This window comes from Dipodomys spectabilis, unplaced genomic scaffold, assembly GCF_019054845.1.
Source record: "Dipodomys spectabilis isolate Male_0828 unplaced genomic scaffold, ASM1905484v1 ptg000089l, whole genome shotgun sequence".
Classification (NCBI taxonomy): Eukaryota; Metazoa; Chordata; class Mammalia; order Rodentia; family Heteromyidae; genus Dipodomys; species Dipodomys spectabilis.
Genome location: NW_024870766.1, coordinates 837792 through 1374188, shown reverse-complemented (window position 1 = coordinate 1374188; position 536397 = coordinate 837792). Strand labels below are relative to the sequence as shown.

General features: G+C 37.8%; 3 protein-coding genes across 3 annotated transcripts; 2 read left to right on the top strand and 1 right to left on the bottom strand.

The window, feature by feature from the left end:
* Positions 1-41915: 41915 nt before the first annotated feature.
* Positions 41916-86092, top strand: Asb4 (ankyrin repeat and SOCS box containing 4). Its single transcript, XM_042684765.1, has 5 exons — positions 41916-42241; positions 52044-52343; positions 74464-74954; positions 84515-84628; positions 85904-86092. The coding sequence occupies exons 1-5, from the start codon at positions 42055-42057 to the stop codon at positions 86090-86092; spliced, it is 1281 nt and encodes a 426-aa protein (XP_042540699.1). The 5' UTR covers positions 41916-42054.
* A 41404-nt stretch (positions 86093-127496) lies between these two features.
* On the bottom strand, positions 127497-142500 carry Pdk4 (pyruvate dehydrogenase kinase 4). The gene is made up of 11 exons (XM_042684740.1): positions 142178-142500; positions 140882-141023; positions 139491-139562; positions 138293-138477; positions 137993-138079; positions 137485-137562; positions 132804-132880; positions 130553-130651; positions 130248-130358; positions 129829-129942; positions 127497-128734 (listed from the first exon to the last, which is right to left on the bottom strand). The coding sequence occupies exons 1-11, from the start codon at positions 142305-142307 to the stop codon at positions 128591-128593; spliced, it is 1239 nt and encodes a 412-aa protein (XP_042540674.1). The 5' UTR covers positions 142308-142500; the 3' UTR covers positions 127497-128590.
* Positions 142501-245738: 103238 nt separating this feature from the next.
* On the top strand, positions 245739-524735 carry Dync1i1 (dynein cytoplasmic 1 intermediate chain 1). The gene is made up of 17 exons (XM_042684669.1): positions 245739-245812; positions 274853-274969; positions 278336-278450; positions 280957-281047; positions 289353-289412; positions 306423-306538; positions 405792-405881; positions 413035-413197; positions 415516-415615; positions 421603-421728; positions 455891-456037; positions 460182-460295; positions 462860-462993; positions 466737-466881; positions 503246-503386; positions 507511-507636; positions 524078-524735. Exons 2-17 carry the CDS (start codon positions 274862-274864, stop codon positions 524186-524188), a joined length of 1887 nt encoding a protein of 628 aa, XP_042540603.1. The 5' UTR covers positions 245739-245812; positions 274853-274861; the 3' UTR covers positions 524189-524735.
* The last annotated feature ends 11662 nt before the right edge of the window (positions 524736-536397 follow it).

Here is a 536397-nt window from a genome sequence, read left to right as displayed (position 1 = left end):
TTCCAAGACATGTTTCCAAGGTTCTTTATTTTTGTCCTGGGGAAAATGGGACTAGAACAGGTCTCGTAAATATTTCAGCTCGGAGTCACTACTTGTCATAGCAGGATGTATGACAAGAATAGAACCTCAGACAGAATAGAAACCTAAAAAGTTACACATTTTCTTTTTCTGAAAGGGAACTGACGGGAATAAAAATAAATTCCTTTTTCCTTTCTTTTTATTTTTTTTGTTAATAGTAATAACATGAAGAACTAAAGACAAAAGTATGGAAAGAAATGTTAGTTTATTAAGATTGTAGTTACAATGAGTTCATCTGAAATTAACCACCAATGTTGCCAGTGTTTGTCACTCCTGTTCATACACAGGAGTCAAGTCTAGCCAATTTTAAACAAATGACAATATTTTCTCTCTCTTTTCTTCCTATGTATGTGTGTATGTATGTATGGCACATGAATGCCCAGACTAACCTGAAAAATAAGACCTTCCTAACTCAGCCTTCTAAGTGCTAGGATCACAGGTATATTCTACTGGGACAGACCAAACACCAATTTTTAATCAATAATTATTAAATAGAAGCAGAAAGCAGTTTCTCTTCTGCCCCTCACCAAGAAGAAAAGAAAAACTCCACTTTGCTTCTATCTATCTTTGATTCAGTCCTAAGGGATGCTTGATTATACCAGATGGCAGATGGACAGCTGAATAGTTGTAGAAGGCCAGGAAGCTATTGTCATTTTCTGTGTGACACCTTCTTCAGGCTGTGGTGATCCTACTTTCTCTGAAAAAAATCCTTATGTATACAATAAGATACACACCATTGCAAAGGAAACCAATTACAGTGAAATGCAATGTAAATGTACTTGTCAAAGTATTTTCAAAAAACAAGTCTTACCATAGTATATAGTTATGTATGTCATATTATTTAACACATGACATAACAAGATCTAGCAATATTCTTTCAGATGATGAATGTAGATGTTATCTCAAGATCCTGTAACAAATTTAATGAAACAATGAACCTATTACTTCCTTTAGTAACAAAGTTCTGAACACTGCTAATGCTTCTGTGCCTGCCCCCCACTTTTGTAATGGAAGAAAATGTTAAATTTTATTTGAAACCAAAGGTTTCTTTTTTTCCCTCCTGTAAAATAATCAATCCAGCTATCTCTTTTTTCCTTTATTTGCAGGGCCAAGAATGGAGCCCAGGACTTTGTGCATGCAGACAAGTGCTCTACCGCTGAGCCACACTCTCATACCTTGCTCAACTATTAACAGGCCACTTAGTTTGAGAAATCTGACATGGGGTAAGACTGTGACTATATAGATAGGAATAGGACCTCTTCATTGATTACATTAATCACTTGGGAAGAGAAGAGCCTCATAAATCCAACCCGAATTTAGAAGGATGGGTCAAAACAGGGGCCTGCTACTACTACCCAGTCTTCTGGTTTAGGTCTGAGAGACCCATTCCAAGAATTTCTGGTTAGTAAGAAGTGTGTAAAACTAGTGTGCCACAGGCTGTAGATAAAGAGCCAAGGTATGCACTTTCCCACACATCACAAAATGAAGAAATCATAGATTATAAAGATGATAACCTGGTTATGTGCTATTCTTCATGTCTTTTTCCCTTTTACTATTTCCAGTTAGTTTTGTTGGTTTGTTTTGATTTGTTTTCTTTTTAGTTGTACTTATAATTCAGCCTGGCACCACCTGAAAAGAAAGGGCTGGAGGTCAGCAGTCAACATCTTTTAGGCTGGACTCAAGAGAGCAACAAACCTGCCCTTGTCCCAGTTTCCCCTTTCCCTTGCCACAGCTGGCATCATTTTTTTTCCACAGCTGGCATCATTAAATGGATCATGGCAATATTTCTCACCAAGCCCAGACTGTCCTTAGTCTTTTTCAAACAATAACAGGGAGATTAGTCTTGAGTTGTTCTTGGCCAGATTTCTTCAGTATGAATCCTGTTTGCGGTCTCAGTGCTGGAATGTCAATGGAATCCATGTTCTAGAATTAACCATAAAGAATGGAATTACTATGAAGAAACAGAGCTTTTGAGTCTAGTCAAACTTAACTCATTCAAGTCTTAGTGAATCTCGCTGAATCTGTTCTACTTCTATTAACTTGTCCAAGGCATTCTTTCATTACACTATATGAGCAGCATGTACCTCTGTAATCTTTCTCATGTTGCCATTGCAATTTCTGCCGTAAGGCTCCTCCGTTGTTAACCTATCTCTACCACTACACTCACACTAGAAATCATCACTCCTCACAAGAGAGAGATTTTCTAATTTGCAAATCAGAATCCTATCTTCCCCATTATAAGGTTATATAAATTAGTTGTTAAAACGTATGTGGTATTTTATCTATCTTTCTAGGAAAGTGGTATTTATAGGCAACACTAACAATGCAATCTGGTTGCATGTTGTTCCATGGAGAAAACGATTTCTGACCACTGAACAACCGTTATTCAACCTCAAACTTAGTCTGGAACTTGTTAGTACATTGACTTCTTATACGGTATGAAAGAGCATTTCTCAAATAATATCTTTTGACTAAATAATTAGAAAATTACTGATTCTTAAGCAAAATGCAAAAATAATATCAATGCTTCATAAACTATGTGTGGTAAAGGACAGATGTTTCTTTTCTATGTAAAATGCAATGAAAATATATTACTGAAAAATGAAATAAATATCAGTCATCCAAAATAAAAGCCTAAATCTCTTATTATTTGATCGAGACGTGAAATTACTTTGTCAACTTTCTGTAACAGTTTCTAATACTTACTCACAATTTTTCACACTTAGTCCACCATTGTCCAGACACAGAGTTCACAGAATAAAAATGTTCTCAGCAGCATGCTGCCTTTCAGGATCGGACTTCTCACTTTTTTAAGTTCTTCCCAGAGTATTGGCACCTGTAATGTTTATAGTAATTTGGGAATGGGTGACATGATTACTGCCATTTTAGATATTATGGATCAAGGGGTTGAGCCCTTCACACCTGTTTTTCCTCCCTTTCCTTCTTTACCTTTACTTGTTTCAAAAAAGAGAACAGACTAAACACCCCCTCACACACATTGAAGAAGAATTATAAAGGATAGTTACTACCTACAAGGAAATGTTTTGCCTTGTAGATGCCTCACTCCTGGTGTTTTTATATTATATTCCAAATACATTAAGAAGAGAATCTTAGCATGGCTGAAGTCCTGGATTTGATCCTCAACATAAACAAGGAGGAAGAAATACCCTAAAAGATACATAAAGATGGATGCACAGAATTTTTAATGTTTATATTCAACAAACATCTTAAAAATTAAGTTAAAATATGAACTTATTATTGATAGAATTTCAAAATCATCCATGAATATAAAATACAATGTAATGTGCTGGTCATGAAATAATCATGTGTTTTGTTTTGTTTTTTAATGGTTAATTTTGGTTTTCTAAGGGAGGAGCGGTCCAATTATAAAACTGAATATTAAAAAGCATGAGTGTTTTTAGTTGAATCAATCTATATAATGTGTGCATAAAAAGTTGTATGATAATGTTAAACGTCAGCTTTCAGCCTGTTCATTCACTTGAATCCCAAACAGATGGTCCACTGGTCTCCTGAATCTCTACAAGAGACTTTGGGCTTTGCTGCCTTTTTTACAAGAACCACTGGACATGAGGGAAAGAGGCAGAGATATGGAAAATATTGGAAAAGAAAACGTTGAGAAGACAAAGAAATAAAACCTCCTCTAATTCCATCTGAGGCTGACTTTGGATGACCTGAACACTACAGGAAAAATAGGCATATTTTTATCTTATTGTAAGAAATACTGACAAGTGTTTTATTATCCAGATCAATATTGCTGGCAGTTATCTATCCATGGAAAATACCTACTTTACCTTTCAGAACCTTTAGTGATAAAGGCTAAGGAAGAGTCAGCTAAATCAACAATTGGAGCTGTTATTTCTTATTAAATATTTTCTATCTCCTCACTTCACCAACCTGAACTATTATTATTTCCCAGTGATGAAACTGAGGCTACCAAATAAGAATATTTGCCAAGTTGAATACCTGGGAAAATGGTAGAACCAGGACCTAGGAAATTTATATTCAAACCCCATTTCCAACATTGTTATGTCTTTTATTTTATTATTAAGCAAAAAGATTTCTATTCCTTTACCATATGAGATAAGAGCAGAGGTGAAGGAACTAGCAATAAGAGCTGTAGGATGATGCTCTCTGCTCTTTTCTAGCTCTTTCCCAGCTCTTTCCTTCTCTTCTCTTTCCCAGCTCTCTCTCTTTCCCAGCTCTCCCAGCTCTCTTTCCCAGGCCTTTCCCCACCGCGTGGAGGACCAAGATGGCCTGGTGCCAGCTGCGTGGAGTGCCAACCTTGCCTGGTCCCAGCAGGTCTACTGAATAAACCTACCCCTTACCTGAAAAAAAAAAAAAGAGTTGTAGGATGTGATCGTATGGTAACTTGAGAGATAGGTTAAAAGTCGATCACTTTTTTATGTGATTCCCTTGTATGCAGGCATTAATTCAGTTAATATGTATTGTCATCTGTGTCTCTAAGCAGTTTCTAGGAACTCAAAGATAAAGAAGAAAGACATTTCCTAACTTAGTGGCAGTCAGAGTCTATGAAACAGGTACAGCTTGGCAAACATGTAGAACTTTGGTCCTTACTCTGATTGCAAGCAAGGTAATACCATTAAAGACTTCAGTTGTGGGGACAAAATACAGGTCCTTTTAATGCAAGGGGAATTTTTCTTTGTAAATGCCATCACTGAGATACAACCTTGGCACCCACCTCTGAAGACTTTAAGTAAGGGAGAAATGTTTGCATGTTGTAAAGGTCATTAATAGCTATGAGAAAGGTGGGTTGATGCTCATTTTTCAGGTCTATCAGAGGGAACACACAGATATGGATAGACAGAGGCAAAGGGGAGGGAACAAAGAAGCAGATACAATTTTAGGAGCTGAATGGATAGAAATAGATAGCCAATGAGATGCAGGGAAAGGGAGGATCTGAAGATGACTTGTTCGAGCAGGTGAATGGGATCTCACTAACTGAAATAGAACAGAAGTGTTTGGGGGTGATAAGAGTGTGGGAAAGTGAATAGTGTTGGGACCCAGGATATGTGATGTGCTTGCAGCCAAGGAGACAACTATTGACAATATTCTGGTGCTCAGAAATGAGGTCCTGTCTGGGGATGAAGACTTGGTAATTATTATCATGGTGCAGCCAGTGTGTCATTGGGTGTGCTTGAAATTGTAGCCTGAAGTCAAGTGATACAGGCAGAAATCCTAAGAACTTTATGAATGAGAAGGTGGCTTTCAAGTAGAGGTGCTGGAGAAATGGCTCAAGTAGTAGAGTACCTGCCTCTCAAGTAAGGCCCCGAGTAGACAGCTCAGTAGCACCAATAACAAATTAAAAAGAATGGACTGAATTGAAGCCTATCTGGTGGTGCATATCTGTAATTCCAACGTTCAAGAGACAGAGGCAGGAGGATCTCAAGTTAGAGGTCTCCCTGGGCTACTTAGTGATACCTTGTCTCTATACAGAAAGGGGATGTAGATATAGTTTAATTGCAATGTGCTTTTCTAACATAGAGTGAAATCCTGGATTCAATATCCAGCACTGCCAATGAAGAAAAATGAAGCAAAAACAATAAGAAAGAAAGAGAAAATGAAGGAAAGGAAGAAAGGAAATAAGGAGGAAGGATCAGCTTTGACCAAGGAAGACAGAAATTGGCATACAAACAAAATTAAAGTCCAGGATATGCGAGGAACTAAAACAAAACACAACAAAGAAGTCACACTAACAAAATCAAATAACAGAAACAAATTTTTTAAAAACCTCACTTAGAGGGGCTGGGAAGGTGGCTCAGTGGTAGAGCACTGGCCTTGCATGCCTGAGGCCCTGGGTTCGATTCCTCAGCACCACATAAGCAGAAAAAAAAAGCTGGAAGTGGCACTGTGGCTCAAGTGGTAGAGTGCTAGCCTTGAGCTGAAGAGCTGAGGGACAGCACCCAGGCCCAGAGTTCAGGCCCACGACCGGACCCAAAAAAAAAAAACAAAAACAAAAAAAACCTCACTTAGAGAGTTGTTACAAATGAGCAGCAGAACTAGACATCTTTCAAAAACAGACACATAGACACACAAGAGGTATATATGCAAATGACCATCCATATACTGGTGGCTGATATATGTAATCCTAGCTACTCAGAAGGCTGCAATCTGAGGACTATTGTTCAAAGCCAGCCAAGGCAGTAAAGTCCCTGAGATTTTAATCTCCAATTAGCTATACACACTCACACAAACGCCAGAAATGGAGCAGTGGCTCAAGTATTAGAGAGCTAGTCTTGAGTAAAAAAGCTTAAGGACAAGGCCCAAGACTTGCATAAAAAAGAAAGAAAGAAAAAGAAGCAAAGAAGGAAAGAAAGGACAGATAGAAGGAAAGAAAAGAAGGAAGGAAGGAAGGAAAGAAAGAAGGAAGGAAGGAAGGAAGGAAGGGATAGAAAGAATAAAAGCAACATCACTAATCATCAGAAAAATACACATCAAAGCCACAGTCAAATCAAAATCACCTCACTCCAGTAAGAATGGCTATTAATAAAACAGCTACAAGTTACAACTGCAAGTTAAAGAAAAAAATTCTTGCACAGTGTTGGTAAGAATAGAAATTAATGTATCTATTATGGCAAACAAGGTAGAGTCCTCAAAAAATTAAAAATAGAACTAACATAAGCTAGCAATCTTACTTGTAGATTATTTATAGGAGATAAAATTATTATATTAAAGAGATATTGGTACTCCCATGTTCACTGCAAAACTATTCACAATAGCTAACAAATGGAAATAACTCAAATGCCTATTAATGATAAATGAATGAAAAAAAAATGTTGAAACTGGGTCCTAGTGGCTCACACCTGTAATCCTAGCTACTTGGGAGGCTGAGATTGTAAGGATCATAGTCTGAGGCCAGCCTAGGCAAAAAAGTTGATGAAACTTCTTCTCAATGGTGAGCTAGATGAGGTGGTACAAAACTGTTATCCCAGCTATATGCCAGGGAACCTAATAAAGGCAAATAACCCATAGACACCCATCTGAGAAATAACCAGTAGAAAGTAGGGCTGGAGGTATAGCTCACAATTCCGAGATCAGAGTTCAAGCCCAAGCACCATTAAAAAACATGGTTTGAATATACATATATATATCATTCAGCCCCAAAAAACATGAATAAAACTCATCATTTATGATGATATGGATGGAACTGGGAATCGGGAATCAAGTATGTTAAAGAAATAAACCAGGCACAGAAAAGCAGGAGCCATAAGATCTCACTCCTATGTGAGTTGATCTAGAAACAAAGTTGACCTAGTAGCAATGGAGAATAGAATTGTGGCTATCAGAAAAATGGGGTAAGTAGGAGAAAGGTTGATCAGTGGGTGCTGTTGGTATCATCGCCACCTCTGGTCCTCAGCCCCATCCAGACCTGAGCTCCTCCCTACCCTACTGTTCCCGACATACAGCTGGCCGCCTCCTCTCTCTACCTAGACTCACCTGCCCACACACCTACCTCACTACCTGCCCTCAGACCTACTTACCGCTTGGATAGGGACAGATGCCATGTGTTCCCTCTCCTGGGAGATATGGCCCCTCTAATAAACCTTATAATACTCTTTCTCCTGTGCCTGCTTACCTCCATATAATCCCCTGGGATAGTCATGAAGGATTATTACAGGTACTAACTTGTAATTAGATAGGATTAAGAAATTGTGCTGTAAAATTATACAATTAGGGTGATTATAGATAACTATTATGTACTGTTACCAAATGCCTGAAGAAATGATTTTAAATGATTAATTATAAAGTAATGATAAACGTTTATAAACATGGATATCTTTAACTTGAAATAAATATGAGACAATGTATACATGTGTCAAAATTATATGATATCCCATTAATGTTTTTTAATTTTTTAATGTGACAGTTTGTAAAGTAAATTGTACAAGAAAAGAGAAATTATTTTAAAGATCAAGCAAAGGAGGTTGACTTTATGGACAGAAAAGGCTAAAGAAAGTAGAGACAAAAAACAGTAAGATTAAGAAGTTCATGAGTTCAAGGCCAGCTTGGGTTATAAAGTCTCAATAAAGAAAAAAAAAACAGAGCCCAAACATTTCAAAGTTACTTTCAATTATTATAAGGTAGGGCCAGAGAAACAGGGCAATAAAAAAAAAATCTGATTCATTCGCATCATTATTATTGTGTAAAAATTAAGGCTGGTTTAGGTCTATAATCCTAGCCCTCAGGAAAATAAGGTAGAAAGATTGATCACAAGGATGAGGCCAACCTGGGTTAAAAGACAGAAAGAATGAAAGGAAAGAAGGAAGGAAGGAAGGAAGGAAGGAGGAGAGGAAAGAAGAAAGGAAAAGAAGGACAGGGGTAGCAATAACAGAGAATGTGTGATTTCAAAGTGAGAGTTTTTTGTTGTTGTTTGTTTTTTGTCAGTTGAGGGACTTGAACTCAGGGCCTGGGTGTGACCCTGAACCCTCTTTGTGCTCAAGACTAGCCTTCTTCCTCTTGAGCCACAGCACCCCTTTTGAGACACAGAATTCTTTAGCATCAGCAGTATTTATATGATAAAGGCAGGAGGTCTGACTTAAAGTTATGTAGACAGGTGTTTTTTACTCTTACTCTTGGTGTTGTTACACTTTCTAAGTTCCTGGCTCCTGTTTACTATTCTGGTTATTTATGTTTCAGATCCATCCTTTAACTTTTTTTTTGGGGGGGGGGTCAGGTCATTTCTCTCAGGAAGGGATGCATCCTGCCAAACAGATGTAAGAAATGCATCCTGTTGTCTCTCTTAGAAGAAAAGATAGTGCTTCTAATGTTTTTAAATACCTCATTTCTGAGTTTTCTTTAGCAGGTCTTATTTTCCCTAATTTATCCTGCATCATTGCCCCTTAAAATTACTTTGGTCCCTTAAACTTAAGGAATGTAGATGGATGAATATCTCCTGTATTTGCTTAAGTTTTGTTGAATTCCTGGCAGCTGTTTACCATGCCTCATTTTCCCTAATCTATCCTGCCTTATTTTTCTCTAAAATGGGTTTGGTCCCTTAGTCTTAAGGGAAGTTAAAGATTGGTGCAGATCAGTCTTCTGTAAAACTGCTTTAAGCTGAGTAGAGGCATTGGCCCTGCCTAGCCAGAGACCTGAAATCTTGTCCTACCTTATAGAAGGTGGTGTGGAAATTTTAGTTGTCGAATTGCCAGGATCAGATATCATAAGGAGCATTGCATTGCAGAAACAATACAAAGTACAGCAAATTTGTTATGGGGAAAAGAGTCCACCACTCAGAGACAGCCTCATGTAAAAAGACGACTTTATTGGGGAAGTGGATAGCTGACGGGCCAAGGATGCAGCACAGACTTAGGAGCTGAAACTGCGACCCCAGATGGCCCACAAGCTAGGGATTTTAAAGGCAAAATCGGTGTGGTCAAGCCTGGCCACATGCAGGTGACCAATGGGTTTGCAACACACACAAAGGATTGCCTAGTCATGTTAGGCCACAGACAGGTGGCCAATGGAGTTATAGTCTGTCTTATACCAATTGGTTAAACCATCCTATCATTTTGGTTTGGACTGGCCCTCGACTTTGGCAGGCAAAAGGAGGGGTTTACAGTAATCAGGTGGTATTGCCAGTTGAGCAAGATTACAACCTATCTGCTTTATTGGTCAGTCTTTAACTGAACAATCATGGGTGGGTTAGGTTGTTAAGGGGAGGGGGACCAGATGCATTTTTTTCATTCCTGGAACTAGGCCCATTGGAGCTAAGATGTGGCCTGTGATTAAGGTTGTTTTACTAGTTTGAACATTGTTTAAAGGTTTTTAGTCACCACCCTTCAAAAAATGGAGTCTAAAACCCTAAAACAAAGGGAAAGCTCAAAATGGAATCATACCAGCTTGGGCCCATCTCACGGTCCACTTCAAATCAATATTTCCCACAAATTAATGCCATAAAGATAAACAACAATTATTTGGTTCCAGAAAACCATGAGGTAAGGAGTTTGTTAAAGCTAGAGTGAGTCAGACATAACCTTAATTTCAGTGTGTAGTTCCTGAAGGGCTGAGGAGACATTATTTGAGTTGTCTGGAACATACCCAGAACATTTAACTTTTTACAATTGTGCAGGTTCCTCCTTGGGCTTCAGTAAGGATGTCTAAAGCCATCCAATTTTGAAGGAGAGTTTGTCTCATCACTTTTATCTCTGATTTTAACAAAGACATTCCTTGGGCAGTATCACTGAAGGCTTGGTGGAATGATTTTATACGCCATATGACATCCTCCATGCCAACAGATGGAATGAAGACAGAGGCCAAGTGATCATAACTGTGGAAAATAGATCTCATCCACTTATGTCATAATGCTCATGGATTTGCAGGCATTGTTAAATTTGGAACTTGTCTCTCCTGCATTCAGGGAAAACCTATAGTACAACATCCTATCCACCCTGGTGGCAACCAGGGCCAGAGATTGGTCCCACCAAGCCATTTGGTGCCATTCAGAGCTGCCCAGCATATATTTTTGTCTCAAGAGTCAGTTGGTAGCATACCAGTCAATGGCCTTGAGTGTTATTACAACTTTACAATTAATGAGTGTGATCCAACCCAGCCTTTTAGTGCTATTTTCCCATTTATCTTAAGTATGATTTTTCTGTTCCCAACAGAGAGGAGCCTTTTGGTTCAGTTGCCCGATAATAGGGGTTGGCCAGAAATAGTCATCCCAAATCTGATCATATTGGTGTCCCTGATATTGGGTATTTGGGAGGATGTATAATTCCATACTTGTTCATCAGTTGCAGAGAGATGCGGAGTTGGATGATAGGCCATCTTGAAATAGTATAATGAGTAGTGCTTCTTAGACTATTAGTGTCATATGTTCTGGCATTAGAGTTTGGAGTTCTGTCCAGTCAGCACTCTGTACAGCTGTTACCCACCAGGGTAACCTAGATGTGCTGCAAATAGGTAGCAGCCCACAAATTCAACAACTGCTTTTATTATACTCTCTTGCATAATGCTGGATCCATTGTAAAAATGAGTTAGTTTCTATTTTAGCTCAGAGAATTATAATCAGAAAAAAATAAAGATAACCTCTTATATATCCTAATATTAAGGTAGGAGCGTTAACAATCATCTTTAGACTGGAGAATGTTATGTATGATTGAGTAACAGAAGTTTTTGTAAACATTTGAAGAAATACTAATTAAAATTTGAAGCTGTATCAAACCATCCAGGCAATCTGCCTAGGCCTCTTTTATCTTTTTGAACAGGAAGCTCAAGTCTTCTAGAGGTTCACAGGTATCAGAGTCCTGTGGGTCCTGGGGTCTAGATGAATCTGAACCCTGAGATTGGGGTTGAAGAGATAAAGGTTTTCTTCTAAAACAATGCATCCAAGAGGAAATGACAATTTTACAGCTGTGGGAGTCCTGAGAAGAGCATCATAGTCTCCATTCCATCTAGGTAAAAGGTCATCTGAAGGAGTGTAAGAGATCAAGCCATTTTTATACAGCAGGGCCAGTGCAGCCTGATTAGCAGTCTGGTTTGCAAAGCATTTCCTGCCTGGCTAGGGAACAACAGCTACCCATGAAGGTTCCTGGACAGCTTCTATGGAGCACAAGATCTCAGGTCCATGTTTATTGAGGAGTCATAATATCAAGAAAGCATGTTTAGAATCTGTGTAGATATATTTAACCTTTTGTTTTTTCCTAATTGAAATATTTACAGTCAGAGCAATTAATTTAGTCCTTTGGGTTGCATAATTTTTTATTAATGCCTATTTACACGAATGTGTGGCATTTATTAGGTCCAGATGACCAGGTGTCCAGAAGAGTGTTTCGATTTATTAACACCCCAATCTTAGCCTCTTTATCTGACCAGATAAAATTATGCGACTGGTGCCAGACCAAAAATTCACTGACAATTAGGGCGTTGAGCTGATGCTGGGGGCTGGGCTTTTTGTACTTTTAAACTATCCCCCATTAGCTAACCCTAGCATTTTTTGACTTACTATGAATACAAATAAGTGATAGACAAAGGTAGAGAGTTAGAAGGTAGACAGGTATGAGCATTAGATTGGTATGTTTATGAACTAACTTTTTGACCTTCTAGGTTTAGTTACTTTTGAAAAGGCAAACACAAGTGACTCCATTTAGGATCTGCCACCATCCCCTTTATCTAAGCAGTTTTCCCAACTGCTTCTGGATGGGTCCTCAATGCCAGAATGAGCTTTGTCCTGCTAGGTCTGGTAGGTCTCTTCTCCTTCCTGGGATAATGTCCCAATTGGTGTTTATTGCTGGGATAAGATGTCCCAGTTGGCCAATCCCATGTTGGAAGAAGGTGACTGATGGTCAGATCAGAATCAGTGCCAACAGACAAGATCCAAACAAAAAACACTTGTTGATGTCATTTATCTCTCTGTCAGAGTGACTGTAAATGCTGAAGAGGATCAAATCTGTAATAACAAAGGACTTAACAGTAGCCTTAATTTTAATTGTATATAGCACTTTAGGACACTAATTACTGAAACCATTGTAGATATTACTAAGCTTTGTTTTTATCATAACAAATAATGCAGGAATACAAGCCTGTTTGTTGTCCTTTTTGCTGTAAATCCAAGGTGGCTTACCTACTTAGGAAGCAGAAATATTTGACAGCAAAGAAAGGCATTTTAGTTTCACATACTTATTTCAAAGGTGGTAATTTGAAGGGCTTTGACACTTAAATGAACTTTGGTCAGTAACCATTAGTTTAATGTCATTAAAGGCTTGACAAGCCTACTAGTACACAAGCAATTACTTTGATAAATCTACACCAAAAAAAAAAAAAAATAGGATACTGGTATTATATCTGTGTATTAATTTTGACCTTAGGAAAAAAATCTTTAGATTAGTTTTACATCAGAGCCAATTTAATATAATTTTACTAATATTTTATAATAAACTATCTTATAAAACTCAAGACATATTCACTCCACCTTCTACTTAAATATTTTGTGGTTAGTCTTAATTTCACCCTTTTTCCATTTTGGAACAAACACTTAAGACAATTCTTACTTTCCCAAATTTGTTTGTTTGTTTTTTTTAATCCAAAGGAAACCACTTTGTTTCCTTAATTTCCTTTCCAAAGCCTTTCTTTACCAACTCCCACTTTTTTTTAACGTGTCTTTGTCTCCTTACTGAATTCTCTTTAATTGTATTTTGAATTAACTCTTAGAAAACTTTTGAACTCAAATGACAGTTTTTCTCAATGTAAGATAACAATCCTTGAACACATTTGTTCACACCCAAATCTGATCATCTTCGTGGTGGTTTGAGTTTAAAGCTGCCCATTTTGTCCCTTTTGGCCTGCATAGCCAGTTAACTCCTGTACTGTTGTTAGAAATGCACAATGACTCTCCAGTGTCAGAAATGAATAGACACACAAGGAATACAGGTGATTTCCTCAAGGCAATTTTTCACAAAAGGGTGCATACTATTACTCTATCCAGAGCTATTGCAGGCACACCGAGCAGAGCGGTTAGCTGGGTTTTTATCCCAATCCAAACTGTCCCTCTTTGTTGTCAGGAGTTAGGATCACATTCTTAAATATAATTGATTACCAAGGTTCAAAAAGGGGCTATTATAATTCATATCCCTAACTGGACTGTTGGTCACAAGCAGATAATAGTTGCAATTGATGCCAAAAAGCAAATAATTTCAGGGAATAGCAGTATCAAAAAATATCAATATACAAGATAGAAGCACTAAAGTTCCATAGAAAAGACTACTTTGTTTCACACCATAATGACAGTCTTAATGTATTAAAATGCGGTTATTTTGAATATGTTCACAGACATACACACAGTCACACACAGTCACACACACACACACACACACACACACACACACACACTTGGTCATAAAGGTCTTAAGGTATGCTTAGGTTTTATTTTTATTTTTATTTTTTTTGGGTCCGTCGTGGGGCCTGAACTCTGGGCCTAGGCGCTGTCCCTCAGCTTTTCAGCTCAAGGCTAGTGCTCTACCACTTGAGCCACAGCCCCACTTCTGCTTTTTTCTTTTTGCTTATGTGGTGCTGAGGAATCGAACCCAGGGCCTCATGCATGCAAGGCAAGTGCTCTACCACTGAGCCACCTTCCCAGCCCCTATGCTTAGGTTTTAAAAATGAAAATGAACCATAAATTTTCTGGAATTCCAATGGCAAGACATTTTTGCCCATTGCCAACTAACAGAATCTTTTCTCTTACATATAGATAACCAAGATATAGATAATCAATAACAGAATATGTTTAGACAATTTTGTTAGCAAGGCACATTAGTGTATATAAATTGATCTGTGAAGAACCTCAGTCTCAAGGAACTGCAGAGAACTGGGGGAGGGGTCCCAAACCAGATTCTCAAGAGGAGAAGGAGGCACGTCTACTAAATATTTTATAAATTCAGTAGAAGTCCATAGAAGGATCAAGCAACCCCCATCCTATACCAAAAGAATCATTTAACTTACACAGAGCTCTGAATTTGCTAGAAGTTAATTTTATAGTCTTCACAACAAAATTCCTCTCTGTTTGTTTTTGTTACCCATTTTTGGACTATATAGTATGTTGAGTTTTTAAGAATGTTAATCTTACTAACCATATCACCTTCATGTTACAGAGTCTGCTGTAGGAAAAAGAAACAAAGAAATAGAAGCACTTTTCTAGAATGGGCATAGTCGCCCATCTGACTAAAGGGACCCTGCCATGCTGGCCCCTAGTGCTAGACAAACCTTTGCCTTATCCTGATGGCTCAGTCTCAGCCCTTGAAGATAGACAACACTGGCCCATATTATTTCTCTTGATTCCCTCCTACAGGGAATCAAGCTGCTTGATTCCTTCCTGAGGTGAACCAAGCTTTTTTTCTTGAGTTCCTCCTTAAGTAGAAATTAAAGGAGTTTTAGATAGATAAATAGAATGGACAATGTCTTGGACAGTTGTAAACATTTATAAACAAATTTATGATACTTAGCCCCAGTTTTTTTTACAGTGGAAAGTACTGAAAGGTTTCATTTTTGTTGTCTAAGTACATCTCCTGTATTTCTAATTCCATCAAATACAGTTTAAGAGAAAACACATGTTTTAGTAATCATACATTGGTCTTTACATAACTTGTATCAAGTAAAGTGTAAGAGAAAACAACTTTATGTAAAAGTAGTTAGCCTTTTAGCTTAGAAAGAATCAAATGGTTTAAATGAGGTTCCATATAGAAGCAAATGCCTAATTAAAGCAAAAGCAAATTCAAACATTCTTATCCCTTACATGAAATCAATACAGAAAATAATCTGACAAAGGCAAGGCAAACCCCAACATACATGCTGTTTCCTGACCCCTTAAATGAAACCATAATGAAAGTTTGTATCCAGAGCAAATTTCACATAATCTATCTGGACTGTATCCATGGAATACAAAAAAAAACTGACTAGTCTACAATTATTTTAACAAAATAATCCTGAAACAAAAAATGAAGGCACATTTAAGATTCTGGATTAGTTTTGGTAAGAAGGTGGCAAAGTAAGACAAGAAGCCAAACAGGAGAAAAAAAAAAAAAAAAAGGACAAAAACTCAAGCCAACTTTTCTAAGGTTTATCATGTATTATTACCTAGTAAGACCGAGTAGAAAAAAAACTATTCTGGTAATTTGTTTAAGTAGAAGAAAGCTTTGAAAATTCCTCCTTTGAGTACAGTTTCCTGCCATCCATTCTTTCTTCTGATTGACAACTGACTCAGATAGGCAGGGAAGTGTAGTAAGTGATGGAATGGGCCTGCCACCGAAAACAAAAGAAGAGCAACAAAGTAGATAAGGAGTTTAGGTGAAGGAGTTAAAGAAACATTAAGAAACAGCTAAGGTAAGAGGTAAAGATCAGCGGATTAGCAGAGACTGAAATTGTATCTGCTATTGTCAGGACTGTCTGAACCTCAGAGCAGGCTGGGAGGACTGACTAGGACTTTAATGAATGGGGGCTAGAGTCAGGAAGTCAGGAAAGGGGCAAAGATGGCCTATCTCTATAGGAAAAAAATGTTATTAAAAAGATCAGACAATGCTCCCATTTCCAGGAACCCATTCCCTTGTACTATCCAAAGACACAGGAAATTTTTAGATGTTATTTTATAAGCATTGTTTTTGAGTAGATATAAGAGCTTTTGGGGGGGAGGAGGGGTCCGGTCGTGGGGCTTGAACTCTGGGCCTGGGCGCTGTCCCTCAGCGATTCAGCTCAAGGCTAGCACTCTATCACTTGAGCCACAGCACCACTTCTGGATTTTTTTTTTCTTTTTGCTTATGTGGTGCTGGGGAATCGAACCCAGGGCCTCATGCATGCAAGGCAAGCGCTCTACCACTGAGCCACCTTCCCAGCCCAGATATAAGAGCTTTTAAGCAATTACTTTTGGAGACCTATTTCATTTCTGACTTTTATTTATTTTTTCTTGCAAGTAGTGCTTTGTTATTATTTCCGTTTAAGTTTGTATTTTTTCATTCATTTTTATTTCAAAAATTCCACCAAGGTATTTTCAAAAGAATATAAGCTCAGTTTTGTCATGAAAGTTAGATGTAGGCCTATTTCTTACTCTACATACAATCCTTCTCGTTTGTGTTGACTTAATACTTTATGACTTAAAAATATCAGTGACTTTTTATTTGATATAAAATTCATTATAGAGTTTAAGGAGACATCAAATCATCCTTTGAGTTCTTCATTTCTCCCTTCATTTCTGGGGTCAATTGTTGTATAGTTCACAGGGTAGCTTCTTAGGTGGTACCCAGACCTCCAAGCCTGTGTGTGTATGTATGTGTGTGTATGTGTGTGTGTGTGTGTGTGTGTGTGTGTGTGTGTGTGTGTGTGTGTGTTGGTACCGGGGCTTGAACTCAGGGCCTTATACTCACACTCCTGCATAGATTTTTCATTTAAGGCTTTACCACTTGAGCCACACTTCTACTTCTTCTTACTGGTTAATTGGAGATAATAGTCTATGGATTTGTCTGCCTGGTGTGGCTTTGAACTGAGATCCTTTGATCTCAGTCTCCTGAGTAGGTAGGATTATAGCCAGTGCTCAGCAAATGCATAGTTTTCAAGTGTCTCAAATCCCTTAAAATATCTTACCACTGTATATTTCTCCCAAGATTCCCTAGTATGAGAATCATAACCTTATATCACCCACCTTTCTTGTTTACATGAAATTCTTTCTATATATGTACTGTGTCTTAGTTCTTATGTCTCATTTCTCCCCACTCACCAATGCAGCTGCGTTCCTCTTTTTTTTTGAATCATCCACAAAGAACTATTAAAACAACATATATGGCACTGAAGATGGGGTTGACATGGAAGAGTAGAAGAGAGACTCATCAAAGTACAGCCACAGAACCAATATAAAAGTGCATATTAAGTATGCTCTTCTATCTTTCTTCTTGTCATCTCTCCCAGTCATCCCAGTCATCTTTTTTTTTTTTTTGTGACAGTTCTGGGCCTGAACTCTGGGCCTGGGCGCTGTCCCTCAGCTCTTCAGCTCAAGGCTAGCACTCTACCATTTGAGCCCTAGCGCCACTTCTGGTTTATTCTGCTTATGTGGTGCTGAGGAATCGAACCCATGGCCTCATGCATGCAAGGCACTCTACCACTGAGCCACGTTCCCAGCCCCAGTCATCTTTGTTACTGGACATTGCTGTCTGGCCCTATCTCTTCATTACATTCAGTGGTTCTACCCTTCTGTCGGGTCATCAATCCACTTATACAGCACTTCTTTCTCTCCCTGGTCTCCAAAGTACAAAACCAAACTTCTTTCCATTTTTTCTTGTTGTCTCAGGAGAGTACTGAAGGATGTATTTCTTTAACTATTCCCCATAAACTTACCCTTACATTTTCTTTTTATACCTAACCTCCTATGTGGTAAAATGAAATTCATTTTATTACAGCTGCCCTTGACAGAATTTTCTGGTCAGGCCCAGAGGAATCAAAGTTCACCTGTGTAACTTGTGGCTTTCTTTCAGTTCTATCTACAAGTTGGGTGTCTCATCTTGGGCTCTAGACTTGTAGGAGCTTAGTATGTGGAGCAAAAGGAAGGCTGGATTAGATTGCTCAGTTCCTGGCTGGTGTCCAGGTCTGCTGGCTATCCTCTGAGCTGAGTGAGTTTTTACATGGATTAATTAGCAAAGTTATGTAATCTATAAGCAATTGCCTTTGTAGGGAAAGCAGTGAATATATCACTGTTCTACATCTTAAGAAAAAAAATTAAGTCCCATAAGTTTCCACTTAGTAGAATTTTCTAAGCACAAGTTCTGAACAGGTAAGCAGTCATTTTAATTAAATAGCCCATGTTCCAAAACCTTTGAATATAAACTCCAGCAATGACAAAAATAGTAATTTAAAAATGACTGAGACCCAGGTTTCAATATTCAGATCTTCCTAGTTTGGCCCTAGTACAAAAATCTTCTTCCCTTGCATGTTAGCCTGCCCTCTGGATCATATCCAAAGCTATCACTTCATGCCCAGTCTGACAGGTTTTCTTGCTAGCAAACAAACAAGAGTCTTAGCCCCTCAAGTGGAACTGTGTCTCCAGTTGTTCGAAAATAGCAAGTGTTCAGGTCTGGACTATACTTTGAAAATTTAATTTTATATTACAGTAACTTCCCACTCTACTGTTCCTTTTCTAACATGCTTTCTCACTCTTGCATCTACATTTGTAATTATTGTAAGATGCCTCACTTCACTCTCATAATATTATATTGTAGCAATATAATATTATTAAACAGAAATGAACTCTCAACATTAATGCCCAAACCACATTCTGACTCTTGTTTGTGTATCTTGGTTTTATCCATTATAAAAATCACTCAAGGAGGAGGAAAGGTATTTGGAAATGGTAGTGCTACCACAATGGCATTCTGTTGATGAAAGTACCAAGGTTAACTGCAGCTAACAATTTTGTTTGGAGACCGGTAAGATTTGGATGTATATTGACCCTGATTATTGAACCCCAACTTGGTTCACATGACTTGGCAAAGGACGTGATGCTCACGTACACAAGCAATACATGAACTCATTGGGATTGTAAAATATGTAAAGGTTACTGACCAAATAAAGTCTTCCTGACATTTTTCAGGTGAAGATATATTGCAGTTCCATATGTGGTTTTTTTAACCCATTTTCTTCTCTTTTATGTTATTTTCTTACTTATTATCATTTGAGCCTTATTTCCATGCCTATGTATTTATTTATTTATAAGCATGAGATATTAGTATGTATGTTTCCTAAGTCATATTGTCACTTGATTTTTTTAGTGTCTTGTGGACATATTTGTACTCTGAAGACATTCTTCAGAGTTTACCTTTAATTTAAAATTTACTTTATTGAGCATTTCTTCATGTGTCTATTGGCCATCCTTCTTCTTCAGAGAAGTTTCTCTTTAAGTCATTAGCCCACTTATTTTTTGGGCAGTTGTTTCTTTGAGGATTTGTTGTTGGGGGATTTAATTTTATGAGTTCCAAGTATATTTTAGATATGAGACCCTTGTCTCTTGTATGGCTAGTGAAGATCTTCTCCCAATCCGTGGGCTTTCTGTTGATCTTGCTAGCTATGTCCTTTGCCAGGCAGAAGCTCTGCAACTTCATGCAATCCTATTTGTCCAACCTTTCTTTGATTTGTTGTGTTTCTGGGTCTCTATTCAGAAAATATTGGCATGAGCCAAGGAGACTTAGGGTTTCTCCTATTCCATCCTGTAATGTTTTCAGAGTGTCTGCTTTGACTCCGAGGTCTTTGATCCATTTGGAGTTGATTCTGGTGCAGGGTGATATATAAGGATCTAGCTTTAGTTTTCTTTTTTTTTTCTTTTTTTGGTCCAGTTGTGGGGCCTGAACTCTGGGCCTGGGCGCTGTCCCTCAGCTCTTCAGCTCAAGGCCAGCACTCTACCACTTGAGCCACAGCGCCACTTGCGGCTTTTTTTCTTTTTTCTTATGTGGTCCTGAGGAATCGAACCCAGGGCCTCATGCATGCAAGGCAAGCGCTCTACCACTGAGCCACCTTCCCAGCCCTAGCTTTAGTTTTCTACAAGTAGTTAACCAATTTTTCCAGCACCATTTACTGAAGAGGCTGTCTTTCTTCCATTCTATTGTTTTAGCTCCCTTATCGAAGATTAGATGGCTATAGGTCTGTAGGTTCATTTCTGGGTTTTCAATTCTATTCCGTTGGTCTTGAGGTCTGTTCTTATGCCAATACCAAGCTGTTTTGATTACTATGGCTTTATAGTAGAGTTTGAAATTTGGTATTGATATTCCTCCAGCAGTGTTCTTTCCGTAAATGCTCAACATCCCTAGCCATAAAAGAAATGCAAATCAAAACAACACTGAGATACCACCTCACCCCAATTAGAATGGCTATAATCAAGAACTCTAATAACAACAGATGCTGGAGGGGATGAGGACAGAAGACAACCTTACTGCATTGTTGGTGGGAATGTAAACTTGTTCAACCACTTTGGAAAGTATATGGAGGTTCCTCAGAAGACTTCACATAGAGCTCCCCTATGACCCAGCAATCCCACTTTTGGGCATTTACCCAAATGTTTACAAACAAGACCACACTAAAGCTACCAGCACAACTATGTTTATTGCAGCATTATTTACCATAGCTAAGATATTGAACCAACCCAGATACCCCTCAGTAGATGAATGGATCAAGAAAATGTGGTATATATACACAATGGAATTCTATGCCTCCATCAGAAAGAATGACATTGCCCCATTTGTTAGGAAATGGAAAAACTTGGAAAAAATTATATTAAGTGAAGTAAGCCAGGCCCAAAGAAACATAGGTCCCATGGTTTCCCTTATTTGCAATATCTAGTATATGTATGAGTCAAGCAGAAAAGGTCAGATAATGTGATGTTAGGAAAATGAACCCTTAGATATGTATTTTAATGTTTTTTACTTTCTTGCATGTGTTTCTAACACATTTATAAGATTATTTCTTTGTTGCTTTGTATGTCCCTCCTCCACAGTATAACCCCTGCTTTCACTATATTTGATGTCAGTATAACTTGTGGAGGAGATGGGGAAAAACAAGTCATTTAAGGATTCAGGTGGACCTGTTGCAACAATGAGAAGTACAAGTTGTCATGTTGAAAACGAGCTTTACAACATTGGTGCAGGAGGGGGCGAGAAGGGGGGGAGGGGGGAGGTTGGGGGGGGGAGGCTGGGAAGGATGTGAAGGGTAAACAAAGGAGGAGGCTGCAATGCTTGATAAGAAATGTACACATTATCCTGCCCATGTAATTGTAACCCCTCTGTACAGTATGTTCACAAATAAAATAAAATAAAATAAAATGAAAAAAAAATTACTTTATTGAAATTCAAGGCTACAAAACTTAGTTCTTATGTTTAAAGAAGAATTAGTAAGTCTTATAATTCTGTTTATAAGATCAGCAAATTTTTTAAAAAAATCATTGGCAAAATGTTTTTGACAGATACTAATCCCTATCTATATAGTCTTCTGAATTTCTTTATGTCAAACTGTATTTATGAAACTTAAATTGTATTGTAAGTTCTACATTATCTGATTTAATGAATACATTTTCCTGAATATGTAAACAACTCACAGGTAAAATAAATAGTATTTATAAATGGTTAATTCTTAAATTCTGTTCATCTTTGGTTAGTGGAAATCAACAGTCTCAATAAAATAATAGTATATTTAAAGTTGAGCATGGTGCCAGTGGCTCATGCCTGTAATCCAAGCTACTCAGGAGGCTGAGATCTGAGGATTGCAGTTTGAAGCCAGCCCAGGCAGAAAAGTTCCCATGAGACTTTCACCTCCCATTAACCACTCAAAAATTAGAAGTGGCCTCAATTGTGCCTCAAGTGTTAGAGCCTTACCCTTGAGCACAAAGAGGCTTAGGGGAAGTGCCCAGACCCTGAGTTCAAGCCTCACAACTGACCAAAAAAAAAAAAAAAAGGAAAAGAATCACAAGACTATTATTCAAATTAGGTGTTATTCTTGCAATCAAATTCTATATGTTGTATAGTATCTACTTATGTCTAATATTAATTTCAGGAAAAATATGTAGTAGTTAATATGCATTTAAGAGATTAAAGTAGAATTGTTCTGGTTTTACATATATGAAAAATATAGAAGATGCAAGCAGGACTATACAATTGAGCCATTTGTGAGGCATCAATCACAATTGATTTGGGAATTCTTGCTATGGTCAATTCCATTACAACAGTTGAGATTTTAGAAAAGGGAGATAAAAAAGAAGGAAAATAATTTAGGTGAGAAGCCCCAGGGAAATCCAGAAAATGGAGAAAGAAGGAACTGGGAGGGGCACTTTAAAAAAGATTTATCAGGCCTTTAAGACTGGAAAATCAGTGAATTAAATGTTAATATTGAGATAGATGAAATAGATTCATTATGAAAAGCAAATAGGTTGAGCTAAGTTAGCATCAATCTAATCATCTATTGTAATAATTGCTAAGACTCATTATTTTGCCACTGAAATTAACACAGACAGTTGAGAAAGAAAAATAAATTGTGAAAACTATGTAGAAGTAAGGATTTTTGTGAAATAACGCTTTATCCTTTCTTTTAAATTTTTTTTCTTATTTTTAGGTAGCTGTACGAAGTGGTTTCAAATCAACATGTCAGTGTATGAGTGCAATGCATCTTGATCAGTGTCACCCCTTCATTTTCCCCGATCTTTCCCACTCCACGCATCTCCTCATGACGTGGTTCTCTTTTCACATATGTGAACTATTATGACTTATTTGCCCACCTTTCCTCTCTCCTTTATCCATCCTCCCTCTCCTTCATTCTATCCCCACCCCTTCAACACATATTCTAGCATCCTGGTATTCCTTTTGCTAAACTATAATTAGTATGAATATCAGACAGATAGATAAAAATGTTATAATCTGGCATAGAGCCTGTACTAGTAGATGGATTTTAACTACCTTAGAAATACTGAATTTGAGAGACTTTTAAGTAGAACTAAGGTTTGAACTCAGAGCCTCACAATTGTTAGGTAGGTGCTCTACCAGCTGAGTCACAGCTCCAGCTCGTCAACTTGTAAATAATTACAGAGACATTAATAATGACGAGTAACAAATTACTAGAGATTTTGCTAAAAGTGAGAATTAGACGCTAGTGAGCAAGATGTTTGAACACAAAAAATTAATTAGCAAACAACTCTTTTGCTGATTGAACCAAGGCAATTTTAGGGCCTAATGAAGTTATTAAATTTGAAATTAATCTTGAATGCCTGTTCTAAATCTTTACAGTTTACCTTTGAAATTCTCAATACCTAATTCTCTTTCCCTGAAAGATTTCCTTAAGTCTATTTTGTTAATATTTAACTGTTTTTCCTCATGAGACACATCAATAGTTAAATAAATGGAATTGGGACTTTCTTCTAGTTTTTGAGAACTCATTTAAATAATTGGTACAGGAGTTTTGTGCCCTAGCTTCATGTTACCAATCTTGGCTTATAATGATCTCAATTCAAATAAACCAGAGATAGGTAAGGCAGGTTTTGTTTATTGTCAGTGATAAGTTATTTTTCTCAATATTAAATTCTAAATTAAATCCTATAAAGAACATTTAATAAAATCTTTAGTTCACTTTATAACTGAATGTGTTCTGCCTTTTGGGATACTGCTATATTTCAAATTTTCTCTTATAACAAAAATTAAGCGATACCTTTGAAAAATTAGGAAGAGATTGATACTAAGTAGAAAACATAATTGAAAGCATATCACTTGACTCTTACTCCTTTCCAAATATTACTTTTTATCTAGCTTGCAACAGACAGAATCATTCTTATTACAGCCATATTTTACTGTGAGCATACCCAGAGCACAGCAAAGCACAATGTAGGCTGGCAGGAAGCCATTTATAAGGAATACAATATGAACAGTGCTCCCTGGAGTCCCTGGCTTCTGGCCTTGATACTGAGATGTCAAAGGTCAGTTTGCTGATCTCAGTCTGGTTAGGAAAACACATTTGAAAACAATGATTTTTATGGAATATAAAAACATTATAATAAATATTCTCAAAACATGATGATAGTACAAAGGAAGAATTCACAAGTCTTAAGAAGTCCTCCTCAGCCTACAGAACTGTTGATTTCTATAGATTTATCAACAGAATGCAGTTCCTCACAAACAAAATAGAACTTCTCATCATCATAAGTACTTATTTACTGAACTCTTGTTATATACCACTGTTCCACTTGTTTAATGTGTCCTGATTTTTATATAATTCATACAACTATCTCATATCGTGGGCATTCTTATATCATCCCTGTTTCTGAAGTCTGGAGTATGACAGACAGCCAGGGTTGTCCCTAATAACTATGGGATGGAGGGCTGGGGAGTTGGGTAGACTAGGTAATGCCATTCAATTGGAGCAAAGTATGTATGATGACTGGGCGCATTGTGTCCAAGTTTAGATTTACAGACTACTAAAGAAGGTAAGAGGCTCAAGAAGACTAACCATGAAAGAAATGTGAGGATAATATCACTGAGCAGTGGAAATTTATTTTTACTGTTACCTTGATTCTATCAATACACTTAATAACCAATAAAGTGCCTGTGATTAGTCCTCAGTTTGGGGCCATATGGATTTAGAAATAGAAATCACTATTTTTAAAAAACATTGTAAAATTCTGTGTATATGTGTTTTGCAGAATTACAGAGAGGCAAAATATCATATAATTTAATATGCCCAGTACCCTATTATTTAATATGATGTTTAAGTAAAATTAAGCCTACCCTTAACTTGCCATTCTGCCTGGGATGGTAGGAAATCCAAATTCCGTCATTACTGAGATCTCTCCTTGACAAGGTTCCTGAGCTTTCTGGAGGCGGGGAGAGGGTCAGTGCAGGGTTGTGTAAGTTGGATTGTGCACATATTTGGGCCATCATTTATATCTCAAGTGGATTGACCAGCGTCTTGGAAAAGGAAAGAGTTAAAAATGGAGCTCGAAACAACCTACCAATTAATATGTCCATAAATTATCTGGCTACATGCAATTTTTTGAAGGAAGAAGAGAGTCCATACCTTTCATTAGCTTCTCAATGCAAAGAGGGAGGCTGATTTGATCCAGCAAAAGGGTTGGGTGTCAAAACTCTGTGCTTCACAAAGCAGGCAAATATCCTATTTGCATTGATTATAGGCCCTTTTCATAGTGCTGACACCTCTATGAGCTTTGAGTAGCCTCATTATTATTTTTTTTTTTATTATATTGGGTCAGGGTGGAGGCCCCCCATTCAACCTAAATGCAGACAGGGTCATTGTGAATGAACTGCAATATACACAATAGGTAATAAATTCTGGGAAATGAAATCTGTCATCAAACACGCTTTTCACATAACAAAAACTAAAGTGGGGTAGAGCATTAGGACTGAGGCAAAAGAAATAAAAAAAAAAAAGCCCTTAAGACAAAAAGACAGAATTGCATTCATGGAGTTAGAAAACATGGGGGGAGTGGGGTGAGGGGCTTTTCTGTGGATGGAGCAGGGAAGGGCCAATAGAGGTACTGACTCATGCACATAATAGAAGAAGTGCACAATGTACAGTGCACAATGGTTTCACAAATAAATATAGATACTTGAATGGGAACATCATTATCAGCCTTATCTTCAAATACAGAGAGAGAAAGAGCTTTCAGATTTGTAGGGAAAACACTCAGGTTAATGAAGAAAGCCTGTACTAAGTCATATCTGTCATTTTAAGTGCTCAGTACAAAGATTGTTTTTAACCAGCATTTAATTTTGTACAAAATTCAATTGATCAAGCCTAGAGACATGATTAATCACTCGAGTAAGACTGGATGTCAGTGGGTACTAATGAGTAGTGAGTGGATATCCAAGACCCATTTTTAGCATTGTTCTTACACTAAGCAGTGGCCACTGTCTAAATTCTATTGCCTTTGGATGGATCTGGAAATCGGTGTTTCATGACAGTTCAATTTAGTCTTTTGTCACTTTGACTTCAGGTTCTTTAATAATTTTTTTAAAAAAGTCTGTGCGCTTAGAGTTTTGACATATCATCCAATCACATTTCCTGTATCTTTACCATTACAGAAAATAATTCATCTGTAAAAAGATCACTGAAGGCTCTTGACCAGGTGTGGACAGCAGGAAGCAGTACAAAGTCCATTCTATATACAGATGGCTTTAAGTAATATAATCTATTTCTTCACTTATGAACCAGAAAGTAGTACCTACCATCAAGTGTTATACATAACCTAAGAAAAATGTCTAGCATGGTGTTATGGACAGTACTGAAAGGTAGTTCTCTTGATACAAGGTAAAAGTACAAATGGCTGTTTCACAAACCATGCGGTCTGTGAGTTCTGGAATGATGAACATTTTGAACTAGGAAGACCCTCAGATGAGGTAACTGCAGGCCTGAAGAGTAAAAAAACGGCTTGGTTAAGATCTGATGTCTGGTTTTCTCATTTTAAGACTGTGTGTATGTGTGCTGGTACCAGTGTTGACATCAAGGCTCGTATTCTCTGGGCTTTTCACACATAACTAGAGTTCTATCACTTCAGCAGCTTTTTGTTGGTTAGTTGGAGATAGAATCTTGAGGATATTTCTGCCTAGGCTGGCTTTGAATCAGGATCCTCAGTTCCCAGCTTCCTGAGTTGCCAAGATTAAAGGTGTGAGCACTGACACTTAGTGTTAGTAACTATTTTTGAATAACATTACACCATTACCAAATATTAAATTTTGTGATATGTCCACTGCTGATCAATTCCCCTCAAGAGGATTATATGTGACTTGTGAAAGAAAAGAAAGAAAAAGTTGTAGGAATTCCTTATCTTGAATATATTTTCTGTTAGAAAATATTGATTGCACTTTATACTCAATCACTTTAACTTGTTTATGTAGTTTAAATGATATTGATTTATTGTTCCAATCAATTGCTGACTTAGAATTTTATAATTACTACATAGTACAATATACATTAAAGGAAAGGAGTAAATCACAGATGGCTGGCATTGAGAACAGTAAGGTATTTCATTACTCGTTCATTGCTCATTCATAAAAATAAAAATCAAAATCATAGGAAATATATTCATCAGAATATAACAGGACTCCTTTGGCATAACTCTGATGCTTAGAATTTAGTAAGCTTTATTTCCCATTATATCAGTCTTATCAGATTTATGTATGGAAAATACCTAAATGGTAGATTTCCATATAAAAGAAGAAGGCATTATGATGTATGAATTTTAAAATAGTGGTTTCTAAAAAATTGCACTGTGGCAGTCTTGTCTTCCTGGGGTTATTCAACAGCACTTCAGCTTATATAATTACCACACAAACCTCTCTGTATCAAGCCTATGAGGCTCCCAGGTTGGTCACTATGGCAACAGATTCTGAATGAAGTAGCCCCATCCCAATACTCTGCATAGAGCATCCTCCTGGAAAAGAAAGTTTTATTTTCTTTTCATTTCAAACATGTGCCCCTGAATTACAGATACACAATTCCTGAGTATTTGTTCTAGTTTTCTGATAAGTATAATGTGACTACTAAATGTCTAGGCACACACAATTTCTTGAATAACAAAGGTAAGAGAATGCAAAGATTTAAATAGCATTTTTATTCTGGGTACCATTTGGAAAAGAAGAAAATAACCTTTCAGAATTTGTTTAAAAGTACCTGAAAGGTTGGCTAAAGTAGAAAATCAGTTCCCTTTTGATCTCTCTAAGGCTATAAGTAGTTTTCTGCTTATTTTTAGAAGACTCTTAAAATCCATAAGATATGAGCAAATAAAATATAAATTTTCTATTAAGAATTCTGAAAGAATGAACAAGCAGTTGTTGAAAGGATTGGATTGATAAACATTTTCTTTTTAATCCATGAAGCAGAGTACATGGATCTGTGCTAGGTTGCCTCAGTACCCCCCTTCAGGAGGCCACTAAAAGCAAGCAGGGACAACAGTGATGGCTCCTTTCTGAGTTCCTGTTTGCTGTTGGGACAGGCTTTGCAGCTGTGGCAACTGACTCTAAGAAGAATGGTGGATAATGCTGGGCCAGCACATGATAGGACTTCCCCAGGCCCTGCCCCATCTGCTAACTCATTTCAAACTAAAGGTAAGTTTTTCTTCCCCAATAAGAAAAGATGTTTACATGCTTTGTTTACAATTCCCTTGTAATCCATCACCAGACAAGAGAACGAATTTCACCCAGTGATTCACAGGGTAGTTCCTTGTTAACAAAGTATAGTTCAGCTTTGATTTTATCTTCTTTTAAAGCTTATCTTCAACGCTGATTTAGTTCCTATTTCTATTTTCAGCTGTCTTTGGTGCCATTCTGATTTAGCTCTTGATATTCTTCGAACATTTCCTCTTTCCCTTTCCCCTTTGACTCACTTCTTAGTGTGTTTTCCATCTACACTTGTTACATAGTCACTAGCAGCCCTGTAAATCTGGGTGGACCCACATTATTAACCCTGCTTGATGGAAGGAAAAAAGGCACATGGTCCCTTCAGCTGCAGCAGCTCCCTATAGAAATCAGGGGGCGGTAATTGATTCAGGCTTGATTTCCCCAGAGCCCCAGAGCCAATGGATCATCCCATGCTTTTAATACTGACTCTTATTTGCAAATAATGTGCTGCTGCTGCTTCTTCTTTTCTTCTTTCTTCTTCTTCTTCTTCTTCTTCTTCTTCTTCTTCTTCTTCTTCTTCTTCTTCTTCTTCTTCTTCTTCTTCTTCTTCTTCTTCTTCTTCTTCTTCTTCTTCTTCTTCTTCTTCTTCTTCTTCTTCTTCTTCTTCTTCTTCTTCTTCTTCTCGTCCTCCTCCTCCTCCTCCTCCTCTTCTTCTTCCTCTTCCTCCTCCTCCTCCTCCTCTTCTCCTCCTCTTCCTCCTCCTCCTCTTCTTCTTCTTCTTCCTCTTCTTCCACTCCTACTCCCTCTCCTCCTCCTCTTCTTCTTCTTCTCTTTCTCTGTCAATATTTTATTGTAAAGATGCTTAAAAAAGGGTTACAGTTACATGAGTAAGGTAATGAGTACATTTCTTGTCAAGCATTGTTACCCCCTCCTTTGTTTTTTTTTTCTGTCTCTTTTAATTAGTGGAAAGAGGAGGAGGGTTAGGATAATAAGCCATTTCCATTTGTTCAGCCTCCAAATAAATTTTTAAAAATGAAGAAATAGGTTTGTGCTGTTCTTAAAAATGCTTACATTCTTAGGGCTAGGGAAGCTCTTCCAACACCATCGGAGTATTCCTCTGGCTGTATATATCTAAACTCATTTGGAAATAAAACATATATCTATATCTATATCTTTGCCCTTAATGGCCATTATCCTCCTTTCTCAATAGAAAAATACATTAACTTAAACACTAGGAGTCTGGAAGTGTCAGCAGCAGAGGAATTGGCTTCAATGGGAGAAATGATGGCAGGTTTGTAATAGCTCATTCTTCCAGAGTATTCATTGTGTGCCAGGGAAAACTCTAGATATTTCATGCATGTCAATATCATCTGCTTTATAAGGCAGATGATATTAATATCCATGTTGTTGCAGATGAGACACTGAGGCACAGGTAAATTAAATAACTTGCTCATGGCTGCAAAACTAGCAATAGTATTGACTAAATAGTATTGACTAAATACTCTTGAATACCATGCCTTTTGTTTCTTACTTGATGCATAAGAACCAGAAGAGGAATATGAATATCCTCAGACACCTGGCAAGGGGTGGTAAGGTGGAGGAATGGGTAGTAAGCAGTTTACAATGTCAGTAATAAACTAGGAGCTTAGCAAAGTCATGGTGTTTTGGTTCTCCTGCAATCCAAGGTGGCCCCAGTCTGAAAGAATTGAGTAAACATGTTCATATCTGTATTCATTTCCAAATCAAAGCTCAAGATGCCACTCTGAAGTAACACATAGAATCTGGCAGCTACACAGGGCTCTGTGCTCCGAATGATCCAGCACTTGATTAATGATCTGTTCATGCCAGCCTGAAAGTCTTAACAATTTTTGAACAAGGGGCTTTATGTTTTTATTTTACACAGGGTGCTGGCAATGATGGACTCAATCCTGTGCAATCTATAGATACTGGAAGCCCTCATCAACCAGGGGAAAAACTCTTGAGAAATTGTAATTCTAGAAAGTTGTAGTTGCCTGTTAGTGGATTTGCGTTGTAGGGCAAGAAGTTGGCGCTCACCAATAAGGGTTTTTTTTTTTTTTTGGGGGGGGGGAGGGTCCAGTCATGGGGCCTGAACTCGGCCTGGGCGCTGTCCCTCAGCTCTTCAGCTCAAGGCTAATGCTTTACCACTTGAGCCACAGTGCCACTTCAGGCTTTTTTTCCCCTGCTTATGTGGTGCTGAGGAATTGAACCCAGGGCCTCATGCATGCAAGGCAAGCACTCTACCACTGAGCCACCTTCCCAGCCCACCAATAAGGGTTTTAATGATGTTTTGTGAAGGCTCATGTAGTACTCACATATTCACGTGCACAACCTCCAGGAGAAAGGCTCAGGTCAGGCTCTGAATTCCAACAGCAGGGTTAACTACAGAGGGAGCCTCTTTACAAAATGATACAACTTGGTTAAGCACAGCTGGATTTGTAGCTAGCCCCCAGGAGCATTCTGCAAAACTGGTCTATGTATGAAATTTCAGTCCTAATCCTTCTGGAAATGTATACTTTCTTTTTTAAAAATTTTATTTTATGGTAAAGATGCTGTATAGAGAGGTTACAGTCACATGGGTATAAGTACAGGGAAATGTATACTTTCTACCTGACAGAGTCAGCACAATGTAGGCATGCTATAGTAAAGTCAAGGTTTGACACGATCATGGAACAAGACTAACTGCTTCAGTAAGCAGGAAGCTAATTGGCACAGGCCTCTTTTCTTTCCTTCGAGCATTTGGCACCAGAATAAACAATTGCCCACAGTGGTGAATTTCCATGGAATCACTTGCTCATGGTGTTTTTATTTTCTTTCTGAAGTGAAGAGTAGTGAACTGAGTTCTACCATAGTGCCAGGGAGGAGAGATTCTGGAGGAGTAAAAATGGAGAAGAAAAGGCCAACTTCCCAGAGAAGACAAAAATGGCAAATTTATACCTCTTAGCCAGAGAAATCAGAGCCTTCATACTCAAGGAGGTCTCTACGTGTGTACTGAATTGGTAATGATGGCTAACATCTTCTGGCATTTACTTGTCCCAGACATCCTTATAAGGGCTTTACACACGTCAGCTTAGTTAATCCTCACAACGGCTCAATGAAGTATGTTATTATGATCTCCATTTTAAAGGTGAAGGGCCAGAGCACAGAGAGCATAAGCAGTTAAGTCAGGAGAGCAGCTGCCTGGCTGTGGGAGCTACAGGTTTCTCCAGGACAATAACAAGCAGTGATGAGTTCCCGGTGGGGCATGGCTGGGGTGTGCAGCTGCTGAGCCTGCCTCCTGTTTATCCTCACAATAAGCTCCCATTAATGAGGGAAGCACTATTGGTCTCCCTTGCTCTTAAAATCTGAAAGAGCCTATAGAATATAGACCCTATTGTAAATGCTTTTGTAATAGGGAGATTCCTTTTACTTAAGAAAAAAAAAAAAAGGAATAATCAGCCTCCTAATGTATCCATAGGGAATTCAGGAAAGATGAAGAAGCCGCTCCTGTTTTTGAGGCATTTGTAATCATTGTTGGGGGAGACAGAACCAACAGATGGGGAACAATGGAGAAGGATTCAAGGCCTGGTGTAAGCCAATGCCTCACTGTGGCCTTTGCTGTGAATGTATGGGGATTAAGAGGTGGGAAGGCTGTTTACTGGTTATCAAGCTACGTCTGAGTGGGGGATGGAGGGAAGAAACTCGATGGTTTGGGGCACATGTCTTAATCTTCAGACTTTACTTTCCTCAACTGCAAAGAAAGCCATACATTATCTTCAAGACTCTCTCCAGCTTTCACATTCAATAGATCTTGACCCTTCTCATAGAGGTAGGCTTTTATGATGGCAGTTGCTAAAAGTTAGAACATGCCTGTGTCATTGATGGGTCTCAGATTACAGATCACATGGTCAGGCTGATACCCTTTCCACTTCAGGTAACTCACCAGAGCTTGTGTGTGCTGGACTTCACTCTCACTGTTCTTGGCAATTCAATTTAACGATTGCCTTAGCAATTTCACTCATGTACAGCTCTCTCTTAATTTGGCCAAATTTAAATGCAGGCTATCTACGGTCTTCTGTGTTTTGATCTTTCAAAGATACAAAATTTGTCAAGTGGGATAATAATTTATCTCACTTGTTTTCAGTTAGTTTGTCTGACTGTGCCTTCCTGTGTATTTATTTATTTTTATCATTTTAAATTTATTTTAGCCCTCAACAACTACTTATGATGGCTGGCTGAATATACAACTTAAAATTGATCAACTCTGTGATAGAGATTAAGTTAATTAAAATTACTTATATATCATTACAGATACAATTTTTCAAATTTTGTCAGACCTGGGATTCATTTCCAGATTCATTTAATTAATATTAATAAAGGCCTTACTATGTGACAGGGATTGAGATATAAAGGGGAGTTAAAAACATAGCCTTTATCCTCATTGACTTTTAAAAAATATTTATCTTCAAGCAGTTGTACAAAAGGGCTTCCATTCAACATGTCAGTTTGAGTTTGGTGTCTCTTGGTCAATTTCACCTCTTCCATTGTTCTTCCCATCTCTCCCAACCCTACCCCAGATAACATGTTTTTAACTGTAAGATAGATTTACCGCAAATAAGCATTTAGTTAAGAAAAACAAAACAAAATATACATATACATACATGCATATTTCTGGCCATTGCAATATAAAAATAATAATGAAAGAGGTGAGTTTCAGGAGGTACTTGTGCAGAATGAGTAAGTCTTAGAATGAGTTCGCTTCCTATAACATGGCAAATATTCTACAGAGCTTGTAGCCCCATTGTTATATAAGTATGGTCTCTGGTCCAGCAACCTTGGCACTGAAGAAAGGGCTGGCCTAGCAGGCTTGTCCATACTTGTCCGTACCTTAAGGTTTAAAAACTGCTATATAAACCAAGTTCTCTATGGAACAAAGAAGGGACTGACTTGCCTTACATAGTTCCTCCCTAGGCTCAGCGGGATGTGGAATTTAGAAGTAATATCATGATGCTGAGTATGTGCTGTGTTCATTGATTTCCCCATAGCAGGTTGAATTAGTTGGAAGTGCTGCCGAGGGCTACAGCCCTTTGCATATATAAACCCAATCTGCCTCCAATGTCATCTTCTCCTTTGCATCATTGCATGAGTTCAAAAACTAAGAAGAGTCTTATCTAAACAAAGACTTACAGTGACACTCTTGAATGGTGTCACTGTATAAATAAAGATATCAAGTCACCCCAGTCTTTTTTTATGTTTTTTAATTGTAAAAATATTGTACAGAGGGGTTACAGTTACATGAGGAGTCACCCAAGTCTTTTGGCATGTAGTTAAATCTTGCCTGAAAAAAAATAAATGCCTTCTCCTCTTCGAAGTCTTTCTTGTTTTTTCAAACCAAACCATTATAAATAGGGTTTAAAATGGCTCAGACACTACTTCCTGTCTTTTTAAAGAATTTCTCCAATGCTATAGCCTATTCTGCTTTGTGTAGTCACCTAATGTGTAATTTTTAAAAATTGGTCTATAAATTCTCAAGATTGAGACCGAATCTTGCTGGGATTCTGGCTCTCCCTCACCCCCATCATAGCCTTGGACATATCGTAGGAGCTCAATCAATCATAGTTGAATTTTGTTATGCAGAGATAGGGCTTCCAGTCAAGCCCAGAAAGTCATCAGATAACTTTTGTCTGGGTCTATTTGCTGTATGACAAGCGTGTTCGTTGTATGTCTGGCCCACACTATTCCTTTGCAGGTGACTTTTCACTCTTTCAAGATTTGAGCTTGTAATCTATGCTTCCAATACACAGTGCACCAAGTTGGAAGGGCTGGAGGACAAGCCCTGCTCTTTTGCTGCCTGGAACCATGAAGGGGCAGCTATAGGCACTAGAAAGAACTGGGCCCAAAGAGGAGAACAAATCTTTGATTTCGCAGTCTTGCCTGGGGCCTTGACTGGCAGTGGCTACTGCAGTCTCCTTGGTGTCATGCCTTTTTAGAAGATACTCAGGAAATCTCACTCTGGTCTTCTAGGGAATATTTTCAGCCTAAGAGGGAAGCTGAGCATGAGAAGGAAACTCATTTTGCCTTCCCACAGCCAAAGAGAGAGAGACTCATCAGAGGATAACATGATGGATAGACCCTGAAGCTACATGGGACAAGATATTTACTGAACTTTACTGCTCTGCTTAATATCAGCATAACAACAACAAAAAGGGAAAAACCCTCCTCCTCCAAACAATATTTAGTTGCTTTTATATGTTTGGTAGATGCCCCCACTTCAAAATTAATTATATAAAATCTTAAACCAATGGCAACATTTCAGCAGAGGAGTACCCTGGGAAAAAATACAATCAAGAAATATAGGGTTCAAGTGAATTAAAAACCAAGGTTTTTGTATCTGCATTTGTGATTTCATCTAACTCATGCTTTATCTGCATTGGCGTCCCTACCCCCACCGCCAGATTTTTCTGGGAAAAAAATTGCAGCTGTTCTCCCGGTCCATTTTTCAAGGAAGACTGCCATCATGTGGTCGGATGTGTTCAGACAGCTCATGAAAGATCAGCAAGGTTGAATTTGGATTCTCTCAGAATGTTAGCAGCTTGTTGTTTAAAGTTGTATCTGTAGATTCTTTTCTATAATAGCAACCTTGAAATTTTACCAAAGGGTTGTCTTTTTTGTCTGCTCTTGATCTTATCAGGTATCTAGTTATCATATTAAATATGGCACATAGAAAACAATAATTAATCACGGGACATATTTTACATATGTAGAGTTTTCACATTAATCCACTTTAAAGGGAGTAGAATGTTTTCTCCATGTGCATTAATGAGCTACCTTACACCTAAATCACAAGTTTAGAGAGAGAGATACAGAACACAAGTTGTGGGAGAGCAACATTATATTGTCCAAAAATTAAGATATGAAGCTTCACTCTAGGCGAGAATTGCTGTTTTGCCAGTAATTCACTATGTAATTTTGAGTGTATTTTCTTCCTTAAATAAGAAAGTCTGATGAACAAGAAATTGTTTTCAGCTGTAATTCTGTGATGCTACCTGATCATAAACAAGGTCCTTAACAAGCGAAGTACTTTCTGTAAGAGAGTTTTTTCCTCTGCTTCTCTTCATCCTCTGACCCTGCCTAATACAGCTTTGTCTGTGTGACTCATGATGAAAACTCTCTGCAAGGAACCCAAAGATTGTGTTTTGTGTTCAGGATTGCTCCAGCTCAAGTAGCTTTCATGCATTTGACATCTTCACAAACATAAAATAAAGTTGATGAGTCTTTCCACTTGGAAAATAGCTTATTGTCTTTGGAGAAACTATAGATCTTGAAGGGCACTGTAAAGCTGTTAGAAAAGACAGTTTAGAAGACAGTCTGATTTCTTTACCTCCTGAAAGGGTAAGGTGATTTTCTTCCCTATAATATCTTTTGCTTCATACATTTGTAAAAAAAAAAAAAAAAAAAAAAAAAAAGAATGTAAATTATGCCTGGAATACAATTGTAGGGTTAATGTTCTGATGAGATGAAATGATGGTGAATTATTCCATTGAGTTGATTTTGTAAAGTGTGTTTGTTACAGGGTTGAGGAACAAAAATACGAGCTGTGATTGATATTTCATCTGTGATGGAAGGGCTCATAAATGCAGGTCAGTTGCTAGGAAACCCAGAGTGCACAAAACTAAAGTCACCCTCACACGAACGCTGTGTGCATGTACGTCTTTTGTTTCATGAAACCTCATCTCTCACAAAGATGATATAGATGATATAAAATGTATAGTCTGTCAAAATGCAGGCAGACCAATGCTTGGTTATTGCTGGTGTCAATTCAGCCATTCTGATGCCCACTCTCCACAAAGAAAATTTCTAAAAAGGAAAAATATAATACCATGCTAAAGACTGTGATTTCTCCGGAGACATTCAGGGTAATTAGCTACAAATTCTGTTTAAATACTCCTGCAGGAAAGACAGCTGGTTTGTTAGCTGATACCAGTTCCAAGAAGCAGCAGAGTAGTGGCTAAATAATCACTTCAGCATTCTAAAGAGAGGAATGCCAGTCTAGTTCTAAGCAAAGATGTGCCATGCCATTTAAAAAACAATCATTTCAGTCATTTATGGGAACTGTTTAATGTATTTTTTTTAATGCAGTAAAACATACAAGATTCCAGGTTTGTACTTAGAACCAAGAGCACACACAAGAAGCTGTTTAGAGCTAGAAGCCTCTTACAAATTCTTTCAGCGCCCCCAACTGGTTGAAGACGGAATCTGAACCAGTATATGGATAAGTTCAGTCCCTAAAGAAGCTTCTTTGGTGAGTCTTTCAGAATATCATGACAAGATCTTCCAAAATAATGCCAAGCTTTGCCAATGTCCAGGACACTGCATCCAGCAAGGAGAAAATCTCTAAAGGTTGAGGAGAGGTCTCGTGGATCTCATTTTATTTAGGCAAAACAGAATTACTGAGAGGTATTTTTGAATTATCTAGGTTTTTTTTTTTTTTGGTCAGTCGTGGGGCTTAAACTCTGGGCTTGGGCTGTGCTCTTCAGCTCAAGGCGAGCACTCTACCACTTGAGCCACAGCACCACTTCCTATTTTTGAATTATCTAAAAGACACAGCTTGATATTATCTGAGCCAGGAACGTGATCCAGGACTCTAAGTCTGATATTACTTTAAAGTTACACCACCCAATCTTTCTCCAGAAAATTATACTGGCTTACTAGCCTATGTTACTTCTGATAGTAGTAATCTATACCTCTTTTTCTAATGCTTTATAGCCTTTGTTATTTCATTTAATTGTTATAACCCTATGAATAGTTTTATGAAGTGATATGCTCAGTACTCAGAATTCATCTGTACTGTTAGAAAAGGATAATTGTAATTGTGCTAATATTTTAGATTTATTGCAGTTGTGTTGTTATACTTCACAATCAAAAGTGATGATCTACTTTTTTGATTTTTGGAAGAACTAATCAAACTCTTAATGTGGTTTGCAAAATTCTGGTTTGTTCCACTTCAATTATTTGCTCTACTTTAAGTTATTACTTACCTATAAAACAAAGGAAAGTCAGAATTAATTACTTTTTTCCTTTTCTCCTCATTCTTTTGCTGGCACTAGGTTTTGTGTTTAGGACCTCACACTCATCTCGCACTTGACACGTGACCTGAGTTACACCTCCAGCCTGGATTTTGGCTGATTTTGGAGATGGACTCTCAATCATTTTTCTGTCTGGGCTTGCTTCAAACCACAACCCTCTTAGTTTTAACTTCCTGGGTAGTTGGACTATATGAGCCTCTGGTATACAGCAGGCTATGGTTTTAAAGCTTAAAGTATGACTTATAACATTGTTCTGGGCCATTCTTTTCTTATACAATGAAAACCTTGGATTTTTACTGTTTAAATCAGAAAACATTATATGGACTAAAAATAAAGTGAAATTTTGCCCTGAGACCAAAGAGGTATCATTTGGACAACCAACTATGCTTCAGGTCTGGCACACAAGCTTTGAGGATGCTGTTGAAGCTCAAGTCTGAGAGAACTGGACCTGTCTCAAGAAGTAGGGAAAGGAATGGGTTCCACCATCTGGAAAAAGATGGTGGCATTTGAATGAGGAGGGCTCTCATTTATTTCTCAATATTAGGGCATAAATACCTGCTGCTCCCTTGCTCTCCTCTACCCTCCCCGCCCCCATCTTTTTTTGTTTTTACTAGATACTAGCATGGATCACTTTTATACTTCCCTTTCTGTTCATTCTAGGAGACACCAGTTACTATATTGGGAGGATATTCAACAATCTTATGCAGAGGATTACAAAGATGGAAACCAAATTGCTGATGTTAGCCAAGTGTCTCAGTTATTTTCAAAGGAGATCAGCTAACTTACCCTTTTAACTGGGGCCTTAAACATCACTGAGCAGAGACAAGCCTTTCTAATTGTTTTACCCACCTGAGATGGTTTCTTAAGTCAATGTATGTGGAGGTTATTCACTATGCACTGGTACGTACTAAATTATTCTCAAATATTTCTTGACTAAGGGGATAAATATAAGCAAATTTCTACCTGGATCACTCAGTGATCAATTAACTTAAATAAAACTATGTAAATTATTTTTTTGAGCAACAGAAACATTTACTTCTGGCATCAAGCTCTCGTCTCAACATTCACAAATTATTTGCTGCCTAACCTTGTGTTGTTCAGTTATAATCTTTGGTTTTTATTTTTCCTTTTCTGTAAACTAAAAAGAAGGAGAGTAATTACAACTATACTACTAATAATACCACCTTTTTGGCACAAGCCTATCTGCATCAGCCCTTGCTACCTATTCTACCGATGGTGTGAAGCAACAAATCCTTACTGTGTAAGTTAGTTCCTGTTGTGGGAGCTACCTACAACCAAAAGCATCTTCATACAAAGCGCTGACATGCATGCATATATGACATGATGGCAAGATGCTAGACTTAAGGGGGACATATAAGAAGAAAGGGATGTCAGAAAATCTTATCATCTATGTCTGTAAGCTGACAGTGAAGGCATCCTAACTCATCTACTGGGAGTCAAGGGGACCCAAGGGATTCTGTTTTCAAAGCAATGCTGGTTTCTTCTCTATTGTTGCATTTAATAATCACCTCAGATTGGTGTTTAAGTGTTGTCATAAACCAAGGAGCTATTTGTGTTTCCAAGACAGTGTGACAATATACAGCTTGTGTGGTGCACAGCCATCAGGAAAACAAGAAGTGGAGCCTTTGTATCTCTACCTTGGCTATGGGTCCCCAGAGGATCTGAAGGGGTGTTCTGGGCCACTTGTCACAACATTATTGACTTGTCAGGAAGCTCTTTATACAGTTGCAGGAGTAGAACACACTGTCCTGGGCTTGTCATGAAATACTGATCGAAAAAGTCATCTTCATAAGATGCAAAGTTTTCGATTTTAAGAGCAAAGAAGACAGGAATCCCTGATTGGTCTAACTAGACAGTGTGGAACATGGTTGCTACGTAGTGTGGCTTCCTCCTGTGGCCTTAAAAAATGTTGCATTAAGTCATTCTCGAGATAATGAAAGGGTGGGGGTCTCAAGTCTGTTTTATTGGCATTGGTCATATTACTTCCTATACATTAAGATGACTTTGATGAGCAATTCATTTAAACTGTAATTTGTTTCTTAAATGCAAATAACCTCTATGTTTTACTCTCTGCTGCTGGAATAAATTGGTCAATAATTGATTTTAGCAGAAGAGTGGAGATAACTTTTTAAATTTTATACATTTCTTCTCAAAAATTTGCATTGCTTTCTCAAATCACTCCATAAAATTTAGATTCAATTATTTTCATACTTGTGAACAGGAAATCCTAAAAGACACTATTTTGGCAATCAGGTATTGAGAAAATCAAGATTTCCTTTGGAGGTGCAACTCTGGTAACAGAATTGCCCAGCATAAGTGAGACCCTGGCTTCAGTTTCCTATATCACCCAGAGAGGGTGAGAGGGGGAGAGGGTGAGAGGGGTGGGAAGGAAGGAGAGAGAGAAACAGAGCAAGCAAGCAAGGGAGCATGATCGAAAGAGAAAGAGAGCAGGGGTGGAGGAGAGGGAGAGGGAAGGAGGGAGGGACAGAGAGACAGGAAAAGAGAATTTTTCTAAAGTACTTTATCTTTTTCATTAGCATATCAAGAACCATGCTTGGAACACTGAAATAATAAAGTTTGTTCCAAGTGTAAAGACGATGACTCTTCCATCTATAGAGAAGGTATTGATGTAGGGAGAAAAAAGAAAAGTTCCCGAGGATATAATAATTACCAATTAGACTCTTCTACCCAAGTAACTGGAAATCTTGACCCCTTATGAGAGGAGATATAGTTTGATCTAGGCATTGTGCCCTGTTCTTCTTTCTCTTGGCACACTTCCTCCCTGGCTGCACTTTGATGGGGTGGCATGGTTTAGAAATAATTATATTATGTCTGCGTGTAGTTCAGTGAATTTAAGTGTGTGAAGAACTCCAATGGACAGGAGATAGACAAGAGCCATCATGTCTTAAGTTCATTAGCAGGCTAAATTTGTTCTTTGTCTGTTCATCACTGTATCCCCAGAGCCCTGGATAAGTGTCTGGCTTATGGTAAGGACTGAATAGGCATTTGTTGAAGCCATGAGTAGTCCAGGCAGATCTGCAAACTAACTCTGAGGATCTCAATATAATTTCAACAAAAGCAGTGGGGCGGGAAAGCCCTGGGTTAAGGTTGAGAAGGCATTTCCGTGTGTGTGTGTGTGTGTGTCTTTTTGATACTATTTTTAAAATAATTATATAGCTTAAATTTTTATTTAAAAAAAATAAACATAAAAATTTAAATTCAAATAAAAGCCAAGCAAAACTTATGTAAAATTCTAGTAGTCATGATAATGCGTATAGATGGCACATGGAGGGGTGTTGAATTAGAAGAGAAGGTAAAGGAGGCTTTCTTTCATTCACATTTCTGTACTTAGGTAAATTCTAATAATCAAGTAGGATCAGCTCTAAATGAAAAAAATTAAAATCACAACATGCAAAATGTGACTTATATATTTAATATATAAATGTATGTATGTTACATGTGATAATGTATAAAATATGTTTTGAATATTACATTTGACCCAGTCCTGGCTATCATTTTTCTAATTTTAAGTGGTTATAAAATAAAAATATGACTGCACATTTTCCTCTCCAACTTTTTGCACTGGAAAATTTAAACTTACCAAAAATCTGAAAAAAAAATTAGAAAACCATACATCATTCACTGTATTCAGCAGCTTTTAATTTCTTGCCACATTTGCTTTCCTATACACACACACACACACACACTCACCTGTACATACACCCCATGCCCCCCAGACACACACCCCATACCCACACACACACAGGTATACCCCAAACACATCCACTCACTACCTATCTACCTGTCTCTTTAGCTGAAGTATTTTAAAAGAAGTTTATGATATTGGGAGTATGGCTCAGTGGCAAAGTATGAGGCTCTGGATTTGATTACTATTACCATAAAAAGAGTTTAGACAGCATGATAATTCATCCTTTAACTCACCACTTAAACAGAGTATTCTTCTACATTACTATCACGCTTTCATTACACCTTGAAATCAGTAGTTCTATATTATCAAGTAACAATTAGTCTGCATTTGCACTTCCATATTATTTCAATACAGTCTTTTCAAACTAACTTGGGGAAAAAATATAAAATTCAATGAAGTTTATTTCACTTGTTGTACTTAGCAGTTTTGTCTTTTTAGGCTCTTAAAGAAACAAAAACCTAGAACACCCCCACCTCTACTTCCACCCCCATATTCCCATCCTGTTTTTGTATTCAAGTCTAGGTTAGTGGAAAATGTTCTGTTTGTTTTCAAACGTGAGTAACCCAGCTTGAATTTGCAGGCTCATATTACAAATTATTATAGGTTTTTAGAAGCACATGTATCAACAACTGCAACAAATTTTCCTTTTTGGCTATTGGTTAGTCAGAGCAAGTCACTGGATCTCCAGCCAGGCACCAGATGTTTTTTGTTGAGAAGGAAAAAAAAGCACATTAAGAGCTTTTAAATCTTGCATTATCACTTTGATCATATATGAAATAATAGTGACATTTCATGCTTGGAAACAGAGCCTTCCTTCATATTGACAATATATTGCTGAGTGGATTAACTACCACACAACCACTTTAAAGGACCTGAAAATACAGTCACAGCCAAGAAGGATATTTTGAAGTTTGAAATGATCCTTATATAAATAGAACAGATCAGCATAACTTTGGGATAAAATTAGCCAACAGTTTGTGGACTCTTCAGTCTGTGTCTGTTTGCTGGGTGCTGCTCTCCTGATAAATCTCAGCAAGGCTTTCCGAGGGAGCAGAGGATGGAAGGCAACACTGCCCCTATCACTAAATCCGGAGCTGCCAAGTTAGTTAAGAGAAAATTCCTGGAGGCACTAAAGTCAAATGATTTTGGAAAATTGAAGGCTATTTTAATTCAAAGGCTAATAGATGTGGACACAGTTTTCGAAGTTGAAGATGAGAATATGGTTTTGGCGTCTTACAAACAAGGTAATGAAAAAACATGGGGTGTAATTGTAAAATTGATAAAAATGGATTTTTTTAATGAACTAAATCAGTAGCTCTTAATGTTTCTTTAAATGTTTATATAAAAATTATTCCCAATTTTAATCTATGGTTTCTTTTTAAACTAGAATGCATATGGGTTATATATATGCATGTCTTTCTTTCTCTATCTGTATATATTTCTCTGTATATATATTTTACACACACACACACACACACACAACATTCTACACACTTGTATCTTTTATTTTCTGTCTCTTCCTCTGTACTTAGAATTTGGAATGCTGGACAATCATATTTAGTAACGCAACCATGTGTTTGTAACTTTTCTAATTATGATAGCATAGAATAAATAAAATCTCTCTAGATTATGGTTAAGCGAACTTAGACCTTATCTAGACAATTTGGTTGGGGACATGCTGTTAATTTCTCTATAATCAGCCACTTAAAGATATATCATTTCTATGTTTATATGGATAAAAAGAGGATTTTATTTCACTATTTGAAGGGTTAATAAATGGAGAAATCTATGCCGAAGGCACCTTGATAATCTTCATCATTTTAATGAGTTTCAGTTCAAGCACAAAAGCTAAGGTCAGAAAAACCAAAAAGTTAACTTTTTTGCTCCTGGCCTGAAATAATAAATCAAAGTTGTACAAGTGCTTGGTGCAAAGTATCAGCTTTATACAAAATGAAGAAAAACAAAAATATGAATGAAACTGTTTTTAGTAAGGGATTTTTTTTTTTTGGTCCTAGAACATATGCTTAACAAATCAGAAATAAATTCACATGCTGATTCTAATTTTCCAAGTCAACTAGTTAATAGGGGAACTTGAGGAGTCAGGCCATCTGGTGAGTGGGCTGCAAACAAAACCCTGTTCAACATCACTTCTGTTTAAATAAATTAGATGATAAGCTCTTGTGTAGCACATTCAGAGAGAGAATGCGTGATTATGTTTTATGTTTAAAAATGTTTTCTCTCCTATATAAAACTATTAGTGCCACCGATTTCCAGACATAAATACTAATCATCTGTTTCTATAGTAATTTCACTAATTTCTGATAGTTATAAAGGAAATATAAGTTGAGGCCAATTTCTTACTGTGTTTGTGATTTGTGCTTGAGGGAGTCATCATAAGTTGGCATTGCTGTTTGGATTAAAGGATAAAAGAACATATATATATATATATATATATATTATATATATATATATATATATGCACTTTTTAAGGTTGATAGAAGCTCTGTTAAAAAGAAAAATCAGATATATAATTAGGTTGCTTTTATCTGCTGGCTTTGTTTGGTGAAGAATGTCTGAATGCTAACTGCATTTAAAAGTTGCTGTTATTTCAAAACTTATATTTGTGCATAAGGTAAAATAAGTCAGATCTGGGTCAGTGAGTAATTTATTTGACCCTGAGTCACAAAGACTGCCTTTTCTCATTTCCTGCGCAGCCAAGTTGCACAGGTCCTGCGATGATTCTGAGATTATGAGAAAGGAACTTTGAGATGCAGCTTCTCAGGCAGCAGGGTGTTTTATTCCTTCTTTCCTTCTTTCTGCTTCTAATGATGTCATCACCCTTGAATGAGAACAAATATATTTTTTAATTTTCTTGTCAATATGAGCATTTATAGTTTTCGTAGAGCTGAATTTTCCTTCACACTAATGGTGTTTTCAGCGTTTGGACTGTGGGATGTGGCTTGTAATTAGGAGGTAGCAAAACACAGAGTCTGAGTAAAAAGGAAAAGTTCTAGTCTTATGTATGCCAAGTGGGTGTCTACCCAGAAATAATAGGACTTGTGGTCATATCTTCAGGGTTTGCACAGGGAGTCATTGTTGTGTGTGTGCACACAAGCACATGGGTATGCATGCACACATGGGCATGTGGAAAGGCAATGTCTGTTAAATAGGAACATGGATAGAAGACTGTCTCTTTAGTCTTAAAGCTCCATTTGTTTTCTTGGAAGTTACTGCTGATATTCTTTTTTCACATCACTTGCAGCCTAACTACCAGTCCTTTCAATATTAAGGTGGAGAATGGAAGGATTGCTGATGAAGTAAATCTTAACCTAAGTGATCATATCAACTTCTTAACTCACAAAGGAATTCTTTGTCAGCAGAGTAGCTGGTTAGTACACTAACTAGTCAGTGAGAGCTTTTTGAATGGTTCTGATGAATATTTGTATAGATTATAAAGTCTTTGAGACTTTATTCAATAAAATCAGACCTTTTGGATATTGAATACTTGTACAGACTGCTCTTTGATGTTTAAAGTATGTTTTAAAAACTCTGCAAATGAAAGTGAACAAGAAAAGTATACAAATCTTTGCATGTAGCTTGATGAGTTTTCAACAAGCAAACAAGCTTACATAACTATCATCTACACGGAGAAACTCAAATACTGTTTACTTTTAAAGGATGAAAACCTGCAGCTTCTAGTTGTTTTTGGCTTACTAAGCATGATGATGTGTTAAAACTTTAGCAAATAGAATGTTCATTTTGAATTTTCTTTTGTTTCTAATACATTCTGTATTTAGTATTTTATTATCCCGAAAGAGATTAACAGTGCTACAATCAATTCCCACTTTTAATTTCCTCTGAAATATGCTGTAACATTTTTCATGGGACTTTGAAAAGGGGTTGTATTTTATTTCTAAGTATAGTAAGTCTAGGCTAATATGAAAATTGGTATGGAATTCTTGGAAAGGTTTCTTAGACCTCCGCTGGCAAGAATATCAATTTAGGTTCTAAATATTGTTCCACAATCTAGTAAGTAAATCAATAATTAAAAATTGACCTCATGAACCAATATGCATTTTGTGAGGAAGATAAAAGAAATTGGAAACTGGATTTTACGTCTGCCTGTAGTGCTAAACTCCTCAGGGAGAAGCTTTTCCCACCAGCCCAGCAGAACCAGATTTAGAAGCTAGTCCCCACAGCCATAGTCCTACGGTGGTCCTGTGTAAGCGCCTAGCAAGGGTTCTTAAAATTAGACAGATCTTGTTTCATAGTTTCAAGTTATTTTAAGTTTCATAATCGATCTTCAGGTAAGATCATATTGTATTTTTTTTTAAAAAACAAACCTTTCTTATTCCGTAAAATAAGGAATAAAAAAAATGTGCCTGCTGGCATTTGAGAAACCTCCCAAGAAATAGCTGGCAAAGATATGTGTTTTAACAAAACAAAACCAAAAAAAAAAAAAAAAAAAAAAACAAAGCAAAACCAAGTTAAGGAAAGTAATGCTTACCAGACGACCATTTTAAAACAGGAATGGCATAAAGCAAACACAAATATATGAATGATTTTTTTTAACAACCAGATACAATGAGCACTTGGATAGTCAAAGGATATCCGGATATATAGTTGACTCAGAGACAAGGGGACAATATGTAGAGTGAAAGCAAACTGGAAAAAAATCTCTGCGTTAATTCCCAAGGTTCATCCAATCTGTTTCTCTGGTGGCCCACAGAATGAGCAGTATGAGCAATGAGTGTAAAGAGTTGTACCTACAGTTTTTCTAACTATACGTTTTGACTCTCAGTTTTGTGCGCTCTGACTCATTAACAATACAAGCAGACCATCATACTTATCTCTTTGGTATGAAATGCTTCACTCAGCAAGGTTAATCGGAGTCCTTTTATCAATCAGTTTAATTCACTTAAAGTACTCCATTTATGGCACATAACCTCAGGTTCCTCTGTGGTAAGTCATTTTTAATTAAAATAACCAATGAATGATTTCCCTTGAAAAACTTTCTGGCAAGTACTCTAGCTACTTCACTGAGTAGCATCTGCTATCCAAATATCACAAAAGCTTTTATTTCCAGTCTCCTAATAAATATTCTTTATCACCTAATTTTGTTTCCTTTGCCAGAAATTTGCTTTCCTGTGATCTTATAACCACTCTAAGGGTTCCTTTCCCTCTCTAAATGCTAAGTTTTTGCTTTTCTTTAAAATTTTGCATGTTAATCTTGCTTTCCTTTTTCCTTTCCCAGAGGAGACCTAAAAATACTAGATATTAAAAAATAATTAAGAGTGGTGTGTCAGTCTATAATCCTCCAGGACTCTGCAAACAAGTAGACACAAGCAGAGTAAATGTCTGCTAATCCAGCCATGAGCAGTGTGTGCTACCTTTGGCTGTAATGACAGGCTCTGCTTTTGTGGCATTTCCTGGGCTTAGATTACATTGTAGTTGATAACTTTTTCAGAGCCCTGGCTTAGCTGAATTTTTACCAGAGATGTGTACATTCTTCCCAAACTCTGGAACAGAAGCAGCGCCATCTTCCGGAAGGCAGCCAAAACGCCTTATTAATGTTTCTTGTATCCTTTTTTCTCTATTTCTTTACCTTATTTCTCCAGAGTGAGCTTTCAACCCAGCCACATAATTGTCTTTCTTTGGTTTCTGCTTTAAATTCAACTCACACAAAGCAATACTTGGGGAATGAGTCTGCATATTTTTTGAGAGGATAAAACTTCTGAGATTCCTTTGGAACTTTTAGCTACAAGCAATATCAGCTTGGAAGTGAACTTCGTAGCTTTAAGATCATAGCTTGCTATGTGGGAGTTTTAGGGGGACTGAGTGTGAGAGTTTGATCTCTGTTAGCATTGATTTTATGAATAAAGACATTTTACTTAACCTACACCAGACAAATTTATACATTTGCCCTCAGCTGTGTAAGGCAAGCTTTGCTGAGATACTAAGTCTCCAGCATGCAGATAATTAATGACATTATGATGTGACTAACATAAGTAGATTATGCATGAAGATATGGGGAAAGTAAAGGTGAATATAGAGATTATGAATACATACAGGTGTGACTTGTATTTGAGCCTTTCGTGTGGGATTTGTATTTGAGCCTTTCGTGTGGGATTTGTACATAGGGAACGGATCTGTACTTTTCCATTCCCTGAAGCTAATGCTCTTCTGAAAGCAGCCATTGCTGAACTTAGCCTGTTACGTGGAGCTGGATTGTGGGTGACTTATACTTAAAGTGTGTGTGGGGGACAATCGCTTCTTGCCACATCTACCCAGCAGCTCCTCGAAGGAGGATACTGTCTCCCACTTCCTGATACCTCTGTTCTTTGTGCAATCTGAGCACAAAGGTAGGACAGCATGGCATGAGCAGGGTAAAGTCAGGGTCAGGGGGTGGGGGGGAACTATTGAAAGGAATATTAAGAAGAAATCACACTGTAGGCCTGAGAACCCTGGGAAAGGATGATGCAAGAAGAAAGGAGAGTGTAAAGCAGTACATCTACCGATTGCTTAACTGGGTTTCTAGCATTCTGTGACCATTGGTGGATATATCTGAGGGACAAATTCTGATTCCTTGACACAACCTGAATCAACACTAGCCTGTTAATGTTAGTAGGTACAGCCTCATCTTCCATGTTGAGATCACTTTATCCAATGGAGGACCTGATTTGGTCCTCCATGAAGATAGGTGTACTTATGTCTATACAAGCTATCTGCTGAGCTGGAGGTCCAGCCTCATTTTAAAGCCATGATTATAATTCACATCGCCCCTTTGCCAAGGGTTACTCTTTGCTCAGTGCAGTAGGCTTTCCTATTCTGCTCGTGACTGACTTATCCAAAAGCCCTTTCCCTTACATTGCAACCAAAGTTCTGCAGCCCAGCTTAATGATACACACCACCCTCTAGTCTGTCTATTCCTCTTTTTCTCCTGTCAGTTCCCAGGGTGGCATTAAGGTACCTTGTTGTCCCCCAACCTATACCCATGCTAAGCTAGGAGAAGTGTGTTGTAGGCACAGTTCCATTGTGAGGACTGGCTTCAATCCAGGAGAGGGTGGCCTATGAATCTGGTTACCAGCTAATGATTATGATTATAAAAGACAAGGGCAAAATTGACTGAGAAGCCAAGGATTTATATCATAAGCAGGTAGGAGAAATTCTTCAGGTGCTGCTGGGAATTTAAGAGCAAGAAAAAAATATCAACAAGCAACTGTATTTCCATATCAGAGATGTGACATATTATACATGAGTTCAGGATCTTCTTCCTTTCTTTGTGATTTGCAAAGCAGACTTGGAGTTAAACCTGCTCTGCTTCCACAAAGACAAAGATAGATGGAACATTCACACTGCAGATATTCTAAGTTGGACTAGAGCAGGTGACTGATGACTTTAGCAAGCTGAAAAAGTGGCAGTTTTCTCATACGAAAAATAAAAGATTTGGACTGGGTAATCTTCCCTCTAGTACTAGCATTGTGTGTTTCTTTGATTTTACATCAAAATAGTGTTTTCTTCATCAGCCCTCGGCTGCTTCCTTCCTGAAATCATTTTTCTTCCCATTGCAGAAGCAGGCTGGGCTTTCCAATCAGTGGCAGCACAGAGCTACCTGATCTTCACTGCTTATCAGAGCGTGGAGCTTCCTCCATGGTTTTCAGATCTGGAACCAGCTTCTCTCCAAGACAGAAGCAATTGTTTTCACAAGTTGCTCATTGAAGAAACTATTTAAATGATAATATATTTGTATTAGTGTGATACACTCATTATCAAAAACAAGCTGCATGCCACGTACCTTATGGTTTTAGTGTACACTGTGACTAGAAGTGTATGAACACACCACACCACTTTATTGTGTGCTTATCTCTCTTCACACATGCTCGTATACACAAACATTAGTAGTCTGTGCTTGATACTTCCTACCTCAGACTGAATCTGTCGACCCAAGGACACATGTAGCTCTGCCAGGAAGAGCACACAACCAAATACTATCTTCTCAGTGACCAAGATAGCAAGCTACTATCTTAAACTTAATTCTACTGACTGAATACAGATGCATACATCTATTAAGATACTCCTGAAAGAGAATCCCCATCTAAGTCCAATAGCCCATTAGCCTTAGTGTGAAATAAATGGAATTCTTTTGGAAGAGTAGATTTGGGTCAGGGAAAATGTGGGAAGAAGAGAAAGCAAGTGAGAATAGAATTCTGAATAGAATTAAAAGAGAGAGGCAGAGAGGGAAGGAGGGAGTGAGAAAGGGAAAGAGAAACTAGATGAAAGGATGTGCTAAAGAAAGACAAATTTTGGATTAAGTTTATTCATTCCTGTGTGATAGATCAGTATTATCTGTAACCCTGTAAATGGTATCTTTAACTTAAATTATCCTGGAGAGAGAGATAATGATTTAGTTTAGTTTGTTTGTTTGTTTGTTTTCTTAGAAGTAAAAGCCAACTGAGAATGTAAGGTCCTGAGTTCAAGCCCCAGCACAGGAAATAAAATAAATAAAAAATAAAACTAAATAATGCATACAATAGAAGAACTCAGCAACAAGTATATTTATGCCTTTGACTCCCACTCCACATATTCTTCTGGGAAGCCATTACTACAACCAGTTTCTTGTTCTAGGTGTTTAAAATATATTTGAAAAAAGAAAAAGACAAAGCTGGGCATTGGTGGCTCACGCCTGTAATCCTAGCTGCTCAGGAAGCTGAGATCTGAGGACTGAAGTTCAAAGGCAGCCCGGGCAGGAAAGTCTGTGAGACTCCTATCTCCAATAAACCACCAGAAAACAAAAAGTGGCGCTGTGGCCCAAATGGTAGAGTGCTAGCCTTGAGTTGAAGAGCTACAGGACAGCACCCAGGCCCAGGGTTCAAGCCCTACAACTGACTATATATATATATATATATATATATATATATATATATATATATATATATATATATATATACTTGTATCTTGTATAATATATCTAATCTTCTGTTCATTTCAGTCTACATAAAACTGCCTGCTTCCTTTTAATAGCCATTGAGTATTCACTTGTATACAGGTTCTATAATTTACTCTTCTATTGATATAAAATGAAGTTATTTTCCATTGTTTAACCTTTGGGAACAATGCTGTAGAGTGTGCAAACTCTTCCATGTGGGCCAGGTTACAGAACTGACCACCACAGGATAGCCTTTCATGGCATGCACTGTGAGCAGCATTCACTGGAGTCTGCAAAACCGTGCCCCTTTGTGGCACTTCACACATGAGCCATTATACTTGTAGGGGTGTCATAGATGTGCTTAAATGGGAAACTTCTAAGACCTGATCACCAGGCTTACTTTTTTTTAAAAAAAAATGTTGGTCATAGAGCTTGAACTCAGAGTCTGGACACTGTCCCTGAGCTTTATTGCTCAAGGCTAGACCTTTAGCCACAGCACCACTCCCAGTTTTCTGCTGGTTAATTGGAGAGAAGAGTCACAGATTTTTCTGTTTAGGCTGGCTTCAAACCACAATTTTAGTCTCTTGAGTAGCCAGGATTAGAGATGTGACAGGCTCACTTTTAACGTGGTCCTCATCTACAGACTGTCCTGTAGTTGCTCCTCACTCCTTGTACAGGTTGGTGCCAGAAGCAATCATAATACACTAGATTCATTCTGATATCATGCAATCAGTGAAGCATACAACTTTCACTTCTCATCTTCTGAGTACTGGGCTTTTATTAATGTGGTTAAGATTATATTAGTATTTTGTCAGTTCGGTTTACCTGTTGGCTCATTTTAAGAGTACTGTTAACTCAAATCCCTCCCTAGGTCTTCTCTAAAATAAATGACCATTAAATCATATTTGCTTACTTTATACTTTTAAGTGGAATTTTTACAGCCTAAAAGCAAACTTTTGATTCATTCAAATTTAAGTTCATTTTGTTATTTCATCCCTAGAGTCTCTCTTAGGCTGCGGTGCTATTGCTATAGCCTTACCCATCATCATGTCCTCTTTCTCTACGGAGTTTCCATTCCCCATTCCATGAGTTTAAATGCAGTAGCTCATGGCTTGTGTTTGCACGAGAATTTTATAAAGTCACCAGAGCTATACTGGTCAAATATGGCAATTAAAAAGGAGGGAGGAAGAGGGGGGAGGAGGAGGAGGAGGAGGAGGAGAAGGAGGAGGAGGAGGAGGAGAAAGGCAAGGAAGAGGAGGAAGGGAAGGGGAAGGGGAGGGAGGGGGAGGAGGGGGAGAAGAAAAGGAGAAGAAGAGGGAGAAGGAGGAGGAGAGGAAGAAGAGAGAATGAGAGAGATTCCAACATGTAATGGAAAATATTTATCTAAGCTCTCAGCTCTAGGAACAAATTCTTTTCTTTTTTTGACTAATGAATGTGTTCATAGTTTGTGGGCATAGTTAAGTGTACCATACATCAATTAGGTTTTCCTGTTTGCCTTGGCTGTAATTTAGTTGTGCAGGACGTAACTTCTATTTCATGTGCTTCTCTTACTTTTTGACTTCTTTTCGTTTTCTTTCCTGACCCCGCCATGTTATATTCAAGACATTTTAAAACAAAACTTACATTCTTTAAAATTTTTTCATTTGCCTTAAATTCTTCTATGAAAAGAAATTTCATATAAATCAACAGGCAAACACAGAAAAAAATCTTGATGTGACTATTTTTTCCTCCCTGAATTTCTAAAGGTTGTACAAGAAGGGTTACAATTTAACACATCCCGTGCTTCTTGACAAGAGTCAAACTTCCATCATTCTCTCCTATCCCATCTGCTCCTTCCCCCATAAATTAAATACCTACTATGGCCAGCCATAGTTGGCCATGCTTGCCATCCCAGCCCTCAAAGGCTAACGCAAAAAGACCAAGAGTTCAAGGCCAGCTTGTAGTGGGTCCTTGTCTCAAAACAACAAGAACAACTAAAATCTTTGCGCTGAAACTTCTGAGCTGCCTTCCTCTCAATTTTATAAATTTGATCCAAATAAAATACTTTGTTGAAATCCTCCTAAAACCAGGAGCCATCCTAGGATAAATAAGTTAAAATTCCCTTCTTCTTCATTTTTCAGGTTATTGGTTGCCTAGTTACAAATTAAAGTCTTCCTGGGCAACAGGCTTGCACATCTCAGTCTTGTTTGGCCACGTGGAATGTCTCCTGGTGCTTCTGGACCACAATGCTACAATCAACTGTAGACCCAATGGGAAGACTCCTCTCCACGTGGCTTGCGAAATGGCCAACCTAGACTGCGTGAAGATCCTCTGTGACCGTGGTGCAAAGCTCAATTGCTATTCTCTGAGCGGGCACACAGCTTTGCACTTTTGTACCACACCAAGCTCCATTCTCTGTGCTAAGCAGCTGGTGTGGAAAGGTAAGCCTTTCTGTTTGCACAGTCATGGTTTCAAGCCTTGGAGATTCCCACTCAGGCAATGGGATATATGTTATTTATACTCCTGTTTTAGCCTAGTTCAGGGGCCCTAAGTTGTGTGTGTGTGTGTGTGTGTGTGTGTGTGTGTGTGTGTGTGTTCACCTATGTAAAATGAAACAGTCACCTAATTGAAGCTTTCAAACTAAATACCTTTACATATATATGTATATACACACATATATATATACACATATATTCACACATACAGACATGTATATACATACACACACATATTTATAGGTATACACACATGCACATAGGCATATATAGTTAGTTCTTTTAGCTGAGGTCGTTCAGGGATGATCTTGGAACCTTCCTATTTTTTTTTTTTTTTGGTCCAATAGTGGGGCCTGAACTCTGGGCCTGGGCGCTGTCCCTCAGCCCTTCAGCTCAAGGCTAGCACTCTACCACTTGAGCCACAGTACCACTTCCGGCTTTTTTTTTTTTCTGCTTATGTGGTGCTGAGGAATCGAACCCAGGGCCTCATGCGTGCAAGGCAAGCACTCTACCACTGAGCCACCTTCCCAGCCCAACCTTCCTATTTTTTAAGTATGGGAAGTATAACAATTTACTAATTTCCTTAACAAAATATTTACTTAGCTCCTGCTCAGTTAAGAAATGAGATTAATACAGTATGTTCACAAAAAATAAAAATTAAAATTAAAAAAAAAAAAGAAATGAGGTTAAGTAAGTGAAGAAGAGAATGTAATTTCCTCACTCAAAAGAAAATATAGTCCAGCAGGGGATATAAGCATCAACAAAATTAGTTCTTCAGTATGTAAATTCTTAAATATATAATTATAAGGAAGAAAAGTTCTATGAAGGAGGAAACAGGAGTTATGAATGAATGTTAGAATGTTAAGGGTGAGCTATTATAAAATGAGTAGAGACTTCCTTAGGATATAATGTGTAACCACAAGAATGAGGAGGAAGGAGGCATTATACAGGAACTGTGGGAGAGGAGTCGAGTTCAAGGGCAAAGTGCAAGGGACCACAGGCTTGGATTACTAAACAAATGGTCCTCAGTATGAAAGGCTTAGGGTTGGCTCAAAAGGACAAGAGGGCAGAGGCTTGTGCCGCAAGGTAATATTGTATAGGATAAATGGCTCAGGGCCTTCTGATGGAGGCCAAGGTGTGAGGATTGAAAATACACACATTGAGAGTTTAAAGCAAGACAATGACTTGGTCTGTTCACACCTTCATTCTTGAGTTATGCAGAGAATGACCGGAGGAACGCAGGAATGGGGCAGCAGACCAGCAGGGAAGCTGCTGCCAAAGTCTAGGGGTCTAGGTTGATAGAGGATGGGGCCTTGCCCTCAGGGCCAAGCCAGATAGGAAGAGAGGAATGTGGAAACAGAATTCATAGGATTTGGAAAAATCCCAAACTGATGGATTCGCATGAGAATCAGGGAGAGGAGTAAAGGATAAGTAGGTTCAGAGTTTCATTATCAAGTTTTAGGGAAGGGGCAGATAGTAATATTGCTAACTCTCTCTCTCTCTCTCTCTCTCTCTCTCTTTCTCTCTCTCTCTCTCTCTATCTATCTAATTTTTCATTGTGTAACCTAAGGAAAAAGCATGCATGTGATAATAGATGCAAGATTAGCATTTTTTAAAAGTCAGGTTACCAAAGTCCAATTTTCACACAGAAGGATCCACAGCAAAATTCATTATTTTTGAGAAACACTATTTTTTATGAAACCATCAGCATAATCATCTTAAAAGTTCTGTACTACTCTTTGGGTCTTTTTTTTCTTCCCAAAGCCCTCTAACCTCTGTGATTTCCTGACCCTATAGTTGGCTTCCCCCCAAAAAATGATCATATAAGTTGAATTATATAATATTTGGGCTTTTGACTCTTATCTTCCAGTAATTATAATGCATTTGAAATTCAGCCATGTGGTTGCAAATAAATCTTACTTTATAATTTCCTGAGTATACTTGTAATGCAGTACATCTACTTGCCAATAGAGGGCCACTTGGGATATCCCTAATTCTTATCAATTCTGAAAATTAGAGAAAAAAATACAGCTATTAACATTTACATACAGAGTGTTATATGGATATGCCTTATTTATTTAGGGCAAATACCCATGAGATGATGTGATGAATGGTTAATTTAGAAGACACTACAATAAAAAGTGGCTATACAAATTTGTATTTCCACCAACAATGTGTGAAAACTCCAGTTGGTCCCCATCATTTCCCAAACTCAAATATGTGAAGATATTTAATTTTTTGTAGCCATCTAATAGCTATAACTAATGTCACATTGTGTTTTCAGATAGAATTTCCCTATGATATATTTTCATGTATTTATTTGCCAACAGAGATATTTACTTTGCTGTTCATGTCTTTCTTATTTGCTTTTTTCTTTTGTCACTCGTGGGTATTGAACCCAGGGCTTGGGCACTGTTCCTGAGCTCTTTTGCTCAAGGCTAGTGCTCTACCACTTTGAGCCACAGCTCTACTTCCAATTTTCTGGTGGTTCATTGGATATGAGTCTCTGCCCTGCTTGACTTGGAACCAAAATCCTCAGATCTCAGCCTCTCGAGTAGCTGGAATTACACCAGCACCCAGCTTTTTTTTTCTTAAATAGGTTATTTGATTTCATATTATCGAAAGGGTTACGTATTATTGTTCATAGATATAGTTACACATATACTGTTTACATACTTGTCTTTACATATTCTAGATACTAATCCTTTCTTAAATATGTAGCTTGTTTTCCTTTTCATTTTCTTACCAGTGATTTTTCAACTTTGATGACTATAATTGCCATACTATTTCCTTTGCCCTTTATGTTTGAAGAAATCTTTTCCTATATCAGGTAATAACATTTTCTCCTAGAAAATTTATGTTGTACAGTCACCAATATTACTGAAAAAATGAAATATGTATATATCTAATAAAACTTTAAATTGTACTATTTTCAAATCATACAGGTACTCAAAATAATGTTGTTAATAATTGTTGTTAAAAGTAATAATGTTGTTCATGGAAGGCACAGTATGAGTGTACACACTTGTAATCCCAACTAAGTAGGAAGTACAGATAGGAAGTTTTCCACTGGAGGTTACCTCTCTGCAAAAGTGTAAAGCCTTTGTACAAAACAAAGTACATAAAAGAAAGACCAAGATGTGGCTCAAGTGGAAGACCATGAGGCCCTGAGTTCAATTCTCAGTACCTGCTGGGGCTGGGAAGGTGGCTCAGTGGTAAGAGTGCGTGCCTCACATGCATGAGGCCAGGGGTTCAATTCCCCAGCACCACATAAGCAGAAAAAGCTGGAAGTGGCGCTGTGGCTCAAGTGGTAGAGTGCTAACCTTGAGCTGAGTTGTTCAGGGAAAGTGCTCAGGCCCAGAGTTCAAGCCCCAAGACCATAAAAAAAAAAAAAAAAAATTCTCAGTACCTGCAAAAGGATATAAAATTGATGGTTGACATGAACACATTTTAATGAGAAGAGTATTAACAGGATGGATTCATTTTTCTAAACCTTGTACATGACTATGAATATCAAAAAATAATACTTCAGTAATACTTAAAACAATCATATTTTATATCATAGTTTATGTTTAACTCTACCTAGTTTCATAAAGGTAAATCTTTTACTTAAGTTATTTATTTGTAGAAATGCATATATTTATACACATGTCTAATATGTATGGAATACATATATATATATATACACATGTATATATATATATAAATATATATATATATGTTTGTATAAATGGTACTTGGCAAATAGGAATCAATAGAAAAGCAAAATCGTGGGTCACAATTCCTGACTGGCCTTTCAGGGACTTCAGGAGTCCTGAGAACATGAATAGAGTTTTATGTCATCTAGTGAATGAATGGAGACTGTTAGGTTGGCGGCCAGTTTCATGTTTCCAGTCTGGTAATAGAGCCAAGGACTGAATTTTCTCTGGGATCATGTCATAGTCACCTTGGGGGAGAAATCATATACATCACTTGGTGGCTGGACAGAAGGAAGTGAGACAGCACACAGACAAAGAAAATAAGCCAGGCTAACATTAAACTCAGGACCAGAGAGGTCCATTAGAGGAAGAAGCAATGCCATGGCAACTGAAAACTGATGTAATTTCATTTGCTCTTTAATGGGCTCTTTGTAGAAAAGTGCTCTTTGTGGAAAAGGCTAATTGAGTCCAAAAAATTGCATGCAATTTTCTCTTAAAGGATTTTTTTCTCCTATTTTGTCAGTGTTGCACAGCCTGCTTTGTCCCCTTGCTGGATGTGTCTGCTATTTTTCTGTTTTCTTTTCTACTTAACACCCCCCATTTTCTGGCCTTTGTTTCCTTTGGTATTAGTATAATGGCAATCAGTAACGAGGGCTTGTTTACCTCAGTGCAAACCTCTCTCTCTTTGCATCCTGCATCTCCTAGCATGGAAGAGTCAGGTCAGGGTTAGTGGGCTGCTAAGCTGCATATTATTATTCTACTTCTTCCTTTTTGTAAGAAGAAAATGAAAGCTGCTTGCTTTACTCTGCATGAAGCAAATCCTGACAGTAGGAGGAAAAACTGTTACTGCAGAAAAAGCCATAAAAATTCAAATGTTTTCTATAGAATGTAGCATCCGGGTAAAACCATGCCCTTTAAAAGACTGTCCTCTGTTACTTAGTATGACAGTGACACAGTCATACAGCATGTTAGGAAATTCCTTGTTCAATGAAGCGGTATAATAAGGCAAGATGTCACTGGCCTTCACTTTAATCAAGAAATAGATCTGCCTGTTGGACAGACCATCTCATTGCTTTCCATTTTTTTCATTCTTGTGTTATATATTGGCATAGCCCAAGTCTGATCATCTAATTCATTTGAAAATCATCCTGATTTCTGCTACATCTCTCATTGTTAGTACCTATGACACCAGGATTTGGATTTTTGTCTTGGAGTTGCTATTCCTTATTAAAATTAACTTTAAACAAAATTGCATTTCATTATATAACTTAAAAGTGAGACTTCTTGCTACATACAGGAAGAAACAGTAATCAGCAATTGTAAGCAATGGGAACTGCTGACCTTTCCCTGCTCAGACACTTTCAGCTAGCAGAAAATGCCTCCTAAAAGCTTTGTCTTCTGGTCACTGATTTTTTCTAGAAGCTCTGTCTCTCTAGTCATCCTGCAATGAATGAGAAAACTTGAAATTAGTTTGGAGGCCATATTTCATTTATACCCTGACAGACAGCAGTTTTGTTTTTTGTGTTTTTTTTTTTCGTTGCAGCTCTTAGAGAGGGCCCAAGCAAGAAATCATCCTACACTTTACAAAACACAAGCAGCCTCGAGCAGTGTTGGGGAGTGTTGGGGAAAGGCTTATGGTCTGTTTAGTGGTAGAATGTTCAAAGCATCCCTGTTATGGTCAGGGCTGAACAAAAGCTGGCCACCACTCTCACTGGGTCCCTTTAGCCCTATCCGGAGGTCCTTACCCATACAAAGAGAAAGGAGAAATAAATAATGTATGAAGAAGAGTGGAAAGAAATAAGCAAAAACTGCCATTGTTTTACACAATACATTTGTCGACAGAAAAAAAAAACCCTCAAGAAAACCTATCCTCAGATAGTTAGAATTTGCCATTGAATATTGCAGAAACACTTGATTTAAGATCAATGGACAAAAAAAACCAATTGCATTTCTGCATATTAGAAAAAAGCAGTTAGTGACTGAAATGTAAAAAAAGATATATTTTATCACAGGAAACTCAAGAGTTGTTAAAAAAATACGCTCAATAAAAGAGGTAGAAGATATATAGAACTGCTTGAAAGATAGTAAAAAGGTAAGACTTCAGGTTGATTGTGAAAAATATAGTACTCAATTATTACCTCCTCAGGGGCAACTATTTATTTGCTTAATCAGATTTGTTGGATATTTAGACCAACTATGCATAGAAAAGGGAAAAGACAAAATAGCAATCTAAACAATGTTTGTTAATGAGTTGTTTGGCTGAAGTGCAAAGAGGGAGCACCTGACTCATTTCCGCCATCACTCAGGATTGTTCTCACTCCCCAGCCCCACAGCACACTTACATGCTAACTAGGACACTTACAGCAAATCAGGATGACAAGGATGACAGTGGCCTGTTTTCTCTGCTTGATTTTATTTATTTTGATTTATTTTATTTCCATTTCTTTTTTGCTTATTTTCTATATACTCATTGCTATTTTTAACTTTAAAACATTTGCCAACGTTTGACATCTTTTAAGATGTCAAACTCCCCCTTTAGAAAGCGACTGAAAGATAAGAAAACTAAAAAAGTAAAAGTATATGTCCTCCCTTTACAATATCCTCCATATATTTCTTATCTTTATATATACACATATGAATAAGTACATATCTGTAGACAGATATACATCTATATCTATCTCTACCATATTTTACCTTCAAAATATTTCCTTAAAAAAGAAATATTTAAATATTTTAAATATTAAAAAAAAACAAAACAGTAAATGAGTGTCTATCAGCTTCATTTTTTTTAGGTCTTTTCTGGAACCTTCAGCCCCCCACTTCTAGTGCACTACTTTCACCCTGCATATTATTCCATATTATTCCAGACATTCTCTTTTCCTGTCTTCTATGCTGAATTTTTTGTTTCCAACATCTCAAGTCTTCTTAAATTGAGACTACACATGTGGAGCAAGCAGTGCATGGATTTTGCCTTGATTGGCACAGAAGTCTAAATTCATGTTTTGTTTTGTTTTGTTTTTCTCACATGGAGCCCTGCATCATTGCTTCTAGTTTTCCAACATTGCAGCTGGAAAATCTGAAGCTGTTTTTATTTCCTCTATCTTTATGTGTAACCTATTATCTTACTCCCTGGGGAACTTCGAGTTTTCTTTTCCTCTTGCATGTTCTGAACTTCCACATGGATCCATCTGCCTTGGTGAGTTTATTTTCCTCCACTGTTCTGGCCTGTTCAATCCCCCCAAACGTTTGTCTATCAATTCCCAGACATATTCCTGAATTACATTCTGCACAAATTCTTTTCTTCTGATTTCCCTCTGCTATCTTATTTGAATATCAGACCTCCTGGATAGTTCCTCTAATTACCCTACTGTGTCTTTCCTGTTTTACATTTATCTTTATGTTCTCCTTTCTGAGAGATTTACTCCAGATTGTGATTCTTTGTTTTTATTATGCCTATCTATTACATTTTAAGCTTTCCTGAGCTGTTTTATAATGCTTGGCTATCTACTTGTGCCTAAGGTGGAATGGCCAAGTTTGTTGAATAGCACCTGTACTGTAGGGGTATAGGGTAGGTTCTTCATCTGGGAAATCTTTGACATAATCACTTGAGATTTATTTGTTTATTTAATTTATTGATTTTTTAAGAAAAAGAATGATAGTCAATGTCTCAAAAGAAAATAAAACTGATTAGACTTAAGGAAAGATTGCTGACATTCCAGGTATTAAGGTATGGAGCAAAGACAGAATGTGAATACAATATTGCTGCTGTCTAGAGTGTTCTACTGTCTTTTCTTTGGTAAACCAAAATCTGCTCCTATAAAGAATTTAAGTTTAGACTTCATTTATGAAGACCATTCTTCCTGAATTCCTTCAATGACTATACTTTGAGAGCACATTATAGTCTTCCTTTTTCACACTTACACTTTATTATTTGATTAGTGTCTGCCTATAAGTTTAATTCAAAAATGGATGGAAAATTGACTTAGAGGGCATAGATTGCAGAGAGGAGAGAGGAGGCATCGTTTATAGTGTCAGGATTCTGTGAATCTTGGGAAATAGATACTAGAGAGCAGATTCCCAGTTTTGCTATAGCCAGAGGCAAAGGGAAGAGAATAGGTAAAGAAATAGAGCTTTGAGAAAGTCTCCATTTGAAGGGAGAGCATTTACCATGTAAAGCAAAACAGGAGGATATTGGATAAGGAAAGGATTAAAGACTTGAAGAAAGAAAGCAGTTTGAAATGGTTACTCTAGAGCACTAGGAAATAAGTGAGGAAAAGAAGCATTGGATTGCTGAGTGTTCTGGGGTTTTCATAACTGACTTTGTGATGAGAGCAGTCTTTGTACAGCTGTAGCACCCAGTCGCTTGAGTGCACTGACTGAAACCGTAGATAATTAGGTTCCCTCACGATTAAGGTCACTCTTAGCACTGATACATTTATGAGGAAATAGAAGGAGGCGAAGGTTTTAGCAGTAGGGTTTTTGAAATGATGGCATATGGAACAACTGGATGTGGGTGGGGAGAGGAAGGTCAGAGACCACACAGAGAAATTCACAGAATGAATGTAGCAAGCAAGCTAAAAGGCATAAGGGATGAGCAGAGAACTGGGTGTATAAATGAGTGAGTTTTGGAGACTCCTAAGTTTCAGGTAATGCCTTAGTCCTGACATGACCGTGGTGTGAGTCACAAAGTTGGGCTGGAGGAGCAAGTCACTGAAGAGAATGAGATCCCAGGGTATTGGGTCTTCATCCATACCCACAAGAATGGCAGGGATTGGTATTCAGAAGTAGAATGTGAATCAGATACCACAATTTTCAGGAGCTGATGGAGAGATAAATGTATTCTGGAAGGAGGCTTGGTGGTATAGCTGAAAAAAAAAAAAAAGCAGAGCCCTAAAGCAACAGGGGTGTTCTTTTATTTATTTATCTTTCCCAGGGAATTAAGGAGTAATTGGACACAGCAATGGGGAGTCAGATATATGGAAAAAAAAAACACCTCTATACTGCAGCTATATACTGCAGGCCAGAGTTAAACATCCTGCATCTGTTGTTTGAGCTTGCAGCAGAGCAAAGCTAGTTTGGTTGTCATGGTGACCAACGCCATGTCTCCAGGCTCATTAATCCTGTGTTCCAAACTAAGCACTTAGCAATAGCTTCTGAATAAATGCAACAAAGCTCTGCATACTGAAAAGGGCACATTCATGTTAAGCAGGGGAAAAAGGTTTTCAATTTCATTCATTAAACTTGAGTAAATAATTTAATATCTCTGTGCACCAGTCCTCCAAGCTAATGAATAAGGATAAATGCTTAATGGAAAAATCTAGCTTAATAAAGTTAGCAGCATCAGCTCCACATATACAGGAAATTGATGTTCCCAGTAAAAAATGTATATGAAGAGGAGAATGGGAGGGAAAATAACATATATTAAATGTCCACCATGGGGATAGATCAGGTGTGTTAAAACAAAATGTCTCATTTAATCTCAGCAACAACCAAGTAAGGAACACGTTGTTGACATTTTTATAGATGTGGCATCAGAAACTCAGAGAACTTCAATGAAGTCTCGGTTCACACAGCCTGTCACACTGTGAGCAAGCTGTTTCTGTTTGGTTGGAGTTCATGATGATCTTGCTGTCTTGCTGGAAATTGCACACTGAGCAGCCTTCTGAGACATTTTACTGATTAAAAAATGTAGAAGAAGAGTTAGTGTTCGGGTGACACAATAGGAGAGGGAAGTCCCATTAGCTTGAAACAATTCATCCTGTGAGATGTTTTTACAGGTTCTAAAAAAATTAAGGGAAGGCAGCTGAATATATAAATATATGTTTAATTAAAAACGTGGAAAACATCCCAGGTTTCTTTCAAAATATATTCCCACTCCACTATCATTTCTCCCCACTCTGCAATTCCCTAGCGTAAGGAAGGCAGCCTCTCAGCCTGGAAGCTAAGTTTTCCTCCTCAACAGCACAAAACCTCTGTTTGGATTTTCTGAATTTCTCCAAGGCAAATCAGTGGAGATAAGTAATTGAAGAAGATATATTAAACATTCCATTCATTCCTTTTCCTTAAAATTAAACTCTTTAATTAAAAGCACTCCTTTGATCAATTCTAATTTTTGCCTCCAGCAATGGGATATAGCAAGGTGTAAAATAATAGGAATAGCTAGGTGCAAGCAAGTTAAATGTCCCAGTCACTAAACAGTTTTTCTTTTCCTTTTTCTTCATCTCGCTTTACCGGTAAGACTATTATGGTCTATTTTCTCCCATTTAAGTTGCTTAACCATGTCCAGACTATTCCTAAGAGGTTTTTCACAGCGGAAGTAATAATGACAACTTTTTACTCACCCCTCTCCCCCGCATCAGTATTACAGACTTCCTTTTCTCAACTGGCTTTATTGGTTTCATGTCCCTTTAGCGAGAACCATACGTGTGACATGTGTGCTAAGTTTTTAGCCTAGGTGTGCCATCTTTATTTTATAACTACAAGCATATGAAAGTGGAAATTGAAGGATGACATTTCCTTGGGCCTGTACTTCATTTTTTTTCCTATCAGCACTTCTCTCTCATTTTATTTTTCCTTCTTGCTTAGAGAATCCTGGATCTTATTATCCTCTGAACATTTTAAACACCGTTTAGCAAAAATATATTAAGTTGAGAAACAGAAATGGAGTGTTTTCTCTGTAAGCTCCCTAAGTAATAACTTTTAGAGATAATCTTATCAATTTTAGAAGGAACTCAAGGGTCCAGGATTGGAGGTAATTGTTAAATCAGACAAGAACCTGAGGCTCCAATCACAGATCTCCATTAAGCAAGCCAAGGAAACACACACATATTCAAGATGCAAAAAACATCAGAAATGAGGCAAGAAAATCAAGCCTAAGACAGCTTTTTAAAAGTTTATACTGTTTAGTAGGCCAATAGGAATGGATTAAGAGTGGACCCTTCTCTTTTCTAAGAGAAAACATGCTTGGCAGTCAGAAGAAGTATTATCCAGTATCCATGACAGCCACTGAGTGGTGACTACTTTTAGCATGTATAGTAAGGGAGACTCCTGAAAACAAACCTCTGGAGCCTGCTTAGTATTCCTAGCCTTTATATACTTTTGGTTGTAGAAGGGTAGTAGCCCTCAGAAATGTTATGATCAGTAGTGTTATTATTCTCTCTCTATCTCTCTGTCTCTGTCTCTGTCTCTGTCTCTCTCTCTCTCTCTCTCTCTGTCTCTCTCTCCTCTCTGTGGTACCAGACCTTGAACTCAGGGCATTGAGATCTCACTTGGCTCTTTCTTTCATGGATGGCCCTCTACCACTTGAAGCATACCTCCAGTTGGCATTTTTGCTAATTACTTGGAAAAATGTTTCTTAGACTTTTCTGTTCAGGTTGACACTTTGAGCTGTAATAATCCGATCTCAGATTCCTGAGTAGGTGGGATTATAGGACTGAATTATTATAGGACTGAAATATTTTTTAATGAAGAGCATCACACCAACCAAAGAACTATAGTAGGAAGCAAAATCACGTCTGTAACCCAGGTTAGGTCAGGAGATCCCTGAGGAAAGAGGCAGGGCTTCATACTTGGTAATACCATGCTCACTTTAATCTTTACAATTATGCCCCGAGGTTAAAACTGCTACCCTCATTTGCATATTAAAGCGCGGAGCACGTGGTAGGTATTTGTTGAAGCTGGATTTTAGTTGTTGATTGATCTCAATGAAGAGTACCGATTTTATCCACTAGGTGGTGCTGCCTCACTTTTACTAGAGATTGTCTGGCCTACAAGACTACATGAGTCTTGGGCCTGTCCTGTGACATTACTGCTGCCCTATTCCGGGATTTATTAATTTTTTTGCCTCTACTGTGTACACTCAAAATGTCAGTCAGTGAATCTGAACTCTTTGGCTGTCTAGAATGCTTTGTTCACAGACTTTGATGAAGAGAAAGCATAGATCAGAGCAGGGCAGGTGACTGGATTCATGTGGCCTGAGCTCCAAGTGGTTTCTTCAGTACCTAAATTCTGGAGTAAGAGACTCTTCCATTAAGTAAGACAACTTGAGTGGAAACTCCTTTGAGATTCCTCCCTCACCTCCTAGATGGGGCCACTTAATAACCTGACAACTCCATTTGGAAAGTCCAGTGACGCTCAGGGCTCATGACTGGCTCTTTCTTTTCCCCACACTGGGGCTGTGGAGCGTTATTTGTTTGTGTTTGGTCTGGTAATACATCTCCCCAATACTTTGATTATATTAAACATTGATTCTGTTCATATTAATGAACATTTGTTTTAAAAATGAGAGAGTTCTTGGTCAAATAGGTTTGAGGACATTCATTTAAAATTAGATTTTCTTATTTGAGAACCATGTGCATGTTGTTGTCTATTGTATATATACAGAATGTCAGAGAATCTGCTTGTTTACCTTACCACAGAGCTTTTCTTTTTAAGACAGCTTATAGCATTCATATGTCACAGAACAGAGTTTGGGAAATGCCGGCTTAGAAGAGTGAATTTGGTAGGAGAAGAAACTCTTTTGGTACAGCAAGAGCTGCATGAAGCAGCTCTTTCAATGGAAGGAGGACAAGACAGAGCAGTCGAAGTCTTGTCTGTCAGAGATCATTCTTTGTTCTGGTAAGGTCTTCAGCTGATTAGATAAAGCCCACCATTTTAGGAAAAGTAATCTGTTTTCAAATGTGAATCTCACCTAACAAACACCTTCACAGAAATTTCTAGAATTTTCTTTTCTTTTCCCCCTCATTTATCCCCAACTGAGGATCTTGTACTTGTTAGGCAAGAACTCTACTACTTGAGCCAGGCCCCCACTTCTTTTTGCTTTGAGTTTATTTTTCAGAGAACTTTTTGCCAGGGATGGAATCAGATTATGAATCTCCTACTTCTACTTCCTACCTAGCTGAGATTACAGGTGTGTACCACTTTGCCAAGTCCCTGGAAAAATATTTCATCCAATATAGGAGCAGTGAAGTTGACACATAAAATCAATCACATGTCTACTGAGATCTGTGTCAGATTTCTGACCTGCAGAACTCTGAGACAGTCTTCATCTTTCCTCCATCTCTGAGGCTATTCTAAACTTCCTTGTATGCCTAGCTTCACCAGCTGGGAATACAGACACTATAGGCACACAACAGGCAGCCCTGATGTAACATAATCCCCCCAATGCATATGAGCAGGAAGCCTTTTCCCAAGACCTCTCTCCTCCTATGCACTCCAACAGAGACTTAAACTCTGTTAAGCATATTTTTTCTTAGGGTTTATTAATTATACCAAAGGATTTTCTTGTGATATTTCCATCCATACATATAATACCCTATGTTCAAATTCACCTTCTCTAGTGCTCTTTCTGATCCTCCGTTCCCCTCCTTCTTACAATGTTTACTGTGTTTCATTATTCTATTTTCCTACATGTCTATGGGATACATTAGTCCTATTTCCCTATCACCTTCTCTTCTCTCTCCCTCCTCCCCTCCTTGCTGGTCCCATACCCAAACAGCCTCTCTTTACATTCATGTGATTTTAGCAAAGGTTCTTTGTATATGCCAATGATACAGGAAGGCACAGGTGTTCTCTTTGGATAGATGACCTCCTCCTTTAAGGTCAAGGATACTAGCTTCACCAGAGATGAGCTTTATCATTAAAGCAGCTGCCACTGGAAAAGAGAGACTGAACCAATTCCTTCTTCTGTGATTGTTTCTGCCATCTTAATTCCCCACTCATACCAAGTCATCTTCCTGTCTTATTCTTGTCCTGTCCTTATCTGTGTAGCCAGGACTAGGCCAGGATTCCTCTATGTCTGACCCCACAGCAAACAGAATTTTGTCCCTAGGTTGAGCAAGAAGTCCTTATTTACTTTCTCCAAATTCATAGCTTATTTATTTCTTCCTCTCCAGGACTGTCCTTTTTCTCAGCTGAATGACAACAATGGTATTCATTTCCTATACCATCCAGCTGTAAGATACGATCTGACTCCAGGGGTCCAACGAGATTAGTACAAAAAAAGCTAAATGGTCTATTTTCCAGAGTCATATTCAGGCTTATCTACAGTTATTCAGGCTTATCTACAGTTACTTTTCTAAATTTTAATCAACATTTTCTGGAATTAAAAAGATGTTTTTTTACTAAATAAATAAATAAATAAATGTAAGATGACTAGGCTCAGTGGCTACACCTCTGTGTTCTCCAATAACATATCTAGGAAAACATCTTGTCTTTAAGGTTCAGTAACTTTAAAATAAACAAAATGATAAATAAACATGGGAGACACATCTGGGAGACACATCTGCCTCCCAGGGGATGAGAAATAGCGTTCTGGGGAGTTGGCAGATAAGCTGTGATATGAAAAAATATTTGCTTCAGGAGACACAGGGAAAGAGTTTGTGGTATTTGCTTCCTGTTTTCAATATGGAAAAAAATCACCCTACAGGTAGCTGTTAATGAAGCAGAGAGTTGCTATGAGAATAGAAAGAATTTGATTTAGCTAGTCTTCATAGAGCCAAATTGTTTTCTTCTTCCTTCATTGGCCTTTTCTCAGTCTTATGGGAGTGTCTTTGTATCTCATGGTTCTCCTGATCTAAACTTACATCTGGGTGATCTCATGGCTCAAATATCATCAAGTGATATTCACACCAGGTTTGTGACTCCAGGCTGAACCTCAGACCCATCCATCACACTTTGCACAATTTGTCTCCCTGGATTTTTAACTATCGTTTCAAATTTAGCAGATTATTGTGACACTGTTTCTGTTCCCTCCTCAAGCTCACCAGCTGCCTAGTTCTTGACATATTCTGGCAAGAATCCCTTATTGGACGGATACATGTTCATGAAATGTTGAGTTGTTTGTTCATAGGTAAAAATGAAATGAGTAGTTAAGATTGCTCAAGAACGTTTCCCTGGAACAAATGATGGCCAGAGTGAAACACAATCATGTTTGAAATGAAGAGAACATGTGGAAAATGAAAAGGAATCTTAAGGAAAGTCATTGAGACATAGCCAAGCAGGAACAAGAAGATGAGAAATGTTGAATTTCAAGAGAAGAGTCAGTGACACTGGTGGAGGTAGCAGAGAGGGTTTTGTTGAAAAGTGGTGGTAGAGCAACCTTTGTCATGGTAGTTCCAGTTAGAAAGTGGGGGAGATTTTGATGTGAGAAAGTAGATACAGAAGGCAATGTATACACTTTTAAGAAGTTTGTCCAAAAAGACTTCAAAGAAAACCAGGGGTAGTTAGAAATGTTGATAGGCTGCGAGTATAACTTTAGTGGCAGAGTGGTTGCCTAGTAATCAGTTCAAACCCCAAGAGTGCCAAAATTAAAACATTTGGAAAAGGCTTGACATTGAAGCAGGTGGCACTAGTGGCTCCTGCCTATAATCCTAGCTAATTAGGAGGCTGAGATCTGATCATCAAGGTCCAGAAATAGCCTTGGAAGACAAATATTTTATATTCTAATCTCCAAATAACCAGTAAAAAGCTGAAAGTGGAGTTTGTGGTTCAAGTGGTAGAGCACTAGCCCTGAGTGAAAAAGCTGAGTGAGATGGTTAAGCCCTGAGTTCAAGACCCAGTACTGGAAAAAATACACATAACAAAGAATGCTTACAGAAGGAGGGCAAGGAGTTCATGGGAAGGGAGATCATATATATATATATATCATAGAGAAATTTGTATGGGCGCTGTCTACTGCTGGGTATTGGATCCAATAGGAAGAGATGTTAATCTTGAATTGGAGAAGACACTTCCCCCCCCCAAAAAAAAATAAAAGACAGGAGGTAAAGATAAGAGTTGACTCAGTTTGCATTGTATGTTTATCTATAAGTCAGAGAAAGTCAATTTGATTTGGCCATGGTAGAAATACCTAGAGTGCCACAACATTTAGTCTCCTTGCCCTCTTGGGGTATGGAAGTTCACACTTTCTAGTTCCCTTGCACATCCTCAGGCATGTGGCTTTCCTAGCTGATGACATGTCAACAGAAGTTGTGAGTCACTTTCCAGGTCACAGTGAAAGCTCATGTAGAATTTTAGTTTATTGTTCCCTTTGATGTCCTGATGGTTGAAACAACAAAACAAAACAAAACAAAACACACAGGTAGAAATGGCTTAGCCGCAAGATGCAAGAGTCTACCAGCGTTACTGAGAGGACATTTAGTTCTCTGAATGTCAACCTGAGACTACCCCATGTATAATGGGGGATAATGGGGAAGAAACTTTCACTTAGACCCTCTGATATTTGAATGTCATTACAATAGTGTACTTGGTTTATCCTGATGAAATCCTAGCTCAAGGAGAAAATATGGCACATTAGTTCGTTGAGGACGTGTTGAGTGATTGTGCTAAGTGTAACATGAAAATATAACTGGGTAACTAGAGCCAGGAATTCTTAGTCTGTCAGGATAGGGATGTATAGGCCTTTAACAGAAAATGTATGCAGAAGGTCCCAAAAGACTTTTGGTAATGATACTGAGACTTTCTCCTGAGGATTTGGGAAGTGGAGTATAAGCATGTCTGGTGGCAAATTCCTAGGGACTTTGTGGACACTGTCAGGATGGGGATAAAAGATGGATCAAAATACCCCCATCGTCGCTGAAAATGGCAGAGTCCATATATGCAAAAGAATCAATATTAATCAGATAACAAGCACTTTAAAGGATGAAGTACCCCAGGGAAGGAAGGAACTGTTCTTGTTGATCTAGAAGAAAGTAGTGCCCAACTTCAGACTATAGAGAGAATGTGAATATTCGAGAAATAAGACCTTAAGGAAAATGGTATTTCATTTAAGATTTCATTTAAGACAAGACTATGGAAGATACAAGAAAATATATTTGCTTTAGATTGTAGACAGAAAGGTCAAAATTGAAACAAGAACAAAGCAGCCAACTGAAAATATGCTTTGGTGACAGTTAATAACAAACTTGACACTCTACAAAATTGCATCCTTGACAAAGAAGCCTACTTGAGAAACAATTCCAGAACATGCAGGAAATGAAAAGGTCTGAATAGGAAAAGAGAGCCCTAACCTTTGAATAACAGATACTTCAAGAGAATGCTTACTGTTAATAATAAGTGAGACAATATATATAAAATTCTTGGAGAGTGCTCAAAATATCAGACTTTATTAACATTTTCGTAAAGGAACAAGCATGCTGCCTTTCACCTACACTGAGACCTATGTCAGCCCTTTAAACGAAGACAGGTGTATTTCAAGTTGATGAACTTCACGTCTAAACTAATTATGGTAAAACATCTCAGATAATATAGGCAGCATAATGGAGACTCTAACCTTCTACCTTATATTAGTCAATTGTACCAAATCCTTTCTGGACTCCTGAGTGTGTTCACCTGTGTTAATACTATAATAGATTATATTATGTACAAATGTCTCTGCAGAAGATGAAAGGGAACATCCAATTCTTAGAGTGTTGAGAAAACACTGACTTGGGCTCGTTGTCCATTTCAGCACCATCTCCCTTTCTATAAATTCTTCAGGGAGAGGAGAGAGGATCTGGTTTAGAATATAAAGTGGGACTGTAGTCCTTGAGTTTGGGAAGACACAGGCAGTGACAGAGGTCTGGATTTGACAGGTTTGGACAAAGCTTAGGCTTTGGGGTGACTGCTGGGCCCTGTAGAAAGTATCAAGGCCCAGCAGGAGGAGCCACAGTGCAAGTTGCCAAGAGGTCTCAACCAGCCTCCGATGTCTATCTAAGGTTGATGATCACTTGTCTTGGAGATAATGACAAGACACTATGGCAGAAATGGAACATGTACTATTAATGTTATTGTGTTAAAGTCTGCAATCCTAATTTCAGGATATTTCTCACAGCTATCTTCCTTGGAGCCTGGGCTCTTTCTTCATAGCCAGATCCCATGTGTTTGAGTGCAGTTCTTTTATCTTAACTGTTTGGTCTATATCTATAGAACAATATATTGAGCTAGGTGCTGGTGGCTCACACCTGTAATCCTAACTACTCAGCAGGCTGAGTTCTGAGGATCATGATTCAAAGCCAGCCCAGACAGGAAAGTCCGTGAGACTCTAATCTCCAATTAACCACCAAAAAACTGGAAGTGGCTCTGTGGCTCAAGTGGTAGAGCACTTGCCTTGAGCTGAAGAGCTCAGGGACAGTGCCCAGGCCCAGAGTTCAAGCCCCACAACCGACCATAAAATAAAATAAAGAAAAGAAAAAAGAAAGAAAAGTCGGTGACACTCTTATCTCTGATAAACTACTCAGAAAAAGCTGGAAGTGGTGCTGAGCAGTACCCTTGAGCACAGGGAGGCTCAGGTACAGAGCCCAGGCCCTGAGGTCAAGCCCCAGGACCAGCAATAATACTAATACTAATAATACCAACATTATTAATAATAATAATATGTTGAATACTAATCTCCAATACATCAGCCTGTAAATTTATTTGGAAATAGAACATCACTTGAACAAACAGGAGGTTGTACTAGAGCAATGGATCCCTATTGTGTTATGATTGGTATTTTTAGAAGAGGCTGACAATGTGAAGACACACAGACATGGGAAGAATGCCACATAAGGATAGTAGAGACTAGAATGACATGTCTACAAGCCAACAAACACCAAAGATTAGTGGCCCTGACCAGAAACTAAGAGAGGTGAACACAGATTCTCTCTCAAAGCCCTTAGAAAAAAACTGACCCTGTTGATAACTGAATTTCAGATTTCCAGTCTCCAGAGATTGTGGGAGAATAAATTTCTGTGTTACCAAATAACCTAGTATTAGATATGTAATTATAGTAGCTTTCAGAAACTAATAGATCATATTTTCACATTAGAAAATACTTATATAAGGTCCTAGCAATTTATGTTTCTGAGCTCTAATTTCTTGACTAAATCACCATAGCTCAGTCATCTGAGCCCACAGGTATAATGTGCAAATTCCTTGTACTTTATCATAAGGAACACATTTAAATTTTTATCTGTCTTGTTAGATGCAATGGCAGACTTCCTAGCGAATGCAGTATATCCGTCATGAGTTCAATATACATTTGGCTTACCTAGGATAAAAATTTCTGCAAACATGTTTTGGGATATGTATGTAAGGAAACATCTTTAAAAAAAAAAAACAGAACATATTTCCATATGGAAGATTCCATCATGTAATACCACCAAGTCTTCCTAAATTAATGTGTAGCTAAAATTAAGGTCCAGATTATAAGCACTTAAAAATCTTTTTTTTTTTAAAAAAAAAAAAACTAGGTTATAGTTCATCTTTAAGGCTATCAGGCCTCTGAGCAAAGTAAGACTTTCACATTTAGAGAATCAGCTTATAATCTGCTCCAACAATCTATCTTAACTCTATTTAATGAAATTGAAGCTGTTCATACACAAAGATGCTGCAGTCTTGTAACTCATGAGTTACATAACCCATAACCATAAGCTACATGAGAAACTCTTGCACATGCACACCGAGGTACAAGAACATAATAGACTGATTCCAACAACAGTGTCTGGAGTAGCCTGAGATTGGAAAGGTCCATCGAATAGGGATGGAACATAATAAAAGGCACAAACACTTCACATTATAATAAAGGTTGTTTACACCAATATAATATTGAATGATGGAACAAACCATTAAAGAGTATGTGCTGATGATTCTAATTATACAAAGTTCAAAATTAACAAAACTGAACTCGTTTACACATATGTACAAAAGTGGTCAAACAAAATAGAAATGCATAGATCCGATTTTCTGATTAGGCCTAATTACCTGATAACAGTTTTCTCTGTCAGTCTGGAGTTGTGATGGTGGAGATGGCAGGAGAGTGGAGTGTTGTTCTGTGTCTAGAAGTATTTTATTTCTTAACCTCATATATGATTACATGGGTGGTAACTTTACAATAATTTTAAAACCATATCTACATATGTTTCTAAACTATTCTCATATATGTTGTATGCCTCCTCAATGAAAAAGACCTATGTTTATGTTGAAGTCCTAATCTCCAATTCATCATTATGTAAATTTGTTTGGAAATCGGATTGTTGTAAAAATAATTACTTACATAAAGCTGAGGTTGTACAAGGATAGGTGAGTCCTTACTGCAGTATTCTGACTAGAGTTCTGAAGAAGATGACCACATGTGCAGACAGACCCAGGGAGGCTACCATGGAATGACCATGGCAGAGCATGAAGTGACAAGTGTACAAGCAAAGAAATAGCAAGAATTAGTGGTCACCACTAAAATCTTAGACAGAGGTGGAGACAGATGCTTCTTCAAAGCTCTGAGAAGGAACTGACCTTGTCCTCATTTTAATTCCAGAGTTTCTGGTCTCTAGAGCTATGTGAGAATAAATTTCTGTTATTCTAAGCAATCTAGTATGGGATATTTTATTGTAGTAGCTTTTGGAAATGAATACATTATATTTTCAAATTGAAAGTATTTGTAAAAGTTCCCAGGAGTTTATGTTTCTGAGCTCTAATTTCTTAAATAAATTATAAAACCCCAAAACTAAAAAAAAGTCAATTCTTCCTACATTATTTATTCCTAGGCAAAGTTATTCTCAAAAGACACAACTCAAAGTATAAAAATAAAGATCTCCCATTTAGAAAAGCCAACCAGGCTACATATCTAGTTGTACCAAGAGGTCAAAGATCAATTGTAAATGTCCAAGTCCATTAAAAAATAAAGGATGTGATTTGTTCCAGGTTGGCCTGTAAAAATTTTATTCTGACCCCTTGATTCTCTTCCTTACTGGAAATTCTCCAGCGTCCAAAATGACCCCACACATGGCTTCTGGGAAGACGTCCTTATTTATTCCATTTCACTCCGGAGCAAAGCCTTGACCTGAATGAAGACCTTACCCAGAACTCTTCCAGGGCAGAATACTGATGAAAAGAGCCGCTGTGAGTGACGGCCTGTGGTTACAGTATTGCTTTCTGCAAGTTAGAGAGTCCACAATCTCAAAATTCTGAACTACGTGTTCTTGCAAACCACACTGGAGGGTTAATCCTGCATAGGATACTGACTGAGCTTGCTTACGGGAGAACTGCATTTCTTAAATATGTTCAAATGCTTGGGGGTGGGAGTGGGGCATAAATAAGGGAATAGAGGAGCATTTCACAGGGAACAGATATTTTAAAATTACAAAATGCAACATTAAATTTTTAAATTTCTTTCTGGTTTTCATATACTAAGTAAGAGTAATATACACAAATTCCTTTCCTGCAGAAAAGTAATAATGAGGTAGAATAGCACAGTAATTTGAAGCCAACCTGTCTGATTTCAAATCTTGGTTCTTCTGCTTACTAGCTTAGTGTATTGTTGGCCAATTGTTCACCTAAGTACAAATTTCATCCATAAAAGTAGGATTAAAACTATGCATATTGCAGAGTTGCTGGAAAGATTTTACAAGGTAGTGGATGAAAAGCATTTAGCTTACAATGTTGCCCATGGTTAAATGACAAGTGAATATTTTTATTGGAGTAATAACAACAATGACAATAATAACAATAAAAGATCTCTTCAGATGTAAATTTCAAGCCACTAGAAAATGTCTTGCAGGATTCATTATAGATCTGGCCCCATAGCAGACATTTACTTCACCCCATTAAATCAGGCAGAGAAGGAAAACTGCACCTTCTCAATTTGATCATTCCAGTCATTAAAACATTCCTTATCAGAAAAACAAAATGCACCTTATTTTCTTGGTCAGCTACATAGTGCATTGGATTAAAAGAATAATTTCTAAGGAGCTTCTCAAGCACAAAAAAGTATGCATTTCTAACATTTGTTGTCAACCCCAAATCGAATATACTACAATCTCTGAATTATTTTCTTTTTTGTAATAACTATTTCTATTCTACTAGCTTCTACCCTTTTCAATGCAAAATATGACCTTTAGACTCACTTGGCAGTGTGTGTGTGTGTGTGTGTGTGTGTGTGTGTGTGTGTGTGTGTACATGTTCATTGTATTCCAAAGAATTAGCTCTTAAGATGTCAACCTGAGAGCTGGGAAATTGTCATGTCCTTCCAGTTTGCCTGCTCAGACTTTGAGGTTCACTTGCTTTAAAAGAGAAGAGAAACATCATTTTGTAAAACAGTCAAAGCAATTGATTTCCTTCCCCCAAACCACTTGCATGAGCTTCAGAATTTCCAACAGAACCTTCATTGCGGTGGTGTTTCACATTGTTATTGATAAAAGCTGCTTCTGCACAGACAGCAGCTGGTCTTTGCAGATCTGCCCGGAAGGTGAGCCTCGCAGCTCAGCACAGGGCTGTCCCGAAGAACTTCCGGCAGCAGTGCTGCCTCCTCCCCCACAGCGCGGTGGTTTCCGGGCGTGGCTTGCTGGGGGGATCAGAGGGGGAGTCAGTGCGACAAAGCGTGGTTTCCAACCCCTGCCTGCCTCGATTCCCCGCAGGCGCCAACGTGAACATGAAGACCAACAACCAGGACGAGGAGACGCCCTTGCACACGGCCGCCCACTTCGGCCTTTCGGAGCTGGTGGCCTTCTACGTGGAGCACGGCGCGGTGGTGGACAGCGTGAACGCCCACATGGAGACCCCGCTGGCCGTGGCCGCCTACTGGTCCCTCCGCTTCAAGGAGCAGGAGTACAGCAGGGAGCATCACCTCATCTGCCGCACGCTGCTGGACCACCACGCCGAGGTCAACGCCCGCGACGACGACTTCAAGTCTCCGCTGCACAAGGCGGCCTGGAACTGCGACCACGTGCTCATGCACATGATGCTGGAGGCGGGCGCCGAGGCCAACCTCATGGACATCAACGGCTGCGCCGCCATCCAGTACGTGCTGAAGGTCACCTCCGTGCGACCTGCGGCCCGGCCTGAGGTCTGCTACCAGTTGCTGTTGAACCACGGGGCGGCCAGGATCTACCCGCCACAGTTCCACAAGGTGAGTCAGGCTTGGGGCCTGGGGCCGCGGGCTCAAGTGGCAGCTTGGCCCCCGAATGTACAGTTCGTTTGAAGCTGAAGTCCCGTGACTAAGTACCTAACCTGAGCTACTTCGTCCCAGGCCAGGTCTGTTTGAAATCTGGGCCTCAGACCTAGGAATGAGCCCAAGGGTAGCAAATAACATTCTTTTTTTCTCATGGTGTGAATTGACAGTGGCTTTCTGGACTGAAGTTTTCTTCCAGACAGATGAGTGAGGACCCAGACAGCCACACTTGCTCTTACTCTTTGTAACAAATGGTTTAGTCTAAAGATAATTCAACTTGCCAGTTGCCAGTGGCTCATGCCTGTAGTTCTAGCTACATGGGAGGTGAAAGTCAGGGAATTGTTGCTGACCCCAGCAACAATGCTTTTGGATGCAGAGAATGTTTTCGTATGAAAGCTGCAGTCTTGGAAGTGAGGTTAAACTAGTAGAAGCTATGTAAACCTCTGTAGCTAAGATTCCCAGTACACAGTAGTCAATAAGTTTTAGCTTTCTGAATGTCTACAGCTTGAAGTCGTATTGATTTTCTGAATCATACATTGGCAATCTGACCTGACTGAGACAACCAATGTGAACACACTCTATGGTGAATCTACAACACAGTAGTTTAAGTTATACATAAAGTTGTTCCTGTTTGTCATTTTCATCTTTGCTTTGTTGGTCATCTGCAATCATCTGTTCTAGACTTAGTCACATTATTTATCCAAGGAATGGATTTTGGAGTCAAACTTAGATCGTACTACTTACAAAAATGGGGGACTGAGCAAATGACTTAAACTTCCTAAGCCCCATTTTCCTCTCCTGACAAATAGATACACCATGAGTTTATGCTTTGGCAATAGAGTGCAAACACAATCCTTCACCCAAGAGAAATTAAATCTATTGGGAACACACATAAATACATTCAGAGTCCAGAGGATGACACCCCATATTCTTCCCTCTTTTCCTTAGACCTTACAGCACTTTTCATTCTTGCAGTGTTCCTTTTCTTGCCTCAACCCTTTGCTTTCATCTATCAACCTCTCTCTCTCTCTCCCTCTCTCTCTCTCTCTCTACTTCCACCTCTTTTATTTTGTCCACATTTCATAGAGGAACTTCTAGATGATAAATACAGCTCACTCCATAAATCATATTTGGTCTATATTGATGCTGCTGTTAGGCTACCATCCTTCCAAAGTGAAAGATGGAAGGGAAACAGGGCACGATGGTGTCAGAGAAGCATTCTGTATAACTTATCCTGACTCATGGCGGCCTTCTCATTAGATTGTTTTGAGAATTAAATAACACTTGAGAAATGTTTAGTCTGGTGTTGAGTGCCTGGTAGCTATTATAAAAAATATGGGTATGATTATGACAAGCATCACATGTCCGTTGAGTAGTAGAACTAGTGGAATCCGAGCTTTCTTGACCCCCTCTAAGAATGTAGAGACATGATATACATGAGCTAGAGACCCAGTATTGATTTGTGTCTTGAAGCTCACTGTTGCTGACGTGAAATGAGTTTTTGATCAACATAGCTTAATGAAATTCTTCTCATTCTCTTTGACAGTGAGAATGGGGTTTTAAACAGTATTTCTGTTCTTTCCTCCAGTGTGGGGAGGTCCTCAGGACTTTTTGACAAAGGAAATGCTCTGACAGATACCAGTGAGGAAGGTAGAGAGAGAGAAGGGTGGTGGCTGTGGTCATGAGCCCTGGCTTGGCCATTTACCTACTATATAATTTTTGATGGTGTTCCTTTATGTCCCAGAACCCAAATCTCTCATATGATCAGTAAAGGTGGTAATGTGAACTTTTCAGGAACATCTGAGCAGGAAGTATTTCTGCCAGGAGACCAGCTGTGGTACCCAACCATACCATTTCTTTTCCTCCTCTTCCTCACAAGATATGCTCTTGCTGAAGTGTAGGAGTCTCTCACTAGCTCTACTTAGTGGCTTTACTAGTCTGTAAATATGCTGACAAGTATCTATCTCAAGGAACTTTTTATCTATGTTAACACTTTCCTATTCACTTCTGTTTGCTCCTCCAGCCTCTAGATTGACTATATATGAAAGAGATTTAAGGTAGGGCTGGCTACTAATGGCTGGCTGGTATTATAAACATTTTTTTGTTGCTATCAAGAAGAATATGCCAGACAGCTGGCCACCCTCCAAAGAAAAAGTAAAGAAAAACTACTCAATTTACTATGCAGATGCTTGAAAGTGATTTAGAACAATTCCACAGCCAGACTTTCAAAGAGAAAGTCATTTTTACGACAAGCAAAAGGACTGACTCATTTATCCAGAAGATAAAGTGATTTGTTCTTTCGTGGATGGGGAATTCAGTTTCCTTATTTACAAGAGCAAGGTCAGAGCTGAAGATGCAGTCTTCCAAATATAAGGCAAATATGTGCAGGGTGTATTTCACTGAAAGCCAATGTATAAATTATATAAGCAAGGGGAAAAAGAGAATTATAGGGTCTGCAATTGCTTTCCAGGGTACAAAAGGACATTTGATTTTTTTTTCTCCAAGCATAATTCAGAAGGAAGTGACACCCCAGGGAACCAAGATTGGGCTTTCTTCGAGGGCAAGAAAGACATTTTTCTTGGGGAGGGAAAGTAGGAATGTGAGGATTTGGGGAAGGTAAGGATATTTTTGCTGCTGAACAAGGCTGTGTGTGAAGCCCAGGGAACAAGAAGTTCCATTTTTAAGTATCTTACAATGTACAATTATATCAATATATGAAGGCAGAGGTAGCTTCAGGATTTCTTCACTGAAGTGATTTCAAAGTGGCATTGGATTGGCAGAGTGGCAGGGAGACTTACCTTGAATCTGCTTTTCAATATGTGGTGTCTTCCTCCATGCTGGATGGTGAAGGAGGGGACTAAAATTCTTTCTACCTGTTGGTGCAGTAAAAAGGATTTTTTTGGTCCCATTATTCTATGATGGGGGAAGAGAGTCACAGAGACTCACAGAACATGAAGATCCCTGTATGTTTTCTGTTTCCCAGCCTGGCCAGCGCACGGAGGAGACAGTGGTTTCCTGCTTTGTGATCCTCAATGGACTTTTGCTATTTAATGGTTTAGGTTCCTGGAAGTCAATGTAGAGTGATGGCTTACAATTTGCTGCCTCTTAAGGTTCTTTAGTTATTTCTTAGTGAAATAATTTCTCAAGTCTGAGAACGTGTGTCCTGCTGTCTTAGTTCTAGAAGAAGCCTAAAGTGCTCTTGTAGAAGGATCTGCCATCCTTGAAGGAACATTCACACTTTGATAATCAAGTCTTCTGTCAACAGAAAATGAAGTAGTCAGAGTGTCAGCAAAAGCTAATGACAAAAACAATTGGAATGTATAGAGTTTGTGATTCTAAAGACAGCAAAAGATTAGGATTTGAAACTACCTATTTTTTTTACCCTAATGAAAAGTGAGAAGTCATCTTCCTGTGATATACAGGTGAGATAGAAGTAAGAAGTATATGATGTTGGGTTGCTAAACTATAGATCCATCACATTTCTGTACGTGCAACTTGGTGTGGCTTTCTGAATAAGAGTTAGAAGTAGGGTTACCAGTGAAATATTGAATGCTGAGCTGAATGTGGAGTTCAGATAAATAATAAGTGATTGTTAATGCATATTTTTAACAGTATTTGGAACATACTTGATTTAAAATTATTTGTTATCAAACTGTATAGAATTCAAATTCAACTGGGTACCTCGCATTAATGTTATTATGAATATTTACTATGATTGGAATCCCTCTAACTGTGAAGAAGGTAATGGGTCTCAAGGAGAGAATGACATTTGGCTGCATTTTTCTTCTGCCTCTATTTCTCTGTGCACTTAGTGCTTACCAAGGCTGGGAGATAAGGAATATCTAAGTGTATATAGGGATAGCTTGATTGATAACCATTTTGGTCCCCATGAAAAGAGGCAGCATAGTATGGGAATTAATGCAGAATGTAGAAATCAACAGGAATCCATAAAAGAGATAAATACTAGTAGCTGCTACTCTATACTTAAAAAAATTGTGTAGTAGTCGTGATTGCACTCAGGGCCTCAATGTCTTGCTTAGCTTTCTTGCTCATGACTGATATACTACCACTACTTCCAGTCTGGCTTTATGTTGTGATTAATTGGAGATAAGATTTTTCTGCCTAGACTGGCTTTGAACCACAACTCTACAAGTCTCAGACTCCTGAATTGCTAAGATTACTGGTATCACCTGTTGATGCCAGGATATGCTCTCTATTTTTTTAAATTCTAGAATAAATAGTAAGTATGTTTTGGTACAAGAATTGGACTCATTTAACCTATGGTCTCTGTACTGATTGCTTAAATTTATCTCTTTTATTGATTCCTCAACAAATTATCACCATACTTCTTACTACAGATCAATCTTCTAGAAAGGACATATCTGGGGATTTTTATTAGATACTATTTTTCAAATAATTATTAGCCAAACTTTTGGATCAGCTCAAGTAACTTGGGAGAGGAGTCTAGGGTGTTCTTTAAATACAGGATCATGTCATCTGCAAAGAGGGAGAATTTTTCTTCTACTTTCCCTATCTGGATCCCCTTTATGTTTGTTTCTTGCCTTATTGCTCTAGTTAGGAATTCCAATACAATACTGAAGAGGAGTGGAGAGAGCAGACATCCTTGTCTCATTCCTGATTTTAGAAGAAATTGTTTTAACTTTTTACCATTAAATATAATACTGGCTGTAGGTTTGTCATATAGAGCCTTTATTATATTGAGGAATGTTCAATGGATTCCTAGTTTCTCCAGAGCTTTAATCATAGAAGGGCGTTACATCGTGTCAAATTCTTTTTGTGAATCTTTGAGATGATCATGTGGTTCCTCAAAAGACTAAACAGAGAATACCCTATGATCCAGCAAGCCTACTCCTGGGCATTTACCCAAATGAACACAAACAAGGCCACACTAAAGCTATCAGCATAACTATGTTCATTGTAGCATTATAGCTAAGATATGGAACCAACCCAGATGCCCCTCAATAGATAAATAGGTCAAGAAAATGTGGTGTTATACACAATGGAATTTCTATGCTTCAGAAAGAATGTCATTGACCCATTCATAAGGAAATGGAAAGACTTGGAAAAAATCTTATTAAGTGAAGCAAGTCAGACCCAAAGAAGCATAGGCTCCATGGTTTCCTTAATTTGTAATAATTAGTATATGTCTAAGATAGTCCCAGCAGAGGATCACAATAGCTCAATAGCTATGTACATATGATCATATAAAATGATGCTAATCAAAACTGAATTTGTAGATAGCTTTGGGCAGTATTGCCATTTTCACAATGTCAATTCTCTCAATCCAGGAGCATGGGAGGTTTTTCCAATTCCTAAAATCTTCCCAGTTATCTTCATATCATTTTAAGTGTAATCTTAATTCAGAAATTTATTTATTGAGTCTTAAATACCTTGCACATGATGACATGGAAGGCCTTAAAGACAAAGTTAGGTTAGGTACAAGGTGTCATTTATCCTATACTTTCTTCAAGGTTCTGGTCCTTACCTGCTTCATATTATTAACTCTCAGTAAGCTGGCCGTCTAATCAAATCTGGTAATATTCAAGCTGTCATTGTCTTTCTGGTCTTCAAAGTCCTAGTGGTCACTTAGCTCTAAATTCTCTCTTCGTTTGACTCTGACAATGTCTGGGTCTTACTTTGGAGTCATGCAGTCATGTGTATGGATCCTACTAGTTAGATGACTGGGAATTTAAGTTTTTCTTAGACTTTGGCTTTAAATCTTTGAAACTAGGCTGATGATAGGACCAAACTCATTATAGATGTTTGAAGATTGAGCAAGTTAATTAAAGTATATAAAGAGTCAACATAATCCCCAGCACATAGTCAATCTTCAATATAATAATATATTCATATAATCTGATTAGATAGTATAATTTATATTTCATATATAAATACATACACATAAAACATAAAATACAAGATATATAATATATAATGTTTATAATAATATATAATATATTATACAAAAGGTAATATCAATATAATATTATCAATATAACATATATTATTATTTTTATTTTCCTCTTCTTATTATCTCCCTTTTTTTATGGTTTCTGAAGATGGTCCTCCACCTTTGCCATTTATGTCCAATAAGAGGATGACTGAGCCTCACAGCTTATTCAGTATGTACCTCAGTGGTACACATATCTACATCTCTGTGTACCATTGAGAATTTACAGATGAGCTATCCTCTTGTTCATCATCCGTCCAGTCTCAAATTTGCATGACTTTCTAAGTCTGTTTCTATATGTTACAATCATTTTTATCCTAGTTGTCATCCTTCCAAGTTGCATAGCTTATTTTCTGTATCTGATCACTATGAAGCTCCACTTATGTTTCCTATGTTCATTACTCAGCATACCCTGGGACTAACATTGACCATAGCTAAGTAGCTTCTGGGAGTCCATTGCCTTCAGCCTTTCACTACTCTCTGTCCTTGACATACTTGTTTTCTTCTTTGTGCATTTACTCCTGGTGCTCAAGCGATGCTTGATGATCTTTAAGTTAGTCTTTGAGTATTTACTGACTTACATTGCTCCCTAACTCTGAAATATCTGTCTTCTTGGTTCAGCTAGTTTACAAACTCCTTAAAGACAAAAACAGGTCATAAACTTCTCAGAATTACTGTTATAGTACCAAACACAATGCTCAATAAAGGCTTCCTAATGGAATGAATTGATTGGCTATAACACTTTCTTTTTAAAAGTATATACCATCCTTTTATTGCCTGTCAAGTCAATGCTAAGATCTTCCTGCTTGCATCTCAGCCAGCTCCATCTTAACTGCTCTTAATTTTAGCTCCTTCCTGACTTGAACTCTCCATTCAGCAGTCTGATCTCCACACTATCAACATACACACACACACAAACACACACACACACACACACACACACATGCACATGCACACACAGATAAAAACACACATACACATATGCATGCATATATACTCAGTTTCTTAGCTGAGTGTTAAAACAATAATCTTTCTCCCACAATTTTTTGCCTGAGTATTGAAGACATTACATACTCAAAACCCTACTTTGCAAAATGCAAGGACTAGTAAAAGAAGTGTGAGGGAGGCTGAGTAGACCATGGAATTAACAAGAACATTTCTTTGCAGACACCTGGCCTCCTGCCAATGGTGGAAGTGTGGGGGATCCTATTCATATCACCCAGTGAAAGGCATGTCAGTAGGATTTTTCAGAAAGCTTGGTGCATGTCTTCTAACACTAAGGGAAATAAATGGCACTAACAAATAACGGAGGATGAGAAAATTTAAAGGAGCAATTCTGTGGCTGGAGCTGCTTGTCTGGTGGTAAAGGAGAGAACCGTAATTAAATTACAGGTTGAGGAGAGCTTTCTTTCACTGAGGATGGGATATTCCCCTGGACCATTGTGGGCCAATTTGGACAGCTAATTGGGCTCAATTTTAAATGAAATCTGGCCACATCCAAAGGATTACAGAGGCTGGGACATTTGTGTATAGAGAAGAGTTCTGGGGGACACAAAAACTTCTGAGGAATATAAGGACCAATAGAAAGAGAGCAAGTGTCCTTGTCAAAGAGATTGGTATTCCCAATTGTAGACTGCTCTGTAAAACAAAAAAAAAATCTCTCTATGAAAGGAAGAGACTACTGTAGAAAGCACTCTTGTGGGGCCATATTGGTACCAACCAAGATCTTTCCTTTGTTTTTCTTCTTCCAGGGAGAGTGTAGGAGAGGAAAAGGAGGAGACAAAGTGAGGAAATACAGAATCCTGCAGAGATGTTTCTTCTTATGTCATCAACCCAGTTATCCTATTCAACCATTCCATTTAATTCCAACACTAACTACCTGCATTTACTGTCATATTCCACAGGTTATATCCTGCCTTGGTTCCATTACACCACCCCTACTTTAGATACCAGCTTCCAAGAAGGTTGTTTTGCTTGTCCTCATTTCTATCAGGCTGACAAACAAATTTGAGGTTCCTGATCTCTGAGATTGATCATTTGGATTATATAATTTGTTCGAATGATTCCCAGAATTAAGGAAAGTGCTTTAGGGAGGAGCACTAGTTTGTTAGCTTACTTTAAAGGATACAACTCAATAGCAATCAAATGTCAATGAGCCACAGAGCAAAGAATGGAGGGTGGTAAAAAAAAAAATTCTATTGTGCCTCCTGATGTAGACTGTGCCAACACTTTAATGTTTTTACCATCTTAGAAACTCCCTGATCTTTATGGAAGTTTCAGGTCATAGACATGACGGATCAAAATCATTAGCCATTGGTGATTGCACTCACTTCCAGTTCCTCTTTGGAGGTGAGGAATGATGGTGGAAAATTACAACTTTCTTAACTAAGGCTTGATGGGGGCTCATTAAGAACAACCAGGCTTTCTCCTTTTGCTCTGGGAATTCCAAAGATTGAATGGGCTCTGAATAAGGAACAGCAGACAAAGACCAAACATGAGTTTCCTATGTAGTCCACTCCCATAAATCCTCCTTCCACAACTGAGGCTCCCAGCTTCAGCAAGGCCTGGATTACGTGAGAGAGGACTCTTTTACTTGGAACAAAATTTAGAGTCTAGTTATTCAATTAACATGGACATACTTTTTGTTATTGATAGGATGTTATTCTTGTATCTAGAATGACTAGAGGACTTGTTATTATGAAAAATGGACTAGAAACAAATATGAGTCCTGTTGAGGTATCATGTCAGGGATAGAGAAGAATGTTTCCAAGGAATAGGTTTTCATGGTCAAAGAGGAAGAAACAAGTTGTTTCACTAAAGCTAGTTTTTATTGTACACTTCAGAGTGGCCAGGTATGGGTATGTTTACACACAAAGACCTTTCTATTGTCCAGGACTGAAAACTCACATCAGCTTTCCCCTCCATCTCTCCATCCCAGGAATCTATCCTGACCACCAATCCCAATCTACACCACTCCCCATGAATTTTCTGTAGTTCCTTTGAAAAATTGTATACCTTAACTTTTTTGTTTGTTTTTAGACAGGGTCGTCCTAGTGAACCCAGGCTGGCCTTACACTTAAGATCTTCCCAAATGCCAGTGTTATAGGTGTATGCAACATTTGTAGAAGGCAAGCACTTTATATCCCTACCTTCCTCGTTAGTGCCTGATTTTTGTGGCTTATCGATAGAGAAATTAAATTTGTTTAATTGTATCAATCTTCCAATCAACCATGGGAGAGGAGGGATTATGTAAGAATATTCAAAGATGTGAGCTTTCTCAACAATCACTTTATTTCTCCAGTGTGCCTAACATGTCTACAACTTTATTTTTCATTGCTGTGGCTTTTTTTTTTTTTTTTTGAGATGGAGGTCTTCCTATGGGCCAGTCTCAAATTCAGGGGATCCTTTGGCCTTAATGTCCAAAGTAGCTGAGATGATAGCTGTGCAGTATCTGACCACAGTCTACAGTTTCCTGATGTCTCAGAGAGAAGCATGCCTGTATTTTGTGTATTCACTGAACAAAGAAAACTCTATGCTTCCTCTGCAGGTGATCCAGGCTTGCCATTCTTGTCCCAAAGCGATTGAAGTTGTAGTCAATGCCTATGAACACATCAGATGGAACATAAAGTGGAGAAGAGCTATCCCTGATGATGACTTGGAGGTAAATACTCAATTCACTTCCTATGGTTTTCATTACCAAGAAATGCTAGACTGCCACACAAGCACAGAACTTTTCAATTTAAAATATTGGTTTTGAGATGCTTTGAAAGCCTTTACAAATATAATGAGAAAAAGAGGCATGAAAAGCAAGTCTGAGAACGTATAGTTCTGTCAAATGCTTGACATATGAAGCCTCTTGAGGAAGCATAATGGCAAGATGAATATATATAAAGATAGCAATTTTCTTTTCCATCAATTTAGATAAATTAAATGATAACATTTGAGACTCCTCAGATGGCATTTTTAAACGAGGAAATTAAAGTGTTTATATGGATTTTCACTTGCTTTTAAATATCTTGAAGTGATTCTTATTAAGAAGGAAATAGAGTTTTAAAAACCCCAAAGTGAGTCATATTTCAGGTTCTCACTTGTGGACTTAGGCACTCTGCTGCCTCTGTAAACCAGTGCTTTTTTAAAAATGTTTATTTTTGTTGGTCATGAGGTTTGAACTCAGGGCATGGGCACTGCGAGGTTTCTCGTTCAAGTCTGGTGCTCTACCACTTTGGCCCATCGCGCCACCTTCAGTTTTCTGGTGGTTAGTTGGAGATAAGAGTCTCATGAACTTTCCTGATGAGGCTGGCTTCAAATTGAGATCCTCAGATCTCAGTGCCCTGATTAGTTAGGATTTCAGGCATGAGCCACCTGCACCCAGCTAAACCAATCCTTTCTACCAAACAGCTGGGTCTTGGATTTAGAAGCCCAAAGCTGTGTCTAACACATGGAAAGAACCAAGCAAAAACACCAAGTTCCCTAAACTTAGAGGTAGATAGCTTAGGTGTGTAATCCCTAATTATTAGCTTATATTTAGAAGTTACTTAAGCTAACTAAATTTCATTAATCCTCCATTCTCATTGTATTTCAATATATGGTCTCAAGAGCTGCATAAATTATACACAATAATGTACAATAATATTAGACAAATTTTAAATTGCTATTTTGATTTCTACTTTGTCTAGGCAGTTCACATAAGTACACTGTATATTTCAGTTTCTGGGTTGGACACTGTCCTGTTATTTTTCTTCCTCTCTCCATTCCATTTATATGTCCCTCCTCACGTCCCCTGCTTAGCTTCATGTGTAATCATGTCTCCCCATTGGAGACTCTATGATGCTAACCTGCTCTATCAAGCAGAAGCCAAATACTTCCCGGTTGGTTTTTTTTATTAACGTAAATGGTGAGACCTTCCTAACTTTACTTCTCCTGCCTTCCTTTTCAGAAATACTGGGATTTTTACCACTCTCTCTTCATGGTGTGCTGTAATACTCCAAGGACCCTCATGCATTTGTCGAGATGCGCCATTCGAAAAGCGTTACACAACAGATGCCACAAGGCAATTCCTTTACTTTCCCTCCCATTGTCATTGAAAAAGTACTTGCTTTTAGAGCCAGAGGGAATCATTTATTAAACCTTATGAGACAGCACTTCCCAATATTAGATATTTAAGTGGACTCGCTGGGTAGACACAGTTTGCATAATTAAAATGGTACTTGGGCTGATGATGACACTTTAGGGATTTCAAAACACTTTACAAACACTTATGTCATTAATCCTAGAGAATCATGGTGAGGAGAAATAAACATGTGAAGTTAGCTAAGAAATTTTCAAAGACAAATATTCATTTAGAAGGTATTGGTTATACCAGTAGCAGGTAATGTGTGTAGTGTCCTTAGGTGTCTGACATAGTTTGTAAAACTTTTCATATACTATTTCATAAAAAATGGGACCCACATTTTCTTATAACCAATCTCATTCTCTACCTTTTTCAATTATAAGTTTACATTACTGTTCAGTTTGCAATAGAACAGATTTTATGATGGCTTCTTAGACTTGATGTTTCCCCTCAGCTACTTAGCAACCTATACTGTCACTAGTTTTGCAAACTCCTACTCTCCAAATCAAATACCTTCCCCTTATTTTTGTGAAGCATGGTCAAAATTATATCTTTGAGTCCAATGAGAAATGAGAAAGTCCACTTAAAAGTCAGAAACGGACATGTCAATCACACACTGACTGAGCCAGAGACTGGAGATGCAAAGACGAGTCTACATTGACTCCTGCCCTCCAGAGTCTCACCCTTAAGCCAAGGATCCAGACATACAAGCAGGCGACTGCTGTATAAAGTGTCAGGGCAAGAGTACAGGTGCAGATTCAAGTTAGTGCGTAACTTTCAAAGTTGTGTTTCTGAAGTGAAGTGTGTGATTTTTCTTTGAAGCATGAAAGAGTGAAGCATGAAAGAGTGAAGAGATTGCATAAATAGAGGGATCTCTTGCTATAGTGAGGGTAAATGTGCCTCAGTTTCCCTGAACATCTAGCTATTGGTTTATTTTTACTACATTTCCTTACTAATACTTCAAACTCTGAGAAAAAATGTTACACCCTCAATTACTTTGCTGTATATGACAAGGAAGTTTAGGGAAATGGCTGAAACCAAATAAAAGAAGGAAAAGACTTAGTTGATTACTTTGGTCTGTTTATACAACTGACTGACATTTCTGAGTGGCTCAGCTGAAAGATAAGGAGCACATTGCTAGTGATGGCTAATTTTGGAAAGTAAACAGACTGAAAATGAGAAACATAGAAAGATAGGGGTGTTCATCAGACTTGCTAGTTAGTGTTTTGCAGAGAAAGAAAAATGTAAGCCAGGTCAGTAGCTCACACCTATAACCCTAGCTACTCAAGAGATTGAGATCTGAGGATCAGTGGTTTGAAGCCAGCCCAGGCAGCAAAGTCCCATGAGACTTTTATCTCCAATTACCACCAAAAAACTGGAAGTGGCGCTGTGGCTTAAAGTGGCAGAGTGCTAACCTTGAGCAAAAGAGCTCAAGGACAGCACCCAGGCTGTAAGTTCAAGCCCCATGACCCACAAAAAAAGAAAACATAGCTAGTTTACTTGTGGGCCTACTTGTTTATGAGGCCAATGTTGCTTTACTGCCTTGTTCTTGCTGATCGCTTTTAGATAAGTTTATTGCCTTTGTCATTGCTTCGTTAGAGGTTAAAGTCGAAGCAATGAAGTACAAATAAATCTATGCTTAGTTGTGAGTAGGTTTCTTTAATTTTTGTGCTCCTCCTTCATATATAACTTGGGGAGTTTGAGTGTTAAGTAGTCATTAGATTTAAATATGCTACTAGATTACCAGGTATGCTCCTGGTCTGGAATTCTCTTATTTCCAGAACTGTAGGAAAAGCCATGGGTGGATATAATAATCTTTCTAATGTACCAGTAGTACTTAGCTAATTTGTAGAAACAAGCTCTCCATTGTGGAATGTTTCATCAAAGAGTAGTTTGCTAAGAGCTGGAGGCATAGCTCAAGTGAAAGAATGCTTGGCTATCAAGGAAAAGGGCCAGAGTTCAAACCCCAGTACTGCTAAATATATGCACAGAGTAGTTTGCTTGAGGAAGAGATAGTAGCACATCTCAGAACATTTCCATCTTTGAGAGAATTCTGGCAGGAAAAAAATGGTGGTCTACAGACTTAGAAATAAGAGATGATGTTATTCATAAAGGAAATGAAAACATTTCTCAACTGGATTGCTTGTATTTAAGCATTAATATTAATCTAGCCTAGAATACATGGTTACTTGTTTTGAATTGCTTACTTGTGGACTTATGGTGATTTTTTTCCTTCATGTCTGAACTTTTATTTAGAGAACTAAAATAAAGGATTTTACTTTCTCTTCACTTTGTGAGCTGTTTGTTTGTCAGTAAGATGTTTTCCCCTCACAAAATGCTGAGTTTTCAGAAATGACACTGAAACCACACATTTCACTTGTTCAGCATTTACAAAAACAAAAAAGAAAGAGATCTCAGAATTGGATCTGCAAATGAATAATGTTTTCACAAGAATTCAAAGGGTAAATGTGGTTGAAATACAAATAAAATGCAGCCTATTGCTGTAGGAGGATACTTTCATGATAAAAAACAAAGGTCCTGAATCACGTCCATCCACTTCTCGCCACCACCCCCTGTCATCTTGGGGTTTTTCATTTCCCTTCATTCTCACTATCTACTCAACCCTGAGAAAAGCATCAGAGATACTTATGTTCTCCTGATGCTTTGTTACTTTCTGGAAGAACTTTCTGTAAATACACCATCTAATGTCCTGAAGAAAAAAATAATCTCTATTCTGAAAGAGACACAAGAGTTATACATTTTTATAGGAGGAAAAAGACCACCCAGACAGTTTTCTCCAGGCATAAGGTCCACACACTCTTGTGTTCTGTTTCTTAATCACTCAGTGTTGCATCCCTACTTGTCCTTCCATTCTGAGCCCAGTGGGTTCTGATAAAAACACAGTAGTCAAAAGATGAGGGGAGGGATAAGAAAAGTCACAAACCATGTACAGAGAGTTATGGATGTTGGAAAAGACAGCTGAGCCTTATATATTTTTATTACTTATCTGATTATGGAGGACTTAAAAAGTTGTAAGTTGATGCACTTTCCAAACTTTGAAAAAACAGTCCAATGATTGGCTCATTGGCTTTGAAATGTAAACCTTAGAGGTAGTGCCTAAAAGGAATACTGTGCCCTATCTGTAGGAGAAGAGCTGCTATCTGTAATTACTGTTCAATGCTCAGAGTTTTACCTGCAATGCATGTCTGCCTGGGCTTATATCCTAGTTCCAATCTTCAGATAAGATTTCTTCAGATTAATAACCCATAACAAGAGGAAAATGACACATTTGCTCCATGCCTTACTTTTCTTATTTGCAACATGGGTTAATCATGTTGCCTCTTTAACAGCTTCTATATGATTGTTCTGAGGGTTAAATTGTTAATATAGCCAAACAGAACAGAGCATGGTAGACAGAAAATATTTTGTTATGAATATTGCTGTCTCTGTTACTGTCATCACCATTACTAGTCAGGGATTTTGGACTGAGTGGACTAAATGATGAAAGGGCTTGAATCATGAAGGCAACCTGGTGAACCAAAGAATATTATTATTATTACCAAAATTATGCTTTTCCAATCTTATAATATTTGTGGTAATTAATTATATTATTCTGTAAAATGTAGTTTATAACTTCAAAATGTTTTCATGATTTTTAAATTATATTGTATTCATTTATGCTATTTTTATACATTGTTATTGTTATTATAAAGGTAATGTACAGTGGGCTTACAGTTATATAAGTCAGATAAGGAGTACATTTCTTATCAACAATGTCACCCCTTCTCTTTCTCTCCAGGTTTTTCCCTCCTGTTCCCAACCACAAGTTGTATAGTTCATTTTCAACATAGTGTCTACTGAGTATCACAGCTGCAACTTTTCAGCATTTGTCTTACCATTTCTCTGCTTCCCCTACCCTCCCAAAGACAGATCAATGAACAAATAGCCAAAAGGAGAAGAAAACAAAAACAGCAACAAAGAAAAAAAAACTTTTGTTTCCATTTCCTGGAGTTCATTTCTATAAATATTATTTTATACAGTCAGATGCACACAGCTATTGCATCTTTGTGTTCCTCTCTAAAGAATATACTCCTTTGGTCTCACTTTTTGTGAATGCCTAGAGACCTCTATAATTTATATCCCAGTGTATTTTCTTTTTTCATTAACATTGTAGATTTATAGGCCAATTCTAGTTATCACAAATGAAGGGAACCATGAAACCTTTGTTTCTTTGGGTCTGGCTTATTTCACTTAATATATTTTTCCCAAGTCTTTCCATTTCCTTATAAATGGTACAATATCATTCTTTCTGATGGATGAGGAGAACTCCATTCTGTATGTATACTACATTTTCTGGATCCATTAGTACACTGAGGGCATCTGGATTCAATATGATGGCTATAGTAAACAATACTGCAATGAACATGGTTGTGATGATAGCATTTGTGTGGCCTTCTTTGTGGTCCATTTGATAAATTCTCAGGAATGGAATTGCTATGTCATAGGGAAGCTCTGTTAAGTCTCTTGAGGAATCTCCATCCTGCTTTCCAGAGTGTGTGAATATGTTCATTTTCATGATTCTTAGAAGTAGATAATTGCCTTTACCATTACATCAATTCTTCTTCTACACCTAAACAAATGGACAGTTCAGGAGTTTGAGATCCGAAAATATGATTCTAGTTAACCCTTCTCATGTAGAAAACTCTAATCATATTGATTAATTAATTGATTCTTGAGTGGTTATAACCTTATATCTTTTTAAATATCTAAAGTAAAATTTTTTAAAATTACATTAAAAAGGAATAAAGTTAGCTGGGTGCTGTAGTCCTATACCTGTATTTCCAGCTACACAGTAGAAAGAGCTCTGAGGATCATAGTTTGAAGCCAGCCTGGGAAGAAAAATCCAGGAGAAAGTCCACAAGACTCTAATCACTAATTAACCACTAAAAAGATCCAGAAGTGGAGCTGTGGCTCAAATGGTAGAGGTTCTAATCTTGACAAACAAAAAGATCAGGGACAAATCCCAGGTCAGGCACGCATTCTACCACCACCACCACTCCAAACATATACACACAGAGAAACATATGCACACACACACACACACACACACACACACACACACACACACACACACACACACACACACACAAAGATTATTATCCACAGCATCAGAGAATGACAGTATAGAAACAAAATTCAAAACTTGGGCTTTTAGAACTGCTACAGTTCTCAACATGGCAGTGTTTAAACAATGAATGGTTTATAGGAGCCTAGACATAATCACAATTCTCCAGGGCTTCTGGATGTCCCAAGACTGATGGAGTCAGATGGACAGTGATAGACTCTGGGGATGATCCATTAGGGAAAGCCTGGCTATCAGCACATTGTTTCTAAGTGAATCTGCTCCTAGTGTTAGTACCACAGTGAGGTTTGGGGAACACATAATGACTGTGTGATCCAGTGGTCTGGACTTTCATCTTGATTGTGCCATTTATTAGTTTTGTAAACTTGAGCCAAACTTAACCTAAATGTCAGATGCTTTTCTGTTTCATTTATTTTATTTTTCTTGCAATGCTGGAAATTGAACTACAGTCCTTTCCAATGCTAATCAATCACTCGACCACTGAGCTACTTTCCTAGCCTTCAGTTTATATGCTTAAGTATTATTGAATATCTGACATCTAAGGTCCATTGGGAATGAAATGAAATGAGGTATGTAAGGCATCTCAAAGAGCATTGTGTACATTAATAAGCCTCAATACATGCACAGATGGTACATGGTACAGGAACTGCTCTGTTTGTGTATGTGTGTGTGTGTGTGTGTGAGTGAGAGAAGAAAAGAGAGAGGAGAGAGAGAGAGGGAGGGAGGGAGGGAGGGAGGGAGGGAGGGAGGGAGAAGTAATGCTGGAAGACATGACATCGTTCTTAGGGTCCAATATACAACTTTGGTTTTTCACTGCACTTTTTTTTCATGTTTTTTTTTTAATTGTGAAAATACTGTACAGAGGGGTTACAATTACATGGACAAGATAATGAGTACATTTCTTATCAAGCATTGTAGCCTCCTCCTTTGTTTCCCCTTCCCATCCCATCCTCCCTCCCCCACCCAACCCTCCTCCCTCCCACCAAAGTTGTAAAGTTCGTTTTCGACATAACGACTTGTATGTCTCATTGTTGCACCTGTATCCCTATTTAAATGATTTGTTTTTTTCCCTTCCCCTCCACAAATTATAACAACACCAAATACAGTGAAAGTAGAGGTTATACCGTGGGGGAGGGACATACAAAGCAACAAAGAAATAATCTTATAAATGTGTTAGAAACAATCGCATGAAAGAAAAAAAGCATTTGAATACATATCTTAGGGTTCATTTCCCTAACATCAACTTATCTGACCTTTTCTGCTTGACTCAGACATATACTAGTTATTGCAAATAAGGGAAATCATGAGACCTATGTTTCTTTGGGCCTGGCTTACTTCACTTAATATAATTTTTTCCAAGTCTTCCATTTCGTAACAAATGGGGCAATGTCATTTTTTCTGATGGAAGCATAGAATTCCATTGTGTATATATACCACATTTTTTTGATCCATTCGTCTACTGAGGGGCATCTGGGTTTCACTGCACTTTAACTGCAACAATATTTGACTATTCTCCCTTTGAAGCAAGTGTTCCAAGCTGACTTGTTAATGCCTCTCTGCTTGTGGCAGTGTGGTCTGAAGGCGGCACTGTGGGAATATACTTTCTCCTATCATGAATCAGAGCCACAGAATTGCAGCCTGGAAGAAAACTAAACAACAAATGTTAAAGAAAACAAATATTCTATACCAAATCCAGACAAATCTGCTCTTTCCTTCACTGGAAAAAAATCTAGGTTTAAGGAAGATCTATAGCCATTAGTTTGTATACAGTCTGGAAAGAACAACAAAAATAACTAAAACATTGCAATCACCTTCTCTCTGTGTAGCTGAAAGAAACAATTTTGTTAGTATTTCCATGCCGGTTCCCTTTTCCTTTTCTTCACATTATTCTTTCTTTCTTCTCTTCTTTTTTACTTTCATTTTCTGTTTCTTGCCTTCTCTTCTTCCTCCTCTCCCCCACTTTCTTCCCTTGTCTTTTTCTTCTTCCTTCTTCTCTTCCTTTCTTCCTCCTTCTTCTCCACTTCCTTCTCTTCTTCCTTCTCTTCTTCTCTGTTTGGATAGGATTTCAATGTGAGCAATATCGATGCCATGTTGAAACTTTCTGGGGATTGTCCACAACTGAGGAGACCAGCAACTGTAACATTTTTAATTTTACTAATAAGCCATTCTTTTTTTTTTTTTATTGTAAAGCTACTATACAGAGGGTTACAGTTACATGAGTGAGGTTATGAGTACACTTCCTCTTGAACATTGTTACCCCCTCCATTGTTTTCCCCCTACCATCCCCTCCCTCCCTCCCTTCCCCGAGGTTCTTTTTTTTTTTTTTTTTTTTTGATTGTGATTAAATGATTACATAATTTCAAAGTCACAAGTTCATTCTAACTTCCCTGGAGCAAATTGTCTACCACAGTCTGTAATATATAACAGTGTTCATATGTTATATACCATATTTGTGATCAGCAGCATGAGGATATTTAGTAATGGTTCAACCAGATGAACAGGAGTTCTTTGTTTCTTAAGTCCTGTTAGTTTTGTCGTATCACCTAACCTTTTGGATTTAGCATCCACTTATGAGGGAGACCATGTACCGTTTGTCTCTTCGTTCTTGGCTTACCTCGCTCAACATGATTCCTTCTAGCTCCATCCATTTCCCTGCAAATGCCATTATTTTGTCATTTCTAATGGCTGCATAATATTCCATTGTGTATAGATACCACAATTTTTGGATCCATTCATCTGTGGTGGAGCACCTAGGTTGTTTCCATATCCTAGCTATTGCGAACAGTGCTGCAATAAACATGGAGGTGCACGTGTCCTTGTATATTGGTTCCTGTTGTTCAGGGTAGATGCCTAGAAGTGGTATGACTGGGTCGTAAGGGAGGTCAATCTTTAGCTTTCTAAGGACCCTCCAGACTGCTTTCCAAAGTGGTTGTATAAGTGTACATTCCCACCAGCAGTGTAATAGGGTTCCTCTTTCTCCACATCCCCTCCAGCATTTGTCGTTGGCTGATTTGTGGATGTGGGACATTCTGACTGGGGTAAGGTGGTATCTCAGGGTTGTCTTTATTTGCATTTCCTTCACCACCAGGGATGATGAACATTTCCTCATGTGTTTCTTTGCCATTTTTATTTCTTCATTTGAGAAGTCCCTCTTTAGTTCCCTTGCCCATTTAGTAATTGGTTTGTTAGGTTTGGGAGGGATTAGTTTCTTGAGTTCCCTGTATATACAGGATGTTAACCCCTTGTCTGATATATTGCTGGTAAATATTTTTTCCCAATTAGTTGGTTGTCTTTCTAGCTTAGTTGCGATAGATTTAGCTGTGCAGAAGCTTTTTATTTTAAGGTAGTCCCATTTGTCGAGTCTCTCTCCAACTTGTTGTGACCCTGGGACTCTGTTCAGGAAGTTCCTTCCTGTGCCTATTAGTTCAAGTGTCTCTCCTACTCTGTCCTGCAGTAGTTTCAGAGATTCAGGTTTAATGTTAAGGTCTTTAATCCATTTTGAGTTGATGTTGGTGCATGGTGATAGGCTGGGGTCCACTTTTAGTTTTCTGCATGTGGCTGCCCAGTTTTCCCAGCACCAGCGGTTGAAGAGGCTGTGTTTCTTCCATTGTATGTCTTTGGCTCCTTTGTCGAATATCAGCTGGCTGTAGGCCTGTGGATTTATATCTGGATCTTCTATTCTGTTCCATTGGTCTTCGGGTCTGTTTTTGTGCCAGTACCATGCTGCTGTCTTTGTGATTATAGCTCTGTAGTAGAGTTTGAAGTTCGGCATGGATAGCCCTCCCATATTGTCTTTATCCCCTAGAATTGTTTTGGCTATTCTAGGTCTTTTGTTGTTCCATATAAATTTTTGGACTGTTTTCTGTATTTCAGTGATGTACGTCATTGGGATTTTAATAGGAATTGCATTGAATTTGTATATTAGTTTTGGAAGTATCACCATCTTTACTATATTAAGTCGGCCTATCCAGGAGCATGGGAGGTCTTTCCATTTCCTAGTGTCTTCTGCAATTTCTTTCTTTAACTTTTTATAGTTCTCATTAAATAGTTCTTTTACATCTTTGGTTAGGTTAATTCCTAAATATTTTATTTTTTGGGAGGTTATTGTGAATGGGGTTGCTCCCTTTATTTCCCTCTCTTCCTGTGCGTTATCAGTGTATAGGAAGGCAACTGATTTTTGTGGGTTTATTTTGTATCCTGCTATTTTGCCGAAGTGACTTATGATTTCTAAAAGTTTGGGGATGGAGTTTTTGGGATCGTGGAGGTATAGTATCATGTCGTCTGCAAAAAGGGATAGTTTCACTTCTTCTTTCCCTATGCGGATCCCTTTAATGTCTTTTTCTTGCCTTATTGCCCTGGCTAAGGGTTCTAGGACTATGTTGAAGAGGAGTGGAGACAGTGGACATCCTTGCCTTGTTCCTGTTTTTAGGAGGATTGGTTGTAGCTTTTCCCCATTAAGTATAATATTGGCTATTGGTCTGTCATAAATGGCTTTTATTGTTTTTAGAAATGTTCCTTCTATTCCTATTTTCTCCAGAGCTTTTAGCATGAATGAATGTTGAATTTTATCAGAGGCCTTTTCTGCATCTGTGGCGATAATCATGTGATTCTTGACCTTGGCTCTGTTGATATGCTGGATTACATTTATTGACTTACGTATGTTAAACCATCCCTGTGTCTCTGGGATGAAGCCTACCTGATCATAGTGTATTTTTTTTTTTTATGTGTTTCTGGATTCTGTTAGCTAGAATCTTGTTAAGGATCTTTGCATTTGTGTTCATCAAGGAGATTGGCCTGTAATTCTCCTTTTTGGTTGGGTCTTTGCCTGGTTTGGGGATGAGTGTGATATTGGCTTCGTAGAATGAGTTTGGGATAGCTCCCTCCTTCTCTGTTTCTCTGAAGAGCTTGAGGAGTATGGGTATTAGTTCTTCTTTAAAGGTCTTATAGAATTCTGCTGTGAATCCATCTGGTCCTGGGCTTTTTTTTGTTGGAAGACTTTTGATAGCTTCCTGTATTTAATTGGCTTATTTAATTGGTTAACTTCTTCTTTGCTCAGTTTGGGTAACTTATATTTCTCTAAAAATGCATCCATTTCCGCCAGATTTTCTTCCTTTAGAGAGTATAGCTTTTGAAAGTAGTCTGTTAGAATTGTTTGGATATCTTGGGTATGTGTTGTGATGTTTCCCGTGGCATCCCTAATCCTATTAATATGGGTTTCCTCTCTTCTTTTTTTAATTAATTTTGCCAACGGGCCATCAATTTTGTTTATTTTTTCAAAGAACCAGCTTTTTGTTTGGTTTATTTTGGTTATGGTTTTCTGATTTTCTAATTGGTTAATCTCTGCTCTCAATTTGGTTATCTGGCTTCGTCTAGTAGCTTTAGGTCCCATTTTTTCTTGTTTTTCTAGCTGTTTTAGTTGCAACATGAGATTATTTACTTGGTCTGTCTCCATTCTCTTGATGTGGGCACTGAGGGCAATAAATTTGCCCCTCAGGACTGCTTTTGCTGTGTCCCACAAGTTTCTTTGTGAGGTGTTTTCATTTTCATTGAGTTCTAGGAAATGCTTTATTTCTTCTCTGATCTCTTCTGTTACCCAGGCCTTGTTAAGGAGTGTGCTGTTCAATTTCCATTTATTAGAGAAACTTCTGCGGTATGCTTTGTTATTGAGAGCTAGCTTGATTCCACTGTGGTCAGATAGGATACAGGGGATTATGTCGATCCCTTTGTATTTGCTTAAGTTCCTTGAATGAACTATGATATGGTCTATTTTGGAGAAAGTTCCATGAGCTGCTGAGAAGAATGTGTACTGTGTTGTTTTAGGGTGAAATACTCGGTAGATGTCAGTTAATTCCGCTTGAAGTATGGCCTCACTTAATTCGGTAGCTTCTTTGCCAATCCTCTGGTTGGTAGACCTGTCCTTTGGTGAGAGTGGCGTGTTAAAGTCTCCTAGTATTATCGTATTGGGATCTATTTTATTCTGTAAGTTTGAGAGCATTTGTTTAACATATCTGGGTGCACCGATATTTGGGGCATATAAGTTGATGATGGTTATATCCTCCTCTTGGATTGTTCCCTTTATTAATATGTAGTGTCCGTCCTTGTCTTTCTGTACTGATTTTAATGAAAAGTTTATTTTGTCAGATATCAGGATAGCTACACCTGCTTTCTTATTGGGGGCATTTGATTGGTAGATCCTTTTCCACCCCTTCACTCTGAGTTTGTTTGTATGTTTGGCTGAGAGGTGGGTCTCCTGAAGGCAACAGATGGATGGGTCTTGTTTTCTGATCCAGTCCTCAGTTCGTTTTCTTTTAATTGGCGAATTCAGCCCATTTATATTAAGAGAAAGTATAGAGAGATGCATTGTTGTCCCTGCCATTCCGTTTTCCTAAGTTTTTCTTCTTTCCTTTCCTCCTGTGCTTGCTCAGTTAGACTTTGAGTAATGCCTGTTTGGGGCAGGTCCCAGTTCCTGGTTGCTTTCTTCAGGTTGTGTCCCCCCTCTTAGAATTCTTTGTAATGCTGGCTTAATGTTTATGTATTCATTTAGTTTTTCTTTGCTATTAAAAGTTTTCAGTTCTCCATCGAATGTGAATGCTAGCTTTGCCAGGTATATCAGTCTGGGTTGGCAGTTATTGGCTCTCAGGGCTCGTATGGTGCTTTCCCAGGCTTTTCTTGCATTCATTGTTTGTGTGGAGAGATCTGCAGTGATTCTAATTTTTTTCCCATTGTAGTATAGCTCCTTCTTCATTTTTGCTGCATGCAGGATTGTTTCCTTATTATTCAGATCCATCATTGTTACTATAATGTGCCTACAAGTGTTTCTCCTGGGATCTTGCTTGTTGGGTGTTCGATAAGCTTTTGTGATGTAGTTAAGATGGTCGTTTTTGAGGTGGGGAAAATTTTCATTGACTATCTTGTTAAATAGGTGTTGCATTCCCTTGCTCTGGAATTCCTCACCTTCGTCCACTCCGATTATGCGAAGGTTAAATTTTTTAGCATTATCTGCTTGCTCTTGAATTTCCCTTTGGTTTAATTTGAGTGATTTTTCCATATCTGTCACTTTTTGGTCCAGTTGGTGTATTCTGTCTTCTGTATCTGACACTCTACCTTCCATTTCATTCACTCTGTTGACCGTGGCTTCTATTGTGGTTTGCATGGTGGAAATGGATCCCTTTATGGATTCAATGTTGGTTCTCAGAGTACTGATCTCACCTCTCAATGAGGTGAGATCAGTATGCATTACCTCTAATTTGGCGTTTATCTCACTTCTTACTGAGGTTTGTGCAGCTTCTATTTTTGCATCCAATTTTTGTTTGATATCCTGTATATCTTTTGATAGTTCATCCTTGTGCTCTTTCAATTTCTGATCCATTTCTCGCTTTATTTCTTGAGTCATTGCCTCCAGCAACCCTTGGATGTAGTTTTTGTCTTCCATTCCTGCTTTGCTCCCACTGGGGCTCTCCCCTGCGTGGCTGCTGGCTTTTGAGGTGAGCTTGCTGTCCTGGGTAGTGGTAAACCTTGTGATTTTTCTCTGTGATTTTCGCATGGGGGTTCAGGAGACTGCTCTTCAATCTTGTTTTGGTGTGTCTGTCTTTGCTTGGTTGCTGATTCTGTATTGGTAGAGAGAGTCTGTGCCTGATCTGGATTCTGTTGGGAGCCTATTTCCAGCTGCTATTCACTTAGGATTCTCAGCTCTCTGCTGTAGCAATTCCCGCCTTTGGAAGGGTTGAGCAGCCTAGACTGCTTGTGTTTGCTCCTGCGGGTGCTCTTGGGAAGATCAGATGCTCTGGATGCACTCTCCCAAATACTGGAGTCTGCTATGGGCTCCTGATGTGTTTTTGCTTGTTTGTTTTGGGCTGGTTGTGGGCTTGAACTCTAGGTTTGGGTGCTGTCCCTCAGCTCTTCAGCTCAGGGCTGGCACCCTACCATTTGAGCCACAGCCCCACTTCTGACCCTTTTTGCTTTGTTCAGGCGCCGGTCCCCTGGCCTGGTTCCAGCCCCAGCCTGGAGCGCGCTCGTTAGGCCTGTGCTAATGTGTATACCACCTAGGTTATGCAGCCTGGAGGACACAGTTCAAATTTCTTCTACTGTTGGTAGTCTTGACCCAGGGGCGCTGTTCCTGGCTTGAGCATTTAAGCTCCCTTCCAGGGGCGCTCTTGCTCTGGCCTGGCCAGCAGAGTGTGCTCCACCGGCTGGTGGAGCTCTCGAACAGTTCCCAGTTTTAGTGGGTCCTGTGGTCCGGGTGTTGGGGTAGGGAGTCTAGGTCAGGGTCTGGGGATTCCCTCCAGCTCTGGTCTCCCTTGATGGATTCCCTGTCCCCTGATGGGTACTCACCCTGTAGGTCGTCAGTTGTTGTTGCAGTCCGTCAGTTGTAGTTGCAGTCCGAGTTCAGTTGGGGTGGTTGCGGGCTGGGTTGGGCGGCCCCCCGCCGGGTCGTTGCGATCGCGATTGGGCGGGTGGTCTGCGGACAGGTCCCTTTGTCATGCTGCTGGTGCCGGGTGGCTTTGGCGGGATGGAGCCTCTCCGCTCCGGTGGAGAGTGATGGGTGGGGTGGGATCCTCCTGGAGACTCCCGGCTGTTAGGTTTCTCTGTTCCTGGCGATCCGCTGTTCTGCAATCTGGTACCTGGTGATCTGCAAGCAGCCCCCTGTGTCTCTGTGGCTCCGGCAGCCCCCGCCGGGCCGGCTGGCCGGCGGCTTGGCGCACTGCCGCGCGGCCAGTAAAGGTTGGGGGAGGGGTCTTCGCTCTTCTCTGTTCTGAAATTCTTCTTTTCCTCTCTTTCTTTTTTTTGTTATTTTCCACCTCTGGTTTTTCTCTGAGTGTTCGTCTTTTTGTTGTTGTCGGTCTCTTGGGGAGATTAAAGGTTGGAACTCGAACTCTCCTTTTGGTTGGAGAGAGCTGTGGCGTTTCCCTACTGCCCCGTCGCCATCTTGGTGGCCTTTAATAAGCCATTCTTAACCTGGAAATTTTAATACTTGCTTCTCCTTCTCTAAGTCTTAAAAAAACTTTTTTTGCTCCCAACTTGAAAGCCATAATTGTGGAAGAGATTGTTTTCATTCTAGCAATAAATTACAAGTGAGAGACAAGGGCCAAACAAAAAACTATAAGCAAGGTAACAGGGGAAAAAGTTTCCAAAATGTAGCTGGCATGGTTCTGCCTGCCCCTATTTAAGGGAAGAGGTCCAAATACCTGATCTGGTAGCAGATGTTCCATATGTGGCTGTTCAGAATCTATCCACTACAGGCTCATAAAAGTGTTCCTTTGGGGAAAAGCACCAAAAAATTACTTCTTGAAATAAAAGCATAATAATTAGCCTCATAGACTAACAGGGTCATGCACAGATATTTTCTCTACTGCATAATCTCTGAGTTTGTTTCTACTTTGGTCATTAGGGCCTAGAGTTGCCTCATAGTTGAGTGGAGAGCAAAGAAAACAATACTTCGATCATGCTCAGTACAAGGTCAGCGACACGGTCGTCTTTTATCTTTTGATGCTGGATATTGAACCCAGTGCTTTGCTTTTGCTAGGCAAATGCTCTTCTGCTTCCAGTCCTAGTTTTTGGTAAATTAATAAATTATAAATTGTTCTAATACCACACTGATTGGTGTGTATGGTGTAGCCATTCACTGCCATTCCTTTAGTATATGTTATAGCCACTGACACTTGTAGATACTGTCCACATCTAAATAAATTAACAGAGGCCCTACAATTCTGATATTAAAGTTAGTTTTCAAATCATTGTTAATAATTTTTTGTCCTACACCGGAACAGGGTTGTCTCATTCATTCAACATAAGCTGCCTTTGTATGAATAGCTTGCTTTAATTATTATAATAAATATTAGGAATTATTTAATTTTGAGCTGTCTCAGGTGGCAAAGTGTGGCACAGCATTTTCTATACCCATGGCAGGCAGTGTTAACCTGTTAGTATTAGGATGTTCTCTCAAGTTGAGTCAGACTCACCCCCGAGAATCCTCCTCAACACAGTGTCTAGATTGACACACTATCAATTTCTTGGCATTGATAGACAAGAAGAAACGAATTTGTGATTGCTGAGTTTCATTCTCATTGCCTTCCCAGGCTAAGGGTAGACATTCTGCAATTTAAAAGCTGCAAGAAAATTATCAGGCAGGTGATAATTATCAACAGGGGTCTTATTCTTTTGTTTTTGTTGAGAAGAAACTGAATTTTAACATTTATTCAAGTAATATATGGAGTTATATGTAAATGTATAGATACAATTATATATGTATATTTAGGTACATACAATTATACACAAATATGCATAGTTAATTAATAATATGTATAACACATATAATACATAGCCATGTACTACATAATATTTTTATTTGCTAATGGACTTCATAAGTAATGTAAAGTTCCATAAAAATATAAGGAACTCAGCCAGGCATTGGTGACTTATGCCTATGATCCTAACTACTCAGGAGGCTAAGATTTAAGGACCACAGTTTGAAGCCATCCTGGGCAGAAAGTATGTAAGACTCATCTCCATTAACTACCCAAAAAGCTAGAGTAGAACTGTGACTCAAGAGGTAGAGTTCTAGCCTCAAGCAAAAAGAAGTTCAGGGATAGCACCCAGGCCCTGAACCCAAGCCCCAGGACCAGAATGAAAAATAAGAAAATAAAAATAAAATTATAAACTGAAAACTTCCCATTAAATAATGACTAACCAGAGGTTATGTAAGGTCATAATACCAGGCACTACTCATATATTCATTGTATTGTCTCTTAAGATAAAATTAATTTTTGCTGTGTTGAATGTGAGGGGGATTATGGAATAGAATGGAAAAATCCAGTAGAATACTGGGCATGTTAGCTTATAGCTAAATTCCAGCTAGTTAGCAATCAGGGATTGGGAGGATTGTGGTTTCAGGTGAGTTGGAGCAAAAAAAAAAAAAAACCAGTGGAAGTCCATCTCAACAATTAAGCTGGTAGTGATTCAGTCCTGTCATCACAGCTATTTAGATGGAAGAAGTTCAGTCAGAGATGGGCTGGGCAGAAACACAAGATCCTATCTGCAGTATAACTTAAAGTAAAAAAGACTTAAAAACTTGAATTGATAGAGCACCTACTTAGTAAATATAAAGCTCCGAGTTAAAACCTCATGGTGAAAGAGAGTGAAAGAGAAGAGAGAAAATGAGAGAGAGAGAAGCAGGGAAAGGGAGAGGGAGATGGAGGGAGGTAGGAAGGGAGAGTATTGCAGATAAGGAAAATGGAAAGTGTGCAGAAACTCAGTGAAGTCAGTAACTATATTGCAAGACCTTAGTAAGAAAGATATGAGATGTCTTATGAGTGGATAGTGCAGAGTATATTGGAATAGGGAGAAATAGCACTAGTTTTGAGTCCCAGCAAGTTAGTGACATGCCTCATATTTTTTGGACCTATCTTGTCCATAACAAGCCTATAATGAAATCTTATGATTTTCAAGTCTACTCTGACGATGCTCTACAATACTTTGACTGCAGTTTTCTACTAGAACACAAAACAATAAAACCTATATAGTGTGTGCAAAAGTCTTAGGAGGTTTTCCTAGTGAACCCTATTCTATTTACTGGAAGTGCCAGGAGTTACGGGGGCCTCTCAGGCCAAGATGACTAACACCTCCCTCTGCTCAGATTTCACTGTCCTGACAAAGGAGTGTGAAGAGGTGAGTCAGTGCCTCCAAGCTGGCCTGGCCAGCATGGGTGTTAATCTGTGTTATCTTAGCTCCTACAGGGTGAGTAATCATGGAGAGGAGCTCTCCTGCTCGGAAAACAGGTGCAGCTTTCTAAAGGAGGCCTCTGTGACCCTAACAGGAGGTTAGCTGAAAACATATCTATATTTATGCTTTGCAACTGAATATTTTTGAACCAAGGTTTAGGCGCATATTCAGGTTCCTGAAAAATTTATTTGTGTCCCAACTGCAAAGGCTTTATGAACTTATCAGCAATGTACCCTGCTTGGACCATGTGATCAGCCCAGCTTTCTCCTGACACTCCAGAAAGACAATTTGTGACACAGAGGAATCAAATAGGCCCTGCTGATTGGCTGTCCATACAAACATGTTTTCAAAGACCTTTATACAATCAAAGGGGAACACACTGTTCTCTCTGGGAAGCTGCCAGAAACTTATGAGAGAGTCCGATCAATGCCAAGAATAGACACTTGGGTCTCTTTCTGCTCAGACAGAGACAGTTCATAGTGCTTAGTTGCCACACTCTCCTTTCCTCCCAAACTAAGTCTGCAGACTGGTTCTCTGCACACTCACTCCTTAGTTAGTTTTAAATGGTTATTATAGGCCACTATTCCTCTGGGCAACTTTGATCTTGCAATCCAAAGCCAAATGTCAATATGTTGCTTGTACTTTCATTTGTTTTGCATCTCCGAGACTCAGATAGTGGACCTTTGAGGTGGAGCCCAAAGAGAATGCCCATCAATCTTTCCTGTTTCAAATAGGTGAAGAGAGTTTGATTTACTGCTGCCCCCCATTAGCCTTTGGCTCTAGCCTCCACATGGAAGGTAAAGGTTACTTGAAATTCATCCAGTGCAGGCAGAGGTTAGGGTAAAGTCAACTCCTCAACCAAGAGAGGTACTAGGAACCTCTCTACCTCTTACCCCTGGGATGTCCTAAATCTCTGCCATTTCCTCCATGGCCCAACTCAGAGGTTAAATCTTTACCAGTATTGCTTCCTCTATAATAATTCTAGGTAACAATCAAACCTTAATGTTTAGATGAATATTCTGAAAGTGAGTTTTTCAGATACTAGTTAGTTTATAGCTTCTTGTTTCCAAGACATTTCAAATTTTGAAGTTTAAAGTTTCTATAGGTACTATTGGTAGTTACCATTTTCTTTCAGTTTATTCCCATTTGGCACTGTTTTTCTCTACCCTTTGTCTTGTATATAAGTTTATCTGATTTGGTGAGGGGAGGGGAAAGCACAGAAACTGTGGGACGCAGGGAGAACCAATGCGACAATGATACTCACTAGACGCTACATTGGAAATGAACTATACAACTTAGGGAGAAAGAGGAGGTTGGGAGGGGAAAAACTGAGAGAAAATGAGGGAGAGGGTGACACTGTTCGTAAAGAAATGTACTCATTACCAGACAAATCTAACTGCAGCCCCTCTGTACATCACCTTTACTATAAAATTTAAATTCAAATAAATAGTTTCTATAGGAATCAGTCAGCTTTTATATGACTGAAACCGAGAATCTATAGCAACTAAGAGATGGAAAATTTCCTATCCATTCTTATGTCTCATTAAGCAGTTGAAACCAGAAAAGCTCAGAGGAGAATGATCTGTGTGAATGTTAAGAAGGCTGCCATGGGGGGAAAAATATAGGAAGCGGAGCCCAGGCAGGATCAACATATTCCATGCTAGTTGGTTTCACATGTTTGTGCGTGGAGCTGTCACAGAGTTATATCCCAATATGGAAAGAGAAATATGGGGCTCACTCGAAGGTATATTTAAGTTCAATGGAAGGAGCTGTTACAGGACATTACTGAAGCTATCACCACCATTAAGATGATGATGATTACACTTTGTTCAGAAATGCTAATGTTCAAAATCAATGTTTTTGAATGCCAGTTCACTGGTTTTTGAGCATTGACATTCCTATTTACATTATTTATTAATTCAAGCATGGTGGGAAATGATGGAAATCACCGTGACGTCATAGAGTAACATCAGTTATTATTTGTACTACTTTTTCCTAAGGTATAATGATGTTTATGTTGCAAAATAGTTCACAATAGCATATTAAGAGGGATTTTTTTTTCTGTCTCTAAATTGACCACATTGTTCAGAAGTTGGTTATTCCTAGTGGTGATTAGGAAACACAGAGATAACTGATATTTGTCAAAAGGCAAATTCATTCTGCTACCCTAGTTATCACTGTCTAGTAAATAATTTGAGGGAACTAATAAACCCTAAAACCCCAACTTCTTTTTTTTATTGTGAAAATACTGTACAGAGGGGTTACAATTACATGGTCAAGATAATGAGTACATTTCTTATCAAGCATTGTAGCCTCCTCCTTTGTTTCCCCTTCCCATCCCATCCTCCCCCCCACCAACCTTCCTCCCCCCACCACCAAAGTTGTAAAGTTTGTTTTCGACATAACGACTTGTACGTTTCATTGTTGCAATAGGTCCACCTATTTAAACGATTTGTTTTTTCCCTTCCCCTCCACAAATTATAACAACATCAAATACAGTGAAAGCAGGGGTTATACCTTGGGGGAGGGACATACAAAGCAACAAAGAAATAATCTTATAAATGTTAAAACCCCAACTTCTGAAGAGTTCTGTGCTTCTTCTTTTTACTCTTCCTCCCATAAGTCAATGTAGCGGACCATGAGGCAGATTTGTTAAGATTAGATTGGGCTGCAAGAAGTTGAGCCTCAAATCTCATTTTTCAGTTAGGTGATTATTTGTGTAATTGATCTTTTGAACTATCATTTTTGCCTGCTTGAGCAATGGGAAAAATGTAAGAATAGAACTCAAGGTATTTCAGGTATTTTCCTAACTGAAAATGAGCAACAGAAGAATGAAGCATGCTCCTATGGTCTGAAAGAAAACACTGCATAAGTCTTCTCTAGGGCAAGTGGATACAACAGAAAGTGCCTAGCTTGAACTGTTAGTATGGAAGGCTACCCTAACCTGTGACTCACTAAGAGAAGAGACCTGTAGGTCTATAGGCTGGACTATATGGGAAGCAGGGAAGACTGTAAGAGGCTAACTGGAGCTGATTTCCTATGAAAGATGGCCACACAATGAAGAGACTGCTTAAAGGCTTTGTAAAGAATCATGTCGTTAAAAGGCTTAGCCTTTGGGTGCTTGCCTGGTCTAACACAGAGATACAATGGCTACTGGTAAGTGAAAGCATTTCTATTCACTTTTGCAAATCCTCTCTCCCTGCCCTCCACATCGAAAGGGAAGCAGAAGATGGGGTGGGGGAGGAAAGAGAGCAAGAGAAGTTTCTTTCACTGGCTTCCAGGCCTAGAGTAAGATAAAGACAATGGCATTGGATGAGAAACTGAAGTTTGTTTTGAAATACATCTTTTACATCTTGGAAAAAGTCAGAAATCTAGCATCTGCTCAAGATGCCATAAAGTCTTAGGCAGGAGAGATTAAGCAGGTTAAAATCAGAGTGGGAGTAAAAGTAAAAACTTAAAGGGTTTGATCCTTGTGGTGTTCAGTGTTAATAAACTGCTAGCAAGCCTAAACATCCGGCATTTCACAAATTTGATTACTATTTTCCAAAGAAAATAACCATACAGAAAAATTCTACACATATTTTACTATCAAAGAGCAAATATGACATTCAACTGGGAATTTTGGTTTAGGAGAAAGCATAATATGCTCATTTGATCTTCAAACTTCCATTCTCCTGTGAAGGAGCATTTTTTGGGTGGGGGAAATGTTTTAGCAGGTTTTGTTTTTTTTTACTGTTGTATGCCTTTGACTATATTTTATGGTCCTCCTTGACTACCAGGAATGAATATCACAGGATCTGTGTGATCTGGTTAAGATAAAATGCTACTGAATTCCTATGAAAATAAGCTATTAAGAACAATATGTCTTGCACAGTGTGCAAACAGCAATACCTTCAGGCTTATGAAGAAGAGATCAAGAGACTCCATGCAATGAAGTCTAAGAGAGAAAACACTGGGCTTAGGAAATCAGCATGACTCCCACAATATGAAATCTCATCATTATTTAACTACATTTATTGTTCATTTCCTTAACTGTAAAATAAGTTTTTTTTTTTACAAGGATTGCTCTAAGTTTTGTGACAATCAAATGAGATTTTGTCAAGCACCTAATACAGTGCTAAGTGCATGTTTGATGCTCAAGAAATAGCTGTGGTCCCCTTTCCAGGGTTATTGGATCAGAAGACAAATCTCAGCAGAAAAGAAGAGGATGCTAAGGACCAGAAGGAAGAAAAGAATATTGGAAGAAGAAGAAAGAATATTGGAAATAGTCAACTAAACATTCATTTGCATTTCAGGCAAGCTTGGTGATCAGTCATGTAGGATTATTGAGAAGAGCCGCAGGAAAACATGCTGACATTATCGGAACAAAAGGACAATACTGGATTTTCAGTGATTTCAAAATGTTATAATATATTTTATTTTTTCCAATTTTTTACTGTGATTAAGTGGTTACATAATTTATTTTATAAAATAATATATTTTATAATAAAATAAATAATATAATATGTAATAAAATAGTAGAATACATGATATCTTTGTATCCATGCTTATAGTTCACTTAAAATGGTGACTACAATTTACAAAAAAAATCACTGACACTAAACATTTTATGTTTATACATACATAAAATGTTCAAGCCTAAAACATTAAATACTATTTAAATATCAAAAATACATAGTATCTTAGTTTGAATCATCAGGAGGAAATAATGAATAAATGTATAAACTAAAGAAAGGAAAAGTAAAGAATCCTAAGAACTGAAAGTGAGTTAAGTGTTTAGATTTATAGTGTATTCATAAACTGCTTTGCCAAACAGCAATTCTTTTGTACAAATGACTTATAGATAATAAAAATAATGGAAAAAATATAGTTTTGAGGATGAACAGTGTCCATCAATACACAATTGCACTATTATATGGAAATCTTAGTTCGGGGAAAGTTCTTTCATCACCAGAAAACTTTTTTCATATTTTCTGTAGCCAAGCATAGTGCAAAGATACATAGGAACCAAGTCCAAGTATTTACCTCCATATGTTTTACTTATAAATATGGTTTTTTAGAAGTTTTCATTTTAAAATATAACCTATGTTATTTTTATTGATAGGTGTTGTTTTTGTCACTTCAGGCTCAGGGGTCAGCACACTACATGCTAGGTCCATAGCTTCTGCTATGAAATTGCCTTTGTTCGAACCAAACCAATCAATCAGACAGATAAGGAGTTTCCCTCACTAAAACATGGCTTGTCTTTCAAGCCACCTGATCTTATTGGAAGGGAGTCTTGTCTTGAGGCGGAGTCTTTGTTTCTTGTCATTCTCTTTTAGGGAAGCTCCGCTTCTTATCTATTCAGGCCAAGTAGAGCTAAGGTAAATTTGATCTGTGAAAAATCTGGGTTAGTGTTTCAGTCTTCTACCTTTACCAGCCCAGAGGGCTGGAGGGATCCAACGGCTTTTATGTTGGGTTTCACTCTCTGGATACTGCTTGAAAATAATTCTGTAAACAATTCTGATCTGAAATGTTTAAAATACAAAAATTATGGTATCACACTGAAAAATATTGGATTTCTGATATTTACCCAACCAATAACATGATACCTTGAGATTCTAGAATGTTGAAAGTTGAGATTGTGGTCACTAATTAAAATCATCTTCTCAAACCATGCACTGCTGGCTCACGCCTGTAATCTTAGCTAATTAAAAGGCTGAGATCTGAGGATGGCAGTTTGAAGCCAGTCTAGACAGATAAGTCCGAGAGACTCTTATCTTCAATAAGCTACCAGAAAACTGGAAGTGGCGCTATGGCTCAAAGTAGTAGAGCACTAGCCTTGAGCAAGAGGTTAGGGACAGGGCCTAGGCTCCAAGTTCAAGCCCCACAACTAACAAAAAAAATCACCATCTCAGTAAGTTTTTCGTAGTATATTATGACATTTGCCTTTTTAAGAGTATATCTACTTTGATTTAAAGCAATTGTTTTATAGGATAACTTTAAGTATATGCATACGTCCCAAGGCTCCTCCTTAGATGTTCATAACTTGATATGAATTATTTATTAGCTAAGTACTTAAAATAGGATTTATTACAAGTCTTAATCTTTTCCTTTATTGAAGCTGAAACAGTGGAAAGGGAGCTATTTGTAAGAAGGATAGTTAGAACTTGGAGGAAGGATCTAGGACAGGAAGGTGTATTTATATACATATGTGTATATGCATGTAAAATATATATGTTCCCTTAGAAAGGCAAAGTGGGCTTGGAAGAAATGCTAATGGAGCTCATGTGGGAACTAGAAAGTAGACATTTACTTGACTTCCAAAGCCACTTGCATGTTGTTCACTCCAATTCATATTTCAGAACCCTTGAATTAAGGGCGACTGAGTAATTATTTCTTTAAAAGAGTGTCTATGTTCTGGCCACCTTGAGGAAAAAGGAGAAATCACTCTCATGAAAAGTAAACAAGTGGAAAAAGTCTTAAATGAAAGAGTCACAAATGTATACAGAAAAAAGTAGTGGATGAGACAACCAATGAAACAATAAATAAAATGTGAAGTTCTGTGGTAGAGAATATTTTAAGAGATTTTGGAGAAAGGTTGGATGTGGATTGATAAAGTGAAATTGTCTGACCTTTGCTCTATGCAAAGATCTTGACTTAGACCATGTCCTAAGTAAAGAACTTGACCTCAATCGTATGAGAACTTGTGTGATTTGTGAAGTGTAAGTCCAGAATTGCAAGAGGGGGATGTGGGGGTTTGGGGGAGTGAGGACAAGAAACAAATGAAAATTCCTGTGACTGAGCTCTGGTCAGCAGAGACAGACAAAAAGAGATAAGGGTACCGGAATGGGTCTCCAGATGTCCTTTCTAAGTTATATTTGACCTTCTAAAATTTCCATCTGTTGAGAAAAACAGGTCTCTCAGCTGTGGACAAAGCCTTTGATGTATGAGCTTTGGAGGGACATTTAAGATCCAAATCATGATACAAGGTCAGCATCAAATCCCAGTGCCTTTAGGGCTTAAAAAGGAGGTGGGGGAGGAGCTAAGTTCTGGGGATTTTCCTTCCTGTATTTATATGAAGAGTTTTCCAGAAGGTTTTTAGAGAGCTTCCTATAAATGTAAACTTAACTACAGTATTCTCCTAGTAGCAGTTTTTTTTTTAATTGTTATTTTTCTTTCTCTATTGGAGATGAAAAGGAAAACTAAAGCTTTTCCAAAATTTTCTTTCAAATCATTTGCCTTTGTTTCCAAGATAAACAAAATATTATACTGAATGAAAACTAATTCCCTGGAATCTTTATTTTCATAAAATATCAAAAAAAGTTACATTTACAAAGTATGTAACAACTTAGCACTTAACAGTTTCAGTCTAGCAAACACTAGGTAAAGCCTAATGTAGATTTATTCAAACATCCAGGCTTAATTCACAGGACTATAGGAAACAAGCCTGGTACTGAAGCCAGTACCTATCTTGTACATGCAAGGCAATTTCTCTACCACTAAGCTATAACTCCAGCCCTGCTAAATGTATTCAAAGAATTTGAATCTTTTCTGCTCCTCTGATAAAATTATCCTAGACATATATTAACAGAAAAGCTCAAAAGCTATGTACACATGACCATATAAGATGCTAAGCAAAATGAACCCCAAAATATGGACACAAGAGGTCTTTTTGTTATTGTTGTTGTTGTTATTTTTAATGTACTATGTGATTTTTTTTGTTTCCTTTGTATGTTTTCCCCCTGTTGTTACTGTTTTTGATTTTGGTACCCTGCATCTTGTATATACATTTGTCTAATTTGGGGAGGGAAGAAGAATAACAAAATGCTGAAAGAAGGACACAGGATGACCCATTGCAACAATGATACCCACAGGACACTATATTGGAAATGAACTTTACAACTTCAGGGAGGGGCCAGGGAAGGAATGAGGGAGGTGGGGGAGGTAAGGGATGGTAGGCAAACAGCAAAGGACGGGGTAACAATGCTAACAAGATATGTACTCATTCCCTTATCATGTAACTGTAACCCCCTATATAGTGTCTTTTCAATAAAGTAAAATAAAATAAAATAATTGAATCTGTTCCTTTGTTCTCATTGTACTTTGTATTGTCTGATGCACTTTACTTCAGAGCATGGATTTTCTTGGTGCCAGAATTGCTTTATGGTTATTGGTCAGGTAGTTCATTTGGGTTATGTGCTTCTCTGAAATAGACTGAAGTTGTCACCCCTAGCTTTATTACCCCAGCTGTTATCATTATTACCTTATTTGGAAATCAAGTTAAGACGGGTGTTAGGGTAGCTGTGGTCTTATAAAAGAGAAGTGTGCTCAAAGAAATAGCAGGGTGTAAAACTATGGATAAGTCAAAGAACACTTGAGACCATGGAATCCAGAGGTAGGCAAGAAATAGATTCTTTTGTACAACTATGGAAGAATCAACTTTTCTGTTACCTTTATTTTGGACTTCATCTCTTCAGAGCTGTGAGACAATGCATTTCTGGAACATTCTGCTGGCAGTCCTTGGACACACTGTCCTGGGGGAAGAACTTCATGGCTCCCATCCCACTACAGGAGTTCCCAAACTGTAAAGTATGGAAACCAGTACTTAAAAATATAACTAGTAGTTTAAAAAATATTAATCTGTCAAAAACAGATTCAGTGGGAACAAAGGTAGGAAACATATCTGAGTGGCTAAATATATCTGTTTCTCAAAAATTTCAAAATTGTGTTAGCCCCTTTCTATAGATCCCCTAACCTAAACAACTGGTTTTGGGCTGCTAAATGTATTCAAGGCTAGCATTCTACCACTTGGCCCACAGCACTACTTCTAGTTTTTGAGGAGTTAATTGGGGATAAGAGTGTCACAGGGACTTTTCTATCCAGGCTGGCTTTGAACCATGATCCTCAGATCTCAGCTTCCTGAGTAGTTACCCGGCTCAATGGAATTTATCAAAAAGAACAAACCTAAAGTTTGTACAGAGCAACAATGACAAAAGCCCTGAATATCCAAAACAACCTTGAGCAAATAAAAAAGAAAGTTGGAAGAAGCATACTATTGGTTTTACCTGTTTTTAAAATATTCTACAAAGCTGTAGTGATGAAAACAGCATAAAACTGATATAAAGCAGTTAGATCAATGGAACTGAATTGAAAGCTCCTAAATAAAGTGAGCAATTCCAGTAAACTGATGTTCAGCACAATTCCCAAGATCATACAATGGGGAAAGGGTAGTATCTTTAGTGACTGATGTTAGGATTCATAGGCAAAGGAACTCAATTGGACTCGTACCTCACATAAACAAACATACTCATATACACTTTTATTTTCCATACACAAAAATCAACTCAAATTTATAAAAGTCTAATAAAAAGACTTGAGACATAGGGCTGGGAAGGTGGCTCAGTGGTAGAGCGCTTGCCTTGCATGCATGAGGCCCTGGGTTCGATTCCTCAGCACCACATAAGAAAAAAGAAAAAAGCTGGAAGTGGGGCTGTGGCTCAAGTGGTAGAGTGCTAGCCTTGAGCTGAAGAGCTGAGGGATATTGCCCAGGCCCAGAGTTCAGGCCCCATGACTGAACCCCCCCCCAAAAAAGACTTGAGACATAAACACACAGGAATGTCTTCTTGACATTTGTCTCAGCTAAAATTCTTTGGATATGACCCAACGCCTAGGAGTATTTCCAATACCTAGGGGTATTGGAAAGGAAAAATAGACAAATAAGGCAAACAAAAAACTTATATATAGCAAAAAGCAAGCAAGCAAGCAAGAAAGCAAGCAAGCAAGAAAAAAACCAGGTTGAAGAGACCACCTATAGAATGGAAGAAAATACTTGTACACTATATATCTGCTAGGGGTTAATATCCAAAATACTTAAAGAAATGGAACAATGATAATAAAACCAAATAGAAAAATGGACAAAGAACCTGAGTAGAAATTTTTGGAAATGAAATGAAAGGCCAACATGTAAATGAAGAAATTCATGATCACTACTTGGGGCTGGATGTGTGGAACATGTCTATAATCCCAGAAACTCTTGAGATGGAGACAGGAGGAAGGTGCATATCCTTCCAGACAGTCTGGATATCCAGACAGTCTGTGAAACCATATCTGAAAAACTAAGTAAAAGAAAAAGAAAAAAATAAACCAAGAGAAAAAAAATAAACCACAAATCATGAGGAAAATACAAATGAAAATGACAGTAAGATATAACCTCATAACTTTAAGAATACCTTTCATCAAAAAGACAATATATGCTAGTGAAAATGTGAACAGTCATGCAAGAGAATCAAAATAGATTCTTCAATCTCACTTCAAAATATATATATATTCAGCCAGATGCTGGTGGTTCATGCCTGTAATCCTAGTTATTCAGGAGGCTGAGATCTGAGGATGGTGATTCAAAGCCAGCCAGGCAGAAAAGTCCTCTGTGAAACTCTTATCTTGAATAAACTATTTAAAGACTGGAAGTGGTGCTATGTCTCAAGTGGTAGAATGCTAGCCTTGAGCACAAAGAAGCTCAGAGACCGCACCCAGGCCCTGAGTTCAAGACCCACAACCAACAATTTTATATTATTTTTTTCAAGGAAAACAAAACTAAATGTTGAATACCTGCATTCCCATTTTCATTGTAGCATGTCACAGTACCCAATACATGAAATCAACTAAGAGTTCATCCAAGACTAAATGGATGAAAATGTGCCGCAAGAAAATACTATCTAGTCTTCAAGAAAAAAAATAAATCCCATGTTTTCCAGCACATGGACAAACCTGTGAAATCCAAAAAACTCAAAGAAACACAGAGTGAATGAAGATGTTACAATTTTATTTAGACAGGTAGAATAAATTCTCGAAATGTATTGTATGTCAAGGTAACTGTAAGTAATATTATATTGTAAATTTGTAAATTACTAAGAGATTTGAATGTTCTCATTCCCCAAAACCATTAGTGTTTGAGATGACAAATTAATCAGTTCACATTAACATACATGTATATAACAAAACACATATATATATATATATCTATGTATTTCATTTGCCAATAATATGAAAGCCCAAATTATAACCCAGATTTTGACCTCTGTCTCTTCTCTCTATAACTTTAACTTCTACATATAATTTTAACTTTTCCCCATAACCGCATGTTGTATAATATATATATTCATTTGTTAAATAACATGAAAACCCAATTATAACCCAGATTTACCTAGACTTCTGCCTCTTCTCCGTATAAATTTAGTCTTACCTAGTGCAATAATATTTCTTAATTATCTGCTCCAATGTATAAATTACTATAAAAATTCTTCTTTGTGTTCCCTTTGGAACTGTGCAGACATGTTTAATGCAAGAGGAATAACTGAGAACAAGGCACTGCATGTACTTATTCATGCATTACCTATAGAAGGAGAAACACAGATTATCCTGAGGACACATGGATGTCCATTGGGTAAAAAAGTTTTAAGTTATTCCACTGATTTCACCAAATAACCCTCATTCCTCTCATCATAACACTTTTAATCTTAAGCTTTTAGCTTCCAACTTTTACTCATTTGAATTCTTGGGGGAAGATCTCTCACTATTTTTCCCATCTTAAAATTTAAATCACCCAACTGGAAATGAAATTTTAAGACATTGAGCAAAATAACCAGCATGCATTTTGAGAAGAAAACCTCCAGCAATATGACTTTTAGATAGAAATTAAAGTCTTTATACACTGAGCTAGTCAGATTAAAAGAGCAAAAACAGTTCTTAAACACTGCTTTTTAAAAGTATAAAGTCTTGATGAAACACTTTGCTTATCACATTAACATTCCTTTGGGAAGAAAAAAAATGACAAGTTGTTCAGAGTTATTCAACTTAGCCCTAGAAAGAGTTTAAAAATATGTTTTGACTTTCAAAGATACTTTTATAGACTTGTAAAGCAGCCTGTCTTTTCTCTAGGCGATTGTGTACACATAGTGCAATTCTAATTTTTATAAAATACTCATCTGATCGTTCATCCCTTTGGTCAAAATCAATAATGGCTTTTTATGCTGTGTGCTCATGTCTATATTTTTAAGACCTTGATAATCTGTACCTGTCTTACTTAAATTTGATTTTACATTTCCCAGTAGTGAACTTTATCATTATCTTATTACATTTATTTCAGCTGCAATACACATAGGCTCACCTATAAACACACATAATGTGCTCTGAATATTTTCTGGTCTTAGAACTTTGCTTAGCATCTTTCCCTTCCTGTTGTTTATACACTTTTATCTTAGAATCTAATTTTCTTAAATACCACCTCAAATTCTGTTTTCTTCTAAGAAGCTTACCTTGTATATCACTTTCTTACTTTTTTAGCATGATACTACCTAGCAGTTGGCTTGTTAATTTTTAATGAACACAAAGTCTGGGTTATAGGAAGTGGCGCTGTGGCTCACGTGGTAGAGTGTTCGTCTTGAGCTGACTAGCTCAGGGACAACGCCCAGGCCCAGAGTTCAAGCCCCATGACCAAAAAAAAAAAAAAAGTAGAAGCGAAGTCTGGGTTATAATTTTATTGTTATTATCGTTAAGTAGTTGTACAAGGGAGGTACCATTTAATAAAGAAGTATGTAACTACAATGCATCTTGATTTGTGTCTTCCTCTTTAACAGTCTCTTCCCTGTTCGGCCAACCTCTCCCTTACATTGTAATTTTGTGGTATAATACAATGAATTATTGAATGCATTCTTCCTCCTTGTCCCCCTCTTCATTGTGTACTCCTTTCCCTTTGGTCTCACCGCCACCTTTCAAGTACCCATTTCTTGGGTGCTAATCTTGTTGGGCTTTGACTTCATCTTTCTAAAAAATCATACCATTGGGAACTGCTTGCATGCCCCCCAGTGTGTTTCCTTACAGATTTAGAAACCAGGCAACCCTTGTTTTTCTGACTCTGGCTTACTTCACTTATATAATTTTCTCGAAGACTTTCCATTTCCTTAGGTAGCTTCCTTTTTTATCTCCCATAGGCCTTCCTGGCACATAATGGGATATCATAAACAGACCTTCCATGTCAATATCCTCTTTCCACTACTGTGGAGAATCTAACCAATGACTCCATATGAATAACCTATATGAGTAACCTTTTTGGCCAAAATGCATACCAGCCACCTTTTCCTGGTCTTTTCTTTATTTCCCCATGTCACAGCTCCTCCACTTTTTCATTTTAAAAAAGTTCTATAACATTGCAGTTTATATGCCAACCTCCTCGTCATTTTCCCCTCTATCTGTCAATATTGTATTAGAGCACGCTTGTTCAATTCCTGTGCTCCACAAATACAAGCACCATGCTATCTGAAGTAAATCTCAAAATCTTTATTTTCTTTCTTAAAATTAATAAAGGTTTGTTGCATTTGTTACTATTTCAGAAAGGTTTTCACCATTCAGCTGGGAATCATTTTTGAGACTTAGTTCTTCCTCACTATGTATATCTAGTCATTCTACAAGTTCCTTTAGAAGATTGATTTTGGGTGCATGTACTTTAAAAATTGACATTACAAATGATATGTAAAGGGCATTTTTTTTATTGTGAAAATACCACACAGAGGAGTTACAATTACATGGGCAAGGTAATGAGTGCATTTCTTATCAAGCATTGTTGCCTCCTCCTTTGTTTCCCCTTACTATCCCTTCCCTCTTCACCTCCCCAACTCCTCCCACCCCCACCACCCTGACATTGTAAAGTTCATTTTCAATATAGTGTCATGTTCATCTCTTCGTCACAATGGGTCAGATTGCATCCTCATTTAAGCGTTCTGCAAAATCCCTTCCCCTCCCCAAATTACAAAAATATATATACAAGGTGCAGAGCACCAGCATCAAATCCAATGAAAACAGGGGTTATACCTCGGGAGAAGAGCATACAATAGAAACATAAGAATCACATAGTGTATAATAAGTACTTTAAAAGCACTAGCAAGAAAGAGAAAACAACAACAACAGCAGCAGCAGCAACAACAACAACAACAACAAAAAAACTCTTGTGTCCCTGTCTTGGGGTACATTTTGCTTAACATTATCTCATATGCTTGTATGTACATAGCCTTTGATCTACTCTGGTTGTCCTAGACATGTACTAGGCACTGCAAACAAAGGAAACCACAGGACCTATGTTTCTTTGGACCTGGCTTACTTCACTTAATATGATCTTTTTCCCAAATCTTTCCATTTCCTAACAAAAGAGGCAATGTCATTTTTTCTGACAGAGGCATAGAATTCATATATATACATACATATATACACACACACACACACACACACACACACACACATTTTCTTAATCCATTCATTTACTGAGGAGCATCTGGGTTGGTTCCATATCTTAGCTATGGTAAATAATGCTGTGATAAACATGGTTGTGCTGGTAGCTTTGGTATGACCTTGTTTGTGATCCTTTGGGTAAATATACAAAAGTAGGATTGCTGGGTTATAGGGGAGCTCTATGTGAAGTCTTTTGAGGAACCTCCATGCTGCTTTCCAAAGTGGTTGAACAAGTTTACACTCCCATCAACAATGCAATAGGGTTCCCTTTTGGCCACATATACCCTCCAGCATCTGTTATTAGATTTCTTGATTTTAGCCATTCTAGCTGGGGTGAGGTGGAATCTCAGTGTTGTCTTGATTCGCATTTCTTTTATGGCTAGAGAAGTTGAGCATTTCTTTATGTGTCTATAGGCCATCCTTCTTTCCTCTTCAGAGAATTCTCTCCTTAAGTCTAGCCAAATGAAGCCCTTGTCTGTTGTATGCCTAGTGAAGATCTTCTCTTGGTCCGTGGGCTTTCTGTTGATCTTGCTAGCTATGTCCTTTGCCTTGCAGAAGCTCTGGAGTTTCATGCAGTCCCATTTGTCCAACCTATCTAAAACTTCTCAACAAAATCTTGGCCAATTGACTTCAACAACGCATCAAAAGAATCATACACCGGGGCTGGGAAGGTGGCTCAGTGGTAGAGCGCTTGCCTTGCATGCCTGAGGCCCTGGGTTTGATTCCTCAGCACCACATAAGCAAAAAGAAAAAAAAAGCCGGAAGTGGCACTGTGGCTTAAGTGGTAGAGCGCTAGTGTTGAGCTGAAGAGCTGAGGGATAGCGCCCAGGCCCAGAGTTCAGGCCCCACGACCGGACCCAAAAAAAAAAAAGAATCATACACCACAATCAAACAGGATACATTTCAGGGATGCAAAGCTGGTTCAATATATGCAAAACAATATAATTCATCACATCAACAAAAGCAAGGATAAGAACCACATGGTTATCTCAATAGATGTATTTGACAAGATCCAATACCCCTTTATGATGAAGGCTCTGGAAAAACTAGGAATCCATGGAACAATTCTCAATTTAATAGAGGCTATATATGACAAACCTACAGCCAGCATTATACTCAATGGTGAAAACCTAAAGCCATTTCCTATAAATTCAGGAATGAGACAAGGATGTCTGCTCACTCTACTCCTCTTCAATTTAGTATTAGAGTGTCTAGCTACAACAATAAGACAAGATGCAGACATAAAGGGAATCCAAATAGGGAAGTATGAAGTAAAACTCTTCCTCTTTGCAGTTGACATGATCTTGTATTTAAAGAACCCATGAACTCCACTCCCAAGTTACTTGAGCTGATTCAAAACTTTGGCAAAATAGCAGGGTACAAAATTAACCATCAGAAATCAATGGCTTCATATGGAACAATAAAAGACCACGAACAGAAAAACAACCTTTAGTAGAAAGAACAGTGTTGGAGGAATATCAATTCCAAACTTCAAACTCTACTATAAAGCCATGGTAATCAAAACAGCTTGGTACTGGCACAAGAACAGACCTGAGGACCAATGGAATAGGACTGAATACCCAGAAATGAACCCACAGACCTATAGCCACCTAATCTTGGACAAGGTAACTAAAGAAATAGAATGGAAGAAAGACAGTCTTTTCAGTAGATGATTCTGGCAAAATTGGTTAAACACTTGTAGAAAACTAAAGCTAGATCCACATATTCACCCTGCACCAGAATCAACTCCAGATGGATCAAAGACCTCAAAATAAAAGCAGACTCCAAAGAAAATATTACAGGATGGAATAGGAGAAAGTCTAGGCTTCTTGGCACAGGCCAAAATTTTCTTAGTAGAGACCCAGAAGCACAATAATTTGCACTTCTCTAATGACCAATATGCTATATATAGGTTACCAATTCATGAGACCATTTGTTATTTACATATTTTTGTTGAACTACTATCTAGTCAAAATTTTTCTAGCCTTTTCCTTTTTTACCAGATCGTATAATTTATTATTAGTGAGTTCTAGGAACTTCTAATTGATAAATTCCCTCTCTCTCTCTGTCTCTCTCTGTGTCTCTCTCTGTGTCTCTCTGCGTGTCTCTGTCTGTCTGTCTGTCTGTCTCTCTCTCTCTCTCTGGCAGTAGTATTGGGAATTGGATTTAGGGCCTTGTGCTTGCCAGGTAAGTGCTCTATCACTTGAGCTACTTTTAAGCATTGGTTACTATTTTCAAGCTAGGGTATTGTTTTATTTCTGGGCCAGCCTTGATTGATATCTTTCATTGTGTCACTGAGAATGACAGGTGTACAACACTGTATCTAGACATTGGTTGAGATGGAGTCTTTTTAACTTCTCTTTACCTGTTCAAAAAGTAGCTAGGAGTAGTAATAGCTGAAGTAGCTAGTATATAAGCTTGAGCCACCATATCAACTTCATATATAAATATTTATTCCATTATGTTTTATCTTTATATTCTTTAAAAAAGCACGTTTATAATTTTTATCCATTCCAACTTATCAATGTTTAAAACAGTTCATTTTTTTGTTTCTTTTGTGAAGTGTCTAAGAAATCTTCTCTAACCTAAGGACTTAAATATTTTTTCTTCTATATTTTCTCCCAGAAACGGTTTGAGTTTATATTAAGGTCCTTGATCCATGTGAAGTCGATTTTTGTATCTGTGTGACTGAGAGCTTGCTGCATTAAATGTGGATATCTGATTGTAATAATATATATTTGCTGAAAAGATTGTCCTTCCTCCACTTATTTCCTTTTGCAACTCTGTCAAAAATTCGTTCTCAGGACGTGGCGCTGTAGCTCAAGTGGTAGAGCGCTCGCCTTGAGCTGAAGAGCTGAGGGACAGCGCCCAGGCCCAGAGTTCAAGCCCCACGACCAACAAAAAAAAAAAAAAAAAATTCGTTCTCATTATATGTGTGGGTTTATTTTTTAACTTTCTATTCTCGCCAATTGATTTTTTAAAATCATGGTGCCAAAATCAAATGGTCATTATTACTATAACTTTATAACAAGTTCTGAGGGCAGATACTGTTGTCTTTTGAGTTCTCTTCTATTGAATTTGTTTGGCTATTCTGGATCTTTGCATCTCCATTACAATAATAGGATGAGCTGGTCAATTTTCTCTGGAAAACCTACTGAGGTTTTGATTATGAGTGCATTGCACCTAAAGACCAATTTGAAGAAATTGATTTTATAAAAATAACAAGTCTTTTGATATCTATGCACGATATATCTCAACAACTGGCACACATGTCTCAATTATTTTTTCAACACTCTAAACTTTATTGTCTACTAATGTTCATCTACCATACCAAGCAAATTTACAACCATAATTAGATGTAACTATCCATGCTTCCTTTGCTGGAATTAAGTCAGGAGTCAGCCTGGTAAAGGAGTTAAGAAGTTTATGCATTTCTAAAAAGTTGTTAAAATAGCAAGGAAGACTAGAGACCACATATGTTGCATTAGGTACAATGTATTTTCTGTTTGCTCTCTTCTAGAAAAAAATGTTACTGATCCTGAATCCAGACTACTCAGCACATTATGAAATATTTCATACAACTGAGCAATTAGTCGATAGTTTCTCCACTCTCCACCAATCCTATATTAAATCTTCCTATTCTCTGTTACTATTTCCAAGCCATTTACTGTCTTCAAACCTCTGACCTTCTTATCTTCCCCTCGTTTCCTAAAGATAAATTTCTCAAGGATGTGATCTACCCAAGAATATGTAATATATAATCTACCCACACCCCATACTATTCTTCTTATCATAATAGAGGTTAAGTTTCCTGTAGCTAGGAAAAATCTAGGAATTGCACAATTCCTTGATCATGAAAATGGACAACCCATTAATGATCTATAGAGAAGAGGAACTCTGAGCCAATCCTATGAGCTGCAAGTCTCTGGAGTTCTTCAAATCTGATCAGAAAGCATTACCTACATGCTGAGCCATCAGAAGCATGAGACTGCTAGGCCAGTCCTTGTGTCCACTGACTGACATGTAACAACTCTCTGAGGATTGAGGTATTTCACTTACTTGTTCAACAAGCAATCACCAAAGATTTCTAAATCTCACATGCACACAGGCAGCGGGAATACCATAATAAACTACAGAATGTCTATTCTTAAGCATAACAACTAAACTTGTAAATATTGGTGCTTTAATATCTATATGCATTCAGATGATTCTACAAATAAATATAAGACTATGGAGGCAGGGACAAAGTATTTGTGGTCTGGTAGTAATGACGACATCAGCAGTCTTTGCTCTAAGCTCTGCCCCTTCTAAGGTGAAGTAGTGAGAGCCAGGTGACACATTATACTTGCTGGAATCCATATTATAAAGAATTCAAAGCAAATCTGTTTGTGTAAAAGAGGGAATGCTGCTGAGACAGAGAAACTTTTGCCTTCTATTGTGCACAAACTCTTGGAGACAGAATAAGTAAGATTCCATGTTCTCATAGTTTAAAATGTAAATGAATGTCTACAGGCTAGGCACAAGCCAAGGTTTTTCGTTTTCTTTATCTTTTTTAGTATTCAATCTTTTTATTGTGAAAATACCATATAGAGTGGTTACAATTACATGAGCAAGGCAATGAGTATATTTCTTATCAAGTATTGTTGCCTCCTCCTTTGTTTCCCCTTACCATCCCTTCCCATCTCCCCCCACCTCCCCATGCCAAAGTTGTAAAGTTCATTTTTTGACATAATGTCTTGTACATCTCGTTGTTGCAGTGGGTCCACCTGTATCCTTATTTAAACAATTTGTTTTTTCTTTTTTAAAGTGTAACTCTTGGAATACCTCCATGCCTAGAGTTCTCATCACCTCTTAACACATAAACACATAATTTCACAGTTATTGGGAAGATACAGGAATTGGTTTATTCAAGTACATATAAGTATGATGTTTGTTTTTTTACCTCCTTGATATTTGATTTAAAAACACTCCAAGAAAAAAAAGAACACAGTTCAATAATAGCCAGATGCTGGTGGCTCACACTTGTAGTCCTAGCTATTTGGGAGGTGGAGATCTGAATATTTCAGTTCAAAGCCTGGTCATAAAAGTCTCTGAGACTCTTACCTCCAATGAATCACCAAAAGCTAGAAGTAAAACTCTGGCTCAAGTGGTAGAACTTTAGCCTTAAGCAAAAAGCTCAGGGACAGTACTCAGGCCCTGGATTTAAGCCTCTGGACTGTCACAAACAAAGAAAAAAAATGAACAAAACAGTTCAGAAGACAAAAAATAAGGCTAGGGTAAACAAATTTTAATCTAATAAGAGAATATTTATGGCCATTGAAAAATATAGTTGAAAAACTCAAATTAATGGTTAAGAAATTGTTTATTCAAGTTCTACAGCAAATTTCATCCTTAAAATAAATTTACTGAAGTTAGTGAATGGTGAATGGAGATCCAAATGGAAACTATGTGGATGAGGTAAAAATTAGAATGACTTCTGTCTTTGTACAAAATGAAAGATATATTTTTAGTTACAAAGAACCATTGTTAGATATTCTAAGGAAAACATTCCAACATGCCAGGATACTGATTTCAAAGGCTTTCAAAAAATAATCTCTTGTGTTTGTTTTTGTTATCATTTGGGGGTCTGTTTTCATGAGATGAAATATAATATTTAGTGGAAGAAAGACTGCCAGGGAACAACTGAGGCCTAATTGTTTTTCTAATGACTTAAGATGCTTTTCATTCATTCCACAAACAATTACCGAGTGTGCTCTGGGTAAGTGCTGTGTTAGATATCTACATGTTTGTTTCTAATGTTCAGTGTGCAGCCTTCTCAGTGTTCAGGCAAATGTAGCTTTGAGGTGCTCACAAAGAATCCAAAAGGAGTTAACAGATTAGGTAACACACAGTTACCACCATCTACCTGGCTTTTGTTGATACAAAAGAGGGCAAGGTCTGGGTCTCATTGCTGCCTAAACAAACATCAGCAATGTCAAAGACCATTAAAAATCTAACTGCAGTCTGGCAATGGGATGCAATGGAGTAAATTTGTTATTCTGTATCTTCCATGCATTACATACTCACATTGCAGAACTTTTTAACAAAAGGAACATACATTATTTTTATTCCTATCAACTAATTAGTAAATATTTTAACATAAGGATCCATTCTCTAATATATCCATTATCTAATACGTATGTAACATCTTTGATCAAATGTATAATATTTATATAATATATACTCTGTGCCAATGGGAAAATATTTACATATATTAAGTCATTTTAATTTTCACAGCAATCCTACAAAGAAGAGGTTATAATATTATCTGCATTTCACATATCAGAAAACAAGCAGGCTACATACTCTCCCATTGCTGCTCAGTGGCAGAAACACGAAACTTAGGCAGAGTCCACATGGCTGACAGCTAATTTAGCACAGACCTAGTTTTTATTCAACAATCAGCATTATCAAAACCTCTCTTTCATTATTTCAGTATCAAATTATCATTTATGTACATTTTTGCATTCCATTTTAAAAATACATTGACAGAAAAACATATATCTTGAGGTTTTAGCCAGTGAGACAATTTTGATCATCTTGCCATTCTAGTAAATAACTCATGGATGCCACAAACAATACATCTAGACTTCCAGATTAATCTCCTCTTGAGCCCTAACTTTACTTTCCAGTGGTCTCCCAGAAACTTTATTTAAAGGTCCTACCATTTATCTATCTAAATATCCTCTTTTCACCCAGATAGTAGCCTGATAGCACTTTTGCTTCACTATATAGACTGAACAGGAATTTCTATTGTTGACTTGTGCTGCTGTTAAAGTAATTTAACTTCTCGTGTGTGTGTATATATTTATGTACATATGCATACATATACATATATATGCACATATATACACACATATATATGTATATGCAATAGCTGTATATATGATAGCTGTGGTCTATGTGAACATAAACATGAATCCCTTCAAGATGGACAAAAAATGCTGAAGATCAAAAAATAGTTAAGATGAGTTTCTTTGGCTTAAGCCTAATAAAATAAACTATTTAAGAATTGTTTGGGGTTGGAGGCATGGCTCAGTTGGTAGAGTGCTAGCCAATGAGCAAAAGCATAAGGTACAGAAGTTGAGTCCCAGCTTCAGACCAAAAAAAAGAAAAGAATTGTCACATTGTTTTCCCAAATGACTAAAAAAGCATTAATCAAGATTTTATGTTTAGTTTTATAAAAAACAAGTTGTATTTCTGATTTTATATCTCTCTATGATGTTTAATACCAACCTTGAGAATTACATGGTACATTTTATAATGGTCCTGATCATGTGAGAGGTTAGTTGAGATTAGGATGTCCAACATATGGAGGAAGGATTTAAGATGGGCCAAGAAGTTTAAGCAACATTTAGGAAAAAGAGAAGAGATGAAGGAAAATTTCAATAGAAGTAAATAATATTTCCTGGATGTTTAGAAGACATAATGCTGAGTATAGTTCTTTTAGAGAGAAATTATAAGGTTGGCTATTTAGGTTAGATGGTTAAGCAACTATAAATAATATATGAATAACAGCTTCTTAGATACAAAGAAGCCAGTGATGGCTGGCTCCTGGATTTTCTTTCTTTTTTTTTTTCTTTTTATGCTTGAGAACTGTAAAAAAAATCTCAAGAAAAGATAGTCTTCAATCCCATTAAGGAATTATAGTATATAGAATTAGAATAGTATTATAAACCAAGGTAAGCAAGAGGAATAATATTCATAAAATCTGAAACACTACCTCAGATGCTTGAGAAATTTCCTTAAAAACATTACTGTAACTATTGTTCACTCTCTTATGAAATATGTGGCAATAACCAATGGCTAAAGACAATTAGTGGGGAGTAATACTGAACAAAAATCAATTGGAAAGTAATTGGTGTTGAACTAGACTTTCAGATTTATGAAATATTGTAAAAGTTCTTGAATAATACTTCAAGTATAAAATCCTACAAATGCATGTATCATTATTTAACAGTGAATTTCAATCTTCCTTTAATGTCAGGGGTGGAATAGTATTCCTCAGTCTTCATGCATGTATTTATCCATGAATGATTATTGGTGGCTTAAATAACTGTTTGTAAATGATAAAAATATTAAAAAGTGGTAAGTTACAAAAGAGATAATGGTAAAATGTTAATGAAGATAGAACTCCACTGCTCTACGTAGTCGTGGGAGAGATTCAGTGACTTCTTAAATGGACTCCTGTGCTTCTATTAAAATCTCTCAACTCTTTAATCAAGACAGATGAGTGACTTTGTGGTTCCACATAGCTTTTGGTGTTGGCATAATCTAAATGCAAATGCAACTCCTGAAAGTGTAATGGAAGAATGAACAAACTATCAAATTCTGCTCTCTCTCTTTCTCTCTCTCCCTCTCCCTCATCTCCTCCCTCTCCTACCTCTCCTTCTCCCTCTCTCTCTCCCCTCTCATTTGAACCCAGGATATCATGTTTTCCAGCTAATCACTCTATCTTTTGAGCTACACGTTCAGCCTTTTGTTTTTGTTTTGATTTTGAGATAGGTTTTCATTAACTTTGCCTGGACTCAACTCAGTCTTGTTAACTTAAAAATTAGTAGTTTTGGGGGGTAAATATATTGATTAGAGACAAAAAGATGCATGTGGAGATCATGGACAACAAAGTTTTATGCTTCTGGAAAAATGAAGGAAGGCTCTGAATGTGTGCCCATTGGACTTATTTCCCTTACTCTGATTTCTGTTCCTCTCTCCAAAAAGTTTTTGTTTTTTATATGTAGAGCCTTGCTAGTGAGAGCACTATGAAAATGAGTAAAGATTGTAATCTAAAGATGAAAAGGATTCAGTTAGTAAGGAAAGGTACTAAGGATAGCAAAATTAATGCATGCTACAATTCAAGTTAGTAATTTCTATCCTATTTTTACCTTATTATTATACAGATATTTAATCCAAAAGTTATTTGCTACCACAAATTACCTAAGTAATTATTGTGATATGCCCCCATATTTATGCAAATAGCACACAAAGTGGAACTTCAAATATACAATATAAGAACAGAGGTATACTATACAATACAAAAATAATTACTGAATAAACACACATAGGTAAACACATTCTTGTATTGTGTGTTAGCAAGAAATTTGCAAACACAAAAAGGAGAATCCAAAACCTGCCATAAAGCATTTACCTTCTGATTAAAGTTGTTGTTCTGTTTAAAGTTGTTTTTTATATTGCATATCAGATGTAAATAAATTATAACAATATAAGGTGAGGGATCTCTTTAACTCAAAGTATTTATTGTAATTTGAGGAAAAAAACTTCAAAAGACCACATCCACTATTATAATAAAAATATTTATTATAAAAATTATCATATCTCTGTACATTGGCTAAAGACAAAAAAACACAACTCATACATTAATAACTTAAGTGGGCCTGAGCATTCACTATGCATCTACTGGAATCCTAAGGGTCTTCCATAGATTCACAAGTACCAGGGAAGGCCAGCTCTATTCAATTGACCAGTTAAGAAGTTGAGATACTAACATTATTTTCTCTAGTATTTTAGAGACAGTTTACCATGTTTGGGTAAATCAATATGTCAACTGCTTTGTCTTTGATAAATACAAGAATTTACATGCAGAAGTGTTTTTTCAATCTCCAATTTCAATAAAACTGAACCAATAAGTAACCTATTGCAAAGTGTTGTAAAATCAATAAATGCATGAATCAAAGTTCTGCCATCAAGAAAAGCCATTGTAAAGGACTTTGGATGACAAAATGGGAAATCCAAAACACACAGTTGAAGCTTGTAAGCACCATTGCACCAGGTTGACACAAAATCAAATACAAATATCAAGTTAAATGTATAGTACAGTACAGATTCTTTTACAGTGCAGAAAAAAATCCTAGTTTTTTCTTCCTACATGTCAGTTGAAACATTAATTTAACACAACATAATTTATTATTTCACAAAGCCCATTTTCTGTAATAGTAATAGCCATTTAAGAAAGCCACAGTGCTCCGAAAGACATCAGTTCATCCTCTTGCCAATAAGTTCTTCATGAAAATACACGTGATTCCTTGGGATAGTTTGTGGGGAAGTAGAAAGGTGCCTGCCTTCTGCTTCCATATCTTCCTATCTCCTTCTCTTTTATTTTTTCATTCCCTCTCTTTTATTCTTTCATTCCTTCTTTTCTAAGAGTAATCTGCATGAGTGACCAGTCTGCAACTTTCATCTTAATCCTCTCAAAATACTAGCAAATTACCATCTTGCTTTCTTTTTCTTTCTTTTTTTCCCCATTCACTGGTGTTTGATGCATAAATGCAGCCTGGCATGAGAACTTCTTACTTGGCCTATTTGTTTAAAAAAATACTCTAAGAAGTACTTAGAATTTTCATGGTCTTGAGCCATTTGAAAACCAGAAATTTATTAATGAACAAGTTTGTGTTGGAGTATACAGAATACAATTAAATATAGTAAAGTACATCTTCTCAAGCCTAGAAAATGTACGCTTTTCAGTTGCCATCCGTCAGGTTTAGAGAACAGCCCTTACGTAATGCATTAGATTCTGAGTACATGATTTCTTCCTTTAACACAAGTCTTCCCTATCTGCTATTTAATTTAGAAACAAGTTAGGGAAGACAGAGTTCTAAGCTCACTTTGGCAGTCTTTCTCTCACTCTAACCCAGTACACATTGAACAATTCCTCTGAGATTAGGCACCTGGCAATAAGCATTCACTTATTGCTTGAAGCATGAACAGGAAAAGCAACTCATAAAAGAGCTGTACTGATCAGAAGAGGCTTTTTTCTCATATCTCACATTGGCCCCGATGCCTTGGTTGCAACTTTGAATAAGATATTTTATTCATTCCCCCACATTCAAAGTGAACACGATTTTAGTCAGTATCTTTTCCTCCCCAGAGCCTATAAATATATGCGAAATGTATATTTACATACATTTCTAATCATATGTGTAAACTAAACTCTAATCTTGGCATGGCAGGAAAATGCTGGTACCTTGACAACTGAGATTGGTTAAATCTCAATATATTTTGATGTCTAAAATATGAGCCTATTGCAGTTGCTAATTTCTGTCTTCATGTCTGCTCTCCTCCCCATGCTTGTTGGCAAAGAGATAGAAAGGAGACTTGACTACTTCAGGATTTAGAGTAACTCACAAACTATTCTATGCTACCAAACAAGGAGCAGGCCACACATATTTCCTGTAGTTCTGCTCTGTCTTCTCCTGCGTCATACATCTCAACTTCATTCCTCATTGGAACAACATTTTTGTTGTTTTCGTGGAATCAGGAGCTCACACAAAAAGATTCAAGAAGCAGCATTACCGTAGGCCCACTTTGATCCCATAAAGTGTCCCCAGTGTCCCTCTTCACATGGCCACTTTTTCCTTTCCCAGGTTCTTTGGTTCCCTACTTGGGATACACCAGTCATCGGCCTCAGAACACATCTGATAGTGTTTGAAAGCTGACTTGTTAAAGACAGGGAGTTTTTCCACAGACTCAGAAGATAAAGCCTGAAAGAAGGGGAAAATATAATCACACCAAAGAAAGTATACAAACACGTTCAGAAGTAAATATTGAATATTTAGCCATACTAATTTGATTGGGTAGGAAATCCACACCAATGCCCACAATGCACTAGCTACTTAAAACAAAACTGAAACATAAATTTTGTCTCCATCCAGTAGGATAAAAAATGGTACATGGGCAAACTTAAATTAGAGAATTGAATTTATGCTTGATATTTAAATATCACACTTGTTTGTATAGGCTGATATGGGTAAGAGCTGAATTGCAAAGTAATTTTTTTCCTGTGAAAAATCTCTATCTAATTAAGTTTAGAGTCCTAACCTAATACCATTACTCTATTAAAAAGATCTTTCTCAGTAGTGTAAAGATTTTTTTGGTTAATTTCAGAAACTATTTCAGATATTCCAAGGACATTTGTCATTTAATTCCAATACACAAAGGAAAGCTTTTAAGTTTAATATTTAGTCACTACTATCTGTAAATATATTTGCAGTTGAAATAATTGGCAAATGATTAATAGAATCAGGACAGTTAGCAAACAGATCAAGGCCTTTTCTTTTTTTTAGAAATAGAAACAAATCAAAACATAAGCCAAGTTTTAAAAGTTTAAACAGGAAATACATCCCAATGACTATGAGCAGTCCAGTGTCCTTTCTCTGGTTTTCTAATAAGGTCACTTTAAGGTTTCAAATGTCTTTATAACGGTTATGTTATTTCATTTTTTAATGTTACCACATTATTAACATATTATCCACAAAATTAATACCACAATAGTTTATCTATTTTCAGAAATGCCAGGAGGATTTGCCTTAAAGTTCAAAAGAGCATGTCCTTGCTCGAAAATTTTGGTAGCCTGCTTGTTGGTAAACAATTTTGCTTCACTTGCTGAAGGTAGCATGGCCTAGAGTTCTCTTTGGGCAGCAAGCATGTGTGTGCATACAGATAGAAAATAGAATGACTTCTGCTCATTGATTACATTAACTTGGGTTGGGGAACTCATTGTGGGTCACAGCACTCAAAGCTGTAAAAGAAGACATTGTTTACAAAACATGATTTTTCTACTACATTCAAAGGGTACCTTTAAGTAGATGATTGCATCTGTTCCATATCCTGACAGAGAGTACAGATTCAGATCTCCTTGAAAGTATTTGGCATAGAGACGAGAAATTGGCAAGCCATAACCAAAACCAGCCTAAAAAGGAGAAGATGAGTCATTAATGAAGAAGATGTGATCATTACAACATAAAATGTAGGAAAGAAAGAAAGGTCATCCCTGGTACCGATTTCCTAGAGCTTATATAAATACCTTCTGCTTCCAATCAGAAACCTTGGTGAATTACTTCACCCTATTTATTGTCTTTAATCATTTTTTTCCTCATCTACCTCATACCTAGTTAAACTACATTGGTTTAATTTGCCTAAATATCTCCTTGTAATCCTTGCTGAACATTTAGCACTATCTGACTGGGATAAATTTAGCCATCTTATTGGTCTCACCAAAGGAGCATTCCGGGAATTATCCATGACAGGAGTTGGCGCTGTGGAATATGTGTAACTAAAGAGGCGATCAGTAATCCGCAGAGGAACACCACCTCCTCGGTCAGAAATCTGAAACAAGCAAGCCATCAGTCATCAGAGGTACATGTGGAAAACAAGGTCTATACAAAACAAAATCTATCTAAAAATATCTTTCCGTCATTTTATATGATCTTGATCAATTGCTCAAAGATGAGCATCTTATTAATATTGACCCCTTTTAGTTCACTCAAGAGAGAACCAAAAGAAAAATGGAGAATGGTTACCTTAATGGTAAGGTCTTCTTTCCCCAAGACGACGATCACCTCAATTGGTGTAAGGGAAGAACAATTTTCCTGGTGTTCAACTGTTGCCCTCATTGCATTCTAAAGAAAACAAACCCATAAGAAATTCAATGACAGAAACCTGAAGAACCATAAATAAATTTTTTATGTTTAAAATAAAGGCAGCAAGAAGGTAATTCAAAGTTTCTATTTTTTTTAAGTTAGTGGTAAAATGGCTCTGTAAATAGCCATTTATGAATGTGTCATGCAGGATGTATAATGAAAAATATTCATTTACTATGTAATATAGCTCCTGGGAGTAATGTCTAATGGAAAAACAGTTCTGCTAGCTGTCAAGTTCTTATTTGTAAGCTTAATTTAAATGTAGAAATTGGTTTTTATAGTCCATTTCCTAGCTCTCCCTTTTCTGTCTTTCCATTACATTTTACATCCGAGCAGCGAAGACTATTACATAACAAATGAACAGTGAATCATTGAACCAATTTATTGGCTTTTATAAAATTTGCTGTAAAAGGTTGTTCCTATTTAAAAGGACAGTCAATAATTCTAAATTAAATTTCAATTTGCATTTGATTATCATCTTAACTTTTACCAGTGACAGCAAAATAACTCTATGAGTTGAACAATTCAATTTAAAAATAAACCAAATCAATGAAAAAGTACAATTTGTTCTTTTAACACAGAATAAACCAAGCTTTCTGTTTACTGGTTGCATGTCTTACTAATGAATTCTTGGGTATTTAATGTATTTTCCTCACTAGCTAGCTTTTAGTAACTATATAATATTAAGTTCTAGTCATTAGTTGAAGTGAAATTTTAAAAAGGTGAGATGTTTGTAGTTCAATCAATGTCACTACTAGAATAAATTAGGAAATAATGCTTTCTGGAATTATGTTAGAATTAGAGGCAGATTTTACTTGTTTAGGATTTTTTTCCTTTCCAATCCAGAGTACTCTTTGGAAGAATCATAATGCTTCACATATTTCTAGTGGGTGTGTTTTATTTTGCTATTATTATTATTATTATTACTATTATCATTATTAGGGGTTTGGGAGTTAACTTCAAAGTTTTAGTAAAATTTTAGAACCCATAGAAGAATACTTAGCATCTGATTATCCAAAACCAGAAACATGGGAATACCCTGAGAGTTTGTCAGAAATTCAAATTCTCATAGTTACCCAGTCCAAATGTCTAGGCAGAGCTCATGCATCTGTGTCTTAACAAGTCCTGCTGACGATTCTAGTGCCCACTAAAATCGGAGGAGCCCTGTTTGTTAGGATTTTTAAGCAACATGTGGACTATGAGCTATAGCACGACAAGTTAGCTCATTAGAAAATCAGAGTCTAAGGCCTTAGGCTAGACATACTGCATCAGATTTTTCATTTTAATGAAGTTTCTGTATGCACTTTAATGGAGATCATTGAAGGAACTAACAGTACTTCAAGCATACTTTATGCTCTCTCAGAATGTGGTCATACCACCTACAATGACTCTGGAATTTGGAGCTGGAACACCCTGTAGGTGTCAGGGTTACAAACCTCATTCACTGCAACATTCACCTTTTGACCATTCTAATGAATAAATAAATGATTAGTACTTTGCTGGACACCTGGAAAAATAAAACATATCCTCTCGCTCTAAGACATTAAAACATAACGAATTACATTGTAGCACCATGAATCATATTGTGAATTCTATTTTTTTTTTCTGGTCTTGAACTCTGGGCCATGGTGCTATGGCTGAGCTCCTTTTGTTCAAGGTTAGTACTCTATTACCACTTGAGCCACAGCACCACTTCTGATTTTTTTCTGTGATATAATTGGAGATAAGAATCTCACGGACTTTTCTGCCCACTTCAAGCCATGATCTTACCCACAGTAGTAGCTGGGATTATAGGCATGGGCCACTGGTTCCATTTGAGGATTTTTAAATATACGTTGATACTGTGGTGGTCTAGGTACACTTTTCAAATATTACCTGTGGTACTAATTAGCTATGTGCTACTTTTGATCAGGAGCAAAGAAGTTTTACTGGGAGAAGATACTGAAGCTTTTGTTTATTGGGGAGTGATAAATAAAAATACAACTAGTGAACAAAATTGTCTTGGTGACACTGTGGTTTGAATTTGGGCTGACTTTGCATTTGCTATCAAATACTCCATGACTTGAGTCACACCCCTAACACTAGTGAGCACTTTTCGAAGATGTAATCAGAACAACTGTGGAAAACATACCTTGAAGAGTTCAAAGAGCATATGATGTAGGTGAGAAGGAACATAAACAATATGAATTGGCTGGCCTGGAAATTTTCCTAGAAAAGTAAACCCATTTAGAATCAGGAAACAAATATTTTGCCACAAAAGTGAATTTCCCTATCTATTTGAAGAGTATTTTAGATTTCAACAGGTTTGGAAAAAATCCTTACTTTCCTCACCTGAAAATCCTGACCCAGAACTTTCATACCTCAATTGTAAAGATGACTGGCTTATTTCCAAAGTATTCCAGTCTCTGCCTAGTGCTCCTAGGCTAATGTTTGCATTTTTCTACAACTCTATAAAGTTGAATGAGGTGTGAAACAATGACGATACAAATTAGGTTATAGGCATTACTTGCTTATACTTTGAATGAGTTTATACTAGACAATTTCAATTTAAGTCACATGCATGCTAAGTTAGAAAACAATAAGTGTGCTAATAGAATAATATTAAATTTAGTACAAGCTGTAATTTTTTATATTTTATGACACAATGAAATAACACATCTGATTTACTTCCTTGATTATTTTTCTTGATTTTTCTTCACCCCAACATTGTCTTATATGCTAAACGGATATAAAATTCCCCAGCAGCCTAGAGAAAAACAATGAAACAAAGACTTCTTGGTATTGTTTGACAAGAAAAATATAGCTATTCTTTGGTGTCCCAGGTCTTGGCAGTCTGAATCAGAAAACACAAAGTCTACGACAATCTCATCTTTATTTTATCAGGCAGTTCAGTTTATCTGCAAGTATTATGCAATGCTGCTTATGTTTTGAGATATTTTTCAATCTTTCTTTGTGCTTCTTTTAGTTCAATATTTATTTACCTTTTTATGTTCCAGTCTATGAGTTATGCTATACTTAATCTGAACTACTTGATTTTAACTCTTGGCATTCAAAATAATTGTTTTTTGTATAAATGGTATTAGGATGAAATATTTATTAGAGTGAAAAGGAGAAATTGATTCCAATCTACCTATGTTCTTTACTTTGAGAAATAACATTTTTTTGTCAATTGTAGGGTTTGAACTCAGGGCCTGAGTGTGTCCCTGAGCTTTCTTGCACAAGGCTAGCAGTCTTCCACTTTGAACCACAGCTCTCCTTCCAGTTTTCTGGTGGTTAATTGGAGGTAGGAGTCTCACAGACTTCCAGGCCTGCGCTGGCTTCAAATTGCAATTCTCAGATCTCATCCTCTCGAGTAGCTAGGATTATGGACATGAGTCATTAGCACCTGGAAAGAAGCAGCAATCTTCTCAGGCAAAAGAAATAGGGCTTTGCAGAACCACGTGGTTATCTCAACAGACGCAGAAAAAGCATTTGACATGATCCAACACCCCTTTATGATAAAGGCTCTGGAAAAACTAGGAATCCATGGAACATCCTTCAATATTATAAAGGCTGTATATGACAAGCCTACAGCCAGCATTATACTTAATGGTGAAAAACTAAAGCCATTTCCTCTTAACTCAGGAACAAGACAAAGATGTCCACTCTCTCCATTTCTCTTCAATCTAGTATTAGAATGCCTAGCTACAGCAATAAGACAAGATGCAAACATAAAGAGGATCCAAATAGGGAGAGAAGAAATAAAACTCTCCTTCTTTGCAAATGACATGATCTTGTATTTAAAGAATCCAATGGACTCCACTCCCAAATTACTCAAGCTGATTCGAAACTTTGGCAAAGTAGCAGGGTATAAAATTAACCCTCAAAAATCAATGGCTTTTCTGAATGCCAAGAATGAGAAGAGCATGGCTGAAATCAGGAAAGCAACTCCTTTGTAATAGCCCCACAAAAAATAAAATACCTAGGAATTAACTTAACTAAAGAACTGAAGGACGTCTACAATGAAAACTTTAAAAACCTGAAAAAGGAAATCAAAGCAGAACTTAGGAAGTGGAAAAACCTCCATGTTCCTGGATTGGAAGAATCAACATCGTGAAAATGACTAGGCTATCTACAAATTCAATGTGATATCTATCAATATTCCAACTTCATTCTTCAAGGACATAGAAGAAGCAATCCAAAAATTCATATGGAACAATAAAAGACCCCAAATAGCAAAAATGATCCTTAACAGAAAGAATAGTGCTGGAGGAATATCAATACCAAATATCAAATTCTACTACAAAGCCATAGTAATCAAAACAGTTTGGTACTGGCACAAGAACAGACCTGAGGACCAATGGAATAGAACTGAAAACCCAGAAATGAACCCACAGACCTACAGCCACCAAATCTTTAATAAGGGGGCTAAAAAAATAGAATGGAAGAAAGACAGCCTCTTCAGAAATGGTGCTGACAAAATTGGTAAAATACCTGTAGAAAACTAAAGTTAGATCCTTATATATTACCCTGCACCAGAATCAACTCCAAATGGACTCAAAGTCTGACTCAAAGTCAGACACCCTGAAAACATTACAGGACAGAATAGGAGAAACCCTAGGTCTCCTTGGCACAGGACAAAATTTTCTGAATAGAGACCCAGAAACACAGCAAATCAAAGAAAGGTTGACCAATGGGACTGCATGAAGCTGCAGAGCTTTTGCATGGCAAAGGACATAGCTAGCAAGATCAGTAGAAAGCCCACAGATTGAGAGAAGATCTTTCCTAGCCATACAATGGACAAGGGTCTCATATCTAAAATATACTTGGAACTCAAAAAATTAAATCCCCAACAATAAATCTTCAAAGAAACAACTGCCCAATAAATAAGTGGGCTAAAGACTTAAAGAGAAACTTCTCTGAAGAGGAAAGAAGGATGGCCAATAGACACATGAAGAAATGCTCAACCTCTCCAGCCATAAAAGAAATGCAAATCAAAACAACATTGAGATACCACCTCACCCCAGTTAGAATGGCTATAATCAAGAACTCTAATAACAACAGATGCTGGAGGGGATGTGGACAGAAGGGAATCTTACTGCATTGTTGGTGGGAGTGTAAACTTGTTCAACCACTTTGGAAAGCAGTATGGAAGTTCCTCAAAAGACTCCACATAGACCTCCCCTATGACCCAGCGATCTCACTTTTGGGCATTTACCCAAATGTTCACAAACAAGAGCACACTAAAGCTACCAGCACAACTATGTTTATTGCAGCATTATTTACTATAGCTAAGATATGGAACCAACCCAGATGCCCCTCAGTAGATGAATGGATCAAGAAAATGTGGTATATATATATATAATGAAATTCTATGCCTCAATTAGAAAGAATGACATTGCCTCATTTGTTAGGAAATGTAAAGACTTGGGAAAAATTATATTAAGTGAAATAAGCCAGGCCCAAAGAAACATAGGTCCTATGTTTTCCCTTATTTGCAACAACTAGTATATGTCTGGAACAAGCAGAAAAGGTCAAAAGTTAGGTATATATGACCAGATAAGATGATATTAAGTGAAATGAACCCAAGATAGGGACACAAGTGTTTTTTTCTTTCTTGCTATTGTCCCTAACGTATTTATAATGTACCATGTGATTTTTTGTTTCTTTGTATGTTCCTCCCACACGGTATAACCCCTGTTTTCCCTGTATTTGATGTCATGCCATGTATCTTGTATATACACTTCTCTAACTTGGGGAGGGAAAGGGAAAAAACAAAATGCTTAAATAGGGATACAGGTTGACCCATTGTAAGAATGAGATGTACAAGACACTATGTTGAAAAATGAACTTTACAATTTAGGTGGGACCGTGAGGGGAGTGTAGCTGTGGAGGTGGGAGGGAAGGGATAGTAGGTAACAATGCTTGATAGGAAATATACTCATTACCTTGCTCATGTAACTGTAACCCCTCTGTACAGTATTTTTACAATAAAAAAACACATTTAAAAAAGAAATAGGATTTTGCATTCATCAGGTGATCATTTCAATGTGGGAAGAGTTTGTCCCATGAGATACCCTGGAAATGAAGTTCTTAAAGTATGTCTGCTCCCAAACAATAGCATATGCTGATAGCATAATTTTTGAATTTAAGAACTTTTTTAAAAAAATTTAAGAACATTTAACATAAGATCTACCATAGACAAATTTTAAGTGAACAATACAATATTGTTCACTATAGGTACTCTGTTGCACAGCTGATCTCTAGAATTGATTCATCTTGGATGACTAAGGTTTTATACCTGTTAAATACTGACTTCCCACTTCCCCCTCCCCTCAGCCTCTGGCAAGCACTCTTCTACTCACTGCTTTCTTGATAACTACTTTGAATATTTCATTTAAGTGGAACCCTGCAATATGGGTCTTTATGTGACTAGTTTAATGTATTTCTGTTTAATTAATGTATTTCTGTTTCCAAGTCTTATGGATAATCCTTTTAGGAAGATAGCCAGTGGTTCTCCTTACTGCTGGTTTCCTTTTCCTTCAAATTTTATAGCAGCAATCTCTCCCTGATATATTGTAAATCAGGTACTGCTTTTAATTTAAAATTACTTGTTCAAGCTGATCAACCATCATTATGGACTGAATATACACAATCAAAATTTGCATACCTATAAAGGATCCTTAGCCTTAAAACCTTTTATGCAAACACTAGGCAATTTCAGAAGAGAGAAAAAAAAAGAACTCCAAAGATGCTTTGTGTTATATCAAGTAATTATACTGGCAGAATGCTGAGTTTTTGATAAGTTAAAACATATTTTATTTATAGCTTACCATTTACTTGTGTGAGCTTTAATTCAGGAGATGTTAAATAATACTGATCGCAGAGCATCTTTGAACACTCAAAGGCATCTAGAATAGATTTTTCATAACAGTGAAATGAATTTACACCAACTACAGTTCTCAAGTGATCTCATTGTATATATTATTCTTAATCTAAAATATTCCCTAGAGTATGGGTTTGTGTCGATGAAAAAAGTCTTTTAAATATTTTATTGAAGAATAATATTTCAGTGAGGTTGTAGCAATAGAAATGCACGTGTTTCCATGATCAAATGCAGCACATGAGAATATGGCACACGAGCTATTCACGTTTAAATTTTTTATAATAATACACATGAATGTTTATAGTCTTGACTCTTGAAAGCAAAAGACTTTGATGGCAATATTTATAAAGTATAGACAGAACACCCTGAACACAAATCCATTCATAGAGTCACTTCAATTATAGACACATCAATCATTTTTTATAAATTTTCAATAAGGGAAATGTAGACATTACCTTGAATAACTGCCACCACATCACAGTTTGGATCAATGCTTCCAATGTGGCTTGGGTTTCCTGTTTTTGAGTCACTGAATATCAGAACTATTGAAAAATGAAAAAGAAAAAAGAAGCTTGTTATAAAAGTAAGCATAATGATTAGAACCATCACCAACAACAACTGTGACCCATTGAAAATTGGAACTGTTTACAGTTCCATTTTAACCCTTTCTATATACAATTCCATGTATAAGTCCTACTAAAAACTTATAGTAGGGCCTATATCTGCATCCATGTCAATATGAAGTGGGCACTTACTGTGCTGGTTCATCAGCATTCGAGTAGAAATACGGTTCATGTAAAAGCGATCCAAAAAGTACTGAAGGTTTTGATTGGTGTTTGGGTCCACTGTGCAGGTGTCTTTATACTCTATGATTCCTTGGGCCATTGTAGGAACTACATTATGATGCCTGTTTCGAACTTTGATGAGAGTGTCTGCAAAGCTAAATTATTTTCACAGTTAGTGAAACTTAAGTAAGTTTTGCCCAATTTTCTATCTTACATTGCTTCAAGTTCTTTTTGTGGCAAGCATCTAAACAGATCAGATGATAAAATGGAAGCATGAAGCTTTGCTAAAGTTTCTCAGTGCACATTCTGCACTGAGAGATAATTTCATTTTAAAAAGTTTTTGTTTTAAGTTACATATAAAACTACTTGTTCTAGGACTGGTGCAGCCATCATAAATATTCATGAGGCCTTTTCTTTAAAAATAATTAAAATCAAACGTAATTCTAGAATGCTCTCATTTTTTTAAGAAGCTTGAAATTGTCAGATTTAAGGAAGATCCTGAGTTAGATACTTATAAATTGCCAAGTATTCTGAAAGTATGTAATCTTCAATGACATAGAAAGCTATCAAAATTAAGTCAAAGTAAATACTCCTGTAAATCTAATCATTGGGTTAAATTTGCAGTAAAAATAAATTTCTTGAAAGAAAACGAGTCCCCTGTATTTGTTCATATTAAGTATCTATTTCCAATGCTGTATTTTTCTCTTCTAAAAATGAAACAAGCCAAACTTTGATATCTGTAAGGAGATAAGAATGTATTATTCAGGGTTGGCACTACTTTACTTCAAATCTAGCAGTACTTAGTGTAAAGTCCGCCCTGGGAAGGCAGGGCAGGCTCCTTCCTTCTCTTGGCTAAGTTTCTCCCCAGTACCTGTGTCACCAAGGTAACTGGCACACCTGGAGGTTACATCCTGGGCCGCCTAGGGTTATGCCTCCTTCTGACTGGGGTGGAGGGGTAAGTGGGGAGGGTCTCAGGCCCTGAAGTCACATCTGCATGGACTGGGGGGGGGGGGGGTCAAGCAAGCAGTTTGCTAAAATAAAGTTTTCTTCCTGCCTGAATACTGCATGGTGTTCTCTTTATCAGCTATCTAGTTAAACCTACCTATCTAATTACCTAACACCGAGGTATATGTAGAAACAGCCAAGGTTTTAAACACGTAGAACTTACTCTGATAAAACTTTCTGGTCATCTGGGCTTTTCTCCTGGAATTCTACTAAATCCATCAAGCTTTGGATATACCTGCAAAGTGACAAATAGTAATTATATGCAATGGCTGAAAATAAAATGCTTTTTCAAATAATTTTAAAAGGAGGAGATAGGTGCTGGTGGCTCACACCTGTACTCCTAGCTACTCAGGAGCTGAGATCTAAAGATCTAGGTTTAAAGCCAACCCTGGTCAGGAAGTTTCTAAGACTCTTATCTCCAATTAACAGAAAACTGGAAGTAGAGCTGTGGCTCAAAGTGATGGAGGGCTAGTCTTGATTCAAAGATCTAAGGGACAGCACCCAGAGCCTGAGTTCGAGCTCCATGACCCCCACAAAAAAGAAGTGAATATTATATTTCAAACTAAAACTTTCTTTCATAATATTTGGAAAATAGTATGTTAAAATGTTAACAAGTTTTTCTTAGCCATCAATTTTCTAACTTAAAATTTAATCATTTTTTAAACTCTCCCAGGCCTGTGGTGATTTTCTTTACCATTTTGTGTTTTCATTTCTTCTAGAAAAGTTACTTTGACATTGCTTTTAAAGAGAGTTGCTATTTTTCCCTTGCTCTATTTATCTATAGAACAGGAGGAGTAGTGAGAGTGGAACTGAGTTTTGAATATTAAAAATGTTTCAGATTGCAATCATCTTGAATCAGTGAACAGAAATCTGTGTAGTCAATAGGTTTCAGAAAAGTTCTAGTCCATGTCTGCGACAGTACACGTTTCTCTGTTCACTGAAAATTGCCTCTTTGGATTGATTACCTACTGTATTTTAGGTATCAGTATCTTTATTTTTAAGATGAGATTATAGCTATCACTTTCTAAATGCTAGTTATATGCCTGGTACTACTGTAAATTTTAATGGGTTTTCCTATTTTCTTGAACTCAAAGATCAAGAGGCATAAACTTCATTCTCAGTAATAAGTGAAAGAGCAGCAGAGCCAGGATTTGAATCCAGAGCTCATTTGATAGTCACTGTTAAGTATCAAAGCTTAATCCCTCTGCACTTAAGCTACGTAGTAGTAATATGAATTGATTTTAAGTTCAAGATTTATTTGAAAGTACATTAAACTCTGTTATGTAAAGTACAAACTTATATTTCAAGTTTTCTTTGTAACTTAAAATTATATTGTAAAGAAATCTACTTTTACAGAATAGATAAAATATCTATTTATAGCTTTATAACTGCCATAAGATAAATTACCCTAAATTAATTTAAAAATGATTTGCAACTTTGAAAAGTACTGTTCAGACCACCTGTTTTCCAATTATGATATTTACATAACATAAGAAACCACTCTCAGGTAATCGTTTTATAACTAGAGAGATTTCAAAGTGGTGAATTACTTACCAGCTTTTGACCAACTGCACTGAAGAGGTATTTAATAATCGGTTAGGAAGAATATCAATTTCCTTCAGAATATTGGCTAGCCTCACAGGTAACTCTTGTCTCAAAAATGCAAAAGAAGTTCTTTCACATGCATTTTCTGAACCTATAATAAATGAAATTCTGTTAGTTTTTGTCAAAAAGTATATCCAAATCATACACTTGAAAATCTTTATCAAATTTTGAACACATAAGGTATAAAATTATATTTCTCAGTTCAATCACTACTAAAGAGTTCAGAAGCAGGTAGATTCCCTCACATAATTCTCTCCCTTCCTTTTCCTTCCTTCCTTCCTTCCTTCCTTCCTTCCTTCCTTCCTTCCTACCTTCCTTCTTCCCTCCTTTCCTCCCTCCTTCTCTCCCTCCCTTTTATTCTTCTTTACTTTTAAAGGGATATAAAAGCATTATTCATTTCAGAATAGAAAAAGTATTAATTTTTTTTTCTTTTCTGTCTTTTTCTTCTTCTTATTTTTTCCCCAGAAGTCACCCTCAAGATATCAGAACCCCCCATGGTCCTTTACTGAAAACAAAGGGCAGAGTCAGTCACACAATATCAACAATATGATATACTTACTGAGTCTACACATGAAATACGGAGTAGGGATGGGGTGAAGGATGTAGAGTCGAAGTTTTGAGGTTTCCAGACTACTGTTAAACAACACCACTTTCCAAGTTTCCTGAGAACATTACTACAACCACTCTGTAAATATTTTCGGCAGTAAGCTAAATATATGGAAAACTAAAATGGTAAAAAGCCAAAGGGGGGCCGGGGGAACGCCTGGAGTGCCAACAGATAAATGCTGTGTGTGGAGGCCTAGAGGCCTGGAGGCTAAGGGCTAAAATCGACTGATCTGAGTCCATTTTATAACATTAGGAATCTTTCCCCAAGAATGACTACGTTGTGAAGGAATGGAAAACGTCTCTAGTGCGTTGTTAAATAAATGGTGTCTGAATGCAGAATGTATTTTGGCTCCAAGATCCAGGCAGACAGAGTATGGTGAACGCAAACCATCCAGTATCAACAGGTGGCAAGTGATTTGGAGTCACAAATTGTCAGGAAAGAAGTAAAACAAAACAAACCCTCCCCCAAAGCAAGATGTTCAGGCGTGGAAAGCTCCAGGCTGAGCCTTGAGGGAATCAGTCAAGTGACCCCAAGTTGTTTGAGCCAGGACCCCCAGCCCTTCCCCGATCCCCGGGTAGAGTTAGGGCAGCTTCCCCCAGCCCCAGAGCCACCCGCCCGGGCCCCACGTCGGCTCTCACCGAAGTCCAGCAGCTGCTTGATGGACAGCGGGGACGGGCTGTAGCGCGAGAACCGCTCGACCTCCAGGGGTACCAGGCCCGCGCTGCTCAGAGAGCTAGCGCTGCGCATCACAAGACGGGCCGCCTTCATCTCGCTGCCTGCCGGGCCTGGCGCGAGCAGCGGCTGGGCTCTGGAGCCGGCTTGAGCGCAGAAGGCCGGTGGCAGCAGAACTTGGGGCTGAGGAGCAGGCGCGGTGCGTCCCGGGACAATAGCAGGTGCGGACTCAAGGCTGAGGGGCGGGGGGCCAGGGGTGCTGTAGGGCCGAGAAGCGGCACCGGGTCCGAGGTGCACTGGCTGGAGACTCTGGTCTGCCCACCACTTGCTCCCTTTTATTTCTGTTGCTGCTCCTCCCCGCCCCCTCCACCCCCTTCTCTCCCCCGTCCTCCCGCCCCCCCCAGCCGGAGACACGTCCTGAACTTGGGGCCAAGCCAATCAGCTCAGAGAAAGAACTTTCGGCTCCGCCCCCTGGCCAGGGTCACCGCGGGGGCCCGGCACCGTGACCACAGTCAGTCGCCTGCTACTTTTGCTCCAAGCACGTAAGGAACAAAGGATGGGAAAAAAGGTCAGAGAGGAGGCAGCTGGGGCGGCCCTGGGCTCTAGACCGGCGTCTTGGGACCGGGCACCTCGCCGCGTGGGCTGCGGCGGGCGCAGACTCGTCCTTGTTTACCAGGCTGAGGCTGTCTCAATGTCACGCATTCCTGACTGGAAACTGTTTCCAAGAATCGCGGCTCGGGAGAGCTCATTGGTGCTTGCCCGGAGCGGGACTTTTACAGTATTCAATCCGCTGCCTAGCAAAGTTTGAGCTTCTCTGCTATTGGATCATGAAAGGAACCAATAATTTAGGCGGGCTGAGGACGTGTTTTTTGGGGGTTGGTGGTAGTGCAGGGACCGCTTGCACATTGGTTAATATCTATATAAAATGATCAAATATAGGCAGGTGTCCTAGCAAATGATTTCTGGGGCCTTATGCAATGCAAGGACCCGTGATCCCCACCCTGAAAGGTCCCTTTGTGTGTTCCTCCAGCTGCAAACAGCACACCTCAGGAACTGGAAGTTCCTTTTGTTTTGACTTTAGGATCTGGGACTGCCAAAAGGCATTTCCCCACTGTGGGGAAAAGACCATCCATTTGTTTCTCTCCAGTAACTCTATTAATAGAGTTCTCTCTCTTAATTGAAAGTGAAGTAAAAAAGGGGGACTAATTTGTCTGTTTCACCCACCCTCTTTTTTCTCCTATCAGATAATTCATGCCCTCTATTCATCTATCTGCATAAAATGCCCTTTCCCCAAATCTTCTTCTGAAGAATTCTAGTCCTCAATTGTTCCCCACTCCATCATTTAAACCAAAATGTCTTCGTTGCTCGGTCTCCTTCCAAATATGACCTTTGCTACTGACAGAATTATAGGATAGTGTACTGATTTAATGTCATACTATTTGATACTACTTTTTCTGAAAGATATCAGGTCAGTCACTGCGTCCAACACATTTTCATGATTCCCACCTTGCCTGGTCACTTACTTGGTATTTATTTAACTAATGGCAGTTGAAACATATCCTATCACAAGACTCTCATCCTAAACTTCCCCTTCCCTACACTCTAAATAGACTAAATAATGAAGCCAGTGTTATAGAAGGCTGACAATGCAAGAGTTGGTTGCAAACACAATCTAATGATGGGGGAGGGGTGGTATTCTGGACCTCACAATGTCACTCTTTGTCTTCTCATTCACTCACTGGACTGATTTACCATTTCTATCTTTAGTGCAAACTCACCTGAGAGCCGAACTCAGTCCATTGAGTCACTTACTTGCCATATGTTGTTGTTGGGTGATTAAAGGTCAGGTGGAGTCATATGATATTCACAGATGACTGAAGGCAAAATGTGAACTAAGGTCACCAAAATGTTGTCATCATATAATTTCATTCAATAATACTCACTTGGTTACTCTCACAGTTCGTTGTCTTTCTTCTGTCACTTCTGTGACAGAAATGTTATAATTGGCAACATTGATGGTATCTGAGCTGGAATGCTCATGCCTTGTTTACCCTGTTGGCTAATGTGACACATATTACTGTGATTAAAGGGTGCCCTGGGAAGAAAGTGGAACTTCTATTCTCAGGGTGACTACAAGTTGAGGAAGTGAACCAATTGGAGCAAAGGTACACCAAAAATACAATTTGAGGTCAGTCGTATGGACAAATCCTTGTATTTGAGTAAAGGCCAATAATAAAGGCTGAATGAGAAGGAATCAAAACTATCCCCTTGAAGATGGTGTTGAACACAACACCTTTACTTGAGACTGCTGATTGTTGAAATTTTCAGGTACACTTTTACCTACATTAAGTAACTCTCTGGCTTGCCTGGCAAAATCCAATAATGTAAGGCTGCTGGTAGAGTTTTGAGACTGCAAGTCACACTTTTGCCAGAATAGCCAATTTGATAATATGAATCAGAATCCTTAAAAAGAAACTGATTGCCAGGTGCCAGTGGCTCATGTCTGTAATCCTACCAGCTGAGGAAGCTGAGATCTGAGGATCATGGTTTCAAGCCAGCCTGGGCAGGCAAGTCCATGAAATTCTTCTCTCCGATTAACTACGTGCACAAGTATGTGTGTGCATGCACACACATTTTCAAGTTTGGGAACTTATTCCAAAGAAGCAATTAAAAATACATCTAACAGGAAATCTAACATCATGATATTTAATATATTTGAGTCTAGAAAATTTAAGATTAAAAGTTGAACAGGAAATTTAGAGAAAATATTTACAAAACAGATATTCAATAGGAAACAAAATAGTTTTATCTGTATCTTCATGGAGCTGATAGACCGATAGAAGTAATAGGTATTACCAAAGCAGTGAAATTAAAATAAGAGTATGGAGATGATCATGTGAATAACAAGCTAGAACTCCCTCTTTTAGGTAGTCAGGGATGGTGTCTCTGATGAAATGAGTAGTAAATGAGATCAGAGACGATAAGGATTATTAGTGAAAGTATATTGGTAGAGAATACGGAGAAAGAGATTATGTAGGGTTTAAACCATTACATTGCCCCTGTTTCTTACAGTGTGTACTAACTTGGCAGGTACTAGGCATCAGAAACTGTACTAGGTGCCTTGGAAGATGTAATATGATCTGTTTTTAAAGTAAATGAGTAATGAAAAATAGTCTTTTTTTTCTTTCTACTTGAGAGACTTTTATTTAAAATCCTAAGGCAAAAGTTCTCATTAAATGAAAAATCAAGAATTCATAGAAAGATACCATGTTGACTCTGGACTCTAGTGATGACAGAGATAGTGACAGTGAGTGGCAATGCTATTGGTGCTCAGGGGTCTTTGAAGAAGACCTATGCTGGTGATCAGGGGTTCTTATATCTGAGAACTAACATTTTGGGTGACCCTAGAAGGATGAGTAAGATTTTGGTAAATTATTGGTAGGTAGTGAGGAAGTAATGTTTACTGTGGTCTGAGTGTTTTCTAGAGCACTCTGAGAGAAGAGGGAATGGGAAAATGTATTCACTCAAATGAATGAACAATTATACAATTCAATTAGACTACATTTTATCCAATGTTTTATGTACAGCAGGCATGATAGGTGCTTGGCACAGAAAGATAAAAAAGACACAGTTCTTATCTTCCAGGAAGGAATAAAGCCATATGAAAACTCTGAAAACAAGAATGTGATTCATACAAAGGGGAGGGGGAGTCAGTGAGTGCAGTTGGACTTGTTTGGAAGAGGTGGGGTGTCATATGAGTTATAAAGGTTGAATAGATATTGATAGGCAGTCCAGGAGAAAGGGTGTTGGAGTGGTGGGAAGGGGAATACAAAGAGTTGTTTTATTGTCAGAATCTCAAGGCTTTGTCAAATTTGAGAATGAAACAGAATTAGATTCTGTACTGATTTCATTAATAAAAATCAAGGCCATTAAAGAGTCAACAGGAAAGGATAACTCAGGAAAGGCTAACTGATAACTCAGGTGGTAAGTGTGTTTTGGGAACACTTTGAGTTAATGAGAAACTGTGGGAGTTTTATGACTAAGTATTAAAGCGGGAAAGATGAGAACTCAAAGGCCATTAAGCCATTACTGAGTAGTGACAATAGAAGGGTGAGATTCAGTCACCAGTTTCTTCATACAAAGCTCCTCTCTCCTATTCATTCTCCAGCTCTGACTTGCTTTTATCCATGTACGGTAGTCTCTTCTAGAGTAGTCCTTCGTCTCATTCTTGATCTCCTTACACTTCACTGAAGCAATATCACAGCAAACCCACTTCATCCTTTTTGCCATGATGGCTTCAACATTATAGGGAGAAAATAAGCCAAGCTGATATAATTGGGGAGGTCTTAATGTTTTGTGGGTAGGCAAGAATTTTTTCTCATTCCCAGTAAAGACTTGGTATTCCTTTTTCCTCCAAGAAAGTTCACAATTATGACTGGCTTTTGCTTTTGAAAAACATAAAGAATGGTGAGCAAATGAAATGAACAGTGGACTAAAGAAAAATAAATAAATGTATAAAAAACAAATAAAAACATACTCAAACTAATGAGTGACTAGGAGAGTAGAAAGGTAGTAATACCTCATTATTCTACCATCTGCATGACTGTTAAATAACACTGAGTAGCTGAGAGCATCTGTTGGCCAGGTTTGGGGAAATGAACACTGTCTATACTATTTGTGTGAGTAAATATGTTAACATTTTTGAAAGGCAATTGGCAGAAGTGTTAGAAATTTTATAGATAGACATACAAGTTGTTATGTCGAAAATGAACTTTACAACTTTGGTGGGGCGGGGAGGAGGGTTGGGGAGGAGGGTTGGGGAGGCGGGGGAGGAGGATGGGATGGGAAGGGGAAACAAAGGAGGAGGCTACAATGCTTGATAACAAATGTACTCATTATCTTGCCCATGTAATTGTACCCCCTCTGTACAGTATTTTCACAATTAAAAAAAAGAAATTGTATAGATAGTAATCATCTGTCTCATTCATTGCACTTCTCAAGTCCTATTGTATAGTTTTTACCAAGAAAGTATGTGAAGATTTCCCATTGTAGCATTACCTGTAAGCACAAAAATTTGGAAACAAACTTGCATGCCCACAGGGTAGTGGATGATAATCCACAGGTGTAAATAAATGATACACTTATATACTGAACTGCTGTGCAGCTACTTAATGGGTGAGCTATCTTTCAGCAGTCTTAGAGGTCTGCCACTCAAAGCTTGTTTCAAGGAAGGGCCTGCCATTTAGGGATGGTATGTGAGGGAGGAAGAGAGGGAGAGAGGAGGATGAAAGGAGAAATATGAAGTAGTAAATATGGTAGAAGTATTCTGCATACATGCATGAAAATAGAACAACCAAAACTGTTGAATTTGTTACAAGAAGGTAAGAGGGAATTTGAGGGTGCACAGAAGGAATGGATTGTGTAAATATGAAAACATCACAATGAAAACACTTCATACAGATGATATATTCTAATAATACATTTTTAAAGGAATAGTTTTCTGTTATTTGCAAAGTGTGCAGTAATGACAGTTCTCAGCTGCAGTGTCTTTGGGACCAATGCATCATTTGAACTGGGGCTGCCCTCTTTTGAAGCAGTTCCCAATGATAGATAAACACATAGAAAGCCATTTCTCCTCAATGTAGGACACCTCTGATGGGGTTCTTCATTCTAGCTGATACTTGGTCAGATCAGAATGGATATTTCAGCCTAAGTCTGGCCTACTTCATTCTGCTTCCCTCTTTCCTTCCCTATGTATTGTGTATACATCATTAAGCCAACAAACCAACAAAACTTTCCCTGTTCCTCAATGTTCTCTCCTTAAATGGAAAATGAAATCAGTATGCCTACAGATTTCCCTTAAGCAACCCAGGTAGAAGCTTTGGAGCAAACATTCCCCATGAAAGGAGTCTTACACTGGGCAAAGATAGGTTTTCCTGCCCCCAAATGGATAACTGGTATTTACATACTTGGCATTTGGACCTTAGCCTGTGGGGTTAGAGCTGTTATAATGGGAAAGGCTAAGCTTAGGTCCCTGAAACTTTCCCAGGATAAGATAGGGTTTTTGTTTTGTTTCATTTTGTTTTACTTTTTGAAAGTTTTTTAAAATGAACAGTACACTAGGTGTACAAGGCAGTTTTCACTGTGATATTTTCATACATGCATACAATGTACCATATTTTCATACATGCATACAATGTACGATATTTTCATACATGCATATAATGTACCCCATCAAACTCATGTTCTTATTGCGCTCTGTTATTCCCTTTCTCCTTAGTTAAAATTTTTCAGTTGGGTTTATTGTTCAATTATCATATATTTATAGAAGGCATTTCAATCATACTTACCTTCATTCGCTCTCCTATCTCCTGCTGAAAGCTCCTCCTACAACAGATCCTGTGTTACTCTCCAGTCATTCCATTTTTAAATTTTTTATTGACTTTACGTAGTTGTGCATTTACAAGTTGCCATTTAGCAAAGTAGCTTAAGAATATATCTTGACCAATGTCACCCCTTTCAACATTCTCATCCATCCCTTCTGTACCCACTCTTTCCCTCTCTCTTTCAAATTTTTTCATATATACACATTGGATTGTTGACTGCATTCGCTTCCTCTGTTCCTCTTCATTTTCCCTCTCCTTTCCCCTTGACCCCACCCTTTCTACTTCCAGTACCCACTTCCTGGTGTTTTATTTTGCTCTGACTCTCACTTTGCCTTCGTTGTGAATTACACTATTTGAGTCCTCACAAGAAGACCTTTATACATCCAATCTACCTGAAATTTAATGTCCTTTGACCATCTTTGCAACCCCCACAGAAGCATTCAATTTGACAGGTGTGAGTTCAAATGACCTCTTGTACAACATGGTAACTATAGTTAACAATGATGTATTTTATACTTGAAATTTTCTGAGGGGATTTTAAGTGTCCAAAATAATTATCAGTATGCATATACTGATGAGCTCTGTTTAGCTATTCCACAATGTACAATGCTGCAAAACATCATACATGTGCCATAAGTATGTACAATTTCATCAGTTGAAAATAATAAAAAGTAATAAAGGTTGGTTTTCAATTGATGCTATGAAGACATTGATTTAGTGAATCCATAAATTCTGTTCCTACCAAACTTCAAAGTTTCTTACACTCTCTTGTCTGCTTAGCAGAGAATGAACATTGACATCATCTATGTTAATCAATGAAGAAAATGTCCATTTTTGTTATGCACTAATAAATAACTGGTGTGGTTTAATTTTTTTTACAAAAGAGAGATAAAAAGGTAAGTGTACATGTGAATCTGAATTGAAGCATGCACCAAGTCTGAGAAAGAATCACGTGAAAACCTCAGTCATAACATTGCAGATGGACAAGAGAAGACATTCTCGCTTCTTACTTTATAATGCCAAATTATTTTCCTCATGATGCCTGAGCAGGGCTTCATATTCTGAAGCCAGTAAGAGCTCTTGACCAATGCACAGTGTGTGCAACACACTGCTTGGGGATAGGATGCTCTCATTCACTTATTTGCCTTGTGATTTTCTTCCCTCAAGGTATTACAGGTTGAAAAATGGTGGACAGAGGCAGCTAAGAACTTGATTATTGTTATTACTAACTGTGTCATTGACAATCACTTTGTGATTGTATTTTCTGTGAGTGCGAATAGTTGAGAAGGTAAGATGGAGAGCATTTCTAAAAAGAAATGAGGAATGATTGGCCAGCATTTGGTATTTTGGTATTTTGGCATGCTGTCACTGAGTTTGAAAGAAAAGCTGCGACTCTGAGCAGCCAAATAATCCTAGGCAACTTCAAGGGTCAGAACAAATTATCCAACTTTGTTTCTTGAACTCTAATCCCAGCAAACTTTAACCCACACTGCATTTTATGTACCCATTTCTACGGCCATGTTGTATATCTAATGCGATCATTTGGATGTTTCATGTTGGAGTTTCATGTTGAAACTTCATTCCTAATGTGGAGGAGACTTTGGGGAAAGTTATTACATCATGAATACTCTGCCCTCATGAATGGATTAGTGTCTTACAAAATAGATGAAGGAACAGGCTTAGGTTGTTGCTGCTTCTCTCCTCTTCCTCCATGTAAGGACAACGCTACTACCCTCCAGAGGATCCTGAGACAAGGAATTATCTTAGAAGCTTGGGAAGCCATCACCAAACAAACAAACAACAAGAACAACAACAAAAAACTTGCTAACTTCATCTTTTACTCGCTAGCTTCCAGTACCATAAGAAATAAACCTCTATTCTTTTGTGATAGGGAACACAAAAGGACTAAGGTACATTTTATTGCTCAGGACTTGCTTATCTCTGAAACTATGAAAGAGGCTGGTGATGCCCTCACTTTACCCCCAACACATCCTATTTTTCTATTTTGTTATTGCCTCACTATCTCTGATGTTGCTCTGTCATTTATAAAGATCTTTTGATTATAAACCATATTCCTGTTGCTCCCAAAATGTTGTCCATCTTCTAGTATCCATTTCTTTTCTCTTCACCTTAGACCTGTTCATTACTTTTTTTTTCATTCTCATTCTATTCTTCTATGTTCTACTCTGTGGTCTATTAGCCAATAGAGAGTTATCTTGCATTTTCCCGTGGTATTTTCTCCCTGAGCTTACTATACCACAACATTGCAAGAGATAACAAAATGCCAGGTCTTGCCTGAACTTTGTGTTCCAGCTGAAAATTGTCTCATTAAATATTTAGGTTCCAGAGTGAACAGTGCCTTTTAGTTTTAGTAGTTAGTGAAATGATTCTGGTTTCTATGCTGTGCCATTAGACATCAAAGTCTAACTGGATCTCTGTTATAATACTCTAGTCATTATTTAATCTTCTGTCATTCATGTCTACCTCTCATCCCATCCATATTTAATCCATACCTCATCCATATTTGACTAATTTATTCCCCAGACTGTTTTAGACATCCTCCAGACTTAGACACTTATACACACACCTGCATATCCTCTCTTTCTCTCTGTCCTTCTCTGTCTCTCTGTTTCTTTCTCTCCTCACCCTCATTCCAAATACATGCTGCCTGCTGGAACTTAGGATGTCTTCACACTCCTTACATCCTCAATTTCTTCTGTGAGTATTCTTTTGTATTCTTGTCACAACTTAAGGACCAACATCAGGTTTCATGTCATTTCTTAAATGTATGTGACTTTTCTCAACAAATCATTTCAGGTTATCAAAGACAGACAGGTATTCTCCTCACTATCTACCATACCTTAACTATTACCCTGCCTCAAAACATTTCTCCTCCATTCCCAAAATCAGTTTCTTTTTAAGAAGTCATTAGACAATACCACCCACTACTTTTCTATTACTGCCATTTATAGACTGCTGTGAATGACCCAACTTTATTTTCTTTCCTCGTCCATTAACATTTTCATTATCATATCTCTCCAAAATCCAATTCAACCATTTCCGTGATCATATCCTAAAATTTGCCTCCACAAATAATATCACCAAATGACTGAATACAAGAATCCCATTCCCTTTGTATCACCTCCTGTTCTTCGAGCATTCAACTCAACTATTATCTTCAAATTCACTAACTCAAACTTACTGAGACTCTGACCCTCACTGTCCTTCATTTTAAGTCCCCTCCTCTTATGTCATGAGGATTCCATGGCCCAACACTCCAATTACACAGTTGGGAAAACTTTTAACTCTCTCCTTCTGTTTTACTTACTTGGCAAACTAACTTGATTTGTACTACTCTAAATATACAGAGTGAGTACAAATTCCACTTCACAAATTCCTAATGTACGAATACTGATACTTTCTTTCCCTTGTCTTGCTATAAGCCAGGTATATGTCTATTTTAACTTCTTTTGGCTAAGCTAAGATTTTACTGTTCTTTGTCTTAAGAGTAAAAATTCCCAAAGTATCAGGGCAGATGGGTATATGACTGTGCCAACATCCATTGAGATGGTTCCCATCAAATATTGTCCCTGATTATTGGTTCAAGCACATTTCTAACCCGTAACTTCATTCCATCCAAAGACCTATTTGGGTCTGTCTCTTTCTCTTTGTGCTTTGCTTATTTAATTTGGATGTTACTGAAACATACTGAAGATACGATTCACATTCCTTCCACTTCTATAGCCTGGTAATGTATTAATTAGCCTGACCAACACATTGGGCTGCTTCTACAAAGCTGGCTTAGGCATGTTTTCCTCCATCTTCTGTGTAGCCATTTGTATTCCTGCTGCCTTCCAAGGGTCCTGGTGTAGAGAATGAGTTTCAAAAGGATAGGGTTTTTTTTTTTTATTGAACCAATGGCTTTTTGCTTACTAGACAAGTGCACTATTACTTAAGCTAGACCCCAGTCTTTTCCTGTCATTATCACTATTATCATTATCATCCTCTTCCTCATTGTCATCATCAACTTCTTTCAGGAAATACTAATCATCTTGCCTTTGCCTTGATAGTTGGAATTATAGGCACCATCCTCACACTAAACGTATATATGTATATATACATAAACACACACACATATATATTTATATTATACATATTTATATATAAAGGGTACTTCAAATATATTATTAAACACATAATGACTCCCACTATTACTTTTGAAATCAGATGAGATTCTCTGGTCATAGGGCACAGTATGGAATAAAAGTTGGAGGAGAACTGATAACAGTTCAGATGACTCTTGAAAGGACTCATTGACCATAGAAGCCATACATAGGTTTGTATACCTTAAATACATGGTAAAATATATTTCTTAAATCTCCCTCTCTCCCTCCCTTCCTTCTTTCCTTCTTTCCTTCCTTCCTTCCTTCCTTGCTTCCTTGCTTCCTCCTTCCATCCTTCCTTCTTTTCTTCTTCCTTCTTCCCTCCCTTCTTCCTTCTCCTTCTCCCCCCTTCTATCCCTCGTCCTCTCCTGCCCTCCTTTCTTTCTTACAAGGTATTGTTAAGTAGCCCATGCTGGCCAGGAACTGAAATTCTCCTTCTACTGCCCAAGTGCTGGGATTTCTGTTGCATCACTACACTTGGCTTTAAATTACTATTAAGTATTTTTGGCTTCTTCTATGAGCCCAACTTGGAGAATTATAGGATTTTAAAGAAATTGAAAAACCTATATGGATAGTATTTTGTCTATTTTATGTACAAATGTATTCAATACAATCAGACATCTGATTTCTCATGATTGTATTTTTTAGGTGTTAGAACTACCAGTATTTAGATTTGCTTCTTCAATACTTTTCTTAATGTTACACAATGAAATGTGCATTGTTTGTTAATTATAGGAAAATAGATGTAACTTTAAAAGCTAAAATGGAAATGTGTAACAAAAGAAAAGAAAGACAAGTTTGGTAAATGCATGTTCAAACCAAGCATTTGACTTTGGGTGACAGTGACTCATGCCTGTAATCCTAATATTCAAAAAGTTGAGATCTACAATGAGAAAAGTGTGGCTGAAATTAGGAAAGCAACTCCATTTGTAATAGCCCCACAAAAAATAAAATACCTAGGAATTAACTTAACTAAAGAAGTGAAGGACCTCTATGATGAAAACTTTAAAATCTTGAAAAAGGAAATCAACACAGAACTTAAAAAATGGCAAAACCTCCCATGCTCCTGGATTGGAAAGATTAACATCGTGAAAATGGCAATACTTCCCAAGGCTATCTACAAATTCAACGCAATACCTATCAAAATTCCACCCTCATTCTTCAAGGAAATAGAAGAGGCAATCCAAAAATTCATATGGAACAATAAAAGACCCCGAATAGCAAAAACGCTCCTCAACGGAAAGAACACTGCTGGAGGAATATCAATACCAAATTTCAAACTCTACTATAAAGCCATAGTAATCAAAACAGCTTGGTATTGGCATAAGAACAGACCTCAGGACCCATGGAATAGAATTGAAAACCCAGAAATGAACCTACAGACCTATAGCCATCTAATCTTCGATAAGGGAGCTAAAACAATAGAATGGAAGACAGACAGCCTCTTCAGTAAATGGTGCTGGCAAAACTGGTTAACTACATGTAGAAAACTAAACCTAGATCCTTATATATCACCCTGCACCAGAATCAACTCCAAATGGATCAAAGACCTTGAACTCAAAGCAGACACTCTGAAAACATTACAGGATGGAATAGGAGAAACCCTGGGTCTCCTTGGCTCAGGCCGAAATTTTCTGAATAGAGACCCGGAAACACAACAAATCAAAGAAAGGTTGGACAAATGGGATTGCATAAGGTTGCAGAGCTTCTGCAGGGCAAATGACATAGCTAGCAAGATCAATAGAAAGCCCACGGATTGGGAGAAGATCTTTACTAGCCATACAACGGACAAGGGTCTCATATCTAAAAAATACTTGGAACTCAAAAAATTAAACCACCCAACAACAAATCCTCAAAGAAACAACTGTCCAATAAGTAAGTGGGCAAAAGACTTAAAGAGAAGCTTCTCTGAAGAAGAAAGAAGGATGGCCAATAGACACATGAAGAAATGTTCAACATCCCTAGCCATAAAAGAAATGCAAATCAAAACAACATTGAGATATCACCTCACTCCAGTTAGAACAGCAAAAATCAAGAACTCTAACAACAACAGATGCTGGAGGGGATGTGGACAGAAAGGAACCTTACTTCATTGTTGGTGGGAATGTAAACTTGTTCAACCACTTTGGAAAGCAGTATGGAGGTTCCTCAAAAGACTTCACATAGAACTCCCCTATGACCCAGCAATCCCACTTTTGGGCATTTACCCTAATGTTTACAAAAAAGACCACACTAAAGCTACCAGCACAACTATGTTTATTGCAGCATTATTTACCATAGCTAAGATATGGAACCAACCCAGATGCCCCTCAGTAGATGAATGGATCAAGAAAATGTGGTATATATACACAATGGAATTCTATGCCTCCATCAGAAAGAATGACATTGCCCCATTTGTTAGGAAATGGAAAAACTTGGAAAAAATTATATTAAGTGAAGTAAGCCAGGCCCAAAGAAACATAGGTCCCATGGTTTCCCTTATTTGCAATATCTAGTATAGGTATGAGTCAAGCGGAAAAAGGCAGAGAATGTGATGTTAGGAAAACGAACCCTCAAATATGTATTTTAATGTTTTTGTTTCTTTCATGCATGTGTTTCTAACGCATTTATAAGATTATTTCTTTGTTGCTTTGTATGTCCCTCCCCCACAATGTAACCCCCGCTTTCACTATACTTGATGTCAGTATAACATGTGGAGGAGACGGGGACAAACAAGTCGTTTAAGGATTCAGGTGGACCTGTTGCAACAATGAGAAGTACAAAATGTCATGTCAAAACCAGCTTTACAATGTCGGAGGGGGGGGGGGGGGGGGTATGATTGGGTGGGGGGGAGGGGGGAGGCTGGGAAGGGAGGTGAAGGGTAAACAAAGGAGGAGGCTGCAATGCTTGGTAAGAAATGTATGCATTATCCTGCCCATGTAATTGTAACCCCTCTGTACAGTATGTTCTCAAATAAAATAAAATTAAATTAAAAAAAAACAAAAACAAAAACAAAAAGTTGCGATCTGGAAAATTATAGTTCAAGGCCAGTCAGGGCAGAAAAGCTCACTAAACTCCATCTCCAAAATAACCAAGTAAAAGCAAGGTTGGAAATGTGGCGCAAGTGTAGAGCACCAGCTTCACAAGTATGAGGCGCTGAGTTCAAACCTCAATTCTGAAACCCAAAACAATACACATCTAAATGTAGCCATTTGATTGACTTGGAAGGCAAATGAGGATAGGGAAATGTTCCTGCCTTCTATTCCCACCCCTGGGCATTCTAAGAAGGTTAAAGACTCAGACTAAGAGGAGCCTGCAATAATCATCCTTTTCTCCTACTTATCACTCCTATGCAGTGTCTTCTAGGGACAGATCTTGAGCTGTGGCTGGCTGAAACTTGGCTCTACTTGCCTCCCTGTCAATTCAAGTAGAATTCTCTTGCTTGGAAAGGTCCAGATTTTGACCTGGCCCAGTCTTGCTTTAGCCCTGTTGGCATCTTGGATAACATGTCTAATAATCTACGTAATAAAAAAAACCCCACAATCAGGTATTACGTCATCTGGAAGACAAATTTTCACAAGAGGAAGTCTTGTGATTCCTTTGCTTACTACAGGGCAGGATTAAGAAAAGAAAAACCCTATATATCTACATAGCATTGAATGATCATTTCCCTGAATATTTATCTACAGGTTTGGCAATAGAAGGAAAGACAGCCAGTGTGACACAAAAATGTTTTTTGTTTGAAAGTAGTAAATTAAGCAAGTTAGGTAAAAGCAGTTAGGCCTCCATATTTAAATGTGGCAGCCAGACTAATAATAAATAATCACATTCTTTCCTGTCAGGTCTAGCCTGGCCTGGCGATACTTCTCAGCACATCTGTTTAGATGTCACAGAATCAGTGAATTAGGTTTAGAAGATACAGCTCCTTTTTGGGCTGGGAGTCCAAGTAGACCACAAGTAGGGTGCTATGACCTACAGCAGCACTCATGCTTCTTCCTCTGAGACTGTCAGTAGCAAAGCTTAGAGTTGTGAATAAATAGGATAAAATGGAGGCAGAGGAGCTGTCACCCAAGTCATATAGCTAGTACAGACTATAGAAGTCTTCATCATTTGCCACACTCTCCTAAGGCTTGCCATTTCTAACTTTTATTTTTTAAACATTAATCTTTCTGACACTTCAGAACCAAGAATGTCTGTTTGCACTCTTGGCTGAAACCAGGCAACAGTGTGAAACTGAACTTCAAACAAACCAAACAGATGCTGATATTCTATGGTTTGCTTCCAGAATGACACTGATTTCATATGACATCCTTTCACATACAGGACATTGACTAGGCTCCACCAGAGAAAATAAACTGTCTTCAATTTAAACAATATCCACACCGATGACTGGCCCTGTTCCCCTTTCAAACTTGTGGTTTGAACATAAACTTGAGGATCTGACCTGATAAGTTTGGACAACACATGTATGTTTCAGTGACAAAACGGGCGTGGCCAGGTTTCAACAGCCAGTGTGAAGTCCAAAGATTAAGTTCAGAATAGAAAGTCTTTGGGGCTCCCTTTCTAATTTTTTTCTCCCCACTAGACACTATGTTGACAGTGAACTATACAACTTGTAGGTGAGGGCAGGAGGGGAAAACTGGGAGAGAACGAGGGAAGGAGTGACACTGTCCTAAAAGAAATTTATGCAACTGTTATCCCTCTGTACATCAACTTTATAATAACAATACGTTTTTTAAATAAATTATTTCCCATCCCTTTTACATTGTCTCTTCTACCTCTTCTTTTCATATTCAGACTCCTTAAAATACACTTTGTCTTAGAACCAAGGGATTGCCTTGCTAGTAATTTATTTGTTTCATTTCTTGTTTAAAAGTAAAAATAAAGTTACTCTGACCCACAGTGTTAATCAGTATTGTTTTGTGGAAAGAAACAGCCAATCTTGCAGAAGCAAAGCAGATTCCTGCCCTCTCTCAAGTCAGATTAAGTGGGTGAGAGGTTACTAGTCCCACACCCACAGCCTGGGCTAGATGCCTGGCAGAGCAGTCAACAGGGGAAGTTTAGTAGGTGAAGGGTCATCTTTGTGTAGCAGCAATAACTTTCCGTGGCTCAGCTCTCAGGCATCTAGGTTCATGGAAATAAAGCTCTCAAGGGGAAAGGTCACACAGACTAGAGGCGATCTTATAATAGCCCATGCCTGATCCCAGCAGTGTTCAAGCCATGAGACTAAGCTGGCTCAGCCGTCCTGGCCTTTAGAAATTCTGCTGTTCAAATGGAAAAACAGAGGGTACATACAGTGCTTTACAAGTCACCCTGCACTGAGCATAGCAGTCCAAAACACAGTCTAGCTACCGGCAAATTTACATTAGGTAAATACTATAACTAGTACTCAGAGAGAGATTCTTTTTAAAAAGAGTTTCTTTTTAATAAAAGAATGTACAGATTTGTTTATCTATCTGATTTGTTTATCTTTTATTTTTATTGTTTCTTAGTACTGAAGATAGAACCCAGGACCTTGTGCCTGTTAGGAAATACTCAAGTACCCCCTGAGCCATATCCAGCCCTTAAACATGGCTGGAAATGACGTCAGCTTAAGAGAGAATTTCTCCATGCGGTAGAATACAGTTTTTAGACGGTGTGTTGAAATCAATTAGTGAGTGATGGATCCATTTAATGGTTAACAAATGATATTAAAACTGAATCGAGGACAAAAGTCATACTCCTAGTAACTAAATTTTTTAAATTAAAATTTTGTTCTAAGTCTGGTGCTAGTGGGTCACATCTATCATCCTAGCTACTCAAGAAGCTGATATTCTTGGGATGGAATTTCAAACCTAGCCCAGGAAGGAAAGTACATGAGAATCCATCCTCAAAATAGCTAGCAAAAAGCCAGGCTAGAGTTGTGGCTCAAATGGAAGAGTACCAGCTGAGCAAGCAAGCCTAGTGAGCATGAGGTCCTGAATTGAAATCCCAGTATTGGCCCCCCCCCAAAAAAAAATCCTCACATCTGTCTTGTTCATGTTGAAGATTACTGCTCTATATTCTAGGAACAAAGGCTTGCTGTTTTGAGCCCTGCAAGAAACTGCTTGCTTTGTTGTTTTATAAAAAATAAGATCCACTAATTCCACAGGACATTGAGACCTTTGGGAAAACTGCCATGCTATTATTTTCAAAAGTACCTTCAAACAACATCCTGCTAGGATGGTTTCCAGAATTAATGAAATGTGAGCATTTCCTGAGTAGCTTGGATTACATGAGCCACCAGTGCCCAGCTTGATTATCTTTTAAATAAGTAAAGTGCTTCTGAGTTGTGATAATACTTCTCTGGGGATGATGGATGTTATATTTTAGGATGTAATGAAAGAATCTACTCATTACAATTTGAAGAAAAGTAGGAGGTCACAGTATTAGATAAATTAACAACATCTTCAAACGACTGCAGTTTTTATATCCACATATTTTGACACAACCTCTCAGAAAATTCTTCTATTTTTCATTTGCCTCTGCATTGAGGGGGGAAAACTAATATAATCAACTCTGTCCTTCATAATAGGGTAGCTGATGCCTTAATCTACCCATCTCAATATTCTGATTTATGAAAGAATTGCTCAAAACTAGTTAACAATAAGCGTGTGCCTTTCTTTCCCAAGAACAGATTTTCTATGTTCTGGCAACCAAAGAAAGAATTAAGCTAATTTCTCTATGAACCTTGGAAAAAGTGGCAACAAATAATGGATTTGTCCTTTAAGAAACATTTCAACCAAACATCTTATCAGCTACAAATCCATTTAAGGCAATTCCACACCAGCCATAGGCTATTTTTCTCATTAAGGTATGTTTAAACTGTTGGATCCTGATGGCATAAGAGACATATCAGACAAACAACACCTGTGAGAAGAATTGGTGAAGTATTGATTTTTCATCAGTCAAAAAGTTTGCTAAGCAAATGAAAAATAATTTGCCTTCACAGTGACATTTTCCTGAGGTCTTCCTGGTGGGCAAAACATTGCTTTTCTTTTAACACCCCAATTTCAATTATCCAAAAAGTCAAGGACATGATGGTAAATTAGAGGTCACACCAGAGTGCAAAATTCATTTAGGTTTGAATAGATTTTTCATCTTACTTCAACATCCTTACTCAGTCTACGACCACGGTTTCCTGATCTGATGTTCATTCTATAAATGATGGGTAGATTTGAAGATTTTTATTGAAGTTTCTATTTCTATCATGAAGTGAATGTGTTCCTTGGAAGGAAACAGTATTGTGTAACAGCTGAGGGTATAAAGATCCTGAGTTCTATAAACCTAACCCTTTCGTTAAGGTTTGACTATGAAGTATCTCCCACAGGTTTATGTAATGAACCCTTGATTTTTAACTTGTGATTGTGGTACTATTTTGCTTATTGGTGGAAACTTTGGGAGATAAGGCCTTCGTGGAGGAAGCAGGCCCTGGGGATTTGTGTTTGAAGCTTATATCTGGATCCCATCCCTGTGGTACTCTCTGACTCTGAGGTTTCTGCTACCATGATGTTCTGCCTAAATACATGGTGTCAAATAGCATGGACTGAACCCATTGAAACTTGAGCTAAAAGAAATCTCTCCTCCATTATGTTGTTTTCTCAGATACTTGTCACAGTGATGAAATAACTGAGAAATATTACCTCCTTTAGTCCTTCATCTAAGAACTAGGAGTTTGGTCTGTCTCATTGCTAGGCATCCTGTAACACCGTTATCCTTTTGGTGTATACCCACCATTGCCTTTTATCTGTGAAGAGCAAGTGTTTACTTCTCATGAAAGATACTAGGATCTCTCTTTTCTCTTCTTGCCCCCCCCCCCCCCCCCCCGCCTCTCTCTCTCACACACACTCATTCCGGTAGTATAATTCTGCCTGTACTGATACATGTCCCTTTCCTCCCTTCAGATATCTCTCGTCAGGGGCTGGAAGGGTGCAAGGCCTAGATGGCTTCCGCTGGGCTTCAGACTCCCCTGGGCCCAAACTCCATATTGACCAGAGCTGATCCTTCTGCTACTTTTAGTTAAGACAGACTTACCAACAACTACAGACTTTGAAAAGTAGGCCTAGAAGGGTGATTGTCAAGATGATTAACTCGCATGCTATTTCCAAATGTATTTGGAGTTCAATATTCTTATGTATTCCTTGTATTGTACCTTCCCTTGCCTTGGGCTATTATTCTCAGCCCTTTGGCCTTTCATTTACAATAATAATGTCTACTTCTTAATAATCTTGACACTGTTCTTTCAATCGTGTAGACTAAGTTTGAACTGACTTTTGTTGTAACAACATTATATTTTGGGTGGAATGTACTGCGAGTTAAAATTTCAAAGTCTGGTTTTCTTTTCCACAAAACTTACTGATTTTTCAAACCCAACAAAGTTTTATTTAAAAAAAAATCATCAATTTTGCCTGTCCAGGTCTTAGTGAATTCAAATTATATCATATTACCTATCCTTAAAACCAAGCCAAACAAAAACAAAAACCTAGTTGAATGGAGCTATGGTTCAAATAGCAATGTGCCAGCCATGAGTTAAAAAAGCCAAATTAGATCATGAGGTCCTGAGTTCAAGCCCTGACATGCACAGATATGGACACAAAACAAACAAACAAACAAAAAACTATCTTCTGTGATCTGAAAAACTGAAATTTGTTTTTGCCATTGAGTCAAAGTTGTTGGAGGTCAAGGTCCAAAATCTTTAGACGATGCTTAAGTACTGTTTTCTGGAAGAAACTGCAATCAAACATCAATTTTGCAAGATGCAACTGAAAAAAGAATAACATTCTCAAACATAGGTGGGAAATGATGCGTGTTAGATCACTCTTTATGAGACTTGAAATGCATATATATTAAATACAGTTGAGATAGGAACTACTCTCCAGGGTTACATGTATCAATTAATTTAACATTTCCCAGTTTGTATTCTATTAGGTATACCTTGCTCAAATAAGTCGAGATGTCAAAAATTAATTTTTATTTACTGTGGGCCTTTCAGAACTATGTTTAGGGTGATATTTCTAATGTTCATTCAGTCTTTTTACAGTCTACTGGACCACAGACACTTCCTTTTTACAGAGTATCTTTCAAGAATACTCTGTGAAAATGATCTCTGAAAATATGCTAAAATTATGTCAGTGAATATTTGGGGCTATGATTATTAACACCAGATCCATGTCTGCCTAGCTTTCTAATATCAGAGTTTGTGAACCAATTTAATGAATGATACAACATATACACCAGTAATAAGCAAACATTCAGGCTACGTAATGGAAAAAAAAAAAGTTTAAAAAGTCAACTTTACAGTGTCCAACTCACCTTTATTATTATTTACAAATAATATAACATGATCCTTTTAGTGATTATGCCCTGATAAACCAGTCATAAGTTGAAAATATTATATTGAAAATGATTTTAATTACCTAATCTAACTAATGTCATAGCAACAGGTTGTGTTATAAGGTATCAGTTCTTTTCCCCATGATTATGTGGCTGCCTATTGCTGCCTGGCATTTATGTACCAAAATTTGAAGTATAGTTTCTATTGAATGTATATTGCTTTCGTGCAATCACAATGTCAAATATTGCTAAGGTGAACCATGCAAACATATATGTATATTTATATGTATGTATGTACTTTCTCCTATCTCTCATTTATTTTTCATTACATGAATGGTATCTTGCAAAAGGTGAAAGGTTTGTATATTCTGAAAAGAAACAGAGTATAAATGGTATCTTATGATGACTGGAAGTTTTGAATTTTGAAAACTAACTATTTCTTCAAAATGTTGCTTTTATTTAGCCTTTCTAAGGAATCTTTCCTTGTCTTGTCTACTTTCCTACAAAGGAAGTAGTACATATTTCTCCTTATAATTTCTTGTCTCCTTTCAGCCATTGTGTTGAGATGTCTTATTACTATCTCTTCCCTTTCTTGTCACAGACTCATCAATTGTGAGTTGGTTGAAAAATATCTAGTTCTTGGTTATTTATACTAACCAATATGATGGACAATGGTTAGGCCCAATTTACAAGGGGGAGAGAGAACACTGATAATACATAAAATCTTACACTGGAAGATTATTCTGAAAGGCTTCTCTTAACCAGCTTGCAAATAAAATGTCAAAATCACTTTGGGGACATTCTTTGGGGCACCATTACCTTTGATCCCTTTGCTTCCTGTTTACTTGTTTTCCATCTAATCCTAACAATTAGACTGAATGTTTTTATGTCTGGTTAACCTATGATGAATAATTGAATGAATGAGCCAGTTGAAACCAGGTTGCCATTTTCAGGTTTTTGCTCTACTACTTCAGATTCTATATTCTGTCCTTTAGAGAGGCAATCTTTCTCTGCTTGAATGAGAATGGGGCTTCTCTGAAACTTCTTGGGTGAGAGTGTATTCTGGACAGGGGAATGAGGAATTATGCTTTCCTATAATTTCTTCTCTAGCCTTTTAGATGGGTAATTAGTAACAGAACATTGGTTTTCTTAGATTGTTGCTGAGTAGCATAAGCTTGGCTAAAGTAGTCCTGCTGGCATTCTAGAGAAGGGTTTCTTTCACTGGTGTTTATCATTCAGCTGCTGATATTCACACTGGGTGAAAATTGGCATGACAGCTCTCGGCTCAGTTGCAACTTAGAAGAAAACAGATTCTGCTTTGCTTAAATTGTTTTCGATTGACTGGGTAAGAATAAATTAAAGGTTCTTGTAGGTAATAGCTTCTGAATTTAATTAAAAATATCATCAGGCAGCTGCTTTCTTTCTTTTTTTTTCATGAAAGTACAGAAATGATTCTGAGCTACTTAATTGATTTTCTTTATGAAGTTTTTTTTTTTGACTGACAGATTGAGCCTAATTCTTCCTCAACATTTTTTCACCCACTGCAATATAAGGATAGAGAATGAGAATCGGAGGAAAACTGTGATTACTCTGCAATGCTAAGAATCTCAGAGTAATAATCTTGAAGACCAGTGAATTCATCTACTTGACCATTCACTCAAACATTGATGTATTGATCAAACATTTATCTCTTAATTTGTGCAAGGTCACTGCATAAGCACTTAATACTTATCACACTTGGGAGCTTTTGTTTACAAATGACCTTAGTTTGCAAGTCTATTGGTTTCAAGCAGTTGGCAGTCATGTCTGTTTCATTTACTGCTGGATAATAAGTACCTAGAATGGTGCATGGTGCACAGTGGACTTTCAATGAGCCTTTAGTGGAAGAATAGAAGGAAGAAAGGTAGGGCAAAAAAAAAAAAAAGAGTTCAGTAAGGGCAGGAGTTTAAAGACATAGATTATAGATTATAATGTTTTCTTTGCTTTGGAAAATATGAAATGTTAGACAAGCAAAGACCCATGTTATTCTATTTTTATCTTCATTCTTTGCAGGTCTAAGGAAGATTCCACAAGAATCCCCAAAGATGACGTTCTCTTCCAAAAGAGTATATCATAAGGTGTCACCCTGTGCAATAGGTAGTTGCGCTGTTTTCTTCATATTGAGAATACAATTCCACCTCCACTCACAACTAGCTATGAGATTGTGAACAGCTTGCCTAACCTCACTGGGCCTCAATTTCATCACCTCATCAATGAGGATATTGAAAGAGGATATTGAAATAGCAGAACTACCTATTCCATCGAGTTTTGTGAGAGTAAATTTTGCATCTATGTGAATGCACTTTATGGCCAATGTTACTAGAGAGCAATTTGTGCAGATTCTTGGAAAAAGATTTGGGAAATTTTTGCGTGGTTCAATCCCAAAATATTTTATTAGCTGACAAGAAGAGACATTCTGAAAGAAAGTAAATTTCAAGCATGGCATTTTATATTGTTGTAAGGTGAATTATCCCAGAAGCCACAGTTTGGAAGATGGAATATTGGAGTCTTTATTACAGTTAGCAGATGGCAGACAGCCAGTTGTTACAAAGGCCTGCAGCCCCCAACTACATGTAACAAGGTTAAGAAACAGGCCAGAGAGTAAAGAAAGAACAAAAACAATACCAATGAACCAATTCAGCTCCGATGAAGAGCTGACTTGGAATGCCATGATGTCTGGAGATGAGCCAGGAAACAGGACACAGGACACGATCATGAAGACACAGGTGCCATGGCCTCCTGTGCTGGTCTGGATCTAAATAGGGTCAGCACAGGAGGCAGGTCCACAGGAAATTCCCAGTCCCGGGCACTGACAGTGTCAGTAACCTATCAGCCAAGTTCCAGCACCTGCCTCCAGGCATCTCGGCATGCCCATCACCTGGGAGGCAGGGGCATTTTCTCCCTCCAGCATGAAGACAAGATGCTAGACCCTACTATCCACCATGTGGCCAATATGGCCCAGGCCAGAACTGATCTCCTTACTTCAATATAATTTCATTTTTCTTAATGTGAAAACCAGTCAAAAGTGTATGCTTCACATCTTGTCTCTACCGGTAATTTTTTCAAATAAAATAAAATTTAAAAGATGCTGGGTATGATGTCACATACTTGTAATCCCAGCTACACAGGAGGTGGAAGTAGGAGGACTGCTGTCCAAGGCCTATCTGGGAAAAAGCATGAGACCCTATCTGAAAAATAACTAAAAGCAAAAGGGGATAGGCATATGGTTTAAGTATCAGAGGGCTTTCCTAGCAAATGTGAAACCCTGAATTCAAACCCAAATAACTGCCACCTCCAAAAAAACAAGGTGTAATACAGAAAATAGTTTGTTAAAAGTCAAAAATCCAACCACTCTAATATAACCATCATTAACATACAAATGCTACTACAGAGACACAGATGAAAAAAATGGATACAAAGGTAGACTCAGTCACAGAATATATGTTTTATATTAAAAAAACTCACTACACACAGTATTGTTTTATAGCTTAATTTTAATAGTAAAAATAAAAATGCTTTGGACATTTTCCACCTAATCAAAAATGCTTAGTGGAAATGTAAATAATTCAGGATATAAGCAAACAAAAAATATGCAAGTTACCTTTAACCTCACTGCTTTACATGGGCATCTTCTTTTAACTGATGGCACAGCAAAATTTTCCCACCCTGCTTTAAGTAGAGGGACTCATTTTGTTGTTCCAGTCTGATTTTGTAATGTATTACAGTCAAAATGACGCTTTTAAACAAAGCAAGTTTTTCCATTTACCACAAAGTGAGTCTGCACGTTTACCAAGCCACTGACACAAACCCTACCTTGGCTTTATAGGTTTGTAGAAGTGTTTTTAAACAGTTAGCCAGTATTTGGAGTCAAACGTGAGATTTAAACTTGTAAGACACAGTTTCTATCTGGAATGTCCTGAATGCCTGTATCATGGAACCTGCTGTTCCCTCTTCCTGGAACTGTTTCTGCAGTTATTTTTGTGTTACTTTCCCTCCTAATTCAGATGTCTGTAGAAAGCATCTCCACACAGGAGCACTTTCTGACCAACTAAGGTACCATGCCCTACTTCCCTGACACTTGTCAATGTTGTGTTTTATTATTTCCCTTTGCATTTACTGTTAGTTGACATTTGGGGAAGCAATTAGATTTTAGAATATTAAGCGGGGCCTATGTGTTTTGTTTACCTTTGACCGATACACAGTAGATGTTCAATTTAGGATGAAAGAAGTGCCTTTTGAAATGTACCTCAACAAGGTAGTTGATCTCCTTGTTATTCTTTACTCTAGGAAAGATTGTTGGTCAAGAGCTGGAGGTATTGCTTCATTTAATGGCATCAGCATGGAGAATGTACAAGACATACATGTTTATTTTTTTTTTTATTGTAAAGCTACTATACAGAGGGTTACAGTTACATGAGTGAGGTTATGAGTACACTTCCTCTTGAACATTGTTACCCCCCTCCATTGTTTTCCCCCTACCATCCCCTCCCTCCCTCCCTTCCCCGAGGTTCTTTTTTTTTTTTTTTTTGATTGTGATTAAATGATTACATAATTTCAAAGTCACAAGTTCATTCTAACTTCCCTGGAGCAAATTGTCTACCACATTCTGTAATATATAACAGTGTTCACATGTTATATACCATATTTGTGATCAGCAGCATGGGGATATTTAGCAGTGGTTCAACCAGATGAGCAGGAGTTCTTTGTTTCTTAAGTCCTGTTAGTTTTATCGTATCACCTAACCTTTTGGATTTAGCATCCACTTATGAGGGAGACCATGTACCGTTTGTCTCTTCGTTCTTGGCTTACCTCGCTCAACATGATTCCTTCTAGCTCCATCCATTTCCCTGCAAATGCCATTATTTTGTCATTTCTAATGGCTGCATAATATTCCATTGTGTATAGCTACCACAATTTTTGGATCCATTCATCTGTGGTGGGGCATCTAGGTTGTTTCCATATCCTGGCTATTGTGAACAGTGCTGCAATAAACATGGAGGTGCACGTGTCCTTGTATATTGGTTCCTGTTGTTCAGGGTAGATGCCTAGAAGTGGTATGACTGGGTCGTAAGGGAGGTCAATCTTTAGCTTTCTAAGGACCCTCCAGACTGCTTTCCAAAGTGGTTGTATAAGTGTACATTCCCACCAGCAGTGTAACAGGGTTCCTCTTTCTCCACATCCCCTCCAGCATTTGTCATTGGCTGATTTGTGGATGTGGGACATTCTGACTGGGGTAAGGTGGTATCTCAGGGTTGTCTTTATTTGCATTTCCTTCACCACCAGGGATGATGAACATTTCCTCATGTGTTTCTTTGCCATTTTTATTTCTTCATTTGAGAAGTCCCTCTTTAGTTCCCTTGCCCATTTAGTAATTGGTTTGTTAGGTTTGGGAGGGATTAGTTTCTTGAGTTCCCTGTATATACAGGATGTTAACCCCTTGTCTGATATATTGCTGGTAAATATTTTTTCCCAATTAGTTGGTTGTCTTTCTAGCTTAGTTGCGATAGATTTAGCTGTGCAGAAGCTTTTTATTTTAAGGTAGTCCCATTTGTCGAGTCTCTCTCCAACTTGTTGTGACCCTGGGACTCTGTTCAGGAAGTTCCTTCCTGTGCCTATTAGTTCAAGTGTCTCTCCTACTCTGTCCTGTAGTAGTTTCAGAGATTCAGGTTTAATGTTAAGGTCTTTAATCCGTTTTGAGTTGATGTTGGTGCATGGTGATAGGCTGGGGTCCACTTTTAGTTTTCTGCATGTGGCTGCCCAGTTTTCCCAGCACCAGCGGTTGAAGAGGCTGTGTTTCTTCCATTGTATGTCTTTGGCTCCTTTGTCGAATATCAGCTGGCTGTAGGCCTGTGGATTTATATCTGGATCTTCTATTCTGTTCCATTGGTCTTCGGGTCTGTTTTTGTGCCAGTACCATGCTGTCTTTGTGATTATAGCTCTGTAGTAGAGTTTGAAGTTCGGCATGGATAGCCCTCCCATATTGTCTTTATCCCCTAGAATTGTTTTGGCTATTCTAGGTCTTTTGTTGTTCCATATAAATTTTTGGACTGTTTTCTGTATTTCAGTGATGTACGTCATTGGGATTTTAATAGGAATTGCATTGAATTTGTATATTAGTTTTGGAAGTATCACCATCTTTACTATATTAAGTCGGCCTATCCAGGAGCATGGGAGGTCTTTCCATTTCCTAGTGTCTTCTGCAATTTCTTTCTTTAACTTTTTATAGTTCTCATTAAATAGTTCTTTTACATCTTTGGTTAGGTTAATTCCTAAATATTTTATTTTTTGGGAGGTTATTGTGAATGGGGTTGCTCCCTTTATTTCCCTCTCTTCCTGTGCATTATCAGTGTATAGGAAGGCAACTGATTTTTGTGGGTTTATTTTGTATCCTGCTATTTTGCCGAAGTGACTTATGATTTCTAAAAGTTTGGGGATGGAGTTTTTGGGATCGTGGAGGTATAGTATCATGTCGTCTGCAAAAAGGGATAGTTTCACTTCTTCTTTCCCTATGCGGATCCCTTTAATGTCTTTTTCTTGCCTTATTGCCCTGGCTAAGGGTTCTAGGACTATGTTGAAGAGGAGTGGAGACAGTGGACATCCTTGCCTTGTTCCTGTTTTTAGGAGGATTGGTTGTAGCTTTTCCCCATTAAGTATAATATTGGCTATTGGTCTGTCATAAATGGCTTTTATTGTTTTTAGAAATGTTCCTTCTATTCCTATTTTCTCCAGAGCTTTTAGCATGAATGAATGTTGAATTTTATCAGAGGCCTTTTCTGCATCTGTGGCAATAATCATGTGATTCTTGACCTTGGCTCTGTTGATATGCTGGATTACATTTATTGACTTACGTATGTTAAACCATTCCTGTGTCTCTGGGATGAAGCCTACCTCATCATAGTGTATTATTTTTTTAATGTGTTTCTGGATTCTGTTAGCTAGAATCTTGTTAAGGATCTTTGCATTTGTGTTCATCAAGGAGATTGGCCTGTAATTCTCCTTTTTGGTTGGGTCTTTGCCTGGTTTGGGGATGAGTGTGATATTGGCTTCGTAGAATGAGTTTGGGATAGCTCCCTCCTTCTCTGTTTCTCTGAAGAGCTTGAGGAGTATGGGTATTAGTTCTTCTTTAAAGGTCTTATAGAATTCTGCTGTGAATCCATCTGGTCCTGGGCTTTTTTTTGTTGGAAGACTTTTGATAGCTTCCTGTATCTCATTATAGGATATTGGCTTATTTAATTGGTTAACTTCTTCTTTGCTCAGTTTGGGTAACTTGTATTTCTCTAAAAATGCATCCATTTCCGCCAGATTTTCTTCCTTTAGAGAGTATAGCTTTTGAAAGTAGTCTGTTAGAATTGTTTGGATATCTTGGGTACGTGTTGTGATGTTTCCCGTGGCATCCCTAATCCTATTAATATGGGTTTCCTCTCTTCTTTTTTTAATTAATCTTGCCAACGGGCCATCAATTTTGTTTATTTTTTCAAAGAACCAGCTTTTTGTTTGGTTTATTTTGGTTATGGTTTTCTGATTTTCTAATTGGTTAATCTCTGCTCTCAATTTGGTTATCTGGCTTCGTCTAGTAGCTTTAGGTCCCATTTTTTCTTGTTTTTCTAGCTGTTTTAGTTGCAACATGAGATTATTTACTTGGTCTGTCTCCATTCTCTTGATGTGGGCACTGAGGGCAATAAATTTGCCCCTCAGGACTGCTTTTGCTGTGTCCCACAAGTTTCTTTGTGAGGTGTTTTCATTTTCATTGAGTTGTAGGAAATGCTTTATTTCTTCTCTGATCTCTTCTGTTACCCAGGCCTTGTTAAGGAGTGTGCTGTTCAATTTCCATGTATTAGAGAAATTTCTGCGGTATGCTTTGTTATTGAGAGCTAGCTTGATTCCACTGTGGTCAGATAGGATACAGGGGATTATGTCGATCCCTTTGTATTTGCTTAAGTTCCTTGCATGAACTATGATATGGTCTATTTTGGAGAAAGTTCCATGAGCTGCTGAGAAGAATGTGTACTGTGTTGTTTTAGGGTGAAATACTCGGTAGATGTCAGTTAATTCCGCTTGAAGTATGGCCTCACTTAATTCGGTAGCTTCTTTGCCAATCCTCTGGTTGGTAGACCTGTCCTTTGGTGAGAGTGGCGTGTTAAAGTCTCCTAGTATTATCGTATTGGGATCTATTTTATTCTATAAGTTTGAGAGCATTTGTTTAACATATCTGGGTGCACCGATATTTGGGGCATATAAGTTGATGATGGTTATATCCTCCTCTTGGATTGTTCCCTTTATTAATATGTAGTGTCCGTCCTTGTCTTTCTGTACTGATTTTAATGAAAAGTTTATTTTGTCAGATATCAGGATAGCTACACCTGCTTTCTTATTGGGGGAATTTGATTGGTAGATCCTTTTCCACCCCTTCACTCTGAGTTTGTTTGTATGTTTGGCTGAGAGGTGGGTCTCCTGAAGGCAACAGATGGATGGGTCTTGTTTTCTGATCCAGTCCTCAGTTCGTTTTCTTTTAATTGGCGAATTCAGCCCATTTATATTAAGAGAAAGTATAGAGAGATGCATTGTTGTCCCTGCCATTCCGTTTTCCTAAGTTTTTCTTTTTTCCTTTCCTCCTGTGCTTGCTCAGTTAGACTTTGAGTAATGCCTGTTTGGGGCAGGTCCCAGTTCCTGGTTGCTTTCTTCAGGTTGTGTCCCCCCTCTTAGAATTCTTTGTAATGCTGGCTTAATGTTTATGTATTCATTTAGTTTTTCTTTGCTATTAAAAGTTTTCAGTTCTCCATCGAATGTGAATGCTAGCTTTGCCGGGTATATCAGTCTGGGTTGGCAGTTATTGGCTCTCAGGGCTCGTATGGTGCTTTCCCAGGCTTTTCTTGCATTCATTGTTTGTGTGGAGAGATCTGCAGTGATTCTAATTTTTTTCCCGTTGTAGTATAGCTCCTTCTTCATTTTTGCTGCATGCAGGATTGTTTCCTTATTATTCAGATCCATCATTGTTACTATAATGTGCCTAGAAGTGTTTCTCCTGGGATCTTGCTTGTTGGGTGTTCGATAAGCTTTTGTGATGTAGTTAAGATGGTCGTTTTTGAGGTGGGGAAAATTTTCATTGACTATCTTGTTAAATAGGTGTTGCATTCCCTTGCTCTGGAATTCCTCACCTTCGTCCACTCCGATTATGCGAAGGTTAAATTTTTTAGCATTATCTGCTTGCTCTTGAATTTCCCTTTGGTTTAATTTGAGTGATTTTTCCATATCTGTCACTTTTTGGTCCAGTTGGTGTATTCTGTCTTCTGTATCTGACACTCTACCTTCCATTTCATTCACTCTGTTGACCGTGGCTTCTATTGTGGTTTGCATGTGGAAATGGATCCCTTTATGGATTCAATGTTGGTTCTCAGAGTACTGATCTCACCTCTCAATGAGGTGAGATCAGTATGCATTACCTCTAATTTGGTGTTTATCTCACTTCTTACTGAGGTTTGTGCAGCTTCTATTTTTGCATCCAACTTTTGTTTGATGTCCTGTATATCTTTTGATAGTTCATCCTTGTGCTCTTTCAATTTCTGATCCATTTCTCGCTTTATTTCTTGAGTCATTGCCTCCAGCAACCCTTGGATGTAGTTTTTGTCTTCCATTCCTGCTTTGCTCCCACTGGGGCTCTCCCCTGCGTGGCTGCTGGCTTTTGAGGTGAGCTTGCTGTCCTGGGTAGTGGTAAACCTTGTGATTTTTCTCTGTGATTTTCGCATGGGGGTTCAGGAGACTGCTCTTCAATCTTGTTTTGGTGTGTCTGTCTTTGCTTGGTTGCTGATTCTGTATTGGTAGAGAGAGTCTGTGCCTGATCTGGATTCTGTTGGGAGCCTATTTCCAGCTGCTATTCTGACTTACTTAGGATTGCTCTCTACTGTAGCAATTCCCGCCTTTGGAAGGGTTGAGCAGCCTAGACTGCTTGTGTTTGCTCCTGCGGGTGCTCTTGGAAAGATCAGATGCTCTGGATGCACTCTCCCAAATACTGGAGTCTGCTATGGGCTCCTGATGTGTTTTTGTTTGTTTGTTTTGGGCTGGTTGTGGGCTTGAACTCTAGGTTTGGGTGCTGTCCCTCAGCTCTTCAGCTCAAGGCTGGCACCCTACCATTTGAGTCACAGCCCCACTTCTGACCCTTTTTGCTTTGTTCAGGTGCCGGTCCCCAGGCCTGGTTCCGGCCCCAGCCTGGAGCGCGCTCGTTAGGCCTGTGCTAATGTGTATACCACCTAGGTTATGCAGCCTGGAGGACACAGTTCAAATTTCTTCTACTGTTGGTAGTCTTGACCCAGGGGCGCTGTTCCTGGCTTGAGCATTTAAGCTCCCTTCCAGGGGCGCTCTTGCTCTGGCCTGGCCAGCAGAGTGTGCTCCACTGGCTGGTGGAGCTCTCGAACAGTTCCCAGTTTTAGTGGGTCCTGTGGTCCGGGTGTTGGGGTAGGGAGTCTAGGTCAGGGTCTGGGGATTCCCTCCAGCTCTGGTCTCCCTTGAGGGATTCACTGTCCCCTGTTGGGTACTCACCCTGTAGGTCATCAGTTGTTGTTGCAGTCTGAGTTCAGTTGGGGTGGTTGCGGGCTGGGTTGGGCGGCCCCCCGCCGGGTAGTTGCGATCGCGATTGGGCGGGTGTTCTGCTGTCAGGTCCCTTTGTCGCGCTGCTGGTGCCGGGCGGCTTTGGCGGGATGGAGCCTCTCCGCTCCGGTGGAGAGTGATGGGTGGGGTGGGATCCTCCTGGAGACTCCCGGCTGGTAGGTTTCTCTGTTCCTGGCGATCCGCTGTTCTGCAATCCGGTACCTGGTGATCTGCAAGCAGCCCCCTGTGTCTCTGTGGCTCCGGCAGCCCCTGCCGGGCCGGCTGGCCGGCGGCTTGGCGCACTGCCGCGCGGCCAGTAAAGGTTGGGGGAGGGGTCTTCGCTCTTCTCTGTTCTGAAATTCTTCTTTTCCTCTCTTTCTTTTTTTGTTATTTTCCACCTCTGGTTTTTCTCTGAGTGTTCGTCTTTTTGTTGTTGTCGGTCTCTTGGGGAGATTAAACGTTGGAACTCGAACTCTCTTTTTGGTTGGAGAGAGCTGTGGCGTTTCCCTACTGCCCCGTCGCCATCTTGGTCCCCCCTCAAGACATACATGTTTATTTTGTCCACTGAGGAGAGTTTGGAGACACCAGATAAAAACTAAAGGCACATGAATCCAGAAGATTTTTTGGAGCCCCCCCCTTTTTTTTTTGTCCATCATGGGGCCTGAACTCTGGGCCTGGGCGCTGTCCCTTAGCTCTTCAGCTCAATGCTAGCGCTCTACCACTTGAGCCACAGCGCCACTTCTGGCTTTTTCTGTTTATGTGGTGCTGAGGAATTGAACCCAGGGCCCCATGCATGCAAGGCACTCTACCACTGAGCCACTTTTAGTAGTTCTCAAATCCTAATGAAACCTCACTAATTACTATTTTCATTATTTTATCTTTAGGTAGGTCTGTGGATCAAACCCACACCTTATGTATACTAGGCAAGTGTTTTTGCGTAGACAAGTGCCCTGAGCTGTATCCCTCGTTTAGCAAGTTGTCTTACAAATGCTGAAAGGGAATACTACAACAGTAATTTAGAGACTGCAAAACTTATTGGGTAACAGAGACTGTAATTTTTTTTTAGGTGTTCTTCAGTCCAAATAAATTATTAACCATCAATTTATTATTAATATCCGAACAACTGATTAATACCAATTTATATGGTATTGGAGAGATATTGCTATGTCTCCCTAGAGAATTTAACATGTATTTTAATGACTTTCTAAATTTATTGTAGTAATTTGGAGGTTACTGTGGCACATATTGTTGGAACTTGTAGCTGACAGAATTTTTAATCTATAGTCATTGATGACTATTAAGGATTTTTGCCACTTTCTTTTTCATATATATATGCATATATATATATATATATATATATATATACACCTTTGGCTATGAGATGGAATGATCCACTGTTGGCTAAGCTTTGAAGGTAAAAGCCTCTTGTAAGTTGCAAAATGTATGTAGAGCTCAGAAGATACGTGCATCATTTTTTTTGATACAATGCTAAGTGTCTCTTCTTTTACCAAACTTTCAAGCAATTCTTTTCATGGGAAAACCCACTTTCCTGGTGTGAAAGCAAGGCATCATCAGATGATGACTGTTGGGATGAAACTTTATTGTGTCCAATGACCAGATTCATTGCTTCAAGCCTCATATTCATTCTTTGTATACTTCCTTCATATCTTGTGAAGCATGACAGGTGCCAGAGCACTGACATCAGTGAACTGCAATCTTCCATGCAGCTGCAGGAATTCTGCTCACTGTTCTGCATCAATCATCCTCTGCTTGAACAACTACAAACAGAAAGCAAAGCCAAGCAGGCTCTTTTCTACTCTGGCACTTTATGTATCCTTAGCATATTGCTGAGACTAGACAATGACCGATGGAACCTGGAGATAATCTCTTTGGATTAGGTCATTATTCCTCTCTTATAGGTTCAGCTCTCTTATTTATGGTGCTGTGGTGGCCTTCAATCCACAAAGCTCTTTGACTCATACATAGTTTGGATAAATAAATAAATAAATGATATAGAAAGTGGAGCCACTGGTATTTATGTATTTTTGAAATTCACCTTTAATTTTATCATTAATAAAATGATATTGATATGTGTCCACTCTCAACAGATTCCAGTTTTCCTAAACTATACAGAGAAGTTCAGCTACCCAATTGCTTAGAAAGACATTTTTGTTATGCTTCTTTTTCTGTTTTTTAAAGTTCTTCTTTATTCTTTTCCTGATATAGTAAGTTTAATAATTTTTTCAAAGAAAGAAAATAATTAAGGACATCAAGTATGTTCTGTGGAGCATACTACACTCCTCTTTCCAAAGTTCTTATGGAAATGTCTACCAGACTACCAGACTCATATTTTGACTTTCATGTTTCTTCTCATAAAAATTACCAAAATTTGCCCATGTCAGATATATAACTTGTAATGCCTTTGCAATGTACATCTTATCCCATGATCTATCATATCAAATTGCACAGAACTTCATAATTCTCAACTTCTAATATGTAGTTTACCCAACATGTTTGAGTTAAGAAAATTAAATATTATGGGTCTTTAGTAAATTCAAGAGAGATATGGAGTACAGACAATACCATAATTGTCTTTCTAGCCTCCTTTCTCAGCCTGTATGTTGATTGAGAATTGCATTTGCTTTGTTCATCTTCTCTGTAAGATTGTTCTTTATTTCTGTTTTTGAAACAGTCATCTGTATAAAAATTTAAAGTATGGGATATGGAAGAATATGAGCCCTATATAAGTCAGTGTAAGTAACTGCTAGTTGTTTACACAATAAAATTGAAATATTCTAGTTGCTTAATAGTAGAAAGAATTATTGCTTTTTTTCTTGTCACAGTCAAATGTAATTCAGTCAGATTTTCTCCAGTACTTTCTTGGACAAGGTTTCTTTTGCAACGTATCCCAAATCTGCCTTTCTTCATACTACTCGGCCCACCCTGCTCTTCTTCCTCCTCCTCCTCCTCCTCCTCCTCCTCCTCCTCCTCCTCCTCCTCCTCCTCCTCCTCCTCCCCCCCCCCCCTCCTCCTCCTCCTCCTCCTCCTCCTCCTCTTCTTCTTCTTCTTCTTTTCTCTGGAAGAGAAAGACATACAGAGAAATAGACAGTGAGAATGTAGTAAATTTGCTCATAACTGCCTTAGACTCAGAGCTGTGTATTACTTACACATGTATTTTTATTCACTAGAACCTAAGAATGATTTTGAAAATCTAAAGGACATATATAGTAGTATTTGGTGAGTATCAACTACCATTGTTACTAAGGAACAGAAAATTTTCAAGTCATAGAAAATTAAAACTGAGAAAGCTTTATAGACTGTTTCCTTCATTTTACACCTCAGAGAAGAATCAAAGCTTCAGCAGTTGAGTGGCTTGACCAAAGTTTCGTAAGAATGACATGGCAGAGAGAAGAGTTTCTATCATAATAACACTGTATTGTGCTAGGCACTATATATCTGAACCTTCAACACTAATTCCATGAGACACACAGTGTTCTTGTTTTCATTATAAAGGTAAGTGTCAAGATACCTTAAAACACCCAGGTAACAAAGGGCAGAAGAGATTCAAACCCAGTCTGCCTGTCAACAAAATGTTAATGCACAGTCTTTCATTGAAGAGCAGGATTTTTGCTCTCGTATCTAATCTTCCTTATCGTACCACCAGACTACATGTGCTCCGGAAGAATTACACAAACCTTCATCAAACAATGGTCAGTCCTACATTAACTAACACAGAAACAGCTCCAATATTTGTGACTATCTTTGAGTCAGGTTGGAGGTTTCTTGTTAGAACAGAGAGAAAGAAATATGATAGAAAAAATAAAGCAATGCTTTGGGTGGCCACAGAAGCCACCAAGACAGAACAGAAATACGTAAAAATGCTACTCCCTCAGCCCCAGAGAAATGGATACAGCTAAGCACCAGAAATTCTAATTATATTATCTTTTACTGGTGAATCCTATGGCTTACTAATGCTATGTGCAGTAAAATAAATAGAATTCAATATTTATGCAGTTAAAAGAAGGGGCAAATGGAAGAACTACTGAGTAGTAATATTGACTAAAACCTTGCATTAGGAACTAAGATATTACACCTTTTTCTTCAGATTAAAAAGTCCAATGATTTCCCTAAGGAGTTTTCTCCCTATTCTAATTTGAAGTGGACTAAAATTTCCAGGAAGGTAGGTAGAATTGGAGAGAACTTAATTCTTCTCCAATTGGTGGCAGGTGTTTGCACAAAAGCAATTCTTCCTTGTTAATGCCCCAAAGCACTCAGGTGATGTTTTTGGCAGTGTTAACGATTGAAAAAGACATAAACGTTAAAAGAAAAGAACTACTCATCCCACCCAGTGTAACATAGAAGCACTATTTGTTTAAGCCAAGTGACAAACTGCATCTCAAACCTCAATGCACATGCTGCAGTTGTAAGCAAATATTTACTCTCTTAACATTTTGGAAGTCCTAAAAAGTACTTCTAAATACTTTCTTAAAGTATTTCTAAAGTCCTAGAAAAATATTTGTAAAGCCAACTAGAAATGAAACCTATCTTGAAAAAGTTATATGAAAACCAGGTTCATTTTTTTCATTCAGAAGTGCAATGGATTTCCTTCAAAATGTTTTTCCAAGTTGACCAGACTTTTGGAATCTCTCTGGTACTTTGAAATATTACGTTTTGTCTTCAATGTTTGTGTTTTTTGAGGAAATTAACTTCTATTGTTCATGCACCAAACTTGTAATCAGCACAGCTAGAAACAGGAGCAACCATCTTTTATGAATAGCCCTTTACAGGAGCAGTAGCAATCTTTATGAACAACATTTTTCCCTGTCCTTTCTACAAATGTTAGAGAAATGGCTTGGGATGAAGAGTATGAGTTTGGGATTGGAGCAACTGAGACATAACATCTGCCAAGCATTTTTAACCTTGCTATTTCCATCCACATGTTATAAAATACCATCTGCTGATACCTTTGCTATTAGAAGTATTACCCTTGATTTCAAACTTGGAATATCAAGAATATAAAGATATTCCAAGGCTTTAGGACTCCACTTGGGCAATACAACTGGCTAGTGTGTAGTTGCTCTCTTACTTGATGCACTACAGAACTTTTACCTTTAACTGACATGCTGAAGCCCATGATGAAGTGATGCTTCACTCCCTCCCTTGTCAGCATGAGTCTCTAGACTTTATTCCCTTGCAGCTTAGAGCTCCAAACACACACACACACACACACACACACACACACACACACACACACCATGCTAACCCAGATGACAATGCAATTGATGAGCTGGGAATTTAGGATGCTAGAGTTGTGGCCTCTTGCTTTGAACATGTGGTTTTTATTTTGATATTAAGACTCATTCCACTCAAGTTTGTCTGGGAGTGACTGAAAGTTGGGTTTGTTCTACCCTCTTTTCCAACAACTGGAAATCTGTCCTTGAGCACAATCTCCACATCTGAGTCATTAATGACTAATGGATTTCCTTCTGTTAGTTAGTGTTTGCTCTTCCTTTGCTACGGCCAGTCATATCTCACTGTTGTTTGCTGTCCCTTTCTCTTCCCTTGGCATCAGTTCACACCTGTAATTTATCACTCTGACGACACCTTCTCCTTGCCTTCAGCATCCCTCTGGTTCCTTGGCCTGCCCCTCTCCAAACTTGATTGTTAAATAGCTAATCGACATTCAACAACAATAAAATTATCTTACCTTTGTTGAGCACTTCCAAAGTGTCTTTGGTTAGTCTCATTATCTCACCATCTCCTCAAGGTAGATGTCCTTACCTTGTTTTGTAAATAACAAAAAAAATGAGGCTGGAATTGATCATATGGCTGAAACACAAAGGATAAAGAATTAGACTGAGAACTGGCATCTAGACACAAGCTCTTCCATCTACCACACTGTCTCTCCTGGAGAAATGGCACAGTGCAGTCCCTGAAATGATCTTCAGTATGAGCATCGTCATTTATACCTTCATTTATAACTATTATATAGGTACCTCCTGAATGACAAAGCCAATATTTGGTCAAGATTGACTCTGAAAACTGTTGTTTCAACTACATGATGCTGTCTTTCACTGCAGCACTTAGTGCTTTATATATTGCTTTATATATATATATATATATATATATATATATATATATATATATAGTGCTTTATATATTGAGTGCTTCATGAGCACTCAAATCTCTGCCTACAACCAGATGGAGTACTCTATTATCAGATCCCTTGATAATGCATTGGAATGCTGACTGTGGGATCTGGACACTTCCTTCCTGTTGTTCTGCCTCCCTCTCAGACAAGGGGACACCCTTGCTCTTGGAATGATTCATCGTTCGATCTTCCCTTCAGCAGGCTTAGATTGTCCCTAAGGATGTGTGCAGAACGTGAACTATTAGCCAGTATGCCACCTTTAAATCACAGTGAGGAATGGAGCCATCAAGCTCTCTAGTGACTCATATGCACTCATCGGTACTCTCCTTCCCCCTGGGCAAATCTATGTGAGCTGTTAAATTTATAATTGTGGGATAGGTTAGAAAGGAAAAAAAATTGGAACAAAAATAATTTAATGAGATGACTGGGTGTGACAGGCTACAAAGATCCAATGCATCCATCTTTCCATTTGGAATTTGCTATCATCCAACTTGGCTGGTTAAGCCATTGGTCTTAGGCATAGATTTCCTCAAGAGGCACTACTGTAGATTTGGAAGATTTGTCATTGTCCTTGATCTATTGCAACAATTTTAAAGAGCATATAAGTGACCTAATTATTAAATACAAAATATTGGTGGGAAATATGTAACATATAGAGAACAAACATAGTTACATCTACTTACCCAATGTGTAGGCAAGAAACAGAACATTTTCAAGAACCTAGAAGTCTCCACGTGTTGCTGTCTGACCAGCTTATTTTCTCCCTTAAATAACTATGATACAATCTGGTGTTTTATGACCATTTTCAAAATACTATTATTTCCCCCTTAAATCTTTAAATAGTATATTGACTTCATATAAATGAAATAATATTGTATGCATTTTTAAACAAACTTTTTAAATAGTGTTGGTTTGTATGGCTGAAATTCATTATTTATATGGATGCATAGCAATCCATTTAGTAAATAAAATATAACTTATTGATCTGTTATAGTGTTAAAGGACATTTGGGTTATTTAGCACTTGCAGAGATAATAAACATACAACGGTGTGTATTCTTGGATATTTCTCTTGATGCTTATATGCATATATTTCCTGGGTAATGAGATACACATATTTCATTTAAAAAGAAGTTATATTCTAAAGTGGTTGCAGCATTTATTGATGCTCATATCATTTGTAATAAAATCTCAGCTCCCACATCCTTACCAGCGTGAATATTGCCAGACTTTAATTTTCATCAGTATTGTGGGTATGATATTATCTCATTGAAGTTTGCGTTTACATTTCATAATTTCTAATAAAACTGAGCATCTTTTCACATGTTTATTTTCACTTTGAATTATTCATCTGTGAAGTTTTTGTTCAAGAGCTTTCCCATTTTATTGGATTTAAAAATTGATTTGCAAGAAGTTTTCATTTTCGTTTTTATTTTTTTATGTTTTGGTTGATGATTTAGTGCAAATCTTTTTGTCAACTTTAGTTGTTAAAAAACCCTCTTTTCTTACTGTGCATATTTTAATTATTTTTAATATCTCCTGAATGAATTGATAAAATTTTTCTTTTCTTTGATGGCTTTTGTGTAAGTTTAAGAACCTCTCCCCTATAGGGAAATCAGAAAGGTATTCTCCTTTCTATGTTGTTGCTAGTTTGGACATTTCCTGTCTGAGTGTTCAGGTGATGTAACCTGGCTTTAAATGTAGTGTGCCATAGGAATGTAAGTCTGTTTCTCACCAATGGATAGTGAAGTATGTCTGAATAACTTACGTTATCTATTGCACTTTCTCCAACGACTTCTTGCATAGTCTGTCATGTCCCAAAGATTCATATAAGAATAGGTCTGTTTTGTGGCTTTCTAGTCTGTTTCACTTCATTAGCCCTTGGCAGAACCCTTCTTTCTAAATTATTATTATTTTATAACAATGAATATGATAAAAGGAAGTGTCCATCTTCGCCTTGTGGGCATTTTGTTCTTCTATTTAAATTCCTAAACAGCTTGTCAATCACCATAAAGTTCCTGTTGGAATTTTGATGTGGGTATCTTTTAAATTATCCATCTATCTTAGGGGCATCACTTTTTTGATAGTATCGAGTCCTTTTATCCATCTATCATGACTATATGTTCAACAATATTTTGTTTGAAAATTCCGTTTTGTACTTTACATAGCTCTTGAAATTTCTGTGATACTCCTATTTAATGATTGTGCTGTTACCATAAATGATTGTGCATATATAATTTATACCTTGAAACTATGTTATAGTTTCTTAATTTAATAATTTGTTGTGAAGTTTCATTTGAATTATATCCACATGTCAGCTTTCTTTATTTCTTTTCAATCCATATGCCATTTATTACTTTATCTTCTTGATTATAGACTTAAAGTTTATTGTGATCATACATGAATCATGATCACAGATATCCTAGTTTTCTTCCCAGTCTCAAAGGGAATGCTTTTAATATTGTATCACAAAATTCCATGTTTTCTGCAGGTACCATTTGTCAGTTTAAGGAATTTTATCAATTGTTTTCTACTTCTTAAGATGATTATTTTTCCTTTTGTCTAGATATTCACTAATACATTTATTTTTTAAAAATCAAGCTTGTGCAGGGTGCCAATGGCTCAATGGTGAGGCTAAGATATGTGGATCACAGTTCAAAGCCAGCCTGGGCAGGAAAGGCCGTGAGACTCTTATCTCCAATAAACCACCAGAAAACCAGAAGTGGCCCTGTTGCTCAAGTGGTAAAGTGCTTGCCTTGAGCTGAAGAGCTGAGGGACAGTGCTCAGGCCCAGAGTTCAAGCCCCACAACCAACAACAACAACAAAAAAATCAAGCTTGTTCTCATCCATTTTCTTAACACATAAACACACACTCACACACACACACACACACACACACACACACACACACATATATATACATATATACACACACACACACACATATACATATACATATATATATATATATATATATATATACACACTGACACTTAGGACTTTCGTTAGTATTGGTTCAAATTTTGATATTAATGTTAATAAGCAAGATTAGTCTCAGTTTATGATTATGATGTCATTCTTTGCTGGATTTTGTGTTAAAGTTGTAATGATAAGGCAAGTTAGAAATATCCCAATTTTCCAAATTACTAGAAAATTTATGTGAGATTGATATTCTTTTTCTTGCATATTTAGTTATTTCTTCCTTTGTTATAGGTAGTGAAGTAGGCTGATTGAACTTGATTTTCTATGGGAAAAAGGTTTGGACTTCTTATGGTTATATAATTGTTTACATTTTCTATTTGTTCCTAAGAAAATTTTGGTAATATTTTCTCTAGAGGTTTATTCTTTTCATTGAATTTTCACATGTTATAACATAAAGTTGTTCATAATATCATCTGATTATCTTTTTAACCTTTGAAGGATTGATTTTTTTTTCTTTTTAATATTGTTTACTAGTGCCTTCACACCTTTTCAAAATCTATCTTCAGAGATGTTTGTCAGTTTTATTAGTTCTGTCAAAGTCTTGATGCATTTTTTACTTTGATATTTTTCCAGAAAATTTTCAACTCTCTTATGAAACCATTTCTTCTGTCAAGAAACGACATTTGAGATTTAATATTACACCAGACACTTGAAAAATCATTTTTTCCTCACAAGTACTGTCAGTGTTTTGAAGTATAAATTTGTGTTGAATTCCACTAGGAAAAGTAATTATGAAGCAGTGTGGTTGAGGATTTAGGATTTAAAATATTCCCTTGTGCAGTGTTAAGTAGGAGTTGTTGGATGCTTATACAAACTTTCTGTACTTTACCTCCAGAAGCTTTTCTAGACAGGTCTTAACAGGTTTTTTTTTTTTTTCCAAAATCCTCTGAGCAACTTACCAGTACAAAACACAGCAACCATCCCCAAAGAACAAACTGAACTCTTTCTACTTCAACCAAGGGGCGCAGTGAAGGGTAGGATTAAGCCTCACGTCATAGACTGTTTTTATATTACGTTTTATGATTCTCCCTTTCAGTATCATTGCTAGCTAAATGGACTCATAGTTCTTATTTAGGTAGAACCTTGCTTGTTCAACTTCAGTTCTTTCTTCTGCCCAAAAGTGTTTTCTCATGTCTCCTTTGCCCAAAATATGGAGGTGGGATTGGGGGGGGGGACATGGTATTTCTTCCTAACTATGCCCTTTTTCTTTGAGAACCATCTTTTCCTTTCTATTCCTGGCATGGATGAATGTTGCCTTGTTTGTTACAAACAACCCTTCAGTATTTGCCAGCGCTAATCTGAGCAAAGCTGAGAGGTTCAGATACTCTTCTCAGTTAACATGGAATTGAACTCAGAACTGTTGCTGCGTTTTTGGATGGTTACCCTTTGACCTAGATGATGTGGACTTGGAGTCTGAGGATCCCATTCCACTGTAATCATGTTTGCCCATGCATTCTATCTTCCATCAATAGAAGTAAAAATAGATGCATAGTAAAAATAGGTGTATACCTTGTGACTCTGAAGAGCTTGATAGAAGTACCTCTGCTCCACTTGGCACCACAGTCCTGGTTCTCATCCTATATTAGGCTCAGCAGTACTTTGCACCCTTAAGCTCCAAGAGCTACACTTGTATCATTTTTCTTATTCAAGTCAAGAGAGATGATTGCTTGTAATCAAAAGATGTATGATTTATTAACTGTACCACAAAAATCTCACAATAAAAAAATCATTTTAAAAAGATGTGTGACATCTGAGGGAAACTAGGAGGAGGACACAGAAGCAGAGGGAAACAGGGGAAAACATCCAACAGCAGGACCCATCAGCTGCACTGGTCATCAATCAAAACTAACTAAGCAACTCAATGGCAGCGATGGGGTAGTGGAGGGATTGTGCAGGAAAGAGATAACAGCTGACACTAAGCAAAAGGTAAGAAATGTACATATCACCCGATGTGGAAGAAATAACTGTATTGTCAAAGCTCATAGAACTCATAAACTTTATAGACCATGATAAAGACAATTTGCCCCATGAAGGTTAGAATGTGTTGTAACTTTAACTAAATATCACTATCTCACAATACTGTGAAATCTGTGAAATTTATGTAATCACTTAATCACAATAAAAATTGCTATAAAAAAAGATGTGTGTGTGTGTGTGTGACAGGGACACTTTCCCCATGAAGCATTGTTTGTGCTGCATATTGAAAGAAAGAAAACTTTTCGTACATAGTTATTCAACTTTACTCCACTACCCATTAAAAGTATATCATGTTTAGATGCTCCTGAAGTGTTACTTTTCAAATGTAGTCATTACACACTGCCCTCCCACAAAGGAAGATTAGGACTTAACCAGATAACTGCCTGGTGTCTTCCCTCTCCTGCCCTCCTATTTGGGTTATGTCACAATTCAATATACGTGGAAATATTGTAACAGCTGAACCATTTGCTCTCATGGGATTACTCCTCCTTTCTCTTTTCTTTCCCTGGGGTCAATACTGGTTCTTTGATTTATTTTTTTTGTTTTTTTGGGTGGGGAGAGATGCTTAATTTTCTACATACCTATTATTAACTTAGCCACAAAATTTCTCTGATAGAACTTTAAAATTCCTCTAAATATGTGAAACATATGAACCATTCTACAATTTCTTTTTTCTTGGAGGTAGTTTAATGGAAACTTTTACCTCTCTTCTAAGCTATGTGTTGCCATCTGAATAGTAGTTGCCCTGAAACTTTTCTTCACACCATCCTAAATGTTCCTCTGTCTCTCTCCACTGTACAATTCCTATGTTTCCTGGATCTCGTGTTTTCTTCATTTTTGGTTTTTTGTCAGTTGCTTTAGAAAATTGTTGTCTTTAACTGTAGTATTCTCAAATTTTATGAGTATTTGCCTATAAATAGAGGGATAACAGAAAAAATACTAACCAGGTTCTTAGAAGTTTTCTTCTTTCACTTTTTAATGTATTAATCACATAAAATTGATTTATTTATTTTGCCATGGCTTGAATTCAGGGCTATTTCCTTGGCTGATTGTCATGCTTGTCTGGTGCCTTATCACTGGAACCACATCTCTAGTTGGGATTTTTGCAAGTTTTATTAGAGATGGAGTCTCACTGACTCTTCTTCCCAGGCTAGCTTTAAATTGTGATCATTCAGATCTCAGCTTCATGAGTAACTAAAGTTACAAGTGTTACAAGTTAGAAGCCCACAGGTTCCCTCTTATTTCTTAGTCTTCACTTTTTTCTCTCTTTTACCATTATGGAATTCTGTTAAACGAAGTTTTACCTTATGGATTGGTCCTCTAGTCCTCTTGGGTGGCGATTCCTGGTCCAGTGGAAATTGGAAGTCAACGCCTCCAGTTTCTCTTTTGATTTTTATAATTCTACTCCTTGAAGTCCTTATGGGACACATTATGTCTTACCAGCAACTGTGAATTAGTATACAGCCACTAGAAGATTAATGGGTAAGGAGCTGACAGCTATCTCCGAGGTCATGAGCTAAGTGTCAATAAGAAAGGTTCCGGAAGTGTATTCATATGACTTAGACTAAATTCCTGGCTTCCCTAATTGATTTTACTATAATTTTCCTAATTTTGGGTGGTGATTCCTTATCATTTTGACCCTGTCTACTTTAGAGAACATGCATAAAACTTCATTAGAGAATATATGCCCTCTTGTTGTTTAGTGCTTTAGTGTGGGTCACAGTTATGGGATAATGAATACAAAATAGAATGATACAGAATGTTAACTTTTGGTGGTTTGCCCAACACCGGCCTGTAGGGGCTATTTTGAGGCTGAAGAGTACAAAGAGAAATTTCAAATGTGGTTTCTATAGGATGTTTCCACCTGCAGTGTATCACCTTGAGTTTATCCATCCATTTATTTATGAACTTGACATCCAACAGATCATTACTCAGCACCTGTCTTGCGCTCCTCCTCATCCCCCATCCCTCACTTCTTTCTCTTCTCTTCTTTTTCCCATCCATTTCCTTCCCTTCCCCTCTGTTTCCTTCTTCTCCTCTCCCTCTCTGTTTTTCTTTGGCTCATGACCAGCCTTCTACTTCTTGAAACTTGTCCCCACTTTTCACGCTTTGCTCCTTCATTGGAGACTAAGTCTCTTAGAACTCAGCATCTGAGTAAGTAGGATTGTAGAAATGTGGGTTTCTAGCAAAGTTTGATTTTTTTTGTAAATCATAAATGAGCTACACAATTTAAAAATATTGTTTATCATTAGTTTGATTGGTGTTGTCTGTGCTTAGCAGTCAGCTATTTAGAACATGTACCTTCCTTTTCTCCTTTTAGAAGTTGCTTCATAGAAAAAAATAGATCTTCCTTTATTGATCATTATATCCAACTGTCTAATGAAAGTATAGTGTCATACATTCTGGAAGCTTGGCCCATTATATTGCAGCCAGAGTAACATAGCTTCGTTATAAAGAGTGTCACTGTTCACAGATTACTAGAGGATCCAGCCCTGTCTCCTGTGCACAGGATGATTTATAGCATGTGCTATAATGAGAAGCTATAATGCTGCAATCAGGACACAGAGATCCCACGTGCATCACAGAATAGGCCATACATAATGCTATTCACAGGATGCACCATCTTCCTTTAATGGTCTGAATAATGTAGCAGCAGAAGAGCCAAAGAAAGTAATTTGGGAAATAAAATCAATCTGTTATTAAATGATGCTTAAGACTGATAGTTACCAAACTGTGTTCTTGTTACACTTTTATCCTTTCCATGATGCTTTTATCCTTTCCCTGAAATTAAAAACAATCACAACATACTTGCAATAATCCACTTTTTAAAGAGCTTTTATGAAATTTCCCTTAATCCCTACAGTATCTTAAGAAGATGGGAAAGTCTGAGTACATTTTAATTCTACAGAATAGGTGACTAGATTTTAAAAAATAGACTGAAGCCGGACACCAGTGGCTCACGCCTGTAATCCTAGCAACTCAGGAGGCTGAGATCTGAGGATCACAGTTCAAAGCCAGCCCAGGCAGGAAAGTCTGTGAGACTCTTATCTCCAATAAGCCACTAGAAAACCGAAAGTGGTGCTGTGGCTCAAGCGGTAGAGTGCTGGCCTTGAGCTTAAGGGCCCAGGGAAAGCGTCCAGGACCAGAGTTCAAGCCCCACGATCGAAAAAAAAAAATAGACTGATTGTATACCTTATTAGCAGCAGTTGAGAAACTCATTCAGGTCTTTGAATCAGTGATTTTGCCATTGCCCAGCAAACATGCTTTTAAATGCATATACAACTTCACAAGCATCTTAAATATCCAATAATTGTACATGTCAGAGTTCTACTTGAAATGTAAAAGATCCTAGAATTTTTTGACTTGTGGTACAGCAAACAGATACATTCTTGGGCAAATTAAAGAGAAAGAAATTACATGGTCACACAAAAATACAAATATTATCATTTTCAGTTAAATTTCTTATGTCAAACCCTGAAAACATTATAGGAAAGAATAGGAGAAACTCTAGGGCTCCTTGGAACAGGCCGAAATTTTCTTAGTAAAGACCCAGAAACACACAAATCAAAGAAAGCTTGGACAAATGGGATTGTATGAAACTGCAGAGCTTCTGCTCGGCAAAGGATATAGCCAGCAAGATCAATAGAAAGCCCACGGATTGGGAGAAGATCTTCACTAGCCATAAAGCAGACAAGGGTCTCATATCTAAAATATACTTAGAATTCAAAAAATTAAATCTTCCAAAAACAAATCCTCAAAGAAACAACCACCCAATTAATAGGTGGGTTAAAGACTTCAAGAGAAACTTCTCCAAAGAGGAAATAAGAATGGCTAATAGACACATGAAGAAATGCTCAACTTCTCTAGCCATAAAAAAATGCAAATCAAAACAACATTGAGATTCCACCTCACCCCAGTTAGAATGGCTATAATCAAGAACTCTAATAACAACAGATGCTGGAGGGGATGTGGCCAAAAGGGAACCTTACTTCATTGTTGATGGGAGGGTAAACTTGTTCAACCACTTTGGAAAGCAGTATAGAGGTTCCTCAAAAGACTACACATAGAGCTTCCCTATGACCCAGCAAAACCATGTTTGGGCATTTACCCAAATGATCACAAACAAGGCCATATTAAAACCACCAACACAACTATGTTTATCGCAACATTATTCATCTAGCTAAGATATGGAACCAACACAGATGCCCCTCAGTAAATGAATGAATCAAGAAAATGTGATATATATATGCATATATATAATGGGATTCTATGCCTCCATCAGAAAGAATGACACCGCCCCATTTGTTAGTAGATAGAAAGACTTGGAAAAAATTATAATAAGTGAAGTAAGCCAGACCCAAAGAAACATAGGTATCCCCCCCTTATTTGCAATAACTAGTATAAGTCTAGAACAAGCAGAAAAGGTCAAAAGCTATGTACATATGACCATATAAGATGATGCTAAGCGAAATGAACCCCAAGAGAGGGACACAAGAAGTTTTTATCTTTGTTGCTGTTGTTTTTAATGTACTTATAATGTACTACGTAAATTTTTTCTTTCTTTGTATGTTCTTTCTCCATGGTATAACCCCTGTTTTCACTGTATTTGATTCCAGTGCCCTGCATCTTGCTTATACATTTTTCTAATTTGGGGAGGGGAAAGGAAATAACCAAATGCTGAAATAAGGATACAGCTTTACCCACTGTAGCAATGAGATGTACAAGACCCTATGTTGAAAACAAACTTTACAATTTTGGTGGGGGAGGGAGGAGTTGGGGAGGTAAGAGGGGAAGGGATGATAGGGGAAAATCAAAAGAGAGGGTAACAATCCTTAAGAGGAAATATACTTATTACCTTACTCATGTAACTGTAACCCCTCTGTACAGCAATAAAATATATATTTAATAAAAAATTATGTCAAATTATATGATTCCTGAGATATTCTAGTTGGATAAAATGTCAACATTGCATTGCAGTTTTCATTTATGGTTTAATTATTCTTGTTACACATATGTACATGCATATGAGTACAGAATGTACTCATTTTATTTTGCAAAAGCTGTGCATCGGGTTTAAAGTACATTCTTTGTTTCCCTGGTGATAAGAGCTTCAAAGACAGGACAACTCTGCAGACTACAGTGGTCAGTTAAACAAAAGGAGGAGGATTTTGCTTTTTAGCTTAAAGTGTTTTATGGTAGTTACTACCAAGCAATCTTGGCAAAGTCCTGTTTATATTTGTCCATGAACCCTGTCCTTTGTTACATTCCATTGCTAGGGACAGCTACTAGGCACCATTTACGACATTAGGAAAGCTTTCGCTGCAGTTTCTGTCCTGTGCTGGTGTGAGGTGGTGCCTGGCTTGCCAACAGTAGCGATATAGTTGAATTCAAAGCTCAGGACTTCAAAAAAACATTCTAAGAGAAGTTAACATGAAAGAGTGTGATGTGTATCCAACTCCATTGTCCTTACTTTCACACCATGCTGCATCTATGCAGCAGAAGTAAGATAGGGTTGGCAATTATCTAGCTAATGTGATCAATGTTAATGGTCAATCTGGTTAATTTGGCTTTTAAAAGCAGATTTCAGCAACAAGAAGTGAAATGCCTAGAGAGTTCTTAAATGAATTTCCTTTAATTTTTAAGTTAAATTGCAGTTTGTGACTTTATTTTCCAATTACCACATGATGTTTCACTAGTATTGTTGCAATAATAACACTTTCCTTTTTAGAGAGTCCCTTGCATTCAATTAGTTCAGAATCCATTTGGCTATATATAGGCCATCAGTGTCCATCCAGCCTGTGAAATGGATTCTTGCTGGATACATTGGTAGAATCTATTACTTCCAATATACTTTTGTTCTTTTCTGCATCTTACTCATAATGAAGTCTTATTTTCCTGGCAATTTTATATAAACACTAATTGAAATATAAACATATACAAATATACATGTGTATACATATGCACATTTCATGGTTTTCAATGAATGAATATTTAGTATTACTTACTTTGAAAGTATTAAGCTAGTCTTAACCTCTTTGATTGTTGACTGTAAGAATTATTTTTAAACTACTCCCAATAGAAAGAAAAAAGGTAGGTTAACTCAATTTGATTTCTCTCAATTGGAACTTCAGGTAAGTAAGACTAATATTTTCTAAACAGAAAAATTCTCAATTATAGAACTCCTTAGCGGGAAGTCCTTGCTGAATATTACTCCCTAAATAAATCAAAATTTATAGATGTTGGACACATGGCTCCCTGAAGAATATCATTAGTTTCATAACTCTTGAACATAAAGTGGAAATGATTCATAAACTAAATACTAACCCTGCAATATTAGGTAAATCAGAAAGTTCTTATCTGGAACCATATCTATTATTCTGGGTAAGCAACTATGATGTGGGGAGAAAGAATCCTTGGCGCTGCCTTTCATGTTCTGGATCATTTGTTTTGTTTCCCCTTCTTAAATGCCCACATCCTGAAATGTTGAGTAAATGCATTAAGAATTTGATGAGCCTGATTAGCCATCTGATTTTATGCCTTAACTTACTCACGAAATCAATCAACTTGGTGCTATAGTATACTTTATTCCATTAAGCAGCAAGGCCGGACTAAAGGAGAACTGAAATAGACAACCAATTTTTAGCCTTTGGACGTTGACTGACAACTGTAAGATGTGTGAACATCTCTGTGTTACCTGTATTGAGATCAACAAACAATAAGCTACATAATTTTTTTCTAATGACTAGGAAAAGATTGTAAAAAAGTATGTCAAATTCTTAGTAGTAGTTATGCGTGGTTAGTGACATATGACTTTAGATTCACTTTTTCCTTTACTTCATCTACATTTTGAAAAATATTTTATAATTGTCTGCATACTTCCATTTATAAATCATAAAGTGAAATTTAAAAACTAAAATCAATCTTGTATGATATAAATTTGTCATAGCTATATTTAATAAGGATGTAGAAAATGACTGAAAGGAAATACACCATATGTTACCTAACATGTTCTTAAAATGGTAGGCATTTGAGTGATCTGCTTATACTTTTTAATGTTTCTAAAATTGTTATTACAAATCTGTTTGTAATGAAAAAAGTTTCAATCCCAATAGGAAATCTACCATTTGAGATAGATTTTGGATAGAGTATGTTTCTTCTTGTATCGCCCTTTCATCTCATTTTCATCAGCATTAAGAATTTGGTGAGTCTGATTGGACAATCTGATCTGATGCATTAACCTACTCATGAAATCAGTTGAGAGAGTTTTTACATTAATAACTTAGTGATGTAATATACACTTTTGTAAAAAAAAAAGTTCTCAGTTAAACGATTACTTTATTTTATTATAGAGGTGATATACAGAGAGGTTACATTTACAATCAGGCAATGAGTACATTTCCTTTCATACAGTGTCTTCTGTTCCATCACGTTCTTCCAGTCTCTCCTTCCTGTCTCCACAGAAGTTGTATAGTTACGCTCATCAATGTCCAGTGAATCTTAAAACTAGAACTTTATGTACCTTAAGTATTGTCACTGTTGAAATAAATATGAAATAAATATTACTGGTTTATACCTCCACATATGCAAGCTCTGATCCTGTCCTCATCATGCTCAAAATACTAGTAACTGTCTGCGAATAGTTAGTCCTTTGGGGTTTTTGGGGTTTTGGTTTTTGGTTGGTTGTGGAGCTTGAACTCAGTGCCTGGGCTCTGTCCCAGAGCATTTTTGCTCAAGGCTAGCTCTCTACCACTTTGAGTCACAACTCCACTTCCTGTTTTTGAGTAATTAATTGAAGATAAGAATCTCATGGACTTTCCTGCCTGATCTGAATCTCTAGTCTCAGCCTCTTGAATAGCAGGCATGAACCATGGATGCCCAGCTGCAATTTTTGTTTGGGTGTTTTGTTTTGTTTTTAATAGCATTTCCAGGATCGTATCACATAAATAAGCAGAAACATTCTCCTTAGAGAGCATATTCAAGCTCTTATCAATACAGTATTTTACTGGTTCCATGGACAGTGACCTAACTTGGCAAGCATATTTTTGAAAAGATAACTGCATAAATATATTGCCATCTATCGTTCAATTAATAGTAGTGTGTAGCAGGTGGAGAATTCAGTAGTATTTAGGGGTGAACAACAAACACACAGTCTCTGACCTTACTGAATCTTACATTTTAGGGCTGAAAGAAGACATTTAAACTATATTGAAAACAAACTTTACAACTTGGGGGTGGGGAGTGAGGAAGTATTTGGGAAGGTGGGGAAGGAAGGGATCCAAGGGGAAAAACAAAGGAGGAGGTACCAATGCTTGATAGGAAATGTACTCATTATCTTACTCATGTAACTGTAATCCCTCTGTACAGTATTTTTACAATAAAAACTATATACAAAAAATAAAAATAAAAAATGATCATGGAATTAAGTATGTATTTATACCCTATGTCAATGAATCCCAATGGTTCTATAGAAAAGATAGTTCAGGAAGGGCAGGTTAGGATAAAAGTCAAGGAGAAGACCCAAAGACCAATGGAATAGAATAGAAGATCTAGAAACAAATCCACATGTCTACAGTCAGCTGATATTTGACAAAGGAGCCAAAGACATACAATGGAAGAAACACAGCCTCTTCAACCACTGGTTCTGGGAAAACTGGGCGGCCACATGCAGAAGACTAAAAGTGGATCCCAGCCTATCACCATGCACCTACATCAACTCAAAATGGATTAAAGACCTTAACGTTAAACCTGAATCTCTGAAACTACTGCAAAGGAGAGACACTTGAACTTACAAGCACAGGAAGGAACTTCCTGAACAGAGTCCCAGGGTCACAACCAATTGGAGAGAGACTCGACAAATGGGACTACCTTAAAATAAAAAGCCTCTGCACAGCTAAAGTTATAGCAACTAAGCTAGAAAAACAACCAACTAATTGGGAAAAAATATTTACCAGCAATATATCAGACAAGGGGTTAATATCCAATATATACAGGGAACTCAAGAAACTAATCCCTTCTAAACCTAACAAACCAATTACTAAATGGGCAAGGGAACTAAAGAGAGACTTCTCAGATGAACAGATAAAAATGGCAAAAAAAAAAAAAAACACATGAGGAAATGTTCACCATCCCTGGTTGTGAAGGAAATGCAAATAAAGACAACCCTGAGATACCACCTTACCCCAGTCAGAATGGCCCACATCCTGAAGTCAGCCAACTACAAATGCTGGAGGGGATGTGGAGTAAGAGAAACCCTATTACACTGCTGGTGGGAATGTACACTTATACAAACACTTTGGAAAGCAGTCTGGAGGGTCCTCAGAAAGCTAAATATTGACCTCCCTTATGACCCAGTCATACCACTTCTAGGCATCTATCCTGAACAACAGGAACCAGTATACAAGGACACATGCACCTCCATGTTTATTGCAGCACTGTTCACAATAGCCAGGATATGGAAACAACCCAGATGTCCCACCACAGATGAATGGATCCAAAAATTGTGGTATCTATACAGAATGGAATATTATGCAGCCATTAGAAATGACAAAATAATGACATTTGCAGGGAAATGGATGGAGCTAGAAGGAGTCATGTTGAGCAAGGTAAGCCAAGAACAAAGAGACAAATGGTACATGGTCTCCCTGATAAGTGGATGTTAAATCCAAAATGTTAGGTGATACAACAAAGTTAACAGGACTTAAGAAACAAAGAACTTCCACTCATCTGGTCGAACTACTATTAAATAATCCCATGCTGCTGATCACATGTATGGTATATATGTGTACACCGGAGGGGAACCAGGAAGATGACACAGAACTAGAGGGAATCAGGGAAAAACATACAACAGTGGGACCCATTAGCTTCACAGGACATTGACCAAAATTAACTAAGCAACTTAATGGCAGCGATGGGAGGGAGGGAACAAATGGGAAAGAGGGAACAGCTGATGCTATGCAAAACAAAAGAAATGTACATACCACCCAATGTGGAAGAAATAACTGTATCGCAATGCTCATAGAACTCATAAATGTTATAGACCGTGATAGACAATTTGCTCCAGGAAAGTTAGAATGTGTTTGTGACTTTAACTGAGTATCACTATCCCACAATACTGTGAAATTTGGGAAATTATGTAATAACTTAATCACAAAAAGAAAAAGAGTCAAGGAGAACCTCATTGCAGTCAGTTCTGGGATTTACTAGTTTTCTTTGATGGTGCCATGTTTTTGCCTGAGACTTTGTCATCTTTGTAAGTCTGTGCTAGTGTCCATGTAGTTCAAAAAAATAAACCCACTTTCAGTCTTCACAGAATATTTTAGGCAAATTCAAGTCTTCAGTTAGCCTTCCCAACTGGTTGAATTGCTTCTCTGACCCATCCCCTGTTGAGTGGAGTTATATCACATATGATTCTTGAGTAGATGGGTTATCTTTATGATCTTGATCCATCTGTGGAGCTGCTGCTGGGATGAGGACCTTCCCCGGCATCCCACTGTGTCTATTGTCAGTTGGCCGACAGGCCTGGCTTCCTCTTAGTCTCTGTTGGATCACCAAGTAGTAGTTAGGTAGACCCCAGATTGAAGTTAAAACAACATGGAAGTATGACAAAGAAGAAGGCTTCTTTAGAAATGATATTTAGTAGAGGCCAGAAATATAAGTAGGAGTGAAAGAATGTTGGTCTCAGAATAATATGGGAGAAATCTATGAGGGTGTAAATGTGTGTTTTGGAGAAACTGTAGAAAGCCAGAATGATTGAACCAAAGTTAATGGAATCCAAATGCTCTGGAACTTACAGACTTTGAAATGTCCCTCCAAGAGCAATGGAAAACCATTTAAAGATTTTAAGTAGGTAAACAATCTACTCAAGTAGAAACTACTGCTACCTTCATCCTGGAAGCAGTCTCAGGATGTAGTTGAGATACTTCATTCAATCCCTGTGATAACATAACTGAATGTTGTCTCTATGAACATAAACCTTCAAGTCTAAGTTGATAGAATCTAGTACTTCCATAGCAGGGCTGTTAAGACCTCAAAGTTTTAAATTAGACTGTCCTGGTTGCACCACTTACTTTTTCAGTGCATGACTGTGGGAGAGCTTCTAAATCTTCAGAGTGGAAATAATAATTTGTTGTTGTGAGAACTAGATGAATAATATGTATAAGAGGTGAACCTGGTGTCTGGAACATTGTAAGTGAGCAGAAATAATAGCTATTATTTCCTGACTCACTGCCATCAGGAAAGAATAAAGTCATCACACAGTGGACCCTTATGCTCTTTACATAAACTAATGCTGGATGTGTTTTTTACTGAGCTAAATTGTACTCAGTGTTTTCAGAGTAATGAGCCAAATATATGAACTGTTCTGGAAGCAGATGAAGCCTAACTATTTTGACTAAATATAGAGATAATTAGAGTCTAGACTCTATCTGTTGATAAGCTTGGGGAAAGCATAATGAGAATAATAATGCCGTAATAGAATAATACACGGACTAAAATGAGTCAGAAAATTCACAACACAGATGAAAAACAACTAATTTTATTGATGTCAGAAATACATTATTAGTCAAAACTTCCTTACAATCTTACAATGTTTGTTTCATGTTATAACAGCTCCCTAATAATATAATCAATTATGCCTCTCTGTGTTGCTTTTTCTTTCCTCCAAACATAGTATGATAAAATTATGAAGTGTCAGATAAAACCCTATTCTGTAGTTATATAATGTGCATTAAAAGCACTCATTCTTTGATGTACTTGAATATAGAGATGAAAGATCCTTACAGATACTTTTATTCAAAGCTGAAGGCCCATTTTCTATAAGAAAAATATTGACTCTATTTTGCCTGGTAACAAGACCTGACTACATCAAAACATATCTGAAATTTGAAATGTTTCAAACTGTGAAACTTTCAGAGCACCAAAGTGTCACCATAGTAGAAAATTCCCCACTGTGAAAGTCTGTTTCATATGTAGTATTCTTTAAAATATTGCACACAAGCCAGATGTGATGACACATGTCTATAATTCTAGCAGTTAGAAAGCTAATGCTAGAGGACCATGAGTTCAAGACCAGCCTGAGTGAGACCGACTGAAATAAAAATGCAAGAGATATTGCATTCATAAACTGCTCTTTTGAATAAGTTCTTTGTACAACTTCTTAAAGATAATAAAAGTATTTTATTGGTTTAAATTTATGGTTGAAGTTTGAATATGAAGTGTGCCTCAAAAGGCTCATGGGTTGAATGCCTGGTCACAAAACGGTGATGTTATTTAAGGAGGTGCTAGAAGCTAGGAGATGGGATCTGTCTGGAAGAAGCAGGTCCCGGAGGATAAGTTCTTGAGGTTATCTTATCCCAGGCTCTTTCTTGTATCTCTGTCTACTTCTTGGATACTATGATGTCAAACTTCTCTGCTCTGTTATGCTTTCCCTGCTATGATGGTTGGATCCCTCTGAAACAATGAGCTAAAATAAATACTTCCTCCCTTAAACTGTTCATGTCAGGTATTCTGTCATAGAAGTTAGAAAGCTAACTAATATAATTATCTTCAGGTTATGTATTGAAGGCATATGTGAAGCATTAACATATTTCATGCTTATATTTGAATCCCCGTTCCCATGACACATCATCATACCTATACTGTAGAAGCCAGATTGAGTCCTTGGATTTTTGTTGTTGTTTTTGTTGGTCGTAGGGCTTGAACTCTGGGCCTGGGTGTTGTTCCTGAGCTCTTCAGCTCATAACGAATGCTCTACCACTTGAGCCACAGTGTCACTCCCGGTTTTCTAGTGGTTAACTGGAGTTTCCTGCCCGGGCTAGCTTTGAACTGCGATCCTCAGATCTCAGCCACCTGAGTAGCGAGGATTACAGGCATGAGCCACCGGGCCAGGCAAGTCCTTGATTTTTAACCCTGGTCTTTGAAAGGTTAGTCTTATAGGCTCTAAACCACCTCCTTAGACTGTGCCCTTCATATATTTTGAAGAAAATCTTCTCAGTTTCCCAATTTTTATTCTTCAGATGTTAACTATACTAGGTTTCACTTTGTGTTTAATAGCAAATAATTTGTTCAACTAATTTTGTTTTTATTTACTTCTAGAAAAAAAGAAAGTCACTGGGAAAATACTATTTATCCTAGAGCCATTAGAATATAGCAAGTAAATAAAGACTCAGTATCCATACTGTTCTTCTTACCAAGTTTATTTGTATGTTTCAATCATTCTCATTTATTTCTAAATTGTTTACATATAGGATATTCCAAACTGGCTATTTGGATTACATATGTTTTGAGCAAAATAACCTCTACATCAATAGTTATAAGCAATGCTAGAAATGCTACTTATAGTCTTGAGAAGGGAGTCAACAATATTTAATTTGCAATTAAATCCCAAATGGCTTTTTATTGTTCTGTGGTCACTGAGTTAGAAACACTGATGGTCCCTTCAAGGAATTATAATGTAATTATAATATACTTTAATATCCTCAGATAAAATGTGTTATATCAATTCATTATAATTAAAATGCAGTATTAGAGAATCTCTATTTGCTTTTGCTATATTTAACAATTTCAATTTGCAATGTATTGCTATCTCTAATTGCTCTTTTTCAGAATTACTATGAGATAAATGAAAATTATGTTTGTATACTTCCATCCCATTTTAATAGGACAAGGATGGAAATTCAAACTGTTTAGCTCCCATGAATCACTAGTGAATGTAGGTTGTGAGCTACTTATGAAGTAAAAATAAGCAACTACAAGACTCAATAAATTCTAGACAGGGTGGATAGTTGATTCAAAGAAATTCAGGAGGCAACAATGCTTGATAAGAAATGTACTCATTACCTTGCTCATGTAATTGTAACTCCTCTGTATAGTATTTTTACAATAAATAAATAAATTTCAATAAAAGAAATTCAGTAAAGTCCCTGGGTCCCAGAAATATAGTGAGAAGGGAAGACCTGAAGGCTAGGAGCACAAACTGAGCAGAAAATGTGTAAGTATATGAGGTGAAAGTGAGGCCCTTGGTCTTGGTGAACTAAAAGCCTGCCTTTAGTATGTACAAGAGGCAATGAATGAGAGATCGAATCTGTTATAAACTGCATATTTGTATCCCAGCAGAATTCTTGTGCTTATTTCGTAAGCCACAATGTGATAGTATTTCAGGATGAGACCTTTGAGAAATAATTAAGGTTGCTAGAGGTGATGAAGTTAGGAACTTCATAACAAGATTAATGCCTTTTACAAAAACGGACAATGGTTAGCTTGCTATCATTTTCTCTTTATCACATGGAAACACAGTAATCTTAGCCAATGAGCAGAATAGCTTAATAGCTACATGCTTATGACCATATAATATGATGCTAATTGAAATGAACTCCAAGATACAAGCGGTTTTACTTTGCTGTTGTTGTTTTGAATATAGTATGTGATTTCTTGTTTCTTTTGTGTGTTCTTCCCCCTATGGTTTATCCCTGTGGTCACTGTATTTGATTTTGGTACCCTGGGTATTGTATATACATTTATCTGAATTAGGGAAGGGAATAGGAACAACGAAGTGGTGAGACAAAGGACAAGGGGGAACCAGTGCAACAGCAGTCCTCACAAGACAGTGTGTTAGAAATGTTCTGTACAACTTGCGGGGGAGGGATGGAGGAGAGAAATTGGGAGAAGATGAAGGAGGGGGTAATAAGTTCGACAAGAAATGTACTTATTACCTTAATTATGTAATTGTAACCCTCTGTATATCACCTTGGCAATAAAATAAATAAATAATAAAAAGAACACAGCTACCTACAAGCTAGGAAGAAAGACTTCATCAGAACTGAATATTGTTGTCACTCTTGTCTTGCATTTACATCCCCCAGAAATGTGAGACAATACATTTCTGTAAAGCTACCTGGTCTGTGTGGTATTTTGTTATGGCAGCCTGAGCAGACTAATACAGAGATCCAGTGAGGAAGGCTGGATATATAAATGTGAAGCTCTAAATGGATTGTACTTTTAGTTAAACATGGGACTAAGAAATAAATGCATTTACTAGCAAAAAGATACTACAGATGTACTTGTTTCTGCCTCGGTTTTGGGTGAAAATTTCAAAACAACAGTTACCTCAGTTACATGAGTAGCCCCTCTGTAGAGTATTTTTACAATAAAAAATATATTAAAAAACAAAAATGTTACCTCAGATAGCTTATTACTCTAGAACTGTGTTCAGCAGATTTCGAGCTTATTAGCCTACCCAACTAAATTTAATCCTCAACCTTGGGTTGAGGAATTAATATAAAATTAGTTATATCAGTTCCTAAGCTACTAATACCCCCAAATTCCTGCCATAAACCAAGCAGCCTGGAAAGATGCTCCTAAAATGCAAGGCAGAGGGGGTTCTGTAGAGAAAAATAAACTGAAGGAGAAAACTGATGGCAAAAATTTCAAGCACAAAAAGAAGCTATTCACCATGAGTGAGAGTGAGTGAAAACAGCAGAATTGGATCTAAAATAATAGCCAGTCAATCTAAAGCAGAATATAACTACATCTGCTTAAAATTATTATATGAAAATTGAAAATCCTAAAAGGAAGTATGAAAACAAGGAATAGAAGATGCATAAGAAAGAAAAATATATGAAAAAATAAACTAGATAAACCATCTTTAAAATTAACCAATAAAGAAGGTAGGGCATCAGAGGAAAGGGGAAGACAAATGAAGAGAAGAGGAACAGGAAGTGAATAAAGACATAATGTTTTGTATATCTATACATATATACATATATGAAAACAGATTGGGAGATTTGAGGGGATGGGTTGGATTGGGGCAGGTGAAGGGAGGGCATTATGAAAGGTTCACTAATCAAGATGCACTATACACATAAATCACCGTGGTGAATTGAAACCCCCTCATAAGAAAATAAAAACAAACAAAAATAACATAGACCAATATATGGACTAGGCAACTGAGTAATTTGTGAACTGAAAGTTCTAGCTGAGGATATTCAATGGAAAGCACATTAAACAAAAGTGGAATGTCCTAAAAGGGATTCCAAGGGGATAGAGAGGACAAAAGGACAAAGCATTCTCACAAGGTTGAGAGAATTTAGAAGTGATTTTGAAAGTCCATGAATCTCCAAAATAAACAACCACACAGTTTCTAAGATGAATAAATAAAAGGAAATCTGTTAGACTATTAGACACAATCTTACATTTTTCCATTGCAAAAAGAGAGACTAGATGAGAGTGGAATCATGTGTTTAAAGTACTAAGGAAAAAATGTATCAACCAAGATTATACTCAACTAAATTATTTGACAATTCATTTCTAGCAAAAGAATAGGAACTTTTATCCCTTAAAGACCAATGCCGGTAAGAACTACTACATGTTGTATTGATAAAGAAGGAAGTGAATTCGTGAAGGGAAGAAAATAACATAAAAAAGAAGCAGTATGTCCCTAGCCATAAAAGAAATGCAAATCAAAACAACATTGAGATACCACCTCACCTCAGTTAGAATGGCTATAATCAAGAACTCTAATAACCACAGACACTGGAGAGGATGTGGACAGGAGGGAACCTTACTGCATTGTTGGTGGGAATGTAAACTTGTTCAACCACTTTGGAAAGCAGTATGGAGGTTCCTCAAAAGACTCCACATAGAGCTCCCTATGACCCAGCAATCCCACTTTTGGGCATTTACCCAAATGATCACAAACAAGACCATACTAAAGCTACCAGAACAACTATGTTTATTGCAGCATTATTTACCATAGCTAAGATATGGAAACAACCCAGATGCCCCTCAGTAGATGAATGGATCAAGAAAATGTGATATATATACACAATGGAATTCTATGCCTCTGTCAGAAAGAATGACATTGCCCCATTTGTTAGGAAATGGAAAGACTTTGAAAAAATTATATTAAGTGAAGTAAGCCAGGCCCAAAGAAACATAGGTCCCATGGTTTCCCTTATTTGCAATAACTAGTATATGTCTGAGACAAGGTCAGAGAAGTTGATGTTAAGCGAAATGAACCCCAAGATAAGTATTCAAATGTTTTTTTTCATGTGATTGTTTCTAACATATTTATAAGATGATTTCTTTGTTGCTTTGTATGTCCCTCCCCCCATGATATAACCCCTGCTTTCACTGTATTTGATGTTGGTATAATTTGTGGAGGGGAAGGGAAAAAACAAATCGTTTAAATAGGGATACAGATGGACCCATTGCAACAACGAGAAGTAGAAATCGTTATGTTGAAAAACAAACTTTACAACTTTCGCGGCAGGGGGGGGAGGGGGTGGGTAGGGGACACGGGGTGGGGGGAGAGGGGGGAGATGGGAAGGGATGGTAAGGGGAAACAAAGAAGGAGGCAACAATGCGTGATAAGAAATGTACTCATTATCTTGCCCATCTAATTGTAACTCCTCTGTACAGTATTTTCACAATAAAAAAGTCTAAAAAAAATTTAAAAAGAAGCAGTATGGAACAATCACAATTGTAAACATGAGGATATTCCTAATCATTGACAGTGATGGTGGTGATAAATTTAGTGATATAAAAACAAAATTAGTTGGTGCTGATATTTCCCTCCTGTAACCCTAGCCAGGTAGGGAACTGAGAGTGGGAGAATGATGGTTAGAGGTCTTCACCCCATTCAAAAACAACTAGCAAAAAAAGTAGCTGTGGAGTGGTGGCTCAATTGGTACAGTACAGGCCTAGAAAGCTGGATGACCTGAGTTCAAATTCTAGTTCTACCAAAAAATTAGAGAAAACGATGAAAGGATGTACTAGAAAACAATGAAGTGCTTAATAATTATGTTTAAGAGTAAAACAGTCTAAAAATAATTTTAATTGTCAGGAAGAAAGAAAAGTATGTATTTGGATATGGTTAGGCCAGTGATTTTTATGAAACATTTAAAGATACCACTAAAGGAAGAGAATTAGAATGTAATTTTATTACTCATGGACAATATTGAATAAAGAAAGCTTAGAATTCTTAACTGAATTGGAAAAAGAAAGTACATGCTACAAAGAATATATAAGTTGATGGAAAGTGATCCAAACGTATCTGAAATTTAAATAAATGTAAATAAACTCATCAGTTAAAGAATAGAGTTTATTGAAATAGATTTTTAAAATATCTTCTCCCCTGCTCATAAAAAATACACTTAAAATGTGGCACAGGAAAGCTAAAAGTAAGAGAAAAATTATTCCATGAAAATAATAGCTGCAAAAGGCCAGTGTAGCTATGATACAGCTGGTGATAATTAATTTTAAGTATTGATACCTAATTTTAAGCTATTTAATCTTAAATAAAAGTGAGAAAATATGTACACACATATGTATGCACATGTACCTATATATTAGGAAAAATATATATACTTAAAAAGATGGAAAAATACACTATGTCAAAGTCATAGGAACACTAAAACAAAGCATGCACAAAAATTCTAAACCCAAGCGTAACAAAAATAAAATAACAAAAGTGGCCAAAATTACCTGAAAACTTGACAGATCCATAGTCACATTATCAGGTAATTCTTTCAGCAATTAATGCATCTAGAAAATAATCTTGAGAAAGTAAATCAAGCAAAATTAGTAACTTTGATCTAATTCACTTATATAAGAATTTTTACTGAAGAGTTAAAGAATATATATTCTTCCTAAACACTGACCAGGAAATGGTATCAAAACAAATCTTAAATGAGGGGGAGTGGCTCTGGAGGCTGCATCAGGCAAACAATAGTCTGAAATCCAGAGGGTAGTCATGTTTCTTTTTAGAAACTAAAAGACAAACCTGTATATAATATTGGTCATTGAAGAGCTCATCAAAACTATGTATGAGCTAAAACAATCTCTAAATACAATTGTTTGTAGCTGCTGATTATTAAGTCCAAGCTACAGATACACAAACTATGTGAAACTTATCTTTTCTCCATTGTGTGCTTATTTTTAAACTGGCTGCAAGATTCTTATTTTTCAATTTATATTTTCCACAATATATGTAATTAGTGCACTCAGAGAATATTTAGCTCCAATTCATAGAAATGAAACATGTCAACTGCCCAATAAATAAATGGGCTAAAGACTTACAGAGAAACTTCTCTGAAGAGGAAAGAAGGATGGCCAATAGACCCATGAAGAAATGCTCAACCTCCCCAGCCATAAAAGAAATGCAAATCCTTTCACTGTATTTGATGTCCGTATAATTTGTGTTTGATGTCGGTATAATTTGTGGAGGGGAAGGGAAAAAACAAATCGTTTAAATAGGGATACAGGTGGACCCATAGCAACAATGAGATGTACAAGTCGTTATGTCGAAACTGAACTTTACAACTTGGGTGGGGGGTGGAGAGGAGGTTGGGTGGGAAGCGGAAGAGGGGGAGGATGGGAAAGGATAGGAAGGGGAAACAAAGGAGGAGGCTACAATGCTTGATAAGAAATGTACTCATTATCTTGCCCATGTAATTGTAACCCCTCTGTACAGTATTTTCACAATAAAAAAAAAAGAAATGCAAATCAAAACAACAGTGGGATACTACCTCACCCCAGTTAGAATGGCTATAGTCAAGAACTCTAATAACAACAGATGCTGGAGGGGATGTGGCCAGAAAGGAACCCTACTGCATTGTTGGTGGGAGTGTAAATAAACTTGTTCAACCACTTTGGAAAGTAGTATGGAGGTTCCTCAAAAGACTCCACATAGAGCTCCCCTATGACCCAGCAATCACACTTTTGGGCATTTACCGAAATGATCACAAACAAGACCATACTAAAGCTACCAGCACAACTACGTTTATTGCAGCATTATTTACCATAGCTAAGATATGGAACCAACCCAGATGCCCCTCAGTAGATGAATGGATCAAGAAAATGTGGTATATATATATGCACAATGGAATTCTATGCCTCCATCAGAAAGAATGACATTGCCCCATTTGCTAGGAAAATGAAAGACTCGGAAAAAATTGTATTAAGTGAAGGTGAAGTAAGCCAGGCCCAAAGAAATGTAAGTCCCATGGTTTCAGATAAATTGATGTTAGGTGAAATGAACCCCAAGATAAGGACTCAAATGGTTTTTCTTTTCTTTACTTTTGTGTGTGTGTGTGTGTGTGTGTGTGTGTGTGTGTGTGTGTGTGTGTGTGTGTGTGTCCGGTCGTGGGGCCTGAACTCTGGGCCTGGGCGCTGTCCCTCAGCTCTTCAGCTCAAGGCTAGCGCTCTACCACTTGAGCCCTAGCGCCACTTCCAGCTTTTTTTTTTCTTTTTGCTTATGTGGTGCTGAGGAATCGAACCCAGGGCCTCAGGCATGTAAGGCAAGCGCTCTACCACTGAGCCACCTTCCCAGCCCCTCAAATGGTTTTTCTTTCTTGCTATTGTTTCTAACATATTTATAAAATGATTTTTTTGTTGCTTTGTATGTCCCTCCCCCACAGTGTAACTCCTGCTTTCACTGTATTTGATGTTGGTATAATTTGCGGAAGGGAAGGGAAAAAACAAATTGTTTAAATAGGGATGCAGGTGGACCTATCACAACAATGAGATGTACAAGAGCTATGTTGAAAACGAACTTTACAACTTTGGGGAGTCAGGGGGAGAGATGGGAGGGCAGGGATGGGAAGGGGAAACAAAGAAGGAGGCAACAATGCTTGATAAGAAATGTACTCATTACCTTGCTCATATAATTGTAACCCCTCTGTATGGTATTTTCACAATAAAAACTTATTAATAGAAAAAAATGAAATATGTTTTAAAATGAAAATATTTACCAATGAGTTGGACTCTTCATTTGAACCCTTCTCTCCTGTATACCCACACTCGGGCGCCTCACCCTCCCTAGCATTGTCTGCTTTGGCAAGACTTTATTTGCCCTGCAATGCTGAAAATTTCCCATATTGATAATGACAGTGAGAATAGAATACAAAGGCCTGTAAAGCAAAAATATCAACAGTGAAAATGATACAGGATATCCTGAGGCCAATAAATACAAAGAACTATTTGAATCCTTCACAAAGCACTTGACAAATACTTAGCAGTTAAAATATATTAACACATCATGAAAAGAAATCAGTCAGGAAAATGACTCAATAAGCATGTCAAAGGAGAATAATGTTAATATCAAAGTTCTGAAGAACTCAAAGAAGTTCTTTTCTTTTATTGTAAAGGTGATGTATAAAGGGATTACAGTTACATAAGTAAGGTAATGAGTACATTTCTTGTCAAACAATGTTATCCCCTCCCTCATTTTCTCCCACTTTCCCTTCCCCTTGACTCTACTCCCCACCCCCCACCCCCCGCCCCAAGTTGTAAATGTGGCTTAGTGGTAGAGTGCTTGCCTAGCATGCAGGATGCCCTGGGTTAGACTCAGTACCACATAATCAGAAAAAAGCTAGAAGTGGTGCTGTGGCTCAAGCAGTAGAGTGATAGCCTTGAGCAAATGAAGCTCAAAGACAATGCCCAGGCCTTGAGTTCAAGCCCAAGGACTGGCAAAAAAAGAGTTCTTAAAAATCAATCTTCCTTATGAGTATGCTAAAATACAAATCTGGAATAGACAACATTGCATTATTTACTCAGGTAATTCTCTTGGAAAAATTATTCTTTGTTTATTCTAAGATTTAGTACAAAGCTGTCGTTACAATGTGTATGTTGTTGAATACAATAAATTACATATGTTGTTATATTACTTGTGAAAATAATCAATCTCTCCCACCGCCCAACAACACCCAGTCATAAATAAAAACATACCATGGAGTCTCTAACAAATCTCTCTATTTTCAATGAGACCTTCTAATTGGCCTTTCCTGGCACCAGTTATACTGGATAAAGAAGACATCATGAACCTTGAGGACCTCAAGCTTGTAATGTACCTCAGCTAGAATAACTTGCATAATTACAACATGATTTCAATAGCAATCATTCAACAAATACTAGCAGTTAGTCATCTTATGGGAAATTAGAAATCTAAAACTTTACAATATTTCTATATATGCAGGATGTTAGGAACTTATGTCTATAATCTTAACTATCTGGGAGGCTGAGATTTTGTGCAATTATTGTGATTAAGTGATTACATAAATTTCACAAATTTCATAGTATAGTGGTACTTAGTTAAAGTCACAAACACATTCTAACCTTCATGAGGCAAATTGTTTTTATGGTGGTCTATAAAGTTTATGAGTTCTATGAGCTTTGACAATACAGTTATTTCTCCCACCTGGGGTGATATATACATTCCTTGCCTTTTGGTTAGTGTCAGCTGTTCTCTTTCCTGCTCATTCCCTCCCTCCCATCACTGCCATTGAGTTGTTTAGTTCGTTTTTATCCACGTCCAGTGCAGCTGATGGGTCCTGCTGTTCTGTTTTCCCGTTTCCTCTGTTTCTGTGTCCTCCTCCTAGTTTCCCTCCAATGTGCACACACACACACACACACACACACACACACACACACACACACACACACACATATACACCATCAGGCTGTGATTACTGAGATTATTGCTCAAGTCCTGACCAGGCAGCAAAGTTCAAAAAGTCCTTTCTCTATGGAGAGTTTGGGACAGTGTGAACCTGTTATCCTAGCTACTCAAAAGCCTATCACTGTTAAATCACATCCAAAAATAGGCTTGTACAGGCATCAAGACTCTATCTCAAAAACTACTAGCAGAAAATAAATCTGGAGCCATGGCTCAGCAGTTAGAGCTCCTGTCTACCAAGTGGTAGGCCATCATTTAAGCCCTGAAACTGCAAAAAACATCCATACAAACTCTCAATATAGTTTTCCAATGTTGTTCCTAATATTGTCCCTTATAAATTTCAAATCTCATTCAAAGAAAGCTTTTCTCTATCTTTCACACATTCCATTGTAATCTACCTCATATTCTTTGTTTGCCCCAAACATCTGCATGAAACCAACATGCCCAGATTGTTCAAGGCTCAGTGTAAGTACAACTTTTATAAATCCTTCTTTAACAATTCAAATAGAAACAATACCTTCCCTTTTGTTCTGTATTTTCATAGTAAAATCTATACTTAATAAATTGTGGTGGTACTTAATAGAGTTTCTATTAGGAAGAATCATTTATTTCTTCCTTTATGAGACTGTGATCTCTGTCAAGAGAAGGACTCATGGTTGAATTATTTAATCCTCTCATAGCATCTTGCACTGTGACTTGCACACAATACTCACTCACTTATTCATTTACAATCATCAAGGAATTCCAAAAATAGGAGATTCTTAATAACTGTACTCATTGAGTGGATAAATTAAGCAACCTATGAAGTGGGCGTAATAGGAAGTTTTCTTTTGGTTTGTCTATGAAGATCCATTCCTAATCATTTTCAAATAATGAGAACATAGAGGATCCTGGATATGCACCCTTCCGGAGATGTGCTTGAGGGGGTAGCATGTGTTATTCATTACATCACATACAACCTTTTCAAGTTTACAATCAATCTTGCTTGTAAGGGCCGGTGTCATTTAAAAAGTACAGCAATGTGCTGGAAAGAGAGACAATCTGAGCTGGCTACAGTCTTTGAATCCAAATACTCTATTTAAGGGTCCAAACATGAAGAAGGCAGATGTACTAAACACATCATTTTCCTTCCAAGAGATTGAAAAGGGATGGTACATTGAAGCTTTGTTGGGTTTCAATGCATTGATTTTTTTTTGCTACCTATTTTTCTCAGGTTTGTCAGGTACTTAAGAGTCTATTTCAAGTTGCCTGCAGACTCCTTTTCTCATGTTTCTTAAAACTATTTGTGATTAAATCACCCATATTGTCTTCTAGGCTCTAATGATTCTCTTCCTGCTAAACCCTGGTTTTTTCCTTTATTATATTCTGCTTATCACATCTTTATTTTCCACTACACTGCTTGCTTTTGGTATCCCCATCAATTTTTCTGTTTCTTGATTCCCTGTACATTCTCACATTTGTTCACCTATCTATTCATTCAGCAGATGGCAGTTTCAGGGCACTGTTCAGGTCAAACACTGCACTAGCGACAAGGTCCGTGCACTGAGAGAAATCACAGACTAAAGTAACAATGGGGACTCAAAATTATCATGTCATGTGACAAAATGAGCCAGCACAGAATAACATCATGCATATAATGTAGACAGTTCTATTAAAATGCCAGAGAGATGCATCAATTATACAGCATAATTGATAGCTAAGGACTCCTGGAAGAAATAAGAATTAAATTGGGACATTAAGTAAACAATGGGTTGAAAAGAGGGATTCTAGGTGTACCAAAAAGAATAGAAGAGGGAGTAGGAGGTTTAATTGAAAGATGCCTAGCCTGGTGCTGGGGGCTCACACCTGTGATAGTAGCTACACAGGAGAATGAGATCTGAGGATTTCAGTTCAAATCCAGCCCGGGCAGGAAAGTCCATGAGACTCTTATCTCCAAATAACCACCAGAAAACCAGAAGTGGCACTATGGCCCAAGTGGTAGAGCACTAGTCTTGAGCTGAAGAGCTCAGGGATACCGCCCAGGCCTAGAGTTCAAGCCCTATGACTGATAAAAAAAAAAGAGAGAGAGAGCCGGGCACCGGTGGCTCACGCCTGTAATCCTAGCTACTCAGGAGGCTGAGATCTGAGGATCGCGGTTCAAAGCCAGCCCGGGCAGGAGAGACTGTGAGACTCCTATCTCCAATAAACCACTAGAAAACTGAAAGTGGTGCTGTAGCTCAAGTGGTAGAGCGCTCGCCTTGAGCTGAAGAACTGAGGGACAAGCGCCCAGGCCCAGAGTTCAAGCCCACAACCGCCAAAAGAGAGAGAGAGAGAGAGAGAGAGAGAGAGAGAGAGAGAGAGAGAGAGAAAGAAAAAGAAGCTCGCTGCAGAGTAATATTTCTTAAAGTGCCATCTATGGACCAATTACATCAGAATCATATAGAGTTTTTCAAGTTACACGTTTGTGGACTTCACTACCAAATCTATTGAGCTGCGATCTCTGGAAATACTTAAAAATCTGTCTCTAACTAGCTCTCCAGATTCATTTCAGATGTAGCTAAGATAGAAGGCATTGTAGAGAGGTGGTAAGAGGAAGATTGACTTGACTGACATGCATAAAGATGGGATGTAGGTAACAGAGCAGCCAAGGTCCTCTGCAGTTATTACTATTGCTTACTATTGTGCATGATTTGCATGTTCTGAAGTACCAACCAGGTGCATGGCTGATGCTAGTTATTCTCCACATAAAAGTAATTTGTCAAAACAGTTGATTTATCTTCTGGGTTTTTGCTGGTTGCTGAGGCGGGTTGCTGAGTATTGTAAACACACACACAGCCACACACACACACACAGAGCAAAGAACTATACAATTCTCAAATCAAACTTCACTTTGAAAGGCGCTCCTTAATAAGATAGGAATCACAATTCCCCCTGTCTTTCATAGGCACTGAACCTCACTACCACTCACTCTCCTTTCGACCTAAGATCCAAAAATGGCAACATCATAGGTATCAGATTCATAACTTCATACCTATATAGACCTATTGAGTTGGAATTTGCCTTTAATGAGATAATTACAGTTTAGGAAACTGTGCTCAAAAAATAAAAAGGTCCCACTGCCCTCCTTTACAGCTCAGGTTCCTGCCTTCATCAAATCTCTCTAAATACAAACCTTCTTTCTCTTCTGGGCCATCTCAGAAACATTCAGATGTTGACGTCTCTCCCATTCTAAATCAACAAACACTTGAACTATTCTTAAAAGCTGCATCATGACTTATTGTGATTATATACCAAACCCAATGTTTTTAGATTTTCCTAAATTGTTTCTATTTTTCTCTCATTCAGCAATCGTTAGTTGCTCCCCTGACCCTTACCCACTTTCACCATTTTCCATGGTAGTAATACTATAATATTTAGCAGAATATTTAACTATCTAGAATTCATATTGACCTTTCTGGCTTCCTTTGTATTTGTATGTGTGTGTGTGTGTGTGTATTGGTGAGACGGTAAGGAAAGTGAGAATATATCTCCTGAGGCCTGAGTTTTAGAGTATGACATTGGGGATGAGCTAGCTCGAATCCCAGCAGCTGACTTGAACCATAAAATGGATTTAGGAGTAGAAGTCATACATAATGTGGGAACCAGAGAGAACACCTAGCAACTGAAATAATGGACTGCTATTCCAGACAGAATAGTCTATCACCAGACTTCTTGGATGTGAACGAGAAATATGTTCTTCTTCTGTAAGCAATGCTGTTACAGGCTTCTAGTGTCAGCATCCTAATATTATACAGCAATCTGCCAGTCCTCCTTTTCTTCCACAACTGATCTGTTCAAGTTGCCAATGACATTGACTGCTACCTTGGAAGGAACATAGCACTGTTGATCACCTCTCTTCTTTAAACATACTCTCCATTGGGCTTCTATGTCTCACCCTCCCTCCTTCCCTCCTTTCCTCCTCTCTCCCCACCCCCTCTCTATAGCACTCAATTTTTTCAGTACTAGGGGACTGAACCCAGTGTTTCCTGTGTGCTACTCAAGTGATCTGTCGCTGAGATAGATTACCAGCACTATGATACCATAGTATCTGGGTTTGTATCCAAACTCTGTTCTACCTCTACTTAGTCCTTTAATCAGAATTCTCAACCAGAATCACTGGGGAACTTTGAAAAAATGCTGATGTCTGGGCCATAATCCAAGAGATCCTTATTTCATTGGTCAGGGATGTGGTATTGCCTTTCTAATCTTTATAAACTCTTCCGTGATTCTAAAGGGCAACCCAGTGTTCAGACTTAGTACTGTTGGGCTGAAGTTCATTGCAGATTTTAGATCCTTATTTTCTTTTCTGCACATTCACCCTGGTCAATCTCATCAGCTTCTAGTTTGGGTTTCTATCTAAATACGAATGACTATTAGATGTACCTCTTAGATATCTCTTATGCTTCAGATGTAAGTATGTTACAGCTATTTGGCCAGTTCTGTTATTAGTATCTCAATTATCATAATGTAATTGCTTTCATTATTTCTTTTGACCCACCCAAAAATTCTTATTTTTCTTCTGTGTTTACTGTCAGTGTGATGAATTCCATTACCAAATAGCTATAAGAGCTAAACGTTTCCATTTATTCTCCCTTCCCCTCATTGTCAGTCTTCATGTCAAATAAACCACAGATTCTTCATTTTTATATTTGTCATGTACTTCTTTCCATCTCCACTGCCCTAATTGGGCTGAAGTTGTCCTTCTTTCTTTCTTGAAACTTATTTCTTTACAGTTTTGTATCCACACTGCAGCTGGAGTAAACATTACAAAATCACACCCAGAAATGACCAGTCTTTGCCTAGAACCTTCAGAGTTACCTTTTGCTTTGGGATGGGATCAAATGCCTTTGCCTGATCTCCTCCCAAGCCTTTCATGACGTACTCTATGCTACCTCTCCAAATTCAGAGCTCACTATTTTTCTCTGTCCTTTGCTACTGTATAGGTAAAGAAAACTGTTGTTTCCCAAATTCATGTGGTCTGCCCTACACCTACCCATAAGCTTATTGGACTGTCTTGCATTCTTATATGGCTGACCAAATAGTTTCTGAGCTTGTCTAAGTGCACAGAGTTTGTTGTGATCACCAATTGTGAATGTAGGCTTTTACACAATATTTGGTGTGGACATGGCTAAGCAATTAATATTTTTGACTATCAACTATGCTCCCAATATTATAAAGCCCTTGTTACAGTTGGTTCAGTATTTACTGATTGAGATAGGGTCACAGTTATTTTATAGATAAGCTCATAGGGAGTTGATAATTCTCTATTGCAGTAAAGATTGTAACTACACTGTTTTTATGTATGGAGATGTTACAAGAAAACCCTCTCATATGACAAATGCATGTTAACTCAAAATTTTTTAAATTATATACATCTATATAATACTAAAAGAGTATAACTGAAGCTATGCTTGATCTAGAGTTGTAAGGTTCAAAGCTCATGTTCTTTCTACAATAACATGTGCCTCTTTAAATAAAGATGATTTGTGAAGAGACTATAGTAAAAATGTCATTTAATGCAGACTCTTCTAATACTTTGAAATGCTTTCTAGGCTATAATTGTATTTCTTGGCTTTTCTAATTAGCTTATAGCATCTAACAAGCTCATCAAACAACAATCTGAAGCTGTGTTCATCTAAACACAAAACATTTGGTCAATTAAACCAATTTAGTACAAAAAAGAAGAAAAAAAAACAAGTGAACCCATTGGAGAGATACCAAATTTCTATTGGAATTGTTGGTTGGGCATTGTAGGGCATAGCCTTTACACTGCAGAATGAACTTCTTCTTTCCATTTGAATTTGCAGCTAAAAATATGGCTCTTACTATGGTTGCTTCCTCAAATTAAACTGGAGATTCGCTCTATGTCATAGGGACAAGGCTTATGGGAGGTGAGTAAGTAAAGCTTACAAGAAAAGTTTGTATATGAAGAATATAGCAGCATATTGTGATGATACATACATGCTGTGAAAATACTGAAAAGAAATACACGACTTTAGAGGTGGAGGGAAGAGGTGAGTGTAGGAAGGGCTGACAAAGAAGGAAGAATTAAAGACCAGATTCTAGCCAAGGGAGCAAAGCAGGCAGACAAATTTCAGTGGAGACCTTACTGAGCTCAATATAAGGAAAATAGACCTCCTTCTTGGGGGAAACAAGGTCACTACCACAGCCATCTTGACCTGGAGCCCTGGACTGAGTATACAAGTCTAGAATTTCCACTACAGGCTGAAGAGGTGCAATGAAAAAGGCAGGAAAATCTACTGCTAAGAGCAATGACTTGCAAGTAGCTGACACCAACACTTATGAATGACCCCTAGTCATGATGATTTAAATCTGAGACAAAGAACAACCACTCTGGGACTAAGAAGGTATCATTATCCCTTAGAACAAGAAGAATGGACCCTGATTTTCTTTTCTATCTAGAGACAAGGCCCTAGAAATCTCAAAACTAAGCTTCATAAACTATGCATATAGCACTCTAGTAAATTAAATCACTATTTTTCTTTAAGCTTAAGCCCCGTTTGGTTTTCTAATGTCAGAAACTACAAAAGTCTTATGTTGTTTTCTATGGTTTCTCACAAACATAAAAAGTTGTTTAATCTTACTCAAAACAAGATAGACAATTTAAAATGCAAAAATGATGCCATTTTACCTATCAGACTGGCAAAAATCCAAATATTTGAACAAAGCAGGCCAAGCTGTGAAGTAAACACCCTCACACACTGCTGATGAAATATAAGTTGGTCGCAAAATGTTTATGAAGAGCAATGTGGGAATATTTATGGAAATAAAACATGCATATTACCTGAGCAACTCCACTTCTAGAATCTATTCAGCAAATGTACTTACATATGTGGGAAGCAACATGAGCCACAGTTCATTTCAGTATTACTTGTAACAATAAGAGACATAAGTGAACTTAAATGTCCATCAAGAAAGACTAGCTAAACAAAGTACAGTACCTCCAGATGGTAGCATGCTTTAAAGATGTCAAAAACAATCAAGATTGTTTAGTCTGATGCATATTTTTCTAAGATATATTGTTTTGCAGACTGATTTTATGTCTCTATTGGCGTGAAAAGGAGGCAGACAGACTATGCATTAGTATATATACATAAATGTCTGCCAAGGAGTGCAAGGACATAATGTATTGTAACAGATTCAGGAAATAGGATGGAGACTTAGCAAACGAGAGACAAGATTGGAAGAGAGCTTCTGTATGTACGTTTGTATTCATGCATGTACGTATGTGTCTGTGTATGTATTTTACTGAATACCCCATACTCTTTTACTTTTGGAGCCAGAAATGTGTTACATAGCTAAAATTAAAAAAAATATTTTAAAGAAAATACTACAGTGCTAACTAATTTATTTGGAGTATAAATCCCTAAGCATGTGTACAGGGATCCAGGAATGGAGCTAATGGCTACATGTATTGACCTGTAAGACTTTCTCTGCCTTCTACGTTCTCAAATTTATTATAGCTCTGAAAGACCAGAGCTATAATACTCAAAAGAATCAAAATAATAGTTTGTGATTCAACTGGCCTTTACCGGACAAACAGTTTTGTGATTTCATTTTCTTTTAAACCACAGAAGAATTTTAAAAAGAGACTACTCACAACCTTGTAACAAAGAGCAAAGATTTCTATCCTTTCCAACTTTTCAACTTGTAAGATGTAAACATTGTCATCATCATCATCTTTGTATATGTATTGCTTACTAGAGCTATCTTTTTAAAACTCAAACAGGTCAGTCAATGATGATCAATCCCTAAGGCAATGCATCTTCCATTTCAAAAGCACAGCTAAAGACCATCCCCAGTGAAGATAGACTTTTTAGAGAACAGAACCAGGATGCTGGGTTCTATTCCTAAGAAACTCCACAGTTATGTTTTATATTATGTTCTTGTTACTTCATCTGAATTTCTCACTTTCTTATTTCTGCATTTCTAATGTACTTTTTAGTTTGATCATATCATTCTTTATCAATGAAGCAACTGTGTGTTTGTTGATGATGACCAGTGTTATGACTTATTAATATTATGATTGTTGAATCAATCCTACATATAATAAAAATGTATATCTCTTAGATATCCCAGATATGAAGTTATGAAGATAAGGTTGCCTTTCCTTGGAAATAAAATTAATAATTTTAATTTTTTTCCTGTGGACATGACCACTTTTTTTTTTGCCAGTCATGGGGCCTGAACTCTGAGCCTGGGCGTTGTCCCTCAGCTCTTCAACTGTTCCTCAGCTCTTCAGCTCAAGGCTAGCGCTCTACCACTTGAGCTACAGTGCCACTTCAGGCTTTTTCTGCTTATGTGGTGCTAAGGAATTGAACTCAGGGTCTCATGCATGCAAGGTAAACACTCTACCACTGAGCCAACCCAAAATGACTACTTTTTGAGTGCATGTATATGGGTATTTGTTTTCCTATGTTATAGAGCTCTAATCTGACCTGACCCTTAATCTCAACCACCAATATACAGTTTCAGTATAGAAAACTCTGTATTCATTTGAGAAGAAGGATTTGCCTCAGAATACTAAAAACTTGTACAACCAATAATATAAACACAGATCCCAATTCAGGTCCATTGTATGAGGAAGACTTGTTCCAGAACTTTTTTTGCTCAACTTGGAGCTGTGAAGTTACAAGTCTGAACCTGCCATGGGTCTCCATTTGAAAGAGAGAAGTGAGAAGAGAGGAGATTAGGAGAGAAAGAGACTCAGGATCTAAAAACATGCATATCCAGTTATTGGATAATAAATCACTTCCTTTTGTTTCAGCCACTGTGAGTGAGTTTATAACTCTTGCAAATAAGAAAAAAATATTCACCAAAATCCAGTAGGTCTTCAATAAATTAAAACATATTTAATTCCACTTAAAATATGACAAATAAAATGGCATGTCAATTCTCAGCTATCATATTTGCAAATATGTTTTATCTGGATAACAAATTGTATTGGCCAACTTATGGAGAAATAAAAATTATCAAATTTTGCTAGTAGGAGTAACAGGATGGTAGATCTATTTAGAAATATCTGTCAAAATTATCCACGCACTTACCTTTTAGCTAACCATTTCACTTCCAGAATCTATGCTGCAAATGTTGTTGTTCATGTGAAATGATATTACATTTATTCTCCAGGTCATTGTTTATAATACTAAAATCTATCAGTCAATATGTATCAGTTAGGACCAATACAAGTGTTTATTCTCCAGGTCATGGCTTATAATACTAAAATCTATCAGTCAATATGTGTCAGTTAAGACCAATACAAGTGAAAATTTATGGTGAATTTATGCAGGAAAGCAGGGAAGATGTTAAAAGAACAAGGTTGTTCTTTCCCTGCTAATACATATATACTTTCAAAGTATGTTGCTAGGAGAAAACTTTAAAGTTACTTGTATTTGTGGCAAAATAAAAGAAGGAAATATTTTATATTTGCTTATATGTGCCCAATATTTGCTGATAATATCTCAGAAAAGGGCAGATGAGAAACTGAGAAGAAACTGTACATGAAGTTGAGTTGACATATGGAATTTAGGGAATAAGGATATTTTTAATTGTATGCCCTTAATTTTACAGTATTAAAAACTAAGAACTACATAAACAGTACCTATTTTCAATACTGTACATCTTTAAGGACAGAGTACACAAACAGTAAAATTGGTTCTAAAATTCTATTTTATATGTGATACTGTGGTGCTGACATGTCGGCTGCATCGATGGAATGGGCAGGCTTTCTTCCACCTTCTAGAACATCAGCACTGAAGAGGTCTGTGCTGCATTGCCGCAGTGTTTATCCTGTGGCAACAGTGCCATCTGCAGCACACATGCAATATCTCCTGTTTATTAGGTTCAGAAGTAAGCTAGGGATGGCACTGTAATGATTGGTTTTCTATTGGAGTTGCGGGATAAAAATGTTATGACCTTAACCACCGATTTATTATCGTAACCATCAGAGCACAAATATTCCTATCATTCTTACTGTCCTTGTAGCTTCAAGCAAGTTTCTTCACTTGTAAAAGGTAGACTATGATATCTACCTTATTGTAACATTGCCTAGTAATATTTCAAGTAAACTATGTGACTTGAGCTCTAACAACTGTGCCCTCCAGAAGTGGCTTGTGATTGCTCAACCCCAGGTCCCCAAACCTGCATCAACAGGAGGGGAAATCCTTAAGAAATTCAGCCGAGAGATGAGCTGAGGATTGCTGTGGATTCAATAATTAGCAAGCAAGTGAGACTGAGAGAGAGGCAGAGAGAGAGAGAGAGAGAGAGAGAGAAGGAGGGAGAGAAGAGGGAGAGGGAGGGAAAGAGGGAAGGAGGGAGGGAGGAAGGGAAAGAAGGAGGGAGAGAGAGAAGCTTGTATCTAAGGATAAGCTTTAATAGTAACAGTGCAATCTTTGCATTCAGGCACCATGAAAAGTGAATTTACCATTTAAACATTCCATCTTAAAGACAATAAATCGTTTTCCTAATGCCAGTATTTCCCACTCATAATTTTTAAAAACCTTATAAATATTTTATATTAGAAACTGCTCAATCTCATGCACAATAAAAGTAGAAATTAAAAATGAAAGAACATTGTCTACTTACTATTTTGGCAAAGAAAATGAAAATTGATGGCACATTATATCAGCCACACTGCACAGATGTAGATAAATCTCATGTTACCCCTAAAGAAGGCTATTTGTTGAAATTGTAAATACATATAGGCTTTGACCCAGCAGTTATATTTTTATGTAATTTCCCCTTCTATCTACATAAGAAAAATGAAGTCTTTACAAAGCTATTTGGTACAGCTCTGTTTCAAAGAGCAAGCAATAGGAGTTAGCCTAAATGTCCATTGCTGGTTTCATTCACATGGTGTGGAACTCTAAATCCATTAAGAAGAATAGGCAATTTCTTTAGGAATTGATCATGAAAAGCTTCTTATATTATATAGAACTCTGAATAGCTTTCTATAGTTGGTGTTCAAAGAATGGGAAAGAGAACATATATTCTTATGTATATGCAAGTCCCTTAATATTTCAGAAAGAATGCACAAATGAATTCCCATACTTAAAAATTCCAATTGCCATGGAAAGAAAGCCACTGGGTAATCGACAAAGATTAAGAAAAAAAAACTATACATTTAATTTTTGAAATCTGGACTATACAATCCATTCAAAAAACAAATAAAAATACCGGGAAAGGAAATAATAAATGTTGTAGCTACAGAATTTTAACCTTATATGTATGTTTTCGGGCGTGGGACGGGGATCATAAACTGAAAAACGTGCTGATTTTGCCCCTTCTTCCAGAGAATTCCTGAATCTTTCTGTTTTTTAAGAAAACGGGCTTCAGTGATGGAAAACAATATCTCAAGATGACAGTGGCACCTAGAGGACAAATTGATTATTGCAATTGTTTTTAACCTGAATTGGGGAGTGGAGACAAAAGACTCACAAGGCACAGGCAAGCAAGCCAGACTTTTTTCATTACAGATACTAGTTATTGCAAACATAATTTTCATAGAAACAAATAGGAAGCTTAAATTTTGAGATAAACACTCCCACTTGGAAATACTTGCTTTGTACTTTATTCTTTGTTATGACGAACTGTGGGAGTCTCTAGGAAAAGGAACCTAATATTCTCTACATTATAGAAAGTCAGAGTGGCAGGGCTGGGAAGGTGGCTCAGTGGTAGAGTGCTTGCCTTGCATGCCTGAGGCCCTGGGTTCAATTCCTCAGCACCACATAAGAAAAAAGCCAGAAGTGGATTTGTGGCTCAAGTGGTAGAGTGTTAACCTTGAGCTGAAGAGCTGAGTTCAAGCCCTACGACCGGACAAAAAAAAAAAGAGTGGTTACTTTTGTGAAATGTGTAATCTATTATCTGCATTGTGGGTTAATGTCTTAAAGTTTTTGAGACTTATTTTGCCAGAGAAACTCTAAAGGTGGCACACAACAACCCTTAAGACAATCCTAAATACCCCAAATGCATTCTAGCAGGAAGCAGCCTGCTGAAGTTTGGAGCCTACAGAAAAGGCCTCTTGCCCTGTAGTCCCCAGCTCTTAGCAGTCAGGACAAGGAGGTCCTTGCAGACAACTGGCAAAGCGGCTAGTAGCAGCTCTCGCTGCCTGCAGGCTAGGAAGACCTTGTTCTTCCTGTCTTGCATATTATGGACAGAAAACCACTTCTTTGAGACTTCATAGTCTTCTCTTTACCAGATAGGTAGAGCTTTTTTTTTTAAAGTCTATATCTACCACCAGAATTTTAAGTTGTGAGATGACAAATATCTTCTTACCTAGGTCAGATGGAACTGGGTTTCTCATCCTCAGAGGAAATTTAAAAAATAAAACTGTTACCATGTTTTTTATTCTCAGATTGACTGGCAAATATCCCAAGTGCTCTCTATTGGCCATATTGTGTAAACATAGATAATTTCACACTTGGCTGGTATGATCATACACTGATATAAGCCCTAGAATTTTTTTATTATTGCTTTTAACAGTAAAAGAATTAACATGTGTTCACCAATACAGAAGTGGATAGATAAATTACCCTCCCTAAATGACTACATCCTTGTAGTGGGAGCACTCTGAAGAGGAGGGAGGTAAGGGGAAGGAAGACACAGTGGGAGAGAGAGGGAAAGAAGGGAGCTTTAAAATTATTTTTAGGTTATCTCTAAGTAGTTGTTAGAAGAAGTTTCCATTTAACATGTCAGTTTGTACATCTTGATCAGCGTCTCCCCTCTTTCAGCATTCTCCCCCATCTTTCAGGAAAAGGAAAATTTCAATATATGGATACAAAGTACCACATTTCAAAAAGGTATAGTGTTACACGGAATAATGATCTTGAGATAAAAGATGCTACAGAACATTATCATGCAAATAAAAAGAAGTAGTTTAAAAATATTTGTGCATAAAACATTCTCTGGATGTAGAAAAGAAACCAAAAGACATAGCTAATCTTTGGTATGCATTTAGTAAGAGATTGTTTTGCTTTATTCTTTTTGTACCTTTGTGAACCACAGAATTATATTATGTATTAAAAAGCTAGATGAATAAAAATTAATGTTTTCTGTCTATGGGAACTGTTGAATAATAAAGAGCAAGTGGTGAATCCTGGCTCTGAACCACAGAAATGGGAACAGACTTCTTCCATCTTCTAGAAAGCTCCACAAAGTGGAAATTTATGTTGTGTGGTAAGGGCAGCACCTGCAGGACAAAGTGAGAATTATTCCATCTTTCCTCTATTTTTTTTCAAACTGGTACAGGAATTCAGCAGAACATGGAGTCAGGAGGAAGTAAGCCTGGATTTCCCATGTACAGTTACTAGATAGGAGAGTTTTAGCAATAATACTAAAAATACTGTTAACAAAACTATTTTTATATTAGATACCTCAGGAAGATATGCAGAATAGAGGAATAGAAGTAGACTCTTCTGGGGATGAATATTAGCTTTGAGATACCCTGGTTATTAAGATTCTGTGCTGTGGAATCTACACTCTGCTAAGTAAAGACAACCCCTAGAAGGGGGTGCCCTAATTAAAGGCCTCCACCTCAAATGGAGCCACTGAAGATAAAGGAAAAAAGAGACCATTGGAAAGTGGCTGAAACCAGTATCACTTAATCTAAAGGTCTGGAGTATTCAGCTGTTGGAGGTCAGATACCCCATGCCCTGGCTCCTAATCTCTGTTTTTCCCAATGAAAGGTTTTATTTCCGTTGTCACCTTTTCATACAAGTACACTGTGAATTATGGTGTTCATTTAATCATAGTTTGCTGGATTTTGAGGAGCCACATTAGGACCTGACCAAGAGGAATATTCATGTCTCAGAGATCCTAGACTTTGAACAATAACTGGTATATTTATGAGGTAGAGCTGTGCATCTAAATGGCCTCTGGGATGTTAACAGAAGCACAGGTTTTTATTGCCAGTACTCCAGCTTCATTATATTGATGTGGGCGTTTTTGTAGAAATATTAGGGGAAAAGGCATGTTACCATGTGCCTCAGTGCCTGGACAAAGTAAGCTGTGCATCTCCTGGGTGAAATAGTGCCTCAAAGAAAGGCATGCCCCTGGTACTATGGAGGTAATCACAGCCAGACCTTATTGCTGGGCCTCACGGCTGGAGCAGGAAGAATGAAAGCCCAGTACTGCCTGGATAGTGAGAGAAACACATGGCACGTGGGAAGGAGAAGGGAGGAAGGTGGGGAGGGAGGGAGAGAAGGGGGAGGGAAGGCAAAAGCGAAGGAGAAAAATAGACACAGAGGTAGTGAGACAGTGAGACAGGGAGAGAAGACCCTCTTTTCTCTGCAGAAAAGAAATGATGAGATTCTATCTGCAAAGTAAGCTATGAAACATTGCATGCTAGGTGAGCGGGGGCCTGGCTTGTGTGGAGACACATTCCTAGAAAACAGGCTTAATCCTCAATCCTGCAAAAAAAAAGTCCAATCCTTACAGAAGGAATTAATTTTGGATTGCACTGCCTTTAAATTGATGAATCAAGTAAAACAGATTGCTCTTCATAATATGGGTGGGCTCCATCCAGTCAGTTGAATGCCACAATAGAAAAACAAATCTTTGGTCAGAGAGCATTCTGCTTTTGGCTTTTTGTTGGCTAATTGGGGATATGAATCTTCAGGTTTTGTCTGTCTGAGTCAGCTTCAAACTGTGATTCTCATGTCTCAACCTCTTGAGTAGCTAGGATGACAGGCATGACACTGGCACCCAGCTTCTAATGAAAAGAAATGTTCTTCTGGTCCTGCCAATAGCCATTTAGATGTAGGAATTACAGAAAGTGTTCAGCCATGACACTGAAATGTCCTGTGCTATAGGTGACATAGACAGGCTTAAGTGTAGAATAATGAATGTATATGCAATATTGGTAACCATAAAATTTTAACAAGGAATTAAAAACATCAAGCTGGAGAATTAGAAGATGTATGACAATATTGCTTATCATGCTCTTTGATATTACTAGTAAGTACTAAGTAGTATCAAGTAAGAGTAATACAAACTGGTCTTTATAATGTGCTTTTGTTTGTGTAAAAAATGTCAGTGATGTATATTTTTATATTGCGTGTGTGTGTGTGTGTGTGTGTGTGTGTGTGTGTGAGAGAGAGAGAGTCTCTGCAATGATACAGGAGGCTACTGACTGAGATAAGCTATTTTGGACATTTTTGGACATCATTAAAGAAACTGGGAAGATGGATTGACAAATAAGCTCTAGTGGAAGGAAGATTATTTCTTCATTACATGATATTTTAAACTTTCTCATTTTTGTGTCATAAGGTATTCTCTTCAAAAGATTAAAAATGTTTCTTCAAAAGAAAAAATTCTAAAACATAATTCAGTGGGGTATGTGTGTGTGTGTGTGTGAGAGAGAGAGAGACAGAGAGACAGAGAGAGAGAGTGAGAGACAGAGACAGACAGACAGAGAGACAGAGAGACAGAGATACAGGACTCTCAACACCTGCTTGGATTTACCAATGAGAACTGTCAGCCCCATAACTGAGTTGTTTAATTTGATGGAATTCCTGCTCTCTCCCGCAGCCCTGAAAAATCAGTGCTGAAGAGCTAGAAGGAGATGTGTGTGGTAATGCTGGCATCTGCAGGACAAGCTGAGAATTTTTGCTGGTTTGTTTCTGTTTTTCTGAGAGCCATGTATGAGATGGAGTCAACATCAACTCCTCACTGGAATAACAGAACCATTTAAATGCTGACTGATAAAATACTGTAGCCAAAGACACATCACCACAGGTCACATGATAGGAAGTGCAGCGTGGCAAGATACAGGGAAAGCTACTGAACCTCACACATTTGACTTGGTTGGTACGTTCTCTGGGCCACCTCAGGACAAGGAACTGCAGCCTCTTGAGCATTCATTGCTTCATGAGTGAAGGGGGAGTAGAATTTTAGGCCTGGCTTTTTTGTTCCAAGTAAACTTTAGCCAGTGTGTTCTTGAACTTAATGTCTCTTTCAGGATCACTGTATTCCCGTGGCAACAGTCTGTACACCTGTTTTGACACAGCCCCCGCAATGATGCATTTTCAGTTCCTCTCAAGTTTGCACAAGCAAGCTCATTGCCCTGCTCACAGTTTAGTTTTCATGGACCTCCATATAACAAATCAGGAAAGCCCCATCTCATCACTCCTCCAGACACTCAGGATACGAGGCCACTCTTTGTTTGGATATTTCATTTTTCAGGAAAAGATCACAAATCATGTATAGATATGCTTAAAAACACCTAATTGACAATAACACACATCTATCCACATAATGACGTGACATTTTCTCCTCCAGGATCCTTATTAAGCTTGAGCCTGACCTTTTTTCACCTTCAAAATGTAAATGGTTTTCTGCATCTCTATTGGCCATATTGGCACAGCATCACATTTTTAAAGTGATATGCTCCTTTGAGGGTATAAGACTAAAGCAAAAGAAAATTTCACATCAAGATGTGAACAAAAGGGGGGAAAAGGGAAAGGGGGGAACGAGATTATGAGTGAGTATGGCAGTCAGATTTGAAATAGTGAAAGATCTACAAAGAATTAGAGGGGAAATAAAAGGGAAAAAAAAGAGCCCTGTGTTCTCAAGCAGATGGTGCTGCATGTCATAAATATTGCAATGGTGATAATGACCTAGGGGTTTCTGGCCCTGCCAATTTCACACTCTAATGGGGGATTTCAATAATGTGGATGTCAGAATTACAGACAGTGTCCGGCCATGACACTAAATTGGCCTATATTATAGTGGACATCCTAAAACAAGTTCAACCACAAAATAATGAATGTGTAATGTAGTGGTAATACCCAAGATGGCTAATTACAGAAGGAATTAAGACATCAAGTTGGAGAATTAGAAAACATACAGCCATCTATGCCTTTCATGTTCCTTGACACCATTAAACCGAAGCTAAAAACAAAGGGAGAGGGTAGCGTTCAGAAAAATAAAAGGAATAGGCAGGAGATAATCACTACAAAAGTGATTACTTGCAGAATGGAAAATTGAATGGTCAACTCCAAAAGAAAGCTTGAGAACTAAATCACAGAAAGGGCACAAAACATAACCACACTGCTGAAGCTAGGAATGATAGCATGGTTATAATGAACGCAAACAAGACACACTACTGTCTGTGCAAGTATAATTAAGCTTTGGACAATGATAAAGCAGGATCTTCTCAGAAGAGAATTACACTTATGAGGGCACCTAACAACACAGAAATTTGCCAATGCCCCAGCTGAGATAAACACAATTAAAATATTGCTCTTAGACAACTGAAAATAGGGAGATTCTTGAGTATCAAGGTGGACTTGAGAGACATAGAAACTTACTACCCCTCCCCCCAACAAGAGAGGAGAGGGAATACCAAGAAAACTACTTAAAAAGAAAAATAGGAAGAGCTGGGAAGGTGGCTCAGTGGTAGAGCGCTTGCCTTGCATGCATGAGGCCCTGGGTTCGATTCCCCAGCACCACATAAGCAAAAAGGAAAAAAAGCTGGAAGTGGCGCTGTGGCTCAAGTGGTAGAGTGCTAGCCTTGAGCTGAAGAGCTGAGGGACAGCGCCCAGGCCCAGAGTTCAGGCCCCACGACCGGACCCAAAAACAAAACAAAGCAAAGAAAAATAGGAAGAACTCTCAGCTCTTCCAGGCATGAAAATGAAATATATTATACCCATTTTCAGGGCAGGTAAGCCCTTTGAGATGGACTAACATACCATATAAGAATAAACGGACCCATTGCAACAATGAGATATACAAGACGTTATGTAGAAAAACGAACTTTACAACTTTGGGGGGGTGGGGGTGGGGGTGGGGGTGGGGGTGGGGGTGGGGGTGGGGGTGGGGAAGGGATGGGAAGGGAAACAAAGGAGGAGGCAACAATTCTTGATAAGAAATGTACTCATTACCTTACCCATGTAATTGTAACCCTTCTGTACAGTATTTTCACAATTAAAAAAAAAAGTATAAATGGCTTTCATGCATCCTAAATGCAAAGGTCCTCTATAATTCCCACAAAAGGAGAAGAGCGATGGGCTGGTGTAATAAAGAAAAATTTTATAATAACAGGAAAAGCTGAGCCACAAATGCATACTTAACATTCTTTCACTTTCCTAGATCACATTTTCTCTACATTTATGTAAAAATTAATTGAACAAAAATAGATAAAATTATATACATCAACTTTAGGAAAATGTCTGAGTATACATAAGCGATGCTGAAACATGAAAAACTAAATGTGAAGGAGAACCATATTTTTTTAAGAGCCCTGGGGAAATGAAACAAAATTAGCTTACTGTCTTAAGAGAATTAACAAAGTAAACTGAATTCAAAATTCTGAATGAATAATTGAAACAGATGCACTAATAAAAAAAATCACAAGATATTGGAGAAAATTAAATCAATTTAGTAGTATGGTATTTCCACTGTAAAGCCAATTTGTACCAGGGTCAAGCTCATTCTTAGAAGACTTACAGAATTTAGTTGGCATTTTTAATTTAAGAATTTATAATCATTTCTTTAATGTGCTAATGAACTATTCAGATTTCATATTTTGAATATTTTAATCTTATTTTTCAGTGACAATTGTAGTTTATTACTTGTTAATATGTCAAATTACATTGGTTTTTTTAAAAAATGATTAAGTTTTGCATCTGAAATCAGTCTGCTACTTGTGATCCATAATTCTTGGTACTGACTATAATTTGCTAAAAAAATATTCAGAATAGCATTTTGTCTGTAGTTTCCTTATTTTGGACTATCTTTATCTACTTTTGGTATGATGGGTAATTCCAGGTCATAAAATCATTGTAGAAATGTTCTCATTGATTCTCTATAAGGATTGTGTAAAATTAATGTTGATTTTCATTTAAATGTTTGTGAGAAATATCTACCAATTTTCTGCCAAGACAGTATGAAACTCTTGATTTTCTTTTTCTGGGGTTTTTAATTTCAAAATTAAATTCTTTAAAATATATTAAACTGCTCAGTTTTGTCTTTAGTAAATTGCACAAGTTTATGGCTTCTCGGGAATTTTTTTATATCATATAAGTGATCAAATGTGTAAGATTATTGATAGGGTTCCCTTAATAGTCTTAATATCTGCAGATTTTTATAATGATATTATTTCCCTCTTTCATGGTTGAAATTTGCCATTTTTGTTTTCTCCCTCAGTTTTGTTAGAGGATTATCAACTACATGGATTTTCTTTTTCAAGAAATTAACTCTTAGTTTGATTGACTATCTCTGTTTTTGTTTTTTGGTTGGTTTTCACTTTCAATTTCCTTCATTTCTCTCTGTCCCATAGTGTTCCTTCTTCTTCTGGAGCTGTGATGATACATACATCAGGTTTTCTGTGACTATCTCACAGTTTATAAGACTCTATTCTTCTGTTTCAATTGTCGTCTTATTTCTTAGATTCAATATATTTTGTCAATCTCTTTTCAAGTTTGCTGATTTTCTTCTTCCTCTGTCATTTCTATTTTCCTATTAAAGCTATCCAATACACTTTTAAGTTTTGCAACTTTCAATTCTAAATTGTGCACTTGATACTTTTAGATTTTCTGTTTGGTCACTCACTGAGACTTTCTCTTAAAGCCTTTATTGATTTCAGGAGTGTTTCTAATTACTTATGGAAGCATTTTCAGGATAAAAGTTCATAAAATAAAATATGTTTTAAACTCACAAAATGATGTCATTAGTAGACCATAATAGATGTGTATGTAATATGTTTAAAAGAAATACTTTAATTTATTTGAATGGTATCTTCAAGATATAGTTCTAACAATTGTCCTAGTAATCCACATGAAAGCAGAGAAATTAGAGAAATGAAAAGAGAAGATAAAAAAGAAATCAAAATTCAAAATTATAAACTTCAAAAGTGTTCAACATCTCTGGCCAAAAAAATAAACCCTCAAAAACTCAACAACCCAATCAATAAATGTGTTACAGACTTAAAGTGAGACTTCTCAGAAGAAGAAGTAAGAATGGCCAGTAGACACATGAAGAAGTGTTCAACATCTTTGGCCATAAAAGAAACACAAATCAAAATAACATTGAGATTCCTCCTCACTTCAGTAAAATGGCCATTATCAAGAAAACTAACAATAATAAATGCTAGCAGGGATGTAGCCAAAAGAGATCTCTACTACACTGTTGGTAGGAATGTAAATTTGTTTAACCACTCTTGAAAGCAGTATAGAGGTTCCTCAAAAGACTAAAACATAGAGCTCCCCTATGATCCAGCAACCCCACTTCTGGGCATTTATCCAATAGAACACAGACAAGGCCACATTAAGGTCACCAGCAAAACTATGTTCATTGCAGTCCAAGATATGGAATCAACCCAGATGCCCCTAGGTGGATGAATAGATCAGCAAAATGTGGTATATATACATAATGGAATTCTACTCATCCATCAGAAAGAATGATATTGTATTATTCGTTAGAAAGTGAAAAGACTTAAAAAAAAGTATATTAAGTGAAGTAATCCAGACCCAAAGAAACATAGGTTGTATGGTTTCTCTCTAAATGGTTTCTCTCTATAATGAGCCTCTAAATTTATAAGTAAACACACTGATTGATTAACATATATACTAAATCTACAAGTAAACACACTGAATATATATATATATATACACACACACACATATACACACACACTGGGCATGATAAATTATATAGGAGTCTAGACATTCAAACACTGAGGACAAAGGAGGATATGCATAGGAGTGGTTGACAAACGCTCACTAGCTATGTACATATGAACATATAAGATAATATTTTACGAAATGAACTCTAAGAAAAGGAAACATTTTAATTGCCATTATCACTGTTTTTGTTTCCTTTTACTTTCATCTCATTAGTTTGAATCTGGGAGGTTAAGGGGGTACAGAAATTTGGAACAAAGTGAACAATGGTACTCACTAGACACTATGTGGAAAATGAACTGTACGTCTTGTAGGTGGGGATGGGAGGAAAAAACTGGGAGAGAGAAGGAAGGGGAGACATGGTTCAAAAAGAATTATACACGTCACCTGATTCATGTAACTATAACCACTATGTATATCAACTCTACAGTAACAATAAAAATAAATTTTAAAAATCTTTCTTCTCTCAGATATTTTGCACAGCAATCAGAAAAGTAAAGAATAGGAAACTAAAAATAAATAGTAACTATTGATATATAAAACAATTTGGATGAACCTCCTGAGAATTATTTGATTGACAAAAGCCAAGCCCAGAAGTTTGTATAAGCTATTATTCCACTTAGAGAGTAGCTATTAATAGGGGTCAAGAAGAGAATTCATTAGGGAGAAGAGAATAGGTCTACAAAACAATCCTTCTTTTGTGGAAGGAAATGTACTGTACTTTTACTTCATCAATATCATGGTTGGTGTATTGTACTACAGTTTTAAAATCTGTTACAATGGGGGCAAATTGAATAAGTCATCACAAGATTCTATTATTTTCATAACTGCATGTGAGTAAATAATTTTTTTCAAAAGTGTTTTGTTAAAAATCACAATTCTCACAGCTCAATAATAAATTTTCCCAATTAAAAAGAAGTAGCAAATACTTCATCAAACATGACATACAGATGAGGAAAAACACTTAAAAAGATTTTCAAGATCATCAGTTCTTTGGGAAATGTAAACCCCAGTCACGGTGAACATGTTTCTACTTATATATCTGAATGACAAATTGGGAAAACTGTGTTGCTAAGAACAGCTTCTTAGACTCTCATTGCTAGTGAGGATGCAAAATGGGATAGTCATTGAATCATATTTTAGAGAAAGATTTTCAAATTTAAGTATATGCTTAATATATAACCCCAAATTCTACTCCTTCACACAAATACGGTGCATGACTCGGTATGATAGCACATACCTGTAGTCCTAGTAATAGAAAGGCAGAGGAAAGAAGATAATTTGTAGCCACTCGAGGCTAAATAGTCTTAAAACAAAAACACAAGCAAAAATAATACCCACAAGAAACCCTCTATACTCATTAATAACAGCTTTAACTGGAAATAATCCCAATATCTTTTTGTGTTGTAAATGAGGGAGTAAATTCCCTTTTGTTGGGGTTTTAAGTATCATTCTAACACAGCCACTGTTAGAAAGGTAGATGAGAAAGGTGATTCGATTAAAGGATTTATTGTATTTGCCAGATCTAGAGACAGGACCATGGCAAATGTCTGAGTCAGCAGCGGAGGAACTCCAAGTGGATGGACTTAGTCAAGTTAAGTTAAGAAGGACTGGACAGCAGGTGCCTTCACTGAGAGTTAGAATGGAGGGGTTCCACTGTTGTGTTTGAATATCACTGGATCATAATCAGGAAAGAGCAGGAAGGGAACTCCGAGCGCACACTACCCTTCACACGCTGAAGCTCCTGGTCACCCTATGGACCGTTGAAGCTGGTTTGTGGGGAAGTTGAAGGGGAGGTTGCTGGTCATGTAAAAGGAATGGAGTTCTGGTACACACAACTACACAATGGATTTCAAGGCCAGGATGCTAGGGAAAAGCAGCCTGAAAAAACTGTTGTTTGAGTCCATTTGCATGGACTTCTCAGAAAGACAAAACACCTCTAGGGACAGAGTGGTTGCGGAGGCTAGAGGTGGGAAGATTTGAATACAGTGTGAAACCAAGAAAGTTTGGAGGTGAAATACCTGTTTCACATTTTGTTTTAAGGTAGTGGTCACCTGCTATTAAAATTCATAGAACTATATATCCAAAACAGTGAGTTTTATTTCAGATACATTAATGCCTCAACAGACCAGCTTTAAAAAATGAAAACACAGAGAATTCTAATGGGAAGCATTCCAACTTTTCCCCATCTAGCATCAGATTTTAAGACCTCTCCAGTTCCTATGACTTTCATAGTTTAAAAATCCACCTTGCCAATCAAAGGTTGTCCCCAATAGGCAAACCCAGTTTTATGTAGTTGTTGTCTGTCTTTTTAGCTTGTCAGGTTTGGTTTCTGTTCTCTTGTAAATGTGGCATACCATTAGAAAGCATAAGGTAGCCATAATTCTGCAGGTGTCTTTCAGTAGTCTGTAGCCTCTTGATTATGCTATTCACTACATTTTAATTTCTGAATTTTTTATACTTTCCTGCAGGAAATTTAACTTTTCTAAACCTAAAGCAATTTAGTTATATTAGAATTTTTAGGTTATTTTTTCTTTGAAATGATTTTTTCCTTCCTTTTTTTTTGTTGCCAGTCCTGCAGGTGAAAATCTGAGTGTGGGCCCTGTCCCTGAGCTTTTACACTCAAGGCTAGCACTTGAGTTATCCCTTGAGCCACAGCTCCACTTCTGACTTTTGATGATCTCAGGGACTTTTCTGCCCAGGCTGGCTTTGAACTGCAATCTTCAAATCTCAACTTCCAGCTTCCTGAGTAGCTAAGATTATAGGCATGAGCTTGGTTTATTTCTTCCTACTTTTGCCATTAATGCAAGATTACTAGAAACTAGTCATTCCACACTAGGTTAAATAGAATGACTTGGTCTCATACAGTATTATTGAAAGAGAATGAAGACCAAGAAACAGGAACAACAGGCTTGTTCCTGCCCCTTGCTAGCTATGTGGCCTTACGGAACTGACTCTCTTCTCTGTATCTCTTATTTATATGATAAATGAAATAGATGAAATAATCCCTAAGGAATCATTTCTTTAATATTGTGGCATTTTGAGGCTGTGGTGTATTAGAATTGCTTGCCTCAAAATGTGGCACCTGGTTTGGTTCCACTTTCAGAGAGAAAGAGAGGAGGAGGGAGAGACGGAAGGAGGAAGAGACAAAGAAAGAAGAAAGAGAAGGAAGAGGAGGAGCAGGAGGAGGTTGGGAGGAAGTGGAAAGGGAGGGTAAGAGAAGGAGATAGGAGGAGGAGAGGGAGGGGGAGAAAGAATATTTACTTCCTTTGTCAAAATCAAACTAGACATTGTTTGCACAATTTCTTGGTATACAAAATATGACTATTGTGTCTCAGAAAGATACAAATATATTTCCTTTACTGTTCCAAACATCTGTGATGCCATCTGAAGTTAACTTTTGAGAAAAAAGAACAGATGAATGAATAAAGGTAAAAGGTTTTGCTGCAATTCTAGAAGTGCTCACTAGAGGTCTCGATTACCAAACAAATCAACTTGCCTTACTATTGTGACAATGCCAAAATTTAGCAGTCTTCAATGAGATGTTTTTGCACTTTTGGGGCTACATCATATTATTTTCTAATCCTATTTGCTCTTTTGTCATTCTAGCTGAAGAGCCTCTTCTTCCAATACTCAGTACCAACTTCAGAATATTGATAAACTCCATCTGCTACTATATTATAATTCTTTTAAACAAAAGGTAAATTTATGTTTCCCTTTCACTCCTATTTAAAAGTAGAATCCACACTTCCATATACTGCCCTATTCTTTTAGAATTTGTATTATCTGTCAAACAGCCAAACAAAAATTGGGTTGGGTTAATTTTGGTGGAAAAAAGCAGGAAGAAAACCTGCTAATGTATCCACAAACCACTGCTCTCAGTAAGATATGCGCCATACACACGTTTAACTGGAACAAATGTTTCACAAAGTAATAGCCATCCTTGCAAGGGTAGTGGCACTTTCCTACTTCATGCTGTTCTATGGCATCCGAACGATGCTTTTGATAGATTAATTAATTCCATGCTTTACTAAAATGCCACCGGTGTCTTGAAAATGATGCCCAAAGAGAGCATAGAAATACAGAAGAAGGCAAATTTGTTGAGTGTGCACTGTACACTGGCTGATTTAGAAAGACTTCATAAAGGGACAGGAGTAAAGGGCATAGCTATTCACAGTGTGATCCACTACACAAAGAGTATGAGAACAAACACACTCATTTTTTAAATAGCGGCTGCATAGGATACAGTGCTAGGTTGGGCTTTCTTTTGGATCCACAAGGACATTTTATTTCTTGCTCAACTTTGAATCTCAGGATGCTCTTTGTTGGTTGTCTTCTTTGATGCAGCCTAGTATGTCTATGTTCAGAAACATGGCCTGAGCCTTGGCACTTGACCAGGAGGATGCTTATAGATCTCATGTGAAGGGTTCTGCTCTTTCTACCGCAAAAATCTCCCTCTACCTACTTCTAAGGAATTTTGACCCCCAAAGAATTTTCAACATGTTGTTGCTAAGAATATTTTCCCATAGAACCAAAATGATAGTAACATTTTCAATCCCTTCAGGTTTATATAAGTCCATAAGTTCCTATCTCAGAGGCTGAGATTATTTCAGTAGAAAAATATAGGCAGTAAGTAGGAAATGTTTTCTTTTCTGAAAACCACAAGTCAAACATATTTTTATTATAAGTATCTTTAAATCATTTCCCATACAATTTCTTTGTCTAAGAAATTTAATAGTCAACTCATAACCATCTAGCAGGAAGCAGTGTCCTAAATATTGTATTCTGCTGATGAATAAACTGAAAATTCTCAGTTTTCCCTGCAGGTGGCACCTTTGCCACAAGATAGGTGTTTTGAGTTCTCAGACCTTCCCTTTTTTCCTGTTTAAATAATTATTTTTATTGTGAAAATACTGTACAGAGGGGTTACAATTACATGGGCAAGATAATGAGTACATTTCTTATCAAGCATTGTAGCCTCCTCCTTTGTTCTCCTTCCCATCCCTTTCCATCCCCCCCTTCCCACCCCATCCTCCTCCCCCCCCCCCCCCCCCACCAAAGTTGTAAAGTTCGTTTTCGACATAATGACTTGTACATCTCATTGTTGCAATGGGTCCACCTGCATCCCTATTTAAAGGGATTTGTTTTTTCCCTTCCCCTCCACAAATTATACCGACATCAAATACAGTGAAAACAGGGGTTATACCCTGAGGGAGGGACATACAAAGCAACAAAGAAATAATCTTATAAATATGTTAGAAACAATTGCATGAAAGAAAAAAACATTTGAATACATATCTTAGGGTTCATTTCCCTAACATCAACTTATCTGACCTTTTCTGCTTGACTCAGGCATATACTAGTTATTGCAAATAAGGGAAACCATGGAACCTATGTTTCTTTGGGCCTGGCTTACTTCACTTAATATAATTTTTTCCATGCCTTTCCATTTCCTAACAAATGGAGCAATGTCATTCTTTCTGATGGAGGCACAGAATTCCACTGTGTATATAGACCATATTTTCTTGATCCATTCATCTACTGAGGGGCATCTGGGTTGGTTCCATATCTTAGCAATGGTAAACATAGTCGTGCTGGTAGCTTTAGTTTGGTCTTGTTTGTGAACATTTGGGTAAATGCCCAAAAGTGAGATTGCTGGGTCATAGGGGAACTCTATGTGGAGTCTTTTGAGGAACCTCCATACTGCTTTCCAAAGTGGTTGAACAAGTTTACACTCCTACCAACAATGCAGTAAGGTTCCCTTCTGTCCACATCCCCTCCAGCATCTGTTGTTATTAGAGTTCTTGATTATAGCCATTCTAACTGGAGTGAGGTGGTATCTCAATGTTGTTTTGATTTGCATTTCTTTTATGGCTAGGGAGGTTGAGCATTTCTTCATGTGTCTATTGGTCATCCTTTCCTCTTCAGAGAAGTTTCTCTTTAAGTCTTTAGCCCACTTATTTATTGCGCAGTTGTTTCTTTGAGGATTTGTTGTTGGGGGATTTAATTTTTTGAGTGCCAGGTATATTTTAGATATGAGACCATTGTCCATTATATGAAGATCTTCTCCCAATCTGTGGGCTTTCTATTGATCTTGCTAGCTATGTCCTTTGCCATGCAGAAGCTGTGCAATTTCATGCAATCCCATTTGTCCAACCTTTCTTTGATTTGTTGTGTTTCTGGGTCTCTATTAAGAAAATTTTGGCCTGTGTCAAGGAGACCTAGGGTTTCTTCTATTCCATCCTGTAATGATTTCAGAGTGTCTACTTTGACTCCGAGGTCTTTGATCCATTTGGAGTTGATTCTGGTACAGGGTGATATATAAGGATCTAGCTTTAGTTTTCTACAAATAGTTGACCAATTTTGCCAGCACCATTTACTAAAGAGGCTGACTTTCTTCTATTCTACTTTTTTAGCTCCCTTATCGAAGGCTAGATGGCTATAGGTCTGTAGTTTCATTTCTGGGTTTTCAATTCTATTCCATTGGACCTGAGTCAGACCTTCCTTTTTAAATGACAATTGAAGTCATCACTTTACACTATTCAGGTCTCAGGATCACGACTTTCATGTACACATTTGGAGATTCCTAACTTCAATGCATTAGTTAGAATTTGTCCTTTCTCTTGTATTTTTATTTTAAGACATCTCCTACATTTAAAAATATTTAAAACATTCAAAAATATTTTTAAAACCCTTAAATTGTTCTTAAATTAAAATATAAAAATGGAATAAAAATGTCTCTTTTCATATTTATGTTTCTGGCCAAGTTTCATGGCTCAAATTTAAAATGACCATGCATTTGTAACTATAGTTATTGTTTTAGGCAGACAAAATCAAACTATTCTTCAGTTTCTTCGCATTAATATATCTATGAATTTACTTTCAAGCAACTTCATAGTGTTTATTTTACCTTTGAATTATAATTTATTCAACCAACTCTTTATACTTTAAGCTGATTTAAACATTTTGTCCTTAAATGATGATGGTGGTGATGATGATGGTGATGATGGTGATGAAGATGAGGATAGTGGGGCAGGTGGTGATGATGGTGGTGGTGGTAATCATGCAAGTGATGATGAAGATGAGGGTGGTGATGATGAGCATGATGATGATGATGGTTATCATCATCATGAAGATGATAGTAATAACTCAGTCTAACACTATTGCAAGGGTAATACTTATATTAACCCATTTATATGAAACTGTAATCAAATAGAGTGTATGTCTTTATCATCACCATTTGATGGATACAGAAAGAAAAGCAAGACAAGGTAAGAAATATTGGCCTAAGATCACACAGCCTGCAAGAGATTAATCTGTATCTAGGGATTTCTAGATCCAAGGTCTCAGGCAATGATTTTAAACACAGACATACTAGGCAACATCAAAGAAGACAGGCCAGTAAGAGCAGCCTAGGATTCAAGGTAGAGCAAGAAATAAATGCCCTGTAGAAATCGCCCAACCCTCTAACACCCATAGATAACAAATGCTGGTGGGAAAATGCATATTAAGCAGTCAATGCTGTAAAGCCCACCACCTTTCTACCATTATCCCTCTTTTGTACTCCACTACAGAGACTTACATGTCATGCTTTGGCTTAGGTTTCTTTTCTGCCACATCCCATCACCAATCTTCATTCTTCTGGTGCCTGTCATGATTACGGTGCCCTTGTGCAAATGACAGTCACAGTTGATGCGTCTTCAATCTGCATCTAAAAAGAGAAAGCTGCCCCTATCTTCCCTCTATGGACTTCCTTTTTATAAGCCAACATAAGAATAACTGCACTCTGGTCAGCTTTTCCCTGACCAGCCTGCCATCACCTTGCCCCAGGCATGTCCCTCATTTCCCTACCCTACAACTCATTATTGATCCATTATCATGGATGAAAAATGGCTGCCCACTTGTGTATGCTTAAACTGTAGGATGGTGATGGTTATTTATATGTATCATCTTACGCAAGCCATTGTAACCATGTGGTTGCCAAATATTATTCCAGATTTCAAGATGTATCTACAACGGTGTTTTGTAAATGAGATTTGCATTTATACCAGCAGACCTACACTAAGGCAAAGTGACCATCCTAATGTAAACCAACTGGCTGAAGGTTTTCATATAAAACACTAACCTCCCTAACAAAGGAGATTCTGCTAGCAAGTAGTCTTTAGACTCAAACTTAGAAGTGATTCTTCCCTGAGGTCTTAGACTTATCAAATAAAAATCAGTACCAGGAGTTCTCTGTTATTTTTTTCAATGCTGTTTTGACCCCTTCAAATTCTTCCCATTTCCACATACATTTGAATATTAGCTTGTCAATCTTTGCATGTCATGCTGCTAGCATTTTAATGGAATTAAAAGAATTTAAAAATCAATATTGTAAGAATTGACATCTTTAAAATACCGAGAACTCCAGCGAATGAACACATATGATTTCCTCATATAGTAAGATGTCCTTTAGTAAGTTTTATAATTTTCTCTGTGTGTGTTTTGTGTGTGTGTGTGTGTGTGTGTGTGTGTGTGTGTGTGTGTGTGTGTGTGTGCCTGTGCTCTAGTACAGAGATCTAATTTCAGGGCCTGGGGCCTGAGTACTGTCCCCTAGCTTTTTTACTCAAGGCTAGTTCTCTATCACTTTGAGCCACAGCTCTACTTCTGGCTTTCTAGTGATTAATTGGTGATTGGAGACCACATGGAGTCTTCTCCCCAGTCTGGCTTTGAACTACAATCCTCAAATCTCAGCCTCCTGAATAGCTAGGATTATAGGCAAAAGCAACCAGCACCTGGGTTAAGTTTTATAGTTTCTATACAAGATTTGAAATGTCTGTCATTGTTATCATTCCTGTCATTTAATATTTTCACTGCTACTGTAAATAGTGTGACTATTTTCTTTACCTAATTTGTTTTGGAATAGAAATACCTAGAAATACAACCTATTTTTATTTATGCCTTGGATTTATTTATTTGTGATTATAGATTTCTTTGGATTTTCTTCATATATAGTGATATCATCTGAGGATGTAGATCTCTTTTTCAATTTTAATGTCTCTTTTATCCTTTACTTTCTTCGTTTCATTGTTGGAATATCCAGAAGCATTTTGGGAAGGAAGTGGTTGAAGCAGATTTCCTTATACTGTTCTCAAGAAACAACATCAACTATTTTCTCCATTGAGTACTCTGTCATAGAGAATTTTATAGAACATTAGAATTTTCATATATGCCTATTAACAGGTTGGAGAAATTCCTTTGTTTTTTTAGTATAATATGTATTTCTGAATAACTCCGAGAGCACTCTGTCTTCCACTGTGTGTGTACCCATTGTTTTCTTATCCATTTGTAGTTGATGGACATCTAGGCAGGTCCAATGTCTTGACTACTGTGACTATGCTATGAGAAACAGGAGAGTGCAGATATCTCTTTAACATCCTGATTTCATTTCCTTTGTGGGTCTACCCAGCAGTATTTAAGTACCTTATGAATTTTGAGTTGACTTGTGTATATGGTGTGATATGGGATCTAATTCTTCAACATGTGGATATATCTGTTGTTTTCCGCATCACTTTTTTTTTCTTTAAAAAAGCTACAGATAGCTGGGGACTGATGGCTCATGTCTGTAATCTTAGCTACTCAGGAGGCTGAGATCTGAGGATCTCGGTTCAAAGCCAGCTGGGACAGCAAAGCCTGTGAGACTCTTATCGCCAATAAACCACTAGAAAACTGGAGTGGCACTGTGGCTCAAGTGGTAGAGCACTCTCCTGGAGCTGAAGAGCTGAGGGACAGTGCCCAGGCCCAAATTCAAGCCCCATCGCACACACACACACACACACACACACACACACACATGCCACAGATCCCAATAGGTTTCTTTACAGAGTGCAATGTATGCTTACAACTCATCTAATTCCACGTTGAAGCCACATCTTGTTTCATAAGTGCTGTGAGTAACCTAGGGTATTCCCAGTTTCTTCTTCAAGCTCTTGTAATATTACTATGATATATTTTACTTATCTAGAAGTTCTAATCATCATTGTTGCTGTTGTACTAACACATTGGACTCTGTTAGACTAGCTAAAAATAAGAAAAAAATGAGGTTTTATTTTGCCTCTCTATATTGATATCACTGAGTGAAAAGACTCTCTAATCCTGATTGGATATTCTTGGCATCTTTGGTGAAAAATCAATTGACTAGAAATGTATGGAGTTTTAATGACCTAACTTAAAAAAAAACAATATACTGTGTGTCTATTTTGATTCTGTACCATGCTGTTTTGGTTAATACAATTTGAGGTAGATTTTGAAATCAACCATATGATGCTCTTTTGCTCTTTTGCTGTATTAGGTATTGAAGATCTTTTTATATTATTTCAGGAATATTAAAGAGAAAGGCCAGACATTTCCAAAATGAAGTTTATCACACAAATCAGAAATAATGAAAACTAAAAAAGGGGGGAATGTAAACTCAAGTAGGAACAAGCTCTGAGGGGTCACTTTTTTAAAGTTTATGTTTATTGTATAAAATAGTGGGTTTTATTATGATTGATTTTGATATGTATGCATAATTTATATTGATTATATTTCTCATTATTCTCTCCTGTACTCCTCTTCCTTCTGGTCTCTTCTTTTTTTCCTTTTCTGTTTTCCTGTCTTAAAAAAATAAATTCTGTACATTCCATAAAGCATGCAATATTTTTGTGAGTTTGACTTATTTTCTTGATAATCTCCAGTTCCACTTTCCTGAAAATGGCATGATTTCATTATTTTAATGGCTGAATACTAATCCGTTGTATATATTTATTTCTTTTTTTACTCATCTGCTAAAGTATACTTAAACTGATTCCATAACTTGTCTCTTGTAAACAGTGTCACAATAAGCAAGGGTGTACTATTTCTATTGTATGCTGACTGTGATTCCTTCACATATATATGTAGGAGTGATATTGCTCTATCATATGCTAGGTCTATGTTTATTTTATTGAAGATTTTTATACTGATTCACATACTCATTGCACTAGCTTAAATCCCACCACTAGTGCTGAGGGTTCCTCCAACATTTGTAGTTGATTCTTTAGTTATGGTTGCCATTCTGAATGGGTTAAGATGGAATCCCAATACATTTTGATTTTTATTTCCTTTATGGCTAAAGATATTGAGCATTGTTTCATGTCTCTATTGCTAAGATAAATTCTAATGGGTGTGGTTTCTGTTTGTATCTGTGTTTCCTCAGTGGCTTTATCTCTCATCATCACTTACAAAGCTCACTACGGGAATGGATATATCTTTCATCTTTACTATCCACTACTACAAAAGGATCTATGAAAATTGTTTTTAAGGCAATTAGGATTCAGAGACCCTGGCATGATTCTGAATACCACTTTTCCTGGGAATGACAAACTTTGCATTTGTGCTGGACTGTTTTGTTTGTTTTGTTTTTTAAAAAGAGCCAGTGTGTATAGCAACTGGGATGGAGTAAAGAGGGGTGGAGGGAAAGGGGGAGGAGGAACAGCTACAAAAGATACATTCCTTGTGGGAAGTCAGAGATCCAGCCTAACCATAGCTTTCAGTGCAGCTGCAACCAGACAGGAGTAGGTGGTAGAGAAACAATGTCTGGGAAGGACTGCAGGGGAGGGTGTGTTTGCATTACTATATCCTGCTTCTAAACCAGGTCACTGTGCTTAGTGCTTGCTTTTCTGTGCTGGTTTTACCATCAACTCTTTAGGGTTAGATTTCTGTAGAAACAACTACCAAGGTGTGTCTGTGTAAGGGGTGTGTGTGTGTGTGTGTGTGTGAGTGTGTGTGAGAGTATGCACATGCACATGTATATTCACTCTTAGAAACTCTCTTTATGACATGCAATATTGTATTTTCTTTTTTCTTTTTTTGTTATCTCTTGATGTGACTGTTTTCCAGCCCCTTCTTGGGCAGCTTTCTTCCTTCACCACTAATAGCTCAACAGCTGCTATTATTTCTTTTTTTTACTCACCATCTTTGATATGAGAAACAGAGCATAAACAACATACCCCTTGAGGAACAGAACATTTATTAGCATACAATTCTAAGTAATAAGCAGTTCCCTACATTTAATAGTAGTGCTCACTATGTATGTGGCATTTTCTCAGTGCTCCTCCTGGCTAACACAGAATGAGGCAGGTGGCATTAGAGTCTATGAAAAACAGCAAAGTCAAGCAATTTGACGGAGGTTAAGTAAATAATGATCTTGGCTCAAATTACAATTCTCAGAAGTCTATGTGTAAAATCCATCTCTCTATTTCCTACCTTCTGACAAAACCCCAAAGCTAGCTATTTCCCTGGTAGTGGCCTGGTATCAGACAACAAATTAGGGTCCAAGTTTTACTCCTTGGAAGCCATGAGCTCATGGCTTTGAGTTACTTACCCTCTCTGAGCCCTAACCTTCCCAGTGCATATAGAATGATAATAATAGTGTCTGTATACAAGGAGGAGCTTATAACAGAGAGGAAATACATCTGTGGTTCCTGGCACATAGTAGGTACTTAGTAAATATTTGTTGAAAGTTATTATAAAAGAAGAGCATATATTGAACTCAAACCTCCTCTGTATTCTTTTGAAGCTCTCTCATTTCTCTGACATTGAGAAAACATCTTACTAAATAGTTTGTGTTAATATCAGCAAACATTGAAAGGCAAGCAAAAAGCTAAACTAATAATGCAATGTGTAGAACTTTCCACTTTGAAAAGTAAAAAGAGTACTAAAAGTCAAGATTTTCTCTTCCCAGAATGTAAACATTTATTCTTGGATATAGCTATGGCTGGCTCATACACATGGAACTGCAAGTGTTTTATTTATTGCTTTGATGATGCCGCTGTAACCGACACAAAAGGAAACTAGTTCTCTTGGGGCTTAGTGATAGAGTATGTGCTTAGCATGTGTAAGACCTATCCTCAGTAAATAAAGCATGCCACTTTGACACACTTGTTTTATAGGATTTATTATTATTATTATTATCACTGAAATTTGAATGAAACAAGTTGTGTTTGACAGGCAGGTACTCTATCGTGGAGTCATGCTTCCAATTCTCAATTTATAAAATTTTAAAACCAACATTTTAAAGAACACCTTGAAATTTATGAATAATAATTAAAATACGGATTTCCCCATAATGCTTGCATTAAATAATGTTCGTTTATATATTGTGCTTGATTGAATTAGAAAAATATCCTTATTTGGTTGGGAGAAAATAGCAAAAGAAGCAAATTCTGGTTCTGACTTCATAATCTGTGGAATGAGTGGCAATGATTTTGTACAGGAAATAAAACATAGCAAATCTAATGTGCTATGAATTCAAAGTCTCTGGAAGGTTATCATTAGCATTTGGGTGACTGTATAAACTCTACATTATTCCTTTATGTCTGGACAAAAGTCCCAGTTTTTCATTGGAAAATAAACCTTCTTTCTTGATTCTTGGAAATAAAAACAAAACAATGTTTTTCCAAGGAGAAGGAAAACATTTTTAGAATTGTTAATATACCCATTTATATTGATCCAAGGTTCAAAAGGAACTTAACACACAACAGGGTAATTTATCTCAAACTTGAACTAATCTCACAGTATACTAACTCTCTGATTAAAGACTTCCTCCTATGCTAATTGGTTTTCTTGTTAAATTCTTTTTATTTTGTTTTGCTTTTGGTCTTGGGGCGCTGTCCCTGAGCTTTTTCACTCAAGACTAGCACACTACCACTTTGAGCCACAGCATTATTTTTAGGGGTTAACTGTAGGTAATAGTCACAAGGACTTTCTTACCGGGGTTGGCTTTGAACTGTGATCCTCAGATCTCAGCCTCCTGAGCAGTTAGGACACAAGTAGTCCCATGGTCCTCACCATCACTAACATGCAGAGAATCTTCCCAGAGTATAGATATGGCAGCACATAGTTCCAAGGCCTAAAAAGATTGTAGATACCATTAAAGGAGCCTGCTGAGGGCCTCCTTCCTTGCCCACTGCAGCTCAATGGAAGCAGAGTGATGTGATAAGAAGCTAAATGGCCCATACCAGATAGAGCTCATAAAAAGATAGTATCATGCTACATGACATTCATCCAGGAAGCAAGAGAACATGGTCACCAACTGCATCCACCGGACTCCATTCTGTCTTCACTCTTTTTCTAAAAAGGATATGCTCTCCTTATCTCCAGAACTACCCACAGCTTACAGCTTCTAACATGCCTATCCTGATTCTGGACAGATGATAAGATTGCTCTCCATTCTTGAAAGAAAAGCTGATGGAGAATATGAAAGTAGGAGGGCCATGGAGAAGGGAGAAAGATGTATGGAGGCACAAGTGGTGTGGTCATTACAACGCAATTCTATCACAAATAGCGGTAATGATACTATAATGGGAGTGGCATTTGGAAGTTATCCAAAGGGCACTTAAAATTCTGAAACGACATAGCAGACATTTCTGAACTCATTCTTCTAGAGATAAATCTGTGCATGCATTTATTTATTTATTGCAGATTCTTTTGTCTACTGTATAAAAACAAAGGCAATGTTCCTAAGTGAAAAATATCCAGAATACAAAAAGCAGAAATTTCCTTAAATGTTGGACATGTTTCCCCATTCATCACTCTTTCATTTCTAATAAAATTTCAAACCCTAATTATATACTTGCTTCTTGACATCTAATTTTGCTTTGGATTGGCACAAACAAATTGGCCTTGGTTTTATAACAGACAAATATAGGAAATACATCTGTTCTGAAATATTTCTGACACACAGCCATATATAACACTGGACTGTGATTTAAAATAGGCTCCTCATAGGTTTTTATTCTTAGAATCATATAAAACACATGTCAGCCTCTCCGGAAAATATTAACAAGCAATCTTTTTGTCTGTAGATACCTTGCATTTTGTCAACTACACTTGATGGCTGTAATTTTGAGAGACTTTGGACCACTAAGGTTAACTTTAAGTTTTCTTTTTTCTTTTGTAGCAGTATTGAGGTTTGAGCTTGGAGCCTGGTGGTTGCTAAACAGGTGCTCTACCACTGAGCCATACTGCCAGTTCTGTTTTGAACTCCAAACCTGTTTTGAAATAGGGTTCTACTTTTTGCCCTGTATTGAGTTTGGACTGTGATCCTCCTTTTTGATGTTTCTCACCATAGCTTACTCGACACCATAAAATATAATACCACTCCCAGCTCTTTCCCCTTGGAAGGAGTTGCACAAATTTTTCTATCCAGGATAACCTAAAAATCTCAATTCTTCTCCTCTCAGTCTCCCACATAGCTGGAGTGACAGGTGTGTACTACTATTTCCAGCTATTTCTTAAGTACTCTCCAACTTTTTGCATGTACTAGTCCCTAATCTCCATTCTCCCAATCCCAGCCTCTCTTCCATGGTTATCAGCATAAGCCTATGACCCTGGCTTCAGTTTTCTCTCTTCCAATCAAGATTAAATGAACTGAATGACTTCCAGAGGAAGATTCTGGGAATAGGTGAAAGATCTGGTTATTTAAAAGTGCTGCTTAAAACTGTGTAAGCCTTGAAGAAGTAAGGGGGCAGCAGTGATGCTATACCTGTGTCCAGCACTGATGAATGGCAGGTACATCTATACTAGCTTTAAGCCTAGTAATACTGTAAGGTCCAACTGGACTCTGGGATCTAATGTCACAATTTGGACATGTTTTCATGCATCTGACAAATGATTTATGATTAAAGTATACGAAAAATATTTAAAATTCAACAGGGAAATAAACAATTTAATTTGTAAAATAGGTCAAAGATCTGAACTACCAGCTCACCAAAGAAGATATCTAGATGGCAAATAAACATACAAAAAGATATCCAGCATCTTATTTCATGAGGGAACTGCAAACTAAAACAACAACATCACTGCACATGTATGGCTAAAATCCAAAACACTGATGGCACTTATGGCTAATGAGCATTTGAAGCAACAGGAACACTCATTTATTGCTATCAGGAAAGCAAAATGGTATAGCAGTTTGGAAGAAAATTTGGCAGTTTATTACAAAGCTAACCACTAGGCTTATCATATGATCCAAGAATCATGCTCTTAGGGATTTACCCAAAATGAATAAAAATATGTATAAATCCTACTGAAAACTAGAAGCAACCTAGATGTCCCTCAATAGGTGAGCAGGCAAATGAACTACTATATTCACAAAATATCATGTTATCCAGTGATCAGATGAATTATTAAACCATAAAAAAATTGTAAGAAGCTTAAGTACATACTGCTAAGTGGAAGAATGTCTTGAAAGGGTTTATACAGTTTAAGCTGGAAAAGACAAACCAGCAGGACCAGTGAAGAGACCAGAGTGGCTGCCAGGTGATCAAAGAAGGGAAGGAGAGGGATGGAATATAGAGGGCATTTCAGATAGTGGAATGGTTTCATTTGTCAAAACTCCAGAGTAATACACTACTAGCATGAACTGCAATGGAAACTACGGGCCTTAGCCATCATCAAACAATATTGGCTTATCAATGATAACAAATGTACATACTAATGCAAGGTGGTAATAATAAGGGTTTGAGGGGTACATGGGATGTGTACCTTCTGCCGATTTTTCTTCGAAACCTAGAACTGCTCTAAAAAATAAGGCCTGTTAATATTTTTAAAAAGATACTGAATTGTTGTCAGATTCTCAAATACTATAATCATCTGTTTAAATTGTGTTTCACTGTACAACTGCTCCCAGGACGTCTTAAGGTCTTCCAGGCTGGAGAAATTTCCAATTGAGATTTTTTTTCCTTTTCTCACTCTTTCATGGAAAATTTCTTTGATTAATCCAACTTTTCTACTTTACTTGATGTTGAAATCAGGAGTATGCTCCTTTGTTCTCTATTGTTTTAAACACCTGAGGGCCTCATACTTGTTAGGCAAGCATCTCCTAGCCCTTTAGTTGGCTTAGTTATTCTTTTTTTTAATTTTTATTTATTTTTTATTGTGAAAATACTGTACAGAGGGGTTACAATGACATGGGCAAGGTAATGAGTACATTTCTTATTCAGATGGTGTCTTGTCTTTCTACTCTGCTTTTGCCTTACTCTACAATACAAAGGCAGCCTGTGTAGCTGAGATGATAGGCATGTGTCCCCAAGTCAAGCTCCCTGTTGCCCTTGAACCATGAGCCTTTCAAGTTCTCCCTCCTAAGTAGCTGGGATTACAGGCATGCCCAGTTATGCTAGCCAATTGCATCTTTTCATTATAGTTTGAGCATCTAGGTTCATTCATTTCTTGTTCTCGGCCAGCCCCATACTACTTTCACCATACCTGGGTACCTGATAATGAAATTCATTTATGACTACTTTCTATTGTAAAACATCACAACAATTAAGTACACCATTTTAACTATTTTAAGTGTATCAGCAGTAGTGCTGGGTATTTAACTATTGTTGTGCAGTAAATATTGAGAGGTTTTCAAAGAATGTTCCTTGTGGACTATCTTGAATAGGGGCTTTCTATATAAAGACAATTCACCTCTCTCTTTTTAAACAGTATTTATGGCCACAAAAAACCTGCCAGGAAGGCAAAAATGGAACCAAGATAAGTATGATATACTTATATAACTAGATCTTATTTTTTAAATTGTTGTACTTCTTGTCAATTGATAAATCTGTAAAGAACGCAGCACCTGTTAAACATCACACTGTTTTCTACATGGTGAGGAGAAAGTAATGATCAAGAGACAGTCTCTGCCTTCCCCTAGCATCCATTCTTACATGTACATGAAGCAATGTATGTTCAAGAAAAATGATGAAAAGCTTATCTATAGAGGGGGCCAAAAGCCTATTAACATCTCAAACTCAGCCTTACAATTTAACAATTAATGGCAAACTTTGGGGCTGGCCAGAAATGTTTGTTTACCTCGATAGGTGTGTGTGTGTGTGTGTGTGTGTGTGTGTGTGTGTGTGTGTGTGTGTGTGTGTTCGTCCTAGGGTTTGAACTTAGGGTCTGGGCGCTGTGGCTGTCCCTGAGCTTTAAAAGAAACATACAAAAAACAAAAAACAAAAACCTCAAGTCTAGTGCTCTATCACTTGAGCCACAACTCCACTTTCGGCTTTTTTTCTTTCTTTCTTTTTTGGATGCTTAATTGGAGGTAAGAGTCTCATGGACTTTCTTGCCCAGGCTGGCTTCCAACTGCCATGCTCAGACCTCAGCCTCTTGAGTAGCTAGGATTACGGGCATGAGCCAGCTGTTCACCAGGCTGTTCACTTAAATATTTAAAAGCTAGGACCTCTAAGAAGCAACGAAAGAGCAAGACACACACAAGCACACACACACACAATCATCAATTAGATTGTGTGTGTGTGTGTCTGTATTCCTTTCTAAGAAAACCAGAAATCAATCAGACCTGCAGATCATTCTGAATAATAGGTGAATCTGATGTTAGTCTGTCCATTTACATAGCTTTAAAGTTTAGCAGTCAGAGTTTAGCAGCAGTTCTTCAATGGTGGCCCATCAGTAGGCGCTCCCAACCCCGGAGCTTTTCCTAGCCACTTAGGTGTGAGCCCCCCCCCCCCCCCGCCCCAGCCCCTCCAGGAGCCCCGGCCCGGCCCGCAGGCTGCCCCTGCCCCCTGCCCCTGTCCCGTCCCCTCGCCCCCCTCGGCCCCCCGCCCGGGGCGCGCAGGCCCTCCCGCGGGAGGCGCTCGGGCGCGGAGGGCGTGGGCCGGGGGCGGGGCGAACCCCGCAGCCCGGGTGCTGCGGGAGCTGTCAGTGTCAGGCTGGCGGAGGGAGGAAGTGATTGCTCCGGGAGGAGCGCGAGCCTAGCGGCGGGCGCAGCGTGAGACAGCACATCCTGCTGGCCGGGCCCGCCGCCCTCGGCTGCTCCGCCACGGTCTCGCCAGAGCCCGGGAGTCGCCGCCTGCCAGACCCCAGAGCCGCCGCTGCCCAGGTAAAAACCCCGCCGCAGGTCGCGTCTCCGCGCCGCCCCCTCCGCGCCCCTCCCCAGCCCCGGGGTCGTGCGCCCTGCGCTGGCAGCCGGGCAGCGGCGTCGGCGACCGCTGCAGCCTCCGCTGCACCCTGCCCTGGCCCCCTCCCCAGGCTCCTACATACTCCGCGGTGCCCTAAGGCGGCCCAGAGCCCCCCCAGCGGCAGCCCCTGTGGCCGCTCCGGGAGAAGCGGAGAGGCCCGTGCCGAGGAGGAAGGGTCACGAGGTCGTCACCTTGGCGCCCACCTTGCTCCCGGGAGGGGCATCCCCGGGGCGCCCCGCCTGGGTCTCCCTCCCTGCCCCCTCCGCTCAGACAGAAGGCGAGCAGCTGTGAAATCTGCACCCCGGAGAGCTTCCAGCTGACGGCCCCCCGGGGCGGGGAGCTGCGGAGGGAGGCGAGGATGCCGTCTGATTGCATGTCGGAGCTGTCTGCCCAGCTCCTGGATGCGGTTGCTACCCGCCAAGTTAGCGGGAGGGGAGGCACTTCTTCTCGCAGGGCTTTAATTAAACATTCAAGCACGCAAGAAAATGCCAGTTTCCTTCTCGATTACAAAAAACGAGTGTGGATGGGGATGCGTTTTGGTAAACACCTTCCTGGCTGCGGGGCTCTCCAGCCCGCTCCCCGCAACCCACTCCCACTGGGAAGCGGAATCGCTCTGTCCTGGTAAATCTGTGCGTCATCACCATAAGGGCAGTGATTCCCCGCAGCCCCGGTGGCAGCGCAGTGTGCGGGGGGCCTCGTGACTGGTACCTTGGCTAATAAGGTTAAAGAGAGACTCAGGGCCAGGGCAGGAAATGACTGAGGAAATCAGACTCCGTGAAAGGCAGAAGATGGAGTAGATGTGTTGTCCTGGCCTCTTACCACACCTAAATAAAGGGTAGGAGCAAGTAGCCAGCCATTTTCTTGCTTGCAATTGCCTTTCAAGAGCCATGGCTGTAGACAGAGTTGTGAAAAATTGCTTCCAAACATTCCAGCCTAGTAGGAAGCTAAGCTCAACAGCCAGGCCACAGGAACTGCAGTAGACATCCTAGGCTCGTAAAACAGATGAGGGGGACTGTGTGTATGTCTGGACTTTCTGTGCAATTGTGGGAACTGTAGAGAAACATAGTAACCACTTTTGCGAATTGGCAATGGGAACACACACTGCAGATTGCCTCCCCAGAGTAGGGACAGTGAGAATGTGAGTGATAGGCCCTCCCCCTTATTTACAATACCAAGTTTGCTTCAAAAAGTTTGCCTTGGGAAAAGGACTTGAAGTCTGCTCTTCCTTGTGTGTACAGTGTGCGTGCACACTGGTGCTGGGGGCTGTGCCTGAGCTTTTTTGCTCAAGGCTAACTCTCTACCACTTTCACCTTGTTGTTGTTGCTAGCTAGTTAATTAATTGGACAGAAGGGTTTCCTGGACATTCCTTCCTGAGCTGGCTTCCAACTGTGATCCTCAGATCTCAGCCTTCTGAGAAACTAGGCTTATCAGCATGCACCACAAACCATCATTCTTAATAAGATAAAGTGGATTACTCTCAAGCAGTAAGGCACTATGTTCTCTGTATTGCAACCAGCCTGGCCAGGACTTCTGAGGATTTGGGGAACCAGGGCTCCAGGTGCTATTCATCTAAAAATCCAGTGTTTTCTCTAGCATGGTTTCTTAATATGGTTGGAGGACTCAGTGCAGACTTATCCTGTTTGTCCATCTCTAGGCCCCATTTTGCATCTAGAACATCTATTGCATCTCTTCTTTGCCTCAAGCCTCAGACACTGCTACACCTGCTTCTAGAATTCTTCTTAAATGTCTGGGCTGCAGCAGCCTCTTTTGTACTGTCCTCTTGAGGAGGAGAAAAGGGATGGCTCAATAAGCCTTGCCCCACTCCTAATTTTATTTTTCAATTTTCCTACTGAAAATACACCTGAAGCTCCTTTTGGTCATCAAAAGTTTACATCATTAGATATAATCATAGTTACAGATACAGGCAGAAGAGAGAAACTCAACCCTCTGGAGGAAGCTAGCAGAGTTAGGCCACTGGTTTGTGGTCCTCAATTTCAGCTCTACTTCTTTCTCCCATAGTGTTTTATATCTAAGAGAGATACTAGGAACTTGCTCCCTAGTACTTTTCCCCAGAATACTTCTTTCTAAGTCAACCTGTGATCAACTAGTCCTTCCCCTGACTGCTCGTTCTGAGTAGTGGAAATCTTGGGAAATTCATATGCTGAGTCCATACACATTAAGCTGTGTAGAGCAGTCCTGTAAAAGGCATGCCAAGCTATTGACCCAAGTCTGCCTTGTGCAGAGACTGTATGTGCAGGTGCCGCTCTGTTGTCCTTCTGGATTGTTCTTTCTCCTCCTTTCTGTTGTTAACTTAGTATCAAATGAAGGGCATCACACACCTGCTGCAAACATGAGTATCTTCCTTGTTTTTCTACACTTTATGTCCACAAATAAGACAGATGTTGACAGTAATAACTAAAATGTATGGAGCACCTCATTTTACAATTTCAGTTCATTTTAAAGTATTCCACATGTGTATCATTTGAATCTCACAAAAATCATATGAGGCCATTATTGTTTGCAATCCTATTTTACAAATTAAGAAATTAGAGGAAAATGATGGGACAAGAAGATAACAAGTAACTTCCCAAGGCTTGCTCAAGCGGTAAAGCCAACTTGAACATAGGAAGCTTGGCACCAGGTCAGGATTCTTACCTAAGGTTCTATCTTATAAGGCAATTCCATTGGTTTATTTTCAGATATTGAATCCTAGGCTTTTGTTTATTTTTGGTCAAGGAAAGATTATTTCTTTTTAATCCTTAGATGAATACCATGAAGTAGAAATCATGCTCCCTATTTTATACAGGTTGAAACTGAATTCAGTTATAAACTCAAGGTCATGGTTAATAATTGGCAGAGGGAGGATTCAAACCAGGTCTACCCGGCAACTCTATATTCAGAACCCATCCATTCTGATTAATACCTGCTATAAAAACAAAGCACAGAAAATTTCTACTTCTATATTGGCTGAAATGTTTCCTCAAACCATTATTTCCTTGAAGCCACAAATGTAGCCATTTTGTTGTTGTTGTCGTTGTTATTTCCACTGCTGCTGCCTGATTGGCACCTAAACTCAAAGTCAACTTTGTCTCCTGAAATAATATATTGTGTTGGTTTTAAACTAGCCAATTATCCATGATGTTTTACAGATATCAAAAGCCCCCTATATGCTTTCTACTTTGACCAGAGATCCCATTTACTAGAAAACTGTGTGACTTCTGCATCTCCCTATACTGTAAAGACACAGGAAAACAACATAAAGAAACTCAATAAAAGCTCAATAGGAGAAGAGAAACAGACTCCTTGTGGAGGAGTATTAGGGAGAAAGAGGTGGGGTAATAAGGGTTAAAGAGGATGGATAATATTGAAATAGATGGTCAGTAAATATGAAAATAGAAAAATGAGACCTCTTGAACTTAGGTTAGGAAAGGAGAAGGGCTAACTAGGTATGGGAGAATGATAAGAGGGATTGAGTAACTATATTTTATACATACATGGAAATGTGTGACATTTCATTGTGATGAAATCATCTTCTGTATAGCTTAATGTAAGCTAATAAATTCAATTCAATTAGAAAAGCATTACACATTTTTTTAAAAAAGGAAATGTGAAAGCTTGTCTACTTTTGGGAATTTAGCTGGGACAAATGAATATCTAGTTGACTTAAAAAAACAGGTTAGGGGCTGGGAAGGTGGCTCAGTGGTAGAGCGCTTGCCTTGCATGCATGAGGCCCTGGGTTCGATTCCCCAGCACCACATAAGCAAAAAGAAAAAAGCCTGAAGTGGCGCTGTGGATCAACTGGTAGAGTGCTAGCCTTGAGCTGAAGAGCTGAGGGACAGTGCCCAGGCCCAGAGTTCAGGCCCCACGACCGGACCCCCCCCCCAAAAAAAAAAAAACAAAACAGGTTAATTCAAAGAAAAACTCTCTCTTTTTTTTTTTTTTTTTTTGGTAAAGTATAAACCCAGCTCATATGAAAACTGTTCCTCTTGACTGGAGATATTTCATATATGCCCTGGAATCATTTCCTTTGCTTCTTCTATGCAGGAAGCCAGTCACCAGAATGTCAGAGTGAAGCTTGCCTTGGGATGCAGACGCAACTTCCCAGGTGTTAATCTCTAAGAGCTCACAAGTTAATAGCACCTTGTGTGCTGTTTTTGTGTGTGTGTGTGTGTGTGTAGGGGAAGCTTCTTAAAATCAGCAGACACCATGAGCAGGCCTATGAGCAGTTTTCAGATAGTCACTAATCCCAGTAAGATGGTGCATTTATGCACAAATGTAGGTTTTTCTTTTGGTGGGGGAATAAAGTATGATTAAAAATATATTAAGAACTACTATGTGTATGTGCATTCACACTAGTACTGGGGCTTGAACTTAGAGCCCACGTGTTGTCCCTTCTTTCAAGACTGTTGAACCACAGCTCTACTTCTGGCTTTTTGTTGATTCATTAGAGATAAGCTTATGAAGGACTTTCTTGCTTGGGCTGTCTACGAGCTGGCTGAAATCCTCAGATCTAAGTCTCCTGAGTGGATTACAGGCATGGTGACTGGTGCCCGGCTATTATATTTATATTCAATGTTTAGCAAAGGGGAGAGGCACAAGGCTACCCTCATCAAATGTATTATAGGCAAAGCAAAACTACTTGCCAGAACCAGACAATAAGAAAAATCTCTTCTTGATTATCATATCAAGACCCCAGAAGTCTGGGTGTCAAGAACACTATTCAACAACCCAGGCTGCCACTAAGTTAGGTCTCTTGGTGTGTTAGGCAGCCTGAGTTCTGTTTTACTCATTGGTCACTTACGCTATGCATAAATAGAGCTTTGTTACTGCTGTGTCCATTCATCGAATCGTCCTGACATCCTTGTAAGGTAGACATTTTTATCTACTTACACAAACAAAGAAATGCATGGAAGATTCAGTCACTCTACCGAGGCCACCTGAGGCCAGCTATTGGAAGTGTTGCATTGCAAATGCAGATCATCCTGATTCTAAAGTCTGTTTATTCTCTTCCCTCAGCTTCTCATTGTTTCTCTATCTATGTGGGTTGTGGCAGCACTGAGTGTTCCTCAAGAACACGCTCACACACTGATAGGAAAGGCCTAAACTGTTATCAAAGGCAACAAGGAAATAATACATCTTTCAGTGTGGTAGGGGATACACCAGCCCTAGTTTCTTTCAAGATGAAACTCCACTCATGTGACTGTCACATATGGCTAGGCATCTTTGTTGAATGGCAAGTGTATAGCAGCCCTTACCTACTTCGGCCCAAAGACTATTTTACTTGCTTTTGGACAATTGCAAATCAAAGCTTTCTTTGATTTGCACTAGATACAATGGCTGGGTCATGATCCATAATGGAGGCTTAGTACTAAATCCTGGAAGGTCCTCTGCTTACTCCTAATCTCTGTGTGCTGTGTTCAGGTCATAGCAAATCTGAAACCCTCTCAAGCAGTTGCTCTTGCTTCCAAAATATCCCTTATGTTTTTAACATTTTTGTCTTTCCTTGTGGTCTGGTGGTAATGTAACAGCTCATTATTTATCGTGGAGGGCAGAAGGGCTCATGCCATCTGGATGACAAGAACAGATAACAACATTTTCTGTTAAAGGCACTCTCTGTAATACAAGTAAATGTACTCAGGCTCCATAGAGCCTGATTATACTTGATTGACAGATCTGCCTAGCAACAGGTACCAAAATATTTCATTATGCTTCAACTCCATGGCTTTCAACACCTTTTTTTCTCCCCTATGATCCTGAGTTGTTTTTTTTTTCAATTCTGCCACTCTGTTGCCATCACACATTTTAGGGATCATTTTTTATCACAAATTTAAATTGCAATCAATATGATTTTGAGAATATTGTTAATTAAATATTGTGAAATGTGAATTAAAAATAAAATTTTTATGGAGTCCAATTAAATCTAAATACTGTACTAACTTCAGTATAAAAAGTGGATGAAGAAGTTCTTTAACACAAGGATATTATCAATCTTATGGTAAGGCATCACTAAGATTTGGGTATGGAGGTTGTTTGCTTTAAATAAAAGTGTGGAAGAAGGGCCTTTATGATAAGGGAGGTAGGAAAGGGGCCCCCAGATGTTTCTACAGTGGATAAGACAGATCCTAGAGCAAACAATTATCTGGTCTAAAATGTTAATGATGCCAGGATAGAGAAACTTTCCTTTAGATATTCTGGTTTTCCCACTGGTGAGATTTTCCATGGGTAATTTAAACCATTTCTCTGTCCTTCTTTGTAAGATAATAAGAGAATGAGATCTACAGGCAGCCATAAAGTATTGGAAGTAGAGATGAGATGTCCTACTTACTGCCTTGTAAGCCTCAGTTTATTCATCTGTTAAAAGGGAATAATGATGCCTGGCTCATGAAATTGTGATGATCCAAGACAAAGAGTGCACAAGGTCTGATACACGGTGTATATTCATGCATGGGGGATACTTTTCATTATCCTACTGTAATTACCACTCTCTCACTGATATTCTACCAAGAATGATCTTCTCTGGGATGTATAGAATCTTACCTTCTTTTTGAACCAAAAGTAAACTATTCAGTTTATTCTTATTTATGGGCATACTTTTTTCCCTTCTAGACTCTAGGTTCCTTGACCCTGCCTTTCATCTTCTAATAGAAGGTCTCACAGGACAATAAACTCAACAAGCTTTAATTGACTTGAAATTTTAGCCAGAATAAATCCCACTTAACTTTCTTTTTCTTATAAGATGGAGTTCTTTCCCCTTGGACCATTTAAATCTGTTTAGTAAAAAACATTTAACTTCCTGAAACATAGTATCCATTGTGCATCTTTTCCCAGTATGACTGCACCCACAATTCTGGAAGCCTTGCCTTCCTGAATCACCATTGTGTGGAGCATTTCTGCATGCCCAAGAGGAATCTTGGACACTTTCCCTTCTGGAAATGAGGGCTGGGATGTGTTTTCTTCTAGGATTCCCTTAGGCTAGTTATGATGTGGCTTTGATCTGACACCCCCCCCTTTCCTTAGTTCCTTTTTGCCGAAAGAGGAGGGAAATCTTGATTTGTTAACAAATGTCTGTTTTATTCTAATGCCATGAGAACAATGAGTATATTAGAAATAGCTCTAATGAATAAATGATGGCACAACATTATAAAAACCCTTCATCTACAGCTTTCATTAGACTGTCTACTTAATCCTGAAATAGTGCCTATTGCTTTGTTGGACAAGATGAAGATTTTCCTTGTGGGAATGGAATGCAGTCCTCTCCTATAGAATGTACTTTTAGATCTTATAGCGCACCATATGGAAATGTTTAAATGTTTATCAAGTTGTTGAATGTTGAAAATAATGTGAGTTCAGATGACCTGAGATTCTGTCTCACAATCCAGTTGTGGAATGTCAATAGTTGGTGGGTTTGGCAGGCGGAAAGAGCAGCAGGCCCAGTGAGGTGAGTTTTGACACCAAGTCCTCTTTGAAAATGACTAGCCTCTCCTGTTTCACCATTCAATCCATCAGTATCAAAATAGCAAGGGGTTGTGGGAACTGGTGTGTATTTTGTGGAAGAAGAATAACAAAATACTTCTCTGCCTGCTTCCTTTAAAAGTGTGACTTCATTCACTTTCAGAAGGTATAGGTTACCCTGATTTGGAAAAAGGATCCTCCTGTTTGAATGCCTCTGGGCTCAGAGGAAAGGGAGACTCTATTTACATAAGTGAAAATGCCAAACTAAATCTCCCAATGCAAACTTGGACCACACAAGGACAACGTTTGGGGTTTTGAGTACTTACAGATTTTCTCCTCTTTTAAGCTTCTCAATATTTTCCCAAATACTGCTGAAAAGTAACTGACATATCATATAAGGGTAAAAATATTATATCTTATGCCATCAAGTTCAGAAGGTGGAGAGAAACTGCTCATTTCCTTTAAGGGCCTCTTACATTTTAAAATAAAAATATGAATACTTACAATTTGAGCGCCAAACAATTACAGCTTTTTAGTTTAAAGAAGGTAGGAAAGACTGATTATAAATGTAGCAGTCTGTGGGAAGGAAGGTACTCTTCCAATTTCCTTTTTCACTGGCATACTCTACCCATACTGAACCAAGTACCTCTGTAACTTGGGAGAAAAACTTGACTTTGGGAGATCCTTCAGGATATTAGAAAGAGGACACCAGGTCCATGATCACCTCCTGAATGCTGGCCAGATAGATATGAGAAGGACATGGAGAATATGTATTTTCCTCTCTAAGGGAAAATACAGAATGAATGTTGCTTTAGCCAGAGCACATTTTCTGGTGACTTTGGTTAGTGAGAACATTGTCTTATTATCATCCTCACAGGACATTCCACAGTTGTATTTGACTGAGATCCGTGAAGGAAAGGTTCTTGACACTTCCCAACCCTAATTCAAGAAAGGTGAAAGTACCAGAAACCTGACTCACAGGGATGGAGTTGGGTACAAGGGCAGACTGTTCAGGTTAGGCTGAATCCTGATGTTTCAGTAAACAACTCTCAAACCTCAGCAGAACAATACAAGGAAAGATTTTCCTGCTCATTATTCATGTCCATTGTGGATAAACAAAGCATTTCATATCCATTCTGAGACCTGTGACAAGAGATGCTTCATTTTGAGATATTCTTTCTCTGATCCCTGTGGTAAATTGCATTCTGGGTATTAGGCCTCCTCCCAGAAGTGACACACTGCAAACTCTAATTACACCTCATTGGTCAAAACCAGTAACATGATCTTGCTTGACTTCAAAGGAGGCCTTAAGTGTAGATCTAAGGGACAGAAAAGGGAAGTGTTTTTTTGTCGGTAGTGGGGCCTGAACTCAGAGCCTGGGACTGTCCCTGAGCTCTTCAGCACAAGGCTAGCGTTCTACCACTTGAGTCATAGCACCACTTCTGGCTTTTTCTGCTTGTGGGGTGCTGAGGAATTGAACCCAGGGACTCATGCATACAAGGCAAGCACTCTACCACTGAGCCACCTTCCCAGCCTCAGAAAGGGAAGTTTTGTAATGAACAAGTGACTATGAAAGAGAGGAAAGTACATGAGACCTACCTGTTTCGAAGGTAACCACAGACTCAAGGGAGCATCCCTAATGGATATATAGCCACATATCTCATCTAACTCTGGTATATCTGAGAGAATACCTGTTTAGAATATGAAATGAATTTGAGTGATCTTAGCATCGCCAGAAATAATAGATTCCTGGAAAATTGAGCTCACAAATCTAGATCTTTTATCGATGATAACTAGCAAAAAGCATTGGTTTTTCCAAGAGATTAATAAAAAATTCCAGTGAAGCACATTTATCTCGTACTTATAGAATGCCAGTTATGAGCAAGAATGAGCACCTGGCCCATACTTGAAAATGAATAAGGTTCACTTACTAATTGGAGGTTGTTTCTTTGAGGACTTGTTGTTGGAGATTTAATTTTTTGAGTTCTAAGTATATTTTAGATATGAGACCCTTGGCTATTGTGTGGCTAGTGAAGATCTTCTCCCAATCTGTGGGCTTTCTATTAATCTTGTTTATTATGTCCTTTGCCATGCAGAAGCTCTGCAGTTTCATGCAATCCCATTTGTCCAAACTTTCTTTGATTTGTTGTGTTTCTGGGTATTTATTAAGAAAATTTTGGCCTGTGCCAAGGAACCCTAGAGTTTCTCCTATTCCTTCCTGCAATGTTTTCAGCGTCTGCTTTGACTCCGAGGTCTTTGATCCATTTGGCGTTGATTCTGGTGCAGGGTGACATATAAGGATCTAGCTTTAGTTTTCTACAGGTGTTAAATGAATTTTGCCAGCACCATTTACTGAAGAGGCTGTCTTTCTTCCATTCTATTTTTTAGCTCCCTTATCAAATAGTAGGTGGCTATAGGTTTGTGGGTTCATTTCTGGGTCTTCAGTTCTTTTCCAATGGTCCTCAGGTATGTTCTTGTGCTGGTACCAAGCTGCTTTGATTTCTATGGCTTTGGAATAGAGTTTGAAGTTTGGTATTGATAGTCCTCTAGTACTGTTATTTCTTCTAAGGATTGTTTTTGCTATTTGGGGTCTTTTATTGTTCCATATGAATTTTTGGGTTGCTTCTTCTATTTCCTTGAAGAATGAGGTTGAGATATTGATAGGTATCGCAGTGGGCTAAAGACTTAAAGAGACTTCTCTCTCTGAAGAGGAAATAAGAATAGACAATAGTTGAGCATTTCTTCATAGAAATGCTCAACTGCTCCAGCCATAAAAGAAATGCAAATTAAAACAACATTGAGATTCCACCTCACCCCAGTTAGAATGGCTATAATCAAGAACTCTAATAACAACAGATGCTGGAGGGGATGTGGCCAAAAGGGAACCCTACTGCATTGTTGGTGGGAGCATAAACTAGTTCAACCACTTTGGAAAGCAGTATGGAGGTTCCTCAAAAGTCTCCACATAGAGGGGCTGGGAAGGTGGCTCAGTGGTAGAGCGCTTGCCTTGCATGCATGAGGCCCTGGGTTCGATTCCTCAGCACCACATAAGCAAAATGAAAAAAGCCGGAAGTGGTGCTGTAGCTCAAGTGGTAGAGTGTTAGCCTTGAGCTGAAGAGCTGAGGGACAGCGCACAGGCCCAGAGTTCAGGCCCCACAACCGGACCCCCAAAAAAAAAAAAAAAAAGTCTCACTTTGGAAGTGGTGCTGTAGCTCAAGTGGTAGAGTGTTAGCCTTGAGCTGAAGAGCTGAGAGACAGCGCCCAGGCCCAGAGTTCAAGCCCCACGACCGACAAAAAAAAAAAAAAAAAAAGAAAGAAAAAGTCTCCACATAGAGCTCCCCTATGACGTAGGAATCCCAGTTTTGGGCATTTACCCAAGTAATCTCCAACATAGCCATACTAAAGCTACAGTATCTTTACAATAAAAATATACATATATATGAAAATGAATAAGGTCTAGGTCTAGGTACTGATGTCTAGTTAGAAAACTGGAAGAGTTTAATATCTGTGACATGATTGTATATTGTCATGTATTTCGCTTATTAAATGGTGACCACATACAGCTAAAGGTGCTAAATTCCTGACAGGTTTGGCAAAGTACAATGGGGATTCAAAGAAAGGAAGGAATCAATAATTAAGAGAATAATGACTTCTTTGAATTTGTAGGCTAACCAGACATTTGCCTTTTTTTTCAAAAACAAATAGCATTTATTAGTTTAAGGAATGTATAAATGACATGGATACAGATCTCAGAAACTTTATGCAGATTAACATGTTAGTAATATTGGTCAAAGTTACTTCTTTAGAAATCTACTGCATTTATTCACTAGCAAATATACTATTTGTGTGTGTGTGTGTGTGTGTGTGAGAGAGAGAGAGAGAGAGAGAGAGAGAGAAAGACAGAGAGAGTACTGGGGCTTTTTTTTTTTTTTTTACAAATATTTCCATGGTTGTCTTAGTCTGCATCCTCCTCTTCTGTTCTTATACTTACTGCTTTGATTGCAAAACACTGCAAAGTGATTCTGATAAAGTAATAAGTGAACGTAATTTCTGGGACTGCGGTTCAAGTCTCAGTTCCACCACTTACTACACAGTGACATCTGACGAGTCACTCTGCCTCCCTTCACCTCATCTTCTTCACCTGTAAAACGGGACGTGAAAAAACGTACTGCTTCCTTTTGTTACGACAAGATTTGAAAACATAAATATCAATTAATTCTCCATTTCTTGTAGGATTGAGTTTTTCTCTGTTGGATTGCTTTCTTATGTTTAATATAAACATTGATTTCCTAAGATAAAGGAAATGACCTTTTGGATGTCTGGGCCCAAGTGGGCTTGCTAATTCCTGGCATTCTGGAAGCCGGGTTTTCCTGAGTCTGGATCAGTCAGCATATTTCTGTCTGTGCCTGATGGTAATGACTGACTAGGGCGACGTCATTATGAAGGAGAGAATATTTTTTCTGTCATTTCTTTTTTTCTAGGTTGTGGTGCAATCTTAGGCTAAAGATCTCTTTCAGTATAAAACTGATTTCTATCCTCATCTTCAATTTGGGTCTGTGGAGGGTATGTTTCCTAACCTCCCTGTTGTTCCATGCATTAAATTAAGCTCTAAAGCGGTAGAAATTCATTGTGATTGAATCATGGGGACATTCTGCTTGTTGGATTCCAGCAAGTTAGAAGATCCTTGTGCTTGGAGTCAGTAACACAGGTGAAAGTTTGACAAGCCAGAGTCTGACTGTGATGGAGGTAGATGCTGTCATCTGGTAGATACTGTCATTCTGTGACCTCCTTTTCTTCCTGGCTTTTGCCCCTCCCCTAACACTGCTTGCACACAAAGTGGGCAACATTGAAGAAACAAAGCGTTAGACTGTAGTTACATGCAGGAGAAGGGCTGGGTACAAGGATTCTACTATTAGCAAATAGATATGGAAAGATATCAATTGTAACCCAACTTCTAGTGAGAAGTAGAATTCTTATTAACTCAAGCTGTTCAAAAAGTAGACTGGGTTAACTGTGTGTAGTGAGTTCTTAGTGCCTAGAGAATTTCAAATGTGTTACCTTCAGAGAGGGCTGTCTACAAAGACCATTGATAACAAGTCACAGCATTGTTTGGCAATTTCTACATTGCATCTCCCAAAATTTAGGAATATATGAGTCATTAGAAGAGCCTTGCATCTTTTCTTCTGGTAAGTTTCGGCCATTTACTTGCTGCTGGTATAAATGAACAATTGTGAAATTGGAAATTAAATGTAATAATCTGTGTCTACTTCCTTTTCCTAGTGACTGTTCAAGTTGTAACATGTGTTCATTCACTTGTTCAGTTAACGAACACTGCAATATAAATTCCTGTCAGACTGAGAATAGTATAGAAGTGTCAGATGGGGTTGAAGAATTTGTCATAACCATTAAAAGCAAAGAAACTGGAGCTAACATTATACTTAACTTATTCTCTCACTGATTTATGTTTTTGTTTTTGTTTTTCCATTCAGTAATGATTTAGTACACCTGGTGATTTAGAGTCTTTTAAGCCTTCCCCCGAACTGAGGCTAGACAAATAGGTAATATTAAAGGCCATATGTCAGGAAACCTCAAACATATTCTTTGACTATAAAAAGAGAAAATTAGAGATAACATAGCTAATAGAGTTTCCACCCTATGTGCTTTTTATTATGCAAAGAATGTATCACACATGCTAATATATCTATTTGGAAGCTTAATTTCTCACTTTTTCATCCTATAGAGCAAAGGTGTGATATGTGAGGGAAGTGTTAATATTAGTGTTGGCATTAACACAACTGAGTAGACTATATTGACATAACAAGGAAATGCTTGCTTTCCCTCCTAAATTCCTACTTTTTCTTTATTTCCTTTTCTATTCCTTTTTCCTTTTCTTTTCCCTTTCCTTCCTTCCTTCTTTCCTTCCTTTTTTCTCTTTTCTCCTTCCTTTCTTCCTCTTTCTTTTTCTTTGTTTACCCCCCTCCCTCCCTCTCTCCTTCCTTCCTTCCTTCCTTTCTTTCTTTCTTTCTCTCTCTTTCTGTCTTTCTGTCTGTCTTTTTTTTCAGTGTCAGTACTAGTGTACTGTCTGTGCCTTAGGTTTTTGGCTCAAAGCTGGCACTCTAGTACTTGAGCCACACTCCACTTTCTGCTTTTTGGTGGTTAATTGGAGATAAGAATCTCTCACAGACTTTGCTGCCTGGGCTGACTATGAACTGGGATCCTCAGATCTCAGCCTCCTGAGAAGCTAAGACATGAGCCCCTGGTACCCAATACGATTCTAACCTGTATGAGGAATAATAATTTTCTTTGGCAATGAGGTAGGTTGGAAGAAAAGAACCAATGTTCCTGGATCACCTATTGCATGTCCCACATTGTCCCACATTCTGCCATCCTAACTCCATCCATCCATATCCTCTAGTCCCATTGAATTATGTGTTTTCCATACACAGGCTGGGGACCCCTTCCTTGGTCATTTAACCACAATGCTCTCCTTCCACAGGAAGTGCTCCCTAGTTCACATCCTGCTCACTCATCAAGGTCTGGCTCCTGCAGCTCCTCCTTCATGAAGCATACTTCACAATCCAAAGACTGCATGCTACGGTAGTGCATTCTACCTTGTCATGTGTTTTTGCCAGTCTCCATGGCAACTGCTTCCAGACCATGTTAAGAGCTTGTGAGACAGACTCTTTCTTGACCATTTGTGTAACTCCCATGGGTTTTATAACTGCACTTTGGACTTTGTAGAGGCTTAGTACTAGTTTAAATGAAATAAATTAATAAAAAGATAAATTTAGCATCATGTAACCAAATTACTTGAACTTCCTGAATCTTAGCAATTTCAACATTCTTGATGGTTTTTTAGGGGGTAAACATTTCTCGAGGGCAAACATTTTAATTTACAACTGCTTTGCAAAGCAGCGTGACTCTGCCTGCTTTACAGAAGCATAAGTGACTTTGGTCAGATCCTCCCAGGCAAGATGTTCTTCTGTCTCTTTCACAGGAGCAAATCTTCCTAACCTCCTTCTTGTTGCCCCCACGTTCTCCTTGAAAAGTCAGAGCACAGCAGGGACTGAAGCTGTGGGGAGAAGTGTGCTGTGATCTTCCAGAAGAACCTGGGGTCGGGTGACGGTGTGCTCATGAGTGTGGGTGCATGCTCGTGCACTGAGGGCCTGACGAGGTGATGCTGGTTACCTAATCACATCCTAACTTTTGGTGGCTCTGGGGTTTAAACTCAGGGATTCATGATTATTAGGCACTTTACTTCTTGAGCCACACCTCCAGCCATTTTTGCTCTGGTTATTTTTTGAGAAAGGGTCTCACTTTTTCCTCTAGTGACAGCCTAGACTTTATACTTCCTGCTGTAACTAGGTAACAGATGTATAGAACCATGTTTTTTTTTTTCTGCTGAGATAGGGTCTTGTGGATATTTGTTGTTTCCCCTTCAGAATGGCTTTGAACTACGATCCTTCAGATCTCAGTCTTCCTAGTAGCTAGGATTACAGGCTGAGCCTTTGCACCTGGGTTAACATTCTTGACTGGATGACGATCAGTCACGTTGCCCTTTTCCCATCAATACACTGGAGGAAAAAACCCTCAAATATTCATGACCCTTCTGTCATCGAGGATTCTTTTATCCTTTAATTGTATAGATTTTACTAATTATGTGGTGGCTTTCCATTATATTTGGTTAACCTAGCTTTATTTGGTTTCCCCTGAAAGCTGATACTCTCCTTTGTGGTTGTGACTTGGGAGATGTCCTACCTTTTCAGAAAAGTTTAAATCTCAGAAAGTGGTTCTGCGTATTTCCGTTATTTCCAAATTCTTCACAGGTACTATCTATCACTGTCCCTCACTGCCTCTGCTGTGGTCACTAAAATAGGAGGACTTACTTTATTGCCTCCGTTCTGCTGCTTTGAAAGTCTGTGATTGAGTAGAAATGGTCCATTTTGAAGTGATGCTCAGTCCAGGAATGATCTGGGATAGGAGCAGACCTCAGAGGAAGTAGGAGCATTCATGTCAACTGCTGCTTATTTTAGATACTTTGTCGCTGCGTAAAATCATCTAGAAAATTGTGATATAATTCGTCTTTCATTTTAAAATTCTATCTACCAACATGGGTTTTCTTTAAAAGCTATTATATACAGGCCTATATCCTATTTTCACCAAGAGAGACAGATGGTTGAAACTGTAGCTAAATTCAAAACTTTTTGAATTAAAGAATACTTGTAGTATCAGACACGTTTAAGCCTTTTAGAGCCAGTTGAGAAATCTGTTGTGAATGCTGTCTCATACCATGGAGTTATCCATTCATGTACAGAATGCTATTTGCCAGGCCAGTCCATTTGTAGCCAACGATTTCAGATGGCTGTTTTTCTAAAAGAGATATAAAGGTTGTGCCAATGAGGCAAATACCCATTTTCCAAATCCTGTCCTGGCATTCACCATTTCTGCTGGCAGGCTCTGCAGGAAGCATGCTATGTCTTTGCATTTCTGGCAGTGTTGATTTCCTACACTCCCATGAGCCTGTTAGGGTAGCTAAAAATGTAGGTTAATCTGGGTAAGGATACCTGCCCTGGTATATTTATGGCTTGAAGTATTTAGGGACAGTTCATTTTGTGTTCCTCTACTTTTACTCACTGGTGGATTTAAACATGTAGCACTATAAGCTTTGGTCATTCTGTGGTAGAAGTTGCAAATGGATTACACATTCATGAGCATCCAGATACTGATCTCATGGTCCTGAGGATTGTTAAAGCTTGATTAGTCTCCCTTGGTAGCAAACAACCTTTTCTGTCCTCGCTGACATCCTGTGAAAATACCATCATGACTCTATGGGGATCATGATATGAAAAGTGTTGAGTGACAAGGTACAAAGATAGGAATCAACATTTGAATTTAAAATTTATCTGTTTTAGAATTAATGAGGTCCAACAGATTTTAAACATTTAACCTTTACGAATAGTAATAAAGAATAAAACCTGGCTTGGTAGCTCATACCTATAACTAGCTACTTGGGAGGCAGAGATTGAGAGGATTGCAGTTTGAGGTTAGCCTAGGGAAAAATATCTTGGGTGTGGCAGTATGTACATGTCATTTCATCTAAAGCATAAATAAGAGGACTGCTATCCAGACTACCCCAACATAAATGTGAGACTATGTTTGAAAAAGAATGAAAGCTAAAAGGCTTGAGATTGTGGCTCAAGTAGTAGGGAAGAAAAGAGTGCATATAAAAATGAATATGTATGTGTGCGTGTTTAAAGTAAGTTCTATGAAATGATAGGTGTTCTGAGCAGTACTGTCAGTGCTTTCTAATAGTTCTAAATCTCTTCATAAGGAAATTCCTGCCTGTGACCACTCAGTTGTTGTACACTCACCAGTGAGTTGTAGCCTCTCCTTTGAAAAGCGAATACAGTATGAATTATATAATTGTAATAAATGATAGGGTCTTTTCTTTGTTCAAATGTTTCCAAATTTCCTCTGCCTACTGAGAAATTCAGATTCCTTTGATGCATGGCCCAGCAGGCCTTTGACGATAGGGTGAGCAATACATCCATGTTCTCCTGGAGCTTTCCTGGCTTGAGCACTGAAAGACCCTCATTATGCTTTCCCTTCATTTCTATGCAAACTGCAGCACTGGTCATTTAACCTTAGGAATCTGGTTGTTAGTTGTATTTCCAAACTCATCTCACTCCACCTTCCTTTATACTCAGTGTTCAATCCCACAGATTGGTCATTCTCTTCCTTTCCTTTCCACCTTTGTTCATGCTTCCTTCTTTGTCTATGATGTACCATTTACCCATGCCAATCTGTCTCTCTGATGCTTTAATTCACCTACTTTCTGAAGCTTTGGCTACTCCTTCTGTGAACACAGTGGTAACCATTGACCACTTTGAGTTACGGGCTCTTTAGTTCCTCTGTGTTATTCTCAGCTGTCTTATTTTTTTTACTGCTTGTGGAACAACATTGGGATGAAAATTGCTGACAGATGCGAATGACACAGCAAAGAACCAATCTAAGAGAAGCAGAATACACCAATAAGATTCTAAGACCAAGAGAGTAGGTCAAGGGATATGGGAGGAATATAACTAAAGACACAGGCAATGATTAACTATCTTAAGAGACTTGAGTTTGAATAATAACTCTTCAATTGGGAAGGTGTTTACTTTATCTTTTCTATACATCTATTTTCTATTTGTACTTCTCCCTCCATGACCATTTCAATTGTGGTCCATAAAATTCAGTAGAATGCATACAAATTTGTGTGTGTGTATGTGCGCATGCGCGCACATACATGAGCATTCATACTGGGGTTTGGAACTCAGGGTCTGCTTGTGTTTTAGCTTTGTAGATTAAGGCTGGCACTCTACCACGTGATCCATAGCTCCATTTTCTACTTTTTGGTGGTTAATTGTAGATAAGAGCTTCTGAACTTCCCTGCCTTTGCTTCCAACCTCAATCCTTAGATCTCAGCTTCCTGAGTTACTAGAATTATAGGTACAAGACACTGGTGCTGACATGTGAGGTTTTTTGTTGTTGTTGTTGTTTTGGTAATGGTCCTGGTGCTTGAACTCAGAGCCTGGATGCTGTCCCTGAACATTTTTACTTAAGGCTAGCATTCTACTACTTGAGCTACAGTATACAGTGCCACTTTTGGTTTTTATGGTAGTTAATTGAAAATAAGAGTTACATGCACTTTCCTGCACAGGCTGGCTTTAAACCATGAACTTTAGATCTTAACATCCTGAGTAGCTGACACCTGACGGTAAAATCTATTTTTAAAAGATTGAAGTAAGTTGACTTCTTGTGAGCATGATTGTTGCTGACTTACATTAGGAAAATTTATTTTTGCTTTTTAAATATTAAAATTTGTCCTTCCCTAATTTTATCAGTGAATGCTGAATTTTCCTTTTCTTTTTTTTTTTCTGTCCTGGTCCTAGCACTTGAACACAGGGTTTGGGCCCTGACCCTGAGTTATTTTACTCAAGGCTATTGCTCTACCACTTGAGCCACAGCTTTACTTCTAGCTGCTGTTGCTGTTGCTGCCGCCTCCTCCTCCCCCTCCCCCTCTCCCCTCCCTCTCCTCCCCCTCCTCCTCTTCCTCCTTCTTCTTTGTATGTGTGAATAATTAGAGATAAGTGTCCCACAGATTTTCCTGCTTGGATTTTCCAATCCAGGCTGGCTTTGAACTGAGGTTCTTAGATCTTAGTCTCCTGAGTAGCTGGGATCACAAGTGTGAGCCACAGATGCCTGGATTTAATTTCCTTTTATGATGAGAGTTTAAATTTATTTTCTCTTATGATGGGTAAGGAGTTCCTGGTATCACACATTAGCTCACAGCCTCTATAGGTCAGGAAAGAGTCCACAGTAAGTAGGCCTACTGGCCAGTGTTGTTTTCAATTAACTTGATTGCGCAGACAATATGGTCCCAAGAACAGCAGGCTCAGGACTCCAAGTCTCAGCTGAAGGTAGTCATGTCTAAAGATTGTCTTGTTATCAGTTGCTTTAAAGATCGGCCCTTCAGGTTATTGAGAGTACATTTATTTTTAGACATGTTCATTTATCATCTTAGCAACTCTGAGAAAACAGCTGCAAATGCAGTAAGAGTGCTCTGTTTTAAAGTACAGATTATTTTTGTATAAATTTTAAGGAGAAAAGCCAACCTTCAGCATGATGATTTATCCTTAAGACATTTTGAGCCATACATTCTTGATTGCTAAGTTTATTACTTGAGATAAACAATGGAGGCTGTCAGTTATAAGTTGAATAGATTTTGCTATCTAGTCCTTTTAGAGTCAGAAGACAGGTTAAAAATGTAATTCAGGCAGGAAAAATTGTATCAATGGATCGGTATTGGTAGTGATTTAGTAAAAGATAGTTTCCTGGATGAGGGGATGCTGGGAGTAGGTGTGTTGTGCACATCTGTACTGTTGAATGAGAGAGTGAATTTCCTTTACTATAAATGTAAAGATTTGTCCCAAAACAAGAAAGAAATTCTTTGGCTTTGTTCATTGTAAAACACAAGCAGACAATTCAACTTTCCCATCTACTTTGACCAAGTTTATGGGTTTTAAAGGATCCTTTCATGAGGTCCTTCTTTTTAGATTTCTTCATGCTGTTCCCTTGTTTCTCTTCTACCTTATTTCCTGGAGATTCATTCCCAAAATACATCCTTCTAGTTATTCAAACTGTTCCATCTCTAGTTTTATGCCCTTTCAAGAGTTCTACTTGAAATTCTTGTGTCCTAAGGACTCTTGATATCTGAGTGTCTCCTCAAGGGGATCTACTCTAAGATATGAATGACTGATTCTCTTAATTGAGGAAAAATTCTTTTTCTACAGAGAGGCATGTTGAATCTATAAATTAGTGGAATACACTGTAGGGGTCAGAAATAAGGCGATATTTCTCACAACTTTTGGGCAAAAATAGCCCTAGCTGTCAAGTCCTCTAAGATTTAAGAGCTCTCATTCCTACCCAGTTAAAAAGATGAGAGAGCAGATACCCTATGGATTGATTTTGCTCTCTAGCATAATGAGTCTGTGCTAAGGGCTCTAGTCCCTCTTGTTTAATGCACTGCAATTGCTAATGCTCAAGTTACACTTTAAGCAGAACAATTTGGGTCACTCAGAATATAAAGCAGTGAAAGTATCGCTGGAAACATAGTAATACTAAACATAGTTCAAATACTAAACATAGTTCAAAAATTCAATAAAAGCAGAACAAAGACTTACCTGTATTAAATATTGCCTGGTTTCCTAGTTAAGAATGAGGGAAGGGGGCCTGGGAAGGTGGCTCAGTGGTAGAGCACTTGCCTTGCATGCATGAGGCCCTGGGTTCGATTCCTCAGCACCACAAAAGCAAAAAGAAAAAAGCCAGAAGTGGTGCTGTGGCTCAAGTGTTAGAGTGCTAGCCTTGAGCTGAAGAGCTGAGGGATAGTACACAGGCCCAGAGTTCAGGCCCCACGATCGGACCCCCCCCCCAAAAAAAAAGAATGAGGGAGGGGTAACAAGTTTGACAAGAAATGTACTTATTACCTTACTTATGTACATCACTCTGTATAGCACCTTGACAATAATAAAAAAAATTTGAAAAGAGTAAAATTGAATACAGCACAGAAAAAATTAATATTGATACTTAAAATGGTGTGTATGTATTGTGCTAGTAGTTCTCTACTAAAATAAATGAAAATTTTGCAGTGCTTTAAACTACCCAGTATTATCTTTGGTGATATGCCTGAGAATTTCACAAGAGGCTTTCTTTGTGGTACCAACTTCCTCATGCAATTTATGTGCTCTGCCAAGAAAGGGTGAGAGAGAATGACAGTAAGATTGGACCAGAAATTTTCTGATGAGGATCCACCATAAAGACCTTTCATTGAAGAACTTTCTTTGTGTTAAAATAAGTAAAATCTTGAGTAAGTGAACACTGAAAGGGAGGCATTATCTCACAAAGTTATTCAAGAATAAGGAGATCTGGTATTAAGTTCTGACATGGATTTAATGGTTGTAAAACTGGATAAATTCATTGTAATTTTTCTATTTAGAAAATACTGTTACTGGATTATGTAATCTTTGAGGTTCTTATTCTTATTCTTTTTTTATTGTGAAAATACTGTACAGAGGGGTTAAAATTAGATGGGCAAGGTAATGAGTACATTTCTTAGCAAGCATTGTTGCCTCCTCCTTTGTTTCCCCTTTCCATCCCTTCCCATCCCATCCTTCCCCCACCTCACCTTCCCCCAGCCAAAGTTGTAAAGTTCATTTTTCAACATAACGACTTGTACATCTCATTGTTGCAATGGGTCCACCTGTATTCCTATTTAAACGATTTGTTTTTTCCCTTCCCCTCCACATATTATACCAACATCAAATACAGTGAAAACATTATACAGCAATAGCCAAAGGACAAAAGAATAAAAAAATTCTCGGAGAAAAGTCTGTAGTTTATTAACAATTTGTCTTTGTTATTTCAAAACCAGCCTCAAGCCTGTTGATATGTGTGTGTGGTAGGAAAGTGAGGAAGAAGAAACCTCTTCGCTGGTGTAGCCAACTGAGAAATCTTTCACACAGGGTTGTTGTTGTTGTTTCTGGGGCTTCCACTCAGGGCCTAGATGTTATTCCTGTTTTTTGTTTGTTTGTTTTTGTTTAACACTAGTACTCTATACTTGAGCCACAGCTCCACTTCCAGAATTTTTTTGTGATTCATTGGAAATAAGAGTCTTAAGGACTTTCCTGTTCTGGCTGACTTCAAACCAGAATCCTCAGATCTCAGTTTTCTAAGTAGCTAAGGCTTACAGGCATGTGCAATAGGATCCAGCTCACACAGCGTTCTCTAAACCTTTTCCTGAAGCCCCATGCTCCTCTACTATTTTTTTTAATCTATCCCTGAGACCTTAACTCTTTTTTATATTTCTAAAGCATTTTAGCTTGTAGAATTTGTGAACCTGTCCTGAATTTTCTATGCTTAGCGATTTTACTACTGTATCTTCCAGTTTTCATTTTCCTTAAAAGAAAAAATTTAAATTCTCTTATTTAGGTTATTTGGTTTTGTTAAATAAGTTTTTTATTGTGAAAATACTGTACAGAGGGGTTACAATCACACGAGCAAGTAATGAGTACATTTTTTTTTTTGGGGTCCGGTTGTGGGGCTTGAACTCTGGGCCTGGATGCTGTCCCTCAGCTCTTCAGCTCAAGGCTAGCGCTCTACCACTTGAGCCACAGTGCCACTTCTGGCTTTTTTCTTTTTGCTTATGTGGTGCTGAGGAATCGAACCCAGGGCCTCATGCATGCAAGGCAAGCCCTCTACCACTGAGCCACCTTCCCAGCCCGTAATGAGTACATTTCTTATCAAGCATTGTTGCCTCCTCCTTTGATTTTCCCCTACCATCCCTTTCCTCCCATCTCCACAACTACAGTCCTCCAGCTTCACACCCCTCCTCCCCTGCCTAAATTATAAAGTTTGTTTTTCGACATAACATCTTGTACATCTCATTGTTGCAATTTGTTGCAATGGGTCAGCCTGTATCCTTATTTAAACAATTTGTTTTTTTCTCTTCCACTCCCCAAATTATACCAACATCAAATGCAGTGAAAACGGGTTATACCATGGGGGAGGGACATACAAAACAACAAAAAAAATCATGTGGTATCTAATAAATACATTAGAATCAATAGCAAGAAAGAAAAAAACCACTTGTGTCCTTATCATTTCACTTAACATCATCTTATCTGACCTTTTCTGCTTGTCTCAGATATATACTAGCTATTGCATTTGAACATGTCTCTGAGTCAGGCTTTAAAAATCAATGTGTGTCATCAGAAGTAGCTTAAGTGAGAGAGCAATTTGAGGGTGCTAAAGTCCCCAAGATACAACTGGGCTTTGTAAGATCAAAATGATTTTCAAGAGTGAGGCAAGACATTGGTGAATTTGAGGTCAGCCTCAGCTAAATAACAAAACCATTTCTCTCTCTCCCCCTCTCTCCCTCTCTCCCTCCTTCCCTCCCTCCCTCCCTCCCTCTCTCCCTCCCTCTCTCCCTCTCCCTCCCTCTGTCTCTGTCTCTGTTTCTCTCTCTCCACACACACACACACACACACACACACACACACAGAAAAAAGAACAACAAAACCAGGAAAGTAAAGCAACCTATTAATCAGTTTTCATAGTTGCACAGAAATGTTTTCTGTGCTTTTTATCACTGTGTTGATATTTGCACTCAGGGTATAATGACAACCATGGTGTCATTATATAATGGTGTCTCAGCATGAATTGAGATAGAAACCAAAACTATTAGTGATGGCAACAAACTTCACTGCCTAGGTTATTAAGAAATAACCTAGGTTCATTAAATATCCCTCACGGCTATAATCTTAGTTGCTTGTGAGGTTGAGATTGGGAAGGTTATGGTCAGAGGCCACGGGAGGTCTACCATAGGTGGATGGTGAAGGCATAAACCTGAGCAGGAAGAGAAGCTTTATCTCAAAAGTAGGATAGGAAAAATTAGGGCTAAAAGTGTTTCCCAGGGGTAAGAGCACCTACATAATAAGAACAAGATTGAGTTCAAACCCCAGTAAATGAGTTATATTCTTCTTACTATTTTTGTCTATAAGTTATGGTTATGATTAGGGAGTAAAGGGTGTAGGTGATTTGATATGCTTTGCATTGGGCATAGACAAAGAAAGGAAAACAGGAGGAGAGGAGATTGTGGTCAACCAGAGGTGAAACAAGGGGTTTGCAGAGAGCAAGAGGTAACATGTTGAGTGGTGGAAGCAAACAGGAAGGGCGGATTTGGCAATGAAGCCAGGCTCGGAGAGAGTGAAAAGGGGAGAGGCCAATGGAAAAGGAGTTCACAGTGCAGGACTGCTGTGAGGGATCCTGAGCTGGCAGGGCAAAAGTGCATCAAGGGACCCCAGAATGGATGGAGTTGGGTGAAGCTATTCTGGGCTTATTCCAAAACTTGGGTGGAATAGAGTCTTGCCTTGTCTGCAGGTGGAGGAACATTTAGATAATTAGACAGGGAAGCCTTTTGTTTTCTAAAATAATTTTGATTTATTTCCTTGATCCCTTGCCATTTTGTCAATAAAAGAAGAGACCAGCTTTTGATTTGTGTGAAGTAAGTTAACAATAATTAGCTCTAATGCTTATTTTCTTCTGTTGAGAACATCAGGCTTGCCTGAGCCGTGACCTATATTAGCCACAGGGCTCTCTATAACTCATGTCCTTCATGCTTTGCTCCACAATTTTCTTTGTTTGAAGTAAAGGGAGATTTAGTGGGTTAGTCTGGCCAGCCGCATGGGAAAGCCAGTGGGATTCAATGCTGACACTGCACTTTGTGCCATTATTTCACCCTATGAGTAAAGGCTCATTCATTTACTCTAACATGTACTTCCCAACCCCTTGATAGGAAGAATTCTCTTTAGGTATCTGGTTCTCCCAGGAGGCTGAGGCTAAGTGTCAGTTTGGGAATGGATCCAAAAATGAAGAATTAGAAAACCCAGTAGATCGGTGGCCTTACCCATTGTAGCTCTATACATTTCAAACAGGATGTGGACTTTCAAAAATCATCTCTACTTAATGAAATTTTTGACTTAGAAAATGTTGATAATTGCTGGGAAAATGTTGAAGAAGGAAAGTTGAGTTTTCTAGGAAGTTTTTCACTGGCTTAGAATGACATAATTGTTGCTTAAACAGAGATCTTTCTGATTATATTTCACTTTTGATGGCAGAAAACAAAAATTTAGCCACAACAGTTAGATTGGTCCACATTGACAAAATGTATGTTACTTTGATGACATGTATAATTAGAATCTTATTTTCTATTTTAATGTTTTTTTATTGTAAAGATACTATACAGAGGGGTTACAGTTACATGAGTAAGGTAATGAATACATTTCCTATTGAGCATTGTTACCCCCCTTTGTTTTTCCCCTACCATCCCTTCCCTCCCCACCTCCCCAGAAGTTGTGAAGTTCCTTTTCAACATGGTGTCTTGTACATCTCATGGTTACAGTGGGTCAACCTGTATCCTTATTCCAGCATTCCCTTCCCCTCCCAAAATTAGAAAAATTCTTCTACCAGGAATTTTACCTGTTGGTATTGAAATTTTAGCCACCAGCATTTCTAAAAACAACAAAAACAAATTAGAAGATCTAACTGCATGGGTCGTCTAAGTGGGCCATCAGTGGAACCAGGTATGAGCGGCCTTGTTAGGCAGAGTACTTCTCAGTGGCCTCATTGCCTCTGCTATCTACCTATCTTCTGTATGGACTTTATATCTGTGACTCACATGAAAAGCCTTTTGTGGGTAGATATGGTTCAAATCTCTATTCCATAGCTCCAGCTTCTTCTCCATCTTCTCATGTCATCAGTAGTAGTGTATCTATGCATTCTGCCCCCAAATCCCATTGGTAACAAAATTATGGCATGCTAATTTTTTTTATCATTTCTTTTGCCTTCTTTTATCACCATCTTCTTTGTATTCTTGAAAAGAAATTACTACAAAGTCTTTCTGTTTTGCAGCCACCAACATTGACTTTGTCCTTCTTGGCTCTTTGTTTCTCATCTATACTCTGTCTCCCATCCAGTTCCTGTCCCACTGCACATGCATTGACTGAGATCTATGTTGGCACTATCTCCGAGCAGCTTGTCTTACTCTAGTTCGGCTCAATCTGTTCTGCAGGCAGGGACAAGAATAGGCTCAGGCAAAATCCACTTTCATGTTGTCACTTTTCCTTTCAGAAAGCTGCTGTGATCACTCATCCCCTAGTACAGTATATCAAATAAAACTCGCTTTTCTGTATTTGCAAGGCTTTCTCAAATAACTCCATAACTAGACTTTATATTTCTTTGTCTTTTAAAAAATATTAATCTAATTGAATTGTGATTATTTACAACTTGAATATAATGTACTTAGATCAAATTCACCCATCTATGTTACTGTTTCTTATCCATGTTTCATCTTCTCTACCTCCCTACTCCATTTTTTAAAAATTATTTTTATTGAAAAGATGATGAGCAGGGGGGTAGGGGGGCTTACAGTTACATAAGTAAGGTAATGAGTACATTTGGTTTTAATCATTGTTACCCCATCCCTCATTTTCTCCTGCTTACCCTCCCTATTCCCTCCCTCCAAGTTGTAAGGTGATATCCAACATAGTGTCAAGTGAATATCAATGTTGCATTGGTTCATCTTTGGTTCATCATGCATTTTGTTCATCATTCCCTTTCCCTTCCATATATTGATTAATCTCATATACAAGGCACAAGGTATCGAAAACTAAGAGAAATGAAAAGAAAAAAATTACAGACAGCACCTAATAAGAACCTCTTGTTTTTATATCTTGGAGTTCATGTTGATGTGCTTCATTATATGTGGTCCTATGCACTAAGCAATGGGTTATTGAGATCCTCTGTTAAGAATATCATAGACATATTCTAGTTCTTACAAATGAGAGAACGCATACAATCTACTTTTCTTTGGGTCTGGCTTACTTCATTTAATTTTTTCCAAGTCTTTCCATTTTCTTAAAAATGGGAAAATGACATTCTTTCTGATGGAATAACAACTTCACTCTGTGTGTGTGTGTGTGTGTGTGTGTGTGTATCACATCTTCTTGATCCATTCATCTACTGAGGGACATCTGGGTTGGTTCTATATCTAGCTATGGTAAATGATGCTGCAATGAACATGGTTATGGTGATAGCTTTAGTATGGCCTTGTTTTTGGTCACTTGGGTAAATGCCCTGGAGTGGGATTGGGAAGCTCTATGTGTAGTATTTTGAGGAATCTCCATACTACTTTCTAGAGTGAATGGACAAGTTTGCATTCCCACCAACAGTGTATCCCAACTCCTTTTTGATGGGTCTTTTTTTCTTTTTAAGATATATTTTTATTGTGAAGGAACTGTACAGAGGGGTTACAGTTACATAAGTAAGGTAATGAGTACATTTCTTATTGAGCATTGTTACATCCTCCTTTGTTTTTTCCCTACCATCCATTCCCTTCACACCTCTCCAACTCCTCCCTCCACCCCCCCCCCCATAGAGTGTCTTTTTTTATTGTGAGAATACCGGACTTTGATGGATCTTATTGATGAATTTCTTTCTTTTCTTTTCTTTTCTTCTCTCTCTCTCTCTCTCTCTCTCTCTCTCTCTCTCTCTCTCTCTCTCTTTCTTCTATAATGTTTTTCTCTCCCCTACTACGTTCATTTTGACTTAGACTCATTTTTATTTCTTAAACTCAATTTGCTGGATTCCTCTTTCCAAATCCAAATCTCCCCTTGCTCCCAGTTCAATTCCACCTATTCCTCCATACTCACCCTGGATTTTCCCACCCTCCTCCCATCCATCTTGATTATTGAGTACTCTGCATTGCTTTTAAACATTCATAGGTCAGAGCACAAGTAAGCTTAAAATTAGGTTCTGTCTCATATTGGCTGGGTAATATCAGGTCTTACTGATCTCCATTATCTTAGTTGCAAAAAAGGCATTAATTATTCCATTCTTCTTGAGTTGTAGATTAAATGTAATAATGATTGCCAAGGGCCTGGCATCTGTAATCAGTAAGCCAATATTTTAGAGGCTGTCTCCAGCCACACCACATGTTCAAAAATTTGAATTAAACATTCTTTGAATCAAACAAACAAATGGACAAAACAAAACTGGTTTTCTGACTCTCTATCCTTATACCTTATACAGGACCCAGTAGAGATTAAGTATTCAATGATTGTTAGTAGAAAAATAAAGACAGACTATGATCATTTATGGCAGAGATTGATTATTGTGATCAAAATTGTTATTTCACAAGTCTTTGCCATCACACTATGAGTAGGTATGTGTATGGTAAGAATGCATGACATTTCCTGTCTGTGTAGCTGACTGAAACTATGTCTTAGAATGGCTACAGATTCATGATTACCTTCAATGGACAATGTCAGGAGGTTTGAGGATGTGTCAGTGTTCTGTATCCTTTGGTAAGTTTTTGCCTTCCATCACCCTGTCATCTATATAGGATAAATATATTATGCATTTATCATATTTGCATATGCATAGTGTACAAGTGAGTACTCAAGACTTTTGTAGTTAATCACTCTTGGCTATTTCTTTATTTCAGGAATTTAGATCAGAAAAGGATTTTTCATTTCTTAGGGTTTCATCTTGTTTGCTTTCAAAATCTAAGATGCAAATATATAATCTTTGGTAATTGACCCTTCTCTTATTTGAAAGCATTTCCAGCCCCATTCACCATGAACCCTGTTATCACAATTAAAATGAAAATTAAATCTTGTTCGGATAAATTTTCCCAAGAACTCACCCCGGTGTTTTCTCCCATTTCATGTGTATGCAAACACCTTCTACTTGTAAAAGGAAAGTGCCAAAATAAGTGATGTTGCATTCAGTATGCAAATAGAAGTTTTACAGAGATAAGGTTGTATTGGAGATAAAATTAATTGTGACAGTTCAGGAGGAGTTTTGCATAAAAAGAATATTAACATGTTAGGTCTGCAGCTGTCTTCCATGATGCATAAAATGGTAGGCAAAATGAAGTCTTCAAGCCTAGTGGAAGAATGTTTATTGAGTCCATAGAAATTTGATCAGGGTATACTCTAAGGGTTCATGACAGTTTATTTTCTTTTCTCAGTGTGGATGAATTGCCCCATTAGCATCTAAGCTAGAAATCATGATGATGATTCTTTAATAAGTCTCCCTTTCTCTTCTGTTTGTAAAGAAACTTACATGGAAAATGTGCCCTGTTTTCACTTATTTGCAACTAAGTTGTTCTTTCAAATCACAAGTTCAGTGATAGCACTGAGCTTCTGTGTCATTTATGTGGACCTAGTAGAAAGAATTGTATAATTAGACCAGACCCTAACTTTATTTTATTTTTCAACATAGGTTAAATAATACAGTGTTATTGTCCTAAAGTCACATTTTCAAGGTACATTTCTTTTCAAATGATTTTTACAATGTTAATACAAGGAGTCTATTTATATATGTACTTACTTTTTTTTCCCTCGAAGGTAACCAACATGTCTGACAAAAGTGACTTAAAAGCTGAGCTTGAGCGCAAAAAGCAGCGCTTAGCACAAATAAGAGAAGAAAAGAAACGGAAGGAAGAAGAACGGAAAAAGAAAGAGGTAAATACTGGGTACGCAGGCATTTAGGGTAAAAGGAAAGATCACTGGATTCCCAGTGCTCTTTCTGTGAATAAGCAGGAAACCCCTCAAAGAATTCTTTTATGATATCTGAGCAAGATGGACAAGCTATCCACATAATAAGTTACTCTTATTGAATAGGTCATTGCATCTCCTGGGTGCTTACATCACCTAAATTGTGGGTAGGGTATAGCGCAGAGGTTCCCCAAACCCAGGTTCATTGCAAAGTGTAACTCTGAGATGTCTTTATTGTTGAGTATTCTTTAACTTTTTTCAGCCTCAGTCCTATTCTTAATAAGAAAACAATGGCATATTTATTTTGCAGGGTTGTAAAGATTAAAAGTTGTTGAGTTCCTAAGGCACTAGTACTTATCCTACAGCTGGTACTTGCTCATGGGACACAATTTCCTAGTCCAGATTATTTGCCTTAAAACTGAAGAGTAGAATCTAGTGCCTACTGTACTTGGCAAACGATTTCGAGCTGAAAGGGAAAACATGCATAGTCTTTCATAGTATGTGATTAGTATTTTGTTCAATTTTTTTTCTTTATTTTCTGGTAGTGAAAATAGACCAAATATAGCTGTTTAGAATAAAAAAAATCTGGTATACCACATACCAATGCTTAGGCTATGGTTAGTACTTAATGTTAGTTTTAGTAAGGGTGTGTGTGTGTGTGTGTGTGTGTGTGTGTGTGTGTGTGTGTGTGTGTGTGTGTGTGTGTGTGTGTGTGTGTGTAGTCATATAGTACTGGAATTTAAATCAGGGCTGTCTCATAGCTTTTTCACTCAAAGCTGGCACTCTGTCATGCTGAACCACAGCTCTACTTCCTAATTTTTGCTAGAGAATTGGAGATTAGAGTTGCACAGACTTTCTTCTCTGGGCTGGCTTCAAACTTCAGTCCTCAGATCTCATTCTCTTGAGTAAGTAAGATTACAAATGTGAGCTACTAGTGCCCAGTGAAAAATGTATTTTTTGCAGGACCATTTTAGAAAAAATATAAAGTGGTGCCAATGCCTTTCCATTGATTTGTAAGAAACCTAGGTTAAAGGGAATATGAGTGAGAAGTGACTAGAATAATACAGGACACAGTGTTTGAAATAGAAAAAAAATTTAGAGACCCTTGGTCATGCTCTCTTTTTCCAACAGAATGGCAAAGACCCAGAGATGAAACACAGCTTGTCTGCTGTTCTACTCTGAATTTAAGACTCTTGACTCCTAGTTCACAGCTTGCATGTCTTTTTACCATCTCAGTCCAACAAATACCTTATTTTTAACATGTAGCAGTGTAGAAATAGCTCATATCTTATACAAAAAGCAGATGTCAAAAATATTTTGGAGTAATTTCCTATGAAGAAAATTTTGTGCAATATACTAAACTTCCATAGCCACCTTCTTACATACACAGGGTTTTTTCTTTAAGGAAGAAGATAATGTATTCTGATGCCTTGCAATTGAAATATAGTGTCTCATAGTACAAGGCTGGAAGGCCAGAGTAACAGATTTATAACAATTATGATTTTCCAACAAAATAAGACATAATTGTAGATACATTTGAGCTTTTACATTTGAGAGATGGGCATCTTCCATCTCTCTACACCATTGCACTTTGATTGATGTAATAATTTATTTGTCCTTGACATCATACGTAATGATTTTTCTATGGAGATGCTTGCTGTTATATATGCTGGTTTTGGGTGAAATAGAGGTGAGATTTGACATGGAATGGCTATTCATTTCTATGCAAAGCCAAAAAAGGCATTAAGTTATTATGCTTCCTTTCCTTCAAATGTCAACCCTTACTGTAGTCTTAAAGCACCTGTTATCCTTTACTAATAACCAGTTTCCTTTGAAACTGACATTCTAATATACAACTTGACTTTCATGGAATTACAACAAAATGCGATATGATGTAAAAAATCAGACTTCAAATTATGCTGTCTGCTCTTTTCCCCCCCATTTTATGCATTTGGGGAAATTATAGGCAAACACAAGACAGACCCAAACCACCTCCTTGTTTTGCTGTTAAACCAACTAATTTTGCCCAATGGAGATTTAGCCTCTTCTAGAGCAAAAAAGAGCCTGAGGAGAATGGGGATGGCAAGTGGTAAGGAGTGTGGAACACCTGGAATCGAGGTGTTCTTCGGTCTCTACCTCGTCTGGAATTTAACTTACAACAGGTCTCTCTTTTCCCATTTCTAAAAGCATAAAGTAATAATAACTGATAGCCTGTGAAAACTTGGCTACTCAGGGGGTTGAGATCTGCGCATCACAGTTTGAAGCCAGTCCAGACAGACAAAACCAAGAGACTCTCATGTTCAGTGACCCAGTAACAAGCTGGAAGTGGAAATATGGCTCAACTGGTAGAACATCAGCCCTTGAGCAAACTACCTAAAGGACAGTGCCCAGATCCTGAGTTCTAACCCTAGTACTGGCTCTAAATAAATAGAGTGGTGAAAGAAAAGAGAATATGCTTTTATGCTCTCCCTGTGAAGAGATAGTGTGGTTCATAAAGAGATATATAAGCACAGGTTTGACATCCCTAATCTAAAAATCAGAAATGTTTTAATACTGATTTCAGCTTAGTTTGTTTTAAACCATGATAAACTTATATCTCAAAAATGATTAATGTTCATATTTATATGTTTTCGTAAATAATTTTACTTTCCAACGATTCCTATTTGCACCATTGCAGAGATATGATATGAATAGTCCAGACACACACACACACACACACACACACACACGCACACACACACACACACACACACACACACACACACATTGAGGACTGCAGAAGGGACAAGGAGATCTGACAAGGCAAAGTTCTTTGCAGGCATTCTAATTCTTTTTTTTTTTTTTTGCCGGTCGTGGGGCTTGAACTCTGGGCCTGGGCGCTGTCCCTCAGCTCTTCAGCTCAAGGCGAGCGCTCTACCACTTGAGCCACAGCGCCACTTCCGGTTTTCTGGTGGTTTATTGGAGATAGGAGTCTCACAGTCTCTCCTGCCCGGGCTGGCTTTGAACCGCGATCCTCAGATCTCAGCCTCCTGAGTAGCTAGGATTACAGGCGTGAGCCACCAGTGCCCGGCTCTAATTCTTATCACAAAGACTTTACCTTGATGTTCTCTCCTGAAACGGTGTGAGAGGAACTTTCACACTATGTGATATAGAACCAGAAAAAAAAAAAAAACCTTCGACCAAAAGACAAAGCATGAGGTCAGTTAGCATTAAATGGAGAAGTTACAGTATATTTTTCATCCTTCATACTTACTTACATTTTCTGCTTCCACCAGGAAAAGCATAAATATAGCCATGCTATTCACTTTCCTTACTGACATCTCATCATTTTAGGCGGATATGCAGCAGAAGAAAGAACCTGTTCAGGATGACTCAGATCTCGATCGCAAGCGTCGGGAGACAGAGGCTTTACTTCAGAGCATTGGTATATCGCCCGAGCCACCTCTAGGTATTTAACAATACTTTGAGTTACAATTGCTCAAGTAGACTTGAACAGGATATACCATGTCCAGAATTTACTAATCTTTTAAGTCACTAGCTTTATGGACTTTACTTTTTTTTTTTTCTAATTTTAAGAAATTCTGTGTTAATGGTTCAGGTTGCATGTAGTTTTGGAACTGAGGGGGCTGGAAGGAGATGGGAAGGAGGGTTGGAGAGTCATTAAGTGTTTGCTAATGACTTATTGATTGCCTTTGTGGTCAAACTCTTCCATCATGTTATGAACAATTTTTTTTAATGTTTGTTGAATGAGCTACCACTTGGTAAATGTAAAAAGTCTTGACTTTTTTTTTCAGTAAATATTCTTCTTTTCCATTGCTGAATCCAACTTCATTTTGCCTATATAAATGCTGTAAATCTAGTTAGAAATGTCATAACCATCACAGACATGTCATTCAATGCTGAAAAGAGCATGCTTAGTGGGAAAATTCTAGGAAACTTACAATCTGCAGACTAGTAGCTGCAACCAACAAGTTTAAATTGATTGATTAGACAATTGTGTATCTTGATTTCATTGCTAATTGGTATTTTCACTGACATACCCCTCCTCCAACTCATTCATTCCCAGCTGGTAACTCATGGATCCTTTTTTTTTTTATTCCTAAGGTCTGCTATTATTTATTTTATTTGTGTTGATGGTAACAATGCATGCACTTATTTGCCACTGACCTGACCATTACTTTATTTTTCCTTTATTCTTTTGGTTTTCCATACATTTAAGAGTAAGCCTCGGGTGTCCATAAAACTACACGATAGCCAATATAACAAAGAAACTTTCAAAATAATTCATTGAAATAAATATAATATCAGAATCAGTTCAAAATGGTTTATCTTTCCTTAATTCTGTAACTGAATTCTACATTAAATAAAATTTCATCTTACACTAAAAATAAAATTTCTTTCCCATAGTTACTTATATTAAGAATAAAATTCGTCCATATTCAACACACTTCTAATTAGATTATTTTACTTAACCTTTTTATTATGAAAAATTGAATCTGGAGTATCTTATGGATCTCCTTTGAGAAGCAGGTACTTTGCTGACATTGATGTAAATTAGACACCTTGCAATCTCTTATATTTGTTCCTCAAAATAGTCTTTGAAATGTGGTTGCTATGTCAACACTGATTAAGCACATTAATAGTACATCATATTTTTCCTACCCTACATAAAGCCAGTATTTAAATTTTGAAAGGCAGAATACTGAACTATCCCTAACCCATAAATAAGTTCTCAATTCTCCTTGCATCTCTTTCACAGGTCTCTGGCAAGGATGGCCATTTTCATTTTTCATCTATCTTTCCAACATACATTTGCCTTAGCATGGAGGGAATGAAGGAGTTAAGTGAAAATCCACGTGAGAATTTCCAGCTCCTTGACAGATGTGGCATTGGATCCTATAACAGATCTGTGATAGGATTTGGACAAAATAATTAAGCCCTTTACCCTATTAAATAAAAAACAAAAGGAAATTGCACCTGATTGAAACCAAATGGGAATCTGCCTTTATGTACTTTCTGCTCATAGGCTTCTTTGCTATGTGAGATAATAAGAACCCCTTGTTGTCTGGCCTAAAGCCATCCTGGCTAGTTGGTGCAGCTTCTAACTGAAAGATATTTGGCTTATATCTGAAGGATGGAGATGAAAAAGACATTTGCATTTTGATTGGCCTTTTCTCTCAGACTTTCAGCTCATGCTGACATGAGCCTTTGAACTTCTTTCCTGGCTTTAGACTGGCAGCTCACTTCCACACATCTGGCCATGTCTTTTAGAGTTGTGGGAGGCAAAGGAAAACAAGTCCCCAGCTCAATAAATAGTACAATGGCATGAAACCATTAATTAGATGTAAAAATAAAGCAGCCTGGCATTTCCCTTGGTTTCAAGAGAGATTTCTTTAAATTACCAGGTTCAACATTTACTCTTCCTCTATCTGTCATGTATCCTGGCAAAGTAGTTTATCCAACATAAGCCATGAATTTCATTCCAACATACAGCAGATGTTCTGACTTTCCTTGGCCATTTAAAAATTATTTCATAACCTTTTATAGTTTTATAGACACCCCACATTGTTTCTTTCGTAGGTCACATCTATACTAACAAAATAAAGTGAAGAATTGGAATTATCTGGATAGTTCATATTGGACGGATGATTAATTTGAATTATCTGGATAGCTATTTTGGTTCTCCATTTTACTTTGTTTAGGTCGACATGGCCTGTCAATCCTTAAATTAATCCTGTCTAAATTCATTTCAAATTTTAATTTCCAAATAATGAATAATTCACTTGACTTTCTTCCTTTTCTTTCCTTTTTTTTTCCTTATCCCATTTCAATCTCTCCTGATCATACAACCACTTTAATTTGGGCCCATTTGCTTTGATTTGTCTGACACTGCTCTTCTCCAGTGCAGCCGCTGCATTTTTTAACATGGGATACCTGTTATTTTCATTATTTAGTCCCAACCCCTATGTCTCCCTCCTCGAAATCAGTGAGCACTCCCAGTGAAGCTGGAAGCCAAGACTCAGGCGATCTGGGACCATTGACAAGGTAAGAATTGTCTCTTTATAAGGCTGAGTGGGATGTCAATTCTAAAAATGAACACTGCTAATTGTGCATGCATCTACATGTATGCTTCAGTCATTTGGGGCTTAAACTCATGCTGACTTGCTCTCTTTAGCAGCATAGCAATGCCATTAAACACTAGAAATGATAAACATCCATCATTCTTCCTTAAATGGGCTAGCTAATTTAGAACCATATGCCTTACAAACAAAACATAAACATTGATTAGCATAGGCATAAGTTTTCATTATTCTACATTGTTTTTGGTTTCTAACCCCAAAGATAATTTCTTTAGCATCATATTTACTTATGCAATAGAATTGGCTAATTTCAATTGGCTAAATGGGTGGTTGTTAGTTAATTAGGGTTGACTGCTTCTACTTAGTGAGTCAGTAAACTATATGCCATCTATAAACTTTATTATAATATCACCTATGCTCATAGATTATGATCTTCTGTAAGAGGATATAGATAATCTCTACTCTTACCGCTGAAGAGAGTTATCTGTAAGGTAAAGATGTGAAAAGAAGAAAGAAGATTAATTAATATGGATAGAGTCATGGTAAATCCTTAATAATTCTTGTTCCTCAGGTGATATGGGTGAGTGTAGAATGGGGCCTTTAGAAGCTTCTTAGCACACATCAAGTTATTTTAAAGTACAGATGGCCTTCTTTCAGCTTAAGGTAATTGAGCTCACTGGGAAATTTAGGCCCAATTTTCTCCACATTTTGCAATATTTCATGAGAAATAGAAATTCACATTTATGTGCAGGATTCATGTTTGTGTAAGTCATATTTATTCAATAAATATGGAGGATAAGTGACTTTTGTTCAAGTCAGTTAGGGGCCAGAATTGGCCTACAGCTGGGCAGTTTGTGGCCTCTAGCTGTGCCTATTAATTTAATAATGATCATAAAACACTTAAATCAATCTTGAAGTAAAAGAACAGAAATCGTCAGCACTGCTCTGCTAGCAGATCAGTCTTTTAGTCTGACTGTGCTCCTTTCAACCCTTTTCTACCTGAGTAAAGTTTTTGCTACTATTTTGGGAGGAGGATGTACAAAAATTTTCTTTATCCACCCAATGCATTACTATAAGTATTTTCTTCTGAAAGTGCATGCTTCCATTGAGGCCTGGACAGTTTAATAAATGAAGCTGTGGATTTAACAGATGTAGTGTCATGCACCTATAATTCCAGCTCTTGGGAAACTGAGGTGGCAGGATTGCAATTTCAAGGTCAACTTCAGCTTCATTGTGAGACCCTGTCTCAAAGGCCAAATCAAACCAACCAACCAACCAAATGATGAAACAAACAAATCCACTATATACCTTGAGGTATAAGCTTTTCTGGCATTTACAAACCAAGAGGTAAGACCAGAATTATCTCACTCATATTGTCTCTTCATGGGCTTCACACCAACCAGCAGACACAGCTTTCAATTTGAGAAAAATGAATGTAGGGTTTTTATGTGGGCCCAAAACTGCTTTATTTTAGCAAATCACCTTTGTGCTTTGGAGTAGCATGTATCTTTTGTCATCTTTTGCTTGAACACTTCTCAAAAAGATCTTTGAAGGAGTAAAGTAATAATAACACAGTTGTGTAAGCTCATTTATTTCATTTATTCGCAGACTGACATAATGTAATCGTATTCCTTAGGGGGTCCATTGCCCTTGCCTTCACACTAATATAGCTTGACTGTTTCTATACAATGATGGTGTGGTGTCATTATCACATAGCGTCAAGGAGAGCACTTAGCAGCATTAAATTCTATTACTGACTACACAGTTGATGAGCCCTTTGGAAAACTTTCTAGAGAAAGCTAACCTATGCTGTTAGAACTATGAGGACAATAGTAATCATTCCTTTTCAAAGAACATTTCTTTCACCTTCTTAACTTTTTTTAAATTTGGTGAATCACTTTGGAAAAGTAAATTTATTTCCTTCTTCCCACACACAAAGTTTAGGTCTCAACTCTTTATAGGAAAATTCAGGCAAGAGTATATACAAACAGAAGTTAGTGAGTAAATTCCTTGTTAAATTCAGGTCTCATAGGGATACAAGAAAATTGGCATTAAACAAAACAATAGCTTTCAGACAAACAACCCAAAGTTTGCTTGAGAAGAATGAGTTAGGAGCAGCTTGTTTTGAGCTTAAAATTCCATAGTAATTTATGGTTTTGCTTTAACAAAATGAATATGAGAATTAAGTTACCGGAGAATATAATATTTTGGTATATAAAATTCCACCTAGTATGCCTTTTGTGTTCAGCAATATCTCTGAAAACGATTATCATTAACTTTAACAACTCAAAAAGCCCAAGACTAGGAAAAAACTAAATCTAAATCTTCAGTAATAATCTTTCCTATTTGTATAGAATTTGGTCTCTTCCAGAAAATTGGAATCAAATTAGCTTGTCTAGTCATCTGAAAAGTGTAAATTCTGTCAAATTTTTAGTCCTAAATAAAATTTTCTTTACAGAGCCAGGATTGGCAAACATTTCTTATAATTCCTGGAATGGCTAATCTGAAAATTGATGTACCCTATTATACAGAAAAGATTAAAGTAGTTTTTTATAAACTAAGGAGCTGTTAACAAAATTCCCTTTTATTGATTTTATGATGATGGAGTCTATGTTTAAGTAGAAATATATAATATTTTTAAAATTATGCTAGTATAGCTTAATTTGAAAACTTTTTAAAAGTTAAAATGCCACAGTTTGTTTTGTAATTTCTCATGGTGTTATAGCCCATTTTCTATTTATAGCATATGTGTGACATTTTTTTCTGGTTTTTCAACTGGTTTTGGTAAAATTAATCATTCCTTAGTTAATCACAATGAGCAATAAAGAATCTCTTACATTTTCAATTTTTTGTTAATAAAACATTTGAAAAGCTGATTTTTATTTGAATATCAATTTAAAATTCCTTAATATAAACATAAACTAAGATGTGACATGGAATCTTTAATATATGATATGGAATCCAACACAACATAAGGATGGTATTATGAATGATTCATCAGTATAGATTTAAGAATTCAAGGATTTTTTCAGAAAGGAAAACGTGTGAGCATAATTTAGCATATGAGAAAGTCAAGTAAGGAGATGTGGCCATTGCAATAAAAATTTAAATGATATTTGAGAATTTTAAATATGTTTCTCTACTTTTTGGTTTTGTTTTTAAAAATATTTCCATTGTTATTATAAAGGTGATGTACAGAAGGGTTACTGTTCCATAAGTCAGGTAATGAATACATTTCTTTTTAGATGTTACCCCTTCCTTTTCTCTCTCCAAGTTTTCCCCTCCCATCTCCATCCACAGGTTGTACAGCTCATTTTCAACACAGTGTCTAGTTTGTTTCTTAATTTCAAAGCTTAGCAATCTAGAACATGAATAATTTTCTTAATATTTTAAGGACTGTTGACTTGACACCAACACCCTATGTCCTTTATACACAAGTCTGAAGGATATACCCTTTATAACTCTTGAGGAAGAATAGACTTGTTGAAAACATCTATTCCTCAAGAAACTAAAAATTTCCTTGCAATTAGGGATGAAGTGCTATTTGAGGTTGTGTCTCTACAGGAAGTATTTGATAAGTGTTTATTAAATGAATGGACTGTCCTCCTATTTGTTTATAGATGAAGTCACTAAGGCAGAGAAAGAATTGGTCATTTTCTCAGGTTTACAGAGAATATAGTTAAAAGTGCTAGGTTTTAACCTACGCAGATTGATAAACCCAGCCTTTCTTAGGGCCACTGCCCAGTAAATTCTCAAATAAGAACATTCGATTGGTCTAGGATAATTTTCTTGTGGGTAGCTTGTGCTGGCTGCACGCAAACATTTCCTTTTCTGTGTGATCTTAGGAAAAGATAATGCTCCTGGGCCTCACAGCCAACAGAAAATCCTCAGAGCTTCCATCTTCCATGGTTATCTACTAGCAGATTAGGCAGAACCCTGTCTGGAAACACGGGCCTCTAAGGACTTCTGACACCTTTTGGTGGAAGCATCGTCCTCTCCCATGGTGATCTGATGAAACACTAGCTGAAGAGGAGGCATTAAGAAGTTATTAGTAAGGGTGAATAAAATATGCAAATACAACTTAAGTATGCACCCCTACCAGGGAAGTTTATTAAGACTATTAAACTTTGTAGGCTGAAATAATTTTATGGTTCTGTAAAGAGAAGTTTTGAGTTTCTTGGCTTTCCTGCAGTCTGGTACTGATTTAAGCCTGATTTTAAAAAAAATGGGCGTCTTTTTAAAATAAGATTTACATTCTGAGGGCTTCTTTTTGTGTAGCACATTAACTGGTTAGTTCAAAATCTTTTATTTCTTATCACTCTGTCTTCAGGCACAATGTGCCATATGTACCCACACAGTTACATTAACAAAGCAAGCATCTGTTTTAGCAGGAGGATGCTGTTTCTCCTTCTAGAGAAACTGCTTGCTTGGCAGCAGGTCTCATGTACAATTTGAGAAGAATATTGCTTATGCTATAATGGAAGTCATATTTTTTTAATCCAGCTCAGATAGACTTCCCAGTAACTTAGTGTGGTGTGCATCAAAGCCCACTGTTAGCACCTGCATGTTAACCAACAGAGGAAATATTCTCAACAGCAAATTAGAAAAAAAAAAGCCTTATAAAAAAGAAAATGAGGGGCTGGGAAGGTGGCTCAGTGGTAGAGTGCTTGCCTTGTATGCCTGAGGCCCTGGGTTCGATTCCTCAGCACCACATAAGCAAAAAGAAGAAAACCGGAAGTGGTGCTGTGGCTCAAGTGGTAGAGCACTAGCCTTGAGCTGAAGAGCTGAGGGACAGTGCCCAAGCCCAGAGTTCAGGCCCCACGACTGGACCCAAAAAAAATTTTTTTAATAAATAAAAGAAAAGAAAAAGAAAATGAACTTGAAACCAGGTGCTAATGGCTTATGACTGTAAGCCTAGCTACTCAGGGGGGTGAGAGTGAGACTGGTGGTTCAAAGTCAGCCTGGCAGAAAAGTCTATAAGATTCTATCTTGAAAATAATCAGCACAAAGTTGGCTGGAGGAAGGTATGGCTGAGGTGGTATAGCATCAGGCAAACAAGCAAGCTGAGTACATGAGAGGTGCTAAATTCAAGTCCCACTAATGGCAAAAGAAAAAAAAGAAAAAAACTTTATCAACATCATTGCTTGTCTTAAGTAAGGAAATAATTGGAATCTAGGTGTAATAATTATTTAAAGAGCACTTTTATTTATCTACATTTTAGTGACTGTGACAGATTGATATGATAGAATTAAATTTTTTATTTTTCAATGTCTTACATTTGGAAATGGCATTTAAAATTAGCTGTGGGGGAAAGATTTTGGCACTATGTTCATATTGGCCCAATCTGTTTTCCTTGTCTAAGAGCAGTGATTTGCTTGACTGTGAAGATGTGTAGAACAAGAAGAAACTGAGATCTAGAGAATCATGGTTCAAGGTCAGCTGGGGCAGAAAGTTCATTAAACATATCACCAGCAAAAAGTACAAGGCTAGAGGTATTTCTCAAATGGTCATATGCCAGCTTAGTAAACCTGAGTCCCTGAATTCAAATCCTAATGAAAACAAAAACAAATAATAAAAAGAGATAATTCAGAGAAATTATGGGTTTTTTTCAGAAGATATGCAGACATACATACAATTACCTACCAGTAGAGCACAAAAGGAAGAGTGAAGACATAATCCTGGTTGTCGAATACTTATCTCTGAGGGATGGAAAGAATAGGGATTTGCCAAATTTATGGTGGGAGGAGGTTTACAATGAGATGAGGAAAAGCAACAGGATTTTTAGTGACAAGAAATCTAAACAAAAAATATTCCATGGAGGAGCCAAGTGAACAGAATCCTAGGGTTCAAGACAGGGAATAAGAATTAAAAGTATTATTTGGTGATATGGAAGTCCTCATTATCATCACCACAATTATCATCATCAGTTTGGTTATTATTATTGATGATACACTTTTATACTATAGCCTAAGTTCCTGGTAATAAGCCCAATCTAGAGCAATTATGATTCTTGCTATACTTTGATATATTGCTTCCCCAAGGCCTCAAAATATTAAATTCTACCAGCATCATGTGAATGTGCTTTAGCCACGTGTGTTAGTATTACAAATTAACAACTATCTTTCAAATATCTATTAGACATCTTCCTTAATAACTGAAACCTGAAAAAGGTAAGATATATTTTATGGAAAAATTTTTAAGGCTTTCTATGCTAGATCTATCTAATAAAGTTAGGAGACAAATGGAAGTTACCAAAATGTTACTCATAGAGAGGGAGCAGAAAGAAACTATCCACTTAGCAGAGGCAAAATATATTCAACTCAGGGCATGCCTTTTGTACTTAAATTGTATTTTTAGCAGATGGCCAGAGATTATTAATTTTATTTTGATTTTTAGTTTTTAACCTACCTTTAGTAAGCTGAAACTGAGCAAATAAAATTGACCTAATGAAGGGAGAATTTACAAGCAGTTGGTTAGTATTGAATTGGTAAAAGGTTTTAAAATATGAATTTCTAGTAGTCTCTTACTAGGTCACTGTTAGTTTGAAGAACTTTGACACTGTCTATTCTTTTGTACAATAAATAGTAAACACACAGAGAGAAAAAAAGAAATTGACCATGGAATTTTAAACTGTTACATGTTAGACCTTTTTTATTAGATGTAAAAGGATATATTATCTAGAATGTTTAGGGTCAGATAACCAATTATTTCCCATAGGGTGAGAAGCTGCTATACTTCTAGGATCTCAAAACAAAGTTGATAAATGTGACCTTGATTGATACGTCTATAACTCTCAATTCAAATGTAGGCCCATCAAATTATAATAACTAATGCCCCTTGATCTACAACAGACAAGAAATTGCTGTGCAAACAGCAGACCTCCTATAAAAGGAATATTTTAGAATTTCTCTCTTAGACTCTCAGAAATTTAACCTATGAAATTAGCTCAAATTTGTAGAGGAGATAAATACATCCCATAAAAATAAGCAAACAAATCAGGCTGGCTTTCCAACGAAGAATAGTATATAGACATCTAACTGACATAGTTAAAAGGATCCCGAATATGTCAGTGAGAAAGTGCTGGATTGATTAGTCTATGAGTTCGAGGGAAATGTCGGTCACAGTGAGAAAATATGTGTGAATTTAATGAAGGACGAGAACATGAAGGAAAGACGGTAGGGGAATCTATGGTAGTTAAAACACTCAGATTTACTAGTTCTAAACTCAGAGGCTGGAGCCATCTGACTTCCCAAGACTGATCTTCAAGTAGAGAAAACTATCAGGCTTATACGGTGGATTTGCCTGGAAGTTATGATTCTGGCAATGCATTGTTGAATCAGAATCTAAAGCAGTATAACAGTGTCTTACACAATATAGTAGATTTACTCAGCTGCACAAGTCCAATAAACCAGGTACAGATGGAAATACATGTATGTCCAAATCCCACCCCATTCTAAGAATCAGGTCAATTTGGCATCTCTGATCTTATCAGAAGATATAATCTGACTTCTAAAGGATGTACCTGGTTGGCTGACATAGAGCAAACACCACACCAATTGCCTTGGTAATTATTGAGATTCTATGCAATATCTTGTGAAGTACTTAAAAGATACAATTAAGGCCGGCATATTAGAGATAAATGGCATTTTTGATGACTGTTTTGGTATAATCCACACAGATAAATACATGAAAATACCCATGAGTCTCAAGTCTAATACATTATATTTTTAGTAAGTGACTCAAGGAAGTCACTATTGGCCAGAACCTACTGTCTTGATTCATCTAACTGGATTTCCCAAGGCTCCTGCCCTAGCTCATTTGTATTTAGTTCTTCTCAGGGCATGGAAGATACTGGGTGCTCCCAAGGGTAGATGGGCACTGGGGTATCAGAGATGCATGCTGCAGTTTACATGCTCAAGCCAATCAGTTGTCAGTACAAACTAAAACAAGCAACGGGTCAGTGTGTGTGTGTGTGTGTGTGTGTGTGTGGTGTGTGTGTGGTGTGTAGTTTGAATATTTGGCTTCAAGCTTTCTTCCATGGAAACAACCATATCCTCCAATATGTAACAGATGTGAAAGGGAAGGATGAGCCCTCACTGAGTCATTCAGTAAGCACTGGGCATGGAGAGGAAGAAGTAGGAACATGTTATCTGTGTGTATTATGTATCGTATACACCGTTTCCTTGACGAATGACATAGTTCGGTTTGGTGTGTTGCCCTCCCTTTTTGTTAATACTCTGTGTTCTTTTTCCTTTGTGCTGCACGATTAGGACCCTGCAGTGGGACACAGACCCCTCAGTGCTCCAGCTGCAGTCAGACTCAGAACTTGGGTATATGTCTGCTCTTTTGTTACTCCTTTCATTTAATATTTTGTTGCTATAGTTGTGTTGAAATGCTGGAGCTGTTGCTGCCCGTGTTTTTCCTCTCCTTTTGTTGAACTTGCAGTTTGATAAGTTTATTTTCTTCTGTTAGTTTTCTTTTATAAATCTTTGAAGAAAGTCTCTCTTTGTGGTAACCACCACAAAAAGATGGCTTTTGATCTCCCCATATTGATCCTTGTTATTAAAAACAACACTACCCAAAGCAAAACTACAAAGCCAAAATCACAACTTTATTTACAAGTGGAGTATACACGTTCTGTCATAACAGATATGTTTTCTAACCATTCTCTCCTTTACTAACAAGTTATTTTAGGATAATTCTGTCCAGGATTGGTATTAAAATGTTGTGTCCTGTTCATTTCCTTTCTTCTGTCACTCTATGGAGAATTTAGATAGATTTCTATGAAAGAAAAAGCAAATTTGTTTAATACCTCAAGTATTTTATGTTGGGTGATATATTTTAAAGATAATGTTTCCAGAGGAAGATTTATTGTTCTTGACAATACTTGGGGCATTATATTTTTTAAATAAACATTTTAAAGGAATAACTAAAGTTCATTATTGAGGGAATACAGTGATAAATTATTATATCATAGTGGATTCAGTGTTGGAAAAGTTTCTTTCATGCTTATTTTCAATCTGAATATCTTTTCTGATGAAATGTCTGCATAAATCTTTTACATTTATTGTGTTAGATTTCTGTGGCTGTCACATGCTCCCCGAGAAAGTTAGTATTAAAGGAACAAAAGGCTTACTTGGGCTCATGGTTTTAAAGGTTTCAGCCCTTGGCCAGCTGGCTACATTGCTTTCAGGAGCCAAGTGGTGAGGTACAAGTGTTATAATGGAAGGGTGTGGCAGAGGAAGGCTGCTTACCTCAGGGCAACCAGACAGTAGATAGAGAATGAAAATGAGAGTGGCAAGAAATATGAGATGCCCTTACTGGTATACACCCCCCAGTAATCTACTTGCTCCAACTGGGCTCCACCTCCTAGCTTCTACTTCCTCCCAATAATGCCATCAATTTATGAATCTGTCAATGGATTAGTCCATTGATGAGGTTACAGTTCCCATGATGCAAAATCTTCCCCATATCCCCACCTCTGAGCCTTGTATTGGGCATCAAACCCTCAGCAACAAGTGAGACTGTGGAGACATTGCATATTCAAACCATAACACGTGTATATTTGTTTTATTTCATTGAATTTTTCTCATCACTGAGTTTTGTGAGTTCTTTATGTATTCAAGAAATTGTCCCTCATCTGATGCAATTTTTTAAAATATTTTTCCCAACCTGTGACTTGTCTTTTTCATTTTCTCACCAGTGTCATTAAGAAAGCAAACCATTTTTATTTCAACCAATTAAGAACCATTTTTATTTCAACCAATTCCTGTTTAAATTCTACAGATTCCTTGTCCTTCTACAGATCATGCATTTGTTGACACATGTTTAATTCCAGTGATTCATTATTTGACTGCAAAATATTTGCCTATGAAAACATTTGATATTATAACTTTATTATGGAAAAATCTTAAAACTATAATACTATAACTAATAGTAAAGATACAATTGAGTTTATATTTTTCAGTGTTAGCTTTAGTGTTCTGTGTCTTTCAAGTAATATACCCATTTCACCTTCATTGGCAAATTCATTGGCCTAAGAGTTAACATAATATTTTTAAATCTATAGATATAATCACCTTTCCTTCTGATATTGGTCAATTTTGTGTTTTTCTGTTAATACTTATGGCTAGGGGTTTATTTATTTTTACAGAATTAGAGAGAGAAAAATGACTCCATATTTGTGGAGATTTTAGCACAGTTAATGCTAGGCCATAGTGATTTGATTGGTGTGGAGAATTAGGTAAAGTTAAAAATTCAAATCTAAACTTCTTGTATGCCTCTTTCAAGGGTTCCAAATCAGCTTTCCTTTCCTGTTGTTAGTGGTAGTGGGTTTAATTTTATTCATTTATTTATTTTAATTTATTATTTACTTGTTTTGGTTTGAGCTTTTATTTTTGGCTGGGGTTTATAAATTTTATTTATTCTTTTTAAATTGTTTTATTGTAAAGATACTGTACAGAGGGGTTACAGTTACATGAGTAAGGTAATGAGTACATTTCCTATTGAGCATTGTTACCCTCTCCTTTGTTTTCCCCTACCATCTCTTCCCTCCCCACCTCCCCAATTCCTCCCTCTCCCCTGTGCCAAAGTTGTAAAGTTCAATTTCAACATAGTGTCTTGTACATCTCATTGTTACAATGGGGTCAAGCTGTATTCTTGTTTCAGCATTTTGTTATTTCTCTTCCCTTCCCCAAATTAGAAAAATGTATATACAAGATTCAGGGCACTGGAATCAAATACAGTGACAACAGGGATTATACCATGGGGGAAAAACATACAAAAGAAACAAAAAAATCACATGGTCCATTATAACTACATTAAAAACTACAGCCACAAAGATAAAACCTCTTTAGTTCCTCACTTGGGGTTCATTTCTCTTAGCATCATCTTATATGGTTAGATGTATATAGCTTTTGACCTTTTCTGCTTGTTCTAGACATATACTAGTTAATGAAAATAAGGGAAACCATGGGACCTACGTTTCTTTGGGTCTGGCTTACTTCACTTAATATAATTTTTTCCAAGCCTTTCCATTTCCTAACAAATGGGGCAATGTCATTCTTTCTGATGGAGGCATAGAATTCCATTGTGTATATATACCACATTTTCTTGATCCATTCATCTACTGAGGGGCATCTAGGTTGGTTCCATGTCTCAGCTATGATGAATAATGCTGTGATAAACATAGTTGTGCTGGTAGCTTTAGTATGGCCTTGTTTGTGATAAGCATAGTTGTGCTGGTAGCTTTAGTATGGTTTGTTTGTGATACTTTGGGTAAATGACTGAAAGTGGGATTGCTGGGTGATAGGGGAGCTCTATTTGGAGTCTTTTGAGGAACCTCTGTACTATTTCCAGAGTGGTTGAACATGTTTACACTCCCACTAACAATGCAGTAGGGTTCCCTTTTGGCCACATCCCCTCCAGCATTGGTTGTTATTATTAGATTTCTTGATTATAGCCATTCTAACTGGAGTGCGGTGGAATCTCAATGCTGTTTTGATTTGCATTTCTTTTATAGCTGGAGAAGTTGAGCATTTCTTCATATGTCTATTGTCCATTCTTACTTCCTTTTCAGGGAAGTCTCTAAATCTTTAGCCTACTTATTAATGGGGCTGTTGTTTCTTTGAGAATTTGTTATTGGGGTGTTTTTTTGAGTTCTAAGTATATTTTAGATATGAGACCTTTGTCCATTGCATGGCTAGTGAAAAATCTTCTCCCAATCCGTGGGCTTTCTATTGATCTTGCTAGCTATGTCCTTTGTCACGCAGAAGTTCTGCAGTTACATGCACTCCCGTTTGTTCAATCTTTCTTAAATTTTATTTAATTTTTAAAAAGCAGTTTATTGATTTTTCTCTATATTTTGTATTCCATTTCATTGATTTCTATTCTTTTCTATTTATATTTCTTTTCTTCAATTTGTTTTATTTAGTTTGCATTTCTTTTTCTAGTTGCTGTTTTTGAGTGATCCTTTTAGATCACATTTGGTGTATAGGTTTGTTTTTTTAAATAAGTCTACTGTTTGTTTTTCTTCAACAATTTTGTATCTGAATGTTTGATCAATTACTTGAAAATGAATATTAATGTCTCCTACTATTATTGAATTGCTGCTGCTTTCTTCAATCAGATCTGTTAATATTTACATTATGTACTTAGTCCTCTAATGTTGAGTTTGTGTGTTCGTGTGTGTGTGTGTGTGTGTGTGTTTGTGTGTGTGTGTGTGTGTGTGTAATTATTAAATTTTCCCATTTTTTTTCATTTATAATACCTTTGTTGTCTCATGTGACATTTTTTGTCTTAAAAACTTTTGTCTGGTTTAGGCCTACCCATTCGTATTTTATTTTAGTTACTAGTTGCATGAATGTCTTTTTCCATTCCTTTTAGCCTATGTGTGTCCTTATAGTTAGAATGAGTTTCTTGTAGACATTATATATTTGGATCTTGCATTTTATTAGTTTAGTTACTCTGTATTTTTAGTTGTTAGTTTTAATGTATTACACAACTAATTATTGAATGAAACTATTTAGTTTGTTAACTGTTATCTGTTTGCCTTGTTTTTCTCACCCACTGCCTTCCTTGGAGTTTTGTTGTTTTTATTGTAGAGCATTTTTCCTTTTCTTTTTTTTTTCTTTTGTTTAACTTCCATAGGTATTTTCCATGACTAACACAGGACTTATATAAAATAGATTTTAGCAGTCAGTTTTAAGCTAATATCAATTTTTCTCACATACTAAATCTCCACATTTTATTCTTTGTTTCCTAAACTATATGCAATTGTTATCAAAATTTATGTCTGTTTATTCTGTGGCTCTGCTAATAGTTATAGTTATAGCTAATCGTTATAACTAATAGTTATAACTATTTAACTGCTTCTGTCTTTTTAGTTTTGTCCTTTCATTAAAAGTTATTCAGATGGTTCACAGCTAAAATCCTAGCCACTCAGGAGGCTGAGATCTGAGGATTACTGTTCAAAGCTCACCCAGGCAAGAAAGTCCCTGAAACTCTCATTATCCAATGAAAAGCTGGAAAAAGAGGTTTAGCTCAAGTGGTCTTGAGCCAAAAAGCTCAGGGATGGTACCTAGGCCCTGAGTTCAATGGGTGCATGCACACACACACACACACACACACACACATGCATAAATAAATGTTATCTAGTATTATTGTAGTAAAACCATATTCTACTTTTGCCCATATATTTTCCTTTACTAATTAACTTAATTTCTTTTGCTTTGTATTGTAGTGGAGTTTTTCTTTTTCTCCTCCTTCTCGCTTACATTGAGCACTATCTTGTGATGTGTATTATTTCTGACAAAAAACAAAAACAACAAAACAACCCAAAAAGCAGGCATTCTAGTGTAGACATCAAGCCAACTTTAATTTTCTGTTTTTAACTACTGACAAAAAATAATTAAAAGGTGTGTTGGCATAGGTTTCTTTGTATTTGTTTCATGTGGTGATTTAGGTGCTTTCTTGATTGAATTCCCATTTCCTTTTCCACATTTGGGAACTTTTGAGCCATAATTTTCTTAATGAATGTTTGATCCTTTCTGTCCCCTTCCCCATACTCCTTCCTTCCCTCTCCATTGAGAGTCTCACTTTGTTTATGAACTGCTCTCCTAATTTTGGTGAGTACTTTTATGACTATCATCTTAGTTTCTCCATTGTGTGACTCAAATATCTCTGCTTCTTCAGGACTGCTTTTTATGTATTTTCCTTCTTTTATTTGGAATAATTTTCCCTTTTTCTTTATTTTTCTTAGCTCTCTTGTGGGTTTCTGCAATTCAGCAGAACTGTCTTCCTATCTTCACATCCTGACCTTGGACAGAACATGGATCTCATTCATTACTCTAGCCAGAGATTCTGAATGTTTCTTAGGCCTCTGTGCTCATCCAAAATGTTATCTTTTTACTGTTTACTTTTTATTTAGTAGTTCCCATAAAGTACAATAAGCCTCTTGAGTCTCAAGGTAGTAGCTAGAAATACTGGGATACTAGATGCATGGCCTACTTCCTTCTCTTCTAAGAATATTGGAATTAATGTTGATCACCCATTAGAACTTCAATGACTCAAGAAAGGGGCTGGAATGGATAGTTCTACTTCTAGGAGAATATAGAGGCTTGCTCTTATTTCTGAAGAAGATTTTTGGGGAGGATCAGACTTCAGACTAGCATTTGCTTTCCTTGTCTTCTCTACTGGCAAGTTGGAAGTCAGATTATTGGGTAAAAGTTGGAAAAGTTGAAATACTAGATAAGTAGTATAATATTTTTTGAAGAACATAAATGTGTAGTAGGAGTCATTGATAAAGTTTATATCTCTAGAAGAAGTGTGGGAAAAGCCATATGGGGCCATTGCTTTGTTCTCTGTAGACCTTAGGTAACAAGTAAATATTTAGTCCATCAGCTCCCAGAATAGTTTCATTAGTAGCCAGACTCTCATATAAATGTATCTGAAAATTAACACTCTTGAACAGTATAATCTACCTCCTTTTAGGGGGAAGATAGAGCTTTGTCTTTAATCCCTAGAACACAGCTGTTGTGAGTAACAAAATTTCAGTCACTTTCAGGGGACACGTAACTGACTCCAAATGCAGAAGCCAATCCTTTAGATATGGGCTAGAAATGTCAGAGCTTTTTCTGTGCAATCTAAACTTTTCCTGGCAAAGCTTCAAACTGGTATTTATTGTCTGTGTGCTGAGAAAGAGGGTAAGAAATAGGAAGTGCTTGGTAACTGTTTAAAGCTCTTATTTTTCATCTACAGTTCCAGCAACTAGTGCATTCTGAATCTCACCATCTCCCAGAGACAGGAATATTAGGCACCATTCTTTCTGACAGCTATAGGGCACTTAGATGTGTGGGGTTTGAACCAATTAGAAGCTGAGAAATCAACACACATGTCATAAATGACACATATGCCAGAGCCAGCAGACATGGCAAAATCAATTTCTATTGTGATAGACACATACCTATCACCATAGACATATGTGTCAGAATGGACACACATGCCACAATCAACTGCATGCCACAATCAGCACATGTCACAACTACACATGTCAAAATCAACACTCGGATCAAAAGACATGTCAAAATCAGCAAACATGTCAGAATTTACACACATGACAAAGTAGACATATATATCAAAATAAACGTAACCAAATCAACACATGTGTCAGAATCGACACACATGCCTTATGTGAATGCATGCTGAAAATCTGTACACCTGTTGAAACATACTCATGTGTCAAGACCAACACACATCAAAAATAACACATATGGCAGGGTTTACATATGTCAAAATTGATATACATGTAAAATTCAGCAGTCACGTCAGAGATTACACGTGTCAAAATAGTCACTCGTGTCAAAATCAACCCACCTTTCACAAATGACACACATGCCACAAACAACATGCATGTCAAGATTGGCATACATCTCAACTGACACACCTATCAAAATCACTCATTTCACAAATGTCACTCAGGTCAAAATCAGCATGCATGTCAAGGATTGACACATCACAGTAGACAAATATGTCAGAATTGACACACATGACACAATAAACAGGCATGACACATGGCACAATAGACACGTCAGAATTCACACACATGCCACAATCAGCATGTATGTGAAGATCAACACACATGTCACAGTTGACATGTCGAGATCAGCACATGTGTCACAGTAACCACACATTGGTATTGACAGACATGCCACAATCAATGTTTGTCTTAATGAACACACATGTCAACCGACACATGTCAAAATCAACACACATAGCAAAAATGACACATATGTCGAAACTAGTGCACATGCCAAAATCAACACTGGCCACAATAGGTATATATGTCAGAATTGACACACATGCCACAATCCACATGTATGTTGCATTTGGCACATATGCCACATGTCAAAATCAACACCCATGTCAAAAATGACACATTTTCCCTTCCTTCCCCTGTGGCTTTCCCTTCCCTTTCATCCCCTCCCCTCTCCTCTCCTCTCCTTCCTTCTCTTCTCCTCTCCCCTCTGCTCTCCTCCCTCCCTGTCCTCTTTTTCCTCCTAATGGTGGTTTGGACCAAACTCAGGGTCTCATGTGTGCTACAATCACACTACCCTGTAAAATATCTTCATACACTTTATTTAGATCCCTGGTTTTGAATTGTCTTTCAAGGTTTCCTGTGTAACATTGCCCTCTCTCTCTTTTTTTTTTTTTTTTTTGAGAATCATGTGGGTTGTGCCCTTGGGCAAACTGACAATGTCTGCCTCTTTAATAAATTCAATCACATGTTTTAACAAAACATGGAACAGCATCTTGTAACATGTTCATGTTGATGAAAATGTAATAGTACAGTATACTTGAGAGCCCATAACTACAGATGAATTTGACTCATGTAAAACATTAGTCATTTGATTTGAACAGATACAGTCTGAATTTCATCCTAAGAAAGGCAGGGAGCACTTTGTGGCATGATCATTTATTTGTGTTACACTTTCCTCAAGATGCTGCCACTTGCTACCCTTTATTCAGAGTCCTTAAAGAATCTTGTGTAATCTCATAAAGATATTCTCTATCCCACACTTATAGATAAATTTTCACAAAGGCAATATTCTTGTTTCATTCTGCTTCAGAAAAATGAAGGCCGTTTGGTAAGAAATGCTGTTACTGTGGCACTCAGTGACTTGAAAAATTCTATAATTATATAGTGTTATCCTACAAATTGTATGGGAACTTGTTTAAAAATATCCAGGAAACAAAAACTCATTCCTAAAAGACTATTTTGTATCATAATGTCATTTGTATATAATATTGGAGAAAACATAATTATGGCTCATCTGTCCTAATGATTGTTCTAAACTTCTGTTCCTTAACATGGGCACTCAAGAGCAGAACCTCCTCCAGCGTTGCCAAATGCGATCATAACCCGGACGATATTCACTCTTTTTGTATCACAGAAATGTTGCGGGGATTTATGTGTGTTCTGAAGTTCCAGGCAAATCCTTCGGCTATGCTTGACTCAGCCAGAGTTGACATTTGCTTCTATGAAGAAAAAAAAATGTGGTAACTGCCACACTAATATCTCTGCACTGTAAGAATAAAATGTTATGGAAGTGAAATACTTCCTAAAATGATTTGAAATACAAGAAAATCGAAACTCACTTTCCTGGAAATGGTTAGGAAAGGCCAAGGAAAACACTGGCACTCTGAGCGTAGAGGACAAAGCTGCTGTGGTTCAGGGGGACCACAGCCATGGCTCTTCTGGGTGTGCTCCCTCTCCCCTTCCCTCTCTGTGCTACCCCATTTCCATCTCTACAAATCTGTGAAGATTTGTTTTTCATCCCCAAAACAGATCTTTCTCCAAAATTGCTCTGTCTCTCCCAGTTTCACCATTCACTTTTCCTCTTCCAAGGCAAGAAGCTTTGACACACTCTGCGATTCATTCCTTTGCTTTCCCCTCTGCTAACCTTTACCCTTCCTTGTTTTCCTGTCTCCAAAATGCAGCATTTCCCTTTCCATTCCCAGTGGGTTCTCATTACTCAGCACTAAGTTTGCATGCTCTTTCACAGCTGACCACAAGCACAGCCATCATTTTTTTTTTTCTGCCTGTTCCCTTTGACCTGTCTTTGCCCACATTCCCTCTTTGCTTCCTGAGCCTACTTTCCCAGCTCTTCTTGCTTGTAGATCTTTCCTCTTTTCCTCCTTTTCCATGCTCATTTCTACAGATACAGTCCCTTCCCTCTTCTTGTATCTGGCCTCTGGCCTGTGAAAGAGAAAGAATTCAACCCTTTACATAATTGCTACTCTAATATATTTTAAAAGTTGCTTTGCAACTATCAGATCTTATTAAACTTTCAGTAATTCCTTAGAGTCTACATAAAGTCCAGGCCTTTTACTTAAGAAAAAGAAAAAAGAAACTCATGGCTTCATGCTTTTTATGCAGGTATAATAACACTTACGCCATAGACCTAAGCCTTTTTTTTCTCCTTAGTTTAGTTGTTGTTGTTGTTTTGTTTTGTTTTGAATAAGGCCACATATTTTGCCAGGTCTTGACTCAGACTTCCATCTTCCTATCTGTGTGTATCGTGTAGCTCAGATTACAGCAATAAGATTATCGTTGAGATCCAGTCTTGCTAATTTTTTGCCCACACTGGCCTTGAACTGCAATATATTTCTATCTTTACCTCTCAAAGTACCTGAGATTCCAAGTGTTTGCAACCATGTCTCACAAATGCTAAGTTCTTTAGCTCAATAATTTAAAGGCTTCTAATATCTAACCTCACTATACCTTTGTAAGTTTATCTCCTGTTGTTTTCAACTCAAAGCTTCCATTCCGCAAACTCAAATTCTCAGGCCTAAAATGTAAATTTAGTTCTAAGATTTTTGTAGATGCAAGATTACATACCAGAACATGGTCCCCATTTCTTTCCAATTACCTGATCCCTTCTTGTATTTCAGGATTCATACCAGGTCTTTTGTTTTTAATGAAACCTCCTTCACTTTTCCAAACACATATTAATTTTCCCATTACCCTGTCCAGTCCATTTCTATGATACTTGCTCATTTTGGCTCTTTATATTGCTCCCTTTCATTCTTATTTGCATTGTGATACATATGTCTGTCTGTTCGTTCTCTTTGTATTGCTAGGACTTTGCTTAATGCTTTGCTCAAACATGATGTGTAGTTGCTGAGAAATGATACTAACCAAAGCAGTTTCTTTGCCATTTGTCAAGGGCACTATTCAACTACATAAAATAGGTGCCAGAAAACAGCACGGTTATCATCCTCACCCTGAGAGACTCATCTCTAACTTTAAAAAACAAAAAAAAACCCTTACTTGAGAAACTTTAAGAGGGCTTGACCATGCTTTAAGTAGTAAATTGCTTGCCTAGCAAGTGTGATGGCCTGAATCAATGCCAGTACAACAAAAGAAAGAAGAAAGAAAGGAAAGGAGGGAAAGAAAGCAAGGGGGAGAGGAAGATGGAGGGAAGGCAGGAAGGAGGCAGAGAAGGAGTGAGAGAAAAAAAGAGAACAAAAGGGGTTCAGTAAAAAGCACCTCAAACAATGTAACCCCTTCTATCATTCTCCTCCATCTTTCCCAATCCCACACACCCCCTCAGGTTACCTGGATCCATTTTTATATTCTAATTACATGTCTAAAACGTATCATGAGAATTAAATTCCCACATGTGAACAAGCATGAAGAAAAATCAGTAGAATGGAGTTTAGGGTGAATTAGACATTTTTTAGAAAGCCTTGGCCTTGATCTGTTAGGGCATGTGGCCAAAGAACTCTTTGTATATGAGGACATCTGTTCCTAGTGTTATCTTTCTAGCTTCCAGGGTTCCTTGCTGCTCCAGGAACTACCCAGTATTACCATGACTCTTCAAGGTTTCCTGGATTTTTGAATTTTGCACACTGTCTTCTGATCCAACCCTTTGCTTCTGTCACCCTAGCTACCTAAACTGTTCAAAACTAGTTTTGAGAGTCTTTTGTGTTTTGCAGTGTACAGAATTTAAGCTTCTTAAGTGACTAAGATGCATTTTAGTTCTGTCTTTTTTGTGTGCAGATTTTTTTATTCTGATGATTTTTTTTAATCCTTCTAATTGCCAGACTACTTCTATCTTGTAATTCTACCTCCCAGTATCAATGATGGGTCAGAAATGCTATCATTCATCCTAAAATAAGACTGGTCCTGCCTTTCTCTGCTCCTTTGCTGAGTCTTGCCACTGAATATTAGAAAAAATTAAATATGGGACAGCTGGCTGTACACATACAAAGAATGAAGTTCGGTCCCTACCTTATATCACGTACAAAAATCTAACTGAAAAACAGATCAAAGGCTAAATAGTAATAACTAGGAGTATAAAATTCTTAGGGAAAAACAGGTATAAATCTTCAGAAACTTGAACTAGGTATTGACTTTTTGGATATTACCAAAAGCACAATAAAAAAAAGTATGTAAGTTGGCTTTCATTAAAATTAAAAACTTTACACCCCAAGACACCACAATAAAGTGTCTATAAATCATAGGATAAGAGAAAATATTTGAAAGTTATGTGTTTGAGAAGGGTCTAATATCCAAAATATATGATTTTTTTTGTACCTGTACTGAGGCATGTGTTCAAGGTTCTTGCTTGGCCTGCTAGCTTACAGCTGGCATTCCACCACTTGAATCACACTTCCAGTCTGGATTTTTGCTGATTAATTGAAGATGGAGTCTGGAAGATATTTTTTTAACCAGGGCTAGCTTCAAACCTTGATCCTGCAGATCTTAGCTTCCTGAATAGGTAAGATTACAAGTGTGAGACACTAATACTCAACTACAAATATCTAGAAATTTCTTACCACTGAACAGTAAAAAGACAAGCAAATTTTAAAATGGGCAAAGAATTTGAATAAGCAGTTATCTGAAGAAGTTGTACAAATGACCAGTAAGTACCTGGAAGAAAAAATAAAAAAACAATGGACATCATTAGTCATCAGAAAAGTGTAAATGAACTATAGTGCGGTACCATTTCACATTAATTAGGATGCTATCATTTTTTAAAAAGACATAATAATAACAGCAGAGGAGGAAGTAGAGCTATTAGAGCTTATACAGTGCAAATATGATAATGAAAACCTTTTTGGCAGTTCCTCAAAGTCAAATATAGAATTGTCATGTGATCTGCTAATTGTACTCTTATACACAAACCTACAGGAATTGAAAGCATATATCCACACAGAACTTCATATACAAATACTTACATTATTTATAATGACCAGAAATGGGAAGAACTCAATTTTCTACTAACTGATGAATGGATTAAAAGTAACTTGTGTTCATCCAGTGGAATACGAATCATCAATAAACAGAAATGATATGTTCACTCATACCAATGAACCTAGACAATAAACTGTGAAAGAAGTCAGTCCCAAAAGACACAATGCATCATTGTATTGGTGTGGAAATAATAAGTAGATTAGTAGTTGCCAGAGTTAGAGAGGGGAAATGGAATTTGACTGTGAATGACTATAAAATGCTTCTGTAGAAAAACAAAAGATTCTGTAATTAGCGATAGTAATTGAACTTCTTTGTGCTATCCTAAATAATACTTTAAAAAAAAAAACACCTCTAAACTGAAAGAAAATTAAGGCATCCTTGATCTTAAGTTTCTAATCAAAAACTTCCTCAGCCCCACACATATAAATTCTTAACATGACAAAATTATTTTCCCACTAAATTTTGATGAGCTGGCAGGGCCTTGAATAACAAGAAGACATGTGATAGTGGTCAGACTCAAAGAAAATTACTGTACACTTCATCTGCTAGACTTAGTTATGCACTTTTTTCGGCTGATAAAGCTGCAGAAACATTTTAGAGAAGTTGAGGAAGGTCTCCATTACAAGGTCGTATAAATTCACGTGTTATGGTCATCTGTCACATGCAGACCCTGAGGCGGGAGCTGGAGAATCCCTGCAGTGAGGGGGACAGTGCAGGCCAGCTTGGTTGGAACAAGAGAAGGAGGAAGGGCTTTGTGGTAAAAGGGCGCCACCTTCTGGCCAGCTTGTCTAGACCCACTAGAGATGCTAAGAAGTATAGCACCGATCCATTTTATGCTTCCTAACAGAGGGCAGGACACTAGCCAGGCTTAGAAAATGATCACAGGCTCTTGGATCCCTAGTGTATTAGGTTTTAGTGTCTCCATGAGTGGCTGGTTATAAGGCACTTTTTTAAAAAGCAGGAAGGAGAAGGGGAAACAAAGGAGGAGGCAACAATGCTTGATAAGAAATGTACTCATTATCTTGCTCATGTAATTGTAACCCCTCTGTAAGGTATTTTCACACACACACACACACACACACACACACACACAAAGGAGGAGAGCAAGACCAATACAACACGGTTTTAAAATACATGGATTTGTACCCACTGCTCAGTGGGTAGAACGTGAGACTCTTAAAGTATATGGCCCTTGGATTTGCCCTTGAACTTAAAGCTAATGACGTAAGTTTTGAGCAAATTTGTCAGCATCTCTGAGCCTCTTTTCTTATTTGTAAAACTGAGATAGGATATGAAAATTTAATGACAATAAGTTAAGGTATGTTTAGCATATTATAAGTAAATAGGTTTAAAATAACAGCAAAATATCAGTAAAGTAATATGAATGCAACAGCATTAATCTAGAGATTATACACAAATCTATAGTAATCTTTCAGTACATTTAGGAAGCGTTATAAGGAGTTGCTTCAAAATGATAAGTTATTTGAGATAGATTCACCCTGTAGCATGAGAATGCCAAATTCATCAAGGTGTCAGTCAGTAGAGAGACTCACAGGATGATAGCTCAGCTGTATTTGTATTTGACATCATGAGTTGAGTTAGGACCCTTTGTTTTGGTTTGATAAACTCATCTACCCAAACTAAGTTTTTAAAAGCAGGAAGTTTCATAATTCTTTTTATTTTATTAGCCAAAACCTATACATGTACCCATACATTATGTTTCATTGGCAGAGTTATTCTCCAAGTCAAAGAATTTGAATGCATAAATATTCATAAAATTTCCTTCTCTGGTTTTACTCTTTACAAATTAAGAATTATCATAGTCAGCCAAAGAGATATAGTAAAAGTAGAGCTCCTTGAGCCAAAAGCTATGTATTATGCCTGGCACTAAACTTGGTGCTTTCCAGATATGAGTTTCATCCTAATAATTCAGTCAGTGCCTGTTTGATAGACCAGAAACATGAGGCTTAGAGGACTAAGTCACGGGTCCAAAGTTTTCATATACCATTCATTCAGCTGGCCAGTGACAACATAGGGTTTCGAATGCAGTTTGTGTTTGAGTTCCTTATGCTGTCTCGAATCTCTGGGTTGTTTCTCTTTACTAAGATGGCAAAATACAAACTACAGATTGGCTTCCTGCTGTCCAATGCCTGTACCTGGCTGCTCACAAGATAGCGCTAAACCCGTATGTCCCACCACCACCAGATGTGTTAGAATCCCTGCCTGCAGTGCAGCCGTCACTGTGGTGTAGCTAGAGCTGGAGATCCCTGGTCTTCACATGGACACCCATGAGAGATTTCACAGAGGTGGTTTCCCTGTGTGCATCAGGGCGGGTCAGATTTGCATTGTTTCAAGTGGATTTTTGGAGCTTGTGATGGGAAAGACCTAGCATCAGACTCCGTGGAGGAGTGTGGGGAGTTCTGGAAAATGCATTAGGTGGGTGGACAGTGGGAGGAAATATATGCCATGGGTTTCTTCTTTTGAGGTTTTGAGACTTTTATCTGGTTTATTTTATCTTCCTAGTACATTGTCTTACATTATCCTCATTAAAGTTTCGTATCCCATCTGTGTATGAATCCAGCCTGGCCTGCTCTCTACTCTTGTGGTCCAGAGTTGTCTATATAGAGCTGATGCAGCCCAGGCTCAGATCAGAGCTGGAACTATGATCCACAGATAGATAGTCAGGCTTCTTTCTCTCTAAAGCCAAGCGTGTCTTGTTTTCTTTCATTTCTTTTGCAGCTTTTTAAAAAATTTTAATTTGTATTGTTACTATAAAGGTGATCTATCGATAGGTTATAGTTACGTAAGTTGGGTTGTGAGTACATTTCTTTTTGGACAATGTTGCCCCTTCCTTTGTTCTCTCGTTTGTCTTGTTTTCATATGTCTGCTTTATGTACTCCTAACACTTTCGTTGTCTTGATTAATCACAGAAAAGAATTCTTAGTCATAATATGCTTTCTCTCTCATGTTATCACTATTAATAATAACTTAAAGAAGTAAGAAAACTGTATCATCTCTTAGTAATAATGGTGTATTTGTATTGATTTTAGAGACATCCAGAATGTGGAATGTGGGCTAAATGGTAGTTACACCCTTCTCTCCTTTTGTTCCCAGAGATTCACTTGTTTCTGTATCTGGAAAGTTTTTTTATGTATAATATTGTCAGGAGTTCTATAATCCTAGCTACTCAGGAAGCTGAGATCTGAAGCCAGCCTGGGCAAGAAAGTCTGTGAGATGCTTTTTTCCAACTAATTACCCAAAGCCAGAAGTGGAGCTGTGGCTCAAATGGTAGAGTGCTAGCCTTAAGCAAACATCTTGAGGACAGCACTCATGCCCAGAGTTCAAGCCCCAGGACCAGCACCAAAAAAAAAAAAAATGTAGAATATGTCATACTATCACTAAGTCTGTATACTAAAAGTAATGTTCTCAAAATTAAGATGTGCATGTCTGCATAAGTTATGTATACATGTATACTAAAATATGCGTGGTATTTATATTATATATTTGGTATCTATACATCATCCAAAGCAATTAAACTAAGAAGTACTATTATTTCCACTGACAGATGAAGCAGCTGAGGCCAACTCCCTAGTGAATAGGGAGGGAGTTAGAGCCCCTAGGTTTGCCCACACATGATGCTTCCTCCATGCTAGCTACTTCCTGGGTAACTTCAGAAGGCTTCGGAGTTTTTATGTGACTTAGAATTCATCATAAAGAACTTTAGGTAGGAGTTTGGCTCGATGGGAGAATATGGGACCAGGACTCATTGAATAGCGTGCATGTGCAAGATCAGTAATATTGTTATTCTACCATTTATAAATTGAATGTACTATGACACGTGTCTTAGACTGGATCTCACCTCCTTCATCAGGGATGGTGATATCTGGCCTCACCCTTCACAGGAGGGCCATAAAGACCAATGACAGGATGGCTATAAAAACATCTGGAAACACTTGAAGTGTACATAAATGTTCAGAAATTGTTTTATATAGTTAGTCTGGGAATGCCAACTCAAGCCTATCCCTCTAGGCCTCGTGTCCTCTTCCTCCTCTGGGCTATATTAATGTATCTTCTAAAAACACGAACATCTTGATCTGCATAGCTTCCCCCCCGCCCCACTCCTGGGGGAAATGATCATTTCTATACTTCCTCTTGGAGTACTACTCTCCCTCTGCTTCCAAGAGCATACTATTCTACTTACAAATCCACTTCTCTTCAAAGCTCAAGAGTTACTTTCCTTCCTCCCTGCTTTTGCCTAAGAAACTAGAATCTTAGTTACAAATGTATACACTTTAATTATGCAGAATTAGATATGCTCAGAACAGAAGAGACGTCTCTGGGCTGGAGCAAGACTTTGAACAGGAAAGCTGATGGTCAGCAGAAGAGGCTTACCTGATATCACCCCAGCCAATTAGGGCCAAAGAAGGCCAAGAATCCAAGTTCCTTATTGTGGTCCTGTGGTTTGTACTGAGAAGCTGATCGTTTTGGGGCTTCTTTGTTTTAGTGCTTTGCTTTTGTCCTTGACAGCTTGTCCGAAATGAATGTCTTTCTTCCCTAAGTGCTTGCTCTTTGTTACTTACAGAAGAAGACTGCATAAGCTGGGCGTGTCAAAGGTTACCCAGGTGGATTTCCTGCCAAGGGAAGTAGTGTCTTATTCCAAGGAAACCCAGACTCCTCTTGCTACACACCAGTCTGAAGGTGAGCTATGTCTTTTGTTTATTTTCCATGTTACCACAGCAAAATCTGCCAGGGAACAATGTTCTTGCTGATTTCCTCACTTGCCATAAGGGATTTGATAGGATATAAATGTAATGACACATAGAAAGGCAAAGGTGCCTTTGGCTTCGATCTGAATCTCTCTGGAGAGAAATTTCAGTGTTTCTCCTCCAAGGCATCCACAGACTTAAAAATAGCAAGATGATACTATTTCAACTTTTTGTGAAGAAGGTCAAAATCATGAAACTACAAACATCTGTGAATATTGACAATAAGAAATGTGCTTACAGTGATCAACAAACTACAGTCCACCACCTGTTTCTAGAAATAAAGCCTTATGAGGGCACAGCTACCTTTGACATGGCTATTTTCCTGCTACAATGGTCAGATTGAGCATCCATGAAAGATGCCGTAGCTGGTTTTCAAAGCCTAACATCTTCACCCTTCATAGATAAATGTAGCTGAATCCTGGTTTGCCTGAGCAATTTAGATGACACATCAGAATTTCTGATCTCAATTTAAAAATATTTTCCATGACAGACCCTAAGGGTGTTTGGGAAATTAATTTTATACCTTTGTACATACCAGGAAATAGCCAGTGGAAAATTCACACATAAATCATGACTTATAAAAGGACACGACTAGTAGATATTGAAGCTGATGAATCAAAACACTCCCTGGAAGTAAGGCATTGTGCCAAAGCAAAAGTACTTGAAAGCAGAAGGAGATATCTGTGCTGAAAATTCAAAAAGTAAAAGTTGCACTGTTGGAAAGCAACATTGTTGATACAACAAAGCAAATCCTCTTTTTGCTTGTTTGTTTGCTTGGTATGGTAAAGAAAAGGATTGGAATTTTGGGTTCATTGTTGTTATGTGATAAATATTAAACAAAAACTAAAAAGATGAGAAAGTGACTAGCATATCTACTTCTTCTGCAGATATAGAAATCAGGGCAGTTTTGTTGGTACACACTACAGAGATTTTCAACCTGAGTTTGAAATTCATGGTATCAAAAGTGAAATCTTAATTTTTGAGATTTAATGCCACTTAAAGGTTTTCTGAAAACCTTCCCATAGCTATGATGTTATAATTCTTTGGTAGCAGGATTTCCATTGTTAAAGCCATGTACAGAACTATGAATTTTAGACATGAACATATAGCACCCTCTGGTGGTGAAATTTTAAACAAGCCAATCAAAGGAGCCTGTGTTTTGAGGTGGCAGAAAACACACAGAAAAGCCTTTAGGGATCTTTTTGGGCTTCCAGACAAGAACAGAAAGATAATTAAAACAAACATTAAAAAAAAACCCTCACCATCCAACTAAAAATTTTTCTTTTTCTTGAGCTAATTTGCTGCCAGAGGTATGTTTATTTAGCTCTAAATCTGACCCATAACGTAAAGTTATACAACCAAAATAGGAGAAGGGGTGAATTATTTGTTTTTAATATATATACTTCAGATACTGGCAATGATACTGAATAGTAACAAGGACTGATGAATTAAGGGTGAAAAGATAGCAGCTCCAACCTTTTAGATTGGAATACATCAAAAGGAAACACCTACACATTTCATTTCATTATTGTTTAGAGAGTTTGGGAACCATCATTATGTTGTGGTCCAAAAGCCAGGGGAGAGGAATTTATTTCTCAGCTATTAGTACAAGTTCTTTCTGTTTTGTTAGCAGGCTTCATAGGGCTTTCTTGTGGTGATGGGTATATAGGTGGTTCAACTTCTACCATCCAGATGTGAACCTAAAGCTAGCTACCATGGCAGACCGTGACTCTTGATATTAAAGCACTCCCTGATTGGTTTAGGCAGGAAATAATTTAGATGTGCGTTGAGCACATTGTCCTCTCACCATTGGCACACTTTGGCCTTTGGCTGCATGTAGCTACCCAGCTGCCTCATGCCAAGGGTGTCCAATGCCCATGTCTTACCGGTCATGAAGACAGCAGGAGAGCCAGTAATACAATGAGTGATTGCAGCAGAGTCTTAACATGTGGCAGCTTTGAGCATCTCCCACTTTCTCAATTTGGGGTTAGAACTAGGACAATGTCTTCATGAAAAAAAAATGCAGACTTAGGGAGGTAGAGAACTGCTGACCACTGTATTTTATGACCCAGTGTAGCTCTTGGATGGGTAATATTTGCAACTCATATTTCCAGAATCCATTTTAGCTTTTGATTGCATTGAACACTTAAAGGATGGTGATTTTTTTAACTTACTACTTAAGGAAATTTTAATGATATCCAAACTAGTGTTCTCAGAGTGTTGATGGAGTTCCAGTACAGTCACTTTCCTACTCATTTCCATTTTATTTGTATTATTGTTTTAGAATGAAGTGGAAGGTAGTTTTGATTTACCTGAGCTTTTACCTTCTTTCTCTACCATGCACCATACTGAGTATTCTCTTCATAGTGGTATTAACTTGTGATATAATGAACTGTTACGAGAAATACTACAAATTTTGTTTAAACTATGAAGATTGAGAAATAGAGTCCTCATGTTCTTTCAAACAACTTTGACTTTCCTGATGCATTTTGGTAATTAGTTTCAGGGAATGAAGACTGAGAATGGAGAACACGAATTGGGAGCAGGATATCTCTACCTCCCCCCTCCAAAAAAAATCCCCACACTTTAAACACATGTTTTTTATTCAAAAATAGAAAAAAATATGGTTCCCTGCCAAACTTCCTCTGCTTTTCCTATTATTATTTCCCTGGACTGTCCGTGAGGGCAGGGAGCCAGTCTTTGGCAAGTTTATTACAGTGAATAATACTGGCTCCTAACAGACACCCAGCAAATGCAGCTGAATAACAACCATGCCAGAAATCTCTAGAAAGTCCAGATGCTAGTTGGCCCAGTGGGTATTGAGAATTTCTTAACCCACTGCAAAGATGTCAGCCAAACTGAAGGAAGGCAGGGGAAACATCTATAATGCATTGATAGCTTTGAAAAGTCTCTGGACTTTTTCTTTTCTTCATGGTATCTTCTGATTGGGAGCTTTATGAGTTCATCTTGGCCCCTTTCCTCTATTTATCTCCCTCCCATACTTTTTTCTTACATCCAAGGAAAAGAATACCACAAACTTTGCAAGGGGGCTTGTGGGTCATGATCCAAACACTTGTACAGGCTTTGCTCTGCCTGGAATGTGCCTCCTTCCAGGCAAGCTCCTCGCTAACTCCTCTTCCTGCCAACATCCCTCCTCATGCTGTGAACATCATCTGATTTTCCCTTTATAATGTGTTATATGTAATTATCATTTGCATGTCATCTTCTTCAACTGTGATCTCCTTAAGGGCAGGATGCGTATCTTGCCTTTGTGCCCTACACAGTGCAAAGAAGGTAATTGATAGACATCATTGCACATGTGGAAGGGTGAGATGATGCTAGCCACTGGAACCTTATTTCTAGGAATAAGAAAAAAGGGAGAGGAAAGGAGGTCCTCATTGTATTTCAGACAGGAAGGAGTGTTCTTCGTGTAAAAAGGCTGCACTAATTCTTGATTTAAAAAAAAACAAAAAACGGAGAAGTTGTGAGAGTGTGATTTCTGTTTTGAGGAAAGATTCTGTTTCTCTTTCAAACATTCCCCTGTCTCCAGCCCCAGACTGGTGTAGGCCTGAACTACCTATGAATATAACAGGAGGCATGATGGAGAAAATCACTCAGTGGCCTAGAATTGAGCAAAACAGATTACAATTGTTTGCTATATAGTAATACTATTTAAAGGAAATAAAGAAAAGGTGTGTAAGAAGGTGGCTAAAGTATGCTCTTACTTTACCTTGTACTATTTAAAAACTATTGTCTGGGTTCAGCATGCTAAGAATATTGGAATCTAACAATGCACCCAATATTGCTTTTATTCTTGCTCATGTGCAAAGCAGAGGCTCCCTGCTAGGAGAAACTGCTGATTAGATCAGAGATTACTGACACACCGCACTTTCCCTCATGCCCTGTTCTTGAGGCAAAAGTGTCATAGCCTTAGAGAAAAGGGTACCATGATCCTTCTTCAAGCTTTCAAGGCCTTGACCCGAAAACTTTGTTGAAAGACAATGGCAGATTATAACACAGTATAAAATCTCTCCCAAGGATACTGACTTCATTTGTAACAGAATGTGGCAGGGTACAAGTCCAAAGATACTTTCAAAATAATTAAGGTCATGGTTTAGTGCACTTAGAGGAGATTGGTAGATGTGTTAGAAATATTATAAACTAAAACATATATCAACTAGATAGGTTACCAAAAAGAATCAAGGATGAAGGCAGCTAGGAGGAGCCCTCCTGGGGTCAAAACAGTCTTATACTTTGATTTCAAAAATTATTTCTGGTGGGCTGGGAAGGTGGCTCAGTGGTAGAGTGCTTGCCTTGCATGCCTGAGGCCTTGGGTTTGATTCCTCAGCACCACATAAGCAAAAAGAATAAAAGCTGGAAGTGGCTCTGTGACTCAAGTGGTAGAGCGCTAGCCTTGAGCTGAAGAGCTGAGGGACAGTGCCCAGGCCCAGAGTTCAGGCCCCACGACCAGGCTCCCCCAAAAAAAAATTATTTCTGCAAATAAGCCTGAATTTGATTGCAGCAATCTATAGAAAAAATGCCTTGCAGTGTTATTAAACACAATAAAACAGACAGTCAAAAATTAGTGGAATTTCACAGCTGATGCTGTCTGGGAAAGAAATCCTTAAAGGGACTGAAAATCTGTCATTCCAGAAAAACTTCGCACATGACCAAGCTACATCAGGGCCATTTTAGAGCAATATCAAAGCATCATACTAAGAGGAGACGAGAGAACAGATTTTACTAGAATAATCTATTTATAAATAAGCAAATAAACAGAGCATTAATACACCTGAAGATAGGGCTGACCCGTTCCAGACTTGTTACAGTGTATTATTTAAGCTTATTTGAAGAAAACAGAAAGCTTAACCCATATGCAATGAAAAAGCAGGCAACAGAAGTTGACAGCACAATCAGATGGATCTAACAAAATCTTCAAAGCAATGTGTGTGTGTGTGTGTGTGTGTGTGTTCTGTGTGTGTACAAAATGCAAGTGTATGTACTTTTTCACAGAACTAAAGTAAGTCATGCTTAAATAAGTAAACAAATGTATTATGATTGTACTTCATCAAATAGAGATATTATTGTACTTCATCAAATAGAGACAGTAATAAATATGTAGATATAGATATATATGATATATGATTATATGTAATATATAAACCAATAACATATGAATCATACACATATGAGTATGCATATTTCTGTATGTGTGTATGTATATATCTACATGCATGCATATATACACACATTATATATACATACACACAAATATATATATATATATATACATACATACACACATACCATATTTTACCAAGTGGAAATTCTAGGGTTCAGTATAGAACCTGGAGCCAAAAAGTAGAGGAACATAATAGTACATTATACTGACAGAAGAAAAACTTAATGAACTTCAAAACAGATTTATAGAAAGCACACAAAATGAAGATCAGAGACATACTAGGATGAAGTACAATGAAAAGCTCTTCAGAGTTATGTAGCCTTGAGTTCATCACATCAGTATGCTTGCAGTGACACTGCTGGAAGGATGTGTGAGAGAAAAGGAATAGAAAAAATGTTCAACTAAATTTAGATGAAACCATCTAAAATTTCATGGAAATCTTTAATCTATAAATCAAGAGGCTCACCAATTTCCAGATAAGATGAAGGCAGAGTTTAATAGACTCATATCAGAATAAATGCTTTAATCCAAAGACAAAAGCATATCCTGAAAAGCAGCAAGAGAAAATTAATTTTCTCTCACCGGGAATCCCCAATTTGTTGGCCAACTGATATCTCCTCAGAAACAATGATGACCAGAGGACAATGGGATATATGTTCAAGTCCTCAAAACAAAAGTTAGCCAAGATTCACAACCTAGCAAAATTATCTTTCCAAGTAAAGGTTAGATAAATAGCCATATAAATCATCAAATCATGCTACAAACCCATCTTATCAGAAGTATTATAGGACTGGAGGTGTGGTATAGCTTCATGGTAGAAGGTTTCCCTAGCATATACAAGATTTGTATTTAATCCCCAGTACTTCCAACCAAACAATACAAAACCAAAACATTAAGCACATTCTGGCTGATCACTAGTGACCCCAGATAGTAATTGAACTCTTTGAGGAAAAAACCATGAAGGTAAATATGTAACTGGAATAGAAATAGAAGTAAATAGGTAACTAGAGTAACCAGTGTAAATCTTTTCTTCATTTCTGTACTTCTACTTGGTTTTTAAAAAACTGGTAGCATAAAACATTGTGCCTACAATTGCATTGTTGGAAATAGAATATATAGAAATGTTATATATTCTTAATAACAGCACAGAGGGGGTAGGTGGGCACAAAAGTGTATTTAGGCAAAGAAAATTATTCTAACTGGTAATTTTAATCCATGGGAACAAATGAATAGAACCAGAAATGGAAAGGATGAAGGTTAAGTATTAAAAGCTGTAAGTATATAATTGCCCTCTTTTCTTGCCCTCACTTCTTTAAAATACGTAGATTATAGAAGGTAATAATTATAAGTGCAGTCTTGAGGTTCTAACATATATAGGTATTCTTTGTATAACAATAATAGCATTAAAAGGAGAAAGAACACAGATACATGGCTCTAACATTTCTGTATTATATTGGAACTAAGTATAAATCTGAAGCAGACTCTGATAAATTATGATATACATGGTAAGCCTTAGAGCAGCTACTATAATGCTCAAAATAGTTGAGAAAACCACTCATACAAGCTGCAACACTAGAAATACTTATTTAGTGTAAACCAAACCACTAGAAGAATAAAGTAATTTTTTAAAAGTCAGGAGGCATGAAGGAAGCAAACCTAAATTTGGCAGGCAAAAATCCAACCGTGTAATATTAGGGAGTAGAGAGAAACAAATGAGCTAAGTGGCATATTGTTGGGTTTTTTGTGTGTGTGGGGGGGGTGTCGGTTATGGGGCCTGAACTCTGGGCCTGGGCACTGCCCCTCAGCTCTTCAGCTCAAGGCTAGCACTCTACCACTTGAACCACAGTGTCTATAAGAGGCATATTAAAGAAACCTGTAAAAGATAGAAAGACAAGTGTGTAAGTGTGTGTGTTGAGGCAATGTGATAGCAACAAACTCAAATAAAATATAATATAATCTGAAAAAAACACAATGCAATAATCTACATTGTCAAATAGAATATAGCACCAGGAAAATAATGTATTTAGAGAAATACATTGGGAAAGTGATGGGGGGAGGGAGGAATGCAGAAAGGCATAAGATGATAGAAAATATGGTTAAACTGCAGTTAAAGAAATCCTCTAATGTCCATTAATTTTCTTTTCTTTTTTATTGTAATGGTGATGTACAGAGGGGTTAGAGTTACATAAATAAGATAGTGAGTGCATTTCATTTTGAAGGGTGTTACCCCCTTAATTTTCTTTTCTGGCTTTGTATTGTCTATAGCAACTTGCATGAAAACGCTCTAAATGAGAAGACATCTAATATTGGCGGGGTAGTCATGAAGTGAAGAAGTAATTTGGGGAAGGAGGAACTATAAAGTAGAATGAACGATGACAGCCAAGACATAGAGAGGCATGGTGAGCTCCTGGTGTATAAAGCAAGAAAACTGAAACAAGAAAACTAGCCAAGGACGAAGAATCAGGCAAGAGAACTTTGTGTGGTCTTGATAGATTTTAGATAGTCAACGGCTTAAATCAGAAACCTATAGTTGAAGGCAGAAATTCAGCCGTCTGGCCGGAGGAAGTCCCTTTCTCCTCTTTTGGTTTACAGGAAGAGATTCCCTCCTTTTCTTCTTCTAACAGAAATAGAATAGTGGGAAGATTGTCCAACATTTCTTCATTGACTAGAACTAATTTATTGGTGGCTGCAAGCATGGGGAAATTAGTCATTTTTGTAATAACAGCATCCCTAGAACAGTTAAAAGTAGTAACATGGATGAAAGTGTTCAATGTGTCACATGTGAGTAACGTCATGGACTAGAATGTTTTCACTATGACTTATAATTGTCTCCATGTATACATGGTGGCTTATGCCTATGATCTTAGCTACATGGGAAGTAGACATAGGAGTGTCCTGAATCTGAGGCCAAATTTCTACCTCAAACACACACACACACACACACACACACATACACATACTCACAGGACTGGTGATAAGGCTCTAGAACTCGTGTGTGCCTAGCATGTGCAGGACCCTGGCTTCAATTCCAAGCATCATAGTTGTTAACCTATTCCTTACTAGCAGTAATGGTGATAGATATGCCTTTGCTTATTATACTGGTGATCTTATTTCTCAGTTAATCTGGAATAGAGACAGGAAAGAGTGATGCTATTAGTTTGAACTTTATAAATCCAAAATCAAATTCAAGTTTCTCCTAGGATAAAAAAAGATTAATCTACCAACTGAACGCACTTCCTGTCTATATCTGATATTCCTTTCGATGTGCGATTTGCTTAGTGAGATTGTTGGCCTGTTTTCATGCTTTTCTCACTCTTCCCTATCCCACAGCCTCCACCCCCAGAGGGGCACAATGATTTATTTGTATGATAGGTTTGGTAAAATAAGTTTCAGGCCACCTCCAACGTTTTCCTGGGGCTCAGATGGGAGCTAGCATACCTGTATAGGATACAAATTACATTTTCTGAACCATGAGTCAGAGTCATGTCACGCATAGAAGGGGAGGTGTGCCAAATCTAGGCTGTTCCTGTGAATGCAGGAGTAAACTGCCTATTTAAAGAAACGAGTAAGTACTTCTATTTAGCTCTCTCAGCAAGTAAGATTCTCACTCAGTCTTGATGAATGATGAAAGTGTTTTGGATATTTCTACTTTTATCATCTTATTTCTCATTTTGGTGCTATTTATGTGGGCCTCTTAAGAATATCAACAAGTATTTGCTGGCAGTTCTGAAGAAATGAAAGTATTGAAAATACTTTTTCTTTTTCTTTCTTTTTTTTTCTTCAGTTAATCGTGGAGCTTGAACTCAGAGCCTGGGCATTCCCTGAGCTTTTCTGCTCAAGGATAGCACTCTACCACTTGAGCTATAGGTCCATTTCAGGTTTTCTGGTAGTTAATTAGAGGTAAGAGTCTCATGAACTTTCCTGCATGGGCAGGCTTTGAAATGTGATCCTCAGATCTCAGCCTTGTGAGTAGCTAGGATTACAGATATGAGTCACCATAGGTAATTAGACCAAAAAAAAAGAAACTCAGGCTGAGGAGAGAGGTTTTATGTCCCAGCAGCAGAAGAGCCTACTTATAGGAATGGATCTTGATGTCAGAGTGGAGTCAGTGATAAAGATTCTCCAATACTGAGCCTAGAAATCCTTTTAATTCTCCATACACATGAGCAAGTGCTGTGCCTTGGAATAGAGAAGCCAATGGTGAAAATTGCAGAGTGTCTGGGGAGAGGGCAGAGAGTCAAGGAGTGTGTTCTAATTGATTATTTGCTTAAAAAGAAAGAAATGAAACTGAAAACCTGGCCACTGTCATAGTAGAGTAATAGCATGGAATAAGATTTCCAATAAAATTATTAGTCTAGGATTTCAGTTTTGATGATAATTGAAATGATTTTGTTTCAGGAAAAGAAACACCTGACTACAAGCTTTCCTTTTCATAAGTAAGGTAGTTTGGGAATACAGAATAACATTCCAAATCTTGTAATGTGAAATTTATTCCCTCTGGTTAATTGACCAAGCGGTCATTTTCACTATCCATGTGGCATACTGAAGATCACCTTTGGTAACAGGAAGTAAGGTTGAGCTGGTGGCTTAAAAAAAAACTGAGCATAACCTTTAATTCCTGTACCTAATTAATCTCTACAGTCACATGACCCTTGCAGCTCACACACATTTCCTGGTTATGTAAACAATTTGGATCAGTCACCACGTGTGGAATAATACTCTGGATAATATCAGCTCCAAGGTAAGAAGAAAGCTATGAGATGTGTGGGTGATTGTAATTTATTAGCTGTGCACAACAGGTAGGGGGTGCTTTGTGCATGGTACATTGCATCATTCCCACTGGTTTCCCTCCATTTGTGGGTAAGGACTCCACATTTATATGTATTTTCCTAACTTCAGGAAGACCATTGAAAATGTCCTTCCCACAATATTGTCTACACTAAAGCCTTGAAGTCCATAGAGTAATTACTTTGGCTTGCTTACATATCACAGTTTGGGTTTCCTGTCAGCTTTTACCAGGAGCATATTGTGAAAGTAAAAATAAGAAAATGATTAGAAAATATCTGCCCTTAAACTATTACTTCAACAATAGTGTTTCTTGGAGGACTAAAGAAATACATCTCTATACCAACTTTCCCTTAGAGGATGGATCAAGACAGTGTTCTTGTCAAATTTAGAAATCTTCATGATGATGAGCTTTGGGGTGCTTTCCTCTCCTCCTCACCAGGAAAAGAGGTGAGAGAGAGAAATAGAAAGAGAGAGAGAGAGAGAAAGAGAGAGGGAGAGAGAGACAGAGACAGAGAGACAGAGACAGAGACAGAGAGACAGAGACAGACAGGCAGGCAGACAGACAGACATTGAATTTTGTCAGGTTTCTGGGTAGAGAGCTTGAATAGCTGTTTCCTTCTCTCCGTAGCTCCTGTATGGAGGTAACCTCAGTAGAGCCATCAGCAGGACTCAACAGCAACTCCTGCCATTTTCACGTGCACTGGCGATTTGGTTTGCTGTAGGGATCCTTGGGTGGGCTAGTCGTGAAGTATCTACTAGTAACCATTACTACAAGTGTCAGTTTAGGTAAATTCTTGCTCACTTGGGACCATTTCTTCTTACTTTGTTTTAATATAACCCAGATCTTGAGATACAAGTGTTATGTTGAACATTGGTTTTGTGAGGTATGGTGAAATCTGAAGAGGGAGGAATATTTTTTTTTTCTTTTCCACTTGTACTGAGACAACACGCTGAGGAAATGGGACTCCATACTCTCCCTGTTTAGGTAATCCTTGGCTTGGCCTATTTTGGTAAGAAAATGAAAGGTTTGCCTACATAGTTGAAAGCTACCATCATATTATATCATCTGAAGCCTATTTGTATGCTGGGATGATTTTCTTTGGTTTTGGTTAGGCATAAAAGTGTTGTGTGGTCTCCTCTTTTTTTTCAAGGTCTTCTGGACTTTGGAAAATTGAATGATTTCATCCTTGTCAGGATTTCCTAGTGAAACTTTGTATTTTCACTCAAATTACTTGATCAATTAGTTATGTCAGCTGCCCAAAATGTACCTTTTTATTAATAGCCCCTTTTACCAATTCATTGGAATTAGACACTGCAGCCATGGCCTGAGGCCAGTAACATCTTGCAATCATTTATAAATATTGCTTTTTAAAAAGGCACCACAGTTGCTCATTCGTGAACTTTTTGGATGTGTCCCTGTGTGAGAAATCGCATTTGTCTTATTATTAGTTCTGACAAACAAGATTAGATCTTGGCTATTGTTAAGTGGTTCTATCTGCCCTCAAATCTACTGAGAGACACAGCATTATAATGAATTTAATTAAAACTGCATGTGGTTTACACAGTTCCCTCAAGTCAGTATGCCATTCTTCTTGATCGAGTGGAGTTTCTGCTAATGTGTCACAATGTTTTATGTGAAAGGTGCTTGAAACTTCATAGTAGCCCCAAGGTAGTTTCTGTGGAATGACATGGTGGTGAAATACTAAAATTCTAAGAAATCCTTTCTACTTAAGTGAGTCGTGTTTACACTCACCAATGTATGCATAAATGTGTTAAATGTGTTTGTTGAAGCTGTGAGAGACATGGGTTGGATTTCAACACCAGCAATGTGTTGGCAGTGAAAGATTCTACAAAAGTCAAACCTGGCAGCAGTTTGGAAGAGCTGGTACATGCATTACTCTTTGAAGTGTGAAATAAAATAGACCATTATGGAATTCCCTCTTAAGATTTAGTCCGTTCAGACAACTAGTTTTAATGAGTCTCCCTTAACAAATAAAAATTATACATAAAGCTAGTCTTTTGCATCCATTTCAAACAGTTATGAAAGATACCAACGGTAGGACTTTATGAGATACAAATGCCTTTATGAAGGCATTTGTTGCATTTCTTAAGCATTTTTAAAGAATTCTTGGCTCAACAAACTTTATAGATAGAGTTATGAAAACTTTTAAGTAAACAGGTTCAAATTCTGATTCTGGGAACTGACCTTCGGTGGGACGGAAGAATGGCAGGAGATAATACTCTTGCTGACCCACTTGCTCTACACATTATTGAGTCTTTGAAAATAGTTTAAAAAATACTACTAATGAGTACAATCGTCAATGCTGTACCTATTAAATACATAACTTAGTATCCAACAATTTCATAGGAGTATCAGGACACTGTGTGATAGCCTTTGTTTCACTAAAGACAGAAAGTAGGTCAACGGAAGCCAGAAAGCTCTAGGTAAGTATGCAGAATAAGCTGGAAAAGAATTTCCAAGACATGGAAACTTCCAGGTGAAAGAGGTGAGGTCAGATCGGAGGAACCCCATGTTCTGCATCCACACAAATTTGTTCTATGATGTCTCTTAAGTTCAAATACAGGTTCATCTACTTCATAGTGTTGTAGTGAGATCAGATATAGTTAACCTAAAAATATTATGTAAGAGTTTTAGTAAAATGCTTCATACATAACTAGTACTCATAAATTTTAACACAAAATGGCCATTTAAACATCTTTTCAGTAGATGTCTTAATGTTTCCATAAAAGATTCCTATATCAATTCAAGCTGACCAAATAAAATTCTCTCTTTCACTGGAAGTGAAAGCTCGACTTTTCTCCAAATTAAATGGCATATTATTTTAGAATTCTTATTACAGATGTGAGTTTGATCTTAGTTTTTTAAAACTGAAAAAAAAATAGATTCTAATATCTCTTCCACAAATGTCATATACAGGAATAACATTAAATATTTTTAAAATTAATAGTGCATGCTAATATTTTAATAAAATAAAAGTTGATTAAAGATCTTAGTCAGAACCTTTGGTTTGGCTCAGAAAAGGTGCAAATTCCTAGGTTGTTAGGTAATAAAAGTATATTTGTCTTCACACTTCTGTGCTAGACTGATGAATATTCCATTTTATAAAGATTTTAAGACTCAGAATTCGACTTGCTGGTGAGTAGCCACACCAGGATTCACAAGCAGTGCTTCCTGACCCTTCTCTATGATTCTACTTTGTCTCAGACTAGGCAACCCATCTCTTTTAGAAGACAAAAGCTTTTCCTCAAAGTATTTATATAAAAAAAAACACAATCCAACCACAAGATTCTATCATCTTTCTTTCACTTGAAAAATCAAATGGTTGTACAAGAGTATTACACATGTAATGTGTCTATATCCAGTACTTTTTGATCAGTTATCCCTTCCATCATTTTCTTCATATGCTTTCTGCAACTTACCCCAACTCATTTCCAGGCTCTCCCTTCCTTTATGAAATATGTACCTTGAATATTCTGACTGCATTTGTCTCCTCATTCTTTTTTCCATTCACATACCCTCCACTCCACTCACACTTTGTCTAAGCTTCCTGATACCCATTTTGTTAAATTGTCTGTTAAGTGTTCAAAAGGTTTACAATGGGGAGTGTCATTCCTGCATATACAATGATTTAGTCAACTTGATGCTATATATATGCATATGCCCCGGGTGTGTTTACTTGGAAGGTTTTATTTTGGGCCTAAGATCTGCATATAAAAATGTACATTTTGTTGGGCTGGGAAGGTGGCTCAGTGGTAGAGTGCTTGCCTTGCATGCCTGAGGCCCTGGGTTCGATTCCTCAGCACCACATAACCAAGAAGAAAAAAGCCGGAAGTGGTGCTGTGGCTCAAGTGGTAGAGTGCTAGTCTTGAGCTGAAGAGCTGAGGGACAGCGCCCAGGCCCAGAGTTCAGGCCCCACAACCGGACCCCCCCCAAAAAAATGTACATTTTGTCATTTTGGATCTGTCATACTTTGCTCAGTATGATATTTTACAGATCTATCCATTTCTCTGCGATTAACATAATTTCATGCTTTCTAATAGCTGCATAATATTCCACTGTGTATGTGTGTGTGTGTGTGTGTGTGTGTATAACATTTTTTATCCATTCATCCATTGTAGGGCATCTTGGCTGTTTTCATAAGTTGGCTATTGTGAATATGAATGTGCAAGTGCTTTTGTTGTATCGTATCATGACATCTTTGTGATAAATGGCAGAAGTGGTATCACTAGATCATAGAGTATCTATGTTTAGATTTTTTGAGGAACCTCCATACTGCTTTCTATAGTGGTTGCACCAATTTACATTCCCTGCAACAGTGTGTTAAAATCCCTTCTTCCTAGACTCCTTGCTAGCATTAGTAGTTTGTATGCTTGATGATGGCCATTCTGACTAGAGCAAGATGGAATCTCAATGTTGTTTTGATTAATATTTCCTTTGTGTCCAGGGAAAATAAGCATTTCTTCATGTATTTATTGGTCATTCTTACTCTGAAAATTATCCGTTCAGCTTCTTCATCAATTTATTAATTATGTTACTGTTTGGGGCTTTGGGGCTTTTGAGCTCCCTGATTTCTAGACCCTCGTCAGAGGCATCACCAGTGAAGATTTTATCCTATTCTATAGACTGTATTTTCAACTTAGAGGCTATGTCCTTTGCTTCGTAGAACCTGTTGAGGTTTCCAGTTATCAATCCCCTGTCCTACTTGATTGAGCCCCAAAGATTCCACTGAGGACATTCCGACCTAAAGTGAATTGACCAGCTATGTCTGGCTAAGTAGGAGACAAAGTATGAAAAAAAAAAAAGTTTGGAAATTCGAAATAAATGGAGACACAATAGGCACAATGGAGAGCAGATAAAGAGAGCAGCAATAATCACAAAAAACTGATTGGAAACCTGCCCTCCATTACAGTATTCTGTTTCCATGGTAATGAGGCATTGATAAGTGTCAAAGCCCCATTTCTATTCAGTCTAGCTGTAATATATATATATGGATATATATATGGATATGGATGACAGAGTGGCTTTCAACAGGGATTATTCAGAAAGATGGTTTTGATCACATTGCCCCCATTTAAGAACTTCCAGGATTTCTGGCTGAGTGCAGAATGCCTTGTGAGCACTCAGGGTCCTCCATGTATGACATTCTCATACTAGACAATCCTCATCTATATCTCTCTACACTTTTACTCTGTCATCTGGTGCTTCTAACCCCTAACTGCATAACAGAATCACAAGGAGATGTTTAAAAAGCTGTATCATGTCTGGGCTCCATCCCCAGATCTTCTGGTATTAGAATGCACAGCCATTTAAAGGAGATTCTGAAAATGACTTCATGCTCTGTCTCTGTAATGTATATGAATATTCTTCCTCCTTAAATATACTTTCTTTCATTTATTCTTTCACCTTCTCTTTCTAGCAATACCTTTTAAATGTTTTCTATCTTATGAGGCCTTTTTCTTTTTTTTTCTTTTCTTCTTGTGAATATACCATACAGAGTGGCAAGATAATGAGTACACTTCTTATCAAGCATTGTTGCCTCCTCCTTTGTTTCCCTTTCCCATCCCTTCCCATCTTCCCCCACCCCGCCTCCCCCCTAGCCACAAGTTGTAAAGTTCATTTTTCCACATAATGTCTTATACATCTCATTGTTGCAATGTGTCCGCCTGTATCCCTATTTAAACAATTTGTTTTTGCCCTTCCCCTCCACAAATTATACCAACATCAAATACAGTGAAAACAGGGGTTATACCAAGGGGGAGGGACATACAAAGCAACAAAGAAATCATCTTATAAATATGTTAGAGACAATCACAAGAAAGAAAAACATTTGAATCTTTGTCTTGGGGTTCATTTTTCCTAACATCAACTTATCTGACCTTTTATGCTTGTCTCAGACATATACTAGTTAGTGCAATTAAGGGAAGCCATGGGACCTATGTTTCCAAGTCTTTCCATTTCCTAACAAATGAGGCAATATCATTCTTTCTGATGGAGGCATAGAATTCCATTGTATATAATATATACCACATTTTCTTGATCCATTCATCTACTGAGGGGCATCTGGGTTGGTTCCATATCTTAGCTATGGTAAATAATGCTGCAGTAAAGTGTCTCATATCTAAAATATACCTGGAACTCAAAAAATTAAATCCCCCAACAACAAATCCTCAAAGAAACAACTGCCCAATAAATAAGTGGGCAAAAGACTTAAAGAGAAACTTCTCTGAAGAGGAAAGAAGGATGTCCAATGGACACATGAAGAAATGCTCAACCTCCCCAGCCATAAAAGAAATGCAAATCAAAACATTGAGATACCACCTCACCCCAGTTAGATTGGCTGTAATCAAGAACTCTAATAACAACAGATGCTGGAGGGGATGTGGACAAAAGGGAACCTTACTGCATGGTTGGTGGGAATGTAAACTTGTTCAAACACTTTGGAAATTAGTATGGAGGTTCCTCAAAAGACTCCACATAGAGCTCCCCTATGACCCAGCAATGCCACTTTTGGGCAGATCACAAACAAGACCATACTAAAGCTACCAGCACAACTGTGTTTATTGCAGCATTATGAGGCCTTTTTCAATGTCATGAAGATGTTATTATTGTGGTATCCCTTTCATTTAAGCTAAACATCTTTTTATGGCCTTGTTACAGCTTCTGCAACTTCTGTCACCACCTCCTGTGACCCTTCCAGAGTCAGCAGAGATAGGTATTAATGTCCCTTTTTACAGTAATGGCTCAATAAAAATCACATAAAATTTATGTGCTAAAAATATCTTTGTTGAGTTCCATCCTGCCCTCTTTCTTTCCTCTCAGCAAGGAGGCTGAGAGAAAAAGGATTAGAGTTCAAGGCTAGCTTAGGCAAGAAAATTCACTAGATCTTATCTCAAAAGTAAGCAGAAAAAAAAAAATAGGTACATAGTTCTAGCTCAAAGGTAGACTGCCAGCCTAGCAGGCATGAGCCCATGAATTAAACCCCAGTGCCACCAAAACCAGAAAAAGAAAAGCAATCTTTTGGACAAGAGTTAACATTATCCTCCATTTCTTTCTTACTTTTTTTTTTTTTTTACCAGTCCTGGGGCTTGAACTCAGAGCCTGGGCACTGTCCCTGAGCTTCTTTTGCTGTCCTCCATTTCTGATATTGTCTATGTGGAGTCTAAGACTAGGCCCAAGCCCTATCCAATAAAAGAGAAGATTTATATCTCAGTTTCTTCAATCCCTCTGATAGTGTATTTCAGTGGGCCATGAGGCTTCGCAAATTGTTTTCAGGTGAAGTTCCATCTCTTTAATTTTTCACTTACTATCCATGACCTATTGACATGTTAAACCGGCTGTGCTATGAAATTAATCTCCATAGCTCTGTACTCACTGATCTTGTATTCACTCTGTTTGGCACTGTTCTGTTTTCCTCCTTGCCATGCATGTTTGGCTATAGAATGTTCCACTCACCTCTGTGTAGATTGAATGCCTTCAGAAAATATCACTCTAGCTTATTTGGATTACTGTATTTTTGGATTATTATGTATTTTTAATGAAAAAGTTAGAGTAAATATCCTTAGATTATTGCCTCAGGAAAAGTTATATATTCCCAGTTTTATTAGGTATTAAAAATCTAGTGGTGCTGCCATTGTGCTCCGAATAACTCAAGAGAAAAGTTCTCATATGCTTGTGTGAGTTTAATTGTATGTGAGTTTAGTATGAATGTCTCACTAAAATGTAATTTTTTCTTAGACAAAAAAAATTGCCAAAGATTCAGTGGTCTGCAAATGGAATAAAATTCATTTTGACAGGCCACCTCTAAGTTTCTTGTGTTTCATTATTTGTTGCTGAAATATCTGGACTCAAATGATGATAATAAAAACATAACTTAGTAACTGTTAGACATAATTTTTCTATTGCTTGGCACAAACTTGCCATAAAAGCATCTCTCTTCTCAATTGAGCTCATTTGTAATTCTAGAATATAAGAGGCAGAAACTGGAAGGACCTCCATTTAAATTTGTAATTTGGGTGATACAGAAGTAACTTGACACAAGGAATTTTGATCGGTCCTTGGTTCAGCATGGGAGATCTCAAGGAAGGAGAAATCCTTGGAAGAAGTAGTTGGAGGAAGTTGCAGTTGGAGTTTGACTTGAAGAAACTAAAACATTGGAGACAACAACTATTAGGCCTTGTATACTCAACAAAGTAAAGATATGAGTTAGCAAGGCACCTCTTAGGTTTATAAAAGAAGACTATTTCATTCCAAATACTTCTTACTATGTTAAAATTGCCACTTAGATTGTTCTAGTGGTTGTCAAACTGTAAGGTCCGTCTGAAGTATGTATTGAAGTATAAATAAATTATATGGCCCTCACTCTTAGAATTTCTGATTCCGAAAATTTAGGGTGGACCCTTAAAGTTTCTACTTCTGAAAAGTTCTCCAGTAGCATTAATGACATCTGGTCTGGATTGAATTTCACCTGAATATAGTTTGGGAGTCGGGGGTCCTGGGGCTTAAATTCCTTAATTCAAAGCCAGCCATTCACAGGAATGGCTGAGTAGCTGTGAGCCCTGCCTGGATTACAGGCATGAGCCACTGACACCCAGCTGAACATACAAATCTATGATCTAACAGAAAGCACACCTAAAAGTGATTTTTAGAGGGTGTTATAGGATGAATTGTGTCTCTGTCATGTATTGAAGTTCTAGCTCCAGTACAAGGTCACTCTATTTTCAAAACAGGATCTTTAAAGAGGTAATTAAATTCCAATGAGGTCATTAGGGTGGTTGCTAATCTATTATGACTAATGTCCTTATGAGAAGAGCCCAGATCATGTGAAAACACATGGGTAGGTGGCCCTTGGCAAGCCAAGAAGAGAGGCCTTAGATGCCTACTCCACTGACCTGTACTGTGATTTCTAGTCTCCACAACTAAGAGTAAACACATTTCTGATACTTAAGTCACCAAGCATGTGGTGCTGTGTTAGGACAGCCCTAGCAAATAGTACCATGTGTGGGATGCAAAAGGAAATAGCTATTTAGGAAAGCTTACTTTGCTGTTTTGCATTTTGTCTAAGAGTAAAAATCAAAAACAGTAGTGAAGTAAAAGAAGTAACAAGAAATGCAATCTCAACCTCTACTTCCAGTTCACTTTTGATTTTGTGCATATCTCAAATCTTTCCCATGTGGAAGAATATGGAGGAGGCCATAAGACAAGAATTATGTAGAAGGAGTAGAGAGAATTTTGAGTTTCTGTGCTCTTGCATATTTAATCTCTTTAAGAACAATACATTGAAACATACCCAGGTAATAAACTGGGAGGATGAAGTGAGAGAGAGTGGTTAGGATCTTAATTTGTTCTGCTCTCTGTATTCAGAATGTGAAGTTAAATTACTTGGGATATATTCTCACCCTTCATTATTCATGTATCCAACCCCACCCATTTAGATGTTCTTCCAGGTCACAGTGCTCAGCAAGTGGCTCTGTGATGTACACTGTCCCCCCTTGATGGTACCTTAGTTATGTGTTCTGACAAAGTTTGTTTTTATAGCTATTTCTACTTAAAAGCTTCCTCCAAGAAGAAATAATAGTAGTAGTAGTATAAATCTTGCAGATGACTAGAATGAAGGGACCAATAACATTTTCAGGAATGAGTCTGAAGGTGAAACACAGTGACATGTGTTTAATTTGTTTGCTCAGGTCTGTAGCCTCTTAAAAATGCCATTTTTGATTGAACAGTAATAAATAATTATAATTATAATGTATCTTATAAATTTCTCCTTTATAACCCTGCTTCAATGTTTTTTTTTACCTTTTTTTGGTTTCTTAAAAATCTCTATATTTTGACACAATGGGCTTCGAAAAGAGGACAGGATGAAAAAGAATTCCAGATTTTAGCTGTAAAACACAAACATGTTTTGGAGGATTTTTTCAACAGACTAATTTCAAACTAATTGTATATAATCATGCTGAAGGACTATGCAATTGAATAGACAGAGAAAAATTTAATTATGTAGAGATAATATGAGATAAACCAAGAGACTGCTTTCATGAGCATTTGCAGTGTGGACTTCTGGTTCACGAAAAGCTTATTCCTATATTCCTTGATGCTCTACTCTGGGACTTTATCACTAGACAAGAAAGAGGTAGGAAAGTATATGATGTGAATTTGGCAGAAAATGATCCTATATGCAGTCGGTCCTTTCTGCATCACACAATTTGGTTTGCACATGTCTAAACCTTTTAAGAGTCTGAAAAGAATAAATATGAAGCATCACTACCAATGACTTCCTGAAAGAAAGTTCAACATTATAAGAAAATTTTTCTAGTTTCCTAAATTGCCTGAGAACATGTGCCTTACACCTTGTTTCAATTGATGATCCATCTCAGCGCTGGCAAATCGTGCATGTGAACTGCTAAATGCATGCAATCAGGTAGCCAAGACTCTTGATGATGCAAAACCTAGAGACTGAGGAAGTACTGAAGGATAGTGCAGCCAGACTCCAAGGCTTTGTTTTTCTGTTTTGTTAAAGGTTGTAATGGAAATGGAAAATGTAGTTAGTATAGACAGACGTCAAACAAAGCTCCATGGAAAGAATCAGAAACAGAAACATTAAATGAAACATCAGTGTGCCGACTGAGTTAAGACTTGGAGGATTGGTTTGGAAACTCCTGAAGTAGTCTGCCCCATGAACAATTGAAATAGAGACTTTGAAATAAAATGAAATTTTATTTATTATGTTGGGATGACACCACTCTCATGGCTGGAAATATCCACCGCTCTTTTACCCATCCATGCCCATCATTCTTGGAGATCCAAAATTATATGCTACTTTGGTCCATTTCGGCTATGTTGACAAATTACTGTAAATTGGGGACACAAAAAAGCCATGGATATTTATTTCTCCCAGCTTTTCAGGCTGGAAAGTCTAAGAGCAAGAAAGTTCATTGTCTATGGAGGCTGCTTTCTGGTCTTGTCCTCACATGATGGGAGGGATCTCTCTGGAGTCTTTTATGAGAGCACAATCCCCACTTACAAGATCTCCCACCCTCATGAATGAATCACCCACCAAAAGCCCAATGGTTAATACCATCACATTTTGTTTAAGAATTAGGAGGAAGAGGGACATAAATATTCCACACACAGCTTTAGCACTGTGGGCATGAGCAGTCGGGTATAGGCATCTTTTTAAACCTAGCTAGTGCTGGGCAGCATGGCTCAGCGATAGAGTACCTGCCTAGCAACCTCAGGAGTCTGAGCTCATACCCCAGACCCACTAAAAACAATCCATTTGTGCATAGTTTCTTCTAGTTAATAGCAATATTAGTCCTATCCTACCAACTATTACTTGAAGGGTGAGTGAAATTCAGGGTCATGTTGAGAAGGGGAGAAGAAAACCTGTTTTCTGCACAGTTCTTCTGAGGAAGTTATTTGAGATAGGAGTCAGAAGAAGGCTCTGTCTTAGCCTTGACCTCCACAGTGCTGGGCTTAGTGCTGAGCTAACTGGAGCAGAAACTAACACTGGCAATAGCTTGCTTATTAGAGATGACCACCACCTCCTTACACAATTCCAGACACATTACTTACACAGAGAAACTTGTGATGGGACTAGGACATTCCTGCAGCCCCATCTCTATGGCTTGTCTAGCAAAGACTCTTTTTTTTTTTAATTTTATTTTATTTTATTTGAGAACATACTGTACAGAGGGGTTACAATTACATGGGCAGGATAATGCATACATTTCTTACCAAGCATTGCAGCCTCCTCCTTTGTTTACCCTTCACCTCCCTTCCCAGCCTCCCCCCTCCCTCCCACCCAATCATACCCCCCCACCCCCCCCACCGACATTGTAATGCTGATTTTGACATGACATTTTGTACTTCTCATTGTTGCAACAGGTCCACCTGAATCCTTAAAAGACTTGTTTGTCCCCATCTCCTCCACATGTTATACTGACATCAAATATAGTGAAAGCGGGGGTTACACTGTGGGGGAGGGACATACAAAGCAACAAAGAAATAATCTTATAAATGCGTTAGAAACACATGCATGAAAGAAACAAAAACATTAAAATACATACTTGAGGTTTCGTTTTCCTAACATCACATTATCTGACTTTTTCCGCTTGACTCATACCTATACTAGATATTGCAAATAAGGGAAACCATGGGACCTATGTTTCTTTGGGCCTGGCTTACTTCACTTAATATAATTTTTTCCAAGCCTTTCCATTTCCTAACAAATGGGGCAATGTCATTCTTTCTGATGGAGGCATAGAATTCCATTGTGTATATATACCACATCTTCTTGATCCATTCATCTACTGAGGGGCATCTGGGTTGGTTCCATGTCTTAGCTATGGTAAATAATGCTAGCAAAGACTCTTGAGTCTTGAACCCAGTATCCATTTGCTTAAAAGGTAGGTAGTCTTCATGGAGAAGTCATAAACATCACAGCACAGCATGAGACAAAAAAGTAAGCTGGTCAGGATGACTAACATCAACATGATTAATAATAAGCATGACTGAGGTAATTAATGATTATTACATATTTACTCTTACAAGTACTTTATAGCCAGTGCTTCCTTTAGTCCTCTCTGAAACCTTACGAGTTAAGTCCTGTTTGTCTTCGCATTTTTTCAGCCAACTTAGCTGACAGAGAGAGAATAAAAAATTGGACTGAAGTTATGCAGCAACTAACCATTTGGAGAGGGTTTCACAGTTCTGCCTGACTCAGAGTTCCATATACTTTCCACTAAGCTATGCTGACAGTAAACACACCAGGAAAGACCAAGGAGAGATCAGAAATCAGGCTACTTATTTCTCCGTTATTATTTCATCATGCTGTTGTATGTTGTAGGAATTAGAAGCAACATTAAAATATTGTCTTGACTTTTCAGAATTCTGGAATGTCAATCCATGATCAATCCCATAAAGTCTATTTATGTCCTCTGATCCCTCAAATTTGCACGTTATCCAACTGAGGGCTTATTTTAAAATTTCTTAAAACCAATGTGTCAAAAAATTAGTAAATACTTCCAGACTTACTATATTTATTGCTATAACATCCTGAAAAGGCGAACATTATTTCAGAATTGAACTTTTAAATACTTCCTTTGTGCCACTGCCTCTAAATTTCTGAGATCAACCTGGCAATCTGTCTCTAGTTTATCCTTGAAAGTTGATAAACTGGGGGTTTGTCAGTTAAAACAAGGAGGAATATACTTGGGCTTGTGGAATTTCAGGAAAGAGGGAAGCCTTTAATTAGGTGAAGAAAGGGCAAATTTGAGTTATAACCTCTTCCACAGGCCGTTTATGAGCACATGGTCATTAACATCTCTCCCCAGGTTCCTAAGCAGGAAGCAGGGAAGGCAACAAACCAGAGAAAGTTCTGAGCCCCTTTGAACTTTATAGAAAGGCACTTTATAAATCCTAGGAAAGTGAATTTATGTTATAATTTGTCTAGAGTGACTCAGAGTTAAAACTCTTTTGAAGGGAGGGCCTGTACTTCGTGCCGTGTAGAAATTCAACCTCTCTCCTCCCCCAAATGGTACAGTGCATTCTGTGCTGACTTGCCCTGTATCAGTCAGGATTTCTTTGAGGTATCTTTTCCTGTAGAGCCAGATTAAAAGCATTAAGACACACACCATGAAGGGAAAGAGTGTCTTCAACAGGAGGCCTAGCGGACAGGAAAGAAGATCTAGCCCTTTGTCATGAGGTAGAATGAAGAGTCATCCCTAAATATTGATTAAACAAAATTTTTATCAGCGATGGACGGTGATGATTTAATTGTCAGGGAGGTCGGCTTTCTGTGCATGGAAGTATATGTGTATATGCTTTTTCAAAATGCATTCCAAACCTTTCAGTCAAGTTGATTTTTTTATAATAATGATATGCTTTCCGTACTATGTCATTTTCTTTACCCTTGTCGAGAGATAACATGCAATTATGGAGTGATGTCAGCCTATAACATTTTGGTGTAAAATTTTGGTCACACCAGAATCCTGAGCTCCTTCACAAAGCTGGCAGACACATCTTCTGGCAACAGCTGCTCGCCATGTGATTTAAAACTTCCTGTCACTATAATTGATGTGTTTTTATTCTTTTCCATTTCCTGAAGCCTGATCAGAATTAAAATTGCTGTTGGAATTTCCTGTCAAAGCAACTCATTTATTTGCTGAGCTCTGCACTTTGATTGGGCATTGCCTTCAGCGAGAATCAGGTGGAATGGCCAGGAATTATCCTTTCCACACAGGTTTCATGGCCACGCACAACACATCTGCAGATATACACAGGTTGTCCATCATGTGTTAAACTTGTTCTAATGAAAACTCCACATGCAAAATGTTCATGATGTGAATATCAAATTTGACCACCTGCTGGGGGGTTGGAGGGAAGGTTGTGTTCATTTAGAAAGTCCCATAGAGTTTTCAATAGATTGTCTCTCCATGGAGACAATCTTTGGGTCCTTATCTCAGGCCTTTGCTGTCCAGTCTTGGAGAAAAACTCTGATCTGTCCTTTGGTTTAGATAACATGGCTTAAGGTTTGTAGTTTTCTTAAGCCCATTTTCTTATCCTTTATGTGCTCCATATGGTATTCACATGTAACATCCTGGGGTAGTTGAGTATAAAGGGCAAGTGATCCTAAAATATGTCTTGGTAAGTACGTGCTCTTAGATCTGTGAACCAAGGAAACGGTAAAAATTCAAGTTGTGTGTAAAATAGCAGAGAATATAAAAGTCTTATGCCTTGTTGTGGTTTTGTTAGTCTTTTGAATAAGTTTTTTATTGTGAAAATTCTGTACAATGGGGTTATAGTTACATGAGCAAGGTAATGAGTACATTTCTTATCAAGCATTGTTGCCTCCTCCTTTGTTTTTCCCCTACCATCTCTGCCCTCCCTCTCGATCATAGGGCTAGAGCTCTGGGCTTGAGCTCAAGGCTAGTGCTCTTATCACTTGAGCCACAGTGCCACTTCCAGTTTTCTGGTGGTTTATGGGAGATAAGAGTCTCTAAGAGTCTCACAGACATTCCTGCCCTGACTGGCTTTGAACTGCAGTCCTCAGATCTCAGCCTCCTGAGTACCTAGCATTACAGGTGTGAGCCACCAGCCCCCAGCTCTTTTGTTTTTTATATCTAAATACAAAATCCATAAAATTATTTCTCTTGTCCATCCTTCCCAAATCACTGACTTTCCTTAACCTTTCTGAGAGTTTTACAGTAGTTATCTCTTTATTTCTAGTGTGAGTTAGTCTTCATCTTTCTGCTTGGTTTTCTTCCCCCCCCCCTCTTTTTTATTGTAAAGATACTGTACAGAGGGGTTACAGTTACATAAGTAAGGTAATGAGTACATTTCCTATCGAGCATTGTTACCTCCTCTTGTTTTCCCCCTTGGTTTTCTTTTTCTTTTCTTTTTTTTTTTTTAGGTAAGGTCTTTATCTTTGCCTCAAACTGAAAATCCTCCAGCCTTAACCTCCTGTGTGGTAAGATTATGTGTATATGCTACTATACCTAGCTTTCTTCTAAACTAGCTGGTTTCAGGTTGAAACAGATAAAAGAGAAAACTTTTGTGGGCTTGCTTAAGTTGCTAGGCTTCAATGCCATGCATACTAATGATAATTTGTACTTATCCCAGAGGTTGAACCCGAAGATTTCTTTATAGAAATGGGAACCTCTTTTATGAAATTAAAAAAATAAAAATACAACAAACTTTCTTATAAGAAAAACATAGTACAAGGAATTTTTTTATTTTATTGTAGAGATGCTGTACAGAGGGGTTGTAGTTACATGAGAAAGGCAATGCGTACACTTCTTGTTCTCCCAATACCCTTCCCTCCCCCACCTCTCTCACGCCTCTTCCCATGGAGGTTGTTATGTTCATTTCCAATATACTGTCTTGTGGGTGTCATTGTTGCAATGGGTCATCCTGTGTCCTTGTTTCAGCAGTTTGTTATTCCCCTTAAAAGCAACTCTATTGAAATGTTTCTGGTATTAATATGCAAGTTTTGTCTCTAAGTAAAAGTTGGCCTTTTGGCTGGCAATTCACTATATTTATCTATCATTATATTTATAGATATATCTCTATATCTGTCATCTGTCAAAACTAGGGTTCAAACTCAAAGCCTTAAGCCTGCTAGGCAAGTACTCTACCTCTTGAGTCATGCTCCTAAGCTTTTGTAGCTTTAATTATTTTCCTGATAAGGTTTCACATTTTAGTTGGGGCAGGCCCCAGACCAAGAGAACTCTACTTGCAGCCTCCTGAGTACTTGAGATCACAAAAGTGAGCCCCTATATTCACTTATTGATTGAAATGAGCTTTCAGTAACATTTTTCTCTGGTTGGCCTTAACACCAACCCTCTAGATCTCCACTTCATAAGGAGTTGGGATGGTAGGTGTAAGGTAATACATCTAGTGAGATTCTTTAAGTACTTTACATTGTCTTAATTATTTCAGAATATAAACTTTGAGTCTGGAGTTTTGCTTATTTGCATATTTATACCACTTGGGACAGTGCCTTACAAATCATAGACAACTCAATCAATGGTCATTAATTTGATGAATGAAACCCTTGTAGACATCTAAATGGTCAGATCAATGGAGATGAAAATATTAGATCTAGAGACAGAGAGTCCCTAAACATAGTAACCTTGCTTTGTCTGAATAAGGAATTCTGACTCTGCTTGTACATTAGAATCACCAGGAGAACTTTAGCAGTTAAAGAAATACCATTAAATTTGAGTCTTCCACTGGTTGCTTTTAAATTAAATGATGTCAAGGCTAGAGGTGAGCCATTGCACAAATCAGATGCCCTTGACAGTAAATCTCAGCTCCTGCCCCTCCAGACTGCCACATAGGAGCTGTTTGGTCACCTAGTCAGAATCTTTGGGGTATCTTTTGAGTTGTTGACTCAAGGCTCTCAATCAACCCTTGAAAAAACAGTAGTTGATAAAAAAGAATGAAAGCACTCCTCAGGCACCTTGTGGGATGAACCAACAAATCATTTAAAATCACAGCTAAAGATAGCCCGATCGGTGGAGTATGTTACAAATGACCACTTTCTACCTTCAACATTTCCAGGACATTAGGATAGTCAGTCTAATGATTACATTTCTAAACATTTGACATTAGGGGAAGTTTTGAATATTTGATTTTTTTTCTATAGATATGCTCCAGGTATTTCTAATTCCACATTGATATCTGATCTCTGTTCTACCTCTGTATCTGATTTGTTGGATTCACCAGAGTCCCTGAACTTAAAACATCTCACTGGAAGATCAATACAAATAGCAGGTTTATTGTCATGGCGAGAGCTCAGGTATTTTGTGCTCAGAAGGAAATGTCCTTCGCACAAAGCACATGATTTTGTCCTGATGATGATATGGAATATTTTTGTATGGTTTTCTGCGACTTTCTATGGCCACAAGCTTGGAAAAGCCATCTGTAGAGGGCGCCTGAGGCTCTGTGGGTAGTTCACCCTCCTTCATTTCCAGCTGGGCTCCGTAGCCTAAGCTCAGCACGCCACTTGAAAGGAATCCTAGCTTGTATTTTTTTCTTCAAAATTTCCTTCCCCTTTAATTCTGTTTCCTTCTTATGACATTCTGCCATTCTTTGCCACAAACCATTGCAAAACAACTCCTAGAAGAATTTTGTCTACTTGTTGGCTGTGGGGTTGAGGCTTTTTGAAAACCACAAAGCCACATCTCCGGGGAAGAGTAGCTTTATTAATATAATAATTACCCTCATACCAGCCTGGTTACAATACACACATTGCTTTAGAAGGCAAAAATAATGACAACCTGGAGTTTTGCTAGAGAAGCTGCCCTTGAGGTTAGATGTGTACAGTTAAATTTGGAGTCAAGCTGAGGTCATTGCTAAGGAGATTTGGAATTAGAACTCCATGTAGAAAACAGTTGCCCTATGGAAGCCATTCACTCACCATTAAAAGTCATTTCGAATAATATCAGATCAGGAAACTCTGATGGTTTGATCCCATAACAGATTTGGGCTTTCCTTGACGTCTTGGTTGTTTTATAGACAAGGTTCTATGACATTTAATCATTGCCAGCCATCCTCCATTTCTCAAAGAAATCCTGGTAAACAGTGAAAGTTTTGTTGGGAAGATATCTACCACATATTGTCCAGATAGTATCAAGTAGTTCATTCTTCACTTTTTCCAATTCAGCCAAGCATAGTTAATAAAGTACTCTCTTCCTTTGAGATTGGTACAAAATATTGAATAATGAAGTCACATTTAACTTTCTCCTTGATTGCTTATTGGATGTAGAGGAGGGAGAAAAAGAAATAAAATCTGACACAAAAATTTAGTATCTCCTTTTAAAGCAACTGTTGTCAGCCTGAATATAAATGACTACTGACAAAGGAGCCAGATTCATTGTGCTGGAGCCTTGGGGAAGGCAGCCTGCTGACATGGCAGCAGCTCAGTCTCCAGCTGATTTTAGGCTCAGATAACTATCCCCTTCAGCTTAAATGATGCTCTGTCCTAATTGACTGGTACCCGGTTGGGTTGGCCAGAGTTCTTTTGGAAGCTGTTCAGACCAACTTTGCCTACAAATGCTAGGCCAAGATCAGAATCATTTCTGGAGCCTGAGCTATCTAATCCAGCCAGTAAACTAAATAGGCCGAATTTTAATTTTTTATTTATCTTTAAGTAGTTGTACAAAGGAAATGGCATATAACAAAGCAGTTTATGAATACACCCCTTCAATATTCTCACCTCCCTTTAATCTGTCCTTTCCCTTACATTTTTAATTTTGTGGTATATGCAATGAAGTCTTGACTGCATTCCCCCCATCCCCATTATGCTTCGTTCATCTATAGAATATAGAATTGGATATGCTGCCATCTTTATTATATGATGAATAAGTAATACCAAGTAAATAGTAGCTTCACTATAATCTACAGATTATAGTCTACAAGTACAATAGATTATTTTATTTTTCTTCTAAGAAGTACTTGTATTCATTTTCCTGAAACAGTTGTCCCTGAATTTTTTAAATCACATGTTGCTTTTTAAGATTTCAAATGTTCCTTTTAATAGAAAGCTCGCTTTAATTAGCTAAAAATACTATTTTCAAGATCCTCAGTTCCCCGCATCAGTGCTGTTTACCGAGCATTACCATTGGAGGTTGTGCAGCCTGGAGGGTATGAACAGATAACAGAGCCTTGCATGGTTATAGAAGGGGCTGCCATCTGCTTCAGGCCTGTACAAATACCGGATAATCTAGATTTCTTCCTTCTAAACCTATAGCAGAAGTCACTGCATCATGGATTTGGTGTCAATCAACCACCAGATTGAGATGCCTGATGATAGTAAAGATTGAGAAAAGAAAGAGATTAAGATCTCAGATTGATCCTCTCACGTCCAAGAACGAGAGTATAAAAAGATCCAAACTTCCTGAATCTATGCAAGTTGCTGGGTAGTTTGTTTCTTTAGTAACTGTGGCCTGTATATTGGTATTTAAGAGTTGTTCTGACACAGGCAAATAAAGTTGGTGGCCTTCAGGTAGAGCAGCCTTTTTTCCTTTCCCTCTCCCAAATAATTATGTATACTGCATGAGCCTGGGAGATAATTGCATGCTGACTTCTTGTTCTCTAGCAGAATATTGTTTTTCCACTGTTGAGCAGAACTGAAATGGTTAGCATGTAGAAAAAAAATGTATGGAACATTAACCTAAAATATATCTGTCTGGGGATTCATTTAGTTCCCCCTAAATGGCTGCTGTCTTTGTGGATGCTGGTATGTTTATATACATTTAAATGACCCATTTGCTACACCGGGTTTAGCTTCTTGTTAGCATCACATCTTGTTAGCATGACATTCTACAGCGCAAGGCTGCTGGAGAAGTGAAGCATGTGTTGAAGAATTTATGCAGTGTCCTTAGTTCCTTTCATTAAGGGGACCAAGAATAATAGGTGCATATTATACATTTATTCTGTGGAGCAGTATGTTTTACCTGTGCTCGACAGACATCTTGTTTATATTCAGGTTATATATTGAGGAAGCCATAGCATTTTAAAACAACATGGCATTGTTAAAAGTCATATTTATATTGTGCCTCCATGCATGGGAAAGAGTCCGCTAAAAATATGATATGTTTTAAATCCACTTGTCTCCACGTCCTAATGAAATATTCCAAGCACTCACCCCCAAAGTAAGGAGTTCAACATGTTCTTTATTCCAGCCATTATAATCATCCCAGCCACATGCTCCTAGTTTATTAAAACAGTGCCCCATCTTTTTTCAGTTTACTTTAATTTGTGTGTACAAATTTTACCACCCCCTTTCCTCCATGAAAAGCAGTATGTCTATATGCTGTCTAGTTAGTTCAAAGTTTTTGTTTTTAAAAGCCATTAGCATTTTTTAAAAGCTATTAGCATTATATTCATATGCTGCTTTGTTAAATGATACTTCCCTTGTGCAACTAAAGATAATTTAAAAAAAAACTCTATTAGCAATTTCCAGACTGACTTGGGACCTTCATTCATATCAATGAATGAAGTGAAATTGCTAACGGACATGAGCTGTCCTAGTGAGGTAGCATTACAATATTAACATTCGCCATGGTTATATCTCCATCACAAACTATTCTTTACTAGCTGCTCAGAGAAGTTGAGATCAAACCCTACTTCTTCATAATCTTTGCCATATTTTGCTCATATGATTAAAACACTAGGGGAAAAAGTTCCTTTTAAAGAGAATGGAACTGTGAGTTTTCTGAAATGTCCTTATCCACCTCTAGTAGGGGTAGAAAGGTAGCAACAGCTAATTCTAGATAGATAGAAATCCACACAAAACTGGAGCCTGAAGTAAAGATGCAGAGAAATTACGAAGCTGTGGTAAAAGATGGAACCATATCCAAAGGATGGGTTAGAGAAGACGATCTAAAGTTTTTCAGCCCAGAGAAAAACTGGCTTTCATATGAATGTTCTGTAAAAAGAGAAATGACTTAGCATTATCAATTCATTTCCAGTACTATTCAGTTCATTGAATACTTTCACTTTTTTAGTCATTGCCTAGTATTGGACCAGTTATTTAATTTTATCCTTCCAGAAACTGTCGAGTAATCCCAACTATACCTCTGTGACAGGTAAGAAAACTGAAGCTTACAGAGATTGCAGAGCTAGTTCAAGGGCACACAGCCAATGGTCAGGCAAGGCAGAATCAGAACTGCTATTGGATTTTAAAGAATGAGAACTTGTATCACTGGCAGGGTGAAGTTAGTTGAGTGCCAGAATTCTAGGAAGTAGTGGCTACTGCTGTGGTAGAACTTAGCTGCAGATAGAAAGCCACTCCCAATGAGAGCCTGGAGGCAAAGTCAGGTGAAGAGAAACAACTCTACTGAGAAGGACTGGAGACATGGACACTATATCTGCTGACTGGACTTGGTTATTTAAGAGGGTGTAGATATACACCCAAACTGGTAACTACTATTCATCAACATCACAGAATCCACAGGCCATCACTTGCAGACACTTCTTAGAGTATAACTCAGACCCCTGGACTCTTGATTCCAGTTCTTCCCCTGATCATCCAAAGGAGTTGGTCTCTGGAGATTAAGAGGAAGACTTGCTTGAAGAACACATAATAATGAGCTAGAAATCATGATCCTTGCTTGGGAAATTTAGCAAAAGTATAGTGACAAGTATTCAGCACTAAAAGAAAATTCATATTATTTTAAACAAAAATTGGAAGAAGCTGGAAGATGAAGAAAAACCTCAGCCAATGATAGACAGACACAGGACACAATTAAATGAGAGTTCCTGGATTTACTAGAAGATTTATGTGTCTGTGTACTAATTATATGTGACTAATGATTCACTTTCATAATTTTTTGGTGTGTCAGTCCTGAAGCTTGAACTCAAAGCTTGGGCACTGACCCTGAGCTTTCTTGCTCACAGATGGTGGTCTACCACTTGAGCCCCAGGTCCACTTCTGGCTCTTTTGTATGTGTAATTAATTGGAGATAAGAGTCTCATAGACTCATGCTTCTTGCAAATAGAAAAATATGAAATGTGATCTTAAATGCTTCGAAAACTTTTTCCTGAAATTCCAAATCCCTGAACAGTTTTTTTTCAATTAAAGAAAAAAAAAATATGTGTTATACACTTATAATAGCTGGGCACTGGTGGCTCATTCCTGTAATCCTAGCTGCTTAGGAAGCTGAGATCTGAAGATTGTGATTTGAAGACAGCCCTGACAGGAAAGTGTATGAGACTCTTACCTTAAATCAACCAGCAAAAAGCAAGAAGTAGAGCTGTGATTGAAAAGGTAGAGTGCTCACCTTGAGCAAGAGGAGCTAGAGGACAGCACCTATGCCTCAAATTCAAGCTTCAGTGCTAGCAGAAAAACAAAAAAAAACTATAATAGATACTTTAGGCTATTAGTTTGCCACATAATTTTTTCCTCTGTGACAAATTGACATAACATTTCCATGTTGATTTTTCCTAACAGTTTTATTGTATCAGTGTTCTATCAATGTCCTTGAAACTATCTTTGCAAAAAAGTAAAAATTCCTTACCAGCTAATGTCACTCTTCATTTCTACAGTTTTCCTGCAGAAATTATCTAGTTTAAACTGAAAATAATTATTGTTTCTTTCATCTAAAATGTTCTTTTTGACCTATTTATTAATGCCTTTTCTGGTAGGATGCCCATTGGAATATCAAATTGACAGCTTAGAATTACAAATCAGCAGCAGACCCTGTGAGTTGGTTTGAAGAGTAATGGTAGTCATAAATAGCAGTAGCTTTAGAGGGATTGAAGTAAAGAGGCCCATATGTCACGTGTGTATAGAAACAAAAAAGCAGGAATTGGTCCAATGGGTCAGATTGTGACAGAATCTTCAGTACCCTGGATAGCTCCCAGGAGTGCAAACCTGCAGGCTGACAGGGTCCAACATTGATTTGTAGACTAACCAACTGTAGACCTATTTTCTCTGCACCTTTTTCCTCAAAATGTTCACTTTCTTTTCCCACCCCAAGTTTAGCAACTATAGATACAGAAGCTCATTAAAATATTTGCCTTCTGCACTGGTTGAATCTCACTAACTCACTTGAGGGTCCCTATCATGCCAAAGGTTTTATACTCAACATTCTCTAGAGGTTTTGTCTATCTTGGGTTCAAGATAGGGACTTCTGAGATAGAACTCCATTCTAGTTAATCATTTCCTTTTTTACTGGCATTTCATTGTCCTATGAACACTGTGTGCAGGTTCAGTTTTCCCCATTGTCAAGTTAAACCCCAGACTCACCCTTATTTTGATCTCTTCACAGGACAACCTAATGTAAGGAGACTTCTCATCTAAGACAGAATGTTTGCAGTCTTTGTAGTCACTCATTTCAATATTGATTACATACTGACTTCTATAAGAACCTTTTAATGGCCTGTTGTTCACTTTTCCATTGGCTTGTATTCATCTTGAGGATATATTCCTTATCACTGAGGCTTTCCAGTGGGAAGTACTCACTAGGGATGGATTACAGCATTTTATGTTTCCAAATACACTTCTTTTCTAGGAAAGACATAGAGACATTTTTCAAGTTTTCTTACAGACATGTTCAGTCAATAGCCCTTTTCAATTATGGGTTGAATATATTCCTCGAAATCCATATTGTTTTGAGAAACCTCTAACTTCATATAGTGTGAAGAACACAGGTTAGACTCATGAACTGCAGAGACCCGAGATTCCCTGTTGTTTTACTATCTGTGGAGATATTATTGAATATAATTGAGTTATGGTAAAGGATGCTCCTGAAAGTTAGATGAGATGCTGACATAAGGCATCGGGGTCACATGGCAAAAGTGAGGAGCTCGTTACTTGTGGATGCCTTTTCTTGTTCATAGTTTGTATATATATGCACAAACATGTAAATATATCATATACACACATATATGTATATATGTGTATGTATACATACACCACACAAACACATACACACACACATATATATACATGAAACACTTTTAAATCAGACTCTTCTGATGGCTTTTAATGCACTTCCCTTAGGTGTTTTCTACTACATACTTACAATAGGACTCTGATCATGTAAGGATTTATCTTTCACCTCCATTTCTTCCTGAATTGGTCTTTTTCTTTTCTGACTTAGTTGTTATATTCAACATGCAAAATGAAGTCTTTTAAGCCTTAATGTTTGTCTTTTGGGGAGTGAGAGTCACATTGATCTTTATGAAAATCAAGGTAAAGTGAGTCTTTTCTTGCCTTATTTACAGAAACTACATTATTAAGCAAGCTCAAATAGTACATCCCACTTGTTCTTCAAAGAATGGAAGGGTGTGTGCCAGTCAGTCCTCGTGATTCCCACTGGGAAGTCCAGTCTTCATTGCTTCCAAGTGTTGAAATCATAGAGACTGTGAAGGGGAAAAGTCTCAGTGGAATAAATCTGAATAGTTATGAAAGCAATCCAGAGCATTTTAGCTGGGCATCTATCCCTTTAAACAATACCAGTCACAGCAATGTGGTTTCATAGCCATTTAAAATACAGTTTACAGAGGAATTAAGCTAAATCACTTAAGCTGTTCAAGCAGCTGCACTTTTCCAACTTCCTCACTGAGATCTGCTTGCAGAGGATCCCCTTTGAAATCTGCAGCTCAGTCACAGGCAGGGCTGTTGATCTCTGAGCTACTTGCCATTTCTTGCCCTATCATTCTCAGTAGTGCAACATCTTGGAGAATATTTGCATACCAGCACATATTCTTCACCATATCTTAGTGATTGAAGTGACTCACCTGAACATGAAATAAAGTTACTTTAAAGTGTGCTTTCGAAGCCACCCTTTCATTTCCAGAATGACTGTACATCTGCAGAAGAAATGGAAGCTCCATCTTTCAAGCTCTGTGCTCCAGTTGGCCTGCCTGATCTCTTCTTGCTTCCACAGGAAAGCTTTGGCTACCTCTAATTGGTTCCCTCATTTTTCACTACAATCAAGGCAGATTTCTGCCCCTGCCTCTTTGCTCTCCCTTTTCCTTCCTCTCCCACTGCTCATCCCTCTGTGGTTCGCTTATTCCAGTCCCACTCATTCCATTGTCCAAGAGATTTCCTACAGTCTTTCCCACTGCCCAGGTTCATGCCCCCATTTTCTGACTTTCACCATGGTAATGTGCCTGGCTTTAACTCTTACAATCAGTTTGGCCCTTGTTCTGTGAGTTCTTGACCACAATGCAATCTACTTGGAGGAAAAATTCAATCCTTAAACACACATACACACACACACACACACACACACACACACATTTTTTGGTAGTACTGGGGTTTGGACTAGAGTTTGAACTTAATAAGCAATACTCTATCACTTGAGCCACTTCAGATGGAGTCTTGTGCTTTTTGTCTGAATGAGCCTTATATCATGATCCTCTTACCTGCCACTCTGGAGTAGCTGCAATGAAAGATTGCTATCACCACTCCTGGTTGGGTTTTGCCAGCTATTGTTTTTATGACTGACTGTGAATTACTATCTTCTTGATTGTTTTCTTTTCTTGGTCCCAGAAAATGTTTTCTATTTACTCAATTGAATTATCAATTAAGTCAAAATTTAAGTATAAAAACAGGCAAATTGAACACCATTTTCTATGAACAAGATAGGAGTAAGAAATAAAAGAATGAAAACAACATTAGGAAATTATACAAGAAAAATTCAAAGTGGTGTTATATGTGGAAAGTTTTTACTGGATACATTTCATCATCTTTTATACATTATATTTCACTGATGATGCAATGGTGTTTAAGGATTGGTAAATTCACTAAAGCTACATAGAAGTATCTTATTTGAGGACGAAAACTAGGAAATGTTCTTTTTAGTCTTGCTAAAGAAATAATAAAAGAGGAAGGTACTTGTTGATAACACTTCTGATATTTTGCAAAAATGCATATATTTTTATTTAGTCTTAACAATTAATGAAATAGTTGTGTATCCAGTGATAGTGACAGAGATCTCTAATTTGGCAAATTAGCTATTTTTCCACATTATAGACTATCAACAAGTATTCTGTATCTCAATGGTACCTTGTAACTAGAGCTATAATCTAGTTGTTTTTAAATGTATAATATTTTAAAGCACAGGTAGGCACTACTAGAAAACAAACTAAATGTTTTGGGGAAAGTAATATGCCCTCTTATACAAGGAAGCAATAAAAAAGAGACTCATGGTGCTCCTTCAAAAGAAAGTAACATACCAAACAGCTAAATATTACTAGTTGAACAGATTTTCATTTCTCTGATTTCCCTAGCAATTTTCTGGCTAATTTGTAGGATTTGGGATTTAGGCCAGTAGTCTGGCCTCTTTGAGGAATGAAGCGTTTTCTTCTGTGCCCAGATGTTAGAAAGCTTCCATGATTGCTCACAAGCAGCCCAGGAATTCAATACTTCCTGTGATTCTCCTCAGTATCTTGCTTAGAAAGTCTGCCAGGCTTCAGCACGCAGTGAGCAGGGCATTCTGAAGGGCATTCCCAGTGGGTCAGTACTGAAAAGCCAGCATACGTACATTATCCTATCAAAGTCTGTAGTAAAACATACTTCATTCAAGGAGCCTTGGCTCATAAAAAAACTAAAGACTACTTTTAAGGCAAGATCTGAGGTTTATTACAAGCCAGAAAGGCAGAGGTGATGGAAGGACCATGGGAGAAAGAGATTAAAGAGTTGGGCATAGCTCTCCCAGACTATCTGAGGAATCAAAAAGACTGAGTATACTCAGTGGAGAGGTGGGGTGATGACAATTCCAACGGAAACAACAGCAAGACACAAGTTCATGGGGAAGAGAAGAGCATAGTGATGAAATAGCACAGGAAGCCCCACCATAAGCCCTGGAGAAACTTGGGGGAAAAAAGAACAAAACAAAACACCACTTGGATATTTTTAGAGTTCCAGTAGCAACAAGGATGTTTGCTAACCACATCCTTGGCTGTAAGAGCCTTGTTGTGGATTACGTGTAAAACAGAGGTCTGTTCCCATTCAGCGCTTCAGTTTGTTTGTGTTTAAAAACACATTTATAGAGCATCTTCCATGAGATGTTGTCCTGGAGCTGGGGCACAGTGCTGTGAGCACTAGCAACCTCACATAATTCCCTCTTCCAGGAGGTAAAGAACCAGACTCTGAACTGTGAACGGGGGGAAAGAAAAGAAAAGGAAGGAGGAATACCAGGGCCCAAGTGGGAAAAGTTGAAGCTGGAGTGATTTTTACGCATATAATTAAATGACATCACTCTTTTCCTTGAACCTCCATGGGTTTTGACCACTCTTGAAACCAATTCAAACTCCTTACATCTGCCTTATCTAGTCTGAGCCTTGTTCTCCTAACCTTCACGGATTTATTTCCTAATTCACTGATTTATTTCCTAATTCACAGCCAACCTGTCCACATCCCAGAATGGTCCCCCAGTTTCTTTCTTTTTTTTTCTTTTATTTCCTTTTTGTTCATTATGGGGGGTTGAACTCAGGGCCTGGGTGCTCTCCCTGAGCCTCTTGGTGCTCAAGGCTAGGTCTCTACCACTTGAGCCACAGTACCACTTCTGGTTCTTGAGTAGTTAATTGGAGATCAGAGTCTCTCGGGGACTTTCCTGCCTGGACTGGCACAGATCTCAGCCTCCCATGTAGCTAGGATCACAGGCTTGAAACACTGGCACCTGGCTGTCCCTCAGTTTTCTCCTTGTGACTGACCCTCAGTTCCTTTGTGAACCGCCTCTGTCATGTCTTCCCACCGCAATATCCCACTGCTGCCTTTTCCTCTCTTCCTCCCTCCAATGGTAACCTAATGTGTTAAGTTTTGTCTTCATTGTACTTACTATGAAGAATTATCTTCCCTAGATGAATTATTTGTAAACCTCATAAATTCAGGGGGTCAGTCAGTCTTGCAGCACCCAGCAGTGCTATGCTATCTGGTTCATGCTTTGCTAATATTCATTAGATAAAGAATGTTTTCTTGTCTAGTGGGATAGATTTGTTTGTTCCAAATGAGATCCTGCCTGCCTGTCTCATTCAGCCTCTCCTAATGGTCCTGAACATGGAAGGTCCCTGGCTGAATCTTCATATGATCCCATCAATGTCATTTCCGCCTCGAGGTAAGGACCAAGCCACATGGACCAGCCTGGGAACTTCTTTAGCTCACCTCGTAAAACCCGGAGTCCCAGACAGCGCCCCAGTACTGAAGATGTTTTGCAATGCCCCATTTTATCAACTCCATGGTCATACCCCAGAGATGCTGCTCACTTTCCAGGCTTACTTACTGAGCAATCATCTGGCCTGAAATTCTTACAGGTAATTTCTGATATTCTGCCTCACTCCCAGCCCACTAGTGCTGACTTCCCATCCACCCAGCTGCAGTTCCTTCTGCAAAAGCAGCCCCCGGAAAGCTGTGTGCAATGATCCATCTCTGTTGGCTCAAGAAACACATGATATTGTCTGTGAGGTAACCTCCTTAGGCCGTCTTCCAGCTCATCCTCAGTGCTGCACTCCAGACCTCTTCCTGTCAGGACCCCAGAGCCCTGATCACGTTAATAGACTGAATCACGTCCCACTTTCCAGACACATGGCTTGCATTTAACAACCATGGGCTGTACATGAAGAATTGCTTCTGCCTGAATTCCCTCACAGGCTGCTCGTGGCTTGTTCTGACTTTAAATCTTTGCTTGTTCATTTGCATACACCTGCATACCCAGAGATCACCTGGCCTCTGACAAGGTGATGTCCAAAATGTCTCCCTGGGACCTTGGTTTCTAATCACACTCTTTGTTGTGTATTTATTGTTTAGTGCTTGTACCACTCCTCAATAGATTACTAGGTCCCTAGGAGAAGGTTAGGATTTTTTAGAAGTTTTTTTTTTTAACAAGTTGACACAATTTTTATTACTTCAAACCACACAGATGTCTTACCAGTGTTGAAGCTAGATGCTCAAGATGAGCATGTTAGGTTACTCAAGGTGTCTGGGCTCCTTTCTGCTGTCTCTGAGAAGAAATCTGCTTTCTGGGTGTACCCAACATCCTGAAGCCTCATCTGGTTTCCCACAGGCCATTGCTCATGGCTCTGTTCAATTGTCAAAGTCCAGGATGGCCCATCAATTGTTCTCAAATTACCTCACTTAGATGTCCTTTCCTACACTTAAAAGACAACCCCTCTTGATTATATTGGACTTATCTGAAAAATCAAAGGTTCCTTCTTTATCTTAAATTAGCTGATTGGTGACTGTAACTAGACCTATAACCATATTTCTCCTTTGCCACCTCCTAGCATAAAACTATACTCCAAGGACCAGGAGCCTCACATCTTGGGGACAGCTGCTTGTCTGCTCACCGTGAAATCCTTTCAGTTTTTTTTCCCCTACACTCTACTCAGTACAGTCCTTAGCATGAAAAATCTTATCAGTGTATTAATTAATTAGATAATTAATTAGGGATAGAATGTGATCATTGAGCCAAAAGGTGTGTTGTGATACAGCCATGACAAATGAAACCACATCATTTCTCTCAACTAGTCTCATTAAATGGAACTAGTCCCAGTGGTGCTCTAACAACTGTTTGGGGGTGTACCGTGTCGGGCGGAGGAACCTGGTCAGAGGCCAGTTGTAGGTCTAACTCTGTGGTGATACATCTTCATGGGACTTCCGCTGGCCTCTTCTTTCTCCTTTGCAATTAAAAGAGATTAATTATTCAAAGAAGCTTTGTTTTCATATCTCTACATATGTACATAATGTACTTCTAGAAAATTCACCCTCTATGACTCCTGCCTATCTTTGTCCTCCCTTTATTAAATAAGTTTAGAGGGTTTGATTATTCTATTTTCATACACGCATATAAAGTGTTTTGATCTTACACACACACACACACACACACACACACACACATACACACACAGCTTACTCTCTCATTTCATCCTTATTCTTGCTGGTTTCTGCTTTACCTTGAGTCTTGCTTTTCCTTTGTTAGGTTTAGATTCTGCAAATGAGAGCAGACATGGGATATTTGTCTTTCTTTATTTTTTTTTTTGGTCCAGTCGTGGGGCCTGAACTCTCGGCCTGGGTGCTGTCCCTCAGCTCTTCAGCTCAAGGCTAGCGCTCTACCACTTGAGCCACAGCACCACTTCCTGCTTTTTTCTTATGTGGTGCTGAGGAATCGAACCCAGGGCCTCAGGCATGCAAGGCAAGTGCTCTAACACTGAGCCACCTTCCCAGCCCCATATTTGTCTTTCTTAGTCCCATGTATTTTTGTGTAGCATGATGATTTCTGGTTACATCTATTTTCCTACAAATGATGTGACTTCATCCCTTTTTCTAGATGAATGATACTCCATTCTGTATGTATAGCACATTTGCTTTACACATTCATCACGTGATGGCACCTAGGCAGAAGCACTTGACTATTGTAAATTGTGCTGCAATAAACATGGGCACACAGGTATTTTTTATGATATGTGTCATTGGTTGGAACCCTGGGTCCAGTTCATGGCTCTACTGAGGGTAGAAAACATAACTGTTAGTATGGTTGGCTGAATCTTCAGATTCATAGATAAGATATTATTTGTGAGCTCTCCTGGGATAGCTTTGAGCCTTGAACGTTATTCTGTAACCTGATCCTTGCCCCTAAGTCATGGTTTTGACAAGTTGCAAGAGCGAATTTAAATAATGAAACAGCTTTATGAGAGATGTTAAACATCTCAGAGAGGGTAAGACACAGGCAATTTTTTTGGTTTATGAGACACAATCTCATAATTGCTTCACTGATTCCCTTTTTGGGCTGTTCACTAATAAGCTGTGGGATTGTTATTCCTGTTGAATAGAGTTGAGCTTCGTGATTATTTTTGCATCAAAACTATAGTATGTGTCTGGAACATGGGGTGGGGTAAATGGAGAAGATACCCCAACTTCATCCCAAGTCTAGATTGGGTGCTTCCATCACACTTACCAACCATTAGTGGTAAAACTGTGGGGAATTTGGGCAGAATTATACGTTTAATCTACTTGAAAACCTTTTGGTTTGATCTCTTTTATGGTCAGAACTACATATTGACATCCGTATAGGTCTGGGTAAATTTATACCAGAACCGCCTCCCAACATAAGCTCCAAAACATTCCCACAATCGCATTAAATGATGTGGGGTTTGCAGGAAACTGATGTACATCCTCCTGTGTGCTTCAGTTGCCTCTAGCTTACTTATACTACCTACCACCATGTAGATGCTATTATTTATCATAATACTAAATATAAATACTAAATTGTTCTTATACTACACAATTCAGGGAGTAGGACAAGGTAAAAAATCTGTATAGACACCATCTTTTGAAAATATATTCTATCTATGACCGGTAAAATCTGTGGATATGGAATCCTTAGATACCAATAGCTCTTGGTGGCCACTGTTCATTAGCCCTGGGAGCCTCTGAGTGATAGGGTTACTAAACATTCCAACCAAGAACCTGAATGAAGCATCTAATCTGTCACTCCTGGAATAAATGCCCCATGCACATTATATGTCATGGTCACCATTAATATATATCATATGATTATATGTAATATATAGAACATATATATATTAATATCTGTTCATTCCCTTTGTCCACTGGAAGCTTTGAGAACCTTCTAGGGGCTAAATAGAAAGACCGTTGGCTCTTGTCCACTGGTTTACTCTTCCTTTTTCTTTCAACAGAGTTGCCTCAATTATTTATTGTATTGTTTTGTGTTAAGACTTATTTTTATTTTTATTTATTTGGGGGGGGGGTCCGGTTGTGGGGCCTGAACTCGGCCTGGGCACTGTCCCTCAGCTTTTCAGCTCAAGGCTAGCGCTGTACCACTTGAGCCACAGCACCACTTCCAGCTTTTTTCTTTTTGCTTATGTGGTGCTGAGGAATCGAAGCCAGGGCCTCATGCATGCAAGGCAAGCGCTCTACCACTGAGCCACCTTCCCAGCCCCAAGACTTATTTTTAATAAGCTGCTTGAAACTTTTGTGGGTTGTAGATTAAGGAAGGTAGTCCTAGCTATTCAGGGGACTTGAAATCTGGAGATCATTGTTCAGAGGTAGCCTGGGCAGAAAAATCCGTGAGATTCTTATCTCCAGTTAACCAGTTAAAAAAAGGCAGGAAGCAGAGGTATTGTTCAAGTGGTAGAGCACCAGCCATGAGTAGAAAAAGCTAAGCAAGAGCAGGAAACCCTGAATTCAAGTCCTGGTATTGTCACAAAATAAATAAATAAATAAATAAGTAGATTTTTATAAAGGAGGAAATCAGAACATTCAAAATATATACCTTACCCATATTAGACCAGTCAAGACATTTTTGTACAGAGAATATTTCCAGGCTTTAATAAGGTTGTTAACTAAATATGATATTAGTCATAATATGAAATAATATTCCTTTTAAATATGATGATCATTCAGCTTTATTTCCCCATCTGCAAGATGAGAATGGTAATTATCCTTTTGAAAATATCATATGGTCAAATTAGTTAATGTTGGACAAGCACTTCTAAATGAAGCTACCTAATAATTTATTAGCGGCTGCACTGGTGTGAAATTTGAGAATGAAGTCCGCCGTTGAGGAATTGGCTTTCCTTAAATTCCTTACAGAGCTGTAGTCTGCAGTCTCCCCTTTGGATGCCAGCCATGCTCAACTGTGGTGCACTGTCTTGTGGTCTTTGCCCATAGCAGACTGGCTTCAGCCGTCTGAAATCTGATAATCATGCTCTAAAAGGGAAATTGAGAAAATGAAATCACCCATGCCCTTCTTTGACATGGATTCACTTCTTTTTTTGTTTTTTAGTAAAAAGAAATTTCAATTTTTTGGGGGGGAGGGTCCAGTCGTGGGGCCTAAACTCTGGGCCTGGGCGCTGTCCCTCAGCTCTTCAGCTCAAGGCTAGCACTCTACTACTTGAGCCACAGCACCACTTCCGGCTTTTTGCTTATGTGGTGCTGAGGAATCAAACCCAGGGCCTCAGACATGCAAGGCAAGCGCTCTACCACTGAGCCACCTTCCCAGCCCCTGAAATTTCAATTTTTTGAGTAAAGGAGAACTCTCAAAGCATTTTTTCTTTTAGCAGGTTATTTTCTACTTTGTGCTTTTTAATGTTCTTTGATCCATTCAAGACCCTGAATAGAAGAACCTCAGAGATGTCTGAAACGAGCCAAGCATGAGCTCCAATTAGGTGCCATCATCTATTTCTGTGTTAGTTTGTTTTTCTAATTCTATGAAGTTGGTTCTAATTCAGAAGCATGACCCTCTTGTATACTCCCAAAAAGAGCTACAGAGTTCATGTGCATCATCATCATCATCATCATCATCATCATCATCATCAATGTAGCAATTACTATCATTCATGGAACACTGTGGTCCAGGATCTTCCCCTGTTTTATCTTCATACAACATGACCACAGAGTATTTACAGGATCACAAAGGTGTGCCTCTCACATACAAATCATGTGTATAAAGGTGAGATGCTGGGATTTGAACAATGTTTATTTTGGAAGTCTTTATTTTTCTATTTAATTTGTATTTTATGAACCTAAAAGTAGTATTGATATTTTATTTCTTTTTTGTCTTTTATTTATGTCTATACACTTCTAGAAAAGCTATGTTTTAGAACAATTCTCTGGATATATCAGTGTTAGATCTGGTACCCCTGCTGTCTTAACTCTAAAATTATAAGAACTAAGATGTCTGAGAAACTTTGAAAATATTCATAGTAATTCTTTTCAGTGTTATTGTCTCCAGGATTCTGTGGCAATCACATAAAATCCATAAATTCATAGAATGGATTTCCTTTTTGTCAGGGAAGTAAGAAAACTTCTACTTTGTATAGACAAGTTTTCATATTATCAATGTCAGAATGTTTTTCTTGTCAGCTTTTCATTAGATTAGAAAGTGTTTTCGATTTTAGTGGATATGTCAATACAATGCCTTCTCCAGACTTCTAGGGCAGGGTAAAAGGAGCAGATAAGAGAGGAGAAAGGGAAGGGAAGAAAAAGGTAATTGGAAGGTGGATAGAAATAAAACATGATTTACATATGTATGGAGATGTCACAGCAAAGATCATGAATGTGTAATCGATATGCATTAAGAATAATGACATTAAAGAAAATAAAAAAGAAAGGCTTCTCCATTCCAGATCACAGACAGAGAAAGAGAAACTGGTAGTCTGTTTGCTGATACCAGTTCAACAACAACAGAAAGTGAACACCTACCACCATAAAAAAAAAGACGTTGACTTAGCAGAAAATAAATAACTGGCTTCACCACTTTAAGAATGTGTGGACTGTCCAAGTTTAGAGACTTGATTTGTATCTATGGGTACATACCTAGTATTATTACTATTGCCTCTGAACTATTGGACCCAGAGCACTTAACCAGTCAAACTAGTCCTCCTATTTAAAATATTTATTTAAAAGAAACTAGCCACAGATGGAAATGTTTCTAACTAAAAATTATCTTTCTCGAGTATAAAAACATTTCTCAAAATCAAATATTTCCCATATCAAGTCAGTTTTCTGTGGGCTTGGGAACTTCAGTTTCCATTGCTAGTAAAAAGCCTTTGATTGGAGGAGCTTTGCTTTCCCTTAAACTTGAAACTGGAGTATGTAAGCAGAGCTTTGAGTATGAGTGGAAAAACTGGCTTAAATTATGTGACTTTCAGAAATATCACCATGTGTTTATTTGTACAGTTCCCACTGAAGGGGAAATTTTTGTTTAATATTCGAATGTGTTTACTTATGAAAAACAATCAGTAGACACTAGTATGCTACGAGACTGAAGTTATTCTGCACTTTCCTTTTTGTCATAGAAGACCTAGTTTCCCCAGGGCCAAGAATTTAACTTAAGTTTTAGGAACGGCTAGAGTTTCACATTTAACCTTTATGGTGTGCAAGCATGAGTAATTTTCTTCATATAAAATACCTTCTGTTGGACGAAAGTTTGCCCTGTTAAATCCTGCAGTGCTGAAAATAGTCGGTAGGGGGCGCTGCTGACTTACTTTTTTTTTAGAAAACTGCTCACAGCCTAATTTCAGGTCTTTGAGAAACATGGAAATTATTTTAATTCAGTCAAAGCAATGAGAAAATTGTCTGAAATTCTTAATGTTATTGTTTCTTAGTGTCTTTTGCTACCTCATCTCCCAAGAAACACCAGTAAATGAGGCCAAACGTGTTTTCTTACTGTTTCTGCCAAGCCCTTAGCTGACCCACAGTAAGGATGACTGACCATGGTAGGTTAGGGCAACCTGGTGTGATTATCTAATTTTTCCATCAGCTTGAGGTTCTTATGTGAAAGTTCTATTCATGGAGAGCCAGAAGAAGGGGAAAATAAAAACCTGTTTACACTTTTCACTTTCCAATTGGCCTTGCCAGTTATCCCCTGACCTGGTGCTATGATGAGAAAATATCTGCGCGGAACTTAGCCTGCTGGTCACCGGGCCGGCCAGAGCTGTAGGGAGCATTGGGAATGAGAAGGGAGAAGCGCCATGATTTGGTAGATTCAAAATCATTCTCTCTTCTCAGGCTTGTCCAAACACACCATCATGGCATGCTAAGAGGTGATCGACCTCAGAATTTTTGTCTTTATATAAGTTGTTATTACAACAAAGTTGCCATCCCAGAATCTTTACTTTCCTGCCAGTACCTTACTTCGAGATGAACTAGGGACTGTCCCTAATGTTTTATACATTGCCATGTAAAATCCTGTTTTACGTTGAATTCTTAGCCGGCACTGGCCCTCATTCCCTTTCAAAAGAAATACTCTTGTATACATAGACAAATTGAGTAAAGTAAGATACATGCAAGGGGGTAGTTTCAATGGTGTAACTCTTTAGAGCAACTAACTTACACTTTAACAAAAGTAACATCGGAAAACTGGAATGTGTTGTTGGGGAGAAGAGGTCAAGGGCAAGGAGGGAAGCAAATGGAGAGAGATCGGGTGCACAAATACAGTCAAAATATTCATGGTACATATGTGAAATGGATGCAAGTAACAAGGGGGTGGGCAGGGCTGGGAGAGTTAGGGGTGAAAATGGAAAAAGGGATGACATGGATCAAGATACATTGTCTTCAGACTGATACACTGAATTGAAGCCCCTTTGTACAACTACTTTAATATAATAATAATAATGGAAAAAATGAGATGGAGGAAGAGGAGGAGGAGGAAGAAAAAGAAGAGGCTCTATTTAAACCTAAGGGCTTCTTACTGAGACCTTGTGGACCATAATTATATTTTGCAGATTTTTTTCCCAGCCTCCACACAAACAGGAGAATGTATGAGTTGTTCAAGATGCATGTCAAACTAGAAAATACCCAGAACAGCATGGCAGTCACACTTTCTATTCATCCTCTTGTGAGCATCACTCTGTGCCCGTAACACCCTGATGAAATTTCTAGTGCGGCTGAGCTTTGCTTTATGTGGGTTTTGGGTTTTTTTTTTGCTTTTTGTCACCTAAGGGCACTGGGCATTCATCTTCCTTCATAGCTGGTAGGTGCCACTTTTGGCCGGTCCTGTAGCTGGCTGCAGCCATCTGTCCATCTTCAGGGTAAAAAATGTCTTCCATTAGCTAATGGCTGCGTGCTCTGAGAAGCGTTCTGCCTCTTGGCCTGAGGCTGCGGGAGGGGATCAATCAAGTCTCTTAGATGAGGCCTCAGAGGACCAAGGGAAATTTGTATAATCCTGAACTGTAAACATGGGGACCAGTGGTTGAGGTTTTGGATTTGAACAACATTTAAAAATGTCTATTTGAGTATCTAAAGTAAACCTTTCTTTTAAAGAGAAGCGGAGGCCCAAGAGGCTCTTTGGGTGGCCTGCAGGTCAGCTCACCTTTCTGCCTTCATTTCCCTTTTATTTTATTTTATTTCTTTTCGAATTGTGGGATGGCATCAGGAGGAGAATAACAAGAAAATTTACTTGCTTTTCTGTTTCACAGGCAAATTAGTTTAATTTTGGTTTTCAGTCCAAAAGCATTCAACTAACTCAATTTTCACCAGTCTGGTTTTCTTTATGCCTCTCTATACATACCCACAGGCCGGCTTATAATATGCTACCTCTCAGTTTAAGTGTGACCACTAATGACCCCCACCCCGGATTGATAGTTTTGCTGGGAGAGGGGCAGTTGTAGTTTGCTTTTCTCTTCCAATTCTTCTTTTCTTTCCTGACTGGACCAGAGAAGAGATGCTTCTGTCCTGCCTTGTTCCATCCTGCCTTTTAGTTCTTTAAGGCAATTATGGAGGTGTGGGTGTGGGAAGGAGAAAGGAGGCGTTGTGCTTGGGCCCGGGGGGGGGGGGGGAGAGGGGGGAGAAGGGGTGCGTGCACACGGGTGGATGTCGTTTGACAGTTGGTTTTCTTTGTCCTGGTTTGTTGCTGTTGGCACCTTTGAAAGCAGTCAGACTGAAGAAATTCCATAGGAAAGAAAATGAACCAACTTCCCAGAGGTGAAAGGAAGATTGCTGAAGCCTTGGGGGGGAAATTTTATATAGTGCCAGCTTCTCTCACTCTCCTGCCTAGGGCTTATTTTCAACTCTGTATTGACTTGATACATTTTTGTCCCCTACCTGCCTACCCTCTGACACTTTCCTTCTTTCGACCATGTCATAAATAGGTTTGCCTGAGGATCAGCCTCTGTTTCTTTGAATGTCTTTTCCATTTTAGTAGAAGACTAAGTTTTAGAACTTGAATATTATTAAAAAATCTTAATTTGTTATTGTACAGGTCATGTACAGAGGGGGTCACAGTTACAAAAGTCAGTTAATGAGTACATTTCCTTTTGAACAATGTCACCTCATCCCTCGTTTTCTCCCACTTTTTCCCTCCCGGCCCTCTTCTCCCATAAGTTGTATCGTTCACTTTCAACATAGTGTCTGGTGGTATCAGTGCTGCATTTGTTCATCCTTTGTCCCACCGTTTCTTTGATTTCCTCTTACCTTCCTCCCCAAACAGACCATCATACATACAAGACAAAAAGTACAGAAATCAAAACAGCCATAAAAGAGGAGAAAAAACAGTAACCATGAGGCAAAATAACATAAAACCTCTCCTTTTCATTTCTTGTTCATTTCAACAAACATTATTTTATATGATCATATGCTCATAGCTATTGAACCTCTCTGATCTTCTTAAGAAGCCCCATTCAATAATTTTTTCCTTTAAGGACAAGCTGAGAGGGACCTCAGAGAAACTGTTGCCTCTCCATAGACCCCAGGACCCAGAACTCATCAGGAGTGACAATTTCATTGTACCATGCGAGTTTCTTCTCAGTCACAAACTTGGCATTTTGCTATGTGTTGTTCTTCTACATTTCTATGGGGTAATCACCCTTGCAAATTAGCAGTTAGTTCTATAAAATACCTAAATAATGTTTTCTACAAGTTAAACTAACAAAAAGCAATAAAGCAAAATCTACACATGGAGCCAATCACCAGCAGTCCTAACTACTCAGGAGGCTGAGATCTGAGGATTATAGTTTGAAAGCAGCCAGGGCAGGAAAGTATATGAAACTCTTATCTCCAGTTAACCAGCAAAGAGCTGGAAGTGGAGCTGCAGCTCAAGTAGTAGAGACATCACTTAGGCTTTGAGTTCAAGCCTGAATACTGGTCACACACACACACACATGTACGCACACACGTGTGCATATACACACAAAAATTATATCGACATGTGGGACTTGGTTACTGACCTAATAACACTAACCCAGAGGTTTCCTCAGAGAGTAAGGAAAAGTTTAGCACTTATATGATGCCTGAGAAATATGACATGCTAATTTCAATTCTGAATGCCATGAGATTTCATTCTGTTTTTCATAGTGAATTTCACAAGCATAGTGTTAAGTAGGCCTGATGTTTGTACAATTTTTAAAAATTATTTTCTTTTCATAGAGTAGCATGTCTTAGGAAGAGATGTAGAACAAAGTAAAGGAAATGAAGAGCTACTGGAGCCCCTTGTTCTGACTAAGAGAAGTGACTAGGCTCCCAACAGGCATTTGTCCACTGACAAAGGCAGGAACTCAATGCTATGGCTTCTCTGCATGAGACACCATGGAACGAATATGAGAACATGGCTTTCATACTTGAAACAGTACAAAGTCAACGTGAAGATCACCACATTCTTCTCATGTGTCATTCTGAGGGAAATAGGAAGTGAGAATAGAAGAGACATTATCTTTGTTGTTGTTGTTGTTGTTGTTGTTGTTTGGGGGGGGGGGGTCCGGTCGTGAGGTCTGAACTCTGGGCCTGGGCGCTGTCCCTCAGCTCTTCAGCTCAAGGCTAGAGCTCTACCACTTGAGCCACAGCGCCACTTCTGGCTTTTTTTCTGCTTATGTGGTGCTAAGGAATCGAACCCAGGGTCTCATGCGTGTGAGGCAAGCACTCTACCACTGAGCCAACTTCCCAGCCCTGAAAAATTATCTTTATGAACAAGCCAAAAAAAAGCTCTCAATGGTCAACACTGAAGTAATTCAAATGAAGAAATAAAGAGCATATTATTGGGTTAGAGACAAAGTATCCATGAATTCACAGGATAAAAGTAAATATAAATAATGGAATAAATAATTCCATATGTGTGAGAATAGGCAAATCTCCTACATAGAAGAATCTCAAATAATGTGTGTATATTCCTTGTCTTCAAGGAGGTGGTACAGAGCTCCTCACACATTGGGTGTGGGTTATGCACAGTAATTCCCTTCTGAGGGGTGAAGTAAGGGAAGTGGGCAGAAAACATAACTTTCTGATGGAGGAACTAGGTGATACTGCCTGAGCCAGCGGATGGAGGTCAATGTGAACAGTGCTAAACTCCGTTGACAGCATGTGTGATACACTATGTACAAAAGGAGGAAAAGACATTTACTTCTGTGATCTTCTAAAGCCAGTTCCATGATCCCAACCTAACCATGAGAAAAACATCATACAGATTCCACTGGCAAGGCCTGTGCCATTCTCCTCAAAACCCTCAAAGTCATCAAAACCAAGACACCCTCATCATTTAGTGGCACCTCAGGAGACAGGATGACTGAATACAATATGGGGTCCTGGATGACAGAAATAAAGGACAATAGGTAAAAACTTAAAAAATAAAATGAAGTATGGACTAAATAATATAATAATAATAATCAAAATAACTTGGGACAAATGACAGTAATGTAAACTGGGACCAACAGAATAAATTGGGTGAGGGTAGGGACTAGCTTAGCAACTTTTCTGTAACACTGATACAGGTGTAAAACTATAAATTCACATAAAAAGTAACCCATACAGTCATATATTAGCCCTACATCTCAATGTAATTGCTTTTCTTAACTCTTGGTTGACTTTTCAAAGATGATGTTAGCACAGTCTCTTGGGTAATTTGAAGTATCAAAACAGCATATTTTCTTGCACTAATAAATGCAGTAAAACCTATGTTCTTTGAGATGAAGACTTTGCCATCCAAAAAAGCATCTAAACACTGAGTATATAATTTACCATGGATATTGACAAATTTATTTTCTAACTGTAAGTAGTTATGTTGTGATGACTGTGAATGGTTTAAAATATTATAAAACCCTAAAAGAAAATATCACGCATGTATAGAGCAAGGAGGTCTTTTCTGGAAAAGCCCTCTCTCTGTCTTACCCATTATTTTCCTTATGTTCATTGCAAGACCACAGTTAAATCGTTTCAGTTTCTTTTTATTTTTTAAATTTTTATTATTTTTATTATTAAGGTGATGTACTTAGGGGGTTACAGTTACATAAGTAAGGTAATGAGTATGTTTCTTGTCAAACTTTTTAACCCCTTCCCTCATTTTTCTCCTACTTTTCTTGTCCCCCAAAACCCCGTCCCCAAGTAGTACAGATCATTTCCAACATATTGTCTTGTGAGTATCGCTGTTGCATTGGTTCACCCTTTGTTCTTTGTCTCACCATTCTGTTGTTCCCCTTCCCTCCCTAATACAGATAAATGTATGTACAATACCAAGACACCAAAATCAAATACAGTGACAACAGGAGAAGAACATACGAAAGAAACAAGAAATCACATAGTACATTAAAAATAACAACAACAAAGAAAAACCTCTTGTGGCCATGTCTTGGATTCATTTCACTTAGTGTCATCTTGTATGGTCATATGTACGTAACTATTAAGATATTCTGCTCATCTCCTAAGGTTATCCTATACTCTTTATTGCAAATAAGGAAAACCATGGGACCTATGTTTCTTTGGGTCTAGCTTACTTAATATGATTTTTTCCAAGGGACTACAAAAAGGCCATACTAAAGCTACCAGCACAATTTTATCACAGCATTATTCACCACAGCTAAGATATGGAAGCAACCCAGATGTCCCTCAGTAAATGATTGGATCAAGAAAATGTGATATATATAATATATATGTGTGTATATATATATATATATATATATGTATATATATGAAATGGAAATTTATCTTAGTGGTCAGCTAGTCTGGGACAGAGTTTTCTGTCTACAGCAAGAAACACATGGTTTGAGCTTTCCCATCAAAGCCTGTGTGCGACTTCAGGGTCTTTGAAACCCGCGGGTTCTCTGATTGTTCTCTCATCTACAAACACCCTAGCCATTTTCCAAAATGAAACTCTGGAAGTCAAATGTGCACCATATTTATTTGTGTGTTGACTGACCAGTAACTCTTGAGATTGCCACACCACGACTGATGATAAATATGTCATTTTCCCTTTTACAGTGACTCCTGTCACGTTATGGTTGTGAGCAGTAAATACTTTCTGTCTTATTCTTTGAAGGAATGTTTTAGTCCTTTTGAAAGGACTGAGTGAATGAGTGCCTTGTGCAATTACTGAGTATTGTAGCTAGTCTTGTGATAAAATAACATCACAGTAGATTCTGCTTCATCTTTTAAACACACAATAATTTAAGATCTTAACTAGAACACACACTTGAATTTTCCCATGTTTAATCATTAAAAAGGCAAAACTTAATTTCATCAAGTGCAATCAAAGAATTGTTCGTAGTAGCAATTAAAAATGTGAAATTGGAATTTCAATGACATAAAATTAAACAGCTGTTATGATATATTTTTAATCTTCATTCACATCAAATGGCAAATCAATTTTTCTTCAGAATTTTTTTCTTTTCTTCTCTAACTTTAGTGGGGCTGAGAAATGGTTTCAGTAATTCAAGAGCCTTCTTGAATGTGCTTGGTGTATTTTGAAATGTATTTTGAAATGTTGCTTTGAAGTAAGTAACCTGGGACACAGAAGGCGAAATTCTCCAGAGAAGGCCCCATTGATTAGCTTGCCTTGGCAGGAGAGAACTTAAAACTACATCAAGCTGTTGAACAAAGGAAACCAAAATGGACTTTGCGTGGTTGGCTGATCGTACTGTGTGTACATCATGTGTGGCATTTACAATAAAAGAAAGTGAGAACCACACGTGAAGGTTGGTGGCGTCCTTCTTTTTATCCCTTCCTATTTCCATGGAGGGCAAAAAAAAGGGCTGTTTTTGTGATACCTAGACTTCCTTGTGTTTTCATGAGTAACACAGCGAGCTGTGACCCATGGAGCAGAAATAGGATCGGCCAAATGGTCTATTTTTCACCTTGTACAAACGTGTTTCTCTAGCCTTCCTCCTTGATTTTTAGGTATAGAATCTGAGGTAAGGCGGCACCCAGAGAAACCAGCACGTGCCGGGTTTTGAAAAATAGTTAAATACGTTCACAGGTGAAGTTATTTAGCTATTCTGTGATTTCAAATGCCTTCTACGGTCTCCCTAAATTTCTTTTTTTCTCCTGGTCTTGAGTGCACTTATTCTAAAGCCTTCTATGTAGTTCATTGTCTCGTCCCATGAAGCCTTTCTCCCCACCCCATTCTTACGGCAGACTCTTCTGAAACTCTAAAAATCAGTCTTTTGATCTCATAACTCTTCATTTTTTTCTGGAGTTTTCTGTCTTCATACCTTTATTCTTGTTGGGGGTTGGGGATTTTTTTCAGAGGCTTAGCTCTTCTCACACAGGGCAGGGCTGCATCTAAAGGAGTTTAAATAATAAATAAGTTGGGGGGAGGACTTCAGCCCACTGTCTTATTTAATTAGAATATCCTGAATCACAGAGAAATTGCTTTAGGTGGTCGAATTTCTTTGACTAGGACTGGGTATGAAAAGAACTTTGACTTATTCCATGTGAAAACCATAGTATAAATTACATGTTTGACCATATATTTCATCAAGCAATCTGAAAGAGGCATTGCTAGTATTTAAAAAATAATTAATCCTCCAAATCCAGAAATATCACCTAACATGACTTTTCATTTAATCAGGGTGCTTGAAGGAGGCAAATATAGGAAGAAAGCCAATGATAATTTGAACTTCTTTTGTTCTGCCATTTATGCCTTCCAACGTTTCTTGTGAAACACAAATGAGACAGTGTGGTACTTTCTAAACTGTAAAGAACTATGCACATACAATTTATTATTATTATTATTATCATCATCATCTTCATCATCATCATCACTAAATTGTAGGTTGAGTTCCTTGAAGACTGTACTCAAAGAAGTATTTTTGTGGGGTAACAGCATCTGTTGCTTGCAAAAGTGCTCTACAATTTTAAACAATCACATAAGCAATTTAACCTCTCCCATCATATCTGTACAACATTTGCCTAATTACATTGAACAGGATGCATATATTTGGAGATTATATAACTTCATTGTATTTGATGAAACTATATATATATCCATATACATATATACTCATATATATTCAGGCCTGGCATGATGTTAATATTGATATGCTGACCATCAGCAATTGCCACCAACCGTATATTCTTTACAGTTATTATAGCCAGGTTGTTTGCCAAGGGACCAGAAGAGAAGCTTCTATTGCAGAATGCTTTGTACTTCAGACTACTGTTGAAAGCATTGCCCCCCACAGGAATTTGTTGTCATAGAGCTTGAGGGAAAGCACTAGGGGATGATTTATAGGATATCTGCCTAAGAGTTGCTTACTTGGTGTGCTTGTTATTCTATTATTGGATTCATGAAGTGTAGTGGTAATGAGTTGCAATTTTCTGAATGCGGAATGTAAAATTATTCTTATATTGTTTCCATGTAAGGACTTGAGTCACACCTCCACTTCTGACTCTCTTGCTGGTGAACTGTCTATAAGAGTCTTATGTATTCTGTCTGGGCTAGCTTTGCAAACTGTGATCCTCAGGTCTCAGACTCCTTAGCAAATAGGTCACAGGCAAGAGCCACTAGTCCTGGGTTTGCTGTTTTTAGTATATCATTAGCTTATTTTTCACCTTTCCTTTTCACCTTTTAATGTGGCTACTAGAAAATTGTAAATTACATATGAAACTCATAGACAAAACTGATCCACATAGTAAATGGAATTTCTGTGCTTCTGATGAGAATGGGGAATGAGGAGACACATTAGATTACATATTAGAAAAATATTTTGGGTTTGTTAAACTATGATAGGCTGATTCAGGTCAAGTCCTGTAAGACATACAACACCAGCAGATTATAGCTGCTGAATTTGGGGTATCTAGCCAATCTTGATTTGTGGTGGCTGTAACCTAGAATGGACAGGCAGGGACAAATCTTATGCCTTTGACCTATCCTAAAATGGGTTCTCCTTTATGGGAGTCATTCAGTGGACTATAAAGTAGCTGTAGCTAAACCTCTGCAATCACCAGAGATTCTTACATATCCCCAAAGAATAAGTCTCTAATCTCACCATGAGAATGCAATTCAGTATCAGCTTTGGCAACTGAAGACCTCAACGCTTATCCTTGGTGACTTAAGGTGTCTGTTGGGTACTCATAAAAATGTCTTTTGCTTGTCAAAATGTGGATTACAATATTTTACTTTTGTTTCTGCTCACCATCCCATCCCCTCTTTCTAAACTTGTCCATTACCATTAGGATATTCTGGGCAGCTGGGATGGCTCACGTAAGTGGGGACAGGACTTGCCAATATGTTATCAATGTCTTGAGTTTTAAAATACATGTTTGGATGTTCACCAGAGTGAAGATTTGTGTCTAATCACCCCCTTTCCACCTCCCTTTTGATGAAAATCATCAAAATGTGAGATGAAAGGATCTAATGGGTTGTCTGAATGTTTTTCCCAGCCCTGTTGGAAATGATTGAGGCGTTGGCTCTTCAACATTTCCTCTGAGAAAGCAATTCCAAAGGTTGGTGTCAACTTACAGCTTAGTAATGGACTAATACACATTATCCTGTATGCAACTCTAAATTATAGCCTGCCAGCTTGATTCTGGAAGTTTGGAATAGGTTCCTTCCCAAGATTCTAAACAGAAATGGCTTTCAATGTTGCGGGCCTGAGTCTGTCTAACCCTTCGAAAGATGGCATGAATACCATAATGTTTCTATTGATTTTTTAACATTCAGATCCCCAGAAAATAGAAAATAGCCAAAATTTGACAGGCACTTTACAAGATGATCTGATCCTTCAGAGATGTGGAGTAAGAGCTTTGTTCACTGGTGACATTTGTGTTTAAACTTGGAACAGGGCTTTCCTTCTTTCTCTCCTTTGCTTGTTTCATTCAATGGGGTGGAATTACACTTTAGTGGATTTGAAGTGATGCTGTATTATTTTATCTTTTTTTTATGTTTCTTTTTTTAAATTTAATTTAATTTTTTGTGAACATACTGTACAGAGGGGTTACATTTACATGGGCAGGATAATGCGTACATTTCTTATCAAGCATTGCAGTCTCCTCCTTTGTTTACCCTTCACATCCCTTCCCTACCTCCCCCTTCCCCCCCACCACCCAATACTCTCCCTCCCTCCCCCCCACCAACGTTGTAAAGCTCATTTTCGACATGACAACTTGTACTTCTCATTGTTGCAACAGGTCCACCCGTATCCTTAAACGACTTGTTTTTCCCCATCTCCTCCACAAGTTAATACTGACATCAAATATAGTGAAAGCAGGGGTTATACTGTGGGTGAGGGACATACAAAGCAACAAAGAGATAATCTTATAAATGCGTTAGAAACAAATGCATGAAAGAAAAAAGCATTAAAATACATATCTAAGGGTTCATTTTTCTAACATCACATTATTAGCTTATTTAGTTTTTCTCTTCTTAAAAATCATTTAAATATTTATAGTCCAAAACTCATCAAAGGAGAGTACAAACTTCCAATAAAGTTGTTTAATGTTTAGACACTTTAAAAATCCAAATTTAAACCAGGAACTATGTTGCACAGTTTACACTGTCTAAGTGAAGTCCTTGATTCCAATGGGAGTGGGTGAATGGCTCCCCCTACCTTATTTCAGGAGATAACATTGTCCCTTTATGCTGAAGAGCAGTTTGGCTTCTCTGATCATCATAAGCTCACAAACAATGAGCATACTGAGCAATTCTATTTGGAAGAATTGTTCAGGTGAGAAATAATTCAGAAGGAAGATTTAGCTTCACAAATGCTCTCTACCTTATTGCTTTTATTTTTAGTCTTGGGCTTTTTAAAATTTAATTTTATTATAAAGGTAGATTATAGAAAGTTACAGTTACATAAGTAAGGTAATGAATACACTTCTTGTCAAACATTGTTCCTTCCCTCATTTTTCTCTTACTTTCCCTCCCTCCCCCCACTGACTCCACTCCCCAAGTTGTAAAGTTCATTTCCAACATAGTGTCTTGTGAGTATCGCTGTTGCATTGGTTCATCCTTTGTCCTTTGTCTCACCATTTTTTTATTCCCCTTCCATTCCCCAAATGATAAGCGTGTATGGGGGGGGGGTGTAAACTGGAGTTCCAACTCAGGATGTCATACTTGCTAGGCTTGTGCTCTACTGTTTAAGTTATATCACCAACCAAGCATTTTGCTGATTATTTTGGTGATGGAGTCTAGTGGACTGTACTGCTTTGGCTGCCTTCAAACAGCAGTCTTCCAGATATCAGCCTCCTGAGTATATAGGATCACTGACATGATTCATGAAGCTTGAAATACTATAAAGACAAATAATAAGATTAATAGGTTAAAATATTTGAGTATTATTAAATATTAAAATAATACATGTATCTTATACATATAAATGACACATAGTAATATAAAAATCCTAATGATGGTTATTTCGGCGTTAAAAGTATAAAGGTTATGATTTTCACCGTGTATGTGTGCTTGAGAGAGAGAAGGAGAGAGAATGGGGGAGAGAGAGAAAAAGAGAGAGAGTATGTGTGTGTGTGTGTGTGAGAGAGAGAGAGACAGAGAGACAGAGACAGAGACAGAGAGACAGAGAGAGAGCTAGTACTGAAACCTGAACTCAGGGCCTGAATGCTATCCCTTAGTTTTTACACTCAAAGCTGGTAGTCTTCTAAATAAGCTATACCTCCACTTCTGGCTTTTTGCTAGTTTATTGGAGACAGGAGCCTCATTAGAAATAAGTCTGCCCATGCTGCCTTAGAACCACAATCTTCAGATCTCAGCTTTCTCGGTAGCTTGAACTATAGGTGTGAGCCAATGGTGCCCAGCTTTGGTTTTCACTCTTAAAGATATTCACAAGTTGTTTTTGTAGGTATTGCAGTTGTGGCTTCATAGACAGCTTTATAAAACTTTTCTTGAATGTACTTAAAGTTTTTCTTATCCCTCTGTATGTGCATAAATGAATACATGTATATTATCTTCTATGTAGGCCAACACATAGGAAGAACATAAAGGAATTACACTATTATTATTCATATCAACTCCTTTGTCTAGCAGTATAGTATCAACACTGTTGGCCTTTCCTTTTATTATGAAACACAAATCTCTCCGATTTGTTATCAGTGTAAGTACTACGTATTGTATTCTTCAAAGCATTTTTGACATTTGCTAAGGTGTTTTGGGAATTGTTACCCAAATTTGGGGCAATTGTGTCAAAATATATGATAATATGAACTTTTTATAGAAAAGATACTTCAACAAACTGAACCCATGGACAGTTGTAGTTTGTTTTGTTTAAAAGTTAAACAGAACATACTGTTCTGTATGACACTTATAATGCACATAATAATGTATGCTATATGGCAAGTGTGGATCATATTGTTATATGAATCTTTCCAAACTAAAAAAGGAAAAGGAAAGCATTAAGTTTTTTAAAACATCATAGAGGTAATGGCACACCTAATATAAAGTGACTTGATAGCCATTTATATTAGTCACATGAGACATCCTGATGCATGTGGCAATTCATCCAGCAGCTTTCTAAGCCTTCAGAAGGCTTTTTGTCCAATAGGACAGAAAATTCCACACAATGGTGACAAGATGCAATCGAGTTATAAGAGAGGCCAGTGCAAGCACTGAATTGTGTCAGACTGGGAAAGGAAAACACAGAGGAGGCATCATGACAGCAGTAGCATTTGCATTGGGCCTGTGGGCATTATTGAGTTAATTGATGACACTGCATATGAATGATAGACTAGTTGGCAATGCTATATCACTAGTAAACTTGCTGAAGTCAAAAATTCTTCTTTGTGTAATGTCCTTGGGTTAGGAAGTATATTGAGTATGAGAAGGCCTGCAAAGTAGAGCCAGAGCATGAATGTAGACATAAACAACAGGAGAACCTGGGTAAAGGGCATCACCCAGGTATTCTTTGAACGTAGCTGCTAACTGAGGAGCATTTCCCAACAAAAAGCTTTCTTTAAAGGCAGCTCTCCAATAAGAGGCAACAGAGGACAACCGTCCTCACTCACTATCTTCTGAAGATCAGAACTGCTGCCAGCTGCTTTTCCTCTGCCACCAAATGCGGATCATTCTAGCTGTTTGTTGACTTCACCAAACCACTGCATAATTTTGCACAACCCAGGATGGAGGCAGCAGCGGCATCTGCGTTGTAGCCCCAAAGCCTAAAATAGCAAGAGGCTGTGTTGTGGTGTGGGGAGGAAGCTTGGGCTGGGCCCAGCCACACTGAGCTTCATTTCAGCACTTTGCTATCAGACCTGGCATTATGGAGTCACAGACCAGAACAAAATACTCCAGTACTGAGTGCTGAGTTACACATTAAAGCTGTTTGCCCTCCATCTGAATATGACTGCCTCCTTCAGATAGCATATATCGTTATAGATGGTAGAAATTCAGTTATTCCCTGGCATTATTGCTAAATTATATTTTCTTTTTTTTTTTTTTTGGTCCGGTCGTGGGGCCTGAACTCTGGGCCTGGGCGCTGTCCCTCAGCTCTTCAGCTCAAGGCTAGTGCTCTACCACTTGAGCCACAGCGCCACTTCCGGCTTTTTTCTTTTTGCTTATGTGGTGCTGAGGAATCGAACCCAGGGCCTTGAGCATGCAAGGCAAGCGCTCTACCACTGAGCCACCTTCCCAGCCTCTAAATTATATTTTCTGCAAGGAGTTGCTTAATCCTCCTTTCTGCTGTCCAGATAAACTCCTTTGGAAATTTTCTCAAGATGATGCAGGCCTCAGCTCTTTCAAGTATTTCTGTGTGTGTGTGTGTGTGTGTGTGTGTGTGTGTGTGTGTGTGTGTGTGTGTGTGTGTGTGTGTGTGTGTGTGTGTGTGTGTGTGTGTATACACATGTGCTAATACAGGAACTTGAAATCAGGCCCTCGAGCTATTGCTTGGCTTTTTCTCTCAAGGCTGACACTACACTTCTGGCTTTTCGCTGATAAATTGGAGATAAAAGTCTCAAGGATTTTTCCAGCCAGAGCTGACTTCAAACTATGATCCTCAGATCTTAGCCTTCTGAGTAACTAGGTTGACATGGGTGAGCTACCAGCACCTTGCCACTTTTTGCTCTTGTTCTCATACCCTGGTTTACAGACTTTCTTGATCCGATTTACTTACTACATCACCTCCCTGCTGCCTGGGCTTCAAATCCCTGGCCCCCAAGAGCACATGCAAATTACTGGCAACATGGTCAGAGATGTTAAGTGAGCCTCCCTGTGCTAAGCCTCCATCTGGGTTTCTGCTATATGGAGCTAATAATCTTACTCAGTCCTAGGATGCTTGTGAATATTAAATGCAACAGATGATGAACATCGGGCATGAAGCATGGAGGGGCGGTTAATCACTACTGCTGCTGCTCTTTGTGAGTAGGAATATTGGCAGCAGGGCCTTTTCTTTCTCTCTACTTCCTTCTCCCAAACTTATTGATGGTTAAGTTCAGTATAAATGGTACAACAGTCTTTAGAGATACTTCTTCGAAGCCAAGGCTTTTCAACTGTATGTGAATGAGCAAACTGGGCTGTAAAAAACGTGAAGTACTTGGCAAATATAAAAATGTGACTAACACTTTTTAATTGTCCAGGCCCACCCTTACAAGCCTGATTGTTCTAGCCATCCTAGATTCTGCATCTGAGTTACTAGAAGGTATGCTGACTTGTATGGGGGTTGATTGTTGTTCATAAATTTTTTGAAAGAACAAGCAACACACAGGAAAACCACTGTCTTGCTTCTAACCTCAGAGATCTGTTGTGCCTGTTATTAAACTGTCTACTCCATTTATATCATTTTTCACGGCTGGCATCTTTTAAGATCATGTGTAAGAGCCAGCTGCTGTTGGCCCATGCCTGTAATCCTAGCTACTCAGGAGGCCGAAATCTGAGGATCATAGTTTAAAGTCAGACTGAGCAGGAAAGTCCGTGAGACTCTTATCTACAATTAACCGGTAAACAGTTAGAAATGGAGATGTGTCTCAAGTTATAGAGAGCCAACCTTGAGTGAAAAAGCCAAGTAAAGGGCCCTGCATGTAAGCACATTCAAACAATAAAAAAAGGATTAGCTACGAGATTGGTTCATACTTTTGAGTGAATGTAAGTTAATTGCACTTGTGACTAGGTTAGGAGTCTACTATGGGATATACCATTATTGATTTATCCCTTTGAACCATTTGATTAGCTAGATTAAATACAAATATTTGGCCCTCAAGAAAGAATCTTCCTTCTCCCTGCCAAAAAATAATGACAGCAAAGAAGTCTAAGTACTTCATACACCAGAAAGGAAACTATGATTTCTCACCATTAGGGAAGCACAGTGTTTGATGGCCTCCTGAATCATTGTAGGAAAATCTTCCTGAATCAGGGCAGTCTGGTTTTCTGTCAATAGAGTCTTTATCTTGCCACAGCCTGGGCTGTTGGCTAAATTGGCAAAAATCAGATTGAGATCTTTTAGACATGCTGGTGTGCTCCGGTTCTGTGTTGCTATTAAATGTTGGCATCCAGATATATAGTTAAATGTGTTTTCCTAACGATGGTAGTGGCAGTCATTGTAATTACTTGTCAATCTAACTTGCTGCTGGTGTCTTAATTTCTAACATGTCTGGAAAGGTTTTTAAGGGATTTTCACTAGCATTCTCGTAAGCCGTTTGTCAATACATGATGAAAAGGTTTGGCTGTGGATGTTTTGATGTTATTATTTTAATGGGCAACTGTCTATATGCCACCCACCAGAGGAATGCTTTTTCTTCTCCCTTTTTTTTTTTGAAGAAGGTGTCTAAGGTGGAGGGAGGTCGGTTGTCATGGATATCTGAAATTTTGTGTTTACATTTAAGAGGTAAGCCCGAACACTCACTATGTGGTCTCTACCTGAGTGGCATTCACATTCAGAAATTAAAAGATTGTTATTGGCTCACTGGGCCTTGAGGATGTGGCCAGATCCTGGCAGTTAATTGAAAAGAGTCTGCCTTTCAATATCAGAGTTACACAGTCTGTTTGTCAAGATGTCCCTAAAGTCTTCCCTACCTTGCAATGTGCTTTGGATGCTTTAAAAAATATATTTAAGAAGGAAACATAACACAGGGCAGCTTGTGCTCATTTATTTGGGTGATTGGTTGCACTGGAGCTTGGTAGAGTGGGTTTCTGTCCAGGTGTTCTCTGTTTTTTAGCTCAGCAAGCTCTAGGTTGTAGTATTTGAATGCAGCAAGAAGGGTTAGCAAGAGAACAAAGCCTTGGCATTTTCCTTGCAGTAAGTTTCTTTCACAGATCTCAGAAAAGAACATTCCTACTAGGTGGCAGGTAAAATCATTAGTCTTTTAATTACTTTAAAAAATGTGGTTTAATTAGGGAAGTAATTCTTGAATACACTTGCAGTAGAAAACCTTACCTACCAGTACAGATACAAAAATTTCTTCTTGACGATTCCTTGCCAGTTCTGGTTTCCTCTCCATAAGTAAGCTTTTGATCAGGTGAATAGGTGTTATTCCAGATTAGAAGTCAGAAGATTTACCCAAAGGGCCATCCAGTCCCCAATGAGATTTTATTGATTTATTTTCACTTGTTTACATGTTGACCCTGCCTCCTTGTACCCTACAATAGCTCATTCTTGTAGCAACAGAGACCACTTGGTCTGGGATGCTTAAATTAACACCAATTGGCCCTGACAGAAACAGTTTGCTATTCCCTGCATTTGAGATGTTTTTATTGTAATTCTATACTGAAAAACCAGTATGTAATTTTATGGCTATCTCTGTGCATGATGTTTATTTATGCAGAAGTGATATCAGATAGTGTGATATTATTCAATACTTAGTGTTTTCCATTGAGCAATATGACTTTGTGATCTGTCCTCATTGTTTAGTGCTGCCTATTATCTGTAGTAAATGGAGATTAATATACTTTATCATTCCCTACTGATGAACATATATAGTGTATTTTCAGCTTTTTATTTTTTTAAAGAAAAATGAATGTAGCAGCTGGAAATCAGTGGCTTCTACTGAGGAGGCTGAGACCTGGAGGTCTTAGGCCGCCAGACAGGGGAAAAGCCCATGAGACTCAATATCCATAAGAACAAACAAAAGGTGAAGATGGAGGCAGGACTCAAGTGGTAGAGCACCAGTCATGGTGAGTGGGCTCAATAGTTCAAGCCCTGGTACAAGGGGACTGGGAGGAGAGTACAGCAATAAAAAAGAGTGACAATCTCTATTTTTCACTCTCAATATTAGAATGTGCAGTATGGTGGCACATTTTCACAAAAGTTAACATGATAATATTTCTAATTTTAAGAAATGGTAATGAATTGTCCTGATCAGTGAATAGTATTGGGCCAGACATCTTATTTCTAATTGCTAGGTACTACCTCTTTTAGGAACAGGCAGTCTGAATGAAATTGTGGATTTCTCTACATATGAGGGAATTAGAAGTATCCTTCAGTGTACTTGTGCTCGAGAAAAATCCCAAGATTTAGGTCTATGTGTTACAAGCATGAAACTATTTAACATCAAGTTTCTAGGAACTTCTTTTTAAAATAAGGTTTTTACTGTGAAAACACTGTACAGAGGGGTTACAATCACATGAGCAAGGTAATGAGTACATGTCTTATCAAGCATTATTGCCTCCGCCTTTGTTTTTCCCCTACCATCCCTTCCCTCCCATCTCCACAACTACATCTCCCCCCACCCCCCTTACAAGGTGAATCTGGTTAGTTTTCAGATGAGGACACTGAGTCTCCCAAACGTTAAAGTGATTTATTCAAGACCAGAGTGGTGAGCTTTGATCACAACTCACCTGTCAGCTGACTTCAGCTCCAGTGGTTTCAAGTTCAAATACTTGATCCCCCCCCAACCCTGCCCCCTCCCGCACTACCACCTGGGCTTAAACCTAAGACCTTTTTTCTTACTAACAGGTGCTCTGCCCCTTGAGTTCCAACCCCAGACTTTTCTCTTTCATTTTGTTTTAATTATAGGGTTTTTCTGACTTTCCCTGGTTGGACTAGAAATCATGATCTCTCTTTCTTTACCTTCTATGTAGCTTGAGAGTACAGGTATGTGCCATCATGTCTGAATGTGCAGCTATTGACTTATAATGATTACTAGAGTTATAGCAAACATCATGAACATGATTAGAAATAGGTCAAAGTAGAATTTTAAACATGCACAATTGTTAATGATCTGAATGTTTGTCAAGCAGAAAAGGTCAAAAGCTATGTACATATGACCAGATAAGATGATGGTAAGCAAAGTGAACCCCAAGATAGGGACACAAAAAGTGGTTTTTTTCTTGCTTGCTATTGTTCCTAACATATTTATAATGTGCCATGTGATTTTTGGTTTCTTTGTATGTTCCTCCCCCATGGTACAACCCCTGTTTTCCCTGTATTTGATGTCAGTGCCCTGCATCTTATATATGCACTTCTCTAATTTGGAGAGGGGAAGGGAAAAAACAAAATGTTTAAATAGGGACACAGGTTGACCCATTGTAACAATGCACAAGACACTATATTGAAAAACAACCATTACAATTTAGGCAGGGGGAGGGTGGAGTGGAGTTGTGGAGGTGGGAGGGAAGGGATTGTAGGCGAGAAACAAAGGAGGAGGTAACAATGCTTGATAGGAAATGTACTCATTACCTTGCTCATGTAACTGTAACCCCTCTGCACAGTATTTTTACAATAAAAACATTAAAAATCATATTTTCCTCATTTTCAATGGAAATAACATTTATTTATTTATGATTTATTTATGATTTTTGCAACTAAGGAGGAACATGTAAAAGCTTGTGTTCTGCCAGAGCATGAGCATTCATATGAGAGTAGTTTTGCTTCCAAATGTTAGTTATCCCTTCAGCAGTCACAATACAAGTATCCAAACTGATCAATAACTTAAGTGGTCCAGAAATTCAGGCAACCGACAGGGTTTGGGTTTTTTGTTGTTGTTGCTATTTCTTCATGAACAATAAAGTAACCTCAGAATAGATGTACCCAACCTGAGCTGAAATTATTGTAGCACATTGATGTGATTTATTATCATTCTGATAAGAAATATTTCCCTAAAATACATGTTTTAAAGGCTTGGTCCCAGTGCAAAGTGTTGGCAGTTGGCTTTGGGGAATGTGATTGGATTGTGTTTTCATAATTTGATGGAGAAGTGGAGGAGGTGCCTCCAAAGTGGAAGTCATTGAGGGGATGCTTTTGAAGGTTGTATTGTATCCCTGGCCCCTTTTGTCTTCTCAATTTTCTACTGTTTTCTTGCTACCTAAAGGTGAGTAGCTTTGATCTGCTTTACCTTTCCACCATTATGATTCTTGCTCACACAGGCCCATAAACAATGGCACCAAGTGACCACATTGAAACCTCTGAAGCTGTGAGCAAATACAGCTCTTCCCTTCCTTGCATTGTTTTGCTTGGATGTTTTGTCACAATTGCAAAATGTTTGACTAATGGATAACTCAAAGGGTTAATCTAACATAGTAGCACCGTATTTTCTAAAATTACAAGTAAATCTTCTAGTAAAGCAAAAATAATAATCGATGGGCATGTGAATGAACAGTTTGGTAGCTTAAGCATGGTAGTAGCAATAACTAGTGAAACCTATATTTTCAAAAAGAAAATACGGCTTTTAAACGTAAAAGTATTTTTATTCTTAAGGGATGTGAAGGGTAAACAAAGGAGGAGGCTGCAATGCTTGATAAGAAATGTACGCATTATCCTGCCCATGTAATTGTAACCCCTCTGTACAATATGTTCACAAAAAAATAAAATAAAATAAAATAAAATGAGAAAAAAAAGTATTTTTATTCATGAGAAGGCACAGCAGTTAGATGTAAATCCTTGTAGTAGTGACATGAAACTGTATTAAAGGTAGGAACTTTGCTCATTGTTTAAACTTCACTAAAACCGATGTAAAAATTTAATGTTAATGAAACTCTCACCTTAAGTTGCTCAGCTTTACCTCCCACAGCTTTTTCTCCTTCCATATTCTCAGCTAGATTTATTTTCAGTCTGATGGTGGTAAAAGAAGAAATAAAATGAAACCCAAAACTCAGAACTACCTATTTTTAATTCATAAATTCACTCTGGGGTCATTTGTTGGTTCCAAGGAAAGATTTGCCTAGAAAACAATCACAGTCCATTTCTTTACAGTTGGGGGAAAAGAGGTTTTTTGCCAATGATAATTATCTTTATGTAAGTGCCAGCAGTAATTGCTGGTGGTCTTGGAACAGAGAAAAAGAGGGAAATGACTAAAGCAAACTCTGCTATTCAATTTCTTGGACTCAAAATCATGTGGAGGCAGGAAAATAGCCAGAAAACAGCCAACTATGGCCAATTGCAATGACCAAAAGTAAAATAATGGTAGACATTTCATTATAGGGTCCTCAAGTTTCTTTGGAATTCTCTAAGGAACACAGGTACATTACTAGTGGAAGAGGGCATGTAACAAACTATAGACAAGATCTTTGTTTCCCCAATTATAACCCTTATTAACAAAAGCAAGGCAACCAAGCTGTAGTCAAAATCCAAGTAGAAATTTCTAATTCATATTTCTAAGATCAGTACTCTTAGGATTATCATTATTTAAAACTATGACTGAATATATAAAATATTATATCAGCTCATTACAAAACAACCAGCTTCATTTGTGTGTGTATATATATAGATATATGAATAAAATAAAATAGTGTGATAGTTTTTTTCATAAAAGCATTAAAACAATTATATTGGCATATAGGTTTTACGTAGACAGGAAGTGAAGGCAAGTCCATATTGGAAATAAAAGTCACAAAATGAAAGGCTCAGAAGCTGAAGGGGCTTTATTATTTGAGTGATCTTTAAGCTGTTGATGAGTAACTCCTCATTTCTCCTTCTTTCCTCTTTCTTCTTCTTTCCTCCTCCTCCTCCTCCTCCTCCTGCTCCTCCTGCTCCTCCTCCTCCTCCTGCTCGTCCTCCTCCTCCTCCGTCTTCTCCGTCTTCTCTTCTTCTCCTTCTCCTTCTCCCTCCTCCTCCTCCTCCTTCTTCTTCTTCTTTCCTCTTCTTCTTTCCTCTTCTTCCCAGGCTTTAGTAACTATCCTTCCATTTTTGATGCTATGAATATATATATATATATATATATATATATATATTTCAGATAGGTCACAAAAGCAAAACTATGTATTTGTCTTTCTGTAACTGGCTTACTTAGTATAATGTGGCCTCAAATTTCATCCATAATGTCATATCATGCAGAATTTCCTTTTTTTTTATTGTGAAAATACTGTACAGAGGGGTTACAATTACATGGGCAAGATAATGAGTACATTTCTTATCAAGCATTGTTGCCTCCTCCTTTGTTTCCCCATACCATCCCTTCCCCTCCCCATCCCCCCACCCCCACACCCCCCTTCACCACCTTCCCATCCCCCACCCCGCCAAAGTTGTAAAGTTCGTTTTTCAACATAACATCTTGTACATCTCATTGTTGTAATGGGTCCACCTGTAACCCTATTTAAATGATTTGTTTTTTCCCTTCCCCTCCACAACTTATATCAACATCAAATACAGTGAAAGCAGGGGAAATTTAGGTCCCATGGTTTCCCTTATTTGCAATAATTAGTATATGTCTGAGACAAACAGAAACTGTCAGATAAGTTGATGTTAGGTGAAATGAACCCCAAGATAAGGATTCAAATGTTTTTTTTTCTTTCTTGAGATTGTTTCCAACATATTTATAAGAGCATTTCTTCTTTTATAAGTTTGAACAAAATTCCAATATATGTACATTTCCTTAGTCTCTTATTTTCTCTTATTCTTTCAGACATTTAGATTATTTCCACATCTTATTATTGTAACTATGCTATTGCAATTAACATAAGTACAATTAATATGCATAACATATATGAAACTATTGCATTATATACTTTATATGCAATTATTATTCAAAAAGTTTAAAAAGAGATATAGCTAAATTCACTGTGGGACCCTTAACTGCATCCTGGATCTAAAGAACAGATATAAAAGATAATTGGGGTAATTAAAGACTGGCACAAAAGCTAGGCCCCAGTGGCTCATGGCGGTAATCCTAGTTACTAAGGAGGCTGAGACTTGAGGATTATGGTTCAAAGCCAGCCTGTACACCAAAGTCCATGAGACTCTTTTTTTTGTATTTTTTTATTGTAAAAATATTGTACAGAGGGTTACAGTTACATGAGCAAGGTAATGAGTACATTTCTTATCAAGTATTGTTGCCTCCTCCTTTGTTTTTCCCCTATCATCCCTTCCCTATCCTTGAGACTCTTATCTCCAGTTATCTCCAGTTATGTACCAAAAAGCCAGAAGTAGAGCTCAAATGATAAAGCACTAGCCTTGATCACAAAAGCTCAGGCACAGCACCCAAGCCCTGAGTTCAAGCCACAGGATTGTACACACACAGGCAAACCTCCACACACATACACACTGGAAAACAAAGATACATTCATATAGAGTGGCTATTTGAGCATATTGAGACTGTACCATTACTTCTCTGAGCATAATAGTGGTAGGTGTAGATGTTAGCGGGAGAATCTGCTTGTTTTGCATGTTGCTTGCTAAAGTAATTGAGGATGAAATGTCATGATGTCTGGAACATTACCAATGGCTTAACAAAAGATGAAAGCTAAAAATACAAACATTTACTATATTTTGCTTTTTCTATTGTTTTATTGTACCAATAACACATTTTCATTATAGAAGAAATAAAACATCCAGAAAGTCAAAAAGAAGCGTGCTTATAAACAACTACTAAATACAACTCATCCTCAGACCCAGACAACATCCTGGGTCCTGTGAGTATGTGTGTATTTAATATTTATGACATACATTAATTATCATACATTAGATAGCATACATTAATTATACATAAACACATGTATATTTATATCTTCATATATTATGTAGTATACAAATACATATATATGCATATAATGTACATGGAGACTCACAATACATATTTTTCCTTTGCTAATATAAAGACAGAAAAGTTACATTAAAAATGATTAATGAAACACTGAAACCATTTGGTCTATTAATAAGCAACTAGAAAAAGGGATCCACTCCCTTCAGTCTTATTAAGAGCAAAATGGCAAGAGAAAGCAGAAAGTAGTGGGCAGAGGAGGAGGGTGAGCAGAAGGAGAAAGACAATAGGAAAGGAAGAAGTCAAAGCTATTTACAAATAACATATTTAAAAGAAGGGGGCAGGGTTACGGGGGGGGGGGGGTGGGGTGTGGAGATGGGAAGGGATGGTAAGGGGGCAACAATACTTGATAAGAAATGTACTCATTACCTTGCTTATGTAATTGTAACCCCTCTGTACAGTATTTTCACACTCACAAAAAAAAAAAAGATCTCTATTTAAAAGATCTTATAATCTCCAATGGAAACCTTTTAGATCTGATAAACCCTTTCAGCAAAATACACAACATACACAAACAGTAGCTTTTCTTTATACCGATAACACACACACACACACACACACACACACACACACACATTGAAAAGGAAGTCAGGAAAATAACCTATTTACAACAGCTTCAGGAGAAAACAACTAGGAATAAACTTAATCAAATACATCCAAGACCTCTACAATGAAAACTACAAAACATGGAAGAAAAATGTTAGAGAAGACTAGAGAATAGAAAAGCTTCCCTCATTCCTGCGATAGCAAAGTTAATACATTGTGCAATGGCTGTATTACCAAAGCAATTTATAGATTCAATACAGTCTCCATAAAATATCAATGTCATTCTTTACAGATATTAAAAATGTCAGCTGTTGGAGGCATGGCTCCACTGGTAGTGTCCAGCCAATGAGCAAAGCATCAGATACAGAATTTGAGTCCTAGTCTCACAACAGAAAAGAACAGAAAAAAAAATAGAAAAATCAATCCTAAAGATTCCTATGGAAACACACAAACCTCCCAAATATTCAAAGCAATCTTGAGCAAAACAAATGATGCTAGAGGTATCAAAATGTTGGATTTCAAATCATATTACAGAGCCATACTAGCAAAAACATCATGGTATTGACACAAAAATAGATACACAGATGGATAAAACAATAGAAAACACAAAACCAGCCCACATCACACAGCTGTTTGATTCTTGACAATGGTAAGAAAAACATACCTTAGAGAAAAGTCATCCTCTTCAACAAATGGTACTGGGAAAACTGCCAGCATCCCTATGTGCATTAATTGTATACTATCATTTAATAGTTGATCAGTAACATCCTACTATATGCTTGAATCCTAATTTATTTCACTCATCTCCTCCAGTGAAAGCTTATTGTTACTTGGTTCCAACTCTACCCCCCTCCCCCTTGCAGAAGCCTTCCTTGAAAGTATATAAATTTGGTGTGCTTTGGAATTCTCCCCTGGTGAGACTCTAGAAGTTATGTTTCCTTATCATCCATTCTGTCAATGAGATTTTCCTCTCATTTGCATTAGCCCAGAAGGGCAAAGAGCATTTTTATCTAGATAGGTTTATCTTCTACTTTACAAATTGGTTGCATGTCTTTGCTCTCTGATACTTTATTTTGCAGGCTAATCTGATAAGCTACCTATTTTTCAAGTTATAATAAGATTCCTGGTGGTAGTGATCTTGATAAGGTCTCTGGGTCTCCAATGACAGAAACTGATGGCTTGCAGCTACACTGGAGCTAATGCAATGAAGAATTACTTTCATACTGATAAGAAAAATAGCCTTAGTGTGGAGAGGGAAGTGTTACTCTGTTAGGGAAAATGTGGAGTGATTGCAGATGGAATGTTATGGCTTTGAAATGTAGGGTTTAAAAAAACGTAATATTCTCATTTTCAATCAGGCATTTTGGCATTAGATAGATCCAAGTTCAAATAATTGTTTGCTACTTTTTAACTGAGGCCAAGTTATTGATTTTCTCTAGCCAGATTTTCCATCTCCAATGTGGACTCTGAAGTATGTGTGGACATCTCATAGATGTGTAAAAAGATTTGATGAGATTTTGTATTGAAAACTTTTTGTAAACTATAAAACACCAATTGGTGGAGTGAAGGTGAGGATGTAGGTGTGGTAGTAAGAATTATAGTAGAAATACTAAAAGAAGCAGGAGAAATATAAGTAATGAATAACCCTACTGAGATATTTACTTTTAAGACAAATTTCCTGAGTATAGTCTGATTTCAATCAGATGCATTTATGAGAGTGTATTTTTAGAAACTCTACAAACCACTATAAAATAAATAATCTGTGTGTATTTGGAAAATGTAGAGGGGAAGAAAAGAGGTATTACTTGCCCCTAAAAATTTTATAATGAAAGTTAGTGTTTATTATACATTTCACTCACTCTAGAAAGTATCCTCTTTTTTTATAAGTCACAATATTGGTTTAATTATAGTTTTCTAAGTCAAGCATTTCTACTAAATTTATATAACATCTTAATCTGTGCTCAATAGTCCTAATTTTGAATAAATGTTCCATCAATAAATGGAACAGTCCATCAATTTAAATTCATATTTGAGCCAGGTGCAGTGGTTTATATCTGTAATCCTAGCTCAAAGGGCTAATATCTGAAAGCCAGCCCAAGAAGACAAATGTGAGATTCTTTTCTCCCATTATGATGCAAATAGCTGGAAGTAGACGTGTGGCTCAAGTGGCAGAGTACCAGTCTTGTGCCAACAAGAGGAGAGGCCCTGAGTTCAAACCTCAGTACCAGCATGTGCATGCACACATGAGCACACACTCACCCTTCATTTTTGCTGTCATTGTTATCATGACTGTAAAGGAGAAAAAGCAATGATTTATAAGTAAATGATATGAAGTAGACATAGGTAAGATTAATGATCTCCTATAATAAATTCACTTCAGAACACTGCTTTGATTTTTTTCTTTATTTTAAAAGTACCCTTGGGAAATGGACACATTTCTGAAGCAGTGCATTAGCTTCATTTATTTTCTTAACATTCAGCATCAGGGATTTTGTGACCCAGGAGACATCTAATACAGAACTGAATGTGAGTCTTTTTGTAGTGGAGGATTAATGCAGTGAGTGGATGTTTGTTTTGTTGTTAGGGAAGGAATAGTGGAGTGGGTGTATTTTTTAAAAAGCACCAATGAATCAAAATATAGAATGATATTTAAGGCAAAGAAAGGTGTTATTTCTGCCTATTTAGATTGTTTCATCTAAAATTAAGAGTGTTTGGAATAGCAGATAGGCATGATGCCTTGAGGTGTTGAAATATATACACAGATAAATATAGCTAAGCTCCTCACACCCCCCTCCTTCACAAAACCCTCCTCTACAAGATCTTAGAGGCAACTGGGATTCTTGTTTCTTACAACCCACTACATATATAAGCATCTAAGCCCTGAGTCTTATTCAGAATGTGGAGTATTTGACAGTTGATGGAAGTAGGGCAAGAGGTATCCTGGTCCCTATCACTTACAGTCCGTTCATTCTTTCATTCATTCATTTGTTCATTCATTCAGCATAGAAGTAATTAGGGTCTACACTGAGCCAGGGCTGATTCTGCATACTGAAAGCACAATGGTGATAAAGCACAGTTGCCTATCCTTATGGATATGTGTCCTTTAGTGAGAAAAGCTTAGATGAAAGGAGCTGGAGGTCAGTGGGAAGAGGGCTCTGGTGTCTAGATGGGCAGTAGAGCCTCACTGATCGGTGTTAGGCACAGGGCAAAAGAGTTCTGCAATATTAGGGAAATGATTCCCAGAAGAGGTGTCTCAAAGGCCTTGGGGCAGGCAACGTTGAGTTGTTTGAAGAATAGCTCAAATTAACTAGTTTCTCTGAGTTGTGGGGCTTCTTTTTTCTGATGAAAAATGGAGAGAACAATATGAAGGATAGTTTAAAGGGATTCAGTATCTAAAATATGTGAAAAAATGCCTCTTGGAGTGAGTGTTCTGAAAAATCTTAGGATTTGTATCATTCTGGTCTCTCTTCCTTTACTGTGATGTTCCTTTTAAATACTGATGCCAAAGTCAATATGTACGATTGAAAACATAAAAGTAAGCAACAAGAATCCTAAGATTTCCATGAATAACATTCACTTGTAATTCTCAAGTCCCACCTCCACTGGTTCACACCAAAGCCTCCTGTGGCTGGGGGTCTCTAGAAATGGCATGTCTGGGATAAGATTTGACCCAAACAGCTTCCTTCTATGTTTGTCCCTCATTTCACTCCTGGGCATCTCCTATGCTCAGAAAGAAGGATGGCCAGACTCCCCTTGGTTGCTTCTCTAAATCCCAATGTTTCTGTTCAGTTCCCATTTGCTCAGCTTAGCCAGATACAGGAGCTAAGCAGCCAAAAAGACCTATAAAAAGAACAGGAAAAATTTTAAGATGAAGTTCATGTTTGCCCCAGAGGAAGAGAAAAAAAAGAGAAAAACACTTATCCATGTCTTGAAGTAGTATATCTGGGAAGCTTTTAACAATAGAGGGAAAAAAGATTTTCTAAGGAGTCTGTTCCTCTATGCCAAGAACTCTACCATGTTCAGACCCGAAATACTGGTGTTAGCCAACTAAACATTAAAGGGCAAGGAGTGGGGGTACAGGGGAGGCGGAGACAGGAAAAATCCCAGTGTCCGATGTTAGTAAGAAATCAGAATATAGAAGAAGTTGAGCCAGAGATTCTCACGCTTTCCCTCCACATCCCTCCCTTCTCTTTTGTTCTCCCAGTACTAGATTTTGAACTCAGGAACTCACTCTTACTATACAAGTGCTTTGTCACTTGATCCATACTCCAAGCTCTTTTGTTTGTATGGTTTTATTTCTGCTTATGTGGTGCTGAGGAATTGAACTCAAGGCCTCGGGCATGCAAGGCAAACCCTCTACCATAAACCACCTTCGCAGCCCTTTGTATGTTGTTTTGAAGACAGGGTCTTACTGCCTTTACCTCAAGCCACCATTCTCCAACTTCAGCCTCCTGAGTAGCTGAGATTACAAGTGTAACAGAAAGCATGTAATCTAAGGTGCATGGAAGATATGGACTGCCATGTCTTCCAGATAGCAATCCTTAAATAGTAGACAGACATTTGGCTTTGTAATATGCTCAATGTCTTCTTCAGGCTTATTGAATAGTATTATAATTTCATTTTCATTTATCTGAGGTATCCTTCAAGACCAGAAAGTCTTCTAGGTTAGACAATGTTTTTCCTGACCCTAGGTCTTCTGCCTAGGGAAGGCCATAGATGACAATGATGACAAAGCTTGGAAACGTTTAGACTTTGTGGGGCAAAGTCCTAGATCATATTTGCATAAGTAGCAAGAAAAGCCTAGGCAAGGCTCCTGCAAGGGCTGTGTGTGTGCTTAGGCAGAAACTCGAGCTCTGGGAGCTCTGTCAGGGTCTGGTCTTGGGCATATAAATCCGCCTTGGAATTTGTACATTTACCTCAGCAGGCAGGTGGTGAGTCCTCAGAGCAGCAAGCTACTGTTATTGTCCTGGGCAGAGCCAGTCCGAGGTGGGAGGAAGAGGTGTACAGCTTACCTTCTGGAAACCCCATCTTTGGGAAAAGTTCTTTTACTGCATATTTGAATATTTGCTTCTCTGTGGCAATTAACTAAGCCTAACTCATCAGGGTGTTTGGTTTTTTGTGAGGAATTACTCTTCTGCAAGGAAAATTCTAGAAATTGTGGATGATCAAGGAAAAAGTAAATCCTAGAGGATTATTACAACTGGGAGCTGAGGTCTGTTCTCTACATTTCCTTTTAGTGCTCAGATGAAAGCCATTCAGCGAGGGCTCCTACCAGTGAAGATTTAAGAGCTTTGGGTTCTTGTTCTATATACACTACTGTCAGGAACTATAATCAACAAGTAAGTCTAAGAGATAGATGGATTTTTTTCAACTGGTTCAAATACTTCTCTACAAACTATTATCCATCATAACTAAAGTCGACTTGACTAGTAAAGCCCAGAAGGACAGAGATCTTCAGTAAATCCACCAACATGGTGTACCTGTTATTCCTTTGACTTCAGCATTAATAAAAGTCCTTAAACTAGTTCTCCCTTAGTCTCTCATCTTCTATTTTCTTTCAATAATCTTATCTACAAAATGTTTTCGATGCTTTTAGAAATATTTCATTTTTGGATTTATTCACTTTGAATCCTTTGTTGTTCATCCTACTCTTAGGCAACCTGGCCGTAAAGCCCCCATGAGACTCTTATCTCCAATTAACCACTCAAAAAGCCGGAACTGGCACTGAGGCTCAAGTGGTAGAGTGCTAGCCTTGAGCTGAAGAGCTCAGGGACAATGACTAGGCTCAGAGTTCAAGCCCCATGACTGAAAAAAAAAAGTATATAAAAATAATCAGAACATAGCTTTCTTTTTTTAAAAAATAAGTTTTTTGTTATGAAAATACCATACAGAGGGGTTACAATCACATGAGCAAGATAATGAGTACATTTTTTATCCAGCATTGTTACCTCCTCCTTTGTTTTTCCCCTACCATCCCTTCCCTCCCATCTCCACAACTACATCCCCCCCTCCTACCCCCTCACTCCCCCCACACACATCTAAATTGTAAATTTCGTCTATCGGCATAGCATCTTATACATCTCATTGTTACAATGGATCAACCTGTATCCTTATTTAAACAATTTGTTTTTTCCCTTTCGCTCCCCAATTTATACCAACATCAAATACAGTGAAAACAGGGGTTATACCATGGGGGAGGGATGTACAAAGCAATGAAAAAATCACATGGTACCTTAAAAATACGTTAGAAACAATAGCAAGAAAGAAAAAATCACTTGTGTCCTTACCTTGGAGTTCATTTCACTTAACATCATCTTATCTGGCCTTTTCTACTTGTCTCAGATATACACTAGTTATTGTAAATAAGGGAAACCATGGGACCTATGTTTCTTTGGGCCTGGCTTACTTCACTTAATATAATTTTTTCCAAGTCTTTCCATTTCCTAACAAATGGGGCAATGTCATTCTTTCTGAGGGAGGAATAGAATTCCATTGTGTATATATACCACATTTTCTTTTTTATTTTTTTTGTCAGTCGTGGGGCTTGAACTCTGGGCCTGGGCGCTGTCCCTCAGCTCTTCAGCTCAAGGCGAGCACTCTACCACTTGAGCTACAGCGCCATTTCTGGTTTTCTGGTGGTTTATTGGAGATAGGAGTCTCACAGTCTCTCCTGCCCGGGCTGACTTTGAACCGCGATCCTCAAATCTCAGCCTCCTGAGTAGCTAGGATTACAGGCGTGAGCCACCAGCACCCGGCTTATACCACATTTTCTTGATCCATTCATCTACTGAGGGGCATCTGGGTTGGTTCCATATCTTAGCTATGGTAAATAATACTGCAATAAACATAGTTGTGCTGATAGCTTTAGTATGGTCTTATTTGTGATCATTCGTGTAAATGCCCAAAAGTGGGATTGCTGGGTCATAGGGGAGCTCTATGTGGAGTCTTTTGAGGAACTTCCATACTACTTTCCAAAGTGGTTGAACAAGTTTATTTACACTCCCACCAACAATGCAGTAGGGTTCCTTTCTGTCCACATCCCCTCCAGCATCTGTTGTTATTAGAGTTCTTGATTATAGCCATTCTAACTGGGGTGAGGTGGTATCTCAATGTTGTTTTGATTTGCATTTCTTTTATGGCTAGAGAGGTTGAGCATTTCTTTCTTTTTTTTTTTTTTTGCTGGTCGTGGGGCTTGAACTCTGGGCTTGGGCCCTGTCCTTGCGCTCTTCAGCTCAAGGCAAGTGCTCTACCGCTTGAGCCACAGCACTACTTCTGGTTTTCTAGTAGTTTATTGGAGATAAGAGTCTCATGGACTTTCCTGCCCGGGCTGGCTTTGAATGGCAATCCTCAGATCTCAGCCTCCTGAGTAGCTAGGATTACAGGCTTGAGCCACTGGTGCCTGGCTAGAGGTTGAGCATTTCTTCATGTGTCTATTGGCCATTCTTATTTCCTCTTCAGAGAAGTTTCTCTTTTAAGTCTTTAGCCCACTTATTTATTGGGCAGTTATTTCTTTGAGGATTTGTTGTTGGAGGATTTAATTTTTTGAGTTCCAGGTATATTTTAGATATGAGGCCCTTGTCCATTGTACGGCTAGTGAAGATCTTCTCCCAATCTGTGGGCTTTTTATTAATCTTGCTTGCTATATCCTTTGCCATGTAGAATCTTTGCAACTTCATACAATCCCATTTGTCCAACCTTTCTTTGATTTATGATGTTTCTGGGTCTCTATTCGGCCTGTGCCAAGGAGACTTAGGGTTTCTCCTATTCCATCCTGTAATGTTTTCAGGGTGTCTGCTTTGACTCGGAGGTCTTTGATCCATTTGGAGTTGATTCTGGTGCAGGGTGATAAGAAAAGACCTTAGGACCAATGGAATAGAATGAAAACCCAGAAATGAACCTACAGACCTATAGCCACCTAATCTTCGATAGGGGAGCTAAAAAAAAAATAGAATGGAAGAAAGACAGCCTCTTCAGTAAATGGTGCTGGCAAAATTGGTTAATCACTTGTAGAAAACTAAAGCCAGAACATAGCTTTTGATTCACATGTACTTTGAGGTATGTTAAAAAAAATCACTACTTTTTTTTATGAAGCAGCTCTGTGTCTTCCCTAGAGACAAAGTCTCAAAACTTGTAAAAGTAAAGTGGTCTGCTAAGCCAAGATGGAACAAAGTTGAATAAAATAGGTGTATTTTGGTGACAACGATCAGATCTTTTGAAAGTTTTAATAAATACCTCTTTATTATTATCATTATTTTCTGTTCAATAAATGGTCCTAGTTCTAGAAGTATAGAGATATAATTGAAATTGATTTTTTTCCTAAACAACATATTTGACATTTCTTCAGTGAGGCTGCTATGTACCTCCCCTGGCCTATCCCCAGATATATAGTGAGGAAAACTTTCCATCCCCTCTCATCTTTAGCATACACAGGGCCTTACTCTTCACAAAACCCTTCAGGATGTCAAGGGCTAGATTTATGAAGGCTGGATTGTACTACTTAAAAAAAAAACATGGTGCTTAAGTTTCCAAAGTTAGGATAAAACATGGGTGGTCCCTCTCCAGCTTTGGACTTGTGAAGTTTGCTTGGGATCTAAGAAACCCTCTACATATTCTCCTGTGTTCTTCATCGCTCAAGGGTTTTAGGTTCAACTTTAAACAACACATCCAATGCAACATTTTTATTGTAGAGATCAAAATGTGAGCATCTTTCCTATAACACAATTCTAGGATCATGTTTTACTTGCATTTCAAATGTTTCCAGCTCACAAAAGGAGAGAGGGCAATTTTTGCCTAAACCCATGGCATCACCTTCTCTCTCAAGTGAGAGGGCTATGCACCTGCACTGCAGACTTTCTTTGCTCTAAGCAGTTCTTCCAAAGGAGCTGCTTTGCGGGAGGTTGCCCTGAGCTGGTGCCTTCTTTCTTCTTCTGGTGGAAACTTGATGCCTGTTCTTGGCCAAGGATTCTGGAAGAACAAGCCTTGACACATCAGAGGTGGGCACTTCTTGTGAATGTTCCTCTATGATTCTCCACCTATGCCTTTCCATTTCCCTTTGTATCATTGAGAGTTGAAAAACAAGGGTGGATCTTTTTATTTAATGGGCTTTGGTTGCCTTCTGGATTCTGAAAGGTATATTCTATCTCTATGAAATGTGTCTGACAACAGCAGCCAGACTCTATCTTCCTGTGATTTGCCCCCAGAGCACCCACTTGCCCACGGCAGTGTTATCCTGACTCTCTGGTTTGCTCCAAGTCACTGTTAATGCATTTATCACTTCTGACATTGGTGGTAGATTTTTTTAAGTTTCTCTTTCCCTCCCCTTTGTCATCCTTTTCATAAATGGTGGAGAGTGACAACTGGTGATTACAGAAATCTTGAAAATGCCACTGGAAACTCAGTTACAAGAGTAGCCTCAGCAAGATGTCAAGTGGGATCCCCAGAGGCTCCCTCACATTTCTTTTATCCCTGCTTTATTGACAAAAACAGTCACCTGCTTTACTTCCTGACCTGGCAGGACTGCCACAAGGGGACACATGGCCACGCTCTGCTTTCACACTACGCTCCCACATACACAGTCTATTTTGAAGTGAGTGCTATGTTATTTTGGGTACCAAGAGAAAAAAAACACCATCAATGCTTTTTGTGTAAATGGAGACATAAAATTTGTAGGCACTACATAATATACAAAAGGTAAAAACAAGTGTGCCTTCCCCTGTTCCCTGTCTGTCAGTTTTTCGTTCCTTCCTTCCTTCCTTCCTTCCTTCCTTCTTTCCTTCCTTCCTTCCTTCCCTCCTTCTTTCCTACCTTCCTTCTTCTCCTTCCTTTCTTCTTACCAAGTAAACCTGAGTTTGGGAATGAACTGATCTGTTTTGTCAGTCCTTCAGGGTCCATTTACCAGCCAAGCTCAGCTTCAGCCAGATCCCAATAGACTACAAGGTTCTTCTGCTCAACGCCTCCAACAACCTTAGTGGCATTTGGTGACTACTTAGCAGTGGCTCCACTAACAAGCTCATGTATACATTCAGCAGATATTCATTCTGCAACTCCTATGTGCTTGGATGTTCCAACTCCAAGGCTCCCAAAGAAAACAGAACAGGCACATAACTGTACAAATACATCGCATACAAGACAGTATGTTGAAAATGAACTTTACAACTTAGTGGGGAGGGAGGGGAAAAAATAAAGTGTGTAACAATGCTAGATAGGAAATGGACTCATTACCTTGTTCATGTAACTGTAACCCTTCTGTACAGTATCTTTACAATAAAAAATATATACTAAGAACAAAAAAAGAAGTTTTCATAATCCCATAGGTAGTAGCAGTTTTTGCAAGTGACTCTAGAATCTTTAGGAAATAAAACACCAATAGTTGTAATGACTATAAGCATCTGACTCAATCTATGTTTTTTTTTGTTTTTGAAAGAAACAGCTGCCACAAAAAAAAATGTTGTCTCTTTTAGAGACATGGACGAACCTTCTGCAAGGAATTTACTTTCTCTTATCCAGTTCCCTTTTACCTACCAAAAAAGAAAAATGAGATATGGGAGGGAGGGACCAGGAGGTTTGGATTTTCACCACCTGGTTATGGTTAGTTCTTTATTTTAAAATCACTTTCAAAACAGATCAGACATTACACTGTTAAAAACAATTTTCACTGTAGGTATTGAATATCATACTGTGCTTGTAGTAATAACTGATAGATATCTAAAATAATCTTCACTGTGGACTGAGACTTTAAAGAACTGTCAATCACTGGCTTTAACTTTAAACACAGATGATTTGAATTCATGTTAGCAGCGTGAGGAAGCCAAGAAGATGGAAGAGTGCTGGTTGGAGAGAAGATGATAGGATTACCTCCACAGTCTGCCTTTCTTGCTGGTTGTTTGAGTCACTAAATCAAGGCAAAGTTTACAAAAAGCCTGTGGCTGGGGTCTCCAACTCCTCATTCTTGCTGTGATTTTCCTATTATAAATCTGCTGTCAGAAATAAGTGCTTTACTTGTGACTTAATTCTATGCAGGCACAAACACCTTGGTTCAACACTTTGGCCACACGGCCATGACTGAGTGTCTTGAGAGCAACAGAGATCTCATTAACTTGGGCTGTTACGAAAGAAAAAGGGTTTCTTGCTCTCTCGTCATCATTCATTCACTGTGCAGGCAATAGCCCTGTGGATGCTGAAAGAAAACATAAACCCAAGGTGGCCAGGACCGGGAGGGTCTGTAGGCAAGGATGAGGGAGTAGAGAACTTGTGGGTTCTGCTTTTTAATGTGGTCCATGCCACCTCTTTTTAGAACCAGCTATTTAAACCTCTTTCTGTTGCTATCATGATTAGCTAGACCTATGTGGTCTATTTAGGGAAGCAGCAGCCACATGAAACTACACAGATTTGAAATCATCAAATTCAAGTAAAACTTCAAACCCCCTTCCTCAGTTTGCAGTAGGGATTTTTCCAAGTGCCCAGGAGTTACAAATTCCTCAGGGCTACTACACTGGGCAACACAGACAGAACATATCCATCACTATGGAAAGGTCTCTTAGTTAGGCAATGTTTGTACAATATGTCTTGGTCTTTAGCCACTTAAGACTTTCATGGTGATCTGATATGCAATGGGAAATAAATGCTAAAAATTTAAGCATATTCTCATCCTTCCTAGTCTGACTTTATATTAGTCATCTTTCCCCCTTTTCCTCCTTTTGTGTCTTTCCCATTTTTTCTTAAAATGTCTTTGAATGACATAAACATCAGAAAGAAACTGAGAGTGAGCATTTGCCAAATTTTATAAGGATTCAGCCTTGTGTTGACTTCCAGGCTTTGGTAATGATAGTTATTAGCATCTGAAGCAATGAATATGTTAATGAGGTTGAGTTCATCATGAAACCTTGTGTAGGATAGGTCAAAACATCATGTGGTACATCTCAAATACTCAATTTGACATTTTTTTCAATTAATTAATTTCAAAAATCGGTTTGTCACAAATTAGAAATTAAAATGAAACAAATTTGCCTTTACTGTAGAGAGTTAAAAAGCAAAGAAGAAAAGGCTCACTGCTAAAAACACATTAACCAGTGCTTCTAAAAATAATCCAGATAGGACAAGCCCATGTGAATGGATCAGAAGCTGAATTCAGTAAAAATAATTTTAAAGTTATAGTTCTTTGATATGATTGTGAACAAGGCCTATGAAGAAGAAGAAAACAGTGGCCCTGCAGACATTTGGGATTCTCTTTGCCCATGGTCTCTGGTGAGCTGGAGGTGCCAGGATTGAGAAATTGAGTCTTGCAGCCTGAAGCCTTTGTTGGAGGCAGGAGCCAGAAGCCAAAAAGCTCCTCCTGAACAGTAAAATATCTTACTTATCCTGGGATTTATCAGAAAGGGCACAGGTAGAGACAGGCTTTGAAAGTGGTTAAGTTCTATGTGGTCATGATTACAGAGTACAACCTTCTTGCCTTGGTTTTTAGGCCATGTTCACATTCATGGAAAATAACATCACTCATGAAACTTTAACTAGGACAAAGAAATCCAAGCTGTTACCCAATTTATCATAAGTGTATCTTCAGAGAATGAGTGAATTGTGATCATTCATAGCATAGACCAGGGTGGGTAGTGTTTACTGGTTAAGCCTTTGTTGTCAGAATGGGAAAGGCTGTCCTATGCTTTATAGGATGATTGCCTCTACCCAGAGTAGTGGGTGCTACCACTACAATTCCACTATATGATAACCATAAACATCTCTGGACCTGGTCAAATATCTCTAGGGATTTACTTGAATGACTCAAATCTCTCTGTGTAGATGAATACTATAGGGAGACTCTCAAAGAAATCCAAATGTGTTATCATTTCACAGAAAGATCTATTAGCTGTCTTCTAGAAGTCTCTGGAAAAATGATAAAGGGATGTATATTTCATGTCATAGCCAAAAAGTTTAAATAATCACTTGCCTGACTGGAAGGCTTTTTGTTTTAAACAGAACAATCAGAAACTTTTTCTTTGGATATGTTCTAAGCCAGTCAAGTGAAAATTCTTGTCACATAGAGAATGTGAAGATAAAAGATATTTCAGTACATTAACAAGAATTGGCATTGACTCTGTCCTAAAATGTATCCTAAACAACATGACTGTTAACCCAATGCAAATAATTACTAAGTATCTACTGTGTCTCACACATTTGATCAAACATTGGCCAAAGGAATGAAATATGGTGACAGCCCAATAGGCATTAAAAACACAGTAGAGGAAGTGGCACTGTGGCTCAAGTGCTAGAGTGCTCTTCTTGAGCTGAAGAGCTGAGGGTCAGCACCCAACCCCAGGGTTCAATCCCCATGACCAGAAAAAAAAAAATCCACCTGAAGAACACAGTAGAGCCAAAAAGATAATCATGGGTTACAGAGGAGTAGCTGTGCTGTTCTACACAGAGGAGCAACAGCTGAAATCAAACTGTAGTATCAAGAAAGTGCTCCAGGGGAAATGAAATTGAAGCCAGAAAACTGTATTTTGAAGGGTAAATATGTATCTGTATAAAGAAATGAGAATGAATACTCCAGGTAGGTAGAGAAAAGTATATAGACTCAGAGGGATGAAGGAAGCATAGCATGGGGAGCAAGGAGAGCTCTGAATTAGAGGGAAAGGACCATATGGGTAAATTTAAAAAGAAGCAAGAGTCAGAACCAACTGGCTGAGATTCCGCAAGAACTAGACAGGGCTTTGGGGCAGCACTGGAAGGGCTTTGACCAACAACAAAAAGCTCCATTTACTTCCAAAGTAAAATAATCCAGGAAGAGCAGTTTAAAGAGAACAGTGAGAAACAATGTGATACTTGGAATTCTGAGATGAAGTTAGACCTGGATTTCTATCTTAGTTCCATTATTTGCCAAGTCCATGAACTTTCTTAGACTCACCTAACTTTTCTAACTCTTTAACGCCTCACATGCTAATGTAAGGTGCCCTAGATCATCATTGGGAAGCACAATGCCTAGTTCTTGGTAAGTGCTTAATAGATGTTAGCCATAGCCACAGAGTGGTGATTGTCATTCTAGCGTATGGCAATATAGCATCTCTGAGCCCAAATGCCCACTTTGAGAGCCAGTTTTCCTAAGTATTACAATATAATGGCTCCCTGAACAACCACATGCAGATTAAATGGTTGAAATATAGCCTGCATTAAGGGGTATGACACAATGCAAGGATAATAATCCAGGCAATGGTTAGATCACAGACAATCTTACATGGCAGACTGGGAAATCCGTGTGTGGAATGAAGAAATTCTGGGGTTATAAACAGAGAGATGCCAAGTCCGAATTTTCATTTTAGAATGAACCTCTCAACAGAAAGTGATGACCTGGATGGGAAGGGGAGGAGAGACTGGCTTGTAGCCTTGCTTTACCTTGTTTCCCTCCTACGTCTGTAGTAAACTCAATTCGCGGACGTAATTTTCCCACTTCCACATAAAGAAGTAAAATATTGAGAGAAATTGAAGTTGCTTCAAGCACATCAATGTGGGATATCTTCTTTTATATGAAGATATTTTATTAGCCTACATTTAGTTGTGTAAGTGGGATTTTATTGTGACATTTCCAGATATATACAGTGTACTGCACTGATCTCACCCCTAGATTGTTCCCCCTTAATGCACGCTCTTTTGCTTCTTAAAACAATTTCAACAGGTATCATGGTTCTATTCTCATAAATGTATGTAAAGTACTTTGACAATATGCACCCTGTCCATTCACCCTCTCCTCCCTGCACTGATAGCCACTTTCTAGCAGAGCCTTTTTGCTTTGCTGTCATTATTTTTTACTGTATATTAATTGTACCAAAGAGCTTCATCAGGTATTTCACATATGCATAGAATATATTGTATCTTAATGGAAATAACCTACTCTATTGCTTCTTCTTTCCTTTGACTGTTCAAGAGCTTTCAGTGGAAGGGTCTCTTGCTCAGTTGATACCACTTAGGTCTGGTGGATCCAGAAGGGTTTACTTCTTTGGGGGTCAGTAGTTGATTCTGTGTAGAGCAAGGAAGGAAGCACCTTTGTAGAATGAACTGCCAAACCTGTGAGCCCACTAGGCTCTGCTCCAGACACCAAACCCAACCCTGCTCAGCATTGTCTAGACTTGTTTAAATGATTTGGTCTAATTAGCCTGTCCAAAAAGAACCTTTGAATTTTAATGATTTTTTTAAAGCTGTGCTTGGAAACTTCTTTCTGCCAAGTATGGGCCCTAGAATGGAGGATTTGGTGGCCCACAACGGCTTGGCCAGAAGCCATAGGGGTGCTTTGATAACTTTGTGTAATCGAATGATTTCATTCAATCAGAACAGTTAGGATTAGAAGAGGGGAGTAAATAAATGAGGTAGGAGCAATCTCCACTGGTGATGAAAGTGTCAACTGATCCTGCAGGGATGCATTGTTGCTCACACCTAATTGAAATTGGGGCTTTTTTTTTTTTTTTTTATCTTGGGTAGTCTTGTTATCACAATAGTGGTACCACAATAGTGGGGTAAGGGGTCAGAAAGTCTGAGCTCAATCCAACCACAGCTGGCTGTGGAAGCTCAACTGGATGGTATCAACTCATCCACAGAGTGAAAGGCCTAACACAGATAATAAAGGAGGAAAAGAGGAAGGAGATAAGAAGCAAATACTAATCTCCACTTCCCTAGTTTTGGTTAAAATTTTCTGAGCATTGTGCTGAGTAGTTTTTACCACTACATCTTTATACCACTATTCATCTCACAGTATATCCATAGCTGTCTCTGTGGATTTTTTTTCAGCTTTATGTTTCTATGATTCTGTGTATATGTTAAAGCTCTAGGAATAATGTGGAATGCTAGAAGATAATAAGAGGTAATATTTTAAAGCTTGGAAACTACCATTCCAGGGTAGGGGTGGATGTAGGAGCACTAACAGACAACAATATATTTCATTTGGGGGGTCTTTGATAGTTCATCTAAAGGCTGCATCATGACTAGGTCTGAAGGCACAGCACATTTAGTATGTGGCTACCTAATAATATTTATTTTAAGTTTAATTCTGTCTTCATTCTTTCCACTCTGTCAAAGCCCAATCTCTAGCCTATCTTCGAAGCGAACTCTTACATAGCTTCCTGCCTTCCCATCATTCTTCTGCCTTCTCCTTTCTTAGGAGACATTTCTTCCCTTGACTGTGAACATGTACTCACTTTCTCCTTACATCATACTTTTCTTTATCACATACCCAGATGGGGTTGATGAACAAATAAGGGCCATTTGAAGGGGTCAGATTTTGGATTGATATCTGGAGATACAAAGAAAAATTAGTATAAAATCTCCTTGACATACAATGGGCATCAATCCCAATGAATATATCATAAATTAAGAATATTGTAAATTGAAAATGCCTTTTATCTGCCTGATGTATCCAACACCATAGGTTAGTGGCACACAACACTATAGACTATCATGTGTATATTCTCCTGATCACAGGCCTGATTGGAAGCTGCATATAGCTTTTCAGTACCATTAGAAAGTTGAAAAATCAAGTCCAACTACTGTAAACAGACTTCAGTCAGTTTATCTACTGTTAAAGAGAAAAGTGGAGGGTGCGTTGTTACCAGCTTACTCTTTGCTGACCTTTAAAGCCAACTCATGCTTGGTATACACCCTGGCTCTATCTCAATTCCCATCCCAGTGACCTATAGCAGACATGCGGCTCTAGTTTTAGCAGGATTTAGTCTAACTTTATTTCAGATTTGATTCATTAAACTGTTCTCAGTGCTTTATATTCTTCTTCCTCATACATTACTAAAACCCAAACATGTCTAACTCTGAGGATCTTTCCAGTCCTTTGTTTCTATGGAATTGCCAAATGAAATGTCTTTCTTCTTTTTCGATTTACATAACACTCTTCTAGCCATGCGTACTTTTCTGACTGGGTAGGCCATTGGGCACAAAAAACAAACAAACAAAATAACCCTTATAACTAATATTCTAGTCATCTCAGCTTAATAACTAGCACCTTGTAGCCCTTTACCAACAAAAGATGTCTATACCCAATATCTCATTGTTTACAAGGACACTATGGTGATGTAAAGTAGGACAGAAATTAGGATCCCAAGTTACCACAAACTAACTGAATACATCTTTGTTTCCCCTATGCTGGGGGCTGGGATAGGGGAGAAGACATATATAGATAACACAACTACTGTTAAGCGAAAAGAACCCCAAGATAAGGACACAAGTGGTTTTTTCTTTCTTGTTATTGTTTCTACTGTGTTTATAAGGTACCATGTGATTTTTTTTTTGTTGCTTTGTATGTCCCTCCCCCATGGTATAACCCCTGTTTTCACTGTATTTGATGTTGGTATAATTTGGGGAGTGGAAGGGAAAAAACAAATTGTTTAACTAGGGATACAGGTGGACCCATTGCAACAATGAGATGTACAAAACGCTAGGCCAAAAAACGAACTTTACAATTTAAGTGGGGTTGGGGATGTAGTCGTGGAGATGGGAGGAAAGGGATGGTAGGGAAAAAACAAAGGAGGAGGCAACAATGCTTGATAAGAAATGTACTCATTACCTTGCTCGTGTAATTGTAACCCCTCTGTACAGTATTTTCACAATAAAAAACTTACTTTTTAAAAAAGAATTTCTGATAGGAAAACTAACAATATTAATTACTTAGAGATCCCTTACGCCTTCTTTTGACAGCATTTGTTATAATGTTACTTTATAGTGCTTCTTCTCGACAGAGCTGAAAGGATCAAATAGCCAGTGTGTGAAACTATACTTATTCTGGCATTTATTGTGTTATTAAAGGATGTACCTGTTTCCTCTACTGACCTACCTGCCTTCAACTCTTCACATCTTCCCATTGCTATGAATTTGTGCATACTCTTTTCTATTCCTGGAATGATACTTATCGTTTTCCTCTCTATATCCTTGTTTGGGGCTGATGATTCCTCAAGATCTAAATCAAATTGAGCAATATAAAATTCCACTTTTTTCCTTTGTCCCTTTCAATACTCTTTCTACCTCTATTGAGTAACACACCTCCAAATATTCTTTCTCCTCATGCAAATATTTGCACAGAACAGTCATTTCTGCCCAAATGTCAGACCTTTTGAGTTCAAGTTTCTTTAATTCATTTCTTTCTCAATTCTTTCTCAATTTCATTTCTCAATTCAATTCATAGCCACATAGCCTGTGCCTTGAATATATCAGGTTATCAAGAACACGTGTCCAATTCAAATGCATAGAAGAATTCTCATTAAAGGGGAGGAATTTAGGTTGGTTGAGGACACCCAGCATGAAACCAAAATATCTGAGAACAGGCAAGTTTTTCATGACTGTGTGCTCTACCACTAGGCTATTTTTCCATTCCAAGTATGACAATAATGGTCATTATTCTTGACACCGTTTCATTCTCACACTCACATTGACCCTTTGAAGTGAAAGTGCTCTCAGTGCCACTGAGGATTGCTCATCTTTTGGGGGAGGTATTCCAGAGAAAGGTTGGTGAAGTCTTCAGGGAAGTGCTGCTCCGTTTATTCTTAGAGACTTAGGGTTTTTTTTGACCAGCCTGGTGGTTCAACAACTTGAAAAATGAAAGAAAGCACCATGTCTGTCTAGACTGACCAGAAAGTAAAAACAAGGGGCACTTTGAAATCTGCAAATCTGACCACAACTGAGAGTTGTACTTAGTCCAAGTAACTGGAAAATCAGTTTCTTGGATTAGACAAATGCTTCCCTTAAGACTCTCAAACTACTAGCTTTCTTCTTTTATAATTAATAGAAAATTATTATATTGACAGACAAGGGAGTTCAGATTTGAGCCAATGGGTAAACTTGACGTTAACCAGGAGAAATAATTTAGCCCCAAATAGAGTTGTTAATGCCAGGATAAAAGCAAACAAATGTGCTAATGATCTTTTCACAGAATTGGACTATGATGGATTTTGATGTATGCTCAGATGGAAAATATATTAGTTCTCTCTAGTCTGAGGATTGGGCAGAAGATGAGGAAATATTGAACAGGAAGTCAGCAAGGAAAAAAAACACTGAGAAATTTAATTTCCATATTCTGAGAATTAGAATGGTAAAGAAATAGACAATTTCCTTTTCCAGAAACCCAATCTGTGGGATTGTAGCATCCCTAATGGGAGTGGGCATGAGTTCGATGGCAGCTGCCACCATCACTCTGTTGGCTGACAGAACTGTGCCTCAGGATGGGTTGGGGAGGAAGAGGTGTTTTCAAGCCTTGGAGGCTGCTTTTATATGCTCTTTGCATTCAGTTATCCTATCATATGCTTACTACATGGTGAGCCTTTTCTCTAGATACTTTTCTCTAGAGTTCTCTAGCAAAGAAGACACAGTCCCTGCTACTGAGCAATTCCCACCCCGCTGGAGGGAAGCAGACAATAAATACATATACAGGTAAGTATACAAAATCAGATGAAGGATAAAAGCTATGAAATTTTAAAGAAAATCAAGCTGAAGAGAAAAACCATGCCAGTTCCAGGATTAAATAGAATGAGGTACATGGCTATAGTATTTAGGCTGGAGAGAATGATATAACATTTAAACAGAGACCCTAATGCAAGTCATCAAGAAAAAAACATGTGATTATTTAATTGGACAAAGTGTGTTGCAAAACGGAAATAGCAAGTGCAAAGGCTCTGAGATAAAATTCTTTGGCAAGATCAGGAAGTTTTCAAGAAGCTGCTCCATTGAAGTATAGTCAGTCATGGGGAGAATGGTCTCTCATTCTTGAAGAGATGGAGCAGGAGACATCCTTAGAGTGTGTTCTTGTACTGGACAAGACAAGTCTACTCCCCAGGAAAGACTTTTCTCCTGTAGGTGGGAATATGTTTATGCACATGCACACAGATTGTGAAGCTTCCCACAGACCATGTAGACTCTACAGCTGAAACTGGAATGGGTGAAGAAAGCCAAGTTGGATGGAGCCCATCCACTGAAATATGTGAGCAGTCTTGTTTTCAATTCCAAAAGTTCTTTAACTACTCCTTGACCTCTCTTTCTCTTGGCCATACTTATTATCACACCCCAACTCACTAAGATACCTTCTGACCTCATAGCCTAATTCAGTCATTGTGGCACTAGCATGGCACAGTTGAACCAAAATAGAATTGGGAGCTTCAAAACTTACATCCAAAAATCTGCCTTTGTAGGGCAGGTAGGGTGGCTGCTATTGGAGATTAATTATTTGGACTGCCATTATCTAATCTAGTAATGTGATATAGTCCATGCCATTGTCTTTTCTTTACCTGGAGAATCATGATGTTCTGAGAATTCTTGAGACACTTCTGCACCATATAAAAGACTGAAGATGGGAAAGATGGCTTGGAGAAAGATGGGATAATGACAAACTTTGCCTATTTCATGTGCAATTGATGCATGATTTGTGCTGAGTAATGTTGGAGAATTAGTTTAGCTAATATAGGAAATCAAGATTTATACAATGTGTTTAAAGATAAAATTTATTCAATCACATGGGCTGGGAAGGTGGCTCAATGGTAGAGCGCTTGCCTTGCATGCATGAGGCCCTGGGTTCGATTCCTCAGCACCACATAAGCAAAAAGAAAAAAGCTGGAAGTGGCACTGTGGCTCAAGTGGTAGAGTACTAGCCTTGAGCTGAAGAGCTGAGAGACAGCGCCCAGGCCGAGTTCAGGCCCCATGACCAGACCCCCCCCAAAATAAATTATGGAAACACAATCCAATGAAGCCATCTTAGCTCTATACATCAAATGTTTGGAGAAGTTACTCCTACCCTCCAGCCTGAGTATTTCTAAGAAAGAGGTATTAGGGATACTTGTTCCCATCCCAGATGTAATCAAGAGATACTGTTCCTATCCTCATTTTTATCTTTCCAAGCTACCTGGTCCACATCAGCTCGTATCACCAAGTGTTCATTGCTCACATATTCTGTATTGGGGCAGTTCCAAGATTCAGAAACATCTGCTGAAAGTACTGTTTTCTGGTGTCCCTTCTCATTTTGAATATTTTCTTTCATTTCCTTCCATTTGCAATGCCTTGGGTGACATTTCATCAGGAAGTCAACTTTCCAAGTACTGTCATGTTAGAGCCTTAGGAGAGAACTGATGTGGCCGAGAGTGTTAACAGGAGCGCTCTGTACCATGAGAAATGTATGTTTGCTTTCCTCTAGCCAAATTTTTCTAGACCAGAAAGCAAAGGATTTTAAAATATTAGCGTGTAGTATATTTAACAAAGTGCTTACTGAAAATCCCACAAAATATGTCTTTCCTGCATATTTTTTAAAGCACACAGGCGCTCACCTTGGTTTGTATAAGCATTCAGTGGTGCATGTTATACTTTATTTTGGCTGATGTGATACATATTAGAAGGGTGGCTCTCTTCAGACTTCGGGTAAAGTTGGCAGGCTGTATATAAAGTTGGTCCAAGGATAGGGTGGCTTGAGTGAGCTCTGTGCAAGAACTTTCACTGTGTGCTGTGCAAATACATGGCTAAGTTCATTTGGCCACTGAACCAGATAAAGTCAGAGCCTCCTCATTGGTTGCTTAGCCTGTAACAATAGCCTCTGTTCTGAATGCCGTGTTGCTCCAGTCCTGCCCCCTCCTCTCCATAATCTAAAACAAATCTGAAGTCATCTCTGTTGTTCTGTAATTTATTTTACTTTAGTTATTTTGGGTGCTGGCATGGGCTTAAACTCAGGGCCTGGGTGACATCCCTTAGCTCTATGTCACCCAAGGCTAGAGTTCTACCACTTGCGTCACAGGTCCACTTCTGGCTTTTTGCTAGTTAATTGGAGATAGAAGTCTCGTGAACCTAATTGCCTGGCCTGGCTTTGAACTAGAATCCTCAGATCTCAGCCTCCTGAGCAGCTAGGATTACAGGTGTGATACATCAGCTCCCGGCTCTTGTGTTTTTATAATACCTCCAGTTGTTCTGCAGTGTTGATCAAAGCAAATTTTTCAAGGAGAGTTGGGCCTCTCTGGGAGGATATGTCAGAAGCTATAAAAAGAGCTGGTTGGGAAGGAAATAAGTATGGTTCCAAAGTCATATTTATCCTCCAGTGCCTTGGATATCTTTTGGAATTTTAAATAAGATTTATGAACTATATGTGATTCATTTTTATTAAAAATTAGGCACTATACTGATCTCTAGAAAAAAAATCAAATTTCCTGTTTTGTCATGCAAGGTTTTACATGGTGTCATCCATTACTAACTTCCAGAACAAATTACCATTTTGTTGTTGACCTTGATGCTATTCACAAGAATAGATCTCTGAGGGACTCTTCTTCGTATAGTTGTACAGATGGATGCATAACCTCACTTGGGGTGGTCTGAGATTATCATACAGATGTATACAAGGTAGGTGGAAAAATGATAGAAAGGACCAACAGATGTGCTTTTGAGAAAGTGTTGACCTTGCTGGAGCTGCATCATGAAGAACAGTGAACAGAGAAGCAGACTCAAGTCAGATTTTGGAAGTGAATTTACAAGCCCTCTGCAGACTCTCTTATAGGTCGTAATGGAAAGAGAAGAATTAAGGTGGCTCTTAGGTACTCAGCTGTGATCCACTATCAGTGAATGGAAAGCTAACTCAGTCCAATCAGCTGGTGTCTGCTTTGAGCATTTCAATATCATATGTCAGGTTGTGATTAGTGGAAGACATTAATATAAATATTAAGGGTGAGCATACAAAAACCAGGAGGGCAAAGACAGAAGTACAGAGTCTTTGAGTGAATTTTTTCCAATAGAAAATAATTTGAGTCTTTGTTTGCTACTGAAAAATGTAACATACAAGAAGAATCACTGCATGAAATGTTCATATGAAAATGGCTGGGCATTTGCGTTGAAGTTGAGAACACATCTAAACAAAAGACAAACAAAACAACATGGCTTTCTATTTCCCAAGTCTATTTGTTGGTGATAGTGCAGTAATAATTAGAGTGGCCTAATTAGAATTTTCTATGGTGTTCTTCACATCTTTTTTACCTCTTAGAAGCTAGTTTCTGTAATTCATGAGCTACATATTCTTTAATCAATTTCAACCTTAACAATATTTTACATTAGAATAAATTATGTAATACAATTTAATTAGCATAAATTTTCTTTTTTCTTTCTTTTTTATTTTGGCCTTACTTGGAACTTTCTTACAAGGAACTCAGTTCCTTGTATGTGCTAGGCAGATTCCCTTAGAGTCAAGACATATCTCCAGTCCTGATTTTTGCTAATTATTTTTTCATTTTTTATAATATTTTTATTGCTATTGTAAAGGTAATGTACAGAGGGGTTACAGTTACATAAGGCAATGAATACATTTCTTTTGGGGAGGGAGGGGTCTGGTCGTGGGGCCTGAACTCTGGGCCTGGGCGCTGTCCCTGAGCTCTTCAGCTCAAGGTTAGTGCTCTACCTTTTGAGCCACAGCACCACTTCCGGCTTTTTTTTATGCTTATGTGGTGCTGAGGAATCGAACACAGGGCCTCATGCATGCAAGGCAAGCGCTCTACCACTGAGCCACCTTCCCAGCCCAATGAATATATTTCTTATTGAATAGCTCAGTATTTTTTAAATCCATCCAATCTTAAAGCTACAGTTGATGGTAATATAATTGTAAGGAGAAGAAAACATGCATGAATTTTCTTTCACTTCATTTGAGTATTTTTTAATTTTATTGTCAAGATGATGTACACAGGGGTTACAGTTACATATGTAAGGTAGTGGTTAAATTTCTTGTGTAATTTGTTACCTTTCCCTCATTTTTCTCCCTATTCCCCCCCACCCTCATCCCCGGCTAGTTATTTTTACAATAGAATTTAGCTTCCTGGATGTGATTGGCCTATGTTAGGCTTCCCATATAGTTAGGATAACAAAGACTCATCATAATGCTAAGGTCTTTATTGAGAAGGGAATCTTAGGAACTTTGCTTCCCAGACTAGCCTTGAACCAACTATCTTCCCAATTTCAGTTTCCCAAGTAGCTAGGAATATAGCCATGAGCCACTGGCTCTTGACACAATTTTGTTATGTAGTGCTAAAGTACTTGTGCATCTTTCATTTACTGGCCTGTTCAGTTCAGACCCATGTGGTGATTGCTTTATGCCCCTTTTTTGGTGGCAATAGGTTGCCCTTGGGAGTCCAATATAATGGAGTGTCATGGCCCTCTGTGCTCTCTACCTCTGTTTTCCTGAGCTCCTGACCCAGACTTATAAGTATGCAGATGGAGGAGCCCTCTCATGAAAAGCTAGCATCAGAGCAGCACTTCTGGCCCACAACTCAGCCCCTCTTAGATCCACACTTTGTAGGCCAGAGGAGGGTTGGAGCAAAGCAAGAACCCAGTGATCTCATAAAACACAAGCCTCTCTCTTCACAGAGAGCTGCCCTGTATGCTGAGGGCTCCAGTTGCAAGCAGCAGGAACCATGTCCAGTGGGAGTGACTGGAAGGAAATCTGGTGCTGACACCACCCCTGGTAGAATTTATTGGAAGGAAGTCTGGTACTTACAGAATCAACAGGAGACAGAGGAACAGATTTAAAAGAGGGCAAGCATCAAGAAAGCTTAGACAAAGGATTCAGAAAAAGTCTAGCCAGCATGTTGGGCATAACTGCTACCACTCCAGGTAGTCCTGATGAATCTGTGTAGCCTTCCAGAGCCCAAAGACAAAGCATGAGTTAGGAACATCCAGATCCTGACTGTGCAGGACAGACAGACAATAAGCAAACCTTTCCCCCTTAGGCTCCTGGGAAGGAAAATAGCATCTGGCATTATCACTAATACAGAATTACTGCAAAGAGAGCTGTGCTATAGACAGTAAGGAATTTTAGTATAGTATAGACAAACAATAACATATTCCCTGCATTCATTTTAAAATATATCAGATTATTTTTTGCTAGTCATGGGGCCTGAACTCTGGGCCTGGGTGCTGTCCCTCAGCTCTTCAGCTCAAGGCTAGCGCTCTACCACTTGAGCCACAGCGCCACTTCCAGCCTTTTCTGCTTATGTGGTGCTGAGGAATCGAACACAGGGCCTTGTGCATGCAAGGTAGGGACTTCTGAGCCACCTTCCCAGCCTCTATATCAGATTTTTTGTAAAGCACTTAGCAAGGGAACAAGATGATTGTGATTATTAAAATTGACCAGATTAGCTCTTTCTGAATCACAAACTAGTAAAGGAAACTAACACTAGCAGGACTCAGACTGGAGGGGGCAGTCTTCAGGTGAAGGATGTTATATGCAATTCTTTAATTTGGATCTTTAGAAAGTCTTAAGGAAAGGAGAACAGTGGTTACCAAAGATTTTTCCAACTAGGGAGTATAAATGTGGCAATGGGAATCAGCAGAACACGGGTGCTAAATAAAACAATGTCTAAAAGATGCCATTGTTTGAAATTAGCTCCTTAGACTGACATGTAATTAACTTGTGCCACTGGTTTAATTTCTTGTGTGGATTTCGCTACAGGAAACCATACATGGGTGGTAAGTTGTTTTCCTCTCTGAACACAGAGGAAATGTACTGGGTATGAACTAGTGGCAGAAGTCATATATCAGTAGTCTGTAGAGGGTCTACATAAATCCTTTTCTCTAAAGTTATTTAACTGTTTTGAAAATGGTTTCAACAGAAGTAATTCCAATTGCCCCAGAAAGGAAACCAGAGTCTTAAAAAAAATATACTCTCTTTGCTGAGCAAGGCAAACATATCAGTATGCAGAGAAACAAACCAGTCTCTTGTGCTTTATTTCCTTAACGAATCCACCAAAATGCATACTTTATGTCTTTAAAGGGCTGATAAAGAATTCTCTGGCCATTAAAAATGAATTCCTACAACAGATTTCCAGATACTTTAAAAAGGCAGGTATTTTAAAAGATTTTTTTTGTTATTTACAGTAACTTATGGAACGTTTCACATATGATAAACACAATAGTTATTTTTGTTCTTTTGGAGAACAAAAAACAGAGTGAAAGCATAATCTCTGGGGGAAGGATTTCTCCATTTAATATATTCAATAATTTTCTATTTTCCTGTGTACTTCTATGCATAAACTAATATATCCAAACCTAGACCTTTTTATATTACGTAACTTTATTTTCTTGTATAATTCTATGCATAAATTAGCACACAAACCTAGACCCTTTTTTATAAGTATTTTATTGTGAAAACACTGTACAGAGGGGTTCTAGCCTCTTTCATAGCCAAGCTCTTCATGGAATAAGATTTTTCCAATAAGCTCTTAGTGACATTCTGTCATGATGGGTTTTTGTTTTTATTCTTCTAAGAATTAATGTTTAAAATAAAAATGTTTGTATCTGTGAAGATAAGAGCTTGATGCTATATGAAGATGACTAAAAAGTCATTTAGTAAAGTCAGCTCTAGTTTTGAGAACTAGAAGCAGCAAATGTACAAACTAGATGGCACTACAGAGAGCATTATAGCTCTCCATGGTCAACAGAACTGGTAAGAAAGAAATTTAGACTCCAATTCCTTGGGCCCACACTCAGAAGAAAGATCTGATTATTATTGGTCTTACTTCCCCCAAATCTTCACATAACTCATACCCTGGATTTCTAGTTTTTGCTCAAATGTCACCTCAGCATGGCCTTTGCTGCTGTTTTTAATTAAGGTTTTCCTTCTTTTGACCAGAGTGCCCCAACCCATTTTCCTGCTTTACAATCCCTCATAGAACTCATCTGACACTGTATACATTTTGCTTGTGTGTGTGTGTGTGTGTGTGTGTGTGTGTGTGTGTGTGTGTGTGTGGTTTTCCTCCCCTATTTGGTTGGAATCTCAGTGAACACAAAGAATTTTTTTATCTGTCTGTCCCTTTTCACCTGTTCAGCCCCTGGCACATGGCAAGTGCTCAGCCCTTATGTGCTAACAAAATAAGACAACATTTTGGCTAATGATTTCTGTATAAATACATCCAATTAACTTTGTGGTTTAAAAAAATCAATTTTACACCAATTATTTTATTTGATTGTTTTAATATCTGCATTGCATTTTTGAGGAAGGATTTTTTTTTATCCCAGTTTACCATGTAGGGACATAGGGGCTCAGAAAGTTTCTTTCTAGAAAGTAGAAGCCAGCAGGGTGCTCAGTTACTTCCCATGAATCATTGCTTCCACACCAGTTTCAAATCCTTCTGGCCAGAGAAATCAATGCTTCATAGTAAGCATTATTAGTCAAACTTCAGTTCAAGTGGAGCTTAGAATGAAAATGATTACAGAATTTTGATGTAATCTATGCACATATGTGTCTCTTTCCTTAAGACTACATAAATATACTATATGATATATATGTATATATGTATATATACACACACACACACACACACACATATATATATATATATATATATATATATATATATATATATATATATACATATAGTGGCAAATACATTGTTCTACTGTGGAGGACTCTCAAGTATTTTCAACCTAACGTCTCAATTGAAACTTCTATTTGCTTCCTTCATGAAAATGGATGATTCTTGTACAGGCCGTGGGATATCCATCTCAAAGAGTCTGATACTCCTTTTCTCTAAAGCTTTTCTGATTCATGTCATGCTGTGCTCAGGGAGACATTTCACATAGTAGTTAAAAATTACAAAACCAGAGTCACATAGTAAAACCTACCTCACATAACAAAACCAGCTACATGGCAGGCAGAGGTAGGAGGATCATTGTCTGAGCGGGTTCTGGGGAAAAGTGTAAGTCCCTCCCTGAAAACTAAAGGAAAAAAGGAGTGGTGGGATGTGGCTGCAGTGATAGAGTGCTCACCTGAGTCAAACTCAAGTACTGTTCAAAAAAACCCTTAAAATAGACAGAACTTCAAAGGTTATACAGTTGAAATTTTCAACACAAATTGCCTTTTCTCTTTATGTATAAAATGGGGCTATTACTAAATTCTGATAAATAAATTTGATTATACAAATAAAACACTCAAGGTAAGGCATGTGACTTGTTTTAATAATTTCCTTGAGCTTCTACAATCACGAACCACAGACTGGTGGTTTAAACAGAAATCTAATGCCTCACAGTGCTGGAGTCTGAATGTCTGAGACCAAGATGGGCACAGGCCTTAGTTGCTTGTGAAAGCTGCAAGGAAGAATCTGTTCTTTGCTGTCCCCTAGCTTCTGGTGGTTTGCTGACAGTCTTTGCTACTGTTGGCTTGTAGAAGTATCTATCCTACTCCATTCTCCCCCTACTCCTCCATATCTTGGCCTCCATCTTCACACGGTGTTCCCTGTTCATGGTAAAAAGATACCAATCCTATTAGAGTAGGCACCCACCCTATACATCTTCAATGACCCTGTTTTTTCTAAGCTGTTGAAGTTTAGGGCTTTACATATGAATTTGGGGAGACACAATTCAACCCATAACACTGGTTTTACCATTTTTGTATTTATGGCATTTACCCTGCACTTAATGTCAGGAAATAGTTGTCAAATTCAACAGATTTGAAGGAATGTCTCTAGAAGGTTTAGCAGAACATGAACTAGCAGATAAGGGACCTTATGAAAACTGCTTTTCCATCCAAGATTCACCAAAAGAGGAAACTCCCTTCTGGCTAGTCCTTTACTGCCCTTTGTCATAGGTCCTTGGAGCTGGACAACACATCAATAAATGAGGATTTCTTTATTTAAGACTTTCCCAGTGGGGCTTTTGTGAATAGATAGTAGTAATACCTTGACATAAGGAGATAGACTTAGATGTGACATTTATAATGGTGATTTAAAAGTTTGTCTAAAACTCTGAATAACTAAGTGTTCCTTCGAAATTTTTACTATGACTTTTAATATGATAAATGTGTCCTCACAGGTATGTTAATAATAATAATAATATATATTCTTAAAAGGGTTTCAAATTTTATGACATTTGTAGTCTGATTATAAAGTAATGAAGTAGACTCCACAATCTATATACATAGATAGAAAGAGAACTCTTTCAATGAAAATTTATGTTGAATTTTTAGTAGCTGAATGGCAATGTTCTGAATTATATATTCATATATAAAATTGGTATTTCTTCTACAATTCTATTATCTACAATTCTATTATCAGAATGTTTGAGGTTGCTTTTCATACTGTACATATTTACTTGGCTATTTAAGGATATATTCATAGTGTCTGCTTTAAGTGGTTAGTACTGACATCTTGAACAAATCCGTGTTAGCATTTGTTGGGAATGGAGTTGTCCATGGAGGCTGAGATCTTATAATAAAAGTCTGTGAATATCTATTGAAGAAATGACAGTGGGTATGAGGTGGGGGAGAGGGAGGGGGGAGGATGTGAAGTCATTTCTTCTGTTTAGAAGAATTGCCTACTGTAATTGTAATACTATATTCAGAAGTTGTGAAAACAAGTTTTATTTCCTATGAGTTAGATTTTTATGACACCTTGAGTGTCTCCTAAATGTCCTACATTGTGTCCAATGATTTCAAGCTTTCTGTAATGAGAGAAAGACAGGTGAAGGGAAAAGACAGAATGAGCACACATACAGAGGGCAGGAAGGTCACTGTAACATCTGGCCCTGGTTGACTGGACTCATTTTTGTTAGTGCTCATTAAATTCACATTAATGCATGAACTATTCTGAATGTGTAAATGCCATTTGGGGTGGGCTGCTTGTTTTTGCTCAGACCAATAGCATTAACTTTGGGGGTCTCTCCCTGGTTGCTTATTGCCAATGGCATTTGACCTGGGGTCACACCTATAGTTAACCCTTTCCTGTAGGTCAAAACCAAACTAATTTGGTGAGAAGTAAATTGGAAATGAATCATCTGCACAGCAGGTGTCCCCTATGGAGAAAGTTTCCCAGGTGGAAACATTTTAAGATCTGTTGCTGGCCCATCTCTGAAGACGCTTCAGAGGTCAGGGAGGCAGTTCCAAGATGTCCCATGTGATGGGGATCTGGAAAGGAATGTAGCAGGTGCACACTTTGGGTGGTTTCCTCACCAGCTTGGGGAGACTTTCAAAGAAGTTCATTTTGGAGATGATTTATTCATATATTCATGAACATTTGTCTTGGGCATTCTTTGTGGACTGATTGACTTGCCCTAAATGATTGGATCTTTACCCTTTACCCCTCCCTCCCACTAGCAACTGAAGACTTTGAAGAAAGAAAATATTGAAGTTTTCTTTTTCTTTTTTCTAGAGGATGAGGAAGATGAGGAAATGGTGGAATCCAAAGTTGGCCATGAATCAGAACCAGAAAATCAAGACAAAAAGCAGGAGGTGAAGGAAGGTATGATGTGGGAGATGTATGGAATAACTATATTGATGTTTGGTTTTCTTTTACCAACATAAGGAATGCTAGAGATCAATAAAAATTAAATTTTTATCCCCATATGTAAGGTTTTCTATGATTATTCAATGTATCACAGTTAACAATTTAAACTACTATCTCCAAAGCAAGAGTCATTTATTTCTTGCCTGACAGAAGCAAATAGAATGAAAATGCATGCAGTTACAGTGAAAGTATTACTAGTGATAAACAAAGGTAATTTCAGCTGGGTACTGGTGGATCATGCTTGTAATCCTAGCTACTCAAGAGGCTGAGATCTGAGGATCACAGTTAAAAGCCAGCCCAGGCAGAAAAGTCTGTGAGACTCTTGCTTCCAATAAACTATTCAGAAAAAGCTGAAAGCTAGCAATGTGGCTCAAGTGGAAGAGTGCTAGCCTTGAACACAAAGAGGCTCAGGGACAGTGCTCAGTTGCTGAGTTCAAGCCCCAGAACTGGCAAAACAGAAAAAGAAAAGATAATATCAGTTATATCATTGTATCATTCACTTCACTACATATGCCCAATGATCAATGATCATATAAAGAAAAAAATTAATAATTACTTTAATGGTGAATTCTGATTTTTCCATATGTTCTACATGTAAGTATCAGCAGTAATCATTAGTACTAACTGTGCTGTTGAAGGTTTCCCTCCACTCTGTTCCTGAGGAGAAATAACCTCTTTCATAGTCCAGAGATAACTGTAACTAATGTTAAGTGTTTACAATATATTGGCTCTTCCCCAAGAAGTCTACTCTTCATTCTTTTGAAACATATACCATTATTTTTACTATTCCATAGGTAAAAAAATTTGGAAGATTCATTTCTATTCCTTTCCCCTCCCCAAAATTAGATAAATGTATATACAAGATGCAAGGTACCAAAATCAAATACAGTGACAACAGGGATATACCATAGGGGGAAAAATTACATACATTAAAACATTAAAAATAACAGAAAAAAGAAATAGCTCTTGTGTCCATATCTCGGGTGGGGGAATTAGGGGAGAGAAAGGATAGTGCAAGAAAAACAAAAGAGGGGGTAACAATGCCCAACAAGAAATGTACTCATTACCTTCCTGATGCAACTGTAACCTCTTTCTACAGCATCTTTACAAGAAAATCATTTTTAAAAAATGGAAGAGAGGGTTTGAAAATGTACCCAAGAATACATAATCAAGTGATGAATCAACATTTATGGTTGAATTCAAAGCCAAAGGCATCTCTATGACATTTCCTCACAAATCTATTATTTATTTATTTTTACTACAGTGAGATTCTCAACCTGTTCAATTAGGAGATTTTGAATATCATTGTTATGAACAACTGGAGAGGGAAACCTGAGAACTGAGAGTAGATTAAAATGTTCATCCATATTTCCAACTGAGTTTCTAGTCTAACTCTAATTGGTCTAACCCTGATTAGAAGCCCATTGAATTTCTTAGTTTTAAAGATAAACTGTAGCTCTGACACAAGGCATGGCACATAGTTGGCACTGAGGATTTTTACAGGAGTTTGCATATTGATCCCACGTACTTCAGTCTCTTTTTACTTTCAGGAAAAAGGAAGCATTGTGTAGTTTGAACCTACTGCAGATCATACCCATTCATGATCCTATCCATTAATATGCAACTAAATTAGACAATTGTTAATTATTAAATTTGCCTCATGTTAAGAATCATTTGACGTTGTAAGTCATTTGAAGTATGTGGGCTTAGTTTTGTTTTAATCAGTTTCATGCAATCAGTTATCTAAAAGCCATTGCAAGGCTTTGTTAAATACACTAACCCTGGGGCCTACCTGGAACTAAATCATTACTCTGCCATTTTATTAGCTGATCACTGCTGACTTAGTTAATTTGCATCTTCTTGGCCTCAGTTTCCCCATTTGCCAAGCAGAGATGATGTCTACCATTTAAGGATCTTAGTAAGATCAAAAGGAGCCAATAAGAAACAACTTGGCATCAAGTAAGTGCTGTATAAGTTTTCCAAGTTATCATTAGCGGTCTTGTCTTCCAGTGCCCTGGTCTGTGACTAGGTCCTATCTGGTGTGCCTTAGTCTCTGTGCTCAACTTTTCCATAGTCATAACTTTGGAACAGGAGCCCAATTGCCTGGGCCACAATGAAACAGATGCAGGCAAATGCTTTCCAACTCCTTCCAGAACTGTCATTAAGTCCAATTCCTGTTCTTGTGCCTGGTCTCAGGCAATGAGGAGGTGGGAGTGTGGTCAAGTTCTAGAGGATGAATGAGGGCAGAAAGGAGATTCAGAATCTTAGCGATGACATCGACAGAGGTACCAGGGTTGTTTTGTATTTGTTGGGAGATATTTCATATTTAAATTTCTCCTAAAAACACTTCTTTTTTTTTTTATTGTGAAAATACCGTACAGAGGGGTTACAATTACATGGGCAAGGTAATGAGTACATTTCTTATCAAGAATTGTTGCCTCCTCCTTTGTTTCCCCTTCCCATCACTTCCCATCGCCCTCTTCCCACCACCCCCCTTCCCACCCCCCCCCTTCCCACCACCCCCCACCCCCGCTGCCCACCGTCCCCTCCCCCCCTGCTAAAGTTGTAAAGTTTATTTTTCAACATAACATCTTGTACATCTCATTGTTGCAATGGGTCCACCTGTACCCCTATTTAAACAATTTGTTTTTTCCCTTCCCCTCCACAAATTATACCAACATCAAATACAGAAAATGCCTTTTTTAACTTGGTAAGCTGTTGGTGACTCACACCTATAATCCTGGCTACTCAGGAAGCTGAGATCTGGTTCAAAGCCAGACTAAGAAGACAAATCTGAGAGAATCTTATCTCTAATTAACCAGCAAAAAGCCAGAAATGGAGATGTGGCTCAAGTAGTAGAGCACCAGCCATGAAGAAAGCAAAGCAAGAGCATAAGGCCTTGAATTCAAGCCCTAGTACACACACACACACACACACACACACACACACACACACACACACACACACACACACACACACACACACACAAACCTAATCAGTCATTATCACAGGCACAGAAAGGGGGAAAAACAGTTAAAATACTTTTTGTTTTGCTAACTGTGTTTAAGTCATACAGGGTGATGAGAAGCTGGTTTTTCTGACTCTTGGCTTAGGTTCCCTATCAACACCACCCCTCAAACCCCTCAAACCCAATCTCCAAAACATCTCTCCTGGAGGAGCAAAGAAACCTCCTTCTTAAATTCCAAGCATCAAAACACCCTGCCTTTTTTTTTTTAACTGTTCCTCATGCTACATGGAATTGATTAAAGTCACATTAAAAGTCAAGCCGTTTGAAAGAACGTTTCCTGTTACTGCTGCACTCGTGTGCCTTCTTCTCCATTAATGGCTTTTCTGAAAATTAGCACATAATGGGTTAAAAGCATGTTTATGTTGGCATCAAACTATCTGGCTGGGTTTTTATTTTTTATTTTTTAACGTGAGACAGTATCTTGCAGTTTTAAAGGAATCTCTAGCAGATGTAACGGCGGCGCCATTCACAGGCTCCACAGTACACGGCAGTGTCAGCACTTCGTTACGAATCCTCTGTTGCAGGGATTGTTTTTTTATTCTACCATAAAAATATGCTCTGGGCTAAAACTTAACAGTCAGTTTCAGACACATTTTTGAGAAATCTAGCTTTGGGGGGGGCAGGGCGGGCAATGAAGAAAAAAGTAGTAAGGGAGAAAGTTGCAGGAAAAAAAAAAAGTAAATGAGTGCTCACTAGCTTTTAACATTTTTACCCATGTGGCATCAAAGTGCATGGAACAGTAAAAATATGTAGGTAGTTTTGTGTATGTATGTGAGTGACCATACTGGGGCGTGAACTCAGGGCCTAGGTATTGTCCTTTGCTCATTTGTTTGTCCTTTTTTTTTTCTCAAACCTGGTATACTATCACTTGAGCCACACTTCAACACCTGGCTTTTGAGTGATTAATTAGAGATCAAAAGTCTCAGGGATTCATTTCACTTAGAATCATCTTATCTGGTCATATGTACATAGCTTTTGAGCTTTTCTGCTCATTTGATAAGATTATCCTAGACATATACTAATTATTGCAAATAAGGGAATTATATCATTATTCTGGGTTATATGTAAGTCATATCCCTATATTCTACTCTTTGTAGATCTTTTTTAAAGTGTACTTCAAATGTATGGAAGTTTAGTAACTGTTGGCTTCTGAAGGAATCATCCTATATGTCATGAAAACCAGTAAATAAAGAAAAAAATAAATAAGCAAATAAAGCAAATAAAGAAAAAAACATTTTCTGCTTTACTTCTAAGGAAAATATTACCCATTATCCCTATTGTATTCTGATTACCTTTTGCTAGTAAATAAATTCATACCTTTTTCTACTATGAACTCCTTGAAAATATAATTTATTACTTTTAGGGTATAGAGAAAACTACAGAAATATTGAAAAAAGAGCTTGGGGCTCATCCTAGAGCCAAAGAATTCTATCCCTATTTGTTTGTATCATATTTTAAGTTTTGATGATTCCATTTATCAATATTTTTAACATCCAAGGGAACTTTATTTCTGAATACACTCTTTTGTTTGCAGTTTCTGCCTACTTTATTTTCATAATATCATAACCATGCTTATCAATTTAAAGATCTTTAAGAAAAAGTAGTTTTTTTTAAATCAAAATAACTATGACCCTACTTAATTTGCAAGTTGAATATTGTTTATGACTTTAAGAAGTAATTATCTGTTCATGTGCATTATTATTTTGTGCAAACAAATCAGGTCGTTTGATCCCTCTTAGACATCAAAGTTTAATGCAAACTATAGCCTTTGTTTTGCTCCAGTAGCCATTTAATTTCAGGCCAAATATTGCATTGTCAAGCACAGTATCTAAAGAGGCCACTGCTTTGCCCACCTGAACTTGGCCCCTGCAAGTACACTTTGATCAGCCATTTATGTTCCTCTGGAGAAGAGCTAGGTGTATTGAAAGCTGAGATCAAAGTGACAATACACTACAGGGAAGAAAAAATTACAGAAAATTACACAGATATTATTTTTTTATTCAAGGTAATGGACCTCTAAGAAAAGATACAGGTGCATTACAAGTGGCTCGAATACAAACAGAGACTACACAGAGTTTTTTAGAACACAGAAAAGGAATAAAGAGAAAAAGTTCCTACTTCTTTGCTTAATTTCAAGTGTGTCTCAAATCATCCATTAATGGTGGCCATGGCTGTGTGAGTCTTTTTAAAATACGACATTGTTTGGTCCCTACTCCTTGTTTACTGAAGTTTATTTATGTAAAAATATTAGCCAGAGTAAAGTGGAGCTAGCATCTTATAGATCTTTGCCTTTTCCCTAGTTTATATAATAGTTTATGGTATTGAATGAGCCAGTTTAAATGTTACATTGGAGTTTTAAAATTACTACTTATTTGCTAATTATTGAAAGAGTAGCTATGTGTCAAGCATTCTTTCGTGCTCAAACCACTCTTTAAAGTTTAGGTATCACTATTCCTATTTTAGAGATAAAACTTCTCAGAGGGGGTTAACTGCTGAAAAAAGCAGAGTTAAAAAATGACAGGGTAATTCTAGCTTGGTTTTTCCATTTTCTTCACCTGTTCTCTCAATTCCTAGACAGAGTCTGCACATCTCCAGCTTTGCCATTTCTCTAACTGGTATCTGGGCAACACAACACAGAAGAAATGGAGGGAGACTTGGGAAAATTCCAGTGTGCAGTGGGAATTTTAGGGCTCTGGAGCCTTAGATAAGGAAATGTTTCTCACTTCCTTTAGGAATTCTAGGTTGTACCATGTTTGGAAACCTTCTGGTGTAGCTGGTATAGGTGATGATGTGCCATAATAGTACAAAGACAACATTGCTTACAGTGTGAACCAACTACATGAAAATTATTCTACTTTGTTAAACAAACAGATTTTTCAGCCCTCCAGCCTCCCTGGATCATAGTTTCTGGCAGGAAAGGAGAAGCCAACAAGGGAGGGATGTTTTAAATCATCTAAGTTTGAGACACCCAGTGACTTTGATATGCATTAATTAAACCAAGTAATATGTTCATAAAATATTTTGTTGAATGTAATTGTACCTCAAAAGATTCTTCTGACCACATCACCATGTAGAAACTTGTCTTGGTAATAAAGATGGTCATGGAAGTTTGAACTTTTTAGGAAACTCAGGCATCACAACTGTGTTTGTGGATGGCCTTCCTCCTACAAGTTGAGCTATGCTACTAAAGGTTAGCAATCCAATGTTCATGGAGGTGTCTCTGCACAAGAATTGAACTAGGGTTTTTGGAGGTCCCCAGAGGTTCAGTTAGTAGATTCTGTCCTGGAGGTTTTCCAGTTTGGGATAGTTTCTAATCCCTTCTCTATAATGTTATGCAAAACTACTATTGAAGGAATGGTTTCTATAACTGACTCATGATAAAGTAAAACTCAATTTCAGATTCTATGACACACTGCTGATTAGTTCATCCCTCTGTCTTATTTTGTATGTTAGGATTCAGTGTGTTAATATTAATTATACTATAAATAATGCATAAAAGAAATTGTGGAGTACCTTATAGAAGCATTTGTTTGTTCCATGTGTTTATTTAAAGGCGAACTATAGCTGGGCAAGAACATATTTGTAAAAATATAGTTCAGCTTTAATGAAACTTTATAACAAATATCAGCCTTTCCAACTATCCATCCAAAGTAAAATAAGTTTATTTAGTAAAAAAGGAAAAAGGCACTACTTGGACATTATTATAGGTAATTACTGATTGTTTAATATATACCCTTATAATAGTATGTAATATACAATTATGTAAATTTACCTATTATGCCTATTTGAGCTGTTTTTCAAGTTCACTTCTAAAGAAAGAAACATTCAGAACTGATTGCTAAAGACATGATCATTTATTTTTTATTTGTAATCACTTCCTATTCTTTATAATAAGAATTATTCCAGTTAAGATATGGAGGAATACTAAAGAGGTTTTGGAACAATTTAGAATCCATATTAATAATGGTTTGCTTCATTGTGTCCTATTACTCTTCATAAGTTGTCCTTAGACTTTGGTTTCTCTGGAAAAGTTTTAATTGTCCCTCTTTTCTTTCCTAACAATTTCTTTTATAATAAAAGCTCCACCAAGAGAGCTGACTGAGGAAGAAAAACAGCAGATCCTTCATTCAGAGGAATTCCTCATCTTTTTTGATGGAACAATTCGGGTAATTGAAAGAGCTTTGGCTGAAGACTCCGATATCTTTTTCGACTACAGTGGTCGAGAACTAGAGGAAAAGGATGGGTTAGTCTCGCTTGCATTCATTAAAATATCTATATAGGCATATAGATATAAGGGACTATATATAAGGGACATATATATATAATGACAAGTTGTCATTTGTATAATGTCTTTATTCTTGTTTTTTAAGATACAAAGACTCACATGTTGCTCAGGCTGGTCCTAAATCCCTGGGCTAAAGCAATCCTCTAGCCTTAGCCTCTTTTGTATGCAATGCTCCATCTGTTGATTCTGAATATATTTTTATGTATTAATTGGTCAAATCCCAAATCTAGCAAATCTGAGGAGGATGAAATTCTAGGATTGATTTTGTCTAGCAGCTTTGACAATGAGCTTTGGTTATAACTTCTGACCTGAAATTTCTCTGTAATTATCATGTTTGTCTATGAAATGCTTTGGAATTTAAGACCTAGAGCCCGGTCCAGGTGAAAGAGATGGGAAGTGTATCATTCACTGTCCTTCGGGGAAAAAATTTTTATAGGGAATTTGTATTTCATTCTCTAGATCCATTTTTAATGGCTCAGCAAACAGAAAGCTAAAGAAACTAAACATGAAACATAGGATAACTTAGCTGGCATGACAGATGAGAATCTGGAAACTGCTCTTTTTTCAGCCTATGAGATTATGCAAAAAGATTATGCATATATATGCATTTATATGTATATTTACACATACATTTTGGGAAACAGGTATGATTAAAGGATATTAGAAACAAAATAAATAAATAAGAAAGCAAGACAACATGTCATTGTAGGGTAACAGGAGCTACTTTACAAGCCTTATAAGAAATGATATAGCTAGGTTTTAGCTACAAACTACTTTCATCCAAGAGCTTGTCCTTTTCATCAGACCTAATTTTTCACCCTTTCTAAAATTCAAAGGCATTCTTAAAGGACAGTGTGGTATCATTATTGAGGACACCCAAAGGAATTAACAGACGCTCTGGAAACAGTTCCAAAGTGGAGCTCTAAAAATGTTCTCAAGAGTTGTCAGCAACTTTAGAATACTTTGAATATAAATTGAACAACTTGTCCTGTGGGGTTTGCTTTCTTTTAAAAAGCCACTGCTTATGGCTCAGTTGATTTTGTTTGTCCTGTTATTTTCTGAGTGTCTGTGTCTCTACCTAAATTTGAAATGGTGGAACTGATAGAGTTGGGGTTGGTGGAGAGACCATAATAGGTCAGCTGATTTGGGCCCAAATAAACAGTCTAGAGCTCGGTTATCCAGTGAGGAAAGGAGCTCCACAAGATGAGTGATGTGGGGAAAACAGCAAACTAAGAGAAAAGTGAACATGGAGGAATTCCGGAACTGAAACTCAAGCAACTTAGGCAGCATTTTTTGCAGATCCAAACCCGCTGGCACAGAGCAAGCCTTACTCACGTTAAGTCCTCAGTCCCTTGGAGCTACTGTCTGAGCAGTCCAGAGTTCTTCAAAGATGGTGTTGGCATCACTTGAACATTAACCTAGTAAACACTAGCCAAAGTGTAATCCTCTTAGACCTAAATGCTGTTTAGGACCATGACAGAAAGGTTAAGTGTCTGAAACACTTCTGGTGAATCTCTCATTCTTCACCAGGCTGTCTCATTGAATAAATTATCACTATTGGAAGTAGAGCTGTGGTTTAAGTGGTAGAGCACCAGCCTTGTGCAAAAGAAAAAAAGCTAAAGGACAGCACCTAGGCCCTGAATTCAAGCCCTACTACCAGCACAAAGACAGGAAAGAAGGAAGGAAGGAAGGAAGAAATGAAGGAAGGAAGAAAAGAAGGAAGGAAGGAAGGGAAAGGAAGAAAGGAAGGAAGGGAAAGTATAAAACAGAAAAAGAGAGAGAGAACTAATGATCACTACCACTGCTGGGCAAGGAGGCAGCTAAGGAAGCCTACTAGAATTTACACGGAGAAAGAAACATGTATATCACTTCTAATGAGATATGAAGTAGCATTGATTACTAAGAATTGCCTTTTTCTATGCTCCCTTGATAGCAGGGAAATTTAATAAATGGTGCTTCAGACTAAAACCTATTAGGGGAAGGAGTATGCTTCAGGATCAGCCAACATGGGAACCTGAAACAAATATGACATATCATACCAGGCTTAGAATAACATGTGGAAAACTTTTCTGTGTCTACAGAGAGAGCTGTTCGTAAAGGAGACCATCTTTACTTCATTTATTTGTGATCAGAGTTTGCTGTCCAGATTGACATGTTGGCCTCTGAGAGTATTATGTGCCATACTTTTGCCACTTCACTGATTTAGTATAAGCAACATAGAGAGAAAGCCTCATTCTGAAGCACCATATTTATCACTGCTGTTTAAACCTTCCTAGGGATGTTCAAGCTGGAGCCAATCTTTCTTTCAATCGTCAGTTCTATGATGAGCATTGGTCCAAGCATCGAGTAGTCACTTGTATGGACTGGTCTCTCCAGGTAAGAATTATTATTGGCAGAGTATAAGTTCATGCATTTGGCTGAATAGATCCAGGTACCAGTGGCTCATGCCTATAATCCTAGCTACATAAGGGACTGAAATCTGAGGATCTCAGTTTTCTAAACCAGTTAGGACAGGAAAGTCTGCGAGACTTGTAATGCCAGACTGTAGAGCCAGAAGTGAAGCTATAGCTCAAGTGGTAGAATACTGGCTTGAGCACCCAAGCCCTGAGGACTAGCACAAAAAAGTATGAAATTTAACAAACAAAAATACACAAATAAATAGAGATTTATTTATCCACATCGTATATACTTACTAACAATTCTCTTCTCTATGCCTCCTGATTTTCTTTCTTGTTTTATAAGGCTTTGTTTTAATTCTACACTAAGTTATTTGTGTTCATTGAGTCCCTACTATGTGCTAGATACCATGCAAGAAATTAAACCATTCTGTCTATAAAACTCTAATTAGAGTCACCACTGATTTCTACTGTTCCTATCCTGTGGATATTTTGAAGCCTTCATCTGCTTTGACCTCTGTGCAAATTGGCTGAATTGACTTTATTATTCTTTTAGAAACACCCTCCTTCCATTGAATTCTCTTTGGTCTATTCTACTTTCTGCTAGTCCTCTGACATTTCAAGAATTCCTTGATCATGCCCTCAGCATTGACCCTTTGTCTCAATACACTTTCTGGGAAAGATCACTTCCCTGTCTGTAGCTTCAACTACAACCTACACTACCTGCTTTATTTCTCTCTCCATCTCACTCCTGGATTCAACTTTGTATACCAGACAAAGCCACACAGATGTCATACAGAATTTCAAACTGATCTTACATTCCTTATTCCTACATAACACACATATCCTATTTCCCATATCCTTTCTTTCCTATTATAATTATATCTATGTTAAAGGCATCACAGTGTACCCAGAAGTCTAAAGCATAACTTCCTGAACCATTTTCTAGAACCCAGGCTGTTATTAAGACTCTCCACTTTGCACGTATATTAATCATCTTATAAAGAGGTGCAATTTTTAACTTCCTAACTATCTGGACCTTAATGCGTATCCATTTAGAGTTTTCTCTCAAGCCATCTAACCAATCTTCTGAAAACACAAATCTAATTACTCCATTTTCTAAATTTCCCTGGCCAATAGAACAAAAGTCTAAACTCCCAGGGTGGCATCGGCAGTGAAAGCAGGCAAATTTACCAAAAGTTTACTTGATAAGTAAGCAAGTTAGCCAGCTGACAACATACCATGCATGATGCCCAGCACTGAGCAGTTAAGCAACATGTACAAAGGCACATGGATCAGTTGGGTTAATGTCAGAATTTGAATACAGAAGGTCTGGTATCCATGTTTGTAATTTGTTATAATTTGTGTATCTTAAACATCAAACACTGTGCCAATTTCTCTGAAAGCTTTATCCTATTGTATCCTCATAAAATCATATGAGGCAACTACTATTAATATTTTCATGGCATAGTTGAAGAAACTGGGGCTGCAGAGAAACTAAGTAACTTGCTACAAATGGCTTCAGTTGGATGTAGTGGAGTCCAAGTCAAGCCTGTCAGCCTTCTAAGGCATTTGTTCTTAACCACTGCCTCCTCTCCCACAAATGGCTTCTAAATCTGTAAGAAGACAGCTTGCAGATGCTGTGAGGCAGACACAAGTACTCTTAACAGTTCTTTTGAGAGTAGGACTTCTATGAACACTGGGATTTAAGCAAATAGCTGAAGAAGAGATTTATCTAGGCAGAACATTAAATGGGTGATAAGAATCCAACCTAATCTGTGGAGAACTGAAGAGCCAAATGATTCCCCACAACTGGACTGTCATCAGTCACCAAATGGGTGGAAGTTCTCTCCTCCTGAATCCCCTTTTACACCCACTCAGCAAAGCATAAGAGCATGACCAACAGAAAGACAAACAGGGTTTTCCTAACCTTTTTCCACTACTATGTGGGTGGTCTGTGAACATACTTACGTGTATGCAAAGAAATCAGAGCCAAGATTGAGGAAACACTTAGTTCGGCATGTTCACTACAGGTCTGGAAATTACACAGGAAATATAACTGACACACATCTCAACCAAAAGCTATTAGTGACTTCCTGGGTCCACACTCCCTGAGAGGCCACTGGGCTAGCATCAGGGGGCTAGTCTTGCCTAACTTAAGTGTGTGATTGGACCCATTGCCCATGGATTTGTTTCAGCACAGCATCTTGGATGTTTGTGTTGCAGAAAGTGACATTGGGAAGGGCAAAAATGGCATCATGAAGATATGACATTTATTTTACCTCTGTGTGTGTGTGTGTGTGAGAGAGAGAGAGAGAGAGAGAGAGAGAGAGAGAGAGAGAGAGAGAGAGAGAGAGAGATCTGCCCATATACACTGTGAGAAGGAGGTTAGCAATTCTGAAAGATACAATTTATAAAGGGTATAAGAAATATTGGAATCCCCACCACCATGTTATGAGGTTCCAAAGACCAGGTTTACATGGAATAAATTGAGTTGCACCTGGCTCCAGGTGCAACTCAAGGTTATTAAAGAAGAAAAGCAAGATGAGGCTTCAGTAAAATAGTAGCAGGGATATTAGGAGTTGTAAGAAATGTGACTGTCCCAGCCGCCTCTGCAGTCCAGCAAAATCAGACATCACTCACCTGTACTCAGGACCCAGTAATTATACATTACAACATCCTTTTCTTTTATCCTTCCTCACACAGCCAATGGTCCTTCGTACGTTTTCTTGACTAAAACAAAAAAAAACTTTCTGACTAGGTTAAGTAAAAAGGGAATTCATTAGACAGGTGCTAAGGTGCTAAGGTAATTAGGGAACCCATGGACAAAAAATTAGAGTTAAACTTAGGAATAGTAAAAAAAAAAATTAGTGGCCAAAAGACCAGTAGGATGTTGTCATTCACCTGAAGCATTCCCCAGCTCATGGGTTGTATATCTCAGTTCAAAATTTACACGTCAGTTAGAGAAGCCATTAAATTAGTTTGGTCAAGTATCAGCCCTACAATTAATTACTTATCTCTGGAAGTTAACACACTTAAGAATTGAGTAATTCCCAAGAAGGGAATCCTGTGATACAGGAAGAATCTCCTAAGCTGTTTTTCTGTTCTTTTCCATAATCTCCTCCTTCTTATACCCAGTTCCCCAACTCACCTTGCAAGGCTTAATTCAATACTCCTCTCTTCTCACAAGTTCCTTCCAGCGACCTCTTCACCACATCTCACCCCAGCTAGCACTTTTTTCCCCACTCCTACCTGTATCCAATTCCTGTGTGTCTACAGAGACATGTTTATATTTCTCTCTGATCTCTGCTTTACAGTTGCTACACACATCTTGAGGTTGGACTCCTGTAGAGCTGAGTGTGTTGTGTTTTACATATGTGTATCTAGCACTTGACACATGCCACAATTGAGAGGTAAGGGCATGGTCTTGGAAGCCCAGCAGGTTTCTAGAGAGCTCCTTACTTCATTACTTATTAGCAATGTAACTGGAAACAAGTGGCTTACCTGGGGATTCCTGACTTCTTTTTCTGAAGAACAGAGTAAAACACTGCTTCACAGAGGTTGTGAGGAGCAAATGAGATAAAGTCTCACCTATCTCAGTGTCTGGAATATAGTAAGCACTGACCTCATGTTGGTTCCTTCCTCAGAGCATAGCTGTGTTAGAGGGATTAAATTCCCCTCTAACACTAATATTGGATAACCTACCACTATGGATAATTAAATGGCCACAAATTTCACAATTGGTCAAAATCATCATTTCAACCCTTTATATTTAAATAATTGTCAAAAGAATTTATTAGGGGAAAAAAGACAGTAAAATGTAACTGGTTGTGCTGAAATAAACCAACAGCCCAAAAGACAACCTATGAGACACTTTTGAAATCATGACAAAAGATTTAAATCACTAACTCCAGGTCTTGTCATCCCAATTATGCCAAAGGCATTTCCCTAGTATTTTACTATAGCATAGCCTGTTTTCTAAGTGAATTTGAAAGCCAAATATGTTAAAATATCCTTAAATGGAAAAAAGAAAAGAGACCAGTTGTGCCATCGATGAGACCCAGATGTAAAGCTGTGGGGTATTACTGCAGACACATCTGGCTGCTCTGTCGTCCCTGTGGGAGTGGGGTTGGTGTTTACAGAGTTGCCTTTTCACATGTGACACAGTTAAACTTCCCTTGGACAGTCTGGAGACTTCTGTGTTTATCTGGATGTTAGTTTCGTTGAATGGGCTTTGAATCAAAGGCCTTGGTTAATAAGCTTTGATTCGTCTACTGAGAAAGATTTTCTAATAAAGAAGGATTACTTCCCCTGGTGGCCACCTACATGTGCATAGCTGCACACTTCCACCTCCTCTGTACCAACCAGCAAGTTACAACTCTCTGCAACTGAAAGAATGAATAAAACCACATAGAAGGCTTAGATCTAGTTATGCTTAAAAGAGGGGGAAAGTTCAGGGCTCCAATTTATATGGGTTGTCTTTAGTTAATACATACTGTTTTATATATATATATATATATATATATATATATATATATATATATATATGTGTGTGTATATATATATACCTATACAGTATAGATATCCGTTGGTGTAAAGATACAATTACCTGTTTATTGATGCTGCCTCATGAAAATTCCAGGTAGAAGTGGAAGTTTCATGAAATAGGTTCTCATAAGCATCTCTTGTGAATCTCATTCTTAGCTTATTTAATCACAGGCAGAAGAGATAATAGAGGGCAAGTTGGTATTTCTTGCATGCACATTACTGTAAAGCTCTCTTTGTTATTGTATACCTTCTGTTTGTTTCATTTAAACCTTTATTATTGGTATTGTCTGACAACAAAGGTTTAAATATTTCTTCTGACCAGAGTTACTAAAAAATAAAACAAATTCAGATTTTTATTCTTGTCAGTCCCTAGATTTAGTAGACCATATATTCAGAGATCAATAAACACCAGCCCCTATACTCAAAGAGCCTACCATCTAGTAACAGACATAGGCAGAGAAAATCAGTACAACTGGACAGATGCTTTAACAGGAAGGTCACAAAATAGAATCCTAACAGGCAAGGAAGGAGAAGTGGGGTTAGTTAGGTTTGTCTGGTCAACTTGATGTCTATGCTGAGCCAGGTAAGATGAGTTTGTGATTATAAAAAGCACAGAAGAGTTCTTCCAATGATAGTTAAGATCAGAGTCAAGTACCTGTTGGCCTCATGACAAGCCCATGAGACAGGTAATAGTGTTTGAGGATAGGAAAGGAAGGTTGTAGGAGACTAAGCAGATAAAGTATGAAAAAAGAGGATAGGTAGAAATGTTGAAAGAGAAGTATGTTTCATATGGAAGGTGACAGACTTATTTTTCTGCATTGCATCTGATACATTTCTGAACATTCCTGAGGAATCCCCAGTAGGCAGACAGGGATTTGGATCTGAACTTGAACAGATATGAGGCCTAGAGAAAGATTTAAAAAGTATCATCACAGTAAGATTTTTTAAAACGATGGAGTAGTTGTAGAGTATGTGTAAACATAGGCAAAAACAAGGACAGAAAATAGCTCTTGGGGTATATCCTTTGGGCTATATGTAACAAAAAAAGAGAGAACTTATAAGGACTTTAAAATGTAGCCAAGGAAGAAAATTAAGAAAGTTATAATGGAAACTAATATAGGAGAGGGGATGGAGAGGTGGGGAGACAGTGGCCCAAAATGCATATACACCACAGAAGTCATACAGTGTTTGCAGTTCAGAATTTGGTAGATATCAGTGATCGTATAATAATACACAATGTGTTTGAGACCATAAACAGATTGTAGTAGTTTGGGGTCTTGGGTGGATATTAACTATGTCACAATTTAAAAAGAAAGCACCATTCAAAGTATGTAGTCCAGTATGTATATATAGGTATAAGGATGGTTTACTTGTGTTGTCATCTTTGGATAATGAATCCTCATGACCTCTTCCATTTAGTACCCTGAGCTGATGGTTGCTTCTTACAACAACAATGAAGATGCTCCTCATGAACCAGATGGAGTGGCGTTGGTTTGGAACATGAAGTTTAAGAAAACCACACCAGAATATGTTTTCCACTGTCAGGTAAGAGTCAGCACAGTAAAAATAACTTACATCTCCTGCTAGACTAAATATAGTTCTTGCTGTATTACAAGTGTCTTAGGTTGGGAGGAAGAGCTAAGTTTAAAAAAAATGGAATTGTTGACTATTTTGGAAAATTCCCCCACAGTAACCTAATGTTTAGGGAAAGTGGCAACCCTCCTCAAACAGTTAGGAAGCCTGGTTGGGGACTGTGTCATTTTCTTTCTATTTAAAACAGCCCCTGAGAGGATGAGTTTATAAAGACCTCGCACTTATGAAGAAATTGTGGTGTACCACTTCCTCTGCTTAGCAACAACATATGCTTGGCCACCCACATGGACATCCTCGGAGTATTACCATTTCAAGTTCTTTTTCTTTCTGAAATATGATTCAATGGATTTTGCCAGTTCTAAGTTTATAGGCGCCATATTGTTTTACCAGTAATACTTCTAGAGCTAGGTTGCTGTTTTTAGTTTGTGAGTATAGATGTTATCAAATAGTTTGAGATGTTTTACCTCTTACATTTACTTACATGTGTCTTCTCGTCTGACACACTACAAGCTAAAATTATGCTACCCTTACACACATTGAACTTGTGCTGTTGCCATGTCTCTGCCTAAATAACAGGTTTTAACATTGCCAATGCACCAACCCCTTTATTAATGCTCCTGTCCTGTGATTATGCACAGGAAAATAGGAAGCAAACATTCCAAGTCAAAGTTTCAATATTTTATAACTCAGAGGTATTGAATGGCAGATAGGTCACTGAATATAAACACATTTGAAGATGGTAGGTAAACCTGTTGGTTGGGGGAAGATTTATGTTATTTTATGTCCAAGAACTAAGTGTCTTTTATAAGATAAGTATGTTTAGACTTTAGAACATTATCAGATACAATTTTGGGGACAGGAGCTCCTAGAATAAAAGTCCTAACTTCAATGTGATTGAGTAGCCTCTAACTCTGACCACGTTTTTCTAATTTACTATCTCAAAAACAACTTAACAAGAAGTCTAAGACTGCATAGTAAATAACCTTTATTTACTGAACCTTTGAAATGAGAAGAGTTTTTATTTTACTTTTTTTTAAGATTATCAAGTTTGTCAGTTTGATATGCTTTTTCTGTAAACATAGAAGCACAAAACTCTAATTTCATTCCGTTTTAAGAGGTTTGTTGAAATGCCAGGAAAATGCTCTAAGAATCATAGGATAAGGAGAGTGCATTTTTAAAAAAACTCTATAAATTTTTATACTACATTATAAGTACATTAAAAACAATAACAAGAAAGAAAAAAATCACTTGTGTCCCTGTCTTGGAGTTCATTTCACTTAACATCATTTTATATGGTCATATGTACATAGCTTTTGACCTTTTCTGCTTGTCCTAGACATATACTAGTTATTGCAAATAAGGGAAACCATGGGACCTATGTTTCTTTGGGCCTGTCTTACTTCACTTAATATAAAAGAATACCTTAATTTTTAAAACCTAAAAAGTACTCCAGATCACTTTAGTCAATGTATAAAAGATTTATTATAGGTTTTAATTTTTAAATTCTATTAACTAATATTCTGTGGCAGTGTGGCAATAACATGTAATACACTTAATAATCACTGCTTTATATAGTAAACAAGCCAATAGGAATGTGATATTGTAGCACAAAAAAAACAAATTTCAAAGTCACTGGAATTAATTAGAATTGTTTTAATAACTGATTTTATCATGTGATGATAATTCATGCTATTATTGATTGATTAAATAGATCATCTTGCCTTTTTTTCCTTTTCCTGGTACCTTTAGGATCATTTATTAATGACTTTACCAATAAGCATTAAATTTCATTTTTAGTTTCTCATTTAAGTGATATAATGTATATTTTAGAAGAAACTACACTTCTGCACTTAAAAAACACTGAACTACCATGATTATTATAATATATTTGTACTGTGAGAGTTAAAGAAGAAGTTGAGTAAAATCTCTGTATTTTCCAAATTTTCTAATTCACTTGGAGACCAGGAGTAATGACTCTCAATTCTACCTTGTATTCTCACTGAAGGAACTAAGAAAATTGAGAATGATTTTATACACTCAGTATGATCATGTGACATGCAAAAAGGACATGAAGTCTCTGACACTAGATACCAAATAAAAGCTGCTCAATTTAACCACACATACATTTAAGGATATTTAAAAATCATCATTGTGCTCTTCTTATAGAAAACAAATAGTTTATATAAGTGAACCATAATATTCATGGAAAACACAGTTAGATAAACGCAAAAGTCAAATTGGACTACCAATATAGTGTCTAGTTTTTGCTATTAAATTTCCTTTAAGTGTTCTAGTTGTAGGTGTTGTAAGGGGCACAGAGTTGGACAAACTCTTGGAAGGATGAACAGGAATGAGCCCCGTACCTCTCAGGAAAGAGAGAACAAAGGTGAGCAGAGCAAAGGAATCTCAGTCATCTGTTCTCCATTCATAGACTCAGGCAACTAGAATATATTTGGGGGAAAAATCACATCTGTAATGAGAATATACATTTTCTTGCCATTGTTCCTTAAATAATACACTAGAATAACAATTAACATAGCATTTACATTGTATAACAAGTATACATATAGGAAGATGTGGGTATGTTATATGCAACTATTTCACCATTGTATAATAAGATACACAAGGAAATACAGAGTTTTATATCCAAGAGGAGGGATGTCCTGAAACTTAATTCAGGGATGCTGAGAGACAATTGTATGAAGTCTTTCTGAGGATGCCTATTTTAGATAGGGTTTTCCAGGAAAAGAGATCCAGTAAGTTATAGATAGATAGATAGGTAGGTAGGTAGCTAGGTAGGTAGGTAGGAAGATAGACAGACAGACAGATAATATATACATTCATACACATATATAGACATACACACATAAGCACAATGATTCAAATTTAAGAAATCTTATATATATGAATAAGGAGAGAGAGTGTGGAAAACTGATATTTTTTAAGAAACGTGGGACTTATTAAGTCCAAATTCTGTGGGGCAGGCCAGGAAGGTGGATATTTCGGTAATGTCTAATGAGTAAAGTTAAGCCTGAAATTTACAGAACAGGAAAGCAAGGTAAGACTTGTGTGTTGCAGATAGTGTTTGTTCAAAGGCCTTCAGCTGATTGGATGAGACCAATTCTCAGTACTGAGGGTAAACTACATTACTCAAAGTCTACTGAGTTAAATTTTAGCCACATCTGAAAAGAAAACAACACATGAACATCAAAGTCTAGACTACTGTTTTCATTAATAAACTAGGAACCATAGCCTAGCCAAGTTGACATAGAAAATTAGCACTTCCATTTTACCCTGACAGCAATCCAGGAAATCAGTATCTTCCAGAACTCCTAAAATTCTATTAACTCCAGAGATTACTTTGAGCTAGTGAGCAAATATATCTGAAGGAATTAACTTCAGAAGGGAAATTATTAGACGCCAAGAGAATCACAGCTTTTCTTTTCTCTTTTTCTACTTTATTGTTTTTACAGATGATATATAGTGAGGTAACCTTTACATATGTCAGGTAATAAAGTGAAAAAGAGATTAATTTGAAGTCATAATGAATGTCTGTGTAACACCAGAGCCCTAAAAATTATTTTAAAAACCAGAATGTAGTCTTTATACTTATTGTCATTAACTCTCAATGGCCCCAGAAGAGAAATTGGCTAAGAAGAGCCATGAAACAAAGTTGTAAATGACACAGCCAGGTTTAAAGTCAGATGTTTTTTAGTCTAAAGCCCATGTCTTGCACCATTCTACATTAGTAAGAGATGCAGCCATGTAAAAGCATGCAGGAATGGCTTGGTGGAATATCTTGAACAGAGAAGAAAGGAAACAAAATGGACTCTGTTTTAGCTGAACATTACATTCATTTGGACAACTTCAAGAATGAAATAATGCTACTTTGTTTCTACCTACAGAAAATGTGATTCATTTAAATTGTCTGAGACATAGATGAGAAAGCATAGGAATTGATAACAAAGAATATGCAGCACATTCAAATTTTATTTTTGGTAGTCTGATAGTCTTAAGACATTGGCTAGATATGATCTTAGATGTGGCAATCTTAACTGTATTCTCACCATAAATGGAAGTTCAGAGAACCCTAAGAGTTCAAGTATGTACAAGAGAAAAATCACATTCATTCCTGATCTATTAACTTTTCTTCTGCAGCCTTGCCCATCTTCAGTACATCTTACAACTGGTGCTTTCTAGATAACAGCCCATTAAAAGCAGAACGATTGACTCCACAATAGTATCCTTTGATATCAAAATTAGACAAATAGTTTGCTTGGTAGGAATGAAAAATGAAAATAGGGAAAATTGTCATAAGGGTACCTTATGATAGTTCTAATTTCATACATTTGAGGTAATTAGTGACATATAGTCACTAATTCTTAAGTTTTTTCTAACACTTTAAAAATATTGAGATATTCCAATACTCTTTAATTTTTTTTCAAACTCACTGCCTCATAATATCATTGTTAAAAGCCAAGAAAGCAAATGCATAAGACATAAAGATCAGCTAAGTCTTCCTCTTGCAAAGACTAACATGCTTTGAGGTTAAGTATAAAAAAGGCCTCTTTAGGAAGGATCGTGTTCTATAACAAGCCAAAAAGCCGAAAGACCCACCACCTTCTCCTTTCATGGCAGCTTCATGTCCTTACTAAATTGAAATTTTGGTGTGGATGCTGGTCCTGCATTTTCTATTTTCATTTCAATAAAAGCTGTCTATACTTGGAAAATACCCGTGGATTCTGCATAGAAATCAGCCACCAAGCCCCAGCACATAAGCTGGCGGTGCTCCCACTGTCTTCTGTAACGGCTTCACACACTGTTATTAGATTATGTGTCTGACCACCCTGCATTGCTTACCCTGGTGCGGTCTTTCTCTTTTGAAAGGAATGAATAGAATCGGAAAAAATATATCTTTGAATTATCTGCATTGAGGTAAGCAGAAAAGTTATATTTAGAGGCTTGGTGTGGTCAGAGGTTTTTATTTTTATTTTTCCTGATTTGGGGTTTTTTTTCTTTGCCTTTTTTGGGTTTTTTGTTTGTTTGCTTTTGTTCTTGGCATTCTCTTTTCAAGGATGATATCTAGTGGCGATCAGCAACTGACCATGACCTGAAACCTTTACCATTTCAAGGAGAAAAGCAGAAAGGGAAAGGTTAGCAACTAACCTCATTTGTGCCAGGGTTTAAAACCCTCAGTTGTATTTTTTTTTTCCTCCATGTGGCTTCACTTCTCATTAAGATTCTATAAAGATTACAGATGAGATTTCAGCGCATGGCCTCAGCTGCCCAGCTTTTGGTTCTGCCTGAGGTTCCTGCTAACCTCAAAGAGAGTTCTGCCTGTGAGGAGAGCTGGTAATGCAGGAGGGAGCGTGGGCTGGTGGTTAGGACAGGGACAGAAAGTCGGGACTTGAAGCTCCATTCCTGGCTGACCACACTGCTGGGGATCCTGAGTGAGTCCTGGAGACTTTGTTTTAATTCCTGATCCTGTAAAAAGAATTCACTCTTTGCTGGAATGGTGAGGTTTATTTCAATAGCCTTCTCTTACCAATTGTTGTCTCTCTTTCAACCCAGCTTGTGGTTCATAATCCAAGCCCTTACAACAACTTTAGATGTCGAATTGTTGAACAAAATATATGAAATAGTTTAAGTTAATGTTCTTAGTCTTATAAAATTAGAGAACTGGTAGAATTTGTCTCAAGAATTTTGATTGAGGGCTGGGAAAGTGGCTCAGTGATAGAGTGCTTGCCTTGCATGCATGAGGCCCTGGGTTCGATTCCCCAGCACTACATGAGAAAAAAGAAAAAAGCCGGAAGTGGTGCTGTGGCTCAAGTGGTAGAGCGCTAGCCTTGAGCTGAAGAGCTGAGGGATAGCGCCCAGACCCAGAGTTCAGGCCCCATGACTGGACCCAAAAAAAAAAAAAAAGAATTTTGATTGACATTAAAAGAGGGAACTTTCTTATACTTCCCTGTTAATGAGGAAAAGGTGCTTCCTAGGTTTTTCTCTTGGATGTGCTAAGAAATAGTTCTTGAAGGTCATACAGAAAGAGGCTAAAAGAGTAGAATGTTCTTCGACAACTAGAATTTTAGATTCAATATGAATTCCTAGCATTCAAAAAAGAACACAAAGTAGATATTTCATAATTGGCGAGCAAAGTTCATGTTCAAGAACATGCAATCCAACATAAGTGCCCAGTTCTTAAATGTATCGTTCAGTGTGCCTCAGGATTGGAAAACAGAAGAGGAAACCTCAACCAATGTTGTATAGACCATGATACACTTTTCAAAGTATGGAAAATTATGGAAAATTAAAGATCATGTATGACATAGAGGTAAAATTAAACTCTTACAAGAAAGATACAAATTATGTGCATCAGTTGGAAAGAACAGCAGCCCAAGAATTGTTGTTTTGTGCCTTTAGGAAAAGGCATAAAGGACTTTACGTGACATGCCAAAATTAAATGCAGACCTTCAAAAACACTTCTTTTATGTCAATTGATTATGACTGGTCTGAGGATAAAGGCTTGAAGTAGACACTGATTCTTATTAAATCAAACAGCAGGAACTTCAATTTTTTGTTTGGCCCAGAAAGTTGGAAGCAGAAAAATTGCCTTGCCAGATTGCATTCTTTATCTTCCCACTTCTAGAATCTTCTCCCAAGAGTAACTGGAGAAGCAGAATTAATCATTGAGATACATCTAAGGAAATTGGAATTATCTGCTGGATTATAGCAAAGAGATTGTATCCAAGGTGGTTTCTCATCTGAAACTGGCAGCATGCTCATGAAGTAGTGAGCTGTGTGGTAGTAGCATGCCACTAGCATGCACCTCTGAACATACTCCTTAAAGGAGTGTGGGGCTTGAACTCTGGGCTTGGGTGCTATCCCTGAGCTTCTTTTGCTAAATGCAAGGCTCCCTCCATACATGAGCCACAATGCCACTTCTAGCTTTTTTGAGAAGTTGGGCTGACTTTGAACCACGATTCTCAGATCTTAACTTCCCGAGTAGCTAGGATTCAGGCATGAGCCACCAGCGCCCATTGGAAGTTTTCTATCATTAAAAAATCTAAAAGTGTAATTGTAACCTCTCTGTACAGTACTTTTACAATAAAAATACATTAAAAACTAAAAGTATCCAATTTGGCAATACAAACATTATAGATGTAGAACCCCAGAATAACAGTTAGTATTCACCTCCTTAAATGCCCTTCCCATGTCCTGTGATCAAACCATCTGAGCTGGTTGTACTTAATCAAAAAATGCCTCAAGAATTATCACAGCTGTGTAGTGAGAGCCAGAGAGTAAAATTAATAAACCCTCTGGCTTGTCAATCCCTCTTCTTCACTTCCTTCCCTCCAGCCATTCCCTGAGGCCAGAGGAACCTTAGTCTGAGTGTTGTGGCGTGGTGGGTATCTTAGTATTATTGTGAAGATACAAAGATATTATAGGTATATTCATCAGGTTGGGCTGCCACTACCCTATGCCATAAATATAATGGTTTATAAACAACAGCAGCTATCTCCCACCGCAAAAGGCTGGGAAGTCCAAGATCAAAATTCTGTCTGGTTCCATTTCTTGTAGAGCTCTTCCCCCTTGAAGATAGTCCCTTCCTGCTGTGACCTGAGTACCTAGATGCCTCTTCCTCCAAAGACAAGAACCCTAATTGAGTTCCAACCCTCATACTTTTCTTTACTTTCTTCTAGGCCCTATTTTAAATACTATCATGTTGATTGTTAAAGCAACTGTGCAAATAAATTGAGCGGGAGAATAGTCCATAGTAATGAGCTACCTTTGCTTTGGAAAAATAAATCAGTCTCTGTACATTTAGTGGTTTCACAGTTGTTACAAGATAGCCAAGTGGGAATTAGCTGAAACTTGGTGTTCCTAATTTTCTCACCTGGCTGTATTCCTGAAGAAAATTTCACCTAACCTATGTCCATTTATTCCAACATAGCCAACATGGCCACTCCCACACAGCAATGATTGGCTGAGCTGGCAACTGGCTGTGCTTTCTTCCCAAGAACTCTGCAGGTTTCTCTCAATTCCAGCAAGGCTGAATTTTTCATCAACTGTGGAAATTTTTCATCAGTGTGGAAAGTTCCACATAGTTATGCTACTTGCTTAGACCTGCTCTTTGTATACAAATGCTAGGTAAAGTAGGGATCTGAAGACATCCAAAGCTCTCTCATTCTCATCATTGAAAATCTTTATCCGAACTGAATGATGGGATATTTTAATTCACTCTCCTAACTCTGACCTTATAAATCATAGTTAAGACTAAAAATAAACAAATGTAAATGTAGTACTTAGTATCAGTGAATGTCAGCTGCCATTATTACAGAATGTTCAAGAATGAACTTCAAAATATGTGGCAATCTGTGTGGACTATTCAAGTAGCATAGATATGGGTCCCCTAGTGCCAGACGTTGCATCTTTAGTTGCTAAAAAGGGGGACTGTGATGCTCTAGAGGGACAAGCAGCCAGGCAGCAGGGGAACACTGGGGTAACTGAGAGAAAGGAAATTTACTAATGGATATAAAATGATGTGAGGTTATACTGACGTAAGTGGCTTTGCAATCATCTCTGCCAGTGTGCCTCTGCTACTTGCTAGATATGAATGCATTGGATATTTTCAGCTTAATCATTAATACTGATGACCTCAGCACAGGCCTAAGAAGGGAATCGTGATACTTATGTAGTGCACATATCTGTAACAAATTCTGTGCAGACTGGCTGGTCTATTGCTGTACTAGAGATATGTATGACCATGTTCTCCCATGTCCTTTCTCCCAGTCCTTTCTCTGGACTATCAGGTAGTGCTTTTCTTTTCTTTTTTTTTAGTCTTTTTTTTTTTTTTGGTCGGTCTTTGGGCTTGAACTCTGGGCCTGAGCACTGTCCCTCAGCTTTTCAGCTCAAGGCTAGTGCTCTACCACTTGAGCCACAGTGCCACTTGTGGTTTTCTGATGGTTTATTGGAGATAAGAGTCACACAGACTTTCCTGCCTGGGCTGGCTTTGAACCATGATCCTCAGATCTCAGCCCCCCGAGTAGCTAGGACTATAGACATGAGCCACCAGCTCTCGGCCTCTTTTTTTATTCTTTATTACTATAAATCCAAGAGCCACTACTAATGAACACAATATAAGACAGAGGAAACAGTAGCTAAATCTGACAGCATTTTGTCTAGGCAAGAGCAAGTTTGAAAGAATGCAACATGCTGTTGAAAGAAAGAGAAGTTTCAGAAGGTCAATGTTCTCCCTCAGAGGAACATGTTAAGAAAACTTCATTTCTGGAGAAGAACTGAGGAGAAGTGGGAGGCTGTGGTGTCACAGGCCAGAAAAATCCTCACCTGTACATTCTAAGGCCACTACCACCTCCAGAGAGATGCCTATGTACTGCTTTGGTTTCTCTAGGAGCCTCTAGATTTAAGAATAAGTGTTATAAAATATATATCCTTTTCCTCTGCAGCAACTAGACCAAAGACTTCTGATTAATTTGCCTCGTATTGCCAGATGAATAAAACTATATGAACACACCATGGTACTAATAAATTCAGGGACTTCAGTGGCTGCAGTCATGCTGTTATTTTGGTTCATTTCAGACAGTTCCACCACAACTTCACTCTTGAAATTATTTGAAAGCATTTATTATTGAACAGAATTTGTGGAAATTGGACCATCACATTTACTTCCAGGAAATGCTTTCTAGCTTTTGTCATAACAAATAAGTGATCATTTGCTTTTCTCATATTTATATCCAATTACATATTATTAAATGACATGTTCATTTTAGCCAAGAAGTTAAACAATGTATTGTTTTTATCACTTCAGTAAAAGACTTAGCTTAGCTATTTTTTTTTTAAAGTTTATCTGACATAATTTTTTATTGTGAAAATACCATATAGAGGGGTTACAGTTACATGGGCAAGATAATGAGTACATTTCTTTTTTTTTTAATTTTATTTGAGAACATACTGTACAGAGGGGTTACAATTACATGGGCAGGATAATGCATACATTTCTTACCAAGCATTGCAGCCTCCTCCTTTGTTTACCCTTCACCTCCCTTCCCAGCCTCCCCCCTCCCCCCCACCCAATCCTTCCCCCCCACACACACCGACATTGTAAAGCTCGTTTTTGACATGACATTTTGTACTTCTCTATAGACTCTTTTAAAATGTATTTTATGTCTTATATGCTACTAATTATTTTTTCATAATCATTTTACAAAGTTTACTGTCTAAAGTTTATAAAGTTTATTCTCTAATGTTGTTGTGTTTTTCTGCCCTTGACTTACTTAAAAATTATTTCCACCACTTGTGTGCAATAGATATGTTATTTAACAGTGGGATTTTTTTTTTTGCTTCCTCGATAACTTTGTCCAATATTATGTTGTTGAGTGGTTGAAATTAAAGTTAAGTATGCCTTCTATGGAAGAAAACCTTTATTTCTTAAAAATAAGTTTACTACAAATACAGTCTACTGGAAAACAAAGAGAACAGAAGCAAAAATTGTAGACAAGTTCCCATATTCATATAAATGCCTGCATACATACACCCAATACTCTTAAATCCTAGTCAAAAGCTATATTTCATAAAAGAGAACTATAGTAATGTTGATGGTTTGCCAAAACCTCAAGCAGTGACAAAATCCACAGAGTGTCCTGAAAGGGATGCCTTTGCAAAACCATGCCTCTCCAGATGGTTTAGATTAGAGCTGTTTAAAAACACATGGCAGCATTCGTTTGGTTTAGAATTCATAGTTAATTCAGTAGATAGAGTAATGCAAATGTGAAACTCTATCTTGTGTATCGGGAAAAAATCATCAAATCTTACGATTGCTCTTAGGGGAGATTGGTATGTGATGTGTTGGTTTTTAAATGATCTAATTGAAACAATAAAATTAACCAAGAAGAGGTTAAAAAAGGATTAAAATATAATAATATACATAAAACCTTTCTTCTCTGCAGATGATTTATTCCTCTAAGCTGTCATATTCAATCAATTTGTATGGGATACGACAGCCAATTGTCATTTCCTGAGATAGACTATGTAAAGAGGTCATGTTACAGAGCCAGCATGAAAAAATGGAAAAAATAATTTCAGAGCATGATGCCAAGAGAAGCCAAAATGTCCTTAAATACCACAAAGCATTGCCCAGATCTCCTCACCTTGCTAATAATAGCAGAGAAGCAGCTTATGCACCAGATTTTCCTAAGACTTATTCATCTTTTTCCCCTGCATGCTTTCGAAAAGAGAGTACTCTTGCTCTTCATTTCAGTAAATTATTTTGCCGTATCTGTGAATTTTCATTTTGGCAGGAGCTCTTTGTGAGCAGTAGTATCACACTTTATGTTCTCTGGCAAAAGATGCATCATAGCAGTTACCCAGAACCCCAAAAGCTCCATAACTGAAAGTCCTGTTAAAATGTCCCCTGCCTTGGGGACATTGCCCTCTGATCCCACAGCAAGACAGTGAGTGAAGTAACCCTGGAATCGAACTTCTGTGAGGGAATGTATTGATTTGGTGATTTGTACTATTGTGTGTGCTCCTTGTAGCACAAGTAAATGTGTTCGGCCATGTGATAAAATTACCACAAGACTCATGTTTACTAGATGATTCAAAGTTGTTCATAAGGAAAATGTGGGCCAAAGTCTCCAAGTAGCTCAGTATTTAGTTCCCTCTGAAAGTAGCACATTTTCCAAGCATAAAAACTGAAATTGTGGCTTTTATGGCTAAAGAAAGCTTTACAATACACACACACCAAAAAAAAGGAAAAGAAAGGCATACCCTTGTTCACAGAATTCATATGAATTCATAAATATTTCTTTTTTAACTTTATTCTTAACATGTAATTATACATATTTATGGAGTACAGTATGATGTCTTGATACCTGTACACATTCTTTAATAATCAAATCAAAGGTAATTAGCAAGTCTTTCAACTCATACGTTCATCTTTTTTTGTTAGTGAGAACATCCAAAAGGCCTCTCTTCTACTGTTTTGACATATGCAATACAATATCATTTGACCATAGTTATCCTAATGTTTAGAAGGACACCAGGACTAACTTCTCCTATCTAAATGTAACTTTGTGTACTGATCAAACTCTCCCTCTCGCTCACATTCTCTCTTCTCATATAAATTTTATTTTGTATTACCAATAGAGATTTTTACTAACCAGTCTTCTGGTCGAACATTCTACCTTAATCTCTAGAGATTAATCTTATTGTTTTATGTTTTAGCTGAATGATAACATGAAGGAAAAGCATAATCATTTGAGAGAGTTCTGGCATTTCTCTAATGGGATAACAACATTGTGTCAACCTATCACAATTAAAATAGTTTAAAAGACTTTGATTTGGAGGAAAGTAGGAAGGGAACCCCCATCTATATACCCTTTCCACATTCTAAGCAACATCTACACCTGTCTGGTGGCCTTTCCTTCCATGTGCTTGGTCAGATTTGTGAGGACTTAACTAGTTTTCACACCTAAATTTCATGGATGATCCTCTCTGTATAATGAAAGATGCAGAGACAGGCTAAACATAAATCTCCTACCTTTCAAACCTTATCATGTATTCTCTCTCCTCTGTAAAAGTTCATTTTGAACTGGGTTCCATAAAATATCACATATTTGGGAGAAAAGCAGTCAGTTCTCAACTCAGGCATGGTTCCTGAAGGGAAACCAATCGTATCAATGAGAATTTTTGTCGCATTAGTTTTGAAAGTATAGTATCTGCTGATTTGGTGCTGTTATAAAATTGAAAAATAACACCAAGCCAATGTGATCAACTTAAACTTTGGATCATATATTAGGATTCTGCTTCCTTTCATCAGTGTTAAGAACATTTTGTTGTTTGCATATTTTATTTTATAAATGGTGAAAGTAAAGTGTTTATTCTACTAAGAAACCATTTCCCAATAACATTTACTCAGATACCAAGTGTTCTCTTTTTCAGAGAATGTAAAGGGAAATAAATCAGTTGCCCTTCATTATTCTGTGATAACTTTGTGCTCTTTAGATAGTACATGTGTCCCAAAAGTATTGATAAAAATAAGTGAGAAAGAGTATCTGTGAGATTCTCAGACTTACATTATTCTAAAATTAGATTTAGTATATTTTTCCATAACTTGTATGGATTTCTTAAATGTCATCCATATCATGGATAGTTATCTGGTGGGACCTAAGAGTAGTGGATCTTGCCTATCTATGAAATGAATTCAACTCATAACTTTACAGTATTAATGTTCCCTCTTTGAAACCCTTGTAAAGCAAGAGAGGATCTAAATGTGAAGTAAACACTATGTTGTTAGTCTACATAGTTCCTAATGAAAACTCTTTATGAGTTTTAGTAATATTTGGGTACAAAATTCTGGAAGAGCAGAGAAATGGAAAATAATTTGGAAAGAATGAAAGTGTAGAAATAGGACCAAGTTTTAAATTATTCAAATCAAACACAATTTTCTTAAAAAAAAACAAAATCAGAAGTTTTCAAACAATGACTTCTGGGTCTTTTAGGATGTGAATCTCCAAGTGATACCATATTTTACTGTCCTGAGAGTAATATTTGAAATGTTTTGCAAACATAGAACATGAATGATTTTTAATGGCTAAGGGAAACTAACTCTGTCACCAAAACAAATGTGCTTTGTGGAGGCAAGGGTACATATACAAATAAACGGCAAAACATGGGAGAGGATTGAGACATTCCCAACATTAGATTGATAGCAGACTGACCCAAAGAAAAAATACTTCTAGCCCCTACATAGCATTACTTTTTAATAAGACAAGTGGACTTTTATTGCCTCAATTGTGTGTATTGAAGATGATATCTTGGAAGACAGACAACACTTCAAACAAAATATGGTATAGATGCCGAGGTATAATAAGGATTTCTGTATGTCCAAAGCTCATTAGAACCTGAATTTGCTTCTCTCTGCACAGCCTGAGGAGCATTTTACTAATATAACTATGTCAGTGCCATCTGTATTGCGATGTTTAGGATGGACTAAGAGGAAAGGAAGCCCACTGAGCTGCTCAGACTGCACACACATAAGCCATTGTATATCATTACATCATTAGCAAGTGCGCTGCCCATGAAGGCTGACCTGACCAGGGTGGGATCCCAAGCAGCAGGTATGCCATGAACAACAAACTCAGATTCCTAACATATGTTTAATTTGAGTAACTCTCCTCCATTAAAATACCTCTTGATTCTAAATCTGCATCCTGATTCGCCCAATCTTGTTACCATTTTCTGCTGCTTGTTCTGAATTAATCCTTTGAGGTGGTCATTCCTCAGAAAGAAGAAAGAAAAATGAGAATAGAGATGCAAATTGAGTATATGAATGGATGTGAATGGGAGAAAATAGAGGGAATGAAACTGGAATCTGTTTTCATGAGCTGGATTCTCTAAGTTGTAGAAGAAAGAAAGGTAGAAGAGAAATGCAGGCAGAAGGTCCTTACAAGGTTATCCATTCATATTTCTACTGATGAATGAAAATCACTCTTTATAAGAGAGCTAAATTTACAGATTATTTTGATTCTCTGTCGTACGTACTTCATCTCAAAAAATTGGTATAATCTAAAAAATGGGTAAAATTATTAAAACAGTTTCCATCATAGAAAATTAAATGATTTTACTGTCAAAGTCAGTGTTTAAACTTGGATAATTTGAATTATATTTCATATAGTGATCCTGTCACTGAGATGTCTAAACATTCTTTGTAAAAGTAATAATCCCTGATTCTGATTTCTCATCAACAGAAAACTTACTTTATTATAAAAGTTCAAATATTAGCTACCAGTTGATGTTATTTGTAAAATCTAAACTGAAGGCTAGTTTTCTTGAAAAAAATTTTATTTCAATATATTAAATATATTTTTCAAAAAAAATATATTTTTCATTTTAGGGTATTTAATTCTTTGACTTTCTAGATTTTTCCTAGGTAAATTTTCTGCTCAGAAGACCATGAAATTACTTTAGGTATTTAATTTGAGATATATTTAAATCTAATAGGATATTGCTAAAATAAATATTTAAGGTATTTAATATTATACTCTATCAAATATTATCCAAATATCTTAATTAAGAAAATATATCATGTCACTGTCATTAAATTCATTATCTATCTATCTTTTAGCTAGCTTGCTCGCTAGCTAACAAATACAGGTTTCCCTAGGCTACATAAGACTAGTTCTTGTTGTTGTTTGTTTGCTTGCTTTCTTTACTTTTTGAAATGGGATCTGGCTGTGTAGCCCAGACTGACTCAAACTCCCAGTCCTCCTGATTCAGCCTCCCTGTGCCTCCACTACAAGCAAGACTGCTTTTAATATGAGGTCACATTAATGGTAAACACTGAATTTCTATGCAATCTAGGCCTTTGTGATCTTCAAATACTTCTACTTTTTTTCTTTGGGAGTTCCTAGTGGAAGTAGTGGAAGTAGTAAACATTATTTTCATGACTGGAGATTGAATTCAGGACCTTGTGTTTGCTTAACAGTGCCATACTGCTTAAGCATGCCTCTGTCCCCTTTTTACATTGATAATTTTAAAACTAAGGTCTCACTTACTTATGAATGGCCTAGCCATTCTTTAGGATGGAGTGTTGAGAAATTTTATGCATAGCTGGTCTCAATCCATAATCCCTTGATATCCACCTCTCAAGTAACTAGGATTACAGGCTTGAGCTAGTGTCCTGGACAAGTTTGTTCATGAGTAATTTTCCAGTGTCTATCTGCAAAGCAAAAGGAAGTCTTCAGGGGCTGCAGTGTCCTTGTTCTCTGCTCTGTCCCCATCAACATCTGACAACTGGCCTACTCTAGATATTTACTATTATGTGCTGGTTTCCATTTCCACAACAGTATTGTTACTGATGGTACCTTGTAATCTTGTTCAGTCCCATGACTTCTAGAAGTTGTAGATAATCAAGTAAAGACATACCTCATGAAGGAGACAAAGTGATTTTGCTCCCAAGTATGTATTATCTCAAGAAAGCCTAAACCATGCAAGGTAGCCCACACTGTCCTCTGAAGTTCATAATAAGCCCAGTCTTTCTATTTTACCAGAAGCACCATGCTGTACATGAAATTGCAGTCTGCTAGTTATACCATTCAAATCATGAGCACTCTTTATGCTCAAACTTGACTGTTTAGTTTTCATGTTATGCTTGAAGTTATGGTCTTTACGTAAACAGATGAGGCAAACTACATTTTTATCCAGAAAAATTCAATTGTTAGTTAGTTCCTAGAAAAATACCTAGCCCTAATGATTTCTTGTCTTCTGCAATTGAGGAATCTATCCTTCCTCCACTAGAATGAAAATGAGAATGTGTGATATGAGGAAGAATGAAATGAAGTAAAGAATGAAATGAAAATATTTAATGAAGGAGAGTTGCCCAAAACAGCCAGCTGTGGCATCAGCTAACTTAGGACAGTGTGAAAGGTGGGCTGTGGCGTGGACGTGTGGATGGTTAGGTTCGTTGGTGGTAAAGGCCTCTGGGAGGCAGAGCTAGCTTATATGAGGATGAAGACGACCTCACATGAAGAATGCCTTACCTCCTACCTCAAGAACCTAAAAATGGTTTGGGGGCGGTTGGTGAACCACAGGTATTCCTCAGGCTGGTTCCTATTAGGCAGGGAAAAGTAGAAGCCTCGCTTTTCCTCGTCCTTGCTGAAGTGAAACCATTGAAGTCAGCTATTATTTAGACAGGGAGTGGGTACTGCTCACTTGGGAGATACTTGTCTTGGGGAGGGCGTGCCCAACATAGCCCACAGAAGGACTTGGAGGGAGGGGGCACAGAGAGGTCTCAACTTGAGGGTCGAGAAATGAGGGCCACTCTGTTAAGCCCACCTAATCAAAATCGTAAGTAAAGCCTTACCTTTGCATCTATATTTCATTCTCCCACAGATAAATTACATAGCTCAGAGTCTGGTACAATGACTGTCTATGCAAGGCTGAATATCTCTAAAGTAAAAATACCTAAGAGAAGTTCACATTCCCAGATGCTTGGCATCATGTAGTCAAAACATTTTAAATATATTTTAAAATAACCTTCCAGATGTACGACAACTTGCAGCTTGCCATAGACCTTGACTACATTTTGGAATGAGGGTAGAAAACTGAGGTGGTTATGAAAATTATACAGGGAAATAGAACTCCCTCTGCCTTCCTGGTCTGATTACCTTGGGAAATAGTTTTGTTTTCTTTCTTTCTTTTTCTTTGCCTTTCTATTTCTTTAATATTACCTTTGACTTGATCAGTCCAAACCCAGAAGAACTTTCTGCAGTTCCTTGCGTTTGTCTTATGAAATATATAATTGCCACCAAGTTCTGACATTTTCTGACTTTGGAAGTAGTTATTTATAATTCAGCTTAATTTTGTGCTTATTTTTCCTCTATTCCTTGATATTAAATACTACTAATTCCATATATCAACTTTTCCAGTGTCTTTTCTTTTGTAAGACTTACATTACTGAACATGTAATTAAATTTTAAAAATTAACTAAAAATATAGTAAGGATTTGCTTATTCTTGAGCAAGATTCCCCCATAGCAATTACCAGTCTTTAATGGGAAATCTGGGCTCTGTGTTTATATTGGTTATATGTACAGTCCCTGGGTGCTAAATATCCAACAGCCTACTAGAACCACAGGAAAAATTGCTCAAGACCCTTTGCACATTGTGAGGTTTGCACAATTACTCCCTATCGTCCAAGAAATAATCTATTTGTTCTTAAATTCTTCAGTAACTAAATCTATGAGTTTTATTATTAATATTATATCATTATGAAGTTTAAAAGAAATAAAATGCATGAAGTAGCAAAATCTGAAGTGATGTATAGGTTGGTCTGACTCTTAATAATTACTTTTTTTCTTCACCATAGTTGTGTAGAGTGTTCAATTGATTTTTAATGCTTCCTAATTATTCTGTGACAATTGTATATGATGTATTGGTAGAAATTGAATTGGATTTAAAAAAATTCTGAATTCTACAGATAAGTTAAAGAGAAGACAAGATTTCTGCAACTGTTACTATAGAGAAGTTTACCTAAGTGATACAACAATTGTTTCAAAGCAATTGAAAATGTTAAAATAAAAATATGTCCCTTTAGGTTATCTGCCCAAACCAGGTTGGAATTTTGTCTTCATTGCTGGAAAGAGGGTCACATGGTAATGAGAAGTAGCTTCTTGCAGGGGATGGGGAGGGAAGGGGCTGATGCTCTGAGGATAAAATTCAATAGTTTTGAAGAAAGTGTAAGGACTGTGATTGAAGGAGTGGTTGATAGCTGAAAGAGTCATTCTAAGAACGTGACTTCGAATAAAAGGATTTATTTAGAGGAAGAAGTCATGCTACTTGGAGGTTTTTTAATAATGGCAGAATTCAGGGTTTTGCTAGTAGGATTCCAATATACTATACATACCTTCACTCCTCCCTGAAGATTACTATCTTCCTTCTTGGTAGTTCATTTATTTGAAAATGGGATAACTGGAGAAAGCAGGTCAGAATAAGATAGAATACAAAGGATGTAGAAAGGAGGTTTAAATCTCTACTCTGGCTCTGTCATTAACTGTCTTAAGATGATGGTGAGCAATTCACATAACCTGATTAGAAAAATCTGGCACAATGGTTTTTATTCTGTCAGGAGAAAGAAAATATAATAGAACCAGAGTGCATTTCTTTGAGCCAAAACCTAGGGTCAGGTGGACATTATCTTGAGTGTATGAGGTGTGCCTAGGAAGGATCAGAAGTGCACAGTATGCATGTAGCTAATGGTGAATCATGGGGCTTAACTAACCCTTCACATAATCAAAATTATTCACTGTATCAAAATAATTACAAGTTTATCAAATATTTGTTGAATACTCTAATAGACAGAATAATGACTACCTGTAGTTGTCCAGGTCCTAGGACTAGAAAACTTGAGATTCTTATCTTTCATGACAGGAGAACTTGTGAAATGTGATTTAATTAAGCATCTTGCAATGGGAAGGGTATCCTCCCTTTGCTGGCTGGGAAAGTAATCATGAGAATCCTTTTAAAAGTGAAAGAAAGAGGCAAGGGATTCTCTCTCAAAGAAGTGATGAGCACGTGAAGCAGTCAGAGAGTTGAACACGGAGGGCTTTGACAATAGAAAGTAAACACGAGCCAAGAAATGAGGGTGGCTTCTAGAAGCTGAACAGACAGCAAAGCCACCTTCCTCCCCTGGAGCCTTCCAAAAAGGAATACAACCCAATCTAGTCCTCTATTTTAGTCCTTCCAAACTCTAGAAGAAAAGGTAATCATTTTTTGTTGCTTTAAACTTCTAAGTGTCTCTTATTTGTTACAGTAGCAATAGGAAACTAATGCCAATAATTCAGAGACTCTCCTAGCCAACAGAAACCAACAACCAATACAGAGGAAAAGCAACCTAGAACCTGCTTCAGTGAAGTGTCCAACTAACATAACTGACTTTGCCAATGAAGAAATTGTGCCTGATAAAATTAACATAATTTTCCTATGGAAAATAAGCCTTGATTATCAATCCAGGGACTTTTCTACCCCCTCTGCTTCCTGTAGATGTGGGAGGGGAGGGGTCACTTCCTGTCACACAATCTATTACTTTCAGGGCTGTTCTGTTGCCCACTCACCACAGCAGAATTTTCACTTTGAAAGAATCATCTATGAAAAAAAAAAATCATCTATGAAGTACAGTCCTGTTGCTGACTTGAAGAGCTGGAATTCCCTAAGTCGTTAACTGTGAAAGGAAGATGGCCTTTACTCAGGGCAGTGGCTCTGAAGTGAAGAAACTAGACCTTAAAGGAGATAAGTCATAGGAACACAATGGGCCAGCTGTAGTAAAAGAGCTCTTCCAGAATTTGAGTTTCTGCCTTCCTTTTCAGTCTCTATCCCTGTTCCAAACAGACACTAGAATGCCCTGACTCCAGATGCTTTTTCAAAATCTGAAATAGAGGGAGTGCCTATAACTTACTACTTCCCAGCACACAGTGTGGATTACAAAGGGAACTTTGACGTGAAGAAATCCCTTGGAAACTAAAGGGCCCATGTTCCTTCTCTTACTATGTTATTTGGCTGGTCTCACTTTTGGTGTCATTTTCAAGTGCTGGGCTTGCTTTAAACAGACAGCCAATAACTGTGGATCTCATCAAAGAGGGCTTGAAACATATAACTTCCAGTGTGAGGAAGCTATAAGAAATGTTTTCTTTATTGTTGGAGGGTTATGACCCAGAATAAAGTAAAATCTATCCAAAGGAAACTGGAAAGTCAAGCTTAGGGACCTTGTTTCTTCAAGTCTGTTATAGTCACTTTGTGAAGTATTGCAGACAACTCATTATAATTTATCACACTGATACTTCTAGATTGGATGAAAACCAAACCAAACACAACTGAGTTCCATGCATATTAAATTACTTCTTACTTTAAAAAGGAGGGTGGTCTCACCAGAGCAGGATGGAGTTCATTAACAGGCTGAGAAGGTTTTCTTAACTCTTCATTATCTGGTTTACATTGCTACTGGTTTCCCAGGATCTTTGGACATCTTTTTGCATCCCTGAGAGATGGGTACTTCGTAAGTCACACCTATGGCTTGTTCCAAGACTAAAATACTCCACATCACAAATCTATGAACAAAACACTTATTATTCTGAAAGTTACTCCTATTTTCTTTATGTAAATTCAGCTGTTCTTTTTTCAGGGAAAAGCACAACAAATATTGGTTCATATATTTGTATTTCAATTTGCATGAAGCAAAATATTTAGCTCCATTTTGACAATTGATCAGCATGCATATCAGGCATGCTGTAATATCAGCATTTAAGAGTTTATGATCACGTTCCTTACAGCTGAGCAGTATTATCACCTACATTATTCAATGAAACACAAACCTTAGACTCAGAACTGTACTCACTGACAATCTTTAATACACCTCTAGGCTCTCTTTCTAGAAATGGGCACTGCAAACTCTGTATAACTACCCTTTAAATTTGTGCATCTAAAACATATGACTAGAGATATATTTTCCCTGTGGACTAAGAAAAATCCCTGAAATGCTACAAATTTAATCATTTGATCTTAAAGGAATTTTTATTTGCTCATATTCCTTTGTCTCTTGGTTGTTTATTTATCCTTCCCTATGAAAGCTAGTTGAACACTAAGGAACTTAATTCCTATTTATCACTTGATTTTTTCCCAAGTATCTCAGCTTAGAATTGAACCCCCTAAGCCAGAGTGCCATCCTTTTCCACATTCAACTCACTGGCAGTCTCTGAATTTCTTGTGAAACATCAAAGATTGTTCTGGGAAAAGGTGAGAGGTAGAAAGAGGCTCAGTGAATAGGTAATAAGCACAGAAATCAGTTTACCCCTCTCTCTTGAATAGATTTTTTTGTAGCATGAATTTAAACCTAGTTGTTGTTTTTTTCAAGTCCTTTTCCATACTTCAGAGTAGCAGCTTACCATAGAACAGCCAAAGTAGACAACATTCTTAGTGGTGATCTGCCTCATCTCTGTGCCTCAGGCATTAGCATACCTACATAATTCCAGGAGAAAAGAAAAGAAAATCTATTCCTAGACTGCTTCTGCTTTGTTGGATGAGGAACTTTCATGTGCTTATCCAAGGTCGGTATAATTATAGTTGTTCTGTTGATTTTTTAATCATTAAATAGTTGTACAAAGGGGCTTCCAATCAACCTATTAATTTATAAGTACAATGAATCTTGATCAGTGTTATCCCTTCCATTGCTCTCCCTCATCTCTCTCAGTAAACCATGGTTTTGAAATAAGAAAAGACCTATTTATTTATTTTATTGGCCTTGAAATATACATCAGATTGTTTTTAATTTATTTTTATTATGTTTCTTTAATTTTTTATTATCTTTGAATAGTTGTGCAAAGGGCTTTCACCTCAACATGTCGGTTTATGAGTACAGCCATCTTGATCAATGTGCTTTCCCTTCATCATTCTTCCCACGTGTGTCCCAACTCCACCCATCCTCTCACATTACCTGGCTCCTTTTTCACATATATACATTTAATGTTGATGACTGCATCTGCCCATCCTTCTCTTTGTTTAAAGCCTATTTATTCTTGCTGAATTTCTTTTTCTTGCTCAATTTAGAATGATCCAACTGATTCCACGGCTGTCCGAGGCTGGCAGAGCCACCACAGTAACTCAGACCAGCCATGTGAAGAGCCCCTGCATAGTGGAATGCTGGCTTGTTTTTAATGGTTCTTCTGTCATTTCTGACCTAAATGGCTAGGTCATGATCTAATGTGGGATATTCCATGACTTTTCGGGTGGATCCTCCAAATATAGACTCATACCAACAAGGGGTTGCCCAGTGACATAGGGAGATTACAATCTCGTCCTCTTTTTCAGTCTCAAGCCCCAAACCTGAGTCTTATAAGTCCCTTCCTCCCCAAAAATGTCCAAAGAGGACACAAATCTATCATGCAATTGTTCTCAGATTCTCATCAATGCTATTACTTTATTTAATATTTTACTTCTGAAAAACAAACAAAGCTGATAACAGAATTCTTCCTTTTGATTCCCTGGCTTATCGGCAAAGAAAGGATCTAGACTAAGACAACTCTTCTCTTACACACCGATTCTATCAGTGTTGCGGAGGGTGGTGTCCCATTTCTGAACACTGTGTTTGCCCCCTTTGCAAGGACTTAGTACTTATTCAATAAAAATAAATTTAATTTGTGGCTACACTTCAAGGAAGATGGTTGATGGTAAATGTGGAGCCGTCGTGTGGCTGAGTCCCTTAGCGACACTTTCATGTGGTTGGGTGAGCCATTCGCCCAAACCTCAAGTGTTTTTGAAGACACTGAACTGGAGACATTCACAATTCTTCCCTCCTTTTTTTGCTATTAATCCTTGGTGTTTTAACAAACAGTCAAGTTAATGCTGCCTACATTCTTTCCTGCCAATTGAAACTTTTTTCCCCTCCATGGTTCATGCACACATAAATCAAAGGGGGTGGTTGTCAACACATACAATATCCAAATATCAACTTCCTTTATTTTTAATTAAGCAGGATATACACACTTGATTTGAAGGCAGCCAGTGCTTTTTCACATACGAATGCACTCTGCATCATCATCTCTTTCTATTTTTTTCTTGTTAGTGTTCCTAAAAAGCAAAAGGTAGCTCTCAATTTGTACTACTTCTCTCCCAGCATAGGCATAGCAACTTGGGTTTCATATGTCTTAGAAAGGGACAATAAAGTTTACTAACTGCTTAGAAGTATATACTGGCAAAACATCTTTGATCTGAAACTGTTATCAATGACCATTCTTGTCAGATGTGATGCCATATTCTTACCCAGTTTTATTCATAGTAAAATTTCTAAATAAAAACCTTATAAAAATGGAACATATCAGATATATCTGAATAGACAGATGATAAATAGATGATAGATAATCACAACACTGCTGTATTATAATCTTCTTATGCCAACTGAAGTCAGTACCTCAAACTCTTGGAGCTTTTTCTCTGTTTTGGTTCAGGATATTTTGTACAAGCTAAAAAAAAACCATTTTTGTTCTGTACTAATCTTAACAAAGAAAAAATGCAGTCCCAAATCAAGAGATATGCTTCAGAGCACTCCTTAAAGCAATCAAGAGCATAAAGCACAGTGGTTAACACCTACAATGCCAGCTACTAGAGAGGCAGAAGTATGACCACGCTTCGCTTATTTGTTGAGATCTAGTCATATATAGAAGCCCCTATCTCAATAAATAAACTTGGCAGGGTGGTTCATGGCTGTAATTCTAGATATAGGGAAGGCAAAAGGAAGATTATCATGGTATGAAATTAGTTGAGCAAAATCATAAGTAAAGCAAAAAAACCCCTGCAAATGTTGTTCAAGTGGTAGAGCATCTTTCTAGACTTGGGCACAGGCTTTCAATTCTAACCCAGGTATTACAGAAACAAAACAAAAAAGTAAGAGAATGAAAATAAGGGGTAACAAGTTTGACAAGAAATATACTTATTACCTTACTTATGTACTTACGTAACTCTCATCCTAGATGGGCTCCTAGAACAGGGAAAAGACATTAGGTAATATGTCAGTAGTGGTTCTTTAGTTGTAATAAATTTACTAAACTGTTAACAACAGGAAAAACATGGTGTACCATATATGGGAACTGTACTATCTACACAAGTTTCCTGTGAGTTTAATCCTTTTACAAAAAGTTACTTTAAAACTTATGCTCGGGCTGGGAAGGTGGCTCAATGGTAGAGCGCTTGCCTTGCATGCATGAGGCCCTGGGTTCGATTCCTTAGTACCACATAAGCAAAAAGAAAAAAGCCGGAAGTGGCGCTGTGGCTCAAGTGGTAGAGCGCTAGCCTTGAGCTGAAGAACTGAGGGATAACACCCAGGCCCAGAGTTCAGGCCCCACGACCGGACCCAAAACAAAACAAAACAAAACAAAACAAAACACATGCTAATTTGGGTACAGAACTCCATTACTACCTGTGAAGGCAGTGAGTAGGAGGGGAAAGAGTTCACTTTCCTTTTACGAAGAATGTAAAGGAAACAAACTTTCACGGAATAGCAAATAGAAATTCTACAGCTGGGGCTGGGAAGATGGCTCAGTGGTAGAGCGCTTGCCTTGCATGCCTGAGGCCCTGGGTTCGATTCCTCAGCACCACATAAAGCAAAATGAAAAAAGCCAGAAGTGGTGCTGTGGCTCAAGTGGTAGAGCGCTAGCCTTGATCTGAAAAGCTGAGTGACAGCGCCCAGGCCCAGAGTTCAGGCCCCACGACCTGACCCCCCAAAAAAAAAAAGAAAGAAAGAAAGAAATTCTACAGCTGCTCTGCAGCATAGCACCTGGTAGGACACAGCTGACATGACAGGTAGGCCAGGTCAGCGCTTTGTGTGGTTACTGGGCTGAAGCTGAATACTGCTGTTTGAGCAACTTGCTACCAAGATTCTTCTCCTAGTTTTCAGTTGGAATATCCAAAAATGTTGTTTGGCTAGGTAAAAGACCTAGTCTCAACTTTTTAAAACAATAAACCACCCTTTAATTTCTACAGTGTTACCATTTTATCCAAAATGCTTTTCTCTCCATGAACCTATTTTTAAAAATAAAAAGACATGCATATTACTTTCTGTTTCTTGAGTTCAAAAAGCTGTTCCCCAAGGCCTGAGTTTTTATCACTAAACAGGAAGTATCATTTGTTTATTAAAACACACAAGCACACTATTTCTTTTTTGTAGCACCAGTAACAATTCCTGTCATTATATATATTTGAGGGGATTGGATACACTCTTTGGATACATTCATTCAAAAAGATTTGTTTGAAATGCAGTAGAGGTACTCAGTTGAAAATGAGTGATACAACTTGTGGGTAAGGATGGGAGGGGAAAAGTGAGAGAGCACAAGGGAAGGAATGACATTGTATCCAAAAAGAAATGTACTCATTACCTGACTTACAAAATGGTAACCCTCTGTCCACCACCTTTATCATAACAATTTAAAATAAAAGATTTGTTTGGCTTGTAATGGCATTTTCAGTGTGGTGGCATAGTGACAAGATGAAACAAAGCATTTTCTCCCAACCCTGTGACAGTAAACACAAAGCTTGTCAAGAGTGACCCAATTGGTGTCCCAGCTGCTAGCTGCTCAGTAGACTCTCAAGAAATGATTAATTGGCCTCAATCAGTTCTCAGCGGGAATACACACCTCATGGTAAATATCAGCACAATTGGTACTAATTAGCTCTGTTGTCACCTGTCACAACTGATCGGCTTGGAGCTGAAGGAGAGGAGTGATCTCTACAGTAGCAGCAGAAACCCAATTGGAAAGGGGTCAGAGACTCATTGCCAAGGGCACTATACTAGCAGGGAGCTCACGACGCTCTTTGCCATGTGGCATACGGGAGGTCCCAGTGTGATGATCACTTCCTGTGTGCTCAAAAGTGGGGATCATGGATCTCAAAGAAAAAATGCACTTGTATTCAATGGATGCAGGTTTTATACAGTGTAGTCTTTGGCTTTGAAGGCAGCCTGGTTTAGTTCAAATCCCGGCTCTGCCACTTTCTGTGCATTTGATCTTAAGAGAGTGATTTCTTTCTCTGAGCCTAGGTTTCTTTTTTCTTTTTCTTTTTCTTTTTTTTTGATGGTTGTCACTTCTTTACATTTAAAAAAATTATTGTAAAGGTGATATACCAAGGGGTTACAGTTACATAAGTCAGATAATGAGTACATTTCTTTTTGAACAGTGTCACCTCTTTCTGTGCTTTCTCCAAGTTTTGTTCACTCTCGACCTCCCTCCCTGACAAGTAATATATCCGTTTTCAACATAGTATCTGGTACATATCACTGCTGACTTAGTTCACCCTTTGTCTCACTATTTCTGTGCTTCCCCTTTTCTCTTCAAAACAGGTAAACTTACATATAATACAAAAAGTACAGAAATCTAAAAAAAAAAAAAAAATACAAAAGGTAAAATGAAAAACCTCTTGATTCGATTACTTGGATTTTCATCTTGATAAACATCATTTTTTATGATCATATGCACATGTGAGCCTTTGGAAGCCTTTCCAAAGAATATCCTCCGTTGGTCCCATTGTGGGAATATTTAGTGTCTGCTTAATTTATCATGCCCAAGCATATTTTTTTGTCTTTTTCCATCCATTATGTTTACTTGTAGATTCATAGGCATAGCCTAATTACTGTAAATGAGGGAAACCACGAAAGCTATGTTTCTTTGAGTCTGGCTTACTTCGCTTAATATAATTTTTCCAAGTTTTTGCATTTCATTATAAATGGGCACCTAGGTTTCTTAATCCGAAAACAAGAATGGAGAGAAAATTTTGTTAGTTCCTAAGAGGAAATGCTTGAAACTTAGTAGATACTGAAAACACCAGAATGTTCCCACAACTAACAGTCATACAATGTGGGGTACCAGTGATGACCGCCATTAGGCTTCTTAACAATAAGCAAGACAACACCAAGATGCACTGTGTCCCATGGGTAGTGATGCTAGAAGAGACTAGGGTCTAGTCCTTCACTGTCATCATCATTACCATTTTCTGAAAGTATAACCAATTTAGTGAAGAATGGAAGCAAGGTGGGACATTAAAACTAACAAATAACCTTGAAGGAAGTTGAACAATAATGTTCTAGCAGAGAAATATATATTTGTTGGACTAGAAATATATATTTGTTGGAAATATATATTTGTGGAGATAGTTCTACAGCCCCATAAAAAATGAATTAATTTAAAAAAAATTCCTAGCTGCAGGCCTTAATAGATACAAAGGAAAACTCAACTACAGTAGTACTGACTGTACTCTACTAAACAATTGCTTTAGAATTGGACTTTTCCAATTTCTCCATGATACAAGCAGTTGGGTTAGTACTAAATACATCAAAGTCCTCTTCCCTAAGAATTTTGGTCCAGAAGAACCTAGCTGGAACACAGGAATATGTTTGTTTTTTCTTTGTTTGCTTTAGTTGGCTTTAATACTATGGTGTAAAACAGGTATACACACACTTAGAAAGCTATAAATATAAGTATTTTTTTACAGAGAAAAACAAGTGCTGGTGAGGATGTAGAGAAAACAGAATTATCATGCCACTGAGAATATAAAATGATGTACCATTTTGAAAAATAGCTGGGAATTTCTATGAAAGTTAAACATAGAATTACCATATAACCCAGAAATTCTGTTTTTAGACAAATACCCAGAATCATTGAGCTTGTTGGTCTACACAAAACCTTGTACACATGTGTTCATAATGACATTGTTTATCTTTGTCAAAAAGAAGTGAATCAAATGTCTACTGACAGCGGATTCCATTGCATGTATATACTGTCTTATTTATTGATTCATCTACTAAGGGACAATTGTATCATTTTTGTCTTTTGGCTATTATGAACAATGCTACCAGGAATATAGATATATATGTATCACTTTAAGAATTTGCTTTTAATTCTTCGGGGCAAGCAGAATAGCTTGGTCGTATGGTACTTCTATTTTTTAATATTTTGGGGAACTGCCATATTCATTTTTTATAATGGTTGTACCACTTTACCTTCCACCAAGGGTTCCAGTATGTTCCTTATTTTTTTTGCTTGCTTTTAATAGTAGCCAATCTAATGTATGTGATGTATCTAAGACTTAATTATAATTCATAAAAGGAGCATGATAGTTCTTAGCCTCCTCACAAGTATATATTATTCCATGTAAAAATGAACTATTAGAGTGTATGAAGTTGTATCACAATTTAAATTGCATTATGTCCTTTGTATTCTCAGTACACAGCCCAGCACTAGGTATGATAATTCCAAGGGAGTCTAAGAAAAGTAACCAGGATAATTGCTTTCTAAGTTGTGGAAAATAAGATCTTAGAACCAACTACTTTAATATTTTTAGTATACACTGAGTCAAGAATTAGCAGACAAGCTAACTCCATCTTTCCTTGTAGGCATTCAAACATTAATGGGGTGGTAAGTTTTGGTAGATGGTCACTCCTTTTAGCATTTAGAAGAATGGAAGTATGCCTCCTTGGATAAGCAGAGAGAAAAAGGGAGACCTCTAAAACAACAAAAAAAAAAATCCCTCCATCTACAAGTTCACTACCAACTCATGACTTTAACACCTTCACGTCTTCCACAATGTCAGATGCCTGGTGCTACTCAGTCACCAAGATGATGAGCTTTCAGCAGCAATGTTCTCTAATTGTATGTAGTTTCCATCAACAAAAGTAATTTGGCTATGCATCTCTTATGCACTTACAGAAATACATACCAGGTAACTAGTAGCCAGAAGGATCTAATTTGTCTGCCTCACAGCCTCCTGACAGCTAAGCATTTGCCTTTACACAAATAAAATGTCAGCTACCATTAAACACCATATGGCAACAATATGACTCTTTCCTCTCTGGGGAACAACCTCTCCCCAGAAAAGATGGTACTTGAAATAGGAGATGCTTTTGAATGTAGGACCCCCTATCCCTCCCACCCAGGCCCGATGGCTGAGGAGTGGGCAGGGTGCCACCCACGGAAGGACATGGGCGACCAGATCAAATGTGAACCTATGGGGTAAGTTCCCCAACCAGCATTGACCAAAGGCTGTTTGCCCTGGGCATTTGGGTCTGTGGTTAAGGGGAAGTATGATCCTTAAGCTGGCCTGGATTAGCTCTACAAAATAGAAAACAGCCTCCACAGCCACTTAAAGAGGGGTTGGGGCTGACTCTGAATTGAAATGCAGGGGTGTGCAGTGAGTGAAGGGAGACATTCAAAGTGGAGTCTCCACCCTGCTGTCTCTGTGGAATTCCAGCAATGAATGGACAGAAAGAGGGTTAAGTTGGGGACATGGGGCAGTATGGGTAAGAAGGAGGCAGAGCAGCCATAACTGGGCAGATGGTTCAAGACTAAAAGTTAAATCAAGTTTCCTTAGGCGTGAATCTTTGAGCTTATGTGTCAATTTAGCACGCATGCGCGCGCGCGCACACACACACACACACACACACACACACACACACACACGAGTCAGTAGAGCAGGATTAATCCTTAAAACATAATCTCGAAGTGTTGCTTGTTCTGGTTTGGGGGGACTGTATTATGCAAATCGTCAAAATATGATGCTTATCCTCTTGGAAAACAGTGGTCCTATGTAACCTTGTCTCTGTGTTATGTGTGTTGGAATGTAGTCAATCAGTTTTACATGAAGTTTTAAACATACAGGCTTATCATGTTTCTAGGCCCCTGATTTGACCAAAAAACAAGGCCACATCAATGAGATCCCAAGCTTTGTAAAAGCAGAGTTCAATTGTACTGTCAGGAATGCTTACTTTGATGAATCAGTTAACATTGTCCACAGTTCTCACCCTCGTTATAATTATTGTCCACTTACATAAACTACTTGATAAAAACTTTTTAAGACCATGCATAATTTTTCAAAATAATTCTAAAGCTGAAACAATTTCAAGGGGTAAAATAAAAAAGAAACTAGGTAAAATTTAGAGCTCACAGAGTCCAGGATAAGGCAAAGAAACTTTTTCTTTGAGTTAATCTTGTTTGTCTAAATTTTATCAATCATATATATAGATATATATATGATTATATTGAGTAACAGTTCATATGAAAGTTTAAATGCCTAAAAAAGTAAGGAAGCACTTAAAATACCAATAATGCTTTTGATAGAATTTCTTTTCATGACTTTGTCTTCAGAAAGCACACTGCAGATAGAAAACAAAACCACTTTTTCAATAATTATCAGCCTTATGCTTTTTACTCACAGGATAGCATCACTTGCGCTTTTTACTGGCAAGAAATTCCATGACAATCAGTATCATAGCAATGCTGTGATGCACAGCAATTCCACATTTTGAGGTGGATGGAAATTTCTCAGACGAAGAGAACTATCCAAGCCAGGGATTGTAGATGGAACATTGTTTCTGTGAGTCTAAGGAATTGTAAAGATTTGGATGACAAGTAGAAAATTAAGTCAATCATCCAAATGTTTGCCACTGTTACAACAAACATCAAGTCATGAAAAAAGAAAATCTTAAAAACTTTTAAATATCTTAAGACTGATTCTATACTATATATTCTATACTATATCTAGGATTCTGTATCTAGATAATTGAGATCATCCTTTTGTTTGTGTTTCCGCATGAATGATAATGTAGAGGGTGAGGTAGCCTGGACATCTATGTTGAATATAGATACAGAAGTAGATATCCATATCCATGGGCACATATATAATACTTTTAGAAGATAGGACATTTTTAAATGTTTGAAATTTTTATTTTAATATATTTTTATTGCAAAGATACTGTACAGAGGAGTTACTATTACATGAGTAAGGTAATGAGTACATTTTCTCTTGAGCATTATTACCCCCTCCTTTGTTTTTCCCCCCGACCATCCCTTCCCTCCCCACCTCCCCAACTCCTCCCTCCCCCACCAAGTGGTAAAGTTCATTTTCAACATAGTGTCTTATACATCTCATTGTTACAATGGGCCAACCTGTATCCTTATTTCAGCATTTTGTTATTTCTCTTCCCCTCCCCAAATTAGAAAAATATATATACAAGATTCAGGGCACTGGAATCAAATACAGTGAAAACAGGGGTTATTCCATGGGGGAAGAACATACAAAAGAAAAAAAAAATCACATAGTACAAGTACATTAAAAACAACAGCAAGAAAAATTATATGACATAGATTTAGATATTTTTCATCACATAATACACTGATTCTGTAATGAAAGTGATGAGCTTAAAATATAAATGAAATGGTAGAAATAGTGATGCATAACTGTAATCTCAGTATCTAGGATTCAGAAGTAGAGGATCACAAATTCAAAGCCAACCTGGGCTACACACAGATTCTGCCTCAAAGAAAAATGAAACTATATTTCATCTTCCAAATATAAGAAAAAACCAGTATGCCTGGAAAGGAGAGAGAGTGGGTGAATAAAGTCATAATATTCTATGTATGTACATGAAAATGTAACTAGGTAACTTGAGAGCTTGGGTGGGGTAGGGAGAGACTTTAGAGAACCTTGGAAGGGTGACTGATCAACGTGCACTGTACTCATGAATTGTAACATTGAATTAAAACCTCTTTATACAACTAAAGATAAATTGAATGTTTTCAAAAGTATGCCTGTTCTTATTGATCATGATTTTATAGAAATTGGTTATTTTTAAATAAAGTAACTTCTGCTCACAGAACTCTAGTGCCCCAAAGTATGATTCCTTTTTCAGCATAAATTTGACTGCTTACCACATTCAAATAGAATTTTAAATTCTAGATGTGGCGAGTTGTGACATTTGAAATGGTTTAGTGCTGCTAAGTCTTTGAAAAATTCATGAATGAATGCACACATAGGTATTAGAGTTTTCACCTAGCTGAATTGGATTCTATTTGATTGCAAACTATGTGTTTCAGTTTCATAGAAATATATCTACTGTTTGTTTTGTTCAAGTGTAGTCTCTCAAAGATTTAGAATATTTTCTGGGATTTAACTAAAACACAGATTTAACTGTTGATTCTACCTGGATACTTTTAAGTCTCTCTGAAGCCTTAAACAATTCCCAACACAGCTCATGCAACATAAGAATTTCATCAGTTGAAAACTAAGAATCATTTCTCTGGGATGTGTAAAACAAGAAGCTGACCAGCATTATTTTCTTTTTCTAATTCAGTGTCATTATTGAGAGTTATTCTTGAACTTTATGAAAACCAGATTGGGGCATGGGCATGTTCTTCATCGAATCATGTTCAAGGAATTGAAACTGAAAATCATTTAAAATGGGCAAACATGACATTGAAAATAGTCTACAGTTTTATCCTACTTCAGAGAATCTGTGACTCTGACGAGGAAGCGAAAGGTGTTAGTAGTTCTTTTTTGTTTTTATGTATTTTTCAAAAATGGAAACTAGCTTACCAGTCAGAAAAAATGAAAGATTATTTTTCTTTAGTCACTATTTTGCTGGCTTATCAGTTACAGACTTAGACCTTCATATGTATTTGCTTATGAAGCTGTGTCTTCTCTCCATTGTCCACACGAAAAAATACCAAATAGCGCCATTAAGGCCATCTCTTGCCATCCCAGAACACAGTATCAACTAAATTTCTTAGCTGCTTCTTCCAAGACTCTTTCCAAGTCCAGCAGGACTGTAAATCATTCATTCACCCATCTCTGTTTTTCTCCTTCCTGCCATTCCTTTTTATTACTGTATGCCTTTCTCAGAAATGCCTGTTTCTTCTCTCTTCTTGCTGAAATTTCCACATAGATAACAGGTATGATACATCCTTTCCAGGAGATCTCCCCAACCTCCCGCCTTTTCTATCCTCTCCTTCCTTTCTCTAAAGCAAATTTTCTGCTATCTTCACCCCTTGCCATACATGCATAGATACATACATGTGTGCCTAGGGTTCAGTCAGACTATAGATTATGCTCAAAGCTGCTACCTTAGTATACAGTCTGTGTCCTGAACAAAGATGTCAAGGTCAAAAGACAGATAGGGATGAAACTCTGTCTTCCTCTCCACTGGCCAAGGCCTGGCCTTACCTATATGAACATATCTATTTAGAAAGACATCTTTTTTTCGTCTTTTTTGACAAAGAGGCACCCTATCTAATATCAGCTCTACCCCCCTCAGATGCATGATATTTTCATTGCCTTTAGAAGAGTACAAGTTCATTCACTTATTTTATTCTCATTATTTTTGTTATGATGCCTTTCTTGCACATAGTAAGTTTTCCTTGACTATTCATTGGATTTAATGAAATTTATTTAAAAGAAAGCAAATGAAAACCTGGGAATATGGAAAGCACTACAGAGGGCTTAGCATAGTGACACTATAACTTGTCGGATTTTGAGTGTGTCCACAAAGTAATTTCATAGTAACTGTCATGCCCCATGGTCTTTTGTGGATTTTCAGAAGCCACATTTCTGATGCTGTGACAGAGCATCGCAGAGTTGAACTGAAGTCCATTTTTGGCTGTTTGTTAAAATAGGCAAAGGATAACATTAAGAACTGTCTAAAGCGGGCAGGACAAAGGTCAGAGAGAATCTCCATGGGAGATGGAGGAATATTGGGAGAAGCCAGTTGGATCAGTCTAAGGTTTGGTATATTTCCTAGAAGTCTACAGTAAGCCAAAAAGAAAGAAAGAAATGAGGGGAAACACCCCATGTTTAAGTCCTTGAAGCTAGAATTACTCTGTCTTTCCCAACACTGCACATATTATAACTTGATGTGGCCTTGCCTCTCAGAGTAAAGATTTGCTTTTGGAGGGTCTCATGGGAAATTAATATTGATTCTATTGGAATTTCACTTGAGATATGGGAACTGTCCATAAAGTGAACTTTACAGACCACAGAACAATGATGTACTCAAGATAGGTTTTATGCCTATTTAATGACATGGCCAAGTCTTCAAATTTCAAATTGCAAGTGGAAAACCATTGGCTGACCTCTCAAGAGAAAATTCTGTGCTAATACACAAAATTTCCTACTAACTATACATTTCATCATTTCAAGACTACTAAGTTTTTGTGATACATTGTTTTCCCTTCAGGATGAAACAAGATGAAACTGTGTTTGATAGTAGTTTGACAGTGTATTTCTCTCCTTTTCCTCCCCAGTCCTCTGTGATGTCAGTCTGCTTTGCTCGTTTTCATCCTAATTTGGTGGTTGGTGGGACTTACTCTGGCCAGATTGTCCTCTGGGATAATCGCAGTCATCGAAGGACACCTGTCCAGCGGACACCCTTGTCAGCTGCTGCACACACAGTGAGTCCAACTTTCATTACATCTCTTTTAGCTACCCAATTCCTGAAAGAGGAGAGCCTCCAGAAATAAGATTCACCAAGTATGAGTTCTGACAGCAAAAGCAAGTTCAAAATATCAAGTTGGAAGTGATTATATCCCAAGTTAAATTGAGATAAAAGTAAGTGAAGGAAACACTGGCTTTAGAGAAAATACTGTAATCTACAAGATCTAGCACATAGAAAAACTGTCCTCTGATGTCCCAAAGACCACTGGTGAAGAGATTAAAACTAAAAAAATGGACACAGAGGAATTTTAAGAAGAGGCTCCTGCAATTATTTCTAAAATAACACTTCACATTTATATTATGAGGTGGAAATCTATTTTCAAATAGGCCATAAAGTATAAGCACTTCATGCTTAGGGATGGTATATGGGACATTTGCCAACAGACTTTTCCTGTTTGTGATTTGAGGGAGTGCTATGACTTTAAATTCTGGAATGTGTGGTGTAAGCCTTCACATAAAGTCTACAGTGACAATATAATCCGCAGGGTTAAAAGTCAACATCTCAAAACCATTACCCATAATTTAGTAGAAGAGGTTCAGTACGGTGTTCATAAGACAACTGCTCTGTCATTTCCTTTAAGTGAATGACAGGTGTGTATAGCAATTGTTCGGAATGAGAAGACAGACATGTCTCCATCAATCCTTGCTTCCTTGACAGTCGGGGCAGCTGATGTTCTTTTTCTGAAATGCCCAATTTATGCCCAAGGATGCGGCTCTACTAGTGTTTTCCATTTCCTTAATGTGGTTGCTCCATTTATTTCATCTGCTGGCCTCAAAAGCATTCTGGCTTGAAAAAGGACTGCTAGCTGTTTTAGCTAAGAACAGGAGGAGGAAAATTCTTCCGCTCTTCTAAGTCTGACAATGGGAAATGACAAATACCAAGTCAGTCCTAATTTTGATTGATTGACACCGAAGACACATGCAGGTGAAGCCTAGTTCTTGGGAATCTTGAGAAATTACTCTTACCCACCCTATTTCTTCAACCTAATAACAGAAAATTGTGGCCCAGGAGAAGTTGGACAGAAAACAGGTGTTTTCTCAGCTAGGGAGAAAGCATTTCTTGGCCCCATGTGTATCTCTGGTGCATTTGTGAACATACCTTCTGAAAATTTCAAAACTGTAAATCCAAATGTTCGAATATTTAGCAATAAGCTAGAGAGGGACATCCAAATGCAGGAATGCTTCCAAAAAGTTAACAATTCTTACTCCGGTAACTTAGAGTGTGGCTGTCATAATAAAATGCTGCTATTGTCAAGCTAAATGCTGTTGGTTCTGTTAGAAAATAATACAAAACCAAATTTCTTTTTTCTTTCACTGTGTTTTGTCTAATCCATATCTAAATGTGAACAGTTAATTTTTTGTTTGTCTTTCAACTTCCATTATTGCCTGGTTGATTAGTACCAGGATCAAAAAGGAAAAAGAGGCCCACCACAGATTACTCACTAATTTCCTTTCACACTCACCACACATATGCATTTGGGACAACAGGAAATCATAATTAAAACAAAATCCTTCTGCCACACAGTTAAGTTTATTCCTAGAATAAACAAAAACAATCTGGCATCTATACTGGAAAAACATGCTATACTGTTGCTTTTTTCTTTCATTAAGTAAAGGGGTGTGTGTGTATGTGTCTGTCTGTCTGTGTGTATGTGTGTGTCTGTGTCTGTGTCTGTGTCTGTGTTTTCTTCATTAAGCATGGCCCAGTGTCTTCTGGAAAGATTTCTTTACATCTCTTTTAGGTGAAGATTTATTACTCAGAAAAATACAGACTGATACTACTGATTAAATAAAGCAAAGAACATTTGGCTACTCTGGGAATTTGGCTCTGTGATTCTTCTAAATTTGCCCTCCCTCTCTAATGCACCCTTAGGAGTCTTGATCCATTTGAGTTTTAGTGATATGTGTTGAGGCTCAGTGGTTAAAGAGAAGCTTACAATGCCTGGACCATGCTAAGATAAAGAGAGGTCAGTTCAGTGTAGTATTCTCTTGGATCAGCCAGATTGAGTTAAAACAACGAAGCTTTTGAACTGCTCAGATATTACTAGGTGAGCATCTGTGGGAATCTGTGACATTCTTCCATTTGATTTTTACACAGGGCTTTGTATGCAGTGAGCCTTGGAGTTAGGGTTTGATTGCATATAGCTTCAAGTTCCACAATACCAGAGACTTACAAAAGGAACACTGTCTACAGTCCCAGTCCCATCCGTCCTCTTGACATCTAAACACTTGATCAGGATAATCTCTGTTGTACTTAATCACTGTGTACATCCACTTAGACCGACTCATTTGAAAATGTCAGTAGGAATATGACTTAGGAAAACTATAGGACTTAGCTAATTGTCTGTAAGCATGGATAAAAAAACATGATATAATTGCCACAGAAAGAGATGTAATCTTAAGATGTGGCTAAAACCACACAAGAAGTGTCAGCTCAGTATGACTCATATTTCCATATTCTATGATCATAGTATAGTTAGAAAAGTTAGTTTCATTCTTAGAACTTCAGTTTTAGAAGAACTCAGATAAAAGATGGCACATTTTGAGAATAAAAAGGATGGAGAAGGTTGGACTCAAGGAACAATTGAAGGAATCAGTGATATTTAGTCTAAGACAAGATTTACAAGCTCTGAACTGAAGGAAAAAAAGCAAAAGCGTATATTCAAATAATTGTATAGTTTGACTCATTCTATTTGACCTGCACTAAATGTATCTTAGTGAACTTTTATGATCTCCATTAGTGGAAGGTAAAACTTTCCAGAAGTTAAGATGAAAACTGGCTACTGTTTAAGAAAGTGGTTTAAGTGGAGTTTGCACGGGTTCTTGAATAGGCAGATGAACAGTTCCACTAGATGGTTATTACTACTCCCTCTGACCAGACACTTATATGATAATAGCCTGAAAATCATCCTTTATGTAATATCAGATTGCCTATATTAAAGATTGTTTCATTGTCATTGTGGCTTGGTAGTATGCATAGTAACTCATTAAGAGTAAGGCCTAGACTGTCAGCTATTCACACAGAAAGGCATCGAGTGAGTTGTGGTTTGGCCACTCATGGCTTAGCTGCCTGTAATCTAACCAAAATTGCTGCTAGGTTATGCTACACTAACCTCCCATTTGGTGTTTAACTCTCTACTTGGTGCAGCTGCAAATGGTTTCAGCCTACCCCCAAAGGATAACCTACTAGAGTTATGACAAAGCATGAGAGTTTCTTGCTTGGTATTCCCAGGATATATAAATGACCTTTTTAATCCTGTCCAAATATCAGCCTTTATGCTATTTTGAAAGACAAATCTGTCATCCTAGTTTTTAGTAATACCAGGTAACCTATTTGTCTTACTAGTCACATTGTGAGAATAATGTCACCACCCATCTCTCTCCAATATTAAAACGTTGAACTAGGCAATGGTGGCTTATGTCTGTTAATTCTAACTAATCAGGAGGCTGAGATCTAAGGTTCAAAGCCAGCCTTGGCAGGAAAGTTCCTCAGACTCCTATTTCCAATTAACTGGCAAAAGCCCAGTAGTGGAGATATGGTGAAGGTGATAGAGCCCTAGCTTTGAGCAAAATCAAGTGAGAATTTGAATTCAAACCCCAATACTGGCACAAAAATAAATAAATAGCCAATGAATATTAACCAGTTTTTAAAAGAATGCTAACAAATATTTGGCCCTGTGACTACAATTGACTGCAGTCCAGCTTTAGTAACACAATCCTTCTGAAAGTTTGAAAACTATATTTTGTCGTCACACACACTGAACTTAGAAGCTACACTGTGCAGAGGGGACCTATATGAATAATCTTCATGTGCCTCCCTGGCTGTTGCTGCCCTATCAATCCTTATTTTCCCTCTCTCCCTCCAGTTTGGTTGCATTACATTGGACTGAGTAAGGTGAGATTTGTAAGCATTTCCATTACTATGTGTTACTGCCAAGGCTTTTTAGAATGAGATCAAGTTGAAATCAAAAGTGACAACTGGCCTCAGGTTTGGATTATAGTAGAATTGCATCACTCTTTGGATCCTGGCTTCTTTGACACTCCGGTGTAATCATTTCCCCTCCTAACTTCCCCTGATCCTCCGTGTTGATGATTTTGCAGCATCCTGTGTACTGTGTAAATGTCGTTGGGACCCAGAATGCTCACAACCTCATCACTGTCTCCACCGATGGTAAAATGTGTTCCTGGAGCCTGGACATGCTTTCAACTCCTCAGGTAAGTCTACTTTGCCTTATACCACAGGACAACCTGGCTAGAAGAAAGACCTACTTCACAGAACGTAGTTCCAAAAGTATAGGAGGTGAAATCAGTGGATGCCCATGAAAGAGGGAGCCTCGTTTCAGCAGTCTCTTCTAGAAGCCAAAACTCATTTCCCTTACCACAAATCTTGTGATTATTATAATAGGCTAAAGCTCAGGTCACTTTCAAGTGAAGATGAATAACCCATTTTAAAGTTCAGTAATTATGGAAGCTGCCTTTGGTATGAATTATACTGGCTCATCAACATGGTGAAACAAATATGCATGAGGGTGAAGCTCTGCAGAGCCATCCATTATGGATGCGAGCTCTGAAGAAAAGGTACGCAGAAATTCCAGTTCTTGCTTGTTTCTGTACCCTACATAACCACCTGTGTATATGAAGAATTTGTTCAACCATCTGTTTTCCACTCTGGAATGTTTGTTAGTATGGTTCTTGCCTTTTTTTTCCTTAACAAATGAGAATTTGAAAATGAAAATGTTTCAGTGTTTCCAAACCACTACTGATTGCAGTAATAGAAACCAAACAAAGGAACAGGAGTGGGAAAAACTGCTGGAGGCAGGCGTTTACATGCAAGTTTCAGAATGTACACATGTGTACATGCGTACCCAGACACCTACACGCATGCATCTACCACGTACTTTTTTCACATTTCTTTGTATGAAGTCTATTGTTACAGCTTTTGACAAAGTACATGAAAAACACCAAGAAATTTAAAAATATCTAGGAGTAGTTTTTTTTTTTTTCATTTCAACATCCCTGTTCCTTTTCCTGGAATAGTACTCTAGAATGTCTCTCACTCAATTTTAGAAGACAATAAAGTTCCAAAATGCAAAAGGAAATGTGGGAGCTGGAAAGAACCTCTTTAAGTCTCTATGCTGTAGAGCGTTCTGAAATTAAGTCAGTTCTTTATAGAATTTTAGGGGGGGAGAGAGAGAATGCTAATAAGCTGCTTAAATTTAAGTTCCTGGTTTTGCTGATTTTTAATGTTAGACAGGTCTGGAACTGTGTGTGGATATTTTATGGTTTTGTCTTATATTTCTCAGCAATGTATTGTTTTCTTTTAAAAAGCATGGAGATTATAAACAGATATAAGAGCAAACCCTCAATTTAGAAATTTTTAATTACCTATTTCACTGATTAAACATGTGTTTGTTTAGGTTAAGATGGTGGTGCAGGAGCTCCAAGATCATTTTTATTAGTGCTAGCTTGCCCACAGACGCCTGTCTCTGCACAGAGATTAAGAATTTCATGGCATGGTCTCTATGGATGGCAGGGCAGAATAGGAGCATCCTAGAATTACTCTCGTTTCTTTCTCTCTCGAAGTGGTCAAACAAGAGACATTACCATCCTTGTTCCTAACTTTTGAGATGGAGTAGACCATCTAGCTAATGCTGCTGTTGGTAGTGTATTGCCACAGCATCCTCTCCTTTAGCTTAATGGGCTCACTACTACATGTAGATCTTATAAATAAGGAACATTCAAAACCCTCATGGTCAGCATGGCTACATACTGTAGGCATGAGTTTTCAAGTCACAGACTCCCTGGTTGAAATGGCCTGATCTGCTTGCACTGAAAGACTACAATCCCATGAAACTACAATGGGAATATAGTGTACCTCAAGTGGTAGAGTGGTTGCCTAACAAGTATGAGACCTTAGCTTCCATCACCAGAAGTGCGCATGCACACGTGCGCACACACACACACACACACACACACACACACACACACACACACACACACACACACACACATACATTACAATGATATCCCAGACTGATTTCTTAATTAGAGTTAGATACACAGAATTCTCTACTTAATGCCAGGAATATTCAGGTATATTGCTCGTACTTAACTATGCTTCATTTAGCAGTGTGTCTTTTGAAATACCATCGAATTCTCAATTTAACAACCCATTTTTATATAAAATTAAAGATTTTTATTTACTATGTTTAATGCATATTTAAACATCACTCAGCAGATCTAGATCCCACACACCACCAGCTGCCCTTCCTGACATCTAGTTCCTGTTGAAATCTATTTTTTATGACCTGGGTGACAATTTTCTGGTTTCAGTCCACAGAAGACCTACAGTCATGCTTTGACAAGTGTGCTTAGTACATCTGATATTAATACATGTGTATTCTCATGAACAATTGATTTTGAAAATGTTTGTAAATACAAGGGTATTGTGTGTTTTATTAAAGCCCAGAGCTGACAAGTGTAATCATTACAGTATTATCTTTAGTTTCTGCACCATTAGTTTCAAAACTCTCACCTGTCATCTCTGCCTGACTTAGGAAGCAGCAGCACAGGCTGATGAAATCCAGCTTGCCTGAAACCAAAGATACACAGCAGCATGAATGTCAGGGGCAGTAAAGCGTGGTTTCTGGCACTACCGGGGCCTTTTGTAACGCTGTGTGAAAAGCAAACAGATGATTTAGCCAAATGATTTTTCCATGCTATCTTTGGCATAGTGAGGAGTTGACAGATGGAAATGTAACCACACCATGTTTTGGTAGGAGAGCATGGAGTTGGTGTACAACAAGTCCAAGTCCGTTGCTGTTACCGGAATGGCTTTCCCGACCGGGGACGTCAATAACTTCGTGGTTGGCAGCGAGGAGGGTACAGTCTACACGGCTTGTCGTCATGGAAGGTGATTTTCTGTTTTCTTACCAATGACATTTTCCTCATTTCTGAATGACTACTATCACGTTCTAGAGTCTAACCAAAAGGTATTTCTGAAGACATAAAAAGCCTAACTTCACATCTTAATGAACTTAAAGAACACATCTGCTCTGGTCTTCAGCCATTTATATGAGCCTTGGAGGCTCATCAGTGCTTGTCTGAAGGAAATGTTCAGCATTTTAACAGATCCTATAAGACTGCCTGTCCCTTCTCAGCCACATCTTATGTAGATACTTGCAATCCTCAGTCTCACATGTACCAGGATAACAATCCCCATATATTGTCTGTCCCTCCCTCCATGCCTTCATGAATTTCTACCTTCTAGTTCTAGTCTCTAATGGAAACCTGTTCTAACATTTCTCTTGGCCTGGTTAATTCCTCCTCACCAATAAAGTGTCTGTGCAGAGATCATAGCATGTTGAAGCCTCTCTGACTCTCCTGAGCAAAGAAAGCCACTCTTTCCTCTTTGTCTTGTTGAATTTCATCTCTTTCATTCATTCTTTTAAGGAATGTTTAGTAAGAACCTACTCTGTCGTAAAAATATAATAAGGAACATGACAGATATTGAAGTCAATTTGTAGTTGAGGATAGAGGACTAAGGAAGTAAATATTTGATTTAAACGAAGCAAACTATCAAGAAAATTTAAGGAGAATAATCAGAGGAGGATTCAAAGCCATGGATACTTCATTTATTCTTCTTTTGCTTTCTATAGTAGCAGTGATCACATTTATTTCCATTATTCATTCATCTGCCACTTTTCCTTCCAAAACTATTCCATTTCATCTTCAATTTTCTGCCAAGTGCCAGGCACTAGTAAGCAAAAAGTGATAAATGCATATAAGAAATAAAGAAATGGCAATATTTAAGAAATAAAGAAATGGCAATATCTAAGTTATAGACAGAAGTTCTTGAAGACCCTTCCTATTGTAAGAGAGACATAAAACACTATTTCGTTTGCTAAAGATTAGAACACCATTTTGATAAAGAGGTTGGCAAATGTTCTTGAAAAAACACAGCTATTTGATTATAGTGGGTTCCAATAATTCACACTATATGGCAAAATTACATGCACGACTCAACATATGGCCTTCTGTCCTTTAATAGGATCATCCTGTCCACACTGGTGCTTATAATTTCATTTTTACTTTCATAGTTCTTATCCATTACCCTTTTCACCGCTTACATTTATCCCAGCCTACTTAGATATAATGTGGAACCACAGCTTTTTGGAAGCTCAGACTCTTATGCTTTAGTGACTTGTACAGGTTACAAGTATCTTTGACTCACCTGATTTTCCCCCACTTAAATAATATATGCTGTGATGTTTCTGCTGTTCTGGTTTCTAAATAAGCAAATCCCCCCCACACACATGCATACACATGATATAAAGATGGCTTCACAGTTTCATGTCTCACCTCCTTATTACAAAAATCTGGCTAAAATTACAATGTAGAGTTGATATTGATTCACATGATGTTTTCTGTGCACCTGCTTGGTCAGGGTAAATTTCTAGATGTTCTGAGTCATTCAGATGTCCTTTAAATCTGTTCAGGAAACAGATGAAATAAGATCAAAAATTTAAAAACAACAACAACTGGTACCCAGGTAAAATGAGTGACACATGAGGCACAGAAAGTTTGGGGTGGGCCAAATGAAAGCAGAAGTTCAACTGATTTAATCCATGTTATTATGTGGGCCCTTAGCCATCTGTGGAATCTATAGGATGTACTCATTGATGCTTTTTAGATTTTGTAAAGTTTGTCTAAAGCTGGGCACTCGAGACTCACACCTGTAATCCAGCTACTCAGGAGTCTGAGGGTCATGGTTTGAAGCCAGCTTAGGAAGGAAAGTTTATGAGATTCTAACCTCCAATTAACCATCAAAAATCTGGAAGTGGAGCTGTGATTTAAAGAGAAGAATGCCAGCCTTGAGCAAAAACACTTAAGAGACAATGTTTAGACCCTGAGTTCAAGCCTCACTACTAGCATGCACACACACACACACACACACACACACACACACACACACACACACACACACACACACACACATGCATGCACAAAAGTTTTAGTTCTTGTAAACAAACTTCTACATGATGAATATTTTTATTTTGTGGCTTTTGTCCTTTTCAAGCACTACCAGAATAAACTGTTGTATCCCTGGGGCATACAGCACAAATCTCTTCACTGAGAACTTGTTTTTGCCTTTTACATTGATCATCCATCTTAGATATGAGATATAGCTCTCAGCAAAGTTATAAAGAATCAGGCATCCAAATGGGTTATTTTAAATGGGTTATCTAGGACTACAGGAGAGAGAAAGGGAATTCTATCTTTTTTTTTTACCTAACATAGAGAAGGTGCAAATCCACTTCCATAAATTAAACAAGGTCCTTATTTTGCACCTTATAAACCCTTTCAGGATGGTGTTAAGACCAAGTAGAGTCTCACCAGGGGCCACTTCAAAGATCAGTTTCTCATGTTCATTAGAACAAACTTAAATGATCACAGGTGGAAATGCTGTTAGCAGTTTCCCTGGGCATAATATTTGAGTGCCTGTTACATGGAACACACTCTGAAGTATTTTACTCAAGATTTCAAGTTTTGCTGAGCACATTGACATTTATTGGTGCTCTAGGGGGCCCAAATGTTTTAATAACTGGATTCATTTTTACTCCTGGAAACATAATATTAAAATCCCACATTATTTAAAAATTTGTCATATTAATTGCCTCATGCACATGAATTTCTAAATATGGTTTTTGGAATATATTTTCTGAATTGTGTATAATTACATGCATTATACTATCTGATAGAGGGTTGGCATAATCCCATTTTTGTTAAAGTGACTCTTCTCAAATGTGTATGCCTATGCCTCCAATGTGCTTTTGCTTTTTAAAAGAGAACTTAGGTCTCTCTTTTTCTTTGCTGTTTCATTCAGCCAGTGTTTACTGTAGACTAAGTTTATACGAGATGCTTAGCAACAAGAGAGACATGGTATCTTCCCCTTTGTGGAATTTGTAAATGGATTTGTAAACCTCTCTTCTGTTTCCAGGAAAGTGAAAAATATCATTTTTATATGTAAATTACGTGTCCTATTCCAGGCTAACAGTAATTTCTATGAATTTACATTTTAAGATACTGATTTTCAATGAATGTAAGATATTACTCTGAAAGAATGAAAAATTATCTCTCCAGACATGTATGGAGTTTTAGAACCAATAATTCATCTCAAAGGAGTTAAAATGGAACATGTATATGTACAAATGCTATTTGGGAACAAAAGCCTCAAAAGCTTCTGAGAAACAAGTGTGTTTTTTTCATCAAAATAGTTCACACCTGTAGTACGAGCTATTCAGGAGGCTGAAAAGATCACAGTTCAAAGCCAGCAGGGCAGAAACATCTGTGAGACTCTTATCTTCCATAAACCACCAAAAAGCCAGAAGTGATGGTGTGGCTCAAGTGGTACAGTGCTAGTCTTGAGTAATAAAAGCTCAACGACAGTACTCAGGCCCTGAATTCAAGTTCTAAAAACAACACATACATGTGCTTACAATTTCTTGCTCTCAAGAGAATGGTTTTATTCTGGCAATATGTGGTTATTGTTCTAAATTATGGGAAAGTAATTCTATCGAACTGAGGTGTTTTTTTAAACAAGTCACTGATTTTGGAAGGTCACTGAAATTCTGCTCACATGTGCTCTTCCTACAGCAAGGCAGGCATTGGTGAGGTCTTCGAAGGTCATCAAGGGCCAGTGACGGGAATTAACTGCCACATGGCAGTGGGCCCCATCGACTTTTCTCACCTGTTTGTCACATCATCATTTGACTGGACTGTCAAACTCTGGACTACAAAGGTAAGAAGAGCTTGACTAAAATTCTCAGGTAATATGTAAAGAAAGAGGATGGCTTTTTCTTCCATGATACAGTTGTAACTAAAGCCTCCTATACCCTATACGTAGTATTGGGTATGGATTTATACTCCAGAGCTAGTTAATGATTACCTTCTCAATCTATTTTACTTATTTTTAAATGTTGACTTAATGCTTGAAAACAGTCTAACCTTAAAAATATTAAGTGATTCAAATAATGATAAAATTCAAGGTATCTTTCACCAACGCTAAGTCCATATACATGAATTGAATCATCTTTACCTAGACCTTGATAGCATCTATTTGTACATACACTATGGGAATATAGGTTTATGTTTTGAGTCATCTGTTTTATTATTTTGTTGTTTGGTTTGTTTTGCAGCTTTGGAAGTTTTTAAGTGAGTATCTGTCCCTATATTGTTTATGTGTTAAAGAGAAATTTATTAGGTAGCCTATGGAAGGAATGGTAGTGGCATTGACCAGTAATTTGGAATGGAAAAAAGTCAATGGATGTGGTGAATATTTAGATAAAAGTCTCAGAAATTGGTGACTGGTTTGATGAGACACAGAAAGAAAGAGAGCCATCAGCATATATAGCCAGGTACATGACCTGGGCAGCTTTCCTTGCCTAAGAGAAGAATGGATATGTTGGAGAAGATCTTTGCACATGTTGAGTTTTAGGTGTCTGCAAGGTGCATTCCATACTCTACAGAAGGCAGTTTGCAGGCAATAGGAGATGTAGCTATCTTAATTAAGTGATAACAATGGTTCTCAAAGCCAAGTTCAAACTGTGGGCATGTCTATAGGATATATAATTTCATTTCTACAATAAAATATTTAAAACATCAAATGAAAGTAGAAACTACCTATCAAAAGGAATAAAAGCTGAGATATTTCTTTTTTTATTGTGCAAAAACTGTACAGAGGGGTTACAATTACATGGGCAAGATAATGAGTACATTTCTTATCAAGCATTGTAGCCTCCTCCTTTGTTTCCCCTTCCCATCCCTTTCAAGCCTCCCCCCCCACCTAATCCTCCCCCCACCCCAAAGCTGAGATATTTCAAAGTCTCAAAATATAAATTTTATGTATAAATGATCAGCTAATTTAAAAAGCTTAGACAAGTACTTGTACAACAGAGAAATACTATAGACAAGTCTTTGTCTATTGACGATTTTTATAAATTATCATTTTAGGTTTGAGAATGATGTTATGATCGTTTTAGGTGCTTTTCTTTTTTAGGGAGATGGATTCTTATTGAAATATTTGCAATAAATATACTGATACCAAAGATTTGCTTAAAATGAGCAGTTTCAAATGGGCAGAACTTGGATATAGATGATGTGTTGATAATTATTGTAAGGTGATTTTTAATATATCTTAAATCATCTGCAATAAAAAAGCTAAGAAAAATCACAAAAAAGAATAAAAATGACCAATAGTTCAAAAATGAAATATATCCATTTTATTTCTTACCTCAGAAGCCAGTGGTACTCATGACAGATGGAAGATACTACAGATATGACATAAATTATAATGGGTCAAGAAGTAAGGGGAACATGAGAAAGGCAATGAGGAAAAATCATAAATTTGTTTTCTGTGCTTCTTTTTAAAATTGTAGAGACTCTTGAGAACATTGTTGTTACAGAAAAACCAGTAAAAAAAAAAATGAGAGTGGAAAATCAACAAATAGAAAGTAGAAAGAGGCCATTAAAATGTTGTTTTGAATGGGATCCATGACATAGGCAGGGGAAATGAACTTCAAATTTGAGCAGTGACATTTCCTCTGTCTTAACAGGAGAGCAGCAAAAGAAAGAGACAAATATGTATAAGTGTACAGTTTAGTGAACCAAAGTGAAACAAATTCTGATGATGGCTGTTTTCTGAACAAAGTAAAGAGAGTCAATATTATATTAAATGGAAGCTGGATACAGTGAAGGGAACAAAGTTCAGCTTGAACAGAGGAGAGTAAGAAGAAATCCTGGCCATATCCTAGCCATGGGGTTTAGTGAACAAAATGTTTTAGTAGCTCCAATTTTCAGGGCTGCTTTCTTCCAAGGGAGGTCAGTACTACAAAGGTGACATGGACAAGGCGGGGACAGTTATGTGAATGTGAGGCTGCAGCCTGGTCACTGTGTGATCCAAAGACAACAGAGCATGGAAACTAGACAAGAAAACATTTGATGTAATAAGCTGAAGCAGCAAGGAAATGAAGGCAGGCAAGAGAAAGTAAAGGGACCAAAGGATTGGAGGTCTCCATAAAATCAAAGAGCAGGCATGAAGGAAATAATTGAACAAAAGAATTAGTAAAAGAAGAGATGATTGTTAGGAAGAAAAATACTTACATTTGGTATTTTACAACTATCATACTTGGAAGAATGAGGAAGAGGAGGAACTAAAGGAGGAGGTCATTGTCAAGATTGTGGCCCCATGTCAGCTGATATCTAATGAAGGTGAAATTCACTGGAATTATGGAGATCATAAAGACAAAAGGTCAAGGCTTTGGAGCAGACAAGAATAATGGCCATCCTAAGTGTGATGGCTAATCTTGATTGAACTGAGGCATACCTAGGAGATTAGTAAAACATACTTCTGGGTATATCAATAGTGGTGGTTTCCAGAGAGGATAAACTAAAGGGGGAATGCAGGTAGTACTGTTGAAGGGCGAGAAAACAGAGAAGCCACATTTTGAGAGGTCAAACCTTGGAGTCTTTATTAAAAGGCTGGCAACTGCCTGGTGGACTTCTGTCTCAAAGACCAGCAGCCAGCAAATATACTTAACATTGTTAGAAAACTGAGCCATGAATGCCAAAGATAAAAGAAAGAACAAAAACTGTATCAACAAACTAATTCAACTCCAGTGGAGAGCTGGATTGGGATGCCATGGTGACCAGAGAAGAGCCAGGAGACAGGAGACAGGACACTAACGCAGAGACAGGTGGCATGGCATAATGGCACCTGAGCTAGTCGGGCCCTAAGTAGGGTCAGGTCAGGGGGCAGAGTCATGGGAAACTCCGAGTCCCAGGCACTAGACTAACAGGTTTAGTAACCTATCAGCCAAGTGCCTGCCCCTGCTCCCAGGAATTTAGGCATGCCCATCACCTGGGAGGTGGGGCTTCATCTTCCCCCACCAAGAAGACAAGATCCCAGACCCTACCATCTAAGATGGTAGGCCAAGATGGACAAGATGGTTCAGGCTGGACCCGAACTACTTATTTCAGGACCATCCCATAACTGGGGCCCCCACTGGAATAAAAGAGGGAAAAGGAGGACGCCCATGAGCTGAGCTCAACCTCCTCTCTGCTTTGTGCTTCCATAATGTGAGCTGTTCTTTTCCACCCACATTCCACCGTGATGGGTTGAAATACCTGAAGCCATGAGTCCCAATAAAAATTTCCATCATGAAACCATTTCTCTCAAGTATTGTCACAGTGGCACAGAAACAAATGTACTGGGACACTGGGCACAGTGTTGAGGTATTCAGAAAAGTCTGGAGGAGATTGGAAGAGTTAAAGGATTGATAGAGCCAGATTTCTGAGCTTAAAAGAAGCAGAACTTTTTCCTGGAGTTCAGGAACAGTAAAGTAACCCCAAAAGCAAGTAAGAAGCTGACCCACTCACTATTTTGAAACAACTACATGAGTAGCTTCTACTTGAGAGTCAGCTTCTTAGCTAACCTGGGAGGGAGGTGAAAAGCTTCAGGCAGGTAGTAGGGAGAGCTACCAACAGGTAAAAAGCTTTTCCTATGGAATGAAAGACCAGGGGTTAGGAGGGCATGGTGGAAACATCCAGCAAAGAAGGATCTATGAATAGTTTGTCCCAGTGAAACAAGTACTGATAGAAATTTCTAGAAAGTTCCCAAAGACTGTACCAAGAATGAAGAAGAAAGTTTCCAAAAAGAAAAGCAGGGGTGGGGGGAGAGGTCTGGAGTTGAGAATAGGAATTGTAGCAGAACATAGGCAGCCTGAAGGAAGAGAGGATTAAAACACATCACACATTACACGTTCTAAGTTCACCCCACCCACCCTCGACCACACGGAGTTTCATCATGAAACCGCTGTCAGGGAGGACTTCACTTTGAAGCAGAAACTTTGTTGGAGTGGTTTTCCTGGCAAACAGAGAGACAGGCTGCGTTCCAGGCAGCTGAGTCAACAGATACATAAGCCACCATTTCCATCCAAATGGCTAGAGGGAAGGGATACAGTCAGGAGATGAGGCTGGATGGATAAGTCTATATTTGATTTTGCAGTTTGATATTTTATGGGTAATGGAGAATCACTTTAAGATGGTATCAAAATTTAATTTTAAAAAGTGTGATTGCAATACTATGAAAGACAAATTTTTATGGACAACCTATGCCAACATGTATTGAGCTCCTACTGCATACCAAGCATCATCCTAAAGGCTTAAAATATATTGGTCCAAGCCAGAAGCTGGTGGCTTACATCTGTAATCCTAGCTACTCAGGAGACTGATATCTGAGGATCATGGTTCAAAGCTAGCCCATGCAGGAAAATGCATGAGATTCTTATTTCCACCATGAGATTTCTTATTAACCACCAGAAAACCAGATATGGCACTGTGGCTCAAAGTGGTAGAGCATTATTCTTGAGCAAAAGAGCTCAGGGACAGTGCCCAAGCCCTGAGTTCAAGACCCACTACTGACTATATATATAGATAGATATTTATATATAGTTACATAGATAGTTACATTTAGATAGATATGCCAAATATATGTATAAAAACATATATTTTGTATATATACAAAAATGTATATAGAGATATAGATATAGATATAGATAGATCGGTAGGCAGATAGATATGTCCACTAAATCCTCAGAATAAACCTATGAGTAGATAGTCCATAGAATATGAAATAAGCATGTTTGGATGGTGTGTAAGAGAAGATTCATTTTGTATGACCTCAAAGCTTTAGTTCTTGGGACTAGAGATTTGAATTGAGAAAAAGTGCTTGCCTGGTATGTACAAGGCTTTGGGCTGGATTTGATCCATGCACACAAGATGAATGTATGGAAATATCACACGGAACCTCATTGATAGGTAAAACTTTTTTGATTATAGGTAAAACTATTTTATTAATAAAAAAACTTTAGGCCTGTGTTCTTTTCCATACCAGCATGGTAACGATAGAGAAAAAAAGTTCACATCTAACCCTAGTTTGATCTCTAGGTGAGAACTAGAATTTAGACAGTAAGCTTATACAAAAGAACACAAATCTGAGAGACTAAAGTCAACCAGATGTAATGACTGATTGACTTGATTTGAGAGGCAATCTATGGTGATTCTGATGCTCCTACCTTAGGCACCTGATGGAAATGGACCAGAAAGGAGAAAAGGCTCACTTGGGTTGGAGGGGAAAATCAGCAATCTGGGCATGCCCAAAAAGGTGCCCAGAATTTCTTAGAGGTAATTGAAAATAGCTGTATCCATCTATTCAAACAGCTATAATAATATACCTTAAACTTTGTAATTTACAAACATTACTTGTTTGCTCAGTTCTGGAGACTGGGAAGTCTAAGATCAAATCTAGTGCACCAACAATTTAGGATCAGTTCAGGGATCTCAGCAAAATATGACACTTTCCTACTATATCCAAATCGGTGTGACCAAATGGGTGAGCAACCTCCTGCAAGCTCTTTTATAAGGGCACTAATCCCAATCACAGGGCTCTGTCCACATGACCTTATTAACACCTATAACTCCCACCTTTAAATTTTATCAAGTTGAAAGCCAGGCACCAGTGGCTCATGCCTGTAGTCCTAGCTACTCAGGAGGCTGAGATCTGAGGATCACAGTTCAAATCCAGTCTGTGAGACTCTTATGTCCAATAAACCACTCAGAAAACTGGAAGTGGCTCTGTGGCTCAAGTGGTAGAGGGCTCGCCTTGAGCTAAAGAGCTGAGGGATAGTGCCCAAGCTCAGAGTTCAAGCCCCACAACCGACAATATGTGTGTGTTTATATATATATATATATATATATATATATATATATATATAATTGAAGACTAAATTTACACACATGGATTTGGAGAAATGACAAACACGCGGACCAAAACAATACCAAAGGTATTCGTAATAGCTGAGGTAAAAATATAGCTATGACACTGCTCAGCATACAGTCATTCACTCCCAAAGGTAAAACTACTAATAGCATGTGAGTTGGGGCGGATGTGAGTGCAACCTAGAAGTTGCCGATGCCACAGGTGCTGAGACATGAGAATGTGGTGATGGTAAATACCAGAAATGTGGAGGAATTCACAGGAGAGGTAAGAAGAGGTCATGATGATCTCAATGAGTGCAATTTCAGTGGAGCAGTAGAGACAGACTGTGTGGTTGAAGGAGGACAGTGGACACTAACTATTGGCAGCATTTCAGGATAGGAGAAATACCAATGATTAGCAAGGAAAGCCAATGTCAGGTTAGGATTTGGTCATTGTTTGAGAGACAAGACTATGTTTGTGGCTCAAAGAGCCAATGAACAACATAGATAAAGAATATGTCATTTAAAGCTGAAACAAGGTCACGGGATGACCCATTGCAACAAGGATACACAGAGGACAGTATATTGGAAATGAATTTTACAATTTGGGGGGAAGGGCGGAAGGGGAGGAGTGTGAGAGGTGGGGGAGGGAAGGGGTATTGGGAGAACAACAAGGAAGGAAGGGAAGGGGTAACAATGATCAACAAATAATGTAGTCATTGCCTTACTCATATAATTGTAACCCCTCTGTGCAGCATCTTAACAATAAGATGTTTAAAAAAGAATATGTCGTTTAAAAAATGGAAAAAGATTACTTCAGTGCCTGTGATGGTGTGCTATATAGAGAGATAGGAGTAGAAGACATAGAACATGGATAAGACTGGAAAAGGTAGCTCACCAGTAATGGAGCAAGGGATGAGAGGCTCTGTGTTGTAAGGGAAGTCTTGATGAACACTAGGACAAGTAGGGAGAGGAAGGAGGCTTGTACTAGGTCCTACAAGAAATGAGACAGGGCCCTGACTCTGAAAGATATCTGAATTTCAGATACAGGAAAAGCTGAGACTGAATACCACTGACTCTTTTTGTAAGGGATGTCTAACTTAAATTTTACAAGAAGATAAATTTTATAAGAAGATAGTCTGGAATTGCTGTTGTTAAATTTTAGGTTTTCAACAATATCCTGAGTCTGACATGTGACATTCCCTACAACCTGGCTACTCTTCATATAATAGGCAGATGGATTCAAATGTGGGAAATATATCATTTATCTGCTTCCCCTTCAGAGGCTTTAAAAGTGTGGTGGCTCATCAGAAGCAATAGCGTTATAGGATACTTATTGGATATGTAAAAGCTCAGACCTCATCTCAGATCTTCTGCACCAAAACACTTGGCAGGAGCCCAGTGATTTATATGTAGCAAGCCCTTTAGATAATCTTGATGCTGCTGCAATAGAAAGAATCCTTCTCTAAATTACTGTGGAGCTCTATTTCAAGTTATTCATTCTACGGAGTTTAGTCCCCCACCCCCAAACTTGGTTTTCTGATATAGTTAGTATTACATTTGTCTTTGTCTAAGGGTTTGTACTGTGAATGTGTTTGAAACCTCAAATTAATTCTAACAGTTTTGGTGAGGTGGGACAATGGTTAGGCTTAGAACTCTTGGCAATATGGGCTAGCGTATTTCCTATTCTTAACCTGAACAAGCATAATCTCTAAGGAAAGCAGTAGCCACATCTGTTAAAATTACTCATAATTTTTGTAGGACTATGACAGAAAAATACCTGAACAAATAAGACAAAATGAAAAAAATAATCTTTTTAAAATACTATTAAACAGTAAGTTTGCCCTTATTTTCAGTCAATATTTGTAAAGTAGAAAAGGAAATGAGATGTGCAATTCTTTTAGTCTCTTCTAACAATGTTAGCAATCTATTTTACACTCAAGAAGTAATTGAGTCAGTTTATCAATTAAATGAAACTGCTATAGTGGAATCACTCAGAAACCATATCAGTGATATCTTAACACTGAAGTTTTCAAATGAAATAACGTAAAGAAGAATGTTCAGAATTGTTGAAAGAGTTGATGCTAACAATGTTTTGAATTAGCTAGAAATCCAATTTGGAAAGGGTAGCACTATAATACTTTGTTCATGAAAATAAGTAGAGCTCAAAGAATAACAAAAAATATTCAAAGACAAACTCACCAACAGGAAAATTTAACAACAGAAATATACATTTTGTGCACTTTATTGACCAAAATATTTTTCTAGCACAAATATCAAGTATAAGGGAAGAAGGCATGTATTCCAGAGAATAAATGCTAGAATTAGAGCACTGAATTTAATCAGAGTCTGTATTCCTTCATGTGGCATAATAAACATGAAGGCCATTTCCCCTACCTTTAGAAAGACAGAAGGTGGGACCATAAAGGCCAAAATTAAAAGGACAGCTTCTTTGCATGGAACTTTTAAATGAAAAAGTATATTTGGAAACAATGCAATCATTGCCAGTTCTCCTTGCAAATTTGAATGATTAATATTCCCAGTAATTCACATGTGCTTTTATTTAAATTTTCTGTGAATATTAGGCAGGTTGGAGTTGTAAACTAGGAAAAACCAAAGGAAGAATGTTATACTGCATTTTTTTGAGAGATTCGTGGTTCTAAATATCCAAAAGGATAGCTTAGTTTATAAGCACCAAATAGCCACATTTGATTGTAGGTAGCAATTTTATCTACATAACAGTATTGGGAAATCTTGAAATTTTTGGATTATTCAGCTATGCTGAATTAAGATGAAATGTAAATAGTTACACACTAATGATAGAGACTGTTTCTTTTGGGGGGAGATCAGAAACGTAAGGCAATATAATTAATGGCAGCCTTTTTATATTTTGTATTATTTATTTCATTATTTATCTGTTTATTTGTTGTGCTAGAGATAGTGCCCAGGTGCTCACATATGCTAGACAAGCATTTTACCTCTAATCTCTATCCCAAGCTTCATTTTTATTTTATTTATTTATTTATTTTGCTGGTGCTGGAGCTTGAACTCAGGACCTGGGCACTGTCCTTGAGCCATTCTGTGCTCAAAGCTAGCACTCTACCACTTGAGTCACAGCACCACTTTCAGCTTTTTCTATTTATGTGGTACTGAAGAATCGAACCCAGCGCTTCATGCGTGCTAGGGAAGCACTCTACCACTAAGCCACATTCCCAGCCCTTCATTTTTATTTTATTTTATTTTGTTTGGCCATGGGGCTTGAACTCTGGGCCTGGGCTCAGCTCTTCAGCTCAAGGCTAGCACTCTACCACTTGAGCCACAGCACCATTTCCAATTTTCTGAGTAGTTTATTGGAGATAAGAGTCTCATGGAGTTTCTCCCCCAGGCTGCCTTTGAACCATGATCCTTAGGTCTCCTGAGTAGCCTCCTGAGTAGCTAGGATTACAGGCATGAGCCACTGATGCCCTGCTCTCGTTTTTATTTTTAAAAACAGTTATGCAACCATTTCTGAGGAGAGATGTTTTGTCTGTCACTTTATTTATCAACATATTTTATGTAACTATATATAAAGCCCTATATGGCCTATGTATCATCAGACTGATAAAATATAACCATGTGTAGAACATATTATTGTCATAGATCATCAACACAAAATATAAGAGATTTCAAACGAAGAGTAAAGCAGACAGATGTGGACTGATGGTGGAGTCTGGAGGGCAGGGCATGCTTCCCAGGTGAATTCTCACATTTGACATACCTTGCTGTATTTCTTCATATGCCTGGCTTCCATGTACCTCCAAATTATTGAAAATAAAAACCAGATACAAACATCTACCCTAGACCTTGCTGTCCCATTCCTATCCTGTTTATCTCTGTCCTTTTTGTACTAACTGCAGCTACAGTCCCTACCATTCCTCTTTATTCCCGATCTCCACTAGATCTGCTCCTTCAGAAGTTGCCCTGACCTCTTTCTAGCCAATGCCAGGGGTCACTTTGTGGTCTTCATTTCCTTTAATGTCTGCTGCTTTAATAATGTTGATTTGCTCCTTGGAAACTCTTTCCTTAAATGCATCAATGAGATGGCCTTAAGGGTGCAATAAAATGATTTATACTTAATTCTATGCTGGATGATCTTTTTAAAAAATGAAAAAAATGCATTGTCTGAATAAATTCTGTTGAGTATCAACTTTTACCTTTTACTGTATCTTAGCATATTAAACTTCCCATCCATCAAAAAAGGCTGGAGTTGATGCTTAGAAATAAAGTATGTACTCTTGGCTGGATTAAAACATTCATTATTCCACTCAGTGTCTCTGTTTGCTGAGGTTTGGGATAATTCTTTTTCCTGTGCTGCAGTTTGGCTTCGTGGCTAGACAAGTTATGAGTTTATGGACTTTTTATCATTGCATCCAGTTTGGAAAGTTTTGGTGGATTCCAATTAAACATTGGGTTCATATTTGTTTTGGTCTTGGTACAGCTTCACAAGGATTTAGTTTCCTGATACTGTTCATGTATTTGCCAGGTCATTCCCTTTCTTTAGACTTCAAAGGGCATGTGCTTCTTCCACTAGTATTGACACCTTTCTGTGTTAGAGTTTGGGGATTTAAAATCTAGTTCCTACATGTTGACAGGTCAGGTATATGGCCTAACTTAATGTCTGTGTTGGTGTGGATCTTGAACACCACCCTGGGGTGCTGTCATGCAAGGACCTTTTATAATACACATTTGGTTGATAGAAATCACCGACTTAATCCAAATGGATCTTGACAATGCATAATCTTTCCTAGCAGTGAACATGCATCCTGCTCTACACATCTTTTAACAAAATAGTGACTCTGAGAATGAAATTGTCTAAGTGACTGAGGTTAATGACTACATGAATCAGAAAGATAATTTTCTATTTTTCAAGCAGCTACTGTAAGATCAATAAGGATTACTATTTCATTTGGAGGTCCTCTCCTAAGGTTCATATCTAAGATGAATGGCTTACCTTGTTGTGTTCCTTCAGAGCTACTAGAAAAGAATCATAATTTGAATTTTGTATGAATGAGAGAATAGAAACATGTTTTCATTAAAGAAAGGCATTAGTTATCTCTTTTCAAATATAATCATTAAAATGATTGAATATTGTAAATAGTATTTAAAATCGTTATACTATATTCTATACATTAATAAAAAAATTCTCCTTTCTTTGTCCACTGGATCACAATTATTAGGCAATAGAATTGCTACCTGTGGAATTCTCTGTGGAATGTGAGACCTTGGACCTTAGCTTTTATCACTTTTTGTGGACATATTTCCAGGACTTGGCATAGTAGTTGGAACCCAATAGCAAACATTTAATAAATCATTGAATTAAAAATAAATCATTGAATTAGTATGTGAACAAATAAATTGAGTTGTTTTTTAAAGATGGGCACTGAAGAAGTACTAGAAAAACATTTAGTTAATAGTAGTTTTGAGCAGTAAAAGTCACAATTCAAGATTATAATAGACTTTAAAGCCCTTAGCAGGAGACATTTTGAGAAAATACAATTTTGAGGGCAAAGCTCTTAGGCAACCCTCCAAGAGTAGGATGGCCTCCTAACTATATTCCTTATAAAGGACATGACTGGAATTCTGATCCCCTTTTAAGACTGGTATGAAGGGCTGAGCAAACAGATGTGTTCCTCATTTGTCCCATCTGCTCTAGGGTGATTGTCCAGCAAATGAGGAGAGCTTTTTCTCCAGACTGGCCTCAGGGGTGCATGCTCTGGACAATCACTGGTGTGCTGTAGCCCTGTTTCATGCAGGGATGCTCTCTCTAAAGATAGTCCTGAGAAAGGTTCTTTTACATGATGTGGTTCCTCCAGAAGAATGGAGGAAATAATCGTTTCTATCTCACAGTAACAACAGATGATATAACGATGTGATAGATTTTTTTCCAAGTCTTTCCATTTCCTAACAAATGGGGCAATGTCATTCTTTCTGATGGAGGCACAGAATTCCATTGTATAGATATACCACATTTTCTTGATCCATTCATCTACTGAGGGGCATCTGGTTGGCTCCATATCTTAGCTATGGAGAATAATGCTGCAATAAAAAATTATATTAAGTGATGTAAGCCAGACCCAAAGTAATAGAGGTCCCATGGTTTCCCTTATTTGCAATAATTTGTAGGTCTAGGATAATGTTATCAGATGAGCAGAAAAGCTCAAAAGCTATGTACATATGACCAAATAAGATGATGCCAAGCATCATGAATCCCAAGATATGGACACAAGAGGTTTTTCTTTGTTGTTGTTATTTTTAATGTACTATGTGATTTTTCTTTGTCTCTTTTATATGTTCTTCCTCCTATGGTATGTCCCTGTTGTCACTATACTTGATTCTGGTACTCTGTATCTTGTATATACAATTGTCTAATTTGGGGAAGGAAGGAAAATAACAAAATGCTGAAACAAGGACACAGGATGACCCATTGCAACAATGATACTCACAAGACACTATGTTGGAAATGTACTTTACAACTTTGGTGGGGAAGTGAGTAGGGGAGGTAGAAGAGGGAAGGGATTTGGGGAGAAAAACAAAGGAGGAGGTAACAAGGCCTGACAAGAAATGTACTTATTACCTTACTGATGTAACTGTAACCTCGCTGTACAGCATCTTTACAAGAAAATAAAATGTTTTAATCCAAAAATTTTAAAAAACAGTGACAGAGAAGCTCTCAAACCCAAAGACATCCAAGTTGAAGTGTGAGTATGTATTAGTTAGATAAAGGCAAAACAGAGGGTAACGAAGCAGGATAGACAGAGTATGCAAAACACAAAAGCATGAGATTGTAGCCACTGTGTAGCTGTGTGAACTCAGAAAAGTTACTTAACCTCTTCATGCAATGGTTTATTCATGTATTAAGGGAAGATTAAAATATCAACTATTTAACAGGGTTCTCATGAAGATTAAGTAAATCAATATGTATAATGCTCTTTTAAGAATAGACTTACCACCATGAAAGTAACAGATGATTTTATTATTAATATTAAGTGCTCTTATTATTACTAAGTGTTGTTATTATTAATTTGATGTTAAGGTGGCTTATTTTGGGGTCCTATACTGTTGATCTTGAATGTACCCCCAAAAGCCCTCTAATTAGAGGTGGCAGAATCTTTGCAAGGTATGGCCTAGTCAGAGCATCTTAGATCATTGGATGTGTGCCCCAGAAGGGAATTACAAGTCCCTGGCTTGTCTTCATCCTTTCTTTATTCCTGATTTATGATGTAACCAGGTTTGCTTTGCCACGTACTCTGAAGTGAAGTGTTCTTCACTTCAGATCCAATGGGGCCAACCTATCACAAATTGATATCTCCAAAACTATGAGCCAAAGCAAACATTTTCTGTTTATGTTGATTATCTCAAGTTTTTTATTACAGTAATGCAAAGCTGACTTACACATTGTGATTGGAACTGTAGGTACTAGATAAATCTAATGTGAACACTGAAGGGTTAGCTATGAGGATAGCAAAAAAGATGACAAGAGGTAGTTGTGATGCCATGCAGCAACAATGGAAGGCTGACAGATTGTGTTAAAGTGGAAGTTCTCTTACCGATGCCATGCAGAATGAGATCATCATCTCATTCTAACCACAATGTTAGCATCATGTTTTACATCTGCTGATTGCTTTAGCGAATTATCAGCAGTATGTGTGCACTGCATTAACTCCAGGATATACTCCAGAGGTCTTTGTATCTCAGTGTGAGTTGACTGGGTTAATAGTGTGCATCCAATTCCATCACATTCATTGGTAGCAACTTGGTCCTCTAATTCACTTCTACACCTATTTTTTCCAAAGAGGCTGGATTATCAGACAGTCAGCATTGTCATTCCCATAGAAGCTGCATTTAAACCTAATCCTGACATATAAACTGGATTGTGCCAGTGATAGCACATAATATTAAGTACATTTTATTAACTGTACTGCCATATGAACTCATTGTGTGGTTTGTTTTGACCTTGTTTGACCTTGTTGCCCATTTTATGTTCACCTGCTTCTATGTTATATCTCCAATGGCTCTTTTCTTTTTATCAACTTATAATTTTTTAAGTTTTGGACTCAAATATGTATTCCTTGCTTATCTTTCTTAATTTCAACAATCATCTCTAGTTGGTACGTCAGATTCTTAGCCACAGGAAGACCTGTGTGTCTGTTCATACCTGCTCTTCCACAAGTCCCAATGTAAGCAAGACAAGAAGAAACAGGGAGTTACATTTGTTTTAGACTGCAGAAAAGTGCATGTAAAGATTTTTATTCTTAGCAATGCTAGTCTTGAGGACTTTTACAATAACTATATATTTCTTCACCTTGTTTGACAAGCTAGTAGATAACTACACATTCTTCTTGTTCATCTTTATCCTGTGTCTAAATCATAAGAGTCTGCCATGATTCCATATGATGCCAAAAGAGCAGAATTTGCCCATTAAGAAAAATTACTACTTTATCAACTTGAAACAATATATATTGGGAGATTATTTTTGTTCTTCTAGGGCTTTTTAAAGAATAAATAAAAATTGGGGAGTTGAAAAATAAATATAATTAATCTTTGAAAACTCTCCTTTTTCCTTCCAAAGTAGAGTAACCAGCTTTCCCATAAATCCTGGGGAACCAGACCTCAGTGTTTACTACTGGAAGTTCACCAGCTCTGTGGAAGTTTCTGGAAAGGAATGCTGTGGAATTGGCTGTAGAGTCAAATAACTTTCTCTCCTGTCCCCTGGTTCATTGGCTTGAACTAAGTCCAAGTCAAAAGTAAGAAAAGGTCTGTTGTAAGTTGTCAGTTTCCTTCTCACTTAAGATCCTCCTCAGTGATTACAAACTTGACTTTTAAACCAGAGTTCCCATTTACCTCTTTGCCAGGCCCACTGCAGTACAGGGTGCCATTGGCCAGCAGTCCAGGAGGGCTTTGCTTGAGACTTGGCTTCCATCCACCAATGAACTTAATTGATGCCTGACTTGGTTGGTTTTTCACTCCTCTTATTTCCAAGTTTTAACAAAAGCCAGGACATGACATGAGTTTTACTCTTCTTTTATTATTAGAACCATTTCCTTAATATATCAGTCCATGGACTATCCACATAAACTGTGTCTAAGTGTGCATGTGTTGGGATTATTTCTTCTCTTTATAGCCTTTTTTGCTAGTATAAATCTGTAAGAAGTTAGAATAGCTGCCTGCTGTCCTCTTAAAAATTCCTCTCCTACACTCAGCCCCAAAAGTTTATTTATTGGGAAACTAGTTTCTTAAGAGCAGAGAAGATTATACTTCCTTTATCAAGTTTGTGATAAAAAAATATTACTAATTTCTCTGAGATGGGGTCTCTGTTTCTGTTTTCTTCATACTCTTAGATAACCTTCCTAAAATACCTCTTTCATAATGTCATTTTCTTTTTCCACAACACTCAATAGTGTCTGTAATAATGTAACCTCTTTTCTTTTTTCTTTTTTTTTCTGTGTGTGTGTGTGTGTGTGTGTGTGTGTGTGTGTGTGTGTGTGTGTGTGTGTGTGTGTGTGTGTGTGTGTGTGTGCCGTAAGGCTTGAACTTATGGCCTGGGCACTGTCCCTGGGCTCTTTTGCTCAAGGCAAGTGCTCTACCACTTTGAGCCACAGCGCCACTTCTGGTTTTCTGGTGGTTAATTGGAAATAAGACTCTCTTGGCCCTTCTTGTATGAGCTGGTTTTGAACCATGATCCTCAGATCTCAGCCTCCTTGAAGTAGCTAGGATTACAAGCATGAGCCACCAGCACCCAGCTCTGGAGACTCTTAACAAATAATTTTTTCAAAGGAGAAGAAGGAATAATGTGTTTTTAAGTGAGAGTTAAAATTGGCAGCACATTATCAGTAAGGCCTCCGTTTCTCATGAAGGAGCCGACTCTGCTGCAGGTGGACATTCTCTGACTGCCTTCATTTCCACCATAGGGTGCTGAGAGAGCAGTCCTCCTAGCACATAACACTGGACAGTGAATGATGGATGACAAACTCCTCTGCTTGCTTGCCTAATCATTTCAAGCACCTCAGCCTGAATTTTCTCATTCTCCACACTTTGGGACAAGTGTCTAACCATTGGTCTGACAAGTGTAGAATACAGTCCTCCCCAAGTACTGAAGTAATAACGCTGAGTACATTTTTAAAAATTAGTCAAGAAAAAGAGTATTTCAGATAATATGCTTGAACATATCCAGAGAGAGAACAAAGAGAAAGAAAGAGGGAAGAGTAAAACAGAGAGACAGAGACAGAGAACTAGGTATTCAGAAATAATATTTTTCAGTGGAGATTTGCCAGGACTTTAAAAGTCATGGGAGGAATTTGGGGTAGAGACAGGTGCAGTACCAGCATTTTGAGTACTGAGTAAGTATATCATTTGTTTTTGTGTATATATGCTGATATTGGGACTTAAACTCAGGGCAGGGAACTCTCCCTGAGTGTGTTTTACTGAAGTCCATCCTTCTACCACTTGAGCTACAACTCCTCTTCTGGCTTTTTTCTGGCTACTTGAAGATACAAGCCTCATAGACTTTTCTGCCTGCACTGGCTTTCAGATCTCAGATCTCAGTCTCCTGAGTAGTTAGGTTTATAGGCATGAGTTACCAGTGCCTTTTCCACTCATATTTTTTTGGATGGTGAAAATACTTTTCTTAGAAGACTTTTCCATTGTTAGATTCTGCTTCTAAAAAATATCCTTTCTAAGAACATCCTTTCTCTTTTTTTAATTTGTTTTTATTGTAGAGGTGAAGTACAGAGGGGTTGCCATTACATAATTGAAGTAATGAGTATATTTTTTGAACAGTGTCCACCGCTTCCCTTGTTTTCTCCCAGTTTTTTTCCCTCCCAGTCCCCCTCCCTGACAAGTTGTATAGTTCATTTTCAACAGTGTCTAGTGAGTATCCCTGCTGTATATGTTCACTTTCTCCCATCATTTCTGTGTTCCCTCTTACCCTCCCCAAAACAGATAAACTTACATACAAGACAAAAGGTACAGTAATCAAAAACAGCAGCAAAGAAGAGGGAAAAAATACCAAAAAGCAAAAATAACAAAAAACACACAATTTCTTGGAGTTCATTTTGATAAACATCATTATTTCTTTTGTAAAATCCAAGTCTACATAAGGAACTTTGATAAAAGGTCAACAAGAAAATCTGGTTAAGCCATAGGAATTAGACTAGAAGAGGACCTTTCAAATTCCCCATGGAACTTCCTAGTCTGATAGAACAGAAAACTGATGTCTAGAGAAGTTCAATTAAATTTCTTTCTAGCCCAATATTTTTATGACTTCCTATTTACTGTAATCGGGTTAGTTAGAAATCAGCATGCTAAAGGATCAGATGATGTTTTGAGCTGTCTGCCTATTCTTGTCTGCCAGTTAGATGTGGCTCAGATACATGTACAATTTGCCAGATTTTGTGTTTTAACAGTCATGAAAATATTCTTATAATACATATACTCAACACTCTATTCAGCATCGAACAGAGTGTAAATGTATTTTATTGCTTTTTACAAGTTTCCTGAGGTTAATGACCATCTGTCACATTTAATCTCCATTCCTTATTGCTTTCACGAAAGACAGTAAGTGGTTAAATTTTTATAGTACTGAGGTTTGAACCCAGGGCTTCATACTTGTTAGGCAGATGTTGTACTACTTGAACCACACCGTTAGCCCGTTTTGCTCTAGTTGTTTTTGAGACAGGGTCTCTTTATTTCCAGGCTAATATGAATGAAGATCCTCCTATTTAGATTTCCCACCATAGCTGGGATGGCAGACGAATGCCATCATGCTGAGTTTTTTCTTTTATTCTTTTTACTTTGTATTTTACTTCTTTATTTTTGGGTAGTAATGAGGTTTGAACATATTTGCTAGGCAGGTACTCTACTATTTGAGCCATACCTCTAGCCTGTTATTTGCTGGTTTCTTTGATGAGGAAATCTAGCAGTCTTTCCCACCGGGGCTGTCCTCTAACCATGATCCTATGGATCTCAACCTCCTGAGTAGCTAGAATTAAACACATTCCAATCAGGCCCAGCTTTTCCTGTTGAGATGGGGAAAGTCCCACAAACTTTTCTTCCTGGGCTGGAGTGGAACCATAATCCTTCTGACCTCAGCCTCCTATATAGCTAGGATTGCAGGCATGTGCTCCTGAGCCCAGCCATAAGTAGGTAATTTTTAATATTGCTCATTGTCTTATGGACTATATGTGTGTGTGTGTGTGTGTGTGTGTGTGTGTTTGTGTGTGTGTGTGAAATAAAGTTTTTAGCATTTATTTTGCTCATGGATGTCAAGATAAGACTCAAAGTTTTTATATTTACTATAAAATTATTCCATCTTCCATTCAGGTACTCTAAATACTGAAACACAGTTTTACCCCTAATAGACCACCAAAGACATCTGTCCTTTTTTTTTTTTGGTCCAGTATGGGGCCTGAACTCTGGGCCTGGGCGCTGTCCCTCAGCTCTTCAGCTCAAGGCTAGCGCTCTACCACTTGAGCCACAGCGCCACTTCCGGCTTTTTTCTTTTTGCTCATGCGGTGCTGAGGAATCGAATCCAGGGCCTCAGGCATGCAAGGCAAGCACTCTACCACTGAGCCACCTTCCCAGCCCCGACACCTGTCCTTTTTTAACACGTCTACATTCATTTCTGCTCCATTGACCTTTTTCCCTTCTACCCAGTCAGTTATGTATATGAATGTTCACAGCACAGTGTTTATATCAAACTGTGTGCAGCCTTTGTCATTACATGCAAGAATAACAGTGCAGATTTCATGAAGATTTTGCCACAAAGCAAAAGTGAATATTGTCTTCCTTAGATTTGGTCAATTACTTATTTGTAAAACCAGTATTCAAGATGAACTTTATGCATTTTTTTAGCTTAAGGCCAAGGAATTTGGACAAAGATAAAAATAAGCCCAGTCTCTCTCTCTCTCTCTTTCTCTCTCTCTCTCTCTCTCTCTCTCTCTCTCTCTCTCTCTCTCTGTCTCTTCCCACATATATAATTACATATATATATATAATTTTTACACAAACTTGAATGATGACTAGAACTTGTAATAAGAAAATAGTTCTTGTCAACTTTCAGTATTGCCTTAAGTTATTTTCATTGTAATGGATTTTAAATGCATGTGGACATCAAACAAAATATATGCTCCTTAGTCTTATTCATTCAATGTGTACCCTTGTTTTGGTTGCCTTAAGGTTTGAATGCAGGGCCTCTCACTCATCAGTTTGCCTTGCTCTGCTGGCACTCTACCACTTGAGACAAATACCCAGCCCTGCTTTTTGCTGGTGATTTTGGGGATAGAATCTTGCAAACTTTACTTTTCAGGCTGGCCCAAACAATAATCATTTGGATCCCAGACTCTTGAGTAGTCAGAAGTACAATCATGAGCAACTGGTACCCAATTTCAAACATGTATTTATTATTTATTAAGAATGTACTGTGGGCTGGGAAGGTGGCTCAGTGGTAGAGTGCTTGCCTAGCATGCATGAAGCCCTGGGTTCGATTCCTCAGTACCACATAAACAGAAAAAGCTGGAAATGGTGCTGTGGCTCAAGCAGTAGAGTGATAACCTTGAGCAAAAGAAGCTCAGGGACAGTGCCCAGGCTCTGAGTTCAAGCCCCAGGACTGGCAAAAAGAAAAAGAAAAATATATATACTGTGGTCCGGGCAATAGAAATAACACAGCAGCAAAGATATACAGAATCCCTAACATTGTAAATTTTTCTCACTGATGGGAGGAAAACAAAGAGAACAATAAAAGAAACTGAACAGTTCATATTTTGTTATTTACCACAATTATAGTCTGACCTACTGAAATGGCAAATGATGGTAGGGGAAATACAGTTAGATTTTTGCAGGCCTAGGTTACATTTTTCCATATCCAATCTGTGCATGATGTTTCATATGTTTTCCTGTTGAAAGCACCTTATTTAATATGCATAGTTGATTCACTGAGCTTGAATTCTAGCCAGTAGCGCCTGCCTGAAGGAGGCTTCCCTGACACACGCCTTTTCTCCAGAGTATACATCATAGCTTGTGTGAACTTCACGGCTTGTGTAAGCTAAGGAACACTCTAAAGTACTTCAGCACAAAGGGCGGATAATGTACCAAATAGGCCACAAAACTGACATGGTCTACAGGTGGAGAGCTGCAGAAGGAAGACAGGGCCCTGCATGGAAAACCGAATGCTTTAGGAATGTAGTAGCAATATATTTAAATATAATCACCTAAGACAGATTGCTAGGCAGCCTTACAACAGAGCTCCTAAAAGAGAAGGCAGCTCACAGCAGCTGAGGTGCAGGGAAGGGGACAGCCTTGTTCATTTTCTAGGTGTCTGAGGGCAGATGCTAGAGTCTGTGGACTTGACTGGGGTGGCAGGTAAGGAAGCAGTACATCCCCCAGGGATTGAAAGTTACATGAACAAAGGCTCAGAGACCAGCCGGGAGGCAGTGTTGGAGGAGATTGTGACTGGGCATGGCTGGCTGGAGCAGAGGGTTTTGATTAGCAGAGACAGGAAAAGACTTTGGAGTCCCTTTCAGCACAGTTCTGCCCAAGGGGATCGGATGGTAGTGTTCATAGCCCTAGCCTTGTCTTGTTTCAGTGCTGGCTGGGGTGATCTGTGATGTGCGACACTTTCTCAATGTAGCTATTTGTACTGAGCCTGTCACTACCTCTGCAGGAGGTAAAAATTACTTGACAGTGTCTCCTGGCTCTCCCCCATCCACAGCATGAGAGCAAGTAGGGGTGTTGGAGTGGGTGGGTATAGGACACAGTGAGCCCTTAAGGGCTGCAGCTCTTAGTGGAGGAGAATGAAAGGTTTGGGGAAGGAGGTTTGTCCACAGTGTGGACACCCATATTAGGAAGGCAGACCCCCACTTGGCTCCTGATCCCATCCCAACCCTTATAAGGTTAGTTCATCACTTCAAAGTGCTTGACTGGATATGGAGAATCTATTCCACCCCCCCCCCACACCTCCCTAAACAGCCCCCTAAATAACCAAACCCCACTGTGGAATTTAAAAATTCTCAACAAACAACCCTAATCTGAAATAAAGGGCTACATAGTTACACAATTCTATGGGTTCCTCCCCCTCTGCCCCCTCCCCCTCCCCCCCAGAAAACTGCAGATGTGCAGAGCTATTTGCCATATGTAGAGCACTCATTCAAACCCATTTGACTTCTTAAGGCAGGGTGATAACATTTTGGATTTCATTTTTGTTTGTCCTACAAGAGTCTTGAGTTTGGGCCAAAAAAACCTAGGTCCTGGATGAATGTGCTTTAGACCTGGCTGGCTGACGCAGGGCCAAGTGGACTTGGAAGAGAGGGTGGAGCTGTCTGTTGAGACATGATTTTTAGTTTTGCCCTTTGCCTCTAGAGCCAGAGCTCTGGCCTACTGCCAACTCCACGAAGAGAAGATTATGGTATTTTCTAGGTAATTTTAAGGAGCACAAACCCAAAGTAAAGTCAGGTGGTTTTAAGTCTGCACTGAATTTTTCATGTTAAGGATTTGTCATGATTTGGGTTTTCGGTAGAGCTGTATTTTAAATGATGAAGGGAGTTGTATTCTTTTGGAGACAGGCATGTTTTGGTTGTTTGCTAATGACCTCTGGTTTTGCTTATGGGGTGTTTTGTTAACAAATGGAAATGGAGCAAAATAAAACATTCTCTTTCCTTCTTACTTTCTTTTTCCCCCCTTTTTTCTCTTTCTTCTTTTTTTTTAAAAAAAACAATGGCACCGACTCAGTCAACTGTCAAAACCAGGCTATAGATATTGGTTATTGTGGCTGCATTAATGCTGAATAAAAATAAATGAGTCGCTTTGGCAATCAAACAGTTCTTCTGATCTCCTGTCGGTGCTTTTAAACAGAGCCTTCTCCTTGCTTTTTGATAGATCCTATTGTTAAGAGAAAAGAACTGCAGAAACCTCTTTAAAAAAAAAAGAATCTTTGAAATTTTTCCAACTGCAGGAATGTATTCAGCAGTAATTAGCCTTCAAGGTTGCTGATAAGGAGAACACGGTGGGGGGTGGGGGGCGGGCCTGCTCTTTACTCTTTAGGTGAACCCTTGACCCGTGTAGAGGGAAGGTGTCAGCCTTTGGACCTATGCCAGCTCTGCCTGCCCTACCCTGCCTGCTCATTTGCTTTTCCTACATTCTATCCTCACCCCTGTCTCACCCCCTAGATAGATCTCTTTCCTAAAAGAAAGGGAAGTAAAGCTGAGCATGCAAAGCATGAGAAAACTAAACAAAAATCATCTCTCCAAAGTCCAGTGCACAAAACATCTGTGAGAGTGGGAGAAACAGCTCTACCTATGGGGAAAGAGACTGACTAAACAGACTTTTTACTTCCAAGTCAAGGTCACCAGGGGGGCCTAGAATACTATAACCTATTTGAATTGCAATCATCTTGGCTTCTACGTCATTCTATTCTTCATCCTTACTTGTTCTACTTGTCATAGGTTATTTCCAAACTGTAGGGATGATGGAAAGCTATGTTGGAAAACATTATAAAGACTCTGTTGTCTCCAGAAAGGGGCATGTGTTTTTTATCCATTACAGGTAACCTGCCTCTTTCAGAGAAAAGCACCATCAAGCCAATGGAGAGTAGCTATCGCTGATCACCAAGGAGCAAGGGAGCTCAGAAACTGCACTTGTCTAGAACTTGCAGGAACCTTTCTGTAAATGCAGAATTGTCAGTAAATGTACCTCTGTCTGTGTGTGTGTGTGTGTGTGTGTGTGTGTGTGTGCGCGCGCGTGCGCACGCACGTGCGCATTAGAGGCCACTATAGTGTTGCAGTTGACCCTTGCTTATTAACCCTCACCCCCCCAAAAAAAATGTATATTAGTTATCTTGAGTTTCCTGTGAGCTTTTTTCAGCACTACCACATCCAACCTAATACCCAAGGTGTTCCCATCCCTTTAAGGCTACTTCCCAGGAGCAGCAGAACCTCAAAGGAGTCATGGATGTTGAGGGCAAGTCAGTCAATGCAAAAGAGCGGAGATGCTGAATTGTGGGCCCATTTCCTCAAGACCATCACCTTTAGCACTTACTAATGTGTAAGATGTCCAGTTGTGTGTGGTGCTAATTTGGATTCAGGCTTCTTTATAGTTGGTTTACTGTTCTGCTTTTATGTGTCACAAAGAATCTTTGGGTTTATATTTCTGTTTTAAGTCAGAGGATGAATTTTGTTTTTAATAAGTTAAAATTTACCAATTATTTAATTACTACTATTTTGCATCTCTGGTACAGAAAAAAATAGTGGCTGAATTTCCTACTGTCTAATTCACAAGTGGACTATTTTTATTACTATTTTTCATATAACTTTCCTGTTCGAGAACAATCCTGTGATCCTGGTTCGTTCCTCATGATGTACAAATATTCTAAAATCCTGGCTATTATAGCCAGCAACTGTGATCTTTAAGGGAGGGTAGATCTCAAGATAGCAGAGTAAGAGAATAAGTTCTGAACCAAAGTAATTTGCTAAGAAGTAAATCAAGAAGGATACTGAATCAGAAATGCAACCAGAAATGTGAGTTTCAATCCTTAAGGGTTGCAGAAGGAACCACTGAAAAACTAAAGATTTTTATTCCCAGAGGCCAGTCAGAAATGGAACTGAACTCAGAGACTTCCTTTTGCATCATTTACTTTCAATATATAACTAGTTTGCCTTTCATTTGTCAAGTTCTATATTAAGTGTTTAAGATAAGAAATGCCCAAAATGTCAAGGATGTTTTATCTACATGGACAATGGGTAAACAAGAAAATATGAAAGAAAGCCTGGGATCGGTATCTTCTTAGAAGTTATTGTTTGGAGATTGACTTGACCTAAAGTATCATTGACATATCCTGACACTCATGGGAGCTTTCAGACCACTCGAAGAACCAGGGTACATCTACAATAAAACCAGTGTACATCTGTCACATTTTCCAACCTCTCCCTGACTCTATTCTTTCACTCCTTCTCTCTCAAAGATCATCAGTACACCTATGGTAAATACAAGGCTTCTCCTTAGCATTTCTCTTATATCCGATGAGCCACACTTATTCGTGTCTCTTCTCCAATCCCAGTTTCTGTTCTGGCTACCCAGGCATCTTCGGTGGTTCATTCCACTTCCTTTATTCATGTACCCCACTTACTTAATTATTCAAAATTTCTACCACCAGCCTTGTTTTTCTCCTCCCTGATATCTTCTTTTCTCCTTCAATATCTCCTATGAGTGATTCCTTAACATAGATTTCAAGCCTGTTCTCTTTTTTCCATTCCGGATCTGCATTTCTATTATCTGTATAATGTAAGTGCTATTTCCAGAAATTCAAATGTACATGTTTGAAATGTTATCAGATTTTCTTCCCATATTTCTTCTTCTGTCTTTCACTTAATTATTCGTTTCCCTCATGCAGTTTTCCATATCTAGAAAAACTGAAAACACCCTCATGAATTTAAACAGCTCTGAATCTGTTTAGAGCATATTTATCAATGTACATTTAATAAATCATTAGCTTACTGAATGAAGAAATTTCATACCGAACCATCCATAGACACAAGAACTTTCAAAATTTGCTCTTGCCTCCTCTCCTGCTCTGAACCAAAATTATTGTTTTATCCCTTCAGACAAATCTTCTCAGTCTGTCAGGACTCTCATCTTGACATCTAGCTAAGAATGCCATCCTGACTTATGGAGCCAGGTTTTGACACGTTCTGATTTTTTTCCCTCTTAATTGTCTCCCTTCCCCTCTATCAAAGCTTAAGCATTTTTCAAAGCAGGTCTTCTCACCTGTCGGATGTAATACCTTCTTTGACCACATCAGACCATGGCAACCCTTAACATATCACCACCGCTTCCAGTCTTTGAATTCCTCTGGCACCTAACAACTGCACCATAGAATTTAGCACCTGGCTACATACTTGTTCCCTTTCTTTCGTATAAACAAGGCAAAGAGCCAGTCTGTTTTCCAGGGATTTACAGACAAGGTAAATTCCTTCTTGAGTTTATGTCTTTGAGAAGGAATTTATATTCTTCCTTTCTTCAAACAGTAAAATCTATGCACCTCCTTCTGATACAATGTATTTTCCCCTTTGTCTTAGTTATCAGGAAATTTAGAGCTACTTCAGTACAAGATTGTAATAATCAGCTTAGCTCAGGAGCCCCGTAATAGCTGTCTAATCTACCTGCCTTTAGAACTCTGTTATGTGTTTGTCCTTAATTTTGCAGTATGACTAATTTGGAAGATGCTGTAAATCATTTGGGGACAAAGTAAGAAATTGATTCTTCTCTTATTATTCCATAATGCAAGATTTTCTACCTACGTTGTTAGTGCTTGAGAACAGAGTCAGATCTTGTCTTTCTATTGACTACCCAGATGGAGACAAATACTAGGACTTCAATAGGTCATTGTGGATTAATATTCATGTACATTTTATCTGAAATAGGGGTTTTGTTAAAGGAAGTCAGATTATCTTAAACTGAGATAGAAACATCTCCAAAGATGATGGAGTTTGAAGAAGAGACCCTGAGCATGACTAGCAAGTTGTTGCATATTCAAACTATCAGATAGAAAACATAAAAATTGGGTTAAAGTTTTAGCTATTGCAGCTTCTGATACTTAAATAGACAAGAAGAGCCAGGTGTCGGCGGCTGACTCCTCTAATACTAGCTACTTAGGAGGTTGAGATCTGAGGATCGCAGTTTGAAGCCAGCCCAGGCAGGAATGTCCATTATAAGGTTCACCGAAAGGAGACTTCCACATGGTTCAAGCAGAAAAGAGCTATTTGTGTAGTGCAGAGGCTGTACCAGATGGAAGGGGCAGGGGTTAAAGGGATGCAGGAGAATGGAAAGGATGTAAGGGGAGGAAAGGGGTTAGAGAAAAGGGGAGGGGAGATGGGGGAAAAATGATGGAGATTGACTATATAGGGAGAGGGCAGGGAGGAAGTGTGGCCACAGTGAAGGATGATCTCAGAGCCTAGGGCGCCTTCCACTGCCCCCACATGTGCCAGTTACCTGGGACTTCTAGGAAAAGGGCCGTGTGTGCACCATGCACCAAGGGAGAACAAAGGAAGGAGCCATTTTTCCCCAGTGGACCTAACCTCCATGAGACTCTTATCTTCACTTAACTACCAAAAAAGCCAGAAGTGGAGCTAAGGCTCAAGGTGTTAGAGCACGAGCCTTGAGTAAACAAGCTCAGGGACAGTGCTCCAGCCCCAAGTTCAAGCCCCATGATGCAAGCACACACACACACACACATGAAGATTCTCATAATCAGTACTTCACTGAGAAACACTGAGCAAATAACAGGGAACACCTTTCTACCACCCCAGAGCTCTGCTGTCTTCCTTTTTGAAAATTAGTATATTCAGGTGGTATCTGACTTATTTCCCCCCCTTAATCCCCATTTTCACTCCCCCCTCCCCTTCCTTCTTTATATAAAACAGCAAAATTTAATTGGCTTTTGATAAAGCTATCTGGGCCAGTGATCAAATTCAGCCCCCTATGCATACACCATCTTTTTTTTTTCCTTATTCCTTTACTAAGCTCACTTAAGGAGAAGACTTTGAAAGAAACCACAAGAATGTAATCATCAAGTCACCTCCAGACTTGACCCGTATTCATACTTTCTGTCCTTTGCCTTTGCCTCTACCCCTTCCCTCCTCCCCAACATTCACTCATCAACACATGCCTTTGGCTGTTGAATATTTATGCAGACATGCGTGAATAATTCATACAACTACAAATACTTTTGAGACTTAAAATTCATCCAGCTGACCAGAATTTTCCATTCTACCAGAAGTAAGAGCTTGGTAAATCCTTTCTTTTGCTTCCTTAAACACTATGGAAACGTTTGTTTTTGTTTGTTAATGATACACTACATGCATTGCTTTGTCTGACCTTTTTTTTTTTTTTTTTTTTAAGCAATGAGACAGACAGGCAGGCAGACAGGCAGGCAGGCAGACAGACAGACAGATAGATAGACAGATAGATAGATAGATAGATGAGGGGGAGAGAAGGGAAAGGGGAGGAGAAGAAGGAAGGGGAAGGAGAGGGGAGAAGGAGGGGAGAAAAAAAAGAGGAGGAGGAAGAAAATAGCAGAACCATGAGTTTTAGATACCCCTCCCCTGATTCACTAAGCAGGGGTCTAGTGAATTGGAATGAAAAATCTAAATTAGTCATTCATTTGATTGTCTAAATGTTGGAAGAAAATAAAACTCATTACATTTCTGCTTTTAGATCAAATTGTTGTGGGGTCATCTTGACTAGCCTTCTGTGATCTCTGAACTTTGCAAATTATCTATGACATAAAAGGTAAATAATGCTGCAATAAACATAGTTGTGCTGGTAGCTTTAGTCTGGTCTTGTTTGTGATCATTCGGGTAAATACCCAAAAGTGGGATTGCTGGGTCATAGGGGAACAATATGTGGAGTCTTTTGAGGAACCTCCATACTACTTTCCAAAGTTGTTGAACAAGTTTACACTCCCATCAACAATGCAGTAGGGTTCCCTTCTGTCCACATCCCAAGCACAACTATGTTTATTGCAGCATTATTTACCATAGCTAAGATATGGAACCAACCAAGGTGCCCCTCCATAGATGAATGGATGAAGAAAATGTGGTATATATACACAATGGAATTCTATGCCTCCATCAGAAAGAATGATATTGTGGCCTGGGAAGGTGGCTCAGTGGTAGAGCGCTTGCCTTGCATGCTTGAGGCCCTGGGTTTGATTCCTCAGCACCACATAAGCAAAAAGGAAAAAAAAGCCGGAAGTGGCGCTATGGCTCAAGTGGTAGAGCACTAGCCTTGAGCTGAAGAGCTGAGGGACAGCGCCCAGGCCCAGAGTTCAGGCCCCACCACCGGACCCAAAAAAAAAAAAAAGAAAGAATGATATTGCCCTATTTGTTAGTAAATGGAAAAACTTGGAAAAAAATGATATTAAGTAGCCAGGTGCAAAGAAACATAGGTCCCATGGTTTCCCTTATTTACAATAACTAGTATATATCTGAGACAAGCAGAAAAGGTCAGATAAGATGATGTTAAGCAAAATGAACCCCAAGATAAGGACACAAATGATTTTTTGTTTCTTGCTATTGTTTCTAATGTATTTATAAGGTACCATGTGATTTTTTTCGTTGCTTTGTATGTCCCTCCCCCACAGTATAACCCCTGTTTTCACCGTATTTGATGCTGGTATAAATTGGGGAGCAGAAGGGAAAAAACAAATTGTTTAAATAAGGATACAGATTGACCCATTGCAACAATTAGATGTACAAGATGCTAAGTTGAAAAACAAACTTTACAATTTATGTGGGGGGTAAGGGGTAGGTGGGAATGTAGTTGTGGAGATGAGAAGGAAGGGATGGTAGGGAAAAAAACAAAGGAAGAGGCAACAATTCTTGATAAGAAATGTATTCATTACCTTGTTCATGAGATTGTAACCCCTCTGTACAGTATTTTCACATAAAAAACTTACTTTAAAAAAAGAATTCTAGGTTATTTTCCTAAAGCCACTCCCAATTTTCTGAATCATATCACCTCACATTTAGCTCAGGTTTGCCTGTGGAATAGAAATGAACAGCAATTGGACTTTGTTGAAACAGAATATGGTAAGCAAATCTGTTGTAAAGTAGGAAGGGTATCATATGTAGTCTTCATCTGAGCAGGATGTTTCGAACTTCTTTTGGTATTCTCCATGCTGCATTTTTCTTATCATTAAAATAAATATGAGTGTCATAAAGACAAGTACCACAGAAATGCAGAGTTACCAAAAACTCACCTTGAAGCTTTAAAAAAATGTCTTTTATATTGACACATAAAATCATTTATCTAGGGCTAGGAAGGTGGCTCAGTGGTAGAGTGCTTGCCTTGCATGCATGAGGCCCTGGGTTCAATTCCTCAGCGCCACATAAGCAGAAAAAGCCGGAAGTGGCGCTGTGGCTCAAATGGTAGAGTGCTAGCCTTGAGCTGAAGAGCTGAAGGACAGCCCCCAGCCCCTGAGTTCAGGCCCCACGACCAACAAAAAATTAATAAATAATAATAATAATAATAATTTACCTAAATGTTACTTCTTATATTTAAATGTCATATTTAATACACGTATCTACCTCTTCCTTTCCATCTCTAAACAGTCTCTAAGCAGACTGACCATTATGGAGATACAGAATGCTGCTTTGTCTAACTAATATGATTTCTATGAAGTCACTTAGCCATGAGAGCTATAAAGTTGGAGCAGACACAACTTCTTCTGCCCCAAGATCTTTCCAAAAGTGTCCAGAAAGAACACCAGCTTAGAGAACAACCACCTCCATTGCAAAGAGCCAACTCAGCTGAACTGGGTTTGGGAGCCAGAATGGCGCTCTGCTTTGCCTCAACTCAAACAAGCACAACTGTAGCACATGGCAGTTGGGATGAAAGGAAGAGCCACCCCCAGCAGCATCCCCACTTCCTGTTTTCCCACTGGTTCTATGTAGATGTATATTGTTAAAATGCCAGCTTAAATAGAGAACCTTTCGGTGGTGCTACTCTACTATTCATAAAAATCACATCAGTGTGGGAAATAGTCCTTTTATGAATTAAGCAAAGCTTGTAGCTTTTCCATGGCTTTAAACACTCACCTACCAGTCAAAACCTGTGAATATGTATACATTCTTTTATATAGATAATTAGCCTCTTTATTGGTGGCGCCTTCTGGATTAGGAGGATTCTCCCATGCAAATGAGCTGTAGAGGTAGGCAGAGCAACAAAGAACACCTTTCATGTGGCTTCTGGTCTTTTATGTAGAAAATGTCTACATTTATCTAGAGAAGAATGCTACATTCCTGGATTCTCATAGCCTGTGCTCAAATTGTTTTAAATTAATTCATTCAGATTAAAGTTCTTACATGTTTTTGGTTAATGCATACAAAGAGTAACCTACTCTTTATATTCAGTACAGAATAATTTGGGGTCTAATTTCAACTTCTGATCCTGACAGAAATAAGTACTGATCATACAGGCATCAGACTTGTTGTTTAATAATAGACCACAGAAATTTTAGAAATATTGATTACATTGTTTATTTAGAAGAATCTAGAATCAACTTGCAAATAAAGTTTTCCAGTGATTATATCAAATTTGCCACACCACTTTAGGCAAGAAAGTTGATTTTTTTTTTTTTTTGGTTTGGGTTCTGGTTTATTTGTTGGTTTAACTATGTTCTTTTTATGGTAGAGACGCCCATTTTATGTGAGCCTTAAGTTTGGGGATCCTTTTGGAGTTTCATTTTTTTTCTTTTTTTTTAATTGTGAGAATAGCGTACAGAAGAGTTACAATTATGTGGGCAAGATAACGAGTACATTTCTTATCAAGCATTGTTGCCTCCTCGTTGTTTTTCCTTCCCATACTCCTCCCCATTTTTTTCTTTTTTAAGTGAAACCATGGTCTCACATTTTGCTGTTTCCTGAAAGAACTAGCTGCTTATTTTAATTACTGTACAGGATCCCACATGGCAGTTTTTAAATACATTTTCATATTATTCATTATTTATTGTTTTGATCATCATTCCCATACAGTCTTCAAGATAACAGTCCATTTCTTTTCCATTTTTCTTAATTAAAAGTCAGTAATTTTACCACTAGTTTTATTCTGCCCCTTCCTCCCAACCCACCCCTACTTGTCTACTTATTATTCCCCCCTGCTACACTACCCCTCCACTTACACAGAAAATTCCATAGTTTGGGTAAATATTTCTACTAATTCTTAAAAGCCAATCAGAGACAAATGTAACCTTGAGAACCAGTGCTTAAGGGTATTAGAAAATAGTTTAACAGAAATCTTTCTGTTCACCAGCTTTCCAAGCTCTCCATCTGGTTGCGATGCATAAAGGTACCTGATAAGTGGAAAATAAATAATGTAGAAGAAAATAACCACTATATTCTCTAGATGATTTGAGCATGGATCATTTATCAGAAATCAGAAGTCACCTGAGATCATTTTAGAGTTAAGTGAATGAGAAAATACTCATTTTCAAAAGCATAAAATCAAAGCTTACTTCTAGATATCAAATTTTTATTGGAAAATGTTTTTGGTTGTTGTTTAATTTCATATTTAAAGCAGATTTCACTACCTGTCTCTATAGGAATTTCATATTCCTTACTCCTCCACTTGATCAAAGAGAAAACTTACTACTTTCATAATTTTAAACTTTTTTGTGAATAGCTATCCTAGAGTAATCTTATATGCGTATTTTAATGAGGTGCAGAGGAAATCACTAAAATTACCAAATGTTTTGTGAATCACAAAACCTCAAGGAAGATGAACCTAACATGACTTGTACCTTTGAATAACACTTTGAAAAAAAAAATTTTTAAGCCTTCCCATGCTTTCTTCCATTTTATTCATACTGCAGAGTAACAGAGCTCATCAAGGAATGTTTATAGAATCATAAAACTAATATAGAGCCCTGCAACTTGGGGCTGCAGCTGTCCATCTATCTAATGGTTATCCAGACTAAGACCCGAAGATGTTAGGTGGGATTTTACCAGCACTGTAGCTTTTCAACTTTCTTCTGTTGCTCCCTTTGTCCTCCCTGTCAGTAAACTGGAGCCAGATCTTTGCCTTTTATTTCTTTTGATTCTGTGCTCCAAGGCCTGGCCTTCTGGCTAATGGACCAATCCCATCCCATTTCCAGCTTTTAGGAGAAAAAAAAGATGCTGTTGTTGCAGAAGGATTCTGACAGCCTGTAATCCTAAGCAACTCAGGAGGCTGAGGTCTGAGGACGGCAGTTCAAAGCCAGCCCCTGCACGAAGGTCTGTGAGAACTCTTCTCTCCAATTAACCACCAAAACACTGGAAGTAGAGATGTGGCTTAAAGTGGTAGAGGGCTAGGATTGACTAAACAACAGCTCAGGGACAGTGCCCAGGCCCAAAGCAACAAAAAAACAAAACAAAACACATGTGTACATTCTCAGGATCACTAACAGAGGCTCAAGAAAGGAAATAAATGTCCTGATGAAATATTTTTTTGTTTGTTTGTTTTGTTTCTTTGCCAGTCTTGGGGCTTGAAGTCAGGGTCTACGCATTATCGCTGAGTCTCTTTGTGTTCAAGGCTAACTCCCTACCACTTAAGCCATAGCACCACCTCTGGATTTTTCTGAGCAGTTTTTATTGGCCATAAGAGACTCATGGACTTTCTTTGCCTGGGCAGGTTGTGAACCGTGATCCTCAGATCTCAGCCTCCTGAGGAGCTAGGATTATAGGTATGAACCACTGGCTCCCAGCTTGACTGCAATATTTTTTTAATTGGTGTTGCAAGTTGCTTAGTCTATGCTTAATATCTATTTCTTGAAATGGATAAGAAAGTAAAAATCTATCACTTTCTCTGGGCAGCCTAAAGACCCCATAGCCTGTCATTTCTGGGCTTAGAGGATGTGCTTAACAACTAGAAAACCTGAAAACCAAACCCAACTCCACCTCCTCACAACCCTCATGGCCTTGGGAAAGTTACTCACTTTCCTGAACTATAATTTTCTTTTCTGTAAATATCATCTACCTTACAGAGATTTTCTGCGGATTAAATTAGACAATGTGTGTATAGAGATAGGCACACAATAAACCCCTTCCCTGTCCTTCGCATCTGTCTGGGAAGTGGCTGGTAGCCCGCTTCTCTGCTTTGTCTGAAAGTCAAGCATTAAGATCAAGCTGAGCTGCTTCTAGATGCTTTAGCATTGTTGGCACAGCTCTGGAGTCTCGACTAAAACACAGGGTGTAGCACCTTCCTTTCCCTGGTCTGTGCCACACAGGCAGCAGCTTGTGAATGGTGAACTTTTCCCTTTCTTTTCTTTTCTTTTTTCTTTTTTGCCTTTTCTCTCCAGTGCTTTACTGATTTTAAACACTTCCCTGGAATAAGTAAGGCACTGAGGAGGAAGGGCTTTCATTTAGTGAAAATCAATTGCTTTACAGGACACTTTGTACAGTGACATGCAGGAGAACAATATTTAGTTAAATAAATGGTCTTGAGTAGTTTTCAGGGTAAATATTTAACATCTGGAAGCTTCTGTGGTTTTAATATATACAAATGGTATCATCCAATTCCCTGCCCAAATCATTTGTCTCCACACCCTGTTTTTTTTTTTTAAAAAAAAGCTTATACTGTTCTAAAAATCAGTGGTTATATATGATTAAGCTATAACAAGTCAGAGGTCCTAAAACTTACATTTTGCAAATTCAAAACCAGAATCTTCAGGACTTACTGATGTTGCTTTAAAGGAAAAGGAAGCATGTTAGTTTTTCATGATATATGTGAGTCCTATAATATTTTTACATTAAGTATTTGAAGCAGACTTTTGATCAAGTTTTTAGATTCTCCTTAGAGTCCAAATAAAATAGATTGGCAGAATCCAATAGATGGGTAGAATCCAAAGTAAAATTAAGATTCAAAATAGTGCTACTTCAAAAATAGAATTTGCCTTTGCCTATAGTCTATGCCTGTGATGACCTGCTAACTATGAGTTTGTAGATGTGACCTGTAGTCACAGCTAATGGTTTATACGATATAAGATTGATTTCAATTGGTCTCTTTCAAAACTTTTCCACCCTGTAAGTTTATCAAGGTTAAATAGAATTTTTGAAATAAAATCCCTCCTCCCTTCACACTGTGTGTGTTTCTTACACTGTGACTTTTATAAGCAGAAGATTCAGTTCTGAGGGTGAAGGGTGAAAAGGAAGTTGGAGGCAAGCAATAGAACAATAGCGGTCAGTCAGTTGGATAGGAACTAGAGAAAGCTTCTAGTGACAATGGTAGTTATTTCCAGATGTTTGAAAAGTAAGGTCTTCAGGATATACTATGGTTTTGACGAAATTTCTCAGAGGAGAAAGAAGGGAAGAAAGGAAAGAAGGAAGGAAGGAATTACACTAGAGATTAACATGATAATATATTAAAGGAATTAACTTACCAAATAATATCAATTCCTTGAAAAATGATTATTTCAAGCTAGATAGTTTTTTAATTGATTGAAACAAGCTTGGTAGATATGCGTTTATTGCATGTGTATGTATGCATCCAATTTTGTCATGTGTTTATTGTATTGTATTATTGTGTGTATTGTATTATATGTATCCGTATCTAAACCTCTGATCCCCAGATCACATAGATTAATGGAAGATACTAAGAATTGACTTTGTTAAACATGTATAAGTCTTTGATTATAAAATCAAGAATCTCTGGTGGTAATAATCTCATACAAAGAGTAACAATTTAATATTCACAAGTGATCAATGAAGGATCAGCTACTCCACACTGCTTTTCTTTTTTTTTGTTATTGTTGTAAGCAAGGAAAAAATAGTATGATCATTTTATTTTCTGCAATCACTTAATATTCAGATTTTCTAGAAAAAAGTCTAGTGAAATGAAGCAAGTAATGTGGACTTTAAATCACCATGCAGTATAGTATAGAAAACATTATTTGGGCATAAAAGAATTACAAATGAATAAAATACAAAGTTTTAATCCTAATATCTAGTGTTTTCTTCTTGATACCTCCATGTGATATGTTCTTTTTATATATACCTTCCAACAGATATTTTTAATTTTTTAATTTTTATTTTATTGTAAAGATGCTGTACAGAGGGGTTACAGTTACATGAGTAAGGCAATGAGTACGGTACTTGTCCATCATTGTTACCCTTTCCTTGTTGTTGTTCTCCCACACTCCTTCCCACCCAACCCCCCCCACCCCGCCCAAGTTGTAAAGTTCGTTTCCAATATACTGTCCTGTGGGCATCATTGTTGCAATGGGTCGTCCTGTGTCCTTGTTTCAGCATTTTGCAACAGATATTTTTATAATTAAAAATAAAATGTGTCTTTAGCATTAAACACACAGTGGCCATCTAAAAACTTCTGTGAGCTTCGATATATTAAAATTTTCTTTGCTTAAAAGCTGTGATTTTTCAATGTCGAGACAATATAAGTAGTAGAAAAAAGAAATCACATATAGTTATTACCTTCACAAAAATTTTAATTATGTTTAAGTTACAGAACTTATATTGTTTCCTCACATTGAGTTTTACACGCATGCTTTGGCATTTGACATTCACAAAGACAACATTTGGAAAGGTTATTGATATTGAGAGCTGCGAACAGTCCTTTCTTTGAACATCCAATGCATCCATGGATTTGATTGTTACATTGCATATTATCTTTTCTTGATCTTACTGCTCTGGTCTGTACAGGCATTTGGGAGAACCCATGAAGAAAGTACAGACAGCTGACTGGATGAAGAAGACATTGGGGGGAAAACCTCCCATTGTTTAGATTTCTGTCAGAGGATATAAGAATACTTAATTTCTTTTATCTCTGGGGCTTTCATTATCATTTAAATTTCATTTTACATTAATTGATCAGGGATTAGTAAAGCCATTATGCAGAAATTAGAATAAGACAACCCAGATGGAATGAATAATTCATAAAGTCCAATTACGTTTTATTTCTGGTGTACTTTCAAACTTGCCTGTGACTTCTGTGCTATTTTGATGTGACAATATTCACTGGAAATCAAGAGTGCCATTTTAATTTATTGTATCCCACTGGAGTGGAAGAATTTGTATGCAATGGGAGTATTAATACATTTTCCCTCTGAATTGTAAGGTCCTTGGAAATACTGAGTGATCTAGAAAATTATGCTCATCTTTGTTGCAAGTATAGGCATCTGACTGGGAGCCACACCAGTGCAGCTGGCTGGGGTGAACGAACCCTGTACAGAAAGACTGAGGTCTTAGAACTGCGATTTTTTCACCTCCTGGGAGAACTATAACTCCTTTTTAAAATGTTTGCCCCTATTCTCTTCCGCTAAAAAACAAAACAAAACAAAACAACATGAATTTGGCCTAAAGTTGGACCACGAGCAGCAGCAGCTGTTGCAGTGACAAGAGATGACCATAAGGTGGCAGGCGTTGCCTTCAATGCAGAGACCTCCTGGGTTTCAGTCTCCTGGAGGGTCTGAGCCCCTGCAGACCACTATTGGGGTCCAGGTTCTGAGACCCTCAAAGCTTGGCCGAGGAGAATTCCGAGCTCAGGGCTGTCCCGTCCACCTGTCTGCAATCTCTTAAAACCATGTCTGAATCCGCCTCCCTCTGCCTGTCCCAGCCCCCCAGTCCCCTCATCGTGCCTCCACCCCCCACCTCCAGGTATTTATTTATGCCAACTGGACAGTTGTAGTCACATTAAAGCTCCGGTTCACCTTCTCGAGGACTTTCATCTCGGGAAGTTTTATGACACTTGGTGAATGTGCAAAGTTTTTAATTAGGCTCTCTAGACAGCCCGAGGCTGCAGCAGCGCCACAAAGTCTTCACGGTCTCTCTGCTTTACAGCACAACAAGCCGCTCTACTCCTTTGAAGACAATGCCGACTATGTGTACGATGTCATGTGGTCCCCCGTGCATCCCGCGCTCTTTGCCTGCGTGGACGGGATGGGGCGCTTGGACCTCTGGAACCTCAACAATGACACGGAGGTGAGCGCAGCAGCAGCAGCAGGCGCGGGGGAGGGGGGGGAGGGGGGACCTCTTTCCTAAGAAAGGGACTTTTTTTTTTGGACAGAACCTCGCTTTGCATCGGGTTTGCAGAACCCCATTCTTGTCGACCAAGAGGGGAACTGGCAGCTGCGCTGGCTCCAAATCACTTAATTTCACTTAATCCCTAAACTGTAGCAGGTCCTGGACAATTACTAATGCGCGCGCACAAACACCCACACACACACCCACACACACACACACACACACACACACACACACACACACACACACACACACACCAAAAACAAATTTAAAAAATACAAAATACAAAAAGCAAAAACCAGAATGATGTGTTCCTGTCTTTCCCTTCCCAGAAGGACTCAGGCATTTATTTTTCAGAGTGGTCTTGAAATAACCAGGCTGGCAAACATTTGGCAAAGTCAGCTTTGGGGGACACGGCTTTTTCTATGGGGCTGTGTGTGCTGTGGGTACCATTTCACTTTTGAATCCACAAAAGATTTTTTTTTTAAACCAAGGTATAGATTGCTCTGCTAAGACATGGAACTCAAAGGCAGGCTTTTACAAGAGTGCCTGACTTGGAACACCATGATCAGACTCAATAGTTTCTATTTTCACAAAGTGAGATTTTAATGTGTCACAGTTACAGCCCTTCACAAGTGAAAATACCTGTTGTTGTTTTTTAAGCAGTAGATAATAAAAAGATATTGCTTTAAGGCATGCCATATATATTAAATGTTCGTGCCCTGTGTAGTGTTCCTTTTTTTCAATGACTCAAAATTATTGAGGTGCTAATTTAGTTACTAAGGTTTTTGCGTGTGGGGACTTTTATATGCATATCGAATGTCCTTCAGTTTTATAAACTGAATTGGTCCCCTACAACATTAAGGGATTTCTGATTCAGGAAAGGTTTCCATAAATAGGAATGTGCAGGTAAGAGGACCCAGCGTTGCAAACTGTATGTGGAGTAGGGACCAAGAGGAAGGTCTTTTGAAGTGTTTTGAGCAGGAAACAGCTCAGCCTTTTTAATTAGGAAGCCTACAGCTGGAAGAGATGAAGAAGGAGCAAACTCCCTGGTATTTCTCTGGGGTTTTCCTTCAGGTGGTATTATCGAGTCACTGTATCTTCAAGGGTACGTCCACCTATAACCACTGCCAAACAACCACTTCGAAAATGTGTTTCCATTGAAGGCTATTTTTTTCCCTTGACTTCCCAGAACTGTGACAAGGAAACATTCTGTTATGAAGCATCTCTGTAAACAATCAAAAGGGGTGGGTATGACAACTGTCCATCATTTGGGATGCTGAAATCTTTATTACATTATTGCTTTTAATAGAAAGATGTTATTACCTTACATTGTAATGGTTTCCCAGAGTCTTTTCATCACCATTGATTAAAATCATATTGCTTCTATTTGCTAGAAGAAATTCACTTAAAGGAACGCCTCCCCTCCCCCCCCCCAAAAAAATGCTTTCCAGATTGACTTGAAAGACTTCTGTATCAGAAATCAGCTGAGCTGAGGTGATTCTCAGCCACAATGCTGTGGAGAGATGGAAGGTTCTACAAACTCCAGAATAATTCTAGCAACTGCTCAAAAAATAATTTTAAAAAACATTTAGGGAAAAGGGCATTTTTCTCCTTGTTTCTCTATAGGTATCAAGAGACAAGCACATAGAATTTTATAGCTAAACAGTTGGGAAAAAATCATGACAAGTCATGCAAATGGCTTAGTTTTTGGCAAGCATAATTCTGCATTTGCAGTAAAAGTAGAGATATATTGATTGAGTCTGACTCAAATGCAGCGAGGAACTCAACATTCTTATGAGAATCCTCAAATCATTTTTACCTCCTTGCAAGTTGAACAAGATTTTTCAAATGTAAGTCTATTTAGAAAATAGACTTGGGAAGAAAAAAGGAAGGAAGGAAAGAAGGAAGGAAGGAAGGAAGGAAGGAAGGAAGGAAGGAAGGAAGGAAGGAAGGAAGGAAGGAAGGAAGGAAGGAAGGGAAGAAGAGAAAGAAGAATTCTTACAATAGCAATATGTCTTATTGCTGTTATTGTTGATTAAATCATTAGACTTTTAAACCAAGTTATCCAAGCTGTTCCCATGCAAGGATAGTTTATATTTACTTTCTCCCCTATTACTGATTTCTACTGTTGAATACTATGATATATTTATCTTGTATTTGCTGTTAAAATAACTGAGCCATAATAAATGTGAAAACATTTGTGAAATCAAATAAGAGACATAAAATGTATAGATTATTTTTGTTGTGTTTTCATCTATTTTTGAAGGTCCTTACCACTCAAACTAAATATAAATATATTAACTTCCTTTATGCATTCATTAGGTTTTTAGCATATACTGTAGGCATGGTAGCTACTTTTTGCTATTTGTAATAGCAAATATGAAAAAAGTAATTTAGATGATGAAATCTATCTCAGTTTGCTCTGTTACTCAGATTCCAAATAAAATCCTTAAAAATTTATTAGACAATTATTTCTACTGTACCACAAGGTCAAACCTTGAGTGATTAATTTTTTGCAATGCTCATGTTAAACATTTTAATCAATTTTTAAGATTATTCAAGATAAAATCTAATACTGCACAGAATTAGCCTTTTAAATTATCGTATTAAAAATGAACTCTGAAGCTTCTCTAGCTGAATCATGTTTTCTGGACAGCACACTAATAATAAAGAATACTGACAGAATTGTGCTGCATCTAATTTCAGATTGTTTTTAGCCTTTGCAAGGTTTGCTTAAAAACCCAGGCTCTCATCTGAACAGCAGGTCACTTTATTGAAGAAATTGTATCTTTAAGTAAATAAGCCAGGGAATTTTATTTTGCTTTTTTGCTCACAATTGACATGTGGTGATTTAAGCAGGCAAATAGCATTTTTATCGATTTCAAGATTAATTTGAAACATAGATTCTTCCATATGATGGCAGTTTTATTGCTATTTAAAAGATAGGTATGGGGCGATAATTTCATATAAACAGATGGTTTCAATTCTGTGACTAAGAGAATGCTGGAGGTGCCCAGTCACAGTGCGGCAACATGTTTCCATCTCGGCGAGACTTGTTTGTTAGGAAGAGGTCTCACACCGCGGCAGGAGATGCTCTCTGTCACCGTCTTTGCACTATTCTTTTTAATTTTTTTTTTTAACATTTACCACTTTCTTTTTCTTAACAGTATGTGTCATATCCCAGTCAATGATATTGAAGAAGGCTTAGGAGATTTGACCTTTATGTCAGTTACAAACTTCTAACTTTGAAGACAAGAGTTTCTATAAGTGAAGGGAGAGGAGGAGTAGACTCATTGAAAGTCCCTTTTTCCAAACCTTAAGTCTGTTGTTAAACACATACACACACACATTGGAAGTTCCATTTCTGTACCTCCAGTTCACTTTAAAGATTTTTTTCATAATTATCTTAAAAGAAACCTATGTTGTTTTCCATGAGGAGATAGCTAGATCTTAAGAGGATATCATTCCATAGAGGTACTGGGGGGTGGGTGGGAGAGGAGAAGAGAGGAGACTGCACTCTTCCTTTTCTTCTTATTGTCTCTCTGAGAAGTTTTTGAGGATCTATATATGTTTACTTTTCCATGAAGACTCACATTAATATGACTTTTATTCTGTCATATACCCTTGAGTCTTTCATAGACCTTTAATGTGGGTAAGTCCTGAATGTCTCTCCTCATTTGTCTCTTAACTCCTGGCTGCATACTGAAGCATCATGTTTAGCTACTACTCTTATATGTTGGATGCGCACCCTGAATAACCCACAGAAATATTTCTATCACTACATATATCACTTCAGATCCTTCTTCTTCTTTTTTTTTGTTGTTGTTGTTAAAATGTCTCCCCTCTCTCCCCTCTTAATTCAGTGAAGCTTATGATTTAGAAACAATGAGTCCTTTCTACCCCAGTTTAAGGAGTGTATACTACTTCTGCTTTGGGCACATAAAGGCAGTGGTGACTCATCCAGTTAAATGTATCACTGTAGATTCATATACTTAAATTGTGTGTGTGTGTGTGTGTGTGTGTGTGTGTGTGTGTGTGTGTGTGTGTGTGTGTGTGACCACCTCTTTCCTCTTTGGCAGGTTCCAACAGCGAGTGTGGCCGTTGAGGGGGCATCGGCCCTAAACCGTGTACGCTGGGCTCAAGCTGGCAAAGAGGTTGCTGTGGGAGACTCAGAAGGCCGAATTTGGATCTATGACGTGGGAGAGGTACGTGTTTGTTGGGGTTTGGTGTTTGCTTTTTCGCTGGGAGAGGGATTTCTTGTGTATCTACTTTAAAGACCTAGTAAAATTGTTGATGAAAGCTTTAGGGCCACCAGAATCCTCTCATGTGTGTTTGCAAGTTTCCACTGAGTTCAGAGGGCGCTTGGTGAGACCTCCTTAGGGCCTAATTTGGTCTGTGTCTCTATGCACAGGACATTTTAATGATGCACACTGATTTAGAGTTGAATTCCCAGCTTCCTGTGATAGAGAGCTGGTAGGAGTCCTCCACCCCTTGTAAGAGAATGAAAAGCTTGCCAAATTCATCATGCTTACATTGAACTTGGAAGTTGTTGACTTTGAGAAGTCAAGTTTTAGTTGATATGCTTAATTAAAATGTATACTTTTTCGTGTAGCCAGTCAAGAAAGCAGTGATTAATCAGAATTTCATACCATTTTGTGGCATTCAAAGTTCAAATATGAGATGTATACTGCTGGTATGTGTTATGTGAATATCATGCATGTGTCAACAGGGAAAATACATTTTTTTCTCTCCGGGAACTCTTGAATGTGTATTCTGTATTTATTTAACATTACATTACAAGTCAATAGTTCTTAAGCTTCTCTGTTTACGTTTGTTCTATAAGGAAACATTGACAAAGCCTTTTTTGGTGGAGTTAAAGGATTTTTTTTTTGTCTCTACAAAGCAAATATTGAACTTTCAAGAAGAACAAAATGAAAGTGTTGTATGAAGTTATTTGGTCATATTTGGACTCTAACATTTGCATTCTAGAGTGAAAATGTAGCACAGTTGTCCTCCAGTGCCCTGAGCCTGTGAATACCTTCTGCACAAGCCTAGCAGATCACACTAGAAAGACTTCTTTACAGTTCCAACAAACGGTATCCTATAAATTTGACCATCCCAGACAGTTTGATCTACAATGGAACTTTTGATTAGATACTATATAGTACTATCTGGTACAGTTTATTACATTGAAATAAACTGCAGGGTGTTTTTCAAAATTTAGCTAGACACAGAAACTGACATTAGAGATGGAGGGCTTCCATTCAGAGAAGCACATCTTTATGAAAGACAAGCAGAAGAACCTCTATGTTTAAGAGCACTTTGTTAGATACTTCATATTTGGCTAGTCTTAGGCCACAAGCAAAGTCATGCAGCAATGACAAGGAGTATTAATAGTGACTGCCAATGGTGAAATAACAAATGGTCGGATGACCACTGACATAATTTGGAGTCTGGGAAAAAGAACTTCCTTTTAGTCAGAAATACTGCCAATATTTTTACAGCAGTATGGATTTAATGGGACTTTTTTTTGTGGACTTCATCAACATAAAAAAGTTATACAACATCACAACAAATACACTTTATTGAATCGTTTCCTACAAGGTAAAACAGAGAGCAAAGAAGAAAGTATATCTCTGTTCCTTTCCTGTTTCTCCCTTTCTTTCTTTTATTTTTTTCCAATTTACTTTATTGTTGTGTTAGAGGTGATATACCGTGAGATTACCTTTATATACATCAGGTAATAAGTTCATTTCCTTTATTTATAACAAATATAATTGTGGGAGAAAAATAAATGTGAGGACATGATCAGATATGAAATAGTGGAAAACAGGAAATTTAAAAACTTTTCTTCACGTTTCTTATAAATGTGTGTATGTATGTATATATATCTATATAATTAAACATGTATATAAATGTCTCTAAACACTATTAAGCTTTTATAAAATTTTAGTTGTTCTATCTCTGTCTCTTAAGAGTGCTAAAAAGTAGAACAGTTTAACAATCTTTATTTTAAAAAAATACACCCTCTCTATCCAATAAGAAAACACAGCATAAAATATGTACAGAATTTTCTGTAATAAAGTGGTTTTGTAGCTTATGGGTAGAATTACTTGACTATGACTAGTATCTAGAGAGTATATATGACTTTACAAAAGTAGCCTTGGCTGGTATGTGGCTGCTAAAACTTCTTTCTAGGGTGCTATCATCATTTCTAAATTGTAAAGTGTTGTTATACTCATATTTCTACAATCGTACTGGCAGGCCAGGCTGGTTTTCATTTTTGTATTATTGCCCTTGCTTTTCTAAGTGATATTACAGACTATAGAAATGTCTGCAACTATAGGCCAGTCTCGTCTATTGTCTGGAGTCTAGACAGGCTATAGAAAAATCTCTGTGACATATAATAGACCAAACAATTTGTAAGGTTGTTTATCCCTACAAATTCACTACCAGGACAGGGGGGAAGGATATACTATTTTATTGAGTGTAGGTAATATTACAATCTTCTAGTCCTTCTCTGAATGACCAAGAATTGGGATAGGCTTAGACACTTGAACAATTCTTTCTGTATTGTTTGAGCATACACAAAGCAATGTATATAGCTCAGAAAGATCCATACTTAACAAAATCATTTAGTCTCAACTATGGTCTCTCACCTCCTCCCACCCTGCTGCTGCTAAGAAAACAGTTATTTCTGTTTCTCCTTGCTCACCTTTGTGCCTGATTAGAAATCTCTGTGAACCAAGGCTGTCAAGACAACATGTACTAGAAGAAAGATGACTTCCTGCAGCTGAGCTTAGCACAGCTCACCGCTGAGAGCTGGTAGATCCTTTAGTGGGCAAACACTACCGTTACTGTAATTACCATTGTATCACTTAGCAGCTTAGAACCAACACATCATAGCTGTACTCAGAAGAAAAGGGCACCCTCTAAACAGATTCTTCCTAACCATCCAAATCATCTAACATGCAAAAAGCCACATATAGTGTCTCTGTGCCAAACTGGCCCATTGAGAAACAGAGGTCAATCTAAGGCTGGTGCATGGCTACAAGAGAGAAGGAAGCTGAGCAGGGAACCAATTTAAAAGAAAAAAAAATACAGAGGAAGAGAAAAATGGCATGGAGGACCAAATTGTCAGTAGACTGTGCTACATTATCAGTACACAAAATTGGCCCTCTGATACCCATTAAAACTGAATTTCTCATCAGGGTTCTTACTTGTCTTTGAAAGGAAAGGCTTGTTCTGTGCAACCCTCTAGAAAGAAGATGAAACACTGCTGACTCTTATAATGCAATGTGTATGAGAGAGTAAGGGTAATTTTTAGCACATGCATTCTTGATCTGTTTTCCTTGGGACCTCAGTATCTTGAACAGTCCATCTCACAGAAAACAACTCCCGCTCATCTTCCCACTGTTCTTAAATTGATTTAAAGAGTTTTCAATAGTTTGTAAATGAGAAAAAGGAATGACTCTGTATTATAAACATCATCAGGTACATAAAGGTATAGGTGGAGCCAAACTGGAATTTCTAATTTACCTTGCCACTACCTTGTTTTGATCACATTGTGTGTGCGTGTGAGAGAAAGAGAGAGACAGACAGACAGACAGAGAGAAAGAGAGACACAGAGAGAATTTTGCAGCTTGAGTTCAGGTCCTTTAGTCTTTTTGCTTAAGGATGGTTCCATACCACTTGAAGGACAGTTCCATTTCCAGATTTTTGCTAAACTGGAGATAAGAATCTCATACATTTGGGCTAGTTTTGAGCCTCAATTCCCAAATCTCAGCCTTCTGAATAGCTAGAATTCTAGGTATGAGCCAGCACAATCCAGCTCACATCAGAATTTTTTTTAAAGTATAACTTCTGGAAAAGAGCTCTGTGATGCTCACTACTTCAGAAGGAGAGACTGGAACAGCCTTTTTCTGTCCTCATTATTATCACAAACTCCCTGATAAAGAGAGACCTCTGTGACCCCTGATGGCAATGTTTCCATCCAAGTCCTGGAGGACTTTCCTTCCTGTGAGCACTGGCGCTGAATGAGAGGGCACTTCAGAGACAGACTTTGGTGTTACCAGTCAACTAACAATTGTCTGGCTCATCTCCTGTCCCAGCTGAGGCTCCAGCTGCTACAGGGATTCCCAGTACAGTGTTCCCTGATCATGTCCTTCTCTATTATGTGCAATTATCTTCCTGACTTTCAAGATGATGGCAGGGAGGCTTGAATCCAGATTTCCTGATGCAATTTGTCATAAACTTCTGACAGGGTAAACAGAGAGTTGTGTATGAGCTCACTGTAGTCACCAGATGGAGTTTTTCCATCCTTTCTCCTCCCCCACCCACTTTTTTTTCTTTTTGTTTCATTTCAATGGCCAAGGTATGAGTAATATCTCCAAGCCTATGAATCAGGAGTTAAAATATAAAACATCCGTGTTTTCAAGTTGGCCACATGATGCTGTGTTTATATAGCACACATTTTTGCTTCTTTGATTTTAGCATTATATTGGGAAAATACACTGTACACACTTATTTTCACAGATAGAGGTCTATTTTCTTTGCAGAACAGGTGCTTAACATCCATTAACATAAATGGAAGTTAAGCAAATCCAAGGAAAGACAGAAGAGACCCTTTGTATTATTTGGCTACAATGTATTTGTGCTTTCAATCTTGTCCTAAATAGATTTAAAATGAAAGATGAGCCAAGGCCTTGAATCATTTTTGAGAAATTTTCAGACTACCAGATGCACATCTCTGCGAGCGCTGTTAAGATCTCATTCAATTAACTGAAACATGGCTAAGATGCCAAGTCATACATTAACTCTAAATAGAACTTGAAAATGTTGTGGTACAGTCTAATCTAAGCATATTAGGATATGCTTATAGAGAACTGTTAATCGATGCTGGACTTTTTATTCCCTTCAAAATGATGTGTGAACACACATACTTTAAATAATCAAAAATAATTATTCCTGAGAGCTGTCGCTCTTTGCTGTACAGCAAGCTTCTAGGTGTCTATGGATCTGATTTTAACGGCACATGGGCCAGTGCATATAGAATTATTCACATGCCTGATGATTGATAGTCAGTCTATCTACCTGTCTTTCTCGCAGACGTGTTTTATAGAAAGCCCACTGCCATTGTCATTGCTTTGGTGCTGTCACTCGGATGCAGCTGTCATAAATATCCCCCTAACAACTATGTTTGCTGCTTATCTGAATTAGTTAGAATGCTGTTTGCAACCCCAGTTTTGAAGGAAACAGTTTATCTTCCACCTCCTATTATTTCTTTTTCCATTAACCTCTTCTAGGAAAGAATTTGTCTTGAGTTGAGATAAATACACCTAGCTTTCAAATCCCTGATTATCTTTTTTTCCACTAGCCAAATGATAAAATTCCAAACTTATTTACCGCTTAAAGTAAGGTTTGCAAAATAAAAGCATGCAAAAACTGATTTGTGGGATGCATAAATCTTATCATGCTAGGTTTGGTTGTTGAGTATTCCATTGACTAATTACCAAATGAAATGTACATGAATGGTGAGATATAAACCTTTTACTTTTGGTAGCATTACAAATGGTTGCTTGACACCACTGTTTTTGCACCAAAAGAATAGCAGTCCATTCTTCGCAAATTTTAATCAACAAATATAATTTGACATTTGTTAAGATATTGAAATGCCTTGGGAAGAAAATGCAGGTGAATATAGGAGATGAAACATTATTGCTAAAAGGGAAAATTTAAATGTCCAATTGAATATGTTTTAAATCTGAAATGACAAATTAGTCTCAAAAGTCCCCTTGGCATTCCAACAGGAAAAACAACTTATGTAATATACATTAGTATGATGGTCAAGGTGTTATGTATCAAAACTAATTTTTGAAAATACCTCCTGCAATATCACAGCCAGCCAGAGTAAGAATAAAAGAAATTCCAGGAACGTTTAGGTTGTGCTTTATTATAAATAGCAGCTTCGTGGTGGGGGCATCTGAGAAACCGGAAGTGCTAGAAGTTAAAAGGGTTTGAGTGACATGAAATAAATACTTTTATGGATTTTAAAGACATTAGAGTTAAGCAGTATTCTCTGCTTCATGTAACTACCTCACAGTTTCCAGTAGGACAGAGCTGTACTGATTCTTCTAATAAGCACAGCTTTTATATAAATAACTCTCCTCCTTAAGAAGAGGGTGTGCAGAGCACAAAGTGTCAAGTCAAAGTAAAATTTGGAGATTCATTCAAATGAGAGTACCTTAATTGAAAAAAGGACTTCATGTGTCAGCCAGTTTGATTACAATGCTTCCTGCAGGCTGCTGTCCCCTGCTCAAGATGAACTGGATGACTAGCTCTGCTTTGGCAGCAACCAGAAAAAGAGGCAACATTAGAATCATTGCAAACACTGGTGTTTCTCATTAAGGTAGTGTGGCTGGAACTTGCTAGCCTCTTAAAGGCCTTCGCAAGTCCTAGCTTATTATTCAGTAGAGAAACAGTATTCGTTTCTTTAGCTGATACTAAACATTTCCTTTGGTCCTCCCTCTCTGAAAGAGAAAAGTCAGTTAAGAAATGCTTCCATGATGTCAGATATTCATCTCAAAGCTGAAAATCCAAATACATAGTGCCAGCGGTAACATCTGAATGTTTCATAACAGAAACAAAAGTTTAGGGTCTGCAAAGGGGGTTTTCAGATTTTTGCCTGAATTTTTAGTATTAGGGCCACAATGATAGGCAGTTAATTGAAAGAGCTAAAAGTATGGGAAATTTCACAAACATAATTGTAGACAAGCAACCACTTTGAGATGATAATATTAATTCACTTTTTATTATAACATGTATTTGAAAACCCATGTGAGTAAAATATATAATTGTAATTTTATTTATTTATTTATAATTTTAGTGCTAACTTGTTTTATTTTCTGAGAGTACTTAATTTAAAAAAGAAAGGAAAGGGTGCTATTAATTCCAATTAATGTTATAATTATCCATTTGATAGTGAAAGTAGTAGCAGTGACTTCATTCTGATAATTATATGTGTAAAAAAACCATGATTAGACTAATTATTGTATAATTATTGTATAATAATGTGCTTATTCAGGTAGTAGAGGTTTATGAAAATGGACTAATGCGATTAATACTTTTTCAAGCAAATTTTTCTGACAACGTAAAATACATTTATGATTTTATGTATCACAAATAAAAAAAAGCCCTACCATCCAATTTTTAAAAATCAAATTAATATGTTTATAGTCATTTGCCCATTTAATAGGGTACAATGATACATAATCTAGGGATATAAGCTTTCTGAAACAATAATCAGTTCATATAATTAATCATCTTTATATGAGTCTTTGTAGTTTCAAACTGTCATCTTCAATAGCAGTTTGGATTGTTAATTATAGTGTTAATTTTCGTAGAGCTGAAAAAATTATGTTTAGTTTTAGAATTTCCAAACTGCCACATTTTATCTTGAAAAATAGATGCTTAGAACTGTAGCCTCAAACCATAGATAGTCCAGTGTTAAGTTGCTCCAATCATCTGTGAATCTACACTAACACTGGGTTCTTGTGCAAGGTGGAGTTATTTATTTCTTACATGAGAAAGTATGTGCTCCTGTTGGCATATCTAAAATATAATACAAAATCAAAATCTGCTTTTTGGGTAAAATACATGACACAGAGGTTAGCCTGCAAAATAAGGAAGTAAATGAATCATTCTATTTCACTTTCAAGGAAAGTGTACAAAATATTTTGATACTGTCACCTATCAGCACATCTTTTTAAATTTAAAAACAGTAACCACTTATTATTTTAAAATATCAAAGCTTCTACCATTGTAGAAGAACCTTTGTATTTTTACCTTTCAGCTAGTAGGTAGATAAACTAATGACCAGTCAATCATTTCCCAATATTTAGATGAAATCTTTTATTTGTATTGACCTTAACAAATGTTCTTTTAGATAGAAATTGAACACCTAGTGTGATAAAGACAAACTCCCCTTTTGACTTACAAAAATAATTCAAGTTGGCAACCTCCTTTGGCTACCACATTTATCAGTAGAATTGTTCTGACTTCTGAAGTGCCACGTACACAGAAACAAAGTAAATCCTTGACAATTTTCTGTTAGTATAGGCTAACTGTCTAACATAGTGCTTGGCACATAGTAAGAATTCAATAAATATGTGACAGGTGAACGAATGCTTCGTGTGAAAATTAAGCAAAAGAATAATTGTGCAAAGCATTTAGGATATAGCCCCCACACTGGTTAGTCTGGCAGATAGGGGAAAAAATCATGTAAGCATATTGGAACAGAAAAGCATAACTAGAAAAGAGTACTTCCTCCCCGATCTTTATCTCAGTCACCCCTCCTTTCCTGTGCTTTTAAAGTGAGCAATTGGCCACTAGTGCAATGAAAACCTAACAGTTGATTCAGACAGTTGTCAAACCACTGGGAAAAAAAACCTTCCTTTCCATTGTGCTTGTTTTGAACACTATAGATATGGTAAATCGTGGACTGCATTATAAAAATACCTCTTTTATGCCCAAACATTCAGTAGGAGGGAGTGACATTTCTTTTATTACCTTGGTAAAATGTTTTTAAGGTATTTAGCAATAAGTCTTCTTTTTGTCAAAACTGCTTAGATGCAACGGTTGCTAGGAATTTACAAGAAAATCTCTCGTCCATAATATCAGGAAAAGAAGGGCTATATGGTTCGTCAGCTAAAATGAAACACTAGCTTGAATCGCACATGCTTTTGCTTTCACCTACCATTTTCTTGATCTTTTGTGTTTGGGAAAAAGAGGTAATTGAAGTTTAGGAAGTTAATATTCCATCACTGCTATCAGCCATTGTTTTCTGCTTTTTTCTATCTTTTGAATGGAGCCATGGATTGCTCAAGTCAGAAGGAAAAAAAAAATGAATGCTTAGATTTCTGAAGAGATGATATGGTTTTAGTGCAAGGACATCTGTAGGTCTTCATGAATTTGCTTCTTTATCTTCACTTTTTCCTCCAAAGGTAGAATTTTAAGAATTTTGATATATTTCCAAGAATCTTGAATGTTAACATGAAGAATGTTTTCCGTGTTAATTTCTTAAGATATTTGTTGAAAATATTCCATATTTACTGGCTTCTTCCAATTGACATACACTCATATTTGTTACTGTCTATTCTGTCTTTTATGTCCCACTTTCATTTCTTACCTTAACTAAGTGGTAATAGATTCTGTATAAAGTGTTGCTGCAAAGAAGGGAACAGTAAAAATCAACCACCCGCTTAAAGATACAGGGAAGACACGTTTTGGCTGACGGCTTTTGAGCTTCAGAAGTAGGTAAAATCCCTTTGATGGGATTTTAGGATGTAAAAAATTCGCCACCAATGCCATACCATGAAGGGAATCTATAAGTTGTAATGCTACTAAATTTTACAGAAATTTTAGCCTACTGGCTGGCCAGAGCAGAGACTGTGATTCCTACTTTCTTGACTTCTCTGTAATGCTTGAAAGGCTAAGTTACCACCCAGTATATCTTTCTGTGGTAGAGCACTGTTGTGGATTTACACCCTCTGTATATTGTGTGCTGGCCTGGAATTCTGCTCCGTGGTTTCATCCATTGTTAGCAGTGATGCTAGACTCTCCCGAGAGTTAAACACAGTGGAGCTATATTTATGTGAAGCGGGTCTGCCTGGCCGTTCAGCGGCTGTTTCATTGCTTATTACCTCCCACTTTGCTCACATCTGTGTGTGTGGCAAAGAGAATTGTCCTAAAAAATATAGGCTTCCAGTGAACACAAGCATGCATTTGTAGACCAGTAAGTCAACCATCTCCTGAATTGGGGTGCCATTAATAATTGCACTTCGAAAAAGAAAAAAAGCTTTTAGAGCTTTAGAGAGGTTGAGCTGTCTTTCTGTGGAAACTGGCATATACTTCCACATTTTTTTGCAAATGCATTGAGAAATAATGTGTATTAAAGTGGAAAGGTGATTTCTACAATATCTTTTTTAGAGAAAAGTTTAATGTGCGTATTAATAACTAAGATGAATTTTTTGTTGTATCTGTTCAGAATCAATGGTTAGCATAAGAATCCCACAAACATTTTTTAAAATGACTATTTAATTGAAAGATTATCAAGGTGCCTGAACCACACATCCATGGAATATTTATCTTGAAACCAACATTTCTAGTTATTTAATGTTTGCCATGATTAATGTGTCTGAGAAACCAAACTGAAGTTACTGAATACTTTTCTAATGTCTTAAATATCTGAGACTTTTAAAATTAACCTACTTTTAAACTAAGCAGTGCCTGAGACAGATATTTTAACACACATACACACACACACACACACACACACACACACACACACACACTTCACACGGCTGTTAGGAATTACTGTAGATAATGCAGCTATTTAAAAATCAGCTGTAGGTACTATACGCCCTTAAAATTTGCAAAAATTCAGGGAGTTTTAACTAAGAACTGTTCAAAACAGCCATGTGCTTCTAAAAAGGGACACAGGAGTGATATTTGTGTGTTTAACCTCGGTTATAAAATAAGTCACTTGATTTTTATAATAGCATGTTTGGCAGTTACCAGGCCTTACAACTTCATATAAAAATGTACACTTTGCTACAGAAAGAAAAGGAAATAGCTGGATTGGGATATAGAGCTCTTATGTAAAGATAAAAAAATATGTGTGTGGGGTTGTACATGTATATATACATGTACAAGGAATACCTGTATTTTAAATTTAGTGTTTAATACACAGGAGAAAAGAGCTCTGCAGAATTTCTTTTGTGGTTTAAAAATAAAACAAAAAACAAACAAACAAAAAAAAAAAACCTCGCATTCTCTGAACCAAATGCCAAAAAGCTAGACAGACTATAAGGAAATAATTTGTGGGAGATTTTTTTTAAGAAATAAAATATGGAGGGGGGGAAGATGGGAAGGGTTGGGAAGGGATGGGTAGGGGAAACAAACGAGGAAGCTACAATGCTTGATAAGAAATGTACTCATTATCTTGCCCATGTAATTGTAACCCCTCTGTCCAGTATTTTCACAATAAAAAAAAAAAGAAATAAAATCTGATAAAATAGGATAAACATCTAAACAATGCAGCTGAACATAAAAGAAAAGAAGAAAATAGGTAGGAAAGAACAGGAAAAGAAGCATGAAAAAATATATTGGCAGAGAAGGGAATAAATATTAAGAAGGAAAAGTAATGAACAACAACATTTATTCAGGATTTGTAATGTGTCAAACATCCCATTCTGGGTTCATTTTGTTTGTTGTTATTAAATATTCACCAATCCTAGAGAACAGGTCTTTCCATCTTTTCACAAAATTGCAGATGATCAGAAACCTTTCCTAAGGACACACAGCAGGTACATGGGAAAAGTAGGACAGAGCCGTGGTCTGCTGCCATCTGAGTTAGCAAAAGTCAGCTCTGGTTTTGTTCTCCAAACTCAGCTACTCTGCAATCTGTGGCTCTTTCAGCTCCCCAGAAGTGCAGCCTGACCCTCCGTGGTCAGACTGATGGCTCAGCTGGGCTGGGGTGGGGTCCAAAAGCAGCACCATCTATCTACAGCCTAAGAAGAGTGTGCAAGCTACCAAAATGATCCATTTCCCTGAACTTTTCCACAGTTTTTGACCTTTTTTTTTAAATTTTTGACATTTTGTCTCCCACAGAATCTTAGAAAAGTAAAAACAATTTCAGAATTTTTTTTTTAATTTCAGACTCTTTCAGCAGGTAATTTAAAACTCATTACCTGTCTGCCATTTTGTTGGCATTTCTTAAAGGGTGTGGCTCCTGATTGCCCTAGGTGGACAGATAACCATCACTTGGTCGTTATTTGCTGGTGATGGGAAGAACTTGTACGGGGTTTTGAACTCAGAGCCTTTTGCTTGCTAAGCAGGCATTCTACCACTTGAGCTAGGTCCCCAGATCTTTTGTTGGTTTTAGTTATTTCATAGAGAGAATATCATATTTTTTTGTCTAGAGCTAGTCTCAGCCAAAGATCTTTCTACCTCTGCTTTTCATGCAGTTTGGGATACAAGTATGGACCAGCATGGCAGGCTTGTTGGTTTAGATGGGTCTCAGCAACTCTTTTACTTGTTGACCTCAAAATCCTCCCAGTCTTGATCTCTTAAATAGATGGAATTACAGGCATGCACCTGTGTTTTCCTTTCCTATCTGCTAGAGACATCCTGTCCCTTAAAATTTTCATAGCAATCAAATGAGTCCCTTTATTTATTTATTTTGTTATGTTTAAGTGGTTGTACAGAGGGGTTGCCATTTAACAAAGCAGTTTATGAATACAGTGCATCTTGATCAGTGTCACCGCTTTCAACATTATTATTCATCCTACCCCTACAGACCCCTTCCCCCACTCTTCTTAATTTTTGTAGGATGTACATTTGAATTCTTGACTGCATTCGCCCCCTCTTCTTCTCAAGAAAAAATTCAACTAGGAAAAAAATGCTGCAGGTTGACATGTGCACTGCGTTTTATCCGAGTGATAATTTAAAGTAAAAGAGCATATGGGATATGGGCACTGCATGCTGGGCTCACAGCCCTTCTCCACTTAGATTACCTTTCTCATCCTCTCCACATCTCTATTGATAAATGGTCAAACGTCATCATTCCCATTTTACAGTTGAGCAATGAGAGGTTAAGTGCTCGGGGACTGCCAGCAACAGAGATGAGAGGACTTGAGTCTACTGTCCGAATCTGAGGTTCATTTTCCCTCCTTCTTGTGGTCGTATTGTTACCTCAGTAACCACCTTGGGCCTTCTGACCCTAGGTTGTAAAAATAAGGTCATAGTATATCTATAAAAGGTGGCCATTTGTAGAGCTAGGATTTTATTATCTCAAGATTCAGAGCTCTGAGCTCTTCGGGGCACTAAAATGCTTTATGCATTTAGCAAAAAGTTAGGAAGCAGTTATGTATGAGGGGAGCAGACCAGCTATGGGTGAACTCTGTTCTAAGAGGCAATGGAAACACATGAGTCATCTCCGAACTCTGATGTGACTTCAGCAGATGAATCTGAAGCCCAAAACATTTCCAGTTCCACTTCCATTCAAAACATTGGACAAGTCCTTTATTATAGCGTGCTCTTTTGATTTAACTATGGGCTATTTTCTTCCTATGGCTTCTTATTATTTTTAAACTATCAAAATTGTTCATTACCAATAAAAAATGTAATTGTTTTCCTCTAAAGTGTCTTGAGGACTTTTCTGCCTAGACTGGTTTGGCCTTGTGATCTCCCCCTTTTTCAGTCTCTCATATAGCTTTGGATGACAGGCATGCTAGTTTGAAAAGGGGTCCCAGAAACTTTTCTGCCCATCCTGACCTTAACCCATCATCCTTCTATATTCAGCCAGAATAAACAGGCATGAGCCAATGATACCCAGCTAGTGTATATATATATACATTTTGACTTACAAAAGCATAATTAATGTCAGCTACATTTCATGGTTCTCATGCTTCAAAAGGGCTCATTACCATATCTTCAATTCTAGCACTGTACCTAGTATATCACTAATGACTGATCAAACGGATTGAGATTGGATAAATTTATATGCTACTTAGTACGGACAAGTCTCAATCTTCAAAGATTTTTTTTCCTACTTATGATTAGATTATGACTCTCCTAGGGGAACTCTCAAGTACATCATGTCCTCAGCCTCCTGTTAGCCCATTCTAATCAGAAAGTACCAAGCAAGATGAAATCAGGAGCTTACAAAAGTAAGAAGGCTAGTTCTGTCCAAACATTTAATTTATAGCCAATAGATGGAAAGTGGCAGGAGTGGCCTTCTTGTTTGTTAGGACACCTGTTTGCTCTTACCTACAAGCAATTCAAATGCAAAAGACTATTACTTTGAGTGTGGAAGGAGCCTGGGAATACACATTCACACATTTGAGCTAAGATTATACTTAAAATGCTTCCTGATGGGGATACTTAATTCTAAAAAAAGAATAGTCTGCAGTGTACTTTGTAAATCTAACATTACAATGAGTTGGGTTATTTTTGCAGACAACTAGATGAGAAAATATAACGGGAGGAGGTAGATAAAGTCATTTCCAGTTTCCAACAATTGTGTTTTTCATCATCTTCTGTTCTAGAATGTTGTTGCCTGAATAAAACAAGCTAACATTTCTAGAAAGTATTCTAGAAAGAAAAGACTTGATAGAACAACCTTACTTAAAAATGAGCTTATAATATTTTGCCAAGCTACATGAAACTCTAGCAGATTGGAAAGAGGACAAGATGGGTTCAAATAGTATGAAAACTTTCGTAAGATAAGTCTGTATTTTTAAGGGCATGGCTGGTAGTTCAAGGATGTGAGCTTCACTTCCATTGAGCAAAGCAGAACTCATTCTTGAGAAGGTAGATGTGCAATTATACGTAGCCCAAGTGATATTCAGGTCTTTTCTAAACTTTGTGTGCACAGATTCAAACCTCAGTGCTCTAGAATCTTTGCTAGAGGTCACTTCTTAACACTCTTGCAATTACAACTGCATGAAGCTACGTAAATATGTTTATCTATTTTCTTGTTTTAGAATACAATTTCTCTGGAGTTCTATCAATAAAATGTTGCATAGGGCATTATACGCTAATTACAATACTAATACTAACCAATTATGTACTTTTAAATTTAGAAGCCCTTTACGAACAACACGCTCTGGCTGTTGGTTAAGACCTCATTTTTCCCCCAGTAGTCAAAGCTATAAGAAGTTTTGAAGAGCTTGAGCTTTATTGAGAAATGACTCTCTTTGGACTCTTGTTTTTTGATTCTTGAAAGGGCTTTGTCAGGCATTGGAGGAGAGAAATAAAACAGAGAACCTATCTTTTTTTGTAAACTATTCCAAACCTGGATTGTTATGCTTTTGGTTATTCTCCTCTCCAGTATCTTTTATTTGTGAGGGGCTTCATTTCCCCAGTGCAATATTATATAAAATTGAAGACAAAAGTGAAGAATAGTGAAATACAGGAAATAGTGAAATACAGCTCAAAACAGGGAAAATGGTCTGAGCAGAGGGCTAACAATGTTATTTAGTATTATTGTACACTTGTGTCACTGCTGAAAAGAAATTTGGATTTATTTCAATATCTAGAGAAGTATTTAGCCATTCAAAACCTTATCCATATGACCAATTTGGAATCCTCATTTCTCAACATAAGTAAAACATATTTGCCTCACTTGTAATTCCATTTCCAGAGTTAAGTTCTTGAAACATTTAACCTTAGTACTAGAGCTCTAATGTAAGGACATACTTTAGAGAATAACATTGTCACTCTTCAGTAAGTTCTCTTGGGCAGACCTTATCTGAGAATGTCACTTGTAATGGAAACTTAGAGTTCTAATCATCTGGCTCTGTGTAGTGGCTAATTTTTCAGCTATCAAAATGATTTAAAAGCTAAGATTTATTTGCCTCTACTGTTTAGTTTTTAAAAATCTATATTTTGGGGAATGAAGATGTGTTTTTAATTTTTTTATGGTCTCAGTATTTATGTGAGTAAACACTATGTGATTAGTGTAGAGTACCAGGCATGCTGATGGATTAGTTATACCATCTTATAGGGTAAAACTTTAAGAAAATGACTGTAATGTTTAAATCAATTTTATTGTACATGAAATCCTTCAGATTTCTTCTCAATTCTGTTTTTCATCTTCAAATAATTTCCTCTTTCAAACGTTTGCCTGATACCTTTAAGCAATTCACTTTGGGATGCTATATAGAGAAATCATTATCTTTTAAAACAGCTAGTGAAAATTCAAGGTACAATTTCCATTGGGAGGGTGAATTCCTCCTCACTGAATTGTACAGAGTAGAAGATATTTTGGGGAAATTTTATCAGTCCCCCTTTTAGGCAAATCAATAGAACATGCATAGGATAAAAGTCTAATACTAGAACCAGATAACTTTGGTAAAATGATTTGCTATCCATACACCCTAGATAGATTATTTTATCTTTCTCTGCCTTCAGTTCTTCTATAAAATGCATGTTTTTACTCTATATATGTAAGATAAATTATTCTACATGTGATTGTTGTGAGCAGTGAGTTAAAACATATATAAAGCACTTAGAACCAAACTCTTGGCAAATGCGAGTATTACAATTATTCATAGTTATCATCATACACATCTTACTGGAAAAGCTCACGCATTACTTCATAATAGGAAAATTTCTATGCATATGTAAGCTGTTCTTTTGTTCTGTATATTGACACACTAATGACACTTTAGGAGGAAAAGGATCAATAGCATTGACGAGAAAGAAAATACCAGAGTTATTTTGAAATCTTGGTTAATAATGCAGCTTTTATTTTCTGGGTTCACTGTAAGTCTGACATTCTTACAAAGAATTTTCATTACTGAAAGTGCTTTAATGTGGCTGCTGTAACTATATAGTTAGCCGAAGTTTTCAAAGTTTTATAAATTCCATGAGTGATTTTTTTTTTACTTCTGAGAGTGACATTTTCCTTTTTTCAAATTGTTAAGAGCAACACTTCAGGTCTTTCTTGATTCAAAGAATATTTGGTTTCCTTTACATTCCAAGGGAAATGTCTGCTCTGGGAGGAGACGCCATGCGGGCATCGAGGCTTGCAGATGTAAAAGATACCTTGTTATGTCATTTCTCCATTGATTTGCTTTGCAGCTTGCAGTTCCCCACAACGATGAATGGACAAGATTTGCCAGGACCCTAGTGGAGATTCGCGCAAACAGAGCTGACAGTGAGGAAGAAGGCACCGTAGAGTTATCTGCCTAGTAGAAATGAGCTGCCCTATCCAGACCCTGCCTTGACTGTCTGCAATCACGCCCATCATCCTGTGTTCAATGTTCATTTGGTGTCGGTATTGCTGTGACATTTTGGGCACCGTGTTGTGCCAGTTTTGCTCCAAGTTTCCCCTATGTATCCTACCATGCGTTCTCCTTAGACCTGAACTTGACCAGAACATTTCTGTCTTTGTATTTCTGTCTCAGAAATGAAGGGGGGGTGGCATTTATGGGTTTAGTTGTTGCCTTTTAACTACTTAGTAGCTGTATTTAATAGCTGGAAACCTCTGGTTAAATTTGTGCTTACACGTACTTCTGGCATAGTCCTATTAAATCCATATGAAGCCAGATATGATTGGGTGCAGATGTGGTGTGCCTCATGATATGGTACAGGGCCAAAGACTTGAGATGTGGTGTTTTACATGGTGACTCACATTATGAATGGATTTACTAGAAGAACATTGCTGCTCCTTATTTATTGTAGCGTGCTGCATGGAACATATTTATTTGAAAGCATTAAAATAAACGATCCTAGAGCATGTGCATAATGAGAGCACTGTATTCTCTCTGCTGCTGTTGAGGTTACATTAAGTTCCAAATAACAATTACAGTATGCCAGTTCCACTGGGAACATGAAGTCTTTAGAGGTTTGTTGCAGTGAACGAAATGAATTTTAATGCCTATTATTTCTAGGTACTTTAACAATATTTCAAATATAGTTGACCATTGATACTTGTCATTCAAGCTAAAACAGCCCAGCAAAAGTCTGTGGTTCCTAACTATGACACCAGTATTGCCAATAAAAATGTTCCAAACCAGGTCTACACTGCTATGGGTGAGTCTTTTTCTTGGGAAAGCTTGACTCGAATTCTGCTTGGACAAAGGGTGGGAAGGATACATTAGGGCCATATTAAAGAATGATCATGCATTTATAAGCAGCCAACCTGGCCAGACTTAAACCACGACTCCTAGTTTTATTTTTACGAGAGAATGTGTGTGGTTTTGAGGAGAGGTCTCTATTGCTTCTGCCACCAAACCATGAGAGCAAAAGACAATTTCAAACAGTGGAATAGGAAAAATGGGTTAGGAGGAACAAATAGGAAGAACAAATACCAAACAATCTACACATTTGTATTTTTTAAATTCATGCTAGAAATTATGTTTATTACTATAAATCTAGAAAATAGGCCTACACACAGCTTTCATAGCTTTTGAATAGTCATTTCATGCCTAGAGAGAAGGAAAACACTGGTTAAATCATAAAAATTTTTGAATGTTGGGTTTTTTTTTTTAGCTTTTTAGGAAAAAAAAAAACGGATGGGTGCTTTGTTGGTAGGAGTTTCTTAGACTGAGATTCTATTTTATATTTTCTTAAATTGCCTGCAAAGCAAGTGCTCTGTCACTGAGCTCCACCCCAGCCACTCTTTAAAGATAACAATGTGCTTTTATGCTTCCTAAATGCCCTACCCTATTTCCACATGTAAGTTCTTTTATAAAGAGAATTAACATTTAAAAAAATTTAAAAATGAGTGTCTGCTATAGGCTTAAAAGTACTCTAATGAAAAAATGCCAGAAAAAAATTTATTGAGAATACACTGAAATACCTCAGAGCAAAGCAAAAGCCCAGGAGTTGTTATTGTACACCAAACTCTGGTTCAATGAGCAAAGCCTGTGAGAAGCACAAAGGCCCAAGTCACTTGTAGGAGGCACCTTCATTGTTGCAAGCACTTCTGTGCTTGATATCTGATCTTGTAGATAGTCCCTAAATCACATGTTGAATCTGGGTTGATTTTATAGAAGCAGGGTGGGGTGAGGGTGATGCTGGTGGTTTCCAGGATGTCTTAGAGTGTTGGGGCTATCATAATACAGTTTCATAGACAGAGTGGCTTAAACAACAGAAATGGATTTCTTACAGTCTAGAAGCTGGGAAAGTCAAGATCAGGATGCAGTGTCTAGGGGAGGCCTTTTTCTTGGTTTGTAGTGCAGATGGCCGCTTCTCTTTGTTTCCTCTTTTTGTGGTGTGGAAAGGATCATTTCTCTCATTTTTTTTCATAAGTACACTAATTTCATTTGTGAGGCTTCTACCCCTCACATGGGTCTGCCATGACCTAATTACCTCCTGAAAACTTCATCTCCAAAATCTATTTCTTTTAGGATTTGGGCTTCATGTATAAATTGATGGTGGTGGTGATTAATATTAATATTAATATTCAGTCTATAACCAAAGATGATGTTGTAAGAAGTCTTAGGGCTTCTTTCTAGCTTACAAACTCACTCTTGGTTCCTGAACTAGTCCACAGCTATGTAAGTCATTCCAGCTGATGGCTTAGCCTATTGTAGAGAGCATAATTAACTGATAGCTCAAGATGTCTTGCTTTGAAATCTATCACCATGGTTTTCATGACTAAGAACCTGCTTCTACAGTATTTTTTCCAGCCTAAAAGAAGTATGCCAAGGAAATGAAGGCAGGCCTGTACCTTGGAGACATAACACTTAGAGACATAAGAAGTTCTTGAGGGCTGGGAAGGTGGCTCAGTGGTAGAGCACTTGCCTTGCATGCATGAGACCCTGGGTTCGATTCCTCAGCACCACATAAGCAAAAAGAAAAAAGCCGGAAGTGGCGCTGTGGCTCAAGTGGTAGAGCGCTAGCCTTGAGCTGAAGAGCTGAGGGACAGCGGCCAGGCCCAGAGTTCAGGCCCCACAGCTGGACCAAAAAAAACAAAACAAAACAAAAAAAAGAAGTTCTTGACCCAAAAACTTGGTATCAGAATTGCTTTTTATTTTAGACCCATATTGCTGACCTTAAGACTAAGTCAAAGTTCCTTCTTTCCTTCCTTCCTTCCTTCTTCCTTTGCTTTCCTTACTCCCATCCTTCCCTCCTTCCTTCTTCCCTCTGTTCTTTAGTGCCACCCCCTCCCTTCTTAATTTCCTTCCACCAAGGTCCCTGGCCTTTGGTCAAGAGGTTTCACACATGAGAAGGCCACACTCCCAACTCCCCTAGACATTATAGTGAATAAAATGTATTTGTTTATTATTGGAGAGTGTGGGTAGAAGATCACTGTCCTCTCAAAAGCTTATCATACTTAGAATAGATTCATAACCAGTACCATTGTTATATCATCGTGATTAGACACCAATAATGCATAATAAGCAGGAGGTAATTAATACACCATATATCTTGGGAAGATGTACATACTCCATAGGATGGGAGACAAATGCAAGAAAGATCTGGAGACCTGTTACTTCAGTAAAGATCCTCCAAAGTATGTGGACAGAAGGGAGCCCTACTGCATTGTTGGTGGGAATGTAAACTTGTTCAGCCACTTTGGAAAGCAGTATGGAGGTTCCTCAAAAGACTCCACATATTGCTCCCCTATGACCCAGCAATCCCACTTTTGGGCATTTACCCAAATGATCACAAGACCATACTAAAGCTACCAGCACAACGACTTTACAACTTTGGCCGGGTGGGGCAGGGGGAGGGGGGGGAGGGGGACGGAGAGGGGATATGGGAAGGGATGGGAAGGGGAAACAAAGGAGGAGGCAACAATGCTTGATAAGAAATGTACTTATTACCTTGCCCATGTAATTGCAACCCCTCTGTATGGTATTTTCACAATAGAAAATTTTAAAAAAAAGATCCTCCAAACTAAAAGACCCTCTGGTTGAAATTTAGAATACTAAAACCCATAGAAGGAAGCACAGTACCTGTTAGGCTCTTGGGTTCTGAAATCAACATGTCCCATATGTGGCTCTAGACCTTATGCCAAGTGGCACATAAGTCAATGAGTAAGGATCAGAATGAGAAAGGACTTTGTGGCAGGTCCACACTGTAGTGTAAGGGACTCTACTGTTCGGGAAATCCAGCTAGCAAATGTGATATTGTGAGTCTCAATGGTGAGAAAAGATGCAATGTGGAACTTATGGAAAATACCCATAGAGAAATTACACCACTGGCACAAATTTATTTGTTTTTCTAGGCCTGTTTGACCTTCTGATTTGATGGGGTTGAGAGGGCTCAACTTATGATGGACCACTTAGCTGCATGGTAAGTTCATATACTATTTCTGCCAGGATTCTGTAACATGACCAGGGCTTCTCTCCTTCTCTTTCTCCGTCTCCTTACTCTTCCTCTTCCTTCTCTTCCTCACATTCATCTCCTCTTCCTCCTCCTCCTCCTCCTCCTCCTCCTCCTCCTTCTCCTCCTTTTCCTCCTCTTCTTCCTCTTCTTCTTCCTCTTCTTCTTCCTCTTCCTCTTCCTCCTCTTCCTCCTCCTCTTCTTCCTCCTCTTCTTCCTCCTCTTCTTCCTCCTCCTCCTCCTCCTCCTCCTCTTCTTCTTCTTCTTCTTCTTCTTCTCCTTCTCCTTCTCCTTCTCCTTCTTTTTCTCCTTCTTCTCCTTCTCCTTCTCCTTCTCCTTCTCCTTCTCCTTCTCCTCCTTCTCCTTCTCCTTCTCCTTCTCCTTCTTCTTCTTCTTCCTTCCTCTAGAAAAGTCTTATTCCAAAGAAATAGCCTCACAATAGTTTACCTCACAACCACCTACGTTCCCTAAGTGGCTTGACCTTAATTTCCCCTTTGACCTTACACCCTAACACTCAAATCCACTCAAATTGTTCTGGTCTCCTTATTCTCTCTTTGACAGGCCAAGCACATCCAATCACAAGGCTTCTACATTAATTGCCACAAGACCTCAGTATAAATCTTCTGTCTGGAATGATTAGAGCGTGAGTTTATATATCCTGATGCAGGTATTCCATCCTTTATTATAATTAAGGTCATCACTTTGACTGATTGATATTTTAATTAACTTTTTAATCTGTGAAAATAAGCACTCTAAAGGCTTAAGGTCAATATAAAGATGGAAAAAAAAGTATAGTTTTAAACAGCAATAGCAACAATGAAACAATTTAAAAATGGAAGGTGAGCTAAAAAGCATCTGGGGTTCACCATCAGAAAGAACACCAAGAAAGGTTTTAATAATTGTACACTCATGTAAGCAACCACACAAAACAAGGTGAACGTTGTTGTTAGCCTAGAAAATCCTCTCCTGGCCCTTTGGAGCAGCTGCTGGTTTGATGGCCATCTACACAGGTTGTTTTTGCCTGGTTGGATGTTTCAATAATGCATTCTATTTGAAATTACTGATAACCATAACCAGTGTATGTCTGAGTCAAGCAGAAAAGGTCAGATAAGTTAGGGAAATGAACCCCAAGATAAGTATTCAAATGTTTTTTTTTTCTTTCATGCAATTGTTTCTAACATATTTATAAGATGATTTCTTTGTTGCTTTGTATGTACCTCCCCCATGGTATAACCCCTGCTTTCACTGTATTTGATGTTGGTATAATTTGTGAAGGGGAAGGGAAAAAACAAATCGTTTAACTAGGGATACAGGTGGACCCATTGCAACAATGAGATGTCGAAAATGAACTTTACAACTTTGATGGGGGCGGGGGATCGGGTAGGGTGGGGGAGGCATAAATGAGAAGGGATGGGAAGGGGAAACAAAGGAGGAAGCAACAATGCTTGTTAAGAAATGTACTCGTTATCTTGCCCATGTAATTGTAGCTCATCTGTATGGTATTTTCACAATAAAAAATAAAATAAAATAAATACAGAATTTTAAAAAAAGAAATTACTGATGACCATTCTATTTTACAATTCTCCTGCAATTATTCATTCATTAGTTGGTGCACATTAGACTTGTTTCCATTTTAGGACTTTTTGGCAAACATTTAAATGAATATTCATTTAAGGTTCTTTTCACAGTAGAATGTTTTCTTAAGTAAACATTACTGGATAGAATATCTTGTCATATTTTAAGGAAATTTAACATAGAAGCTTCAAAAGTGTTCTACAAAGGGGACTTTATCATTTTGTATTTCCAACAACAAAAGCATCAAAGTTCCAATTACCCTATAGCTTTGAGGGTATTTGTATTACTGATTGTCTTCATTTTAGCAATTTGGTATGAAGTGATTTGTGGTGATGACTTTAGTTTGTACATTCTTCATGGCTGCTTTGTGTGTGTGTGTGTGCATGCATATGCATGTACTATTGTGCTACCAAGCAATAAACTTTTGTTATTTAGAGAGTCCATTATAGATTGTTTTTCTTTTATTATTAATTTGTAACAAGTTATTATACATTCTGGATATCATTCTTTTTTTTTTTTTTTTTTTTTGGGGTCCCGTCGTGGGGCCTGAACTCTGGGCCTAGGCACTGTCCCTCAGCTCTTCAGCTCAAAACTAGTGCTCTACCACTTGAGCCACAGCGCCACTTCCGGCTTTTTTCTTTTTTTTTGCTTATATGGTGCTGAGGAATCGAACCCAGGGACTCATGCATGCAAGGCAAGCGCTCTACCACTGAGCCATCTTCCCAGCCCCTGGATATCATTCTTAAATGTTGACAGAACTCATTTCTAAAGCCATCTAATTTTGCTTTGTTTGTTTTGTTGTTGTTGTTTTTGTTTTTGTTTTTTTGGGTCAGGTCGTGGGGCCTGAACTCTGGGCCTGGGTGCTGTCCCTCAGCTCTTCAGCTCAAGGCTAGCGCTCTACTACTTGAGCCACAGCACCACTTTCGGCTTTTTTCTTTTTTTGTGAAGCTTTATTTGTAAGATTTTTAGTAACAAACACATTTATTTAATAGAAATAGTCTATGCAGCTTTTCTATTTTGTTTTGGTTACATTTTGGTAACTTGTCTTTCTCAAAAATTATTAACATATAATTTCCCATATTATCTTTTTTACCTTTTATATATAGAGAATCTTAGTGATATGTCTGTTTTAATTCCCAGTGTTGAGTTATATTTAACACATCAACTTTATTAATCTGTTGAAAGAAATAAGTCTTTGAGCATCAGATTTTCTCCATTGTCAATTTTCAATTCTTCCAACTTTTGGGTAAATTTTTTTTCTTATTTCTTGAAATAGAATCTTAGATTATTGCTTGTAAACTTCTTTTTTTCTAATATAGGCTGTTTGAAGTTACAGCAATCCTTATTAGTATTATTTTTACTATGACCCACAAATTTTAATGTTATTGTCATTATCATTTTGTTAAAATAGGTCCTAATTATTGTTATGATTTACCATTTTCCTTAGTTTTTTTTAAAGCTTTATTAGAAAGGTTTATTTCTACTATGCAACTACTACCTGGTAAGAAAACATACAGAATAAGAAATGCCATGAATTTTATGTCCTTTGAAGTTTTCTTAAGCTTTCTAAAAGTACCATTAGTACTTTAAAAATGCGAATTCTCAAAGCCCATTTCCTCTCTGATAAGTGAAGGCCGGCCTCGAGCCACGCCTCCTGCCTTGTAGCTACTGAATGGGTTACACGTGTAGAGGAATTTGCCCCCCCCCCCCAAGTGAGCTTTTCAAATGGTTTCTAATAGATCCAGGGAGGCCTGGTTTGTCTTAGAATAATTCTCTTCACGAATTCTCTTGTCATGGTGGTGTTGGGAGCCTGGCCTCCAGCTTCTATTTTCCCTTCTATCTATGGCTGTAATTTTCTGTCTTGATCATTCTTTCCTTTGTTTCCATCTAGCTTTATAATACACATATGATGCTGTGAACAGAAAATAAATTATTTATACAATCAAAAAATATGAATTCTCCAAATGCTTGATACATGGTTCTATAAATTTTCTCTATATATCAGTTATTGAGAAGACAAAGCCAGCATACACAACTATGGTAGTGGCTATGTCTCTTTAATCCTTTTGTTCCCGTTATTCTTTATTTTCTATATTTTGAAATGTTACCAGATACATAAGTATTTAGGCTAATACATTTTCATCAATTGACCCTTTAAAATGATATTTTCCTTTAGTATCCTTTTATTTCAGCCTGAAGAATTCTCTAGAGGGAGTTATTATAAGACATTTGTTATACAGCAGTATGCTAACCAGAAATTTTATACTTTGGCTCATCTGAGAATGTTATTTCCCCATCTTTGAAAAATAATTTTATCAGAAATGGACTCTTTCTTTCAGCACATGAAATATCTCATAACACTGCCTCTGGCCTCCATAGTTTCAGATGAGCAATCAGCTATTTAACTTTCCTGAGAATTCCTAGTATATGATGGGCATGCTTTCCTATCAGTGCTTGCTCTCAATGGTCTTGTTTCTGGCTTCATTAATGGCGATTTGAGGTCTATTTCTAGGGTTATTTTTCATTTTGTTATGGTATGTATTCTTCATCTTTTTATGATTAGGTATGTTTTAGGCTCAGGACATTGTGAATTTTATCTTGTAATTGTGATTTTGTTGTATACTTTTAATAGTATTATATTTTAAGAGATAAGATCCAGTTGGTACCTTGTGAAATTTACCTTTAAGCTTTATAAAGGTGTGTGAAGCCTTTATTAAAGACTAATTTATCTCTATTCATAATATGACAGTCTTCTGAGGATTCTATGCCATGTTCTGTGTATTCTGAGGACTTTCCTCTCTGGCTCATTAGAAGACAAACTCTTTCCTCCAGGCAGCTGCAGAAATTCCCCTTTTCCTTTGGATGATTTTCTTTTTGATAGTTTCTTATTATTACATCTCTTAGGCCCATGACCTCTCATTTGTAACTTTGTCTTACAAATTCTGGATACCTTAGTCATCCTCATCTCTGCCTCTTCAGTTAAGGAAGACTGCTATGGCCATGTTTGAGTTCTCCTTCCCAGCAGTGGATGGAAACCACCTTCAGGAAGCAAGATGATTCAACAGTAGGTTTCACCTTGTTTGTTTCCTTTCCCCCCAAACTCACCATTCTACTCTGCCTATATTTGATGCTTCAAATACATTGTTACCACATAATAGTTTTCTATGCTATTCTATCATGACCAGAAGTAGAAGTTACCCCCAAGTTATAATTTTAAAGACAGAAACAAACAAATAAAACAAGAAATTAGGGTTCAATGTCTATTATAGAGACCAGCACATTTATTTAATATTTACAGTGAACCACTGACAATTCATTGCTAATTGCTTTGATTAAATTTTAAACTATTAAACAAAAGACAGCAGCTAAACAAGTTTAACTTATGCCAAATGTCACTATTATCTTAATTTTTAGTAACTTAGCCAGATACATGTGTGGTTAGAAGGCTTAGTTACTTAATCAAATCAAGACAGTTTCTAAATTGGGTGAAAGGAATGATGCCATGTTCAACTTCGCGTATCAAAAAGAGACAGGAGTGATATATTCCCTCACACAGACAAACTAAAGAAAAAGACAATGTCACAAACTGCAGTGGTGAAAGGGTAACTCAAGAGTTTCCTCCTTGGGAAGAATGAGATACAAACATTGAGGAAGGGGCAGACACAATTTGGGATTTAAAAATGTGCAGAATTTCTACTTTCATAGCAATTAAATTCAATGCATATTAGCTTAGATTTCTGTGTCTGGGAGAAAAAAGTTTGTCTGTTTTGATTTTCCTCATTTTGTTTTCATTTTTTCTTTTCTTTTTTTTTTTTTGTTGGTTATGGGGCTTGAACTCTGGGCCTGAGCTCTGTCCCTCAGCTCTTCAGCTTAAGGCTAGCGCTCTACCACTTGGGCTACAGCGCCACTTCTGGTTTCCTGGTGGTTTATTGGAGATGAGAGTTTCACAGACTTTCCTGCCCGGGCTGACTTTGAACCGAGTTCCTCAGATCTCAGCCTCCTGAGTAGCTAGGATTACAGGCATGAGCCACCAGCGCCCAGCTTGTTTTTCACTTTTTCTGACATTACTCTGAGTGAAGATCTTTTTTTTTAATACTGGAGCTAGCCCAGATGAGTTTATCATGAAACACAGCTTCTTACAGAGCTACCATTTGTCAGACTGGTAAAGCATATCACTACATGTACGATTTAGAATTCTGCACTCTGAAATACACCACCCTTTTAAGAATAGAAAATGAGAACATGATATTTTAAAACATGAGTTACAAATTTTTTCCTTGGAAAGAAAGTGTTGCAAACTTATTATGAGATCCACAGTAATCTCATTTTTGTAAGAATGAAATGGTGGGTATGCTCTTCTTAACTTTATAGTAGCAGAAAACTTGTTGGGAATATAGTCTTTTCTACCATTACTGGAGACCGAGTTTTCACGTATTTCCATATTCTGTAAACTGTTTCCATTCTCTCCAGACACACTTTGAGGCCAAGTAGCTATAGATATTTACTTTTCACTTGGTGTTCCATTATTTCCAACTCTTGTTGAAGAATGGCATTTTCTAATTACAGTAGAGATTTCTAAGATGATCCAATTCAGTTTGCATCATATCATGTTGCAATGTAACAGTTTGTAAATTTACCTCTGGTTTTTCCACATTACCTTCCAATTCTATACCCATGGGGCAAATGCTTCAAGTTTACCTTAATCCTCTCTTTACTGACTTTAAAAGGCTGTAAAATAGTTTAAGAGGGACCTCAAAAGGCATGTCAAGATTCACCTGGTCCTCAGGCCCTAGAATACTTTGCACTAGTGATTTTACTTACAATGATTTAAAAAAAATTCATAGACCACTGTTGCCTCCTAGATTCGGCTAAGGATGATACATCTGATTCTGAGAACCACAGGAAATATTCCTTACAGATCATGTGTTCAATGCTTGGTCACTGGCTGGTGGAACAATTTTGATAGCAATTCTGGAAACTTTAGGCTTTGAATGCTATTCCTGGTCCCAAATTCTTCTCTATCCTGTTGGCCATGAGGTGAATAGCTCCCTCCTACCATTACTTTCTGCCTCACCCTGGGCCCAGACACATGGAGTTGTGTCTGAAACAGTGACCAAACGAAATCCTTCCTCCTTAAAGTTGTTTATGCCAGGTATTTTGTCACAGCAACGCAAAAGTAACGAACACATCTCTTAATACTGAGTCATACTTGAGAAACTCTGATAGGGGAGGGAGGGCAGGCTGCCATGATACTGGATTCAAATTTCAACTCCATCAATGGCTAGTTGAAAGACTGCAGGCAAGAATGCCAAATCAATTCTTGTTTGTGTTGTTTCACTTTTAACATGGCAGAAAGCATCAGACCTACTGCAATTGTGGGGAGGATTAAATGAGATCATGCCTGTCATGCTGACAATGACAAATAGGAGCTGAGATAGTTCCTTATTGAGTCTTTACAGGAAAAGAAGCTCAAGTGGGGGCAAGATTCACCCGCTTGGAAGCAACTCAGGCAGAGAAAAGAGCTGGAAAGAATAGTTCAGGCTGGTGGAGAGGAAGAATGATGGGAGATAAAGGATTTTCTTTTCTGTTTTCATGCTGTGTGTGTATGAGCACATGCGCATATGCTCATGCTTGCTTCAACCTGCTATGCTGGCATTCTACCACTTGAACCACGTGTCTGGCCCTGCTTTTTTCTGATTATTTTGGATATAGGAAACTTTCTTTGCTGAGGTAGGCCACTTGAACGTTTTAGTTTTTGGCCTCCTGAGGAGCTAAAATTAAGAGGTATGAAATGGCAGGCCCTGCCTTCATGTTTTTAGCATCTTTTTTCATCATGATGTTTTGTTTTCTCCGGTCTTCTTGTTGAAGTTTGTTGTGAGAGCTTTGGTACACTTAAAATCACCTTAAGAACTGCTTTGCTGACAAAGCATCCTTGGAAGGTTGAGAGTTCTAGTAGGCGCCAGAGCCATGGTGGCCAGACCAGTGTGCTTGTGGTGTGTCTGTGACCCAGAAGAAGTGAGCCTCTGACAAGCACAATTACTGTGTCTTCTTAATTTTCCTCCTAAAGTTATTTGAGGGGACTGTGGTTTTTGCCTTGAGCAAAACCCCCTTAACAGCCGGGAATCTCAAAGCAAACATTATTTTATTGGACTACCCCAGCAGATGAAAGCAGAGTGTTCCATATGGACTCTTTTTTGAGTCAATTAATGCATTAGCAAAAAAACAAACCCCTTCTGAAAGAGTGTTGTTGTCATCCTCAGTAGTTTCTTAAAGAATGAGCTATAAACACAGAGTTCTATATAATCTATATGTTTAGAAAAACCACTCATGATATATCTCCCAAAGGAATACTCACATTAAATGATGTAGGTTATTTTTAGGCTCTATTTTTGATAATGATTAGAGAATTTAAATTTATTTTAGAATTTACATGTCAGCTCTTAGCTGAAAGTAATCAAACCCATTTCAAATAACTATAGTTGTTTTACTCTTTAGTAAAAGACACAGTTATGATTTCTAAAGTGATCAATACATAAGACTATGTTCTT

Bases quoted from the DNA above. Each gene is read 5' to 3' on its own strand.
- Asb4 (XM_042684765.1), top strand. From the start codon at position 42,055: ATGGAAGGCAACACTGCCCCTATCACTAAATCCGGAGCTGCCAAGTTA. The intron at 42,242-52,043 runs GTAATGAAAAAA...TTCATTTTTCAG, and splicing joins TTTGGCGTCTTACAAACAAG to GTTATTGGTTGCCTAGTTAC. The intron at 52,344-74,463 runs GTAAGCCTTTCT...GATTCCCCGCAG, and splicing joins TAAGCAGCTGGTGTGGAAAG to GCGCCAACGTGAACATGAAG.
- Pdk4 (XM_042684740.1), bottom strand. From the start codon at position 142,307: ATGAAGGCGGCCCGTCTTGTGATGCGCAGCGCTAGCTCTCTGAGCAGC. The intron at 141,024-142,177 runs GTGAGAGCCGAC...CATTTATTATAG, and splicing joins CAAGCAGCTGCTGGACTTCG to GTTCAGAAAATGCATGTGAA. The intron at 138,478-139,490 runs GTAAGTTCTACG...AAAATAATTTAG, and splicing joins GACCAGAAAGTTTTATCAGA to CTTTGCAGACACTCTCATCA.
- Dync1i1 (XM_042684669.1), top strand. From the start codon at position 274,862: ATGTCTGACAAAAGTGACTTAAAAGCTGAGCTTGAGCGCAAAAAGCAG. The intron at 456,038-460,181 runs GTGAGTCCAACT...ATGATTTTGCAG, and splicing joins TGTCAGCTGCTGCACACACA to CATCCTGTGTACTGTGTAAA. The intron at 507,637-524,077 runs GTACGTGTTTGT...TTTGCTTTGCAG, and splicing joins GGATCTATGACGTGGGAGAG to CTTGCAGTTCCCCACAACGA.